We start from the raw sequence: 489,640 nt of genomic DNA, 5'->3' as shown, positions 1-489,640 counted from the left end.
GTTTCATTTTTCAGAGGGTTGGAAGGCTGCGCTGCGCCCGCCGCCGTGGCTCCCGCTCCGGGAGTAGGAGGGTGGGGGAGTGATTATGTATGCACCAGCTAATTCTTCCATCAAAACTTCTTGTCAGCGATGTCAGGATTATTTTTTTCCTTTTTATAAAAACACTTGATGTTTCAGGAAGTGTTAATCCTCGAAGATTGGGGGATGAGGGAGGGGGTAGGAAAGCGGTGGGTGGGGGTGACATGTTTCTTGAGCCTGGGGAAGGCACTTTTTACAGCCGTTTGTCTGTCTACGCTGGAGCTAGGGGTTTGTTGTGGAGCTGGGGACCGGAGGAGGATTTCTTTGAGGCATGGGAGGGAAGGACCCTCGCCCTCTGTACTGCATTTGATGGAGGTTCCTATGGCCATGTGGGATGAAGAGCAGAAAAGTTTGCTTTAGCCTATAATTTCAAGGGTGTTTAATCCAGGCGGTGGGATGACAAAAACCAGGTAATTCTGAAATCAGTTTATAAAAGATACAGAAAGGAAGAGATGGATACCAGGATAAAGATTTAAAGCCAGGGAGCCTGGGTTGCTTCTTTGCTCCCAATTTTTCTTGATCTAGTATCTCGGTTTCCACATCCAGCGCACAGACCTACCTTTCCTGGGGTGACAGAAATTGACAATTTCTTCAAGGTGAAAGATTCAGTTAGTTTCTACATCAGATGACTCTCTATGAATAAATTCACACTTCTGTGCATATAGGTGGGGGGAATCTTAAAACTTCTTGTGGCTCTAAAAACTCGTACAGAATCAAGAAGGCTGAAGAGCTATTATATCTAACCCAGCCCAGGTGCAGATTTCCAGAAGAAAGAAATAAAAATAAAACATAATGATCAGAGAGGAAAAGCTGTGAACTATAAACGTTTCCAGTTTTATATTTTTAAATAGTGCCTCGATTTAAGATCTGAGTTCTCCCACAATTAGATTACCACTCACAAGGCTACCCAGCCCCTCCAGGCTCCTGAAAGCCAAGACAGTGAGGAGGGGGCTGGGGACTTTGCTTCTGTCCCTACCCCTACCCCTTTTTAGAGCTAGTGTGGATGAGAGAAGATATTAAAGGGATATCTGTTGTTTGGCAATTTTGCTAAGTCTGTCTTCATTACTTTGCTGCTGTGCATTTGCTAATTTGGAGGCCTGGCCATTGACAAGCTTGCTCCATACACCTGCAAGCAATTTGCCGGCTCCGGTACCAGAGAATTGCAGAGATGGCAGCTCGCACCTATTTGATTTTTTTTTTTTCCTTTTCTCAATGCACAGCAAATTTGGCTTTCAGTGCGTTATCTCTTTTGTTAATGCAAAAAGATTCCCTGGGCGAAAAAATTGCTCATAATTACCAGAGAGATGGGGAAACTGCATTAGAATAAATAAACCTGAAATTACTGTAATTATGTTGTGTTTGATGGGCCCGGCTTGTAATCAAGAAGAGAATACAGTGAAATGATGCTGACCCTCTTGGGTTTGCAGCTGTACGCGCACTTTGGGGTCTTTTTTTGCAGAAAAGAGTCATTTTGATAATCATTAAGCTGTGTGTAACCTATTTCAGAAGTGTTTTAAAATGAGGTTCACATTTTTTGAACAAGGGGAAAAAATCCCAAAATTGCATTTTGCCATTACAGACTCATACATAAGGAAAGGTTGTGTTTTCTAAGTGACAATTGTTAAGACATAATATTCGAAATCAGTATTTAATCATTATAATGAGGTATTGTTTAAATATAACCACCTTTAGATTATTCATAGTTTAATTAATATACTCATTATGAAAATCTTTGAATCAGATATTTGATGAACTACTTGTCAGTAACAAGGCAGCATTAATTAGGCCTATATTGAGATTAACATTTTTTAAAAGTACAACCGCTTATAATTATAATAAAGCCTAACTAAAGACCGTTTTCGTTGAGCTAAAACTAATAATTTCTCTATTTGAACTGTTAGCAAGAGATTATTAAATTAGTATAAGCTAATATCTCAAAGTATTACAATCCGCTTGACCAAACAGATTTTGCCTGTAGCTTGAGGCATTGGGCCCTAGCTGCCGTCTGGGGGACCTGAGTCAGATGCCGGACAGAAATCTTCACACTAGCAAAGTCACATCTCCTAGGGGAAATTGAACCTAGGAAGACCCCCTACCCCGTGCAGGAGCTGGGAAATTCATTCTTTCCTCAGCTTTGAGGCCCATCTGACTGCCTACATCCTGGTTTCTGAGGTCTGATCTCTCCCATCAGCGCTGGTTCTTCTAGGTGCTGCGGAGAAGTCCCAATCTCAGGCCTGGAAGGGGCTTGGAGGTCCCCGGCATCATTCCCCCACCCCCGACTACTTTCCCTGCTTCCATCACACCGCCTCCCCCCACCCCCAGCAGCCCCACCACTTCCTCCTCCCCTTCCCAAAGGGCGTCGGAAGAGCCTGGCGCATCTGATCTTTCACCAGCACCAATTGAAAAATGGGTGCTTGTCACAACACAGATCACTGCCTTCCGGGCTCTGCTCCCCACCGCGCGCCTGAAAAGACCCCCCAAAGGTGGAGGGCCAGCTCCCGCAGGCAGCAGCGCTGGAAGGCGAGTGCGGGAGAAGTAGGAATAGCGCTTGGCAGCCTGTCTGGGCCCGCAGCTCTCCGGGACTGCCTCGGCTCGGCTGCGGGATCTGGGGTTGGGGTTGGGGCTGGGCTGGGACGCAGGGCCACGAGAAGGGAACCAATCTGGTTCTAGTCCCTTGAAGCCCGTGTTCCTCTGGAGGGAACTAATCTGAGCAAGCGCTTCACTAGAGGTGCTCCCATAAGGGCCTGGCCTTGGGACTTTGGGACTAGGATGAGGTGGGAGTGGAGTGCTTGACTTTGGTCAGATTTTGGGGTTCCAAAGAGTCAGCCACCCTTTCCTTAGCACCTCTATTTCTGTGAGGTGCAGAGAAAGGCCCCGGATCATTAGGCAGGAACCTGCCTTTCTCACTGTGGAGCTCCCAGGGTGGCTGCCTGGGACTGTGCCCTGTCCCCTGGAGCGCACTGATTGATAGAGGGGCAGTCTGACAGACGTGTCTTTCCGGGCCCCTGCTTGGCGTCTGGCTGCGTCTTTTCCGCGACGGAATCCAGCGCCTCCGGGCATGCAAAAGCAGGGAAGCCTTATCCGGAGGAAGGCTAGAGGCAAAGCAGTGTCTCTGCTTTCAGGCCTCTCAGCCTCCCAACCTCCCGGCCTCCCAAGAGCTGGCTGGGTGTGGGAAAAACTGAAATCGTCCTGGCCGGCTGACTTTGAACTCTGACTTCATCTCCTCTCAGCCGGTCTTCAACATCCTTTTGGTTCCTGAGCGTCAGCCCTGCCCTGATGCACCTGTTCCTGAGCCCCCTTCCTGGGGAACCCTCGCCAGGCATTCTCTCCTTACCCTTCCAATTCAGGTAGGAATCAGACACCTTGGGGGTCAATGGAGCAAGGCAGGAAGAAAAAGCCCAGTGGGGCACCTCACAGGCCTCTGACGATACCCTGGTGTTTCTGGGGTACAGGGTCTCCATTCTATCACCGATAAGTTGATACGTCGCTGACCCTGTATGAACTGTCTCCAGAGGCGGGAACCTGGCCTGGCCCCCTGGCACAGCCTCACACAGCACAAGAGAGCAGTTCTTTCAAGAAATCATAATTTTACTGTCTCAAAGAAACTTTATAACTTATTTACAAAGTTTTTTTCCCAAGATACAAAGCAATAAGTTAACATTCTCAATATAAAACTAAACTTTGACATAGAGAACACAAAACACAGTTGATTTCAATTGATCACATTTTCCAAATTTCACAAGAAAAATGTCAAGATTCTCATTTCACAAAGCATGGGGTTTTACAGCCACACACAACAGAACGCAAAAAGGCTAAGCTTGTGCAACATGTTTACAGAACAACAATAATAACAATAATAATAATAACAATAATATGTACAGTCATTAGATCCTGCACTGGAGATTGTGCGTTCAGGGTGGTGACTGGCATTATTCTGTGGTCGAGCCTCTAGGGATTGTTGTAAAGCTGATTTTGTCTTATTTTAAAGCCCACTGGAATTAGAGTGCTTGTTCTCGCCTGTTTTCTCTCTACTCCCCATTTGCCCTCGCTCCCTCTTTCTACCCAAGGAGGAAATCAGCATTTTCCTTCTTGTCCAGGCGAAGCAACAGAGTTCCTCCCGAAATGAGAAAATCATGTTGGCTTCATTTATCGTTCTTTTCTTTTAAAAATTATTTATTAAATAATGTCGGACATGTAAAAAATGCAAATCATTCGGCTCCAAACTCTCCATACCAGAGAAGTACAAAAGTTACTGTATAAATTAAAAATCACCACGTCCTCCTTATTCGTTTCTCCCCGTGCGCTTAAAGTAAACAGTGCGTTTGAACAGTGCGTTCCTTGCGCCCAGCAGAACCTTGAATTGGCAAACAGCCTCAGGCGAAGTCCATTTCTCAATAAATAAAACCCCCTCCCTCCAATGCCCCCAGATTCCCACACCAGCTACACAGATGGTCAGGCAGAGTGTCCCAGGATCCGGAGATGGTCAGCCGGGCAGGACCCGGGCCGCTCAGACCTTGTGGCTTTTTGCTGAGGCCGCAGAATGAGGACAGCGGACGGATGAGGACCTGGACTTTACCAGCGCACAGACAGAGCAAAAGGAGACAGGAGACTGACAGGACAGAAAAGAGCTTTTGCTTTTTCTACATTTTGTTTTTTCCTGATAGTCCCACAAAGCTGAAGGTCGGCGGGTCGGGTGGAGCGGGTTTATCTCGCTGCTTGGGCTGTCTCAGGTGGCAGTGGCTTCCCTCCGAGGCCACTCTCTGTTGCCACTGCTCGGCCCAGGCCAGGGTTCAGGCTAGAGCGCGGATGCCGGGAAGTTGCTGGGCCGGACCTCGCGGGGCTCCGAGGAGATGGAGGGCGTCCCGCCTCCACTGTTCCTTCTTCCCTCTGGGTCCTTCTTTTCCGGACGGGATGGATGGACCTGGAGGCGAGAGGGACCTGGGCCGGGGAGACAAGAAGGAGACGGGCGGGCAACCTCACATAAGTTGGGGTTGCTGCATAGCTTCTTGGTGCGCTGAAGGGTACCACGATGTGTAGCTGGGGATATAGGAGCCCGCGTTTCCGCCTGAGCCCTTCCCGGATGAAGAGTTAGGGTTCCAGCCGGGCGGCACGGGTGGGGAGCCAGCAGACAGGGCCCGACCGTTGGCCAACGCACTACCCTCCAGAGCCGCCCCACCCTGCTTCATCAGCTTCTTGAACTTGGATCGCTTGTTTTGGAACCAGATCTTGACCTGCAAGAGCGGACAACAACGTGACTCAGGCTGGGACCACTGAGCCTACCTAGGTCACAGGGAGGAAAAAAGGGACCGCAGAACAGCAGAGATAGGACCTCCCAACCCTGCGCCAGCTGGCAGCTCCCTGCCAGAGAAGCAGAGACATGCCTCCTTCCTCCCTTCCCCCATAAGAGCCAAAGGCTCGAAGGCCGAACCGCCCGCCGCCGTCAGCCCACGGGGGCAGCTCTCAGAGAGCCAGGGAAGAGTTGTGATGAGGGGAGAACCGGGATCCAGGCCTTAGCCTGCCAGGGGCTCAGTCCGACCGTGGCTACCGCCTGCGGAAGATACAGCGCCTGCATAACACCGAGCCAGCAATTCCAATATCAACATCAATAAAAAGAATCGAAAACCTAGGAAGGAGTGGAGGAAATTTATTTGCAACGCGACCCAACTTCTATGCGCCATCTTTTCTGCCCTTGAGTTGGGACGGACTAAGGAGGCCTCAAGGTTTTGCTGAACTTTTCTTTGGATTCAAAACCATTCTTGCCCTAGGGTCTGTTTGCTTTCTCCAGCTCTGCTCCAAATCCCGGACCGGACGTCGGAAACCCGCGCCCGCCGCCGCAGGAACGCTCACGGGCTCCCCGAAGTCTTACAGAAAGCCGGGAAGGAAAGTCCCTTTTCTTCTCTAAGGTCTAGGACTTGAGAGGTGAGAGGGCGGAGGAAAGGCTCTCCCCCCACCCCCAACCGGTGAGAAGGAGGAGGAGGAGGGAGGCTGAGGCGCGGACCCAGGCCCCGAGTGATTAGTCACACAATTTAAAGGCAAAGGAGGGATTAAGCCCGGAGTCTATTGTTCCAGTTGTTTAGGCACGTGTGACCTCAGAGTTCCCAAACAAAACATCTGGGGAAATCCTTCCTGCGCCCTAATCAGATTGTCCAGGGACAGAGGGCCGGGCGGCAGGCAGCTCGGGATACCGAGAGCAGTGACAGAGCTAGGGCAGAGGGAATGAGGGAGGAAGGAGACACGCTGAGAGCCAGGGGTGGACACAAACACATACACACAGTGACACCCCGACCCTGAGTCCCAGCGAGCAACAAATGAAGACCCGGGCGCAGGCCGGCCGCGGAAAGCCTGCGTGGCGGAACGGAGCGGCAGCGGCGAGGTACCTGAGTCTGTGTGAGTCCCAAAGAGGCCGCGAGCTCCGCCCTCTCCGGCAGAGCTAGGTACTGAGTTTGCTGGAACCTCCGGTTCAAAGCCTGCAACTGCAAACTGGAATAAATCGTCCTGGGTTTACGGATCTTTTTTCCCTTGCCATTGAAGCGCACTTCACCGCCTTCCACCACCGTGCTCTTCTCCGAGTCCGCCCCTGGAGGGACAGCAGAAGTAGGGCCCGTTGTTAATACGAGGGGCCGCCTTTAGTGCGAGCAGCCGAGAGCGAGTGGCTACCGAAGGGTGGCGGAGGCAGCACCAGGGAGAGAACGTTCAAGAAACTCTGAAAGCCAGGGAAGGGTCCCCCAAAATCCGAGGGCCTGTCCCGGGCCGCTGCAGGAGGGATAGAGCCGTTCCCAGGAGCGCAGCTCCTGCCTTTGCAGGGAAAGTTTGCTATTTTTGCAGGCGGTAGTTGAGGTTTAATTACCCTTAATTGCATACATTGTTTATAGCGCTACGCAATAAATAATTACCGAGACTAATACGTGCACATGTGGGTTTCTGTTTTCCAGCGGGGCATTGTGTGCTCTGCACACCGAGCCGCCCAGAGGCCCAGCCAGTGCCAGGAGACGCTCTGGGATTTATCCTTTGCTGGATAGTTGCAAATTGAGGGAATTTTTTAAAAAATTTATTTGCTGTGACAAGGATCTATAGATTGGTATTCGAAACCTCCACTGCTCCCGCGCCCTCCCCACCCCCACCCCACCTCGCTCTCCTCTCTTCTCTTTCTCTCTCTCTCCCTCTCCTCTTCTCCCCCGCTCCTTCTTTCCCTCTCTCCCTTGTACCTCCTCCTCTCCCTCTCCCTGGCAAGCGCACGTACCTGGGTCCTCCAGGCGGCTCTGGGCGAGGCTGGCGCTGCCCGGGTAGGACTGCACCGAACTGATGTAGGGGCTGGATGCGTGGCTGCTGACCGAGTTGACGTAGGGGTAGCCCAGCGGTCGGGAGAAGGACGAGGCTGAGCTGTAGGCGCCGTCGGGCTGCGAATGGCCCGCCGAGTGTAAACAGTGCATGGAGTAGTGCCCGTGGGACATGGGAGAAGGAGACATTTGCTGGTTGGGCGGCCCAAACTCCATAAACACCGCCTTGCCCGACACGGGGCTGTTGAGACTTTCTGGCATGGTGGTCATGGTCATCTCTTCTCGCGGGGTCTGGGTATGGGACTTTCTCTCCTCTGCTTCCCTTTTGGGGGTCTCTATGTTTCTCAGGACAGGAAGGAACCCAATTTAAGCGGAACAGGGGTTTTCACTTTCCATTCATAAGAAAATGGAGTTTGTCTCTTTGAAAAGTCTAAGCATGATGCTGCTGAGCTCCCCAAACTCGGTTCAAAGCTTTGACTCAGCCAAGGTCATAAATATTCATGAGCTGGCGGAGCTGATTGGTCCGCTGTCTTGCATAATCACTGGGGATTGGTCCGAGGCGCTCGGGCTCCGCTGGACTAGAGCGGGCGAGGCGGCCCGGCCTCGGGAGAGACGCATCCACACTTCCCGGCCGGGGCTCCTCTGCAACAGAGCGCGCCGGGCAGGAAGCACAATGGGCTGCGGCGTCTGCGCCGGGGCCCCTGCGGCCCGCGGTTCATCGGCCTCCCGCCTCCCTCGCGCGCTTTCCTCCCCAGGAACCAACCAGCGGCTCCGCGCCGCCGCCCCCTTACCACTGTCCCCACCCTTCAGCGGTCCCTAACACCAGACACCCGGGACCGCTTCTCGTCGCTGCCACTCAGTTCGGCGCAGAGCTAGGGCGGCTCAGGAGGAGCCTGACCTCTGCCTCTGGAGCGCGGAGTCGTGCACTGGGGGCGCCCGAGGCGGCCAACAGACAGAGGTTCTCCTAAGAGCCTTGTGCCTAGCGCAGCGCCCATCCGGCCGCGCCTCCCCGGTACGCTCTGCCACATCCCTGGAGTCGGGGCTTAGGGGCCCTCCCCGCGAACTCACTCACTCGGCCGCTGCGCCAACGCCGCTGTCGCTCCCTGGGGCCCGCTCGCATTGCTCCAGGCCCAGCTGGCCACTCCAGCTCGAGGCTGCACGGGTCTGATTAAAGCAGTGCGCGTGGAGAGCCAGGAACCCGCGCTTCTCCTCCCAGGAAAGGCGGCTGCACCGCCCCCTCCCCCAACACACACATCCTCTTTCCCTCCCAGCCTTCCTCCTCCTCCCCCTCCCTTCTCCACTCCCCATGCGCGGAGAGCCCCGGGCTCACTCGCCCCGAGAGCGCGGCTCAGCGTGGAGCCCAGGAGGCCTAGGGGCTCAGATCTGCTGGAGCCACCGACGCCAGGTGGTCATTTTCCGGCCTCCTGAGGTCTAGCGAGACTTCCAGAGTTTAGGAGTCCCTGGGGGACACCGAAACCCGCAGCAACCCCAGGCCTGTGGTAGGCTCCCTTATCTATGTGTAGACGTCTCTCGTTGCCACCCAGGATCTTCCTCACCTCCAGTGGCCAAAGCGCGCGCCACCAGGCCTAGGGGGCAGGGCTAGTGGAGGCAAGATCTGCCGCTGCTCCTTCTGTCTTCTGGGGTGCTAGGTACAAAAAAGTGCACAAGAGCCCCCACCCCATCGCCACTACTACCAATACAGCCAGCCCCTCGCGGTGTGGCGTACACCACCCTGGCTGTAAGTGGATGTTGGTTCCCCATCCCGCCAGCCCCACGGTGAATCCCAAATTACTTTGTTAGGTAATTAGAAAGTGTTGATAATTATTTCTTTCATAATTTAGCGGTGTGACGGGAACGGGGAAATGATCTTGTGAAAGTTCACACGTGCAGATGTATTAGTTACTGATTCATTTGATTAAATGGTAGTCTCAAGTGCTCAGATCCGCAGCTGAAGGCGCCCCATTAGCATAACACTGATGTTTAATTTTCATACGCATAATTAGCCATATATTTAACACTAATAGCAACATGCAGCCTTTCAGCGTTAAACAGCCCGGGATTTGATCTGGCCTGAGCTGAACCTTCATCGCTGCACCTTCCCCTGTCTGGAGTGTGCAATGATCACAGGACAAACCTCTGTAATCAAGCACATTTTGGCAGAGGGAACACCAATAAAAATGAACATTCAAAACAAATTACATCGGTGCTGTCGTTACAGATATTAGTAGAGGGGGTTTCTCTTTTTTTTTAACTTCTGTACCAGCTGCTGCTGCCCGCAGAATTCCTCTCCTTTGGTTTAAGGGCACAATGCTGGGGGCAGAAATATTTCAGGCAGCGTGGCTGGAGCAAAAAGAAAAGCAAAAGAAAAAAAAACCCAATACGCCAAACCAATAACGGGTTTGCCAACGTTTAAAAGATTTTTTTTTTCTTAATCACCGAACCACACGGTGAGGCTTTGTAGCAACAGCCAGCTAATGATTCCGCCACCAGGCAACTCCGGGAGCCGCTCGGCTCGTCCTGATTTCTGTGTCGCACTTGTGGTTTTAATTGCTCCTTCCTAGTGCCTGTTTTAGGGTATGGAGTGCCATGCCGTGTGCCCAGCACAGTCGCTCGGATACTGCCGGGCCCCAGGTCTCTCGCGCGTGCCCTGAGGGCCTTGCCCAAGTAAGTGATCGCCGCGGCGGGCGCGGGGTCGGGGTTGGGACCGGGGAAAGCGGAATTGGTAATTCCCGGAGCTCAGGGCAAGGCGTGAGGAAACCCGACGGCCGGGCCGCCTAGGGACAGTGTATTCCAGAGACTTGCAAGGTGGGGGAAGGGGAGAGACGGCCGCACATCGCGACAGTCTCTTGGGTGCTCTGTGTCCACAGCTGGAAAAGGATCAAAGACTTTTGCGGCAGCACAGGGAACCTGGTTGCCTTCTTGGAACAAAAGTCCGGCATGAGCCCCTCGGGATACTGTTTCAGAGCCTTGTTTAATTTAGAAGCGGGTTGTGTGTGAGCAAGAGATGGCTACACTCCGGAATTATTTCTTAGCTCAGAAAGGTCTAGGGAGGAGCACTGAGCGCGGGCCCTCTGATGCCGAGCCGCTGGCGGTAGCTGGTTTCTCAATGTGGGATCTTAGCTGCACTCAGTGAACCTGGAGTGGATCCCTCCCACCCCCTACTGCTAAGGTGACGCCTGTTCTGAATGCCGGTTTGCTTAAATTGTTGCCTGCCCTCACTCTGAGAGAAAACAAAACTCTCCCATTTGTCCTGAGGGCCCGGGATTCCTCATGGAACCTACTGGAGTCACCTCAGGACCAGGAGGTCCTGGTGGTGTTAGCCGCAGCCACTCTTGGCTGCAATCCCAGTGGCTCTGGGTGAGGTTTTCGGCCAGTTCAGCTGGAAGAGGGACAGGAAGGCGTGGACGAGGTATTTTTAAATCTACTTCCTAATCTCAACTTCAAAGCATGTTAAAGGGAGTTCTTTAGGGAGCTGCTGAGTGTTGGTACACACATACACACACATATATATACACCCACACACTTTAGGTTAGTCCCTTTAATAAATGGAATTATAAACTTGTCCCATAAATACCTCCACCTCAAAATAATTGCTGCACAAGCAGCGTGTTACCTCAGTGGTTAGTAAAGTCCTGTGGTCCTAATAAAACTATCCTTGGGGAACCTCGGAGTGAACTGATTTGCGGATAAGATACAATGCTAATGGTTGCAATCTGATTGCCTTAGGAGAAAACTGAAGTCATTCTCCAGCAAACATCTCCCAAGGCCAGCTGAACCCTCTTGATCTTTAGGGAATTCAGATCTTTGGGGGGGTGGGGGGCAGTAGCATCAGGCTGTGGGCCTCTGCTTGGCCAACTTCCGACCACACAAAAAGTTTTTCTATGGACCTTGTAAATCATCAACCCCTCCTTGGTCTTTTCCAGTTCTCAGACTCACTAGAATCAGAAACACCTCTATCCAAAAATTTACAACCCTGGACACAAAGAAGCCGAGCTGGAGGGGTTGGGGGACGACGAGAGAACCCTGTGTTAGGTAAAAGCTGGAACTCATCACTTTTCTGAGCCGCCTGGTCCTCAGTTTCCCGTATTATGAATGTTACAAAGATGAGCTGGCTCTTAGTCCTGGCCGAGGACACCACCTGTCCTGGCAACTACAGGTGCCATTTCCTTGCCGCTTCCGAAAGCCCAAGTTATCTTTAAGGGATGTCAGCTTTGCAAAACCCGCTTCAGTAGAAACAAGAGTTAGCACAACCATTAACTGCTTGAACACCCTCGTTGGACTTGTTCCTAAAATCATAACCGAAGGCAGACGGCTTCCTTCGTGGACTGCCAGAGGCCCGGCCTCTCCCTGCCCTTGAGCTCAGGTGCGGAACAGGTACCGGAGAGCAAGCGCAAGGGAAAGGAGGGTGCTCCGGGCAGGAATGGCCCTTGGCAGACAGAGCGTGGGCCCTTGGATTCCTGCTCCTGAAGCGGGATGGAACTGCCCGCCGAACTGGAGCTCAACTCGCAAGCTTCAGTCCCGGCCAAGTAGGCCCTTGCCCTCAAATGCGCCCGTATCTCCTCTCTCTGGGACCCTCTCTGTTTCCAGAACAGCTGACCTTTGCGGCTCCTGCAGCGTGCAAGCGCGGGTCCGGATGCGAGGAGGGCCAGTCTGGGGAGGGGTCATTTTAGAGACTAGACCGCCCACTAATCAGCCACTGTTCACACCTGGGCGAGTGGGGCCCAAGCTCGAATTCCTAGTGCAGCAAACGGTCTAGCGTGCGTGCGTGCGTGTGGGGTGGGTGGGGGGAGGGCCTCAAACTTCACCTCTGGACTGGCCTTGGAGGGCTGGATGTGGGCGGGGGAGGAAGAGCCGCAGGTGTCCAGGAAAGTCGCGTTTCTGGATTGACAGAAACCTGAAGAATGGCCAGGCCCAGAGTCCACTGCCAAGGACATGTTTGTAATCAATGCCTCTGTTCGCGGGCTAATCTTTCATCGCAAAGCCGCGATGGAGGGGAAAGATACGGAAGGGCTGGGGTTGGGGGCTGGCTTCTGCGAGCATCCTTGGGGCCGGCCAATATGGAATACACAAAAGGGAGAAACGGATTTAAAAAAATCCCAGTCAACAGGTTCGGGTTTTTCGGCAGACGTGCAAAGTTCAGATACAAAGATCACTGTAACTGTCAGAGAGGTAAGGACCTCTGACACAATGGATTTAAGAGGTTTTTTACTCCAACAGTCAGGGCAAGGGAAAGAGAAAACCGTGCTTCTCTTGGAATCTCTTCCAACCAGGGGGTTTCCTCCAGTCCCCTCCAGATGCGTTGACCGCGCTGGGAAACCGAGTCCAGGGCCAGGATTTGTTTTTCCAAAGCCGCGCGACCCCAGCAGGGCTTCAGATCCGAGTTCCCAGTTGCTCTTCAGTCTCCCCCGCGTTCTTCCAAACGCTATCAGGAGCCACGCAGGTTACCGCACGACTGGTCATTTCCCTGTTTCTTCTAAAAGTTCTCCAGCCAAATTTCAGCAATTTATTTAAAAAGGCACCTGGTCACCGCGACCTTCGGGCGGCTCCTCAGGCCTCATGGGGTAGTTTGGTCAGGATCTGCGCGCCCCTCGACGTGATGAGAACCGTGTGCTCGAACTGGGCCGACCTGTAACACAGCACCCAGCCGTCAGAACGCGCACGCAAGCTCCGGCCGGGCCACAAGCGCGCCGTCGGACCAATCTTCCTTTCCCATACAATTTAAAAGCAACAGAGCAGAAAGCAAACACCTTTGATTGTCTAGGGAGACCACAGTCCATGCATCCTCCAGGACTTTAAATTCAGGGGATCCCTCCGTGATGATTGGCTCTGTAAGAGGAAAAATATTTACTGCAGTGACCTCATCAGATTCTTGTTAAACATTGTTTCCGGCTGATTATTAAAAAAGAGAAGTTTCTCCTCCCTCCCCTCAAGTGCTTCCCCCACAGGCTCATGTTGTCATCTTGCAAGGGTTGATAATTGATGTTGCTTACATAGTATACTACAAACTAAACAGTAGGAAGAGGAAACACTACGCCATTCAAAATGTATGAAGTTGCCTAGTTCGTAATTTTTTAGAGAAAGAAGGGTATTTTAATCAAGCTTTAATTAGGACCCCGTGGATAATAACCACCCAAACACCAGTCCCTCTTATAAATACCAATTTTTAAAAAAATATTTAAATTTTAAAAACATGCTCGAGATGTTCATTCATCAGCAAATAACAATTTTCTTATTTCACTCTAATTGCTTCTCCATTAAGTCCCACAGTCAGAAACAGGATGCCTTTACGGCCCTAGGTGACTGGAATTTGGTGGTGATACCAATCACAGGATCAGCCAGGAACGGGCCACCAGAGAGCACATGCCACTTGCTGACAGGGAGCAAGGGACATAATCGTGTCTAGTTACTGGGTGTTAATGAAAAAACAAAACAAAACAAAAAACCCAACACCACATTATGCTGGTAACAGAATTAGAGGTTGGATGGCTGCCTTCTCCTAAATGTGTCGGTAAGTATCTGATTTAGGAAGATGGGGCTTGAGGATATTATTTAATCAGATTTCCAGTGCATCCGAATTATTTCATTACACTGATTGGCTTTATTGGTCCTTCACCGGACTGCCGGGCCTAGGCCAGTGGCAAAAGCTTCCACCAGGAGCTACGCAATCACTTGGAAGAGGAGCTCAATTTACCTATAGTGAATGCCATGCCCTCCTCCATGGGTAGATCATTGTCATTTGCTGCAAAACAAAAAACATGGGGGGTGAGAATAGGAAATGGGGAGGACAGAAAAAAAAATAGATTACAGGGGTCAGGCCCCTTTAAAAAACTTGGTTGTTTTATTTCTCTTCTTTTAGAGAAGGAAGGTGGAGATTTCTGGAGTCCTGGATAGTGACCAGGAGTTAAACACGGGGCTACTGGGCCTGAGTCTTTGCATTATCTGTGCTCTGGGTCAAGACTCCCCCGGAAGAGTTTTCCAAGGCCTGGCAGGGGCAGCCTGGTTGTTTCAGACACGTCAGGCTTCCTCTCCCCCTCTCCCTGTCCCCCAGGCTACTAGGGCTCCCAGCCTACTACTGGGTCCTGGGCCTTGCCCACACCCCTCACTCAAAGAAGTCCTGGGGAAGGATGCAAAGGAGGGCAGCCTCCTTTGGTGCAGGTTGTGGGGAGCAGGGGCCTGACTTCAAATAGCTTCATTTCAGACACTGGCACCAGGTAGGGCACAAGGCTGACAAGCCGTTTCTGCACTCTCACCTGAACCTCTTGAGCTGCCTAGGTGGGGGCTCTTTGGTCCAAAGAGGGTTTGGACCTGCTGGGTGTCCAGCGATCCTCGAGGGCATGGGTCCGAAAGAGTAGTCCTTCTATGGACCAATCAAGTCCATAGGGGCACAGGTCAAGGCCCCAGGACCAACTTTCCTTTGGTCCCTGTCCAGGTGTGGACCTGCCTTGAGGGTGCTCCACTGAGCTGCCTCCTACCTCAACCCAAATCCTCCCACCCCTCTGGGCCCACCCCTGTCTTCTCACTATAGGGTGCACACCCAGGCAGTGAAAAACAAGAGATTCTGGGGAAGGAAGACAAGGGTGGGCATAATCTAGAAATCACTAAAGAGTACATGCTGCTAAATACATCAGCTGTCAACGCTGGGTAAGATGTAATGAAGTTTAACCACAACAGTCAGCAGCTAGAAAAGGGGGTAGAAAAAGCAAAACAGAAAACAGTCATATGTGCATGCTGCTGGGACATTGATGCAGTGGCGTTTTGTTTTCAGTAACTTTTTCTACACAAATATCCCTTGTGCCTTCCAGCCATGCACCCTTCAGGAGAAGACAGAGAGCAAAATAAACCTTATTTTGGGATTGAAACAGCTGGGCTCTAATCCAGTAACACAGTAATGTCCCGGTTAAAATTAAGCAGACCCCCCTCCCCTGCCCCCTGCACATAAACACACACACAAACACAAGGTTGATAATGCAGATTCAAAGTCAGAGGAAGAGCTTCAGGGTCAAAGCTGCCACATCTTGATCTCTGATCAAGAAACAGCCTCCAAATGAACTTTCTTACCATGATGCCAAATTTCTGGATGTCCATGAAAGTAAGATCCTATTCCATGTCCCACAAAATGTGGACAGACTTGAAAACCATTCTGATGAGTTATGTGGCTTTAAAAGTGACCAAAAAATATTTAATTAAATTAGATAAGTTTTTCGGGCATACTAAGATAAAACAAAGTCACTTTAAAATATTCTCTGAAAAAGAAAAAGTCAGTAATATTTAGAGTCAGATAATAACATTCATGTGTTTTCATTACGCTGTAATAATTTTCATTTTTGCTGTTGCCTGCAACCACTGTCTTTGGATATATGAAGAAAGAAGGTACATATCTATCTAACACAGTCGTTTGAGTCATTTACCTTTGTACAGCATTCAGACAAAGCCACTTTAAGACAACAAATAAGTGTGTATACACACATAGTGATTGCCATACATAACCGGGATATATGTGCATATAATGCAGGTCATAAAAACCTGCCTGGCTTTTTTGAGGTTTCACAAAAAGACTATAAATTACTCCTGATTGGGGAACCAAATATAAAACAAATTACAATATAGAAGTATGACTTTCTACTTCTATGGTTCCCTTTTTCTGCTCTATTTCAAAGTGTTATACATTTTAACAACAGGCACACTCACACGAAAAGCTCAATCTACTTTGTCAATATTCTTGAAATACTCCAAAACCGTGAGATCATTTGAGAGTTCCATTCAAGACCTGCACCATTGACAAAATTCATAAAGAATGCTTTTTAATCACTAGGATGCTTAAATAAGCTAGTATTGTGATTCCCAATTCTTAGTGCTTCATTAGTTACTTCATTACACGTATGTGGAGAAGTACATTGCATGCGCAAATGTTTTACATTCCATCTGAAACCAAGCACACAGACTCCAATTCTAAAATCTTCATCTACAAGATTGAAAAGTAGTCCTTGAAATCAGCTAACATGTTTATTTTGGGGAGCATCAGACAAACAAGAACACATATACTATTAAGAATTTATATTTTCATGTGGACAAAGGGCAAAATGCCCCTAACCCTAACACTAGATTGGGATTTACAGGACTACTATTTCAATTATTAACAGAACTAAGTTTCTAGATCTCAAACTAGAGTCTCTAACAGACTCTAAGTTTAGTTTAACATGAACCCACAGGCTTTCAGCCAGCATCTTTATGGCCATTCATGTTTATATGTTTTTCTAAATAATTTTAACCATCCCCAGACTTGTAAGACAGCTTCACTTAGACCTGGATGTCACTATAACCAGCAGATGGGCAGCCTCTTATTCAGATTTAATTTTGATGTAACTGTTAGTGCAGAAATAGGTAAGCTATACATATGTTGAGGACAGGAACGGTAAGTCAAGGTTTTTATCTCTTACGTTGTACTTTATGGTTATTTCTGTGGATCTTTGGTGGGCAAGTATTTCTATTTGGTGTTTCCCAAGGTGTTTTTGTTTGTGCCACACAGTTTCTGAATAAACACTGAGGATGAAGAGTGAAAACAGGGTGGAAGAAAGATAATTAAATAGGACATAATAATCTAGATTTTTTTTTTTTTTACAGGAACAGTTTCTCCCTAAACCTATAAATTATGTTAGTTCAATCCCAACAAACCTCAATGATTCTAAGAACACTCAATATAAACTATTCTATTTTCTCTTCTAAAAAAAAATCTAGGTTTTTTTTTTTTTTTTAAAGGATCCGGCTGATTGGCAGGCATCACGGCTACATCTTAAATGTGTGTTACAATGGCAATCTTCATTTTAATTTCCGATGAGAGGAGAGGAAGAAAGCCCACTCTGAAAAAACACTTAGGGTCCCTCCCCCCATCATACCTCTCGTTCCTCTGCATAAAAGAAGCTGTGCAATTACTAGGTGGCTAAAGATATCTAAGAGCATTCTCCTACAACAATTTACTCCGTGGGTCCTGCTGCAACTTCTGGCTCCAGGAGTATCATAGAATCTGTGTGTCATGGATGCAAAGGTTAGAGGATTTCACAGCCAGGTGGAAAGAGGAAAAGAACAGGCCAAATTTCCCCCAGTTCCCTGCTTGAGCACATCTTAATGCCTGACTCTCAGGAGCTGAGTATACACTCCTGTTTGCTTTGCAGAGTATTTTCCTTCTGGATTGGTAGGTGGTTTTTAGCACTTACTGGAACTAAGTCAGATAGAATCTCATTAATATTCCTAATTACTGTTTAAAAGCATTCCCTTTCTATTATTTTGGAATAAATGGGGAGCACAAGATTATTTACCTGATTGTAGGGTTTAAATCCAAATTCACAGAGACAATCCAAGTGACCAGTAGTAGCAAATTTCACTCCTCTAATATGAAAGAAAGTACTGGTAACCCTAACTGTGGCATGGGGAGTTGGAGTGTGTCTGCACCTCTTGACTGGCATGCTGGGGAAAATGGAAACAGCAGGGCAGGCAGAAGTACCCAAGTACTCCCAAACACCAGTCACCACAGGCCATAACCCTTTTCTGTGCACAAGAGTTTTCTTGCCCTGGACATTTCACGGATATAATCTGTCTTTGCTCTGCTGAAACCTACTGAAAAGAATTCTCCTGGTAGTAGATCTTCTGATTTTCTCTAACTAAAAATCCTTTAAGACAGTGTGACATCTGCCCATGAACCCAAGCACACTTGTGATTTGAGGCCTTTTATATGGAATATTTGGAGAGGGAGAGGAGGATACATAAAGGTTGTTTATGAACTTACTTTCCTATTATACCGTCTTATTACAATTCATGTTGTAGTTACAGTTTATACATGAAAAAGATACCTCTTTTAAGGAATTTCATCTTGTGACCATTTTCTTCAGTTTAATTCCTTTTCATGAGGCAGTTATACTCAATTTAAATGTCATCTAGGTAAATTAAATTTCTTAATACTTTTCAACTAGTTTTTTGACTAAAAATACATTCCCCAAGAGGGCAGAGGAGTACTGTGTTTACGTACATGCTGTTATAAAGAAATAAAAATGCACATAAAAATAGATTTATTGCCAATTTTACATTAATCCTATAAACAGCACTAATCTCCAAATAGTCACATCTCTAATAAATGATCTCAAATGGCACGTTATTTCATAAGTTATGAAATTTTTCTTTACTCTTTCTAGATATTTATTTTAGGCAGTAGTTATGAATGAAGGAATGCACAAATCCAGGGATTCCTTCTAATGAAAAGGAATGTTTAAGTACAATTAGTAATATTTTTGAAAGCCAACAACTGTTTTCCAGAAAAGTAGTAGATTTTTTTTGTTTCAAACCAGATCACAAATTACTGTATTTTTCTTACAATAGTGCTGAACTTTTATTTGAGGTTTTCTGTTTCTGGAAAGCAGACATGATGGATTGAAATAAAAGATAATTTATTGCAATGCTTACTTTCATGTGCAGAGAGAAGCAGTATAATTGTAATTTACAGTAGCTGTCAAGAAAAATCCATTACAGATGACATTAAAATGACTTATTTTGCCTGAGCCACTTATTGTTTAAATGTGCGTAATCTAATAGAAAGAGATTATTTTTTAAAAATCTGCTTTATATTGTTCCAAATTAATATCAAAACATATAGTTATGAATTAAACATTAAAAACCATTTATTGATACTTTCATCATGACATTTACAAGTTTAAATTATTTTTGATTGAACTGTCACATATTCATGATGCATGAATCTACACATTCACAATATACTCATATGTACAGATTGTATAATCTAGAGATAATTATAAAAACACAGATTTAGAAATATTTTAAAGCAAATGGAGGTACAGTGAGTCTAGTAACACTATGACCTAAAGATTACTAGACATTCCTCACAAAAGCAAAAGGGCCCAGAGAGAACTCTTTCCATTAAAACATTTCAGCTGATACTTCCTCAAAGACATTATCTTCTTTAGGTTTCAGAGGAGAATTCCAAAATTTCCTGTAGAGATCTCAAGGTTTTTGATAACATAATACTAATACAAGTTGCTTGTTCTTTTCCTAGTGTATCAGTAGAGAGAGGCTATGCAAAAGATGGTGAATATCTTAAAATAAACAAGACCGAGTTGAAAGATGTTTGTAAACCTTTGGTCTGTAATGATTTCAAGTACTTTTGGCTTAAAGGTAAATATGGTTTGTTTACTTATTCCCCTAAGATTTTGCCAGAATAAGAAAAGGCAAGATAATAGGTGTCCAGAAACACTGCTTTAACACATCAGAACAAATATTTGTTAGAATCGGGGCCAGTTTCCTTTCTAGTGGCAGACATAAACCATCTACATAATGAAATATATTAGGGTACAAGCAAAAAGTTCATTGTCTGTTATTTTCCACATAGTTTTTTTAAGTGCAGTTGTTGGGACTGACTGATCTGGTTTTCAAAAAAGCTTGTACATGCAAATTCATACTCTGTGAAAACTGACCTTTGTATCCAGATAGCTAAAATCCAATGTCACTTTCAATTCTACTCTTCTTCTTCTTCTTTTTTTTTTAATGTAGCTAGAATTAATGTAGTGAATATGTAATGAAATGCATTATCCTGCATGGAGATTTATCAGATTTTCCAACTGAATGCTATGCTTTGCTAGTACTAGCTGGAGTTCACCTGCATGTTGGTGTGGCGTGTGGCTCTTTTTTGTAAAGAGTTAAGTCGTACACAAAAAAAGGGAACAAAGGTCAGCACCCAGCCGCCACTTGAATGTGAGATTTTTCTTTTTATTCCCCTTGATGTATACTAGGCTCTGTGTTATTAGTCTTAATGATGGAAAATTGTAGTGTTGATACAAATCTTTTTTTCAAAGTAGTAGGCGGGAGCTCCATTTGTTAGTAAGTTTTTTTTGTGACTAAAAGCCATGGACAGTACATTTATGTAGCAGTAAAAGGCCTAGATGCTCTTTCCATAGCAGAGCTAATTATTCCTACTGTGACCTTACTGATCTAGCCTGTTCCTAGTACATCTCATCTGCACGCCTGTTCCTCTGTGTAGATGGTGTCAGAGAATATGAAAAACCCTATAATGAAACCATTTTCATGATGGAGAAAGGCTACTGGAGTTGCACTTGCTACAAAGAGGCTCAATTATATGAGTAATTGTGATAATTTTCTACATTCATAGCCTTCAATGGGGGAAAAAGAATGAGAGCCACAAAGGAAAATTACTTTAACAAGAAAGTACAGAGAGTAAAAATGGAAGAAGAGACAAAAAGGGGAAAAAATAACCAGAAAAAAAGTTTAAAAAATAGATCTGGAGGGAGGAATAGCGAGACAGGGAGAACAACAGAAATGCTCAAAAGCCCATGTGCAGCTGTGTTGCACAATTAAATTGAATTTTTTTTTCTGCAGTTGATGAATGTGACTACTGCAAATGTGCCTCTGTAGTTAGCTATCATTTGTTGTTCCGTGACAGGAAAAGGATAATTACCTCTCAGAGAGAATCAAAGGCTGACATGCCCTTTAGACACAGCCATGAATGCAGAGCTCGATAGAATGCTTGAATAAGAATCTAGTGTTCTCTGCCCCCTTCTACTGAAGAATAAATTTTGTTAAAATGCAAGAGCACCACCAGTAAATTTGTTGAACCCTAGGTGTTCAAAAATATGAGGTGCATCTATCGACTCATCCCATTTGCAAAAATAAAACTGCATTTTGAATTCATTTCTATTATATTCATGGACAGTAAGATAGTGAGATATGCATTAAATTTCTTTTCCCAGTAGGGGTCTGATTCAACATTTCCTATGAAAGAACAGAGAGACACTATCCTTTTTTCCCAGGCTAGTTAGCCTATAATTTAAAACTGTCAAAAACACAATTTTGTTCAAAGTCTTCAATAAAAGCTTCTCAGATATAACCCAAAGAGATTTTACTAAAGTTTGATTCAGACACTGTTACAATATTTTTAAAGCCATAAATACATTTAACTGATATTTTACTGGCTTTTTTCTTAAAGTATTTGAAGGCTTACGAAGAAAAAAAGGCAGCATCTTTTCAAGGTGACTAAGCCTTCCATCCTTTAGACAAATGGGAAGTATTCAATGGTTCATATTAATGAGAACAGTACTTTAAAGGGTACTGATGTGATCATCTTTAACAGAATGCATTACTTTAAAATGAAAACATATATTCGGCATGTCTACTTCAAAACAGTTATGGGGGAAAAAAGACCTAAAAGTAGGTAACAGATTATAAAGAAAAGTCTTAAATTCAGAAAACACACATACACATACATTCAAAAAGTAAGGAGAGATACTCTGTGAAAAATAAACAACGGTTTACAGAAAAAATGAACCAGACAAAAAAAGAACAGAAGATCACCGTTTCAGGCTATTTGTTAATCTACCAATTTGAAAGGTAAGGCTTGCTTGAACTAACACTTTATTATCTTCATATCACAGAAATACATTTCACTTCATTCCTTTATAAAATTTAGTTTTTCTCCTGTCTTATTAAAAACCCCAGGGTTGAGATGCTCATCCCCTTCTTAGGTACTCCCTTCCATATTTGGTGTGATTTTGAATAAAGGGAAACTATAGACCAGTATGTCAAGCTAAAACAAAAGCAGCCATGTAAATATTGCTTGCTCCTTCTATAAGTTTCTTTGCTGACCCTGGTATAATTCATTTTTATAAAATCTTTTTTTTTTTCAACTCAGGAAACAATATTGCAGCCTGGCAGTTCACATACTGATATCAGACTGAAATGATGGTTCTGAATCATAAAACATGTCATCAACTTTATACCAAGCCACCAATAACCTTTGTACCATTTGCCAACCCTCCCTTTACTTGTCAATGTAAGGCTTACCTGATTGTGTTTCCAATTACAGAGAAGGGAGCCCCTGCTCTGCAAGCTGCAATTGCTTCATCTCTACACCTCCTGGCAACCTCCACTAACTTTTTACCACATTCGTCCACATTGCCCACCAAAAATGTTTCAGAGGTGTCTCCATGGTAGCCATTGTAATAGACCTAAACATAAGCAGAAATTTAAAAATATGTCCTTGTTTAAAAATCTACTTTCCTAAAGTATACATTGTATTCATTTATGTATTTAGTAGACTCATGTGTTTTACCCTTCCAGAATTATTCATTTGCCTATCAAAAAAAGAAGAAATAGATATATTGAAACCTTGCAGAAATTTAAAAGATGAAGCCATGCAATGATATTGCAAAATTTAAAAACAACTATGTTAACTAGTATGGTTATTTCAGCATTATGATGAACAATACTACTGTAATATTTTGATTCCTCACTTTATTTCTGAGAAGACAAAATTATATAAGCAAAAATTAGTAGCCAAAGACCTTGATCTACAATTACCACAATAGGTTTAGAGAACCAAGAAGTATTTAACATAGTGAAAAGTTTCTTCAATGTCATGAAGACTTACTTGATTTTGTATTTACCAGTTCTACATTTGAAGTGATATATAATGACAAGAAGAAGTAAGATAGACATGTCTGTATTCTAACAAACAAATAGGAGAATTCAGTTCTAAGAATTGAAGTGGTTCCATATAGGAATGAAATGTGTTATAGAAAAATCCTATGTCTAGAAGTGAAATCTTAATCAAATGTTCCAGACAGCCGAACGTTAATAGAAAGCACTATATATGGATATCTAAAGAATTAGAATATAATAAAACAAGCTTAAAAGCACAATTACAGAAAGTATAATTTTATCAGTCTTCAGTGATTCAGAAGCCAAGTAGGATCTTGAAAGATACCAGATTCATTATAAATCAATGATAACCAAGCACTATAGTAAATATAAAAGGCAGAGGCAACTGTTTGGATACTGATCCTTTGATGTAGCATGGAATTTGCTACTTTGCATAAATTTGTCCTATCTAATTATTTTTCACATTTCTCTTGCTCATAAGGTAGAATGTAGAAACTGTTATAAAAAAGATGTTTATATGAGCTTTCAGTCTGTTGTGATACTGAATTAATGTCTTAAATCTGTATAGTACTCTGCATTTCTTAAAAAATGCTCTCATATTCTGTGAAGAAAGCAAGAAAGGTCTTTATTAGATCTTCAGTTCATAATTCAGGAAACTGAGGCACAGATAAGTAACTTGTTTAAGGTTGGTGGCAGAATATAGAGGTAGATTCAGGTTAATATGATGGATTATTGGCTTCTAATCGAGTGTTTTCTCTACTATATCAAATTATCTTAATTACCTTGCAACAGAATAGTGTTTTATACATTTACTCCCACTTACAGTCCTTTGCAATCCAGGAAAGTATGAGTTTTTATTTTATACACTTGGCAGTATTTCATTTTGCTTCATAGGTTTTACAATTTTGAAATAGTTTGAATGTTAATAATGAAACTATTAAAAGTCTTCAGGAAACTTAGAAAAGGAATAGAGTATTCTCTTTGGACACATTGGAAACAGTAGGGAAGACTATGCTGATTTCGTTCAAAAATTCAAATTTTTATATTCTTATATTTCATTCAAAATACAAGAATACTATTTCAAAATACAAAATACAATTTCATTCAAAATACAAGAATATAAAATTTGCTAATATAGGTGTAGTCAAGAAAATGTATAAATGAATGTTTATATAACTGCTTTTTAAGTAAAAATGTACTATTTTAAAAAATCTTTATTCATCTTTTCATATTACTTTTTCCTAGCTTTGAAAATGATTACTTGAGGCTGGGTGCAGTAGCTCACGCCTGCAATCCTTTGGGAGGCTGGGATGAGAGGATTGCGTGAGACCAGGAGTTTAAAACCAGCTTGGGAAACATAGTGAAACCCCATCTCTACAAAATTAAAAAATTAACCAGGTGTGGTGGCACACGCCTGTAGTTCTAGCTACTTGGGAGGCTAAGGTAGAAGGATCGCTTGAGCCCAGGAGTTCAAGGTTACAGTAAGCCATGATGGCACCACTGCACTGCATCCTGAGTGACAGAGCAAGACCCTATCTCTGAAAAAGAAAAAAAAGAAAAGGAAACAAACAAAAAGAAAAAGAAAGGAAGGGAGGAAGGGAGGGAGGGAGGGAGGAATGAAGGAAGGAAAGGAAGGAAGGAAGGAAGGAAGGAAGGAAGGAAGGAAGGAAGGAAGGAGGGAGGGAAGGAATATCAAAATGACTATTTGAGACTGGTGCAGTGGCTCACACCCATAATTCCAGCACTTTGGGAGGTGGAGGTGGGCGGATCACTTGAGGTCAGGAGTTCAAGACCAGCCTGGCCAACATGGTAAACCCAGCCTCTACTTAAAATACAAAAATTAGCTGGGCGTGGTGGCGTGTGCCTGTAGTCTCAGTTACTGGGGAGGCTGAGGCAGGAGAATCACTTGAACCCTTAAGGCGGAGTTTGCAGTGAGCTGAGATCCTGCCATTGTGCTCCAGCCTGGGCAACAGAGGGAAACTCCGTCTAAAAAAAAAAAAGACTACTTAAAAGATTCACTATATACAGAAATACAATACTTTTGAAAGTCTGTGGCAGTCATCTACAATTTCTATTTATACCCATAAACTAGTCTTGTCTTGTACTTCATTTATTTATTTATTTATTTATTTATTTTTTGAGACAGAGTCTCGCTCTGTCACCCAGGCTGGAGTGCAGGGGCGCGATCTCAGCTCACTGCAACCTCTGCCTCCCAGGTTCAAGCAATTCTCCCTGCCTCAGCCTCCTAAGTAGCTGGGATTAGAGGCTCCTGCCCCCACACAGGGCTAATTTTTATATTTTTAGTATTTTTAGTAGAGATGGGGTTTCACCATGTTGGCCAGGCTGGTCTTGAACTCCTGACCTCAGGTGATCCGCCCGCCTTGGCCTCCCATAGTGCTGGGATTTCAGGCATGAGCCACTGCGCCTGGCCCTTGTACTTCATTTAACAAATATTTATTGAGCAACTACTATGGACATCGCATTGTCTTTAAGAAAAACATTTTTCAGTTTTAAAGGGGGGAAGGAAATCTAATTTCTTGTGATGTATACTAGATGTCAATAATTCTAAGATGCAATGAGTATTTTCTGATAGAAACATAGGATCTGATAATGGAGTCCTTCACTTAATAAAATATTTTATAAGAAATATAATTTGTTAAGATATGGACCTATATGTTTCCTAGATTCCTTCACATTTCTAGACACTTGGAAATATTTCACTTTGCTTTATAAGTTTTACAATTGTGAAGTAATTCGAATGTTAAATACAAAACTGTTTATTAAGTATTCAGGAAACTTAGAAAAGGAATAGAGTATTTTATTTGGACACACTGGAAACAGTAGGGAAGAGTAGTTGATTTCATTCGAAACATTAAAATGGTAACATTTCATGATAGGGTGACTAGATGAGATAATAGATGTAAAACCGTAAAATCAGGTACAATCCAAAATAAAAGTGTCTCATGAAAAGAACTCTATTTTAGGTATACTTCATAAAATACCTCCTTCCACATGATTCTGAGTTGGAAAGATACCAACAGGATGTATGTGGTGCAAGTGTTCAAGCATTTTAAGTAGGACAAAATGATACAGGAAATAGCATCAGCAATAAAAGAATCGTTGGCTATCTCCTCATATGATTGATATGAAGAAGAAAGGTTTAGTTAACTTAAACAACTAAAAATCAGACTGAATTCCACCATTGGATTCCTATTTTTATCTCATTCCCACTCCTACTTAAGTTTCATGGTCTAGATACTATTCTTAAAAACACTTCCTTATTAATAGAAATTGTATTCCCTGAATATTGTCATTTCAACTAGTTCTCCTAAGATGTTTAAATTTTGTTTATTTATTTAAAATGTATTTGTTAATCATTAGATGTACAGAATTTATTTATAATCTATGTAATCCAAAGGTATCATTACAAAATTCTTTAATCAACAGAAATGTAAAAGCACATATAATCCAAGTCTGAGAATGGTAAAAGGCTAAGAAAATGAGAAAAAGCTACATCTTGTACAATTTGAAGTCCCTATGATAAATTACTTAGGCTTGTTACTTAAAAGAAAGGCTATTAACCATTTGGTGAAAACTTAAGTTCAGACATAAAAACCACTCTGCTTACTTTGAGCACAAGTCTCTCTATACCAGAAATGGAACTCAACGTTACCTTCAGGGATTTTAATAAATCTAGGGAACACTGCTAGCAAAAGAGTTGCTGTCCAAATAGACTGACATACACAGGCCAATGTAGCCCCTAATGACAGAGTAAGATAATGACAGGCCCCACTCAAAATCAGCAGGAAGAGGAAGATCAATCTTGGCAGAGTGAAGGAAAAATGCTGGCTTTCTTCATGTTAGCTCATCTCATACATATCTAGCTTCAGCAGCTGCCCAGTGCTGTGGTGCTCTGCGTTAACTACACAGTGGATCAATAACAATTACACCTTCTCAAAAACATGACACATAGCAGGATTGGGTTGACATTTCACTTAGGCCAACATTGATCTCAGTGCATCTGATTGCAGCCCTAAATTCAAGTCAGGCCTGGGTTTACTTGGAATAAACACAGAGTTAAAGACAAAAAAGGAAACCAGCTGCTTGCGTCTGGGTCTAGAAGTAAACAGCACTTCCACTGGTGCAGTTCACATTTTCAATCCACTCTTCCTGTTGCTACCAGCAATTCTGAAGTTGATCAAAGACAATTTTTTATATGATTTACTCACTGTGACATCAATGTTGATAATATCTCCATCCTGAAGAGGTCGACTAAAACGTAAACAGAAAAAAAAAATGGTGATGGACAGATCTCAATAAAAGGAAAATAAAAATAAATACTTAATGACGACTGTCACAAACCCAATGGGATGCAGTGATAATTTGGAGTGAAGGAGGACTACACAGGATAACTAAATCTAATCTTTATTTCAAAAGATGCACTTAATTTGTTACCTTAATTTTGCCAAGAACCAAAACAAGAGTTGATAAGAAAAATTTGCCACATTTGAATTTTACCACTTATATGATTAAAATCTAAGAAGTAAAAGACATACGTAATGCACAACCCCCATTTAGATTATGCACTGCTTTAACAAACATTAAATGGTGGTGTTGTATCCATTTAGAAGTAAAATACTTCAAAATTTCTGTTTTATCATAATCAATTTCAGAAGTTTACTGGTGGGTTTCAATTGAATGATAGTGTCTTTCAACATATGTTACAGATCTTAGCTTCATGTTTTAGTTTCCAAAGGAACAATATGTTATTAAGAACTGAATACCTGTCAGGAATACCATGACAGAGCACGTTGTTTACAGAGGTACAAACAGATTTTGGAAAACCTCCATAGCCTAGAGGTGAGGGATAGGCATTATGACTGATGATTTCCCGATGAACAAGAGCATCTATCTCTTCAGTTGTCATGTCAACCTAAAATGTTAAATAAAGAAATTGTGCAGCAACAATTGAAGACATTTCTTGTATTTATCAACTATGCTATAGCAACAGTACTTCCATGTGAGACTGTATAAATTTACTATGATAAACTTATGGTACAACATTTGAATTAATTATGATTAGTGTTAGAATCCTCAACTGTGCCTTGTGGACAATCATTTGGGCATATGATGGTGTTATGGACCATTAGGAAATAGAAATGTTAAACCCTACGATCCTCTAAATCATTTGTGAGTCATTAAATGACATAACTCCCTTTTGGCCTGAGGATTTCAAAATTATGTTCTTCGGCAATTCCTTACTCTTTCTCAATGATTGGTGCCCTGGGCTACCCAGCGCATGTGAATAAATGCTCAAAAGGTTCATCAGTTGAACCTTGAAAAGCTTGAAAAGTAGGTCAACTCGCATCTTTTTATCTCAGTAAAACATTACAGGGGTTTTGCAGCAATGGCATAGAGATTATGGTTGATATTTAAAAGACTGAGTCTAATATAGTTTGTAGAGATTTGATTTTAAGTAATCTTCATTTCTTTCATGTCTAAATAAATGTATTTTTAAAAATATTTTTTCCTTACTAAAGGTATTCCAAACTAAATTGCTCCCAAACTAAAAGAAAACTGAAATTGAGTTTTATAAGTATATGAAGACTATTTCCATAAACTCCATAAACATAAATAAAATTCTAAAACAAAAATAAAATCTTTTATTAAAAATTAACCATTTCTTCAATAATTTTCTTCATTTTGTATATATACATTATGTTTAGCCGTGTTGTAAGTTTATTACACAGAAGATACTGTGAGTGATTTTATCTTTGAGTCTCACTTCCTAAATTCTGCCCACCTTTTGGCAGAAAATAGGCTCATATTTTTCTTTTATAATCCTTATACAGAAGGGTGCTTCAGATTATTATGAAAGAACTAAATGAAAGAACTAAATCTTTTTTTTTTTTTTGAGATGGAGTCTCACTCTGTTGCCCAGACTGGAGTACAGTAGCATGATCTTGGCTCACTGCAACCTCCACCTCCTGGGTTCAAGTGATTCTCCTGCCTCAGCCTCCCAAGTAGCTGGGACTACAGGTGCCCGCCACCACGCCCGGCTAATTTTTATATTTTTAGTAGAGGTGGGGTTTCACCATGTTGGCCAGGCTGGTCTCGAACTCCTGACCTCAAATGATCCACAGCCGTGAGTCACTGCGCCTGGCCTAAAAGAACTAAATCTTGTAGTAGGAAGTTGTATGTAATTACACTGCTATATTACCTACAGCTTTGTGTATGTGATCTGATCTTTCTTTGCAGGGCAAATGCAAGAAAATAGGAGACAAAGGACAAGGTAGAGCAAATCTTCAAGCACACAGAAATAATGTGGGGAGTAAAAGCTGAAACTACAGGCAGGAGTAGGGGGGCAAAAATCAAAGCTGTCTGCCATTGATCAACTTGGATAGGTTGACTGAGACCAAAGTATCTCTAGAATTCTGCTAGTTAAAATTGAATTTGGATTTTAAATTACTTCTTGAATAAACACATAAAATAATAAAATTCCTTTTCCCCATCCCAAGGCTTTACTTAATTTTTAAAAACAATTTTAAAAAAATAAATTTTTAAAACAAATTAGATGTCAACCTAAAAGAAGAGTTAAGGAGAAGGAAAAAAAGAGGAGTGTTTGTTGCCCCTTATGTAAGTCGTTCTGAGGCTTGGTGAGACGCCACCTTTAAACTCTTCCCAGCCAAGAGGAGGACGTGGCGGGCCAGCTGACAAGCCTGATGAAGCCCTTGAATCTGATCTTCATTCTTAACTTCTATGCTGTCTCCCCAGTCTGGTACAATGCCTGTCGTCACATAGTCTGGCTTCTTTATGTGCTTGAGGAAAAAGGATTGAAAACGAAGATCAGAACCCAGCGCACGACAATGGGATCATTTTTTCAGACACAGCCTCCTGCTTCATGGAGCTCTGCCCTTCCTGCCGGAGCACCGACCTCCGAAGCCAGCACAACAGACCCTCCAGGCTGCCCCCAGTTCCTTCCCCTGCCCTTTTGAACTTAACATTGCCTGTTAGTGCTGCCTCTGGATGGTCTGTTAACCTTACCATGCTTTGAGTCAAACTGGACTGAAGTAGACTTCTGGTCAAAACAAACAGTAGTTTTCTCTTTTTCCTCCTCCCAACCCAGTTAGAAGCATATTCACCATTGATGAAAAATAGCACCAAGCTTCCAATTCACCAAATGGTTAATTAAGAGCACTTTCATCTTCTTAACACAAAAATATAATTTATGCAAAAGATAGCTCCCAACACCCTCTCAAAATGAATATATGTAAAAAGGCTGACTGTCAAGTTCCCTAAAGCCTATTACATATACACTTTTCTTACATTTTGCAACCATACTTACACTGAGACACTAGAATAAAATGAAACAAGTTTTATTCTTCAAGCACATAAAAATTACCTAGAACATTTCCATTATTTGTCAAGAGTAAACAAAAAGCCACCCCAAAACTCAAGACGTGCAACCCTGATCACTTTTGCAGACCATTCTCCACCATGGGCAGTATTCAGGAAATAAATACCATCTTACACACAAAGCTTCTTTCAGTCCCAAGGTTTTGCACAGCTCTTTACAAACTATTTACAGTTTATAATGCATTACAAACTATAAGCATTATTGGACAGTCCACAGTTAGGCTCCACAGCAGTTTGGGACAGGAAGCTGAGGGAGATAACACTCTTCAATTGAAACATTGCAGCAGCTCTGGAAGGGCTGAGGTTAGGGCTCTCTTCTTTGTGAAGCCTGTCCTGCAGGAGTTACGGGTCTTCACTTGCTCCCCTGTTCAGATGGGTTTTCTGATACAGGTAACACTACTGCCTGGTTTGCCACAGCTGAGCTCCAGAGGAACATCTACTCTCCCACAGCTACACCACAAATGCCCACAAATGCTCACCAGGTCTCCCCCAAAGAGCCTGTGTTCTTGTCTCCACTCTGCTCTGTGATCTGGCAAGGTTATAACTTGCAGGCAGAAGGGCTGTTGGGCTGTCATGCTGAAATTGACTGAAATGGCTAAAACAATACAATTCACCTCACCAGAGATTTCTTTTTCTTTTCTTCTAAGGAAAAAAGTGTCAATTTTGTGACTAATACCAAATTCTCACTCTCACTGTGATGGCCAGGCCAGGGGATACATCCTGGTGGCCCTTCTGTGTCACTGGCCTTTGCCATAAAAGTGGGCCACTCACCTTCAGAAGTATAACATACTAAATATGGGCTCGCTGTAAATAAAGTTCATAAAAGGGAGAAAGCAGATGATTTTTGTGACCAATCTATATTTCTTTAGCTACTCTCCTTCTTCCTAAAGGGCTCACTCGCACACTCCCTTTATATTGCATTTTGAAAAATGGATAGATTGCCTTTCCACAGAATTGCAATCTCTGAAAAAAAAAGCCAAGACTGCTCTGAGACATATTTTATTTAATTTAGTCTAAAAGACAATTCAAAGACACCAGCATCAATAACAAGGAAAATGTAAGAACAGGCTTAAAAAAATCTAGTATGTTAGTTTTAAGTAATCTCTTTTGAATCATCACAATTTTATAGTCAATTTTTTTCTCTAAAACAGTTAGAAAACTACATACGTATAGTTTTATCTTCATGTTAGAAATTTAATATAGAAAATTTCATGTTAAAAATTTTAATTCTAAATACTCTAAGCAATTGAAAGCTTAGAGCTTTGTTTTAAAAAATTAATGCTATAGAACTGCAGGATATTAAAACTTCTCAAATCACAGTTTTAGATCACAAACCTAGTTTGAAAATTAAAACCCAAATGGCTCAGAAATCAAAGGTGCAAAAATATTTGATCACTTCTGCAGTCAACTTTTATCTTGGCTGGAAAAAGCAGGAGATAATAGGCAATACAGTACCTTAGGAACCGGATGAGCTGAAGAAACTGCAGCCGGCAAAACTATACTGTGTGAAATATCTCTTTGTCTCCGAAAAAAGAAATTTCTTCTTTGTTGACTGCTTGACTGCTTGTGTAAGTAGATATGATTGAGTGGTGAAGAGAAAATTCTATGAGAACCTGTGAGCAGAAACAGACATATTTTAAGTAAAAAACCAACCTAACACAGTCCTCCACTTTAAGATGTTGTGGTGTTGTCTATTAAATCATTATTCTAATACCTTATTGACTGAAAAAGGAAAAGCCCCAAATAGAAATGAAAACAGTGGTATTCTGAGTTCTAGTACAATAGTAACACAGCGTATTTATTAGCTAATACTATGTTTACATAAATGCGTGACAATGGAAAACTCTACTCTAACGGGAAACAAACATATAGAAACATCTGCTAAGCACCAGGTCTGTAAAAAGAACAATTTCTGCTGTAATACCTTATGTGGCAATGTCCAAGACGACCCTAGATTCAGGGCACTGTTTTGATGGCTTTATACTCTGTAAAGCCGTTTTCCTTTCAAGAATCACGGACAAATTGCCAGCTGCACTTTTTGCCCTCCATAGGATTACTACTCTGTGTTAAGTTCACGTGCAGTGAGGCATTATACTGAAATTCATTGTGATGAATGTTCAAGTCAGATAAAGACTAAATAGCAAAAATGTAAGTATAACACTGAAAGAAAATGAATATAGGGTTCGAAGTACTCACAACAGGAATTTAGAAATGTCTATCAAAATTTTAAATGCACATATCCTTTGACTCAGCAGTTCATCTCCTAGGACTTTATCCTGCAGACACTATGCACTGATGGATGAATGAAGATGTACCCTCATGGCAGCATTATTTGTGATAGAAAAAAAGTGGGAAACAACTCAAATGTTTCCAAATAGGAAATACCAGTAGGGGACTGATTAAATATATTATGGTATACTTACAGAAAATTCTGGAGCTATTAAAAAGGATAGGCTAAATCATCATCTCTATGTGTTGATATGGAAAGAGGTCACAATACACTGTTAGGAAAAAAGTGAATGCTTAACAAATACATATAAAAAGCCCATTAATGTAAAAGGAGCTTATACATTTATATAAGCTTGCACGTGCTCATAAAATTTCTGGAAATTGATATTTGTAAACAGTGGCTCTTTCTGTGGCATGTGGTTGGGGCTAGAGGTAGAGAGGAAGACTTTTTCTTTTTTTTTTTTTTGAGACATGGTCTTGCTCTGTCGCCCAGGCTAAGGCACAGTGGTGCGATCATGGTTCACTGCAGCCTTGGATTCCCAGGCTCAAGGAATCCTCCCACTTCAGCCTCTTGAGTAGCTGGAACCACAGGCACGTGCTACCATGCCTGGCTAATTTTTGTATTTTTTGTAGAGATGGGGTCCTGCTGTGTGGCCCAGGCTGGTTTTAAGCTCCTGGGCTCAAGCGATCCTCCCACCTCGGCCTCCCAAAGTGTTGAGGTTACAGGCATGAGCTACTGCATCCAGCCAGGAAGACATTTTGATTCATTTTATTTTATTACTTTCATATTTAGAACAATCTTTTTTTTGTTTTTTGTTTTTTTGTTTTTTTGTTTTTTGAGACGGAGTCTCACTCTGTCGCCCAGGCTGGAGTACAGTGGCGCGATCTTGGCTCACTGCAACCTCCGCCTCCCAGGTCCAAGCAATTCTCCTGCCTCAGCCTCCAGAGTAGCTGGGACTGCAGGCGCGCACCACCAGGCCCGGCTAATTTTTTTGTATTTTTAGTAGAGACGGGGTTTCACCATGTTGGCCATGCTGGTCTTAATCTCCTGACCTCGTGATCTGCCCGCCTCGGCCTCCCAAAGTGCTGGGATTACGGGCGTAGCCACCGCACCTGGCCAGAACAATAGTTTTAGAAGTCCCCAACAGGTCACAACTACATGGCAGGGGTCAGAAAACTACAGCTCAAGGGCCAAATCTGGACTGCTGACTGTTTTTATACAGCACAAAACCTAAAAATGGTTTTTACATTTATAAATGGTTGAAAAAAACTTTTTAACCCAATATTTTGTAATACATGAAATTCAAATCTTGGTGCCCATACATAAAAGGTTCACTGGACCATAGCTACCCTCATTTGCTTACAAATGTCTATGGAGGATTTTGAGCTACAGTGGTAGCTGAGTAGTTGTGAACACATGTTCCACAGAGCCTAAAAAACGTACTCTTTGGCCCTCTACAGGAGACATTTGCTGAATCCTGGTCTAGAGCAGTAGTCCTTAAAATGAGGTTCACAGACCAGCAGTATAATGTCACATAGAAAAAAGATGCAAGGCTGAGTGCGGTGGCTCACGTCTGTAATCCCACACCTTGTCTCTACTAAAAATACAAAAATTAGCCGGGCATGGTGGCGCGCGCCTGTAATCCCAGCTACTCGGGAGGCTAAGGCAGGAGAACTACTCGAACCCGGGAGGCAGAGGGTGCAGTGAGCCAAGATCGCGCCACTGCACTCCAGCCTGGGTGACAGAGCAAGACTCCCTCTCAGAAAAAAAAAGAAAGAAAGAAAGAAAGAAAGAAAAAGAAAAAAGATGCAAATTCTTGGGCCCCGTATCGATCTACAAACATAGAAACTGGTGATGGAGGCGGGCAATCTGTGCCTTAACCAGCCCTCAGGTAATCCTGACGCACACGAAGCTTGAGAACTGGCCTAGAGTAACATTTCAGCTGTGAAACATAATGAAAACGTGAATTGCAGGTAAGTACTGGCTTCAAAACTCTGGATCTCTAATTGACTTGGGGAAAGGCACTGATGCAAACAAACCGCAATGATCAGTGATTCAGGGTGATAGGTTTCACTCAATTATGTCCCTCCTTAAAGTGGACTGCAATATTGTTGAATCTAACTTATAGAGGTGTTTTTGGTACTATTTTAAACAATTTCAAGCACTAGACAAAATGTCAGTAATATCATTTCTTTAAAAAGAAGTTACAAAACTCGGGTACAGTGGCACATACATGTAGTCCCAGCTACTTTGGAGGGCAGCTGATGTGGGATTGCTTAAACCCAGGAGTCTGAGACCAGCTTGGGCAACAAAGCAAGACTCCTGTCTCTCTAAAAAAAAAAAGTTGCTTGATAGAGGCAGGTATGTATTCTGTAAAGCTTTTAAAGTATAATATTTCCCTAATGACAATATCACCAACCCTAGTATTGTCAACTGATATATGAGGGACAGGGTAGTGTCCTAGGAAAAGCAGACAGTTGGAAGGCAGAAGCCTGGACTTTTGTTTCAGCTCTACCACTTATTAGCTGTGTGGCCCTGCACAAGTTTCTTCATTTCAGTCTCAGGTGAGAATTGAAATAAGAAATGTGAAAGCATCTTGCATTTAGAAGAGACCCAATAAATAATAGTTCTTTCAAGAATACATAAAAACCTGTAATCCCAGCGCTTTGGGAGGTCGAGGTGGGAGGATCGTGAGATCCCACCTCTACAAAAAATAAAAGAATTAGCCAGAAGTGGTGGCTTGGGCCATCAGCTACTGTAGTCCAGCTACTCAGGAGTTCAGCTACTCAGGAGTCAGTCCAGCTACTCAGGAGTCCAGCTACTCAGGAGGCTGAGGCAGGAGAATCACTTGAGCCCTGGAGCTATGATCACTGAGTTATGCACTGAGCTATGATCACACCACTGCACTCCAGCCTGGGCAACAGAGTAAGATCCTGTCTCAAAAAAAAAAAAAGACTGCACAAAAAATAAAATGGGAAAGAAAACATGACTTCCAGTATAGTTTCTAATACTGAACACTTATTATGTCTCAATTACTGTACTAGGCACTTTACATATGTTAGCTCATTAATCTTCACAGAAACTGTATGAATTGTGAATTGTTATTACTCCATGTCACAGTTGAAGATACTGAGGCACACAAAGGAACATGCAGTAAGTGCCAAAGCTGAGAGGGAAAGCAGGCTAAGTTGCCTCTACAAAATGTATTACTTTTCTCAGAGGCATGAGAAAAAACAGGAGCTAAAACAGAGGGAAATACCCAGAAAATTGAAAAGGCATCACAAAACTATTGTTACTACTACTATTATTTTTCCAAAAGTGGTGATGGGTTGGCCTAATCCACCCACTACCTTAAGCCAAGCTGCCTTCGCTGACCAAACACACGCTTTGGGGAGGTGGCTGCCAGAACTATTAATTGGACAGTCTGTGGCTATGAAATGGAAAATTTGGAAAGACACAGGTGGACTCAATCTATGATTCCACCTCCCTAATTGCATTGCTAGGCAGGACCACATACAAGACACAAACTCACAAGTGTTTCTCTTCTGAGGAAAGTATTATAATTACTATTAATAATGCTAATGCTAATATAAATAGTAATAATAACAGTGGTTAAAATTTAATGGACACTTAGATTAAGCTCAGTGCTAGGTGCTCTACATACATTACCTCTTACCAGCTCTGTCATTAGGCAGGTAGCTGTTAACATCACTGCTTTATAGATGAGGAACTAAGGCTCACAAGTCTGGTAATCAATGACCAGGCCCCAAGCTTAATCCTGTAAGTCCAAATCCAGGGCTGTGTCTGCCATTCCAGTTGCCTCTCAGCAGTGTGCAGGGGCTCTATGAGTTCTATTCGCTAGTGTGTTTTGTTACATAATGTATTCTTTCAGGGACTAGATTTCAAGGTCAGTTTTTTTTATCATGAAAAATGTAAATATCACGTAACTAGTTAGCATTTAGAATGAAGACACTTTTCATGAAAATTCTTAGAAATGATCCAGTTGGGAGGCACTATGGTAGTGACAACAGCATGAGCTTGGAGGTCAAACAGGTGTGAGTTACCAAAACTTCTGAGACTCATTTTCTTCACTATTAAATGGGAGTAGTAGTGCTCTCCCTACCACGAGCTGATGTGAGCATTTGCCGAGATAACATAAATAGGTAAACCATCTTTTAAAAAATAGGTGCTCCATAAATGCTCCCTTCTTTTCCTTTTCCTTCTCCATTCTTCAACATGTTTACCTGTGGGGTCTCTAAATGCCTTCATTCATTCAACAACTACTTAATGAACTCATTGCATGTGCCATGCTCTGGATTAGAGAATTCAGTGGTGAATGAGGTGACAAGGTCCCTACTCCCAGGGAGCTTACATCCTTGTAGTGGGAGGCAGACATAGGCAAATCAACAAATGCATTTGATTACATCAGACAGTGCTATGCATGATGAAAAAAGAACCAAAGTGGCACAGCATTGGACAGAAAGTTCTACCCCTGGTCCTGCTAAGAGCTATGTGATCTTGAGCAATAACAATAACAGTGGATGCTGACTGACCAAGAGCTTACTGGTGCCAAGCTCGGTGCTGAGTACTTCAAAGACATTACCCTGTGAGATGCAGAAGCTCAGTAAAATGAGAGTTGGGCTTCACAATCTCTGAGGTCCCTTCAGCTCTGAAATGTGTGCCTTCATTCAGCACCATCTGATTGTCATGCTACATCCCAGGAAATGGGAAGATGTAGCCTCTGATCAATTTTAGGACTCATGAAGATTTTTTTCAATGTGGTTGATTACACAAAAGATCATCTTTATCAGTGTTATCAAGTTCAAGTACACAGTCATTATAGGGGGAATCTTTTCTATGTACTTAAACTTGAAGCATGAAGTCATCAGGCCTCCACTAGATATCTGGATGAGGCTTTTGAGACATTCACTTTTAGGATGAACAGTGTTGCCAAGGTACCTGTCCTGCCAAATGACAGCCTCACTGCCGAAAAGATGCAGACACACCCACACATGACTGGATGGTAAAATTCGAAACGTCAGGAACACAGCCTGAACATATCCAATCTGTTGACAATTATGGTTCTACACTGTATTCAGCAATTTCACTTTCATAAGACACTTTTGTATTTGAAACGAATTCTTTTCTTTCAATCTGATAAAAGACACCCTTACAAATGTTGTCACAAGGCAACAGGATAATAAGGTGCCATACTGTGTTTATTCCACTAACTACTCATTACAAATGATTCCATCTTTTTATTAGAAATAAAATCTGGTGTTTTCACAGGTGAAATGAAGAAATGGGCATAAGTCATGGTACCTTTAGAAGATAATGGTCCTCCAACTAGCCTGGCAAAGAAAGAGGGGCGGGCCCTCAATTTTGTTTATCACAATATAAATAAGTAGTAAATTTTCTAAATGCAGAGTGAGCAAAATTAAAATCCCCAGTCTCCATTATATTCAGGGTCACAGAAAGGATACCCGAACTACAGTAACTAATGTAGATCAATGTAGAAATGGTCTCTTGAATTTCCTATATAATTCATTTCTTGACAAAAGCACTGCTGATACCTTATAACTACATCTAATTTCCAAATTGCTACCACCAATGTTACAACAAATTTGATGCATGATGACCATCTTCAGAGACAGAAATGGTCCCTCCGTCTCCCACACACTATCATTCATTCAGGATTCACTGCACACCGTGTTTTGGTAAAGCTATTTGGGGAAACAAGACTCAGGTGTGTACTAATTACTACAAGGGGCAAGTGGACTAATCTGATGTTTTTAGAGACACCAGTGGGAAATCACCAGAAACCTCAGGGGAGTAGGAGAGCCCAGAACAGTGAGGAGTTGCTTTGTACTAATTTGATCTTGCAAGAGATGATCGTAGTATTGTTACTGTTGATGACCTAACAGCAACTCTATATAGGGTTTTCTTAGGGAGTAAATCTACATGTTATTTGTTATGAATACTAGAATAGTTACTGTTATCAAAGGTAATGATAAGAATTATTTTTAGTGTTACAAAAATTCTATCAGCACCTAGTCTGAGTTGAACGCTGAAAATTATAGGCAACTGCTTCCTGCACTCCATGGAAGAGCACACTGTGCAGTCTGAACATCTCTTGAAATTGCTCTATGTCCTCTGGATCCTGCAGCACATTTTTTCATATTTAAAATTTGTATTTGGAATGTAAATCTAGGTTATGGTTTTAAATATTTTCATATTCAGTAATAACATCCATTTCTAAAAGCTGTATTTTTTTTTCCTTTATAGGTTAAATCTGAAGGTAGGATTATAGAATTCAAGTATGATGGAGGGAGGAATGCATTTTTTTAATTAATTAATTTATTTATTTTGAGACAGAGTCTTCTTGCTCTGTCACCAGGCTAGAGTGCAGTGGCACGATCTCGGCTCACTGCAACCTCTGCCTCCCGGGTTCAAGTCATTTTCCTGCCTCAGCCTCCCGAGTAGCTGGGATTACAGGCGCCCACCACCACGTCCAGCTAATTTTTGTATTTTTAATAGAGACGGGTTTCACCATGTTGGCCAGGATGGTCTCGATCTCCTGACCTCGTGATCCGCCCACCTCGGCCTCCCAAAGTGCTGGGATTACAGGCATGAGCCACCATGCCTGGCCAGGAGGAATGCATTTTAAATAACGAATGTTGCTGCACGCAACATGCCCTATATTTATTGGCCTCTTACTCGGGGTCCATTTTAATTGTTATCTGCTCATGCATTCTATACCACATAATGAAATGCTTCCATTTCACCCACGGAGCCCTGGGTTTTCATGTGCACCTTTACTAATGACCCTTAATTAAGCTGATTTTATCCCTGAAAATGTGAGTTTTCTTTTGGTCAATAAGTATTTTTAAGGGAGAGGTCTGAATGAACTTTCAAAGAGACATTTAAAATGCTTATTATTTTAAGCAGTTGTAAAACTGAACAAAGTACATTTGTACTCAAGTTTGGACTACCAACACATGTATTTTTCATTGTATGTTTCCAGGGAAGCACTTTCACCCTGCAGTGTGCCATCAATCCTCAGTTACGTTACACTGCAGAGGTATCAAATATCTGGGTAGAAAACAACACAATAATGTAGCTTGGCACTACTTTACATTAGCTAACAATGTCAACCAGAGATAATATGTGATTTAAAAGACACCCTGTAAAATGTCTTACTGAATATATTTTTTCATAATGATCAGTAAATGCCAAAGTCTAGTAACAAAACTATTATTTATAGCATGTTAACATCTAATTGATTTTACAAATGGAGGCAATTATTTTGGATGAAGAGAGGAATGCCTGCCAGATTTAAATGATTTATGATTACCAAGAGAGAAAAACAACAATGTTTTGCTAATTCATTTTCAAATATGGTTCTTACATTCATTGATGATTTTAATTTTAAACCAAATGATTTGCTTAATAATATATTAACTTTAACAAGAAAAAAAACCCAACTTACTTTGTGACAGCAATCTGATACATTTTTAACTGTTTAAAAATGTTGCCTCCTACAGTAAGCTCAGAAGGGACTATAGCATAGGAATATATTTTCGGGGTGCTGATTTAGACCCACAGAAAGATCACACTTCATGAACTCTAACCAATTACTCAGAGTAGGAGCACAGGCTCTTACAGCGCTGTGTGCTTCAAGTCCATGAGAACACTGCAAATGCATCCATGCCTTATATTTCTTGACCTAAAACACTGATTGCTTGACATGTTTCATAACTTGTACAAATGTTGCTAAAAAAAATTAAATAGTCTGCATCACTTGATATAACTCTTTTATTGATTTTTATAATCTAGTACTAAGGTGTACGTTTCAAAATAAATGAGAAAGATTGAAGGTTTCTTCCCATCTCAAGGCAACTATAAAGCAGAAGAGAAGCTCACATTTCACAAGAAATAACCTATGCATTTGCTGAGGGAAAAAAAACCACATGCACTACTAGGGAATGCCCCAGGCTGAAGCAGATACTGATTGGGCAAAGCTAAAGGACAAGAGCCCTTGAAACTAAACAAAAGCAAATTCATCTGTTGACAGATGTTGATTACATCAAAGCAACAAGGAACTCCCCCAATTCCCAATTTTTTAAAACAATTAATACAGCTCTATAATCTACACAATAAGGACAAAGTTAAGTTTTTTAACCGATCATAATAAACATTAGTAAACTTGTTTTAAAAGAGTTTCAGTTCAGTTACAGACTATTCTAGTGTGTTTTTAGCTATGGGCTTCTCCAAACAGTGGTTTATTCATTCCCATGGACATGCCTGGGAAGCCAAGCTGGCCATACCATCAGCCCCTTCCTTCCAGGGGTTAACTGCTCTGGCTGCCAAATAAAATACAGAGCGAGCCATGTAATTATGGAGACAGTCAAAGGGCAGGCTCTATTTTGAAATCTATTTGCACAGACAAGGTCTTCCAATTGAACTTACAGGAAACAAGCTGGTAAAGAGCCTCCTTTTCCCCAGATGCTTTCCACACTTTTTCTCCAATGCAGGAAATCATGGATATGGACACCATACACCACTGCTTCCTGGATTTCAAGCTAAGATGCCATTACAGAGAGAAAAGTGGATCTGTTTCACCAACCTTTAAAAAACATTTTTTTGGCCTAATTAACAGCATTTGGCAACAGCCTCTGGATGATAAAGCCACAGTGTTTATTAAACAACATTTCTAAAGAGGATGCAGGCCCAGTTGGTATGCAGGTGTTGGAAAACAGCTCATTTTCTTTAATGCTGAAAATAAAGCACATAGTTGAATCTAAAATATGTGGGCATAATACTTGTCTGAAATAAATATTCTACTTCACATCCAACCGTGTTGTCCTTGAAGTTACTTTTACTTAAGACCACTAAAACAGTAACAAAGATCCCACAGAAATAAAAAGGAAATGTGTGCAATATTTTAAATGACAAAAAAGTCATAACTCACTTTTATGCTGAAACATAAAAGTTTATCCTAGTTGTTTACTGCTCTAAGTTTGCAATTTTTATGAGGATGCATCATTCTCATATTAAGGTAGGACTGGGTCACTACTACTAATAAAATTCACCTCAAATGAAGTTGAGATGGATACTGGTCTGTAGATGTCAGAATTCATCTACAGCCTGGGAGTCTTGGTTCTAGAAAAGATGAACTGGAAAGTCAGTCACAGAGCGCTTCTGGGGAGAGGAAGGGCAGCAGCCTGAGGGTACCCTCTTCCAATAATAACAACATTTAAGAGTGGTGCCCAGGTCACTGCAAAACATGACCTTCCCCAAGGCCTAATCAGGAAGTTGGCGCTATACTATATACCTCCTCCTTTAAATAAAATTATCAATAGCAACTGATAGAGTATAACATCAATGACAAGTTCAGAAATGGTTTACGAAAACACTTCATTTTGCTTCTTTACAAAAGCTAAATCTGTTAATATGTGATTATTCACTAATGTACACCACCAGCACACAGGCATCTGTATTTAAAACAAGAAGCATTCCCCTCTTTTTGGGAAACTAAAACACCTCAACCTACTCTAGAAACACAGATCTATAAACATTCCTACTTAATAATATAGGCTCCTGCTTGTGAGTCTAGGAAAAAAAATTCCTTTAGGCTAGCCGAATTATAGCTGGGGGAAGGGTGCCAAAGATTATAGTCAGAACTCAAGTATAAAACTAAAAGCTGATCATTTGGTGGATAAGTAGAAGTTACATAGAAATGTTTAATTTGTACAATAGGGCTATTGCATGGAATTTCTCCATTTGAGACAAAAAAAGTTTACTTCAAAATTTAAATTAAATTCATCTTTATAAAGTATTGAGTCACAATGAAATGGTATATACTTGGCAAATCCCATTGTCTCTCAGCTAAAGTTTAGAGAAAAGCAGCTTTTTAGCACTTCAACAATACATATACTCAGGCAACTTCTTGGACAAAGAAATATTGTATCCTTACAGAGGAAATAAAGAAGCTGTTTATTAGGGCCGTGGTTAAAATGTAATAATTCATTCTAGTTGAGCCCTGTGAAAAATGTCATCAAAATATCATTTTCTTTGTCAGATTTTCTGGATGCCGTAATATCATTTAAACACAGAATAAAAGACAAGCTCTGATCAGAGTAGAAGCACAACACTAAAATGAACCAAAACCAAATGCTCTGTCAAAGTTATAGGAAGATTTTCACACAGTCCTGCTACCCAGGGAATGCACACTTCTAGGTTAGCACAGAACATCTGGCAAATTTCAACCTTCCAAAGTCTCTCAAAAGAAACATTCCTGTTACCTCACACACTTTGGTTAAAGAAGAGGAAAATAGAATGATTTTATATTAAAGCACACAAATCAGAACCAGAAAGAGCAATTTCATAGGAATCACACATGGAACTGAATTTTAGAGAAAGTCTATATAAAAACATCATGAGTTTTTTTAAAAAAAACTGATATAGTAACAAAATCCTTCTTTAATTCTTAAAAAAACCTCCAGACTATTCATAAATACTACTGTCATATACTACTTAAAATATTAGTTATTTTGTATTAAAATACCCAATAACAGAAGATATGAGGGCTTATAATCTATGATCAAAAGCACAGCTTTAATATATTTTTAAATTATATTAAAGCATTTGAAAAGAGCATGATTTTAGTCTTCATATTACAATAGTGTCAACTGAATTCTAGATACAGCATGCCCTAGGTATATTGTTGGATGTCTTTCTTTCCTTTTTTCTTTTCAATGGGCCATTGAAAGTTATTGCCACACAAGCAAACCATTGGGATGAAATAGCTCAGAGCTTTGACCAAAATTGTAGTATCAATATCAAAAACAAATAAGACAAAAAACAAAAAGCCCTACATCTTAAACTTCCTGAGAAGATTTTCACTGTACATCTCTAAGTGAAAGGCATGGGATAGAAAGAAAACATTTGAATATCAATCTTATCGTGGTATTTTGACAACTGTAGGAGTTTTGTCTCTGCCCTGTAACCAGTCAATAGGAGTGGTAAATCGGTAGGTAGATAGGTCAATAATTACTACCTAAAATGAGAAAGCTAATGCTTCAGGAAAACAATATATTTCCAAGCTTCTGCAGTTGAGAGTACACAGATTCAAGACAACAGAAGCCAAGATCACTCATCAAGGAGTTATTTTCAACCAGAAAAATAAAGAGAAAATATACAGTAACCTCTTTAGTAAAAGCAAAAGCTCCAAATTTTCTGAAGGCAGCTTTTTGGACTGGTATAGTTATGTTGCCCAAATAATTTTACACTCAATTCTCCTAGGTATACCTGGTTGGCCATATGAATACTCACTTGACAGTTTTTGGTATTAATTCAAAAAGTACAAAGTGTTAAAATGGCACAGGCTTAAAAGGGGAGCTCCATAGATGCCTGCTTACAATTTGGCCCATATATATGTGTGTGTGTATGTATATGTATATAAGTAAACATAAATATAAATATGTATATAAGTAAATATATGTATATAAGTAAACATAAATATAAATAAACATTTATTTGAATATATATACTTATATATTTAAGGATATGAATGTTCAACTATCTGTTACTTTTTGTACTAAAGATTAAAAATTAAGCCAGGCTAACGCCTATAAACCCAGCACTTTGGGAGACTGAGGCCTGTGAATCGCTTGAGTCCAGGAATTTGAGACCAGCCTGGGAAACATGGTGAAACCTTGTTTCTACAAAAAATACAAACATTAGCCGGGCATGGTGGCACACACCTGTAGTCCCAGCTACTTGGGAGGTTGGGGTGGGAAGACTGTTTGAGCCCAGGAGGCAGAGGTTGCAGTGAGCCGAGATTGTGCTGCTGCACTTCAGCCTAGGCAACAGAGCGAAACCCTGCCTTAAAAAAGTTAAAATAAAATAAAAATTTTAAAACGTTAAAAATTAAAACCACCCCAACCACCAAAAAAACATGTACTCTTTATCTGTATATAGCAGGCTGCTTGCTTCTCATATCTGAAAACACATTACTTGAAAACCTTAGCCAACACCAAGATTATTCACACAGTAAAATGACAAATTCATCATCTCATATTTAAAGTTTTTAATATTGCCACAATACCAAAATATTTGATGTGTAAAACATTTGAAACATATTTATTGTCTGAGGGGATGGGACACTTTTTGAAGTATGCTTCTACTGGAGTGTTACAAAGAAACCTCAACTCTTCAATGCCTAATAAGGTATAGTCAATTTGGGGGTAAAAAAGAAGGAAACAGTGTGAAATTTAAAATTTTATATTTTGCTTGTGAATGCACCATGAGAATTTCCTCCAAAAGATATGCCTTCCTATTTATATTCACTTGAGCTCTTGTTTAAATTGGTTTTCCTTCTCTGAGTACTATTGGTTTACTTAAACAAGTTAGTTAAATTCTTTAAGCCTTAGTTTCTTCATTTGTTAATGTGGATAATAATACCTTCCTCACAGGGTTGCTATGATAATTGTATGACATGATATATCGAAAGTGGCATAAGGTAAGCACTCAATAAATGGTAATTACTATCATTGGTTACCTGACTGTGGGAGGAGGTCACTCTAAAATGGACTAATCAGTAGGTAGAAACCAGCCTGAATTTTAAAATGTGCCTTGGATAATCCACAAAGCAAGTAATTCACAAAGTAATCATGAGATCCTAGGTTGGGTCCCAGAGCTGCTACTTAAAAGTGACACTATCCAAAGCACTGGGCCTCTCCTCACTCCATCACAGGGCCAACCTGAACCCCAAATGAGACTGCAGATGTAGAAACACTTTACAAACTGGACAGCATTTCATGATTGTAGTGTATGAGAGAAGGCTCACACTCAGTAAGATGAATTACGGACAGCCTAATTTTGATGTTTTCCTGAGAGTTCCTGCTGGGCCCTTGCTAGTATGCTGATGGTTAATGGTGAGGTCTAAGGAAAATTCCTTCCTACATCCATAAAAGGCCCTGGCTTTTTTCAAGAATCATATCTTTCTAAACATATAAGAATACTTCTTAAATTTGTGCAAAGGGTGGGATGGGAGAAATTATGTTATAGGAAGATTCTACTTTGCATTGAAGACATTCCCTGTAAAGTGTACTATCACAAACAATTTTAAGAGTTAGATCAGAATGCTGCTATTTTGGCTGAGCGCAGTGGCTCACGCCTATAATCTGAGCACTTTGGGAGGCCAAAGTGTGTGGATCCCTTGAGCTCAGGAGTTCAAGGCCAGCCGGGGGCAACATGGTGATACCGCATCTCTATGAAAAACACAAAAATTAGCCAGGCCTGGTGGCATGCTCCTGTAGTCCCAGCTACTCAGAAGACTGAGGTGGGAGGATGACTTGAGCCCAGGAGGCTGAGGCTGTAGTGAGCGGAGACCGCACCACTGCATTCCAGCCTGGGCAACAAAGTGAGACCCTGTCTCAAAAAAAAAAAAGAATTCAGCCTTTTTTATTCTGTTACTAAATACCATTCAGTCAATGCTGTGCTTAGCCATAAACTTTAATGTTGCCCTTGGTAACCTCAGTTTGTAAGAATTTAAACCTATTTGTCTTGGTGCACAATCTGTTTAGCAGAAATATTTCAGAGCTCAACAAACCTTATTGTTTAAATGTATCAAGAAGTCTTCTTTGCATAAAAATTCCTGTTTATTAAACAGTGATACAGGAAGAACTTATTTACATTTCAAGCACTACCAACATACATCACTTATGACAAAAAAGGCAAGCACTCCATAAGAAACGCTCAATCACTGTCAATCACAAACACTAAAATATACATAAACCAAAGCATGCCGTGTGAACTGTATTAAATTCAGTTAAACACAGAATTACCAACAGAACAAACAAAAAAACAAATAATTACCAGTGACTCACAGACCTATTTACACAATACACAAAATAACTTGGAAAGGTGTAACCATGGAAACCTGATAGCCTAAATTCAGTACCTTTAAATTTTGCATTTATTTAATCACTGTGCAAATGATGTCCTTACAAAATTTAAATATTTTTAAAGCTGTCAAAGCTTATCTTTGTTATTAGATCATTGATTGAAATAGTTTCAGCTATAAATTAGTTATCTTTAAAATTATTCGGAGACTGTTTAATGAAACTATGATAAAAATGTCAAACAATTTTTTCTAATTTTGTCAGAAAACTATTATTTCACAACCACTGATTAACTGAAAAACTCAACTATTTACAGTAAGTCCCATAATAGTCAAGTAATATTAACAGACACTTTCACATAAAGACTTTTCTTAAATTAATACTGTTGCATGCAACCACCTCCACTTCCTCTAATTAACTACTAAAGCAGAAATGCTACTAGTTGTTTTGGTTTAAAAGTTGTTTTTACTGACAATTACCATTTGAAGAGTTTAATATTTAATGCTATAGTTAGTCCTAATATCTTATATTTTATTTCATAATCTAAATGACTAAAACATTATTTTGTAGTTCACTGCCTCCCACAGTTAAGCTGTAATGTTCAGTGTGTATTTCATTATGTAGATGAGCAATGGATGTTGTCTGACATGATTTAAATGGGTCAACAGTATTTTCCTAGTCACATTAATCATCCAGACAGCTAAAATGAAAAAAAAAGTCCTTGAAAACTAAAACTAGAGAATCTATTCACACAAATGACACTTTCCATCAGTGGATTATCTAGGATGTGGTTAAGGAGAAGGAAGAGTTACAGACTTTGAACATATGTTTCATCATTTATTCAGAAACCACTTCAAGACCCTAGCTCTATTTTCAGAATCGAAGTAAACACCCACAGAAAGAGATTTCTGAGATACCAAAGTGTAATTAAAAAAAAAAAAAAGCATTACATGGCAATCTTTGAAACTTTTTTGATTCCAGAAAAAAAAAATAAAATTTGGGAAGCCCAGCTCTAAATGAGGCTGAGCCCCAAGAGTAGGGTCAGGCTTATCGTATGTATAAAAATACACAGCAGCATAGGTGCACCAAAATCACACAAATCACCACTAAAGAATTCCGTCATATATATATATATATATACACACACACACATATATAATATACATACACATATATACATATATACACACATATACATATATACACATATATACATATACACATATATATACACATATATACACATATGTATATGTATATATACATATACATATATACGTATATACATATGTATATGTATATATATACATATGTATATGTATATGTACATATATATGTATATGTATATGTACATATATATGTATATGTATATATACATATACATATATATATATATATATGAATGATCCTTTTTTTTTTTTTTTTCCTGAGACGGAGTTTCACTCTTGTTGCCCAGGCTGGAGTGCAATGGCACAATCTCGGCTCACCGCAACCTCCACCTCCCAGGCTCAAGTGATTCTCCTGCCTCAGCCTACCGAGTAGCTGGGATTAGAGGCATGCGCCACCATGCCCGGCTAATTTTATATTTTTTAGTAGAGACGGGGTTTCTCCATGTTGGTCAGGCTGGTCTCGAACTCCCAACCTCAAGTGATCTGCCCGCCTCGGCCTCTCAAAGTGCTGGGATTACAGGGGTAAGCCACCGCGCCCGGCTTATATAGGATCCTTTTTAGTGGTTTTGGAGCATTCCCTTATACGAAGGGATCACATAGTACCTTATTTAAACAATGATGAGCATTTTGGTAGGTCCTTTTTGTTTTGGTTTGATTTTTTTGCTTTATATAATGTGCTTTTTACAAGTACAGTTGCACAAGTGATGACTTCTTTTTAGTTTAAATGTGTAAAAGTAGTATTTGTGGGTTAAGAAATATGCAAACTTTAACATATTTGCAAAACTGTTCACAAACACTGCAACTTGTCTTCCTAATGATGCCTATTTCCTATACCTTTACCAACAGTTTAATGTTAAAATCTGTTAGTCTGATAAATGAAAAACGGTATCTCACTTTTACTTATTTTTCTTCAGATACTCCTGAGGTTAAAGATATTTTTCTTTGTTTATTTCTGTATCCTCTTTTGTGAAGTCTCCTATTAGGTCTCTTGGGTTGTTTTTCACCTGATTTTTTTTTTTTTTTTTTGAGATAAAGTCTCGTTCTGTCACCCAGGCTGGAGTGCAGTGGCACGACCTCCACCATCCAGGTTCAAGAATTCTCCTGCCTCAGCTTCCCAAGTAACTGGGATTACAGGCATATGCCACCACGACCAGCTAATTTTGTATTTTAAGTAGAAATGGGGTTTCGCCATGTTGGCCAGGCTGGTCTCGAACTCCTGACTTCAAGTGATCCACCCTCCTTGGCTTCCCAAATTGCTGGGATTATAGGCGTGAGCCACCACGCCCAGCCTCTTCACCTGACTTATTTTATTTTTATTTTTTAGACAGAGTCTCGCTCTATCACCAAGCTGGAGTGCAGTGGCACGATCTCGGCTCACTGCCACCTCTGCCTCCCAGGTTCAAGCGATTTTCCTGCCTCAGCCTCCTAAGTAGCTGGGATTACAGGTGCATGCCACCACGCCCAGCTAGGTTTTTTGTTTGTTTTGGGTTTTTTTTTTTTTTTTGTATTTTTAAGAGAGACAGGGTTTCACCATGTTTGCCAGGATGGTCTTGATCTGATGACCTCGTGATCCACCTGCCTCGGCCTCCCAAAGTGCTGAGATTACAGGCATGAGCCACCGTGCCCAGCCCACCTGACTTATTTTTAAGAGTATTCTGTGAATTACAAATATTAAATGTGTGTACTACATTGTTTCAACTATCTTTTCAGCTTGCTTTTTGTATTTCCACCATATTTAAAGTGTTTTTGGCCACAAAATTGGGTTTACATTGAATTTATGGATTAATCTAAGGACAATATGACTATAATTTTTTGGGGGGACAGGGTCTTGCTCTGTCACCCAGACGAAGTGCAGTGGTGCAATCATAGCCCACTGCAGTTTTAACTTCCTGGGCTCAAGCAATCCTCCTGCCTCAGCCTCCCAAGTAGCTGGGACTACAGGCACATGCCACCATGCCCAATATTTTTTTTTATTTTGTAGAGACAGGGTCTCACTATGTTGCCCAGGCTAGTCTCAAACTCCTGGATTCAAGTGATCCTCCTGCCTTGGTCTCCCACAGTGCTGGAATTATAGGCGTGAGCCACCATGTCCAGTTGACTCTAAAATATTTAACGTCTTCTTTAAGATAAGAAATGCCTTCACATTTCCTACAGTGTTCTTAAATGTCCATCACTGGAGATCTAATGTTTTCTCCATACAGGCCTTGTACATTTCTTGTTATTTGTCTATCCTTGGGTTTTTTTAACTCCTTGGTTGCTACAATAAATGAAATTTTTATAATGGAATATAATGCTATTAAATATAAATACAATAATTTTTGTAAAACATTAAACGTACTTTTCTTTAAAAAACTTAAGTTTTAAAAATTGAAGTATAATAGTCGAATGTCATATTTTTATGTTCTTTCATGTATCAAAAATCAAACATACATGCAGACTCACACACTTTCTCCATTGGAGGTTAGTGAGTCGTGACCAAGTGGGGTTGACTTTGCTTTCCATCACTGCCAACTCACCCCTCTCTTACCTTTCCTCTCCCCAAATATTATCCTCCTTCCTTCCAAATATGGAGTGCCTGACTGGATAAACTAACAGGTGTTGGAAGTGCAAACCAAGTGAAGTTCCAATAAAAGAATACTATTTTTTTGGTAAGGATCTGATATTTAAAATATTTCTCATAGCTGGGTGCCTATAATCCCAGCTACTTGGGAGGCTGAGATGGGAAGATTGCTTGAGCTCAGGAGTTTGAGACCAGCCTGGGGAACAAAGTGAGATCCTGTCTCTTAAAAAATATATACATATATGTAAATATATGTACATACACACACATATATGTACACATATACACATATATGTATACACATGTACACATATACACATATATGTATACACATGTACACACATACACATATATGCATACACATGTACACACACATATATGTATACGCATGTACACACATACACGTACACATATGTATACACATATATGTATACACATGTACGCATATATGTATACACATGTACGCATATATGTATACACATGTACGCATATATGTATACATATGCACGCATATATGTATACATATGTACACACATACACATATATGTATATATGTACACACACGTATATATGTACATACACACATACACACATAGATGTATATATGTACATATACACATACACACATATGTATATATGTACATATATACACATACACACATATGTATATATGTACATATATACACATACACACATATATGTATATATGTACATATAAACACATACACACATATGTATATATGTACATATATACACATACACACATATATGTATATATGTACATATATACACATACACACATATGTATATATGTACATATATACACATACACACATATATGTATATATGTACATATAGACACATACACACATATATGTATATGTCTATATGTACATATAGACACATACACATATATGTATATATGTCTATATGTACATATATACACATATATGTATATATACATATATTTTTTAAAATGAAAAAATATATATTTCTGGCCAGGCACAGTGGCTTATGCCTGTAATCCCAGCACTTTGGAAGGCCGAGGCAGGTAGATCACTTGTGGGCAGGAGTTCAAGAGAAGCCTGGCTAACATGGTGAAACCCTATCTCTACTAAAAATACAAAAATTAGCTCAGCATAGTGGTGGGCACCTGTAATCCCAGCTACTGGGGAGGCTGAGGCAGGAGAATTGCTTGAATGTGGGAGGCGGAGGTTGCAGTGAATTGACATGGCATCACTGCACTCCAGCCTGGGAAACAGAGTAAGACTCCATCTTAAAAAAAAAAAAAACTATATATATATATTAGGTCATTTCTTTTGGGGGATGAAATATATATACATATATAAAATAATTAGAGTTATGAAATTAAAACGTTTTTATATTCTTATTCTGTATTTACTTATTTAAAGCTTAGTTTTGTTTGGTTTTGAATTATGTATCTGGCTTGAGTTGGGGGCAACCAGTCTTCAGTGTTAGGGGTCCTGTCTCTAACAAAACAATATAGATCTACATGATCTTTTTTAGTTGTTTCATGAATTCCTTTATGGACAGGTCACACAACACCTTATTTAACCAATGATGAGCATTTAAGTGGATTCTTTCTTTTTTTTTTTTTTGATACAGAGTCTTGCTCTGTCACCCAGGCTGGAGTGCAGTGGCACGATATCGGCTCACTGAAACCTCCGCCTCCTGGATTCAAGCGATTCTTATGCCTCAGCCTCCCACGTAGCTGGGACTACAGGTGCACACCACCACGCCCAGCTAATTTTTGTATTTTTAGTAGAGACAGGGATTCACCACATTGGCCAGGCTGGTCTTGAACTCCTGACCTCATGGTCCACCCACCTCGGCCTCCCCAAGTGCTGCGATTACAGGAATGAGCCACCACATCCAGCCTTAAGTGGGTTTTTTGTTTGTTTGTTTTTGCTTTATATAATATGCTTTTGGGGGGCCTCAGACTCCTTCAGTTCTTGTATACTGTGGCTATCAGGTACAAGAGGGCCTGAATGGGCCAGGTGTGGTGGCTCACGCCTGTAATCTCAGCACTTTGGGAGGCCGAGGCGGGCGGATCACAAGGTCAAGAGATTGAGATCATCCTGGCCATCATGGTGAAACTAAAAATACACAAGTTAGCCGGGCGTCTCTACTAAAAATACACAAGTTAGCCGGGCGTGGTGGTGTGCGCCTGTAATCCCAGCTACTCAGGAGGCTGAGGCAGGAAAATTGCTTGAACCCGGGAGGCAGAGGCTGCAGTGAGCCGAGGTTGTGCCACTGCACTCTAACCTGGGAGAGAGAGCGAGACTCCATCTCAAAAAAAAAAAAAAAAAGAGGGCCTGAATGTATCAAAGCAAATAGCACAATCAATTACGATATTTCCCCTAGTCTTGTAACTGTAAAAGAGATCAAAAACTTTGAACAAAAATAAACTTAAAACAAATCTGCCACTCTGCTGAACAAGGACTCTGTATATCTCTAGTTCCTAAAACGCTGTGTATTTAGTTTGATCTCCCCCTGGGAGTAGCAGTATGTCTTAAAATTTTCGAAGAGAGTGTGGGGATCCTCTCATTATTGCTCCCTTGGGGCAAATGCTCTCCTGATGTAGTTTCCTCCACGTTTCAGAATACTACTTCCGACTCCACCTACTAGTCTGGAAGAAAATCACTATGCCATATAGTTGACAGAAAAAAACGGACTTTTTAATATTTTTAAATATAGGTAAAAGTAGAGAAAGGGGTAAAATGAAATCCTTAAAGTTAAGCTATAATCCTGGTTTAACTGAAATCCTTAAAACTTTTCTCACTAATAAAAAGTTTTCGGCCGGGCGCAGTGGCTCACACCTGTAATCCCAGCACTTTGGGAGGCTGAGGTGGGTGGATCACGAGGTCAGGAGTTCGAGACCAGCCTGGCCAACATGGTGAAACCCCGTCTCTACTGAAAATACAAAAATTAGCCGGGCGTGATGGCGGGCGCCTGTAATCCCAGCTACTCAGGAGGCTGAGGCAGAAGAATCGCTTGAACCCGGCAGGCAGTTGCACTCCAGCCTGGGCGACAGGGCGAGACTCCGTCTCAAAACAAAATAAAACAAAAAAAAGTTTTGGCGGGGTGCAGTGGCTCACGCCTGTAATCCCAGCACTCTGAGAGGCCAAGGTGGGCAGATCACGAGGTCAGGAGTTCGAGACCAGCCTGGCCAACATGGCGAAATCCCGCCTCTACTAAAAATACAAAAATTAGCTGGGACTAATTACTGGTGGTGGGTGCCTGTAATCCCAGCTACTCAGGAGGCTGAGGCAGGAGAATTGCTTTAGAACCCGGGAGGCGGAGGTTGCAGTGAGCTGAGATGGAGCCCCTGCACTCCAGCCTGGGCGATAGAGCGAGAGTTCATCTCAAAAAAAAAAAAAAAAAGTTTTAAAGGTATTTGCTCCATCACCCCCACCCCACAAAAAACTCACCATCAACAATAATACCAAAACGCATCTTTCCTGACGACTTCTAAGAAGTGAAGTGTAGGAAATGAAAGGGTTATTTTAATTCTGGGACTGTTCTTTTGTGAAAATACAAAGAAAGCCGTTATGAACAGCCCCAGGGACTAGTGCTTCTTGATGTTGGAAACTGTACAATTGTACACACATTTTTAATTTGGAGTTCACAGCCACAGTGTTTCCTGGGAGTAACCCTGAGGCCTGGAGTTGTAGCTGCTCATTACCCTATACAAGTCAAACTCCTGAAGTGCACTAGAGCACAAGAGTATGGGTCTGGACACTTAATTATTTCTGAGCACAGTATGACATAAGGTGCTAGCTGGGATCTAAAAGTTTTTGAGACTTGGCCATTGTGATGATGTACAGAGAGGCAGGAGGTCTTCTCAGGAGTTAAACATGAAGAGGGTTGGAGAAACAATGCAGAGCAAAGAAAGTCCCATTCCCACTTTTGTGTTATGAAACCTTAGGTGGCAAGTAGATTTTTGCAGAATGGTATGGGAACCCTCCTTAGGTAGGCATCTCAGGGATAATATATAAAATAGGAAGGCTATAAATCCTGTAAAGGAGGTAGTAGTGGACTAAAATGGACAGAATTTATACTTATAACTAATGTTTCATCACTGCCAAATCCACCCTGCTCCCAACTCCATTGGCGTGACTAGATGATGCTGACTTTAATGAGTAATCTGAAACACTGGCAATATTTGGCTTTGGTGATGGCTAACTTCAGACCTCATAAATATTATGTAACCCTAGTCTTTTTGCCTCTGGCCAACCAGACTGACTGCATAAATGGCAAACTGACATTGAGAATTTATGAGCTCTGCTGCATTAGTAATGCACATTTCCTTTTGAATTATTCTAGCCTGTAGCCTGAAGCAGATTATAATTATCATTCCTTTTGCCGCACAAGTCTGAAGATCTACAAGTGGTTCAGGTAGCTACATGAATATATTTCAATGTTTTAGGGGGGTGGGTAAATAAAAACCCATATGTAACAAATGAAAAACAGATGCATTTATATAATGCTACAATTTTAAAAATATCCTAGCTAATTAAAATTTGGTCTCGGTCACAGTAAATCCATAGAAAATGTTTCTCTATCTTACTGAGATGTTTTTCTCTTTACCGTCAAAAAATTGGTGATGGTATTGTTCAGTTTACTTGGAGCAGAGTGTTCAGGTAGTCAATGATCTAAGCTATGGATAGTTAGCTCTACACTAAGATAAATACGTGGTCTTAGCTGTTTGGAATGCATTTTCCGACATAAACAATGTGGCTAAGTTCTCAGCTAGCCCAGTAGCTCATAAGACAAATAAAATGCTACACAATTGCAATGAAAACAAAAAACTAGGAAACAATACAGCTGTAAGCATATATTTTGGCCACATTATAGGTTTTTTGCGCTGGCCTGGGAATGTTGCTGCAATTTACAACATGGTTTCTAAAGGATAACATATTCCACATTTTTGGACAATTAAGGAAATTGAAATGTCCACTTTACTGCTTCCTACCACATATTCTCGGCCATTTCCACTCAAACCCTAAGTGGCAGAAGATGAAGGCTGAGTACCCCCAGGAAAATCTAGAGAGGAGAAGAGAGGGCCAAGTCCTGTCCCTTCCTGTAATAGCTGTACCAGCCCCAGAGCCAGGATTCTCATGCTGCTTCAGCTTCTTTCAACTTCTACAGCAAGTGAAAGGAAGTAAGTCTCTGTCTTGAAGTTCAAGCAACCCTGCTTTCCTAACTGTTAGCACCAGAAACAACATGTCAAGCTCAAATACAGCCACCCGGAGACAAAACATGGTGGCTCTGGAGGACTAATGTCACTAACCAGAACTCACCAACGGGGTAGGAGGTCTAGATATTAAGTGTTCAGAACCCAGATGGAACCAGTGAAGCTCAACTGTTGAGCTTCAGCTCTGGCTCTATGATTTACTAGCTTACAATCTTCAGCAAGTTACTTAACCATTTAATGCCTCAGTTTCTTCATCTGTTAAAAAATGGGGAAATAAAAAACTGTTGTAAAGATTAAATGAGTTTACATGTCTTAAGAGTTCATTAGCACAGCGCCTGGCATGTAGCAATTGATAAATTGAGCTATCACTCATAGGTTTAATATCACAACAAGTGAAAAAGGTACAAAAATGCTCTCTCCTTTTTTAAAGCTCTACTATTTTTCCTTCTGGTCTCTAGCGTAGCAGTTGTTAGGTAGGAAGACGTAATTTAGCAAGTAGATATCGATGACCAGAAAGAGTCTCTGTACCTCTGCAATATTCATACACACACACACCCCCCCCCCAAGTAAAACCTAGACTTTTTTTTTTTTCTTGAGATGGAGTTTCCCTCTTGTTGCCCAGGCTGGAGTGCAACGGCGCGATTTGGGCTTACAGCAACCTCCGCCTCCCGGGTTCAAGCGATTCTCCTGTCTCAGCCTCCCAAGCAGCTGGGATTACAGGTATGCACCACCATGACCAGCTAATGTTTTTGTATTTTTAGTAGAGACAGGGTTTCTCCATGTTGGTCAGGCTGGTCTTGAACTCCCGACCTCAAGTGATCCGCCCACCTTGGCCTCCCAAAGTGCTGAAATTACAGGCGTGAGCCACCGCCCCCAGCCATAAAACCTAGACTTTAACATTACAAGTACATGTAAGTAAGAGACAACAGTAAACTTATCTATGTTGTTTTACTAATAATATTTTAAAATAAAGCATTTAAAAGTCTGACAATGCCAAGTACAGGTTGAAGATGTGGGAAAACAAGATCTCTCGAATACTGCTGGAGAGTCAACTGGTACAACCACCTTGGAAAACTGCCTGTCAATTATGAAGTCACTAATTCAATCCTAGGTATACACATAAAAGAAATGCATACAGAAGTGCATCCAAAAGACATACTCAGACTGTTTGTAATAGAAAAAGGTGGAAACAAGCCGGGTGCGGTGGCTCACGCCTGTAATCTCGGCACTTTGGGAGGCCGAGACAGGCGGATCACGAGGTCAGCAGATCGAGACCATCCTGGCTAACACTGTGAAACCCCGTCTCTACTAAAAATACAAAAAATTAGCCGGGCGTGGTGGCAGGCGCCTGTAGTCCCTGCTACTTGGGAGGTTGAGGCAGGAGAATGGCGTGAACCCGGAAGGCGGAGCTTGCATTGAGCCAAGATCACGCCACTGCACTTCAGCCTGGGCGACAAAAAAGAAAAGAAAAAGGTGGAAACAACCCAGATGTCCATCAACTACAGAATAAATTACAGTAAATTCTTTTTTTTTTTTTTTTCTTGAGACAGAGTCTCGCTCTGTCGCCCAGGCTGGAGTGCAATGGCGCGATCTCGGCTCTCTGCAAGCTCTGCCTCCCGGGTTCACGCCATTCTCCTACCTCAGCCTCCCAAGTAGCTGGGACTACAGGCGCCCGCCACCACGCCCAGCTAAATTTTTGTATTTTTAGTAGAGATGGGGTTTCACCGTGTTCGCCAGGATGGTCTTGATCTCCTGACCTAGTGATCCGCCCACCTCGGCCTCCCAAAGTGCTCGCATTACAGGCATGAACCATCGTGCCCAGCCATAAATTCTTAAAACAGAAGACTATACAGCAACAAAAATGAATTCACTACAGATACAATATAAATGGATCCTTAAAATATAAAAATCAGTCCCAGTGTGGTCTCTCACACCTGTAATCTTAGCACTTTGGGAGACAGAGGTGGGAGGATTGCTTGAGCCCAAGCATTCGAGATCAGCCTGGGCAACATAGGAAGACTCTGTCTCTAAAAAAAATTAAAAATTAGCCAGGCATGATGGCATGCATCTGTGGTCCCAGCTACTTGGGAGGTGGAGGTGGGAGGATCACTTGAGCCTGGGAGGTTGAGGCTGCAGTGAGCTGTGATCATGCCACTGCATTCCAGCCTGGGTGACAAAGAAGACCCTGTCTCAAAACAAACAAACAAACAAACAAAATCACACTGTTTAGGAATCTATACACAAGTGGTAAAACTATAAAGGTAAGCAAGAAAGTGAATACTACTAAAGTCAGGATAGTGGCTACCCAGGGGATGAAAGAGATTTGGACTGGGAAGAAGCATGCAGAGGTTTTCTGAGGTGCTGGTGATATTCTGATTTTTCTTAAAACACAGTACAGTAGGCCGGGGGCGGTGGCTCACACCTGTAATCCCAGCACTTTGGGAGGCGGAGGCGGTAGGATCACGAGGTCAGGAGATGGAGACCATCCTGGCTAATACGGTGAAACCCCATCTCTACTAAAAATACAAAAAGTTAGCCGGGCGTGGTGGCCGGCGCCTGCAGTCCCAGCTACTCGGGAGGCTGAGGCAGGAGAATGGCGTGAACCCGGGAGGCGGAGCTTGCAGTGAGCTGAGATAGGGCCACTGCATTCCAGCCTGGGTGACAGGGCGAGACTCCGTCTCAAAACAAACAAACTAACAAACAAACAAAAAAAACACAGTACAGTAGTTACATAGGTATTTGCTTTATAATCATTCATTAAATTGTATATTTCTTTTACACGTTTCTCTGTACATATTTCACAATAAAATGCTGGGAGGTAGGAAGGAAGAAATGAAGCCAGAATTAGAAAATAAAACAAAAAAAAAAAAAAAGAAAAAAATTCTAACAATCAGGGTTTCTCTATATTTTGAAGGAATAAATTTAAAATCTTTATTGATGTGTTAAATTCAAGCAATTTCTTCCAATCAAGAAAAATAAGAAATCAGAAATAATTCACAATTCTTACTATACAGGGAAAACATTAATAGCACAGTTGTCTACACGACATTTAATTTACTAGGCCATGAGAAATTTATATTTGCAAATTTTTTAAAATGAAGTCTTATAATTACTCTATTACTACAAACTAATTGATAAAACCCTTGTTGGATACATAATTATATTCTTATTCCAGAGCTTTTTAATTGATATAATCTATGTAGACAGCCATACTGCTTGTTGAAGCAGAAAAAGCTACTAAATTTTCTAAGCAGAAAACCTGGATCCTTTCAGGAACTTCATAATAATAAAACAGTTGATATATTTGTGGCAATTTACAAAGTAACATCATACATATTATTAAGTTTGGCACAACAACCTGGACCAGGTGGTAAACTGGGAAAATACCCTTGTACCTATTTTATAGGCAACCCCCTAACCAGAAATAACACACACACACACAAAAACTGAGACTTATGGAGGTTAATGAATTTGTCCACGATCACAAATTTACAAGTGGTAAATCTGGGATTTACCTAAGCCTATTTTAAAAACTTTTTATTATAGAAAATTTCAAAAACACACAAAAGTAGATTAGTGTAACAAATCCCCATGTATCTATCATTCAGCTTCAACAATGGCCAATAGATGGCCAATCTTGTTTCATCTATAACCATCATCCCTTCCCACTGGATAATTTTGAAGCCTATTCAGATATCATATAATTTCATCTGTAAATATTTCCATGTGTATATCCAAAAGATGAGGACTTTTTTTTTTTTTTTTTTTTTGAGATGAAGTCTTGCTCTGTTGCCCAGACTGGAGTACAATGGCACGATCTCCGCTCGCCGCAACCTCCGCCTCCTGGGTTCAAGTGATTTTCCCACCTCAGCCTCCCGAGTAGCCGGGATTACAGGCACGCACCACCACTGCCAGCTAATGTTTTGTATTTTTAGTAGAGACAGGGTTTCACCATGTTGGCCAGGCTGGTCCCAAATCCCTGACCTCGTGATCCCCCCACCTCGGCCTCCCAAAGTGCTGAAGGCCGTGAGCCACCATACCCGGCCTGTGATGAGAACTCTTTTTAATGGTTTAATAATATAATATTATACCTTTAGAAATTAACAATAGTTCCTTAGTACCATCAAATATTTCATCAGCCTTTAGATATTCTCCTTTTGTCATATATTCTTTTTTAAATTAAACAAATGGGCTGGGCTCGGTGGCTCACACCTGTAATCCCTGCACTTTGGGAGGCCGAGGCAGGCACATCACTTGAGGTCAGGAATTCGAAACCAGCCTGGCCAACATAGTGAAACCTTGCCTCTCTAAAAATACAAAAAAATTAGCCCGGGCGTGGTGGCAGGCACCTGTAATCCCAGTTACTTGGGAAGCTGAGGCAGGAGAATTGCTTGAACTCGGGAGGCGGAGGTTGCAGTGAGCCAAGATCGCACCACTGCACTCTGGCCTGGGTGACAGAGTGAGATTCCGTCTCAAAAAAAAAAAAAAAAAAAAAATTAAACAAATGTATTATTAAAATAGGAGCCAAATAAGGTCTATTGTACTTGATTGCTATGTCTATTATGCCAGTTTTAATGAATTCCTCTCTTTTTTCTTTCTCGTAAATTATTTGTTAAGGAGATGAATTTGTCCCTAGCACTTCTCACATTCTGTAATTTACCAGTTGTATCTTGGTGGTGTCAATTAATATGTTTCTCTGTCCTTTGTATTTCCCGTAGACATATTAAATCTAGGGATTTGTTCTGATTCAAGTTTGATTTTTTAATTTTTATTTATTTATTTATTTATTTAGAGATGGAGTCTTGCTCTGTCGCCCAGGCTGGAGTGCAGTGGTGTGATCTCAGCTCGCTGCAAGCTCCACCTCCCGGGTTCACGCCATTCTCCTGCCTCAGCCTCCCGAGTAGCTGGGACTACAGACGCCCGCCATCAGGCTCGGCTAATTTTTATTTTTAGTAGAGATGGGGTTTCACCGTGTTATCCAGGATGGTCTCGATCGCCTGACCTCGTGATCCACCTGCCTCGGCCTCCCAACGTGTTGGGATTACAGGCGTGAGCCACCACGCCCGGCCTCAAGTTCGATTTTTTTGGCAAGAATATTTAATGGACAGTGGTGTGCTCTGATAGCTGTGGCTCTTTTTGTGATGTTAGCAACCATTGATGACCAGTAGATAGATTCATTATTTCACGAGGGGTTTGCCAAATGGTGATATTCTCTCAGTCCTTCTTAATTTGTTGGCAGAAATACTCCTAAAAAGAGAAACTTTCTTTCATCAAATATTTGGTCATCCTGAGGTTCAGTTCCATACAGGATATCAAGTTAAGGGCTTGATTCTTTCCTTCTACTTAACCAGTTTTCAAGAGTGAGTTAAAAAATCTAGGGCTTTCAACAACAAATTCAGTGTTCCTAATCAGAGATTACATAAAGTATCTATCTAGAAGATGATCTATTTCTATCTAAATGATTTCTACAGGGAAGGTTGAGTCAAGTGAAACATAATTTCACTTTGAAATAAGAATACTAATCAGAATCCAGTAAAACAGAAACATTTTACTGATTTTATCATAAAGTAAAACTATTAATCTCTCAGACTTAATAAATCACGTATCTTTTCTATTCTTTCTTCTCACACTTTTATTTCGGGAGTGGGATGAGGCTGGGAGATTAGAGGTAACAAGATAAGACTGCAATTTAAAGGGGGAAAAACTCAACTCCAAATGGGTTTTTCTTTAAGAAGGAAACCCAAAACCGAAAGAAAACAGGTAAAATTAGCTATTGAAATTATGGCTATGTGAATCAACCCTTGCTCCCTACATCTGGCAGCATTTAGCTCCCCGAGGGCATGCTTGGTGCCCTAGGGCACCGTTACACATGTTTGACCAGCCGGGCAACAACAAAGGACGCAGAAACTATGAATAGAGGCAGCAGGTAACCATCAGGCCGACCAAATGGCTGAGGCACTTTGACAAAACACACAATGAAGCAACTGGTTATTCCCATGGCTGAAAAGTCAACGACCTAGGGCTTTATTTTGGGATTCGAATTCCACAACACTCCTCTTTAAGTCACTGGGTTACTTCCTTGTTTAAATCAGGTCCTCAAATCCTCCCTTTTCTTTCAGACACTCAGTGAAAAGCATCAGAGATGAGCTGTATAAAGCTACTTTGTATTCTTGCCAAAAACCCATCTGAGAATTCAACTAGACTGTTTTCTGGACTCTACTCCAAGTCTGTGCAGGAAGTGAAGGTGCCAAATTATTCTGGAAACACTTTGGTATTATGCTCAAAAAGAGAGAGAAAGCATATGTGAATGACTTCCTCCATCTTATTATATAATATCCATTTTACAACTGAGATAAGTCTAGTGCTATAGTTTTAAATATGGCTCCCCTCTAACTAAACATTTTATTATTATAAAGGACAGGCTTTGCCCACCTTTCCTACAACCTAAAGCCCTCTTTTGGAGCCCCTGGTAGGGGAGTGTCTCCCTTCTCTCCCACCAAGATCCCTACCCTCTGCTCTTCCTCTGGGGTCTTCACCAAGACTACTGAAAACATACCCAACTCATTCCTTCTAAAGCAATCTTGGCAAAACACAGAGTGATAACTCCTATTAAACTAAGCCTTTATGAGGATACTCCATTAACCCAAAGAAAATTCTAATACGTAGTTGGACATTTTATGTTCCAAGAAGGCTGTAGGGGACATATTTTAGGGCCAGTGGACCTTTCCAATTATTTCAACTTATATCATTTGTTAATAATAACCTGTTTTATAAAAATATGACACTCTGGGGGAAAATACTATAAATGTCTTTAGTCTCCCAATAAAATATTTCTGAATTATGAATTTTTAAAAATGATGAGTACTTGAGAAAATTTTCCTAAATTATCATTTCCTAAATTATCATTATCATACCTAAAGTCTTTACTTCTGAAAAGTAATTTCTTAAAACTACACAGCAGGATGACATTTTTAATGTATGAGACATACATACATGTGAGTGAGCTTAACTGTAGAATTAAGACATTCTTTAACAACTGGTTCACATACAACTAAATATTTAGAGAAGCTAAATATATTTCCAATTTTAAGTACAGAAGAAAGTTAAATGAAAGACTTTCTTAAGAAACAGTATATTTCCTGCTAATTGATGTCGCTCCATGGTCTCCAATTTAAGACAAAAGCAGAAAGGTAATTGCTGGCTGCATTCCTATTGCTCATGACTTTATTACAAAACCAGAAGCAAATCAAGGATTTGAACTTAGAAAGATGCTTTCCAGTCATAAAGGCTGAAGATAGGGTTCATGGGGTAAGAATGCAGAGATTTTGTTTAGAATATCCCTCTATAACATGGTAGCAATGTTGTGTTACACACCCTTGGACCTCGACCCTTACTTCATGCCTACTTTAGTTCATTTCCACCTCTGCAATACATTTTTAAAAAAATGTAGGCTTAGGCCAGGTGCGGTGGCTCACGCCTGTAATCCCAGTATTTTGGGAGGCCGAGGTGGGCAGATCACCTGAGATCGGGAGTTCGAGACCAGCCTGACCAACATAAAGAAACCCCATCTCTAATAAAAATACAAAAAAATTAGCCAGGCATGGTGGCACATGCCTGTAATCCCAGCTACTCAGGAGTCTGAGGCAGGAGAATTGCTTGAAGCCGGGAGGTGGAGGTTGTGGTGAGCCGAGATCACACCATTGCACTCCAGCCTGGGCAACAAGAGTGAAACTCTGCCTCAAAAAAATAAATAAATAAATAAATAAATAAATAAAATAAAATAAAATGTAGGCTTAAAGGCCGGGTGCAGCGGCTCATGTCTGTAATCCCAGCACCTTGGGAGGCCCAGGCGGGTGGATCACTTGAAGTCAGGAGTTTGAGACCAGCCTGGCCAACATAGTGAAACCCCATCTCTACTAAAAATACAAAAATTAGCTGGATATGGTGGCGCATGCCTGTAAATCCCAGCTACTAGGGAAGCTGAGGCATTAGAATCGCTTGAACCTGGGAGATGGAGGTTGCAGTGAGCTGAGATGGTGCCACTGCACTCTAGCCTGGGCAACAGAGTGAGACTTTGTCTCAAAAAATAAAGAAGTAAGTAAGTAGAAATAAAAATAAAATGTAGACTTAAAAATGAGCCTACATTAGGGATCATGAGTTTGAGGCGGTTATTTTTGTGGGCTATAGTTTTTTCATTCACCTGCTTTTCTGGAAAATATTGGCTCACCACAGATGCTCATGTTATGGTAACTCTAAGACCAGAAAACAATCCCTATCTCTGTTTCGTTGTAATATTGACAGTTTGTCTTAGTCAGGCTTTTGTCTATATACTATTTTGTAAATGGGCAAGAACTAAAATGTGCTGGGGATTTTAGTTATATCTTTTCACAAAAGTATATTTTAAAAGCAAATAAATAAGTACTTCTTCTTTGAGACAAGGTTTGGCTCTATCCCTTATGCTGGAGTGCAGTGGTGTGATCTCAGCTTACTGCAAACTCAGCCTCCTGGGTTCAAGCAATTCTCCCACCTCAGCCTTCAAAGTAGCTGGGACCACAGGCATGCACTACCACAGGCACATGCCACTAGGTCTGGCTAATTTTTCTATTTTTAGTAGAGACAGGTTTTCACCTAGTTGCTCAGGCTGGTCTCAAACTCCAGAGATAAGCAATCCTCCTGCCTCAGCCTCCCAAAGCGCTGGGATTACAGGCGTAAACCACCATGCCCAGCTAATAAGTACATTTATAACTACTGGCAATAGTAAGCCGTACTTTGAAAGGTGACACATTCTCTCTAGAGTCTCAGTATCTTTGGGTTTGTTATGGTTTGACCATGCATGTCTACTGAATTCTTATTCTTCTATTTTCCTACTTTGTTCAGTCTGTGCTATATTTTAGAAGACTAAAAATGGTGTGTAAAGATGCTTTAACAATAAATACATAATTAAAGTAACATACTAATCATGGCAAGTTTATGAGAAAATCAAGAATCAAGTTAGAATACATTTTTAATGTCCTTATATTACAGGGAATTCATAGGTATAACAGACATTAAAAACAAGCACTCTCCTTCCTTTTTTATTCCTAAGAAACTAATTTTCCATCACAGCTTCACATTTTTGCATGTCTAAATTTGTTATATAGTTCGTGGCAAACCTTATTTTTCTTTATAAGTCTTCCTTTCAGAGATGACCAAGATATTATTGGTAAATGAAAAACAAGTTGCAGATTATATACACAGCATGTTACCACTAAGAAAACACACACACACACACACACACACACACACACACAGAAGTCTGCTCATGTGTAGGAAAAAAAGTCTAGGTGAGAATAATTACTAAGTTTTCCTGCTTCAAACTCTTCAATGTTTATCCACTGCTTTTTGAACATAGTTTCAACTTCCCATTATGGCCTTGAGGGCCTGCATGGTCTGACCCCACCTCCCTCTGGCCTCCTGGCACTCCACCCTCCTGTCACTCACTGCCGCCAGCCACAGGGGCCCCCTTTCTGCTCCTCAGAGACACTAAGCCCTTTCTGGGCTCTGCATTTGCTCTTTCACCAAGTTCTCACATCACTGGCCCATTCATGGCCTTTGAGCCTCAGCTCAAATGTCACTTCATCAGCAGGCCTTCTGGGACCTCTCTCTCTAAAGTGGTCCCCCCTAGTTACTGGCACCCTCTTAGCTTTGTTTATTTCCCTAAACGCACGTTTCTCATTTTGAAGTTATCATGTTTGTTTGTCTAATTGCGTCTATTGTTTCCCCATCAGAATGACAACTCCGTGAGGTCTGAAACCCCAGCCCCCACTAGTCCCAGGGGACCTGGCACATTTAATCCCTCACCAAATCAAGAGACTTGCAGCTGAGGGATCTGGCCCTCCCTTTCTTTAGGTCTCTTCAGTCTGGTGAAATCCTTGTCACTTTGCACCTGAATTTTCTTCTTTCAGAGTTTAACTTTTATAGTTTAGACTTTACTTTCTTACCAAAAGAACTTGTCACATGAGCAGACACAACAGAAGGTAGAGAGTAAATTCCACTGCTACCTGGAAAGTGGCGGATAAGAAAACTTCATGCAAACTTTAGCACAAACGACAACTGAAGACGAATTAAAAATGAAGAAAAAGATTTTCAGAAATTATAATGTTAAGTCAGAAGGGAATATGACATACACACGTGTACACGTACAAAATCATAAATACATATACACACTCATATCCTTACACACACAAATACAGTCATGCATCACTTAACAACAGGGATACATTCTGAGAAATGCATCATTAGGTGATCTGTGATTGTGAGAACATCCTAGAGGGTACTTACACAAACCTAGATGGTATAACCTACTACATCCCTATGCTATATGGGATAGCCTATTGCTCCTAGCCTACAAACCTGTATAGCATGTCAGTGTACTGAATATGGTCAGCAACTGGAACACAATGGTAAGTATTTGTGTATCTAAACATGGAAAAGGTACTGTAAAAACAGCATTATATTCTTATGGGACCTGCCATCATATATGCAGTCCATTGTTGACCAAAATGTCATTGTAGGGCATGTAACTGTGGGTATGTGATTTACCTATAAGCACAAGATGACACCTGATGCCTAACTCTAGACACAGAGGCATATGGTTTTGTGTGTTAGGTTGGGAGTTTTCTAGTATTTATCATCTACCCTAGTGTCTGGCATACAGCCGACAATCAGTGGGTTTGCTGAATAAAGGAATGATTCCATTCATTCTCAGTTCCTGGAGTAATCTTGGCATATCCAACCTCATTCTTCCAGGCCCTCTTCTTCTAGACCCCTTTATGTTGCCCTGAAGGAGGGTACTGGGGTATGGGGAATTGACTTAGTTAATGCTCTAAGTCATAATTGTCTGCTCCTGACCCAGAAACCTTATGTTTGTTGTCAGGACAAAATAAGTAAATATAGATAATAAAAATTTATCCCCTTCCCTCTGGATAGGATGTTGGTACAGAATTGGTGACTGTGTCTTATTTGTACTTGCACCTGGTCAACTTACCTGCAACTGTGATTTCACTCTAGAGCCCTCAACTTTCTGTTCTGTCATCCATTCATCTTAACATGTCTCAGAAATAGAAATAAATTTGGGGGACACTAGGACAAATTTTAAAGATTACTATATTGTGTAAATTAAACTAAGATATGAGAGCAAGAAAGCCTTTCTGGTTTCTACAGCAAACAGAATGTCTAGGTAGGCGCTATGGGCTCACTGTGAAATCTGTGAAAGCTCTAGAAGTCTAACTTAGAAAAGAAAAAAACTCCATGATGAAGGGGAGAGATTCATGAGCTACTCACTAAGTTAAAATATGGGGCTCTCCCTAAGGAAATAAAGGATCTCAGCCATGACCATCAATGGTGCTAACATGACAAAAAGTGAGACAACCAAACTTGTGCCTCCTGAAAGATGTACAAGACGCTATCTGTGATGTATTCCTGCCGGAAAACTGAACTTGAATCTGATCATACTTCAGGAGGGAAGTGATGGAACCACCAATTTGCAGGAAACAGGAGGGGAAAAAAAGGTAAATGACATCATGGGGACCCAAAAAGCGAAATCTAGACTGAGAAAATCTATAGAACAAATGACCTGGTTTCATCAACAAATAAATCACAAGGGGAAAAACAGAGAGAGAAGGAACCTATAGAATAAACGATTAGAGACATATCAGCCAAATGCAACATGGGAGTATGTTTGGTTCCTAATTCTAACAAAACAACTGAAACAAACAAACAAAAAGATAATCAAGGAAATCTAGACACTGACATATTTGATACTAAGAAATCACTCTCAAATTTGGTAAGGTTTAACCATCATATATCTTTAAAAGAGTATTTATATTTTAATATTTTAGAGATGCCTACTAAAATATTTACTAGATGTAATGATATATCTAACAATTGCTTCTACATATCACCTTGGAGGAGGGATGCAGGAAAGGGTGAATGTCAAAGTGAATCAAGATTATTGAAGTTGTGAAGACAGGCACGCTGAGTCCAGGAGTTTGAGGATGCACTGAGCTGACTGTGTCACTGCACTCCAGCCTGGGCAACAAAGCGACCCAGACTCTTAAAAAAAAATCTGATGGATGTTGGGTGATGCTTCTATCTCTTACATGGAGACTCATACCATTATTCTCTCTAATGCATATTTAAAATTTTCCATAACATGGTGCATACCTGTAATCCCAGCACTTTGGAAGCCCTGGGAGGCTGAGGTGGGCAGAACGCTTGAACCTAGGAGTTCAAAACCAGCCTGGGCAACATGGCGATACCCCATCTCTACAAAAAAATACAAAAATTATCCAGGTATGGTGGCACTTGCCTGTAGTCCCCACTACTCGGGAGGCTGAGGTGGGTGGATTGATTGAGCCCTGGAGGTTAAGGCTGCAGTGAGCCTTGATCGTGCCACTGCACTAAAGCCTGGGCCACAGAGTGAGATCTTGTCTCAAAATAATAATAATAATAATAATTTTTTTCCATAACAAAAAGCTAAAAAAATTCTCAGTTAATATAATACCCATCAAAACACATCTACACCATATCTCCTGTGGTCCAATAATTGCATCAGTATCACACTAGGTGCTTATTAAAATGTAGATTTCTGGGCTCTGCCCTAGAACAATTGATTGAGAAAACCCAGTTTGAAACCCAGGAATCTCTGTTTTAATAAACTAAATTATGTTTACACACACCAAGGTTTCTTAACCAATGATTCCTACATACACAAAAGTTTGAGAACCACGGGCTAGCCATTTTGTGTCAGGCTTTATTCTCACTTTCCAAATGAGAAAATCAAAGTTTGGAGATAAATTAACCGGCCAGAGTTCACTATGAGACCCTGAAGGAATTGAGATCACTGAGCCTCTCAAATCTTGATTTTCTAGTTTACTGCTCAAGCATCAACTGAGCAATATGGCCTAATTAAAAAATATATTATCATTAGCTTTTAAAAGTTTGGCTCAAATTCTACCAGAACCAACTTATCCTTTTGACCCTTCAAGATTAAAACACAAACACACACACACACACACACACACACACAATCTATATGTCTTTAAAAAGGAGGCTTTATCAGGATGTAAGAAATAGCTTGGCATTCTGATAAAGTGGAGGTGTTCATGGCCAAATCCTGGGGATTTGGCTGAAAACCAAAAGCCCATTTTCATTCCATAGGGTCTTAGTATAAGGTATATAGCAGGGGGTTACCTGCTTGCCATTGGCGAAGATTACATGTAGGAAGTCATGTCTTTTTTCATGATTAGGGTTCTGGAGGCCAATTTTTATCTGCCTGGAGAGGTCATTGGTTGGGCTTTGTGGTTTGGGTTTCTCAGAATTATTCTTGTTTGTAAAGACCCCCTGGGCCTCCATGCTTGGTAATGGTCTTTCAGCAGGTAACTAGAGAAAGTATGAGGTGGGTACATTTTTCTGTTTATCTAAATGGCTGCTTTCACACCCTTCCCCTTTTTGGTATTAATCCAAGTGGTCTGATTTTGAATTAAGGAGGGGATTTAAAATGGAGGTACACAGATCCTTAAATGAGCAAAAACCAGTACCTTCATTTTTTCCCAACATTTTATGGAACACAACATTTTATGTCAAACACACAAAAAAGCTGAAAGAATTTTACAATGAGGCCAGGCACAGTGGCTCATGCCTGTAATCCCAGCACTTTGGGAGGCCAAGGTGAGCGGATCACGCGGTCAGGAGATCGAGACTATCCTGGCTAACACAGTGAAACCCCATCTCTACTAAAAATACAAAATCAAAAATTAGCCGGGCATGGTGGCGGGCGCCTGTAGTCCCAGCTACTTGGGAGGCTTAGGTGGGGGAATGGCGTGAACCCAGGAGGCAGAGCTTGCAGTGAGCCGAGATCACACCACTGTACTCCAGCCTGGGTGACAGAGCAAGACTCTGTCTCAAAAAAAAAAAAAAAAAAGAATTTTACAGTGAACACTCACACTACCTAGATTCGACAATTAACATTTTACTATACTTACTCTTTACCACATTTCTAAGCGTTTCACTATCCATTCACCCATCTTTTTTGGGGGGTGCATTTCAAAGTAAGTTTTAAAGATCAAGATCAGTATTCACTCTCCTATCATACTTCAACATGCTAGATTTTAATATATGTTTATAAGTTCCTTTGTTGGTGTCTTGAGGTAAAATTTACATACCATGATATGCACGAATCTTAAGGTACCATTCGATGAGTCCTGACGAATGCATGTACTGGTGTAACCAACATCTATCAAGATACAAACTATTATCAACCTTCCAGGAGGTTCTCTCCTCCCTTCCAAGCAAATCTTTGCCCTCACCCAGTACTTATAAAAATATGTGGCCTGATGCTTCCACATCATCTGGTGAGGTCAGGGATTGAAATCACTGTAACAATCCTCAAGTGGGGTAACTTAGGCCAGGAAGAAATTATTTTTTTTAGATCACATTAACATGATATGAAAACGAAAGTTCAGTCACTGAACAGTTTAAATGCTTTTCCCACTTGACTGTGTCCCAATTTTTCATTTTAAAATTTCCAAATTAAACTGAAATCAAATTTGTGACTTTAGACTGTTTCCAAGCAAACAAACAATTTTTTTTTGAGATGGAGTTTTGCTTTTGTTGCCCAGGCAGGAGTACAGTGGCATGATCTCGGCTCACTGCAACCTCCGCCTCCTGGGTTCAAGCGATTCTCCTGCCTCAGCCTCCTGAGTAGCTGGAATTACAGGCATGTGCCACCACGCCCAGCTAATTTTTTGTATTTTTAGTAGAGACGAGGTTTCTCCATGTTGGTCAGGCTGATCTCGAACTCCCGACCTCAGGTGATCAGCCCGCCTCGGCCTCCCAAAGTGCTGGGATTACAGACGTTAAGCCACCGCACCCGGCCGCAAACAAACAATTGTTTGTAACTTTTTGTCAAGACAAACCTATAGGAATAGCTAGTATGGAGAAAAAGAACCATAAATACATTTAAAAAGAGACAAAAACAATTCATATAGAAAATGCAATTAAGTTTAATTGCATTGACTGCTAATACTCACCTTACCATCTTAAAAACAAGTATTTGAAATAAATTCTAATAAAAGGAAAAGCCACGAGTATGTTACATAGCTAAACAGCACATATTTGCTTAATATTTACATTTTTATTATGATTCCAAATCTAATACAACCCAGATTGCAAAAATTAACAATTCCACTTTTTTTACTTATGCAAGCAAAGGCAGTAAGATTACTAAAAATATTCTTAGGATATCTGAAAACTATCAATAAACAGCATCTTTTTTCTTATTTGTTTAATAACTGCTGTCATTCTTTTTGTACGCAGCAATCACAAGATGTCAAACAAATTCTGCCTTGTCTGTGAGTACTGATAGATGTCTCTGCTTGTTTTTATTAAAAACAAAAAAATTTCCCTCCATTAGTTACCAACACTGGAGAAGTCAGGGCACTGCTGGGATGTTCACCAGCCTCTGGGCAAGCAGAGATGCAGCTCAAGAAAACCACAGAGCAAATGTGAATGCCGGAAGACATTTTTCTTTAACTCCCTTGGGGATCCAGCGACTCAACGTCTTAGATTCCCTTAAAGGGAAAAGCAGGAGTCTGCATGGGGGCAGGGTGGGATCATGTTTATCAGTCACAACAGTTCATCTGGGCCTGGATCCAGGTAGTCTGCATGTCTAAATTTGATGAAATATAGGCGCCACCAGGTAACAGTAGTGGTCAGGGAGCTTGCCAGAAACCTGTAACTCAAAACTAAAAAATGAAATTAAAAGACTACTTTAGCTAGGCAATTTCTTTCTTCAGGATGCAAACTGCAAACTACAAAGTTGAAAGAACAGACAATTCTTTGTTTTAAAGTTTCTTCTTCCTAATGTTAACACAACATCTGGGCCAGAAAAATATACACAAACATTTTCATACTTGCAGTTCAATACTGAACCAGCAGAACTTGCTCTCCTCTTCCTCCTTTCCCCTCTCCTCATTCTGCATGGGAGTTTGGCCTATGGCAGGGAGCCAAGGCCAGGGAGGTCTTGGGTGTATCCGGAGGGCGGGTACTCGGGGCAGTGGTGGCTAAGCAGACGCCTGACCCTGTCCTGTCAATAAACCTTAACCCCGACCTGCCAAGCCCCTGAGCCGCTCTTCTCTGTCTAGCCTTTTCTCTAATTGCTCTAAAAATGACTCTTCATTTAAAAGTACCTTTGTGTAAACACCCCACAGGAACTGACAGTCTTCAGAATCACCACACAGTTCTAGTTTTTCAGAAATGCAAGAAAAGTCTTTTACTGTTTGGTAGGACTTTGAAAATCAGTTTCAACTGCTGTGCAAAACAAAGCTCATCACTCGTTTCGCTTACTCTGCAGGTGACATTAATTTTGACTTTTAAGACTCTTTACAATGAAACATTAGACCTTTTGATTAAGTAAGTTATTTGAGAGTAAAGATGGAGAAGTGATTTTCCCTGCAGAAACAGACTGCTTCTCTTACTTAGTTCTAAGCACCCCAGAGAGGTTAAGCTCAAATCTCCAGCTTCCTCATTCCATACCAGGAGTCCTGTGCTTCCTCATATAATTCTATCCCCATATATCCTAAAAGGACCAATATCTTTTTACCTAAACATGAAAATGCAAACAAAAAATTAAAACGAAGAAGTGAGGAGATAATAGAAGAGGTTTTAGAGTATAGGATTTTTTTAAACAATAAAATTAACTCTGCCTTGTAGACAAGTACAAAACAATTTTTTTCTGGTTTGTGGCTTTTTTAAATAGTAGTAAAAAAAATTATATAAACACAATTTACTTTTGACTCCTTGGAAGCAATTCCCTGAGCCACTAAATTATTTCATTCCTATTGACATAATGGGAAAGCCATTTACTGTCAACTTTATAACAGGAAACCAGACCTGAATTTTGCAAATCCCAAGTTCTCTTCTGATTCGATGTAGGTTAAATCCTGCCTTTTAAAGTATGGCTTATTTAAATAGCTCAAATTTTTAAAAATTACTCTCTCTAGTAATTTATTACTAAACACTGACAAATAAAAGAAAGCTCCCCTAAATGTTCTATTTTCTCCATAATACTTATCACCTTCTAAAATACTTTGCTTTACTTATTTTATTTGCTTATTGCCTACCAATGCAAACTCCTGTAGGGTAGGGGGTTTTGTCTGTGTTGATGTACTCCCAATGACTAGAACAGTGTCTGGCATATAGTAAGCCCTCAATAGTTTTAGAACTAGTGAATAAAAATTGGACACATTGTGCAAACACTCTTAAATGAAATAAAGGTATTTATCTTATTTCTACTTATCTACCTTACTCTACATTTCATTATAAGCTCTTATTGTGGGCACGAAAGAAGACGGCCCCTGCTTTTTTTGTTGTTGTTTTTAATCAACTACCCGAAAGCTTTACCTGCCCTCCCCAATACCAGTTAAATTGCAGGGAGGAAAAGCCTTGATATTTCAGAGTTGAAGTAGATTTTAAAAACCACTTAAAACTGAGGTTAGGCCGGGCGCGGTGGCTCACGCCTGTAATCCCAGCACTTTGGGAGGCTGAGGCAGGTGGATCACGAGGTCAGTAAATCAAGACCATCCTGGCCAACATGGTGACACCCCATCTCTACTAAAAATATAAAAATTAGCCGGGCATGGTGGCGTGCGCCTGTAGTCCCAGCTACCTGGGAGGCTGAGGCAGGCAAATTGCTTGAACCCGGGAGGTTGCGACGAGCCAAGATTGCGCCACTGCACTCCAGCCTGGAGACAGAGCAAGACTCTTGTCTAAAAAAAAGAAACAAACATACCTGAGATTGGAGCCCTAGAATGCCGGGAGGAATTTGTTGAACATGCAGATTCCCATGTCTCACCTATACCTACTGACTCAAATCCATATGTTCAAGTAACTTATAGTCTAGAAGAGAAAAAATGATGAACTAATTAAGTGATGGTTACAATATAGCACTAGAGGTATGATCAGGAAGCCACTGGAACCAAGAGGTGGCTCGTCTAAATCAAATGGTACTTGAGATGAATTTTAAAGAATGAGCAGAAATGTATTGCTAGATGAAGATTAGTGGCATGCACAATTCACAGAGAGTAGGTTTTATAAAGTTTATAGGTGCTAAGGTTTGACGGAAGAGGCCACTGCACCTGGCTTCTTGGAGATTATATACATATATATATAGTCTCTAGGCCCCTTCCTCCTTGGAAATATATAATATGTATATATTTTATATATATACAATAGACAGAGGGGTCTCTCTATGTTGCCCAGGCTGGTTTTGAACTCCTGAGTTCAAACAATCCTCCCGCCTTCACCTCCCAAAGTACTGGAATTACAGGCATGAGCCACCATGCCCAGCCCCATGAAAGTTTTTAAAAATAGTATTCTATTCTTGTTTTGCGGTTGGAAAATTTTTCTTGAGTATATTATTAATAGTTTTCTAGAAAATTTCTTCTCTGTGTAGTCTCTGAATTCTTTTTCTTTCTTTCTAACCTAGGCTGGAGTACAATGCAGTGGCACCTCAAGTGATCCTCCTATCTCACACTCTTTCATAGATAGGACTACAGACATCCATCACCACACCCAGCTAATTTTTAAATATTCTGTAGAGATGGGTTCTCACTGTGTTGCCCAAGCCGGTCTTGAACTCCTCGTCTCAAGTGATCCTCCCACCTCAGCCTCCCAGAGTGCTGGGATTACAGGTATGAGCCACTGCGCCTGGCTTCTTTCTTTTGTTTGTTTGGTATTTGTCTTTTATATTAGAGGCGTTCTCAGATATCTGGAAATCCATGGTTGGTCTGCTTCTATGTAAGAGTGGGGTATTTAAAACCCTCAGTGGACTCATGAAAGACAAGGAAAGACTGAGGAACTGTCAGAAGATTATAGAAGACTAAGAAGACTTTACAACTAAATTACATTGTGGAATACCGAATTGGATCCTGGAAAACAAAAAGAATTTTAGTGGAGAAATTGGTGAAATTTACCTACATTCTGGAAGATAAATAGGAGGGCAGAAAGGTAATAGCCCGCAGCAGGTGGCGGTGGGGTGAGCGGGGGATGGGGGGTGTCCTAGCATCCAAGTATGCAGTTGTTCACTTAATCTCCCTCATCACTCATCATAGTACCCCACCCTTAACCGGGATACTATGTTGCTAGCCTTCTCCAGTCAGAGACCTCTCTGTTTTATTCTCTCTTGAGAGTGTTTTACTCTCTCCTAAGAATAATTCTGCCAAAATGGTAGAGGGGTAGTCATTACATTTTGTAAAGTATGAGATCTGGAGGTTAGCAGTTCTTCGTTTTAGTTCCACTTCACTCTTGTATCAAGAGATACCTGGTGCCACCAGTTGACTCCTGGGAATTCTTGCTTTCTCTACCACCTGAACAGGATTATGTTTTCTTGGTTCTGCTGCCATTTACTTCCTATTATCTGCTTTTCAGCTTGAAGTCTTTTTTTGCTTGTTTCCTGTTGTCTCCTCTCCTGTTCTCTAATCTTATAGGGTCATGCCCTAATCTACAAGAGAGGCAGCAAGGGTAGATGTGTATTTGAACTTTGGACTTCTGAAATGAATTTTGTTGCATCTTGGCCAGAAATATTGCCCTTATATGTGTCATATTTTGTTTCATTTTACTTCAGTTTTGCAATTTCCTTTTTTTTTTTTTTTTGAGACGGAGTCTCACTCTGTCGCCCAGGCTGGAGTGCAGTGGTGCGATCTCAGCTCACTACAACCTCCTCCTCCCAGGTTCAAGCGATTCTGCTGCCTCAGCCTCCCGAGTAGCTGGGATTACAGGTGCCTGCCACCACACTCGGCTAATTTTTGTATTTTTAGTAGAGACGGGGTTTCACCATGTTGGTCAGGTTGGTCTCAAACTCCTGATATTGTGATTCACCCACCTCAGCCTCCCAAAGTGTTGGGATTACAGGTGTGAGCCACCGCGCCCAGCCCAGTTTTAAAATTTCTTTTGTGGGACTAACCCTTATCTAATTTTCAATCCTTTTCCTTTACCTAGTGACAATTACCCAATTTCTCAAACAGTTCACTGGGTCTTATCACCTCTGATATGATGACAGCTTGAAGGGCCTCAAGTTTTTCTGCAAGTCCATTTTTTTTTCTCTATTAAATTCTGGGCAAGACAACACTGTTAATCTTTGAAGACTATCCATGAATCACATTTTTGTCCATATTCCTAATTTTTCCTTTAACTTTTTTTTGCCCTCATACTTCATGTCTGGTAATTTTGTGAGTCAGAAATCCACCACTTACCACTCATGGGATGAAAAAAGCACAGTCCTTACCCTGAGGGAACTTACAGTTTAATACAGGTGAACGTGAGCCACCTTTTATATATATGTATGTATGAAAGGTTTTATATATATACACATATATACATATATACACATATACACATATATATACATATATACACACATATATACATATATACACATATATATACACAAATATATGTCTGTCTTGTTCCATGAAAGGTTTTATATATGTGTATATATATAAAATATGTGTGTGTGTGTGTGTATATAAAACCTTTCATGGAACAAGACAGACTCTTGGAGATTTAAAATATGGCAACAGAAATGAAAACCTCAATTGAAGGGATAGAGAAGAAACTTGAGGAACTCCTCTAGAAAAGAAAGGAAACAGACCAAGTCCAGAGGGGATCTGGGAATTAAAGAACCACACAAATGAACGTGATTTTAAAATGTGATATACGTTACAAAGAAGAAGCATAGACCACAGTGACAGAATATATCTGAGGCCCCTCCTTTGGGTAGAGAGGTCAGGAAATCCCTCTCTTAAAGTGACAATGAGATGAAGACCTCAAGAACAAGCAGGAATTAGCCAGATGAAGAGCTGGGGGAAGATGGTTCAAGCATGAGGAATAGCATATGCAAAGATCCCAAGGAGGAAAGGGCCTAGAGAATTACAGCACCTGAGGGGCAGGCCAGTGGACAGGAGTGGAAGGACTGGAGACCAGAGTGAAGGGATGAGGCCAGAGAGCCTTGGAGGTCAGGAACTTACAGTGACTACAATGAGAAGCCAAGAAAAGATTTTAAGGGGGAGTGAAATGATCCAATGTACTTTTAAAATTTATTTTATTTTCATATTTTTCTTTCTTTCTTTCTTTTTTGGGGGGGTGGGGGCAAGGTCTGGCTCTATCGCCCAGGCTGCAGTACAGTGGCGCCATCCTGGCTCACTGCAACCTCCACCTCCCCAGCTCAAGCAATCCTCCCACCTCAGCCTCCCAAGTAGCTGGGATTACAGGTACACACCACCACGTCCAGCTAATTTTTGTATTTTTTTTTTGTAGAGACAGGGTTTTGCCATGTTGCCCAGGCTGGTCTCGAACTTCTAGGCTGAAGCCATCCACCTGCCTTGGCCTTCCAAAGTAGTGGGATTACAAGCATTAGTCACCATGCCTGGACTATTTATATATATATACACATATATATATATATATATATTTTTTTTTGAGACAGGGTCTCACTCTGTCACCCAGGCTGGAGTGCAGTGGCATGATCTCAGCTCACTGCAACCTTGGACTCCTGGGTTCAAGCAATTCTCCTGCCTCAGCCTCTTAAGTAGCTGGGATTACAGGCACATGTGACCGTGCCCAGCTAATTTTTTTTTTCTTTCTTTTTTTTTTTTTTTTTGATAGAGACGGAGTTTCACTATATTAGCCAGGCCGATCTCGAACTCCTGACCTCAAGTGATCTGCCCGCCTCAGCCTCCCAAAGTGTTAAGATTACAGGCATAAGCCACCATGCCCGGCTCTCTATTTTTATAGTTTTAAGACACAGAGTCCCACTCTGTTGCCCAGGCTGGAGTGCAGTGGCACAATCATAGCTCACTGCAGCCTTAAACTCCTGGGCTAAAGCAATCCTCTACCTCAGCCTCCTGAGTAGCTACATGCACATGCCACCATACCCAGCTAATTTTTAAATGTTTTATAAAGATGGGGGTCTCACTATGTTGCCCAGGCTGGTCTTGAACTCCTGGCCTTAAGCAATCCTCCCATCTTGGCTTTCCAAAGTGCTGGGATTACAAGTGTGAGCCACCATGTCTGGCCACAATGTACTTTTTCAAAGGTCACTTGACTGCAGTGTGGAGAATAAACTGGAGGAAGTATAATAGTTTAATAGGCAGTATTTTAATGACCATACAACAGCCCATCTCAACTTATGAATAAATCATAATTTACTTAATCATTTCTCTATTTTATTGGACATTTAGACTATTTCCAGTTCTTTGCTAATATTAATATAAGCGACACTGTAATAAACATTCTTGAACCTAAATCTTTGGCAGCATCTCTAATTATTTTCTTTCTTTTTTTTGAGACAGAGTCTCACTGTTGCCCAGGCTAGAGTGCAGTGGTGCAATCCCAGCTCACTGCAACCTCCACCTCCTGGGTTCAAGTGATTCTCCTGCTTCAGCCTCCCAAGTAGCTGGGATTACAGGTGGGCGCCACCATGCCTGGCTAATTTTTGTACTTTTAGCAGAGACGAGGTTTTGCCATTTTTGGCCAGGCTGGTCTCAAATTCCTGACCTCTGTCTGGGATTACAGGCGTGAGCCACCACGCCCGACTTAATTATTTTCTAAATATAGATTTCTAGAAGTGGAATTAAGTAAATAAGTTAAAGGGTATGAAATTTTGTGGCTATTTTATAAAAATTGTTTTTAAAAGATAAAGATTTTGATCATTAAATATAAAAAATCGACTTTGCAAAATGGATATCTTTTCACCTATCCAGTCAAATTATATCAGCGGAAATGTGCTTTAAAAAGATGAAAAACTAAGCCAGCGCAGTGGCTCACGCCTGTAATCCCAGCACTTAGGGAGGCTGAGGTGGGCGGATTACAAGGTCAGGAGTTCGAGACCATCCTGGCTAACATGGTGAAACCCCATCTCTACTAAAACTAAAAAAAAATAGCCGGGTGTGGTGGCGGGCGCCTGTAGTCCCAGCTACTCGGGAGGCTGAGGCAGGAGAATTTCTTGAACCCGGGAGATGGAGGTTGCAGTGAGCCGAGATTGCACCACTGCACTCCAGCCTGGGCAACAGGGCCAGACTCTGTTTCAAAAAAAGAAAAAAAGATGAAAAACTATCTGGATGTAAAAATTACCACATTGTAAAAAATAAGTGGCAAGATAGTCATCAAAACCAATACTGTCCAACTTCTTGGTCAGAACAGGCCACATTTTAAACAACCAACATGTCAGAAGCAGGCTATGCCTCTGAATCAAATGACTACACCTTTGGGACAACCTAAAATAATCCCAATGTAATGTAATATGCTAAGTATATATCTCTTTGTGTTTTTATAATAATAAATTTCTGACCAGGCACGGTGGCTCATGCCTGTAATCCCAGCACTTTGGGAGGCTGAAGCAGGCAAATCACCTGAGGTCAAGAGTTCAAGACCAGCCTGGCCAACATAGTGAAACCCTGTCTCTATTAAAAATACAAAAATTAGCCAGGCATGGTGGCAGGTGCCTGTAATCCCAGCTACTTGGGAAGGCTGAGGCAGGAGAATCGCTTGCACCCAGGAGGTGGAGGTTGCAGTGATCCTGCTACTGCACTCCAGCCTGGGTGACAGAGTGAGATTCCCTCTCAAAAAAAAAAGTAGTCCAGATGCAGTGGCTTACGCCTGTAATCCCAGCACTTTCAGAGGCCGAGGCAGGCAGATCACTTGAGGTCAGGAGTTCCAGATCAGCCTGGCCAATATGGTGAAACCCCGTCTCTCCTAAAAAATACAAAAAATTAGCTGGGCATGGTGGTGCGCACCTGCAGTCCCAGCTACTCGGGAAGCTGAGCCAGGAGAATCGCTTGAACCCAGGAGGCGGAGGTTGCCCTGAGCCGAGATCACGCCACTGCACTCCAGCCTGGGTGACAGACCAAGACTCTGTCTCAAAAAAAAAAAGAAAAAAAAAGTAATAATGTTTCTTTGTTATAAATATATTTACAAATTGGAAAAAATGCTTCATCAGACTGTGTCTCCCAATGCTGTGCATGGTCACGTTCTGCCAGGCAAAGCTGTCATTTTGCTCTCTCTATTCTCTCACATGTGGCCTCTTTCACACGCAAATTTCCCTCCTTTGTTCCTCATTTCAGTGACCAGCATCTGCATACCCAAGCCCCTTTATGTCCTTGCCTACTTCTTCTCCCTGCCATCCTGTCTTTGTATACAGGCCTCACCACCCTAATATTCTGACATATTTATTTTCTCTCCCACGGATGTGATCCCCCTCTCTCCCACACTACTTCACTCTCACTTTCATCTTCCCTCAGACTCCTGAGACCTGTCACCTTTCCTCTCCCTTCTCTAATAACTCCTGCCCCTGGTCCTAGTTCAGGGAAGAACTGTTAAGTCAAGAAATCTGCCAAAGTGGCTGAGGGGACAACTGGGGCAGATGCGTAGATGCTGGGCATGAGGACACCAGGTGGCCAGGCTGGGTTTCCCAGGCCTCTGAGGCAGGAGGGGGTGGACCTGAACTAAAAGATGGGGCCAACGAAGCCGGGGACAGAGGCCAAGTCCTGCTGCTCGACAGCCGGAGCGCGCACACAAGCCACCCGGAAATGCTCTGTGGCCTGGATGGGCTCTGAGAGTTGCCAGTTGGACATACTGACCTAGACAAGCAATTAGCTGTGTTCAAGGTCTGCTGCACAGATCATATACTCTTGTAAACTAGGCTAAATTCCCTGTTAAGAGTTACTGATTTTTCTTCCCCTAAATTCTCCAGATTTACAGTCACAATAAGAATTGGAAAACAAATCAGACAAGGGTACTGAACATTTGACACATACCGAACATGAGACTTAATGTTCTTTTATGTACTTTTGGAAACAAACCAGGTATTCAGTGAACACTGGGAGATCTAGTAGGTATGTTTAATGAGAATTTGTACCGGGAAGGAATTTGAGATCAAGGTCAGGAATGATTAATATGCATGCAGGAAGTCATCAACATTTAAGCATAAGCAGTATGAATCTCATTAAATCTTCAATAGCTTCCTATTGCCTGAAGGAACTGGTGGCATTCTAATGATTAAAGCAGTAACATTAAGGTAGAAAACAACATTAGAAAATTAATCTGACCCTCATGAAACAAGCTACCCCAAAATACTAAGCCACAAAAACTGGCTTTGCAAGACTCTCTTCTGCAGCTGTGATTTTTCTTTAAAGTGCAGCATCTCCTTCCGTTAAGTTAGAAGCCTTTGGTAAAAGTGACCAGTGACAGAGGTGTTCAAGGGCTCTCTTTTTAAAATCTAGGTAATTGATAATCTCCCCCACGCTTCACCCCATGGTGAAGCCATCACGCTGCTATCTAGCTGTTTGTCCCGTCTCCCACTCACTGGCCCCAGAACAGCCTTCTCCTGCTGTGTCCCTCACTCGCTTTTCTGATTGCAATGCCCCTGCGCTCGGGCGATGTCCTGAACAGCTGCTATGCACAGAGCATAAAGTAGGGGAGAGAGGACAGAAGACGACAGAGAGGAGTTGTCCTTTGAAATATCAATTCTTAAAGAGGTTGGTATTCAGGAGCATCAGCTAGTTTGAGGAGAATAAGGCCAGGGAGCTCTTTTCTCTCCTGACCTATTTCTATTTGATCTTAATCATAATCTTACTGACAGAGACAGGGTGTGTGGGACCCCACGTCCAGAATGATCACAATGCTGACTCAAAGGAAAAACAAGGTTGTGATAATATAGACTCTAAATGTGAAAGATAAAAGGGATGGCAAAAGTTAACTTTCATAAAGGAATATTTCAGTACTTAATAAACGTTGTCTTGTGGATGTGGTAATTTTACCACATCCTTACCAGTTTCTTTGCTTCCCTCTGCATCTAAACATAGCCTATTTCAAAACCAAAACAAAATATATGTCCGCAGAAAAACACATACACAAATATTCATAGTAGCATTATTCATAAGAACTAAAAAGTAGAAATGACCCAAATGTCCACAAACTGGTGAATGGATAAACAAAATGTGATATATCCATACATTGGCATATTATACAGCAATAAACTGACACATGCCACAATAGGGATGAACCATGAAAACATCATGCTAAATGAAAGAAGCCAGTGACAAAAGACTGCATGTTGTATGATTCCATTATATGAAATGTCCAGGAGAGGCAAATCTATAGAAACAGAAAGATTAGGCTGGGCGCGATGGCTCACGCCTGTAATCCCAGCACTTTGGGAGGCCAAGGCTGGAGGATCACGAGGTCAGGAGATCGAGACCAGCCTGGCTAACACAGTGAAACCCCGTCTCTACTAAAAATACAAAAAATTAGCTGGGCGTGGTGGCGGGCGCCTGTAGTCCCAGCTACTCTGGAGGCTGAGGCAGGAGAATGGCATGAACCTGGGATGCGGAGCTTGCAGTGAGCCGAGATCGCGCCACTGCACTCCAGCCTGGGCGACAGAGTGAGACTCCATCGCCAAAAAAAAAAAAAGAAACAGAAAGATAAGTGGTTGCTTAAGGATGAGGGGATGGGCAGATTGGGGAGTGACTGCTAATGGGTAAGAGGTTTCTCTTTGGGGTGATAAAAATGTAAAACTGATTGTGGTGATGCTTGCACAACTCTTTGAATATACTAAAAAATCACTGAATTATACACCTTAAATAGGTGAACTGTATGGACTGTGAATTATATCTCAAAAAAGCTGTTAAGATTGAACAGACAGGCTGGGCGCGGTGGCTCACGCCTGTAATCCCAGCACTATGGGAGACTGAGGCAGGCAGATCACTTGAGGTCAGGAGTTTAAGAGACCAGCCTGGCCAACATGGTGAAACCCCACCTCTACTAAAAATACAAGTTAGCCAGGTGTGGTGGCATGTACCTGTAATCCCAGCCACTCGTGAGGCTGAGGCAGGACAATCGCTTGAACCTGGGAGGCGGAGGTTGCAGTGAGCGGAGATCGAGATCATGTCACTGCACTCCAGCCTGGGTGAAAGATCAGAAACTTCATCTCAAAAAAAAAAAAAAAACATTGGGCAGGTGAATCACTTGAGGCCAGGAGTTCAAGACCAGCCTGGCCAACATGGCGAAACCCTGTCTCTTACTAAAAATACAAAAACTAGCCAGGCGAGGTGACACACGCCTCCAATCTCAGCCACTCAGGGGGCTGAGGCAGGAGAATCACTTGAACCCGGAGGCACAGGTTGTAATGAGCTGAGATTGCACCACTGTCCTCTAGCTTGCGTGACAGAGTGAGATTCTGTTAAAAAAAAAAAAGAGGAAAGAAGGAAAGAATGAAAAAAATTGTTAAAAAAAAAAAAGGGCTGGGTGCAGTGGCTCACATCTATAGTCCTAGTACTCTGGGAGGCCAAGGTGGGCTGATCGATCACTTGAGCTCAAGAGTTCAAAGCCAGCCTGGGCAACATGGTGAAACCCCATCTCTACAAAAAAATGCAAAAAATTAGCCAGGTGTGGTGGTGTGCACCTGTAGTCCCAGCTACTTGGGGGGCTGAGGTGGAAGGATCGCTTGGGCCTGGGAGGTCAAGGCTGCAGTGAGTTGAGATTGCGCCACTGCACTCTAGCCTGGGTGACAAAGTGAGACCCTGTCTCAAAAAAAAAAAAAAAAAAAAAGAAGGGACAAAAAACCCCTCCACAATTCTCTACAACCACCACCAACTGTCACTTTTCACAAGCTCCTTCTACTGCTAAATTTTGCTCCAAGCCGCCATCATCCCTAGTGGCCAAATTCACTGATACTTAGTCATCCTGCAATTTCATCTTAGAGACTCTTTTCCCTACTAAGTTCTCTGTTCCTGCCAACTCCTCCTTTTCTGCTTTGATGCCCCTTCCCTTCCTCGGGTCTCCTTTCCAGCAAACCACCAGGTCATGATGATTTCTCCTCTGTACCATTTCCTTGGCATCCATCTCTCCCTTTCCATCCCGCAGTCATTACCCTAGTTCAGGTCCTTCTGTTTCTGCCATTATCTTCTAACTGACTGCAATGGCTTTCCCTCTCCAATACATTCAGAACACACAAGCAGCAGATTAAAATGGAGACACCATCTCACTTTCTTGTTAATCCTCTCTTACCCTACAGTCTTCCACTCTAACATTAAGGTATAGTAAGAGTTTCTTAAATTCCATATATTAGAAATGCTACTTCTGTCAATAGCTCTTCTATCTTGAATCTTGCAATCCTGCCTCACAATTTCAATGCTCCATGACGTTTCATATACTTTCAGAAAATTAAAGAAGTAGATACACAATTAAAAATAAACCCATATAAAAAAATTAACCCATATAATGACCCGAAACAAAAATTCATTGGTCACTTTTGGAGGATAAACCTGTTACGGTAGTCTCCTCTTAGATAAGAGTTTCAGTTATCCAAGGTCAATCAAGGTCTAAAAATATTAAATAGAAAATTCCAGGCCAGGCGCGGTGGCTCACGCCTGTAATCCCAGCACTTTGGGAGGCCGAGGTGGGCGGACCGCGAGGTCAGGAAATCGAAGACCATCCTGGCTAACACGGTGAAACCCCGTCGCTACTAAAAAATACAAAAAACATTAGCCTGGTGCGGTGGTGGGCGCCTGTAGTCCCAGCTACTCGGGAGGCTGAGGCAGGAGAATGGCGGGAACCCGGGAGGTGGAGTTTGCAGTGAGCCGAGATCGCGCCACTGCACTCCAGCCTGAGAGACACGGCGAGACTCTGTCTCAAAAAAAAAAAGAAAGAAAATTCCAGAAATAAACAATTCACAAACACACTGTTCTGCACAGCGTGATGAAATCTCACACTGGCCCACTCCATTCTGCTCAGGACATGAATCCTCCCTTTTGTCAGCAGGTCCACACCCTGCACACTAGCAACCCATTAGTCATCCACATCCTCTGCTTCTGACATCATGTCATGGCTTAGTGATCCAGGATCACCTGAAGCAGATGATTCTCCTTCAGACATGTAGTCTAAAACTACATCACAATGCTTTCTCATTCACCTCACTTCATCACGTAAGCATTTTATCATCTCACATCATCATAAAAAAAAGGGGGTGAGCCCAGTGCAAAAAGATATTTTGAGAGAAAGGCCACATTCACCTAACTTTTATTACAGTATATTGTTAAAATTGTTCTATTTTTAGTGATTGTTGTTAATTTCATACTCTGCCTAATTTATAAATTAAACCTTACCACAGAAATGTGTGTATAGGAAAAAGCATAGTACAGCACCGTGCAGGGTTCAGTACCATCTGTGGCTTCAGACATCCACTGGGGGTCTGGGAACATACCCCCATTGGATAAGCAGGGGACTATGGTATTTTAAAAACTGATAAATAAAGAGAACAAACCATTTAACTTTCCTTGCTGGGACAGGGCCTGTCAGGGTAATGAAATACTTGATGAGAAAGTTTCTCTTTGTAGATGTTTTCTAGCTGATAAATAAAGAAGGAGTAATTAAAATATTGTCATTTGTAAACTCCTAATGAGCCAGGTCATGATTGCCAATGGCCACTAATGTCTCCAATGTCTCCAGGCCACAATGTCTCCAGCAACACCACTATGAAGTACTTGTACCAAAAAATGTCTAACTTAAGTCAGGCCTTGGATCTAACTACCATTTTATAGAGGAACATCTTCAACAAGCCCTGTGGAATATAATACAATCAGCAAAATCCACAAAATGCAAAGCTCCACAGAACCAATAGGCTAACCAGTTGCTTCAACAAATAATTTTCAAAAAAAAAAAAAAGGGAAAGTAAACTTGTAGATTAAAAAAAATAATAATATCCGGCTAGGCGCGGTGGCTCATGCCTGTAATCCCAGCACTTTGGGAGGCCGAGGTGGATCACTTGAGATCAGGAGTTGGAGACCAGCCTGGCCAACATGGTGAAACCCCGTCTCTACTAAAAATACAAAAATTAGCCGGGTGTCGTGGCATGCGCCTGTAATCTCAGCTACACAGGAGGCTGAGGCAGGAGAACTGCTTGAACCCAGGAGAAGAAGGTTGCAGTGAGCTGAGAATGCGCCACTGCACTCCATCCTGGGCAACAGAGACTCTGTCTCAAAAAAAAACAAAATTAATATCCTTTTCCATCCATTCCAGCATAACTGGTACTAGAATTCCCACCTGTCTTAACCAATTAGACAAAATATGTGAAGCAACTATATCTTGGCACTGGATATTAGGCAATGCAGGACCATGAACCTTAAAAGAAAACAATACAACACATGAGCCCACACTGGCCTCAGCCACCCCCTAGAACTAACAGCAAAACACAAATAGATCCATCCTAACAGAGAATAAAAACCAAGCCTGAAAGAATCAAACAGATTTAACATATTGCCTGGCAGTTGTTTAAAACATATGTTAAAGAAAAACAACATAATCTCCACCAAGATATTATCTGTCATGCCACTTATAAAATTAAATATTACATGATTAGCCAGACATGGTGGTGTGCGCCTATAGTCCCAGCTACTTGGAAGGCTGAGGCAGGAGGATTGCTTGAGCCCAGGAGTTTGAGGTTGCAGTGAGCTATGATTGTACCACTGCACTCCAGCCTGGGTGACAGAACAAGGCCCTTCTCTTAAAAAAAAAAAAAAAAAAATTACATAACATGGGAAGCAGCAGGAAAATGTAATGTACAATAAAAAAAAAAAAGCAGTCAACGAAACAGAAACAGACTCTGAGGAGACCCAATAATAAAATTAACAGACTTTTAAAAAGCTGTTATAAATATGTATGTTCAAGTACTTAAAGGAAAAGATGAACATAATGAGTGAACAGGTGGGAAATCTCAACAAGAAATGGAAATTATAATGCAAATTCTAGAACTGATATGTACAACGTAAGAAGAAAAAAATGGCTCCCTATCTTTTAGAGATACACGGTACAAAATCTACAGATGAAATAATATATCTGGAATGTGCTTCAAAATAATCCACCTGTGGGGAGGCAAAGTAACTGGGAGTATAGATGTAACAATAGTGGCCATAGGTTGATGACTATTGTAACTAGATGATGGCTACGTGAGAGTTCATTGTACTATTCTCTCTACTTTTGCATTATGTTTAACTGTCTCCATGTTCAAAAGCTAAAAAAGAAAATTCAGTCTCCTTAAGAACAAGCTATTTCAGCTTAAAACTAGATGTTGTTCAAATGAAGTTCTGCATACACATAATACTTCTCCCATCTTTGCCAAGTTCCCTAAGACATATAGCATCCACACTGATTTTTATGGATTTCTAATGCTTGAGGAAAGCGGGTATTTCATAGAAACTATAAATATTGGCCAGGCGCAGTGGCTCACACCTGTAATCCCAGCACTTTGGGAGGCCAAGGCAGGCAGATCACGAGGTCAGGAGATCGAGACCAGCCTGGCTAACACGGTGAAACCCCATCTCTACTAAAAATACAAAAAATTAGCTGGGCGTGGTGGCAGGTGCCTGTAGTCCCAGCTACTTGGGAGGCTGAGGCAGGAGAATGGCATGAACCTGGGAGGCAGAGCTTACAGTGAGCCGAGATCCCGCCACTGCACTCCAGCCTGGGTGACAGAGCGAGACTTCGTCTCAAAAAAAAAAAAACAAACACTATGAATATCTGCTTTTATGTCATACTCTCTCTGTGTGTATACATGTTATACACACTTAGACACATGTATACACATATACAGAAATATTGATATTTTATTTACAAAATGTGAGTAGCTTATATTGTTTTATAACTTGCTTTTCCATAATAATGTATTTTGTGGACATCATTCCATACCAACAAATGCAGGTCAATATATTTTTTTTTAATGACTGCAAAGCATTCAGCACTGAGGGTCTATATGCCCTGTAGTATACATTGAAATTTCATAATTTCAATGGGAGACAGAACTATTTGTAGTACAGAAAGCTGTTTCACATCAACCAATGAGTAGATAAATAAAATGTGTTATACATGGTAGCTTATGCCTGTAATCCCAGCACTTTGGGAGGCCGAGGTGGGTGGATCATTTGAGGTCAGGAGTTTGAGATCAGCCTGGCCAACATGGTGAAATCCCGCCTCTAAAAAAAAATACAAAAATTAGCCGGGCATGGTGGCGGGTGCCTGTAGTCCCAGCTATTCAGGAGGCTAAGGCAGGAGAATTGCTTGAACCCGGGAGGCGGAGGTTGCAGTGAGCCGAGACTGCACCACTGCACTCCAGCCTGGGTGACAGAGAGACTCTCAAAAAAAAAAAAAAAGATATATATATATATATATATATATATATATATATATATATATATGTAAAATACAGACACCATGGAATACTACTCAGACATAAAAAGGAACAAAATAATGTCTTTTGTAGCAACTTGGATGGAACTGGAGGCCATTATTCTAAGTGAAGTAACTCAGGAAAAGAAAACCAAATACTGTATGTTCTCACTTATAAGTGGGAGCTAAGCTATGAGGACGCAAAAACATACAGAGCAATATAATGAACTCTAGGGATGCGGGGGTGAAGGATAAAAGAAAACATACTGGGTACAATGTACACTGCTTGGGTGATGGGTGCACTAAAATCTCAGAATTCACTTCTAAAGTATTCATCCATGTAACGAAAAACTATCTGTACCCCAAAAACTACTGAAATAAAACATAAAATAAATAAATAAGAAAGAAAACTGTTTCACAGCCTGGGCAGCATGATGATAACCTGTCTTTATGAAAAAAACAAAAAATTAGCTGGGTGTGGTGGTGTGCGCCTAGCCACTCAGGAGGTTGAGGTGGGAGGACTAATCGAGCCCAGGAAGTTGAGGCTGTAGTGAGCTGTGATTGTGCCACTGCACTCCAGCCTTCGTGACAGAGACCCTGAAAAAAGAAAAAAAAAAGGAAGGAAGAAAGGAAGCAAGCTAGCTGTTTCAAATAGAGGAAAACACATACAAGTATGTATGGATTTAGGAGCACTTAGGACTTTAGAGCCATGGTTTCATAAGTATTTCTTAATCTGTGTAGTAACATGCCATATTATAATAGAATTGGAATGTATTTGTTAAAAGATGTCATACGGCAAAACTCCATTTCCATTCTCTGGATGTCAACAGGAATGTAGTCTAAGTAATAGGAAGCTAAACTTAGGAATGTTAGCATTTTCCAAATCACCCATGAATTGCATCCCAAAAGTTTAATTATAAGTTGGTTTGGCGGCTGGGTGTGGTGGCTCATGCTTATAATCCCAGCACTTTGGGAGGCCGAGGCAGGTGCGTCACCAGAGGTCAGGAGTTCGAGACCAGCCTGGCCAACATGGCGAAACCCCCGTCTCTACTAAAAATACAAAAATTAGCCGGGCATGGCGGCGGATGCTTGTAATTCCCACTACTCAAGAGGCTGAGGCAGGAGAATCACTTGAATTTGGGTGGCAGAGGTTGCAGTGGGCCAAGATCACACCACTGCATTCCAGCCTGGGCAACAGAGCAAGACTCCGTCTCGATTTAAAAAAAAAGAAAAGTTGGTTTGGCAAAACTGAGCAGACATTTTCCTGCAGAAGCTATACAAGATAGCAAGGATCTCAGGGCAGTTGGCAAAAGTTTAAAGTACTTAACTCATGATGTATAACAGCCCCTCCCCTGCCTGGCTATTACATTTTTGAAAAACCACTAAGGTAACAAAATTCTCAGTGGAGGAGTCTAGGGCCTTACAGTCACAAGTGAACAAAAGTACTTCTAAGTTTTTTTTATATTTGTTAAAAATAAGTAAATGGCCAGGTGCAGTGGTTCACGCCTGTAATCCCAGCACTGTGGGAGGCTGAGGCAGGCGGATCACTTGAAGTCAGAAGTTCAAGAGAGACCAGCCTGGCCAACATGGCAAAACCCCGTGTCTACTTAAAAATACAAAAATTAGCCAGGCGTGGTGGTGGGCACCTGTGGTCCCAGCTACTCGGGAGGCTGAGGCAGGAGAATCACTTCAACCCGGGAGGCAGAGGTTGCAGTGAGCCAAGATCGCACCACTGCACTTCACCCTGTGCTACAGGGCGAGACTCTGTCTCAAAAAAAAAAGAAAGAAAATATGCCCTCTTACTTGCTGTATTAGTCTGTTCTCACACTGCTATGAAGAAATTCCTGAGACTGGGTAATTTATAAAGAAAAGGGGTTTAATTGACTCACAGTTCCGCATGGCTCGGGAGGCCTCAGGAAATGTATAATCATGGCAGAAGGCACCTCTTCACAGGGTGGCAGGAGAGAGAATGAGTGCAAGCAGGAGAAAATGCCAGACGCTTATAAAACTATCAGATCTCCTGAGACTCACTCATTATCACAAGAACAGAATGGGGGAAACTATCCCCATGATCCAATTACCTCTACCTGGTCCTGCCCTTGACACATGTGGATTATTACAATTCAAGCTGAGATTTCCTTGTTCCTCTTCATATTCACTGGGATCTTGCTTCGTGGCCCGAGCTAGACCTGGGATTCCAGTGAAGCGAGGGCTGGGAGTGAGACTGAGATAGGAGAGAGTTCCTCGGGCCCCAGGGTAGGGATTCTGTACTCTGAGGAAGGGATTTCCTGCCAGCACTAATACTTGGGAGTATTTTAGTCCCTTAAAGGCCCTTGTTACCTTCTCTCTTGGTTCCAAGAGGCTGATCTGTCTTTTCCTCTTTCCAATGTCACTACTCATAGTTTCTACCCAACCCTCCTTAGACCATGATGGAAGAGAACAAATCTTAACAGCCTCTCAATTCAGTATACTTTTAATGAGCTTAACTTTGAGCCAGATACTGTGCTTATAAAGACAGAAAGATACATAAGACAAAGCTTCTGTTCAACAAGAATTAATAATCTAGTAAGGAGCAGAAATGGTGAGAGGAGCTAGGTAACTACTGTATACAGGGTATACTGTGACCAAAGCCACAATGAGTTGAGGCGTCACAAGAGAAACCTCATGCCTTTTTTAAAAGGTTAAAAAAAAGTCTTCCTATATTTCAAGAAGAAATGATGCTCATAAATGCTGATAATAAATCCTGGTACACGAAGACTTGTAATGGATTGCTTTACATAAATCTAGATGGGTGAAAGGGAGGAAGAGGGTGGAGAGAGGAGTCTTCGTGAATTTACCCTTCATTTTCAATTCTTGGGGGTGGGGAGCAGGAAAACCTCTCTGCAATTTAAAACTAGCTATGGATAGTCCAAAAAGGGGCCCTTTCTCCATCATTAAAATAGCTTCCTGATGACACATTTTTCTTCTCTCCTCTAATCAGAGGATCCACTTCTTGGTTGTTGCCACACTTTGGGATACAGTGGGATGGATTATAGGAACCAATAACTTGGCCTGACTTCCATATAATATATTTTCTCCAGACTGTCTAAACCACCATTTGTCAAAATAATAAGTGATCAAAAAGAAAGAAAAGATTAATGCTATTTCTGTTATCTGCAAAGAGATGTTATATATACAGTTGGTGCAAAGTAATCACAGTTTTTGTCATTGATTCTAAAACTGCAATTACTTTTGTACCAACCTAATACATATATACACACATATAAAAATACGTTTATACATGCATAGGTGTATATATATATACATACATACACCTATGTATGTTTTCAGGTTGGTTTTTTTTGGCTCCTCCTCTACATTGACTATCTCCTCAGCTCCTTCTCACCATTACCTGAACCACACAAAAATGAAGTCTAAAAGCCATGATTTCTTGTGAAAAGAGGAAACAGAAAAGTAATTAGTAAAGAAAGTTTGGACTGGAACCCAGATCTTTTTTTTTTTTTTTCAGCTCACTACAACCTCCGCCTCCTGGGTTCAAGCGATCCTCCCACCTCCACCTCCCAAGTAGCTGGGATTACCAGCATGTGCCACCACACCTGGCTAATTTTTGTATTTTTAGTAGAGACAGGTTTCACCATGTTGGCCAGGCTGGTCTTGAACTCCTGGCCTCAAGTGATCTGCCCGCCTTGGCCTCCCAAAGTGCTGGGTAATATTACAGGCATTAGCCACCTTGCCAGGCCTGGCACCCAGATCTTGAGAGATGTAAATTGGCTGTCTTTTCACAAGGCTACACTCTCATGCTGATGTCCATTCCTTCATGCAACCAGTCCAAAATGCTCGCTACATCACCTTCCCCATACACATCTCTCCCCTCAAATCTTCCTGTGGCTCCTTTCTCATCTCCACTAACACTGAAATACTGAAGTCTATTCGATTGCCAACCTTCTTCCTCTCTAAAAATATCTTCCTCTTCACTTCTTATTTTTTATTATTTTTATTTATTTTTTTTTTCTGAGACGGAGTCTCGCTCTGTCGCCCAGGCTAGAGTGTAGTGGTATGATCTCAGCTCACTGCAACCTCCACCTCCTGGGTTAAAGCGATTTTCCTACCTCAGTCTCCCGAGTAGCTGGGATTACAGGCATGCGCCACCACGCCCAGCTAATTGTGTATATTAGTAGAGACGGGGTTTCACCATGTTGGCCAGGCTGGTCTTGAACTTCTGACCTCAAGTGAGCCACCCGCCTCGGCCTCCCAAAGTGCTGGGTTTACAGGTGTGAGCCACCATGCCCAGGCTCTCTTCACTTTTTGCACACACTCATCCTGCACTGTCTCTGCTGAACTTTACACACTGACTTCTATGGAGTGACCACGTCATGCAGTACAGAGAAATGAGTCTTAAAAAAAAAAAATTAGAGTCATGTTCAAATGAGCAATCTGCCTCTTACCATTTATGCGACCTTAGTCATGTTACTTAACCTCTCTAGCCTTACTTTTCCCTTCTGCAAAGAGAAAATAATTCCTAACTCACTGGGTTTTTGTTTTTGTTTTTGAGGCAGGGTCTGGCTCTATTGCCAAGTCTGGAGTTCAGTGGTACGATCACGGCTCACTGCAGCCTCTTGACCTCCCAGGCTCAAGCGATCCTACCACCTCAACCCCCAGAATAGCTGAGACTACAGGCATGTGCCACCACGCCCGACTAATTTTTAAAATTTTTTGTAGAGACGGGGTCTCATTCATTGAGTTTTAAAAGGAAGCAAGCATATGTAAGGCGCTTAACACAGTATCGTGTACTTAAAAGGCACTTAATAAACAGTAGCTGTTACTATGAAAATAATATTTACCTCACAAAACTGTTCCTACATGCCTGACGCTTAAGTAGCTCCTCAAAATATGATAGTTTTCCTCTTCCCCCGTCCTTGGAAAAACTTTCTAGTTCTTTCCAACAAAGATTCAGCACCTAGTTCAAATCCAACAAAGATTTCCCCAATTCTGCTGCAAAGGCATTTGTATATTTACTAAAATCTCAACACTCACGCAGGATAAAACCTACTTAGAACTACCCAGACATCCTTTCTTATCTTCTTAACTTTAAGTCACTGGAAGAAAACCATCACATTTTGCAAGTCCCCAAAAAGCACGCCTGCATAAAAGCTCTAGGGAAGGGAACCGGGTGTCCAGATGCATTTCAGAATTACCATAGGTTTCCTCGCTCGGCATACAGAATAAATGTTGGTTACACTAATGATACAACCGAAGTTGGGGAAAAAAACTTCAGACAATGGCCCGCAAATCTCAAGGAGTAATTGCGAAAAGATGCCACGTGGTGACGTGTTCTAGGCGGGTGATCAGTGAACAAATTTGTATGTGTGATCCTGTGGTGTGTGAATGTGTCATCGTGTGTGCCTGCGTGTGTTCGTAAACACTGAAAGTACAGTCGTGTGCGCCGAGAAGTCTGAGCGCGGGTGTGCATCCCTTGGGACCCGGGTGCGTACCTAGTGAGCAACCGTGTGAACCCTCACGGGGCTCTCCTCCACGCGCTTACCTCTGCGGACGAGCAGGTGGACGCCACTGGGCGCCGCCATGTTGGCGTCGGTCACGTGGCCGCGAGCACTCGCTCGCCGCCCCGCCCGCTGGAGCCGGCCAGTCGCAGCCCTGCCGAAGCCCTGAGGCGTCGAGGCCGCCCGAGGGGAGCGCGCGTGCGCGCGCGGGGCTGACTGCGGGAGCCCTGGCTGGGAAGCGGCTAGGGCACCCGGGCAAGCAGCAGAACCCGCGGCCGGCTGAGTCCTCTCCAGCCGCGAGAGGCGGGCTCCAGCCGCGGCTCGCGCGCTCGCTCTGAGCCCCCGCGCCCAGGTGGGATGGAAGAAGCCTGTCAGGTAAGCGTGGCATCCAATATTTATAGCATCAACATTTTGGTGCATGGAAACGTGAAGTTGGGCGGAAAAAATAAAGCACAATCTAGTGTTCAACATAGCACTTTGTATCGTCTGCCACTCTGTTGCAAATTATTCCCCTGGATTCAGTTGAAAGGTAAAATTTGGTTCAAAGTCACCAGCTTCCCTTTTGCTGTCCCAGAATCTACATTACTCAGCAGAGACTCCAGACAACACAGGATCTCTGTGTCGCTGCAAAATCTATTCTAGGTACCCCAGTGGGTATGTTCAGGAGACTTCTCTTTCTCCAAGGACGCCTTCTGCTTGGCAGTATTAACTGGAGTCTTAATCCTAAATTTGGAGTTTAAGTATAAAAGGATGACGCCTGCCAATTGCATTGCCAAGAGAAGAAGCCTACAGAAGGCCAATTGTGAATCAGATGAGGGAGCTGATGTATGCCTACTGATGACGGTGCCCATTTTTACCAAATTCACTGTCTCTCTTACCTGTGTTCTGGGGTAGATGCCATCCTGTCATGGACCAGGTGTTATTCATCTTAGTAGCCTCCGTGCCCGGCACAGAACCCGATACCCGAGGAATGTCAGGTGAAGCAATTGAACACTGCATGAAACCAGTCAAACTGAGAATGTAACCGTTTCCAGACTTTAAATGCAGTGAAGATTGATTAGGATTCTCAGTGAATGTGTGTGATGTCTTCTAATTAATTTTTAAGCACTACACACTCAGTGAATAATCTAGACAATTCAGAACAATTCAGAAATAAGGAACAAGTGCAAGCCCCTTCCTCGCCCTCTGTACATACCATAGTCCCACTCCCCAGTTAACCACCGTGTGCTCAATTGAGATCTTTGCCTTTTACACACAGGCAAATGTAAGTATTTTAAATAGAATCATATGACTTGCTTTTTCCATTCCAGTCATCATAGGCATCAAATCTTAGAACACTTAGTTCAGACTTATTCTTTTTAATGACTATATAATCTTGATATTTTTACTTTTAAAGAGAGTGAATGTTGGCATTTCATTAGAGGACACATGCTATAATTCTGGAAAACCTGGTTTTGGATGCTTTTGGGTCACCTTGAAAGATAGAGAGAAGTAATGCTTTCCATCAGGGTAAATAAGATGCACAAGAGTGAGAATAAAATGTACTCCTACCTTTTGCAAACTCATTTCAATTCCAGGGAGAGCATTTTTGAATGTGGCAAATCTGTCCTCTGTGTAACTGAGGCCAGCAAGCTGAGTGCAGCAAAGGAGCCTGAGAGTTAGCTGGCCACAGAGTCTTAAGAAGTGTACAGAAAAAAGAAATCTAGACGTCCCTATTCCTTAAGGCATCAAGCCTAGTTTCAAACCCATCTGAAATAGAACACATGTTCATGTGACTTAACTCAGCCAACCCTTGGAAAATAAATGAATGCTTTATTCCCCTACAACTAAAAGGAAAAGGAAACACTATGAGGACCCAGGTGGCACCAGCAGTAGTGGAATCCAGTGAGGAAATCCTCAATAAGTTCGGCATGGAATGTAGATATCTGGGATGAGCTAGAAATGAAGCAAATATGAACTTGCACAGGTGATAGCTCATCCACTGACCCTGGATCTGGCTTCTCTCATACACATCCTTCTCACCGCAGAAGGGTTAAAAGCTGCCAGCACATGTCCGCCAAAACCATCAATTTATGGGATATAGGCTGGGTGTGGTGGCTCATGCCTGTAATCCCAGCACTTTGGGAGGCGAACGCAGGCAGATCACTTGAGGTCAGGAATTCGAGACCAGCTTGGGCAACATGGTGAAACCTGTCTCTACTAAAAATACAAAAATTAGCCAGGCATGGTGGCGCACGCCTGCAATCCCAGCTACTCAGAGGCTAAGGCAGGAGAATCACTTGAACCTGGGAGGCAAGAGTTTACAGTGAGCCGAGATCCTGCCACTGCACTCCAGCCTGTGCCACAGAGGAAGATTCTCTCAAAAAAAAAAAAAAAAAAAGGGATATATACATAGTGACCAACAAGATAAAGGGCTAGATCACTGATATCTAGGATCCCTTGCAATTTTAACATTCTGTGATCTTGAGCATTAGAGTGCTTTTATTTAGATGAGTAACCGCTACTGAGTCACTTCTCTACTCCATTTCTGTCCGTGCTCCTATCTGTGAAATGAAGGTTAATTATATTATGGCACTTCACTGATTTGAATTCTTACCATTAGTCAGATTTTGTACTTAGGATTCTTGAATAAAAAATTGAATAATTCGGCCGGGTGCAGTGGCTCACACCTGTAATTCCAACACTTTGGGAAGCCAAGGCAGGAGGATTGCTTGAGCCCAGGAGTTGGAGACCCGGCTGGGCAACACAGTGAGACCCCGTGTCTACAAAAAATTTACAAACTAGCTAGATGTGGTGGCACATGCATATAGTCCCAGCTACTTGGGAGGCTGAGGCAGGAGGAGCGCTTGAGCCCAGGAGTTTGAGGCTGCAGTGAGCTGTGATTGTGCCACTGCACTGTAGCCTGGGCAACAGAGCAAGACTCTGTCTCAAAAAAAAAAAGTTGAATAACTTTTCAAAACCAGGGTTCAAGAAATAAAGGATAACTTAATACCTTCAGTTTATGTCCAAAAATTCATTCTTGAATGTTAAAATATTTTGATTGTGATTATTATTTTATAGGTCTTTACCTTGATTTTCAAAAGATCATGTCTTATTCACATCTTTTAAAATCTTTTTATTTATAAAAGATATAAATCAAATAAATTCCGATATGCATATTTTTGAAAAACCCAGTTTTCCTTCCTCCTTCTTGAACTTAATATTATAGACTTATACCATGAGTGTGTCTAAATTTGTATATAGTTTGTAATAAAAGTTAAATTATGCAGGTTCTGTAATGTATGTATTGAATTTTTAATTGAATATTTGCATTTTTAAATGCTCTAAGGGATTATGTGACATGAAGTAAATAATTTTTTAAAAATGTTTCTCTTATAGTAAATAACATCATCTTGTAATTTGTCTCACAAGTTTAGATTTTTATATGTATATATTAGGATTACTATAAGATATTTGAAAACACAGGCTGGGTGTGGTGGCTTATGCCTGTAATCCCAGCATTTTGAGAGGCCGAGGTGGGCAGATCACCTGAGGTCAGGAGTTCAAGATCAGCCTGGCCAACATGGCAAAACCCCATCTCTACTAAAAGATGCAAAAATTAGCCGGGTATGGGGCGGGCATTTGTAATCCTAGCTATTCGGGAGACTGAGGCAAGGAGAATAGCTTAAACCCTGGAGGCGGAGGTTGCAGTGGGCCGGGATGGTGTCACTGCAGTCCATCCTGGGCGACAGAGTGAGACTCTGTCAAAAGAAAGAAAGAAAGAGAGAGAGAGAGAGGGAAGGAGGGAGGAAGGAAGGAAGGAAGGAAGGAAGCAAGGAAGGAAGGGAAGGAAAGAAGGAAGGAAAGAAAGAAGGAAGGAAGGAAGGAAAGAAAAGAAAGAGCACAAACCATGAAATAGGGGCCAAGGTGCTTACATATCTCTAATAAAAAGCTGTTTTATATGAATACGTTGTAAGATTAACTGATATAATGTGGCTGCTGGGGGAAACTGCTACCCTGGGACCACACAGCTTCAGCGCAGTTGTCATCTAGACCCAGGGGCCTCATTCTCCCTTCCTGACCCTGCCTCTTTGTTTTGCCATCTGAATCCGTAAAGTTAGCCTTTTGATTTGATTTCACGATCATTTCTTAGCAACTCTGTGGTTGGAGAAGAATCTCCGATCTTGGCCTCTAGTTTCTCTAATTTTAATATGTTGGTATGCTACTTGTTTACATATTTTAAGTCAAATGAACATTCTTTTCAGGAACTAGGAGTCCTGCATAAACATAAGCTGCATGTACAACAAAGATCTGTCTTAGTAGCTGATTGGGCCCCTCTAAAGTTAGGGTCTATGTTTGAATGATTATAGGTTCAGGCAGACAGTTTCTAGGGCACTCTCAACTAACTTGCTGGCAGAATGTCATGTTTCCTATACCAATCATTTGAGACAATCATGAATATGTTACTGAGTAATCTAAGGGTACTGTTAGAGAAAATGTGTAAATATTCCATGTTTTGCGAGGAAAAGTAATGCCATATGTGAGACAGTTGTGGAAAATCAAGTGGATTTCTCTTTGCTGTTTGTGCCCTGTTCCTTGATCTTTAGCAGTGCCAAGAGGGAGCCAGGACAAGAGGAGGAGGATGTTAGTTGCATGTGATCCTCCTGCCACTCTCATTTTTTATTAGTCTAATGACATTTTCCCAGTCATATAATTCCTATGCAAATGATACTTTAAGCCCCACCCCTTCCTAATGGGATTGCCCTACCTGAGCCTCTCCCATACTGAAATTCTGAGGATTTCAGGGATCTAGAGCCATTTATAGGCATAATCCAAATGGGCTCAGCAAATAGCATGCTGCAACCTCCTGAGCAGTCTGTCAAGGGAAGGGGAGTAGAATGGGACCAGACAGGGCTAACTTAACTGTAGGGTAAGACCAAAACATTGCCCCAAGGAAGTTGTTGATATCAGGCCCAGTCTGGCTAGCATTCGTTTCAAGTTCGTCCAACGCTTTGGCTTAAAAGATGTTATAGGAGATGTAAAAACAGCAGTAACATTCCAACATAGTAACATATCCATTGTTGGAGCAGTAGCCCATCTAGAATCGTGGCAGGAGCTGAGGGAGCGAGGGAAGGGAAGGGACGGCTATAGGGAAGAGCATGGAGATGGTCCCAGACCCTTCTCACTGGTGCATTAAAGCTTTCTGATAATACTGCCTGCTTCGGTCAGAGTTGGCTTGGGAACTGTGCAGGCTTGAGGGACAAGGCTTCCCTGACCTTGGGACTGACTTGAGTCAGTCTTGGGACTGACTCTGAGTGTTGGGTTAAAGCAGAAGTGTGCAATTGCCTCATGGAATCTAAATCAAAGTGTGAACCATTAGAGGCTGCCATCCATTCCCAAACTGCCAATGCCTGGAAAGGTAGTTCCTGCTTATACACTTCTAGAGAATGAAGATTCCATTCAGAATAGGGGGAAAAGGCAACAAATTCCCAAGCGAATCTAGCAATCAACCAATCAATAAATATGTAAGTGCTACTCTAAGCTCCAAGGTGATATGATACTGTCTTTATTCTCAAGAAACAAATTGGAAACGAACTGTGCAGGCTTGAGGGACAAGGCTTCCCTGACCTTGAATTAGTCTCAGCTTTCCAATTTGTTCTTAAGAAACAAATTGGAAGAGACTAACATGCTCACAAGATTGTCCATAAAACAAGACCAAATTGTACCCTCTTGACTATAAGCCCCATGGAGCAATGCCAGGGGTCACAGATTGTAGCCATCCCTGGCTGCCAGGAACTGAGGAAAATGGTGAACTCTAATTATCTAAGTTCCCAGGAAATTATACCTATTTAATCTCCTTCCTTCAAATATGTGCTCTTTGAAAAACATTCCAAAAAAAAAAAAAAAAAGAGAGAAACGTGTAATATAGAAAATAGAAGTCCCTCAGATTCAGGTAATTACTGTTAACAAATTGATGTATATTCATTCATCTGGACTTTTTTTCTATGCCTATACTCATTTGCTGGCCTTTTTTTTTATTTTTTGAGACAGGGTCTCATCTGTCACCCACACTGGAGTGTGGTGGCACGATCATGGCTTACTGCAGTCTCAACCTCCTGGGGTCAAGTGATCCTCCTGCCTCAGCCTTCTGAGTAGCTGGAACTACAGGCACACACCACCACACATGGCTAATTTTTCTATATTTTGTAGAGACTGGGTCTCACTATGTTGCCTAGGCTAGTCTCAAACTCCTGGGCTCAAGTGATGCTGCCACCTTAGCCTTCCAAAGTGCTGGGATTACAGGCGTGAGCCACTGTGCCCGGCACTATTTGCTGGACTTTCAAAGGGAAGATACCCATTTTTATCACGACCAGTCACACAGGTATATAGAATAAAAGACAGCAGACTAGGCAAGTCACACGCAAAAGCATAGGAACGCACAATATTATTCATGTCTTTATTGCAGTCTACTGTGCATTCTCTCTCTTCCTTTTGCCTTCACTCTGCATCTGTTTCTCTTCTTTCTTTTATTTTTCTCTCTCTTGTAAAATTACTTATTTTCTTGTGGCTTTTTTCCCTTTCCCTCATGAAGTGATGATATTGGTTATCTTCCCATATTTTTCCATCTTTGTTTACTCTTTTGCTATATTTATGGTTCTATGTTTGCTGTTACGTTCTTAGTGGTTTTGGTTTAAAATATTTGGTCCTGTAGGACTGTGTGAGGCCAGTGCCTATGGAAAGCAGTTTGATCATTAATATCAGGGGTTGAAAATGTTTGTAATTTTGCCACTTCCTGCATATAAGTATGAAATAGTGTTCCTTAGTCAGTTAGCAGTTACACAAAAGAGACTGCAATAAGAATCTCTGAAGTGGAGATCATGAAATAAGAAGGGATTTAATAATAGAAAGAGAAAACTAGCTGTATGTCCCTTTCTCCCCTCCCACTCTCCACCTCCACTCCCCAAACTGGCTGAGAAACTAAGCAGTAGTGCATTTTTTAACTTCTTCTGCTTGCCTCTCACTGAACACATTCTATATTCAAGACTGAAACTGTTGAAACAAACAAGAGGGCAGATGCTGCCACGACCTCTCTTCCCATTGAACTGAGCTCCTCTGTGCTCACCCCATCCACTTTAACCCAGAGAATAACCTGTGTGGAGTGCATTCTCCTCATCTGAAGCACACACAAACATCACTGCATTTTCTTTTGCTTGATAAAGGATAAAGGAAGAAAGCAGCAGCTGCTCTAGGAGCAGAGAGCAAACAGGCCTCTCTGTGGTAGCACCACGGCCTTCACAAAAGGGGATTCAGAGAGCCGGGCAAACACACACATCCCGCCCAAGACTTCCGCACAGATTCACCTGCCAAAATTATTAATTAAACATGTAACGAGCTGTCCAGGTGAACTGAGAGTCTAAAGCACATTTTCCAACTAGTCTTTTATTAAGATGGAGGAGCGAGAATATGGTTGAAGAACTAGAAATGGCTTCAAGATCACCTAATACAACTCTAACCCTACCCCTTCTAATTTTAAGATAAAGACAGTGAGACCCAGGGAGGTTATAGAAGATTTATTCCATTTCAAGCCTGTATATATTTTAACACTGGAGGTTTTTAAAAACTTTTTTTTTACATTAGTACAGCACTCCTTGCAGCGTCTTACACACAAGAGCTCAGCAGATATTCATAAATGATGATATTATACTTTTATTGCATTATATTTCTCCACTGGGTTAATGGGAAGCCCAAAAAATTATGAAGTATGTTTTTCAGAGCTTTGGTTGTACATCCAGTGTCTACTGACTCGTAAAACCAGTGTATCAAAGATGGAGACAATTTGCTTTGATAACAAATTTTTTCCAGATTGGTCTTTTACCAGGTAAGTACATGGTAAATTATGATTCCTTTGATAATCAGTTTCCTAAGAAAAGAATTGAGTATTGCTTTTTTTTTTTTTCCCAAAGAAAGCTCTTCAGTATCTTTTGGTGAATTCTGCCTGGTCGAAGTCAGGCAGAGCACGATTTCATTGTTTAAGGGTGCCACTTGGTTGCTTTAGGTAAACATTTATTTAAAAAATTTCCTGGATTTACAGTTTTATTTGACAGTAATATGGAGCTTCAGTGGCAGAACAATATACCTGTAGTAATATTAAACAGATTTTTATATCAAAGACATATATAGTGAAAAAATAACCATACAATTATAAAAAGGTTTACAATGAAAAGCAATAGGTCGGGTGCAGTGGCTTATGCCTGTAATCCCAGCACTTTGGGAGGCTGAGGCGGGCAGATCACCTGAGGTCAGGAGTTCAAGACCAGCCTGGCCAACATGGCAAAATCCTATCTCTACTGAAAATACAAAAATTAGCCAGGCATGGTGGCATGCGCTTGTAGTCCCAGCTACTCAGGAGGCTGAGGCAGGAGAACCGCTTGTACCCAAGAAGGCGGAGGTTGTAGTGAGCTGAGATTGTGCCACTGTACTCCAGCCTGGGTGACAGAGCAAGACTCCGTGTCAAAAACAAACAAACAAACAAAACAATTCAGCATCAGAGCTTTGAAGATATTGTTCCATTATCTTTCAACATGCAGTATGGCTGATAAACTCTAATGCGGAATCCCCCTTCCTCTCCCAGGTTGTCTGTGTTTTCCCCTGTGAAAGCATTCAGGATCTTAATTTTATGCTGTGGATTCTGAACTTAATAATTTGGCCTGTGAGTCGATCTTTTTAGGTAAGTGGTAGCGGTACAGTGGTTGAGAATCTAAGTGAGTCATATTGCATGGGCCAAATTTCCAGCTCTGCCACTTACTAGCTGTGTGACCTTGGTGAAGATAACCTTCCTAGGCCTCACTTGAGGATACCAAGTACCTCAGAGGGTTGTTAATGAGAATTGAGATAACTCATGCAAGTGCTTAGCCAACAATAGAAAGTGCTCAGTAAATGTTAGTAACGCTGCTCAAACTTCAGGGAGCTCTTATAGTCTGAAGATTCATTTCTTCAACTTTGAGGCATTATCCTCTTCCTTTGGTTATGTTCTGTTTGCTCTTCCTCTCCGAAATAAAAATTATTGGTTATTGAATTTCCCACACTGATCCTCTGTTTTATCTTCTTTTCTCATATTTTCTGTCTCTCTTTTTGATGTTCTGGGAAATTCCCTCAACTTTATAGCTCAGTCTTTCTGCCGCTTGAGTTAGAGCAATCATTTTTAATTTCTCAGAGCTCTTTCCTACTCGCTGATTTTTTCCTTTTTCATACTGTTCTTTCATATATGATATGTCTTTTCTTACCCAGTTTTTATTTTAAACACTTAAAAAGATAGAGCAGGTCGGGCAGAATGGCTGACACCTGTAATTCCAGTACTTTGGGAGGCCGAGGCAGGCTGATCGCTTGAGCCCAGGAGTTCGAGACTAGCCTAGGCAACATGGCGAAACTCCATTTATACCTCTGCCACCCCCAAAAATATATGTATATATAAAATTAGCTGGGCATTGTAGTGTGCACCTATGGTCCCAGGTATTTGGGAGGCTGAGGTGGGAGGATTGTTTGAGCCCAGGAGGTGGAGGTTGCAGTGAGCCAAGATTGCACCTCTGCAATCCAGCCTGGGTGACAGACCAGGACCTTGCCAGTCAATCAATCAATCAGTCATACAGGCTGAAAGAACCATACTGAGAACACCTGTATTTAATTCCACTTATATTCAACACTTTTACAAACTTTGTCACATTTGCTTTATCTTTATACACACACACACACACACACACACACACACACACACACGCCCCAATACACATATTTTTCTGGACCATTTGAATGTAAGCTACAAATGTCATGACTCTTTGCTCCTAAATGCTAAGGCATGTGACTCTCAGGAATAAAGACATTGTCCTACATAATGACAGTACCATTATCACGACTATGAAAATTAACAAAATTCCTTACCAATTGTGTCCATATTCAAATTTTCCTTCGTTGGCCAGGCACTGTGGCTCACGCCTGTAATCCCAGCACTTTGGGAGGCCAAGGCAGGTGGATCACGAAGTCAGGAGATCGAGACCATCCTGGCTAACATGGTGAAACCCCGTCTCTACTAAAAATACAAAAAATTAGCCGGGCATGGTGGCGGGCACCTGTAGTCCCAGCTACTCGGGAGGCTGAGGCAGGAGAATGGCGTGAACCTAGGAGGCGGAGCTTGCAGTGAGCCGAGATCGTGCAACTGTACTCCAGCCTGGGCGACAGAGCAAGACTCCGTCTCAAAAAAAAAAAAAAAAAATTTCCTTCTGTCTCAAATATGTGCAAAATCTGCCAAAATGTACAATGTCCATACCTTTTCACTCAGCGATGCAATCACTACTTATCCTACATACACACTCCCAAATATACAAAATGGTGTATACAAAAGGCTATTTGCTGCAGCATTGCTTGTAGTAGAAGATAGGAAACAACCTAAATGTCCTTTAATACAGTATTGGGTCAAACATTGACATCGAGCTATGGAATATTATACAGTTGTTTAGAATTAAGGTGTTGAGAACTGAAATAACATGTACTGGTAGAGATATGCATTAACTGGAAAAGATACTCAGAGTACTGCATGTAGTATATCAATATTTGTGTTTGTAATAGAAATGGACATTTGTAGACTGATAAATCTGGGGGATAAAAGAGAAACTGGTAAAAGTAATTGTAAAGAAGTGAATTGGGTGGCGGTGTGGGAGGGCAGTTTATTCCTCATCAAATACTTTCATAGATTTTAAATTTTTAATTTTTACTTAGAAAGCCCATGACTGCATTGATTTTTTTTTTACTAAGTATATGTTACATAATTTTTAAAAAATAGTGCTTAAAGTAGATGGATATTCAATCCCATAGAACAATGATTCTCAATGAAGGATGATTTTGCTCCCCACAGGACATATCTAGAGACATATTTGGTTGTCACAACTAGTGGTGGGGGTGGCACTACTGGCATCTTAGTGGGTAGAAGCCAGGGATGCTGTTAAACATCCCACAATACATAGGTCGGCCCCACACAAGAAAAAATTATCTGGCCCAAAATGTCAGTAGGACTGAAGCTGAGACACCCGGAAATACAGTGATTCTTAAGGATGCAAAGGTTTGAGAAGAGCTAAGCAAGACTAAAGGAATAAACAGAAAGGTGCATATGCCTAACCATTCAAATCATTGTGCATTTAAGATAAGGCCAGGCACAGTGGCTCACGCCTGTAATCCCATTTTGGGAGGCCGAGGTGGGTGGATCGCTTGAGCTCAGGAGTTTGAGACCAGCCTGGGCAACATGGTGAAACCCTGTCTCTACCAACAACAACAAAAATATATAAAAATTAGCCAGGTCTGGTGGCACTTGCCTGTGGTCCCAGCTACTTGGAGGGGCTGAGGATGCAATGAGCCGAGATCATGCCACTGCACTCCAGCCTGGATGACAGCGTGAGACCCTGTCTCTAACAACAAAAAAAAAGGTAATTCAAATTTCTAGCCATGAAAGAGATGGTTGGATAAGTCCAATATGCTCCTGTTTGCATAGAGTTTATTCAAATTGGGACATTATAAAGTTCCCACAACCTTAGTTTATGGTGATAATTTTAACTGTTGTAAAGGTAGTAGAGTCACTGTAAGAGTGAGGTTAGACTAATGTCCATGACTTCTAGGACTTTCATCTATTGGTATACTTGTATATGTATGCATAGCACATATACAATAGGCATTGCAGCATTGTTTGTAAAGGAAAATATTGGAAACAACATAAATATGTTACTGGTAGAGTAATGTATGATGTATCCACACAATGGAATACCATGCTGCCATTAAACAAGATAGCTCAAATAATCCCCAAAAGTAAAAAAGCAGTTAGAAAACGTGGTAGGTCATCACATATACATATGGTATATAAAAAATATATATACATACATGCTCCCTTTTGCATGTTATCTCTGAAAGATACATAAGATATTGATAACTGGTTGTTTCTGGAGGAATGCAGTGAGGAAATTTTCACTGCATGCCCTGTTGCTTTTTATTTCCATGTGCATACTTCCTATTGAAATATCACATATACGTAAACACAGCTCTGCCCAACTCAGTGAGTAAACTAAATGCACTGTATAATTCCACACCTCACAAAACAAGAATGAAATATTTATAATAGAAATGTAAAGGCATATGGGAACACAGAAAAGTTGAAGATTAAATGTTGAGAGGAAGAGTAACTTCAGGCTATATTTCAAGAGGCATTGATAATTTCAGTCATTGCTATCAAACAGACTCAAGGTTTTTTGTGTTTTTTTACTTTTTTCTTATTTTTAGAGATGGGGGTCTCTCTACGTTGCTTAGGCTAGTCTTGAACTCCTGGGCTCAAGCTATCCTCCTGCCTCAGCCTCCTAAGTAGCTGGGACTACAGGCATGTGACACCAAGTCCAGCTTTTTTTTTTCTTTTTTTTTTTTTAGAGGACAGGGTCTGGCTTTGTCACCCAGGCTGGAGTACGGTGGTGTGAACATAGCTAACTGCAACCTTGAACTCCTAAACTCAAGCGATCCTCCCGCCTCAGCCTCCCAAGTAGCCTGGCTTGCACCACCACAGGTGTGCACTACCAAGCCTAATTTTTCTTTTCGTTTTGTTTTGAGATGGAGTCTCACACTGTTCCCTGGGCTGGAGTGCACTGGTGCAATCTCGGCTCACTGCAACCTCTGCCTCCCAGGTTCAAGCGATTCTCCTCCCTCAGCTTCCCAAGTAGTTGGGATTATAGGCGCCTGCCACCATGCCCAGCTAATTGTTTTTATTTTTAGTAGAGACGGGGTTTCGCTATGTTGGCCACCAAGCCTAATTTTTAAATTTTTTGTAGACGGGGGCTTGCCATGTTGCCCAGGCTGGTCTTGAACTACTGGCCTCAAGCAGTCCCCCACCTTGGCCTCCTAAAGTGTTGGGATTACAGGCATTAGCCACCGTGCACGGCCAAACATACTTTTCTTAATACTTGCTCCTCTAAAAGTCCCTCTTAGAACAGCCTAGTGGGCTGGCATGCTTACTTGGCTGGCCTACTTGATGGAAGATGAGATGGAGTAGAAGTCAGGAGCCTAGTGTATATTCCTGGCTTTGCCAGTTACTTGTAGTGTGGCCTCTGGATTTACTGTCCATTTATAAATTGACAGTGTAGACTGCAAAACATACATTTTTTAAAAAAACAGGTAATTCATATCAAGGAAAAGATTTTACACACGCACACACAATTCAACCTTCCCAGTAAAATAAATGTAAATAAGATATTTTATCTACGGAAACAACATCCCACGTCATTGAAATTCTGTTAAAATTGGTATATACATTCACATCGGGTAGTATTTTAACGATTCTGCAAAATATGGCATGTTTATGTAATAGAGCCATAGACATATTCTTATCCTTTAACTCAGTTAACTACATTTCCCAGGAAATGATTTCACAGATACAAATATATACATGCACAAAGATATACTACTATGTTCCAAGTATATACACAGAGATATACAAATGCAAAAATAATTTTATTTGGAAGTATTATGAGTACTTTATTAAATCAGTATTTAATAGTTAAACTGGCTTTTAAATTCTAAGAAAAAGAACTTAGGAATTTAAGGAATTAAATCAGTTGACCTCTCAGGTGTATGATTCTAATCTTGTTATCAAATATAGCCTTAGTAGCTTTGCTGCCAGCTCTTCTCTAGTAGGTAAAGATGGCAGTCAATCGGAAGGTCTGATAGATTTTCAGCCTAGACAAGGCTCTGGTACAACAAACTGGGCCCCAGTAATTTGGAGACAATCAGGGACACAGTCCTTTTTCCCTCCCTTCTCACACAAACTTTGTCACGTATAAACTATGAATATCCTTGTGTGACTTAGAAAAGTGTTTTATTTTAGACATATACCACATCTACACCCACAACTGAGTATAAAAGTATAAGGGTAAGGAGAAAGGATATGAAAATGACAAACACAGAACCTAGAACAGGGAGGGAGTGAGCCTAGAGATCATTCTAGTACAACCTCAGTTTTACAGATGAAAAACCTGATGCTCAGAAGGAAATGTATGTAGAGAAAACGCAATTTATAGAGGACAGGGAAAAAGTAAGAGGCCGGGCACAGTGGCTCAACGCCTGTAATCCCAGCACTTTGGGAGGCCGAGGGCAGATCATTTGAGGTCAGAAGTTCAAGACCAGCCTGGCCAACATGGTGAAACTCTGTCTCTACTAAAAATACAAAAATTAGCTGGGCATGGTGGCTCAGGGCTGTAATCCCAGCTACTTGGGAGGCTGAGGCAGGAGAATTACTTGAACTCGGGAGGCAGAGGTTGCAGTGAGCTGCATTCCAACCTAGGCAGCAGAGACTTCGTCTCAAAACAAACAAACAATAGGAAAATCAGCATCACATTTTCTTTCTGGTTTTTATTAAAAAAAAAAATCTTGAAAGATAATTGGTTTAGATGGTATTGATGCTTTCTTCAGAGCTCATCTTTAAGTATCAGCTGTGAACTGTCAATAAAAAAATTAAAAATTAGCCGATTTAGATGAAAGACAAATTGCTTTCATATCATTTCAGAAAGGATTTTAACTGAACTAGTTCATTTTATCTGTAGCAAATTATGTACACAGATACAATCTCTCAGAAGTCAACAAGTTTTATCTATATACAGGCTTCTAAGATGAGATGGTCTGAAACTTTTATAGCTCCCTCATTTTAAGGGAACAGTAGTGCTGTTGGTATGCTGCTGGCCACAGCTATTTTGTGTCCAGAGGCTACCAGTTACTTTACTTCTCTGACAGATTTTACGGATGGAAATTGATCAAAGGACAAGATAATGCCTGTCCAACTTGGGATTCTGCCCCAAGCATCCATCAAATCAGATTTTTAAAAGTAAATTTCAACTTACATCCTGTTTTTGTTATATAATACCTTGTTTACTAGCATACATTATAAACATCTCAAACTTTGAATGATTCTGTTTCCAGCAATCTATTTATACTCTACTTCATTAAAAACAAGACTATATTAAGCAGTTTGTCATTATTTTTTCTTGCTGTATTTCAATACCTTGGTAACCTTACAGCAAATCCGAACAGATGGGCGTCTCACTTTACACAAGATATATTTTAATAATGGTGTGTAAATTGTATTTTATACACTGATTTCTATCTTCTATTTTTATTTATAGAATGTTTATGCTAACTTCTAAGTTATCTTCAAATAATATTTGATGCCAAAATTTTGGCTTTTAGGCTGTATCTAGTTTGATTTCCCTCTTACCTGCCTTCCCAAACAGTTAATAGAGTTAATAGGATTTTATTTAAAACAAAATAAAACCTATACTAAGAACATTTCCTATTATGAAAAATCAGTAAGAACTTAAACTACAAGGAAAAAAACAAACAACCCCATTAAAAAGAGACGTGAACAGACACTTTTCAAAGAAGACATACGTGTAGCCAATAAGCATATGAGTAAAAGCCCAATACCACTGATCATTAGAGAAATGTAAATCAAAACCACAATGAGGTACCATCTTACACCAGTCAGAATGGCTGTTATTAAAGTCAAAAAATAACAGATGCCAGCAAGGTAGTGGAGAAAAGGGAACACTTATAAACCGTTGGTGGAAGTATAAATTAGTCCAACCACTGTGGAAAGCAGTGTGGCAATTCCTCAAAGAGCTAAAAACAGAACTACCATTTGACCCAGCAATTCCATTACTAGGTATATACTCAGAGGAATATCATCATTCTACCATAAAGACACACGCATGCGAACATTCACTGCAGCACTATTCACAACAGCAAAGACATGGAATCAACGTAAATGTCCATCAGTGACAGATTGGATAAAGAAAATGTGGTATATACACACCACAGAATACTATGCAGTCATAAAAAAGAACAAGATCATGTATTTTGCCAGGACATGGATGGAGCTGGAAGCCATTGTCCTTAGCAAACTAACACAGGCACAGAAAACCAAATACTGTATGTTCTTACTTAACAAGTGGGAGTAAATGATGAGAACACATGGACACAAAGAAGGGAACAACAGGTACTGGGGCCTACTTGAAGGTGGAGGTTGGGAGAATAGCAGAAAAATTAACTATTGGATACTAGGCCTAGTACCTGGGTGTTGAAATAATCTGTACAAGAAACCCCCAAGACACTAGTTTACCTATGTAACAAACCTCCACATGTACCCCTGAATCTAAAAGTTAAAAAAGAAAGAAAAATCATATTGAAAAAATAAAATTACCAGGATAACCTTAAAGAAATGTTTTAAAGGTGTCAGATGTAAGATCTTAGAAGCAAAGTGTGGAAGGAATGATAAGTATTTAAGAATGAGGTTTATCGTAAGTATTTAAGAATCATATCATCACACATTAACATATCACAACTAAGCATTTATTATACTGTTTAAGAAGGGAAGCAATTGCAGTAGTATTTCAGAAGCTATATCTTTCTTTAAATGCAATATATGCTCATAAACTCTAAACAGTATTTTAAAATATACAATCTCTCCAAAAGAAAATATTCAACTAAAGATAGATAACTTTTAGTATAAGCAAAATGTCACAAGATTTTAAAATTAAAGTCATCAGATTTTTCACAGCACATTGTACAGAAAATTTGCAAGCTTCCTGTACAGAGCAGTATAATCTTTACTCTTGAGCAAGTCGTTCAATAACACGCCGGTAATCTTCCACTAGTTCTTGAAAACTCTCTTCCAGCTGTTCATGTTGCATGCTTATTTCTATTTGGTTCATCTGGTTTGTCAGTTCTTCTGGTCTGAGACATTTTCTCATCTTAGCAAGATCTCTCTGCTTTTTCTAAGTGACAAACAATTATTTGTTAGACGAAGAAAGCAAATATATTTCCTTATAGTCTTACAATTTTAAGTCTCCAATGTTAAAAATAAGAATAGTATGAATACGCCCAAACTTGTCCCACAATGTTTTTGTTTTGTTTTGTTTTGTTTTTTAAGGAAGCTTAAACATAATGTTAACCATGAATTGCAAACCCTCTAAAAAGAGTTAACAAGAAGACCTGGTATTTGTGTCCAATGATGGTAAATATAGACATGTGACTAGCAGCCCCCTCCAAAACTTTAAAGAACTCTGGGCAGTATAGACACTCAAATATTTGCTTAATAGATAGAAGACATTAGCTGAAGAAAGACAACTGAGATTAAGTGCTATTATTCTTCATTTTACTATTCAGTCATTAATTAATTACATTTTAAATTCCACCCAGTGAAGTACTTACGGGCCACACGCTAATTTTAACATAAACTGTTAGAAATGTTTCAGAAAGACAAATGGAAAACTGCTATACTTTAAAAATATATTAACTAGCATTTGAGTCTTTATTAAGTTCCAGACATACATTATCATACTAAACCCTCCTGGTTTGACTTAGGATACCGCTATGCTGAGGAGTTTGCAACAGGTAGCTGATAACAACTTTTATGCAGGACACTGTGTCAGAGATGTTTAGGATGGGACTGGAGGACTGGGCAGCTACTGCAGTAGTTCAAGCCAGAGTTGATGAAAGCCTAGATCAAGTCAGCAGCAGCAAAGATGGAGAGGACAGGGCAGATTTAGGGGAGAAAATACTGGGTGATATGAGGAAGGAAGAATGAAGAATAACTCCAAGATTCCTGGTTGGGTGGCATTATTGCAAATATGAAGCTTTCATGTTTCGGATATACTGTTCTAGAACTCCTGGGCCCAAGTGATCCACCCACCTTGGCCTCCCAAACTGCTGGGATTACAGCCATGAGCCACCACACCCGGCCCAGTTCTGGCCTTTTAGACTGGTGAACTGGCTGGACAGGTAAAGGTACTTAATAATAATATAAAAAAGAATTATCATTCTTTAAGAGTAGAAAATACTTGCATTTATGAACTACAGAGGTTCCCATTATTTGGCATTAGCTGTGTGACTACTATTTGTACTCAGAATTTCTATCTTTCATTTGTTATATTTTATATAAAAGTCACATTAATATCTAAAATATATAATTCAATAAATTATTTTACTTTAGTAAAATCTTAATACTCTTAAATGTTGCCATCTATACTGCTCTGTGCCCAAATTTCATCATTAAGACATTTTCTAGCTAACAAATATTACTTAAAGATCAAAACCTTTGGAAAGTACCATTTTTACCCATTTTCTGATGTTTCTGAATTGATAACATCAAATAATAAAACACAACTTTGGATAACTTTTGAGGAGACCATTATAATTTATTAAAAACCTGCTATATGCAGATGATGGTCTGTAAAATAGAAAAACTATTAAACTGCAATGAAATGACACTATGAGGAACTATTCATACATCTGTGTATGAATTCAAGATAAAATGATTTAGTCATAGGCAAATAATCATTTTATATTCAGAATGTGAACAGAATTACAATGACAAATTAGGAAATACAGTTGCACTGCAAAGTAAAAAGATGCTATGAAGGAAAAGTTGGGATTCAGCAAGTAGTGTCAGCCAATGAACCATCAGCATTCAAGACTGGCTCTATAAAGCAGAATCCATGGCAAATAAAACTTAAATTTTCTTTAAATTTACAAAGGAAAACCAAAACTACGTGTACCTGATACAGTTAGTTAATTTACTTTCTCAAATTGTAATGCAGAATCAACTTGGTCATTTATGTTCCCAGCTATTGTGATGTATAACCCTATAGGTATAGTATATATAAATGTAGCAACAACATTTCATCATTGAGCAACTGTACTCAATAATTATATGTTGGATAAATTAAATATTCTGCCAATCATCCCACTACTCAGCTGCAACTAGATGACAAATTTTCTTCTTTTTTGAGATGGAATTTTGCTCTTGTCACCCAGGCTGGAGTACAATGGCGCAATCTTGGCTCACTGCAACCTCTGCCTCCCAGGTTCAAGCAATTCTCCTGCCTCAGCCTCCGGAGAAGCTGGGATTACAGGCACCTCCCACCATGCCTGGCTAATTTGTGTATTTTTAGTAGACACAGGGTTTCACCATGTTGGCCAGGCTGGTCTCGAACTCCTGACCTCAGATGATCTGCCCGCCTCAGCCTCCCAAATTGCTGGGATTATAGACGTGAACCACCGCACCTGGCCTTTTTTTTTTTATTTTTATTTTTTTTTTGAGATGGAGTCTTGCTCCATTGCCCAGCCTGGATTGCAGTGGTATGATCTCAGCTCACTGCAACCTCTGCCTCCCGAGTTCAAGTGATGCCCTTGCCTCAGCCTCCCAAGTAGCTGGGATTACAGGTACCCACCACCACACCCAACTAATTTTTTATTTTTAGTAGAGGCGAGGTTTTGCCATGTTGGCCAGGCTGGTCTTGAACTCCTGAGCTCTGGTGACCTGCCCACCTCGGCCTCCCAAAGTGCTGGGATTACAGGCATGAGCCACCACGCCTTGCCTAGATAGCAAATTTTCATTCACATAAGGTGACATAAACAATATCCATCCTGACAATGTCCAAATGATAAGGCCAATTTGATCTAGGAGGGAAAATACGGAAGATGACGACGAAGTGGGAAAAAAGGGCAAGAAGAATGTTTAAAAATATAATAGTACTAACATGGTTTCGGCTATGGTAAAGTACAAAGATTATATTAATAAATAGCAATAAAGGCTATTTTTAGGAAGAAGAAAGCAAAAGCAAAGAGAATATATATGTCTAACTTTGCTTTTATCTGGGAAGAGAGAAAAAAGAGAATATATATATAACAACTGAGAAGACAAGAAACTTGGGAAAAACAACATAATTTGTTAGGGAAGAGACTAGGCATTCAGACTTTTTAAAGATGCATACAAATGAAAGAAAAGCTAACCATGGTAGACTATCCTTGGGATAAGTTTGTTTGTTTGTTTGTTCTGAGACACAGTTTCATTCTGTCACCCAGGCTGAAGTGCAGTGGCACAATCTCAGCTCACTGCAACCTCCACCTCTTGGGTTCAAGTGATTCTCGTGCCTCAGCCTCTCAAACAGCTGGGATTACAGGCACGTGTTATCATGCCCAGCTAATTTTTGTATTTTTAGTAGAGATGGGGTTTCGCCATGTTGGCCAGGGTGGTCTTGAACTCCTGACCTCAAGTGATCCACCTACCTCGGCCTCCCACAGTGCTGGGATTACAGGCGTGAGCCACTGCACCCGGGTTTTTGTTCTTTTCTTTTCTCTTCTTTTCTTTTCAGATGGAGTTTTGCTCTTGTCACCCAGGCTGGAGTGCAATGGTGCAATCTTGGCTCACAGCAACCTCCACCTCCTGGATTCAAGCGATTCTCCTGCTTCAGCCTCCCAAGTCACTGGGATTACAGGCGCCCACCACCAAGCCTAGCTAATGTTTGTATTTTTAGTAGAGACAGGGTTTCACCACGTTGGCCAGGCTGGTCTTGAACTTCTGACCTGAGGTGATCCACCCGCCTTGGCCTCCCTGAGTGCTGGGATTACAGGTGTGGGCCACCATGCCCGGCCATGAGTCAGAATTTTTATAAATTACTGGAAGAATATTTCTACTTTTGTAAAAGTTAATTTTACAAAATGACTTGGACTCTCTCATATACTGATATTTGGTAGCTTTTCTTCTGTTTTAAACAGTGAAAAGAATACAGTGTTTAAGATTCTTGAAAGTCCTACCTTATATGGGCTAATTAGTCTTCTTTTAATATCCAGTCTATAGCTTCTGTATTGTTCGGCATCACTCATGTCAGTTACCAGTAGTCGAAGAATTTCATAAACCCTTCTAGCGTGTTGCTAGAATGAAACAAAAGAAAATGCGAACATTTTCAAAGTAAAAATAATGACACTTTCCCAAAAGAACACAGGATATATTTAATATCTGCCATGAGCAAGGAATTGTGCTAGAAACCAAAGGAAAGGCAATAAAAGTAGTTGCCCTCAAGCAGTCTAGTGGGTAATACAAATGATTATGGTATGGATAATTTAATGTGGCACGATCACAGTTCACTGCAGCCTCAACCTCCTAGACTCAAGCCATCCTCCCACCTCAGCCTCCTGAGCAGCTGGGACCATAGGCATATGCACCACACCTGGCTATTTTTTTTTTTTTTTTTGTAGAAATGGGGTCTCACTTTGTTGCCCAGGCTGGTCTTCAACTCCCAGCTTCAAGCAATCCTCCTGCCTCAACCTCCCAAAGTATTAGAATTACTGGCGTAAGCCACTGCCCCAGCCTTCATGACAGATTTTAAATAGGAATGTAAGCAATATGCACAAATTTTGAGTTTTAAATAAGTCACTCTTTCAGCTACAAAGAAATGGTAGCAAAAAGAAGTGCAGAGAGACCAATCAAGAAGCTGAGTTATTACATCAGATAAAAAACAATGAGGGCATGAACTGAAACAGCACAAGTAAGAAGACCAAGGGGACAAGGACTCTAGAAACATATGAGAGGAAAAACTGACTTAAAGAAGGATGTGAAAATGTGAGTTTTCACAGCCTAGGAGAGATTTAGGAGGCAGCAGAAAATAGAAAATCTGAAGAAAATTCTAGTCTAAGGGCAAGGATTTAAGCAATGTCAGTATATAGGTAAGAGTTAAAACCATAAGGCTGGTTAAGGTCACCTGAGGAAAGCATATACAGTGATAAAAGGAGAAAGGTCAGAAACCTGCTAGTACAGTGACAGTTAAAAAGCAGACAGGGCTGGACATGGTGGCTCATGCCTGTAGTTCCAGCACTTTGGGAGGCCAAGGTGGGCAGATCGCTTGAGCCTAGCAGTTTGAGAACAGCCTGTAGGAACCCTGTCTCTACAAAAATTAGCCAGGTGTGGTGGCGTACCCCTGCAGTCCCAGCTACTTGGGAGGCTGAGGTGGGAGAGTCATTTGAGCCCAGGAGGTTGAGGCTGCAGTGAGCCGTGATTACACCACTGTACTCCACCTCAGGTGACAGAGCAAGAGACCCTGTCTCAAAAAAAAAAAAGGAAAAGGAAAAAAAAAAGACAAATGGTATCAAGGAAATATCAGAAGAATCAGGAAGTTTTTGGTAGCACTGAAGCCAAAGGAGAACCACAGTTTTTCTGTTGATGTTGTTTCACTTATGTATTTATTTGGGCAGGGAGTTGGGGTATGGATAGGTTGGGAAGGTAATATTTTCTGACTTCCTGGAAGGGAACCTGAGTTGAACCTGAAAAAATGAGTACTATCTGGCCAGGCAATTAGGAAAAGGGAGTATTTCAGGTAAAGAGAACAGAATATGTAAAGGAATACAGAAGGAAGAAGGATGTGGCAGAGTTGGGAAATGGCTAGAAGATGAGTAAAGCCAGAGCATGTGGCAAAGTAGCCAGAGCATGTGGCAAAGTACTAACAGGCTGAAGCTAGCAAGGTAGGCAGGGTCCAGATTATCATGGGCTCTTTGTGCTCTAGGTAGGGAGTTTGAATTCCTTTTTTAAGAAAGCACCATTAAAAAAAAAAAAAAATATATATATATATATATATTCATATGCCTGTTCTTTTAAAAGCTGAGCTATTAAACAAATTTCTTTTCCTTTTTTTTTTTTTTTTAAGATGCAGTCTCTCTCTGTTGCCCAGGCTGGAGTGTAGTGGCATGATCTCGGCTCACTGCAACCTCCGCCTCCCAGGTTTAAGCGATTCTTCTGCCTCAGCCTCCTGAGTAGCTGGGATTACAGGCACGCGCCACCACGCCCAGCTAATTTTTGTATTTGTAGTAGAGACATGGTTTCACCATATTGGACAGGCTGGTCTCGAACTCCTGACCTCGTGATCCACCCACCTCGGCCTCCCAAAGTGCTGGGATTACAGGCGTGAGCCACCTCGCCCGGCCTACACAAATTTCTTTTTTTTTTGAGATGGAGTCTCGCTCGGTCGCCCAGGCTGGAGTGCAGTGGCACCATCTCAGCTCACTGCAACCTCCGCCTCCCCAGGTTCAAGCAATTCTCCTGCCTCAGCCTACCGAGTAGCTAGAACTACAGGCGCATGCCACCATGACCAGCTTTTTTGTATTTTTAGTAGAGGTGGGGTTTCACCATGTTAGCCAGGATGGTGTCAATGTCCTGACCTCATGATCTGTCCGCCTCGGCCTCCCAAAGTGCTGGGATTACAGGCGTGAGCCACCACTCCCAGCCCATCTCACATACTTTCATAATCCAAATCCTACTCATTCTTCAAGGTTTACATCAAATGCCATCCTTTCTATGAAATAACCACTGATTTCCTTGCTTACATAAATGTAATAAACTTTCTTCTCTGAACTTCCATATTTATTTTTTCTGTACCTATCTTAAGACATTTACCACTTTAAAATTTAAATAGATATATAAAAGTATATAAAATGAAATACGTGTTTTACTTCAACCGTTCTTCCCACCAATAATGTCTCCAGGGGTACAACTACTTTAAAGAGTAAAAATAAGATCCTATTATCCATCTTTCCTCTGCTTGTTATGCTTAATATAGCAATAACACCTATTATCTTCCCATTTTATTAATGAGGAAACTGAGGCACGAGGTAAATTAAATTGCCATAAATCACAGAGCAAGTGTTGGAGCTAGATTTGAACTCAGGCAATTTGGCTTCAAAGCTGTACTGTTAACCATTGCTGGTTCCCACACATGTATTCTTAATGTCTTTATAATATTTTAGTTAAGGTATACACTTCAAAAATTTGTTTGTAATTTAAATCTGTTTTCCTCCTACAGAATAAAAATACCTTATTTATTTTGAACTTCTGTTGTGCCTCTATCGCCATATCTTCGTTGAATCCTTGCATTAATTTTTCCCGGGAAAAACAGGGCAAATCTTGACAAAGCTTCACAAGCACAAAGTCTCGTAATTTCACATAGCTTTTGGATGGATCTTCCGCTAAATAAATAAAGCAGAATAATATTAACATTTCCCTGATACTCAATATAATTTCTTCATCATTTGCAATCTCAACATATATGCTAGGCTAGGAAGGCAAATTAAAAAAAATTACACATACAAAATTAATTACACATAAAAAAATACAAAATTAATTTTTAATGTGTAATTTAAAAAATTACACATACAAAAGTTACAACATGAAAGGATTATTCCTTATAAATAAAACTATTATCTTTGTCAAAATAATAAATCCAATCCTTTTGCAAAGACATTTGTATTAATATTTGTGAATCAAAAGCTACCCATTTCAAATTTAAACTTTTTTTTTTGTTTGAGACAGAGTCTCACTCTGTCACTCAAGCTGGAGTGTAGTGGCATGATCATGGCTCACCACAGCCTCAACCTCCCAGGATCAGGTGATCCTCCTATTTCAGCCTCCCTAGTAGCTAGGACTACAGGCTCCCGCCACCACACTCGGCTAATTTTTGTATTTTTTGTAGAGACAGGGTTTCACCATGTTGCCCAGGCTGGTCTCGAATTCCTGGGCTCAAGTGATCAACTCGCCTCAGCCTCCCTAAGTGCTAGGATTACAAGCATAAGTGACTGCGCCCAGCCTCAGATTTAAACTTTTTAACTGGCAGGGTATCACATGCATCTTAGTTTTGATTCCAATTACAGTAGCTGTGTAAATGAGAGATTCAAATTTGGATGAACAGGTCAGGCACAGTGGCACACGCCTGTAATCTCAGCACTTTGGGAGACCTGAGGCAGGCAGATCACTTGAGGCCAGGAGTTAGAGACCAGCCTGGCCAACATGACAAAGTCATATCTCTACTAAAAATACAAAAATTAGGTTGGGCGCAGTGGCTAATGTCTGTAATCTCAGCACTTTGGGAGGCCAAGGCAGGCAGGTCACCTGAGGTCAGGAGTTCGAGAACAGCCTGATCAACATGGTGAAACCCTGTGTCTACTAAAAATACAAAAATTAGCCGAGCATGGTGGTGCATGCCTGTAATCTCAGCTACTTAGGAAATTGAGGCAGGAGAATTGCTTGAACCTGGGAGGCGGAGGCTGCAGTGAGCTGAGATCGCACCACTGTACTCCAGCCTGGGCGACAGAGCGAGACTCCTTCTCTAAACAAACAAACAAACAAACAACAAATTAGCCAGGTGTGGTCATGCACATTCCTCCCAGCTACTCAGGAGGCTGAAGCATGAGAATCACTTGACACTTGGAGGCTGAGGTTGTAGTGAGTGAGCCAAGATTGCGCTATTGCACTCCAGCCTGGGTGACAGAGACTGTCTCAAAAACAAAAAAAGAAAAAAATTCATAAAGAAAGACAAAGGACCCAGAATAGCCAAAACAATATTGAAAAAGAGCAGGCCAGGCACGGTGGCTCACATCTGTAATCCCAGCACTTTGGGAGGCCAAGGCAGGTGGATCACGAGGTCAGGAGTTCGAGACAAGCCTGGCCAACATGGTGAAACCCCGTCTCTACTAAAAATACAAAAATCAGCTGGGCATGGTGGTGGGTGCCTGTAATCCCAGCTACTTGGGAGGCTGAGGCAGAAGAATCACTTGAACCCAGGTGGCAGAGGCTGCAGTGAGCCAAGACTGTGTCACTGCACTCCAGCCTAGGCAACAGAGCAACTCCATCTGGGAAAAAATAAAAAAAGAACAAAACTTGAAGGACTCAACACGTTCTGATTTCAAAACTTACTTCAAACCTATGATAATCAACACCATGTGACACTAGCATAAGGACAGACATACACATGAATGGAACTGAACTGACAGTCCAGAAATAAAACCATAGATTTAGGTCAGTTAATCTTGGAGAAGGTTGCAAAGACAATTCAATGGGGGAAAGGAGAGTCTTTTCAACAAATGGTGATGGGACAACTGGATCTCTATCATCAAAAGAATAAAGTGGGATCCCCTTTCCTCACACCATACATAAAAATTAACCAAAATTGATCACAGTCCCAAATTTAAGAGGTAAAACTATAAAACTCTTAGAAGAAAACACAGGAGTAAATCTTCATGACCTTTGGTTAGACAATGGTTTCTTAGATGATGAGACCAAAGCATAAGCAACAAAAGAAAAAACAAATAAACTAGGTGACAAAAATTTTAAAACTCTTGTGTTTCAAATGATACCAGTAAAAAAATGAAAAAAATAACATACAGAATGGGAGACTATTTGCAAATCATGTATCTAATAAAGCACCTGTATCCAGATTCATATACATTGGTGTACAAACTCTTATAATTTGGTAAAAAAAAAAAAAAGACCCAACTAAAAAATGGGCAAAGGATCTAAATTGACATTTATCAATAAGATATATACAAGTGGATAATAAACACATGAAAAGATGCACAGTCTCCCTAGCCACAGGAAATGTGAACCAAAACCACAATGATATACCACTTCATACCTACAAGGATGGCTAGAATTAAAAACACAGTAACAAGTATTGATGAAGACGTGGAGAAACTGAAACCCTGATACACTGGTAATGGAAATGTAAAATGGTGTAGCCATTTTGGAAAATAGTCTGGTGATTCCTCAAAAAGTTAAACATAGTTACCAGATTTCCCATAATTTCCAGTCTTAGGTATATGCCCAAGAGATATGAAAACACAGGTCCACATAAAAATTTGTACATGACTGTTCCTAGTAGCATTATTTATTCATAAGAGCCAAAATGTGGGAATAATCTAAAATGTTCAACTGACCAATGAATAAAATGATATAACCACACAATGGAATATTATTTGGCAATAGGAAGAAATGAAGTACTGTTACATGCTATAAGAATGCACCTTGAAAACATGCTATGTGAAAGAAACTAGTCATATATTGCATGATTCCAATGTCCAGAATAGGCAAATTTATACAGACAGAAAGTAGATTAGTGGTTGCCTAGGGATAGGAGTTGAGGGGAGGAAAGGAGTGCTAACAGGGACTTCTTTTGGGGGTTTCTTTTATGGGGGAACAGAATATTCCAAAATTAGATTATTCACTAGGGCCGCTAGCACTTTGGGAGGCAGAGGTGGACAGATCTCTTGAGACTAGAAGTTCGAGGCCAGCCTGGCCAACATGGCAAAACACCGTCTCTACTAAAAATACAAAAATTAGCCAGGTGTGGTGGCACATTCCTGTGATCCCAGCTACTCAGGAGTCTGAGGCATGAGAGTTACTTGAACTCAGGAGGCAGAGGTTGCAGTGAGCTGCAATCACACACTGCACTCCAGCCTGGGTGACAGAGTGAGACTGTCTCAGACCAACAAAAAGATTATGGTGATGGTTGTGCTGTAAATATCATCTTAAAACTGTCTACTTTAAGTGAATGAATTATATGATGTGTTAATTATATACCAATAAAGCTATTTTTTTAAAAAGCCTGAGACAGGGTAATGTCTCATGATTCCAAGAAACACATTCATTCATTCAACTGATTTGTACTAAATACCTTTTTTATGCTTCTATGCCACAGTTAATTATACACATCATATGCATGTAGTTATTAAGTGCTATTTGACTATGACTTTAAAATAGGAAGAATTGAAATCAAGTCACTGCATCAATTTGGGATGAAATTATGATCTATTAAGAATGGTGAAATCAACAGTAAAACAAAATAAGTAAAATACAGACCTACACAGAAAATAAACCTAAGACTGTTATGTAATTTGTCACCCTATCCCATTCTTCAGTCTTTTCTCACTTTAATTTACCTGCATCATCCAGTTATATAAGCCATCCAGAAACCTGGAGGACATTTATTTCTTCTATCTGCTTCCGCCAGTATTTTTGTCAACTAATAACCTTTTTTTAACTCATTCTCCTTACCTATTCTCCCCTGTGTTATAAAATATAAACTGAACTCTGACACCACCCTATATTAAAATTGTTCAAGCATATAAGAGAGGAAAGGAAGGAACAGAAAAAATACTTGAAGAAATAATGGTCAAAAACGTCCCAAATTTGATGAAAAACACTGGTCAACACATCTAGGAAGCTCAAACTTCAACTAGGAAAAACATAAAGAGACCTACACCCAAACATGTCATAATCAAACTGTCAAAAGTGAAAGAAACAGAAAATCTTTAAAGCAGCAAGAGAAAAATGACTCATTAGAAACCAAGGAGGTCAGAAGTCAGTGGGATGACATATTCAAAGTACCAACAGGAGAACAAAACACCTATCAACCAAGAATTCTGTATCCAGCAAAACTATCCTTCAAAATAAAGGTGAAATAAAGATATTCGCAGAAAACCGAAGACTGAGGAAATCTGGTGCTAGCTGACCTGCCCAAAAGAAGTATTAAAGAACTCCTTCAGGCTAAAAGAACATAGTACCACTTAAATCTACATGAAGAAATTAAGAATACTCATAAAAATATATATAATAGTATATATAAAAGTTAGATTATTTTTTCTCTTTTCTTCTTTCAACTAATTTAAAAGACAATTACAGGCCGGGCGCGGTGGCTCACGCCTGTAATCCCAGCACTTTGGGAGGCAGAGGCGGGCGGATCATGAGGTCAGGAGATCGAGACCACCCTGGCTAACACAGTGAAACCTCGCCTCTACTAAAAATACAAAAAATTAGCCGGGCGTGGTGGCGGGCGCCTGTAGTCCCAGCTACTCAGGAGGCTGAGGCAGGAGAATGGCGTGAACCCGGAAGGCAGAGCTTGCAGTGAGCCAAGATCGCGCCACTGCACTCCAGCCTGGGCAACAGAGTGAAACTCCGTCTCAAAAAAAAAAAGGACAATTACATAAAGCAATAATTATAAACCAGTGTTTGGCTTATAGTAATACATAAGGATGTGGCCAGGAACAGTGGGTCATGCCTGTAATCCCAGCATTTTCAGAGGCCAAAGCAGGCAGACTGCTTGAGCTCAGGAGTATGGGACCAAAATGTACAAAAATTTAGCCAGGTGTGGTGGCATGCACCTTTAGTCCCAGCTACTTGGGAGGCTAAGGCAGGAGAATCGCTTGAACTTGGGAGGCGGAGGTTGCAGTAAGCCCAGGTCACACCTTTGCACTCCAGCCTGGGCAACAGGAGTAAAACCCTGCCTCCAAAAAAAAAAAAGAAAGAAAAAAAATGTAATCCTATTGAGTAGCTAGGACTACAGGTGTGTGCCACCACACTCTGCTAATTCTTTTTTTTTTTTTGGTAAAGAGATAGGGTCTTGCTATGTTGCGTAGACTGGTCTGAAACTCCTGGCCTCAAGTGATCCTCCCTCCTTGGCCTCCCAAAGTACTGGGATTATAGGCATTAGTCACTGAGCCCAGCCTAAGAAAATAACTTAAAAAAAATTTTAAAAACCACAAAGGAATTGAAATGGTTCAATAGAAAATATTATTTAACACAAAAGAAGGCAGTAAAAAAGAAACAAAATAACAAAAAGGGTTAGGTGTGGTGGCTCACACCTGTAATCCCAGCACCTTGAGAGGCCAAGGCGGGAGGATCACTTGAGCTCAAGAGTTCAAGACCAGCCTAGGCAACATAGCAGGACCTCGTCTCCACTAAAAATAAAACAAATCAGCCAAAGTGTGGTGGCATACGACTGTAGTCCTAGCTACTTGGCAGGCTGAGAGGGGAGGACAGCTTGGGCCCAGGAGTTTGAGGCTGCAGTGAGCCATGATCATGCCACTGGACTTCAGACTCTGACAGAGCGAGACCCTGTCCCCACTCCCCACCAAAAGAAATGAGACATACAGAAAACAAACAGCAAAATGGCGGGCGTAATTCCAAGCATAGTAATAATTACATTAAATGCATGTATATTAAAATATTCTAATCAAAAGACAAAGAGTGTCAGACCGAATTTTAAAAGATCCAACTATATGCTGTCCACAAGAGAAACATTTTAGATTCAAGATGGATAGGTTCAAAGTCAAATGATGAAAAAAGAAGGCTGGGTACTGTGGCTCATGCCTTTAATCACAGCACTTTGGGAGGCCAAGGCAGGCACATCACCTGAGGTCAGGAGTTTGAGACCAGCCTGACCAACATGGTGAAAACCCATCTCTACTAAAAATACAAAAATTAACCAGGTGTGGTGGTAGGCACCTGTAATTCCAGCTACCTGGGAGGCCAAGGGAGGAGAACTGGTTGAACCCGGGAGGCAGAAGTTGCAGTGAGCCAAGATTGTGCCACTGCACTCCAGTCTGAGTGACAGAGTGAGACTTCGTCTCAAAAAAAAAAAAAAAGAAAAAAGATATACCAAGCAAACAGTATGCAAGCTAGAGTGGCTATATTAATATCAGGCAAAATAGAGTGTAAGGCCAGGTGCAGTGGCTCATGCCTGTAATTCCAACACTTTGGGAGGCCAAGGCAGGTAGATCGCTTGAGCTCCGGAGTTTGAGACCAGCCTGGGCAATATGGCAAAACCCTGTCTCTATTTTTTTTTTTTTTTTAAAGAGTTTAAGACAAAAAAGTTTATTCATCAGGAAGATATTACAATTATAAACAAATGCACAACTAACAACTGAGTCCCAAAATACATGAAGAAAATACTGACAGAATTAAAGGGAGAAATAGACAATACAATAAAAAGTCTGAAATTTCAATACTACACTCTCAATAATCGATAGAACAATTAGACAGAAAATTGGCAAAGATATAGAAGGCCTGAACGGCACTATCAATCAACTTGGCCCAACTGATATTTACAGAACATTGTACTCAATAACAGCAAAATACATGTTCTTTACAAGTGTACAAGGAACAGTCATCCAGGAAAGACTTAATGTTAAGCCAGGGATCAATAAACTATGATGGCCCATGGGCCAATCTTGCCTGTGGCCTGTTTTTGTATGGTATGTGAACTAAGAATGGTTTCTAAAGGGTTGTTTAAAACAACCAAAACAACAACAAAAACCAAGTATGCAACAGAGACTGTGTGTAGCTTGCAAAGCATAAAATACAACCTATTCTTAAAAAAAAAAAAAAAAAAAAAAGTTTGCTGACCTCTAAGCTTGAACAGAAAACAAAACTCAATAAATGAAAAAGGGCTGGGCATGATGGCTCACACCTGTGATCTTAGCACTTTGGGAGGCCAAGATGGGGGCATTGCTTGAGCCCAGGAGTTCCAGACCAGCCTGGGCAACATGGCAAAACCTCGTTTCTACAAAAAAAGTAAAAATTAGCTGGGTGTGGTGGCATGCACCTGTAGGCCCAACGACTTGGGAGGCTGACGCAGGAGGATCACTTGAGGCCAGGAGGTTGAGGCTGCAGTGAGCCATGATTGTGGTACTGCACTCCAGTGTGGGCGACAGAGCAAGACTCTGTCTCAAAAGATAGCTACGTAGGTAGATAAATAGACAAACAGAATAAATGAAAAAGGTTCACTGGAAGGTCATGCAAAAATTAAATATAAAATCACATAAATAAATGAAAAAGGACCAAAGTCATACAAAATATGTTTGTTTGTTTGTTTGTTTTTTGAGACGGAGTCTTGCTCTGTCGCCTAGGCTGGAGTGCAGTGGCGCAATCTTGGTTCACCGCAAACTCTGCCTCCCAGGTTCATGCCATCCTCCTGCCTCAGCCTCCCAAGTAGCTAGGACTACAGGCACTCACCACCACGCCTGGCTAATTTTTTGTACTTTTAGTAGAGATGGGGTTTCACCATGTTAGCCAGGATGGTCTCGATCTCCTGACCTCATGATCCGCCTGCCTCAGCCTCCCAAAGTGCTGGAATTACAGGCGTGAGCCACCGCTCCCGGCTTTTTTTTTTTTTTTTTTTTGAGATGGAGTTCCGCAGTTGTTGCCCAGGCTGGAGCGCAATAGTGCCATCTCGGCTCACCGCAACCTCTGCCTCCCAGGTTCAAGCGATTCTCCTGCCTCAGCCTCTCAAGTAGCTGGGATTACAGGCACGTGCCACCACACCCGGCTAATTTTGTATTTTTTGTAGAGATGGGGTTTCTCCAAGTTGATCAGGCTGGTCTCGAACTCCTGACCTCAGATGATCTGCCAGCCTCCGCCTCTCAAAGTGTTGGGATTACAGGTGTGAGCCACCACGCCTGGCCCTAAAATATGTTCTTTAACAACAGTGGAATTAAATTCAAACTTTACAAAAGGAAACATGGGAATCCACATTATTTAGAAATTGAACAACAAGCTTTTAAATAATCCATGGATCAAAAAAGAAATCACAAGGAAAATTAAAACATATTTTGAACTGAATGAAAATGAAAGCACAATTTCTAAAAGCTTATGTGATGCAGCTATATCAATGCTTATATTTATATATAAATGTATATTATGTGTAAATATTTAGGTATTTAAATGTCTATATTAGAAAAGAAAGGCCAGGCATGGTGGCTCACACCTGTCATCTCACCACTTTGGGAGGTCAAAGTGGTCCAATCATTTGAGGCCAGGAGTTCAAGACGAGCCTGGCCAACAAAGCGAAGCCCTGTCTCTACCAAAAATACAAAAATGAGCTGGGTGCAGTGGCCCCTGCCTACAGTCCCAGCTGCTCAGGAGGCTGAGGCCTGAGAATTGCTTGAGCCTGGGAGGTGGAGGTTCTACCACTGCACTCCAGCCTGGGTGACAGAGCGAGACTCTGTCTAAAAGAAGAAAAGAAAAAAGACATCAAATCAATATAACCTAAGATTCAATCTTAACTAGATAAGGAAGGGCAAATTAAACCCAAAGTAATATGAAGCAATAATAATAATAGAGTAGAAATCAATGAAAAAGAAAACAAAAATAGACAAGTTCACATAAACACAAAGTTGGTTCTTTGAAATGATCGATGAATTGACAAACTTTTAGTTAGAATGACTGAAAAAAAAGAGAGAAAACAACATTTACCAAAATCAGGCATGAAAGAAGGGATATTCCTACCAACTTTACAAAAATTAGAAGAATTAAAAGGGAATATGCCATGAACTTTATGCCAACAAATGAGACAACTTAGATGAAACAGACAGCTTCTAGAAAAAAATTACCAAAATGACTCAAAAAGTAAATGACTATGTGAACTGACTATAACAGAGACATTTAATTACCAACTAAAAATCTTCCCACAAAGACAAGTCTACAACCAGATGGCTTTACTGGTAAATTCCATGAAACAACCTGAAGAAGACATAATGACGATCCTTCACAAACTATTCTAGAAAATAGAGGAAACAGGCCAGGCACAGTGGCTCACACCTGTAATCCCAGCACTTTGGAAGGCTGAGGCGGGCGGATCACCTGAGGTCAGGAGTTCGAGACCAGCCTGGCCAACATGGTGAAACCCCATCTCTACTAAAAATATAAAAATTAGCCATGAGTGGTGGCGCAGGCCTGTAGTCCCAGCTACTTGGGTGGCTGAGGCAGGAGAATCGCTTGAACCTGGGAGGCAGAGGTTGCAGTGAGCCAAGGTGGTACCACTGCACTCCTGCCTGGGCAACAGAGTGAGACTCCATCTCCATTAAAAAAAAAAAAAAAGAAAAGAAAATAGAGGAAACACTTTCCAACTCATTCTATGAGGCCAGAGTTACACTGACACTAAGGATCTAAGACAAAAACTACAAATCAATATCCCTCATGAATGTAGATACAAATGTCCTCAACAAATATTAGCAAACCAAATCTGGCAATATATAAAATGAATTACATACCAGAACTAAATGGGATTTATATCAGAAATGCAAAGTTGGTTTAACATCCCAAAAAAATCAATTAATGTAATATACCATGTTAACAAAATAAATGAGAAAAATTCAATACATGCAGAACAAAGCGTTTGACAAAATCCAACATCAATTCATGATAAAAACGCTCAATAATCAACTATCTAGAAATAGAAGGGAACTGCCTCAATTTCATAATTAACACATATGAAAGCTATAGCTAACATCATCCACAATGGTGAAAGACCAAATGCTTTCCCTCTAAAACTGGGAGCAAGGCACAGATGTCTGCTTTCACCATTTCCAGTCACCATTATATTGGAGTTCTCAGCTAAGCAATTGGGTAAGAAAAAGAAAGAAAATGCATCTGACTGCAAAGGAAGAAGTAAAAATGTCTTTATTTACAGACAATGTGATCCTGTATGTGGAAAATTCTAACCAAAAAACTACTGCAACTAATAAACAAGTTCAGCAAGGGTGCAGGATAGAAGATCAATATATAAAACCCAACTGTATTTCTACATACTAAAACAATCAATGATCCAAAAACAAAATTAAGAAATTAAGAAAATAATCCCATTTCCAACAGCATCAAAAATATTTACAAATGAAGTTAACAAAAGTAGTGCAAAACTTGTACACTGAAAATAACATTGTTGAGAAAAGTTTTAAAAGATCTAACTAAATGGAGATATTTCTTTTTTTTTTTCTTTTTCTTTTTTTTTGAGACAGGGTCTCACTCACCCAGGCTGCAGTGCAGTGTACGATCTTGGCTCACTGCAGCCTCAACCTCCTGGGCTCCAGTGATCCTCCCACCTCAGCCTCCTGAGTAGCTGGGCCCACAGGTGCTTGCCACCATACCTGGCTAAATTTTGTATTTTTGTAGAGATGGGGTTTCATCACATTGCCTAGGCTGCTCTCGAACTCCTGGGCTCAAGCGATCCACCTGCTGCGGCCTCCCAAAGTGCTGGGATTACAGGTGCAAGCCACCAAGCCTGGCCCAAGACATTTCATATTAATGGATTAGAGCAGTGATCCCCAACCTTTTTGGTACCAGAAGTGCCAAAAATCTCTAGCACCAGGGATTTTGTGGGAGGCAATTTTTCCCTGGGGATGAGGGGAACAGACAAGGGATGGTTTCCAGATGAAACTGTTCTACCTCAGATCAGTCATCAGGCGTTAGTTAGATTCGACCTATATCCTTCACATGTGCAGTTCACAATAGGGTTTGTGCTCCTATGAGAATCTAATGCCACCACTGATCCAACAGGAGGTAGAGCTCAGGCAGTAATGCTTGTTCACCCATCATTTACCTCCTGCTGTGTGACCCAGTCCTAATAGGCTCTGGACCAGTACCAGTCCGTAGCCCGGGATTTTGAGACCCCTGGATTAGAGGATTCTGAATTGTTAAGATGGGAATTTTCTTCAAATTAATGACAGATTCAATGTAATCCCTCAATCCCTATCAAGACCCAAGAGACTTTTTTTTTTTTTTTTGCAGAAATTGGTGAGCTTATGCTAAAATTTTTATGGAAATACAAGGGACATTATAAACAAAATAATTTTGAAAAAGAACAAAATTGGAGGACTTTCACTTCTGATTTCAAGACTCATATGTGGTTGAGGTGCTGCTTTGCCAGAGCCTCTGTGCCTAAAGGAAGGAGAAAGGGAGGCCACAAAGGCTAAGCAAGGCAGTACAATATTCCCCAAGCAGATCAATGCACAGCTCCAAGTTGAAAAGCAGAAGGCCAGAGAAGACACAAGAAGAGAGTGGAGAATGGAGGCTGCAAGTGACCCCAAAAAAGAAGAAATCTCTAGCATCAGGCAAGAGATTGCCTGAGAATGAAGATGACTGACTGCCAACAAAAGTACAAAGGCACAGAACAGCTCACTGACATGAAGAACCCCAATTGGATGCCATAGATAACCAGAAAGGTCACACAACTGAATCTGGGCAGGCCAAAGGAGATTTCAAGAAAAGAAGACATTGAGAAGAGAAAGCAAAAGAGCATTACATGAAATTGCATTTAGCTGGGGAGACAGAGCAGGTGATTATCTGGAAATAGCAGGAGAAAGCCAAGAGGAAGAAAGAGAGGAAAGCAAAAGATGATTCATGTTTGTCAGGAAAGTGAATGCAGTCACTCTCCCTGAAGAAGCAAGCATGGACTATATAGGAGCAGATACCAGGAACTGGGCCATGCTGCCAAAACCTCTGCTGTGCCTTGCCCACTCTGTGCTGTCACCACTGCAGCAGCCCTTTACAGCTAGGAGACCCCACAGCTTGCTGCCTGTGGGGGTTGGGGAAGGGCACCTGCTATAACTTTGTGTGTGCCAGGCCAGGTGCAGCTGCTCACACCTGTGATCCCTTGCTTTGGGAGGCCAAGGCAGGAGGACAGCTGGAGCCCTGGAGTTCAAGACCAGCCTGGGCAACATAGTGAGACCCCATCTCTACAGAAAATACTTTAAAAATTAGCCAAGTATGGTGGCATGTGCCTGTAGTTCCAGCTACTTGGGAGGCTGAGGCAGGAGTTTTGCTTAACCCCAGGAGTTCAAGGCACAATAAGCTATCACTCCACTGCACTCCAGCGTGGGTGACAGAGCAACACCCTGTCTCAAACACTACCCCTATCTCACCAAAAAAACAAAAAAAAAACAAAAGAAAAACCCTGGAAAGATGCAGATAGCATTTCATATGTAACCGTTTAAATGTTTTCTTAAAAACTATCTTTAAGAGTTCAGGATCCTGGTCGGGGGCCTGGGAGGAGTGCCTTAGAAAGTAGGGTTTTGTCAGGTACATTACACAGTAGGGGGTGGTTGTGCCAGGGGTTGAGCACTGATGAGTTTGCAACATGCAGCCCCTATGTGTGTTGCTTGGGTGCTCACTCAGAAAGGGGCTGCCCTTTGGGACCCTGTACTCCTGTGTCCTTGAGGGTCATGGCCCAAGCCCAGCCAGTCCACTCTGAAGCCTCCATCTCTACCCTTCTTTGTCCCATTCCCACCTGCCTGGCCAGGGCTAGGACCCATTTTTAACCCTACACCATCGAGCGTTTCAAGAAACTTCTGTTTACCTTGCAGCACACAGGCAAAATATGTTCCACAAATTCAACTCGTATATTTGACAGGCTAAACTTGACATTATCGTTTTAAAAATAAATAAATAAATAAAAAATATAAAGCTATATCAACCTAATCATGACGGCTTGGTAGTGGCATAAGGGTAGAAGTATAGATCATTAGAGAGCCCAGTAATAAACCTTCACATTTATGGTCAACTGATTTTCAAGAAAAGTACCAAGGCAATTCAATGAGTAAAGACACTCCGTTCAACAAATGGTGCCAGGACAGCTGGATATCCACATCTAAGAAGATGAACGAGATACTTACCTCACATCATACACAACAATTTATTCAAAATGGACCAAGGACCTCAATGGACGTCGGGTGTAGGGATGGAAACTGACTACAAATGGACATGAAGGATCTTTTCAGTGATGGAAATGTTCTAAAACAGGCAGGTTTACTAAAAACCACTGAAATGTCCACTTAAAATGGGTGAATTTTATGGTCTGGAAATTATACCTCAATAAAGTTGTTTTAATTAAAAACTCTACTAGAGACAAACGCTTAAGCAAGTATCTCTTGTAAAACATTTTTTTGTTTGTTTGTTTTTGAGACGGAGTCTCGCTCTGTCGCCCGGGCTGGAGTACAGTGGCGCGATCTTGGCTCACTCAAGCTCCACCTCTGGGTTTATGCCATTCTCCTGCCTCAGCGTCCCAAGTAGCTGGGACTACAGGGCGCCCACCATCACGCCTGGCTAATTTTTTTATTTTTAGTAGAGACAGGGTTTCACCATGTTAGCCAAGACGGTCTCGATCTTCTGACCTTGTGATCTGCCCGCCTCGGCCTCCCAAAGTGCTGGGATTACAGGCGTGAGCCATGGCACCCGGCCACATTTTTTAAAGTACTAATAGATGAGGTACAAGCTTATCCAATGTCAGTTTTTCCAAGTCTATTTCTTTCTAAATTGGTTGAGAAAAACAACTGCATTGCAGCCAGGGGTGGTGGCTCACGCCTGTAATCCCAGCACTTGGGGAGGCCGAAGCCGGAGGGTCACAAGGTTAGGAGTTCGAGACCAGCCTGGCCAATATGGTGAAACCCCGTCTCTACTAAAAATACAAAAATTAGCCGGGCATGGTGGCAGGCACCTGTAGTCCCAGCTACTTGGGAGGCTGAGGCAGGAGAATTGCTTGAACCCGGGAGGCGGAGGTTGCAGTGAACCAAGATCGCGCCACTGCACTCCAGCCTGGGGTACAGAGGGAGACTCCGTCTCAAAAAAAAAAGAAACTGCATTGCTAATACTGATTTAAACTAACATTTAGTGTATGTGTGTATGGCTGTGTGTGTGTATGTGTGTGTGAATCTGTGTGTTTTTTTGAGACAGAGTCTCACTCTGTCACCAGGGTGGGGTGCAGTGGCAGGATCTCGGCTCACAGGTTCAAGTGATTCTCCTGCCTCAGCCTCCCGAGTAGCTGGGACTACAAGTGCATGCCACCACGCCTGGCTAATTTTTTGTATTTTTAGTAGAGACAGGGTTTCACCATGCTAGCCAGGATGGTCTCAATCTCTTGACCTCGTGATCCGCCTGCCTCGACCTCCCAAAGTGTGTGTGTATTTTTTAAGACAGGGTCTCGCTCTGTCCTCCTAGCTGGAGTGCAATAGCGCAATCACAGCTCACTGCAGCCTTGACCTCCTGGGCTCTAACGATCCTCTCATCTCAGTCCCCCAAGTAGCTGGCTGGGACCATAGGTGTGTGCCACCATATCCAGCTAATTAAAAAAAAATTTTTTATAGAGACGGGAATCTCCCTATGTTGCCCAGGCTGGTCTTGAACCCCTGAGCTCAAGCAACCCTCCAGCTCAGCCTCCCAAACTTCTGGGATTACAGGCATGAGCCACTGTAACCAGCTGAGTGAAATTTTAAGTAACTTCTATACCCTCAGAAAAGTTTAGGAAATAGGTATCATAGGAAAATGAGTTACAGTTGAGAAAAACTACTCAGGCCACATTTTTACCTGAAATTTTCACATAAGTCAAAAAACATGCAAAAAATTTCCAGTTTTAAATAAGCCATTACGACTGATAATACTTTGTTTGCAGCTTAATATAAGGAACCAAGTCACCACTCAATCTTTAAGCCCTTTGAAAGTGTCAGTCTGAAATGAACTTAAAATGACACCCAATAATGTATGACATCCTTCAATTCCTTTGTTTCTATGCTACAAAGATAAGCAACATATTTAAGCAACATATTTTCTTGAATTTAAATCTACAATGATATGCAGGATCAAAAACTGAGTTTTTTCTAAATGTAATACATCATCTAGCAATTGTTTTTTTAAAGCTTCTCATATTAACATACATATTAGTGATAAAAAAATCATATTCTAAAGAAGGGAAATGAGATAACAGCACAATCACCTAAGTATAAACAATTCACATAATATTCTAAAAAGCTATATGGCACATCCCAGAACAATAAAGTACATTTAAAGGACAAATATAATTAGCTCTTAATGTACTACTGATAGATAATAATACTGATATGTATTCCAGCCCAGAATCGATTTCTATTGCCAAATGCAACTCCTTTCAGAAGTCCAGAGGAAACAGATCATTGATTCTATTTATAAAGTTATACAACTGAGATGTATTCAAATGCTGTACATCTTAAGAGAATAGTATCTTCAAAAGGCAGATGGTATACAAGGAATTGTCTGCCAGTATTTTACCTTAAAATTGAGTGCAAAAAAATGAAAATGGGTGGCAATTATACCACAAACACCCATCCATTGGAAGTAAGATATAACTTAGGCCATCTACAGGAAGTTTCAATTATTATTAGATCTGGCTATCTGTCAAGTAAGCAAAAGGCCATCTCAATATAAAGAATATTCTGGATTGCAAATGGAGATCCAGAGCCTGCAAAAGAACCACAAAGCTAAAAAAGCACACACAATAATGGAGAAACAGGCAACAAATGACAGAAGAGTAGAAAAATCTGCAGTTTTGTTTTTTAAGGACTGGGTATGGAAATCTAGGAGAAATAAATACCTTAATGAGAACAGCTGATAAGGCATTTTTAGTATTTTTAAATGCTGAGAAATGTTAATGCTGAAAATAAAGGCCAATACCCAGTTGTCAAATTCAGAAGTCCTTTAGCATGTTTAGTCTTTTCTTTTTAGAGACTTCAGTTTCTAATGAATAACACCAATGAATAAAGGCTACCATTATTGATGACTCTTCACTGAGATTTAAGAAATAAAATTCTTTATCTGCTAATTGGTGCTAAGTATCAAGGACTTTATTGGTTGGAGTAGACAGAAGAAAGTGGTTAAGAGGCTTCAGAGAAACAACCCCTGCTGGCACATTACCCACTAGAGTAGACAAAGACTACTTATGTGAACTCCACATTAAAATCACCAAAAATGTCCCTTCATGTAGCAGCAAGTCTAAGCTCTATAAGTTAATAGAAGCTAAACAATTTTCTGCTTAACTAAAAGAAGTGACATAGTCTGTATTATGTTTCTACAATTTTATAAGTCACTAAGCTAGTGAAGTTGTCGCTTAAACAATTTATAACTTTTGTTATAAATGAAGTTTAGTAACTACTACTTTATCTCCTGAGTTTCCAACCCATTTAACAGTAGCAGGAAAGTCAGATGAAAAGATAATTCACCTCTATAAATGTGGAACTCCCTTTTAAAGACAACATGCTTTCCCTCCAGTTTATTATTCTACAGATCAATTCACTGTTCTGAAGCAACTTCAATTTTATTTACCTTGGATTACTAGTCTATATAAAGAAGGATGAAACAATCTGCTTACTAGCCTATTTATGTGGTTGCCAGTCTTACAACCATTTTTTTTTTTGGTGGGGGTGGGTGGGTGGGAGGTGGTGTCTTTAAACAAAATTCCCAAATAGCATTTTTTAACATGTTAATATTTTAGTGCATGTTAAATAGTATAGTTTGTAACAAAGATGTATCCAAATTCAAACTTGTAAGATTAATAAATTTTAATACCAATTTGCATGTAACTATCTGGTAAAGTATTTTTCAATAAAAGAAAAAGGTAACTTTCAGTTTCATCAGCAATTTTATTAACAACAAATTTGAAAGTTAGAAAATAACATAAATATTCCTTGGGCCACTTTGTTTTTTGGTGGATCACACTTTAACATATTATCATCTGAAACTCCATCTAATAATGCCTTCTCCTTTTGAAGAGTCAAGTCAAGTAAGTCGTCTTTCCTTCTCCTAAGCATTCTATTCATACTACTACTTCTATGGCTAATCCATACTGAAAGACATTTCCAAAACAAATAGGCCTACATTTCACCTTATCTACTACTGTTGTGAAGGCATGCATTTTAGGAATACAAAACACACACTTTAGGAAATGTGTATTCTATTCAAGAAGTATTTACCTTGACTTTTTTTTCTCAGTAAAGTTTATAATATTCTGCCCCTACATGTAAATTAAAGCGCAGGCTGCCTCTAAATAATGCAACTGTTTGCCAAATAAAGTGAACAAATAAGTTATACCATACTTTCAACGTATTTACGCCTGACCAAGACTTCCCCATATATATTCAGCTCATTATCTTCAATTTGTTCCATTATGCACTTCACAGTTAGGGATGTAATCCAATCCCCACAAAGGCTTATGCTCTAAAACATAAACTTAAGCCATCTTTAGATGGCTTAAACACCCTAGGAAAATGTTGCTGTTTAAAATAGTTATTTCTGACAAAAATAAAATCAATCAGTAAGAAGACATTTTTAGAAAGGCTCTTTCAGTAACAAATCAAATTTTACATACCTGTAATATCAAGAACTGTAGGAAATTCAGTGTAGTATCTATGAACTGTTTCAAGAAGTTGAGCACCATGGCCTTGACCTTGAAATGGAGTCAAAATCAGCATCTGACTACAGTAAAGAAATTATTTTAAAATTAAAATATCATAACATGACCAGTTTAAAACCTGCAGATCACTATAGTATTACAAACACTTTAAAGTTTGTGTGATCTTTTTTTCAATCCACCTTTGAGATACCCAAAAATTATCAAGATACTCAAAATTAGTTTAATCTTCTACACTGTTTCAAAGGAACAATGAAATAAATCAGTACATAGCCCATGAATAATAGTGATTTTTTTTTAAACAAATCAACACTATTATAACAAGTATTGGAAACTTCAGCAGTTCCTTCTTCTGAAATAAAAGACAAGGCACGTGTTATACTGCCAATTACCTTACACGTGGCCGGGTTTTGTCTGGGTACACATAGTAATTATAGACTGTCATGTAGCCTACGGTCGCAAAGAGCGTAGCTCCATCCTTATTATACTTCTCAAATCTGCAGATAAAACAGAAAGCCAAGCAGGTCAATTACAGTCGCGCTCCCATGCAGTGTCCATTTTCTTTTCCATTCTCTGACTGAATTTTCAGTGTCAGCAAGCTACTCTGTGAGGGCCCAATGGGTACACCTGCTATGTTCTGAATGTACAATTCACTTAATTGGTGTGCAGCAACTTGGATAAATCAGACCTCTTTACATCACTTCAGTGCACTTGCCTATTATAAAGATGAATAGGTGGCAAGTAAAAGAAAACACAGGCAAAGCTCATTTTACTGTTTAAGCCTACATTCAGGGCCCTAACGGACAACAGCATTTAATTCAGCTCTATTCTCAAGGTCTCCCAAAGCATAATGAAGGAAAACTCAAGCCTCATAAACAATAGTTTTTCTTTCCTGGGAAAAATATCATTATACTGTCCCAATAATTGGGCTGCCACAATTAAAATGCTGGCTTTGTGGAGGTAATAAGGTCTACTGTTGCTTTAGAACTGTACTTACACTAGAAAGTAGTGCCATCTTTCATCATCCACGTCAATAAAGCTAGCAGTTTCAATAAACCACATCAAAAAGGTCTGAAGCCTTTCATGATATTCTCGAAAGCCTCTACATGTCATGTCAGCCTAGGGAAAAAGCCAGGAAAAGTCAGGTGAAACTCATCACAAAGGTAAGTGAAAGTCCGCAGAACACAAAATTATCCTGTGGGAAAATGTTTAGAAGTCTCAGATTAAGATGTGAACACAGATACAGACATACACACAAAATAGATCTTTGTTTATAATGCTGATTAAAACTTGTTTACTGCAGTTAGAATAAATCACTGACAACAAAACTACATACAGGTTTCAGGCAAATAGAACTTTACTCAATAAATATTTAGATTTATCTTTACCTTATATATCTGAAAGGTAAAGTTTTCTCCTCCTGTTGGACTGAGAACTGAGTAGGTATGAAGTAAGGTTCCGAATGGCTTGAAATCAACTTCCTTTTCCAGTAAAGAAAGGAAATCATTCGTGTTTGTGCAAAATCCAGGTGGAATGATTTGTCTAATTTTGCCCTCAACATCATCTGCCTAAAGAATAAAGGATATAAAAATTAATAACAAATTCAACTTTAAGTTGAATATGGTTTATTTCTTTAAAACTGACAAAACCAACACAAATTACAAAACTTTGGTTGAAAACTAAAGAAGTAAACACACAGTGAATTGGAAAAGGATGAGCTTCCTGTGCACAAACTGCATCACACAAAACTGAGATGAGCATAATATAAAAGTAAATAAGAGAAGGCAGGTAACCTGATACCAAGTACAATAATAAGAGCAATGCTATGGACATTTCCATTATGCAGAAACAGCTGACTATACCCCTTCATGACAGTCTGAACTGGCCAAGGCAAAAGGTTGCTTATTATTTTATATGTGTCAAAGAAATCATATTATCCAAGACATGAAAAGATCACCAGCAGTGGTGAGATGAGACTAGAGTCTGACCAAATGAATAGCAATCTCACAACTAGATGGGTCACAATTCCCTCATATGCCAAACTCAAACTAAGATGATAACTTAAAAATATACCTATTTAGGAAATAACATAAATTATATGAATGGATATATCATTCTTTTATCCTTAGAATGTGACACAATTCTTACAGACCTGGATTTGTGACAGTAAAAAAGAGACAAGACTGGACAACAAAACTAAACTCGGAGATTAAAATTACCCTTGTTAAACAACCTCTATCAATGTTATCAGCTGAGCAGACTTCATAATCCTTTTCAAAATCCCAAAAGACCACTTGATTGAATACATTTACTACTTCTCTTTAACCATGAATATTTGATGAAGTCTTACAATAAAGTATTGCTGCTTCTCACCAGGCAATAAAACTTAATGAATTGGTCTCAACTTAACAAAACCTTATCCCTCAATACAGTCCCTAAAAGCCTGACATTACATTCAACAAAATGAGCTTGTATTCTATTCAAACTTTTTCCTGAACAATGAGGCCAGGTTTTTACTTAATGGAGTTTGCCGTGAGTTCAGCTGTAATGTTTGTATTGTATCTATTTCCACAAGGACTGACACAAGAACACTTTGTGTTAACTTACTAAGCAGCTCTTTCATACCGTTTACATGCATGATGGGTATTAGTTCTAAACCAAGACCCTTGCTACTTAGCATTCAAAACAGGGAAATTAAGATGCTTAGGACAAAATACACTACAAAAGGCTAATACAACATGCTACTAATTCCTATCCTTTCAACCATCTTTTAACTAAGTAGAAGCAATGCACCTGCAGATGAATAGCACTTTATTATGATTCAGTTACATTTCAGGATAGAGAACCAGTGATGACGTTTATCACAAACAAGTTTTATTTTCAATGCTCTGGTACCACCAACATTTATATATAATTTGTTTATAGGTATAAAAAAGACCTATTATTGAAAATATAGCTCTTCAGCATTTTGCCCAACAGTTTATTTCTAATATGTACATCAGTCCTTGCAACTCATTCACACTCTAGATCAAATAAACTGCATTTCATAGGACAGTTTTTGCTTATTTTTAAAGTACTATTTGATAAATATTTTTCCTTGAAATTGCTAACGTGAAGAGGCCATCGTAAGCATATTTTATAGAATCAGTACAATTTCAACAGCTATCAAGGAAACTGTCATAATGAGGGATAGCTGTAATAGATGTGTTGTGTAGCAATTAAAATCCAAAGTAGTGATGAGTAAAACAGTATAGTATGTTAGTTAAGGTTTTTAAAAAGTCAAGAAAAACTACTTTTAAAAAGGGATTTATAATCTATCAGTTTAAAAATCACTTTAAGACTTTCATAGCATGTATAATTTTAACTTTTAAAAACTTTCCTTATGTCCTGTCTTCTCAAGAAGGCATTGCAAATCACTTTACATATCTTGTATCAAATCTACTTCAAAGACTTCTCAGAAACTCTAAGTTTCAAGTAGCACTTTTGGTGGCGGGCAGAGCAACCGGAAGGTTTGAGCCCAACAAAGTTGAAAAAAGGCTTTCAGCCTTCAAATGATGTCTATTTCCTGTAATAAATATCTTCAAATAAAATATTTTGCTTTGTGTAAGTTTACACATTAAGAATTTTTACAGGGGCAAAGGGCAATTTTAAAGCAAGGAATCTTTATATAATTATATAAATATATTTATAAATAGTTATGTATATAAATATGTATCTGATATACTTACATAAAATATACAACTTAAAACCAAATAGTTCTTCAACCTAGAATTTACAACTTGGCTTCACTAAAGGGAAAATGTCTGCATTTCTCTATTAAATGGATTCTGCTTTAAGAAAAAAAAAAATTCTGACTACCATGTCTTAGAGATCTGTACTCTTTTCTCAAATATATAATTTAGTTCAATTTAAAATATTCGTCTTTCAGATTGGATTACTGATCAGATAATAAAAATCAGCACAAGAGCAAACCTCATTTAATCATTGTTAATTGAATAGAGTTAAAAATGAACAGAAACTTCTTAATTCCAATGTTTGTGGCTAAAAGTTTAGAATCTATTTCTGAAGATCACTGAAAAATTCCCTGTATTCCAGAGCATTATTCTAAACTTCAACTAAAATTATACAGAAATACAGAAAGGGTAAGAAATTCAGCTGACTAGACACACCAGGGAACTAGAATTTCAAAAAATTTTTTAAAAAGACACCAGGCTGGGCATGGTGGCTCACGCCTATAATCCCAGCACTTTGGGAGGCCAAAATACGCACATCACCTGAAGTCAGGAGTTTGAGACCAGCCTGGCCAACATGGTGAAACCCTGTCTCTAATAAAAATACAAAAGTAGCTGGGCGTGGTGGCGTGCACCTGTAATCCCAGCTACTTGGGAGGCTGAGGCAGGAGAATCACTTGAACTTGGGAGGCGGAGGTTGCAGTGAGCCAAGACTGCACCACTGCACTCCAGCCTGGGTGACAGGGTGAGACTCTGTCTCAAAAAAAGAAACCAGAATACAACCTGATATATTTAATTAACAAAGACATCTCTTACAAATGGTTTCCTAACGCTTGGTAATTTATTTTTAAAAAGGAAAGTGCAAAAGTATTCTAGTTAGATATTCTGGTAGGTGGGTCATTATGAAATATTTTTAGATTGTATACTATTTAACTATGGTCATTTCAAGTTCCAGTGTTCTGTACTTTATTACACATGAACATGTTCATATGGAGCAATTTTTGCATTTCCTCATTATTGAATAAAGCGATATGCCTGATAATTAATCTTTTAATGTTTATATTTGTATTTATACACATTTGAAAACCCAATAACCTCTCTAACGTCTTATCTTAAGCAGCACCATTTGTCTAAATTTGTCTAGTTATTTTTGAGATTGCAATTAAAGGCACGTTAAGTAGGTGGTAACATGTTGTTCTTTACTTGGCTAAAGTGGTACATAGACTTAACTATAATTCTAAGACTACCTAAAATATGCTAAAAAAGAAAACAAGCAAAAGAAATTCTGTATCTACTTAATGTTCTCAATCTCATGTTCTCTGATAATATTTAAGCTTTAACTACAGAATGTATTGTTGAGAAATTAAAAGTGTGAACTTTTTCACTAATGGAAAAACAAAGGTCATATTATGTTTATTTACACTGCATTAGTATTTTGCTACTTGAACTAAACAAGATAAACTTGTCAATATATACTTTTAAAGCTCTTTATGATATTTCATAAAAAGTATTACTTATCAAGAACACCATCACAATTTGAAATTTTACTAGTCTACCAAAGATTTTTTCGAAATTTCTGGATGTAGGATTTTCCTAGAAAGAGGCTAAACACTCCATAAAATTTTTAAAATCTGCTCTCATATCCTCTCAAATTCAATCCAATTAGTGGGACACTAGGATAAAATAACTGAAATTCACAGTTAATACAAACTTTATCCATCTATTTCAACTTCCTGTACCAAACTTTTCCCAGAAATGCTAGCAATTAGCAAGACAACAATCTTAGTTACGCACTACTTCACTAAAAGGCAATGAAATTACCCCCAAGAAAAGGCAGGAGGTTTTTGTTTTTAAGACAAGAGTCTTGCTCTGTCACCTAGGCTGGAATGCAGTAGTGTAACCATAGCTTACTGCAGCCTTGACCTCCTGGGCTCAAGAGATCCTTCTGTCTCGGCCTTCCAAGTAGCTGGGACTACAGGAGAATGCCATCATGCCTAGCTTTTGTTTTCGTTTTTTGAGACGGAGTCTTGCTCTGTCACCCAAGCTGGAGTACAGTGGCGCGAACTCGGCTCCCTGCAACCTCCAATTCCCGAGTTCAAGTGATTCTCCTGCCTCGCCCTCCTGAGTAGCTAGGACCACAAGCATGCACCACAACACCTGGCTAATTTTTGCACTTTTGGTAGAGATGAGGTTTCACCATGTTGGCCAGGCTAGTCTCAAACTCCTGACCTCAAGTGACCTGTCCACCTCGGCCTCCCAAAGCGCTGGGATTACAGGTTTGAGCCACCATGTTCAGCATTTTTTTTTTTTTTTAATAGGCAGGGTCTTATTATGTTACCAAGGCTGGTCTCAAATTCCTGGCCTCAAATGATCCTCCTGAGTCAGCCTACAGAGTAGCTGGCATTACAAGCACAGAGCAGGAGGTGTTAATAAAAGCAAAGGTCAAGGACAACCAGATGAAAAAATCATCAGTGTCTGAATAATCAAGTTTATTGTATTGTAAAATTCAGAATTATGTTTCCTTTAAAGATGATGGCTAGTAGAGATTTTATAGGCATCTTAATTGTGACTGAAGAATTTTAGGTGCAACTAGAGCATTCAGCTTGGAAAAGTAAAAGAATGGATGATTAAAAATTAATGTAATGACATAATCCTAATAAGAAATAACTTCTAAGCAGATGTTATGGCTGCTGACCATCTATGCAGTATGATCTGCAAAGCCCTAATATATAGACTCAAACCTAACATCCAAAATAAAATTTTTTTATTTTTTCCACTTAAACCTATTTCTTCTATAGTTTTCCCAGTTAACAGTACCATAATTGAACTTGGGCAATGGGGTTCTCCTTGTTTTTTTTCTTCATCTGTCACATCTAATTCAACAGCAGACCTCCAAAATGTTCCTTACTCTGACAACTAAGTCCAGTGTCACCTCTAACGCTGCAATGTTCCGGTCTCTTCTTTCACTTTTGCCCTATACAGTGTGTTCTCTGCACAGCAGCCAGAATCATATTTTAAAAATATAAATCACATTGTTTATGACCTCCACCTACTTAAGAATGCCTCTAAAGAATGCCAACTACTCTTATTTCTTGCAAACACCTATCACAGAACAGAAGATCCTATATGATGATCTAGCTTTGCATCCCCTTCAACCATCTCCTACCCCTCTCTCCATCACCACAATGATTTAACCCTGGTAATCTTTCTGGACTACAAAAATGCCAAAAATGCTGTATTTTTAGAGCCTTTGTATCTTAGTAAGCTTTACCCTCAGATTATAACATGGCTGGTTCCTCCTTTATTATTCAGAAATGAGCAAAATGTATCTTCATAATACTGCCTGAATTTAATTTGTGTATTTACTATTTTGTTTACTGACTGTTCCTCTTGGCTAGAATGTAAGCTCCATGACTTTGTCTGCCACTGTATCGCTGGCATCAAGAACACAGAAGGCACTATGGAATGAACACTCACTGCAAACTGAGATAGAAGAAGCAAGCCCATGACCCATGTATCCCCTACCCAATCGTTTTTATAAGGGGAAAAAAGTCTTTGTATGAATACGCAATATAAATGATCTTTGACCACAAAGCAAATAAGTAACTCTACAAAAAGACATTATAAAAGATTGATTCCTTATTCCTAACACAGTATTTCTAAATGGAAAAACCTAATTTTCAAGAATGGAACAATTAGATGTCAATGCAAATACACAGCTATTTTCACTGCATGAAGTATTTAAAAGATTTATCTATAACTAAATCAATAGTTCCTTTGGAAGAAATCAATTCAGTGCTATCAGCTGCAACTGTAAAAAACAAAAACCCTCCAACAGTGGGTTTACACACAAGGAAAAACATCACCTGCATTTTTAACAAGAATATCTAGCTGGGCTTGGGTCTGGAGAATTTAGCAATCTACATATTTGATTATGAAAAAACTCTATTTTAATAAATGTGTTAAATGCTAGTTCATCTAAGATTACATCTTTTCAAACATCAAACCACTACAGTATTACTCAGAATCACTTTTGTATCTGCACAATTTCAAAAGTTATCCTGGGACACAAACTATATAAAATAAAACAAATATTAAATGTAGTTACATATTATTTATCTGGCAAGCTCAGTCATCTCAAACATGGCTGGGAAGTGGGGAAAAACACACACAAAAAAACAAATAGTACTCAAAATATTTCTAATACTAAAGTTGAATAATGAATATGAAACTCCTTCAGATCTTTTTCATGCTATGCACAATTCATATTATATGAAACTATTTCAGATCTTTTTCATGCTACGCACAATTAGTTTTATAGATGGGGCACAGGGTTGGCAAAAGAGGTAAAGTCAGAAGTTAATGTCAGTTTAAAGTCCTGAAAAAGTTGGTTGCATTGTTAATGTTTTAGGAACTGCTACTTCTGCAAAAGAAAGTTATGACATACAGTATGAAGTAATCAGATTCCATCAAGCTTACCAATATGGTATTTTTAACCATAAGGGGTTTGCTAGTGTGAAGCTCCTTACAATGATAGCAGTAAACTGGGAGCACATGGCATAAAACACAGGAGAAGGCTGGGTACGGTGGCTTGTGCCTGTAATCCCAGCATTTTGGAGGGCCAAGGTGGGAAGATTGCTTGAGGCCAGGAGTTTGAGGCCAGTCCGGGCACTATAGCAAGACCCCGTCTCTACAAAAAAATTAAAAATTAAAAAAAAATTTTTTTTTTAATGAGGGGGAAGAACACATGGTCAAAAGGAGAAAGATACCTATGTAACAAACGTGCAAGTTCTGCACATGTATCCCAGAACTTAAAATTTAAAAAAAAAATAACGGGAGAGAGAGAGAAAAAGCAGTAAGCCCAAGAGCCTGGATCCTCTTAGAACAGGTCATAAATATTCCTAACATCTTTTAATCAGGATATTATTATATATTATGCATAATAACACTAAATAATCATCTCCTAGTACAATACTGATTATTTACTAGTTGTATGACTTTAGGCAAAACCTTTAAATATAACAAATCCCTCAAAATTTAAATAATAAAAAAGGGCCAAGTAAGTCAGTTCCAGTAATGAGAGGAGGTTTTAACCAAAAATATAGATGGGGCATAGGGGTGGCAAAAGAGGTAAAGTCAACAGTTAAAATCAGTTTAAAGCCCTGAAAAAATTGGTTTCATTGTTAATTCTTTAGGAACTGCTACTTCTGCAGAGGAAAGTTATGACATACAGTATGAAGTAATATATTTCATTTTCCATACTTGTGTCTAGCACAGTATTACCAATAGTATATCAGATATAATTTACTAAAACTTGCTGGATTAATAAGTGCAAAGAAAAGAGATTTTGCTATAAGAATTAACTTTTAATTTTATAAATATGATTTAGTGACACAATGGGATTTAATCTTTAAAAAAATCAGTAATGCTTGGTGAAGTTTCAATGCCCTTAAATGAGGAATGCTCGGAAACAGAACAAGCCTAAAATATAATTTTCTTAAGGCCCTCAAAGATTCATGTCCATCCCACATGCAAAATACATTCATTCTATCCAAACATTTCTAAAAGTCTCAACCATTACCATATCAACTCAAGCCCAAAATCTCATCTAGATATAGTCAGTTCAAAAGTCACACATCTCATCATCTAAATCAGCTATAGGTAAGACTGTGGGTATGATACATCCTAGGGCAAAATTCCTCTCCATCTATGAACCTGTGAAATTAGAAAACACAGTATCACTTCCAAAAGACAATGGTAGGACAGGCATAGGACAACAGTTATAGAATCTCTCATTCCAGAAAAGAAAATGGAAGGAAGAAAGGAGCCACTGCCACCAAGCAATTTCAAAATTCAGCATGGCAAACTCCATTAGGTTTCAAGGCCTAAGAATAACTGTGGCCTGCAGCTCCACCCTCTGGACCCAAAGCTTTGCCCTCAGAGTCATTCTTCCATTTTCTTTAAAGGTAGCACATGTTGGCAGCTGAGCAGTTTTATTAGCCTGTTTCCTGCCTGTGAAATTTGGAGAGTTCATACGGCCTTCCTTCATTCTGTCCTGTCAATCCAAGCTGCACTATAAAGTTTTAATTCTCAAAACCCTTGAGTCACCTGTGTACGTCATGAGGGTTCATACCATTAGACAAGAGGGTCCTCCACAAATGTTCCCCAGATCTACATTCCTAGCTTTTTGCTGAGACAACTGAGGAGATCCATGAGTCACGTGCCTAATCCCTTCAGCACTAGCAAAAGGTTATCCTGTCACACTCACGGCTTTCTCTCCAGAACACACTTCCCACCTTCCTGACAATGAATATCCTAACTAGTGTCTTCTACAATCTGGATAGGTTAAGAATTTCCCAAATCATCAAGTCCTGTATCGTTTTGTTTTTGTTTAACAGTTCTTCCCTCAATTTATCTCTTTCATCACTTTACTATAAGCAGCCAGAAATCAGGCCACACCTCCAATACTTTGCATAAAAACCTCCTCAGCTAAACATCCAAGTTCATTGCTTACAGTAAGTTCTCCTTTCCACAGAACTGCAGGACATAACTCAGCTAGGCTTTCTGCCACTATAGAACAAGGATATCCTTTTCTCCAGTTGCCAAATACATGTTCCTCATTTTGTTCTAAGCTCTCACCAACCAGAGGCACTTCTTTTGTTTGTTTGTTTGTTTTTTGGAGACAAGGTCTGGCTCTGTCACTCAGGCTGGAGTGCAGTGGCACAATCTTGGCTCACTGCAACCTTCACTTCCCGTGCTTAAGCCAGTCTCCCACCTCAGGCTCCAGAGTAGCTGGAACTACAGGCACACACCACCACACCCAGCATGTGTGTGTCAGCGTGTGTGTGTGTGTGCATGCGTGCGTGTAGAGATGGGTTTTCGCCATACTGCCCAGGCTGGCTTGAACTCCTGAGCCCAAGTGATCTACCTACCTTGGCCTCCCAAAGTGCTAGGATTACAAATGTGAGCCACTAAGCCTGGCCTTTTTTTTTTTTTAAAGACAGGGTCTCGCTGTCACCCAGGCTGGAGTGCAGTGGCATGATCATACTTACCTTACTGTAGCCTCAACCTCCTGGCCTCAAATGATCCTCCTGCCTCATTCTCCTCAGTAGCAGAGGCACTTTTTTTTTTTTTTTTTTTTTTGAGACAGAGTCTCGCTCTGTTGCCCAGGCTGGAGTGCAGTGGCATGATCATACTTACCTTACTGTAGCCTCAACCTCCTGGCCTCAAATGATCCTCCTGCCTCATTCTCCTCAGTAGCAGAGGCACTTTTTTTTTTTTTTTTTTTTTTGAGACAGAGTCTCGCTCTGTTGCCCAGGCTGGAGTGCAGTGGCGTGATAACGGCTCACCGCAACCTCCGCCTACCGGGTTCAGGTGATTCTCCTGCCTCAGCCTCCCGAGTAGCTGGGATTACAGGCATGTGCCACCATGCCCGGCTAATTTTTGTATTTTTAGTAGAGACGGGGTTTCACTATGTTGGCCAGGCTGGTCTCAAACTCCTGACCTCGTGATCCACCCACCTTGGCCTCCCAAAGTGCTGGGATTATAGGCATGAGCCAACGCATCCAGCTCATGTTTGTGTTTCTACCAAAACTAAGTGTGTGTGTGTGTGTGTGTGTGTGTGTGTATATATATATTCTCTAAGATGATACAGGTGTTCTCTCCTACACTCCTAGCTTCATTCTGAGCCCTAACCAACAGTCCATTATTTCCTTTATTTATTTATTTATTTTTGAGATGGAGTTTTGCTCTTGTTGCCCCGGCTGGAGTGCAATGAATGGCGCGATCTTGGCTCACTGCAACCTCTGCCTCCCAGGTTCAAGTGATTCTCCTGCCTCATCCCCCCAAGTTGCTGGGATTACATGTGCCTGCCACCACGCCCGGCTAATTTTTGTATTTTTAGTAGAGATGGGTTTCACCATGTTGGCCAGGCTAGTCTCAAACTCCTGACCTCAGGTGATCCTCCCGCCTTGGCCTTCTAAATTGCTGGGATTACAGGCATGAGCCACTGCGCCCAGCCCATATTTCCTTTAACATCCATATTTCTACCAACAGTCCATTCAAGGTAATCTATGCTTTTTCTATCATGCACCTTCAAAACTCTTCCAGCCTCTACCTATTTCCAAAGACACTTCTACATTTTTAGTTATTGGTTATAGCAGCATCCCACTTCCTGGTATGAAAACCTGTATTCGTTTCCTGTGGCTGCTATAATAAATTACCACAAACTTGGTGGCTTAAAACAATATTTATTCTCTTACGGTCTGGAGGTGTTCTGAAATCAGTATCACTGGGCTGTAACCAAGGTAATACACTCCCTCTGGAAGCTCTAGGAGGGAATCTGTTCCTTTCTTCTTCCAGCTTCTAGTGAGTAAGCATTCTTTGGCTTGTGGCCATATCACATCTGCCTCTGTGGTCACACTGCCTTCTCCTTTTCTGTCATCAAGTTTCCTTCTGTCTCCCTCTCATTAGGATACATGTCATTACATTTAGGTCCACCCAAATATTCCAGGATAATATCAAGATATTTAATTATATCAGCAAAGTGCTTTTTGCAATATGAGGCACCATTCACAGGTTCCAGATATTAGGACATGGATATCTTTTGGGGGGAACCATTATTCAGTCTACCACAGATGCATACTCATCTCTCTCTCTTTTTTTGAGATGGAGTCTTGCTTTGTCACCCAGGCTGGAGTGCAATGGCGCAATCTTGGCTCACTGCAACCTCCACCTCCTGGGTTCAAGCAATTCTCCTGCCTTAGCCTCCCGAGTAGCTGGGATTACAGGCATGCACCACTGCGCCCAGCTAATTTTTGTATTTTTAGTAGAGACGGGGTTTCGCCATGTTGGCCAGGCTGGTCTCGAACTCCTGACCTCAGGTGATCCGCCCACCTCAGCCTCCCAAAGTGATAGGATTACAGGCATGAGCCACCGTGCCCGGCCTCATCTCTCTCTTTACCTTTATCCCCTTTTGATACACTCACTTTAAATAGTTTTATAATGTGATCGGCTTGATCATCCATGTATTCCATCCATAAAGGAATATATTAGCAAAATTTGTGGGATTAGAAATGCAGCAAGAGAAACTTCAATAGATTCTACACTAGGTAAAAGTGGAAAATTTAGCTATTTCCCTCCATCTTCTTTGACTTATAGGAAATAACCACAATAAAAAACAAAAGTTGGCAAAAAAATAAAACTGATCACAAAGGCAAAAGATTTTTATGAAGAAGGTCCATGCAGGAAACAGAACAGGATCATGATCACAGGATTAACTGTAATGACAGGGAGGCAAATGCCTCCATAACTAAAGACTGAGTATATGATTTTATTTAATTAATTAATTTTTTTTTGAGACACAGTTTCACTCTGTCACCCAGGCTGCAGTGCAGTGGCACGATCTCAACTCACTGCAACCTCTGCCTCCCGGGTTCAAGCAATTCTCATGCCTCAGCCTCCCAAGTAGCTGGGATTACAGGTGCGTACCACCACGCCCAGCTAATTTTTGTATTTTTAGTAGAGACGGGGTTTCACCATGTTGGCCAGACTGGTCTTGAACTCCTGACCTCAGGTGATCTGCCCACCTTGGCCTCCCAAAGTGCTGGGATTATAGGCGTTAGCCACCACACCCAGCCTGAGAATGTGATTTTAAAACTACCATATAACAGATTCTCTCTTCCCTCAAACCTTAATTTTTTTTTTTTTTTTTTTTTTTTTAGAGACAGGGTCTTGTTCTGTTGCCTGGGCTGGAGTGCAGTGGTGCCATCATGGCTCACTGGCAGCCTCAAGCTCCTGGGCTCAGGTAATCCTCCCACCTCAGCCTCCCAAGTAGCTGAGGGTCTCACTATGTTGTCCAGGCTGGTTTCCAACTCCTGGGCTTGAGATCCTCCCACTTCAGCCTCCAAAAGCACTGTGATTATAGGCACAAGCCACTGCACCCAGCCCAAACCTTTAATTTTTAGAACCTATTTGTTTATTGTTTGTTTGTTTTGTTTTTGAGACAGGGTCTAGCTCTGTCATCCAGGCTGTAGTACAGTGGCATGATCTCAGCTGACTGTAGCCTCTGCCTCCTGGGCTCAAGCCATCCTCCGACCTCAGCCTCCTGAGTAGCTGGACATGCCACCACGCCCCACTAATTTTTGTGGTTTTTTTGAGAAATGGGCTCTCACTATGTTGGCCAGGCTGGTCTCGAACTCCTGAGATCAAAAGATCTGCCCCCCTTGGTCCCCCAAACTGCTGGGGTTACAGGTGTGAGCCACCGCACCTGGCCTAAAACCTATTTTAAAATAAATTAAATTGGAAAACAGTTTAAAAAGTATTTCTGTTCTTACCTCTACACAGTCAAAGTTCTCATCAACTTTAGATGCATATTCAACACGGAACATTGTTGACAGGCTACCAGCAATATAGTATAACAGGATCTTTAGACCCTTGTAACCAAAAGCAGTTTCACTGAAATGGAAAAAATAGCAATAATGGAATGAATTTTTGCAGTCATTAAAAAGTATTAACCCTACATATAAACAAGTTTAACTTCATGGGTAGTTTCAAGATTTTAAACTATACTTAAAAAAAAAATCTACAATAAAATGTGCTTCAGTTTTCATCTATAAAATAGAATAACTCAGGAATGTTGCCTAAGTCAGGAATGTTGTTTGGGTTAAATAAGTTAATACTTGTAAACTACTTATAAAACTGGCACATTGTATAAGTACTCACTAAATGTCAGACATTTAATACTATTGCTACTGTTGCTGCTGCTGCTACCATTACCAGTATTAGAAGGCATTTCAAATGAGAGAAATAGTGTTAAATTAGGACCTGGCTAGGCAAGCAGCTACCAAGCCTTGGACCAGTCCCTCCAACTTACTGCTTACTGAATCACCAAAATCCAGAGCTGCAGCGATAGCACCTGCCTTACTACATGTAAACTGCTCTATGAACTCAAAAGGCAGATATGGAACTGCTGCTAATTCTTCCACCCCTGCTCCCTGCTATCACATTTATGCCTTAATATTCCTTTTTCCAGCTTAAAAGAGTCTTCTAAAAAGTGAACTCTAAATTATCCAAAATAGGTAAATCTATAGAGACAGAAAGTAAATTAGTGACTGCCTAAGACTAGGGGTCAGGGTAAAGGAAAGTGACAATGCATTTTAGGGTTTTTGATGGAAGTAATGACAATGTTCCAAAATTGACTGTGTTTGCACAACTCTGAATACATTAAAAACCACTGAATTGTACACTTTAAATAAATGAATTGCACAGTATATATCTCAATAAAGCTGTATTCTGATTTTTTTAGAAAGTGAATTGTGAAAGAAAAGTGTTTGAAAGAAGCAGTGTCATTTCCAAATTTCTGTCTAGGCTACGAAAATATGGAGCACTGTCCATTCCAGCAACTCTGAAAGTTTTGTGAAGAAGAAAGGAGTGGCAATGATACTAGGATCAAGACCAATTATCATGCTTGGGTCATACAGTTCAGGGATATCACTATTATGTTACTGTCCCCTACCCACCTTAGAAGAGTGGTATACAAGCATCCCACTTTCAGTGATATTATGCAAAACAGTGTGCAAAATGCCATTAAGAAGCACTAACTGGTCTGGGCACGGTGGCTCCAACCAGTAATCCCAGCACTTTGGGAGGCTGAGGCGGGGGGGATCACTGGAGGTCAGGAGTTCAAGACCTGCCTGCCAACATAGTGAAACCACGTTTCTACTAAAACTACAAAAAAAAAAAAAAAAATAGGCGGGTGTGGTGGTGGGTGCCTGTAATCCCAGCTACTCAAGAGGCTGAGGCAGGAGAATAGATTGAACCCAGGAGGTGGAGACTGCAGTGAGCTGAGATTGCGCCACTGCACTTCAGCCTGGGCAACAGAGCAAGACTCCGTCTCAAAAAATTAAAAAGAAGCACTATCTGTAAAACTAGATCTTATCTACTAAGATATTACACAGATTTTTTATAGTAGTAAAAAGTAGAGAATAAAACAATGTCTCTTTAGAGATAGAACTCCAAAGAGAAAATATTCTTATTTTTATAATAAAGTAAAACCTATCTAAAATATGAAAGGCTGAAATTTTGGCATTAATCTATGTATAATAAGATACAATTATTAATATGTGGAAGCACATAAAATGCCTAATCTGATACATCAATAATGAAAAATTCACAGGAAATTCGTTGCAGGAAGAGACATTTGTTGACTTAAAAACACAATAAGGGCCTGGTGCAGTGGCTCACGCCTGTAATCCCAGCACTTCGGGATGCCGAGGTGGGTGGATCATCTGAGGTTAGGAGTTCGACACCAGCCTGGCCAACACGGCAAAACCCCCATCTCTACTAAAAATAACAAAAATTAGCTGGGCATGGTGGCAGGCGCCTGTAACCCCAGCGACTCGGGAGGCTGAGGCAGGAGCATCACTTGAACCCAGGAGGCGCAGCTTGCAGTGAGCCGAGATCGCACCATTCATTGCACTCCAGCCTGGGCAACGAGAGCGAAACTACGTCTCAAAACAAAACAAAACAAAACACACATTAAGGCCGGGCACAGTGGCTAACGCCTGTAATGCCAGCACTTTGGGAGGCTGAGGCAGGTGGATCACCCGAGGTCAGGAGTTCAAGACCAGCCTGGCCAACAGGGTGAAACCCCGTCTCTACTAAAAATACAAAAATTAGCTGGGTGGGATAGCAAGTGTCTATAGTCCCACCTACTCGAGAAGCTGAGGCAGGAGAATCGCTTGAACCTGAGAGGCGGAGGCTGCAGTGAGCCAAGATTGTACCACTGCATTCCAGCCTGGGGAACAGAGTGAGACTCCATCTCAAAAAACAAGCAAACAACAAAAAAAGCCACACATTAAATATTGCTGGGTGCAGTGGCTCACGCCTGTAATTCTAGGACTTTGGGAGGCTGAGGCAGGCAGACTGTCTAAGCTCCAGAGTTCGGGACCAGCCTGGCCAACATGCCAAAACCCCACCTCTACTAAAATTACAAAAAAAAAAAAAAAAAAAAAAATTAGCTGGGTGTGGTGGCACACACCTGTAGTCCCAGCTACTCGGGAGGCTGAGGCATGAGAATCGCTTGTACTGGGAGGCGGCAGAGGATGCAATGAGCCAAGAAGATCACGCCACTGCATTCCAGCCTGGGCAACAGAGCAAGACTCCGTCTCAAAAAACAAACAAACAAAAAAACCCAAAACCCCCACACATTAAAGAAATATGTCAATGATGTTAAAATAATGCATGGGGGGAAAAGACATGAAGGGAAATATTTAAATGTCCACTATGTCTAAATATCCTTTCCTACTACGACAAACCAGGGGTTTCATGGGAGACTGACTGACTCCAGAACTAACAGGGAAAGTACCAGATGAATCTGGAAACATCTTATTGTGTGAGAAAGTAAAGTATCACCAAAATTATAAGGACATATCAGAAAGACTCAAAAGTGTCTGAAAGGGTGGCCACTTGCCAAATCTGGGATAATTTGAGCATCAAAATTAGTAGCAGTAACAGATTGTACATAACCCACTGAATTGTAAAAGACTCCTTAGCCAGGTGCGGTGGTTCACGCCTGTAATCCCAGCACTTGGAGGATCACTTGAGCCCAGGAGTTCAAGACCAGCCTGGTCAACATAGGAAGACCCCCATCTCTTAAAAAAAATTTTTTTTTTTTTTTTGAGACAGAGTCTCACTCTGTTGCCCAGGCTGGAGTGCAGTGGCACAATCTCAGCTCACTGCAACCTCTGCCTCCCAGGTTCAGGCAATTCTCCTGCCTCAGCTTCCCAAGTAGCTGGGACTACAGGCGCACGCCACCAAGCCTGGCTAATTTTGTATTTTAGTAGAGACGTGGTTTCACCATGTTGCCCAGGCTGGTCGCAAACTCCTGGCTCAGGCAAACCTCTCGCCTCGGCCTCCCAAAGTTTTGGGATTACAGGTCTAAACCACTGCACCCGGCCAAAAAATTTTTTAAAATTAGCTGGGTACGGTGGTACACGCCTATAGTCCCAGCTCCTCAGGAGGCTGAGGTGGGAAGATCTGCTTGAGCCTGGGAATTCAAGGCTGCAGTGAGCTGTGATCGCACCACTGCACTTCAGCCTGGGTGACAGAGCAAGACCCTGTCTCAAAAAACAAAAACAAAAAAAAGCATCCCTGAGTTTGATATAAATAAAGAAATAAATAAGAAGAAGAAGAAGAGCTCTTTCTTATAGTAGCATGCCCAACTAATAAATGAAAAAGGTACGAAAGAGTTACAAAATCACCATTTTACAATCATCATAGTAAAATACTGATTCAAGCAAGAATCATTAATGGATGCTTCTGGGTGAAAGCTTGAGGAAAACAGGATATTTTCGGTCTCACAGTATCTCCCTACAAACTACTTATAAATTACAAAGGAAAAAACACTAACTTTATAGTGGAAAAACCTAGCAGCCACCTCTAAACCAAGTGACCCAAGTTAACTTAACCAACAAGGGACAAACTGACATCACGGACTTCCTGATGTGATACACTGAGGACACAATACCATTTCTGTAATGGCACAGCAAAAATATGCATTATCTGAGTTTAATCACAAATAAACCAATCAAATTAATCCAATATAACAGTTCTACAAAATTAGCCTATACCCTACAAAAATGTCTGTTAGGAAAAAACAAATGCTGAGGATCTGTTTCAGATTAAAGAAGAATGAAGAGATATGACAACGAAATACAATATGATTCTGTATTGGATCCAGGATTGGAGAAAATTGCTATAAAGGAATTACTAGAAATCAACTGACAAAATCTGAAACATGAGCTGTATATGAGAAGATAGTACTGTATCAGGCCAGGCATGGTAGCTCACGCCTGCAATCCCAGCACTTCGGGAGGCCAAGGTGGGTGATCACTTGAGGTCAGGAGATTGAGACCAACCTGACCAAGATGGTGAAACCCCGTCTCTACTAAAAATACAAAAATTAGCTGGGTGTGGTGGCGGGCACCTGTAATCTCAGCTAGTTGGGAGGCTGAGGCAGAAGAATCATCTGAACCCAGGAAGTGGAGGTTGCAGTGAGTTGAGACAGCACCACTGCATTCCAGCCTGGGCAACAACGCGAGACTCTGTATCAATGTTAAATTTCCTGAATTTTTACAACTCTTCCATGGTTATTAATCTTATTTTTAGGAAATACATAGTGAAGAGAAATGAGGTGTAAAGGATCAGGATAGATCTGCAACCTACTCTCAAATGGTTCAACAACAACAAGGAGAGAGAATGATTAAAGCAAATGTAGCTAAATGGCAACTGGTGAATCCAAGTAAAAAAATATACAGAGATCACTGTACTATTCTTGCAACTTTCTGCAAATGTGCAATGTTTTCAAAATCAAAAGTTTTTTTAAAAAAAGTAACTATTTCAATGATGTAATCAAAGTATAGGAAATTAAAGAACAGTGCTAAATATACTGGGACATATCTTTATTTTGTTTTTGTTTTTTTGAGACAGTCTCGCTCTGTCGCACAGGCTGGAGTGCAGTGGCATGATCTCGGCTCACTGCAACCTCTGCCTCCCAGGTTGAAGTGATTCTCCTGCCTCAGCCTCCCGAGTAGCCAGGACTACAGGTGTGTGCCACTACACCTGGCTAATTTTAGTATTTTTAATAGAGACGGGGTTTCACCATATTAGCCAGGCCGGTCTGGAACTCCTGACCTCAGGCAATCTGCCTGCCTCAGCCTCCCAAAGTGTTGGGATTACAGGCATGAGCCACTGCGCCTGGCCTGGGACATATATTTAAAGTTCCTTCTAAAAAATAAACTTCAGGGCAGGTACAGTGGTTCATGCCTGTAGTCCCAGCTCTTTGGGAGGCGCAGGTGGGAGGATCACTTGAGGCCAGGAGTTCAAGACCAGCCTGGGCAACATAGGGAGACCCAATCTCTACAAAAAATTTAAAAAAAAAGCCAGGCATGATGGTGTGTGCCTGTAGTCCCAGCTACTCAGAGGCTCAGGTGGGAGGACTGCTTATGCCCAGGAGGTTCAGGCTGCAGTGAGCTTTGATCACACTACTGCACTCCAGCCTGGGTGACACAGCAAGACCCTATCTCAAAAATAAATAAATAAATAATAAATAAACAAACTTCTCTCAACTGCTTATTTAATCATAGAATAACAACTTAAGCTTTCTATTACAGCTTTAGGGGAATACATGCTACTAGAAGTAATTTAGCAAAATGGTAGCAGAAAAAAGTAGTAGTTATGATTATGGGCTCTGGAGTCAGATTGCCTAAAATCTACACTCCAGCCATTTGTATGTTCATGAACAATTATCCAATTCTATCAATGCACAAAGCAGCAAATAATAATACCATCATTAATACTGTTGTGACAATTAAATAATGCATTTACAGCACTAAATGGTAGGTATTAAAATGACTGGTGTCTCAATGTAAAAAAACACCATTATAACATATATTTTAAGATAAACCACATTAAAAATAAGAACAAAGAAAATAAAATTTGATTTCTAAATCTAAAAGAAAAAGAATGAAAATTTTTTTTCCATACTAATTTGACAAACATTTTACTAAGTTACTTACTCATCCCCAAAGAGTTGATGGGTATACTCAGGAAAGAAAGTTCTAATGTCATTTTCAAGATCTTCAGGAAAACGAACTGTTTCAAGGGACAAAAAAATAGAGATATTAAAGATAACTAAAGATATTGAAGGTGACAGGTAGTCCTATTTCATGAGTTTCAGTATAACTAGGACACAGCCAACATTTTTCTTACTGAAAGTGTCATTTCACCATTATATGATTTATTTACACTGTAATCTCAAGAGACTAGTGAACAAAGAAAATTAAAATATTACTTTGAGTGCTTCAGCGTCAAAACCCTACTTATTCTAAGAATCAGAAGGCTAAGTATGACAGACACACCTCATTTAGTTTTTATTTTTCCATGTTTATGCACAATGCAATGAGTAAAGGAAAAACAAAAAGACACTTTGAGGTAAGAAGTTACAGCAAATGAAAACAGAATGCTGTAAGAAACATTCTGATAATAACAATAACCTGAGTTTGATGAAGTCATTCTTTTTGACTGCTAGATGACATTTATGTTGTTCTCATGTTTGTTTTTTGCTATTAAAAATAACACTGCAATGACATCCTTATATACATCCTGCTGTACTTTTATAAGTATACACAGGGGAAATTCCTGGCAGCAGAAAACTAGGGGGAGAGTACTGAAATATTTGTATAAATATTTCTAAAGTGGCCAGGTGCAGTGGCTCATGCCTGTAATCCCAGCACTTCGGGAGGCCAAGGCAGGGGGATCATCTGAGGTCAGGAGTTCGCGCCCAGCCTGGCTGACATGGTGAAACCATCTCTACTAAAAATTCAAAAATTAGTCTGGGCACAGTGGCTCATGCCTGTAATCCCAACACTTTGGGAGGCTGAGGTGGGCAGATTACCTGAGGTCAGGAGTTCAAGACCAGCCTGGCCAACATGGTGAAACCCCATCTCTACTAAAAATACAAAAATTAGCTGGGCATGGTGGCACACAACCTGTAATCCCAGCTACTTGAGAGGCTGAGGCAGGAGAACTGCTTGAGCCCAGGAGGCGGAGGTTGCAGTGAGCCGAGATCGTGCCACTGCACTGCAGCCTGGCAAAGAGAGCGAGACTCTCTCTCAAATAAATAAATAAATAAATAAATAATTGGCTAGCCATGGTGGCGCATGCCTGTAGTCCCAGCTACTTAGAGGGCTGAGGCAGGAGAATCGCTTAAATCCAGGAGGTAGAGGTTGCAGTGAGCCAAGATCATGCCACTGCACTCCAGCCTGGGCAACAAAGACTGTCTCAAAAAAAAAAAAAAAAAATTATAGATAGCTAGCTAGCTAGCTAAAGTGCCCTATAAAAATACTGTAACAGTTTATACACCCACAAGCAGTTTATATACCCATAGCTTGTAAACTCCTTTGCTCCCTACATCCTTGAGAACACTCTGCTGTACTCAAGGATACTCTGTACCCTCGACTTCAATTTCTATCAATCTAAGATGGAATGGGTATCCTTTTATTATTTTTATTTGTATTTGTTGTGAGTACTGAAATACTAGATAGTTCCCAGATAAAATTTATCTTGGGAAGAAAATTTTATTCATTAAAAAATTCTTAAGCAATTGAAGAATGAAAAGAAAAATTGGAGGGCTGGGCGCGGTGGCTCACACCTGTAATCCCAGCACTTTGGGAGGCTGAGGCAGGCAGATCACTTGAAGTCAGGAGTTCAAGACCAGCCTAACCAATATGGTGAAATGCCGTCTCTACTAAAATACAAAAATTAGCCAGGCATGGTGGTAGGTCCCTATAATCCCAACTACTCTGGAGGCTGAGGCATGAGAATCGCTTGAACCTGGGAGGAGGAGGTTGCATTGAGCTGAGTTTGTGCCACTGCACTCCAGCCTGAGTGACCGAGCGAGACTCCGTCTCAGGGGGAAAAAAGAAGATAAACTGTAGATGAAAAATTTCTAACACTGTCCTCACAGACCAGGTCATTCCCTGCATGCCAAAGTATCACCAGCAGATTACTAATTTACAGAAGAAAAGGTATATTTTCACTGTAGAGATCTGGTAGTCACCTCCTTTCCAAATGATCTAACTTAGCATCATTCATTGTAGGACAGAACAACATTATGTGCCTCCTGATTCAATGCAATATGAAGTACAGTCATCCCTCAGTATACTCAAGAGACTGGCTCTAGGACCCCTGACTGTACCAAAATCCATGATACTCAAGTCCTGTAGTTCTGTCTGGTGTCCCAAACACTGTACTTTCTATCTGCATTTGGTAGCGAAAAAAGTCCATGTGTAAGTGGACCCACACAGTGTAAGTCGTGTTGTTCAAGGACCAACTGTATGCTGCATCACCCATGAAGTTTTCTCACCAAAAATTTTTATCTTAAATCTAATCAAGCTTTTTACCTTCCAATTCACAGGAAATATAGAGGATAGAGGAGGAAGTTAAACTAATATCAAAAGGAAATACACAAATCCAGAATGTACATTTATCTGTGCAATGACTTTACTCTCCCAAATAAATCAATGTCATGTAGGGGAAAAGTTGCATGTGGACGGAAAGGGACTGCTCTGTATTAAAAGAGATTATTTAAGAAACATTACAACCAAATGCAGTACACAATCCCTTACTGGATCCTTGTTTAAGTATTTTTTTTTTTTTTTTTGAGACAGGGTTTCATTGTCACCCAGGCTGGAATACAGTGGCACAATCACAGCTCACAGCAACCTTGAAATCCTGGGCTCAAAAGATCTTCCCGCCTCAGCCTTTAAAGTAGCTGAGACTACAAGCGCAAATCACCATGAACAACTAATTTTTTAAATTTTTTGTACAGATGGGGGTCTTACTTTGTTGCCCAGGCTCGTATCCAATTTCTGGGCTCAAGCCATCCTCCACTTCAGCCTCCCAAAGTGCTGGAATTACAGGCATGAGCCACCATGCCTGGACTAATTTTTTTTAAAGCTATTAAAGTGTTTTGATGGCAACTAGGGAAACCAGAAATTACACAGTACTGAAAAAATTACCATTAATTTTCTTAAGTGTGCTAACACTATTATGGATATATACATATATATATATATATATATATGAATGTCCATATATTAGGAGATATACTATAGGGAAGTGTCATGATGTTTAGATACCTACTGTCAAATAATTCAGCAAAAATACACACATACTAAAGCAAATATGGCAAAATGTTAACTGTTGAATCTAGGTGTTAAATATACATGAGTATTGTTTTATTCTCTCAATTGTTCTGTGTTTAAAATTTTTCATAACAAAAATTTAAAGAAAAAAAAGAGGCTTAGGCAAATGCAGCCAAATGTTAAGATTTGACAAAGCAGAGTGATGGGATCAGAGATATTGCTTAGTTTCCTTTTTTTTTTTTTTTTTTTTTTGAGACAGAGTCTCTCTCTGTCGCCCAGGCTGGAGTGCAATTGCATGATCTCGGCTCACTGCAACCTCTGCCTCCCGGGTTCAAGTGATTCTCCTGCCTCAGCCTCCCAAGTAGCTGGGATTACAGGCACCCGCCACCCAAAAATTAGCGCCCAGCTAATTTTTGTATTTTTAGTAGAGATGGGCTTTCACCATGTTGGCCAGGCTGGTTTCAAACTCCTGACCTCAGGTGATCCGCCCGCCTCAGCCTCCCAAAGTGTTGGGATTATAGGCAAAGCCACCGTGCCCAGCCAGCACTGTATTTTTTGTATGCCTGCAATAGTTAAAAGAAAAAAAAAAAAAGTCAAATATGTCCAGACTCACTAACCTAAAAATTCACAACTACTACATCTCTAATGTTTGAAAATGTTTGGAAAATCAAGAAATTGTGAAAAATTAATTTTCGAACTAATATGTACATTATATGACATTTTGGTAGTGATGGGTAAAAAGACATAGAGAAAAGAACAAGTAATGAGTAAGAAAAGTTGTCTTAAGCCTAGTTATGATAATAATTTCTAAAATTCAGATTGGCCTTCTGATGCCCCTGTCATCCAAATTAGTGAGGTTTTAATATTTTCCCATAAAATTTGGTCCACAGAAAATAGGAACTAAAAGTTGGTATTTAGCGGATCTAAGGTTCAACTAGTGTGACATATATATGTCACATATATATGTTACTTGAGAACATGTACAAAATGTGAACTTTCTCCAGGATATCAGAAACATTAAATATTTTCAAGTCTTTATAAGGCAGGTATGGCAGTACAGCAAACAAGCAACCCAAATGTCACAGGTGAATGATTAAATAAATTACAGTAAATACATGAAATGGCTTACATAATTATTAAACATGTTATCATGACAAACATAGGAAAATGTTCACAATGCAGAGTTAAGTGAACAGAACATGATACGGTAACCTCGATTTTATAAAAGGGAAACAATAGAAATGAATACATAATAAAAAAATACTAGAAGAAAACACTCCAAATTATAATACAGAGGTAGGTATTTTGAGTGATGAATTATGGATAATTTTTATTTCATATACTTTTATCTACTTTCCAAATTTTCTGCAAAATATGTATTACCGCAATACTCAGAAAAAATATACAGTATAAAAAACTGAAACAATTCAAAATAAGCACTAAAAACCTATGTTGCAGCTGGGCACAGTGGCTCATGCCTGTAATCCCAGCACTTTGGGAGGCCAAGGCAGGTGGATCACCTGAGGTCAGGAGTTCGAGACCAGCCTGGCCAACATGGTGAAGCCCCGTCTCTATTAAAATTACAAAACTTAGCTGGGTGTGGTGGTGTGCACCTGTAATCCCAGCTACTCCAAAGGCTGAACTAGGAGAATTGCTTGAACCCAGGAGGCAGAGGTTGCAGTGAGCCGAGATCGAGCCACTGCACTCCAGCCTGGGTGACAGAGCAAGACTCCATCTCAAAAAACAAAAACAAAAAAAATCTATGTCACTCACACTTTTGTAGAAAAATGGAAGCTCAGGGCCTGGAATACTAAATGGCACCTTATTGCTCTATAGGAGGGGCCCCCAAACACCATGTATCGGTTTGTGGCCTGTTAGGAACCAGGCTGCACAGCAGGAGATGAGTAGTGGGTAAGCTAGAAAAGCTTCATCTGTATTTACAGTTGTCCCCCACTGCTTGCACTACTGCCTGAGTGCCGCCTCCTGTCAGATCAGTGGTGGCATTAGACTCTCATAGGAGCAAAAACCCTACTGAGAACTGCTCGTGCAAGGGATCTAGGTTGACCACTCCTTATGAGAATCTAATGCCTGATGATCTGAGGTGGAGCTGAGGCAGTGATACTAGCACTGGGGAGCGGATGCAAATACAGATTAACATTAGCAGAGAGGTTTGACTGCAAAGAGACCATAATAAATCAATTGCTTGCAGACTCATATCAAAACCCTATCAGCCCAGCCTGGCCAACAAAGAGAAACCCCGTCACTACTAAAAATACAAAACTTAGCCAGCTGTGGTGGCGCACACCTGTAATCACAGCTACTTCAGAGGCTGAGGCAGGAGAATCACTTGAACCCAGGAGGTGGAGGTTGCAGTGAGCCGAGATCCCGCCACTGCACTCCAGCCTGGACAACAGAGCAAGACTCTGTCTCAAAAAAAACAAAACAACAACAAAAAAAACACCAACCCTATCAGTGACTAGTGAGTGGCAAGTGACAACTAAGCTGCATCTGGTGGCAGGCTTTATAATGGCAAGTGAGTTCATGTAGTTCCACTGTACAGCTACATCTAGTGGCAGGCTTTAAGTCAGAATCCAACATTTATTTTAGTCCCCATGTTGCCAACCCATTATTTTATTTGCGACTTCCATCTGTGCCTCTTTCTCACACTGTACACTTGTCTCAGTCACAGTTTTGGTAAGTCTTTTTGCTAACCCTAGTCAAAATGAGTGAAAAACAAATATCACTGAAGAGCTTCTTTGAAAAAGGGGAAAGACCCAATGATGAGACAGCAGAAGACTCTAAGACTGCCCACAAAAAGAAAGCTGCATTTAAAATACCAAGAGTCCTACTTAAATTATGGGTTCGCTGCAACAGGTGATTCATATTCTCCAAGCCCTCTTTGTATAGTACATGGTGACCAGCTATCCAACAAAGCCACAAAACCTTCAAAACTGCTTAGTTACATCGAGACCAAGCACCCTGCATTAAAAGACAAGCCTTTGGAGTTTTCAAAAGAAAAAAACATGAACATGAAGAACAGAAGCAATTTATTGAAGGCCACCACTTCATCAAATGTGTCTGCACTGAGAGCTCCATTCTTAATGGCTAACCACATTGCTAAAACTAAGAAGCCCTTTACTACTGGTGAAGAGTTAATCCTGCCTGCTGCTAAGGACATTTGTCGTGAACTTTTAGGAGAGGCTCGAATTCAAAAGGTGGTGCATATTCCTCCTTAGGCTCATACCATAACTAGAAGAACTAATGAAAAAGCAGGAGATATTGAGGCACAATTGTTAGAGAGGGTTGAGTCACCATGGTGCACAATCCAGGTTGACGAGTCTACCAAGGTTGACAACAAGGCAACAACGCTTGTTTTTGTGCAATATATTTTTCAGGAGGATGTGCATGAGGATACGTTATGTGTACTTTTCTTGCCAACCAATACCACACTGCAGAACTATTCAAGTCTTTGAATGATTACATATCAGGGAAACTGAATTGGTCATTTTGTGTTGGTATATGCATGGACGAAGTGGCTGCCATGACTGGACAGCTTTCTGGTTTCATTATTCAGGTCAAAGAGGTCACCTTAGCCAGACGCAGTGGTTCATGCCTGTGATCCCAGCACTTTTGGAGGCTGAGGTGGGAGGATCGCTGAGTCCAGGAGTTTGAGACTAGCCTGAGCAATACAGTGATACCCTTTCTCTACAAATAATAAAAAATTAGCTGGGTGTGGTGGCATGTGCCTGTAGTCCCAGGCAGAACTGCTTGAGCTCAGGAAGTTGAGGCTACAATGAGCCATGACTGCGCCACAGCAGTCAGCTTGTGCAATAAAGTGAGACCCTGTCTTAAAAAAAAAAAAAAAAGAAAAGAAAAAGAAGTTGCTTCCAAATGTGAGTCTACGCACTATTTCATCCATTGAGTAATGCTGGCTAGCTAAAAAATGTCACCTGAACTTGACATTTTGCAGGACGTAATTAAAATTATCAACCACATTAAAGTATATGCCCTTACCTCACACCTGTTCACATTGCTCCGTGAGGAGATGGACACAGAGCACACATATCTTCTCTTATACACAGAAGTGAGATAGCTTTCTAAAAGTAGATCACTGGCTAAAGTTTTTGAGTTACAACAGCCGCTCCAGAGATTTCTTTTAGAAAAACAGTCACCACGGGCAGCACATTTCAGTGACACAGAATGGGTCACAAAACTTGCTTATTTTTGTGACATATTCAACCTGTTTAACAAACTTGATCTATCACTTCAAGGGAGAACAACAATTGTGTTCAAGTTGGCAGATAAAGTGGCTGCATTCAAAGCCAAAGCAGAAGTATTAGGGTGACGAGCGAACACTGGGTTTGTTGACATGTTTCAAACATTAGCAGAGATTTTGAAAGGCCCTGGCTCACAGGGTCCTCTTACTTCCAGCTGGTGCACGATCACCTATCTCAGCTTTCAAAAGAGTTTGAGCATTAATTCCCAACCACAAAAGAACCCTGAACTGGGAAGGAATGGATCCGTGACCCATTTTTGAATAAGTCAGGTGAATCGACTTTGTCCGTGCTGGAATAGGGTCAACTGCTTAAGACAGCAAATGAAGGTGGCCTTAAAAGTGTGTTTGAAGCCGGGCCTGGTGGCTCACATCTATAATCCCAGCACTTTGGGAGGCCAAGGCAGGAGAATTGCTTGAGTCCAGGGGTTCAAGACCAGCCTGAGCAACATGGTGAAACCCTGTCTCTACTAAAATTACAAAAATTAGTGGGGTTTGGTGGTATGCACCCATAGTCCCAGCTACTTGGGAGGCTGAGGCACGAGAATCACTTGAATCCAGGAAGTGGAGGTTGCAGTGAGCTGAGACTGCACCACTGCACTGTAGTGTGGACAATAGAGCAAGACCCTGTCTCAAAAAAAAAAAATATGCTTCAGACAACTTCAAATCTCCTTATGTTCTGGATTAAAATCAAGGCAGAACATCCTGAGATTGCCAGAAAAGTACTGAAAAGCCTGCTTCCATTCTCAACATCTTATCCTTGTGAGGCAGGGTTTTCTGCAATGACAGCAACCAAAACGAGATTACAGAGTAGACTGGACATAAGCAATACACTTCAGGTGTCACTGTATCCATCACCCCCAGATGGAACTGTCTAGTTGCAGGAAAACAAGCTCAGGGTTTCCACTGATTCCACAGTGAGGTGTATAATAATTTCATTATAATTACAATGTAAATAGAAAAAGTGTACAATGAATGTAATGCGCTTGAATCATCCCAAAACCATTCCCCGCAAACCTCCCTCCCTGGTCTGAAGAAAAATTGTCTTCCACTAAACTGGTCCCTGGTGCCAAAAAAGTTGGGGACTGCTGCTATATAGAACATAGGGCCTGCAATGATTCTTCCTTTTGAATATATTTACTGTTGCTTCTTTCTTTCTTTTGTAGAGACAGAGTCTTGCTATGTTGCCCAGACTGGTTTTGAACTCCTCTAGCCTTAAGCAATCCTCATACCTTGGCCTCCCAAAGTGCTGGGATTATAAGTGTGAGCCACCATGTCTGCCCTGCCCTATTGTTTCTACTCTTACAGTTCCTTTAAAGAGAGAGAGAGAGAGAGAGAGAGAGAGAGAGAGAGAATCAGTAGACAGACAGATAGATAGATGGGGTCTTGCTCTGTTGCCCAGGCTGCAGTGCAGTGTACAATCCCAGCTAACTGCAGCCTTGATCTCCTGTGCTCAAGCCTCCCAAGTAGCTAAGACTATAAGTGTGTGCCACACACTTGGCTAATTGTTTAATTTTTTTTAAGAGACAAGGTCTCGCTATGTTGCTTAGGCTGGCCTCAAACTCCTGGCTTCAAGTGATCCTCCTCCCTCAGCCACCCTTTTTCCTACAGCTCAGTTACTATAATTAACCATCATGCTACTTCTATTTCAGAGTTACTAATGACTTTATTGTACAATTAGTGCTGTTCTGCTTTTCTTCACTCTCCTTGAACTCCATGACAGTAGATGTTATTAAACTCTTTTTCTACCCAAAATATTATTCTTCCTTTCTCACTTATATATTATACCTCCTTGTTTTTCTGACTTAACCTGGTTCCTTTTGCTGCCACTCCCTTAGATATAGGCATTTTCCAAGACTTGGTCCTTGGTCTGCCCTTCTTTCACAGTGTGTTCCTTTAAGAGCTCATCTTTTTTCCTGGCTTCAACTATCACCAGCAACAGTACCACCAGAGCCAGCTCTCCCCTCCAATCTTTGTGTCCCTGTCAGTGGCACCACCTTTTATAGGCACGAACCACCATGTATGGCAATAAGTTCATATACTTCCTAGTTCTTAGAATCACTTCAGTAGTTTTGGAGAGGCAAGATGCATGAAAGAAGATATAGTCTACATGTCTTATTAACCAAAAGTAAAATTAAGAAATCACCAAGGCACATTATTTTAATCAATTTTTAAAGCTTGTTTAATAAATACATAAGAGTTCAAGACCAGCTTGGGCAACACGGCAAAACCCCATCTCTACAAAAAATACAAAAATTCACTGGACGTGGTGGCACACATCTGTAGTCCTAGCTACTCGGGAGGCTGAGGTGGAAGGATCACTTGAGCCTGGGAGGCAGAGGTTGCAATGAGCCGAGATCACACCACTGCACTCCAGCCTGGGCAACAGAGCCAGACCCTATCTCAAATAAATAAATAAATACTTAAGTATTTAACACATTTAATATATATAATCTATCAACAGGTGCTCATAATGCAGACATAAATGGATTCTGGCCCCCACGGGGTATAGTATCTAATTGTATTCTGGACTACATCTAAGTTTATTCATAATCCTGTGTTCTTTAAATAACTGAAATCTTAGCATACTGCCTGATACATCTTTTCCTACCCATGCTAAATTGAAAAACAAGCTTAATTATATAATTTTAAAACACAAGAGTGGCCCCAGTGTGCTGGCAACATTCCCATCAGCACAAACAATCTGCAAAATGAGGTATCTCAACATTAAATATTCCCTAGAGATGCCATAATTAATCCCATCACACTCTTTATTCCCATTAACAGCAGTCCAATTCTTAAAAAATCCCTTATCACTGGGATTCTCATCCCTATACAGTAGTATAAAAATACTCATCTAATTTCCCACTCCTTCCCAACTCATTGTGACCACTGTGAAACTTAGAGGTCAGTTACCACCAAAATTCTCCATATCCCCAACCTCTTTATCAAATGCTCTCCTATCTTGCGCTAACAGTTCTTTGGCACACATGGCTCTCCCCTAAGGATGCTCCTGTCTTACAGACCTCTCAGGTAGTGGTTGTTTTCTCTATCTTCATACTGCTAGAACAAGGTATCCTCCTTGCTCCTCATTGCTGGTTTCAGACTAATGTCTCTCTCCCCACACACTAAGAATAAACCACTTTAAAGCTCATGCTCCACCTCTCTCCCTCATTCTTTGAATAATTTAGCTCCAGGCTCACTGTTGCACTTTCCAACACTACATCTGACTTAAATCTTGGTAACTTCAAAATTAATGAAAATGAATCTTCCAATCCAGCCTTGGAGTTCCTTGATTCCTCCCCAAGAATTTTGTCTTTACTGTACCTTAGCCACTTATTCCCATGATGTGCCCTAGCCTTTATTTATCATTATTGACAATTATACCTCCTTAATCTCTATTTCAAACATTGTACCATCTTACCATCACCACTTATCTTCCTACCTCACTCCCTATACCCCCAATTCTGTTTTGTTTTGTTTTGTTTTTTGTTTTTTGAGACAGGGTCTGGCTCTGTCACCCAGGCTGGAGTGTTGTGGCACAACCAATCACAGCTCACTGCAACCTCAACCTCCCAGGCTCAGGTGATCCTCCTGCCTCAGCCTCCTGAGTAGCTGGGACCACAAGCACGCACCTCCACACCCAGCTAATATTTTATTTTTTGTAGAAATGGGGTCTCCCTATGTTGCCCAAGCTGGTCTCAAACTCCTGGGTTAAAGTGATCATCCTGCCTGGGCCTCCCAAAGTGCTGGGATTACAAGCATGAACCACCACACCCAACCATACCCCAATTCTAACAATTCTTCAGCCCCCACCAAGACTTAAAATGAATTTTGTCTTTCTTTTTTTTTTTTTTTTTTGAGATGGAGTTTTGCTCTTGTTGCCCAGGCTGGAGTGCAATGGCACAATCTCAGCTCACAGCAACCTTGGCCTCCAAGGTTCAAACGATTCTCTTGCCTCAGTCTCCCAAGTAGCTGAGATTATAGGCATGTGCCACCATGCCCAGCTAATTTTTGTATTTTTAGTAGAGACGGGGTTTCACCATGTTGGCCAGGCTGGTCTCGAACTCCTGACCTCGGATGATCCACCCGCCTCTGCCTCCCAAAGTGCTGGGATTACAGGTATGAGCCACCGTGCTTGGCCACAATGAATTGATTTGAACATAATTTCACTGTCCCTCTTCTACTTCATATCCTCGTTTTCCTCCCTTTCCAGTGCAGAATTCCATGGTCCATCAATGTTATTACTCCATCCTAAACATCCTCAACCCCTTGGCCTTAATTTTTTTCATAGCAGCCTCGTAAAAAGAAAACCACTCTAGGCCAGGCGCGGTGGCTCACGCCTGTAATCCCAGCACTTTGGGAGGCCGAGGCGGATGGATCACTTGAGGTCAGGAGTTTGAGACCAGCCTGGCCAACATGGCGAAACCCCGCCTCTACTAAAAATACAAAAATTAACCAGGCGTGGTGGTGGGCGCCTGTAATCCCAACTACTTGGGAGGCTGAGGCAGGAGAATCACTTGAACTCCAGAGGCGGAGGTTGCAGTGAGCTGAGATCGTGCCATTGCACTCCAGCCCGGATGACAAGACCAAAATTCTGCCTCAAAAAAAAAAAAAAAAACAAAAAACCCCACTCTAGTTAAATTTAACTATATGTCTATTCTTTGTGGCACACTTTCATCTGGACGTGGCTGACCTCACTTTACATTCATGAGAACTAACTTGAAGTGGGGCCCTTAGTGCTACCTGACAATCGTAACAGTTCTCAAGTCTACTCACTCCTCCCACTCACCTAGATGACTATTTCCTCAAATCTCCAATGCCTTCTTCTATAAGCACATTCTCCACAGATGACCTTGCTTCCTATCTCACTTAGGAAACAGAAGCATTCAGAAAAGAAACTGCACAAAATGCTTCCTCTACACCTTCTAACTTACTGCAGCAATTCCTGTATACCCTCCTTCATCTTGTTATGGTAGAAATTCTCCATGCTCCTATCTAAGGCTAATCCTTCCACTGATTAATAAAATACTTACCCCTCTTACATTGTCAAGGATATTACTCAACAAATACTCCCCTTCTCTGATACTTCCAGAAATACTCCTGTATTATTTCCCCCTTCTCTGATAGATGATTAGCATCAGCATATAAACATGCTGTTATTTCTTACAGGTTTAAAACATTCTCATTTCTATATTAATATCTAACAAAGTAGACTTAAATATGAGGCAAGATGGGTTAAAGAGGGGACAGAGATAAAGATGGAACATTTTATAATGAGTAAGGTCAATTCACCAAGAAGACATAGGAAGTCTAAATCTGTATGTACCCAATATCAGAGCTGCAAATACATCAAGCAAAAATTAATGACTGAAGACATAGACAATCCACAATTCCAGCTGGAGATTTTGACAGTTCTCTCAATTGTCCTAATTGCTAGAAAGTCAGTAAAAATATAAAAGACTTTAATACTATTAAGTCAATTTACACTTACAGAACACTACATAAAACTGCAGACTATAAATTATTTTTCAGTGCACCTAGGACACTGACCAAACAGATCCTACATGATAAGCTATAAAACAAGGCTCAATGAATTTAAAAGGACTGAAATAAGACTATATTGTCTGACCTTGACAGAACTAATTCAGAGATCAGTGACAATAAGACAGCTAGAAAAGTCCCAAATATTTGGAAATTAAGTAACACTCTTCTATATAACTCATGGGTCAAAAAAGAAGTCGCAAGGGAAATTTAAAAATATTTTGAATTGAGCAATAAAAATAGAACATAACAGAATTGGTAGGATGCAACTATGTCAATATTTAGAGGTAAATTTTTTTTTCTTTTTATTTTTTGAGACGGAGTCTTACTCCATCACCCAGGCTGGAGTGCAGTGATGCGATCTTGGCTCACTGCAACTAGAGGTAAATTTATAACATTAATGCTAGTATTAGAAAAGGAAAGTTTAAAGTTAATTCTATACACATCTACTTTAAAAAGAAAGATCTTAAAAAAAGCAAATTAGACCAGGTAAGGTGGCTCATGCCTGCAATCCTAACACTTTGGGAGGCCAAGGCAGGAGGATCACTTGAGCCCAGGAGTTCGAGACCACCCTGAGCAACATAGTGAGACTCCATCTCTACAAAAAAAATACAAAAGTTAGCTAAGTGTGGTGGTGTACACCTGTAGTCCCAGCTACTCAGGAGGCTGAGGTGAGAGGGTCACTTGAGCCAAGAGGTTGAGGCTACAGTGAGCCATGATCACACCACTGCACTCCAGCCTGGGCAACAGAGCAAGACCCTGTCTCAAAAGAAGGAAAAAAAAATTAACCCAAAGTAAGAAGAATGAAAGAATTTATAAATATTAAGAAAACAGATAAATAACAGACAAAGGCAATGCTGAAAAGATCAGTAAGATTGGTAAACTTGTAGGGAGACATTAAAAGACAAAGAGAAAAAGAATTACCAATACCCCCAAGAACGGATTATAGATTCTAGAGTCACTTATTTTATTTTTTGAGACAGCGTCTGGCTCTGTCACCCAGACTGGAGTGCAGTGAGATGATCCCAGCTCACTGTAACCTCCACCTCTCCGGCTCAAGTGATCCTCCCACCTCAGCCTCCCAAGTAGCTAGGACTATGGGTGCATGCCACCATGCTTGGCTAATTTTTAAATTTTATTTTATTGTCGAGATCTCATTATATTGCCCAGGCTGGCCTTGAACTCTTGGGCTCAAGCGATTCTTCTGCCTTAGCCTCCCAAAGATCTGGGATTACATGTCTGAGCCACTGCACCTGGCTCTACAGTCATTTAAATGGTAACAGGGGAATACTTAAGCAACTTTCTGCCAAGAAAGTTAGATAAAATAGAGAAATACTTTAAAAGACAAAAATCACCAAAACTGACACAAGAAGAAACAGAAGATCAGAACAGTATTAAATCTATTTATTAGATGTATAGTTAAAAACCTTCCAACAAAGACAACTCAAGGCACATAAAACTTCACTGGTGAATGCTACTGAACATTTAAAGGAATAATGCAGTCTTATACAAATTCTTCCAGAAGATAGAGAAGAAACAGTTCCCAACTCATTTTATGAGGCCAGGAAACCTTGATACCAAAATCAAGCAAAGACGTATGAAAAAAGAAACCATTACCTGTCATGAACAAAGAGTCTTAACAAAACATTGCCAAGTCAAATCTAGCAAAGCAGAAAAAGGATAATATACTGGCATGCAAGGCTAATTTAACACTTAAAACCTCATCAATGTAATTCACCACATTATCAGAATTAAAGGAGAAAAATCTTATGATTATCTTGATAAAGAAAAAGCGTTAGAATGTAACACTTTCATAATAAAAACTCTCACCAAACTAGGAATAGAAGGAAACTTCCTCAACCTGATAAAGGGCACATATGAAAAACCTACAGCTAACATCATAGTGAATGGTGAAAGGCTCAAAATTTTCCTTCTTCAATTGGGAATAAGGCAAGGATGTCTACTCTATCACTTCCATTTGACATTGTAATAGAGGTTCTGGCCAGTGCAGTAAGGCAAGAAAATGAAACACAAGTGGCTCTCCATATATGCAGGTTCCACATCCACTGATTCAACCAATTACGGATCAACATGAGATTGGCTGAATCCTCAAATACAGAATCTGCAGATACAAAGAGCTGACTGTACTATATGGCTATTTTTCCCCCCCGAGACACAGTCTTGCTTTGTCGCCCAGGCTGGAGTACAGTGGCACAATCTCGGCTCACTGCAACCTCCACCTCCTGGGCTCAAGCAATTCTCCTGCCTCAGCCTCCCAAGTAGCTGGGATTACAGGTGTGTGCCATCACACCCAGCTAATTTTTGTATTTTTAGTAGAGACGGAATTTCACCATGTTAACCAGGCTTGTCTTCTCGAACTCTTGCCTCAGCCTCCCAAAGTGCTGGTATTACAGGCATGAGCCACCGTGCCGGGCTATATGGCTATCTATCTATCAAGACAGGGTCTCACTCTGTCACTCACACTGGAGTGCAGTGGCATAATCACAGCTCACTGCAGCCTAGAACTCTCGGGCTCAGGCAGATCCTCCCACCTCAGCCTCCTGAGTAGCTGGAACTACAGATGCACACCATCATGCCTGGCTAATTCTTGTATTTTTTGTAGAGATGGGGTTCTGCCATGTTGCTCAGGCTGTTCTCAAACTCCTGGGCTCAAGCAATCTGCCTGCCTCAACCTCCCAAAGTGCTAGATTACAGATGTGAGCCACCATGCCCAGCCACACTATGGCATTTTGTATAATGGACCGGATCATCGGCAGATTTTGGTATTCACGGGGGATCGTGGAACCAAATCCCTGAAGATACCAATGGACAACTGTATAAGGCAAAGAAAAACTGTGACTTTCTTCATTAACAGGTAATGTTTGTGTGCAGGAAATCTGAAATAATCTACATCTAAAAAAAAAATCCTATAGCTGGGTGTGGTGGCTTATGCCTGCAACCCTAGCACTTTGGGAAGCTGAGGCCAAGAGGATTGCTTGAGCCCAGGAGTTCAAGACCAGCATGGGCAATATAGTGAGACCCTGTCCCTAGAAAAAAAAAAAATTTTTGCCAAGCATGGTGGCACGCACCTATAGTCCCAGCTACTCAGGAGGCTGAGGTGGGAGGTTCGCTTGAGCCTGGGAAGTCAAGGCTATAGTGAGCCACAATCACGCCACTGTACTCCAGCCTTGGCAATGGAGTGAGACACTCTCTCGGAAAAAGCCCAGAATACAAAAAACTACAATAATAAGTGAATTTAGCAAGGTTGCAGAATACAAAACAATTACACAAACTGTGCCATTGTGTGTCCATGCATATGCACATGCACACACATAAAACAAGCAATTGGAAGAGAAAATGTTTAAAGTATATCATTTTTAGGTCAGGCACAGTGGCTCACATCTGTAATAGCACTTTGGGAGGCCTAGGTGGGCAGATCACTCGAACCCAGAAGTTCAAGACCAGTCTGGGTAACATGGCGAAACCCTGTCTCTACAAAAAATACAAAAATTAGCCAGGCATGGTGGTGTATGCGGAGTCCCAGCTACTCGGGAAGCTGTGGTAAGAGGATCACTTGAGCTCGGAGGCAGAGGTTGCAGTGAGTGGAGATCACGCTACTGCACTCCATCCTCGGTGACAAAGTGAAAACATGTCACACATACAAAAATAAATAAATAAAAAAGTATACCATTTTTAAGAGCATCAAAAATCAAAAGATGTAGATTTACTCAGATAAATTTAACAAAATACATGCAAGACTGAAAACCTGAAACATTTCTAGAATACAGAAATACATCATGTTCATATACTGGAAGGCTCAATGTTATTAAGATAGCAATTCTCCCCACATTCAATTTTAGATTCAATGTAATCTTAAGATTAGTCAGAACTTTTTAAATAGAAATTAACCACCTGATTCCAAAATGTATACAGAAATAAGGTCAAGAATAATCGAAACAATCTTTAAAAAATAAAGATGTGGGACTCACACTACCAGGAATCACTAGAAAGTTACACTAATCCAGACAGTACGATATTGACAGAAAAACAGACAATGAATGAGAAAAGTCCAGATGTAGATCCACACGTGTAAGTTCAATATATTTTTGTTAAAAACGCACCAAGGCATTCACACAAATTATACTGAAACAAGTGGATATCCACATGGAACAACAAACCTTAATCCCTTTCCTCATATTGGACATGAAAAATAACATGAGATGGATCATGGACATAATTTTAATAAGCTAAAACTAAAAACCTTCCAGAAGAAAACATTAGGAGAGCTTCATGATCTCCTTGGGGTAGACAAAGATATTAGGCATGAACCAGAAAACACTAATAGAAATTTTTAAAATTAATAAACTGGACATGATTAAAACTAAAAACTTCTAGTTATACAAAAAAAGTTTAGAATATGAACAGGCAAGCCACAAACTGAGAGAAAAATGTGCACAAAACATGTAATCTGCATAAAGGACTCATCCAGAATATGTAGGTAAATAACACCTACAACTAATAACAAAAAGACAAATAACCTAATTTTAAAATGGGCAAAAGATGTGAATACATGAGTCCAAAAGGAGATAGTCAATAACGACATTAAAAAAACAATCCTTAATAGCATTAGTTATCAGGGAAAGGAAAATTAAAACCTATTTAATCTTTACAACCACTATAAAATACTATTAACAAAGAAATACTACTATAAACCCAGTAGAATGCCTAAAACTTTAAAAACTGACAACATAAAATGTTGGTGAGGATATGGAATAACGAAAATTCTAATACACTGTTGATGTGAGTATAAAAGTACTTTGGAAGTCTGGCAAGTATCCCATAAAGTTAAACATACAAATACCCTATTGACCCAGCAAATCCACAGCTAGGAATTTATCCAAAATAAAATCATATGTCCACAAAAAAACTCATACAATAACAGCCAAAAACTAGAAACAACTCAAATATCTATTAACTGGCGAATAATGATGTATCCAACAACAGAACAGTATTCAGCAATAAAAAGGAATGAACTGCCGGGCACGGTGGCTCACGCCTGTAATCCCAGCACTTTGGGAGGCCAAGGCAGGCGATCATGAAGCCAGGAGTTCGAGACCAGCCTGGCCAACATAGTGAAACCCCATCTCTCCTAAAAATAAAAAAAGAATTAGCCAGGCGTGGTGGCAGGCGCCTGTAATCCCAGCTACTCCAGAGGCTGAGGCAGGAGAATCACTTGAACCCAGAAGGTGGAGATCGCATTGAGCCGCAATCATGCCACTGCACTCCAGCCCAAGCAACAGCGTGAGACTCTGTCTCAAACAACAACAACAAAAAAAATGGGGAATGAACTACTGGTACAGACAACATATGATGTACCTCATAAAAATTATGCTTAATGAAACAAGCCAGTCACAAAGCCAGTATATATGGTATAATTCCATTTATATAAAGTGCTAGAACACAGAAAGCTAATTTTGGTCAAAGAAATGAGACTGTAGTCACCTTGCAGGTGGCAGGGACTGAACAGTAAGGAACAATGTTCTATCTACTAAGCCTGCTCTCATTAATGCTAGAGCAATACTAACAGCAATGTGTTCACCTAGCACCTAGATCCTGGCTTTAGCACCCGAATCTTGGCTTTAAAATATCATTTCCTGTGGCTGGGGGTGGTGGCTCATGCCTGTAATCCTAGCACTTTGGGAGGCCAAGGTGGGCAGATCACCTGAGGTCAGGAGTTCGAGACTACTCTGGCCAACATGATGAAACCGTCTCTACTAAAAATACAAAAATCAGCTGGGTGTAGTGACAGGTGCCTGTAATCCCAGCTACTTGGGAGGCTGAGGCACCAGAATCACTTAAACCCAGGAGGCAGAGGTTTCAGTGAGCCAAGACCGCGTCATTGCACCCCAGCCTGGGTGACAAGAGTGAGACTCCATCTCAAAATAAAAAACCATTTCCTGGCTGGGTGCAGTGGCTCATGCCTGTAATTCCAGCACTTTGGGAGACCGAGGCAGGTGGATCACTTGGTCAGTTTGAGACAGACTGACCAACATGGCGAAACCCCATCTCTACTAAAAACACAAAAAAATTACCCAGGGCTGGTGGCACATGCCTGTAATCCCAGCTACTACGGAGGCTGAGGCACAAGAATTACTTGAATCTGGGAGGCAGAGGTTGCAGTGAACCAAGATCGCACCACTGCACTCTAACCTGGGCGACTGAGTGAGACTCTGTCTCTAAAATAAAATAAAATAACATTTCCTACTAAAAGAAACCAGGGATCCTTGGAGAAATGGCTGATTCCAAGGCTGGGGCAGAGACAACAGATGACAGGATGTTCCAAGGTAATCAAACTATCAAAGAATGAAGTAATTGAAAAATGAGGGGACATGTAAAAAAAATACACAGATCTCAGCAACCACATCCAGTCACTCCACTCAGCCCTTACCAAGTATTTTCTGCATGTCAAGGATTTAAACACTTTACTGATATTTAACTCCATATTTAATCTTTGTAACCACTGTGAAGTACTATTAACAATGAGGAAACTCAGGCATGGAAAGTAATGCAACCAGGAATCATGAGCATGTATTATTTTTCACTTGTTCTAAGTGTAAAATTTTAGCAAATTCAGAGCTGTGCCACAATCTAACTTTCAAACATTTCCATAATTCCCAAAAGAAATGTCAGGCCCATTTGTAGTTACTCTGTGCTCCACTGTGCAACCACTACTTTCTGTCTCTATGGATGTGTCTTTTCTGAACATTTCATACAAATGGAATTACACAATATATGGTGTTTTTGTTTAGTTTCTTTCACTTAGCACAATCTTTTTAAGGTTTACTGCAATAGGTATCAGAATTTCATTCCTTCTTATTGTCAAATAGTATTCCGCAGTATAGCTATACTATACTTTATTCATTTACCAGCTGATATATATCTGGGTTTCTTACTTTTTTTGGCTATTGTGAATAACGCAGCTATGAACATTCATGTACAAGTTTTTGCGTGAACATACATTTTCATTTCTCTTGAGTAGACAGATACCTGGCAGTATAACTCCTGGGTCATATAATTCATTTATGTTTAACTTCTTAAGAAACTGTCAAACCAGGAGGGGCGCTGTGGCTCACAGTTATAATCCCAACACTTTGGGAGGCCAAGCCAGGGGACTGCTTGAAGACAAGAGTTCAAGATGAGCCTGGACACATAGACACGTAGGGTCCATCTCTATGAAAAAATTTTTATAAGCCAGGCGTGGTGGCTCATGCCTGTAATCCCAGCACTTTGGGAGGCCAAGGTGGGCAGATCACCAGAGGTTGGGAGTTCAAGACCAGCCTGACCAACATGGAAAAATCGTCTCTACTAAAAATACAAAAAATTAGCCGGGCGTGGTGGCGCATGCCTGTAATCCCAGCTACACGGGAGGCTGAGGCAGGAGAATCACTAGAACCCAGGAGGCGGAGGTTGCAGTGAGCCAGGATCACGCCATTGCACTCCAGCCTGGGCAACAAGAGTGAAACTCCGTCTCAAAAAAAAAATTTTTTTTATAAAAATTAGCCAGGCTTGGGTGGTGCACACCTGTGGTCTCCTAGCTACCTGGCAGGCTGAGGCAGAAGGACTGCCTGAGCCCAGGGGTTGGAGGCAGCAGTGAGCTATGACCATGCCGTGGCACTACAGCCTGGGTGATAGAGTGAGACCTTCCTTGTCTCTTTAAAAAAGAGAGAAAGAAAAAAAAGGGGTGAGGGGAGGAAATGAAAGAAGAGAAGGAAGGAAAGAAAATAAAAAAGACAGAAAAGAAAAGAAAATTGCCAAACTGTTTTCCAAAATAGTTATATCACTTTACATTCCCACCAGCAATATACAAGTGTTTTTTTCCACATCCTCACCAATATTTGCTATTGTTTATTATTCTTACAGGCAAAAAAGTAAAAAATATTTTTAAGAGGCTGAAACTATATATACTTATTACTTTTTGCCCCACCATCTTTCCTTTTTATATAAAATACTGTCACCTTTCAAACATCTACACCTTGCATGACATAAATCAAAACTGAATAAAATCTGAATATGTTCAATAAATGCAGAAAACCATACATTTGCATAAATAACTGCTCTTACATAAAATTTTACTTCAAATTTAAAATGAAAGATTATATATACACACACAGTATGTACATAACATCACTTAGAAATGGCATACATACCTAATTTTAGTTCAATTGCTGTGTTGGTGTTACATTTGTACTCTGCCAGTTTCTTCTCCACTGCACTCTTATATTCTACCAAAAATTTCTCCATAGCACCAAATCCTAAGAGAAAAGGTTTTTAAAAGGTTTAGTTTGGAAGTGACTTAAATTGTCAAACCTGCAATAGGGTTATTATAAGTGGAATAGGGGTATGATTTAAAACATGCTGATAGATCATAAAAGCACAAGTCATTCTCCGCATACTCTTAAATAAATGTATTAAGAATGCCAGCTGGGCACGGTGGCTCACGCCTGTAATCCCAGCACTCTGGGAGGCTGAGGTGGGTGGATCACGAGGTCAGGAGTTCGAGGTCAGCCTCGCCAAGATGGTGAAACCCGTCTCTACTAAAAATACAAAAATTAGCTGGGCACGGTGGCGGGCGCCTGTAATCCCAGCTACTTGGGAGGCTGAGGCAGGAGAATCTCTTGAACCCAGGAGGCAGAGGGTGCAGTGAGCCGAGATCACGCCACTGCCCTCTAGCCTGGGCGACAGAGCAAGACTCCATCTCAAAAAAAAAAACAAAAAAAAACGAATGCCTCATTACAAAACAGAAAAAGAAATCACTTTTGAGATACAGGCTTATAAACTAGGCATACTTAATATAAATGAATAAACCTGAAAATTAACATGATAGATTACTAACATTTCTGAACATGTACTAATACAAATTACCTGCTAGGATTTATACCTAAGTCGTCTTTTTCATTATAAGATGTAAAAAGCAAAATGAGAATGTCCTCTGATAATTATGACAGAATTTCATTTTAAGTATTGGAAAAAGTCTACCAGAGTGCTTCAGATAAGGAAATGATAATGCATGGAACGTCTCAAGAAGAATACACAAATATCTGGTAACCATAGTTACCATGGGTAAGAAAGAAGGAAGAGGAACAGGGGCACAAAGAGAACATCTTTCCACTGTATTAAATATTTAAAAATCATGTATGCCTAAAGTCATAAACTGTGAGCTACTGGCACAATAGTTTTACTACATAGTGGCTACTCAATAATATATATAATAAATAACATTGGAAGATATCACTATCAAGAGAAACTTTCAAGATAACAAATCTCCTGACAAAATGGACATATGATTAGTAAAAATGGGCTGGGCGCGGTGGCTCACGCCTGTAATTTCAGCACTTTGGGAGGCCGAGGCAGGGGGATCGCGAGGTCGAGACGGATATCATCCTGGCCAAACTGGTGAAACCCCATCTCCACTAAAAATACAAAAATTAGCTGGACGTGGTGGCGCGTGACTGTAGTCCTAGCTACTCCGGAGGCCGAGGCAGAATTGCTTGAATCCAGAAGGCAAAGGTTGCCGAGATCGCGCCACTGCACTCCAGCCTGGTGACAGAGCGAGACTCAGTCTCCAAAAAATAAAAAAAATCAGTAAAAATTCAGACAGAAAAAAGCCGTAAGCAAAAAATAAAAAGGGGTACAATGATGTGCTATGAACTTCAAAAAGGGGTTAAAACACACACACAGAAAATGGGAAAGACTTGAAGCAGTACAGATTAATAGTCTGGAGTGAGAATTCCTGGATTCTGACAATTTCACACACTTACTGAGCTAGTAGCTAGTAAGCTCAGGGAACTAGAGCACATTACTTAACCCCTCTGACCCTAATCTACAGAACTGAGATTACAGAATTTACTTCGAGGAATGTAAGCAACAAAATTTAACCTGTGAAATCATATATTAGCTCAATCTGCACAATTCTATAAGTAGGTATTACATCACCCCCATTTTATATTCAAAAGTTCAGGCTTAGAAAGAGGTTTAGTTGAAGGGCATCCAACTACTAAATGATGGGCCCAAAATTCGAATTTAGATGTAATTCTTAGAGTGCGTCCTCCCTCTTCTGTGGTACTTCAAGATCCTACAATCTCCGTCTGGTAGAAAAGTCCTTCTTTAAACATCTGTAGAGCTCACACAACAGCTTGTCTATCCCACATATTCATAAAAATTGAATGGTTAATGTAGAGAGACTATGAGGAATGCCCTGTAAAGAGATGATAAAAGCAACAGAGGCCAGCGAAGTGGCTCAATCCTGTCATTCCAACACTTTGGGAAGCTGAGGAGAGAGGATGGCTTGAGGCCAAGAGTTCCAGACCAGCCTGAGGCAATACAGCCAGACTCTGTCTCTCAAAGGTTTAAAAAAATTGTTTTTTTTTAGCCGAATGTTGTGGCGCATGCCTGTAGTCCTAGCTACTCGGGAGGCTGAGGCAAGAGGATCGCTTGAGCCTAGGAGGAGTTGGAGGCTGCCCGGAACTATGATCGCTGCACTCCAGCCTGGGCGACAGAGAGACCCCTGTCTCAGGAAAAAGAAACTGTCCATAACTTCAAAAGACAAGTAATCGAAAAAAATAATCACACCAAAACAGCCTTAATACACGTACAAAGTAATAGCAATTATACATTATTAAATGTTGTAACTTGAAGGGTCTCTAGAATGTACACAAGAGAATTGTATTATAGTAGTCCAACCCTAAAAGAGAAGGGAGGAGTTCAGGAACAAAGTCTTTCTCAAAGGGCATCTAAATACGATCCTCGGAATACTAAAGTGTGACAGATTAACGAGACGACTACGAAGTCAGTCGAGATCCAAGTGGGAGCGCCAGAGCAGGGCAAGGCAGCAATGCGCTAGCTCAGAAGTTGACTGTAGTGGAAGGTAGACGGAGACCTGGAAGAGGAGGAGGATCTGAGCATTAAAATCAGCTGGCGGGAACAGGACCAGATGTACAAGAGCTGAAGCAAGCAGCAGTGGACAAAAGGAATGGGAAGAGAAACAGGCCCCAAGGCATGTGGCATTTTACAAGCCCAAATCATGACGCTTTTCCCTGGCGTCTTCGGCCCTCGGTAGGGGCCGGGTTGCTGGCAGAAGGCGCAGAACCCCAAGCAGTTGGGGGCGGGGGCGCGGACCGCCGCCAACAAGGAGCTGCTGAGCTGAGAGTTCCGCACTTCCGGTCCCAAGCAGGCCTTCTGGAACCCAGGCTACAGCCCGAAAGTTCTAGGCGGGCATTGTCACCACCGTCTCGGTGTTCTATCCCCGATCTGGCCGCCTCCTCCCCTTGGTAAACTTTTCCCGGTAACTTACCCGCCATTTCCGAGCTACGAGCACCCGCGGCTGAGGAAGGACGAATCAACCCGCGCGCTCCCGGGCCGGAAGTGACCGCACAGTCTGACATATTTTCCCCGCCCACTCCCAGCGTGACGTTAGCCAATTAAAGGAGGCGTGTCCAGGAGCCCGGCGGCGGAAGCGCCTCAAGAGGCGGGGCTAACGCCGAGAAGTCTGCGCGGGCCGTTGCCTAGCCACTGCGAATGCCGTCAGCCGCTTTGCAGGCCTGAAGTGGAGGGGGCCGCAAACGGACCTTCGCGGTTGAGATGCTCTCTGGCCCTAGGAAAGTTTCTCTGGGGTTGATTTGATCAATACAGACACTTTACGCCTGTTTTCCATACCCGTCCCTGAGATGTTTTGGAGACTGGCTGAAAATCTTTCCTCTTGGCCTGGACAGTGCATCCAAACACCTGAGCCCTGTGGGCAATTTTACCATTTTACCTAGGTAAAATGTAGAGGTTGAGTTTCAGTTGCGGGAGAAGTTTTCACTTGTTTTCCTCATTTGTTTCTCATTTTGCTGTAAAGTTTAACATCTTTTTTCCTTTCTCCCCTGTTTTTAACGTATACAGTATGATATTTAGGTACTCTGCTTTCACTCTTCAGGTTACTAAGAACCATTTAGCGCGCAAAAATCGTTACCTAGGCCGGGCGCGGTGGCTCACGCCTATAATCCCAGCACTTTGGGAGACCGAGGCGGGTAGATTGCCTGAGCTCAGGAGTTCGAGACCAGCGTAGCCAACATAGTGAAACCCCGTCTCTACTAAAAATACAAAAATTAGCCAGGCATGGTGGCAGGCGCCTGTAATCCCAGCTACTCGGGAGGCTGAGGCAGGAGAATCGCTTGAACCCTGGAGGCGAAAGTTGCAGTGAGCCGAGATTGCGCCACTACACTCCAGCCTGGGCAACAGAGTGAGACTCCGTCTCAAAAAAAAAAAAAAAATTGTTACCTAATAAATACCTCAAGTAGCCTGGTGTAGTCTTGCATGCCACATGTCCTAGTGGTTTGAATTACATCACAAGGTGCTACCTGATTTTAGCCATAGGCCTTGTTAGTATTTAGTAGCTGTAGGAACTGCTTTCCCCAGAGGATAAACCACTATTTAGGTATCCACAAATATTCCCACAATGTTGGCTATACACCAGAATTCCTTATCTCAACAAATATTTGTTAACAAGTTTTACAGTGATGCACGCTAAAGCTTAAATGGACCCTTGGGATGATGGTCTAGAACTAACACACCCTCTCATTTTAGAGATGAGGAAACCAAAGCCCAGAAAAGATAAACTGCCCAAGTTCATTCTCAGTATGCAACCTATGCAGAGTGCAGTTCATCAGATACTCAGCCCAGTATTTATTTGCTCAACTATATAGAGATGGCTTTCCTGAAAATAAAGATCAGAAAATGTACTGAGAATGCCCAGATCCTTTTTCTTTCTTTCTTTCTTTTTTTTTTTAGACGGAGTTTCACTCTTGTTGCCCAGGCTGGAGTGCAATGGCACAATCTCAGCTCACCACAACCTCCGCCTCCCGGGTTCAAGCGATTCTCCTGCCTCAGCCTCCTGAGTCGCTGGGATTACAGGCATGCGCCACCACACCCAGCAATTTTGTATTTTTGTAGAGACGGGGTTTCTCCATGTTGGTTAGGCTGATCTCGAACTCCCGACCTCAGATGATCTGCCCATCTCGGCCTCCAAAAGTGCTGGGATTACAGGCGTGATCCCAAGAAAAAGGTTTCAAGATCCTTTTTCTTGAAACCTAATGATACACAAGAAATTACAGTCATAGGCCGGGCGTGGTGGCTCACGCCTGTAATCCCAGCACTTTGGGATGCCGAGGCGGGCGGATCACGAGATCAGGAGATCCAGACCATCCTGGCTAACATGGTGAAACCCCGTCTCTACTAAAAATACAAAAAAAGTAGCCGGGCGTGGTAGCGGGTGCCTGCAGTCCCAGCTACTCAGGAGGCTGAGGCAGGAGAATGGCGTGAACCTGGGAGGTGGAGCTTGCAGTGAGCCGAGATCCCGCCACTGCACTCCAGCCTGGGCAAGAGCGAGACCCCGTCTCAAAAAAAAAAAAAAAAAAGAAATTACAGTCATAATGTTAAGACAGAAAACTGAAATCAATGGGACTAATGACATTATGGATCAAAAAAGGAAAACAATCTTTTTCTTTAATAATCATTTTTGGCCAGGCACGGTGGCTCACACCTGTAATCCCAGCACTTTGGGAGGCCAAGGCAGGCAGATCACCTGAGGTCAGGAGTTTGAGACCAGCCTGGCCAACATGGTAAAACCCTGTCTCTACTAAAAAGTACAATAAATTAACCAGGCGTGGTGACATGAGCCTGTAATCTCAACTACTTGGGAGGCTGAGGCAGTAGAATCGCTTGAACCCAGGAGGCGGAGGTTGCAGTGAGCTGAGATAGTGCCACTGCACTCCTGCCTGCTCAAGAGAGCTAGACTCCATCTCAAAAAAAAAAAAACTTTTCTTTTCAAAATGGCAAGACTTATCATTTCTTTCCAAAATCACCTTATCTATGGATCAATTGCTGACCAGCAATTATGATCTTCATAAGTAAGAAATCAAAAAGAATTACGTTTTAACTGTGGTATATCACAGATTATTAGTCCTGTGATATTATGGTTAGTTGTAGGAAAAAAATATGATGAAACTTACTGATATATTATATGACTAGCATTTAATGTGATCTGCTTGCAGAATTGAGGTTTTATATTGTCCTCGTCTTAGATGTTCACTTTTTTTTTTTTTTTTTTTTTTTGAGACAGGGTCTCACTCTCACCCAGGCTGGATTGCAATGATGCAATCATAGCTCACTACAGCCTCCAGCCTCCAACTGCTGGGCTCAAAAGATCCTCCTGCCTCTCAGCCTCCCAAATAGCCAGGACTACAAATGTGTGCCATTGTGCACAGCTAATTTTTTTGTTTTTTGTAGAAATGGAGTCTCAGTATGTTGCCCAGGCTGGTCCCAAACTCCTGGCCTCAAGCAATCCTCTCAGCTTGGCCTCCCAGAATGCTGGGATAATAGGCGTGAGCCACCATGTCCATCCTCACATTTTTTTTTTTTTAATGTTACAGAATAGATGTTTTGGTACAGTTTACCTAAAAGATAAAAGAATGACTTATTTTGGAAAGGTAATGTTAAAATTACCCAAAAGGAAAAAAATTCTCTTTTTTTTGGTAGGGATTTCTTTCCTTTTTTAACTTATATTTTACTTTGTTCCAAAGAGAATTTAAGAAAGCAACTATTACAATCATGGAATAAAATTTCTATGAAAGGAATATGCTATCCTCATATATATATGGAAGAGACAACATATCTTGTGGGAAGTTTACTGCCCTACTAGTCCCAGTTCTACTACTTCATGCTTGTTCAACCTTGTTGCATCTATTAAGTGGAGATAATAGTACTGCCCAGTCACCACACTGGGTTGTTGTAAAAACTAAACGGAATAATATTTGTGAACGAGCTTTGTAAACTCTAAAACTCTATGCAGGTATGAAGTGGTATTACTATGATAACATTTATTCTAGTAAGGGAGATTTGGAAAAGGCATTTTCTTCAGAGAAAAAGGCCATATTACACTATTAGGTATGAACTGGCAACCATGTGTTGGTACAGGCTCAAGTTCATATGGACTGATAAACTTCACTATCTTGCTTTGAAACCTCCAGAATGGATTAAAATTTGGCACAAAAAAATATGGTCATCGGGCCGGGCGCAGTGGCTCACGCCTGTAATCCCAGCATTTTGGGAGGCTGAGGCAGGCAGATCACGAGGTTAGGAGATCGAGAGCATCCTGGCTAACACGGTGAAACCCCGTCTCTACTAAAAAGACAAAAAATTAGCCGGGCGTGGTGGCAGGCGCCTGTAGTCCCAGCTACTCGGGAGGCTGAGGCAGGAGAATGGCATGCACCCAGGAGGCGGAGCTTGCAGTGAGCCGAGATCATGCCACTGTACTCCAGCCTGGGAGACAGACTCCGTCTCAAAAAAAATATATATATATATATGGTCATCACAAAATTGATGCAGGAAATCTAAGACCTAAAAGAAAAATGCATGTATGTAATGTGTCTTCATTTCAAAATGCATACCTTTACACAGACAAATAACAGTAGTTAGTTAGCTCATTTTTTTAGCTCATAGTGCTAATGAGCATAAAGTTATGAGTCTCAGTTCCCAGAGCAATTATCCAGAAACCATTATCCAGCTAGATGACTTCCAAATGGGATACAAGAAAGAAAATAGGCTGGGCGCGGTGGCTCACATCTGTGATCCCAGCACTTTGGGAGGCCGAGGCAGGCGAATCACATGAAGTCAGGAGTTCGAGACCAGCCTGGCCAACATGGTGAAACTCCATCTCTACTGAAAATACAAAAATTAACCAGGTGTGGTAGCATACACCTGTAATTCCAGCTACTCAGGAGGCTGAGGCAGGAGAATTGCTTGAACCCGGGAGACGGAGGTTGCAGTGAGCTGAGATCCCGCCATTGCACTCCAGCCTGGGCGACAGAGCGAGTCTGTCTCAAGAAAAAAAAAAAGGAAAGAAAGAAAATAAAAATGGACCAGCTCATGTTGAAAACTACTGTAAGAGGACCCCTATCCTAAATACACAAAAATTACCAACAGTCTTTATTTTCTAACTCTAATGTACTACCCATACGTGTATAAATTAGTAACTTTTGAGGGGCAATTTAGAAATTTTAACACATTTTTACAAATGTAACAAAATTTTCAATTTGTGTATCCTTTGAGGCAACAACAGTTCCACTTTTAAGCATTTGTACTGCAAAACTATTTCACAGAAATGCAAAGATACACTAAAACAAAGATGTTCAATGCTGTATTATTTTCACTGGCAAGTTGAAAATAGCCTAAACTTCTAGCACAAGGGGCTGGCTAATATGTTCTATCTCCTATACAATAGGCTAAAAAATAAATTACAAAAAATATAATGTTATTTCATTTATATAAAAATATATTTTGATATAAACAGAAAACATCTGAAAGCATACCTCACAAACTTAACTATAGTTGCCTTTAGGGGGAATTTAGAGATGGGGATTAATGAGGTTTTTTGTTTTTGTTTTTGTTTTGGAGACAGAGTCTGCCCAGGCTGGAGTGTAGTGGCATGATCTCGGCTCACTGCAATCTCCACCTCCTAGGTTCAAGCAATTCTCCTGCCTTAGCCTCCCGAGTAGCTGGGGCTACAGTGAGCATCCGCCACCACACCCAGCTAATTTTTGTAATTTTAGTAGAGAATGAGGTTTCACCATGTTGGCCAGGCTGTTCTCGAACTCCTGACCTCAAGTGATCTGCCTCCTTGGCCTCCCAAAGTGCTGGGATTATAGGCGTGAGCCACCGCGCCCAGCCTAATGAGTTTTTTTTTATTCTTTAATACCATTTGTCTCTTTCAATGATGATGTATTGGTTTCTTTCACAGTTAGAAACTTATCCATCTGGCTGCTCGTGGTGGCTCACACCTGTAATCCCAGCACTTTGGGAGGCCAAGGTGGGCAGATCGCCTGAGGTCCGGAGTTGGAGACCAGCTTGACCAACATGGAGAAATCCCATCTCAAAGAAAAATACAGAATTAGCCGGGGGTGGTGGTGCATGCCTGTAATCCCAGCTACTCGGGAGGCTGAGGCAGGAGAATCACTTGAACCCGGGAGGCAGAGGTTGCGGTGAGCCAAGATCGCGCCATTGCACTCCAGCCTGGGTAACTAGAGCAAAATTCCGTCTCAAAAAAAAAAAAAAAAAAGAGAAACTTATCCATCTTTTTGGAGGTTTTTAGACATGGTTGCTAACTCCCTATCCTCTTCTCTACATTCAACGTATTATGGTACACAGACTCTAAGGGAAGCAATTTAATCAAAACTAGGAACAATTAGTTGAAAACTAATATTTTCCATTTTGCATTTTGTCATTATTTACAAGCAAAGATTGGCCAAAATAACAAGCACTATAATTATTTATACCTGTTTTCAAAATGACTGTCCAGTGATGCCTGCTTTACTTTTGGAAACTAATTTATTAGAATGGCATTAATTATGTATTTGTCTACTTTGGGTAGGTAATACAATAATAACTGTGATATTATACATTCTATCATTAAAATGCTATTTTAAGTATTATTTCTTTTTTTTTTTTTTTTTTTTTTGAGACGCAGTCTCACTCTGTCGCCTCTGTCCCAAAGTGCTGGGATTACAGGTGTGAGCCACCGCACCAGGCCATTGTCTTTCTTTTAATGTAAAAAAACACATAACATATAACTTACCATGTTAACTATTTTTAAGTTTATAGTTCAGTAATATTAAGAATATATTCACCTTGTTGTGAAATCTGTCATTTTAATAGGTTGGTTTTCAGTCAACTCCTTTGTAACCTATTTACCTATATCACTATGTACAGCAGGAGTTTTAACTTCCCATGATGTGGACACACAAAGTAACAAGGTTTATACCAACTATATAATGATGCTAGTTCAGTGTTAGTTCATAAACCTTAAAAGAATAAAAATAAAGTTTAGTTTTATGGTAGTGTTTTCTCTAATTCTTTTTACAAATTGGAGTTTTGAGGGACTATATGAAGTCAACAAGCTAAATCAACCACTGTGCAAGTTAGTGAAAATTAAAGAGATTTTTTTCAAAAATTTTCTAGGGGGATCCAGACTTTAAGGTTAACTTCATTAATCGCATAAACACAGGGCCAGTCCCTTTGCCAGTCAGTTGAATGAATTAAGAGGAAGAAAGAGTCATACTGACTGGCATCACATGACACAAAGAGAACCTGCTTTATCAGGTAAGAAGGGTGAGTCAGTAGGGGTAGGATGCATTTAAAGAATAAAAGATTTGCTTTTTAAAATCTTTTCAAAATTAAATTTTGTTTTATATGAGGAAGTCAGTGTTAGTATAGATGGGATTTTATTTTTTAATATAGTTTAAGAGAAACTAAGGCAGTTGAATAATACAGAATCAGGAATTTTAGAGCCAAGTGGCTTTAGAAATCAGATAATCTCGTCATTATGATACATTTTTATTTGGCACACATATGTGTAACAACTTTTGGTCATATCTCCTTAAAAATGTATGCTTTTTACTACTGTTAATTCACATATTAAATATTACTACTAATGTTTTATTTTTTAGACAAAAAAGATCATAAATACTCACTTTTAATACTATTTTTTTTTTTTTGAGATGGAGTCTCACTTTGTTGCCCAGGCTGGAGTGTAGAGGCATGATCTTAGCACACTGCAACCTCTGCCTCCCAGGTCCAAGGGATGGGCCCACCTCAGCCTCCCGCCTCCTGAGTAGCAGGGATTATAGGCGCATACTACCACGCCCGGCTTTTTTTCGGGTGTGTGAGACAGAGTCTTGATCTGTTGCCCAGGCTGGAGTGCACTGGCACAATCTTGGCTCACTGCAACCTCCACTCCTGGGCTCAAGCAATTCTCCTGCCTCCCAAGTAGCTGGGACTATAGGCACGTACCTATAGGCCCGGCACCATGCCCAGATAATTTTTTGTACTTTTAGTAGAGATGGGGTTTCACTATGTTGGCCAGGCTGGACTTGAACTCCTGATCTCAAGTGATCAGCCCAGCTCAGCCTCCCAAAATGCTAGGATTACAAGCATGAACCACCGTGCCCGGCCCCAGCTAATTTTTTTATTTTTAGTAGAGATGGGATTTCACCATGTTGGCCAGGCTGGTCTCAGACTTCTGACCGCAAGTGATCCGCCTGCCTCGGCCTCCCAAAGTGCTGGGATTACAGGCATAAGCCACTGTGCTCAGCTGCATTTTTAATACTTTCTGTCCCAGTAGATCACTTGTGCACCCGTGAAGGTCCCTGACTTAATTTCACACTCTTGCTTATCAGTAAGAAACAGATAAGCTGATATTATGGCCCAAGTCTCTCAAATGGTTCTGTTTTTCTACTTTTTTTCTTCCCCTTTCATGTTGTAGAAAGGGCCAATTTGCTGCCTTTACTTTGCAGAGAAAGTCACTGTGTCTGACATATGGTTGATACCTATTAAATGTTTGTTAAATGACTGCGTAGTAATACCAAGAACATAATTTTCCTCCCAAATAACTAAGCTTTCACTGTTGTTTAAGTATTTCACGGCTCTTGGGATTGAAAACTGCTAAGTTTCTTTGCTTTAAAAAACATCCTTAAGCATGTGATTAGAATCAGGGACTAAAAAGTGTCTCATCCACGTTTAACCCATTACTACCAACACATGTGTAACACAGGCCTTGCCCTCTGAATGTCACCAGGGAATAGCTGTGGCGGAGGGTGAGTAAGGAACACAATTTCCAAGAGGTGATCTTTTGCCACAGTAAATTGTATCCCTGGTACAATAACTCTAAAGAGACAATTTTCTGGGACATGGGAGTATTCTTGGAGACAAGCCCACCAGTAGCTCTGGATTTCCCTAGACAATTTTAACTCAGATTAGGTTCCAGCTTTCTTACTAAGCTCTAAGAAAGCCTGGCTATTCCCCATCAGGAGCTTACCCTCCTTCTCTCTACCCTTCAATCAATTAAGCACCCGAACATTCAAACACTAAATGTAAACTGTCATCTTCCCAGATCCAGAGACCTGTTCGGAATACATTTATGGAATCAAGGAGAGGTATTGGGCAATTGATACAGTGAATATAATATCCTTCCTCCTCTTCTCCTTGGGTTTCCCACAACAAACAGGAACATGCTGCTGTACCATGCAGCAGTCCCACATTTCACCCTGAGTAAGACTTTTTTTTTTTTTTTTTTTTTTTTGAGACGGAGTCTTGCCCTCTCACTTCTCTCCAGCAGGCTTCATTGAGGCTTGCTGTTTTGAGGGCCTGCTATGTTCATTCACCAAGGTAGGCCTGCTTATCACAGAAGGACTGCCTCAACTTTCTGATCTGTCCTTCTGGGGATAATGGTGAATCATTACCTTCTCTACTTTTAAGCTTATTTGCTCCTTATTGATAACTTCTCTGTTAGGCTCAGGGTCAGGTTCCAGCCCATGCTGAGGTCCGGAGGGAGCAGGTGGATTGAAACCACCTTTGCAAAATTATGACTGGGACAGTGAAAGAGGTTTAACTTAACTGACTCCATTTTGCTTTTAACCTCCAAGCTGTCCTTGTTCATTCCTGGGCGTAGGCTGAACTAACTTTGGGAGAAACTTTATAGTTTAATCAAAGACAGTAACAGCCCTTTCCCAAAGCAGACCTCCTCCTTGCCTGGGGACTAGATTGCCTTAGTAGGACTAACATTAGCCACAAGATTAGAAATTATGGTTTAGGAGTCATGCAGCTGGAGGCTACAAGATTCTGACCCTCCGTAAACTGCTTTTAAGATCAGTGCTTGAGATATTTTGCAAACCCTGCACTTGATGGATCAGCTGGCCCCACCCAGATCAATAAACTGGCCCATCTGATTTTGTGGCCCCCACCCAGGAACTGACTGAGCGCAACAAGACAGCTCTGACTCCCTATGATTTCATCTCTGATCAATTAGCACTCCTGGCTCACTGGCTTCCCCCCACCCACCAAGGTATCCTTAAAAACTCTGCTCCCGGAATGCTCAGGGAGACTGATTTGAGTAATAATAAAACTCCTGGCCGGGCGCGGTGGCTCACGCCTGTAATCCCAGTACTTTGGGAGGACGAGGCGGGCGGATCACGAGGTGAGGAGATTGAGACCATCCTGGTTAACACGGTGAAACCCCATCTCTACTAAAAACACAAAAAATTAGCTGGGCATGGTGGCGGGTGCCTGTAGTCCCAGCTACTCAGGAGGCTGAGGCAGGAGAATGGTGTGAACCCGAGAGGTGGAGCTTGCAGTGAGCTGAGATTGAGCCACTGCACTCCAGCCTAGGCGACAGAGCGAGACTCCATCTCAAAATAATAACAATAATAATAGTAATAATAATAAAACTCCAGTCTTCCACACAACCGGCCCTGCGTGAATTACTCTTTCTCAATTGCAATTCCCCTGTCTTGATGAATTGGCTCTGTCTAGGCAGCGGGCAAGGTGAACCCCTTGGTCGGTTACAGGATGAGTGGCAAATAGGTGGAAGAACACTCGGGGGGCTGTAGGCAGGTGAAATACGGCTTTATTCAGCAGCTCTCTTACACTGTCTGCTCTGTCTGGGCTGCTTGAGCCTGTGGCTCCCATGCACAGTGGCGCCAGCCGCCTCTCCCTTGCTTTCAGGGTCAGCAGCTTAACTTTTTCTCTCTCTGAGCACAAGCAAGTCTAGCTGTGTCCTGGATCCCTCCTGTCCATCTGTAAGATGGACAGCTTTGGCTCGCTCTCTTTCTCTGGGTGCGAGCATGCCTGAACGGTGTCAGTAGGGCATTTATACCTTTTACAGACAATGTGGTGTAGAACCAAGTGATGGCCTTCCTATGTTATGGCTACATGGCTGTGATAACAGGTGGAGTTATACGCCTGCGCTCTAAACTCTCTGAGTCACTCTGGATGGTTACCTTGGCCCCTCCTTGACCAAAGCACAGCCATTTCCTTATACTCTACAAGGCTGGATCTATGTTATCTTCATCCCTGAGTTCTCACTTGAAGTGAGAGCAATTCTTTTAACTAACATTTACTAAAGACTTTTATTCAGATTAATTGTTGTATTGAATACATTATTTAAGTTTGCCCATATCTTCTCTTCTTAGGCCCCCTCTCAGGTTTCTTTATCCCCTTCCTTCCCTGCCTGATCCTTAAGGACAATCCCTATATAAATGGAATGATCTATTTACCCCGAGATACTGGGTTATATTCTCATTAACTGAATCTTATCTAAAAATCTGAATGTAACTTTTTAAAAAACATGTAATATTCTGAATACTTGGAGAAATGAAAATTTTCATTTAAAAAAGTAATAAAATTTCAAAAGGTTTCTAAAATCTTTTAAAATATTAACAGATAATTATAACTTTTTTTTTTTTTTTGAGACTGAGTCTCGCTCTATTGCCCAGGCTGGAGTGTGATGGCGTGATCTTGGCTCACTGCAACCTCTGCCTCCCAGGTTCAAGTGATTCTTGTGCCTCAGCCTCCTGAGTAGCTGGGATTACAGGTGCCCGCCAACATACCCAGCTAATTTTTGTGTTTTTAGTAGAGACGGGGTTTCACCGTGTTGGCCAGGCTGGTCTCGAACTCCTGACCTCAAGTGATCTGCCCGCCTCAGCCTCCCAAAGTGCTGGGATTACAAGGGTGAGCCACTGCGCCCAGCCTATAACATTTTGTTTTATGCCAGCTTTGTTAAGAAAGGATCGCAAGAAAGACCAGAAATAATTTTTTTTTCTTTTTTTTTTTGAGACAGAGTCTTGCTCTGTCGCCCAGGCTGGAGTGCAGTGGTGCCATCTCAGCTCACTGCAACCTCCACCTCCCGGGTTCAAGCAATTCTCCTTCCTCAGCCTTCCGAGTAGCGAGGATTACAGGCGCCTGCCACCACGCCCAGCTAATTTTTGTATTTTTAGTAGAGATGGGGTTTCACCATCTTGGCCAGGCTGGTCTCGAACTCCTGACCTCGTGATCCACCTGCCTCAACCTCCCAAAGTGCTGGGATTACAGGTGCAAGCCACTGTGCCCGGCCAAGAAATTTTCTTTTTCAAAAATGTGTGGCTGCAAACCTACATTGTCCTTGGATGTGTAGAAGTCCTGCTGAGCTAAATTGTATGTTTCTTTCATTTGGTAAAGATTTTTGCTATTTTTTCCTTTGCATGTGGACTTTGAAGTTATTTTATTCTCATATTTTGAAGTTCATATTGTACTTTTGAGTAAATATAGGACTGCAGCAGGGAGATGACAAATGTCCAATTCATTCAAATAGTATCAGTATGACTTAATTTCCTTAGGTTTAGCTTTGCTTTTTGTTAAATGAAATAGATTATATGTTTAAATACCAAATGACAATTTTATTTACTACTATAAGGTTTAATTATATATGAGTACATATCTAACCACAAATGAAAATTGTGTTGTATATTTAGTATATTACAACACATCCATTTACTCAAGATAGAAAGATAATTATCTAAATCATGTGACAGATAAGAACAATAGCTGTGATTTGAAAGGTTCATTCTTTGATAAACCTCATTATTTTTATGCTGTTTAGTTCATATGTATTTTTCATTGGGGTCATACAAGGTTGAGATTTTTTTTAAAAAATGATAACCATGAACATTTAATCTTTTGTGCCAGTCTTGAGGTTAAGGCACTCCTACATATGAGATCAGTGTACCACAAGTAGTTCCAGGAGATTCTTACCTTGCTCCAGTGCCCTAAAATGTTTCAGTGTGGGAGGAAGACTTCATAAATTAGAGTCCTCATACAAATATTACCAATGATGTTATAGAAATTGGAGTGAGATAGAATGGGTTAGGATAGATGATTTCACATCAGGTGGGCCAAAGGAATCTTCACTGGAAGGCTCAAAGACATGTTCTCTGAAATATCTGCAATATTAACAATTATATGTATGGACTCCCTGCAAACTGGAATGATTGCAGATAATGGGAAAAGTCGAGCAAAATACTCAATTTTTAATGGAAAAGGGAGGAACTGAGGGATCATGCTCTGTTTAGTCTGCTTCTTTGCAAGACTATAGTGTTAATCTTTGAAAAACAATAACCAGCCCCCACAAGAAAACCCTTGCAATTTATAGATCCACAGAAGGTAGCCAAGTATCCATCATCTAACATAGGTTTGTGAACAGCAATCATGCTAAATAAACCTATTTTACATCTTAAACAAATAAATAACACAAAGAAGTATTATAGTACGTTTGATTAGATATGTGATCTTTGCTGACCCTATGCAAAATTGTGATTTAGGGAAAATTCAAGTATCTGCTCCAGACTTTAATATATTCAGATTATTTATACAATTGTGCTTATCACATACATACAATTTCAAGTTCTGATTCATTCACTTAACTTATGTAATAAACTATTTTCTACTCATACTTTTATGCGACCAGATTACTAAGGAATCTGAACTTGCTGGAGATTCAAAAATAAAATGTTTTCTTTTTCTCAAGTCACTGCTTCCTCAGTACTGTGTTGAATATCCTTTCCCCCCAGGCAGATTCCATAGTTTTCTGGTCTTCTTCTTTTTTTTTTTTTTTTTTTGAGATGGAGTCTCACTCTGTCACCCAGGCTGAAATGCAGTGGCACGATCTCAGCTCACTGTAACCTCCACCTCCCACATTCAAGTGATTCTCCTGCCTCGGCCTTCGGAATAGCTGGGACTACAGGCACGCACCACTACACCTGGCTGACTTTTGTATTTTTAGTAGAGGTAGGGGTTTCACCATGTTGGCCAGGCTGGTCTCGAACTCCTGACCTCGGATTATCCACCGGCCTCGGCCTCCCAAAGTGCTGGGATTACAGGTATGAGCCACCGTGCCCGACCAGCCTTCTGGTCTTTTAAGTTATTCAAAGTCTAGCATGGACTACTTTAAAACTTCAGAATTTTAAACTTGGACTAGTTTTAAAACTTCCCCATTGCTGGCCAGATTTGTAGCCATAGGGACCTGAAATGTGTAATAGATCCTGGTCAATTTTTTATGCATTCTCCCTCTCTAAGCTCCTTAAGATTGGGTTGGGGGCAGGTCGGGGGTGGTGTCTGGTTCTAGGATATTTCTTCGTTTTTGTTTTGTTTTTTTTTTTCATGGCTAACTCCTCCAGGTTAGGGGTTAGAAGTAGGAATAGAGAAGAAATGAATCTTGCTACTTAACTATATTCACTTTTGGTCATCTCTACTTCTCCAGCTGACATTGATCATCGATGTTCTTACTGCCTCTTAGATAGCATGCATTCTTAATTACTTCAATGAGCCTACAGGGGCCTCCACATTATACCAATTTCCTGACAAGGAAACTCTGGCTCCTTGCTGCTGTGGTCTCCTGTCAGTAGGCCTTGTTTTTGGGTGGAATACTGTAAAGGCAATTAAAGCCCCAGTGTCTTACAGGTGTCACTTGCCTGTAAGAAATTCACATACCATCTCTTGTGTGGAAATCAGTGTTGCTAACACAGTGACCACACATAGTCCCACACCTATCATATCATCAGAGGATGAAGAAATTTGAAATGTTAGCCAATGCCAATGCGCTTCGTATGAGGCACAGGTGGAATAAGGATCAAGAATAATGTAAAATGAAGCTGCTATTGAACTCTACTTCTGTGGGTGATTATGAGGCCTAAGTTGATAATCATAACTTCCTTTTTCCACCCCTCATTCTGTGTCCCCTCATTTCTGTAAGCACCTTGACTATGTTTTATTCTTTAGTACAGTGTCCCAAACCCTAATTTCCAAATGGTCTGAGTGCACTATGGTCTTACTTCTGTTGGATTGGCTGTCTCTACTGAGTTGCCTCAGTTGGGATTCAGACGTAGTCATCCTTGCCTCATTGTATAGTAACAACCCAGTTTCTCCTTGATATTGGGGATTAATCACCACTTGGCTGTGGTGACCCTTTTCTGCCTCTAGTTTTGCAGCTGAAGAAGCCCAAAATCTCCAGGAGGCAGTTTCAGTTTCCAATTCATCTGACCCATGATGGTGTTTCTTGGTGGAAGCATTTCTTCCTTGGACACTAGGGCCTCAAAATCTGTGAGCCCAAGGTTGTGGGGAAAAGAGGCAAAAATTTCTCCAGTGGAGGCCAGGCGTGGTGGCTCATGCCTGTAATCCCAGCACTTTCAGAGGCTGAGGCTGGTGGATCATGAGGTCAGGAGTTGAAGACCAGCCTGACCAATATGGTGAAATGCCGTTTCTACTAAAAATACAAAAATTAGCTGGGCATGGTGGCATGCACTTGTACTCCCAGCTACTCGGGAGGCTGAGGAAGGAAAATCTCTTGAACCCGGGAGGCGGAGGTTGCAGTGAGCCAAGATCACACCACTACATTCCAGCCTGGGAGACAGAGCAAGACTCCATCTCAAAAAAAAATTTCTCCAGTGGATTATTTCCTGAGATAATGAGAGGGGCTGTTTTCACCTCCTCCTGTTTTTTTTTGTTGTTGTTGTTATTGTGTTTTTTTGTTTTTTTGGGTTTTTTTTTCTCTTTTTATCTCCAATGTTCTGATATTTCAAAATGTGCCTTGGTATGGAGCCTTTCTTATTCATTGTTTTGGGTACACAGAGAACACTTTGAATACTCATCTTTTGGATATGAAAAGTTCTCTTGCGTTGTTTATTTGATAATTTCTTTTCTATCATGCTAAATTTCTATTTCCCCCAGACTTCTTAGAATTCAATTATTGGGCCCCCTGGGTTAGTTCTTTGTATTTAAATCCTTTCCCTCTCTTTCTTGGTGTATTGCTCTACTTTCTGAGTGATTTTTCACAATGTTTTCATTATTATTCTTTTTATAACTTTATTACCATTTATTAGTTTTATAACCTTGGGAAAGCTGCTTAATCTCCCAGTCTCAGTTTCCTGACCTTTGAAATGGAGATAATGACATCAAATTACCCTACTTCAGAGTTGTTTGAGGATAGATTCATAGAAAGTGATTATAATAGTGCCTGAAACAAAGTAAGTACTCAGTAAATATTAGCTTATATTGGTTATTCATCAGTATCTTGTTAATTTGGTTAGCTTAAGTGATATTTGGGCCATTTACAAGATGATTTATGACATACAGAACTGATGACCATATCCTGGACATTGGTGACTTTACCACTTCAAGCCTTTTTTGGAAGAAGACCTAACAGCTGGCTTTCAGAATCGTGCCTCTCTATCTCACCATCCCCTTCAAATACAACAATTTTTATTCCTTCTCCAGTTTTGCCTGTCTCTGTATATGTTTTTACATGTCCATGTTTTCATCTTAATATCTTGTAATAAACCTTTATTTATTTATTTATTTATTTTGAGGTGGAGTTTTGCTCTTGTTGCCCAGGTTGGAGTGCAATGGCATGATCTCAGCTCACTGCAACCTCCGCCTCCTGGGTTCAAGCGATTCTCCTGCCTCAGCCTCCCAAGTAGCTGGGATTACAGGCATGCACCACCACACCGAGCTAATTATTTTTGTTATTTTTAGTAGAGACAGGTTTTCGCCATGTTGGCCAGGCTGGTCTCGAACTCCTGACCTCAGGTGATTCACCCACCTTGGCATCCAAAAGTGCTGGGATTACAGGAGTGAGCCACCGCGCTCGGCCAAGAAATCTTTATTCTTTTTTTTTTTTTTTTTTTGAGACAGAGTCTCACTCTGTTGCCCAGGCTGGAGTCCAGTGGCGTGATAGATCTCGGCTCACTGCAAGCTCCGCCTCCTGGGTTCACGCCATTCTCCTGCCTCAGCCTCCCGCGTAGCTGGGACTACGGGCGCCCGCCACCACGCCCAGCTAATTTTTTGTATTTTTTAGTAGAGATGGGGTTTCACTGTGTTAGCCAGGATGGTCTCGATCTCCTGACCTCGTGATCCACCCGCCTCGGCCTCCCAAAGTGCTGGGATTACAGGCGTGAGCCACCGCGCCCGGCGAAATCTTTATTCTTAAAAAGGGAAGTGATGGGGGGAATATGATTCATGAAGATGATCTATCCCAGAATTTTGTGTTTATTTTGTTCTCAAACATTTTTATTAACCACTGCTTTGTACCTTACCCTGCACTAATTGCTAGGGATACACAGATTTTTGTTTTATCTTTTTCTTCAATTCCTACATTGAGCATCTACCATGCTCTAGAATCTACGTGAGTTCACATTGTATTGCAATATTTTTAAACTGTAAGTTTGGCCCACTAAAGGGTCATGCATGATATCAATTTAGTGTGTTGAAACCAAAATTAGAATAAAGAAATAGAATATAGTGTGGAATAGTAAATACCAGAGTGTGTTGCATGTAGTAAGGTTCAGTACTGCTCTGTGAAATTTTTATTTTGGTATGTACTGGAGTTGTAAAAAAAAAATGTGTTTTTTTAATATATAGGTGTGGGTTAGTAAAGTAGTTTGAAAGCCACCAGTGGAAATGATAATAAGCAAAGAGGTAATTATAACAGTGTAATTAGGCCGGGTGCGGTGGCTCACGCCTGTAATCCCAGCACTTTGGGAGGCTGAGGCGGGTGGATCACCTGAGGTCAGGAGTGTGAGACCAGCCTGACCCACATGGAGAAACCCTCTCTCTGCTAAAAATACAAAATTACCTGGGTGTGGTGGTGCATGCCTGTAATCTCAGCTACTTGGGAGGCTGAGGCAGGAGAATCACTTGAACCTGGGAGGCAGAGGTTGCGGTGAGCCAAGATGGTGCCATTGCACTCCAGCCTAGGCGACAAAAGTGAAACTCTGTCTCAAACAACAACAACAACAAAAGTGTGATAAATACTATGCATAGGATAGAGTTAGTGCCCAAAGGGAGGCTACCCTAAATGGGAAAACGGGGCTAGGGATTATTTTCTGGAGGAGGAGCTTCTTTTTTTTTTTTTTTTTTTTTTTTTTTTGAGACGGAGTCTTGCTCTTTCGCCCAGGCTAATTTTTGTATATTTTTTTAGAGACGGGGTTTCACCGTGTTAGCCAGGATGGTCTCAATCTCCTGACCTCATGATCCTCCTGCCTCGGCCTCCCAAAGTGCTGGGATTACAGGAGTGAGCCACTGTGCCCGGCCAAGTTTGGATTTTATATTGAAGTCAGTAGAGAGCCAGTGAAGGATGGGCAAGTAACAAAATTCAATTTCTGTTTTAGATCAAACACTTGGTAGCACTGTGGAGAATGGATTTGAGGGTAGTGACAGGAGGCAGAAAGTAGAGAAGTGGAAACTGAGAGAGGAATTAGAAGGCATAATAAAGGCTATTATAATCAAAAGAAGAGCTTTTTTGGTTTGTTTATTTTTTTGAGACAGAGTCTTGCTCTGTCACCCAGGTTGGAGTACAGTGGCATGATCTCGGCTCACTGAAACCTCCGCCTCCCGGGTTCAAGTGATTCTCCTGCCTCAGCCTCCCAAGTAGCTGGGATTACAGGCGCCTGCCACCATACCCAGCTAATTTTTTGTATTTTTAGTAGAGACGGGCTTTCACCATGTTGCCCAGGCTGGTTTCGAATCCTGAGCTCAGGCAATCCACCTGCCTTGGCCTCCCAAAGTGCTAGGATTACATGTGTGAGCCACCATGCCTGGCCAAGAGAAGAGATTTAAAAAGCACTGAAGGGAATGGAAAATGCAGGACTGGGTGGCTATTTGAATGTGAGGAACAAGGGAGAGTCTGGTACCTAGCTTTCTGACTCAAGCAACAAGGGCAACAGTAATGGCCTTCACTTAGGAAAGATAAGGGGACTAATTGGCTATCGGTAGAGAAACTGGCTAGGAATGATCAATAAACCATTTAATTAATACCCACATGACTAACAGCAGGCATTGAGATAAGTGTTAGGACTGAGGGTATGGATGAAGAAAGAAGGATACAATAATAAGACCTATTCTGGAAGGAATGCAGAAAAATGCTGAATTAAAGCAGAGGTGAGTTATTGTTTCCATGAAACCTTTTGTTTACCATCCAGCTTAAATTGATTTTTTCTTTGTCTAAACCTCTCTTGCATAAATTTACCACACAATTAAGAATACTCATATGTGCATTGTTACTTAATCGTTTTAGATGATTATGTTCCCTTCATATTTCCTGCTTACAGATATCAATAATAAGAAGGCACATATAGTATCTTGGAGATAGAGTAGAACTTCATAGCCATATAGAATTCCATATGATGAAGCATCCCACTCTCCCTGCAATGTTCTCTAGCATGTTTAAGTAAAGAAGGATTTGTCTCATCTACTGGGCAGTTGCTTCTCTGTGATCCATGCTCCTCATTACCATTCTGTTAAGTCTTGGCTTATACTCACTTAGCTGCTGTTATCCATGTAGAACCCTGAGCCTACTGTCTTTGATGAGATGATGTTGCTGCTATTGCCACATGGATCTCAGTGAGGGGGTTAGCACTTCACCGAGGAAGGTTATACTTCCTATTACTGTGATTTTTCTTCCATGCCATCAACACAACACTTGTTCGCAGATAGTGTTTTATTGAAGGGTTGGGGATGTTTAGAGGAATTATAACTGTTGACTCCCTATTTTATTTCCTATCCTCACCCCAAACCATCCAGGCAAGTCCATCCACTCAGGGTGACAGAAGAGCAGAGTCAGGAGAGTGAGCAACAGCAACTGTTTCTTCTTCTTTTCAAGCAGTGATAGCGAGGCATAGTACAGGCAAGACTTTGTAGATCAGTTACTCCATGATTTATTGTCTATACTGGCTTGACTAGAGTCAAGAATTCCACAATTCTACCCACTTTCTCTCCTCAACTTGTCTCTTTTCACAAGATCTGTCTCTCCTTAAGGTCCAGCTATTTCATACTGTTTCTCCAAAACTTTCTAACTTAAACTTCCCAGTTATCCTTCTGACTCGTACAATTTGATACTGATCAATATTACATTACTTCTCTAATGTAATTATTCAGGAGAAGTTTCTTCCTGGGCATATCCCAATTCCTAGCTTACTTGTCTGGTCGTCTGTAGACTTCTCTTCCTAAGTGAGTACAAACCTGTCCTCCCCTTTTTGGAAATCTCCTACTCAAAAGAGTTGGTGTCATCCTATGATTAATTCTCCTTCCCCCAACAGGGCAATCCAAGGACACAATGACCAATTGCAGGATCTTCCTCACCTAAGTCTGAGTTTCTCAGTCTAGAATTACATCCTGGGTGCACTTCAGCAGAGGAGTTCCAAGTTAGGCTTTAGATTCCAAGTCTGGTTCTTTCCAAGGTAACTGTCAGTATGTTATGCAAATATACTTTCACATTCTTTTTCTAGTTTTCCTGTGGGTAACTATTAGACCGAACACACACATATACCCAAACATGCATGACCCCAAGGACATATAATTAGTGTCTGAACTGATGTTGAGGAAAACATTTTTCTTTCTTGATGTAATATATATATAAACTATATGTATATATATAAACTGTATATATAAACTATATATAAATTATATATATATAAACTATATATATATAAACTATATATATATATTTTTTTGAGACAGAGTCTCATTCTGTCACACAGGCTGGAGTGCAGTAGTGCAATCTCGGCTCACTGCAACGTTTGCCTTCTGGGTTCAAGCAGTTCTCCTTTCTCAGCCTCCCGAGTAGCTGGGATTATAGGTGGGCACCACCATGCCTGGCTAATTTTTGTATTTTTAGTAGAGATGGGGTTTCACCATGTTGGCCGGGCTGGTCTCGAACTCCTGGATTCAAGTGATCTGCCCGCCTTGGCCTCCCAAAGTGCTGGGATTACAGGCATGAGCCACCACACCCAGCCTTCTCAATACAATATAATTTTCACAGATTCCCCTCCCCATAAAAGAGGTATATTATTTGTCAAGCAGTTTCAGTTCTTTCTCCTCCTCTCCAACAATGCAGAGGCCTATTAGTGGTTAGGAAATAAGTCCCAGTACAATTTCTGACCAAACAACAGAAATACATACATGGATAGCCATTTTTAGAAACACAAAGACCAACACAAATTTTCCCTGACCTTTTATTATGAAAATTTTAGAATATTTAGAAAAGTTGCAACAATAATTTTTTTCAGTGAACTCCTGTATACACTCCCACAGTTAGAAATTACATACCTATTCATCCATTTCTCTATCCATCTGTAAATCTTTCTTATTTCTTTAATGCATTTCAAAGTAAATTTAAAATACTAGTATCCTCTCCCCTAAATATATCATTGGCTAGAGTTCAATATTTGCTCAGGTTGTTCTTCCTTTTGAAGGAAATTTACACACATTTATAATTAAGTGTACAAAACTTATGTTTACATTCACTAAGTTCTGAAAAATGCATACACCTGTTATCTAAGCCCCTAGACAAGGCATATACTACTATTATCACTTCACATAGTTCCCTTACTCCTCTTTCTGGTCAAGTCCTCTCTGGCAATCATGGCTCAAATTTTTTTTCACCAGTGATTTATTTTGCTGGTTCTAGAACTTTGTATAAACGGAATCATATGATATATGCTCTTTTGTACTATATGACTTATGCAAGGCTTCTTTCACTTAGCATCATGCTTTTGACACTTGTCCATGTTGTGTGTATCATTAGTTTATTTTATTTCTCAATAGTATTCCATTCTCCAAATATACCATAGTTTATCTATTCTTCTATTGATGGACACCTGGGTTATTTCCAGTTTTGGGCTTATTTCCAGTTTTGGGCTATTATGAATAAAGTGGCTGTGAACATTCTTGTACAGCTCTTTTAATAGACATATATTTTCATTTCTCTTGGTTAAATATTGGGAGATAGAATTGCTTGGTCATAGGTAGGTGTATCTTTAGTTTTACAAGAACCTGCTAGACTTTTTCTCAAAGTAATTATACCAGTTTACACGCCTACTGTAGTGAATAAGAACTCTGGTTGCTCCATATCCTTGCCAGCATCTGGTGTTTTCAGTCCTTAATTTTAGCTATTCTAGTAGATGTGTAATGGTACCTTCTCACTGTGATTTAATTTGCATTTCCCTGATGACTAATGATGTCGTACACTTTTTCATGTGTTATTGACCATTTGTATACCTTATTTTGTGAAGTTCTGTTCCAGTCTTTTGCCAATTTTTAGGACTAGGTTGTTTATCATTGATGTCATTGAGATTTAGGATATATCCTGGATATTAGTCCTTTGTTGTGTATATGTTTTGCTAATATTCTCTCCCAGTTAATACCTTGCCTATTCATTTTCTTAATGCTATATTTTGAGGAAAAGACATTTTTATCTTTAGTGAAATCTAATTTATCAATTTCTTTTTTTTTTTTTAATTGATCCTTCTTGGGTGTTTCTCGCAGAGGGGGATTTGGCAGGGTCATAGGACAATAGTGGAGGGAAGGTCAGCAGATAAACAAGTGAACAAAGGTCTCTGGTTTTCCTAGGCAGAGGACCCTGCGGCCTTCCGCAGTGTTTGTGTCCCTGGGTACTTGAGATTAGGGAGTGGTGATGACTCTTATGCTGCCTTCAAGCATCTGTTTAACAAAGCACATCTTGCACGGCCCTTAATCCATTTAACCCTGAGTGGACACAGCACATGTTTCAGAGAGCACAGGGTTGGGGGTAAGGTCATAGAGCAACAGGATCCCAAGGCAGAAGAATTTTTCTTAGTACAGAACAAAATGAAAAGTCTCCCATGTCTACTTCTTTCTACACATACACGGCAACCATCCGATTTCTCAATCTTTTCCCCACCTTTCCCCCCTTTCTATTCCACAAAACCGCCATTGTCATCATGGCCCGTTCTCAATGAGCTGTTGGGTACACCTCCCAGACGGGGTGGTGGCCGGGCAGAGGGGCTCCTCACTTCCCAGTAGGGGCGGCCGGGCAGAGGCGCCCCTCACCTCCCGGATGGGGCGGCTGGCCGGGCAAGGGGCTGACCCCCCCACCTCCCTCCCGGACGGGGCGGCTGGCCGGGCGGGGGGCTGACCCCCCCACCTCCCTCCCAGACGGGGCGGCTGGCCAGGCGGAGACGCTCCTCACTTCCCAGACGGGGCGGCTGCCGGGCGGAGGGGCTCCTCACTTCTCAGACGGGGCGGTTGCCAGGCAGAGGGTCTCCTCACTTCTCAGACGGGGCGGCCGGGCAGAGACGCTCCTCACCTCCCAGACGGGGTCGCAGCCGGGCAGAGGCGCTCCTCACATCCCAGACGGGGTGGTGGGGCAGAGGCACTCCCCACATCTCAGACGACGGGCGGCCGGGCAGAGATGCTCCCCACCTCCCAGATGGGACGGCGGCCGGGAAGAGGCGTTCCCCACCTCCCAGACGGGATGGCGGCCGGGCAGAGACGCCCCTCACCCTCCAGACTGGGCAGCCAGGCAGAGGGGCTCCCCACATCCCAGACAATGGGTGGCCAGGCAGAGATGCTCCCCACCTCCCAGACAGGGCGGCGGCCAAGCAGAGGCTGCAATCTCGGCACTCTGGGAGGCCAAGGCAGGCGGCTGGGAGGTGGAGGTTGTAGCCAGCCAAGATCACGCCACTGCACTCCAGCCTGGGCACCATTGAGCACTGAGTGAACGAGACTCTGTCTGCAATCCCGGCACCTCGGGAGGCCGAGGCCGGCGGATCACTCGCGGCTAGGAGCTGGAGACCAGCCTGGCCAACACAGCAAAACCCCGTCTCCACCAAAAAAATACGAAAACCAGTTAGGCGTGGCGGCGCGCACCTGCAATTGCAGGCACTCGGCAGGCTGAGGCGGGAGAATCAGGCAGGGAGGTTGCAGTGAGCCGAGATGGCAGCAGTACAGTCCAGCTTCCGCTTGGCATCAGAGGGAGACTGTGGAAAGAAAGGGAGAGGGAGACTGTGGGGAGAGGGAGAGGGAGAGGGAGAGCAATTTATCAATTTCTTAATGTATTGTTATTGCTTTTTAGGTTTTGATTAAGAAAACTTTACCTACCTCCAAGTTACAAAGATAGATCTATCTATTCTATATATATACATATATGTGTGTATATATATATGTGTGTGTGTGTGTATGTATATATATATATATATATATTAGAGACACAGGGTCTTACTGTGTTGCCCAGGCTAGGGTGCAGTGGCTGTTCACAGCCATGATCATCACTACAGCCTTGAACTCCTGGCCTCAAGTGATCCTCCTGCCTCAGCCTCTTGAGTAGCTAGGACTCCAAGCACATGTCAGGGCACCTAGCCACAAAGATACTCTTTTATGTTTTCTACTAAAACCTTTGTTTATAAAGCTGTTGGGGGCAGCTTTATAACTTCAGCTTTTGCATTTAGGTCTATGATTCATCTCAAATCAAATTTAGTATATGGTGTGAGGTAGGGATTTAGGTTCATTAATTTTCCCACACTGATATCTAGTTATTCTAGCATCAATTGTTGAAAAGTTTCCTTGCCCCCACTGAATTGCTTTGGCAACTTTGTTAGAAATCAAATGACTTTGGCCAGGCAAGATAACTCACACCTGTAATCCCAGCACTTTGGGAGGCCAAGGCAGGAGGACTGCTTGAACCCAGGAGTTCAAGAACAGCCTGGTAACATAGAGAGACCCTTTCTCTACAAAAATTAAAAGTTTAGCTGGGTATGGTGGTGCATGCCTATGATCCTAGCTACTCAGGAGGCTTAAGTCTGAGGACTGCTTGAACCCAGGAGGTCGGGGCTGCAGTGAGCCATGATCATGCCACTGCACTCCAGCCTGGGTGACAGAGTGAGATCCTGTCTTGAAGAAAAAAAAAAGGGAAAAGAAAGAAAAGAAAAAAACAAAGAAAGAGAGAGAGAAAGAAAGAAGAAAGAAAAAAAGAGAAAGAAAGAAAAAAGGAAGAAAGAAAGAAAAAAGAAAGAAAGAAAGAAAGAGGGAAAGAGCCAATGACTTTATAATTTTGGATCTATTTCTGGGCTCTCTATTCTGTTCCATTGTTCTGTTTATCAATTCGTATGCCGGCCAGCAGCACTATGCTGTAGCAATTTCTTAAGCTTTATAGTAAGTCTTGGAGCCAGGTAGTCTAAGTCCTCCAACTTTGTTCCTTCTCAAATTTGCTTTGGCTATTTTGGGACCTTTGCTTTTCTCCCACACAATTTTTAAAGTGACACTTTCTTCTTTACTTTGGATCAGGTCCAAAGTATTCTTCCTCATTGACCTCTAAGTAGAAGAGAAACAAAAAGCATCCAAATAAATCGACAGGGGTAGGGTAGGAGTGGGTAGCTGAGGGACCTGGCAGGATGTTTATTCTCCCAGTTATATATTTCTGACTGGAGTGAGAATATGTGGCAAGCCACACAGTCTTTACCCCATCATTACCTAAAGCTGCCTTGGGCACTGGCACAGGACAACAGGTTTCAATATCATTCTTTTCACATTATTCATTAAAAAACGAATAGTAAGCTGGGCGCTGTGGCTCACGCCTGTAATCCCAGCACTTTGGGAGGCCAAGGCAGGCAGATCACCTGAGGTCGAGAGTTTGAGACCAGCCTGACCAACATGGAGAAACCCCATCTCTACTAAAAATACAAAATTAGCCGGGCATTGTGGCAGCATATGCCTGTAATCCCAGCTACTTGGGAGGCTGAGGCAGGAGAATTGCTTGAACCCAGGAGGTGGAGGTTGCGGTGAACCAAGATCATGCCATTGCACTCCAGCCTAGGCAACAAGAGTTAAACTACGTCTCAAAAAAAAAAAAAAAAAGAAAAAACAAAGAATGGTAGCACTTGCCTCGGTAAAATATTCTCTATACTTTGGGAACAATGCTATTTCTCTTATGTTTCCTGTAGCTGCAACACAAGTTTTTTTTTTTTTTTTTTTTTTTTGAGACAGAGTCTTGCTCTGTCGCTCAGGCTGGAGTGCAGTGGTGTGATCTTGGCTCACTGCAACCTCTGCCTTTTGGGTTCAAGGGATTCTTCTTCTTCTTCTTTTTTTGAGACGGAGTTTTGCGCTTATTGCTCAGGATGGAGTGCAATGGCATGATCTCAGCTCACCACAACCACCACCTCCCAGGTTCAAGCAATTCTCCTGCCTCAGCCTCCCGAGTAGCTGGGATTACAGGCATGAGCCACACGCCTGGCTAATTTTTTTTTTTTTTTTTTTTAGTAGAGATGGAGTTTCTTCCTTGTTAGTCAGGCTGGTCTCGAACTCCCGACCTCAGGTGATCCACCCACCTCTGCCTCCCAAAGTGCTGGGATTACAGGCATAAGCCACTGCGCCCGGGCTTTTTTTTTTTTTTTTTTTTTTCCAGAGACAGAGTCTTGCTCTGTTGCCCAGGCTGGAGTGCAGTGGCACAATCTCAGCTCACTTCAACCTCCACCTTCCGGGTTCTAGCAATTCTCCTGTCTCAGCCTCCCGAGTGGCTGGGACTACAGATGCACACCACCACACCTGGCTAATTTTTTTGTATTTTAGTAGAGACAGGGTTCACTGTGTTGCCCAGGCTGGTCTTGAACTCCTGAGCTCAGGCAATCCACCCGCCTTGGCCTCCCAAAGCACTAGGATTACAAGTGTGAGCCACCGTGCCTGGCCTCAAGAGATTCTTCTGTCTCAGCCTCCTGAGTAGCTGGGACTACAGGTTCACGCCACCACACTCGGCTAATTTTTGTATTTTTGTAGAGAGGGGGTTTCACCACATTGGACAGGCTGGTCTTGAACTCCTGACCTTGTGATCCGCCCGCCTTGGCCTCCCAAAGTGCTGGGATTACAGGCGTGAGCCACTGCACCCGGCCGCAACACATGTTTTACACAAACGCAAGGCACTCAATAAATGTTTATTAACTAAAATTTGGCTCCTTTTAAATCATGAAATTAGAGTGTTTGAAGAAGCATTAAAGCTCATCTAGTTCAATCCTCCATCTGATTATATAGTGTCCTACTAAATACCAGGTTATACATAATTAGTATAGTGATAGAGTACTCACAGCCGTATATGTCTAGAGCAGCTCATTCCATGAATTCCTTCCAAAATTCACTGAAAAGAAAACTGTTTGTTATTGCTTCACCAAGGGAATAAAGAAGGCTGTGGTCCAAAAATAAGATCACCATCATCTCCACTGCATAATTTATAGGATTTAGAGTCAGGCTGTGAGGAAGACAGTTCAGGAAAAGACATAACTGCAGGAGTACAACTATTTCTTCTGATTTTTGATACCCCTCTCTTCCATTTCCACCAAAACGAGAACTTATTTCAATGACAGCAAATGTTCATATAGGGAGAATAGTTGTACAGTATAGAGAAGCCCTAAAGTGTGTCATTTATCTAGTGTCTAATTATAAGTGGCTTGGGCGAAACCCCATAGCTACTAAAAATACAAAATTAGCCGGGCATGGTGGCGTGCACCTGTAATCCCAGCTACTTGGGAGGCTGAGGCAGGAGAATTGCTTGAACCCAGGAGGCAGCGGTTGCAGTGAGCCAAGATGGCGCCACTGCACTCCAGCCTGGGCGATAGAGCGAGACTCCGTCTCAAAAAATTAAAAATGAAAACACACACAGGGTCGGGCGCGGTGGCTCACGCCTGTAATCCCAGCACTTTGGGAAGCCGAGGTGGGCGGATCACCAGAGGTCAGAAGTTTGAGACAAACCTGGCCAACACAGTGAAACCCTGTCTCTACTAAAAATACAAAAAATTAACTGGGCATCGTGGCGGGTGCCTGTAATCCCAGCTACTCGGGAGGCCAAGGCAAGAGAATCTCTTGAACCTGGGAAGTGGACGTTGCAGTGAGTCAAGATGGTGCCACTGCACTCCAGCCTGGGCGACAGAGCGAGACTCAGTCTCAACACACACACACAGACACACATACACACAATACACATGTGATTGGGGTTGTGGAGAAGCATTGACCATCTGTAAGCCCCTAGAGGGTGGGGGCTATAGGTTATTTGCGTTTTTTACAAGCAGGACCATGTCAGGCATATAATGGATGCCCATACATGTTTGAATCAATATGTAGCCTAATACAGTGATATTGGCAAGACGGGTTTAGAAACATTGTTTTGGTTCAAGATAGAGTTACTGCTTCTTCTACTTCTTAGGTAGGGCTAGAAATCGAACGGAGAATTACTTTCTGTTCATGTATGGGCAAGCGATTCATTGCCAGCCCTGTCAAAGACAAATAGAGTTTTTTTCTCATTGCACACAGGATTTGGGTGATTAGGAAAGTGGAGCGAGTCTACTAATAAACCGTTGTAATAGCACGCAAAGCAAAAATAAATTCAGCGTATTCGTCCCATGCCAATTTAGGAGCATATTTCTCAAATTATGTTTACTTAGGTTTTCCCTAGAGTGAGTGGTTCCCAATCTTTTTTTGTCAGTATTTGCCATCAGCTGTCATTAATTCATTGTTATTAATGGGAAGTGCTCTTTGATCCGTCGGAACCTTGCTCAGTATAGGCCCCAAATGTTCCTTTAAGCCTCGGGGAAAACGACTTTGGCTGGTCGGTGCCCAAAGCCACACCCACTAAGAGGCCTTAGGAAACCTGGGGCTTTCCTGGCGGCGACCTAGCTGTGGCAACCACGCGGCGCGTCAGGATCCCATGGGTCGCGCTTGTTTTCCCCGTGGGAGGCGCGTCCCCCTCCTCCGCCCGGCCGGCCGGCCCTGGACCAGCTGCCTTTCTGGCCGGGACGCCGGGCCGCTTTCCGCACGCGGCGCGCCCCGAGTTCATTTGCATAGGGACGCGCGCGGCGCCGGCGAGAGGGAGGGCGGGCGCGGCCGGGGAGACGGCGCGCGCGCGCCCTGACAGCTCGGCCCTGCTTGCTCACTCGCTCGTCCCCGGCTTCCGAGCACAGCATGGCGGTCAAGGTGACTCCAACTCTCTGCTGCTGCTTTTATTGCATAAGAGACATTCCGAGCGCCCTGCCTGCAGCCCCCTACTGCTTCCCATTTCATTCATTGTCTAGGTCTTAGATAGCTTGTCCTGGGGCTCCGGCTCGCTGCGGGGAGAGCTGTGCGGGGCTTGGACCGGAGGAGGGGATGCCCGGCTGGGGGAGGGGAAGGAGGAGGGATTGTGAGTTGAAGTGGCTTGTACGGTAACACGGGTCAGTGAAGGAAGAGTAATGTCCTGTCCTAGGTGCATGGGATTGTGAGTCCGGAGTTGGAGGGCATCAGGAAGGGTGTGGGAGGAAGTGGCAAGTAAAGCTGGGGATACCTAGGGTATCAGTGAATTGCGGTGGGGGAGGGAGTAAGTATTGAGTAATTTGGGGCCTCAATAAGGCCGAGGGCAGTGGTTGGCTTTTGCGTTGCAGATTGCAGGGTATCGAAAGTATTTGTGTTTGTGGCAGCTCTCATATTTTAGGTTGGATGGGGAGAGGGACGCGGAGATAATTACATGTTGGGTTTGCTTTTTATGGAGAAAGGCTGCTAGGCCAAGTGATTAATTTGGGTGATTTAACTTTCCTGTTGATCTACTCTTGTTAGCTTCTTGATTTGAAGGTGGGTGGTTACTACTGTGTTGCTAGTAGATGTGGAATAAAGTAAAAGATCCTCATTGCCTTCCCTTTCCAGTCCAGAGGAAGCACTGTCCGGTAGCTTTGCTGTATCTTAGGCTATTCGCACCTGTTTTTCTGCCCTCTAGTCACAGTTATCCAGTTTGACAGTTCTTATCAGCAATTAGGGCTTTTAGTTTGTTTAAAACTAAATGATAAAAGATAGGAGCATTGATTGTTAGCCATGTGAACTCTAATCTGAAGAGATTGTGTGGTCTCTAGTGAAGCATTAACTGGCTTTTTTTTCTTTTTTGCTTACAGGTGCAGACAACTAAGCGAGGGGATCCTCATGAGTTAAGAAACATATTTCTACAGGTAAATTGGCTTGCATAGTGTGCCTTTCATTGCAAAAACAAAAAACGTACATGTCCTTAGTCCTATTCATGCCTTAACTTTGAGGGATGTTCAGTTTTCATGTATTCTTTCAAACATGACCGGACAATATAGCTTATACTTCTCTTAATAAGGTTTGATTTAAGGCCTTCTTTTAATTAAGGGTCGATAAAAGGTTTTCCTCAAGTTACTGCTTTTTTTTTTTTTTACATGACTTAAGATATATATTTTGAAAAAAAATTTCCGGCTTAAGCACAGAACCAAGATAAAATTTCAAAATGTATTCGCATTCTTGTATAGTTAATAGGTATGATGACTAAAATTCTCTTCCTTGAAAGTTGCATGTTTACAAAGTTTTCCTACTTATGAGCTATCCTCCATGTAATTTGTTACAGAGATAAGAATATTATAGCTATTCTTAATTTGTGTGTCTTACTTACATTGTATCCTTAAGCCTTTGGGGATTTTACCCCAAAATGTTACCTCTTAAGATTCTTGCAATGGTCTACCTTAACTTCTAAGCTTTTAGAATCAGTGACTTGGCTGTAGACTTAAAAAGAAAAGAAAAGAAAAAAAAAAAGGTTGGCTTAGTTTTTTGTTTTGCTTTCTTTTCTTAAATTTCAAAAGTTTCCTATGCAGGAAATTGTACTTAAGAAGTAGATGTAGGCCGGGCGCGGTGGCTCACGCCTGTAATCCCAGTATTTTGGGAGGCCGAGGCGGGTGGACCATGAGGTCAGGAGATCGAGACCATCCTGGCTAACACGGTGAAACCCCGTCTCTACTAAAAGTACAAAAAATTAGCCAGGCGTGGTGGTGGGCGCCTGTAGTCCCAGCTACTTGGGAGGCTGAGGCAGGAGAATGGCGTTAACCCGGGAAGCGGAGCTTGCAGTGAGTCGAGATCGTGCCACTGCACTCCAGCCTGGGGACAGAGAGAGACTGTCTCAAAAAAAAAAAAAAAAAAGTAGATGTAAAGGGAGGCAAGCTAAGGTGTTTCACCAAATATTGCATTTCTCTCTGAAATCTTTTGACAACTTTCTATTCTGGACCTGGGTTCTTATGAAGACACTTTGACCTTGGGCAGGTCCCTGCTGTGTATTATTTTCCTCTGTGAAATGAGAGGTGATCTCCAAGGTTCCTTCCCATTCCAAAAGTCTATGAGTCTATTTTAGGAACAGATTCTAACATATGCTGATGAGCCTGGAATAGATGACATTTTTATCTGAGATATGTGGTTTGCTTAAGCTATTGTTGGGTAAGACGCTGCATAGTTGAGCATACATATGTGTAGTTTATGAAAAATAATTTGTGAAAATGGGAATCTTAAAGGTCATAATATCTGATAAGGGAAGTATTTTTTTCCAGAACAGAAGTAATTATAATAACAGAAATGGTCCATTTATGACTTGAAACCTTTATTCCTTGCAGGCATTCTTGAAAATAGCCAAAAATATATCGGTATTCACCATACCATGTGATTATAGTCAATTGTTTTGTGAAGAGTTCATGTGATATAGTTAATTTTATGTTCTAGACTAAGTAGATGCGGAAGAAATGAGTTGAAATGCTGCATGATGTAGTGAAAAGAATACTGCCTAGGTATCTGAGTACTGCCTAGGAATACGGAGTTAATTCCCAGCCCTGCATTTATCTGGTTCTTGTACCCTTAGGCTAATCATCTGGCCTTCCTGAGTTTCAACTTCTCATGTGGGACTCAGTGGGCATAAAGGAATGGGAATTGAGGTCTTTCTAGCTTTAAAAATTCTATGGGAAAAAATATACTGTGATTCTGTATGGATTTGTTTTTTGTTTTTGAGTGGGGGTAGAGGTGGGTTGGAGGTATGAGGAGAATGGCCAGGACTGTCCCTAGCTCTTTGACAACTTTTTTTTTTTTTTGAGATGGATTCTCGCTCTGTCGCCCAGGCTGGAATGCACTGGCGTGATCTTGGCTCACTGCAACTTCTGCCTCCGGGGTTCAAGCAATTCTCTTGCCTCCGAGTAGCTGGGATTACAGGCATGTGCCACCACACCCGGCTAATTTTTTGTATTTTTAGTAGAGACAGGGTTTCACCGTGTTAGCCAGGATGGTCTTGATCTCCTGACCTCGTGATCTGTGCGCCTCAGCCTCCCAAAGTGCTGGGATTACAGGCGTGAGCCACCATGCCTGGCCGCTTCTTTGACAACTTTTAAATCTTAGCTTTTCATTTACTGTTTTGCATATCGTCATTATCTTTTTACACATTATTTTGATGATGCCTTTATTTTTATATTGAAAATTTGTGGAATTCATAACTGCTTATTTAGCACTAAGTATGAAACATTGACACAAGCATTATTGATAGATAAGAGAGTGATAGAATGTAAATACTCACCTTCAGAAAGGCCTAACGCAGCAAGAAAGATAACAATATAGGCTGAGTGCAGTAGCTCACACCTGTAATCTCAGCACTTTGGGAGGCTGAGGCTAGAGGATCACTTGAGCCCAGGAATTCAAGACCAACCTGAGCAATATAGTGAGACCTCGTCTCTGCAAAAAATTTTAAAAATTAGCCACACCTGGTGGCATCCATCTGTGGTCCCAGCTACTCAGGTAGCTGAGGTAGGAGGATTGCTTGATCCTAGGAGGCAGAGGTTGCAGTAAGCCAAGATCATACCACTGCACTCCAGCCTGGCAACAGAGCAAGACCTTGTTTCACACACACACACACACACACACACACACACACACACACACACACGCACACACACACACACAATACAGTATTGCTAGTTGGATCAATTTGAGGATAGTTACCAAGTAAAAGATTTTTATTCCTGGCTTGAATACTTCAAACTATAGTTATTTGAAGCTTTGCAGTACTGTTTAGAAACAGTTTTATGAAACAGTTTTATAGATGCATATAGTTGATTAATATTTTAGCTATAATAGAAGACAAAAATACATGCTAACCGTGTATTTCTTTAGCACTTAACATATTTACCCAACAAATATTTACAAAGGATTATTTGCTGTGTACCATGCACTTTTATTCAATACAATACTGTTCAGTAGCAGACACCAAGTCGAATATCAAGAGAGACAACAGAGCCAAGACCTAAATGCTGATGGACATGTGATTGGACTAGCTGCTCTCTCAGGCCCATTCCATCTCTCATGGTTTGTGGTTGAGGGAATCAAGAATAGTGAAGGCAAATGCATAGCCTGTGGTAGAGCAATCAGATTGGCTTCTTACATCATAGTGGCTGTGTAATAATATTGACAATGGCTAACATTTATTGATCATTTAGAGTGTGCTTTAAGGATATTAATGTTAGTTTTCATAACAACTTTATGAAGCAGGTTTAATATCCTTGTTACATAGATGAGGTTAAATTAATGTCAATTAATTCAGACTATGTGGTAGAGCCAGATTCAAATCAAATTCCAGAGCCCATACCCTTAACCCTTACATTATACTACTGGTAGGATATTGAAATGGGGTGACTTTTGAAAGACAGAGGTATGTCAGGGGATAATGGCAGAGTGTTAAGAAGTTAAAAAAAAAATCTGGTTACTTAGGTGATGAAATTTAAAAAGTTTCTTTACACTGTAACTGTCTAGAATAGTTAGCCAAGGAATTTGGATTTGAAACAGTAGGGAGCCACTGTGGGTTTCTGAGTAGGCAAATTGAAGTGGTGAATTCTGGCAGCTTTTTGTGTATGTTGGATAAAGTATGAAGAGATTGGAAGTAGCTTAGGTGATAAGCTGAGAGGCTACTGAAGTAATACTTTTGAGAATTAATGACCTAGAGTGGTTGATGGCTGGGGAAATGAAAAGCAAGGACAATACCAGCGATGTAAGGGAAGAATCTATCGAATTTGGTATTTAATATGGAAGTAAGGGAAGAAGTAGTGAACCTGTCAGTTTTAGGATAGGTGTTAATTGATAAGGCATCTATTTGGATAATATTTTTTGGGGGGATGGGGTTAGTTTGGTTGCTAAACAAATGTATCTCACTAAGTTAAAGTTGGATTTGGACAGATACAAATTTGTGCAGGTGGTAGATGAATTCCTTGTAGTTAAAAGTATTAAATATAAAGCAAGGCAGAGGATCAGGGGCTGATTTATAAGTGATATCTCCAATTGAAGTAGGAAGGAGGAGGAGGGGAAATAGGGAGAATGGTCCCATGAAAGTTTAAAGTAGGAGTTTCACAAGAAGGATATAATTAAAGGTTAAAATGTAGATTATTCTGTTATTAGTATGATTTAGTTTGGGGAGGATTTTGGGGTCACTTGAGTTTAGAATTATCTGAGCTACTTAAAGACTATAAAGAGATGTAATTTTAAATTTTAGAGTACAGTTGAAAACTCTTTGTAAAATGTAGATCTGTGGCATTAACTGTTTAAGTTCACAAATAGTCAATAAAAATTCCTACTTTCAAGTAAGAATATTTTGTTAAACTTTTGAGCCATGGGTCAAAAGTCATATGTAAAACAATAAAATGGCTGGGTGTGGTGGCTCACACCTGTAATCCCAGCAATTTGGGAGGCTGAGGTGGGTGGATCACTTGAGGTCAGGAGTTTGAGACCAGCCTGGGCAACATGGTGAAACCCTGTCTCTATAAAAAATATAAGAAATTAGCCAGGTGTGGTGGCGCACGCCTGTAATCTCAGCTACTAGGGAAGCTGAGGCAGGAGAATCGCTTGAACCCGGGAAGCGGGGGTTGCAGTGAGCCGAGATTGTGCCACTGCACTTCAGCCTGGGCGACAGAGCGAGACTCACTGTCTCAAAAAAAAAAATAATTAAAAAAAATATATATATTCTTATTTGAAAGTACTGGTATATCAGCTGGGTGCGGCAGCTCATACCTGTAATCCCAGTGCTTTGCGAGGCTGAGGTGGGAGGATCACTTGAGGCCAGGAGTTCAAGACCAGCCTGGGCAACAAAGCGAGATTCCATGGCTACAAATATATGTATATAGATTTAGCTGGGTGTGGTGGTACATGCCTGTGGTCCTAGCTGCTCTGGAAGCTGAGATGGGAGGATCACTTGAGCCCAGAAGTTCGAGGTTACAATGAGTTATCATTATACCACTGCACTCCAGCATGGGTGACAGAACAAGACTTTGTCTCCAAAAAAAAAAAAAAAAGGAAAAAAGAAAAGAAAGTGGCAACTGACATTTATATATCTATGTTTAGTGAAATTGTATGAGAATTGGTATGGGAGTTCATAAGAAGGGCTTTATAAGAGTAAAGCATTATTATTTTGAATATAGGGAAATAGGTTCATTTTTCCTGTGGTGTTCATTGCTTCTCAAGTTTTGATGAGCTATGTTTCTATTAGTTAAAAAACATCAACAACAACAGTATGCACTAAGATTCTGCCTTTTTCTGCCCACCTCCACTCTGCCAAGTTCATGAAATTGGAGTACAACAAATGAATTCTTATGTGTTAGGCTGTGCTGTAATTTTACAACTGGTTTAAGCTAAGATTTTACCATTACCACCCTTACAACTGTCATTTCTTGATTTATCCCTTTTTTCTTTTAACCTCTCTCACCCACACACTATCATTGATTCAATTTAGCTACATCAGCAGTGTACAGTAGCAAAAGGAGACAATAGAAGCAGTGAAGAAGAAGGTGAGGTGGGACAGCAGGAACATCACAGGCCATTTGTTATAAGTCTGACAAATTTCTAAATGAAGAGTTAATTTTGTCTGTCCCTTGTGGCAAAGTAGATTTATCAAAAACATTTAAATGAATTATTTTTTAATCTCTCTCTCTTTTTAGTTAATAGGCTTCTTTTGTTTGCTGGTGTGTTGTATAATAAAGGCAATATATGTTAAGACTGCAACTATATTTGCCAGATCAAAAATTTACTGAAATGTAGACCTCAAATATTATTTTAATTTTGTTCTTTTTTCATTATCACCAATGTAACAATGAAGATCGTATCCCATACAAAATTATGAAAATGTGCTTTTTTCCTGTCTTATTTTAGGTTAGAGAATAAAGAGGAGAAGATACTGTTAATGTAAAGCAAAGGGCGATTCCTCCTTAGGGTTTTTACAATAATATTTATTTTTAATAGAAAGATATGTTCTTTTATTCAAATAGTTTATGTATTTTATTTACTTATTTTTGACAGTAGCCTGGAGCTGAGAAGGGAATAAAGCAGGGCTTTTAGCAGGAGACCCTTACTCTTTGTTGAAATATACATTAGGGCTGTGTTTCCAAAAGTGTGGAAGGTGTACCACAATATTAGAGTAACAATAAGATTATCAAGTATTAAAGGGTGATACAGTATTTGTGGAAACAAAGACTCTGAAAAGCAAGCTGGCAATGGTTTAAAATAAAAAGAAAATATCATTTGAACAAACAATGGTATTTTCTTTTGGATTATTTATCCCAGAGAAATAAAAATATTTGTAAAAATATAAGAATATAGGGCAAGATGTGGTGGCTCATGCCTGTAATCCCAGCACTTTGGGAGGCCGAGGTGGGCGGATCACAAGGTCAGGAGATTGAGACCATCCTGGCTAACATGGTGAAACCCTGTCTCTACAAAAAATATAAAAAAATTAGCCGGGCATGGTGGCGGGTGCCTGTAGTCCCAGCTACTCGGGAGGCTGAGGCAGGAGAATGGCATGAACCTGGGAGGCTGAGGTTGCAGTGAGCCGAGATCGCGCCACTGCACTCCAGCCTGGGCGACAGAGTGAAACTCTGTCTCAAAACAAAAAAAAAGAATATATATGTACAAGGTTAACTGCAGCACTGAATTTTTCCTCAAAAAAGAAAAAAAAAAAACAGCCTGGGCAACGTGGCAAAACCCCATCTCTACAAAAAATACAAAAACCTAGCTGGGTGTGGTGGTGGCATGAGCCTATAGTCCCAGTTACTTGGGAGGCTGAGGTGGGAGGATCACCTAAGCCTAGGAGGTTGAGGCTGCAGTGAGCCATGTGCACCACTGCACTCCAGCCTGGGTGACAGAGTGAGACTCTGTCTCAAAAAAAAAAAAAAAAAGCTATTATATTAAAGAGGAGTGGTAGAAGACTTATGGAATAACTATACTATGAAAGTTATGCAGATACTAAAAAGAATGAGTTAGGCCTAGACCACCAATTTACAGAAATTTTGCAATGTACTATTAAGTGAGAAAGATGCAAATAAGTATATATAGCATGATTCTGATTTGTAAAACAAAGTCATTTCATGTATGTTTACATATAATATGTTTGTGTATGATTTAATGAGCACTGAGAAAGTTATGAAAGGATAAATACTAGGTTGTTAACTTGAGGGAAGAATAAAGAGGAAAATAAAAATAGTCTCAATGTGTATGTATTAAGCTTTGAGCAAGTGAGTAATTTAAAAAGTAAGAATTTAGCAATTCAGAGCCTGAAGCTACAAGAGGATTTCCCAGCATAATTTGGATTGAATAAACCCAGTATGAGACACACAGAAAAGGATCTATAGTTTTATTAACCATGCTATTATAATTGAGGGTTTTCACCAGTTCCTCAGAAATATGGAAATTGAAGATGATAACCTATGTATGTATGTATGTATGTATGTATGTATGTATTTATTTATTTATTGAGACAGAGTTTTACTGTGTTACCCAGACTGGAGTGCAGTGGCATGATCTTGGCTCACTGCAGCCTCCGCCTCCCGGGTTCAAGCAATTCTCATGCCTCAGCTTCCAGAGTAGCTGGGATTACAGGCACATGCCTAGCTAATTTTTGTGTTTTTAGTAGAGACAGGGTTTCACCATCTTGGTCAGGCTGGTCTCGAACTCCTGACCTCAGGTGATCCACCTGCCTCACCCTCCCAAAGTGTTGGGATTACAGGCATGAGCCACCATGCCTTTTCTAAATACTTTAGAAAGTATTTAACATAAACTATATAGAGTTCTCATTAAAAAAAAAGAACAGTATTAGGCATTAAAGGCAGACTAGCAGGATAGTGAGACTTTGTCCTTGAATCAAGCAGAAGGATTGAAAAATAATAAAAAGATAAGAAAATTAGTGTTATTAAATGCCATGTGATGTTCTACTACCAATCAATACACTTTTTTTTTTTTTTTTTGAGACGGAGTCTCTGGGCTCACTGCAAGCTCCGCCTCCCAGGTTCACGCCATTCTCCTGCCTCAGCCTCCCGAGTAGCTGGGACTACAGGCGCCCGCCACCACGCCCAGCTAATTTTTTGTATTTTTAGTAGAGACAGGGTTTCACTGTGTTAGCCAGAATGGTCTCAGTCTCCTGACTTTGTGATCCACCCTCCTCGGCCTCCCAAAGTGCTGGGATTATAGGCGTGAGCCACCGCACCTGGCCGATCAATACACTTTTAATTGCCTACTATGTACCAGGCTAAGCACTGTACTAGGTTCTACCTTTATAGAGATAAGATAGAGCTGTTTAGTGAGGGTAGGGACAATACAAAGGACCTCAGTGAAGGTAGAACCTCACATTCTTTTTTTTTTTTTTGGTGGGGGACAGAGTTTTGCTCTTGTTGCCCAGGCTGGAGTGCAATGGCGTAGTCTCAGCTCACTGCAACCACTGCATCCCAGGTTCAAGCAATTCTCCTGCCTCAGCCTCCTGAGTAGCTGGGATTACAGATGTGCACCACCACACCTGGCTAAATTTTTTTTGTATTTTTAGTAGAGATGGGGGTATCATCATGTTGGCCAGGCTGGTCTCGAACTCCTGACCTCAGGTGATGTACCTGCCTCGGCCTCCCAAAGTGCTGGGATTACAGATGAGAGCCACCATCCATGCCCAGCCTAGAATCTAACATTCTAGGGGCGAGGTAGACAATTAAAAAAGCCCGCAGAGCAGACCACGAGGTCAGGAGTTCGAGACCAGCCTGGACAACAAGGTGAAACCCCATCTCTACTAAAAATACAAAAATTAGCCAGGCGTGGTGGCGGGCGCCTGTAATCCCAGCTACTTGGGAGGCTGAGGTGGGAGAATTGCTTGAACCCAGGAGGCAGAGGTTGCAGTGAGCCGAGATCGTGTCATTGCACTCCAGCCTGGGCGACAGAGGAAGACTCAGTCTCGGGGAAAAAAAAAAAAAAGCCCACAGATTGGCTGGGCACACTGGCTCATTCCTGTAATCCCACCTCTTTGGGAGGCTGAAGCAGGAGGATCACTTGAGGCCACTAGTTTGAGACCAGCCTGACCAAAAAAGTGAGATTCTGTCTCTACAAAAAAAAAAAAAAAAAAAGATAATAAAGAAAAGAAATTAGCCAGGCATGGTGGCCTGTGCTTGTAGTCCTAGCTACTAGGAAGGCTGAGGAAGGAAGATCATGTGAGCCCAGGAGTCTGAGGTTACAGTGAGCTAGGGTCATGCTACTGCACTCCAGCCTGGGTGATAGAGTAAGACCCTGTCTCTTAAAACAAAAAACAAAACAAACAAAAAAAAGCTTACTACAGATTGTGACACGTCCAAGGAAGTAAACAGAATAATGAGAAGGGCCATCATTTTTTAAATCATTTTTCAAGAGAGTGGTCAGTGAAGGGCCCTTAGGAGGCAATATTAAGAGCTGAGAACTAAAAAGGAATGAGGGTGAAGTGGTGGAGGGAATTCCAAAGGGCTCACGCTTACAAAGCTTAGATATAGAAAAGGGTTTGATGTGTTCAACAAACAGAAAGGCCAGTGTGCCTGAAGCATTGGTAATTAAATATGGGGGTAAATGGCCTCCCAAAGTACTTGGATTACAGGCGTGAGACACTACGCCCGGCCGATTCTTTCAATTTAATGTCCTCCTGTCTATAGAGTTCCTAGAACATCTTGAGCTGGATGAAACTCCTTTTCATTCAGAAGGCAGCAGAGTGTACCTGGAGCCTACATGGGATTTGTAGTCTAACCTGGGTTTGAATCCTCATTTGAAACCTTTTGATCTCAGGTGTTTACTTTTGGAGCCTGTTTTCTCATCTGTCTAAGAAGGGATAATGACACCTAGCACATAGGGATGTTCTAAAGATTAAATAAAATAACATGTAAACTATGCAGAACCAAATAAAGCTTAGTTCCTTGTCTCTTTCCTTCTCTTCTAAGTTGAGATTAGGATGTTTTGTTTGTTTCTTGAATAAGATCTGAGTCCCTTGTCTTCTCCAGATGACTATGCTGGACCTAGTCAAGAGACTAAGATGTTAATATGTATTTATGATTATGTACATATAATCAGTTAATTACTTACATTCTTGAGACATCCATCTGAAGTTATTGACAAATACCGATTTCTCTCAAGTCTATGAGGTTCTAAGATGTTGTATAGTCACAGTCTAAGGCTGGGAGACCCGAGAGACCATGGAAGATGTTTGCAGAGTTTTCTTCTGAAACTTCATTCGCTCAGTCTGGACGTGAAAAAGAATAACGGTCCAACCATAGGCTCTGAAATCCCAAGACACAGACTTGAAAAAATACGTATTTTTTTTTGTGTGCGTAACTTTCTTTTTTAAAATCACCACCTCCCTGTTCTGTGCAGATTTCTCTTACTTAGTACTGTGGAAATTTCTGAAAGCATCTTCCACTGAAACCATTGCTATGGCCAGCGTTGGGTTTCTAGAACTGGAAGAAACACACATTTTGAAAATATCTTAGTCAGTACTATTTCAGTCTTCAGTGACAGGAATTTTGGTTAAACATGCGTAGGCTTAGAATGTACTGGCTCTAGCCATGAGTGGATCAGGAGCTTAACTGCTGTCACCAGGGATCATGCACCTTTCATCTCTTAGTTTTGGTTTCTGTTGTGCTAGCTTCATTCTCAAACAGGCTTTGCCATGTGGAGCATCCCCAGATTAAAATCCTACCCATTCAGCAGAGAAAAGGTACTGTTTCTCCAATTTCTAGGTTAAGTCTAGGAATTATTGTCCTCCCTAATACCCCAAGAAAACCCATGTACTAGAAGGAGGCAGTGTTCTCATTGGCCAGATCTGGTTCACATGCTCACCTCTGGAACTGTTCAGTTGAGTCAGCCCCATTTGAATGACCTGTGTAAATTGAGGGTGAGGGAGGTGCGTATGTTCAAGAAAAATTAGCATGCAGTTACCAGAAGGGGGGAAGCAAAGCTAGGCACATTAAAACCAAGAACTGTTTATGTATAGCATATAAGGGATTGGAAAACCTGGAAGCCTAGGGGTGACTCAGGGAGGCTGGGAGACAGAGATGGCAAGAGATTCTGTGCCTCCAAGTCAACACTGCTGTATTTGGTAGCTTTCTAGAACATTCCAGTGCAGCTGTCATACTATCTGCAAAAATACCTTAAGTGAAATGACAAAAAATAACCAAAATTAGGACCCCTGAAGAAGAAATGTATACTCACCTCATTTTTTCTTCAGAAAAATTTTTTCTCTCAGTCTTCTTTCTAGTCTTTTTCTTATGGTGGTCTTCCTCTCCCCATCTTCTTTTCTGTCCTTACCCTACCCCTCCCATCCCATGGCTCATTATTTTCAGCAGATCTGTTCAACACAGATTGCTATTGATTGTCCTACAAAGAGCCAGGTACTGTGCAAGGTGCTAGAGGTATGAGGATGAATAAGGTATCCCTGTTTTTAAAGGACTCATAGCCTAGAGCTGCTTAAATTACACATCCCTACATTAATACTTTTTTAAAAAATAGAACATTCTGTATAAAGCTGAAGGCTTGAAGTCCTTCCTGAGCTCTACCCCAAAAGCCAATAATTCCCTGCCACCTAAGAGGTAACCACTGTTCTTGGTCGTGTTTCTTTCTGATCTTTCCCCATACATTTACACAGAAAATATGGGGTTTTGGCCGGGCGCGATGGCCTGTAATCCTAGCACTTTGGGAGGCCGAGGCGGCTGGATCACCTGAGGTTAGGAGTTCAAGACCAGCCTGGCCCACATGGTGAAACCCCATCTCTACTAAAATACAAAAATTAGCCAGGCATGATGGCGGATGCCTGTAATCTCAACTGCTCGGGAGGCTGAGATGGGAGAATCGCTTGAACCTGGGAGATGGTGGTTGCAGTGAGCTGAGATCACACCACTCCACTCCAGCCTGGGTGGCTGAGTGAGACTCCGTCTCAACAACAACAACAACAACAACAACAAAGAAAATATGGGGTTTTGTGGTTTTAAAAAACATAAATAATAATAGCTAATGCTTACTGTGTCGCTGTTATGTATCAGGCACTATTTTAAGTGTTTTATATAAATCATCATATTTAATCCTCAGAACAACTCTATAAGGTAGGAACGATTAGTATTCCCATTTTACAGATGAGGAAACTAAGCCCCAGAAAGGTTAAGTAGCTTGTTCAAGGATATACAGTAAACAGAGGAGCCTTGCTTTATATATTTTAATACAATTCGCCTTTTTTACTTAATATTATTTGGAGATACAGGTATGTTAGTGTGTAAAGAATTGTTTCATTATTTTTCTGTAGCCCTTTAAATAACTTTGTTATGAAAAATTTCAAACATATACAAATCTAGAGAAAATAGAATAATGATGGATACCATGGATGACTAGAGGGAGAAAGGAAGGAGGGGAACAGGGTGGAAAAACTATTGGGAACTATGCAAACTCTCTGGCTGATGGGATCATTTGTACCCCAAACCTCAGCATCACACAGTATTCCCTTGTAACAAACCCACACATGTACCCTCTTAATCTAAAATATGAATTGAGGCTCATGCCTGTAATCCCAGCACTTTCGAAGGCTGAGGTGGGTGGCTCACTTGAGGTCAGGAGTTCGAGGCCAGCCTGGCCAACATGGTAAAACCCCGCCTCTACTAAAAATACAAAAATTAGCGTGGTGGCACATGCCTGTAATCCCAGCTACTAGGGAGACTGAGGCAGGAGAATCACTTGAACCTGGGAGGTGGAGGTTGCAGTGAGCCAAGGTCACGCCACTGCACTCCAGCCTGGGTGACAGAGGGAGACTCCATCTCAAAAAAATAAAATATGATTTGAAATTATTTTTTAAAAAGGTTTGTTGTAATTCTAACTGAATTAATAAACTTTAAAATTCATACAAAAAAAGAGAAAATGGTATAATGAATCACCATATATCTGTCATTCCAGTGTCACCAATTATCATGGCTAACCTTGCTTCATCTGTATTACAGCCACAGTGGCTTATTTTGAAGCAGTTCTCAGACATCATCTTGCAGTATCCATAAATAGTTCAGTATGTAGCTCCTAAAGATAAAGACTCTGAAAAACCAACCAAATCATAACACCATTATCACACCTAAAAAAAGTCTTATCATCAATTTCTTTTGAGTGTCGAAGTTCTCTGATTGTTTCATATATTTTTAAGTAGCTTTGTTAAAAAGCAGGATCCAAGCTAGATTCATACATTGCATTTGGTTGATCTGTTTCTTAGATCTTTTAATACTTTCTGCACCCTGCTATGTTAAAGGTCCTTATTTCTCTTTGGTAAAAATCTTGGTATTTAATCAAGGCTTATCAACATTAAGGCATTCCATCCCCCTAGGAGCAGCACCTTGATTGTCAAAGCGACATGATTTGCCCAAGCTTATACATATATATGCTTCTTGTATGTTCCCATGGTTACTTAGACTAAGAGACTAAAGTATTTATTTAAGGAATGATGCAAATTAATTATTCAACTTAATCTGCCTTGGGAAGCATTCTAGTTCCAGTTATTGGGTTCTTTGGGTCATTATTTTATTTCCAAGGTTTTTGGTTATTTTGAGTGGAAAATTGTTTTGGTAGATCTTCTTTATTATGGTAGCTTCAGTTGATTTCATTGATTAATAAGGGTCTTTACCTCCCTGCTGTGTTAGAAATTGCATCATTCAGTAGCTGACAGTAGGGCTTACTATAGTGGACAGTGAAAATATATTAAAACAACAACAAAAATAAGCACATAGTATTCATGGAAGCAATCTGAGTTAGGAAGGCAGAGCACTGAATAATTTTTTTTCAGCAAAATCAGTAAAAGGTTTTGTTTCTAGTATATCCAAAATATGCAACTGAAAGTGGTAATCAAAATTAGATTTATACAACTGCTTTTCCCTAATGCTCATGTAGTTGATTTGAGTAACATTGGAAAAATTTTACATTACTAATTAAAATCCCTGTTTTTAAAAATTAATATGGCTTAATAAAGTTGTTAAAAAATCAAACTGGCCATATGTATTTAAAATAATTTTTTTCTTATAAAGTATTATTTATGATAGAATGCTCTTTTATTCTAATTGAACTAACATAATAAGGCAAATTACACATTGTACTGTTTAACAGGGTTTGTGTGTCAGATCTGCTGTGGTCTTTGCTCCTTATGCAGAGTGCTTGTGTAGTGAAAGGGCATGCATTCCTGACTAAATTTGGCTTCTGTTGGAAGTAAGAGCCATAATAGTGAAGGACAGTAAGAGAACTAGCTTCATATACTCAGTACTTGCCTTGGTACATATTGTCCTCTTTTATTGTTCAAATAATTCATTTTTCTATGTGGGAAATGCTCTATGAGATATCTGTAGTTACTAAACTTCATGACATTGTCATTTGAATTACTGAAATTGAAAGGAAGTTAAGATCTGAAAATGTCAGTTCATCTCAGTTGGAACAAAGTCATGGAGGAACAGTTTGTTTTGACTCATATTACAGCCACATGTTGGTTAGACAGAGATAAAGCTGCCTAGACCAGTCAGGACCGATCTCGTGGTAAGCCCAGGAATACTGGAAGCCAACCCAGGGAAACTCTGGCTTGGAGAGAGATGAAAGGTTAGAACAATAATTTCTTCATGTTTGGGCAAAAGCAGAAGAATTCACTAAGCAAGGAGGGAAATAGGGATCCTATGCTTTTCTGTTTCTAAGCATTTTACAGTAACTATTTCAAGTTATATTTTACAATTTTGAAGTACTTTGGTGTTCAAGGTGTCATTTTTGCCTCACAATAGGACAGCAATTTTTCTGCAAACCCTTGTTAAAGAAGAGACTCCAAGAATCTGCATGTTTTGCCCAAAAATTCTTGAGTTAATGGCACAGGAGTTTAGAACCCAAGTTTTCTGACCCAGTTTTAGTGTCCGTCGTGCCATCATCTCTGAGCTACTTGACAGCAGGCACTGTGTCTTGTTGATCTCTGCATCCCCAGTACCAGGCACCAGGCATAGTGCCTGGCACACAGTTTCAAAATGAATGCAAAATAACCTGAAAGATTTGAGCTCAGCAGATTTTTGGCTTAAAAAGCAGTGTTTCTAGATATATTGCCTTAGTTTTGATGTGCATACTTCAAAAATCCTTAATCTTGATACACCATATAATTTTTTAAAAGTAACCAGTTTTCTAGTCACAACACATCAGAATTTTTCTTTATAGTCTCTGGAATATCTTTTAGAGATATAAAACATCAAAGGATCTGTTTATGAACTTAAACTATTTAAACAAGTAATTTGTATCATTTAGAGTGGGCTTTATGCTCATTCAAATCATTGAATTTTAAGTTAACCTTTTTTTCTTAGTGGAAATTTAGGGTTGTGTGTCAGTCTTTGTAATGTGTAGTTAATATAATAATATAGGTTGCATACATCCTTTTTTTTTTTTTTTTTTTCCTGGGATGGAGTCTTCTTCTGGTCGCCCAGGCTGGAGTGCAGTGAGTGGCACGATCTCGGCTTACTGCAACCTCCGCCTCCTGGGTTCAAGTGATTCTCCTGCCTCCGCCTCTCGAGTAGCTGGGATTGAAGGCACCCACCATCAGGCCTGGCTAATTTTTGTATTTTTAGTAGAGATGGGGTTTCGCTATGTTGGCCAGGCTGGTCTCAAACTCCTGAACTCGTGATCCACCCGCCTCGGCCTCCCAAAGTGCTGGGATTACAGGTGTGAGCCACCGTGCCCAGCCGGTTGCATACATCCTAAAGGTCACTTAAGGTTAAATTTGGTAAATTGCAAAGGAGTTATTCCTATCCAGTTTATTCCAGTCAGTTGAAGCCTTGGTATGTTGATCTGTTGGCTTGGTAGGCAAAACATTTTTAAATGGCATGATCTTCTCATTTGGAGCTAGAGATAGTTCAGTGTAATTATGATACACATCTGTATGTGAAACCCTGCCATCTTTTATAGACAATAATTTTGATTAAATGTATGAGGATTCTAATCTCATGAGATCTATTTTATTTCTTAAGCTTTAGAATGTTAAGGCTTTCCTGAGCACATGCTAACTATACTCAATGTAAATTTAAATATTTCTGGAAATGTCAAAGCTGTATGTTCTTTTACATTTCACATACTTGAGTTGGGCTTGGAAAAAGTTTAATCAAGAAAATGGACCAGCTATTTCAGATACATTTCAGATACTGTCAGCTACTTTATGTCAATGTCTTCCATGTGTCCTTGACTTCTTGCCCCAGAGGGATATACAACTGCTTAAGAGATATCTTTGAAATGGCAAATGATAAACTCTAAAGTTACTTGGAGTATAGACATACTTGGGTAATTTCATCTAAAGTCATTTTAGTTCATCCTTTGAAAACACAGGAACAAAATGAAAATTATATTATGAAACTATTAAATTGCTTGCTATACTAAGTGTGTATGTGTGTGTGGGGGGGCAACCTAGTGGGACCCCCATCTTTACAAAAAAATAAAAACTGAAAAACTTAGCTGAGCATGGTGGCACGTACCTGTGGTCCCAGCTACTCAGGAGGCTGAGGTGGGAGGATCACTTGAGTTCCCCCCTCTCCCAAAAAAAAAAAAAAACCCAAACCCCTGATTTAAATATATCACCAATTTTTGAGGTACCAGCTTTTCTTTGTTAGCATAATACCTGAAATATTTTAGCATTTTTGACTGACTGTGGGAGATAGATTCTAGTTTCAGATCTAAACTCCCTCTTTGGTTGTGTTGTTCAGGCAATAGGCTTACAGACATTGCCAAGTAATTGTCTCTAATTTAATGAGTTAATTAGTTAACTGTCTCCTGTAGAAGTCAAGTACTGACTTCTTATGGATGGGAGAAGACTTATGCTTTTTTCCTCTAAGCTATACACTCTATCTTTCAGTTAAAATTAAGTTAAAATAGAGTAGGAGAGCTGGAGAAAACACTGGCAAAATACCTCAGGGTAAGTGGTTCTTTGGCATCATTTATAACCCCAGATACTGGCAAAGCCTGTTTCAGTACATGTCAACTAAAGCATTTGTTTTCTTTGTTAGCCACTGTTCCTTTGTGGTTTGTGCTAAGGCTGCTCTATTTCCTGATAGTTTTAAAGTCAAGAATGTTGACATCTTGGCGATTCCATATATACAGTATACTTTAAAAATTTTTAAATGTTAGATTCAAAAGGCCCATGTGCAGGTTTCTTTTTTTTTTTTTTTTTTTTTGAGACAGAGTCTTGCGCTCGCCCAGGCTGTGGTGCAGTGGCGCAATCTTGGCTCACTGCAAGCTCTGCCGCCCGGGTTAACACCATTCTCTTGCCTCAGCCTCCCGAGTAGCGGGGACTACAGGCGCCCGCCACCACACCCAGCTAATTTTTTGTATTTTTAGTAGAGACGGGGTTTCACCATGTTAGCCAGGATGGTCTCGATCTCCTGACCTCGTGATCCACCCGTCTCCGCCTCCCAAAGTGCTGAGATTACAGGCGTGAGCCACCGCACCCGGCCCCCATGTGCAGGTTTCTTACAAAGGTATGTTGTGTGATGCTGAGGTTTGGACTTCTGTTGATCCTGTCATCCAGATAGTGAACATGGTACCAAACAGGAATTTTTTCACCCCTTGCCCTTTCTCTCTCTCCCCGCTCTAATAGTCCCCAGTATCTATTGTTCCTGTCTTTATGCCCATGTGTACCTGTAACAGGTAGAGGGTCTTGACTGCAAGTTGTCCAGGTTCTTGGCATTTTGAACAGAGTTGGACAAAACGCCCAGCAAAGCAAGGAAAGAATGAAGCAATGAAAGAACGAAAGCAGGAATTTATTGAAAATGAAAGTACACTCCACAGTGTGGGAGCCAATGAGCAGCGGATTAAGGGCCTGGATACAGAAACTTCTCGGGTCCAAATACTTCCTAGAGCTTCCCCATTGGCCACTTGGTGCTTACCTCATGTAAATGAAGTGGTGGCCTGCAATTGGTCTGATTGGTTGCGGAAAGCAACCTATCAGAGGCTGAAGTGAAGTTATAAAGGTCACACTCCCGTACAAACATCTGATTGGTTGCAGAAAGCAACCAATCAGAGGCTAAGGGAAAGTTACAACGTTGTACTTCTATGCAAACGAAGAGTCTGCCTGCAGTCAATCTGATTGCGAACAGCCAATTTCCCATCTGCCGTGGAGAAAAGGGGGTTTGTGAAGGGAGTAGCCTCAGGTCCTTTTGTTACTTAGGTGTGGAAAGTTAGGGTTTTCCTTTCAATTTAGTTCTAGGAAGTTGGTGTGAAACGGCCTCCAGACCCTGTTCTCCTGCCTCATACCCAATATTTAATTCCCACTTTTAAAAGAGAACATGTGATATTTGATTTTCTGTTTCTGCATTAATTCTGCTTAGGATAATGGCCTCTAGCTGCATCCACATTGTTGCAAAGGACATGATTTCAGTCTTTTTTATGGCTGCATAGTATTCTATGAAGTAGATGCCATACAGAGCGCTTGTATTGTGTGTTTGTGTTTTTTATTTAGTGGTTGTAGTCCTGGAGGTCAAATTCAGATATTAGAGAATAGACACCTCTGTGGCAAAAAGAACAATTGTTGCCAAATTTTCTTAATACAAAATCTCTGAAATGTTTTCATGTGCTCCCCCCTCTTTTATCATCTGTTAATGAAACAAAGAAGCAACACAAGCAGTTGTGAAGAGCGAGAACAAAGATCACCATAATCCCATTTCTAGTATTTTCTTTTTTCTTTTTTTAAATTTGAGATGGAGTTCTGCTCTTGTCACCCAGGCTGGAGTGCATTGGTGCAATCTCGGCTCACTGCAACCTCTGCCTCCCGGGTTCAAGAGGTTCTCTTGTCTCAGCCTCCCGAGTAGCTGGGATTACAGGCACCTGCCACCACGCCCAACTAATTATTATTATTTTTTTGAGACAGAATTTTACTCTTGTTTCCCAGGCTGGAGTGTAATGGTGCGATCTCGGCTCACCGCAACCTCCGCCTCCCGGGTTCAAGCGACTCTCCTGCCTCAGCCTTCCGAGTAGCTGGGATTATAGGCATGCGCCACCACACCCTCCTAATTTTGTATTTTTAGTAGAGACGGGGTTTCTCCATGTTGGTCAGGCTGGTCTCGAACTCCCGGACCTCAGGTGATTCCCCCTACCTCAGCCTCCCAAAGTGCTGGGATTACAGGCTTGAGCCACCGCACCTGGCCAGGATTCGAGCATTTTTATGATTATATATAATGTATACTTGTGTGTATGTACCTATATATTGCTAAATTTCTTTTCAAAAGGACTGAATTCGACAAAAGCAAGATGTATAGGACGGTATAAATAGTATGCTATCATTTATATAAAAAAGAGAAATGGTAAGAATTTCATATATACACACATATATTTGGGTGTATATATATTAACATTATATATATAATTTACTTGTTTATGGATAAAACATCTCTAGAAGGATACATAAGAAATCGATTGCCTCTGGGGTGGGTAATTGAGTGGGAACAGAAGTAGGAGGAAGACTTTTCACTGTATATTCTTTGGTACCTTCTGAATTTTGAATGGTATGAATGTAATACTATTAAAATAATAAAAAACCATTAGCAATAGGTAAAAGTACCCACTGTCTTCTTTTTCATGCCCACTGTGTTGGTTCAGGCCTCAAGCTGTTTCACCTGTATCTTTTATTTATTTATTTTTTTGAGATGGAGTCTTGCTCTGTCGCACAGGCTGGAGTGCAGTGGTGCTATCTTGGGTCACTCCAACCTCCGCCTCCCAGGTTCAAGCAATTCTCTTGCCTCAGCCTCACCAGTACTTGGGTCTACAGGTGCGTGCCACCACACCTAGCTAATTTTTTGTATTTTTAGTAGAGATGGGGTTTCACCGTGTTAGCCAGGATGGCCTCGATCTCCTGACCTTGTGATCTGCCTGCCTCAGCCTCCCAAAGTGCTGGGATTACAGGTGTGAGCCACTGCATCCGGCCCTCCCCTGTATCTTTGTAATAGCCACTTACCAGTCTCCCTCTTCGAAGTTAGTTCCTCTCTCCTCCACTCACCTTTTATGTTGCCATCAAGGATAGCACAGATCAGGTATGTCTCTCCTTTCTTCTTAAACTTTTAGTAGTATCCCACAGCTCGCAGAATAAAGTTCAGACTCTTCTGTTTAGCATTCAAAGTCTTCTACCATTTGGTTTCAAACTGCCTTTTCTACTACATGTATTAGTATACGCTCTCTTTATTACCATTTATCTCTCCAACTAAGCCTTCTCCCAGAAAAGAAAAAAAAAGGGGGGGTATTTTTTGTTTCAACTTTGTTCACATTAGATTTTTGTGTTTTTGTTTTGTTTTGTTTTTGTTTTTAGCTTGAAATACCCATTCTCTCCACTTGCAATTGAAATTGGATTTAACTTTTAAGGTCCATTCCAAGTGTTGCCTTTCTCCCTCCGTTCCCTGGCCCCATCCCACCAGTCCTGAGAATGAATCACTCCTTTTTGGTTCCCATAGTATATTTCTCATACCATTGTTTGCAACCCATATTCTAGTTACTGGTGGACGGAACTGGTAACAGGAACTAGTAATTGACTAGTAACTAACTTGTCAGTCTCCTTACATTCTGTTTTTAGACTTCCTTGTATCCATCCTTCTTTCCAGTTGCAGCGGTCTTCCTCATATTGTGCCTTTCCTCCCTCCTGCCTATTCTTAACTCTAGTGGTTTTGTGATCTTGGTGGAACATGTCCAATTATCTCGTACATATTAAGAATGAGGAAGAAAAGCAATTGACAGGAATTGATGGAATCTACTTACTATTAGTGTAAATACCTTACAGTTTGCTTTTTCTTTATCCTATGTTTATATACTTATTGTTTTGAAACTTATTGTTTTCTTTATCCTGTGTTTATATATTTATTGTTTTGAAATTTCAAAGATTATTTTGTCTTCATTGTGTAAGTGTGTGAAATATCTAGAGGCCTGGGAGGACAATAAACTTGTCTAGGGACTCACAAAGGGTTAGTGGTAGAGCCAAGGTTTAAACCCAAAACCCCTTCAAGAATGGCTTTTATAGTCATGTATAGAGAACATGACTTTATTTTGGGGTGATATTTCTTGAATGCTTTTGGTAGCACCAATTAGTTAAAAAAAAGTCCACATTGGGCTATGTCTTTTTATTTTTGTTCTATAGCACAAGTCATCAAGCAACCCCTGGGCTACTTTTTTTTTTTTTTTTTTTTTTTTTTTTTTGAGACAGGGTCTTGCTTTGTCTCCCAAGCTGGAGTGCAGTGGTGCAATCTTGGCTCACTGCCACCTCCGCCTCCCAGGTTCAAGTGATTCTCCCACCTCTCAAATGCTTTGAATGCTAAACAGAAGAGTCTGAACTTTATTCTGCAAGCCATGGAACAATATTAAAAGTTTTAGAAGAAAGGAGAGACATAATCTGATCTGTGCTATTCCTAATGGCAACATGGAAGGTGAGTGGAGGAGAGAGGAACTAACTTGGGACAGGGAAACTAGGAAGTGGCTATTACAAAGATACAGGTGAGGGCCCGGCACGGTGGCTCACACCTGTAATCCCGGCACTTTGGGAGGCCGAGGCAGGTGGATCACGAGGTCAGGAGATCGAGACTATCCTGGCCTAACACGGTGAAACCCGTCTCTACTAAAAATACAAATTCAAGTGATTCTCCCATTCCTCTCAGTCTCCCAAGTAGATGCGACTAAAGGCGCATGCCACCATGCTTGGATAATTTTTGTATTTTTAGTAGAGATGGCATTTCACCATGTTGTTCAGGCTGGTCTCGAACTCTTGACTTCAAGTGATCTGGCCGCCTTGGCATCCCAAAGTGTTGGGATTACAGGCGTGAGCCACTGCGCCTGGCCACTGGGTTACTTCTTACGCAGGCTGATATAGCACTTGTGGTGGTAGTCTCTGTGGCTTTTTTTGTTTGTTTTTTGTTCTTTTGGACAGGGTCTTGCTCTGTCACTCAGACTGGAGTGTGGTGGCACAATCATGGCTCACTGTAGTCTCGACCTCCCAAGTTCCAGTGATCCTCCCTCCTCAGCATCCTGCATAGCTGGGAGTACAGGTGTGCACCACCATGCCCAGCTACTTTTCTAATTTTTTGTAGAGACCTGGTCTCTCCATGTTGCCCAGGCTGGAACTCCTGAGCTCAAGGGATCCTCCTGCCTTGGCCTCCCAAAGTACTGGGATTACAGGTGTGAGCCACTGTGCCTGGCCTAACTCTTTTCTTATTGAAAGAACAGGTGGCTTTGTTTAGTCAGATCCACAAATGGAGATGTTTGCAATACTTGACCAGAAAGCAAACCAACAATCATTTGCCCTGATTCTTCTTCCCTGTCTTGTTTCCCAGAAGCAACCACTTGTAACTCTTTTAGCTATTTCATTTGGTATTTCCCTTCACATTTCTATATTGATATTTCTAGACATTTTTGACTTTCCGTTATAGTAGCTGAGGTCTTAGCTTCCTTGTACTACTTCCTCTCACATTCCTGTCAGTATATTTATAATTTTATTTTTTTTTTGAAACAGGGTCTTGCTCTGTTGCCCAGGCTGGAGTACAGTGGCATGATCACTGCTCACTGCAACCTCCACCTCCCAGGCTCAAGCAATCCTCCCAGCTCAGCCTCCTGAGTAGTTAGGACTATAGGCACGTGACATCATGCCCAGCTAATTTGTGTATTTTTGTAGAGACGGGGTTTTGCCATGTTGCCCAGGCTGGTCTTGAACTCCTGGGCTCAAGCAATTGCCCGCCTTGGCCTCCCCAAGTGCTGGAATTACAGGTGTGAGCCACTGCACCTGTCCTATTTATAATTTTTATTAAATTAACATTTGATGTCTATATTATTATGACTATAAATACTGTTTATTTTGAGCCAAGTCATGGATTATGATATTTTCTATTTTTGTACAATAAAAGTAATTTCTCATAGTTAAAAATTACCAAACTTTTGATTTGCCTAGTTATTTGTGTACCTATTACCAATTCATTCATTTGCCAAATATTTACTGAGTGCCTACTATAAGCCAGGCATCATTCTTGGTGTTTGGGATATATTAGTAAACAAATTAGACAAAGATTCTTTCCCTTGTGACACATTCTAATTGGGAGATAGACAATAAACATAAGAAGTAGAATATAAAGTATGTTAGAAAGAGGTGCTGAGGGAAAAAAAAGCAGGACTGTTGAGGAGCATGATGCCCTTAATTCATGATTCTTTATATGTGACCTGGTTTTTCTCTCTGAAAACTTGTAGAATTTTCACTTCATTTGGATGTTCTGCAATTTAACGATGATGGGCCAGGCCCTAGTGTAGATGTTCGCTTTAATTTTTCATGCTTGACATTTTGTGAGCCCTTGTATTCTTCAGTTCTGATCTTACTGCTTTGTTGGTTGACTGAAGTAACAATCAATCTGATGCAACTCAAGGAGAAGGGCTTTGGTTGTTCATGTTTGGTCATCCCATAGTATATAAAGCCCTTAAATTAATGAGTTTCTTTGATACAGGTATTATTATTATTTTATTTAAAAAAATTATTGATGTAAAAAATTACTGATGTCAAAGAATATTTTAATTTATTTCCTATTTCCGGCTACTGGAACTTGGAATGATGAAAGGTCTTGTTTGTTATTCTTTTCTCATTCATTTCACTTCTAAGGTTTGGCAGATTACGTGTCTCCCTGGTGCTCTTGTAGACAGGAAGCCTCTGGGAGTCACTTTAAGGTCCTGGCTGCCCTTTCACTTTTCTTAGTCTTTTCATATCTTTTATCTTACCAATATATGTATTTTTAATTGAGATAAAATTCACATAACGTAAAATTCACCATTTTAACGTATACAGTTCAGTGTTTTTTTAAAAAGTATATTTACCATGTTGTATGATGTTACCACTATCTAATTCCAGAACATTTTCATCATCCCCAAAGAGAAATCTGATACCCAGTAAGCAGTTAACTCCCATTCCCCCTCTCCTTTCAGCTCCTGGCAACCAATATTCTGCTTTCTGATTCTATGGTCTTGCCTATTGTGGACATGCCACTTAATAGTATCACATAATATATGGCCTTTAGTGTCTGTCTTCTTTCATTTATCATAATGTTTTCAAGGTTCCTACATGTTGTGCATGTATTAGTACTATAAAATGTTTTTAAATCAGGCTCTGAATATTTGATTTTTCGGTATCCAGAGAAAAATTCTGCATTTATTATCTTTATTTTGATTTTAATACTGGCCTTTAATTTACCTTTTCACAAAACATTTATTGGATATAAAATGATATTGGATAATTTTTCAGTATGCATTATTTATTTATTTTTTTAGTATGCCAGTACTGAGGTTGATGGAGAGCATTACATGACCCCAGAAGACTTTGTTCAGCGCTATCTTGGACTGTATAATGATCCAAATAGTAACCCAAAGATCGTGCAGCTCTTGGCAGGAGTAGCTGATCAAACCAAGGATGGGTAAGTATCTTCATGCATTTTCTGAAAACTAATATTCTGGAATATATTGTTAAAAATTTTAAAAACCAGCTGGGCACGGTGGCTCATGCCTGTAATCCCAGCGCTTTGGGAGGCTGAGGCGGGCGGATCACCTGAGGTCGGGAGTTTGAGACCAGCCTGACCAACATGGAGAAACCCTGTCTCTACTAAAAATACAAAATTAGCTGGGCATGGTGGCCCATGCCTGTAATCCCCAGCTACTCGGGAGGCTGAGGGAGGAGAATCGCTTGAATCTGGGAGGTGGAGGTTGCGGTGCGCCGAGATCGAGCTGCTGCACTTCAGCCTGGGCAACAAGAGCGAAACTCTGTCTCAAAAAAAAAAAAAAAATTAAAAAACCCACAAACTTACCTATGGGTATCTAGAATTTTAATATTAGTAAACGTGTAATTAGTAATTACCAAGTTGCTCATTAGTAATTAGAAAATATGTTTTTAAAATAAATATATTATTATTATATTTTTGGGATACATAAATCATTATGAAAAATGTATTCAGGCTGGGCGCGGTGGCTCACGCCTGTAATCCCAGCACTTTGGGAGGCCAAGTGGGTGGATCACGAGGTCAGGAGATCGAGACCATCCCGGCTAACATGGTGAAACCCCATCTCTACTAAAAAAATACAAAAATTAGCCAGACATGGTGACGGGCGCCTGTAGTCCAGGCTACATGGGAGCCTGAGATAGGAGAATGACATGAACCCAGGAGGCAGAGCTTGCAGTGAGCTGAGATCGCGCCACTGCACTCTAGCCTGGGCAACAGAGTGAGACTCCATCTCAGAAAAATGTATTAAAAAAAAATTTTGTTTGGAAAAATAATTGAAGCTTTATGTTGAAAAATATGAGGATGCCAGGCAAGTATTCCACTTTATAGGTCAAATTCTGAGCCAATAATTTTTAAACCACACTAACTGGAGATCCATGTTTTGTTTTGTTTTGGTCTACATTAAAAAAATATTTTATATATATGTATATAATATATATATTTTTTGAGATGGAGCCTTGCTCTGTTGGCCAGGCTGGAGTACAGTGGCATGATCTCAGCTCACTGCAACCTCCACCTCCTGGGTTCAAGTGATTCTCCTGCCTCAGTCTCCCAAGTAGCTGGGATTACAGATATGTGCCACCACACCTGGCTGATTTTTGTATTTTTAGGAGAGAGAGGGTTTCACCATGTTGGCCAGGCTGATCTCGAACTCCTGACCTCAAGTGATCTGCCTGCCTCGGCCTCCCAAACTGCTGGGATTAGAGGTGTGAGCTACCATGCCCAGCCTTTAAAAATTGGTATATACTAGTTGTATAATTAAACTATATATTTTATTCAAAGTTTATAAAAATGGTGTTATTTACTGCGATTATCAAGGATACAGGCATTTCTTTTTTTCGAAAAAATATTTCACGGGAAAAGCCACATTTTATGTTGAATAATCTGAGCAGAACGAGTTCCAAATAACCAAGTATATTTCTTCCATTCATTCAATAGGTATTGAGTGCCTGCTATGCCTCAGGTACTGTTCTTGGTGCTGGAATTATTAATATATCAGTGAAAAAGCCACAAAAAGATAATAAAAAAGTGAATTATGGTATGTTAGAAAGCTGTAAGTACTATGATGAAAAATAAATTAGGGGAGAGTTTAGGGAGTGATATTTATTAATTTATTTCTCTATTTATTTGGCAAACATTAATTGAACAGCCATTGTTTGTCAGGCACTGTTGGGCCTTACAAATACAAACATAAATTAAATGAGGCTTTTGGCCTTCAAAAGAAGGTAATAGCTTAGTGAGAAAGAAAATGACTAAACAAAGGAAAAAAGTAACACTTCTGAAATGAGGTGCTGTCATAGCTGTATGAGAGGAATAGAGGGAACCCAAGAAAGCATGGTTAACTGTTTTGGGTGGTCAGGACAGCATCACAGAAGAGGTAATGCTTGAGTGAAATCTGGCAGGATGAGTACAAGCTTGTTAGTAGTTGGATAAGTAGGGACGAGAATTCCAGGAAAGGGAACAGGAACGGCATGAAACATTAAGGGGCGTGTGTATGTGTGCGCATGTGCTCACATTAGTGAATGGCAATGGAGGAGGGTTGTGTTGCAAGTACTTTGATGTGGCTGTGGCATTGCTTTGTTGCTGGGGGAGATGTAGTTGGAGTGGCTGAAGGCTTTTGACTCTGTCTTGCAGGTATTTTTAGCCTGGTAGTGTATGGGTGTGTGAAAAGACAGAAATAACAAGGGGCATCTTGCTAGAGTGTCAGTTTACTCAACTCAGGGGAGAAAAGCAATCATTATTTGTATTAAAATCATATATGGCTGCATTATGGAGTGAATGTAATAGTTGCATGAATTAGATAAAGACAATTTTGGCTTGTTATGGCAGTTTCAGTCTACATCTCCAAGCCTCCAGGGCCTAGGCTCTTTCTCCTACCTGTTGAGGTGCTTGTGTGACAAACTTTGAGAAACTAGGCAGTAAGTAGTCTAAAAATTATTTCTGTTACCACAGATGTAAACAGATTTTAGAAATGGTGGGTTGGAATGGGACAAGACTCGCATGCAATAGAATCAATTTAGGTAGCTATTGTAATAAAGTAGAAAGATTGGTGTCTAAGTTCTTTGAGTCCAGGATTAGTACTGTATTCAGTTTTATTGTCCCATAGAACCTTGCACAGTGTGTGAAATTTACTATGTGTTCAACAAATATTTGTTTTGGAAAGATTTTATATCATTTATAAATGGCAGGTATTGGGAAACTTGTATACATTTTAGGTCTACTCTCTCAAAATGTATCAACTGATAAATCACTGTGGATCATTCAATCGTAGGATCTTTCAATAATGATTAGACAATAAAGCAAATGAAAATTAATTATACCTATCATAAGTCCTTCATCAGAATTATTAAAGGTAACATATATATTTAGCTCTTTTAGAAATTATCAGAGTATTTATTGTTAGTAATTTGGTCTAAGACCTGATTTCAGAATATCCATATATTTTCAAATGTTTCCTTTTATGACCATCTGTTCTATTCTATCTCAGTAGTGTATCTTCTTTGAAGCTTCATGTGGTTCTCCTAGGCTGAGTTGCATTGTTAAAGTAGGACATTTTCTTTTCTTTTTTTTTTTTTTTTGTTGGAGACGGAGTCTCACTCTGACACCCAGGCTGGAGTGCAGTGGTGTGATCTCAGCTCACTGCAACCACTGCCTTCCGGGTTCAAGTGATTCTCCTGCCTCAGCCTCCCAAGTAGCTGGGATTATAGGTGCATGCCGCCATGCTTGGCTAATTTTTGTGTTTTTAGTAGAGATGAGGTTTCACCATTTGGCCAGGCTTGTTGTCTCGAACTCCTGACCTTGTGATCTGCCCGCCTCGGCCTCCCAAAGAGCTGGGATTGCAGGCATAAGCCACGGCACCCGGCCCATTTTTCTTCTTATAATCATCTTTTTAAAAAGATATTCTCTACTGGGCACAGTGGCTCACACCTGTAATCTCAGCACTTTGGGAGGCTGAGGCGGGAGGATTGCGTGAGGCCAGGAGTTTGAGACCAGCTTGGACAACATGGTGAAACCCCATCCCTACACAATTAAAGAAAAAAATTAGCCAGTTGTGATGGTGTGTGCCTATAGCCTTAGCTACTTGGGAGAATGAGGCAGGAGGATTGTTTGAGCCCAAGTGTTTGTGGCTGCAGTGAGCTATAACTGAGCCACTGCACTCCAGCCTGAGGGGCAAAATGTGAGATTCTGTCTTAACGAAAAAGAAAAAAGATATTCTCTTTTCTCCCTCTTTCTGTTTTCTACCCCTTAACCCAGGGCAGTGATGAAATATTAGAATAGCTTACTTGGTACATTGTTTCCTGCCCCAAAATGTGTTCCTTGGTTCTATCATAGTTTTCTGATGATGAGTCCTATAGATATGTTATGTGAAATAGCAACATATAATATTGCTTATAACCACTCAAGACCAAGTCTGAATGAGTGGAGCTAGTATAGACAAGTTCAAGTGATTTGGTTAAGTGTGTGAGAAAAATTGGTCTAGGAGTGGTTGAAACACGCTCTTTTGTGCTCTGCAATCCTTCCCCCATGTTTTCCAGGATGTTAACTGTTCCTCTCTCTTGTTCCCCATCTCCTTTCCCCCAATAGATAGTAAAATAAGTAGGAGTGTTTGGATATGGGTGCTTGCTGTAGAAAGCCATGTAACATACAAAATAGCATTATATATTATAAATAGCACAATCAGTTGTCTAAAAGTAAAAGCCATTAGCCAAGTATTATTTGTGGGATTGTGGCTTAAACTTTGAAGTTCTGGTGTATAATGAAAAGCAAAATGATTTTATGCATTTAATGCAGATCTCAGAGACTATAATTGTGTGATCTAATCTAAAATATTTAGACTGTTGCTTACTTGAAATTGTAACTTCTAGAACCATAGTTTCTATATTTAGTCCTAGTCAGAATTTTATCTGGAGGTTCTGTTCTCCTGTGATGTAGAAAACTGGTGTTCTTTTCTTCTACTTTTTTCCCCAAGTGTTTTCCTTTATGTTACACAGGCATATAGAGGAAGCTTTTATGCAGAAATCTTGATTGTTTTAAAAATTATAAAATTAACATATTAATATTTTGTCATTTTATTAGTTCCTATTTACTAAATTAAAAAGGGGCTTCGTAGAAAATTTTTAAAAAACACACCAAATTCAGAAAATATATTTTTCAAAGTTATAAAATGAATACATGTTCTTTCTAAAAAGTCAGACAATGGGGTAATACGGTAAAGAGTGAAAGTACCTCCTTATCCCCATTACAAGGAAAACTAATAGAGTGTGAACTAATCAGTAGTTTCTTCACTCAACAGTTAGTAGCTTGTGGTTTGCATATATTCTATTAAAGTCTTGATTGGGCCCTTCTAGCAATAAAGGAATCCATGGCAGGATAAAGGGAAAAGGAGCCTTAAAAATATTCTGGAGCCAGGCATGGTGGTTCACACCTATGATCCCAGCACTTTGGGAGGCCAAGGCAGGAGGATCTCCTGAGGCTAGGAGTTCAAAACCAACCGGGGTAACATAGCAAAACCCCGTCTATACAAAAACATTTAAAAATTAACCGAGCATCCTGGTGCTTGTCTGTAGTCCCAGCTACTCAGGAGGCTGAGACAGGAGGATCACTTGAACCTAGGAGTTCTAGGTTACAGTGAGCTCTGATTGCACCATTGCTCTCCAGCTGGGAGACAGATTGAGACCTTGTTTCTTAAAATAAATAAATAAATAAATAAATAAATAAAATTCTGGAACATGCTTGCTTTATGTTAGCATTGCAGACTATTTCTTGCTTTCAGAAAAATATTGTTGCATTATAATGCAGTAAGTATATAATGACTGTGGGCTTAAAATAGAGGAGAGTATCAGAGAGACTGTCAAGTGGCCTATTTTTCTCTCATTCCTCCCAACATTTTATTATGAAAATTTTCAAACGTTCAAGAAAGTTGAAAGAATTTTATAGTGAACACCCGTATATCTACCACCTAGACTACCACAGAGATTATATTTATTATTATTTTATTTTTTATTTTTATTATTATTATTTTTGAGACAGGGTCCCACTCTGTTGCCCAGGCTGGAATGCAGTGGTGTGATCATGGCTTACTGCAGCCTCGACTTCCTGAGCTCAAACGATCCTCCTACATCAGCCTCCCAAATAGTTGGGACCACAGGCGCCTGCCTCATGCACAGCTAATTTTTATTTATTTTGGTATTTTTTGTAGAGATAGGGTCTTTCTATGTTGCTTAGGCTGGTCTTGAACTTTTGGGCTTAAGCAATCCTCCCCCTTTGGCCTTCCCAAGTGCTGGGATTACAGGCGTGAGCCACTGTACCTGGCCAGATTCTACTATTAACATCTGACTATTCTTGCTTTTTCATATATCCATCCATCCCTCTATCCTTCCATCAATCCATCTTTTTTTTTATACATTTCAGAGTAAAGTGCAGACATTGATATAGTTCTTAAATATTTTAGCATGCACATTATTTACTAGTGTTTTTTGTTTTGAGGGTTTTTTGTTGTTGTTGTTTGTTGTGAGACAGAATGTGTCTCTGTTACTCAGGCTGGAGTGCAGTGGCCCGATCTCGGCTCACTGCAACCTCCACCTCGCAGGTTCAAGCAATTCTCATACTTCAGCCACCCAAATAGCTGGGATTACAGGCATGTGCCACTATGCCAGGCTAATTTTTTTTGTATTTTTAGTAGAGATGGGGTTTCACCATGTTGGCCAGGCTGGTCTCAAACTCCTGACCTCAAGTGATCCACTGACCTCAAGTGATCCACCCGCCTCAGCCTCCCGAAGTGCTGGGATTACAGGTGTGAGTCACCATGCCCAGCCTTTGAGTGTTTTTCTTTAAATGTAAGACTCGCACATAGTAAGAAAATGTAAATCTCAAAAGTGTATTTGCTGAGCTTTGACAAATGTATGCACCTAGGTAACCTCAAGTGACTTTTTTTATCGTGTTAAAATATACATAACATAACATTTACCATTTTAATCATTTTTAAGTGGACAGTTCAGTGGCTTTAAGTGCATTCACATTGTTAGGCAACTATTATCATATCCAAGGCCAGGCGCAGTGGCTCATGGCTGTAATCCCAGCACTTTGGGAGGCCTAGGTGGGCGGATCACCTGAGGTTAGGAGTTCAAAATCAGCCATGGCTAACATGGTGAAACCCCGTTTTTACTAAAAATACAAAAATTAGCCTGGTGTGGTGGCACGCACCTGTAATCCCAGCTACTCAGGAGGCTGAAGCAGGAGAATTGCTTGAATCCAGGAGGTGGAGGCGGAGGTTGCAGTGGGCCGAGATCGTGCCATTGCACTCCAGCTGGGGCAACAAGAGCAAAACTCCGTCTCAAAAAAAAAAAAATTGTTGTATCCATTTGCAGAACGTTTTTATCATTCCATACTGAAACCCCATACCGATTACATAATGACTCCCCATTCTCTTTCCTTCCACTCCAACCAGCCCCTGATAACCAGTACTCCACTTATTGCTACTATTTTAGCTATCTCACATAGGTGGAACAATATAATATTTGTCCTTTTGTGTCTGCCTTATTTCATTTAGCATAATGTTTTCAAGGCACATCTATATTACAGCATATGTCAGAATTTCATTCCTTTTTAAGGCTGAATAATGTACTCAGTTGATTTATTTTTTATTTATTTATTTTTTAGAGATAGAGTCTCACTCTTTCACCCAGGCTGAAATGCAGTGGCACAATCACAGCTCATTGCAGCCTCGAACTTGTGGGCTCAAGCGATCCTCTTGCCCTGGCCTCCTGAGTAGCTAGGACTACAGGCATGTGTCACCATAACAGGCTGATTTTTGACTAATTTTTAAGTTGTTGGTGCTTTTGTGTATTTTCATGATACATCTGAATATATATCTCGTGATATATCTGAATATATCTGAAGGTAACTGAGTATTGAGGGATGGCTGAGTATTACCCCAATAGCTTCTTATAATAGTGGTCTACTTACTAATGCCAGATACTCTTTCTGGTTTTCAACTATAGCTTTAAAATTGGGAAAGGGTTAGGAGATATACAGTAATGGGAGAACACCAAATTGAAGGCAGGAGTTAGGAGTCTTTAAGTAGACTCACTGATTTGCTGAATGTCTTTGAGGAAGATCACTTAACGTTTGCCTTTCTAAGGGTCCTTCTGGCTCCAAAGTTGCATGAATATATGATTTGCCTTTTTGAATATGCTGACAGACAAAATGTAGATATTTAGTAAATTCCATAGACTTTCTATTTTAAACAAAGGGCTACTTAATTGGAAACCTATGTGACAAGAGTCTCAAATCCACAAGGACAGTGTGGTCTGTAGATAGATAACTGATGAGCCCTGTTTGGTTGCTTTTCTGAAGGAGAAAGACTGCTTGTCTTCAAGGGGCTGGTGCTACTTGGGACCAGAAACCTAGTGTTGTTCACACTTGCAGTTTATCAAAATAAACCAGAAAAACTGAGTATTTATGGGAAATCTTGTGATTTCTTAATGTCAACTAATGCAACTAAAAAACAGTACTTTGCATGCTAAAGAAAACACATCTTTGGACCAAATTCAGTCTGCCAGCTGATAGTGTGTGACCTTTGCTAGTTAAGGAAGGAGTTTTTGGCCTCTTCTCATAAATATAGAAGGTTTTACTACTGAGCATGAAATTTGTTTTAAAGCTACGTATTCTGTATTTCAGGGTAGGTGTATTTTTTATGTCTTGATGCTATTTTGTAGAAACCAATATGTTATGCCTTTTTAAAGAAAACCCATAATCAGCCTATTTTTTATTTTTAAAATTATTGGTCAGTCTGTTTTTTTCTTCCTCAAACAGAAATTGCATGAAAGATACACTATAGAAAATCCTTGTATCAATTAACACATTTTGAAATATATAGAGTAATTAACATTGGACAATCAAGGAAAGATTAGTTTCCTAGGAAAATACTTCATTGAAGACCAGTCTGCAGATCTGTATGCATATGAGACACATTTTTTTAATGCTGTTACTTGGATACTCACTACTAATGAGCAGCAAGATGGTATGGAATCTTTGTAGCAAGCTTGCTATGAAAGATCTAGTATATGCTGGCTTTGTAAGGTCACTGAAGGCAATTTCTGTGTAGTTTTGACCACTGGTTAATTTTATAACCTTGAGTATAATAGGACTCATTAAGTTCTAGAAACCCAACATATGAGTTTCCCCCACTTTTTTTTTTTTTTTTTTCTTTTTTTTTTTTAAGACAGAGTCTGTCTCAGTCGCCCAGGCTGGAGTGCAGTGGCGCGATCTCGGCTCACTGCAAGCTCTGCCCCCTGGGTTCACGCCATTCTCCTGCCTCAGCCTCCCGAGTAGCTGGGACTACAGGCGCCCGCCACCGCGCCCGGCTAATTTTTTTGTATTTTTGTAGTAGAGACGGGGTTTCACCGTGTTGGCCAGGATGGTCGCAATCTCCTGACCTCGTGATCCACCCACCTCGGCCTCCCAAAGTGCTGGGATTACAGGCGTGAGCCACCGCGCCCGGCCGAGTTTCCCCCACTTTTTGTTAAGTTTTGTTTTGTTTTGTTTTGTTTTGAAATGGGTCTCACTCTGTTACCCAGGCTGGAGTGCAGTGGCTATTCACAGGCACCAGCATTGCATACTACAGCCTTGAACTCCTGGGCTCAAGTGATCCTCATGCCTCATCCTTTTGAGTAGCTGGGACTACAGGTTCATGACATTGCACCTGGCTCCCACCTTTTTTGTTTTGATTTTTCCTTTTAACATTTTTATTAAAAAAAAATTTTTTTTTAAACAGGGTCTGGCTCTGTTACCCAGGCTGGAGTACAGTGGCACAATCTTGGCTCACTGCAACCTCTGCCTCCTGGGCTTAAACTGTCCTCCCACTTCAGCCTCCCAAGTAGTTGGTACTACAGGTGCACACCACCACACCTGGCTAATTTTTGTATTTTTTGTAGAGATGGGGTTTCACCATATTGCCTAAGCTGCTCTTGAACTCCTGAGCTCAAGTGATCTGCCTGCCTCAGCCTCCCAAAGTGCTGGCATTACAGGCGTGAGCTACTGTGCCCTGCCTCTAAAAGTTTTATTTTAATTTAATTATTTATTGAGACAGAGTCTGGTCTGTCGCCCAGGCTGGAGTGTGGTAGCATGATCATGGCTTATTATAGCCTCTACTTCCTGGGCTCAAGCAATCCTCCCACCTCAGCCTCCTGAGTTGTTGGGATTACAGGTGTGTGCCACCATGCCCAGCTAATTTTTTATTTTTACTTTTTGTAGAGGTGGAGTCTCCCTATGTTGCCCAGGTCGGTCTTAAACTCCTGGACTCAAGCAATCCTCCTGCCTCAGCCTCCCAAAGTGCTGGGATTACAGATGTGAGCCACTGTGCCTGGCCAAAATTTTTATTAGTGATATTTCAAACATGTATAACACAGAGAATAATGTAAATTCTATGAACTCATCACCTACTTTTAATCATTACCAAAATAATTATTTCGTTTATACCTCCATCTCTTCTCCATCCTCTGGATTATTTTGAAGCAAATTCTAGATGATGTATTTCATTTGTAAGTGTCTCACTGTGTATCTCTAAAAGATAATGCTTAACAACAACCAAAAAAACCTCCTAAAAACATTGATTTCTTAATATCATCAAGCATTTGTATTATATTGGTATTTCCATTTCCCGGATTATCTTGTAAATTAAAAAACTTTTTTTTTTACTTTGTTTAAATTGGAATCCAAATAAGGATGTATATTGTGATTCATTGTTATATCTCTTAGGTCTTTTAAGATTGAGATTCCCTGTGCTTGCCTCAGCAGCACATATAATAAAATTGGAATGATACAGAAATTAGCATGGCCCCTTAAAAAAAAGAAGAATCCTCTTCATAGCTTCATTAAAAATTATTTTTCTGCAGCTATGGAATGTTTCTTCTGTCATTTCCTACAGTCTGCATTTATGTGGTGGTAGTGAACATGTTCCTTTGTTCGTTGTATTTTCTGTAAATTAGTGAATAGTTCTAGAGCAGTGGTTCTCAATAGGGGTGATTTTGCTCTCCAGCGTATATTTGGCAATGTCTGGAGACATTTTTGCTGGTCACAACTTGGGGATGCTATTGGCATCTAGTGGGTAGAGGCCAGGGATGCTGCTAAACATGCTGCAAAGCACAGGAAACCCCCACAACAAAGAATTATCCAACTTAAAATGTCACCAGTACTGAGGTTGAGAAACTGATCCAGAGACTTGATCAGATTCAGGTTTAATTATATTTTGCCTGGTTCTCTCTCTTCATGATGTTAGGAGCTATTGATTATTGCCCAGTTTCATTGATTTTCTAGGGGCTTACAAAAGGGTGATATTCTAATTCTCCTTTCCTTCCTTATCTGAAGTACCTCTATAAAAACAAACTACCCTTTATCAATTATTTGGTTACCCTGAGCTACAGTTTATATAGTAAAGGCAGATTAAATGCCTGATGCTTTCCCTTTCTTCACCAGCCAATGACGTTTTATATTTTATTCCAGGTTGATCTCCTATCAAGAGTTTTTGGCATTTGAATCTGTTTTATGTGCTCCAGATTCCATGTTCATAGTGGCTTTCCAGTTGTTTGACAAGAGTGGAAATGGAGAGGTGACATTTGGTAAGGGAAAAAGAAGATTATAAGTGATAAGTTAATGATGCTGGTCCAGTCTTCAATTGCTGAATCTAGTAACTAATATAGATTACTGCTTATTTCCTAAAAGGATTTATGCAGATAATGATGGCTTTATTTTTTCAAAGCATTAAACTGTTGCCAAAGATGAAGAAGTGTAGTAATGCTGTTGCTTTAGCTCACTGAGTCACTGACACTTTCACATTCCTAAAATAAATGGTGTAAGATTTTCTTGTTCTGGGCCAGCCTGGGCAAAATTCCTTACAAGGTAGATTTTGAACAACATGAAACAATTTTCTCATTCTTTAAGTGATTTTTAGATAGGGAGTTCAGAGCTTCTCTTGTAGCATCCTTGGAAAATTGCTACTATGTCATTGTAACACCAAGAATGGAACTGAAGGAGGATATCAAGGCAAAATTAGTTAGTGTTCTCTGAACCTGAATTTTAGATTTCAGTTTTAGGAAAGAGGCTAGAATATTAAAATTGCCATCTGACATGAATGTAGAAATTTATTTAAATCCTCTAGTAGACACAAAATCTAACACACTGTTGATGTTTCACAGGTGTATACACTAGGATTTTTATTTGTAACCATATATTAAAGACACCTTTTTACAGAAATTAGTATATGTTTAGTAAAAGTATTGGCTAATTTTTCTTGCAACAATTTTTTCAATAAAAGCTATGTAGTAGTTCAAGGACCTTGAGCACTGCCCCCACCTTTTTAAAGATTGCCACTGTTTTTGTTGTGGCAAAAAACACAAGATAAAATGTACTACTATTTTAATGATTTTAAATGTACAGTTTAGTAGTATTAAGTATATCCACAACGTTGTGAAAGAGATCTCCAGAAATTTCTCATCTTGCAAAATTAAACTTAAGCCCCCTTTTATAGTGTGAATTGGCATGGATATTTGTAGAAACACCCTTGAAAATCAGGCTTTCCCTGAGCTATGGCATTAAACACTTATTCACTATTGTGTTTGAGTTATAAAATAGATGTCCTTTAGTTAAACTTGAAGGAAAAATTATCACTGCAATGGTCAAAGTGGTGAGAAAGTACAAGTCAGTCAATCAGAAGGATCAGTAGTGCCTTGGCTATAATTTTGGTGGACACATTTTCTAGCTTGGCATTGATTGTTTTCTTCTTCCTTCTGCCCATTGACTCAACTATCTTCTGTATGAGAAGACTTTCCAAAAAAATGCTATGCAGAGTTTTTTGTTTTGTTTTTTTTTGAGACGGAGTCTTGCTCTGTCGCCCAGGCTGGATTGTAATGGCGTGATCTTGGCTCACTGCAACCTCTGCCTCCCGGGTTCAAGTGATTCTCCTGCTTCAGCCTCCAGAGTAGCTGGGATTACAGGCATGCGCCACCATGCCCAGCTAATTTTTGTATTCTTAGTGGAGATGGGGTTTTACCATGTTGGCCAGGCTGGTCTCGAACAGTTGACCTCATGATCCGCCTGTCTCAGCCTCCCAAAGTGCTGGGATTACAGGCCTGAGCCACCACGCCTGGCCTGCTATGCAGAGTTATTTAGATTTTTGCATATAAATCTTGGCATCCTCCTCCTTTGGAGCAAGCTTCGGCCATCTTGCCTCCTGAAGAATGTTGACTTTCCTCAGAAACACCTAGATTCTGTAGTTTAAGGCACAAAACCTCCATCATCTCATTCAGCATTAACCATGCACTACTAGTAATGCTGCATTTTCTGTTTTCAGTAGGTATCACACATGCTCACATACCTCACAAATGTGATGCAGAAATGCTTGGAAAATAGCTTGATTCAGATGTCTGAGTTAGTGACAGTGCCCTGTGCTTATATCCTGTGTGCATTAAGAATTAGATCTCACAATCAAATTCTAATTTTTGTCCCTCTGCCTTGATATCATGGTTCTTTGTGTCTCCTCCATTTAATTACTTTTCCCAGTTTCTATTATTATAAAATTAGTAACTCAAGCCACTTCATCCAACAGACTGTCAAGACCAACTTAATAATAAGACACATGCCATTGTTGATAAATAGATTAAAATGAGTGTAGGAAGTAGCTAAGTTTATATATGCCTTATTTAATGTAAATGAAAGCTTGTAGTCATTAGATCTCAACTTTAGTTTTTTTTTTTTTGGAGGTGGAGCCTCACTCTGTCACCCAGGCTGGAGTGCAGTGGCGTGATCTTGGCTCACTGCAACCTCTGCCTCCTGGGTTCAAGCGATTCTCCTGCTTCAGCTTCCCGAGTACCTGGGATTACAGGCACCTGTCACCACGCCTTGCTAATTTTTGTATTTTTAGTAGAGACGGGGCTTCGCCCATGTTGGTCAGGCTGGCCAGTCTCAAACTCCTGACCTCAGGTGATCTGCCCACCTCGGCCTCCCAAAGTGCTGAGATTACAGGCGTGAGCCACTGCACCCAGCCAACTTTAGCTTTTTATAGGTCTTCTGTTTTTCTTTCAAACTATGATTTATGAATTAGAATTTTTAGAAATATAGTTAGGATTAAACACAAACCAGTTTTAGTTTTTACGGTACCAGGTATAAACTGAAGAACATATGAGCCCTCAAGAATCTTGCTTTCATTCTCTTCCTCCATAATCTAGAGACAGGAATATTATTATGGAATAAGAAAAAGATGAAGCCAGGTGCAATGGCACATACCTGTAGTCTCAACTCCCAAAGGAGTGATTTCAGCTCCTTGGGAGGCTGAAATGGGAGGATCTCTTGAGCCCAGAGTTTGAGGCCAGCTTGCACAACATAGTGATGCCCAGTCTCTAAAAAATTTAAAACATTTTTTAAAAGCTGTACCCTGTTTCTGTTCTGGATTCCCTGGCTAGCTGGTTGGCTCTTTTGATGGTGCTCACCTATTTCCTAAGGACTTTGACCATTTCACCTTCTGTCCCTGCCTTCCTAGTTTTAAGGATCCACTTTGAGACAAATTTTCTTAAGTAGAATGACAGAAATAATAAAAGAAAGTTTCCTTTCATATTTTTAAGAGGGAAAATATTGAAACTGTTGTAGCAAATGCCATTTAACAAGATTTCTAGGCACTGCTTATTTCAAGCCATATTCAAGACTACAGAATTTATGCATAAGGAAGTAATTAACTTGGAGTTTATTTTTATAGGATTTTGGATCTGGGGTAAAGGTCAGTTTTCATGTTTGTACCCACTTAATAAAATGAATTGTGCTTATGTATTTATAGGCACATGTTTAGGTAAAAGGAAATTTTAGATCCATTCTAAATAGAGTTAAATTCTTTTCAAGAAATGGCCTTCTGTTTTCTAGTTTGGAGCTATTTATAGTTTTCTCTTGTGCACATGAGAGAAAGTTGGAAGACAATATTAGCTGCAATGTGTAAGGAAGTGGAGAAAACCTGTTATGCTATCAGCATCTCTTGTAGACTATGATGATAATGTTATCTGTGTACTTGTATATATTGTTCTCATTTATGCTTTTTTTAGATATGATTTTAAACACATCAAATTATATACTTAAACTGTGCATCTTTGCAAGTATTTATATAAGTAGTAATATTGAACATTTACTTGAGTGTTTATATGAAGTTTTTTGTTGTTAAAGATACCTCTGCTCTGGGGAGAGGACTTAGATTGAGGCCTTGGAAATCCATTTCAGGACGTGAAAGCTCAGGAAAGGGTTCTGGAGTTTTTTTGAGTGAATAAAATATTAGTTAATTGTTTCCTCTTTGATGTTTCTTTAATAAAACTTCTAATGCATGCCGTGGATAATTACTTAATGGTTTGTATATCTGTTACTGTCAGGTGGCATGAGCCTTGTAGAGGCCATTGCATGACTGGTGTGTGCTAGCTACAGTGTAAGTTTGCCTTGGTCTCACCATTGTCCACAAGTGTACTTGAGATCCTGTTCAGTACTATTAGATTCAGGTAACCTAGATAAGCAGTTATACTACATTGTGTTGTCAGTAGCTGCCATGCATTTAAAATCCAAATAAAAAAAAAAGCCGGGCGCAGTGACTCATGTCTGTAATCCCAGCAGTTTGGGAGGCTGAGGTGGGCAGACTGCTTGAGCCCAGGAGTTCAAGACCAGCACGGGTGACATGGTGAAACCCCATCTCTACTAAAAACACAAAAATTAGCCGGGTGTGGTGGCACATGCCTGTAGTCCCAGCTACTCGGGAGGCTGAGGTAGGAGGATTACTTGAGCCTGGGAGGTGGAGGTTGCAATGAGTTGAGATTGTGCCATTACACTCTAGCCTGGGTGACCGGAATGAAACCCTGTCTCAAATGAAAAAAAGGCCTATTGCCTTACTAAAGATTTAATCTTTTTTTTTTTTTTTTTTTTTTTTTTAAGGGGCCAGGCGCAGTGGCTCATGCCTGTAATCCCAGCACTTTGGGAGGCCAAGGCAGGAGGATCACAAGGTCAGGAGTTTGAGACCAGCCTGGCCAACAGGGTGAAACCCTGTCTCTACTAAAAATACAAAAATTAGCCAGGCATGGTGGTGGGCACCTGTAATCCCAGTTACTTGGGAGGCTGAGGCAGGAGAATAGCTTGAAACCAGAAGGTGGAGGTCGCAGTGAGCTGAGATTGCGCCACTGCACTCCAGCCTGGGTGAAAGAGTGCAGCTCCGTCTCCAAAAAAATAAAAAAAATATATAAAAAAAAAACACAACAAACTGTTGTCTGTTAACTAACAAAATGAGTATGAAACATGTTATATGTTCTGAGTTCTCTATTAACATCAACATTGTGTTCCAAATTTGGTGTTTGCCTAGGAATGGACACTCTTCAAAGTAAACTTTTCCAAGGACACATCCTCACCCTCTGACTGAAGAAACCTCAAAAAGCAGAGATTCCTTTAAATGTAGTACTATGTTTGACCATTAATACATATAGCAAATAAAAATGTGTTCCATTTGTGCCTCTGAAATAGGCTGTTTTTCCCTGAAGGAGAGAATAAATTGGGATGGGTTAGGCACAACCACTGTTATTATTTTAAAGAGCCGGGAGATGGAAGTGTAGTTATGAAAAATGTATCCTTTCTCACTGGAAACAAAGCTATAGACATGCAATAATATGAAATTCTATGGTGGCCAGGTGCAGTGGCTCACGCCTGTAATCCCAGCACTTTGGGAGGCCGAGGCGGGAGGATCACCTGAGGTCAGGAGTTCAAGACCAGCCTGGCTGGGCCGGGTGCAGTGGCTCATGCCTGTAATCCCAGCACTTTGGGAGGCCGAGGCGGGTGGATCACAAGATCAGGAGTTTGAGACCAGCCTGGCCAATATGGTGAAACCCCATCTCTACTAAAAATACAAACAAATTAGCCAGGTGTGGTGGCGCATGCCTGTAATCCCAGCTACTTGGGAGGCTGAGGCAGAAGAATTGCTTGAACCCAGGAGGTGGAGGTTGCAGTGAGCCAAGATCAGGCCACTGCACTGCAGCCTGGGCAACAGAGCAAGACTCCATCTCAAAAAAAAAAAAAACAAAAACAAAGACCAGCCTGGCCAACATGGTGAAACCCTGTCTCTAGCAAAAATACAAAAATTAGCTGGGCGTGGTGGCATGCGCCTGTAATCTCAGCTACTTGGGAGGCTGAGGCAGGAGAATTGCTTGAATCTGGGAGGCAGAGGCTGTAGTGAGCCAAGATCATGCCACCGCATTCCAGCCTGGGTGACACAGTAAGACTCCATCCCCCCATCCCCAAAAAAAGGGAATTCTGTGGCGGCCAGGCATGGTGGCTCTTGCCTATAATCCCAGTACTTTGGGAGGCCGAGGCAGGAGGATCACTTGAGGCCAAGAGTTCAAGACCAGCCTGGGCAACATGGTGAAACCCTGTCTTTACTAAAAATACAAAAAAATTAGCCAGTTATGGTGGTATGCACCTGTAATCCCAGCTACTTGGGAGGCTGAGGTGGGATAATCTCTTGAACCTGGGAGGCAGAGGTTGCAGTGAGCCAAGATCACACCACTGGGCTGGGCACGGTGGCTCACGCCTGTAATCTCAGCACTCTGGGAGGCCGAGGTGGGCGGATCACGAGGTCAGGAGATCGAGATCATCCTGGCTAATATGGTGAAACCCTGTCTCTACTAAAAATACAAAAAAATTAGCTGGGCATGGTGGCGGATGCCTGTAGTCCCAGCTACTTGGGAGGCTCACAAATGGCGTGAACCCGGGAGGCTGAGGTCAGTGAGCTGAGATTGTGCCACTGCACCACTCCAGCCTTGGCAACAGAGCAAAACTCCGTCTCAAAAAAAAAAAAAAAAAAAGATCACACCACTGACTTCAGCCTGCATGACAGACAAAGACTTTCATAAAAAGAAATGAAAATTCTATGATAATAAATATATAGCTTAATTTGGTGAGAAGTAGAGCTTCACCTGAGTATTCAAATTAAATCAGGAAGATTTTTTGATTTTTTTTTTCTTGGTGTTGCTTTCGGATATTGCAGAGAAGTTTTTTGTTTTTTGCTTTTTTTTTTAGTACTCAAGGCTATTAGAGTAGCTTAAGAGTTCAAGGTGAAAGAAAAGGTGGAGTGTTATTAGTTTTTATGCTATTTGATGATAGACTGTTGAAGCATCTAGCTTCAATAATAATAGTATGTATGTATGTATGTATGTATTTATTTATTTATTAATTTTGAGACACGGTCTTGCTGTGTCGCCCAGGGTGGAGTGCAGTGGTGTGATCTCGGCTCACTGCAACCTCCACCTCCTGGGTTCTAGTGATCCTTCTGCCTCAGCTTCCCTAGTAGCTGGACTACAGGCATGTGCCACCACGCCCAACTAATTTTTTCTATTTTTAGTAGAGACAGGGTTTTACCATGTTGGCCAGGCTGGTCTCAAACTTCTAACCTCAGGTGATCCACCTGCCTTGGCCTCCCAAAGTGCTGGGATTATAGGCGTGAGCCACCACGCCCACCCGATAGATAGTCTTTAAATATGAACTCATCTTTCCTGAGAAATGGACCTTTACATATATTTGACAGCAGGACTACTCTATTGACTGTGCAGTAGTCCCTTCTAGAGGTAGGTAAAGGGCTAATAGAAATACTTTCTCTCAGAGAAACAGGAGGTCATTCAGGAAACTAATGACCATCTGAGAGTAGAACCCAGAAGTCTGGGACTGAGTCTACATGCCATGTTGGTTGGGACTTCCTCTACAAGTTCCTGTTGTTGGTCTTTTTGTTGTTGTTGTTGTTTGTTTTCCTTTGTTTTCTTTTTTGGCTTCCCAGTTGTTCCTCCTCTTTCCTCCCAATTTTTCCTTCACTGAAAAACTCTTCACTTCTACAAGTCTCACCATTGTTTTTGTTCAGCTATGTAGAAGGATATTCACCATTCATGGTGGGAGTCCTAAAAACCTCTCTGACTTCACTTTAAGAACTGTGCAGGTGAAATTCAGCTACTGAGGAACTTTTCCCCCTGACAATAAGAATGTTTGGTCTCAAGCCTATAAGTTGGTTGTAGTGGCTCCTGCTGGGCTGGAATCCTTGGAATAAGGATGTCGTTGGGCTGATGGTAGGTGGGCTGTGTCACAGGGCTGATGGCTTGTATACCTACAGGAGGAGTTCTCTGGCCACACCGTTGGTACAGCAGCTCCTTCCAGGCTCATTCATGGAACAGGCATGGTGGCAGTCTTGGAGAAGAGTGCCAGCCCCGGTCAGAGGTAATTTTGTACTGCAGAAAGGTGAACAAGACCAGTAGGAAGTGCCCATAAGAACCAGGGGAGGGATGAGGGTGGATGAGATGGGGAGACACAGTATGGGTTTCTGGGGAAATTAAAACCTCTGTTAAGACATATTTACATAATATATATGATTTAATGTGTATTTCATCTAGTCCAATCATCATAAGTGACTGATACAGCTAAACTGACTAATGTTACACATCTGTGAACATTTTTACTTAATCACAGTTGTCACCATTACCTGCTCTCCTGACAAATCATTGTGCTCCTCTCCTTTGAGCAAAGAGAACATAATGACAGGCTACTTTTGTATTTAGCCCCAGTTCCCTTTTCAATGGACGTATAAACCATCCCTTTCATAAGCCCATGCTCTGCAGGAAGTGAAAAAGTTGTCTTTTGTTTTCTATATGTCAGAAAACTAATGGATTCCTGGTTCTCTTAGCTATGCCAACCTAGTATAAAATACAATATCGTGATTTTGCTGCCAATAAGATGTGACTGTCATTTCCCTTTCTTCCAGGCCAGAACTATGCTACAGAAATAGCATTCTTAAACATGGCAAAAAAAAGATCCTTGTTTGCCACTGGAAAGATGGGATTCTCTCTGGGGGTGGGTGGAACTTGCTATGCAGTTTCAGTTAGATGTATTTGATATATTTGAGACTATTGGTGTTCCCTTTCATGTCACGCAGGACCTGATAAAGCTGGGTAACATAAAAACACCAGCTGTTTGAGTTATTACCTCATACAAGCATAAGCTCTCCAGTTCTGGAGCTTTTATATAATTTTATTTATCATATTCTGATAAAAGTAAAGTGGCAATTTATGAATTGGATTTGAAAACAATAGTTCTACTAATTATTTCTGTGTATCTGAATCAGTCTCAGGCACTTGGTAGTAGAAACAATGATAACAGAAGAGAAGTAGAATACATCTCCAGAAGTGCCAAAGTAGGTTTGTAATCTTATTAGTTCTAGTAATTATAGTAGTCCATGATGTGTCTTAAAAAAACCCTAAAAGTATCAGAGTAAATAAACCACAGCATATAATAATGATCATAACAAAACCATATATAAAGCTGTTAAGTGACCACTTTGGGAGAAGTAGAAAATGTCCAAATACTCATGGAAAATGACACTTCTGTATTTGGGGAGATCACTATGACTAATTTAGACCATCATTTTAATTGTTTCAGAGACATTCTAAGATCTTATTTAGAGATGGCTAAGAAGTTTATGAAATGGGATATCTAAAGTTTTTATTACAGAGATATTTTCCAGATGTAAATTATACATTATAAATTTAGTTCATAAATATCCTTTTTGTGATAATAGAAACTTTTTTTTCGAGACAGAGCCTTGCTCTGTCACCCAGGCTGGAGTGCAGTGGCACAATCTTGGCTCACTGCAACCTCCGCCTCCCGGGTTCAAGCAATTCTCCTGCCTCAGCCTCCTGAGTAGATGGGATTACAGGCATGTGCCACCATGCCTGGCTAATTTTTGTATTTTTAGTAGAGACGGAGTTTCACTATGGGGACCAGGTTGGTCTCTGACTCCTGACCTCGTGATCTGTCTGCCTTGGCCTCCCAAAGTGCTGGGATTACAGGTGTGAGCCACTGTGCCCAGCCAAAAAAATTTTTATAGATAATTGAATTTTCTTAGCTTGAACGCTTTTGCATTTTGGACTTTATTTTATATAGTTTCATATTTGAGATTCTGATATTTTCTTATTATATAAAAGGGATTCAATTTCATTCTACCATTATATAAGAATTATCTAGGTAGTAATATATACATTTATTATCAAATAATTATATTTTAACTCTTGAAATAACCTTTAAAAGGTTACCATGAAATAACTATTCCCTTTAATAATTGTAATGTTACTTAATTAAATATAGTAATTTGTTCTAATTTGCTTTCCATTTTTAATTTTTTTTAACTTGAAGATGAAACACTTCTTTTTGTTAGACCTTAAAAGTAAGAAATTAATTAATTTGGGACTAGAAACAGCTAATTAATTAAGTTAGAAAGATCCTAAAAATCTTTAATAATCTGCTACAATATTTGTAGCCCTAAATATTTTCTGCTATCTTTATTATTTTAATTGTTTTGTAAACTTTAACGTATTTTACAACTTCGAAGTTTCACATAGATTTAAGGATCATCTTTTGTGTTGGTTAGAAACCAGGATCCCACAAATTGCTATTGGGTTAATTCTTCGCTTTTTAAATTTGTATTTATGTAAGGTGAAAACGCTTGACCTATTGAAAACTTTGAAGTATTTGTCCCTACTTAGGGAAGAAATGAATCCTGCATTCCATTTGAAAGAAAAGATGAGAATCCCATCTCCCCAGTGACATCCAATGCCTTCTTCCAACTTTGCTGATTGCTGCAATCTATTCAGAGCTATTATATTGACTCTAGACTGGTAGAACGTCCAGTTCAGAATTCTTACATTCCCCTATCCCAGTAGTAATGCTTTTATTAAGAAAAAGTGTATGTATATAAAACTAAAGGGAATCCATTAAACCATTTACAATATGAGATCAGTATCTTATTTAAAGAATTTGCAGAAATTAGAGAAAACAGCATAGTTGGAGATTATAAAACTTTAAATGTGTATTTACTAATTCTCTAGTATAACTGATAGCTATCGATGGCAAAACCCTTTCACTAATAAAATTGGCTGAAATTTGAAAATAATTTTGTTCTTAAGACATCAGTTAAACAGGCTTCCTGCTTTCTTAACTTTGTTCATGATTTTTTTTTTTTTTTGGCATGAGCTTCTAAATTAGTTTATCCAGTCTATGCTTGTTAAAGTACCAGTCATTTGTGAATTGACTTTTATAGTAAGTATAGAACACTGTAAGAATGTAAATAACGTTGTTAGTGCATGAAGACAAGCTGCCAGAGGGTTTTGGTTGTATGTTACACAGTGTGACTAGTTCCTATCTAAAAATTAGTGTACCGTATTTAGCTCTTTATTTAAAAGTGAATCACTAATTTAACTTATCTTAAAATATTTTAATAGTTCAGACTAATAATCATGGATTTTATGGGGATTTTGAAGCTTTGTGTCAAGACCATATTTTTAACAATATCAGAAGCTTTTAATAAGGTGCTTGCTGCTGAGCTAATGATATGCTTTTGATAGTTTTTCTTATACCTATCTTCAATAGACATATTCAGGCTAGTGTGAATGTAATAATCAAGCCTCAATCAAACCATACTTAGTATGACAAATATTGCATTATACTGTAATTTAGGTATTCATGCTTCTGATAAAGGGTTTAATTCGACTCCTTGAGAAACTGGGAAAACACTATTGATTTTATACGGGATGTAAAATAGCAGCCATTTATAATGTAAGATAGAAATCACTTTCTAATTAAAATTAAATAAAGAGAAATTAAGAATCTCATGGCCTTATATGCAATGGTACATATTCTTAAGTGTAAAATTATATTTTTTGTATCAGTTGTGTTCCTGCGCATGGTTTCTGGGCACACAAAAAAATTGCAGTTATTTTAATAGAAGCAGATGATGTTGACTTTTAAAACTTCTCTTAATTTTTTTCTGTAGGAACATTGCAGTGGTTTAAACTACTTATTCCAGATATAATTGATTTATTTTTGTTTTCCCTTTTAAGAAAATGTCAAAGAAATTTTTGGACAGACTATTATTCATCATCATATCCCTTTTAACTGGGATTGTGAATTTATCCGACTGCATTTTGGGCATAACCGGAAGAAGCATCTTAACTACACAGAATTCACGCAGTTTCTCCAGGTGAGCTTAGTTTTCATAACAGGTATCAATATATACTATTCTTCTTCTGTGTCCTTCGCTTTGTATTTATTAAGTTTATTACAAAAATAGAAATTCTCCATGGTATTTCACTCCTATTTTTTAAATTTCCCCCTCGCCAGAGACAACTTCTTTAAACTCTTAATAGCTGTTTCTTTCAGTGTTTGCTTCCATTTATTTAAATAGTAAAGCACTTCTACTTTTTAATTTTCTACTTTTAAGTACTTTTTAATTGTATCCTAACTATAGAAGATTAGAAGCTAGTTCTTTCACGACCGGGCGCAGTGGCTCACGCCTGTAATCCCAAGACTTTGGGAGGCCGAGGTGGGCAGATCACGAGGTCAGGAGATCCAGACCATCCTGGCTAACATGGTGAAACCCCGTCTCTACTAAAAATACAAAAAATTAGCCGGGCGTGGTGGCGGGCGCCTGTAGTCCCAGCTACTTGGGAGGCTGAGGCAGGAGAATGGTGTGAACCTGGGAGGCGGAGCTTGCAGTGAGCTGGGATCACACCACTGCACTCCAGCCTTGGCAACAGAGCGAGACTCCATCTCAAAAAAAAAAAAAAAAGCTAGTTCTTTCACCTCTCTCCTCTCCCTCTTTATCACAGACTTGGACTTCTGTCCCCTTTCCCCCAATATAATTATGTCATGATTCTGCTTAGATCAGTAATCCTATCAGTTATTATAATTTTGTAAATACTATTGGTGGCTGAAGTTATTATATATTTTTTTGAGACAGAGTCTGGCTCTGTTGCTCAGGCTGGAGTGCAGTGGTGTGATCCTGGCTCACTGTAACCTCCACCTCTTGGTTCAAGCAATTCTCATGTCTCAGCCACTCAACTAGCTGGGATTACAGGAGTGTGCCACCACACCTGGCTAATTTTTGTATTCTTAGTAGAGGTGGGGTTTTGCCATGTTGGCCAGGCTGGTCTTGAACTCCTGGCCTCAAGTGATCTGCCTGCCTTGACCACCCAAAGTACTGGGATTACAGGAGTGAACCACTGCACCTGGCCTAAAGTTATTGTTCTTAGAGTTTCTAGTTTTCATTTGTTTAGTTTTCTGTGTACTAATACTAAGTCATTCTCAAACCTTGGTCCAATTATTAAGATCTCTTTTTAATGCGTTTAAAACACATTAGGTATTCTATTAATTTCATCTTCTTGGAGCTCTCCAGGAGCTTTCTTTCTTTTTTAAAAAAAAAATTGAGGTAAAATTTACATAAAATTAATCATTTAAAAGTGCACAATTTAGGCCAGGTGTGGTAGCTCACGCCTGTAATCCCAGCACTTTGGGAGGCTGAGGTGGGCAGATCACTTGAGATCAGGACTTTAAGACCAGCCTGGCCAACATGGCGAAACCTTGTCTCCATTAAAAATACAAAAATTAGCCAGGCGAGGTGGTGAGTGCCATAATCCCAGCTACTGGAGAGGCTGAGGCAGGAGAATCACTTGAACCCAGGAGGTGGAGGTTGCAGTGAGCTGAGATTGCATCACTGCACTCCAGCCTGGGTGACAGAGCGAGACTCCATCTAAAAAAAATTAAAAATAAATAAAAGTGCACAATTTAGTGGCATTTAGTACGTTCACAGTGTCTTATATCTAGTTCCAAAACATTTTTATCATCCCAAAAAGAAACCTTGTTCCATTAAGCAGTCACTTTCTATTTCTGCTTTCCCCTGAGCTCTGGCAACTTCCAGCCTACTTTCTGTCTCTATGGATTTACCTATTATGGATATTTAATATAAATGGAATTGTACAATATGAACTTTTCTTTTTTTGAGACAGAATTTCGCTCTTGTTATCCAGGCTGGTGTGCAATGGCGTGATCTCAGCTCACTGCAACCTCCGCCCCCTGGATTCAAGCGATTCTCCTGCCTCAGCCTCCTGAGTAGCTGGGATTACAGGTGTGCGCCACTATGCCTGGCTAATTTTTTGTATTTTTAGTAGAGACAGGGTTTCACTATGTTGGCCAGGCTAGTCTCGAACTCCTGACCTCAGGTGATCCACCCACCTCAGCATCCCAAAGTGCCGGCATTATAGGTGTGAGCCACCACGCCTGGCCAAACAATATGAACTTTTGCATCTGTTTTTTTTTTTTTCCACTTAGCATAATGTTTTTAAGAATTATCCATGTCATAGCATGTATCAGTGCTTTATTCCTTTTTTGTGGCTGAATACTATTCCATTGTATAATATAGTATAAATATGTTATATTTTGTCTATCCATTCATCAGCTGATGGACCTTTGGGTTGTTCCCACCTTATGGTTATTGTGAATAGTGCTGCTATGAACATATGTATACAAATATTTGTTTGAATACCTGTTTTCAGTTCTTTTGGCTATATACATAGGAGTGTAATTTCTGGGTCATATGGTAATTCTGTTTAACTTTTTGAGAAACCACCTGACTGTTTTCCACAGCAGCTGCACCATTTTCCTGTTGTTTCCTCACCTGCTTCAGGGCCAGAAGCCAGACTGTGTAAGCTCGCTGCATAGGAGTCATTCTGTGATCACCCTTCACTTTTACCTTGGAGAATCCATTTGCTGTTCTGTTACGTTGAACCTCCTGTTTGCTGCATTTTCTCTCTTCTTTTATTGCGGTTTACTTATTTTTGGTAGAATACTTCCTGCAATGGCTTCTTGAGGAAAGTGGAATAAAAATTTTTTGAGACTTTTCATATGTGAAAACCTCTTGTTCCGGCTGAGGGCAGTGGCTCACACCTGTAATCCTAGCACTTTGGGAGGCCAAGGTGGGGAGATCACTTGAGCCCAGGAGTTCGAGACCAGCCTGGGCAACATGGCAAAATGCCATCTTTACAAAAAATACAAAAACTAGCCAGGTGTGGTGGCACATGACTATAGTCCCAGCTACTCAGGAGGTGAGGTGGGAGAATCACTTGAGCCCAGGGAGGTAGAAGCTGCAGTAAACCATGATCCCACCACTGCACTCCAGCGTGGGTGACGGAGTGAGCCCTGTCTCAAAAAACAAACAGTCTGGGTGTTTTGGCTCACGCCTGTAATCCCAGCACTTTGGGGGGCCAAGGCGGGCTGATCACTTGAGGTCAGGAGTTCAAGATCAGCCTGGCCAACATGGTGAAACCCTGTCTCTACTAAAAGTGCAAAAATTAGCCAGGTGTGGTGGCAGGCGCCTGTAATCCCAGCTACTTGGGAGGCTGAGGCAGGAGAATCTCTTGAGCCTGGGAGGCAGAAGTTGCAGTAAGCCAAGGACAGGCCACTGCACTCCAGCCTGGGCGACAGAGCGAGACTCCATCTCAAAACAAACAAACAAACAAACAAACAAACCCCTCTTGTTCCACCATTATGCTAAGATAGTTTGGCTGGGTATTGAATTCTAGTAGGAGTTTATTTTCCTTATAATTTTGAAAGCATTGCTCTTCTGTTTTCTAGTTTCCAGTGTTGCCACAGTGCCATTCTCATTCTTAATTTAATCTTGAAACTTTTTCCACTCTGACTCGGGAGTGTTTTAATATTTTTTCTTTTCTTTGGTGTTTATGAAATTTCACGATGGTATTCCTTGGTGTGAGTTTATTTTTATTCATTGGTCTGGGCTCTTCATTCATTGGGCTTTTCTAATCTGGAAACTTACGTCCTTCAATTCTTGAAAATTTTATTACTTTTCTTATTCTATTTTCTTAGTTTCTAGGACTATTAAATGTTACATTTATGACCTTTTAGTCTTCTTTTCTCTCCTATTTTCCTTCTGAGCCTTCTATTTTCTATTTCTGCTGTATTTCTAATTTTCAGGACCTCTTTTTGGTTTTCTGAATATTCCTTTTAAAAAATAGCATACTGTTCTTGTTTCATGGATGCACTCTTTTCTTTCACTTCTTCAAAGATATTAAAGACATGTGTCTTTGTTGTTTTTTTAAAGTTTTCTTCTTGCATAGTGTCTGCTTTCTCCACATTTATGTATTTATTTTTACTCTTTGTTTGGGTCTCTGTTTTTCTTTTTCTCTTTTTTTTTTGAGTCAGGGTCTTACCTTGTCCCCCAGGCTGCAGTGCAGTGACAGGATCATGGCTCACTGTAGCCTTGACTTCCCCAGGTTCCAGCGATCCTTTCACCTCGGCCTCCTGAATAGCTGGGACTACAGGCGTGTGCCACCATGCCTGCCTAATTTTTTGTATTTTTTGTAGAGATGGGGTTTTGCCATGTTGCCTAGGCTGGGTCTTTTATTTCGGATTAGGGAATCAGGGAAAAATTGTCTAGTCTCCAATCTGGAATATTAGATCTGGCTTTTGATGTTTTGGTTGCTGAGTAATAAGTAGTTGGAGGTCTCAGTGTTCAATTTTGCAGAAGGACTTTCAGTTTACTACCTTTTTTCACTGTAGTATTCTCCCTCTCAACTGTGTGTGGTCTATGCTGGTTCAGAGATCCTCTGTTAAACTCCTCAGACAGTAGACCTCTAGTCTTCTGCCAAGGTTGGGAAAGGGTGGAGGCCTTATTTGGAGTAAGGCAGGTAACTAACTGCTTCTTAAACAGACATCCAGCTAAGCCCCTTGTTTTCAGCTCCACCTTCACCATCACTTCCAGAGGTACCAATGCAGCTAATAATTGAATCTTTTGGGGGTCCTGTCATGTACATTGGCTTCCTTTTTGGCTTTTTCTGCTTAGTTTTTTTGAGTCCATTAAGTCAGTTGTCATTTGCTTTTCTGCTTTCTGATCTTAAAAATATAGTTGCCATCTTCTCCTTTTCTGTTGTCTTTGTCCTTGCGTTTCTGTTTTGTTTTGTTTTGTTCTTTTATTGTTATTTTAGTGGAGAGTGGCGTTTTGGAAGACGGTGGAGTTAAATGTACAAGTTCACTCTCATCCAGTCACACTGTTTCTGAAGCTCTGCTAATTTTCATCTCATAATTAGATGAAATGCATTTTCAAGGGCATAGGATCTTTCCCTTCAGTATAACTGCCTTTCTTTATCTTTCCTTTAGTTCTCCTATCCACCTACCTACCTACCTACCTTTTTAACCCAAGATTTATTTATTTTACCTTTTATAAGCCCACAGTATTGTTTTTCTTCATTAGGATGAGCACAGATTTGAAACTATGGGCTTTAGGTGTGGGTATTTGGAGGTGCCAGTGCTTGTTCTAACTCTTTTCCCTGTTAGTGCTTATCTAACTCACCTTATAAAATTCTCAAACTTGAAAAGTTGAAAATATATGCATTTGAGAGCTGACTTTTTTAAAAAAGGAAATGTCTGCCTGATTAGTGTTTAAGATTCTTCCAAAGATTACTTTCTCTCTCTTTCTCTCACTGTTTTCCTTGCATTTACAGAGTCTATTTTACAATATCTATTGTACCCTGATGTTTTAATTATACTGTATAAACTGAGAGCCGCATATATGTAACTTCTTTTTTTCTGTGTTTAACTTCTCATTTTTAAGTCATTAATTTTATTTTTTAAAATCTTTTTTATTTTGGAAGACTTCAAATATACTCAAAAGTAGAGAGAATAGTGTAATGAACCTCCTGGACCTATAACCAGCTTCAATAATTACCACTTCTTCGCCAATATTTTTTATCTATACCCTCCACCCTGCCTCCTGCAGGATCATTTGGAAGCCAGATGCACATACTCTATGATTTTTTCATCTGTGATCCTTCAAATACATATCTTTAAAAGACAAATAAGAGTCCTTTAACTGTTGACCTTATAGAAAACAGACAATCTATTCTACTAACACTACTCCTTCAGTGAGCATTCTGCTTCATCTTGAAGGTAAAGGTCCACATTTTCTTTAGTACTGAGTGTTATTAATAAGGCTAAATTGTACCCATGGCTACCATTTGATATTTCTGGGTGATTAAGACATATAGGGAAGACAAAGACATAAGAAAGAGATAGAAAAGAGGTAGAAGGAAAGAAAAAGGTATATAAGACAGGGAGTGAACCTGTGTCTACTTTTGATGCTATTTAGGAATATCTTTGCCATGGGGACCAATTTCAATCCATGTAATGATGTAGATGGATTGAAAATTCCCACTTCATTTGAAGGGTGAAGTGGTTGGAGCTGAGGTCATGGGAAAATGGAGTGAGTTATCACAAGTCCATAGGAAAATATAATTAAATAAAAATGATGAGACTTATATAAAAACTACTTTTAATGTCATGAAAAGTTAAAGCAACATTAATTTGTAGTCTTTGACAAGTAAATGTGAATGAAAATTATGTAATCTTTAAATAATATGTATATACTTAGATATGACTATTATTTACAGAGTTGCAAAGAGTGTGACGGTGGCATCCAATAGCAGCACCATTGTTATGTTTGCTAACAAGTTTTTTGCATTTAGTCATGGATCCCCACAACAGAAATGCTCTGATTTTGACTTTTGTATAGTACACAGGGGATTGCTGGAACATTTTGTTGTTTTTGTGGATATCACTTATTACGAAGTTTGGTTGCCCAATAGTTCAAAAGTTCAGAGATATTCTGGACTGTCTTACAGTTTATGAGTAACGGTGCCCAGAGCCAGTGATAGCTGAACACTACTTTTGCAGTTTGTTATTCCTGACTTTCATTTTAGAATGACTGAATATTGCACTTACCAGTTGGTAGAGTTTCTCACTGAGTTTATTTGAAAAATTTGTTTGAAAAAATGGTCTCTAATTCATTTATAGAATGACAAAGAGAGAGACTTTGATTGCAACATTTAAAATTGAAAAACTGAAAATGAATCTAAACTCTTAATTCATGAAGTACTCTTTGATGACAGGTAAGCCTTCAAGCAGGAGAGATAAATTACTGTATATTTTAAAGGCTGAAATGAAGCACCAAAAACATTATTCCCTGTTTTCAGTAATGAAAACTTGTCAAGTAAAATCTAAGGGTTATTTTTTTCCTACCTTTCCTTTATTGATGTGCTCTCATTCATTCTTTTTCCTGAGGAGTAATATGTAGTACATTTTTAAGAAAGCTCATGCTTTTTGAAAGAAATTAAAAGTTTTGTTGCAAATTCAGATCTGTGCATTGTTTGTTTTGTAGTAAGTACGTGTGTGGGAAGGATATCTGTCCTTCCTTCCTTTCCAAACCATGTACTTGGAATGTGTTTAACCAGCTTAATGCCCTATTTCTAATTTCCTCACAGGAGCTGCAATTGGAACATGCAAGACAAGCCTTTGCACTCAAAGACAAAAGCAAAAGTGGCATGATTTCTGGTCTGGATTTCAGTGACATCATGGTTACCATTAGATCTCACATGCTTACTCCTTTTGTGGAGGAGAACTTAGTTTCAGTAAGTAAAAAGCAAGTTCTTTAACTTTCTATTTCCTCAAACCTTTTGATCCATTGAGTCCTGGATTGCCTCCAGGGACTCATATGACTCTCAACTATTCAAATTTCATGCTTGGTTGGTAGAAAGTAAACAGGTTTGTGTGTGTGTGTGTGTGTGTGCATGTGTGTGTGTGTACATGAATGTATGTATGTGTGTGTGTAATGGAGGTAGAGGTGATGGTGAGTTATCTTTTCCCAGATCATAGTTTTATTCAGAGCCACCATCTTGCTGTCATCTATTTCCAAATTGTTTATTTCCATTTACAGAGTCCAGTTCAAGGGAAACAAGAGTTTATAGACAAGGGTGAGCAATTACTTTTTCCAGTGGGCAGTAACTCTCCCAGACACTACTGCCTTCATCTTGGCCTCTTTCCACACCACCGGGCTCCCAAGGTCTTGCTATAAAGATGGCTCCTTCCTTTGTTGCCTTCAGGGTGCTGTCTGCCGGAGGGATCATCACTGGCTTCTGCAGTGTTTTAATAACCATGCCCATGGCAGAAGGTATGGAGGAAATATGTGGCCATCAGCCTCTGTGGCTCACTCCTCTCTCTGCCCCTTCACCTGTACATTCAGTCTGTATGCACCAGACATAGTTTTTTGTTCTGTCAAACTGCTAATCTCTATAAAGTAATCATCTGGACCAATAGCAAACTCATGTCATCCACTTCCTCACATAGAGTGGTGAAACTTTCCTCACTTACCCGTTTCCTTGTCTATGCGTTGTACTTATGTATAAGTTTTTGATTACTGCTTGTTTTGAATGGAGGGAAGCCAATGAGTGCATTTGTTGTTTCAGCTGAAGATCATTATCCCTGATTTAGACTGGGGTAGAAAGATCAACTTCTGTTCTTTTTCTTCAGTGAATCTGAACATGGACCATGTCACTTTCTCCTACACGTTTCACCTCCTTGACACCATCCCCCACTCCCCTGCCCTCACCTCATACCCCAACCAAAAAAATGAAAGAAGGAAGGAAAGAAAGGGATAAAAGGAGAGAGAAAGAGAGAAAGGGAGGGAAGGAGGGAGAAGGGAAGAGAACCCTAGAGGGAGGGGCTCAGTACCTTAGTGGGAAGGGACTCATTTAATCTTTTCCAACTAGGTTAGATAGACCTACTATAATAGCCTCAATTTTTTGAGGCTCAATTTTTTATAGTTTACCAAAAGTCAATTCTAATCCTCAGAGGAGTATATGAAAATTTGAGTCCAGCTTTTTGGGTTGCTGGTATCCAAATTCAGGCTAACACAAATATAAACTGTATTTAGGTTAAGGCATGTGTGTGAGGGGTGGTGGGGTGGGATATATTTGCTCATTGTTACCTATACTATTTGTAATAGACCTTTATGATTAAAATTGTTACATTGATATTTACATAAGCATTTCTTTGCATTTTTAAAGGAGAATGTTTTCAATCATATGGGTTCCTCTGACTTCTGGCTTGGAAATGAGGCTTTTGCAAACTATGCAAAATATTCTCTTTTGAGTTTATGTCCAAGTGGTGAGCAGAGAACAAATTACGTCTTCATCCTGCAGAGGTAATGAAGGCCACGTTGCCCGCCATCTCAGGCATGAGAGAGCCTCTTTTGCACTATTCCAATGAAGACATAACTCAATAGTGAATAAATTCTCTCCAGATTTTCTACATTTTTTGGAGTTTTTGATAATTGTACCCTTCATGATCCAAATTTAGAGTTTAGCACAGACTGTTAAGTATTTTAATTATAACAGTGGCCTTAAAAATTAGGAAAAGTTGATGTAATAAAATTGTCTTAAAATTTAAAGTCATCAGTTGGTTTTTGTGTATGTGTGTGAAGGAAAAAAACAAGGTTAAAAAGTGTTCCATAGATTGTACAGTGATTTTGTTTATCCAGGACTAGCAAGAGTTTCACAGTTGAGGGTCTTGAAGATCCTGTTTAAATAACTATTGTTTTGATCTGTGATAATTATATTTGTTGTTTTTGACCTTATAGGTAGATGAACCATGAAGTCCAACTTCCAGATGTTACTTTCTTCCTTAAAACCTAAATTACATAGACTTCCCTGAGGGCATGCAGTGCACTGTTTCAGTGTGATACTTTCCTTGTATTTATGTACTGGTTGTTAACATCATTTTAATAGTGAAGACTCCTTTGGATCCTCTTTGAGAAAAGTACAGTGTCCATAAACGTGTTTTTGTTTTTTAAACTTTTTGTGTTGTCATTTTCTAGGCAGCTGGAGGAAGTATCTCACACCAGGTTAGCTTCTCCTACTTCAATGCATTTAACTCCTTACTGAATAACATGGAGCTTGTTCGTAAGATATATAGCACTCTAGCTGGCACAAGGAAAGATGTTGAAGTCACAAAGGGTAAGATTTTAAAATATACATAAATAAGAATCTCAGCATTTTCACTTTTCTTCACTGAGGCATGATGTTGATCTAAGCTTACCACTGTAAAGCCAGATCTAGAAAGTATGTTACCATGTGTATGTATGCTTTACTTGGGCTCCAAAAATCCAGGTGGATTTAATGTGATACTGAGGTCAGGAATGGAAAAGTGGCTTTGACAGTTTTGAAAAGAACCTTGGCCCAATCTGTCAAACAGGTCAGTGGCACTGTGGCAGCAGCTTGTTTGTACTAGGAAGGAGTTGCCACAGAAAGATGGGCAAGCCTACTCCTTTTGGTGAGTGGTATTAGGATGTTTTGAATGACTGGAGAACACCCACTTTTTTTGTATTATAACTCTGGAGAACAAAGTGAATAAGCAAGATAAGAGGAGATTCTGAAGAGATTGTTTTATTCTTGAAGTTAATTCATCTGTTTTGCTGTTTTATCATCTTAACATTTTATCTTTTACCAGCCTTCAGAAATGCGTATTCTTGTATAGTTGAACTTAAATATTTAAATTCAATTTTAGATTTTAAAAATGATACTAAAATGCCTATAGCTTTCAGGTTATGTTATAGTTGGTGAAGGTAGAACTTTGTTATATATTAAGAATCATTCAAGATTTTAACTTTTTTTTTCTCTATTCCAGAGGAATTTGCCCAGAGTGCCATACGCTATGGACAAGTCACACCACTAGAAATTGATATTCTATATCAGCTTGCAGACTTATATAATGCTTCAGGGTAAGTATTTCAATAATTCTTCATGATATTTATTATAGAGTAGTTCTAAAATGTGAAGCAGTGGTGTCCTTTTAGTTCATTCTAACATGAGTTTTTTCCATGTATTTGAATAGTTTATATTCAGAATATAAATTCCAAGAAAGACAAGCAGATGTAACAAAGGAGAGGAAAGAAACACAGGAAGACAGATAGAGGGAGAAGAAGATGGAGGGAGGGGAAAGGAGAGAACAAGGGAGAGAAGAAAGGAAGGGAAGGAAAGGGGAGGGAAGAGAAGGCAGGAGTGAGGTGAGATAGGAATAAGGGGTTGAGGTGCATAAGAGAGTGAAATGGGAGAAGAAAGCAATCTGACAGAGAAGAGAAGGGAAGTGAGAAGAAGAAAGGGAGGGAAAAAGATTGATTTGATCTGGGCTCTCTGGAGGTGTTATGAATTTCAAGAGATTTGTGGAAATTTGCCCAAATTTTTAACTTTATAAAATAGACTAAGATACATGGAAGAATCTTGTAATCTTTTTGGTTCACTGTAAATGGTCCTTCACTAAACAGTATATGCCATTTTGTGTTGGAGAGTATCATTTTCTTTCTTTCTTCTTTTTTTTGAGATGGAGTCTCTCTCTGTCACCCAGGCTGGAGTGCAGTGGCACGATCTCGGCTCACTGCAGCCTCCGCTTCCCAGGTTCAAGTGATTCTCCTGCCTCAGCCTCCTGAGTAGCTGGGATTACAGGCGCATGCCACCACAGCCAGCTAATTTTTGTATTTTTAGTAGAGACAGGGTTTCACCATGTTGGTCAGGCTGGTCTCGAACTCCTGACCTCCTGATTCGCCCACCTTGGCCTCCCAAAGTGCTGAGATTACAGGCGTGAGCCACTGCGCCCAGCCGAGAGTATCATTTTCTTGAGATATGCCTGTGACATTGTCATCAGAGTTACCATCATAGACAAGCTCAGATGTTTTATGCCTTTACTTTATAAATGTAAAAGAACAAAGCACACGCAAATCCAAAAGAAAAACCCTTGTCTTTGGGCATCCAGAAGGATCTGTGGGAAATGGGACTTATGGCTGTTTTTGTTTTGTTTTGTTTTGTTTTTGAGACAGAGTCTTGCTCTGTTGCCCAGGCCGGAGTGCAGTGTGTGATCTTGGCTTACCACAACCTCTGCCTCCCAGGATCAAGCAATTCTCCTGCCTTAGCCTCCCGAGTAGCTGGAAGTACAGGCGCATGCCACCATGCCCGGCTAATTTTTGTATTTTTAGTAGAGACGGGGTTTCACCATGTTGGCCAGGCTGGTCTCGAACTCCTGACCTCAGATGATCCACCTGCCTTGGTCTCCCAAAATGTTGGGATTAGAGGTGTGAGCCACTGCGCCCGGCTTGTAATTCACATTTTTAAACAAAGGTTTTGATCTTCCTTCATGATGATACATTTCAAAAAGTAGTTCTCAAAACTGGGTGTAAAGTGACCTTATAGCTAGTTCATGGAATTTAAGGTTCTAGGAAACAGTAGTGCATTCACATTGTTACCAGTAGAGGGTCTTGACTATGAGTTGTTCACATTCTTGGCATGTTGAACAAAGAAATAGACAAAACACACAAAGCAACAGAAGACAAAAGCATAGATTTATTGAAATGAAAGTACACTCCACAGAGTGGGAGCGAGCTCGAGCAAGCAGCTCAAGAGCCCTGGTTGCAAATCTTCTGGGGTTTAAGTACCCTTTAGAGGTTTCCTGTTGGTTACACCCTATGTAAATGAAGACTTGGCCCGTGACCAGAGGCTGAAGTAAAGTTACCTATGCAAATGAAGACTTGGCCCATGACCAGTTGGAGGCTGAACTGAAGTCTCGGTCTGCAACCAATCAGAGGCTGAAGTGAAGTTACACCCTATGCAAATGAAGACTTGGCCTGTGACCAGTCAGAGACTGAAGTGAAGGCTCCCTGTGTCCAGACCCTGTGTTTCTTTCTTCTCCTCTGTTACATCTGCTTGTCTTTTTCTCTTGGAATTTATATTCTAAACTATTCAAATAAACTGTTCTTCTGCCTCATTTCCCCCTGAGAGACGTGATCTTCATAAATCTTTATGGGAGGCAGAGGGACCAATAGTCTTTCTTCTGTAACTACTTCATGCTGATTGGGGCACAGTCCCTACCTATTGGGGACCATGGAACTCTAGCACTGCTCTGTCTAGTGGAGATAGGGTGACTTCTTGATGGCCAGGGCGGGCATCATCATCTGGAACTGGAAGCCCTGCTGCATGATCATTTGAAGCTTAATCGTCTCTAGGTGAGAAGAAATAATCTGGTAAAAAGATGAACAAACATGGTCCAAAAAGTCAATGCAAGTATAATTATTAACAATGGGCTGGCCAAGGGAAGGAGCCATGAAGCCCAGCTTAGTGCCCTTGACCAGGAGCCCTGTGATGTGGACAGCTGTTGTTATATTTTAGAAGTTCTGTCAGCTAATTTTCGAGTGGCATCCCTTACTAATCCTGATTGGTTGATATAAAAACAACATTCTTATAGGAAAAGACATAAGCCATCTTTTTGAGCAGTTAGGAGATCCAGTCTCCTTCTATTTTGTACAGTGACTGCTGCCAAGGAGTCTATTTGATTTTGTAAGGTGACAATACTTTGGGCAGTGTCTTCCAAGCTGTCTGGAAGATCCTTGGATGAGCATTGGTAATAGGATAGGGAAGTTGGAAGCCTGCTAACTCCTATTGCTATTCCTGCAGTTATTCCTAGCCCTACCAAAAGGGGTATGGGTTGGATGGCTCATTTGTGCTTGGTAGTTGCAGTTAAAGGTATAATGAGAGACTGGTTATTGGGAGCTATGTTGATTTTAAGGGGGTAAATATACAAGTGTACAGGTTCCAATCCAGTTGGCTGACAAACATAAGTACAACTAGTTCCACACAGGAGAAAGGATCTTTGTTTTTTAAGACAAAAATTGTTGTCTATGGTGAACATATGGGTTAGTTTGTTGTTTTCATTTTCCCAAGTGATTAAGGTCCCTGCTAAGGTGGCCCTGGTTAAAGGCTGGAAAGGACCTTGGGAAGTATCCTGAGTTGCCCCAGCAGCATTTTTCCAATGGAGGTAGTTGCACTTAGTGTCCACCAGCAACCACCTAGAGGTATTTTCGTACTGGGGAACCAAAAGACAACTAGATGTCTCAGGATTAGTATGGTTTTTCCCAAGGGAAAATATGAACACAGCTACTGGGCCTATCTTGGCAGTACTTAGACTGTGTATCCTTTAAAGTGCCCTCAACTAGGAATGGTTTCCATGAAACCATACAGGTTTACCAAATGATGCAGTCTGGGTAACTGCATAGCTTACATGATCATGTGAAGGGTTAATCTCTAGGGTGTAGATCTTAAGCCAATTAATTAGAGCTCCTTTATATAAACATCACACACACAACACTTGTAGACGGGGGAAGATCTAGCTGTTGTTACGTTTTTCTTTCCCTTTAATTTTTTTTTTTTTTTTGAGACAGAGTCTTGCTCTGTTGCCCAGGCTGGAGTACAGTGGCATGATCTCAGCCCACTGCAACCTCCGCCTCCTGGGTTCAAGCGATTCTTGTGCCTCAGCCTCCCGAGTAGCTGGGACGACAGGTGCGTAGCACTATGCCTGCCTCATTTTTGTATTTTTAGTAGCGACGGCCATGTTGGACAGGCTGGTCTCAAACTTTTGACCTCAGATGATCTACCCACCTTGGCCTCCCAAAGTGCTGGGATTACAGGCGTGAGCCACTGGGCCCAGCTTCTTTCCCACTTTATGGACCCTATCACAACTTCCACAGACCATCTATGATGTGCTTAGATTTTCTGACTTGTCCTGTATTTCCCTGTTTCCTAAGTAATTAAGCATTCTACTTTAGGACAAGAATTTGCCATACAAGATTCTTTCTCATATAAAATTTCTTTTCTTCATAACCTTCCTTATCATAAATACATCTTCATAGCTATAACTTTCTTTATATCTCTCTTTCCTACTAAAGTAATTTCTGATGCCCCCAAAAGTCAAAAAGGTCAGATAATGTGATGCAAAACTGAGCAGAGCCTTAGATTTTGAGAGGGACCTGTCTGCCTACAGTTCTTGGGGTTCCATGAGGAAAACAGGGGTTTCTCCTAAAATGGGGTCTGTGGCACCTTCTGTTTTTCCCAAGGAGTCCCAGGCTCCCTTAGGTCCTTTCATGGGCATCAAGAGTGGCAAGAAGATAGACCAGGGAAATAGTCCAGTCAACTGAGAAGAAAAACAAAACTTTGTTGTAAAGATGGATAAACTGAGGCACAATGCAGTTTAAAAATTCACGTTCACATAGAGCTAGGCTCTGCAGCTCGCTGCTCAGTCACTGATGCACTTGTGTGGTAGCTCATGGTGTACTTCACCAACGGGTTTCCTGCCCCCTCAGAGCTTACAACCTGGGTTTCATTTCCTGCTCTACAGCTATATAATTTAACAGTTTTCCTCTCAATGTATTGGATTCTAACCCTATATATCTCACATTTTATTAATATTACTGAATCTTAAAGGGAGCCATGATGTCTTTAATCCTCAGAAATATTAAACAACCTGGCTGGGTGTGGTGGCTCACACCTGTAATCCCAGCACTTTAGGAGGCCAAGGTGGGTGGATCATGAGGTCAGGAGTTCGAGGCCAGTGTGGCCAACATAGTGAAACCCCATCTCTACTAAAAATACAAAAAATTAGCCAGGTGTGGTGGTGTGCACCTGTAATCCCAGTTACTCTGGAGGCTGAGGCAGGAGAACCACTTGAACCCGGGAGGTGGAGGTTGCAGTGAGCTGAGATTGTGCCATTGCACTCCAGCCTGGGCAACAGTATGAGATTCCATTTCAAGAAAAAAAAAGAAAGAAAAAAAAATATATAAAGCAACCTGTAAACAAAGGAGTACATGAGGTTAAACAGTATTCAAATTTCTTTATGCTTTAAAACATTGAGAGAGTATATTGAGAAACACACCTAAGAAACTCCAGTCAATCTACTGTGAACAAAAATTTAGAGAATATCTCTTCAAAATAAGCTATCGAGTGGTATTTATACATATTCTTACATATATCAGCAGTGTTTTACATGCTTGTAACGTTAAACATAATTGAAAAGTGTCAAGATTATAGGGCTTATACATTTCTGTGGGCTTGAAAATGATGCAATATAGATTATTTGTTTCTATAAAGTAGTCAGTAAAATGTACAAACTTCTAAACAGAGTAATAACTAACAAGAGAGTTCATACTGAAGGTAGTAATACTAGGAACAAAAGAGGGCTCAACACTGCCTTCAGGAGAGGAAGGGTCCAGATTGGTATATTTTCTAAAGGCTTCCTCCAGCCTGCCATAAAACACGGCTAGATTTTCCTCCTTGCCTTGTGCAGCCTCCCTTACTTTATCATAATTTACTGCCTTAGTTATTCCCTTTTTCATTCCTCCAAGGAGAGCCTTAAGAAATTTGGCCCAGTTGTTCATTCCCATGGGGGTGTTATAGTCCCAGTTAGGATCAGTAGCGGAGACTGTGTCTGGGCCTGGGCAATTACCCTGAGGGTTTTGGGCAAATAAATTGTCTGCTTCTCGGCAAGTGGCCTCAAAGATTCATTCCTTTTCCAAGGGGGTGCAACAAGTTGCTGGAATGAATTGAACGTCTCTCTATGAGAGATGAAAGGCTAAGGTCAAAGCTTGGAACCTATCTGCAAATTTTCTGGGGTTCTCTGAATAGCTTCCTAGCTTTTTATTTACATTGTTATATGTTATTTATGGAGAAGGGGACCTACACTCAGACCAGCCCCTCGGCTCCTGCTGCTTCCCTAAGGAATAGCAGGGCTAGAGAGGTAGTTGAATAGGGTGTTCCCCTCTGAATGTGAGGGGGACTTAGCAGGGCCCTTGGTTTTAGCTCTTGGGTTTGCGCCTCAGAAACACTTGGCAAGAAGTTATATGGGGGTTGTTGCCATTGCCCCTGAGAGACAGGTGGCCCTTGCAAAAAGGAGGTCATCCACAATATCCAGTTCTGCCTTAGAACCTGCCTTTTTGGGGGCAGGTTCTGGGAGTTTTGCAGATGGTTGGGTTTTGATATAGGGCCATGAAGGCCCGCACATATGGGATTTCTGACCATTTACACTGCCTTTTGCAAAATAGGTCTAATTGCAGGATGGTGTTGTAATTAAGACTTCCATTGACTCCCCATTATTCCTGGCCGTCTAGCTAATTTTGGGGCCATACAGTATTACGGTTAAAAAAAATCAGATGTTTTCTCCTGAGATTGTCAGGGTCAAATTGATTCCAATGGTTGAGAATGCAGCCAAGTGGGGAATCAGGTGGAATGGATGGAGAGTTGCCCATAGAGGTCTGGAAGAAAGAAGAGAACCTAGCTTATTTGGTGACTCAAATTTTACCTGGGGCATCCCCCTGGAAAAACTCTGGGCCTTGATTGGGGTCCTCAGGGGTGTCCCCCTTTAGGGCCCCGTCTTAGTCTGTCAGATGTCTCTGACCTTAGATGGGTGCTGGTACCACTTTGGGAAGGTTCTCTCCACCACTGATGACCCACTGTGAGCTTTCCTTTTGTCCTTGGATGAAGGCCTTGACTTCTAGCATCCATATAATTTGATAAGGCCATGGTTTCCTGTTCCACTGGAGTGATAGCCATGAACTTTAATAATAGGAACTAGAGGTTGGATGGATTTCTTTTGTCATGTGGATTACAGGTAGTCTCAAGGGGGGAAAGGTAGATTTTGGGCATGAAAAATGAAATAATAGTGTTGGCTATTCCACTCAGGCCCTCAACAAGAGAGGGAATGTTTAAAAATCCACCACCATGACAGTGGACCCCGTGTAAGGGCAGGCCATTCTATAAAAATAATCTGGTGATGACAAAAGAAACAAGATGTAGAATGTATTCTAAAGATTGTGGGCCCCAAAAGTCCTCAGCAAGTTGAATAGATTGAGTAGGATAAGGGAAGTCAAAACATCTAAGAGATATCCTTTGCCATTACAAGCTAACTCTTTAGGAGAATTTGACATAAGAAAAGAGGGCTTAAGTTGACTGAAACATGTGTGAGTTTGTTCTGGAAGAGCTGCCACTGCCAATTTCGTCACATGTAGGGATTAGGGACTTTAACCAGGAAAGATAGAAAAGAGTACTTCCCCATTCTGGGCAGGGCAGCTATCCCCATTCACTTCTTGGCCTTCAGGTAGCACCAGAGAGTGGCTCTGGCTAGTTGCCCTCAATTACCAAGGATCTGCCAGGAAACAGCCTCTGAAAGACTGAAAAAAAGAAAAGGACTCAGGTCCCTCACCCAAACCAGGCAGTGGTGGTCAGGTGCTTCCACATGGATACCTTTTAGTCTCCCGGGAGAGTGGACCTGGCCAGAGACCTGCAGTTGCCTTCATGCTTAGATGCTGTCTGTGGAGGGTCCCGTGTTGGAAAAGGGAAAGAGAGCGGAAAGGGTTCCCCTCTGTGGAGTGTAGGGAGCTCTGCATGGAGATAGCTCCAGCCTGTGCCCGCAAATGAAGGCTCAATAGAGAGGAAAAGAAAAAGAGCAAAAGCAAAGCAAAGAAAAATAAATCCCCAAATTTGGGCTTACCTCCTGGCTAACTTGCCAAGATATGTTACCAGTGGAGGGTCTTGACTACAAGTTGTCCAGTTTCTTGGCATGTTGAACAAAGAATTGGACAAAACGCACAAACAAAGCAATAGAAGACAAAAGCATAGATGTATTGAAGCAAAAGTATACTCCACAAATCAGGAGCAGGCTTAAGCAAGCAGCTCAAGAGCCCTAGTTGCAAATCTTCTGGGGTTTAAGTACCCATTAGAGGTTTCCTATTGGTTACACCCTATATAAATGAAGACTTGGCCCACAACCAATCGGAGGCTGAAGTGAAGGCTCAGCCCGTGATCAATTGGAGGCTGAAGTGAAGGCTCAGCCTACAACCAATCAGAGGCTGAAGTTACATCCTACGCAAATGAAGACTTGGCCCATGACCAGTCAGAGGCTGAAGTGAAGGCTGCCTGTCTCCAGACCCTATTCTCCTGCCTAAAAATGGGTCAAAACTCAAAGGGTTGGAAAGAACATATCGTTGGGGAAAAAAAAAAGTCTCCCTCATACCCTTGTTCCTTTCCTTGGAGGCAACCAGTATTTATCAGATTTATATGTATCCTTCCCAGATACTTTGTGCCTGTCCTTTAAATAGGTATCCTTGGGGACACATTTAGTGGGTAGGGACAGTCAATCTCTATACTTTTGCTTCTGGCAATAATTATTTGATTTTAATATCTATCACTGGAGTCTTACCAAATTCATGCACTCCACGTTATTTCTCTGGAGTCTTTTGCTTTTTGTTGATGAAAACAGAGTTAAAAGGTTTTTATGTCACTAAAATGATCTGTGTAAATAGGGAAGTAATGATTTTAAACTATAGTTCACTTTTTTTTTTTTTTTGAGAAAAGATGATTTTGGCGTGAGGAGTTTGTCAGTGTCTAACAATTCTTTCCTATATTTTTCCTGAAGGCGCTTGACTTTGGCAGATATTGAGAGAATAGCCCCATTGGCTGAGGGGGCCTTACCTTACAACCTGGCAGAACTTCAGAGACAGGTATGAGTAATCTCATAAATATGATCACCTTAAAAAAATGCTGAACTAGTAGACTAAATAGGAGCTGACAGCTTCTGAATGCTGTAAAAATTAAAAATTACTTTCCAGAGAAAGACTTTACTTAGCTTAAAGATTACCTTTATAGAACTACTGTTACCCCCACTTTTATAGAATATATATATATTTTTTGAGATGGAGTCTGGCTGTGTTGCCCAGGCTGGAGTGCAGTGGCGTGATCTCGGCTTACTGCAACCTCTGCCTTCTGGGTTCAAGAGATTCTCCTGCCTCAGCCTCCCCGAGTAATTGGGATTACAGGCGTGCACCACCACAACTGGCTAATTTTTGTATTTTTAGTAGAGACAAGGTTTTGCCATGTTGGGCAGGCTGGTCTTGAACTCGTGACCTCAGGTGATCCGCCTGCCTCGGCCTCCCAAAGTGCTGGGATTACAGGCATGAGCCACCACACCCAGCCTATAGAATATTTTTATGAGATAACTAGATTTATATTTGTGTTTTGTTTTTTGTTTTGTTCAGATAAGGAAAATAAGAGTTCAAACATACATGGGTTTGACCCCGTTCGCCTTAGAATTAGCATTCCTTTCATTTGCCTCGTCACATTTAAAGATTAGTGTTAGGTTTACTTTGTATCATTAAACTGATATTTATAGGGTTTCTAAAATTAAAAAACTTACCTCAAATGAAATAAATCATTCACTGGGATTGTGCCTTACAGATTACAGCCAGGAAAAAAAAAAAGTAATTAGTGAAACCAGAAAGAAAACCTTGACTGTTAATTACATTTTTGATAAATATTACTTTTGGTTTTTATAAATGTTAAGAATGATTAAAACAGTGGCTTCTGAGTCCTATAAAATTAATACAATCCCATTTCTGATTTTACAAATACTATCTTGGTAAGAAAAAGAAAATCCATGAAATTACCTTGAAGAGTGGAATGGAACAGTTTTTAATAAATCTCGTTTTAAGTTGAAACTTCTACTTCTATAGCACTTAGGAAGTTTCAGTGGTAGCAGATGATCACATTGCTTTTGTGTGTGGGTAAGGGTTAGGAGGGCCAGTCATTGTCCTCCTGGTACTTTCCTGCTCTAATAGACATGGAACCTGTGTTCCTCATAATTCTCTAGGAGAGTGTGATGCCATACTAGGCAAGGCGACATGGGGAGGGCATGGATAAAGAAGACAGGATACAGAGAGAGAGAGAGAGAGAGTGAGCTACTAAATGTGCATGCTATAGAAAGAGGCTATGTCTGCTCTTTCTTCATTGCTGCCACATTGGTGAGTAGCCAGGGTTGGCTTGCTGTTATTGTTCACCTTCACCAAATGTGTTAATGAAACATCAAGATATGTTTAAGTGTAGTTCACTTTGGGAAGACTTGGTTAGGAAACCTTTCTTCTACTTGAGCTCCATGGAATGATGATTCTGCCTGTGAAACTAATTAGAATTTACAGTTCTACTTTACATAAGGAACAAGAACATTTTGTAGTCAGGTTGAAGTAAATTGAAAATGGAAAAGAAACCATTATATCTGCGTTTTGTGTTAATACTTTAACTGTTTGCTTGATGTGTAATAAAGCTTCCTACAGATTAAAATGTGTTGTAACTCATTGCAATTTAGCTTCTTTTATATCAGAAAAACTCTTTTATCTGCTGCCGTCAAAGTTTATTTCCAGGCTGGGTACAGTGGCTTATGCCTGTAATGCCAGCAATTTGGGAGCCTGAGGCAGGCAGATTGCTTGAGCCCAGAAGTTCCAGACCAGCCTGGGCAACATGGCAAAGCCCCATCTCTACAAAAAAAAAATGCAAAAAATTAGCCAGGCGTGATGGCGTGTGCCTCTAGTCCTAGCTACTTGGGAGGCTAAGGAGGGAGAATCACCTGAGCCCAGGAAGTTGAGGTTGCAGTGAGCATGACTGTGCTACTACACTCCAGCTTGGGCAACAGAGTGAGACTCTGTCTTAAAAAAAAAAAAAGAAAAAAGTTTATTTCCATTAGGAGATCTCAGATCCTTTAAAAATAGATGGATTTATTTCAATTCAGTGATTTTGAAAAAATAAAATTTTATAAAATTATGTTTAATAAAAGGAAAGCATGTGAAAAATTTTTAATAAAATTAAGAGACATTGAAATATTTAAAGAACTCTTACTGAATTTAATTTTATTTTTTGTAGCATATACATCTGTGAAAATTTGCTCTTGAATTTTGAAAAATTGCATTTCAAAAGAAGATATTTTGCAGTGTTGCATGTGTCTATTGATATAGCTCTCCCTGGAGGTTTCCTTAATATTTGTAATTGGGGAATATTTCATTTAGCTTATTAAAAACATTGTAAACTGAATTTAAAAGTCTCAACTCATTTTCTCCTCCTCAGTTTTTCTGCTGCTTACTTTTCTATTCACCCACCTCTCTTGCCCCTAGCAATTTTCCTAAAGGCCATATCTGAAGCTTGTTTTGCAATCTTTGGCACCCTGAGTCTGCATCCTTCACATTTCTTCATCCTTAGGAAAGTGATGTAATTTTGCTACTGCTGTGAATTCTTTTTAAGACAGATTCAAGATGATTTGCCTGTCTTCAGTGGCAGCGCTGATGCTTTTATGCTGGGATGGGTGGCCTCAAGGGTCTTGTCAGATATTTAGGAAATGGGCAGTGATAAAAACCACCATTTTCTTCTTCCCTGGGTCTCTGATTGGTATCCAGAGTGATGGGGAGTGCTTTCTCTGCCTTTCCTTAACCAGTGAGATAGTACAGGGATCTAGAATTTCTGGAGAGCTGGTAGAAGTCTTAGGTATTCTTACATTGTCCCCAAAGGAAGAACCTCAGAGTCTCAGGACAATTTTTTTTTTTTTTTTTTTTTTTTGTGGAGACAGGGTCTCACTCTGTCACCCAGGCACAATCACTGTTCACTGCAGTCCTGACCTCCCCGGCTCAGGTGATCCTCCCACCTCAGCCTCCTGAATAGCTGGGACTATAGGCATATACCACCATGCTCAGCTAATTTTTTTTCAGTAGAGACAGGGTTAAGCCATGTTTCCCAGGCTGGTCTCAAACTCCTAAGCTTACATTAATCCACTGGTCTTGGCCTCCCAAAGTGCTGGGATTACAGTGTGTGTGAGCCACTGCACTCAGCTAAAATGTTTGATGTTTCCTCTCACATAGAAGATAGTCTTTCTACTGAGGATTAGGTACAGAGAAATAAAAATTAAGGTCTTAAGTGTATATTTTCCTGTACATTATTATAGGAACAAAATCTGAGAAAATAGAACTCAACAGAAATAATAAATAATTATTAGAATTTTATAGAAACAGATTTATGAAGGTTAAGGATGCAGATTAATGTCCACTAATGGCCATTGTGAAATCTGATCTTTACTGTCCTTGAGATTTGATACAAGTTTATTTGGGCCTCAGTTTTCCCTTTAATAAAGTGAGTATCTTCATGTATTTCTGAGAAGCCTTCAAGCTCCTGCATTCTGTAGAATGGTATGTATCAATGGATTTTATTTTCAGAATTCTAAATTTATCCTCCTTTTTCCTTTGTAACATTTAAAATTTTGTAAGGAATACAGGCTGGACTCAAGTAGAATAATATGAAAATATGCTTAAGTTCTTATAGCAACCAAAGTAATGGAATAAACTTTCTTCAATTTTCAGCCTTGAAAAAACATTCCTCAGTTAACATATTTCAGGTTTATGAGGCATTGTAAGGCAGCCATATAGACTACAATCCTAGTGACTCAGTTTTTAACATTCTTTAGTTCACAGAATTACAGTAATACTAACCTTAACTATTCCCATGTTACTTCCAGAAGATATCTTGATTTGATTCTCTTGTAATTTTTCCTATATTGCCAAATTAGGAGTACATAATTACTTACATTTATTATGCAGAGTATTCCCTTATATGAATCTATTAGAAACCTAAATATAAAATAGGAAGAAGGATATATGTCTTGTTATCTCACCTTATGAAAGTTGTTATGAAAACACTTGTTTATGATGGAGAATCTGTGAGTCCAGAACTAGAAGTTACGAGGGAGAGAATAGTTAAGAGCTTGGCCACTGATTATGTAACATCCTCTCATTCTGTTTCCTCATTTATTAAATAGGGACAGTATGCCAGGCACAGTGGCTTGTGCCTGTAATTCCAGCACTTTGAGAGGCCAAGGCGGGCAGATTGTTTTGAGCCCAGGAGTTTGAGACCAGCCTGGGCAATATGATGAAACCCTGTCTCTACAAAAACATACAAAAAATTAGCCAGGCATGGTAGTATGCACCTGTAGTCTCAGCTATTTGGGAGACAGAGGTGGGAGGATTGCTTGAGCCCAGGAGTTTGAGGCTGCAGTCAGCTGTGATCACACTACTGCGCTTCAGCCTGAGTGACAGAGCGAGACCCTGTCTCAAATAAATAAATAAATAGGGATAGCAGTATGCATCTTTATAGGATTATTATGAGAATTACATGAGTAATAATACACTTACATTAAGCCTGACACCTGCTAAGCATGCAATAAATGTTAACTGCTATTATTGTGCTTATTACTGTTATCAAATATGAGAAGCCCATATAAGCAAACTCCAAGATGGGTTGAAACGTATATGTGACACAACTGCTTAATCTACCCTCATCTACTTCCATTAGGTAGAAGGGGATGGGAAGTGAGGGAAAAGTATTAATATATCTTTGTATTTTTTTAAGTGCCTGAAATGTTTTATATTTTAATTTTTTGATGCTGGCTGAAATTTTACCAGGCCTGTTTTTAAAAATTTTTAATTAATGATGGATATTCAACAAGGAAAAAAAAATCACTACCCCATACCATACACAAAAGTCTTTTCCTGTTCCTAAATGTGAAAGATTAAAGAGGATAACACAAGATATTCTATTTATGATCTGGAGATAGGCAGAGATTTTGTGAATAGTACAGAACACCAGTCATAAAGAAAAAGATTAATAAGTTAAACTTCATTAGATTTAAGAACTTTTATCAAAATATACCACTAAGAGTGTGAAAAGACAAGTTACACAATAGGCAGAGATATTTGCAATAATTTAAATAATAGAGGATCTGTATCCAGAATATATAGTATAATAAACTTCTGCAAATTTATAAGCAAAAGGCAGGCAATGCAATAGAAAAATTGGCTAAATACCTGAACAGAAACCTCACAAAAGAGGATATCCAAATGGTAAGGAAAAATAATAGAAAAGTTTAATATCATTAGTACAAGAAAACACACATTAAAACTGCAATGGGATGCTATTTTATACTATCCAGATTGATCAAAATTATACTCTGACAATGGCAAGTGTTGTTCAAGAGGTGAAGGAATGGAAATTGCTAGCATCACAACTTTGGCAACTATTTGTCAGTACCACTGCAGTTGAAGAAACACATACCCCGTGACCTGTTGGTTCCTCTCCTGGGTGTAGTCCCTAACAAAAATGTTTACACATGTGTGTTAAGAGATATGTACAAGAAAATTTAGGCCGGGCGTGGTGGCTCACACCTGTAATCCCAGCACTTTGGGAAGCTGAGGTGGGTGGATCACTTGAGGTCAGGAGTCTAACATGATGAATCCCCATCTCTACAAAAAATACAAAAAATTTAGCCAGGCATAGCGGTGCACACCTATAGTCCCAGCTGCTTGGGAGGCTGAGGCACGAGAATTGCTTGAACCCAGGAGGTAGAGGTTGCAGTGAGCCAGGAATGCGCCACTGCACTTTAGCCTGGGCAACAGAGGGAGACGCTGTCTCAAAAAAAAAAAAAAAAAAAAGGAATGTTTATAGCTGCGTTATTTGCAGTTTCAAAAATATTGGAATCTAAATACTCACCAACAGTAGAACGGATAAATATGTTGTGCTATTAAGATGACCTACAGTGAGAGAAATGGAAATTTTGATTTGAGGGAAGTGAGATAAAAGAGGAGGTGGGTTGCAGAAAGAAGAGGATGTATATTTTTGAAGCATGTAACAGTTTGGATATTAAAACCAGGTTGTAGACCAATTTTGGTCCTATGTGAAAATGGGAAAACAAACCTTCTCTTTTTCTTTACTGTATATTATATAATTACTTTTTCAACTGTATGGGATAAATGATCTGTGATAGACCTGCTTGGGTATATATGTACTTTCTTTAAAAAAGTTTTGTTTCTATGGGAAATTATATTAAAGCTATAGGCCACTCACTAAAAAAACTATGGAATATAAGCTGGATTGTGTTCTGTCAAAACATTATTAGAATTATTAAGAATTATTATTTTAACTTTTAAGTTTGGGGGTACATGTGAAGGTTTGTTACATAGGTAAACGTGTCATGGGGTTTTTTTGTACATATTATTTCATCACCCAGGTATTAAGCCCAGTACCCAATAGTTATCTTTTCTGCTCCTCTCCTTTCTCCTCCAGTCCTCCCTCAAGTAGACCCCAGTGTCCGTTGTTTCCTTCTTTGTGTTCATAATAAGCTCTTATCACTTAGCTCCCACTTATAAGTGAGAACATACGGTATTTGGTTTTCTGTTCCTGTGTTAGTTTGCTAAGGATGGTGGCCTCCAGCTCCATCCATGTCCCTGCAAAAGACAGGATCTCATTCTTTTTTATGGCTGCATATTAGAATTACTTTTATCTTTATTTTGTGTATAGCGTTCCTTAGACATAGGACTTTGTTTTCTTTGTGTAATTTGCATTTCTGTGGACCTTCTTTGAATTTTGGATTCATGAGCACATACAGGAAGACATTACTGTCCATTTAGGAATTCCTTTTTTTGGAACATTTTACCTTTTTCACCTGTGATATTTTACCACAAATGGAAGTCTGTTCTCAAAAAGAAAGTTAGGTTTATTTATTAGTCTATTATTAGCTATTATTTATTAGTCATTTAACTCATTTAAATTTAACTCATTTAAATTATTAGATTTGAAGACTTAACTATAGTCTTTAACACAACTTAACTCCCTTTTTGCTGAGAGAAAAGTATGTGTTGTTTAGCATTCAGGGGAAAATTATATATATATTAATATATATAATATATATAATACGTATTATATATTATTATGTATATAACATAATTATATACTTATATATATAATATATAATATAAATATATATAATATAAATACATATATATTATAATTATATATAATTATTATATATTATGTATTATATATAATTATATATTATGTATTATATATAATTATAATTATATATTATGTATTATATATTATGTAAATATATAATGTATACATTATATATATTAGTATATATTATGTACATATATAATATGTCATATATTATATATTAATATATATAATATGTATTATACATATATAATACACATTATTATATATTTTATATTTATATATAATATGTATTATATATTATATATTTTTATATTTATATATAATATGTATTATATATTATATATTATATATTATATATATATTTTATGTATATATATTTTTTTCCTTCATCTCCTTCTCCTATACTGTCATGGCTTTAGGTTTTAATCTTACTTTTTAAGACCAAGAATATTGAATTCAAATCCCAGACTATTGAAGTCATAGATGTAGTTTGCAGACAGAAAAATTTTGTTTTGTTTTCTCTAGCGTTATTTTGCCATTCCAGTCATACATTTTTGTTTTTATAGAATCTAGCCTTTTTTCCCCCTTCCAATGCTTGATATAAAAACTTTAGCTATTTCTCCCTTTTATTCTACCCATTAATAGTGTGTCATTTGAAAGAGGTAGTTCTCCCTATTGAGTTGGTCGTGTGGTTTGGGCAGGTTTGACTTGTTAACTGACATAATCTTGCCTTATCTAATGCATCATCACTGCTCACTGCAGCCTCAACCTCCCAGGCTCAAGTGATCCTTCCACTTCAGCCTCTCAAGTAGCTGGGACCACAGGCATGTACTACCATGCCTGGCTAACTTTTGTATTTGTTGTAGAGATGGAGTTTTACCATGTTGCCCAGGCTGGTCTTGAACTCTTGGGCTCAAGTGATCTTGCCTGCCTCAGCCTCCCAAAGTGCTGGGATTACTGCTATGAGCCACCTCACTAGACCTAATTCTCACTTACAAAATGAGATACGTATAACAAAAAAATGAAGAGAACATCTCTTTAAATGAGGTCTCAACTTATTTCCTATCATACACATATGCTTAGGGAGTAGGTTAAAAATCATTTAAGATTCTCAACTCTTGTTTTGAAAAACACTTAATTAACCTTGTTAAATATCAAATTTTACGACCATAATCATAACCTTAAGGGAAAGAGCATCTTTTCCTTTGGCCCATTTGCTCACGGCAGGCAATCTTCTTAGTGCTGAGTGTTTTCCTTCAGCCTAAATGCTAAAAATTCAGGACACAGTCATTAATAGGGATGACAGCGGTAGCATTTCATTTATGAATATTCATGAAGTGAAATCCATAGCATTAATTACATTAATTTACATACCTGAATACAAGCGAGCCATAAGTGATAACTAAGCCTTAAAAAAATGTTGCTAACCATATATTGTATGTTTTCTTTTAAATGTTATTTAATAAGGGTGAAGGTGACATTTCTATCAAAAGGCATTTGGGTATTTATAGTTAGAAATGTTTTTAGCAAAGAATTAAAGCACAGTATAATCCTTCAGTTTTCATAGGATTTTGTAGGGCTTATAAACATTCTTTAAAGGAAGAAAGTATACAGAAAAATATATGCAGTTGAATACAAGAGAAACCTTTTATATGAATAAGGGTATTAGTGGTTACTTGATGCTTATTTAGGATCATAGGCTTTTTATTCTGTGAGTTTTAATTCAACATATTCTTTTGAAAGGATACATGATTGAAAATAATTCATAATCTGTGAGAATGAAATTTATCTTCATCCAGTTTTGTGATTGAGAAACTCTAAGTGGGGGAAATAACATTCTACATACATTTTTTTTTTTTTTTTTTTTTGAGGCAGAGTCTTGCTCTGTCACTCAGGCTGGAGTGCAGTGATGTGATCTCAGCTCACAGCAACCTCCACCTCCAGGTCCAAGTGATGCTCCCACTTCAGCCTCCCAAGTAGCTGGGATTATAGGCACCTGCCACTATACCTGACTAATTCTTGTATTTTTAGTAGAGAGAGGGTTTCACCATGTTGGCCAAGCTGGTCTTGAACTCCTGAACTCAAGTGATCTGCCCACCTTGGCCTCCCAAAATGCTCAGATTACAGGTATGAGCCACTGTGCTGGCCCAGTGCATTTTTAAAGAAGTTAAAAACATATGCCAATGTGTTTAGTAGGTAGCATAATAGCTATATTGATTTTAAAATGTGAGCTAAAATGCCTGTCTTTGTTTGGACTCCTATTACAAATTACCATAGGTGGTTTAGATAGCAAACATTTATTTCTCATAGTTCTAGAGGCTAGAAAGTACAAGATCAAGGTGCTGGCCGATTCAGTTACTGGTGAGGGCCCTATTCCTAGTCTGTAGACAGCAGGCTGCTTGTTATATCCTTGTTATAAGAGGGAGAGATAGAGGGAGGTCGTCTTTCTTGTGTCTTTTCTTATAATGGCACTAATCCTATCATGAGGGCTCCATTTTCATGACCTAATTACCACCCAAAGTTGCCACCTTCACATACAATCACATTGGGCAGTAGGGTCTCAACACATGAATTTTGGGGAGTCACAAGCATTGAATCTGTAGTAATGCCATAACTTGAATTCCTTCAAAGTATATGAGATTAAATATCATCATTGCCTTGAAAGGACAGATTGTGTATATGTTTTCAACTGTTGTCTTTGAAACAAAGTATCAGAATTAACTGGTTAATCAACATTTTAGAAACTCATTGAAGCATATTCAGTTAATTATACTGAAGCATATTCAATATAGTGGGCCCTCCATCTGCTTGAGTTTCATGTCCTTGGATTCAACCAACTGTGGATGGAAAATATTTGGGAAAAAACAAACAATAAAAAATAACACTACAACAATAAAAAAATACAAAATTTAAAAATACAGTATAACAACTATTTACATCTTATTTACCTTATATTAGGTATTAGAAGTAATGTAGAGATGATTTAAAGAATACAAGAGGATGTGCATAGGTTATATGAAAATACTACACTATTTTAGATCAGGGACATGAGCATCCATGGATTTTGGTATTTGAAAGTAGTATCAGGAATATTTTTGTGCCAGGTGAGGTGGCTTATGCCTGTAATCCCAGCACTTTGGGAGGTTGAGGTGGGAGAATCGCTTGAGCTCAAGAGTTTGAGACCAGCCTGGGCAACATAAACAGACCCCATCTCTACAAAAATTTAAAAATTAGCTGGGCATGGTGGCATGCACCTGTAATCCTAGCTACTTCGGAGGCTGAGTCATTGGGATGGCCTGAACCTGGGAATTTGAGGCTGCGGTGAGCCATGTTTGTGCCACTGCATTCCAGCCTAGGCATCAGAGTGAAACCCTGTCTCCAAAAAAAAAAAAAAAAAAAAAAAGGAATATTTTTGCATTAATTAATAAGTGAAATATAAAATTACTTAGAAATATTTATCTCATTCTATAATTTCTATTTTTGTATATACTTTAAAATACATCTTATGTGTAATTTTATAATGTATATTAAGTTTATGTATATATAATTAAGACGTTGGCAAATATGTGAACTTTTTATTTAGTTTATTCTGTCATTTCATACTGTTTACATAGTATAGAAGGTCTTTTCATAGTGAAAATATTAAAGAACAAGACTGACACACTAATATAGACAAGTTATCTTAGATCCTTTCTTTATGCTGTGGGATACCCGTGAAATAACATCTGGTGGAATTTTTCTCTTTTTTATGATTATAGATTTTTATGTTAGAACTATGGCAGTAGTCATTAGAGATGGTAGATTATGATCAATATTCTCTGATTTAAGAATCAAGTTAATTTTTATACACTTTAGAAAGCTTTTTAAATTTTAAGTTAGTTAAAGAAGGAAAAAAATTTTATAACTGAAATGCTTGTTTACCTGAAAGATTCACTTCTGTAAACTGATAGTGTATTCCCCCAACAGTAGCAGATAAATGAGGCATTAATAGGCTTGTAAAAATTGGGGTAAGGGGGAAGCTACTGTGTATTTGACCTAACATGGTTTTTAAATGCTGACAATAGAGTTATCTATTTTTAAATACATTGCTTTCATTTTTGGCTGCATGAATATCCTATTTTCTTCTTTTAGAAAAGATATTACTGCATTAACAATATCACTTTTAGGTTTTGTTTTTTCTTGTCTTAAAATAGTCAAATTGTAGCTTTTTCACTTGCTGTGTGCTCTTTCAAGATTTTTTTTTACTCGTTTTCTTCTCTGCAGCAGTCTCCTGGGTTAGGCAGGCCTATCTGGCTCCAGATTGCCGAGTCTGCTTACAGATTCACTCTGGGCTCAGTTGCTGGAGGTGAGTGACATGTCTGTGTGCTGTTTGAGGCTTGTGTTAATGTAATATTATCTCACCAGACTGAGGCAGATCAGCAAAGGTGCAGTTCATTGTTCCTATGGGTCACGACTTCAGGGCTTTCTGAAGTGTTCTTTATTTTTACCTATGATCAGGAGACTTGTCGTAGCAATGGCTATGACCATCTGGCTCCAGTCTGTCTTCAGGACAGAACCTCTGTAATGATGTGAAAGTCTGGGATGCAGTGCTGCACTCACCTTAATTATACTGGCTAAGGCCAGTATGAAAAAATGGAAAATGAGACTGTGTTTATGGGACAGGTTAAGAAATTGAGATTCGCTATTATCCTTAGCAAACTAACGCAGGAACAGAAAACCAAATACCACATGTTCTCATTTATAAGTGGGAACTAAATAGGAGCTTATGAACACAAAGAAGGAAACAACAGACACTGGGGTCTACTTGTGGGGGAGGGTGGCAGGAAGGAGGGGAGCAGAAAAAATGACTATTGGATGCTGGGATTAATACCTGGGCGATGAAATATGTACAACAAACGCCCGTGACACGTGTTTACCTATGTAACAAACCTTCATATATACCCCACACCTAAAATAAAACTAAAAAAAAAAAAGAAAGAAATTGAGATTTGGGATATGAATCCCAGAACCTCGTGAAATAAAAGAGCCTCTCAAAGTGACTCAGTTTTGCTTTTCTGCTTGTATGTTTTCCTTTCCCTTATCGCTTGCTTAACAATATCTGGACTTGATGTTTATTTGCAAAAATGAACCTCCCTTCCCTCCCTGTTCACAGCCAAAATTTGAGAGACTGTTTTTGCTTAAATACTCTACTTAGAAAATGTGTACAATCTGAAGTTGCTTTGTTGAGAAGAAGCTAGCAGGTGTGATTAAAATGCTTACGATTTTTTAAGATAAGCCTGAACTCAAAAGACTTTTTTTTTTCTTTTCACTCTCAGTTTTAGAAGTTGCAAACCAGGTTTTGGCTTTCAGCAGTCAAAATGTGTAATACTCTCGTTCATGTAAATAAATTTTTCATTCCCTGAGAAATTCTAAAGCATAGCCGTATTTTCTTTTAAACCAAATTCTATACATAGGGATAGGATAATGTTGAAGTGTGTTTCTAATATTATGGTTGTAACTATGATTAATTTACCAAGATGCTTTATTAAACTAAATTTTAAAATCATAGCCACCTAGTGTACGGATATAGTCATTTTAAGAAGTAACTGGCATAATATTTAAGCATTTAATGGAAAATATAAATAAATGTTATACATAATAGTTTAATGTTGTTATTATAGAAAACTGAGTGTTGATTATCTAATTTGAGAAGTGACTCAATAATCCACTCTGTAGTTTATGAACCTACGATATCAAAGAGCATTCTTGACAGTTGTTTTCTGAAGCAGCTGTATTTATGGATTTCAGTGCTTGCTATAGCCTGCTATCCCTAAGGTGTGTGTGAGGGAAAGAAAAATAATAAACTCTCTTTTGTGAGAATACATGTTGTGTTTTATTTTCTCATCCTTTAAGATAAGATTTGTCATCCTTATGGACTCTCCATTTAATTGTGTTCTTTTTTAAGCCTAAAAATTGTTCTGTTTGTAGCTGTGGGAGCCACTGCAGTGTATCCTATAGATCTGGTGAAGACCCGAATGCAAAACCAGCGTGGCTCTGGCTCTGTTGTTGGGGAGCTAATGTACAAAAACAGCTTTGACTGTTTTAAGAAAGTCTTGCGTTATGAGGGCTTCTTTGGACTCTACAGGGGTGAGTAAGCAAATCCCAGCTGCTGAAGTTAGTGATTTGATCTCACCAGCAGCAGATTTTAACTCACTAATTATGGAAGCCAATATGTAGTATGCCTAGCCAGACTAGGTCTGTTTCTCTCTTTTTATTTTCTCTTTGCTCATTTCCCTTTTTGCATTCTTTCTGGTGATTAGCAATATTAATCTGCAAATAAGGTCTTCATTTCTTCTTCTTGTGATTTATATTTCTTGGTGTCCAAATTATGTGTTTGTCCCAACATGGGTCTATGTCACCATGCTCCTACAAACCAAGGCACATATCTGCAGGTGGAATACAAGGATGATAGTTAAGAAATATAGAGCTGCTTTTCTCAAAGAATTAAAGAGGAGAAATACATCTCTTTCCTGTGAAAAAGAATCCAGGTTACCACTCAAAGATGAGTTTACCCTCCATATATTTATTTCAACTGAAATAAATATCAAATGTTTTTGTCTTTTTTCAGGGACCATTTATAAATTTTTTCCAGTGAGCCATCTGAAGGTTTAAAAAAGAAAAAAAAAGGAAAACCCTTTGGTTCCAAGTCTAATTCTTGCTTCTTTCCCCCACTTAGCTCAGAGGTGTACAGTCAAAACAGAGAGATTTTCTTTCGCAGGGAATGTTAGCAGCCACTCTGGACTGAGCACAGTGCAGTTGGCATCAGAGGCAGCACTGCGCCCCATGCAGAATTCTCCCCACCCCCCGTTGTCTTTGTAGGAACTTGTCTCTTTGGAGAGAGAATGACTTTCATGTATGTGTTTTCACATTAGAATATAGGGTTTCCTTTGGGAGGGAGATTAATTTTTTAATCTCTTTGGGCGCCACTTGGGATTCTTTGAAAATACTCTCTACATGCTCAATTCCATGCCATTTATGTAATTTACTGTACTTGTTTGTTTGCACATACAAGCTCATTAATCCCTAGCCTATTCTGAGCTCTGTTGAACTATTTGGCTTAGAAATCTTCCTAAGAAAGACTGGGCCCGAACAAAGCTTTATGCTCATGGACAGGAGGAAAAAAGCACCGCTGGTTAGCATTATATACAGGTATTCAAGCAAAAAATACAACTCCGATAAACTCATAATTGAAGTAGAGGGTCACAAGGATGTTCATTTTTAGCATTATATATAGAATAAGAGGAGAGAGTTATTCCGAAATCAAACTAGGCTTAAGTACCCTGCTCTTGAGAATGAATGTGATGAGTTTTCCTCAAATATTCAGAACTGTAGTCTCTTTGAATTCCACCTGTACAGCATGTACCCTGTGGAAAGGCGTACAATATCCAGAATGCAGACCTTTCCATGTGAATGCTTGTTTTAACTGATTAAACCATGCATATCCAGATTTTATTTAATGGGGAATCAAGGTTGAGTGGCATTAAGGTTGTTTTTTTCCTTGATATCTCCAATATTTCTTTGTTGAATAATGACCTTTCTCCTCTTTGGTATACTTTTAAATTGCAAAGAAAATGTCCCCTATTAAAAGGAACCTAGATATTTACTGCATAGTTTAGCCTTCTCAATGGATAGATGCTTACAGAAGATTTCATTTGAGAGAGATGTCATGTTAATTAAATGGATGCAATATAGCAAGTAGGGGAGGGGATTGTTGGTTTTATTCAGGATGTAAGCTCATAAAAGCAGTTCTTTAAATGAGAGACTTTTGTATTAGGGAGAAGATTGTAGGAGTCCTGTATGTGAGCACTATGATTATTGAGATTGTCATATATTGCTTGCAACTGGTCCATTATTCTGTCAGATGATTGACAAAATTGTTGACAGATTAGCTAAATTTCTTTGCAGGCAACAATGATAAAATGACACAAATCAGTACTTTATTAAATTCCATGAGCCTTATTGAGGCGAGTTGTAAAACAAATATGCATGCTGACATGGTTGTATGGGAGTTAGATTAAAAGTAATAGAGCCTGATAATCACGAGGGTTAGAAAGTTAAGACTGCCATCTGCTGATTTGTTCTTTTAAATCAGTCTGCTACGCATGAAAGGTGTGTGTGGCTTTGTGTGTATCATTGATAATTCAGCCTGACTGACAGTAGCCTATATGTATGATTACTTGTGGCTCTCAACTTATGGAACTCAGCAGTATCCTCAAAGCAGGCTTAAGATCAGCAGTCAGCAAGCAGGCAAACACATATATAACTCCCCTTTGGCTGGATGATTTAAAGGATATAAAATGTTTATTGTTAGCATCTTTAAAAAATGTATGCAAAAAAGTATGCTAACAATTTGGATAAGCTGTGTGCTTTAGAAAGCTGAGCCCAACAGATGTTGAATTGTTTATTTTTTTCTTTTCCAGTTTACAACCAGCCTGGGGAATTTAACTTTCTAAGGATTATGATTTCCTTTGTTTTGAGGGGATTCTTTTAAAATGTCTTAAGCTTGACATATATTAGTCAATAAGAATACAACAGGCATATGTTTTTGCTTATAGGAGATACTCGTTAAACAATACTTAAAACTGCATTTTTCTTTGCAGTTTTGGCTTCCTTTTAAATAAATGAATATTGAATGCTGTGTTTCTCTGAAGAGAAGATTATGGGAGTTAGTATTCTATAATAACCAAGCCACTGTATGCCATTATGTAGGTAGCATAGTTTGTGGCAAAATCTGGGTATGCTTAACAGCATGCTTTTCAGAGCTTTTCCAAGTGTACAGTGTCTGTGTCTGTTTATATGTTGTTGGTTGTAATAAGGGAGGGAATTTGGTTACATTGTTATTGGCAGTGTTCCCAGAATAGAGAAGACGCATGGCTCCGTTTCTTCTTCATGGACTTTTTGGGAGGTGTTGGATAACTAGGCTTTAAAGTAAGCATGCTTAAGAAGAGGATTTATAGCCTCAAGAAAACGTGACATTATACTGCATTTGTAAATAATTATTACATATGTATACAGAGTTTTAAGGATAATCTTTTTCCCATTTTAATGAAAACTCGGCAATGTTTGATGGGTAAATAATATGGGGGAAACTCTTTGTTGCTGGGCTTGTGTATTCATGTCTGGTACAGCTATATTGCTGATGATTCTTCCCTTTACCTAGGTCTGATACCACAACTTATAGGGGTTGCTCCAGAAAAGGCCATTAAACTGACTGTAAGTTTCTCTCTAACTGAATTTATGTCATTTGTTTAGATTACCATTAAGCCAAAAAGCTAAAATCAAGGCTAGGCATGGTAGCTCATGCCTATAATCTCAGCATTTTGGGTGGTGGGAGGATCACTTGAGACCAGGAGTTCTAAACCAGCATAAGCATAGTAAGAACTCAGCTCTACCAAAACAACAACAACAACAACAACAAAATTAAAAATTAGCCAAGTGTGGTGATTTATGCCAGGAGGCTGATGTGGGAGGATTGCTTGAGTCCAGGAATTTGAGGCTGTAGTGAGCTATGATCATGCCACTGCACTCCAGCCTGAGCAACAGAGTGAGACCCTGTCTCAAAAACAAAACTAAAATTGGTACTGCTGACACTGGCACACTATTGCAGAATTTGTACAACTTTAATTTTACATGTAAGCATTTGATAATTTTAAATTTTATCATAAGACAGATATTTTGCTGACTTGGAAAAGCAACAGTATGCCAGAAGAGAAATGGTTGGGAATTTTGGTTAACTGATGTTGTCTTTCTAATTAGGTTAATGATTTTGTTCGGGACAAATTTACCAGAAGAGATGGCTCTGTTCCACTTCCAGCAGAAGTTCTTGCTGGAGGCTGTGTAAGTATTACTGTTAGGCGCTTCTTGTGACAAATACATTCCGTTGACCTTTTTGCACAGATATAATAGATATCTTAGTGGCATTTCCCTTGAACTCAAGGGATTCTAAGCAGGTTTTCTCAATAATCATATGGAATAAGTTTTAAATTTTATTGTAAAAGCTAACGGGTTTTGAGTGTAGAAAAGAGGTAGCATTTTCCGCCAGTTAGAATGGTGATCATTAAAAAGTCAGGAAACAACAGATGCTGGAGAGGATGTGGAGAAATAGGAACCGTTTTACACTGTTGGTGGGAGTGTGAATTAGTTCAACCATTGTGGAAGACAGTGTGGCAATTCCTCAAGGATCTAGAACTAGAAATACCATTTGACCCAGCAATCCCATTACTGAGTATATACCCAAAGGATTATAAATCATTCTACTATAAAGACACATGCACACATATGTTTATTGTGGCACTATTCACAATAGCAAAGACTTGGAACCAACCCAAATGCCCATCAGTGACAGACTGGATTAAGAAAATGTGGCACATATACACCATGGAATAATATGCAGCCATAAAAAAGGATGAGTTCCTGTCCTTTGCAGGGACATGGATGAAGCTGCAAACCATCATTCTCAGCAAACTATCACAAGGACAGAAAACCAAACACCACATGTTCTCACTCATAGGTGGGAATTGAACAATGAGAACACCTGGACACAGGGCAGGGAGCATCACACACTGGGGCCTGTCATGGGGTTGGGGGTTGGGGGAGAGATAGCAGTAGGAGAAATACCTAATGTAAATGATGAGTTGATGGGTGCAGCAAACCAACATGGCACATGTATACCTATGTATCAAATCTGCACATTGTGCACATGTACCCTAAAACTTAAAGTATAATAACAAAAAAAGAGGTGGCATTTTCATCAGCTTTATCTCTTTGATGCTCCTAAAGCATTACCTTCCAGACTTTTTTAAAAGTTCTAATTCCTATGCCTTTTAAGAAATAGAGTACAGAAAATATAGTAGTGGGTAGAGTTACCATTCATATATGTTAACTGGAAGTTTAAAACAAGTGTGAGATGGCTGATTAATTGGGCCCTTATATCTTAGGTATAGGACTGAGTAAGCCATTGTTTAATAATAATTTTTCTTCTTTAGAGGCCAGAGGGTATGGCAAACAATAATAACGGTAACTACATTTCAGCTATTGACAGAAATTCTGAACCAAGAGACTCAGATATTTACTTAGCGCACAAAGGTTTCTGTCTTTAAAGTGTAAGCATGACATTGGCTTTGGACCAATTCTTAAATCTATTTGCAGCTCAACTAATTTCATTTGTGGTATTTGTTTCATATTTGATAACACATGGTTCGTTTAAGACTTGTTTAGTCCATTTTGTTCTTGGAAACATTAATAACTTCCAGTTGAATTGGCTGACAGTCTTGGCTAAAACTTCCTCAGTTGCTTGTGAAACCTGAAGTGATGAGGTCAGTGACCTTGGCAACATTTAATTCAGAGACACTGCCTCGGGGGTCAGAGAGAGAGAGAGGTTGCTCCAGGTTTTCTTTGATATGTGTCAGTGTGGCACATACCTGAGTCCTCTGCAGACTTGCTTTGGAAGAGGTGGACTGCTGTGTGGGTGTGTGTGTGCCTGTATGCATGCCCCAGCACATTCTCAGGAAGGAAATCTCTTTGGCTACATTTCTTTTTTAATGAAGAGTTAACAGTGGACATAGAATAAAACTTTTGCTTAGGTGGATCACCAAAAATGAAGTTTCTCTTCTTCCTTTATTCCAATTAGATTCTGTAATTGGTTCTTATCTAGAGAGAGAACCTTTGCCAATCATAAATATTCTTTTTCTTGGTCGTTTTAAGTTTCTGTTTGGTTAAGAAGCTTTCTAACTCATTTTTATCACAGCACATGCATACCTTTGCCAGAAATATAAGTCATGCTCTTTCTGTTCCATGTAGCTAATTATTTGTTTCTATTTGCAATATCCAGGTTTTTGGTCATGAAGCTGACCTGTTTCCATGTCTGACATGTGACCTAAGTGGTTAAACCAAAATAAGATGTTTAGTTCCTTTGTTCTTCCTAGCTACCGACCCTGTTTATAGGTTTGAACTTTAGGAATCTCTATTGAAGTCTGGGTTGCCTTGAGGGTTGTGCTGACACTCTAAATCTCTTCCTTAATCATGACTCATTTCTGGAGGCTTTGATGGATTGTCTAGTGGGAAATTGACAGCATGAAAAATAGTCAGGTTGGACTCTAGGCAGAATGATAAGGTTGTCTGCAGTTATTCACCACAAACGTTTTCTGCTTCCCCCTTGCTCTAAATCTCTTCTTTCAGGGAAGAAGAAAAAAGTGCAATTATTGAGTTTCTACTGACAAATTCAGTTATGCTATGCTATAAATGATTGTTAAAACATAATTCACTGTTTCTCCCCAAAGTCTATAAATTTCAACAGAGAATAAAGTCTTAAAAAGAATGAGTCTCTCTTTATAGAATATCAGGCTGTATGGGACATAGGATACTCCATTTCCTAAATGATACCTGGCAAACAGCCACCAGATTAACACTGTGAAGAGTGGCTGTCTGTGAGCCTGACCCTGAGTCTTCACCATCCTGAGTAGTGGTGGTGATACGATGTACGGTGTCCTTATGGCTTTTGGCTGAGTGCTGTCAGTGCCACTAGTGAGAAGAATGCTGCTGTTCTTCCAAAAATTACCCAATTTTAAAGATGCACCTAATGCATTAACCTATTGCAGGTTAATTAGGAAGAAATGGCTCAAATTGAGTTCTAGGCTTTTTTTTCCCAGAGGAAGGATTAGCTAGGACCTAGGCCTTGAGTTCCCTGTAGATGAGAGGGAAATTTTATTACCATGGAAATGACAATATTCCCTTTTAGGAAAAATGGTGTGTGTTGACTAGATCATGAAGTGACCTAGAAGTGAAAATCTCTAGTCCTTGGGCATTATATATTTTGTTGTTGTTGTATGTTTTGTTTTATTATCTGGTTTGTTTTTGTTTTCGTTTTTGTTTTGAGATGGAGTTTTGCTCTTGTTATCCAGGCTGGAATGCAATGGCACGATCTCGGCCCACCGCAGCCTCCACCTCCCAGGTTAATGCGATTCTCCTGCCTCAGCCTCCCTAGTAGCTGAGATTACAGGCATGTGCCACTGCACCCGGCTAATTTTGTATTTTTAGTAGAGCTGGGGTTTCTCCATGTTAGTCAGGCTGGTCTCGAACTCCCGACCTCAGGTGATCCACCGGCCTCGGCCTCCCAAAGTGCTGGGATTATGGGCGTGAGCCACCACACCCGGTCTTTATGATCTGTTTTTAAAGGCATGTGATTTTTGTTTTTTTGTTTGTTTGTTTTTCTTCTTTTTTGAGACAGGATCTCAGTCTGTTGCCCAGGCTGGAGTGGCGTGGTGCGATCTCAGCTCACTGCAGCCTTGACCTCCTGGGCTCAAGGGCTCCTCCCATCTCTCAGCCTCCCCAGTAGCTGGGACTACAGGTGCATGCCACCATCCTCTGCTAATTTTTGTATTTTTTGTAGAGTTGGGGTTTCATCATGTTGCCCAGGCTGGTCTCGAATTCCTGGGCTCAAGCAACCCACCTGCCTTGGCCTCCTAGTTTTGGGATTACAGGTGTGAGTCACCAGGCTGGCCAAGGCCTGTGATTTTTGATACATGCAAAAGAATACAAACAATATAATTACAGAATAATAATAAAATGAGCATCCATGCTTCTAGCACCCAACTTAACTAAAACGTTACTACTATTGTTGATGTTGATTATTGCTTTTGATGTAGCTTGAATCAGCTAATGAGGAATAAATACCTTTCTTACTGGGCTGAACATTTTATAGGGATTATCTCATTATTGTTCCCAACTAGAGTTGAAAAAACTAAAACCTTAGTGAAATCCAAATTTTGACTTAGTAAATATCAAAATTGTGGTTCAAACCACTTCTATCTCCAAATCCATATTCTTTCACACTTGATATAGGTTTTCATTTGTTCTTTCATATATTCACTTACTCATTGAATACCTGATATGTTTCATGCAAATTTTAAAAATACCACCTTTAGGCCGGGGGTGGTGGCTCACGCCTGTAATCCCAGTACTTTGGGAGGCCGAAGCAAGTGGATCACCTGAGGTCAGGAGTTCGAGACCAGCCTGGCCAACATAGTGAAACCCCGTCTCTACTGAAAATACAAAAAAATTAGCCAGGTGAAGTGGCGCGTTCCTACAGTCCCAGCTACTTGGGAGGCTGAGGTAGGAGAATCCCTTGAACCCAGGAGGCGGAGGTTGCAGTGAGCTGTGATCGTGCCACTGCACTCCAGCTTGGGCAACAGAGTGAGACTCTGTCTCAAAAACAAAAAACAAAAAACAAAACAAAACAAAAAAACAGAAAAAATAACAGCTTTATTGAGATATACTTAACATACCATACAACTCCCCCATTTAATGTGTATAATTCAGTGTTTTGTTGTGAAACCATCACCACAATCAATTTTAGAACATTTTTATCAACACAGAAAGAAATGCAGTACCTTTTAGCTATCACTTCTCAATCTTCCCATCCCATCCGTAAGATCTAGGCAACTGTATTGCCCAGGCAGGAGTGCAGTGGTGCGATCAAGGCTCACAGCAACCTTGAACTGCCGGCTCAGGCAATCCTCCCACCTCAGCTTCATGAGTAGCTAGGACTGCAGGTGTGTGCCACCACCCTCAGCTAATTTTTAAGTTTTTCATAGAGACAGGGTCTTACTTGGCCAGGCTGGCCTTGAGCTCCTGGCCTCAAGCAATCCTTCTGCCTCCTCCTCCCAAAGTACTAGAGTTACAGATACGAGCCACTGCACTTGGCTTCTAGGCAACTGTTAATATACTTTCTGTTTTTATAAATTCACCAATTCTGAATATTTTATATAAATGGAGGCTGGGCGTGGTGGCTCATGCTTATAATTCCAGCACTTTGGGAGGCTGAGGTGTGTGGATCACTTGAGGTCAGGAGTTTGAGACCAGCCTGGCCAACACGGTGAAACCCCATCTTTATAAAAAATGCAAAAATTAGCCAGGCGTGGTGGCAGGTGCTTTTAATCCTGGCTACTTGGGAGGCTGAGGCAGGAGAATCACTTGAGCCTGGGAGGCGGAGGTTGCAATGAGCAGAGATTGTGCCCACTGCACTCCAGCCTGGGCAACAGAGAGAGACTCTGTCTCAAAATAAATAAATAAATAAGGAATCATGATATGTGGCCTTTTGTAAGCATGACATTGTGCCTAACTTTTTTCACTTAGCATGTTTTCAAGGTTCATCTGTGTTGTAGCATGTATCAGTACTTAATTCATTTTTATTGCTGAATATATGGATATACTACAGTTTGTTCATTCATTAGTTGATAAACATTTGAGTTGTTTCTACCTTTTGACTTATGAATAATGCTGCTATGAATATTGCTATATAAGGTTTTGCATGGACATGTTTTCATTTCTCTTGGGTATATACATATGAATGGAATTGGTGTGTCATATGACAACTGTAATTAGCATTTTCAGGACTGCCAGACTGTTTTTCAAAGTGGCTACATCCTTTTGCATCCCTACTAGTAGTGTGAAGCTTCTGATTTCTCTACATCTTTGCTAGTATGTGTGTGCGTGTGTGTGTGTGTGTGTGTGTATTTTTTTAAATAATGGTAGCATCTCACTATGTTGCCCAAGCTGAGAGTGCAGTGACTGTTCACAGGTGTGAACATCACATGCTACAGCCTCGAACTCCTGGCCTCAAGTGATCTTCCTGCCCCATCCTCCTGAGTAGCTGGGACTACAGGCATGTGCCATCATGCACAGCTACTTTCCACATCTTTGATAACACTTCTTATTGTCTGTCTTTTTACTATAGCCATCTTACTGAGTGAAAAGTGATACCTTATTGTGGCCTAATGACTGATAATGTTGAGCATCTTTTTGTGTGCATATTGACCACTTGTATATCTTCTTTGAAAAAATGTCTATTCAGAATTTTTGCCTATTTTTAAATTGGATTGTTTTTTGGTTACAGAGTTCTTTGTATATTCTAGATATGAGTCCCTTTTCAGATATTTTTTATTTTCTTGATGATGTCTTTTGAAGAACTGGGCTTTAATGAAGTTCGTTTAATCTATTTTTTCTTTTGTTGTTTGTGCTTTTGGTGTTATATCTAAGAAGTCATTAATCCAAGATCATGAAGATGTATGCCTTTTTTTTCTGGTATATAGAAATTGACTTTATATGTATGCCTCCTTTTTTCTTTTCAGAGTTTTATAGTTTTAGCTTTTACATCTAAGTCTTTTCCGATTTTTAAGCCTAAGTTTTTTAGGTTTTTTTTTTTTTTGCCTTGAACAGAGAGAGATATTACTAAATGTCAGTTTTGTTTTATTTTTGATTGCTAATGTTTTGGTGTATTTCCTTCTAATGTTTTCATATACATGTGTACATGCTCTTATGCATAGACATATGTGTGCACATGTGTACACAAACACACACACACACTTTTTAAAACCAGATGGAAGTTTTGTTGACTCTGACTTCCTGATTGGAAATGCAAGCAACTCTCACTTACTACAGGAAAGAGGGAGTCACAGTGGAATGTCTTATTTTAGAAGTAGTATATAACCTTTGGGAATAGTAGTATAAACAGATTGTGCATTTTCAGATTTTTATTTTTATTTTTTCGAGACAGAGTCTCGCACTGTCGCCCAGGCTGGAGTGCAGTAGCGTGATCTTGGCTCACTGCAAGCTCCGCTTCCTGGGTTCACGCCATTCTCCTGCCTCAGCCTCCCGAGTAGTTGGGACTACAGGCACCCGCCACCAGGCCTGGCTAATTTTTTGTATTTTTAGTAGAGACGGGGTTTCACCGTGTTAGCCAGGATGGTCTCGATCTCCTGACCTCGTGATCCACCCGCCTCGGCCTCCCAAAGTGCTGGGATTACAGGTGTGAGCCACAGCGCCCGGCCCATTTTCAGATTTTTAAATCTCATTGTGAACATTAACCAAACTTGTGTTTTATATCTATATCAAAATCTTCTCAAAAAAACTTATTCAGAATTTATGATAACTTGGATGTGCTATCCCAACATGTTTTTTGTTTATTTGTTTGTAGTATCTATAAATTGAACTCTAGGTTAAATTGCCTGACCTTGGCTAGGTGTGGTGGCTCATGACTGTAACCTCCACACTTTGGAAGGCTGAGGTGGGAAGATGGCTTGAGCCCAGGAGTTCAAGGCCAGCTTGTGCAACATAGTGGGACCCCCCATCTCTACAAATAATAATAATTTTTTAAAATTGCTTGACCTTTTTTTAGGTGGAGATGGGGTAAGATTGTATGTGTGTGTATACAGTTGCTCAGTAAATATCTCTTATGAATGTTGAGTGTTGTATGAGTATTAAATATGTAACAGTAGGTTTTAAATAATTTTTCCTGTTATTCTCATAGGTAAACCATTCTTATCAGACCATATGTTTATTTTTCTATTAGAAAATTTCTGTCTTTCTGTACACACACACACACACACACACACACACACAGATCCAGATATTCCTCGACTTACAATGAGGTTACATTGTAATAAACCTATCATGAGTTGGAAATTTTTAGGTCAACAGTGCACTTAATACACCTAACCTTCTGAATGTCATAGCTTAGCCTATCCTACCTAAAACATGCTCAGAACACTTATGTTAGCCTATAATTGGGCAAAATCATAAAACACAAAGCCTGTTTTATAATACAGTATTGGATATCTCATGTAATTTATTGAATACTGTACTGAAAGTGAAAAACAGAAAGGCTGTATGAGTACTTGAAATATTGTTTCTACTGAATGCATATTGCTTTTGCACCATTGTAAAGTCAAAAAACCATAAGTTGTATCATTGTTAAGTTGGGGACCACCTGTATATATGTGTTTATATATAATATTTATATGTACAAATGTATGTTTATTCGAAGACACAAATATAATTGAATGTTTGATTATGATATCTATTGTGGGCAAAAATAGTACCTTAATGTCAACCTAGAATTTTCAAAGTACATTATTATGCATTATTGTCACCCTCTATAAAATAGGTAGATGAGAAACAGAAGTCCAAAAAGGCTAACTCTCTTACCCCAATTTACACAGCTAATATATGCTGGAGGTTTCATGTGAACCCAAGTATTCTGATTTTTTTAGATCAAGTCCTTTTATTCTGTGATGTCCTTTTGGGGGAATCAAATCATTGATTGTGTCAAAATAAATCTAGATGACCCTATTCAACTTTATAGTGACTTTCTTGCCTCTTTCCTTCCTTCCTTTAATAAGTGTATGAATATGACATATTTACATATTTGGTTTTTTAGGTATAATTAACATTTTTAAAAGGAACAGATTTTAGATATTCAGCTCAATGAGTTTTGACAGTTGTATACACCCATGTAATCACCACCTAAGATAATGAACATTTCACCCCAGAAAGGTCGTTCATGCATCTTTCCATTCAGTCCCTTCTCCCTTACCCCATGCAACCACACTTCTGATTTCTGTCTCAAGTTTTGTTGTTCTTGGATTTCATGTAAATGGAGTGCATGAGATGCATTCTTTCATGGCTGGCTTCTTTTGTTTAACATGTTTTCAGAGAGTCATCCTTGTGTGGGTATCAGGTTTGTGTTTGTTTTAAATTTTGCTGAGTAGTATTTCATTGTACGAATTTACCACCGTTTGTTTATCCATTTTTCTCTTGATGGATGTTTGGGTTTTTGTCTGTTACAAATAAGGTTGCTGTAAACATTCTTGTACAAATCTTTTTGTCAACCAATATTTTCATTTTTCTTGGGTATCTAAGAATAGAATAGAGTCGATGTATATTCAATTTAAAATAAACTGCCAGTTAGTTCTTAGAAGTGGATGGATCATTTTATAGTCTTCTAAGCAGTGTACAAGTATTCCAGTTGTTCCACATCTTCACTAATGTTTGATATCTGTAGTGTTTTTGATAGTAATCATTGTAGGTATGTGAAATAGTATCTTATTGTGGTTTAAATTTGCATTCTTCTGATTCCTAAAGATGTTGATTATCTTTTCATGTGTTTATTGGCTATTCGTATATGTGTGTGTGTGTGTGTGTGTGAAGTATCTGTTCAAGTCTTTTGCGTACATTTTATTAGGTTTCATATTTTTTACTAATTGTAGAAGTTGTTTATACATCATGGATACAGCCCTTTGTCAAATAGATGTGTTGTGGATTTTTTTTGCCAGTTTGTGACTTGTTTATTACTTTTATTAATGATGTTTATAGTAGTTTTTAAAGAAAAAGTAATTATGTAGTTTTTTGGATAGATCCAGAAACTTAAGGGAGAATAAATTTAAATATCTTTCCAAATTAACAAAGCAGAATATTAAAAAATGTAAATGGACTAACCTTTAGGTACTTTCTAATGGTCTCTTTGGTAAGTACCTGTTCTTTTTTAATTGTTAAACTCGAATCAGAGATTAGTGATAAACTTACCTAGCTGACTGCATTACCTCTTTCAGAGAGTATATACTCCTGAGTGGATGGAAGTCATGAAACTCAAAACTTATTACTCAGCAAAGTGCTAATGTTGCAGGTGAATTTTCACAACCCTATGCGAACACACTTTCTGGAGAACACGTTCTTTCCCTTTGTGTCTTGCTTTCAGTCTGCATAGTGCTCTCACATGAGTTAGTAGTGCACAAGACCTCGGTGAGGCAGAGAGCATGGTTGTGGGAATGGAATGGTTATGCCGAATGCAAAATCTATGACGATCTAGGTCAGTAGTCTTCCAAACCTAGAATCTTTCAACTCTCCCATGCTTTTTCTCAGCTTAAGCATGTGTCTACACACACCACATACACACACCCTCCCTTCATATCGGTAAAGCAAAAAGCCCACATGTTAGGCGGAGCATTTACTAATCCTGGGGGCCAAGATCTGTAACTAGCCAGCTCCTTATGATGAAGAATTCTATGTCTTCCTCAGCAAGCCAAGCTTGTATATCTCTAAAGAGTAGTTTGGAAACAGCTCTTCCACCTCTCATCCCCAGGAATTAGTGTGGTCCAACTTTATGCCTACATACTTATGTGAACACATATAGATATGCATACAAGTTGAAAATCCTTATATATTTATGTCAAAAGTGGCTTATGATAGGTACACAGGGATTTTCATTCTTGCTGTCTTAGTTCGTTTTGGCTGCTATTAAAAAATACCTTCGATGGAGTAATTTATAAACAACAGAAATTTATTGCTCACAATTCTGGAGGCTGGAAGTTCAAGATCAAGGTACCAGCAGATTCAGTGTCTGGTGAGGGAGGGCTTGCTCTCTGCTTCCAAGATGGCACCTTGCTGCTGTGTGCTTGCATGTACCTTGCTGCTGTGTGCTTGCATGTACCTTGCTGCTGTGTGCTTGCATGGTAGGAGAGACAAGGCAGCTCCCTTCAACCTCATTTATAAGGGCACTAATCCCATTCACTAGGGCAGAACCATCATGACTTAATCACCTCCCAAAATGCCCTACTTCTTAATACTATAATGTTGGATATTAGTTCCAACATATGCATTGTGGGGAAACACCAACATTCAGATCATAGCACTTCCCTTACCCTAGTTAGGAGTATATGTAGTGTTAATTTGTAACACCCTCGCATATATCATCACTCAGCAATGAGCACATTGCATTTATTTCTTTTAAACTATCACTATCCTATTTTAGAAAGAACCATAGCATTTCCTATTGCTTTACAAAAATATGAACGGTTGGTGGTGTGCAAGGCTGAGTCACTGTCTGTTCCTGTTCCTCTTGAGTCAGTCCTAGTGACAGCTAGTTCTGTGACTTTTACTGTTTATCTGGTTATTTTATACGCACATACTGTGTTCATCTGGAGTTGATGTGACCTTAAATAAATTGAAGTTAGATTTTCATCAGTCTCGATAAGGGAAGACTTTATAATGAGTTGCTTAGATTGGATATTTTGTGGTTGGAGGGAAATCATTTCAATCTATAGGAGACAACAGATCAAAGAAGGAAATAAACAAAGGACTTGGCACAAGCAGGGCCCAGTCTCCAACCTCTTTGTGAACCTTGCCCCAGGGGTAGGATTGAGAGGGCAGAAGGTTGAATAGGCCTAATCCTGTATACAGCCCCTCGGCCTTTGGCACTGTGGAGGCATGGTGACATCTCAAAATTACGTCCTTTTCCCCACTAACTTTTGCTGTCAGCTTTAGTTGATTTTCTCATTTAAAAATTCATATGATATAAGATTAAATGGAAGTTTTTTATTCTTTCCATTTCTGTTATATATGGGTAACCCTCATTCAAAATGAGATTTGTTCCCTTTTATGTATCTTTTAAACTCAGTTCTAGAACAAAGAAATGACAACAGAATACTGAAAAATAGAAAGCATCTAAGTCTGTTTTAGTATTAATGTTTGTATCTCTTTTAAAAAATAGGCGGGAAATTTAAGCAATTAGAGAATTAGAAGCTAATTTTGGTGATTTCATGAGTGAAAAAAATTCAGCAAAGGTATGATATAGAGTGGTATGTTATCTAATGTAAGCATTAGTAACAGAAGCAGCAAGATGTCAAATTTAGCAATGTCCATTTACATTTATATAGCTGTGTATCACTGTGATTTAATTTAAAATTTTATATATCTTAGTGTCGATTATTTCAGGTCACTAGCTATATTTGATTAGGTTTTTTGATGTTCATATATAATAAGCTTTTTAAAAAACCTTGGGTCCACAGTAACTAACGCCAACCAGTTTAAAAAATATATTTGCCAAATTACCAAATTTACCATGAAGAAGAATATGCGAGAGAAGACTTAGTCTATAAAGAAGCCATTGTTTCTAAGACCAGGTCTGTTTCTTGTTGTTGTTGCGTAGTTAATACATTCATATGTTTTGAAATTTAAAAGGTACAATAGAGTATGCTATGAAAATTATTTCTCCCAGCTATTCAGTTTCTCTTTCCAGGAGGCAATCAATGTTTTAATCTTTAAGCCACTTGGATTTTGAGAAACTTAGGTAAATTTTGACATATTTATGATCAAATGTGTGCCTAATATTTTATGTTCTGTTTTTGTCATTTGGCGTGATTTTATTATCAAATCATATTGCCCAATTAATAGCATAGAATTGTATCTACTTAGCTGTTTTATTGGGAATTTGAATTTCTTCCTGTTCAATTTTGCTGCTATTAAAAATAGCAAACGTTAGCATATTTGTAGAAATACAGGTACTATTTTTTATTGAAAAGTTACTGTATTTATGAAATTCTCTATATTAAAGATTATATTTACTGCAAGCAGTGCTTTTCCCCTTTGGAAAGCTGTTATTAAATTAATGATATCATTTATAATCAATAGAGTCTTAGAAGAAATATGGTATTTCTCTGTATTTGTTTCTCAGAGAGGAAACACCCAGTTCAAGAGTTTGATAACATCATAGTCCCTCATTCTGAGTTGCTTGATTTATTACCAGTATAATTGAACTAATCTCAGATTTTACTCCCCCTTCCCTATCCCCAGTTTAATATGTAGGATAGAGAGAGTGGTCAACCTCAGAATCCGAAAAAGAACAGTGCATATTTGCCATGTGTGTTTCCCTTTAAGCATTATAAACATCCAGAGTTTTAGACAAATTATTACGTTGGTACAAAAGTAACTGCGGTTTTTGCAGTCTTTATCTTTGCTAAAATTATTCAGCGTTTCTGGAAAGTATTTGCCTTATGTTCCTAGGCCTATCATGAGGTTTTAAAAATGTATACTAATTACTAAAAAAAAAAAAAAAATTTAAGAGATAGGGATCTTGCTCCATTGCCCAGGCTGGCCTTGAACTCCTGGGCTCAAGTAATCCTCCTGCCTCAGTCTTGTGAGCAGCTGGGACTACAGGCATGTGTCATTGCACTTGGCTTGTATGTTAATTTTTAAAACATATACAAATCATGTAATTGTCAGAAGTTTTCCTCCTTCAAACATAGGCATGAAACAAACTTACAGATGTGTGCCTTGCTATAGTGTCATTGTTTGCACTCTTACTTGCTAGATTATATGTGTTTATAAATGCACATCAATTGAGTTTTGTGGTTATGTCCTGTGCGTTGTTGGGATTTGGTATGTGTGCTAGGTAACTAATCTTCAAAGCATACAACAGTTAAGGTGTATGTATTTTTAAAATGTAGTCCCAGCTGGGTGCAGTGGCTCACGCCTGTAATCTTAGCATTTTGGAAGGCCAAGGCGAGTGGATCGCTTGAGCCTAGGAGTTCGAGGTCAGCCTGGGCAACATGGTAAGACCCCCATCTCTACAAAAAATACAAAAATTAGCTGGGCGTGGTGGTGCACGCTTGTAGTCCCAGCTACTCGGGAAGCTGAGGTGGGAGGATCACCTGAACCTGGGGAGGTTGAGGTTGCAGTGAGCTGATCCTGCCACTGCACTCCAGCCTGGGTGACAGAGTGAGGCCCTGTCTCAAACAAACAAACACAAACAAAATGTACTCAGTTATTTCTTTTTATTGTACCATTTTTGTAGAGTTTCAGTAGAAAGCCTATTACTTGTATACTTCAAAAAATTTGAAGCATTGTTAAAGGAGTATAAATCTCAATCAATTATTTCTAAAAGAGAGAAGGAAGAGGAGGAGGCAGCTGTGGGGTGGGGGTGGGGGACACGGATTGGAGTACTCCTGCCCAGCAGGATGTTATAATTTACTAATGATTACAAACATGAAAGACCTTTGTATTTATTTAAACATAATGTCCACATTTAACACTTGGCACCCAGGGACTGACACTGTCTGGTAGTGGCAAATTTGGGGGAATTAGAATAAAAATTTGTGGTTCTATTCATTTTTAAATCTGCTTTAGTTAAAACATAAAGCAGATATGCAACCATTATTTAAGATAGTCTTTGCAACCATTATTTAAACAAGAGATTTCAGGGAAGTAGTAAACTTTTTCAATTGATTTGGTCTTTAATACTAGCTACAGGAGCAATTACTTGGATTATCATTTTAACATAATTTTTCATGCAGCAATCCTTTTGAAAGTATTGTTTGCTTAGATTGAAACATTAAAGTGCTTCCTTCTGCCTGCAGTGCACCAGATTCAAAGAGAGAGAAACGCAGGCAAATCAACATGTAAAATTGGGTCAGTACATCGTTGGGGGACCTGTGTGCCAGTGGTCTGGATTGTGTCGAGTTGAGGAGTTAGAGGAAACCATGAGAGAGAGACAGCAAATTGCTGCACCTCCCTGCTCGAAGGACAAAGAGGGGATTAAGGCCCTGGGGAATCCAGGACAATAAGCTGTCCACGAAGAGGGAAGGAATTTAGTATCAGTGCTGGCAATTTTGAATATTGAAAGGAGTTAAGGAGTCAGGATTGGAATAGGGGTAGTTGGGGTATTTATAGTCCCAAGGCAATTAGGAAAATGGGCTGAGCCATGTTCCTGCCCCTTGGAAGCGGGTCTGGGAGGGCTTTGGGTTTTAGATAAGTGAGCAGGAATGTGGGCAAAGGTTGAGCACTGAAGTGCCATTGAAAGCTGCATGTGAATTTTTAGGTGTTCTTTGTAATCTTTCTATACCTGTGGAATTACAGTGCCCCAGATTTCATATTTCACATGTGATTATATACAATGATTATAATGATATGAATATCATTATGAATATTATATGATTATGGTTATGATTACATAATATAAACAGCTACAGTTGAAGATGTACAAATGGGATTTTTCATTTCATGAAAGGAGATATATATTTTATTTATTTTTATATATCCATAGTCACACACATTTTTTTCTTTCTTACAGAAACCAAAAAAAAGAAGTTGGTAGAAGTTTTGTTAAACGTTTTTTTTTTTTCTCTACTAGTTAACAGATTTCAGATGCAAATATACTCTCATTATCCAAATTCAAATCTCTGTCACTCACCACAGGAATATAGAATGTGGCTTTGATCTTGAGGGTGTTGTACTCATGGTAACTAGATGTTCCATTTCTCAGCTTTGCCTTGAAGAGTTTTTCTGGTTTTGTCTTGAAATGATACTGAAATTTATCTTTCTAAATTCTTCCCTTCTGTGTGGGTGTAGCCATGTACCTGTATCAGAGTTTTGCTTAGGATAATACATTTTAGAATTTGAACTGGAGGAGACTTTTCCCCTTCTGATTTAAGGCACCAAAGTAGTTTTAATTGCTCTACAATCCAAGGAAGCAGAAGCAAGTGGGTCTGCTGCCAAGAATGCTTACCACAAAGAGGAAAAAAATAATTGTAGCTCTGAATTTTAGCTCTGGCTTGTAAAATATGACAGTCTTTTACTATCTCTTTTTCTTTCATCGAGTACCTTGCTGCCACATCTGGCTCCACTTTTTTTTCCAAATGGGTTTATTGTTATTTTGAATACGGCTGGGGTGATCCTGGAAAGACTGGTCTGAGAAACAATCTTGACATTTCAGCTAGAAACAAACCCAGAGGTAGATTGATCTGAGACAGAGTTTGGGACCATCCCTCTGAACCTCTCCAGGGTCGGCCTAAGTGTCAAACTGTCATTCCCCCCTGAGGAAGGAAGTTTCACCTCCTTCTTTTCAAGATGGCAAGATGTGGAGGCTTTGCTGGATTTTCCTTTTTTACGCTGCCAGTCGGGCTCTGATGTCTGCCTGTCTCTTCTCCCTTGCCTACAGGCTGGAGGCTCTCAGGTCATTTTTACCAACCCATTGGAGATAGTGAAGATTCGTCTGCAAGTAGCTGGAGAGATCACCACGGGACCCAGAGTCAGCGCCCTGAATGTGCTCCGGGACTTGGGAATTTTTGGTCTGTATAAGGTGGGTAGGTTTAGGTTATAATGTACTCAATAAAATATGAAAGAATGTGGAAACCAGACTTCTTCCCTCCAAGTTGAAAAGCAATCTTGTCCAGCAGGGTAGTCTGTGGAGCAGAAAATCAAACAAAAAGAAAAGAATCAGGACACTTGTATGAGAGGCAGTGGGATACACATGCAGCCTCTCCTGTTGTCATCAGGCTTTTATGAAACTGCCGGCAAGGAGGCCAGCACCGCAGACCTGCTGGCCTCAGGCTCACAGCCTTTCATTTGCTGGGGGGCTTGGGAAAACTTTCCCTGGTGCTCTCTTTGGGCTGGTTTAGGGCTTCAAAATAGTCTCATGTTTATTTTCGGTCTGATTATCTCTATTGTTATCTTCCCAGTGGGAGCTTTTCTTTGTCTTAATAATTTGACCACAGTAAAACAGTAGTAGAGTTTGGTAGGATTCAGGTCTTTAAGAAGTTAAGTGGTAGGATTTGTCAATAATGAATTCCATTTAAAAAAAAAAAAAAAACCAACAACAGAGTGTACTGTACTTTAACAAAATGCCAGTCAACAGATTCCTTCCCTGCGGGTATACTTACTCCCATCATTACAGATCAGATGTAATGGAGCAGAAGCTATTATTTTTCTTAAACAAGGAAGAATATTTCTTTCCATTCCTTTGCCTGGTATAAGGGGAATACGTAAATTTAGCCACCGTAGCCAACTGTGTTTCCACAGCATCTGATATAGATCCATCACTGCAGAAATGTGTAAATTTGTTTCGGTAACTGCAAATTAGAAATTAGAAATTCTCTAGATTGGAATCACACAGCTACAGGGTTCTCTGGAGACCAGCAAACAATGATGCCTGTCTCAAGAGAGTTTCATACACATTTTTGCTTCCTCCTCCCCACTCCCAATTTCCATCCTTTTTGAATTCCCTTTGAGAGATGAATTTATTAATATTGCTTCTCTCTGTATTATCCTTTAGCGAATCCTTGGATTTTTTTTTTTTCAATGTTTGAGTTTGTCTTTTTTAAAAAAAGCCAGGGCTGGGAGCACTGGCTCACACTTGCACTCTCAGCACTTTGGGAGGCCAAGGCAGGGGGATTGCTTGAGCCCAGGAGTTCAAGACCAGCCAGGGCAAAATAGCAAGACCTTGTGTCTACCTTAAAAAAAAAAAAAAGAAAATATTAGCCGGCACAGTGGTGCACACCTATCATCCCAGCTACTCAGGAGGCTGAGGTGGGAGGATCACTTGAGCTCAGAAAGTCAAGGCTACAGCAAGCTGTGATCGTGCCACTGTGCTCCAGCCTGGGCAACATAGTGAGACCCTGTCTCAGAAAAAAAAAAATTAAAAAGAATAAAACAAAGTCATTAAAAAAACAAGCGCCAAGGTGGAGTGTTTGCCTAGCTAGGTAGTGGAATGGTGTGGGCTTCTGACAAAGCTGAGGGAGGTGTTCTTTGAGACCTCAGTCATTGGGACAAGCTGCCCCTGGGTAATGATTTTCTACTCCTGTGGAAACCTGCTGCTAAAATATTTTGTCTGCTATTTAGGACATGGGGAATGAGGAGAGAAGATTTGGGTTTCTTTTCCCCCTGCTCTAGAGTAGTTACTTTTCCTTCACCACTGCCTATAGCTTTTTACCTGGCACTGCGGGGACTCTCAGCTGATGTAAAAACTTAAGAGGGTAGATCTTGTGTGTTTTTACCATAGTAAGAGATTAATTAATTTTAAAAACTCTGAATCTATATAAGAAATGCCAGAAAGTTCTTAGTTTTCAGAATACTATCATTACCCAGTTATTAACTCTAGGACTGTAGGATTCACCATGCTTTCACAAGCTTTGAGATATGCAGATTTCCCTATTCCCCACTTATCTCCCGCCTCCCCCATTTCCCTTGCACATCAGTTCTAATGCTGTTTAAGGGACACCTCAGGCTTGTCACTGAGGGACACCTCAGGCTTGTCACTGACAAATGTCACATGGATCCCATTTGGGCATTCACACTCAGTTTCACACTGTTTTGCACTATTTCCTCACTGTGTGACAGGGTGCCAAAGCGTGTTTCCTCCGAGACATTCCCTTCTCTGCAATCTATTTTCCTGTTTATGCTCACTGCAAACTACTTCTGGCTGATGAAAATGGACACGTGGGAGGTTTAAATCTTCTTGCAGCGGGAGCCATGGCAGGTAACTACAAATTTTTTTTTAACTGAAAGAATTCTCCCATTATTTAAAAAGTACAGAATCTCTATGTACTTTCCCCCTTTATTTCTGGAAGTATTATTGTTTGTACCTGACTTAGTTTAAATATCACTTTTTCTCCTTTGTGGGATGTGCTGTAATTCTGATGAGAGTTAATTACATTTGCATAATGTGGATAAACAGCTTAATGCAGCTTAGCAACTCAGAGCCAAATTAGATCTGCCCATCTAAATTGGGCTTTCATCATTAACATGTTTCTTAGTTTCCTGTGCCCCTGAAACCTTGAGTACAGCCAAGCTAAGCATTAAGGTGGGAAAGTTTTTCCTCAAATCAGTTGCTTAGCTGTATCTCATGCTCATGCACAGATCTAGCATGCTCTTACTTTCTCTCTTCTGTATATTGGAATCTACATGATTTGGCCGAAAATTGAGCTTTTGTCGTGAAGCTGTCCCTCTTCTTCCTACCATTGCCCTCATTAGACCAAAGTAAGCAGTACCCCTCAGCAAACCACCTTGAACTCAATTTTTGTATTTTTTCTAATCGTTAACACTTTGTCATTAGCCAGGTGTAGTGGTGCGTGCCTGTAGTCCCAGCCAGCTACCCGGGAGGCTGAGGTGGGAGGATCACCTGAGCCTGGGAGGTCAAGGCTGCGGTGAGCCGAGATGACACCACTGTACTCCAGCCTGGGTGACAGAGTGAGAGCTTGTCTCAAAAAAAAAAAAAAAATTTGTCTTTTATTAATAGTTATTTGCATAATTGTTATCCTCTGTACTAGGCTAATAGCTTCTTGAGGGCAAGAGTTTCATTCTCTTCATCCTTGCCTTTCCTACGTGGCCAGTGTAATAGTAATAGGTGCTCAATAAATGTCAATAACATGAATGAAAACCTTCATGTCGTCTAAGATACCAAATTAGGCACAGAAGAGATTTCATTTGAAAGAGGAGCCTTGTAAGAGCAGGGAGGTACTAAGATGCTTCCTTCTGACCTCATAGGTACAGCCTGACTCTTGAGTTAGGAAGGAGCTGACTTGGAATAGAAGGAGAGAACCAGGTGTCCTTGGCTGCACCAACACTCTGAAAAGACAAAGGAAGGAAGGGGTGCATGTTTGCTCTCTATACAACCAGTAATGAACCATTACAGAGCTCAGTGTGGCTCTGACCAGCCAGGCTTATGTTCACTGTGTGGCTCTTCCTTGCTGGGCTCATTCTCCTCTGGAGGCTCTGGCTAAACATCAGGGCAACCTGAGCAGCTCCCGGAGTGTGCTGTGCTTGTTGTGTGGTAGGAGCCCTTGGGCCTGAGAGTGTTGCGATGGACCACGTTGTTCTTGCTCGTGAAGACAGGGATGACTTGTGATCATTAAGAAACGGCCCCAGGGACCTTACCGCCCTTATTTGGGGCCCAGCAAGTCCTTTCTCCTCTAGCAATGGTAATTTTAGTCAGTTTTGTGTTTAAAAGCCAGTAAAGTTACCTGCTCAGTCTTGGCAGTGAGCTGTTTGTAGCAGCCCCTTTCTGGTACTTACCAGTCTCCCACTTTTTTTTTTTTTTTTTTTTTTGGTGAGACAGAATCTTGCTCTGTCACCCAGGCTGGAGTGCAGTGGTACAATCTCTGCTCACTGCAACCTCTGCCTCCCGGGTTCAAGCGATTCTCCTGTGTCAGCCTCCCAAGTAGTTGGGACTACAGGCGTGTACCACCATGCCTGGCCAATTTTTGTATTTTTAGTAAAGACAGGGTTTCACCATGTTGGCCAGCACAGCTGGTCAGAGCCACACTGAGCTCTGTAATGGTTCATTACTGGTTGTATAGAGAGCAAACATGCACCCCTTCCTTCCTTTGTCTTTTCGGAGTGTTGGTGCAGCCAAGGACACCTGGTTCTCTCCTCCTTTTCCAAATCAGCTCCTTCCTAACTCAAGAGTCAGGCTGAGGCCGAGCTTGGTGGCTCATGCCTGTAATCCCAGCACTTTGGGAGGCCAAGGCGGGCAGATCACGAGGTCAGGAGATCGAGACCATCCTGGCTAACACAGTGAAACCCCGTCTCTACTAAAAATACAAAAAATTAGCCAGGCGTGGTGGCGGGCTCCTGTAGTCCCAGCTACTGGGGAGGCTGAGGCAGGAGAATGGCATGAACCTGGGAGGCGGAGCTTGCAGTGAGCCGAGATTGTGCCACTGCACTCCAGCCTGGGCGACAGAGTGAGACTGTCTCAGAAAAAAAAGAGAGTCAGGCTGTAAATGTGAGGTCTCAAACTCCTGACCTCAGATGATCCACCCATCTTGGCCTTCCAAAGTGCTGGAATTACAAGCGTGAACCACCACACTTGGCCCAGTCTCCTACTTTTAAATGGGGGCAGCATTTGCCTTCCAGGCTTTTCCTTGTGCTTTCCAATCAACAACGAAAAACAGCCAGAGAAGAAGAGTCTAATTGTGGACAGACGTTTGCAAGTGGTTGAACCAAGTAAATATTTCCATGGAACTGTCAGCACCGACTTCTTCCCCATAGACATTTGATGTCAGTTTTCAGAATGAGATTATTTTTTCTAATTTTTACCAGTCAAGCTTTGCTAGCAGGAACTGAGAACATTCAGAAGTCTGCCTCCAAAGGCAGGAAGTTTACCTAGTTTCATCTGAATAGGGTGCAAGGCCATGCCAAGGGGAAGTATTTGCATTATTCCCTAGCAGAACCTCGTACAAGGCTGCCAACTCCATCCGCCTAGTGAGGATACAGTGATATTCAGGCCAAATTGAATTTCTTCCCCCGGGGAAGATTATTTTGCTCCTTTGCTCTCTGTTTTGTTTTATAAGTAAAAGGTGTGGTTGTGAAATCCATCTTTTGTGTCCTGCTGCTGATCAATCTCAACATGACCCCAGGGAGCTCGGGCACAGGGGCCTTTCCCTGACCAGCTCCCCTGTTGTTTCTTAACTGGCTGCCTGGCCACCTCTTGCTCCAGTTGTAATGACTTTTGTCATGTAAGCATGTCTGAAAGGAGTCACAGTCAACTCTCAAGGTAGCCCTTCAAACAAGCGAGTGATTATAAGTATTGATATTCACTTCCCACACTACGACAAGAATCAGCAAAAACAGTAGTTTGGTGTCAGATACATTTAGTGACTCACTAAGATGACATTATCATTTTTTTATACATAAAAATACTTGTATCTTATTTAAGAAAAAAAGGAGGTAAAATAATTGAAACTGAAAGGGAACGCTTGGGAATTGTCTTATTAATATTGCTACTTTTTTTTCTCTCTCTCACAGTTATTTGGGATCATGCAATGTAGAGTGATTTTTTTTTTAATTCAGGAAAAAAAAATAATAATTTTCCCCTGATCACACTGCAACAGCTAATAGGCTTCTATGCCCTTTTCCCATTAATGGCCAGACATCTATGTAAAGAGTTTTGAGGTCCGCTCAAGTGATTGAAGTTGCAGGCTCTATAGTAGATGTTAGCAGTATTCCTATCTTTTATAAGGTACTCTAGATAAATTAAATGTGGTTTTCTCCTGAAAGGTGTCCCAGCTGCATCTCTGGTGACCCCTGCTGATGTCATCAAGACAAGACTGCAGGTGGCTGCCCGCGCTGGCCAGACGACATACAGTGGTGTCATCGACTGTTTCAGGAAGATTCTCCGGGAAGAAGGGCCCTCAGCATTTTGGAAAGGGACTGCAGGTAGGCAGGGGCTGGAGCCATACAGAATGGCTGGCTGGCTCTAGCGTCCTCCCCTGTGACTCAGTGGCTGTCTTTACCACATTTGTCCTGGTTTCAAGTCTCCCCTGCTTCTCTTTTTCAGCTCGAGTGTTTCGATCCTCTCCCCAGTTTGGTGTTACCTTGGTCACTTATGAACTTCTCCAGCGGTGGTTTTACATTGATTTTGGAGGCCTGTAAGTCAGCTGCTCAACTCCTTTACAAAGAAATCACTAAGTCCAAAACAAATGTTTGTTCTGTCTACAAAAGCATTGTTGCAACTCTTAGAAAACTGATAAGACAGAACCTTTAAGACCAATGCATTTAAAACAGTGAGCTTAAGAAGCATTTGTGTTAAGCAAGTAAAACTGTGACAGAGTGACATCGTACATAATATTAAGCAGCTATTTGGGGGATTTTAGGGAAGCAGCAAATTTTTTAAAAAAAGACAGGATATCCTCTGTTGCCCAGGCTGGAGTACAGTGGCATGTTCTTGGCTCACTGTAGCCTCAACCTCCCGGGCTCAAGCGATCCTCCCACCTCAGCCTCCCGAGTAGCTGGGACCACAGAGGCATGCCACCACACCCAGCTAATTTTTGTACTTTTTTATAGAGATGGGATCTCGCTGTGTTGCCCAGGCTGGTCTCGAACTCCACCAGCCTTGGCCTCCCAAAGTGCTGGGATTACAGACATGAGCTACCGTGCCTAGCCAGGAGGCAGCAGATTAAAATGCTGTGTAAATAATTGTCTTTTTTCACATAAGCAAATACTGAACTTCATGGCGTTCTCATTATGTGGATTTTATTATATGGCCCTTTCACAGAAGTAATGTAAATGTATACCAGTAACACTTTTGTGCATTTTCTTTCAAAGTCCCAAGCCCTTTTGCATCTGATATTTCATTATTCACCACAATTTATTATTAGTTAGGTGCAGATGTTCTTGAAGCTAATTTACTGGAAAAACCAATAGGTTTGAAGAGAGATTTTGCCCATGGATATAATCACTAGTGAGCTGTAGGCCAGAAATTGGGCTTCTAAAAGCTTACCACTTGAAGCTTGCACTGAGAAGAAGAATTACAAGTTGAATTTTCTGGGTGGGGAAGTTGTACCCAAAGCAAGCAATTATTAGCTTTTCAGCAGAAGACCAAGTACCATTCCTGAGTCCTCACATCAGAAACCTGTGAACTCCTCTGTGCCCAAAGGCCATATAGGGAATCAGCTGCTGAACCAAGTGGAGGGACCTATGCAAAAAGAGTGAGAATAGCAGTCTTACAGTGGCATTGTGGAAATGTGAGGCTTCAGGCTTTTCCATGCTTCTTTCATCTTCTGTAAAAGAACTAAAGCTATTTCTCTCTCTTTTTTTTTTTTTTTTTTTTTTTTTTAAGACGGAGTCTCGCTCTGTCGCCCAGGCTGGAGTGCAGTGGTACGATCTCGGCTCACTGCAACCTCCACCTCCCAGGTTCAAGTGATTCTCCTGCCTCAGCCTCCTGAGAAGCTGGGACTAAGGGCGCCCACCACCGCGCCTGGCTAATTTTTTTTTTTTTTTTTAATATTTTTAGTAGAGACGGGGTTTCACCATGTTAGCCAGGATAGCCTTGATCTCCTGACCTCATGATCCGCCTGCCTCGGCCTCCCAAAGTTCTGGGATTACAGGCGTGAGCCACCACGCCCGGCCTATCTCTCTTTAAATAATTTAATTGATAATCTTTATGAGTCTACTACATAAAAAGTTAACTTCTAAAGTTATGTCAAAAGAAAAATATATACTTTAAAAATTACTTTCATATGTGCTAAGTGCAGAAAATTTGGAAAACCATAAAGCATAAAAGAAAAAAACCAGCCTGGGTGTGGTGGCTCACACCTCCCAGTGCTCTGGGAGGCCAAGGCAGAAGGATTCCTTAGACCAGAAGTTCGAAACCAGCTTTGGCAACATAGCAAGACCCCATCTTTACAAGAAGAAAAAAGAAAAAAATCATCCATAATCTTACTACCCACAGAGTCTTCATATTTGAGTGTCTTTTCTTCTGACTTTTTTCCTATGGATTTGTTTATATATGTATACAAGCATTGGAAATAAGGCCATTTCTCTTGTAAATCAAATATGTAGATAAGTTGCTGTGAAAGCAGCTATAAATCATGACTGTGGTTTCTAGTCATGCAGCACAGATGCCATGGAAATGGTTGAGAGAAACATTCTTCTTTGTGGCACATGGGTCAGACCGAAAATGTACAGCTGTAAGCTGCGCTCATCCACCTTGAGCATGCTAACCATTGGCTTTTTTTCTGTCAACAGCAAACCCGCTGGTTCAGAACCAACACCTAAGTCACGCATTGCAGACCTTCCTCCTGCCAACCCTGATCACATCGGTGGATACAGACTCGCCACAGCCACGTTTGCAGGCATCGAAAACAAATTTGGCCTTTATCTCCCGAAATTTAAGTCTCCTAGTGTTGCTGTGGTTCAGCCAAAGGCAGCAGTGGCAGCCACTCAGTGATGAGACAACTGTTGAGTGTGGCAAAATGGCGCCTTGAAGAAAGAGGCCTAGGAGAGCAGCCCTGTAATGTATCCAGTCAGCTGCATGGTGCTGACTGAGCTGAGGAGTCAAACTCTTCTTTCTATATGACATATACATATACTTGTTTATAAAATAATCATTTGCCCAGGGAAAAAAACCACAACGCTGTTTCAAGCTTTAGTCTTATGTGTTGAAATGTTTTTGTAAGCCTTGGCATGAATTAGTGTTCTAGACTCTGCTTTGCACAGCTTGCACTTACAGTGATTGTACATATTGTACATCTTTGTACAGAGACATCTTGGCACCTCATCCCAACAAATCACATTTGTAGAAATGTAATGCGGTTCTGAGTGGCTTGAAATGTACAGAATGTTTTGAAAGTGTTTTATTAAGAATCACACAAAAATAAATGTATTAAAATTAAATTCATTCTCTTATTGGTGACTTATGGAAATAAAGCATCAATATTGGATGTATTTAATTCCTAGTTTGTTTTCCATTCTGGAATAAAAAGGTATTTGCTGATAAAAGGCATAACGAGACATAGTGCTGCTACCACTGAATAAGTGATACTTTGGAAAGATGCATGCCAGTGGATGCCAGAGGACCAGGCTAATGACTTGTGTGTGCTGATGTGTTTCCATTTGTATTTAATGTGTGTGTAGACCCTCCTCTGTTCATCAATCAAAAAGCATTTCCTAGGCAGCTCCTCGCCTGTCAGTGTGCATATGGAAACAGGGACATCTCCATCATTATTGGCTTAGTTTTGCTTTCCTTTGACACAGTAAGGCAAAGGCCAGGCTTTCAAAAGAGTAAAGGATACTTTCACAATTTCCCTTCATATGGATATGATTCCAGTCAAAAATAAAATGCACACCAAAATGTATACATGTAGTTGGATTTTTCTTTGTAAATATACTGATAATACTTTTTGTTCTGATTGACTACTGATTCCAAATAACTCATGATCAGGTTCGCCCTTTCTTCCACCTTTATAGAAAATAGAAAAATTAGTTTTAGAAAGGGCTAGTGCAGAGTGAAGGGAGGGAAGAAGAAAGAGAAGGAAAGCTCTATATGGTGATTTAGTGGGGTCTAGGTTCTTACTTTGGAATCCAAATGCAAACTGTTCTAAAAGTCACTCACCAAGGGCGTGATTACTAATTTGGATCTAAACATACATCTTGACAGCCACATCTACACTTTGATATGGATGTGATTTGATGTGTAGTATCAGAATTTATTTACCTTACCAAAGTGCTCTGGGAAGACATTATTGCTACTGCCAGTAAGCTGGGATATGAGAATGTATGCAAATATTTTCAAGAGGCGAGCCTGGAGACAGACCAAGTTACTTAGTATCCTGCACAGTGCTCCTCGATTGATGGCTGACAGCCCTGTGACCGCAACTGTAGGCTCTCTGGAGGCCCTCCAGGAACAAAAGAATTAGCTTTGAAAGCAAGTTATTTTCAAATGTATTAGATTGGTCTCATGGGAGTGGAACAAATAATAATACAGTTGTTTTGCTACTACCACTTGTTAGAAATATATAAGTAGTCCATGGATATGTGATTACAAAAGAATCCTATGTATGTATCTAGAGTGAGATGGGAAAGTGTCCCGCTTACCCTCCTTCTACCTCTACCACTTCCTGGCCCAGAGGTAATCACTGCTAACAGGTTACAGCATGAATGTGTAGTCTGTTTTTCATAACTCTATAGAAATATATGTACATATTTATATTTTAAAAACAGGATTATGTTATGTGTGTGTTATTCTGTGTCTTGCTTTTGTTCACTTAATGTGTTTTGGATATCTTTCCATGTCAGTTTATAAAGTTTTATTTTTAATGGCTGCATAGTATTTCATTGTATGGGTTATAATACTTTTCATAAATCTTCCCTTATTGATATTTATTCATTTTTTTCACTACTGCAAACAATGCTGTAGTGAATGGCAGACATCTTTGTACACATATCTTTAGTGCATGTGAATTTCATTAGGATAGATATTTGGAATTGGAATTGAAAACTTTTAAGACAAGCTTTATGTTTTTATACATATTGCCACATTGTTCTTCAAAAAGGAATTATTAATTTACTTTCCTTTGACAGCATATGAGAATGCCTATTTCTTTGCAACCTCAGCAAAGAGGGATATTATCAGTCTTTTACATTTTCAGCAAATCATGATAGCCGATCATGGTTATTTTATTTTTCTAATTACTAGTGGATTGAATGTCTTTTCATATTTACTGGTCATTTGTATATTTTCTTATTGTGGAATATGGACAAAGTACATGAAACATATGTATGCATGTACACAACAGATATGTACACACATACATATATATTTTTTAACATATCATAATGTGCATACCATATGACCACCGGGTCAAGAAATAGAACATCTCCAGTACCTCAAAAGCTCCATATATGTCCCTCCCTAACACAACCCTCTGTCCACTTTAACATCATCCCTACTCTTTGCTTTGCTTTTCTTCATAGTTTTACCACCCATGTATATGTCTCTAAAGACCATATTTAGTTTCTGTTTTTGGAATTTATATGAATCAAATTATACTGTACACTTTTGAGACTGGTTTCTTTTGCTAAGCATTATGAGATTCATCCTTATCATTGTATGTAGCCATAGTGTTTATTCCATTGTATGAATGTATTACATTACATATACTTTTTTCATTTTACTCTTGATGGACAATTTGGACTTTTTCCACTTTGGGGATATTTCAAACAGTGCTTCTATGGATATTTTGAACATGTCTTCTGGAGTTTGCATCTTTAAAAGGACATATACATAAGAGTGGAACCTAGATCATGCCAACTGTTTCCCGAAGATTCTCATACTGATTTACATTCTTCCCAGGGTGTATTGGCTTTTCCCCAGCCCCCTAGTCTGGTAGATGTATAATGGTGTCATATTGTAGTTTAAATGACCATTTTCCTTATATGGAAAAAAATATGAAAGGTGTTCATGAGGCTGATCACATTTCATATATTTTTTGACCATTTGGATTTCATCTTTGGTGAATGAAGTGTGTTAAAGTTCTCCCATTTTTCTCATGAATTTGCAGGTGGTTCTTTATATATTCTGGCTACTACTCCTTTATGAGTTGTGTTGCAGAATCTTTTCCCACTTTGTGGTTTGTCTTTTCACAATGTTTATAAATATAGTAACATTTTAATTTTAATATCTTCAAATAATAGTTTTCCTTTATGGTTAGCTCGTTTTTTTTTTATGGTTATGTTAAAAATATAGTTAATATTCTCTTGTCACATGCTTTGTAGTTTTGCCTCTCACATTTTGGTTTCATCCCACTTGGAACAATCTTCAACATATAGTATGAGGTAATTTTTTTGCTGCTATAGGGCTAGTCTGTTGTGCCAGCACTGTTTATTGAAAAAAAACAAAAACAAAAAACCTTCCTTTTCCTATTGCTTTGAAGTGCCTTTTCTGTTGTATATTGTCAATATATGCAAAGATCTTTTATGGGCTCTTTATTATATTGGTTTTTTTCCTGTGCTAATGTACACTCTCTTCATTACTTCATGATCTTCAAAAAAATTTTTGATATATAATATCAAAGTCCTTTCACATCCTTGTTATTCTTCAACAGCTTGTGGCTCTTCTTGGTTCTCTGCTCTTCTTTATATATTTTAGAAATAGCTTATCACGTTTCACTAAAAAAAGCCGAACACATTGAAAATTTGATTGGAGTTGCGATGAATCTATAAGCTATTTTGGGAGAATTTATATCATAGTGGGCCTTTCAATCCATGAACATGATATATTGCTAAGTCCTTTTAATGTCTTAATAAAATTTTATTAATCACCAAGAAGGTCTTGTAAATCTTTTGTTACATATATTCCTAGGTATATCATATATTTGGATGCCATTATAAATATCTTTTTTGGAAATGTCATTTCTGGTATGTGGGAATATAATTCAGTTTTTTCATAACATTGGAAGCCAGTTGTCTTACAGAATGTCTCACATTATTTATCTGATTGCTTCCTCCTGGTATCGTCTGACGTGTTCCAGTACAATAAAGTGGAAGTTAGTCTAGCAGTACAGTTTTCTTTCTGACAGCTTTACTGATTTACAGAGCTACATAACCATCACCACAATAAAATTTTAGTGCATTGATATCATGCTCCAAAATGTAAAATGTATCACTTTATACTCCCGCCAGTAATGGATGAGTGTTACAGTTTCTTCACATCCTTACCAATACTTAATTATTGACTATCTTATTATAGCTATTCAGTGGGTGTGAAGTGATACCACATTGTGGTTTTAATTGCATTTCCCTAATAACTAATGTCGAGCATTTTTTCATGTGCTTATAGACATCTATGTTTCTTCAAATCTTTTATCTATTTTTTAATTGGAGTTTGTCTTTTTATTATTGAGTTGAAGTAGTTATTTATATGTTCTGGATGTGAGTCCTATATCAGATTTGCAAATATTTTCTCCCAGTCTGTTTTCTTATTGGTGTCTTTTGAAGCACAAAAGCTTAACATTTTTATTAAGTTCTATTTCCTGTTTTTGGTGTCATCTAAAAACTGGTTAAACTAAGGTCATGAAGATTTTCTGTTTTCCTTGAAAAGTTTAATATTTTAGTTCTTACATTTAGGTCTATGATCTATTTTGAGTTAATTTTTGTATATGGTATGAAGTAAGGATTTAAATTCATATTCTGTATGTGAATATCCGATTGTCTAATTACTATTTTTATTTTATTTTTACTTTTTGTGGAGATGAGGTCTTACTATGTTGCCCAGGCTGGTCTCAAATTCCTGGCCTCAAGCAATCCTCCTGCCTTGGCCTCCCAAGGTGCTGGGATTACAGGTGTGAGCCACTATGTCCAACCTCAGCACCATTCTTGAAAGGCAATCCTTTCCTCAGTGAATTGCCTTGGTGTTCTTTAATCAACAATAAATTGACAATACCTGTAAGAGTTTATTTCTAGACCCTCATTTCTGTTCCATTAATCTATATCACTATACTTATGCCAGTATCACAATCTTGATTATTGTAGCTTCACATTAAGTTTTGAAATAGGGAAGTGTAAATCCTCTAACTTTGTTCTTTTTCAAAACTGTTGTGCTTATGTTGGATCTTTTGTATTTCCATATAAACTTTAGGATTAGCTTGTCAATTTCTTCAAAAAAAACCAGCTGTTCTTTTTTTGATAGGGATTTTGCTGAATTTATAGATCAATTTGGGAAGAACTGCCATCTTAACAATCCTTAGTTTTCCAATCCACACACTTGGGATCTCTAATTAGATCTTTAAAATTTCAGCCATGTTTATATTTTTCAGTGTACAGGTCTAATACCTCTGTTAAATTTATTCCTAAATATTTTATTTATTTTTTTGAGACAGTCTCGCTGTGTCACCCAGGCTGGAGTGCAGTGGTGTGATCTCGGCTCACTGCAACCTCCGCCTCCCAGGTTCAAGCAATTCTCCTGCCTCAGCCTCCTGAGTAGCTGGGATTACAGACACACACCACCACGCCCGGCTAATTTTTGTATCTTTAGTAGAGACAGGGTTTCACCATGTTGGCCAGACTGGTCTCGAACTCCTGACCTTGTGATCTGCCTGCCTCGGCCTCCCAAAGTGCTGGGATTACAGACGTGAGCCACCGTGCCCGGCCCTTAAATATTTTATTTATGATGTTTTTATTAATGTAATTTTCTTCATTTTCAGATTATTCATTGTTATATAGAGAAACAGCTGATTTTTGTATGTTGATTTTGTATCTTACAACCTTGCTGAACTCACTGGTTTTGATAATTGGGTTTTATTTTCTATGTCTCTTCTTTTTTTTCTTGTTCCTTTCTTTCTCCTTTACTGCTTTCTTTTGTGCTAAAAATACATATTTTATAGTGTTCTATTGTAAGTTTTTTGTTTTAACTATTTTTTGGAGTTATTTTCTTAGTGATTTATCTAGGGGTTAAAATATATGTCTTAATTTATCACAATGTACTGATTCATATTAATTCTGGAAAATATATTCCAGTAAGTTCCAGTAAAATATAAAAACGTAGCTCTAATATAGTTCCATTTCTTTCCCTCCTTTTGCTATTGTCATATATATTACATTTGTATATATTGTAACCACACAGTAAAGTTTTATAGTTACTGTTCCTTGCAGTTGTATTTTAAATCAAGATAAAAAATATATGTGTAGTCTTATATTTACCTATATATTGCCTTTATAGGTGTTTTTCATTCATGTGAATTCGAGTTACCATCTGCTATGGTTTGAATGTATCCAACAAGGTTCATGTGTTGAAAATTTAATCCCAAATGCAACCATGTTAAAAAGTGGGACCTCTAAGAGGTGATTAGGTCATGAGGGCTCTGCCCTCATGAATGGATTAACATATTTGTCTCAGTAGTTGGTTGGTTATCACAAAAGTGGGTTTGTTATAAAAGTGGGTTTGGCCCTTCTTGCTCTCACCCGTCTTGCCCTCCACCAAGGGATGATGGAGCACAAAGGTCCTTGCCAGATGCCAGCACCATGCTCTTGGACTTCCCTGCCTCCAGAACTGTGAGCCAACTATCTGTTAATTATAAATTACCCAATCTGTGGTATTCTGTTATGGCAGCATAAAATGGTCTAAAACACTACTGCTATTTCTTTTTAGATAATAGGACTTCCTTTAATAATTTCTTGCAAGGTAGGTTGTCTAGGAACAAATACCGTCAGTCATTTGTTTAATAATGTCATTATTTTAGCTTCATTTTTGAAGAATAATTTTGCTGGACATAGAATTCTTGACTGACAGGTTGTTTTTTTTTTTTCCTTTCAGCTTTGAATATGTCATCTTCCTGCCTTACGGCATCCATGGTTTCTGATGAGAAATCAACTGTTGATCATATTGTTGTTCCCTTATATATGGTAAGTCATCTTTCTTTTGCTGCTTTCAAAAATTCCTCTTTTTGAATATTATGTGCCTAAATGTTGATCTCTTTTTATTCCGTTTGCTCACTGTCTTTTTTTGTTTGTTTGTTTCCTGAGACAGAGTCTTGCTCTGTCACCCAGGCTGGAGTGCAGTGGCATGATCTTGGCTCACTGCAACCTCCACTTCTTGGGTTCAAGTGATTCTCCCACCTCAATCTCCCAAGTAGCTGGGACTATGGGCGTGTGCCACCATGCCTGGCTAATTTTTGTATTTTTAGTAGAGACAGGGTTTTGCCATGTTAGCCAGGCTGGTCTCGAACTCCTGACCTCAGGTGATCCACCTACCTTGGCCTCTCAAAGTGCTGGGATTACAGATGTGAGCCACCGTGCTTGGCCACTCCCTGTTGTCTTCTGCAGTATAGAGTTCTGAAATTCCAATTATACATACATTGGTATGCTTGATGGTGCTACACAGGTCTCTGAGGCTTTCTTCATTTTGCTTCTTTTTTTCTTTTAGTTCTTCAGATTTTCAGGTTTTAAGAATTCCTTCTGGTCGGGCATGGTGGCTCACGCCTGTAATCCCAGCACTTTGGGAAGCCGAGATCACACCATTGCACTCCAACCTGGGCAACAAGAGCAAAACTCCATCTCAAAAAAAAAAAAAAATCTTCTTGGTTCAGTTTTGTTAAATTTTAAGTTTTCTAGGAATTTTTCAGTTTCATTAAATTTTTTTTTTTTTTTTTTTTTGAGACGGAGTCTCGCTCTGTCGCCCAGGCTCAATCTCTGCTCACTACAAGCTCCGCCTCCTGGGTTCATGCCATTCTCCTGCCTCAGCCTCCCGAGTAGCTGGGACTACAGGCACCCGCCACCACGCCCGGCTAATTTTTTATATTTTTAGTAGAGACAAGGTTTCACCATGTTAGCCAGCATGGTCTCGATTTCCTGACCTCGTGATCCTCCCGCCTCGGCCTCCCAAAGTGCTGGGATTACAGGTGTGAGCCACTGTGCCCAGCCAGTTTTATTTAAATTTTAAAAGTATTTTATTTTTAATGTCTGTAGCATTTTAAATTATATGTAATAAATGAAATAAATGAAATACATTTAATTAAATAATAAATAAATAAATAGAGACAAAGAGAAAGGGTCACTCTGCCAGCCATGCTGAAGTGCAGAGGCACCATTATAGCTCACTGCAGCCTTGACCACCTGGGCTCAAGTGATCCTCCCACCTTGGGCTCCCAAGTGTCTGGAGCTACAGGTGCCTGCCACCAAGCCTGGCTAATATTTTACTTTTTATTTTTTGTAGAGACAGGGTCTCACCATGTTGCCCAAGTTGGTCTTGAACTCAGGCTCAAGTGATCCTTGCCCCTCAGCTTCCTAATGTGCTAGGTTTATGGGCATGAGTCACCACACCTGGCCCTATAGCATTTAATATTTCTTCTTATTCATTTCTGATATTGTTTGTGACTTCTTTCTGTATTTTAATGATTCAGTGCAGAGATTGGTCAATTTTATTAGTTTTTACAGAGAACTGACTTCTGGCTGTGTTGATCCTTTTTTTTTTTTTTTTTTTTTTTTTTTTTGACAGAGTCTTGCTCTGTCACCCAGGTTGGAGTGCAGTGGCATGACTTTGGCTCATTGCAACCTCTGCCTCTTGGGTTCAAGTGATTCTCCTGCCTTGGCCTCCCAAGTGGCTGAGATTACAGGTGCATGCCACCATGCTTGGCTAATTTTTATATTTTTAGTAGAGACAGGGTTTCACCATGTTGGCCAGGCTGGTCTCAAACTCCTGGCCTCAAGTGATCCGCCTGCCTCAGCCTCCCAAATTGCTGGGATTACAGGTGTGAGCCATCAGGCCCAGCTATTTCGTTAATTTTTGCTCTTATCTGTTTTTCTTCTATTTTCTTAGGCTATTTTGCCATTCTTTCTTTTTTTTTCTTTTTTTTTTTTGAAACAGAGTCTCATCTGTCATCCAGGCTGGAGTGCAGTGATGCAATCTCGGCTCACTGCAACCTCCGCCTCCTGGGATCAAGTGATTCTCCTGTCTCAGCCTTCTGAGCAGCTGGGATTACAGGCACCCCCACCATGCCTTGCTAATTTTTGTTTTTTGGTAGAGACGGGATTTCACCATGTTGGCCAGGCTGGTCTTGAACTCCTGACCCCAAGTGACCCACCCACCTCAGCCTCCCAAAGTGCTAGGATTACAGGTGTGAGCCACCATGCCCTGCCTACCATTCTCTAACTTCTTGAGATGTCTCTCTCTCTCTCTCCCTCACCCTCACTCACTCTCTCACTCTCTATCAGATAGGGTTTTCACTCTCTTGCCCAGGCTGGAGTGCAGTGGCATAATCACAGCTCACTGCAGCCTTGACTTCCCGGGCTTAAGTAATCCCCCACCTCAGCCTCCCAAGTAGCTGGGACCACAGGTGTATGACACCAAAGCCAGCTAATTTGTAATTTTTTTTTTTTTTTTTTTTTTTTTTTTTTTTGGTAGAGATAGGATTTCCCTATGTTACCCAGGCTGGTTTCAAACTCCTGGGCTGAAGGAATCCTTCCATCTCAGCCTCTTAAAGTGTTGGGATTACAGGTGTGAGCCATTATGCCCAGCCCCTCATTATTATTATTTAAAGAAAGCTAGGACATTTTCACTATTTTTTTTAAGAACTCTTTTCTAATCATCATATGCTAGAAACTGAGAAGGAACTCTTCATTGATTATTATTTCTTCTTGGACTCATGAGTTATTTAGAAGAATGTTTCTTAATTTCAAAATTTGGGAAAATATATATTAGTTTTTTTTGTTTTTGTTTTTGTTTTATTGATCATTCTTGGGTGTTTCTCGCAGAGGGGGATTTGGCAGGGTCATAGGACAATAGTGGAGGGAAGGTCAGCAGATAAACAAGTGAACAAAGGTCTCTGGTTTTCCTAGGCAGAGGACCCTGCGGCCTTCCGCAGTGTTTGTGTCATTGGGTACTTGAGATTAGGGAGTGGTGATGACTCTTAACGAGTATGCTGCCTTCAAGCATCTGTTTAACAAAGCACATCTTGCACCGCCCTTAATCCATTTAACCCTGAGTGGACACAGCACATGTTTCAGAGAGCACCGGGTTGGGGGTAAGGTCACAGATCAACAGCATCCCAAGGCAGAAGAATTTTTCTTAGTACAGAACAAAATGGGGTCTTCTATGTCTACTTCTTTCTACACAGACACAGCAACAATCTGATTTCTCTATCTTTTCCCCACATTTCCCCCTTTTGTATTCGACAAAACTGCCATCGTCATCATGGCCCGTTCTCAATGAGCTGTTGGGTACACCTCCCAGATGGGGTGGCAGCTGGGCAGAGGGGCTCCTCACTTCCTAGAAAGGGCGGCCAGGCAGGGGCTGCCCCCCACCTCCCTCCCGGACGGGGCGGCTGGCCGGGCGGGGGCTGCCCCCCACCTCCCGGACGGGGCGGCTGCCAGGCGGAGACGCTCCTCACTTCCCAGACGGGGCGGCTGCCGGGCGGAGGGGGTCCTCACTTCTCCGACGGGGCGGCTGCTGGGCGGAGGGGCTCCTCACTTCTCAGACGGGGCGGCTGCCGGGCGGAGGGGCTCCTCACTTCTCAGACGGGGCGGCGGGGCAGAGACGCTCCTCACCTCCCAGATGGGGTCGCGGCCGGGCAGAGGCGCTCCTCACATCCCAGACAGGGTGGCGGGGCAGAGGCGCTCCCCACATCTCATGATGGGCAGCCGGGCAGAGACGCTCCTCACTTCCTAGACGGGATGGCGGCCGGGAAGAGGCGCTCTTCACTTCCCAGACTGGGCAGCTGGGCAGAGGGGCTTCTCACATCCCAGATGATGGGCGGCCAGGCAGAGACGCTCCTCACTTCCCAGACGGGGTGGCAGCCGGGCAGAGGCTGCAATCTCGGCACTTTGGGAGGCCAAGGCAGGCGGCTGGGAGGTGGAGGTTGTAGCTAGCCGAGATCACGTCATTGCACTCCAGCCTGGGCAACATTGAGCACTGAGTGAACGAGACTCCGTCTGCAATCTCGGCACCTCGGGAGGCCGAGGCTGGCAGATCACTCGCGGTTAGGAGCCAGAGACCAGCCCGGCCAACAGCGAAACCCCGAAACCCCGTCTCCACCAAAAAAAATATGAAAAGCAGGCATGGCGGCGCGCGCCTGCAATCGCAGGCACTCAGCAGGCTGAGGCAGGAGAATCAGGCAGGGAGGTTGCAGTGAGCCAAGATGGCAGCAGTACAGTCCAGCTTCGGCTCGGCATCAGAGGGAGACCGTGGAAAGAGAGGGAGAGGGAGACCATGGGGAGACGGAGAGGGAGAGGAAGAGGGAGAGGGAGATATTAGTTTTTATTATTGATTCCTAACATAATTGCATTGTGGTCTAAGGACACGCTATCTATGATTACAATCCTTTTGAAATCCTCTTGGCTCCATAGATGGTCATTTTAAAATAAATATTGCATGAACACTTACAAGAATATGTATTCTGCTATTGATAGGTACTCTGTGTGAGGGCATGTGTGTACTCACTACTTTCACACATGGCATTATTTGGTCAAGTACAGCAATTTATTTAAAATGTCTATATCCTACTTTTTGTTTGCTTGTTCTGTCAATTGGTAAAAAAACAAAAAGCATGTTAAACTTTCCTATTATAATTTTGTATTTTCTATTTCTCCTTGTAGTTCTGTCAATGTTTGCTTTTTACATTTTAAGTTTATGTCATTAGGTACATCAAGACAAAATTATTAAGAGCTTCCAGATGAATTGATTCTTTTGTCATTGTCTCTTTTTTTAATCTCTAGTAATGCTTTTTGTCTGAAAATTTATTTTTTGATATTACTGTAACTATATTTTTCTTTTTTAATATTTACAAGGAAAATTTTCTCTGTCCTTTTATTTTCACATTTTCTCTAATTTGAGGTATGTCACTTATAAGCAGCATATATTTGCATTTTTAAAAAAGTGTAGTCTGACTTCACTCTTTCAGTGGAAGCATTTTAGTTCATTTAATGTAATTACAGATATACCTTATTTGTATTTAAGTATAACATTTCATTTTGTGATTCCTTTGACCCATCTCTACTTATTTTTAATATATTCTTGGGTGTTTTAGAGCAATTATTTTTATTTTTCTATTCTTTTCCCACTGTTTGGAGTTTATGTACTTTGTTTATTGTTTTAGTAAATCTATAATATGCATACTTAATTTTCTAAAATTGAAGTTGGATTGATTCACTCTGCTCTTTTTTATATAAGGATGTTAGTACACTTGAAGACTTGGTATTATCCTACAGCTTTTGCACTTAAATGCTCTTAAATGCTCACCTTACTTCTCTAGGTTCTGGCTTTTCCTTAGATTGCTGACTTATATTCTCAGCTTTTCAGTGCTTTGAAAATTTTAAACAATCTAGCATTTTTAGTTTTTAGTGCTGATACAAATAACGTAGCCTGCCATCTTCCTAGGAATGAAGTTCCCTATTTGTGTGCTTTCTGTGAACTGCCTACTTTTAAATTTTAAATAGGGTTTACAATTTTTTTCTTTATTGACTTGTAGACATTCTTTGTTATCTGGATATCAACTCTGCAATATTTCTACCCATCCTTTTCTGCACATATAATTTTTTTTTAAAAAAAATTGAACACAGGATGAGGCGGCAAATCTTTTTTAAAAAAATTAATAAACTTTATCTTTTAGAGCAGTTTTAGGTTCATAGCAAAATTGAGTGGAAAACAGAGTTCTTATATACCACTTTCCTTTCCCCACACTTGGACACCCTTCCCCAAATCAATATCCCACACCACAGTGGTGTATGTTTGATGAACCTACATTGACTCATCATTGTCACCCAAAGTCCATAGTTTACATTAGGGTTCACTTTTGGCGGTGTACATTCTATAGGGTTTTTTCTTTTTCTTTTTTTCTTTTTTTTTTCCTGCTGTGATCACTTGGTTCTAATTGATAGGTTTTGACGAAGATATAAAGACATGTGTTTATCATTGTAAAAAATAATTTAATTGCCCTAAAAATACTCTGCTCTGCCTATTCATCGCTCCCTTCCCCCAATTCCTGACATCCCTCCCTTCCCCCAATTCCTGACAACCACTAATCTTTTTACTATCCCCATAGTTTTGCCTTTTCCAGAGTATCATATACTTTGAGTTACGCAGTATGTATCCTTTTCAGATTGGCTTCTTTCACTTGTTTTTTTGTTTTGTTTTGTTTTGGTAGAGATGAGATCTCACTATATTGCTTCGGCTGATCTTGAACTCCTAGGCTGAAGTGATCCTCCTGCCTCAGCAGGAATATCAATTTAAGTTTTTTGTATGCCTTTTTATGGCTTCATAGCTCATTTCTTTTTCATGGTGAATAATATTCCAAAGCCTGGATGTACCACAATTTATTTAGACACTCATCTACTAAAGGACATCTTGGTTGCTTCCAAGTTTTGGCAATTATGAATAAAGGTGCTATGGACTTCTCTATGAAGGTATTTGTGTAGACATGTTTTCAGCTCATTTGGTATTTACATACCAAGAAGTGCAATTGCTGGACTGTATGGATAGAGTATGTTTAGTTTTGTAAGAAACTGCCAAACTGTCTTCCAAAGTGACTGTACCATTTTGCATTTCCATCAGCAATGAATTAAGAGTTCTTGTTGCTCCATATACTTGTCAGCATTTGTTGTTGTCAGTATTTTGGATTTTGGCCATTCTAATTGGTGTGTAGTAGTATCTCATTGTTGTTTTAATCTGCAGCTTCCTAATGACATACAATGTGGAGGAGTATCTTTTCATATGCTTACTTGCCATCTGTATGTGTTCTTTGGTGAAGTGTCCCATTCAGGTCTTTTGCTCATTTTTAAATTAGGTTGTCTGTTTTTTTTTTTTATTGTTGAGTTTTTAAAGTTCCTTGTATTTTTTTGGATAACAGCCTTTTATCAGATGTCTTTTGCAAATATTTTCTCCCAGTCTATGGCTTATCTTTTCATTAACTTCACATTGTTTTCCCAGAGGCAGAAGTTTTAAATTTTAATGAAATTGGCTTATCAATTATTTCTTTCATGGATCATATATTTAGTGTTGTATCTAAAATATTATTGTCATACTCCAGGTTATCTCCTTATCAAAGGTTTTTCTCCTTTGTTATCTTCTAGGAGTTTTATAGTTTGTTTGTTTGTTTGTTTGAGACGGAATCTCGTTCTGTCGCCCAGGCTGGAATGCAGTGGCGTGATCTTGGCTCACTGCAACCTCCACCTCCTGAGTTCAAGCCATTCTCCTGCCTCAGCCTCCTGAGTAGCTGGGACTACAGGTACACGCCACCATGCCCAGCTAATTTTTGTATTTTTAGTAGAGGTGGGGTTTCACCATGTTGGCCAGGATGATCTCGATCTCCTGACCTCGTGATCCACCCACCTCTGTCTCCCAAAGTGCTGGGATCATAGACCTGAGCCACCGTGCCAGGCCAGTTTTGTGTTTCACATTTTGTGGGCATAGAGCTGTTCATAGTATTTCTTTGTTACCATTTTCATGCCCATGGGATCTATAGTGATGGCCCTTTTTCATTTCTGGTATCAGTAATTTGTATCTTCTTTTTTTCTTGGCCCTGGCTAGAGGCTTATCAATTTTATTGATCTTTTCAAAGAACTAGCTTTTGGCTTTGTTGGTTTTCTCTACTGATTTTCTGTTTTCAATGTCACTGATTTGTGTTCCATTTCTTTTTTTCTTTTTTTCCATTTCTTTTTTCTGCTGCTTATGTTGGATTTATTTATAAGGTGAGAGCTTAGATTACTGATTTTAGATTTTTCTTCTTTTCTTATATATACATTCAATGTAATAAATTTCTCTGCAAGCACTGCTTTCACTGCATCCCATAAATTTTTAATGAGTTGTATTTTCATTTTCATATATATATGTTTTGTTTTTTTGAGACAGAGTCTTGCTCTATCACCCAGGCTGGAGTGCAGTGGCGTAATCTCAGCTCACTGCAACCTCTGCCCCCTGGGCTCAAGCGATTCTCTTGCCTCAGCCCCCTGCGTAGCTGGGCTTATAGGCCTGCACCACCAAGCCCATCTCATTTTTTAATTTTTAGTGGAGATGGGGTTTCACCATGTTGGCCAGGCTGGTCTCAAACTCCTGATCTCAAGTGATCTGCCTGCCTCAGCCTCCCAAAGTGTTGGGATTACAGGCGTGAGCCACTGCGCCTGCCCTCATTTTCATATATTTCAAAATATTTTAAATTTTCTGTTGAGATTTCTTCTTTGACTCATGTGTTATTTAGAAGTGTGCTGTTCAATCTCCAAGTATTTTAAGGTTTCCAGCTATCTTTGTTATTGATTTCTAGTTTAATTCCTTTGAGGCCTGAGAATAGATATTATATGTTTATTCTTTTAAATGTTTTAAAGTGTGTTTTTATGGCCCAGAATGTGGTCTTTGTGAATGTTTCATGTAAGCTTGATAAGAATGTGCATTCTGCTGTTGTTTTAAGTAGTAGTAAATAGACATCCATTACATCCAGTTGATTGATGGTGTTGCTGAGTTCAACTATGTCCTTACTGATTGATCTTCTGCCTGCTGGATCTGTCCTTTTCTGATAGAGGGGTGTTGAAGCCTCTAACCATACTAGTGAACTCCTTGTAGTTCAATCAGTTTTTGCCTCACATATTTTGATGCTGTCTTGTTGGGAGCATACGTAAGAATTGTTCTGTCTTCCTGGAGTATTGACCCCTTTATCATTATATAATGCCCCTTTTTATCCCTGATAACTTTCCTTGCTCTGGAGTATTCTCTATTTGAAATCAGTATATCTACTCCTGATTTCCAGGATCCCTCACAGATACCAAAATTCAAGGATGCTCAATTCCCCAAATAAAATGTTTTAGTATTTCCATATAACCTACGCTCATACTCCCATGTACTTTAAATCATCTCTAGATTACTTGTACCTAATACAATGTAAATGCACGTAAATAGCTATATTGGGTTTTTATTTGCATTATTTTTATCGGGTATTGTTGTTTTTAATAGTTTTTTCCCAATATTTTCAAGTTGGTTAGTTGAATCCATGGATATAGAACCTGCAAATATGGAGGGAAGGCCAGTTGCAATATGAAGTAGCATTTGGGAGAGCAAGTTCGCCTTCTGTGTTCATTTTCAAAATTATGTTGCTTATTTTTCTATCATTTCTCTTCCATGAGTTATACAATCAACATTTTTTCAAGTTCTAGTTAAAAATTCTTTTGGAATTTTCCTTGGAAATTTATAATTTGCTTTAGGATATATACTGATATTTGATAATATGGGATCTTTCCATCTCAGGTCTGTCCATTTTTCAGATTTTTTAATATCCTTCAGCAAAATTTCATATTCTTAAGTATTAGGTTTTACAAACTCCTTTTATTGGTAGTATGCTTAGGTTTAAATATTTTCATTCCTATTATGAACAGAGTTATTGCCCATTACATTTTCTAACTAATGTAACAGGCAATTTGGATATGCTAATCTTATACTCAGTCATCTTAATGAACTCTTGCAATATTTTTCATTTGGCTGATTATCTTGTCCTCTCATGGTTAAAAATTTTATCTGCAAAGGTGGTTTTGTGTCTTTTCAATATTTACATTTTATTTTCTTATCTTAATGCAGATGCTTGGACGTCTACCACCATGTTAAACAGGAGGAGTGTGATAGCAAGCATCCTCGCATTTCTCTAGCATTAGTGAGAATGATTCTAACATCTCACCCTTAAGTGTGATGCTCGCTGTAGGTTTCTGATAGATACGATTTTTTTTTTTTTTTTTTTTTTTTGAGACAGAGTTTCGCTCTTGTTGCCCAGGCTGGAGTGCAATGACACGATCTTGGCTCACCGCAACCTCTGCCTCCCAGGTTCAAGCGATTCTCCTGCCTCAGCCTCCTGAGTAGCTGGGATTACAGGCATGCACCACCACGCCCGGGTAATTTTGTACTTTTAGTAGAGATGGAGTTTCTCCATGTTGGTCAGGCTGGTCTTGAACTCCCGAGCTCAGGCGATCTGCCTATTTCAGCCTCCAAAGGTGCTGGGATTACAGGCATAAGCCACTGCGCCGGGCTGATAGATACACTTTATTGACTTAAGAGTTTTCACTATTCCTAATTTATTCTGGTGTTTCTTTTTTCTTTTAAAATCAAGAATAGGTATTAAATTTTATCATATACTTTTTTGCCTCCACTGAGATTTTTCTCTTTAATTTTTACATATGATTAGCAATATTAATACATTTTCTCATAGTGAAACATTTAAAAATTTCTAGGATTAAGCCTACTTGGCTGTGATATCTTAATCCACACATGTTCAATTTTTGCATTTTTGTTCATTCCTGAGATTGGCTTATTCTTTTGTTTTGACTTTGTACTGTCCATGTCTGGTTTGGTGTCCACTGCATTTTCCATCGTTTTCTAGTTTCTAGAATAGCTGTTACTAAAGCTCTAGAAATTGTGCCTTTAAAGCTTATGTCTTTCAGCCAGGCGTGGTCGCTCGTGCCTGTATTCTCAGCACTTTGGGAGGCCAAGGCAGGCAGATCACTTGAGCCCACCAGTTCGAGACCAGCCTGGGCAACATGGCGAAATCCTGTCTCTACAGAAAAGCACAAGCATTAGCCAGGAGAGGTGGCATGTACCTGTGGTCCCAGCTACTGAGGCTGAGATGGGAGAATCAGTTGAGCCCTAGAGATAGAGGTTGCAGTGAGTTGAAATCGTGACACTGTATTCCAGCCTGGGTGACAGAATGAGACCCTGTCTCAAAAAAAAAGCTTACGTATTTCAAGGGAGTAATCTTTGGTAACCTTTTCAACTTCTTTTTGGTTTACTGGTCTATTTAAGTTTTTACTTCTTAGATCAACTTCACCAATTTATATTTTCCTTAGTTTTTCTTCTATATTGTCAAGGTTTTCAAATTTATTAACAAACGTATATGCTGTATTGACTTAACTTTTGGAAAAATTCAAACGTATACAAAGTAAACAGAATACTGTAATATTTACAATTTTTACTCTTTACGCAGCTTCAAAAATGATCAACTCATAGCTAATCCTGTTTCAATTATACTTCATCCATGTCTCTTCCACCCTTACTGAATTATTCTGAAACAAACCCCAGATACCAGATCACCCAGAAATATTTCCTTATATACCTCTAAGTGTTAAAGACTTTTGAAAAAAATACATAACACCACCATTTCCCCAACTCTGTCAGTCTCTTTCCTTCTCTCTCTCTCGCGCATGCATGCACACACACACACACACACAGACATACACATATACATGCACAGTTTGAATCAGTATCCAAGTAAAGCCCATATATGGAATATAGTTGATCTCTCTCTTAAATCTAACACTACCATTTCCCCAACTGTGTCTGTCAGTCTCTCTTTCCTTCTCTCTCTCTCTCTCTCTCTCACACACACACACACACACACACAGTTTGAATCAGTATCCAAGTGAAGTCCATACATGGAATATGATTGATTTCACTCCTAAATCTCTTTTTAGTCTTTGGTTTCCCTCTCCTCCTCTTTTTTACTTGCACATAAGACTTCAGCCTGTTTGTCCTGTAGTTTCCTACATTCTCAATTTTGGTGATTGCATCCTTGTGGTGGTGTTTAGCTGTTTCTATTTCCCTGAATTTTCTATAAATTGGTAGTTATGTTCTAGAGGCTTGACAGCATTTATGATCAATTTTTTTTTTTTTTTTTTTTTTAGTAAGAATACTTTGTGGAGGCCAGGTGCGGTGGCTCATGCCTGTAATCCCAGCAGTTTGGGAGGCCGAGGCGGGTGGGTCACGAGATCAGGAGATTGAGACCATCCTGGCTAACACGGTGAAACCCTGTCTCTACTAAAAAATACAAAAAATTAGCTGGGTGTGGTGGCGGGCGCCTGTAGTCCTAATACAAAATTAGCCTACCACCTATTAGCCTACCACCATGCCAGGCTAATACAAAAATTAGCCTGGCATGGTGGTAGGTGCCTGTAATCCCAGCTACTGGGGAGGCTGAGGCAGGAGAATGGTGTGAACCTGGGAGGCGGAGCTTGCAGTGAGCCGAGATTGTGCCACTGCACTCCAGCCTGGGCGACAGAGTGAGACTCTGTCTCAAAAAAAAAAAAAAGAATACTTTGTGGGTGTGTTACGTGTACATCCAAAAGAAGGCACAGAATAATGTCTCTTTTGGTAACTAGCAGCCTTTGATAATTACCTTCAACCATTATTTCATCAGGAGTTGCAAAATGGTGGTATTCTATTATATCTTACATATTAGCTGAGATACTTTCATAAAGAGAAACGTAACAATTATTTGGTTACACAGAGGGGAAAAACAGGATAAATGCTTGATTTTTTTTGTTTTCAAAATATTTCCCCAGCATCTTCCAGAGATGACCAATGAGAATTTCTTTGAGAAGTGTCAAAGAATTAAACATATTTGATATGTTTTAAACCTTTGGATATATATATATATTTTTTGAGATAGAGTCTTGCTCTCTCACCCAGGCTGGAGTGCAGTGGCATGAGCTCAGCTCGCTGCAGCCTCGACCTCCCAGGTTCAAGCGATTCTCGTGCCTCAGCCTCCCAAGTAGCTGGGATTACAGGCACCTACCACCATGCCAGGCTAATTTTTGTATTTTTAGTAGAGACAGGGTTTCACCATGTTGGCCAGGCTGGTCTCCAATTCCCGACCTCAGGTGATCTGCCCGCCTCAGCCTCCCAAAGTGCTGAGATTACAGGTATGAGCCACCATGGCCGCCTGGTCTTTTTTTTTGTAATACTCAAGTTGTCTCATCTTCGGCCAGTGGGAGCCTCTTGCAATTAACTTCTAAGTCCTACCGATATTACCTCAGGATTTTTTTTTTTTTTTTTTTTTTAAGAGATGGGGTCTTGGTATGTTGCTTAGGCTGGTTTCAAACTCCTTGGCTCAAGTGATCCTCCTACCTCGGCCTCATGAGTAGCTAGGACTACAGATGCATGCTACTGCACCTGCTGGTTGTGTTTTTTGTTTTTGTTTTTTTGATTTTTTGTATAGACAGGGGTCTTGCTTTTAGGTTGCAGTTTCCACAATTACTTTTGCACCAACCTAATATATTGCTCAGGTTGGTTTCAAACTCCTGAGCTCAAGCAGTCCTCCTGCCTTGGCCTCCCAAAGCTCAGGGATTAGACATGAGCCACTGTGTTTGGCCCTCAGGAATCTTTGATAGCTTCCTAGCTTTCCAGTATGACAAGATGCTCCAAACTCTTGCTTTTGTTTCTTGCCAAGACCAGATATTAGTCATTTCTACACGGAGCCCTAATTCTGTATTAATTACTAAATTATTTAATTTTTAAATTTCCTTTTGCCCTGAGTTATTTAGAAGGGGATTTGAAAACTTTCTTTTCGGCAAGCCTTGCATTTAAAAATGTACATTTTAGTGCACTATGGTAAAAATACACCTACAATCACTCCTGTTGAGATATTCTGACACTTTTGGTCAATGATTCTTATTTAAAAGGGATAGATCGTTTTATAGTCCTAAACTTGTGCCTTTTCAAACCAAAGAAAGCTATTCTAGTCTATATTTTTCTCCCTATGTCCCATCTTTTATCTCCTATTTAGATACTGGAATTTTGGGACATATCCCTGTATCATTGAGCTTTCCTTGATACTTTCTCTGTTACTACTTTTTGGTTCAATGAGAGACACCTTGTGATTATTCTGACAGCTTTACTCTTCAGCTGTATCCCTCTATTTAGCTTTTAAAACAACTTTAACAACCATAATTGCAATATCTAAGATTGGTTTGGTTCTTTTATAATAACCTATACTTATTTTATGGCTATGATACCATACTCTATACTCTTGGGATGTTAAATACACTTATTTGATGTCTTCTTTAATATGCTGTTATTTGGACTTTTTAAACGGTTTGTTCAGGGCCTTTCGTGTTACTGACTTTCTTCAAATATTTTAGTGATTCACAGTTATAATTTTAAGTTATTTAGTTGCTAATTTTTGTATTTGAGAGCCTCTTTTTATGGATGCCGTATCTGTTTATCATAGCCTGTGATGAGAGTAGTGGGCTGTGCTATGTTGAGGATATGCCAGTATTTTGGCTCTGGGTACAGCAGTCCTCCTTATCTGCAGGGAGTATATTCCAAGACCCCCAGTGGATACCTGAAACCATGAATAGTACCAAACCCAGTGGCTGTCAGTTGGAACACGTTTCCATTCACGTCTGCCATCCACAAGTTTAATGCTCTTTACACCTTAACTAAGTGCCTACCTGCACTCTGGGGTAACTTCCAAAGTTTAAGGTGCACAGCAAAACTAACACGAATTTATCTTTCCTTCTTCACAATTTCACGGATGGAAGATTTGTTCATACCTTAGATACTGTGACAGTTGATCTGATTAACGAGGACAGCTACTGATTGATTGACTAACAGGTAGGCAGCGTAGACAGTGTGGATACACTGGACAAAGGGATGATTCACATCCTGGGAAGGACAGAGCAGATGGTACAAGATTTCATCCCAGTACTCAGAATCTACCTGCAATGTAAAACTCATCAATTATTTCTGGAACTTTCCATGTAATATATTAAGACTGTGTTGACCATGGGTAACAAACTGTGGAAAGCAAAACCATGGATAAGGGGGAACTAGGGTATGGGCTTCTGTTCTCCTCTTGCGGGTCAGCAAGTGTCTGGGGGCATTGCCCTGCTTTCCCAGCTTCGGTGGCATCACTCAGTTGTTATAGGCTGGCCAGAGACACTGCTTTTGTCCACCACTCGGCCTGTGGTTGGGGAAGGGAACTTGCGTAGCTATTCTGAATCAATCAGCTCCCTAATGAGTCACCCTGTCCAGTACCCCAGGGAACCCTCCTGCTTTTTGCATCTGTTGACTCTGGGTTCCAACCCATGCCTCCTTTTATAGTAGTCTTGCCTGTTTTGAATTATGATTCCCTATCATTTTGTTTGCCTATAACTGATCCTACCTGCTTTTGATGTTTCTGGCATTCTTCCAAATTTCTATTCCATTGCTAGCCCTCTCATCTTTCAGTGCTATAGCAGATTTCTTATTTTTCTTCTGTTTTATTAATTACAGCACTTTATGGAATTTAGAGTTGAGAGGGAGAGCAGATACTTCTGTTTGCCATCTTGATCCAATCTCACTAACAAACAGCACTTAAAGCAAACAGAACAAAAACTCTTTTCTTTCTCTTGTTGAGACTCCTGGGATGATCCTATAGTTACAAAATGTGCTGTGCAACTAGTAACTCACAGAACATATTTACAAGGTTTTATTAAAATATCAGCTCTTTTCCCTTCTTCCTAACACACAACATTTTGTGATGAATCTGTTAATACTAAACACCAGTTCCTAGCAGTGAATACTCTAGGAGTCATGAAATAGTATTAATAGTGATAATTTTATTTGCATTGAAAAAATAACATATTAGGGACAACAGAATTAGCTTTTAAAAAGTGACCCAGTTGACTTTAGGAGAAAAGACAGGCCCAGCACTGCCCTCGGGTGCCTCATTTTAGAGGCCCTCCTGTAGTTGTATTCTTTCCCAGGGGGCAAAAAGTCTGCTGGGCCAGTGGGTTATGCCTACCTGGAACTCACTTCATTCTCTTCTCGACCACGTTCAAGGTACCTGAAACCCTGATTTTCCTGCCTAAACTGCTCAGCTTCCAGGGCTTTCACAAGGCCTATCTTTTGCCCAAACTTACCCTGGTCGAAAAGGTGTCCAAGGGGCAGCTATTTGCAAGGCTGTGGAAAAACTTACTTAGGCATGTAGGCTGAAGAATACACAAGTGTTCCTGTGAAGCCCTTCAGAATACTGAAGGAGCGGGTGGAAGAGAAGGAAGGCAATGTGCTGCAGGCTGGTTCTCCCCTGGCTGCCATCTTTGGGCATGGAATTCTGAGAAGTGTGAAAATTCAAGGTGGACTTGCATGTTGTGCATAAAATTTAGTAGCTTTTAAGCTTGATTTATAACACCGAAATATCTTGACCTATCTATTGCTTCAGGGCCTGCAAATTTTACGGGAGGGCCTAGGAAGGAGAAAGAGTGATTCCTAAGTGGGTCCAGGCAGCATACCTGCAAACGGTGATGTCATAAAGTAGTTCTGCTGAGTTGTAGGTAAGCCACTTATAGCTACTACCATTTTTTTCAGCCAGTGGAAACATATTGCATATCTAACTAGTTTCTTCCAGTAGTTTGAGCTAACGAGAAGAGGAGTAAAAAGTTCTAGAATCAATTGCTGGCAAGATGGCCGAATAGGAACAGCTCCGGTCTACAGCTCCCAGAGAGATGGATGCAGAAGGTGGGTGATTTCTGCATTTCCAACTGAGGTACCTGGTTCATCTCACTGGGACTGGTTGGACAGTGGGTGCAGCCCACGAGGGCGAGCCGAAGCAGGGTGGGGCGTTGCCTTACCCAGGAAGCACAAGGGGTCGGGGAACTCCCTCTCCTAGCCAAGGAAAGCCATTAGGGACTGTACTGTGAGGAACAGTGCACTCTGGCCCAGGTACTGCACTTTTCCCACGGTCTTCACAACCTGCAGACCAGGAGATTCCTTCCAGTGCCTACACCACCAGGGCCCTGGGTTTCAAGCACAAAACTGGGCGGCTGTTTGGGCAGACACCAAGCTAGCTGCAAGAGGTTTTTTTCATACCCCAGTGGTTCCTGGAATGCCAGTGAGACAGAACCATTCACTCCCCTGGAAAGGGGGCTGAAGCCAGGGAGCCAAGTGGTCTGGCTCGGTGGGTCCCACCCCCACAGTGCCCAGCAACCTAAGATTCACCAGCTTGAAATTCTTGCTGCCAGCACAGCAGTCTGAACTCAGCCTGGGATGCTCGAGCTTGGTGGGGGAAGAGGTGTCTGCCATTCCTGAGGCTTGAGTAGGCAGTTTTACCCTCAAAGTGTAAACAAAGCCACCTGGAAGATCGAACTGGGCAGAGCATACTGCAGCTCAGCAAGGCCGCTGTGGTCAGACTGCCTCTCTATATTCCTCCTCTCTGGGCAGGGCATCTCTGAAGAAAAAAAAAAAAAAAAAAGGCAGCATCCCCAGTCAGGGGCTTAGAGATAAAACCACCATCTCCCTGGGACAGATGTCACCTTCCCCCAGGTGAAGGGGCAGCTGTGAGCGCAGCTTCAGCAGACTTAAACATCCCTGCCTGATGGCTCTGAAAAGAGCAGTGGATCTCACAGCACAGCATTCAAGCTCTGCTAAGGGTCAAACTGCCTCCTCAAGTGAGTTCCTGACCCCAGTGTCTCCTGATTGGGAGACACCTCCCAGTAGGAGCTGACAGACACCTCATATGGGAGAGCTCTGGCTGGCATCTGGTGAGTGCCCCTCTGGGATGAAGCTTCCAGAAGAAGGAACAGGCAGGAATCTTTGCTGTCCTGCAGCCTGGGTAATACCCAGGCAAACAGGGTCTGGAGTGGACCTCTAGGAAACTCTAGCAGACCTGCAGCAGAGAGGTCTGTTAGAAGGAAAACTAGCAAACAGAAAGAACTAGCATCAACATCAACAAAAAGGACGTCCACTCAGAGATCCCATCCGGAGGTCACCGACATCAAAGACCAAAGGTAGATAAATCCACAAAGATGGGGAGAAACCAGCGCAAAACAAGTGAAAATTCCAAAAAACAGAATGTCTCTTCTCCTCCAAAGGATCACAACTCCTCGCCAGCAAGGGAACAAAACTGGATGCAGAATGAGTTTGACAAATTGACAGAAGTAGGCTTCAGAAGGTGGGTAATAACAAACTCCTCCAAGCTAAAGAAGCATGTTCTAACCTAATGCAAGGAAGCTAAGAACCTTGAAAAAAGGTTAGACGAATTGCTAACTGGAATAACCAGTATAAAGAAGAACATAAATGACCTGATGGAGCTGAAAAACACAGCACGAGAACTTTGTGAAGCATACACAAGTATCAACAGCTGAATCGATCAAGTGGAAGAAAGGATGTCAGCGACTGAAGATCAACTTAATGAAATAAAGCAAGCAGACAAGATTAGTGAAAAAGGAATGAAAAGGAACGAACAAAGCCTCCAAGAAATATGGGACTATGTGAAAAGACCAAATCTACGTTTGATTGATGTACCTGAAAGTGATGAGGAGAACAGAACCAAGTTGGAAAACACTCTTCAGGATATTTATCCAGGAGAACTTCCCAACCTGGCAAGACAGGCCAACATTCTAATTCAGGAAATAACAGAAAACACCACAAAGATACTCCTCGAGAAGAGCAACCCCAAGACACATAATTGTCAGATTCACCAAGGTTGAAATGAAGGAAAAAATGTTAAGGGCAGCCAGAGAGAAAGTTCGGGTTACCCACGAAGGGAAGCCCATCAGACTAACAGTGGATCTCTCTGCAGAAACCCTACAAGCCAGAAGAGAGAGGGGGCCAATATTCAACATTCTTAAAGAAAAGAATTTCCAACCCAGAATTTCATATCCAGCCAAACTAAGCTTCATAAGAGAAGGAGAAATAAAATCCTTTTGCAGACAAGCAAATGCTGAGAGATTTTGTCACCACCAGGCCTGCCTTACAAGAGCTCCTGAAGGAAGCACTAAACATGGAAAGGAACAACCAGTACCAGCCACTGCAAAAACATGCCAAATTGCAAAGACCATCAACACTATGAAGAAACTGCATCAACTAATGGGAAAAATAACCAGCTAGCATCATAATGACAGGATCAAATTCACACATAACAATATTAACCTTAAGTGTAAATGGGCTAAATGCCCCAATTAAAAGACACAGACTGGCCAGGCATGGTGGCTCACGCCCGTAATCCCAGCACTTTGAGAGGCTGAGGAGGGTGGATCACGAGGTCAGGAGTTTGAGACCAGCCTGACCAACATGGTGAAACCCCGTCTCTACTAAAAATACAGTAATTAGCCAGGCATGGTAGTGCAGGCCTGTAATCCCAGCTACTCAGGAGGCTGAGGCAGGAGAATCGCTTGAACCCAGGAGGCGGAGGTTGTGGTGAGCCAAGATCGTGCCACTAGACTCACTCCATCCTGGGCAACAGAGCAAGACTCTGTCTCAAAAAAAAAAAAAAGACACAGACTGGCAAATTGGATAAAGAGTCAAGACCCATCAGTGTGCTGTATTCAGGAGACCCATCTCAAGTGCAAAGACACAGGCTCAAAATAAAGGGATGGAGAAATATTTACCAAGCAAATGGAAAGCAAAAAAAAGCAGGGGTTGCAATCCTAGTCTCTGATAAAACAGACTTTAAACCAACAAAGATCAAAAGAGACAAAGATGGGTATTACATAATGGTAAAGGGATCAATGCAACAAGAAGAGCTAACTATCCTAAATATATATGCACCCAATACAGGAGCACCCAGATTCATAAAGGAAGTTCTTAGAGACTTACAAAGTGACTTAGACTCCCACACAATAATAGTGGGAGACTTTAACACCCCACTGTCAATATTAGATCAACGAGACAAAAAATTAACAAGGATATTCAGGACTTGAACTCAGCTCTGGACCAAACGGACCTAATAACATCTACTGAACTCTCCACCCCAAATTAACAGAATACACATTCTTCTCAGCACATCACACTTATTCTAAAACTGACCACATAATTGGAAGTAAAACACTCCTCAGCAAATGCACAAGAATGGAAATCATAACAAACAGTCTCTCAGACCACCATGCAATCAAATTAGAAATCAGGATTAAGAAACTCACTCAAAACTGCATAACTACATGGAAACTGAACAACCTGCTCCTGAATGACTACTGGGTAACGAAATGAAGGCAGAAATAAGGTCTTTGAAACCAATGAGAACAAAGACACAACGTACCAAAATCTCTGGGACACATTGAAAGCAGTGTGTAGGGGAAAATTTATAGCACTAAATGCCCACAAGAGAAAGCAGGAAAGATCTAAAATCGACACTCTAACATCACAATTAAAAGAACCAGAGAAACAAGAGCAAACAAATTCAAAAGCTAGCAGAAGACAAGAAATAACTAAGATCAGAGCAGAACTGAAGGAGCTAGAGACACAAAAAGCCCTTCAAAAAAATCAAGGAATCCAGGAGCTATTTTTTTGGAAAAGATCAACAAAATACATAGACTGCTAGCTAGACTAATAAAGAAAAGAGAGAAGAATCAAATAGACGCAATGAGAAATGACAAAGGGGATATTGCCACTGATCCCACAGAAATACAAACTACCATCAGAGAATACTATAAATACCTCTATGCAAATAAACTAGAAAATCTAGAAGAAATGGCTGAATTCCTGGACACATACACCCTCCCAAGTCTAAACCAGGAAGAAGGTGAATCCCTGAATAGACCAATAACAAGTTCTGAAATGAAGGCAGTAATAGTCTACCGACCAAAAAACGTCCAGGATCAGACGGATTCACAGCCGAATTCTACCAGAGGTACAAAGAGGAGCTGATACCATTCCTTCTGAAACTATTCCAAACAATAGAAAAAGAGGGAATCCTCCTTAACTCATTTTATGAGGCCAGCATCATCCTGATACCAAAACCTGGCAGACACACAACAACAAAAAAAGAAAATTTCAGGCCAATATCCCTGATGAACATCGATGTGAAAATCCTCAATAAAATACTGGCAAACTGAATCCAGCAGCACATCAAAAAGCTTATCCACCACAATCAAGTTGGCTTCATCCCTGGGATGCAAGGCTGGTTCAGCATAAGCAAATCAATAAACATAATCCATCACATAAACAGAACCAAAACAAAAACCACATGATTATCTCAATAGATGCAGAAAAGGCCTTTGACAAAATTCAATACCCTTCATGCTAAAAACTCTCAATAAACTAGGTATTGATGGAATGTATCTAAAAATAAGAGCTATTTATGACAAACCCACAGCCAATATCATACTGAATGGGCAAAAACTGGAAGCATTCCCTTTGAAAACCGGCACAAGACAAGGATGCCCTCTCTCGCCACTCCTATTCAACACAGTGTTGGAAGTTGTGGCCAGGGCAATCAGGCAAGAGAAAGAAATAAAGGGTATTCAGACAGGAAAAGAGGAAGAACTGTCTCTGTTTGCAGATGACATGATTATATATTTAGAAAACCCCATCTCAGCCCAAAATCTCCTTAAGCTGATAAGCAACTCCAGCAAAGTCTCAGGATACAAAATCAATGTGCAAAAATCACAACCATTTGTATACACCAATAACAGAGAGCCAAATCATGAGTGAACTCCCATTCACAACTGCTACAAAGATAATTAAATACCTAGGAATACAACTTACAAGAGATGTGAATGACCTCTTCAAGGAGAACTACAAACCACTGCTCAAGGAAATAAGAAAAGACACAAACAAATGGAAAAACATTCCATGCTCATGGATAGGAAGAATCAGTACCATGAAAATGGCCATACTGCCCAAAGTAATTTATAGATTCAATGCTATCTCCATCAAGCTACCATTGACTTTCTTCACAGAATTAGAAAAAACGACTTTAAATTTTATATGGAACCAAAAAAGAGCCTGCATAGCCAAGACAATCCTAAGCAAAAAGAACAAAGTTGGCGGCATCACACTATCTGACTTCAAACTATACTACAAGGCTGCAGTAACCACACGGCATGGTACTGGTACCAAAAAAGATATATATATATATATATCAATGAACAGATCAGAGCCTTCAGAAATAACACCACACATCTACAATCATCTGATCTTTGACAAACCTGACAAAAACAAGCAACAGGGAAAGGATTCCCTGTTTCATAAATGGTGCTGGGAGAACTGGCTAACCATATGCAGAAAACTGAAACTGGACCCCTTCCTTACACCTTATACAAAAATTAACTCAAGATGGATGAAAGACTTAAACGTAAGACCTAAAACCATAAAAACCGTAGAAGAAAACCTAGGCAATACTATTCTAGACAGAGGCATGAGCAAAGACTTCATGACTGAAACACCAAAAGCAATGGCAACAAAAGCCAAAATTGACAAATGGGATCTAATTAAACTACAGAGCTTCTGCAAAGCAAAAGAAACTGTCATGCAAGTGAACAGGCAACCTACAGAATGGGAGAAAATTTTTGCAATCTATCCATCTGACAAGGGGCTAATATCCAGAATCTACGAAGAACTTACTTAAACAAAATTTACAAGAAAAAAACAAACCTCATCAAAAAGTGGGCAAATGTTATGAACAGACACTTCTCAAAAGAAGACACTGATGCAGCCAGCAAACATATGAAAAAAAGCTCATCACTGGTCATTAGAGAAATACAAATCAAAACCACAATGAGATACCATCTCACGCCAGTTAGAATGGCGATCATTAAAAAGTCAGTAAACAACAGATGCTGGAGAGGATGTGAAGAAATAGGAATGCTTTTACACTGTTTGTTGGTGGGAGTGTAAATTAGTTCAACCATTGTGGAAGACAGTATGGCGATTCCTCAAGAATCTAGAACTAAAAATACCATTTGACCCAGCAATCCCATTACTGAGTATATACCCAAAGGATTATAAATCATTCTACTATAAAGACACACGCATGTGTATGTTTATTGTGGCACTATTCACAATAGCAAAGACTTGGAACCAACCCAAATGCCCATCAGTGATAGACTGCATAAAGAAAATGTGGTACATATACACCATGGAATACTATGCAGCCATAAAAAAGGATGAGTTCAGCCAGGTGTGGTTGCTCACGCCTGTAATCCCAGCACTTTGGGAAGCTGAGGCAGGCAGATCACAAGGTCAGGAGATCGAGACCATCCTGGCTACCATGGTGAAACCCCGTCTCTACTAAAAAATACAAAAAAATTAGCTGGGCATGGTGGCAGGTGCCTGTAGTCCCAGCTACTCAGGAGGCTGAGGCAGGAGAATGGTGTGAACCCGGAAGGCGGAGCTTGCAGTGAGCCAAGATTGTGCCACTGCACTCCAGCCTGGGCAACAGAGCAAGACTCCATCTCTAAATAAATAAATAAGTAAAAAGATGAGTTCATGTCCTTTGCAGGGACATGGGTGAAGTTGGAAACCATCATTCTCAGCAAACTAACACAAGAACAGAAAACCAAACACTGCATGTTCTCACTCCTAAGTGGGAACTGAACAGTGAGAACACATGGACACATCACACACTGGGGCCTGTCGGGGGTGGGGGGTTAGGGGAGGGATAGCATTAGGAGAAATACCTAGATGATGGGTTGATGGATACCACAAACCACCATGGCACGTGTATACCTATGTAACAAACCTGCATGTTCTGCACATGTACCCCAGAACTTAAAAGTATTTTTTTTTAAGTTGTAGAATCACTTTCTAGAAGCCAGAAGAGTAATCCTAGTTCCTCTCTCTCACAAAGAGTTGCTCTGTGGTCTTTTAAATATGTAGTATTATATGTAGGCTTATTTGAGCTGAAAACTATCATAAAAGTAGTGCAGCAACTTGGTTAAGTACACAAGTCTAAAATCAAGACTTTCTGTGTTTAGTTCCTAAACTATGACTCACTTAATGTCCCTAGTCCCAGGGATATGCTGGACCTGGCTTGTACCAGCCCAATGACAGCCCACTATGTGTGTATCTTCCCAATTCCATTTTCATTGATACTACATTTGTTGTTTGCAATTGGCCATGGTGGGAACATTTACATCATGCAAATTGGCTACAAACCAGTTTCCTCTTTTGTAAATTAGCAATATTTCCCACATCTGTGTGTGTATATATATATCATTTAGTAAATGCTCAGTAAATAGTAGCAATTACTACTACTACATGGTCAGAATGTACACAGGCCAGTTCTTTGTAAGGCAGAGGAAATGGTAACTTTAGAAACAGCTGTACATTTCCACTAAGTATAAAGTAATGGTGAAAGACCTTTGAGTAGGTTCTCATATCACTCCCATGTCTATTTTTTTTTTTTTGAAACTTATACTGATTTAGCGCTGTCTTTCAGAAGCAGAATAAAAAAGCTAAGATAAAGATTATAAGTGAATCCTAACTGGTCAGGAAGGCTTTGTGTGGTAAAGCAGCTGTGTCAGCAGAGATATCTGAATTTCTAGGAGCCTGTTTTTAACCTCTAACAGCCAGGAGATAGAGCCTGAAAAGCTTACAGGAGCTACTGAAGATCAGATACTGAACCTGTTGAAGGTTATTTACTTATCACCTTCCATAATACCAATGCTTCATACCTGTATGGTGCTTCATAGATTAGCATGCATTTTCACATATATTCTGGGTTTAATTCTCAAACTTCTCTGAGAAGTGGTAGATGAAGGAATAGGCTTAGAGAGGTGAAAACATTTGCCCAAAGACATGGTTAACTGAGTATCAACACAAGTTGACTCTTAACATTCAAGGCTCTTAGAACTGGAAATATAAATTTCAGGACTACCATGTTTGAAAGGGCTAATCTACCAACTAAATATTAACATTTGGAGTCGATTATTTCCTCTCAGTTGATATAATTCCAATTAAAGCACATCTTCTTGACATTCATTTAGCATTTTGGGGCATGTGATCTACATGAATGTATTATTCCAGTTATTCCCTGGTAACACTGATACTGCAGCACTCATTTTACAGCAAAGAGGGGGAAGGTCTAGAGAGGTGAAGAATTTGTCTAAGATGAGGAGCAGGCAACTCAGGGGCAGTCTTTTTTGTATTACACTGTATTATTCCTTATTGGACTTTTAGCACAAAATAAAAATTTTTTCTTGATACAAATACTACTTAAGTTACTCCTGAGTTTGAGGAAGAGTAAGGCTCATCATTTCTTTTACCTCTAGAAAATGAAGTTTCCTTCAAATCCATCTTAAGAACCCTTAGTGTACTGACAAATCATGACTATATCAAACATTATTAGAAATGAGGCCCATTAATAAGGGCCTAGTCATTTTAGCAAGTTTCTTCCTCAGTGGGTATTTATTATATCAGGTTTTGACTTATTTCTGGAAATCATATTTTGGATATAGTAAGAGAGCAGGGCTCTGCCAATCCAGATATGAAGCAGATAAGAGCTATTTCTGCAGGACTGATCTCAAGGTGTCCTGTAAGCCTGACAGCCAATACACAGTTCCTTAAGGAACAAAGGTCTTCCTTTTAGTGATCATCTTCTCACATGAGCACACATTATTTCCAAGAGGACTAACCCTAGGGAAGGGAGAAGTACTATGTAAAGAGCGTAACAGCTGAATAGCTGTTGTTCCTAGATTTGTATAGAAGTGACTGATTCCGGTTCTGCCACTATGTAACTGTATAGTCTTGAACCAAGTTTGTTCTCTCATTGATTCAAAAAAGGAGTTCCACTTGCACTTTTCAAAGGCTCCAGATACCACAGTCGATGTTCTGTATATAACAGAAGAGGAACAGCTGAGTCTAGGATGGAAATTCAGAGTGGGTCATTTTTTTTTCTACTAAACATAATCTGTAACTTTATCATAGAATGTAATAAAACGTTCCTAGAAAAAGTATCACTGATTAAAAGCAATTGGTATTTTTCTCAGTTCACTGCTACTCCTGAACACTTGAGGATTCTGCTGAGGGTTTAAGTTATGTGATTTCCTAGAATTAAAAAATAATAATTTCTTGAACACCAACCCCCTTTATCCTGAGCTCATTACATTGCACAGAGGCGTACACAGATGGTCTCTCTCCCTTCTTGTATTCTTAAAAAGAAAATGAAAAATAAAATCCCTTATTTGTATAGTACTTTGTAATATAATTTACAAAGGTCTTCACATATACATTTTCTCACATAATTGTCACAGAAAGCAAATATTTTCCTCATTTAAAAGATGATAATACTTACCCTTGTCCTAGGTTACACTACTAGAAATGGGGGAAATCGGGAATAGAACTTGGGTCTTTTGTACCCAGTGTTCTTTCCCTCATATACCAAGCCACTCTTAAATATAAGAAATTTTGTTTCAATGCATTTCCATTACCTTGTTCAGGAAAAAAAAAAAATCTAGTAAAAAAATTCACAAAAGATAAAATTACTTGCTATCAAAGTCTTACCACTGGTATACCTGATTTCAGGAGTCACAGTGTCAGATCTCTGCATGTTCGGCCCAACGCAGGTGTGTTCTACATCCATACAATCACCGCCCCACAGCTTTCTGACCAAATCAAGTACATTATAAGAGAGGCAAGATAATACATTACCAGAGACCTGAATGAGCGACCTCACAAAGTGAAACAGACCTTTCAGAAAGCTTACCTGAGTGCAAGCTGTTCCATCCTCTGACTGGGAACTGGTAATGGAATATTAAGAAGCCAAAACTGGGATTCCTGCTATGAAACTAACAACACAAAATACCATAATTTTATAAAAGTTTGTAAAAGACTGCTGATTGGCTATGTGGAAACTATCAGTGGCTAAAAGCTACATACTGAAAACTTAAATTCCTGCCATCCATTTGAACTTTTAGAAGTTTGGGAATTGTGAACATGGCAGGCAGAAAGACAATCTAAATACCTAAAGTCCAACAAAAGGAATGAGAGAACTGGCCTATTGTGAAAAGCATTCCAGTGTGATGGATTCCAAGTTTTATAGTTGGTATTCTGGTTATCAGTGTAGGATTCTTCTCTAAGATGGACTCCATAACATGTTTCCTATTTATGAAAAAGGATTTACAAAATATAATACAATACAAGCAAATTACTACCATTTGGGGGCTGTAAAACTTTTGAAAAAACTGGTTAAAAGAATGTTCCTAATTGTAATCTTCCCCTTCAAAAGAAATACTGAAAATGGCTGTTCTCTTAATACTGCCTTTGGGGCAATTTCTAATTCTCTGACAGCATTAGGAACCCCTAGATTTGTAAGCCAGATCTCTAAGTAAATAATTTCACAGCATCAATAATTTTTAATTAGTAAATGATAAGTTCCTAGTTGGGAGTGACTTTTCCTCAAACCTGTAAGGTCTCTAAGTTGCCTAGCACAGGGGGCCCCAACCCCTGGGCCACAAACCAGAACCAGTAGTGGTCCATGGCAGGCTGTATAACAGAAGGTGAGCGGCAGGCAGGCGGGCGAATGAGCAATACCACCTAAGCTCCCCGTCCTGTCAGATCAGCAGTGACGGTATTAGATTCTCAGAGGAGCGCAAACCCTAATAATGTGAACTGCACATGTGAGGGATCTAGGTTGTGTGTGCTCCTTCCTTATGAGAATCTAATAATGCCTGATGATGATCTGAGGTGGAACAGTTTGATCCTGAAACCATCTCCCCAACCTCCCTGGTCCGTGGAAAAATTGTCTGCCATGAAACAGATGGCTGGTGCCAAAAAGGTTGGGGACTGCTGGGCTAGCAATCAGCAAGATGGTAGCCTAAGGAAAGCAAGATCTCCTTTCTTGTTGCTGTGTAGCTTGGATTAAAAACAAAACTCAATGGGAACCCCATTACTAAGTCTTCAAGAAGTAAAGCTGTTGGCTTTTTAACCTTGGCTTATCCTGAAGACTGAGACATGACACCAGCATCCTAGATGATAAGCAGCATCTGGAGCTGCACTTGGAGCTCCATTCTCTTTAGCATACATTTAATTATACAGCTTTCTCATTTAGAAAACTATTAGAATGTCAATGTTGAAATACTGGGGTTGTGGAAAAGACATTTAAAAATACACCACCCAGTGAGTGGCAGGTGACCACTGAAATTTATGGCAGCGCTTTAGGGAAAAACAAACAAAAAAACCTACTGGCTTTCTGACTTAAAAGTAATGCACTACTCAATATAAAGCAAAGATAGTATGATATGCTTCACAGCAGATTTTCACTCATCCATTCAAGTCTTTCTGTATGGTTCAAGGGGTGGATATTAGTCTATCCACACTAGTACAGAACAGACTAAAACATTTTAACAACACTGAAAGACTAGGACCAATCATTCCTAAAACAACTTTCCTATAGTTCCTCCCACTAAATTTTAAGTCATCCATTCCTTTGAGATGCAGTATTTCAGCATTATTGTAACAACATTTTATACAAAGAGATTTTCTAAACTTTATAGGGAGCTGGATCTGTAAACAGGAAGAAAGCTTCTACCAATGCATATTTGGTTTAAATAATACCAAAAAATGATTATTTCAGAGATTTATTGCAAGTTAATTGTCTGTGAAGCTGGATATTCCTTAACATGAAGGTAATAAACTTTAACGTTCCATTCAAAAAGACAAAAACCAAACAACGAAAAATAAGAAATTAACCAGAAAGCTATAGCTTGTTTTCTTACTCAGAAAAAAAGTATAACTGATAAGGTACAATTTCTGTAACTGGATATTTTTCAAAATTATAAGGCTTTTAGTTCTAAAAGTATAAAGAACTGTGATGCACTTCTAGTCAACCTAATCTTGCTAGAAGCTTTATCAACACTGACAGTCTCAATACTTTCTCTTTTGCTATTATATAGTCAACTTTAAAGGTAATTCCTTAAAGTAAATTTGTGTGTTCCTAAAAATATAGACTAAAGTTGAATGGGCAAAGGTATACATCGCATTTTCTGGGAGGAGTAGGGGAGAAGTCATTCCCAAAAAGTGAAACATTTAAACAATTTTATTCTTTCTTTCACAACTAAACACACCTTGAGGCTAAGGAACATGTGATTTGCCATATGATTTCCAACCTTTTCTTATCCATTATGTTTTAACACTTGTTTTCCCTACTTTTAGTCATTTTTACAAACTGAAGGTAAAGATACAGTAACTACATGAGTAGTGAGTACATGAATTTTTCTATATAAAGAAAGTGTGACTCTACTAAAATTGAAGTTTTGACTCACAGACACTGCTACAATGAGATAACTTGAGATATTGTCTTTGGTATATAATGGGCAATTATGGGGTATTAATTTATGAAACTGAATATAGAAAAGTAAAGAATTGCCTACTTTTCTATATTCCATTTCACATACTGATACCCCTTAATTGAGTAGAGCTGAAAGAAAATTCAGAAATCATTAAATCAAAACTTAATTCCTACATATAAAGAATGAGGCACAGACTTGGCTAAAATCACACTTCTCATAGATGCTTCAGCAAGAATGAGAGTTTGGGGCCAATAATTCCAGGTCAATTATTCCTTACACTATACACTACTCATTATTTGGAAATTTCTCTCCCAACAAATCTTTGTTACAATTATTAAAAGAAAAATGTTCACATTCTGTTTTCTAATCTCTCTTCCTAGTTCATGTTCTGTTGAATAAAAGACAGTTACACTTCAGAAGTACAAAAGGTTGGGATCAAATAAATAGACAATTTAAAGTAGATAAAATCAAGATCTGATCTTAGTCCTTTCCTCTATTCCTGAAATTCACTGATTTCAATACTGATTCTTAGATATTTGTCACCTACCTTTCGGACTTGTAGACAATGCTGTGGCAACAGATCTCAAGATGTAGATTTTAATGCCAAAGTATGGGTCCATTTGAGCACTTTGCCTTTATGGCTACTGAAATCATGAAATCAATTTCTCTCAAAGATTTTACTCTCAGTGAGGTCACATACATAGTTCTTAATCAGTGAAAATTATAGGCAGCTTTCTATTTATCCTTTAAAGGAAATATGTCTTAGATGGAAAGAATATAAAGTAGTAAAGCAAAAGTTAACCTAGGGGAAATTTTTTCACCAACAGATTATCTAGACATCAATTCATAATGCACTGGGAGATCTATAGTATATACCACATGGTATATTTAGGGTACACAGCTCTATAGGATTTGAGATGGCTGCTCACAGCAGGAGCTTAAAGAAAGATATGGAAAAAATATATTTTATAAAAGATGGAAAAATTCAAGTTGTAAGGAGTAAAAATGAAAATTTGAAAAGTTAACGCATATTTGTTTTTATTTATAGGTAACTACCACATGAATTATAAAGACAACAAAGGATGTCAGAATGAACATGGATAGGTGTATGCATACTACGGCTAAGGAGAAACAATGTTCCTACATATTATGGGTAGTGAGAACATTATCTGTATAACAGGGAACTGTGATTATTTAAAAATATGCAGAACTTATTTCATCTGTGCTTTAGAAATAACTGTATACAGTGTTATAAGTTGAAAAGAACTCAAAATAACTAATACCAAATATACACCTATGTATTAGAATTCAAAAAAGCTGCTTTCTGTGAAGTCAATCAGCTATATTAAAAAATGACACAAATCCAAAACAAGATGCATGTTATATATAAAGGGACATTGTAAGTTTCCTTGCTGCATTAAACCCATGGTTTAATCCATGAAATTTCCTTTTAATTATCATTTAGACAGAAGCATGCAAATAGTCTCAGGATCTACTTAAGAACCTTTCCCAAATCCACTAGTTACACTCCCCTTTTCAGGAACTAAGCAGGTATTCGGGTAGCTGCTTCCTCCTCTGCATCAGCTCGGTTTGCATTAATCTCTGCAAGTGTTCGGCCAAACCGTGCCCATTCATCATTGCGGGGAACAGCAATCTGCTGTTAAAAGAAAGACAATGTTTTATATACAATGAAATAAAAGATCATTTTACCCACTATTATTCAGTTTGTTTTCAAATAATTTTTCTGTTAAAAAGTAATAATTGACCTGAATGGCCTTTCCATAATTACGGGGACTATAACAATGATTTACAACATTTCAAAACAAAAGACGGTGTTTGTGAAGTGTGTTGTGACAGCCTCAGAAATGACTTGGCTATTATCACCACCAATGCAAGAGAGAATAACAATGATGCTTTTTGTAAATATAACTCCTATGCACCATCTCATGGATTTTGCTGGAGAGGAATTCCTTAAAATTTTTTTTTTTACTGTATTCTTGCACAATTCCTAGTAAGAAACAGTGTTTGAAGCATGGTTCATAAGGGGGCTCGTTTCTTGTAAGTATTTTTCTTTGGAACATAAGGTAATCTTTCTTGATACCTTAACTCCTTCATCAAAAGCTGTGCTACTATTTACCACTTTAGTGCTGCACTGGTGGCAAAAGAGCCTTGTGATGCTATACTTCAGAGGCAGCCCAATAACATATATATATATATATATAATTTTTTTTTTTTTTTTGAGACAGTCCCACTCTGTTGCTCAGGCTGGAGTGCAGTGGCACTATCTTGGCTCACTGTAACCTCTGCCTCCCAGGTTCAAGTGATTGATTCTCCTGCCTCAGCCTCCCCAGTAGCTGGGAATACAGGTATGTGCCACCATGCCTGGCTAATTTTTGTATTTTCAGTAGAGATGGGGTTTTGCCATGTTGGCCAGGCTGGTCTCGAACTCCTGACCTCAGGTGATCCACCCGCCTCATCCTCCCAAAGTGCTGGGATTACAGGTGTGAGCCACTGCGCCCGGCCCCAATAACAAATATTTTTGATAACTGCCATTATAATATCATAGGAGTCTGACACTGTCATGTTAGGGCACAAACCACTCACTGTGGCAAATGGCTGTGCCTGTTTATAAATCTACACTATCCAGTAGGGTAGCTACTGGCCACATGTGACTGTGTATATTAAAATTAATTAAAATTAAAAATTCAGTTACGCAGTTGTAGTAGCAACACTTACTTAGAGTGTTCAATAGCCGTATGTGGCTAGAAGCTACCATATTAGTGCAGGTACAGAACATTTCCATTTGTGCAGACAGTTTAATTGGCTGCTGTAAATGATTAAATCTACCTCCCACCAGATCCAATTGCTAGAGGCCATGGGATATCCAGAGAGGAGAGAAATCATGAGGCATAGCAAAGGAAAGTGACTAAGGTCACTTTTTTAACCCCTAGCCAGGGTTAAAAAAGAGGAAATCCATCCTGGGCTTTGTGTTCAGCCAATCAGAGCAGCAAAGATGAGAGAGCTGCAGCTCATCCTATTGGATTCCATTACTGTGGCTTTGCATCAAGGCTTAAGAGTCAAGATGCACATTTCATAAAGTCACAGATGGTTCTCAAAAGATACTACTTTTGGTTTCTACTACCTGGCCCAAATTAATGAATACAGAAAAATAAATCTTATTTCAATATCAATAAAACCCCAAAGTCCACCTATAACTCCAAACTTCTCCCCAAAGAATTTCTAATTTCCAGCAATGTATGCTTCAAGAAACAAGGTATTTTCAATGTATTTATTGTATTACCCTCAAAATCTGTTGCATGGGACACAGAACATTCGGTTTAGAAAGAAAATGTTTCAAAAGTTGCTTCTGTGGTAGAAAGTAAGTTTTATCTTTACAACCATATAGTTTATACAACTCATAAACCTCAAAGCCTAGGGTTAGCCACAAAGATGCCTTTACTACAATGCAACTAAATCGATGTGTCAAAATTATAGGCAGGGAGTCCCATACCTCTCCCACATCGTATATAACAATCTGTCCTTCAGAATCACCCACAGCAATCTCTCTGCCAGAATGGGTCCATCTCACACGATTAAGAGCAGGATTACCCTCCACAGAAATGCTGGCAGTTGGTACCTAAAGTCATTTAAAATAAAGGACAGTGTTAAAAGTTTCATCAAGATTTCTATAAACATGTAAAACAGTAATTCTTCTCTCAAGCTGGCTACATTTTTAAAAACAAAGATGAAAACAGGTAAGAATTTCCCCAACTTTCTTCTTCTTCAGTGATATATTATGAATGACATTATAGTCGATCCTTGAAAATGGTTTGGGAAAATAAGTCTTTGTATAAAAAATTCTCAGAAGACTAGACACATTATTTTGAAAGGTCTTCTCTTGAATAAAGAATCCTTTTTTGTTGTTTTAATGTCTTTAAGAAGTCAAGCTGTTTGAAAACACATGGCCAAAACCCATTTAAAAAGAAAACACTTCAAAAGCCCTCATAAGCAGATTATGGTTCAGTTGTAAAGGACAAGAATCACTTGTGCAGCATGTATCTCTATCAGCTGAAACCTGTATTTGACTCAGTGTTCCTAGAAACGGTTCATACTGAAGGTGCAGTATGAGTCTGTCTAAAGCCTCTTGTTCCATGAGCTAGCTGGAGACAGCCAGGATGATGGCACCAACACAATGGCACCAGCTCCCTGGAATCTGACTGTGCCTCTTCTTTGCTAAGGAAGAAGAGTTTTATTTGCTACACATGGAGCAAACATTCAGTGTTTGGATTCAGACTAAAAGTATGATAAAATTTTAAAAAAATTTTGAAATTTGACAAAAAAATCCTTCTAATTTGTATTAGTCATCCCCAAATAATTTAACCCCATACACAGAATACCAAAATTGTTATAAAGAAATATTAAATTTCAATCCACATTTAATTGTAACTTCAAATCTCTAAGACTAAAATCCAAATTAAGAAAACAGAATTGGTACCATTCTAGCTAACTAGGAAGAGATGTGGGAGATCTGAGTTGACTCTCTCTCAACAATTGTTATTGATAGAAATGCTAATATTAATTATATTACTAATAGCAATATAGAATAGAATTCTAAGAACATTTTTAAGCTTCTCTAAGCTGGTAAAAATACATGTGACTAAAAATAAATAAGAGTTGCAATTAAATTTAATTGCTAATAAGTGATTTTAGTACAGCAATTAGGAAATCTGATAGTTTCTATATTCATTTTATAGTAACACTCTGTTTTCAATCCTTCATAGAAAAAAACTCATCAAAAATCAAAATATATTTTTCCTTCCTTCAAACAAATCAGGCTAAGATTAATGTTTATGGATGATATACAATGCTATCAAGGCTAAGAGATAATTTAGAAATTCAGAATTAAGGTTAACATACTTCAACAGTCTGAAACTATCTGCTTTCTAGCTTATGAATGAAAAACATCCCAGTTATCTTATGAATGAGACTTTGCCAGGACATTAGAGACATGATAGTGCTTTTCAGAAGTAAAAGGAAATGCCCCAGTGCTCCTGGCAACATTATTTCTCCCTTTAGTTCTTCGCAGCATGCTGTTTACTATTTAGGGTACAAAGCTTATTTGAGTTCTTTGTGATGAATCTACAATCACAGAACCCTTTTACATTCTTTGGAATAAAAGGAATTTCACAAATTATTCAATAAATATCCAATTTTCTATTTTTCAATGCAATTTTTGTTATTTTCCCGCTCACCTCTGTGTCATTATTGAGATTCCACAAATCCAATCTCCCCATGCCATCCACACAGGCAAACAGGGCTGGGTGGGTAGGTGACCACATAACATCATAAACATAGTCTGCATTATCTTCAAATGAATACAAAGGCTTGTTATTCTGAAAGAGAAAAGTTGATTCTTAGCACAGTCCATATATGACATACAAATCATTAAACTACTTATCACTGGAAAAAAAATGACATACATTCAACAGGTATGATAGCATTTTATGATATTTAACTGAGCCTAGAAAAAGTTCATACAATTTGTTTCACTACAGAATTACCTAGTATTGTAAACTAAGAATCAACTATTGATTGCATTTTCTTTTTAACTTGTAGATGCCATACTGTTTAAAAAAAGAAATAGAACATGCTTCAAGAACATCTGTCAATGAGAAGATTCTGGGAAGATAACAGCAATAGCAGTGTACTTTTTAAATCTCCTCTAGTTCTCCCCATAAACTCAGATAAAGCAATGAGGGCAGGAAGAGCAAAGATTCACACACAGCATCTACAGCAGAATCAGGAGACAAACTTCCAAATAAAATCAGGTGGAAACAAACCTCTCACAACTACAAGACTTGCATGGTATCAGTATCTGTGTGGGAAGAAGATGAAGGAAGGCACGAGAACTTCTGACAGGTGGAGAACAGAACCTCACAGTCATAGCAGATGCTCACTGGACAGTGTGGTGGGCTAATCTGAGAACAGCAGCAAAAACTAGGGGGCAGTTTGGCACAATTCCATTTATAAATACATTTGACCCTTGAACAATATAGGTTTGAACTGCAGAGATCCACTTATACTCATATTTTCTTCTGCCTCTGCCACCCCTGGGACAGCACAACCAACCCTTCCTCTTTCTTTTCCTCCTCAGCCTACTCAACTGTGAAGATGATAAGGATGAAGACCTTTATGATGATCCACATCCACTTAATGCATAGTAAATATATTTTCTCTTCTTTATGATTTTCTTAACATCTTCATTTCTTTAGCTTGCCCTTAAGATGACAGTATATAATACATATAACATAAAAAATATGTGTTAATCAACAATTTATGTTGTCAGAAAGGTTTCTGGTCAGTAGTAGGCTATTAGTAGTTAAGTTTTTTGGAAGTCAGAAGTTATACGTGGATTTTGAACTGCTGGGATAGGCGTTGGCACCCCTAACCCCTGCATTATTCAAGGGTCAACTGTAAATGCAAGCAGACTACAGTGCAGTATAAGTAAGTTCTCATGGTACAGTCTGGGTGCTATAAACTCTCAAAATTAACAAATCAAAGTTCCTTTCCAAGACAAAGTCTCACAGAAGAGAAACTGCTGGGAGTAGAATCCAAGTTGTAGAATGCCAGACAAAAGAGACAAAGCAGTAAGTTCAGATAGAAGTGGTGGAGAGAAGCAGAAAAGGCACATCTCAGAAAGCACAAGGTACATGTATTCTCACTTTGCAAAAGCCAGAGAAGAGACAGCTTTAACCTAGAAAGAACTAGGAAAGTTATCCTTGCCCATTCCCTCCCTCCTAAAAGTACACAAAAATTTATTTCACTAGTAGACAATAGCAAAGAAAAGGATCTCAGTCAGATTCCATAAAAGTTATTGTGGTGTCAAGAAAATTAGATAGGAAAGGAATAGTCTTTTCAAGAAATGGTGCTGGGAAAACTAGATATACATATGCAAAAGAATAAAGCTGGCCCAGGTGCCATGGCTCATGCCTGTAATCCCAGCACTTTGAGAAGCCAAGGTGGGTGGATCACATGAGCTCAGGAGATTGAGACCAGCTTGGCAACATGGCAAAACCCCGTCTCCACAAAAAATACAAAAATTAGCTGAGCATGGTGGCATGCACCTATAGTCTAAGCCACCCTGGGGGCTGAGATGGGTGGATGGTTTGAGCCCAGGATGTCGAGGCTGCAGTGAGCGGAGATCACACCACTGCACTCCAGCCTAGGCGATGGGAGTGAGACCTTGTCTCAAAAAAAATAAAAATAAAAAAAATAAAGTTGGATCCCTCCTTCCTTACGTCATATAGAAAAATTAAATGTATCACGATCTAAATGGAAAGTAAAACTATGAAACTTTTTTTTTTTCTGAGACCGCGTCTCGCTCTGTCGCCCAGGCTGGAGTGCAGTGGCATGATCTCAGCTCACTGGGTTCATGCGATTCTCCTGCCTCAGCCTCCCAAGTAGCTGGGATTACAGGCGTGCACCACCATGCTCAGCTAATTTTTGTATTTTTAGTAGAGAAGGGGTTTCACCATGTTGGCCAGGCTGATCTTGAACTCCTGACCTCAGGTGATCCACCCACCTCGGCCTCCCAAAGTGCTAGGATTACAAGCGTGAGCCACCGTGCCTGGCCAAAACTATGAAACTCTTAAAGGAAGCATACAAGTAAATCTTTGTGACCTTGAACTCAGCAATGATTTCTCAGTTGAGAAGCCAAAAGCACAATGATAAAAGAAAAAGTAGGTAAACTGAGCTACATCAAAATTAAATACTTTTGGGCTTCAAATGATATCAAGAAAGTGAAAAGAGAACCTACACAATGGGAGAAAATATTTGCAAACCATGTATCTGATACATCACTGTGTCCACAGTGCTTACAATAGCCTATAAGTACATGAAAAGATGTTCAACATCATTAGTCGTGAGAGGAATGCAAATCAAAACCACAATGAGGTATCACTTCATACCACTAGGATAGCTAGTATAAAAAAGTAACAAATGTTGGTGAAGATACAGGAAATCAGAACCTTCATACCTTGCTGGGGAATGTAAAATGGTGCTGCCACTTGAAAAACAGTTTGGCAGCTCCTCAAAATGCTAATTAGTTACCATGTGACCCAACAATCCCACTCCTAGGTATATACCCGAGAGAAATAAAAACTTGCACATTCACAGCAGCATTATTCATAATAGCCAAAAAGCAGAAGCAACTGAAGTGTTCATCTGATGAATGTATAAACAAAAAGTGGTATATCTATACAATGGGGTATCATTCAGCTATAAAAGGAACAATATATTGATACAAGAAGTATCAATATGAAGGATGACCCTTGAAAACATTATGCAAAGTGAGAGAAGCCAGTACACAATTGCATGATTCCATGAAATGTCCATGAACTGTCCATAACAGGCAGACCCAAAGAGATAGAAAGTAGATTGATTAGTGGTTTCCAGGAGCTGTGGGGGTAGGGGAGAATGTGGAGTGACTGCTAATGGGCATAATTTTTCTTTCTAAAATTTGAAAATGTTCTAAAATTAGATACTGGCAATTAGGCGTGAGTCTGTGAATATACTAAGAACCATTGAATTGTATACTTTAAAAGGGTGAATTTCATGGTATAAGGATTTTGCTCAATAAAACTGTTACTTAAAAAGAAACTTATTTTAAAAGAAGAGATAAGGTGATTTAAAAAAAAAAGTGATAAAGAAGATCAGCAAAAGTACATCTACAATGGCAGGTCCTGAAGAAGAAAACCAAAGCAGTAATACAGAACAAATACCAAAAACAACTCAAAAGAACTCTCCTAAAATAAAAGACAGCTTGAAACTACATATTGAAAGGATATCCTGTGTATCTAGGAACATTGACCCTCTAAAGAAAAGGGAAAAAATCATTTGATCACCCACATTTTTAAAAAAGACCAAATCGCAAGTAGGAAAAAGAAAATCAGATTGTGATCAGATTTTGTGACAGCAATGCTTTTTTCCAGAAGTCCACAGAGTAACTAAGGTATGCAAAGAAAGAAAATGTAAGTCATGGATTTTATAAACAATCAAACTAATCTTCATAATCATGTACTTTTGTGGAATATGGGAATAATGCACCTGTGGGCACCTTCTGCATCATGTACTATAGAATGAGCTTCAGATGACCAAAAAGACTGAAGAGACGTTAACGTAAGGTCTGGTGGATAACCAAGTCATTTATGAGGGTAAACGTCTCATTACAGAAACATAAACTATCTGCAACCACACACATTAATACGAATGACACCACAGGAATGCAAAATCGAGACTGAGAAACCCTACAGGACCAACTTGACAGACACCAACCTGGTTTCTTCCTCAAGAATAAAACAGCAAGAAAAAAAAGAGGGATGCAAGCCCTACCTTAAAGAGGAACTTAAAAGGTATGTCAATTGTGGCTGGGCTCGTTGGCTCAAAATCCCAGGACTTTGGAAAGCCGAGGAGGGCTGAGGCAGGCGGATCACTTGAGGCCAGGAGTTTGAGACCAGCCTGGCCAACATGGTGAAACCCTGTCTCTACAAAAAATATAAAAATTAGCCAGGCATGGTGGCAGGCGCCTGTGATCCCAGCTACTTGGGAGGCTGAGGCATAAGAATCACTTGAACCCGGGAGACAGAGGTTGCAGTGAGCCAAGATCGTGCCACTGCACTCCAGCCTGGGCAACAGAGTGAGATTCTGTCTCAAAAAAAAAAAAAAAAAAAAAAAAAAGAGAGATATGTCAATCGCAAATGGATGGCCCTCCTTTGGATCCTGCTTCAAATAAATAGTAAAAAGAAAAAAAAATTGAACACTGATAGGCCATTTGACGAAAATAAGGAGCCAATGTTCGTTTTGGGGGATTTAATAATGATATGGTAGTATTTTTTAAAGAGGTTTTATTTTTTAGAAATACATAATGAATATTTATAGTTGAAATGGTATGTATAGGCTTGATTTTAAATATTGCAGAGGTTACGTATAGACAAGATTGGTCATGTGTTAACTATGGAAGCTGGGAACAATAATGGCTTCATTATATTATTCCCTCTGCTTTTGTATCTGAGATTTTCCATAATAAAATGTTTTAAAATTGTGAATTAAAAATTTTCAGATATGATAGTAAATGTCAACAGCATGATCATTTTAATAGCCAAAATGTTTGTTTTTAATTTAAAAACCAAAATTTTAATAAAACTTAAAACTAAGGTAAACACAAAAATTAAAGCCTTTTTCTTTTACAATCACTATCTGTCACTCTCCCTGATAACACTACCAAACGAAGTCTCACTCTGAGAAGGTGGTTTTCTTTTTTTTTTTTTTTTTCACTCTTGTTGCCCAGGCTAGAGTGCAATGGTGTGATCTTGGCTCACTGCAACCTCTGCCTCCCGAGGAGCTGGGATTACAGGCATGCACCACCACACATGGCTAATTTTGTATTTTTAGTAGAGATGGGGTTTCACCATGTTGGCCAGGCTGGCCTCGAACTCCTGACCTCCGGTGATCCACCTGCCTTGGCCTCCCAAAGTGCTGGGATTACAGGCGTGAGCCACCGTGCCTGGCCGAGAAGGTGGTTTTCAACCTAGGATGTGCACAATCATCTGCAGAGCTTTTGAAAAATACAAATGCAGGGCTCAACTCCAGATGCACTTCATCGGTATCTCTGCTGTTGCTCCACTAGTGATTCTGATGCACACCAATGATTAAGAACCACTGTGCTAAGGCCTCTGACTCCTGAGGTGATAGTGTACTTCTTCAAAAACAGCTTATTTTTAGGCAATGTTATGTCTTCCATCAAAGACCAAGTAATTCCACTCTAGGTATATACCCAAAAGAAATGAGTGCTTATGGCCATCAAAAGACATCTACAATTATGCTCACAACACTATTTGTAACGGCCCTCAACTGGAATTAATGCAAATACCATCAGCAGTAGAATGGATAAATTATGGTATATTTACATAATGGAATAGTATACAGCAGAGAGAATGAATAATCTACAACTACACTAACAAATATGAATGAATCTCACAAACATAATGTTGAGCAAAAGAAGCCAGACACAAATGAGTATCTTTTTTTCTTTTTTTTTCTTTTGAGCTGGAGTTTCATTCTTGTCTCCCAGGCTGGAGTGCAATGATGCGATCTCAGCTCACTGCAACCTCCACCTCTCGGGTTCTGGCGATTCTCCTGCCTCAGCCTCCCGAGTAGCTGGGATTACAGGTGTGTGCCACCATGCCCAGCTAATTTTTGTATTTTTAGTAGAGATGGGGTTTCACCACGTTGGCCAGGCTGGTCTCGAACTCCTGACCTCAGATGATCTGCCTGCCTCGGCCTCCCAAAGTGCTGGAATTACAGTCGTTAGCTACTGCGCCTGGCTGAGTATTTTCTACTGTATGATTCCATTTTTATATGATACAAAATATGAAAAAAGCTACATGCAAACTAGATTAAAACTTACTTGTATTTATAATATAAAAGATTGCTAAATGTATCAGGAAATGGTTACTAGGCTGAGTACCTGGGTGATGGAATAATCTGTACAACAAACCCCCGTGACATGATTTTACCTATATAACAAACCTGCAAACGTACCCCTGAACCTAAAAGTTAAAAAAAAAAATCATCTACTCAGTGGACGAATATGCAGCCAGAGACAAAAACAGGATGCATTGTAACTGGGTAAAAGATTACAATAAAAAGAAAAACAAGGCCAGGTGTGGTGGCTCACACTATAACCCAACCACTTTGGGAGCCCGAGGCAGGCAGATCACTTGAGGCAAGGAGTTTGAGACCAGCCTGGCCAAGCATGGTGAAACCCTGTCTCTACTAAAAATGCAAAAATTATTTGGGCATGGTGGCACATGCCTATAATCCCAGCTGTTTGGGAGGCTGGGTCATGATAATCGCTTGAACCTGGGAGGTGGAGGTTGCAATGAACCGAGATCACCCCACTGCGCTCCAGCCTGGGCAAAAGAGTATGGTCACGAGTCAAGCCATATTTTTCCTAAGCTCATTAAGGTTGTAAGCTGAGTTGAATAGTGTCTTCCCAAAATTCGTGTCTACCTGGTATCTGTAAATGTGACCTTATTTGGAAATAGGGCCTTTGCAGATGTAATCAAGTTAAGATGAGGTCATATTGAATTAGGGTAGGTCCTAAATCTAGCATGATTGGTATCCTTAAAAAAAGAGAAAAATTCGGACACAAACAGGTAGAATGCCATCTGATGACAGAGGCAGAGGCTGGAATGATGGTAGCTGCAAGCCAATGAAACAGCAAGGATTGCTGGCAACCATCAGAAGCCAGGAGAGAGACAAGAAACAGATTCTCCTTCAGAACCTCCAAAAGTAACTAGCCTGTCAACACCTTGATTTTGGACTTCTGGCCTCCAGAAATGTGAAAGAATAAATTTCTGTCGTTTTAAGCCACCCAGTTTGTGGTAATTTGTTATGGCAGCTTTGGGAAAAGAATATAGATTATTTTTCAAAGCTGGGGTAAGCGGGGAGTTCTAGATTAATAACAAAGACAGTCCCTACATTAAACACGTGAAGATAATAGTGAGATGCTTCCTAGAGAACTGGGAAATAAATATGTCATCAATTTGGATCAGAAGAGAAATAAATGAATTCTCTTCCAAAGAAATGGATTCCAAGGTCAGAAATATCTTTCTACATAACTTGACTGAATATATTAACTTTTTGAGACCAAATGTGTCTATTAAAATAGAAATACAAAGAAACAGTCTTACAAGGAAAATGAAGACAGTACCCATTCAAGCATCGTCCAGGAGAAAGGGAGTCTCAACCAATGGATTTTGAGAATTACTACCCCATGGCAAGGCTAGAATGAATCAGGCTATCTTAGCTTGGTGCCATTAAACATGCAAATTATAAAACTTCTTTTGTTCCAACTCCTTACTCACCAAGCAATCTTCTGATTATAATTTGGCTTCCCATGTGGATTGTCTACAGGGAAACAATGAGCTGGTCAGGCTCACAGGAGTATCTGGGCCTTCTGGCAGTTATGTTTTTCATTGTAAATTAATAAATTGACATTCTCCAATGTACCAGTGTCTTAGGAGCCTGTTAGTTCCGGTTAGCACTCCCTGTCTAATCAACTCTAGTATACTGATTAAACTGAGTTTCTGAATATGCAAAGGAGAGGCTGGACATTGGCCAGTAGCAAGTTACTGAGGCAAATGCTGCTGCGCAGGCCTCGGTCCAGATGAATAGGCAGCCTTCCCTAAGAACACCCAACTTCAAAGCATTTTTTCATCTTAAATTGTCTAAATATGCATAGTTGTTATTCTAAGGACTAGTATGAACTTTTAACCCTGTTTTAATGCTGGTGCCCTCTGAGAGTTAACTAAGTAAGCTATTAATATAAGGAGGGGTTCTAAGACTTATCAGAAAGTGTGAATAATTTCAAGATGTGTATGGACTACAAAAGTGTGAAAACTCCCCCTTCCAAGAAATTACCACATTAACAATCTTAACTTCGTCATTTTATGGTAAATATGGTTCTGATAAGAATTTGTGCACACATCTCAAAATCCATCTTGTCCCAAGTAAATAATTCTTATGTTTTAACAGTAATCTGTAACAAGTATGGTTAAACGTGGTAGAACATTTAGTGAATCTACGAGGTCTACGCATAATCAAACTCTTCTAGAATCCTTGTTACCCTGCAGAAGCTTTCACTCATTCTCCCAGCCATTTTTCAGACCTGCCAAAGTGCTTCGGTTGTGAATTTAAAATTTGGTATTTTGAGATGGCAACAGAGTCTTTTAAATATATTAGAAGCCCTGTCTTTACTGGTTTAAACTTCCATACACGGAAAATAATCTGTTTGTCTTCTATACAGGTTGAATATCCCTTATCAGAAATGCTTGGAACCAGAAGTGTTTCAGATTTCAAATATTTTTGGATTTTTGAATACCTGCATTATACTTATGGTTGAGCGTTCCTAATCTGAAATGTGAAATGCTTCAATGAACATTTCCTTTGAGTGTCACATTAGTGGTCAAAAAGTTTTGAATTCTGGAGCATTTCAGACTTTGAATTTTCAGATTAGGGTGCTCAGCCTGTATTAAAAATAGTTGAATTCAATAAAGTAATGAAAACAAGTCAATGAACCAGAACTCTGTGACTGAATTACAAATCTCTGGCTAGGCAAAGATTAGTGGCTAGCTGTAGAAGTAGATTACTTTAAACTAAATTTGAGGCTGTGCCAAATTGAGATTCCCAGGGATTTTTATCATAGAAAGAGAGAAAAGGAAGAAATCTTGTTTTGCTATCAGGGCAGAGCCAGATCTTAAGGACACAAAAGTACAGCAATATCTCACGATTCAGTCTTCCAATTTATGAGGACTCAATTCCTAGAGTCAAAGAGCACTTAAAAAGTAGAGGAAGAGAAGCAAAACATTTAAAGTCTGTTAAATTCATGAGTGTGAAGACTCTGGTTTAAAAGTTTAAAATGAAATTGGAACAAGGTGTTTAAAGAGAGATTATTTAAAAACACTGCCTATTATTCTTTACCATTCATTATTAATTAACATTGCCCATCAGTCATTATTACAGCATAGAGGCTCTATCAGTTTTTCAGCAGGGCAGAAATAAATACCAGCAACACAATTAACCAGGAAGTGTAAATTGACATTGGAGCCACAGTATGGCCAAATATAAAAGTATTCACTTAACAGACTGTTTCTTCTCTACCCTTCACAGAGTAGAACTACTTGTGTGCAGAAAAGTTAGAATAAAGGGTAATTCTTCTGATAAAGTTTCAGAGGGTCCTTAGGCATTTATAAAAACACCATGTTCTATGGTGGCCCATCCTTTGTACAGTAACACTGGAGGGATGTTGGGGGCAGGGTGAGAGGCATGTATCCCAATTGAATGAATAAATGAGTCTTCTATATAAGGCTCAAGGAAGGAAGCAATGCCTAGCCTAATTAGCAAAGAAAGAGATATGCCCACTTGTCATTCTTATTCAGAAGGCACTTCTATGTTGAAACACATTAAAATACAAGAATAAAAATATCAACCGCCCCTCAACTAGCTGTGTAGTACCACAAAAGCAAGTATCAATCAGTCTGCTATCACAAGATAAGTTCTGTCCTTGATCAGTCAAGATGAACTCTTTATTTTCAAATCCTATTATTAACGTATATAAGGATGGAAGCCTCAAATTTAAAGCCAAAGGATGCTGGCAAACTGACACCCTGAGAGAGTAAAAAACAAACTAGAAATAGATAAAAGATTCTTTCACACACAGACTGGGAACAGAATAGGGAACCCAGAAATAAGACCGCACACCTACAATCATCATCTTTGACAAACCTGACAAAAAAACAAGCAATGGGGAATAGATTCCCTGTTTAACAATGGTGCTGGGAGAACTGGCTAGCCATATGTAGAAAACTGAAACTAGAACCCCTTCCTTACATCTTATACAAAAATTAACTCAAGATGGATTAAAGACTTAAATGTAAAACCCCAAACTACAAAAAACCTAGAAGAAAACCTAGACAATACCATTCAGTACATAGCCATGGGCAAAAATTTCATGATGAAGAGGCCCAAAGCAATTGCAACAAAAGCAAAATTTGACGAATGGGATCCAATTAAAGAGCTTCTACACAGCAAAAAACAAAAACAAAAAAACCCCTAAAAAACAAAAAAAACTATTGAGTAAACAGACAACTTACAGAAAGGGAGAAAAATTCTACAATCTATGAATCTGACGAAGATCTAATATCCGGCATCTATAAGGAACTTAAATTTACAAGAAAACAACCCCATTAGAAAGAGGGCAAAGGACATGAACAAACATTTCTCAAAAGAAGACATATATCACTGATCATTAGAGAAATGCAAATCAAAACCACAATGAGATACCATCTCACACCAGTCAGAATGACTATTATTAAAAAGCAAAAAAAAAAAAAAAAAAAAGATGCTAGCAAGGTTGTGGAGAAAAAGGAACGTTTTTACACTGTTGGTGGGAGTATCAACCATTATGGAAGACAGTGTGGTGATTCCTCCAAGACCCAGAGACAGACATACCTTTTGACCAGGCAATCCCATTACTGGGTATATACCCAAAGGAGTATCAATCACTCTATTATAAAGACACTAGCAAAGACATGGAATCAGCCTAAATGCCAATTAATGGTAGATGGGATAAAGAAAATGTGGTACATATACACCACAGAATACTACGCAGCCATAAGAAGGAATGAGATCATGTCCTATGTGGGGACACTGATGAAGCTGGAGGCCATTATCCTTAGCAAACCAATGCAGGAACAGAAAACCAAATACCACATGTTCTCACTTATAAATGGGAGCTAAACAATGAACATACATGTAGACACATAGAGGAGAACAACTCATACTGGGGCCTATCGAAGGGTGAGAGTGGGAGGAGGGAGAGGCTCAGGAAAAATAACTAATGGATAGTAGGCTTAATACCTGGGTGATACAATAATCTTCATAACAAACCCACACATCCTTTACCTGTACCTTCGAATGTAAAATAAAAGTTTTAAAAAAAAGATTACTTTCAATTACCGAAAAGGAAGTTGGCCAACAATCTAACAAAAATGTGTCTCCTGTGACTATACATGGGATTACTAAGATGAAAGCACATCTAAAAATCTAGCAACTTACATGGCTGTATGAAGCCTTTGGAGAAATAGTTGGCTTCATCTCACCAATTCTGCATCTTGCTTTGGTTTTATAGGTTTATCTGAAATACGTGGAACCAGAAGCATTTGAGATTTTGGACTTTTTCAGATTTTAGAATACAGTAAGTCCTCACTTAACATCATTTATAGGTTCTTGGAAACTGTGACGTTAAGCAAAACAACATAAAACAAAACCAGTTTTACCACAGGCTAATTGATACAAACAAGAGTTAAATCCCTATGGCATTTATCTGGTCATAAAAACATCATCAAATTTCTAAATAATGACCCTAAACACTTCAAATATTAAGCACTGAAATAAAATGTGAGCTATACATACAATTTAGAAAGATTATCATTACTTTTTCAGGTGGAGTTTTGCTCGTCACCCAGGCTGTAGTGCAATGGCACAATCTTGGCTTGCTGCAACCTCCTCCTGCTGGGTTCAAGTGATTCTCCTGCCTCAGCCTCCCGAGTAGCTAGGAATACAGGTGCCCGCTACCATGCCCAGCTCATTTTTGTATTTTCAGTGAGACGGGGTTTCACCATGTTGGCTGGGCTGGTCTCAAACTCCTGACCTCAGGTGATCCACCCGCCTTGGACTCCCAAAGCGCTGAGATTACAGGCGTAAGCCACCCTGCCCGGTCACATTTGAGAAAGAATCATAAAAACAAGATAATTATTAACCCAATTTTTGGTGAAGAGGTGGTGGGTTAAATCAAGGAATAAATGTTTTGCAAAGTGAAAATTGTAAGGAGCACACCCTATCACCAGGCAGTTCTAAAACAATGACAAAGACGGAAGGCTCACTGAGCGGTTTCATACTGCATCCTTTTAACTGTCGTGCCTTTGTATGATTACTATGTATCTTACAAATTTTTATTTTACGACAATTTGTATTCATTCATTCATTTTCCAACTTGCTTTTCCCAGTTCAAGGTCACAGCTGGTCAGAGCACAAGACAAGAACCCACCATGGACAGGATGCTATTCTATCGCAGGGCACACTCAGACACACCCACACTCATTCAGACTGGGACAATTTAGACATGCCAATTGAGCAATCCTCCCACCTCAGCCTCCCAAGTAGCTAGGACCACAGGTGCGCACCACCATGCATGGCTAATTTTTAAATTTTTTGTAAACATGGGGTCTCCTTGTGTTACCCAAACTGGTCTTGAACTCCTGGGCTCAAGTAATCCTTCTGCCTCGGCCTCCTAAAGCGCTGGGATTACAGGAGTGAGCCACTGAGCCCGGCCAATGTTTTTTCTTGTCAATTTTATGACAAAACACACTATTTGATGACCTGCTGTATTTGTGTTATACTTATGGTTATACATCTCTAATCCAAAAATCCAAAATCCAAAATGCTCCAATGAATGTTTCCTTTGAGTGTCATGCCTGCGCTCAAAGAGTTTTGAATTCTGGAGCATTACATATTAGGGATGCTCAGCCTGTGCTAGCTAGATTACGCATTTCTTTGCTTGTGAGCTTTGAGAATCTTCTTCTACCTTTTCCCACTGTATAAATTTCACTAGAAGAATAAAAATTCAAGAACAATCCAAGAAAGGAAAGAGATGACTTATTAAATGTATTCAGGCTCTGTCTGATCCCCATTAAGAGGTAAAAGAGAAACTAAACATTGGTAAGTGCCTATTATTTGCTGGACACTGTGTTAAGCATCTGTTTCCTTTATTAGAGTTCAGGTAAACACTATTTTTATATCTGCTAATGACAAACCTGAAAATGCTCAATTTTAAAAGGCAAGCTTTTAGAGGCAAAGTTTTCTAACCTGTTTCATTATCAGACAGAAAGGAGGCATCAAGAAAGGACAAGAATGAATAATGAGTTCATCCCAGACTTCTAAGGCCAACACTTGATAAATAACTGGGAGTTCACTAAAATAGTGAAGAACATCTCTTACATTAGGTTTTCTTACAGAAACTGAAGAACCAAAGATCTCTAAACTTTGTCTCATGATGAATTATTTAAAAAGTCAATATTTAGGATAAGGCAGATAGAAACAGAAAAAAAAACACCTTAGAATTTAATTTAAATAGAATCAGATGCTGGGTATGCATTTTCTCAGCAATAAGGTAATACCGCAGAAAAACTAGACAGCAAAGTTAAGGCACTTTAATTATAAAATGAGATTAAATGAAATTACAAGTCTATCACAGGAGGTAATGTTGCCTATTTGGATTTGTCTTGAGACTTTCAACAGGTCAAGACAATGTCACATTTATCTGGAATTGCTGGAGGATCAAGAATCATTTTATCACATGAATGGGTTTTTAAAATACTGAAGTTTATTAAAACCAAAATAAATGATTTAAACTGCTTATCATAGAATAACAAAAAATATATGCATCCATGCTTTTACACAATGCTTTCCTAAGGATTCCAGTTTACTACATATAGCCATATTATACAGGACTTATTGTAAATCAGTTTCTCTCTCTCTTTTCCCTATTTCCCATCAACTCTGTGAGCCACTGTAGTTATGAATAACCTGTTAAAAACTCTCCAAAGAGCAAATGCATAGCTTTTGTGCTGAGCTGAATGACAACTGTATGAGGTGCTATGCGAGATACTCAAGGCTTTTTCCCCAGTGCAGTTCAGGGTAAACAGTTACATGCTCGAAAAGACTGAAGTGGTGGGAAGACTGGTCTTTGATTCTGTGTAGGGTTACCATACTTGTTAGCATATTTTTATAAAAACTACAACATCTAGTAGTTCACTCATGCTCTGTGTAACTTCCTAGCAGGCTTCATCTATTAGCAAACAATTATGATTTAAAAGGTTTTCATCATTCCTATGTAGTATTAGATCACCACCTTGTGTCAGAAACCTGAGCAAATAGCAGACATCTATATTTTAGATACCTTAGTTGTCCAAAGCTTTACTGTCCAGTCAAACGATGAAGTGACAAAAAGATGTGAGAAGTCTACTGCTCCAACAGCTGCATGACAATGGATGCCAGTGATTGGTCCTTGATGCCCCTCAAACATCTCACTGATTCCAGCTTTGCTAATTTCATAAAAGTGAAAATGTTAGAGAAGTCTCCTATAAGTAGACCAATTACATACACATTTTATTATAGGTTTATATATCAGGCCTTGACTTCATTTTGACAGACTTAACTCTGTGCTCATAACCTATCAGAATTAACTTTGTTGAGTGTTATTCCATCCACATTTGGTAACTCTACTAAAGCAATAAGTACCTTTGGAACTGTAAACATCATGCTGTTGACAACAGACCTCAAAAGTCCAATATCTGAAATGGTATAATAGAAACAAAGATACCCTACATTTAAGAGAGACAATCTGGGCTACTTTTAAAACAAAAGCTTTGAAGTGAAGGTGATCTATATTTGAGATGAAATCTGGACACTCAATTTTTTTAAGGAAGCAATAAGGTACAGCTAGACAATTTCAAAACAGACAGAATGGAAGGAGAAATATTACTCAGTTTAAAATATGTATGTGACATTACTGTACAATTATCAGGAGACTGAACTAATGCTGAAAGTCCAAATAAATCAAAAGGGGAAACAGCTGAAAATCTCATTTATAAGTCTATAGGTCAATATTGGCATGTGCATATTGTATTTGTAACTACTGAATGTTCCTGCCTATCACTAATTTACGTGAGTACATGCACACACACAAAACCACAACCCACAAAATCTAAACACATCATGAATCCAAAATTATCTTTTATACAAAAAGGTATTAAGTTTTAATTTTATGTGCCTGAACACAAAAAATCTGTCACAAATAACAGGTAGATCTACGACAGATTTCTACTTAAATAAGACAATTTGTTTCAATGGGATTAAAGGAGGAATTTTAAATTATTGCAAATTCCAGTTTAGGTTTACCTGCCATGGCGGCATGCTGTGTACACAGAACCTTCTTCACTCCCAACAACAAAGTTGTTGACATCTCCAACAGGGAAGGACATAGATGTCACAGCTACTGCTTTTGACTGTTTATGAACCAACTCCATGCTATCCTACATAGAAAAACCTGAGAAAATTAGTTTGTAAACTTGCAATTTTAAATTTCTGTAGAAAAACTTCTAGTCTTTGATTGTAAACAATTCTTTTATTATTTACATAAATCTAAATTAAATGAAGCAGGTTTCAAAGTAAAATATATATATATGAAACAAACTTATATTAAACACGTTTCAGCTTATAAGCTGTTGTAACACTACTATAAAACAGTTTATGAGAAACATAAGTTGAGGTACACATACACTTAAAACATAACATTTGCCTCAAAATTTCAGTTTCCCAAGTTTAACCCACCTGTGGATGGGAAAGCATGTCCAGACTCCATGAACAAATTTTTCCATCAGTAGAGATGCTAATCAGATTGTGAGCATTTTGTGTTCCAACAACATTTACACAATATACAGGGTGCTAGAGATATTAAAAAAAGTTTTCAGGGATTATTGTACCAAAAAGCAAAACAAAATTTTTAGTCTAATTATAAGCATTCTGTTTATTATCGAGTCTCATAACTTGTGGGTATTCTTAATGTGAAGTTTGCTATTAACAAAATGTTGTCGCAGAAGAGAGATGAGTTTCTAATAAATCTCCAAAAAAAAAAAATAGCCTTCATTCTTGGTTGCTAAATGGTGAGGAATTCATACACCAAAGGAAGCACATTCTGAGATGACTCTGATGGCCACTACTAAGTATTATAGCTAAGGATGAGGGAGCACAGAAGCCTAATGGAAATAACCTTATTTACTTACTGTGTGTGCAGCTGCTGACAGTGGAGTTCTTTGCACTGGAGTTCTTTTATTGCTACGGTTATCCCAAAGCACAATTTGGCCTGAATATGTACCACCAACAACAAGATTTGGATGAAATTTTGCAAATGTGGCAGACATCACAGCTGACTGCAAATAAGTAAGATTTTTATACTTGAGATTCAAATGGAAAATGCCTGACAAGTTCTAAAAATCAATCTATTATCCGAAACATTTCTTTCTTCATTGTATGGTATTAGAGGTTATAAAAACAACTAAGTAAATTAATTAAAAGTTTTCACTGTTTCAGAAATATAAAAATACATCTTTAAGATATTTTTTGCTTAAAAGTCCAATGCAATGGCTGTTTACTATTATGTAGGTTTAACTAATTTATCAAAGAAAGCAAAAAGTTATTTCAGTTAACTACAGTATTAAAAAGATAACTTGCCCTGCATTAGACTCTGACAGTAATGTAACAGTAGAGTACACGCTAGTTTAATTCAAGTTAAGTGTTTACTCAAGATTAAGACACTATTAAAAGATTTTAAATTATGCAATCAGAAAAGGCTTGCAAATTCTAACCTTCTACTAAATCTGCTTTAAAAATCTGCATCTGTTTTCTACTTCAACCATATGTTTCTACTTAAAACCATCTAGTTCCAATTCCTCAGGCCATGTATAAGTAATTCAGTGGGCCAACCATCTAATTGTATATTCACAAATAAGTTCCTGGGAAACTCCCTGTAGGAAAGACATTTTATAAAAGATTCCTTTTATACAGTCAATCACCATAACAGAAAATCACAACTGCAAAGGACTTTAGGTGTGATTAAACATTATAAGAGATGTCAGAAAAGCTACAAAAGGCAGATCATGTTGAACTGAGAAGTCTTCAGTTTTCTGTTAACATCTGTTTGCAAATATGGAGTGGTTTAGTAAAATGCCAATCCAATGAAATCATTATGTTGACAAGAAAAGAAAAAAGGCACTTGTCTTAATTCATCAATGAATTCTTAAACTTGAGGCGAAGACTGTTAAAAGACCACCATACCTGGCAGTGAAACACATACTCTGGGGTAGTTTTTTTGTATTTCATATTCCATACAAGGGCCACACCATCAGGCTCATGAGGGGCATCTTCATTGTTGTTATAGGAAGCCACGAGTAACTCCGGATACTGCTCAGAAGAATCAAGAAGAAAAGAAATGTTATGCATAATAAGAACTGTTTTATAATCCTAGTTATTTGTCTTTATCAGATTATTATTCTGCAAATACAAATACCTAACATTTCATCAAGAGAGACATCTCTAGCATTATGCCTACTGGGACATTAGTACAATTTTAAATTAGAACAGTTAATTATTTTAAATGTTTTAATGTTAAAACATTTAATTAAAATATGTGTCCAAATTTTACACAAAGGATTTGGTGAGCAACTGAAATTAGTAAAACTGGCCTGTATCATAAAGTCCTGAATTTTAAATATAAATAATGCTTCTAATCTTTCTTCCAAAGTACATAAGATGAGTATGTTAACATTAGAACCATCATCCATTAATTTTAAATAACACATATTGATTTATTATACAAAATTCCCATAATTAAAATAAAATGACCTGCTAATTATAATTTTAAAAATGAGTTAAGAGCAGCCTATTTTGTTATATTTTACCTGAGATGACCAATCCAAACAACTAACCACCCGATGCTTTGACCAACGTTCGTCAAAAAATTGTCGATTTAATGACAGTTTAGCACCTGCTTGAATCTCTCTACAAAAAAAGACCAAACCCCCCAAAAAGATGGTGTTATAACTTTTATCACTCTTAATCTTAAAGTAATTTAACATTATTGAAGCTAAAAATCTTAGCAACTAAACATTACCCTTCTTTGTCTTCCAAATCTCTCCCACTATAGTCAAAGAAGATGTTAATCTGCTCAGAAAGAGCTCTTTCTACAATTCTTGTAGAATGGTCAAAGAAACTTAAAAATTCCTCAGAGTGCAAGATTTGTTGCTTTTCTTCTTCAGTCAGCTCATGAGGGGGAGCTGGAAAATAAATAATTTTTTGAAGTATGATTTATGTCAGGCAAATCACGTCAACTCACTATCACAGTATGGATCAATGTATGTTATTATTTTTCAATCAGATTCACTTATTTGATTTACAGCATTTCATCCTACTTTAATACATAAGTAATAAAAGGAATCTTAACAGAAATCAACAAAATGTTTTAAAGTTTAATTCCTTAAGATACCTTTACTATCATTTTCCTCATCTTTCTTTAAAGTTTTCTCTTCTTCAGGTTCAATAGGTGGTTTAGGAGCCACTACATCATCATCTTCCTCTTCATCTGAAAAACAAACAAACAAACAAACAAAAAAAACAGAATGATATAATAAATTATTTTAATGAAAATAGCTGGTAACTTTTGAGACAGTATTTCAGAAGGTATCACAACTCCCAAGATATAAGCAAAAGTAAACCACTGACCGGACAGAACAAGTACAAATAATAGGGATTTTTATCAACATAATCAAATAGTTAAGTGGAACCTCTTGGTTTTTATACATACCTATGTGGTACCTCAGCAACAGCCACCCTAAATTCTGTAGCTACATAAACTGAAATAAGATATATAAGCAACTAGGATGAATTCCTCATGAAGTCTCTAAAAGCTTGCAAGCATTTATCATTCTAGACAGAACAACATGCAACTTCTGCATAGTTTTATATAGCATGCTGACACATTAATGCTGTAGAATGAGGAAAATCAAATGTCTAAAATAGCCTACAGAGCTGGCTGCTTACTTGTGATCTGAAACCATCAGTGTCTAATGGGCCTTCATAAGGCATAAAGATGGCTTACATTAACTCTCAGGTTGCTATTTGAGAGGCAGATTTTGAAGATAATAGCTATAAGACCACATTTTCTATTCTGTCATTTTAAATGCAAGTCTCATTATCTATTGTTACATGATGTGGCAATAAGCACTTAAAATAATGTTTTCTTAATTTGAATAAAAGTATACATTGGGATAATATACAACGTTTATAAGACTTCTAAAAAATTACTAAATCTCTTACATCCCAAACCAGGAAGTAATTTAAAATCATTTATTTAAAAATGTTATAGAACACATAACCCTGCCCACCTTTTCTTTTGCTACACACTGAGATGGGTTTTTATGAAGAAAATGTTTATTTTTATTGCCTAAACACATGCGTTATTTGTCTATAAGGGAAAGGCAGCAGGCATCTGCACCAGAGTGCAGTTCAAGTAATGACAACCTATTCAATAAGGGGACTTTACTTGCTGTAGTCATTTCCCTGACTCATGTTCAAAATTATCTAAAACACACATACATACGACGTACACAAAAGAATGGTCAAGAATGGGAACCAGCTGCCAAGTCATGGTCCCAGCAGCCAGGCCAGCTGACTAGACAGCAACAACCAGATGGCACTGCTGGGATTGTGTCTTTCTGCTACAAGGTGGCAATGGGATGGCATAACATTCTTCCGCTTCACTGCTTCCAATCCTGTGTCTCTCCCCAATGGCAGGCCTGTGCAATTACCAGCACTCCAGGAGGCCTAAAGACAAGCCTTTAAAACCCAGCAAACAAAATGCAGCTTGTAGGCCACACCAGCTGCCAAACCACACACATACTGTTAGGTTTAGAGAGCTATGAAAATCTTTCTAACTCTATAGTATAGGCAATAAAATATAACTGTACCTGTGGAAAGAAAGCTTTAAATGACACTGTATAATGCACACAATGATACAACCTCCAACTTAATCAAAATGATAATGACGTATGCCAATCCTACATTACTTGAAATTGAGCGATTTTTGCGTTCTGACAAGTTTACAGAACTAGGATAAATGGCACGAGTGATTTCAATATATGCTCATACTTTTGAACCAAATGGTGAAGGTTAAAATTTTTCCTTTCAACGGCCTCAATCAGCCACAAAGGAAAACAGTAATCACTGTCTTTTCAGCCAGCCCAACCACATTTGTCAGCCCTTTCTCCGTCAATGCAGCCAGAGCAATCAACCTGCCAAACATTCAGAATGGAAAAACAATCTGAAAATACAGGGTATAATGCACCTGCCAGTGAAAATGGCCATTTCAAGAAAAGCTAGTGATCTCAGTGACCCTGCTGAGGAGGCGGTGGTGCAAAGGGGAAAGAACACGTAAAAGAATTCTTAGTGATCGCCACTCTCTTGCACATTGACACTTCCTTACAACGCATGCCAATTATAGCTTTTGTGCTACTTAAAAAAATGAAAGCTTTTTGGGGCAAAATAATCACATAGAGAAACAGAAAGACACTACTCCTTTTTAGATGAATTCTCATATACAACGAATTATTAATCTGAAAATAGTATAATTGGCAGCAATTCTATACTATATTACTCAAGCATTAGAATGAAATTCTTCCATAAAGTCACCTGCAGGTGTAATGTAACAAAATAGTTTAATTACATTTAACTTACAAGTTGTCTTTTAGAATAATAGGACATCTACTTCAACTAAAAATTCACTGTAAGAATATACATATATTTTCCACTTTCTGCTAATGCTACCAGTTATCCTAATCAAGTGTTTACTAGTAGGTTTCACTGTATGTAAATCCTAAAATCAAAGATAGGAATTTTGAATCACCCAGGACAGGTCATTCTTGAGCACTATGAATTATAAATTACAGCCTCCTACCCACATCTTATTCTCCTCCTTCAACTTTGTTGTATTATACGGCCTCTAAGTACCATTTCCAATGACAGGTGTCAAATTCCTGTCATAATGCATATGGTCAGTACTTTAGCGCTAAGTGACCTCATAATTTACATATTTAACAGAAAAGATCTTGTTTATAGACACTCTTTTCCTTTTAAAATTTAAAATGTAGATGAAATATGTCAGACAGTGATCTATATCTGTGTACTATACAGCATTTGCCATGCCTATTCGTCCATATAAATTATTTCAGTTGTAGCTGAATCATGAGTATCAACTATTTAAATACATGCTCTCAGGGTTTTATTTTAGAATTAAAGTACATACCCTCCCTTTCTACATGGATTAAAACCAGACTTTAAAACTATCATTGGTACTTAAGCTTCATTAAAATGATTAAATAAATTTCAAGGAACATAAAAACAAATGATAATGCTGTTCTTAAAAACTGTAAAATGCAATCTTTTTGCTATAAGGTTGATCTTAAATAATTATCAAATTTACCAAATATTTGGCAAAAATGCCTAACATCAATAACATCAGATTAAAAAATGTTCTTCTGAAACAAATATGCTTTTCTTGTTATAAGCTAATATGATAGCTACCAAAGGACTATTAACGTGGCCAAAAATATAAAATTACAGTTCTGAAGATTTTCTAAGCTAGTCCTTATTACATGATAAGCTATATTTAAAACTGGAAAAGACTGTAACAGAGCAGGAAGACTGAAAAATGGGGCTGCCATGTCACATCAATTTATTGATGAATATTCATTACAATATGCTAAAGTGGTTAACTCCACGCCTTCTCTGACAAGGAATCTAAGGTTATAAACTGAGCAGTAAAGAGTGCATAAAAGTAGCAGTTACTTTTAAAATGACAAATCTCTTGTCAATGAATGCTAAAACTAGGTTTAATGAACCACTGAATTTTTACTTTGAGTTAACATCAAAATTGTGATGTATTTTGGTGAGACAGAAAGAAAAGCTGTTTTGTAAATTAAGCTGCACCTACAAATAACACGAAAGAATGAAATTCCAGTTGTTGGAATAATCTCTTACAATGGAGTAAGTTAATCAAAGTTAAATCATCTGTGAAATGGGTGGCTTTTGTTAAACTGAAGGAAGGAGCCTTCAGAGCAAGTTTTCTCATCTGTACCTCACAGTACATTTAAGATACATTTTACATTTAAGATACATTTAAGATAAGCTAAGAGTATGCCACAAAGCATACTCTGAATTATTTTAAAATATTACAAGACATTTAAAAGGTAATATACAGTATCTTAGAAAATCCTTACTGAACAAACATTGCTACTTATGAATCTATCACTTTTAATGATTAAATCTCAATATGAAGTGAAAAACAAATCCCATCATTAGTGGACTGTTGTTTAGGAAATATGTTTGTTGTCTATCAATTTACTATGTAGTTTTATTGTACGGGTGCATCCCATTTTAAGATAACTTAATATCCTATGAAAAATCCCTAACTTACAAGGTAGTCTGGTTATTCCTGGTATAAAGGAAGCTGACACTGAGTTCTAAAAGTCAGGACATTTGCTGCATATAAAAATATGATTTGACTTATAAAAATTCAACTTATGAATAACTTCACAAACAGCTATGAAAATATTAGAGGAAAATGCTTTAATCATTAGTTTAAAAATACAGATTACATAGGAATGATTTTCCTTTAATATTTTCAAAAAATCCCCTCTTTTCTGGGTCAGCTTCATTTTGAATCACTCTATTTCAATCCATTTGTCCATCATTTCATCTTCTTATACCTTACTCTTTAAAATCAAATGCATATTAAAGAGAATCTTCATTGGGACAAAGTTTCATGAATCTATCAATGGAATCCATTCCTTTTCTTTTTTTACACCATCTAGAATAAGATGCAAGGTCACTTGGGTTTCTTTGGCTCTTCAACAAGGGAAAAATACACAGCTGACTTTTTAATTAATGATTTCAATACAGATGTAATGCTAACTTGGGGGGAAAATAAGAAAAGACTAATAGTTTAATTATACCACTTCCTTTAACACAAAATTTGTCTCTCTGTAGTTCTTTTTTTTTTTTTTTTTTAAGAGATGGGGTCTTGCTATGTGCCTAGGCTGGCCTCAAACTCCTGAGCTCTAGTGATCCTCCTGTCTCAGCCTCCTGAGTACCTGGGACTACAGGTGCACACCACCTTGACCAGTCACAGTCCTTTTTATATAAAATTTGGGTTTTATTTTGGCAGTATTAGCACCCTTACATAGGTCTTGTTATCTGTGATTTCATCAAATATTATATTTTTCTGAGGCCAGGGTTTCAGATATGCTGATTAGTCTTTCAATCAAGATTAAGAACAAATGCTTCAATTTTCAATTTTGTTTATATTCTTATAGGTCCTCTGAGGGTTAAAACTAATTTATTAAATGTGTTATTCATTCCAAAATCTTTTAAAAATCCATTTTATTTAATTAATTTATTTGAGACATAGTCTCACTCTGTCGCCCTGGCTTGAGTGCAATGGCACAATCGTGGCTCAATGCAACCTCTGCCTCCTGGGTTCAAGCAATTCTGCCTCAGCCTCCCAAGTAGTTGGGATTACAAGTGTGTGACAACACACCTGGCTAATTTTTGTATTTTCAGTACAGATGGGGTTTCACCATGTTGGCCAAGCTGGTCTCAAACTTCTGACCTCTGGTGATCTGCCCCACCTCGGCCTCCCAAAGTGCTAGGATTACAGAAAAATCCATTTTAGATAAGGTAGATGTATTAACCAGAAGGCATACAAATTTGGTCTTCTGGGAGTGAATTCCAAATGTTAAGATCATGCAATAAGTGATTACAAGATAATAACATATATTAATATTCTACACACAATAAAGCTAATCAACAGGTATTGAAGAAAACATATCTGGCTACTAAGCCAATACCAACAGTAATTATAAACTCCTTCACAGATAAGAAAGTGGAATGGAATAAGAAAAATGGTACTTCACTAGAAATCAAGTGCCAGTTTCTGGATGTATGCCCGATATTCTCTCAGACGGTGGACTTAGACTCACCAAGTAATCTCCTTGAACCTCAGTTTCCTCAGAGTAAACAAGCTGATTAGATTAGGTAACCTTCAGGATTTCTTTTTCCTTTAATAATCTTTCAAAAAATAGCCAAAAAAAAAAAAAAAAATCCATACAGAAGAAGTGAATAAGAAAAAATAATGCCATTTTTTCAAAAGAGTTAAAACTTTTAAAAGGTAAAGAAAGTAACTTTTCCAGGAGTGTATCTGTGGGCACCACATTCCTGCCAAGAGAAGCTTTTCACCTGCTGAGAAGAAAATCGACTGAAGTCACGTGGTGCTAGTCAATTTCATTCACAGTAGGCGCTTTAAGACAGCAAAGCACCGCAGTTCAGAAACAGTACTACCAACTTACAGAGTAAACTGGAAAGCAAGAAGGTGGCCAGAAGAGTGAAAAAGAAAAAACAAGGCAGAATAAAAACTGCTTTTTTAAAGGAATAGGCTTGGCCATTTTTATTTAAAAAAAGAATACAAAAGAAAGGTAAGAGTTAAGTCTACAACCAATTTTTACCTTCAATTTGGTAAGTCACATTACTTCTGCATGGATTTTACTGCCTACAGAAGTTTAATTTGCTGTCTGTTACACTCCAACTGTGATTTCACCAATTTTGTTTCATGGTGAGTTCTGGAATTCATTACATAATTCTTAAATGGGAACCAACCAGGCAAAGTTTGAGAACCACTGTATTAACATGATGGGTAAGCACAAGAACAGTTAAGCACAGTGTTTCCATTATAAAACCTTAATTTCAAGGTTTTTCTCTTTCCTTCTTTCTAAAACTTATACACTTTGGGAAAAGAAACTTAATGTAAGAGCTCCAGACATGAAAATAACTGTAATGATATAGAAAACAAATTATCTCATTTTTCCCCCAAAGGATACTGCCCAAATATCTCATTTTTATAAATATTTCCAAAGGGTAAGGATAGCTCCATGGTATCAGGATGCTTTTTTTTTCCTTCTCCTTCACTTATATACCTCAACCTGTAACTAAAAGGACAACAAATCCAAAGAAAGGATAATCTAGTGCCTTTACATAGAGCAAAACTCAATAAGCTTGTAGAATCAGTGCTAGACAATATTAACTAAACTACTTACTATACGTTACTATCATAAAAACATGAGTTGCTACTTCAGTGGCAAGAGAAAGCACACCGTAGAATCAGTCATATTTGGTTTACAATCATAGCTACTAGCTCTGTGATGCTCGATAAACTACCTCTTTCAGTTTCAGCTTCTTTGTGTGTAAACAAAACCAATACCTAACTTTCAGGGTTTTGGTGACAGCATTACAGATGATGTAAAGTGTCTCACACTATGCCTGATAAGTGGTAGGCACTTCTTGGTGTTATAATTTTTAGTCATCAATTTAAATAAGAAGTTTGGAGACGGCCGGGGCAGTGGCTCAAGCCTGTAATCCCAGCACTTCGGGAGGCCTAGGCGGGCGGATAACGAGGTCAGGAGATCGAGACCATCCTGGCTAACATGGTGAAATCCCATCTCTACTAAAAATACAAAAAATTAGCCGGGCGTGGTGGCGGGTGCCTGTAGTCCCAGCTACTCGGGAGGCTGAGGCAGGAGAATGGTGTGAACCCGGGAGATGGAGTTTGCAGTGAGCCGAGATCGTGCCACTGCACTCCAGCCTGGGCCACAGAGCGAGACTCTGTCTCAAAGAAAAAAAAAAGAAGTTTGGAGACATATTCATTGGAACCAAAATATTAACAATGGGTTGTACACAGCAGTATCAAAAACATTTCCTCTCTATATCCTTTCTGTACTTCTAAATTCTCTATGATATACCACTATAGTAATTAGAAAAAACTATTTTTAAAAAATGAAAATAGTTGAAAAAAATGAAAATCTTGGCTGGATGTGGTGGCTCATGCCTGTAATCCCAGCACTATGGGAGGCCAAGGCGGGCAGATCACTTAAGGCTAGGAGTTTGAGACCAGCGTGGCCAACATGGTGAGACCCCCAAGTCTACCAAAAATACAAAGATTAGCTGGCAGTGGTGGCACATGCCTGTAGTCACTGCTACTCAGGAGGCTGAGGCAGGAGAATCACTTGAACCTGGGAGGTGGAGGTTGCAGTGAGCTACGATGGCACCACTGCACTCCAGCCTGGGTGACAAAGAGAGACTCTGTCAAAAAAAAAAAAAAGAAAGTCTTCACTTAAACTGGATATAACTATAGATATAATAGGCATTACTCAAAATAGTTTCAGAATACTTTATATTTGAAAAAATCCAAGACGCATTGTACCATTAAGTATGGTAGTGTAACTAAAAATACAATCTCCAAATTATCAGATGAAGAAAAAGGCCTAATTTATTTTTTTAAATGAGTCACTGTGCCTTCGTTTTGGCTATTCTGCTCACTTTCTGAGTTAACATATCTACTAATGTAGCTCCTAAAAGGCAGACATAATAATACTCACCAAATTAATATACTAGTTAATAAAATAATATTTTCTAGAAATTACAGAATCCTGCAGTATTAGTATTCTCATACTGAAAGCTCCATACTTTCTTTCTTTTTAAAAAAAGTTGCTTGTGTCTCAAGCAAGTTTACCATCAGTGTGTTTCTTCTGTTAGGATGAGGATCTTGCATCTACAAAAGATATCTTACCAACCAATGGAACAGCAGGAATGAAAAAAATGAACACACAGAACATCTACATGGTCAAGTAAAAAGTACTTGGACATGGCCGGGCACAGTAGGTCACACCTGTAATCCCAGCACTTTGGGAGGCCGAGGTGGGTGGATCACCTGAGGTCAAGAGTTCGAGACCAGCCTGGCCAACATGGTAAAACCCCATCTCTACTAAAAATACAAAAAATTAGCCGGGCGTGGTGGCAGGCGCCTGTAATCCCAGCTACTCAGGAAGCTGAGGTGGGAGAACTGAGCCAAGATGGCACCACTGCACTCCAGCCTGGGTGTCAGAGCAAGACTCCATCCCCCCCCAAAAAAAAAAGAAAATACTTGAACAAAAATGTTATACCAATTTCCTCAAAATTTTGAAAGTGTAATTATATGTGTATCATAATGTTGCCTCTTTTTGAGAAGACTGAAAGGAAAAGTTTAATGTATTTATTTCATTTCCATCCTCAGAGGGCAGCAAAAGGAGAGTAGTTAAAAGTGTCTGTGATGACCTACTATTAAGTCAAAAGGTTGTAAATAGTTACAATCCTAATTTTCTTTTTTTTTTTTTAAACGGAGTCTTGCTCTGTCGCTCAGGCTGGAGTGCAGTGGCGCAATTTTGGCTCACTGTAACCTCTGCCTCCCGGGTTCAAGCAATTCTTCTGCCTCAGCCTCCAGAGTAGTTGGGATTACAGGCACCCACCACCACGCCCAGCTAATTTTTGTAGTTTTAGTAGAGACAAGGTTTCACCATGTTGGTCAGGCTGGTCTTGAACTCCTAATCTTAAGCAATCCACCTGCCTTGGTCTCCCAAAGTGCTAGTACGGGTGTGAGCCACCACGTCCGGTCACAATCCTAACTTTTTTTTAGGTTTAGGCAAATATGAAAATTTAAAGATTTTCTTTGGTAGTAGACAGGGATTTCAAGGATTTCTCCTCACTTTTGCTTACCTGTATTTCCTGGCTTTCTGCAATGAATATAACTTTTGTTTTTCCTTAATGGAGAAACATGGTAATTTAATTAAAAATTTAAAAATACATTAATTTAAACATCTGATAAAATTTCTATTCCAAAATTGTTAACAGCTCTAAAATGCATAACTCATTTGGTGGTAAACTCTGACATGGTAAAGTCAGAGGTAAAGCTATTTATAATCATTACTTATCTCACTTAGTATGTTCATATGTTTTGCTGCCAAAATATTAATGCCCAAAATACTACTAGAGTGTTAACATATGATACATATATTTTATTACTTTTACATAATCTGAAAAACTTGGAATTCTAATATATACGTGGCCCCAAAAGCTTCAGATAAGACACTGTGAAGTGTATTAGGGATCTCACATAAATCTTTTTTTTTTTGTATGATATAAATTCATTAGCCTCACTGGGAAAATGAGATCATAGTACTTTATGCTTGAATCGTTAGCTATTTGTAATGCTTTCTGGTTTAAGAACCAAAGGGTCTCCACATTCAATAGGTCTGTGCATACGTCCCCATACTATACACAAATTACAGGCTACTAACTAATCAACAAAATAGAGCCCCTATATCATAAAAGAGAAAATTTAAGAATTAAGTCTAGATTTGTTCATTAGTATGAGTAACATCAGGGTGCAGTATGCTTTTCAGAAATAATTTACATGACTTTGTTTACTATGGGACCCACTCTCTTTTGGGGAAGAATTATGCTCAATGACAGAAACAGAAAATTCTTAAGCTTTTCGGCTTCTAAAAGCAGTATACATTAATGACAAAATAAGGTCTGAAAGACTTAAATTTATGTCAACAAAATTAAGAAACCACACATACAGCTTACAACGTTAACTTCTAATAAGTTTTAAAACTCGAAAAAATGAAGACATAAATACAGAAACTGTAAAGCATTAGTTTTCTCATGTTTTCCTAAGAAAACATGCCAAAACACAAAAGCAAAAAAGAAACAAAACAAAAATCAAAGGAAGAAAAAAAGAATCTATGTATTTAACATAGGTGCTCAATGACAATTATACTAAGGATAGATATTCACCTTCTTTGGGTTGAGCCATAACTGGAGTCTGAGTTTCCTTTGTATACGTGACAATTTCTCGAGGAGGAAAGTCGACTTGCGTGATTTTAGCCATTCCAAGTTTAATAGGTCCTCGTCTAAATTAAGTAAATACAAACAATACAATTTTAACTACATCAAACCATGTTATTTTCAAAAATTAAGAATTAAACAGTCATTTGCACCCAACATTGTAATTTCAATCCATTTTATTCAAGAAATTTTAGATTAACAATAAATTGGCTTTATTTTAGCAAAAGAATGAGAAGGTAGCAAAAGCAAAAGATATTTCTGAATCATTCAGTGTTTTTATTTTCATTTTTTTAGAACAAATGTGCGGGCAATAATGAAGTAAGAGAATAGGAACTTCAGAGTGGACCACTGAATAAGGTTGTCGTAAGAACTGGTTTCAGCTGGGATATGGTTCTTTCTGGACTTTTTTTAAGAATCAGACTGGATATCACTCAGACCACATTTAGCTGATTGTGCCACTAGGAGAATTCAGCTTTACGACTGAAAAACAGGTTTCTGTTGAAAGCTTTTTTTCTACTTATATTTCGCAGAAATTGAGAATTACACTATCAATTTGGACTTTAAAATGAAATATTTAAAACTTTTAAATCTCTAATCTCTGCATGATCAATACTGTCCTTGATTCACATTATAGACAAACTAAGGTCCAGATATTCTACACTTAGACTAAAGTGACAGATCTTTTGAATACCATAAATCTACTAAAGTCACTTCTGTTTAAAAATACAGGGTATACATTCTTTTTTGACAATGGAAGAGAGCTGTGGCTGAGGAAAATGAACCAAAAGAAAAATATATTTTATTAGCTATCTGGGAGATCTTTTATTGGTTTTATTAGATGTTTAAATTCTAAACCAAATAAAGTACGCTTCCAGACTCCCAAAAAAGTTCTCAGTGATGAAGCTGCCTTAAAAGGATATACAATAAAGACACTGCTGCAACTTTCAGAATATAAAGCAGGCTATCGCTGGTAATATAACTTTTTTCTTATATAAATATTCTTTTCAGTTCTATTTAGTAACTAAATCCAAGTCCTATACAATCTAATAAAGCATAACAAAGTACTATAAAGTATAATAAAATTAGTACATTTTAAAAATTAATGTTCCAAAATGTGGGCCATAACAATTTTTTAATGTCTTTTCTAGTTTAGAAATAAAAAAGAAAGGGAAAAAAAAGTATAGTCAAAGAATTAAGTGGACAATTTAAGTAATCTGAAGTAATCTAGAAGTCTAAGAATAAAATTTGAAATAAGAAACTTTATATTCTGATTTTTAAGATGCAAATTATATAAAAAGTAAATCACTCACATAGCTGGAAAAAAATCGTCAAGCCAACAATATTAGGAATCAACTACCAACTTGAATGCATACAGAGTCTAACAGAAAAAACCATAATACTAAACAAACGAAATATTCCAAGATTTTATAGGAGGAGGTGGGTAGGGAAGTAATACCTCACTTATCCAAAAGCCACTTTTACTGAAAATAAGGAAGCAATGGGAGGCAGGAGGGGGAAGCCTCAGTGTGGCCAATACAGAGGGCTTCCAGTTCAAGTACAAGAAACTCATATATTTTTCTTACATGCCTCAAATCAAGGCTTATTTACCTTACTTTAGACACAATTCCAAAAGGTATATTCATATGTTTTTGAAGCTGTAAATTATCAGGGGAAAAGGGCTGAGTCAGGCAAAATGGCAGCAGCAAACATTTATAATTTGCATTAGAATCTAGAATAAATAACTGAATGAATGAATGGATGAATAATCTTGTCTCTATGTCAACAAAATTAAAAAACCATACATACAGCTTACAACACTAACTTCTAAAAGAACAAGTTTTAAAACTCTAAAAAAGAGACATACAGAAACTATAAAGCATTAGTTTTCTAACGTTTCACTAAGAAAATATGCCCAAAAAAAAAGCAAAAAACAAAACAAAAATAAAAGGAAGAAAGAAAAGAATCTATTTATTTAACCTAGGGGCTCAATGACAATTATATTAAGAATATTCATCCATACATTCTATGAATAATCTATTAATCCATTCATTCACTCATTTATTTATTCTAGATTCATGAATAGTTTTATTCTACATTCATGAATAAATAGTAATGAATGAACGAACAGTGTAAGGACCAGCATCTCCATTATTCTCAAAATCTTAGAAATCATCAGTGAATTTTAATACAGAAAAATAAATTAATATTCATATCAAGTAACCCTGAAAAGGTTCAATTACATGTAGAATATTAGAAAAAGTCTGAGAAGTTTTTTAATACATCCTAGAAAACTTGTATTAAAAACATAGAAATAATTTTAAACATTTGGACACTTAAATGGACTCAGGGTACATAGAACATCACAGAATATTCTTTCACTAAAGATACTGGATAAATGAGGTGTCACAGTAAAATATAACTCTTGTCCTTACTACGTGATACAATATTATAAACTTAAGCAAAATAAAATTAGGACAGTTTCACAAAGAATCAAATTCATTATAAAACAGGGAAGGTAAAAAATCTATTCAATACCCCAAATCGGAATCTGAGTGAAGCTGAAGAACTGATGGATCTGTATCCCAATGCAGCGTCCTAAATGGTTGTAGGACAACCATGAAGCATTAGCAAAAAAGGCCATAAGTTAGTCAAGCAAATACATTCTATGAATAGCTAAAGCTAAAGTACTATTCACAATTAAAAAACACATGTTCTGGTTAGTATTAAAAAAAAAAAATCGAAAACAAAACAAGAAATCCACCAGGTCACTCAATCATCTAGTGCATGCAATAGGCTTCCTATGGTTAAAGATGCAAGCATACAACCCAGAATAGTTAAAAGACATTATTTGCAGATTATGGGAAACTAATATTGTATAATAATAGATGTGCTTTAGAACAACTAAAGTCAGACAACCCAAGTTAATTATTTATGGATAACAAGCTAGGCTATAAAATGGTTGAAATTTTAAGATTCCTAATGAAAACAAACACATTAAAACATCTTGGTTAACATATTCTAATCTTCCCCAAAGCATTACATGTGTGCAGGAAATTGTCATACTGGTAAAGGAAATGAGTCAACACGTAAGCCTTTTGGTAATAAAACCAAAGACTATCCCACTGGGATACAAAATAGCTAAAGTTTCCAAAATGTGACCCTTCTGTAAATTATGGGTTAAGCACTGCCTTGGGCTTACATATCATCTGCTTAAAGAAAACAACTAAAGATTTCTGTCTCTAGGAAAAAAATAGATTTTTCCCTGGAAAAATATTTTATGTTCAAATGTCAATCCTAAATATTGAGTGATAAGTTTTAGCATCGCCTGCTGGCTAAGTAACTTACAGAGGATCTTTTCCACTTAAGCCAAACTTAGTTACTAATAGAACAAAAGGTGCTTTATCATACTGGCATTTATATAGGTTAGCAATATATAAGATAATTATGTATGGTACTGTATAATGCTCATAGTCCCCACTAAATAAAGTTAAGCACAATACATTTAGTATTACCATTTTTGTCAAATATATTTTTCACTTATGTAAGACATTATAATTTATAACTAGTTTTAGTTGCTACAATGTTTTAATACAACAAATGGTTTCTCTACCTGCCTATATAATTTATCAAGAAAAATAGTAATGAATTAATCTAGAGAAATCCTTCATTTAAAAAATATAAAGAAAGATCTTGGAATTTAAACAAGGTTATGTGTATGCAATGTAAGAAGCAGCCACAGTGAAGATCTACTTTGTACTAAGCAATGAATAGCAACAAGCTTAGGCTTTGTTAAATCAAAAGTTCTATGAGATGGTCTCCAAGGAATGTTCTGTCATTTACATTATGTAAGAGCTCTGTTATCAATGACATAAAATTCCTTGTTGAGGATGTCATTTTAGTCTAAAATCAAGTAAGACTGTACCTCAAAATACAGCCAGTACTGAAAATGCACTGGACATACCTGTACATGATTACATTTATTAGGGGCATCTTCAGGCACATAGAGTACAATTCCAAGTACAAAGCTTGAGAAGTAAACTGATCAAAAATGGAAAAATGGGCCAGGCGCGGTGGCTCACACCGGTCATCCTGGCACTTTGGGAGGCCGAGGTGGGCAGATCACTTGAGGTCAGGAGTTCGAGACCAGCCTGGCCAACGCGATGAAACCCCGTCTCTACTAAAAATCAAAAAGTAGCTGGAAACCATCATTCTCAGCAAACTATCACAAGGACAAAAAACCAAACACCGCATGTTCTCACTCACAGGTGGGAATTGAACAATGAGAACACTTCGACATAGGAAGGAGAACATCACATACCGGGGCCTGTCGTGGGGTTGGGGGAGGGGGGAGGGATAGCATTAGGAGACATACCTAATATAAATGACGAGTTAATGAGTGCAGCACACCAACATGGCACAAGTATACATATGTAACAAACCTGCACATTGTGCACATGTACCCTAGAACTTAAAAGTATTAAAAAAAAAAAAAGTAGCTGGGTATGGTGACACACACCTGCAATCCCAGCTACTGGGGAGACTGAGGCAGGAGAGTTGCTTGAACCCAGGAGGCAGAGATTGAAGTGAGCTGAGATCACGCCATTGCACCCCAGCCCGGACAACAGAGCAAGACTCTGACTCAAAAAAGAAAAAAAAAAAAAAAGGAAAAAAGGAACAAGAGGCCTGGATTACCCCACTGAATAACTGTTCCTAAATTTTTGAGATAACAAATGTAATGCAGCTTCCTAATCTGCAAAGTTAGAGAGAGATTATTTCTCACGACCTTTTATATTTATTCATAAATTACCACCAGTCCCAACAGAAATTCTTGGCACTTAGAGTGATTCAAACATGTTTAGACCATCTTGGTCATGTACTAATCTTAGACCATCTTGGCCAACTGAAGTTGCACGTACAGGTGCATCCACACATCTCACATGTCTTCATGTATTTTCCTATTATATTTCTTCTAATTGTCTTTATTCTTACATTAACATCGTGTTTGCTCAATATGAGTTCATTAGGTTTCATTCTCAGACCTGGGCACTCTTTTTAAATGTCACATATTTAGAAATGCATTATTTCACTGCCAATATCACCATCACAATATTAATTACCTCTATGAAAGCTGGATATGATTTAGTAGAATTCATCATTTTCTATTACTCTGTGTGTGTGTGTGTGTGTGTGTGTGTGTATACATAAAAATGAATATACTCAGCCCTCTTGAAAATTAATTAATGTTTCCAAGTGAGTCTGTGCTCTCAAAGGGACAATGCACATATTAAGGTTAAAAAGATGTGGCTGGGTGCGGTGGCTCAAGCCTGCTACCCCAGCACTTTGGGAGGCTGAGGTGGGTGGATCACCTGAGGTCAGGAATTCGAGACCAGCCTGGCCAACATGGTGAAACCCTGTCTTTACTAAAAATACAAAATTAGCTGGGCGCGGTTGTGCATGCTTGTAATCCCAGTTACTTGGGAGGCTGAGGCAGGAGAATCGCTTGAACGTAGGAGGTGGAGGTTGCAGTGAGCCAAGATCGTGCCACTGCACTCCAGCCTGGGCAACAAGAAGGAAATGCCATCTCAAAGAAAAAAAGAAAGATGTAAGGTCACCTCACTCAAAAATAGGATTTTTCTCTCCGTTAAACTCACAAGAAACCAATTTTGTATTCATTATCTAACAAGAACAAATACTTTAAAAAATATTAACTATTTGTTTTTGTGTTTTACAATTTATCATTAAAAAAAACTATGCTTCACACTAAACATAGGTTAGCACACTACCCTTAGGGCTTTCCAATAAAGTCAACAGTATCTTTAAATTAATGATGTAATCACTACAATGTAAATTCTATGAAAGCAAGGACCATGAATGTTTTATCTTCTGTGGTAAACCATAGTATTTTAATAAAGTTGGTAACTTAATGAATATTTGTTCTATACATGAATAAATATTTTTCTTACCATTATTACTCCCTGTATTAATTTACAATATTCTAAAAGGTCTCTAATAATCTCTGGGTTGTCCATAAAACTCATGGGGACATGTTTTAATTCACATTAATTTAAAAAACTTAAGTGTCAAAGTACTTTTGAAAGCAAACTTGCTGACACTGAATTATCTACTATTCAAAATCAGGAACGATGAGTCATAATGTACACAGTATAGTATCTACATAAAAATAATGTATAATATCAAATAAAGACATTTAATAAATATAGTAATTTTTAATCTTGGGAAATATTTTTACTATGGTAATGTTGTAGAAGGGAAAAAAAAACGCTTTCACTTAAAAATGCCAGTTGATTATTAATTGTCTAAAGGAATAGTGGCTGGGTGCAGCGGCTCATGCCTATAATCCCAGCACGTTCGGAGGCCAAGGTGGGTGGATCACTTGAGTCTGGGAATTCGAGTCCAGCCTGGGCAATATGGCAAAACCCTGTCTCTACAAAAAATACAAAAATTAGCCAGGCATGGTGGTGCGTGCCTGCAGTCCCAGCTACTCGGGAGGCTGATGTGGGAGGATCGTTTGAGCCCAGGAGGCAGAGGTTGCAGTGAGCCAAGATTGTGCCACTGCCCTCCAGTCTGGGTGACAGAGACCCTGTCTGCAAAAAAAATAAAAAATAAAGGAATAATGACATATTTGTATAAAAATATAGAAGCACAAAATATGAAAAAAAATTTTAACCCTATAAAAATGAATTTACACTAGACAAATTGTCTTTATTCTGTAATGCATACTATTTTATAAGGTAAGAACATTATTTCTAAAAAGAAAATTTTGATTTTTCTTAAATGAAAGAGTTATGTCATTTTCCTCCAAAGATAGTATAGCTTAGATTTGTGATTTTGGTTCTATTTGGAAAGCACTTCTCAAATTCAAGCTGGCAAGCTTTATGTGCCTTTTAATTGTTAATGATAACCTGATTATTCAAGAGCTGATTGAAGTATTGAGTTTACAGATTATCCAGCCACCTTGCTTTTTTTTTTTGCCCTGTCTTTTAGATATTTATTACTGGTTTGTAACTTCAACTAGAGGGACTCAGGCATAAAAAGCTTAAAACTTCTAACAGCTTATGTCTTATTAAAAGGTGTGTTAAGAGATTTTCTTGGTGAGGACATGCAACTTCCTGGCCCAAAATAAGCATTCTTAATCAGCTGTGGATTTTGACTACCTATGTTTAATTTCATTTCAGAAGTCAAAAAGTACATTTAATACTATTTTGTGTGTGTGTGTGTGTGTGTGTGTGTGTGTGTGACAAAGAGGAATAAGTAGTAATACTTTTCCCAATATGATCTTTGAAAGAAAGCTGAAATCTTACTGAACTTTTGAAAAGCAAGTCCCAACATGTATGCAGGATCCTAAAACAAACACGAAATGTAATTTTACAAGGAAGATGCAAGTTCAGGAATGCTTGACAGTAAACATTCTCAATGTTGTCCTTAGCAGTTATTCCTTACTCTTGACATTTTATGCATTATTATTCTCTATCTTAATTAGCAGAACTAATGACTTAATAGAACAGAATTGAACTGTTTAACAGAATTGTTTACATTTTCAATTACTGAATGGGGAATCAAGCACAAGAGAGAGGTTTTACACTATTTACACCCAAAACATTCACGTAATAACCAACAAAAAGTTTAAACAGAAAAATCTAAAAGCATTAATATCTCTATTTTTAATATAAAATAATTAGCATAAAACCGGTTGACTATTTAGTACTAAGTTAATTAAATGTGACAGTTAAAATATTATCAAAAAAAAACAAAAAAACCTTTTTTTTCTCCCAGTGTCCAACAGAGAATTTCTATGCCATTTTAGATTTTAAAATGTTAGGACTAACTCGACACAACTATTTAGAGTCCCTTTAAAGTATCAACAGTATTTGGGCACTGAATGCATTCTATCATTAAAACATTAAAAGGAAAATTACTGTACCTAGATCCCACGGCGCCATCTCCAGAGTCTTGGCTTCCAGCTTCACTTGGAGTGCTCACAGATTTGGAGGATGGAGACATAGGAGGAGGGACTAAATAGTGAAATAGACAGGTATCCGCTGTTACTACACGGAGAGGTTGCTCAGCTTATGACGTTTCAAAAATAATTTAATGAAGTAATTAACAAAAAAGAAAAAAACAATGGCAAACCAAAAATCAAAAATATATGAATGAAAATGAACAGCAGAAAGAAAGGGGAAAAGACAAAAAGTTAACAATGCATGCTGAAGATTCATGCAATTTTTCTGGCAAAATGCATTTGAGCTTTATAATTTTTTTAAAAAGGCAAGATTATGGAAGGATGCATCTTCATCTCATCCATCACCAAATGTGGCCACTAATTTTCAAAGGAGAACATTCCTTCTCCCCCTTGTAACTTTTCACTTTTAATATCACCAGATTATAAATATTATTTACAATTGCTGCCAAAATTCAACTCTGAAATATGTTTCATTAAGTTATTTAATCTCTAGTTTCTCAAGATTTATTTTAAAATATTAACTTTTGTCTAATAATTTTTTCTTTCAAAAAGTAATGTTTAAAATGATTTCACTGCCTCCCCCCCCAAAAAAGATATCAATTTAGAGAAATGACTGCAGCTAAAGGAATGGCTCCTTTAAAATGTTCATTAGTTTCCAGCAATTTGGGTGAAAAATGCAAACAGGCAATAAAACAGCATGCCTTCTAGACATTATGCATAACATAAAGTGATGCATGCAAATAAACAAGGCAAGACTTATGGGAACTTCCTTACCCCAGTATTCAGAAAAAACTGAAGTGTACAGACAAAGATACAGACACCCAAAATATTCTTAATCCCTTCTTATAGAAAAATACACATTTTTCATAGTATATAAAATAAACAGCAAGTGCTTTCCCCTAGATCCTCAACTTTTAACATTATATAACAACAGCTGAACGTGCACATTTCATGCTATGACATTTGTAAAACTTTTTGATTACCGTTGCAGGGAGTATAGGAGGATCATCACTGCCATCTTCTGGTTAAATTTTATCATAAATGTCCCCAATCCCAAGTATCTTTTCAAAATAATTTTTCAGTGTATGATATTAAGTGACTAATACAGTTTATGTTGAGCTGAAAGCCCTTCTTTTAACAGTCTACTGAAAAGAAGGCAAGTTCCTAGTTATACAGGAACTAAAGAAATAAGTATTTAATTAAAAGTCTGTGTTTTTTAGGATAGTCACATTCATTGAACCTTAAAATTATGTCTAAATGTTTATACACGCTGCAGTAAAAACAGTGGGCTTGGTAATCTATCAAAATGTATAATATATTATGATGGCTCACATCTTAAACATAAGTATAAAACTGATCATCCTTATTTTTTCAATGGTAAATTCTAATTGACACCAATAAGATTATAAGAAAAAAAAAATCACAACTAGAATATTTCTTTCCTAAGATACAGTGGCTAACTGCTTAAATTTCAAAGGACTATAAAAACTTCATCAATGTTTCTAATATTGTGATTAAATGTGTCAGAAACAACTATAAGACCAGATAGCTTCCTATAGTTTACATGTAGGTGGCACTGTGCTAGGTGCTGTATGTATAATTCAAAGTACCTAAAAATGATTTTCATCTAAAGTAGAAGAATATTAATGTCCCTTAATTTATCTTAGGTTACATTTCTTCATTTTTTGTCCATCTTTCACTGTGAGGCTTCCCCTAGTCTAAGTCCCAACTGATATAGGAATAGAGTAATACTTAACAGTTGTTTGCCTACTGTGCTGTAAACACAAATAAATGTTTATTAAATTATAGTGAGGCACCACAATGTTTTCAAGATTTTTAAAGAAGAAATTTTGTATGCTTTAAATTACATACCTAATTTCATACTCAGAAAAACAATTTTTCCAAGTGTACATATCAGAGGTTGGAGGAAAATTAGTAAAATTCCCATCAATCTATTTGTGATGAACTACAGAATTCTTTTTCAGTTTAACATGCTTTTCCCCCTTTCTGATGATTTCAAGTATCAATGACTCCACTGAACAAGTTCAACAGTATTTTACTTGGTTAAAGACTACATTTTTTAAAAATGTTAATCAAAATTCTTTACAGAAACAGGCTAAATACTAATTATACAGATAAACAGATACATTAACAGCCAGTTCTGAAATAAAAGTTTCAGAAATAAAAAATAAATCAAAAGGGTGATGCTACCATATTATCACAGTTTCTTAGCCAAAGCCAAAATAAATCACAGTGACTTCACATTTGTAATTATATAAATATCTCCATCCCAGAACTATCTTCTTTCTCCCAAATATAGTTTCAAGCCAAATGATGGAAAAGACTCTATAAAGGACTCTTAGCTATTATCTGAGCCACAGCTACATTTTGCAATAATAAATAATGTATACCACAGAAGGGACAATCCTAGAAAAAAATTACTATCATTACAAAAGGAGGAATATTAATTTTTAAAAAGGGGAATGATAGTGTTATTTGGTGACTGCTACATTTTAATCCAATTAATCTAGAAAAATCAAAGAATACTAGAATTATGCAAGAAGGCAAATACCACTATATTCCCAGACTTCAATAAACCCCTGAGAACAAATGAATGCATGATTCAGGAGGCCAAAACAAAACAGAAACACTAATCAACTCACAGGTTCTCAAATGTAAGAAAAGACTCACTTCTGGAATTCATTTTTAAAGATAGTTTGTAAGTCTAATCAGCCTTGAAAATAACATAAACCATTACTAATTAATTTTTGCCAAGTATCTGAGATATGATCTGCTTAGTAAGAACAGTGATTCAATCAGATTACCTTTACTCCACAGTTCTGCACATAAACAGCCTAAAACAGGTTTTAAATGGTATAAAATAAAGGAATTAATATAAACATAGGTGAATATGTTAATGAATTTCAGCTTCTTAGAAGTTTAGAGCACAGATACCTATTCTCTTCTTTGACAACTGTCACAGAAGAAAAAAAAAAGAAAAAAAAAAAAAAAGCTAAACCATGGCAGTCACTGATCATGTAGGTAATGTGAGAAAGACTGTACCTCTTTAACTATCCAGGACAAAAAGGCAATCAAGAAAGTCTTTCCTACCAGCTTAGACCTTGGCCTTCCAAGGATATAAAATTAACACTGCTGGCTTCTGGCCTGTGAAGAAACAACTAGAATATTTTTAGACCACAAAGGACCTGGGAATGCACCTAGATTTAGAATTAGCATTAAGTCTGGGTCAACCACTCAGAACTACACAGAAGTCTCAAGGGCAAAGGATGGCACATAGCTGAATTATTTTTCAAGTAGAAGAAAGCCTCTGGCAAGAGGGGGTTTTTATCAGGAAGAAAGACCTGGAAAAGGTAGAAAGCTAAGGAAGGTGAATGTAGGGAATGGGAGTGTTGGTAGAAGACTGTGAAATGGAAGGAGTGAGCTTTTGGGATGCGTGGAACCCAAAGTTGTGAAGTCTCTTCTAAGGTCATCAATGATACTCAGTACTCAAACACAGTCCACGTTACAATAATGCCCCCTTCTGGACACAAGTGTTCTTAGCCCGGAATATTAAAATTTAAATAACTACCTATTTTTCATACCTTACTTTTTTTTGACCTTCTGAAAGATGTTACTTTAAACCTTAACTCTCTGAAATATTAATTTCTCCCTTCCCCTTGCTCCTTCTCTTCATAATAAGGTTTAAATATCCTCTACTAATCTCTCGTAAGAGTTTCATTTCCTTTATTCTCCTTGTCAATGTGATTTAGAGCATTATATTAAAAAAAAGAAATTAATAAGTGAAAATAACATTTTAGCTCCGGTGTGATGTGTCATGCCTATAATCTCAGCACTTTGGGGAACTGAGGCAAAAGGATTCCTTGATCCTAGAAATTTGAGACAAGCCTGGCCAGCATAACAAGACTCTGTCTCTATAAAAAATCAGCTGGGCATGGTGGCACATGGCTGTAGTCCCAGCTACTCAGGAGGCTGAGGCGGGAGGATTGTTTGAGCCCAAGAGGTCAAGGCTGCAGTGAGCCATGGTTGCACCACTGTATTCCAGCCTGGGTAACAAGAGTGAGGCCCTGTCTCAAAAAATAATTAAATTAAACAATATGATTTAGTTGTTGTCCTAAAGCAGAATGGCTTTAATTCGCCCTTACCAGGCGGTAAGACACATGACCTAGTAATAATGGAACAAAAATTTAGGTGTCTAGCCTGTGATGGCACCAGAGGTAAAAATGTAAGTAATATATTCTCCTTGCTCTCAAGAATCTCTAACAAAAAGTCATCAAGTTACCAAATAATTAAGAATCCACCAGTAGGCAGGGACAGTGACTCATGCCTGTAATCCCAGCATCTTGGAAGGTCAAGGCAGGAGGATCGCTTAAAGCCAGGAGTTTGATACCAGCCTGCACAGTCAGCCTGTAGAGATGGGTGAGTCCCCATCTCTACAAAAACAAAAAAATTAGATGGCTATGGTAGTGTGAACCTGTAGTCCAAGCTACTTGGGAGGCTGAGGTGAAAGTACTGCTTGAGCCTGGAGGTAGAAGCTGCAGTTTGTGCCACTGTACTCCAACCTGAACAACAGAGTGAGACTGTTAAAAAAAAAAAAAAAAACTACCAGCAAAGAAAAGTTATGAGAGGTTTGATTAGCTGTATCTCTTTTTTCTTTAAACAAATTGTTTTTAGTAGGAAAAAAAAATCCACTTTAGGAAAACAATAGATTTTTTAAAATAAACCCAGTGTTTTTATACTTCTATGCTTTAAAAATATTTAATAAATGAGTACATTCTATATTGAAAAGAAAAACAAGTATCCATCCTAAGTTATGATACAAAATAGATTTTTTACTGTGGTTTACTGTCAAAAAAGGTTTGAAAGCCATGGCCTTCATCCGTATCCTGTATTTTTCAGGCCAAATTACAAATAAATACTGGACTTGTAGGCATATGTTTTAAGGATTATGAAATGCACTTAGCCTAATTTTCTAACGGTAATGAGATCTTCAGACAGCCTTTAACCCTTCACAGGTTCCATTATAATGGTAAATCTGCCAACAAGAAAGGGAAACATCATTTAGAAATAAGAACCTCAAAGAAAGGAAAAGATGTAGATCTAACTTGGAAACTTAAATTCTTAAATCTAAATACAGTGTTAACCTTTTCTGGGAAGGAACAGCCAACCCTTTGTTCATAGCTATTTGGAGAAACTGGTAATTCAACTGTTAATCAGCTCATGCTGCTTTGATAAACACAATCTCACATGCCTACACATCACTGAAAATTTCAAATAGATATCATAAGCTAAATAAATTAAAGCAATCACATTTGGCTTGTTTTTCAAAGCATATTTATTTACTGCTCTCTACAATGTTCTATCTTGACCAGAATTGAGTCTCCACTCTTAATTACTGACAGCTAAAAACTCTGAAGTCAAATAGTTCACAATAGATAAGCTAATATTTAATCAAGAGGAAGATACTATTCCGCCCCACTGAGAAAAACCTTTGTTGAAAATTATGCCAGATAGTATACTCTGTAAAAAATTTTTTATTAATAATCTATTTATAAAATGACTGGAGGTAAAATATGCTACCTTCCCCACTGTCTTATAACTAATCCAAATATTCAACAAAGTTTAAATCATATATAAAATGTTCTTCAAAACCTTTCTATAGCCAATCATGTTCACTAGGGACATTTTTATTTTAAAAAGTAGCTACTTAACTAAATTGTCTCTCCATGGCTTAATTTAGTAATAACATTAAACTAACAGTATGAAGTTTAATGGTATCTTTCTTCCTTCTCCCTTTCTCTCTCATATCTACACTCATAAACAAACAAAAAAAAAAGTTGGCATAAAGAAAAACAGCAAGGGGCTGGGCACAGTGGCTCACGCCTATAATCCCAGCACTTTGGGAGGACCAGGTGGGTGGATCACTTGAGGTCAGGAGTTCGAGACTAGCCCGGCCAACATGGTGAAACCCCGTCTCTACCAAAAATACAAAAATTAGCTGGGCTTGGTGGCAGATGTCTGTAATCCCAGCTACTCAGGTGGCTGAGGCAGGGGAATTGCTTGAACCTGGGAGGTGGAGATCGTGCCACTGCACTCCAGCCCGGGAGAGACAGCAAGACTCCGTCTCCAAAAAAAAGAAAAATAGCAGGGGAATGATCTCTTTTAAAGTTTATAGTCTAAACATGCCCATTCAAGATGAATATAAAAATACAATTCTAATACTACAATATTTACCCCAGCAAAAAGCTTGTTTTTGAGTTCAAATCCATTAAGATAAAAATCAGTTTGTTATTGGCTACAAATGGTTTATCAAGACATATTTTTTATTTTAACCAACTTTTCTCAGAGTCAACTCTCAAAAATCAGAGTCACCTAAGACAGGCTATAAAACTAGGATAATTGGCCAGGCACAGTGGCTCACACCTGTAATCCCAGCACTTTGGGAGGCTGAGTAGGGTGGATCACGAGGTCAGGAGATTGAGACCATCCTGGCTAATACGGTGAAACCCCATCTCCACTAAAAATACAAAAAATTAGCCGGGCGTGGTGGCGGGCGCCTGTAGTCCCAGCTACTTTGGATGCTGAGGCAGGAGAATGGCGGGAACCCAGGGGGTGAAGCTTGCAGTGAGCCAAGATCACGCCACTGTACTCCAGCCTGGGCGACACAGCAAGACTCTGTCTCAAAAAAACAAAAAACAAAAAACAAAAAAACTAGGGTAATTGAAAGCTGGTTATAGTTACGATTAAACAAGCCAGTCTTTAGTCTCTACAGTAGTTTGGTTTAGTGACCCATCTAAGACACTATCCTGCTTAAAACTCTATTAAAATGCCTTTCATCACTTATAAGGCTATGATTTTTTTAAATGTTGAAATCTCTCAGAAAATCCCTCAAAAATTTGTGACTTTGATTTATGGGTAAATTCTCTGTGAATGTGGGCTGGACTTAGTGTTTCTCTTCCAATGGACAGAATGTGGCAGAGGTGATGCTTTGTGACTTCCAAATCTAAGTCATAAAAAGGACAGTTTTCTTCTGACTCTCTTTTTCTCTTCGATTGCTCACTCTGGGAGAACCCAGCTAACATGCTACAAGGATACTCAAGTAGATCCGTGGAGTGGCCCACGAGGATGGGAACTCAGCTGTCCCACTAGCAACCAACACCAACTTGCCAGCCATGTGAACGAACCACCATGAAAGCAAGTCCTCGAGCCTCAGTCAAGACTTCAGATCACTAAAGCTCTAACTGAAATCTTGACTTTGACCCAATGAGAGAAGCTGAGCCAGAACCACCTAGCTAAGCTGCTACCAAATTCTTGACCAGCAGAAACTATAAGAGATAATAAATGTTTATTGTTTTGGGGAGAAAAAAACAGACATAAGAAGAAATAGAAAATCTGAAGAGACTATAACCATTAAAAAAACTTGAGCAGTTAGGGAGGCCAAGGCAGGAGGATGACTTGAGGCCAGGAGCTTGAAACCAGCCTGGGTAACATAGCGAGACCCCATCTATACAAAAAAAATTTTTTTTAACTAGCCAGGCATAGTGATACCTGCCTGTAGTCCCAGCTACTTAGGAGGCTGAGGCAGGAGGACTTGAGCCCAGGAGATTGAAGCTACAGTGAGCTGAAATCACACCACTGCACTCCAGTCTCGGCCACAGACTGAGACCCTGTCTCTAAACTGCACCCCCGCCCGCCGCCACACACACACACACACACACACACACACACACACACACACACAGACACACACACACTCCAAATGATGAATAACCCCTGCTCTCTACTCTCTGTAGAAAAAAGTCATAATCAAGGCAGTTTTAAAATGGAAATCTAATGAGCTTTTAAGAAACAGGCATCTTTTATAAATTATTCTACAAAATAGCAAAAGCAAAAACTGACCAATTTATTTTAAAACCATAACCATGATGACCAATGAACATGGACAGTATAAGAAAATCAAAGGCAAATTTCATTCATTAGTACATATACAAAAAACCCTCAATAAAATATTAGCTAATCTTTTCTTTTTCTTTTTTTTTGAGACGGAGTCTCACCCTGTTGCCCAGGCTGGAGTGCAATGGCGCGATCTCGGCTCACTGCAACCTCTGCCTCCCGAGTTCAAGCGATTCTCCTGCCTCACCCTCCAGAGTAGCTGGGATTACAGGCGCCTGCCACCATGCCCAGCTAATTTTTGTATTTTTAGTAGAGACGGGGTTTCACCATTTTGGCCAGGCTGGTCTCGAACTCCTGACCTCATGATCCGCCTGCCTCGGCCTCCCAAAGTGCTGGGATTACAGGCGTGAGCCATCATGCCCAGCCTAGCTAATCTATTTTTAAAATACATGCAGGCCAGGAGTGGTGGCTCACACCAGTAATCCTAACACTATGGGAGGCTGAGGTGGGTGGACTGCTTGAGCTCAGGAGTTCAAGACCAGCCTAGGCAACACGGCGAGACCCTGTTTCTTTTCTTTTCTTTTGAGACAGAGTCTCGCTGTGTCACTCAGGCTGGAGTGCAGTGGCGCCATCTCGGCTCACTGCAAGCTCCGCCTCCCCGGTTGACGCCATTCTCCTGTCTCAGCCTCCCAAGTAGCTAGGACCACAGGCGCCCACCACCACGCTCGGCTAATTTTTTGTATTTTTAGTAGAGATGGGGTTTCACCATGTTAGCCAGGATGGTCTCGATCTCCTGACCTCGTGATCCGCCCACCTCAGCCTCCCAAAGTGCTGGGATTACAGGTGTGAGCCACCGTGCCTGGCCTGTGAGACCCTGTTTCTACTAAAAATTTAAAAATTAGCTGGGTGTGGTGGCAGCACATGCCTGTAGTCCCAGCTACCCGGGTGGTTGAAGTGGGAGAATTGCTTAAGCCTGGGAGGCGGAGGTTGCAGGGAGCCAAAATCGCACCACTGCATTCCAAAATGGGTGACAAAGTGAAACCCTGTCTCAAAAAATAAAAAAAAGAGATAAAATACATGCAAAAACTCATCTGCCATGCCTAGAGGTGACTACGAGTAATTAAAGCAAAAAAGTAAACATGTCTCCTGCTTTTCTAACATTTAGGGTAACCAAAACCCCTAGTTATTGAGAGAAAGCTCCCCTTTACAGAAGAGCTTTAGCCAATAAATGCAGAAAGAATGGCAGAATTACAAAAACAATGCTGCAACTCCTAATTAAATAACTTAGATGAGGATCATCGATGAGTATTAACACCATCAGATAAAAGGCTGATAAAGAAATTAATAGTCACATAGTGCCCAAGTATCACCCTCAGATATTACCTATTAGTCACAAGGGGCTAATTATGATGGAGAGATCAGGTTATCACAATTGTAACCCAATAATCAAGCTTAGCATTGCTCAATAGCCAGAGATGTGCTACTAATATGATACAATATGAAGGACACAACATCACTTATGAGATTTTCTTGCCAAAAAAGTTCAGCCTAAAGTGAATCAAGCTTCTTTTCTTTTCTTTTCTTTTCTTGAGATAGGATCTTGCTGTGTCGCTCAGGCTAGAGTTCAGTAGTGCGATCATGGCCAGCACCTCGACCTTGCAAACTCAATTGATCCTCCCACCTCAACCTCCACAGTAGCTAGGACTATAGGTGCCTGCTATCATGCCTGGCTAATTTTGTTTTCCTTTTTTTTTTGTAGAGACAGGGTCTTGCCATGTTGCCCACGCTGGTCTTGAACTCCTGGGCTCAAGTGATCCACCTACCTCAGCCTCCCAAATATCTTTCTTCCTTCTTCCTTTCTCTCTCATATCCCAACGTAATGGGATGACAGGTGTGAACCACCACGCACAGTTCGAATTAGATCAAAATTGAGCTTTTAAATCTAACTTCCAGTTTAAAGGAAATATAAGGGATAAAAGCTAAATGTGAGAATGCCATCAGACAAACCCAGGAGGGGAGACAGTCTACAAACCAACTGGCCCACCCTCTTCAACAAGTAGATATCATGAGGCAAAAAGTAGTATGTGTGTGGAGAATATTCAAGATTTTTAAAAATTAGGAAGGGTGTAGTGGCTCATGCCTGTAATCCCAGCACCTTGGGAGGCCAAGGCAGGAGGATCGCTTTGAGCCCAGGAGTTCAAAGCCAGCCCTGGCAACATAGTGAGACCCCATCTCTACAAAAAAAAACAAAAAACAAAAACAAAACAAAAAAATTAGTTGGGCATGGTGGTGTGCACCTATGTTCCCAGCTACTTGGGAGGCTGAGGTGAGAGGATCGCTTGAGCCTGGGAGGTTGAGGCTATAACAAGCCATGGTTGCACCACTGCATTCCAGCCTAGGTGACAGAGCAAGACCTTGTCTCAAAAATAATAATAATAATTAAAAAAAATAAAAACATATAGCAATGCAATGTATGTATGGTACAGCAACACTTTGGAGGGAAACAAACTAAATTTCTTGAGGAAAGAAAAATGTTTGTAAACCTAGGACTATTTTGTAAAAGGAACAAAGGGGGTGATTTTCTGTATCAGAAATTAGAATATAATACAAAGGTGCAGTAATTAAAACTGGGTTGTGTAGAACCAAACAAATAGATTCATAGTGAAAATAGAGAGCCCAGAAATGCCCATAAATATATGGGAATTTACTGTATGACAAAGTTGGCATCGGACTTCAGTGGGGGAAAAGACAGACTAACAAACGGCACTGAGAAAATTATATAGAGAAAAATTAGGTTGGATCCCTACCTCATACTATTTTTAAAAATATAACCCAAATATCTACATGTGAAGGGTAAAACTATAAAATTAATAGGAAAAACATAGAAGAATATATTTGCATCCACAATGTAGGAAACAATTTCTTTTTTAAAAAGACCAAAAGCACACAAAAAAGGGTTATACAGGTTGAGTATCCCTTACCCAAAATGTTTGGGACCAAAGGTGACAGATTATTTTGGATTTCTGACTATTTGCATTATACCTAGCAGTTCAGTATCCTAACTTAAAAATCTGAAATCTGAAATTCTCTAATCAGTATTTCTTTTGAGTGTCATGTTGGTGCTTAAAGTGTTTCAGATTTTGGGGCATTTTGAATGCTGAATTTTTGGATTAGGAATACTTAGCCTGTAATTGCTAGATTTGATCATATCAAAATGAAGGATTTGATCATATCAAAATAGAGGATTCTGTTCAATGAAGAATATTATAAGCAGTTAACAGATTAGAAGGGTTTTTAAAAAGACTAAAACAGACAAAAGTCCTCCCTAAAATATACAAAGTACACAAAGAATGCCTATACATCAGAAGATAACCTCAATCGTAGTAAATGGGGAGAAGGATATGAATATGCAATTCGCAGAAGGGAAAACTTGAATGGTTAAAAGATATATAAAGAGGTGGTCAACCTCACTGTAATCAGATAAATGTATATTAAAACATTTTGGTGTACCACTTTATACTCATCAAGTTAGCAAAAACTAGAAAGCTGGATAATATCCAGTCATCATGTGAATATGGTAAAGCAGTTACTTTTTCATGCACTGGTAGTGGGCGGGTAAACTTTGTAGCCATTCTGGAGAGTGACACGCAGAACCTAATTAAGCTAAGTCTTATATACAATAACATAGCAAGTAAATTCTTGGGCATACACCCCAGAGAAAGTATTCCACAGTCCTCAAGGGAAAAAACACATATTTTTTGCAGTGTTGCTTATGATAGTAAAGCAAAGAGACAAAAGGAAACTGAGTGCATAGCACTGGGGGAATGGATAAGTAAAATGTGGTACATAATAGGATATTATATATTAGAAATAAATGACTAAATACATATATAGCAACATGGAATAAACAAAAGACATACAGCACTATGCCATTTATATATATAAAGTATATATACACAGAGATATGTGAAACCTTGAAAAACAGAGGATAATCTGAAGGATGTATGTTAAAAATTCAAAAGTGGGCCGGGCATGGTGGCTAACACCTGTAATCCAAGCACTTTGGGAGGCCGAAGAAGGCGGATCATGAGGTCAGGAGTTCGAGACCAGCCTGGCCAACATGGTGAAAGCCCGTCTCTACTAAAGATACAAAAAATTAGTCAGGTGTGGTGGCACGTGCCTGTAATCCCAGCTACTTGGGAGGCTGAGGCAGGAGAATCACTTAAACTCGGGAGGTGGAGGTTGCAGTGAGCTGAGATCACATGATTGCACTACAGCCTGGGCGACAGGGCAAGACTCCATCTCAAAAAAAAACCCAAAAACCAAACAAATAAACAAACAAAAACTGCAAAAGTGGTCACTTAATGCATTAGTGGGAATGAGAATGGAATTAGAGATGAGAAATGAGGGACACATACACAAACCCTAAAGAATGGTCTTTCAAGAATTAATGATGGAGATGGGCCATTGATACAGTTTGGACATCCCCTCCAAAGCTCTTGTTGAGATGTAATCCCCAGTGTTGGAAGTGGGGCCTAGTGGGAGATGTTTGGGTCATGGAGGCGGATCCCTCACGGTTTTGTTTAAAACTGTGTGGCACCTCCCCCACCTCTTGCTCACTGCATGAGACATGCTGACGCCCCTTTGCCTTCTGCCATGATTAGAAGCTTCCTGAGGCCTTGCCAAAAGAAGCCAGTGACATACTTCCTGTAAAGCTTGCAGAGCCATGAGCCAATTAAACCTCTTTTCTTTTTTTTTTGAAACGGAGTTTCACTCCTGTTGCCCAGGCTGGAGTGCAATAGCCAGATCTCAGCTCACCACAACCTCTGCCTCCCAGGTTCAAGCAATTCTCCTGCCTCAGCCTCCTGAGTAGCTGGGATTACAGGCATGCGCCACCACACCCACCTAATTTTGTATTTTTAGTAGAGACGGGGTTTCTCCGTGTTGGTCAGGCTAGTCTTGAACTTCCGACCTCAGGTGATCCGCCCACCTCGGCCTCCCAAAGTGCTGGGATTACAGGCGTGAGCCACCCCACCCAGCCACCTCTTTTCAAGTTACCCAGCCTCAGTATTTCTTTATAGCAACACAAAGAACTAACCCAGCCATAAATTAAGAAATATGAACACTTCAGGGGTGGGTGGATCATGAGGTCAGGAGTTTGAGACCAGCCTGGCCAATATGGTGAAACCCTGTCTCTACTAAAAGTACAAAAATTAGCTGGCATGGTGGCACAAGCCTGTAGTCCCAGCTACTCAGGAAGCTGAGGCAGAAGAATCGCTTGAACCCGGGAGGTGGAGGTTGCAGTGAGCCGAGATTGTGCCACTGCACTCCAGCCTGGGAGAGTGAGTGAGACTCAGCCTCAAAAAAAAAAAAAGAAGAAAGAAATATGAACAAGTGAGTTCAGTGAAACTAAAGTCTTAAGAAGAACATAAAAGAAAAAAAATCCTATAGGAGAAAAACAAAAGCCAAAGCACAGAAAAAAAAGGTAACTCAAACAAAGGCTAACAAGCAACTTGGTTTAGTTACAAGAAATTAAATGTTCTGATTCATTTACTTTTAAAATTGCATGTTCAACATAAGCTTATTGAATAAATACATAAAATTAATATACTTCAGTCTTTAAATTCTACAAGAAAAGGAAAATGAGCTGAAAGAAATAACAATGAAGCTGACCATGAGAGTAGCCAGCCTTTTCATCTTGAAACCTTTTAGAAATATCAGCTCTAAGGACAGTTATGTTGCAGTTTCACAACAAGCATAGAGCATTTACAATCTCCAGTATTTGTCCCCTGGACTAGATAAAATTAGCCCACCAACTAGCCCTAAAATGTTAGGTCTCTAAAGGATAAAGGCCATGTTAAACTAAAATACTATGTAATAGCACCCAGCACAGAACTATTTTAAGTAAGCATTTGTTCCTGATATGTAACTAGATTGTCCCGTGTACCTCTACTATTTCAGCTTTTTTGGTCTAGTACAGTTATCAAAATGAATAACCCAGAAAAATAATAAGATTAAGTCAAATCACTGCGAAAATAAGCCACAAAATTATCTCCCTTATTAGCATTAACAGCAGAAGGCTATAAGCTTATCCTTCCACTCCTGTGCCTTTGAATACTAATATATTTTGCATTCTAACAATATAAGTCTGATTGTATCTCTCTCTAATCTCCAGAAAGGAATATAGAGTTCAGATCAGGAATCCTAGTTAACTTTGAGCTTAACACAGTATGGCACATAAAACTTGCTTAACCAATGTTTGTTGAAATAAATTACTGATTTAATAAGAGAAGTCAATTGGTAGTTCAGTATATGTTAATAATTACTCTTGCAGCTCTTTTGAACAAATAAAATAACCATGTACTAGCATATCTGAAAAAAAGACAATTCCAAGTAAAAGATTAATAATTTTAGAGACACAAGGAAAATATGTAAAATATATCAAGTCAATCCACTCAGCTATGTCTGAGCTGAACAGAATCTATGCCTATCTCTTATAAATGGATATATTCTTAACCTTACCAATGGGGGATTCTGGAGTTAGCCCCATGCTTTGAAGCAATGCTTCAGCTTCTCTCCTTTTTTTTTCAAGATCTGATTCTTCTTGCACAGGAGCAACAGCTTCCTTCTTCTGATCTGTCTAAAATGTTTAGGTTAAAAACTTATGTTTACATATAGTATGAAAAATTTGTTTGCAAAAATGTTTTAAATAATATGCTAACACTGTATACTTTTAAGGCATGAACTTAGTTTTGAGTACAGGTTAAGTTCTTTTTATAGTCATTAAATGAAAATCATTCTCAATAGAGTTCTAGTAAATAACCTTCAAATGATACGTACTAAACTGCTCTATCTTCATATGTAATCAAGGAGTTTCCACAAAAATTTTCCTAACAGACAAATTCAAGAAGTACAGTCAACTTCAAATTATCTACAGTATGAAATTGCTGTCTATGGTCAGGAATAACAGACAACTTCCCCCAAGTGGCACAAAAGATTAGATACAATATCACATACAATGAAAATATTAAAGTGTAATTATTTAAGAGGTAACAAATTTTAAGTGACAATATGATTTGTTGAAAAAGAGTATCACAAACTTCTGTATAAAGTCTTCATTTTATTTGGGATTGTGTTTTGTAAAATTAAACTCACTTTTGCATAGCACAAAACATTTTGTTATGAAAATTTTTGTCAGCTTTTATCTCGGCTATTTATCGTTTTAGCACAATCTGCTGGTTAAACTAGATAAACCTCAATACTCTCAGATCATCCAAGACTTCTCAAGTAAAATGTAAGCTTTCCAAGGAAAAGTTTTTTTTATGTAAATCTCAAATCCCTATGCCACCTAGACAACTATTACTCAGACATTGTCTGGAGTGAATTTTGTTAGCCATAATATTCTATGCCATTTTGACTTAAAAGTCATCAGAAAAATTAATCAAAATAACAAAACAGGTTGTAATATCAAGCTGATGCTTCACTGTTGATAAAAAATATATTAATAGACTCACAGTTTAATACCATTGTATTATCTCTTGTAACATTTTTATAAACTTTGTTTTTTCCCATTGGTCTGTGTGACTCAATAGTTTTACAAGCTTTAAATTAGGTATAAATCATGCAATAGATATCCCTTAGAACCCATTTTTGCCAGTTATGGCCATCATTAGAAAACAAAAATGAAATTTGCTCTCAGCACGGAAATGTTTAGGGATATAAATATTATTTTGGAATAGCTCTGCCAACCTGAATCATGCTTCTACCAGTCAGCTTTTAATCTAATAGCTAATGTAAAGCTCCAATCCTCTTATAATGTCTCACAGGAAGGTTCAGAATAAACTAGCAAATTCTTCAATTACAGGCCTTTACAGCATCATAGTAATGCTGCACATAAATTGTACCTTCAACTTTTCTACTACTTATTTTTCTCTTAGTCCCCAAGAGATTTCTGGCAGTCTTGGCCATTATTTAGGCTACCACATATAAAAACTTGGTTCTAAAGACACACAAGAAAAACTACCTTACACTAGGTATTTAAAACATATCTGTAGTAAAAGTACACAGATATGTCTAAAGAGTTTCCATAGGGATAAAAGTATATTTCAATGCATGAACAAGTAAAATGTCTCCAGCTCAGGGCCAATGTACATTTGCTGTATATAATGTGATGCATATTTTTGATACAAAAAATCAAAAGAAGTACCTGGTCCACCTTTATGGTACCATCAAACCTACTACTCAGTAAAAATATTTCAATGACTAACTCATAAGAGATAAGAACAAATCCCTTAGTCAATTAAATCATCTATTACATATATTTGATTTGCTATTAATATTATCCATTCTGACAAATTAGCAGTTCAGACTAGCAAAATATTCAGATAAATTCAAAGTCCAAACTAAGTTATGATATATATACACCATATTTATGAGTTATTATAATATAGACGTCTTGACTGAGTGTGGTGGCTCGTGCCTGTAATCCCAACACTTTGGGAAGCCTAGGCAGGAGGACTGTTTGAGTTCAGGAGTTCGAGACCAGCCTGGGTAACATGGCAAAACCTCGTCTCTACAAAAAAATACAAAAATTAGCCTAGCATAGTGACATGTGCCTGTAGTCCCAGCTACTCCAGAGGCTGAAGTGGAAGGATCACCTGAGTCAGGGGAGGTTGAGGCTGCATTGAGTTGTGCTCAAACCACTGCACTCCAGTCCGAGTGACACAGTGAGACCCAGTCTCAAAAAAAAAAAAAAAAAAAAAACCCAAAACAAAAAAAAATACAGATGAGCCTTACTTTATAATAAATATATTCCTAGGAGACTAAATTGTAAATTGAACTTTAATAAATCAAATTTTAGAAATGCATCAATCTACACGAAATTGTTTTTAAAAATCATATTTTATCAGTTTTGTCATTTTCACATATCTTGCTTCTTTAAAGTAAGATTCACTTACAGTGCTATGTCTGCAGTCAGAACTGCTAGATTTTTAACTATCCTGAAATTATTAGGTTTGTGCAAAAGCAATCACAGTTTTTGCCATTACTTTTAACCACGATTACTTTTGCACCAACCTATATGTAAATATATAAATATGTGAAATAAAACCCAATTACTTTATGTTTATTTAAGAAAAAAATCAAACATACTTCTTTTTTTTTCCTTTCTTCTTCTTTTCTCTTCTTTTCCTCTCTGATTTGGGCCAGTCGCTGCTTCTTACGTTCCAACTCAGCCTTTAATTCACTTTTGTCTGACATGTTTGTGACCTTAGAAACATATAATCATTATGTTAGTAAAAGCAGCACAGTTGAAAAAACTAGTGTTCCAAGAAGAGAACTGTCCCGAAAGGCCATATAGTTCAATGCTATCTCAAAAAAGCACAAAAACCTTACTTTTAAAATAATGGGGCTGGGCAGTAGCTTACTTTGGGAGGCTAAAGTGGGAGAACTGCTTCAGGCCATGAGTTTGAGACCAGCCTGGGCAACAAAGCAAGACCCCATCTCTACCAAAAAAAAAAAAAAAAAAAAAAAAAAAGGCAAGAAAAATAAAAAATTAGGCGGCATGGTGGCATGTGCCTGTAGTCCCAACTACTTGGAAGGATTGCTGGAGCCCAGGAAGTCAAGGCTGCAGTGAGCCGTGATCATGCCACTGCACTCCAGCTTGGGCAACAGAGCGTCTCTAAAAAATAAACTTTTAAAAGATAAAATAAAGGAAGCATACATATTATTACTAAGATTTAAAAAATGTATAAACAAATATATATAATAAATATTACCTAGAGCTGAGCATAGTAGCTAGCCCATAGTAAGCACTTTAATGTTCGCATACACAAACTGAACACAATGTCTCAAAGTTTTTGATGACAATATATTAGGTACCCAAGATAAAGGTCAAAACTGGCTCTTAAAACAGAGGACATGGTTTGGCATTTAGAGCTCTTAAGCTATATGACACAGATCAAAACTATTACCAATTCTATTGCATTCATAGAAACTTGATAAAAAACAATAGGTCAAACTGAACTTTCCTGTAAGTTCTAAAAGTGCTGTAGTAATACTAAAGCAAAACGCAGGAGTTACCATCATTAGCTATCAAATCATATGACTGTATTTCTCCACAATAACACCTTACGTATACCTCTGATGGCACTTTTAGTACAATTATTTGTGGACATACCTGAAATGTTCCCTATTAGATTGTAATGTACTTGAAATCAGGGACTGTTTTTTAGTTATTTTTGTTGCCTTCACAACATCCAGCAGAATGACCTTAACATTACAATTGACACTGGCTAATGAATAATGGATACGGTGGACACAATTACAATCTGAGCTTCAAAAACCAATTGCATAAACACTACTTCAGCTTGAGTTTTAGGAAGAAATAATGAATTAGGATTTTTTTTCTTTTAAGTAGCCTAGCAGCTGAGCATAAGGCAGGAGCCAGGAACTCCTTACCTTCTCCACATGATTGACTTATTGCCTAATGATCAATCTCTTTCAATGTCTCTGTACAAGTGAAGTATTAAATGCTTTAGATCAAGAAAACTAGGAGAATAACCTCTGGAAAACTGTATTTCCAGAGGTTAGGGGAAATCTCTTAAAAAGCACAATTGTTAAATCTGAACAAAGGTAAGTCAGTCAAGAGGAGAAATTCACCTACTAAGAAGTGGATAAAGGAAATTTCAGCTACTAAACTCCATTAAGACCGGCAAGCGAATTGATAATTTTCAAGCATACGAAAAGGATGAAAAGTTGACATGGCAGGCCTGAAATATATACACAATATCTTCCAAGATTTGTTTGAACAAACTAAAAGCAAGAGACCGTGTTTCTTATTCCACCCTTTCTACACCTCTAAACAGCTCCATACAAACGGCTGGTGAAGAGAACTTCCATACGTAACTGTATGCTACGCTAGGCACATTATATTTTGTTCAACGTCAACTGTAAAACAGATATACCAACACTAATTGATATTAAAATAAGCGCATTTTTAAAGCCCAACAACAAAGTCTTGACCAGCTGAACTACAGCTGACCAATCCTCTCATCCTCACAGAAGCCAGAGCCTTCCTCCATGACCGACATGTTCACGTTCTTAAAACTCAAGAGAAGAGAGTCTCTAGAGTTTTGTGCTAGAACCTCCGTGTTCGGGGGCTTTCCATCACACATAAGGTGAGGGGAGACACTATCAAGGCAAGTAGAGATGGCCTTAATTTGTAAAATGGGGCAAGGAGAAAACGAATCACTTTCTCTCCTGGGGTCACGGCCAAGAGGGCGCGGTCCACGGCAGGGCGTCCGGAAGAAGCCAGTGGGCGCCGGACAAGCCTCAAGGCTCCCCAGGCCGCCTCTGGAGGGTCGAGAAGGGAAAGGAGTGGACTCCTCTCGCCGGGCCGCAATGAGTCACCGCACCCAGGTCTCCCCGCCTTTCCTCCCCAAAGCCGGGCCGGGCGGGGATGTCAGCAGGAACTGCCAAGCCGCCCTTCGAGTTGCGACGTGAAACACAGGCAGGGAGGCCTTGAGGGAAGAACAGTCAACCCACCTGTCAGGTGACTGGATGGGGAAGAGTCCTCCCGCCTGCAACTTCCCGGTAACGTCCCTCGCCTAAGCCCCCAACACCAACTGTAGCCACCACCAGCTCCGCGGCTTTCCAAAGCACACAAAGAGGGATGGGCGGCGGCTGCTACGGCGAGAGCTTAGGGACAAATAGCCTCACCAGAACGAGGTCGCTCCCAGAAATAAAAGGTGGGGCCCTGCTGCGAGGAATTGTAGCCCCTCCGTGACTTACCTGTCGTAAAGCAGAAGCCGGTAGATAAAACAAAGAACCCAGTCAACCCAGGGGCCTTAAGTATTTCCGCTTTGCCAAAAACTGGAAAACTACGCCTAATATTCTCAGGCCAGGAATCCAACTTCCGCCCTCGCCTTACAAACTGACACGATCGAGAAGAACTACAAACCCCGGCAACAAGGAAAACCTGCGTGCGACGAGCAGTGCGTTCTGGGAATTGTGGTCGCTGGGCGTCGCAAGGTGTGCTGGGACATGTAGTGTGTCCCCTCCTTTAGGTTTCCCACTCCAAGGCCTTCTTCCGTCGAGAAGCTTCTGTATAAAGTATTCTCGTCTGTTGATCCGTGCCCACAGTGTAGTATGTGTTATAGTGTAAGATCTTTGACCCAATATTGGCGGAATTTTAAGGTCTATTTTCCAGTGGTGAACCTGTGAATCACGCTGCTGCACATTTGGTGAAGACGTGAAGTAGACTGTTTAGGATGTAAAACATTATATATATATATGTACATACATATGTAAGTTTTAGGGAAAAAATGTCTTATATAGGCTTCATGTGGCATCTTAGGCAAAATCTAAATAAAAATATGTCAACTGACATAGCAAATAATTCTTTGGTATTTTGTTGCAGTGTGGTAGCATTTTGGTTTTCTCTCAAACAATTTTAGGAAATAAAGCATTTTGTATTATTGGACTCTCAAACCAAGCTAGAATGTTTTCCACAGTTAGATTTTTAACACACAAAGAAAACAAAAGTTACTGGAACATGAATTTACCTGCAATGTATACATTGACACACCTTTTTAAAGTTTAAATAATTTAAAGCATTATTTGGCAGGAGTTAAAGCTAACACCAAGGTAATATCTTTCCTATGTTCTAGAAAACTGATTGTTCTAGAAGTTCTAGATATTGCCCAAGTCTAGAATGAACCTTTATGATTCAAATTCCAAGTCCTTGGGCTTGTGGTCTTTTTCTTATCTTTCTCTGCCTTATCTGTGGTCTTTTGTGTAGAAAAAAATATTCTAAAAATAAATTTGAGAAAGAAAAAATCCTTGGCTTTCCACAGCTTTTCCCAATAACCTAACATTCAAAGAGCTTTATAGCTATGTTATTTTTTTACTTCTTTCCTAATAGTTTTCATTTATTAATTTGAACAAAAATTATTATTGATTGCCTACCATGTGCCAGCAATGGTGATGGGTGTTGTGTTAACAGCTAAAATGGACCAGGCACAGTGGCTCACACCTGTAATCCCAGCACTTTGGGAGGCCGAGGCGGGCAGATCACCTGAGCTCAGGACTTAGAGACCAGCCTGGGCAACATGGTGAAACCCCGTCTCTACAAAAAATAGAAAAATTAGCAGGGTGTGTGGCATGCGCCTGTAGTCCCAGCTACTCACGAGGCTGAGGCAGGAGGATGGCTTGCGCCCAGGAGGCGGAGGTTATAGTGAGCTGAGATTGCACAATTGCATTCCAGCCTGGGAGACAGAGCAAGACCCTGTCTCAAAAAAAAAAAAAAAAAAAAAAAAAAAAAGAAAAAGAAACAAAAAAACCAAAAAACATAAAAATGCACAAAAATGCACATCCTTCTTCTCAAGGGAGAAAGGACACTCGCTCAACTAAGTATGGATGGTTCCTGACTGATGGTTTAACTTATGATTTTTTTCTCATTACAATGGGCTTATTAGAGTAAAATGCATTTTCAACATATATTTTTGACTTAAAATGGGTTTATCAGGACATAACTCAAGGAGCATCTGTATAATGATGGAATTATATAAGGAAGTCATAGAAACACCTGGAAAAACTTTTCAGGAAACTTTTGGAAGGAGGTGATTCTAGAGCTAAGTCTTTGATTCTCAAAGGTTGAGTAGAAGAAGTTAGCCAAGCAGAGAAGATGCAGAAAGGTGCCTTGGGAAGAGAAAAGAATATGGACAAAGGACAGAGGTGTGAGAGCATAGAATGCTGGTGAATTTGGAAATAATTCACAATGGCTGTAGGCTAAGACAGGAACTGGGGAATGAAGCCATAAGCAGGGGCAAAGTCGCACATCCCAGGTTAGATTTAGTCCTACAGATGATGTGAATCCACTGGTAGATTTTAAGAGGGTGCAAGATATGAGAAGGTTTGCATTTTAGATGACTGGCCTTTCAAAGTAGTCCGGAGAAAGACTAATGTGCTGGTTATTTTCTTTGCCCCCCAGATTCATTTCCTGCCCTTCTTTGCTAAGCTCTATGCCTCTGAGGGTTGACCTCAGTTTCTTTAAGGACTGCTTTGTGGTTGGACATAAAGAAGGCCAAGGCAAGGATATCAGAAGGTGGGTAGAAAGGGAAATTGGGGCATCTCTTCCTTGCTCCTTCCTTCTTTGAGTGTCAGATGTCCAGCAATAGCTTCATTCCTTCATGACTACAGTACCTGCCAGATGGCTCTTTCACCATGGCTCTAGTTTTCCCCGGGCTGTCTGGTGATTTTATGTTCTCCTTTTATCTCTTGAACACCTCCTCTGTAGCTAGTCTCTGAGTGCCTCATCATCTCGTTTGTTCCCTTACTACCCGCTCACCCCTCTGTAACTCGTCCTTTCATTAAAGTATTTTCATGTGAACTATCTTGTGAATTCTGTTTCTTGTTGAGACCCTTGCTGATACAGCTTGCCTAGAGGGATGAGAGGTGGAGAAAGAGGTAAGGTAGAGACTGGAAGCAGGGAATGCAACTGGAAGAATTTGGGTAGAGCCAGCAATTATAAATGCATGAACTGATGCATCATCAGTGAGAATTAAGAAAAGTAGATGGATTGGAGAAATGTTAACATTATGTGAGACTTCTACAGCAATAAAGCAGACTAGATACCTCTTCCCACTGAAAACCACTCAATATACTGGCTGGATAATGTAGCTTTTGAGTGGGTACAGTGGCTCATGCCTGTAATCCCAGCACTTTGGGAGGCCAAGGTGGGAGGATCACTTGAGCCCAGGAGTTCGAGACCAGCCTGGGCAAGATGGCAAAACCCCATTTCTGTAAAAAATTTTAAAATTAGCTAAATATGATGGTACTCACCTGTAGGCCCAGCGACTTGGGAGGCTAAGGGCGGGAGGTTTGCTTGAATCCAGGAATTTGAGGCTGCAGTGAACTATAATCACACCATTGCACTCCAGCCTGGGTTACAGAGTGACATCCTATTGCTTAAATAAATAAATAAAATTTAAAAAAATGTTTTAAGATATGAAATACGTAACTAAAAAACCCCCCACTTTTTTGTTGTTTTATTTTTAACACTTTTTTGAAGAAATCCATTAGCAGCACTGATTAGAAAGACTGTACCCTGGACATTACATAGTTCAAACCACTATGTCTTCCTACTTTTTAAGTTGGAAGGGCTGGGGAGGAGTCCTAATAAGCATTAGTGCTGCAGGGTGTTTTCGAAGGGGAGAATTTGCATTTTAAAACTTCTTATAATGGTTTGTAGGAGAGGGTAGAAATATAATATATACAGATGAACTTGTTGAACAAACTCATATCTGGATTTACACTTGAATTCAATATGCCAATGTTTGCAAAATTTTAATACAATTAATATATTGACATAATGCAGGATTTCATTTATATAGAATGCAAAAGAAGGTAAAACTAATCTAATGAAATGTCAGAATAGTGGCTATTGAGGTATAGGGATATTGATGGCAAGGGATATGGGGAGGTTTCTGCGGTGCTGGGAATGTTTCATTTCTTCATCTGGTGGGGGTTACACACATTTACATATCTGTAAAACATTCATTGACCTCTACTCTTAACATGGGTCCTTTTTATTGTATGTATGTTATATTCAAAAAATAGTTAAGAAAAAAGTAGCTATTAAACCATGGGACTTAAACAAATGTATAAAACATCAAAAAGATGTAGCAGACACCAAATTGGAAGAGGAAGGAATTCGAAGGGGTTAAAAATGTATTCTGCTACCCAGCAGTTCAGGCATCTCAAAATATTCCAGGAACTCTAGTAAGTCCCAAGTAATCAGCTAGAACATTTATAGCCATTTGTTGACAACCTTGTTATATACATCCTCATCATACAAGTTTTTAATGAAATTATGTTGTGAAAAGAAAGTTGTGGCCCCATAGCAATGCATGAAGCTTTCTAGTAATTATATTTTTAGTGCTCTTGCGTAAATGTCACTTGATTGGTTTATAACTTTGCTAAAATGACATGTATAAAATCTAATACATACATTTGTGTGACCTTCTTACCATGCAAAGAACATTTTCCAGGACCTTTTCATAAATATTGGATTGTTATTATTTTTTCCACATTTTCATCAGAGGTCCTCTAAGATTTCACTTTGGTTAAGTTCATGAGGTTTCTACCAGATTGCCTGTGGAATCTTGAGATTGTTCATTCTTCACATGTTAACAGCTCTTCCTGAGTCACTTGTGTTTTTAATTTTTTTCTAAATATTTCCACTTCACCTTCAGTAAATGTATTTGACTCTTAGAAACATTGGCATGAGAAAATATTTTCTTCCAACTTTGGAAACTCTCTTAACTTTCCCATTTGCTCTCATGTCTAAGAGAAGCTCTTTAAGAAACTATCTTCACTCAGGGGAGTGTTCATGAGCTGACCAGCAGGTCTCTGATAATTTAACAGCATTACTTTTCTATTATCCTTATTATTGTTCTAGTCTGTATTTTTCCCTTTGGAGTGTTTGCTGCATTGTTAACTTAATATAGGTTTTTTTTTTTCATTATTTCCTCTACTTGTCTTGATGCACATATTTTCTCTCTTAGTGTCAAAATAAGGTGATGGTGAATTATGAGTCCCTTCTGAGCCTAGAATACTTTTGTAATCTGGTAACCTTTGGCATGAAGCACATATCCTAGTGAATGATGGAGCACTTAAGAGTGATTCGCCACTGAGCATTACAGAAAATAGGCTGAGGGGCTCAAAAATTCAAGGCAAGTTCCTTCTACTCAGCATGGTGTATATACTGCACTCTCACTTTCCTACCCCCTATTATGTGGTTAAGAGACAGGAGATAATGATGGCTTCTTAAAGTTACTGATAATGCACTCAAAAAAACTCCGTTAGGTGTAATGGTTTTAAAAGGTAGAATGAAAACACAGCTAGGAGATCAACACAAAAGGAATCATTTTCTGTTAGAGACAGTGAGCCTGTGCTCTTGATAACACACACACGCAGCTCCCATTAACTATAACAGGAATTATGAGTGCCCCGTTAAAGGAGCGTATACCCCCAAAATGTGGTAGGGGCATACACTTTCTTCACCAGAGTTTCTTGTATTGATTTAGTTTCTTATGGTAGAATAAAATATTGTATTATATTTTTAATTCCTCTTGACTATTAAATATATCATCTTTTGAATGTGGGAGTGTAAAATAAAAATTGCTAATTGGCAGGTAGAATATATTTAAACAACCACAAACCCTATGTAAAGCCCAAACCAGACCCAGATTGATTAATTTTCAGGCTAGAAGCATTGACCTGTAATACTCCTCATTGAATATTTATTCAACATTTGACCTTACTGACTTTAGACAAATTTAAGGGTGGTTAAGACTTTCCACATTAATGTTGAAATGAGCTTCTAATTCTGAAGAACTGTTGATTAACAACATGCACAGATTTACGTAATGAGAAAAGAACTGTGGTTTGCTCAGTGGTCTTTCCAGCTGTATGTAAGTATAGAAATATAGAAATCTTGATCACTGGCAGAATTTTAGGTTTTCATTTTGTTTTGTTTTGTTTTTGAGATGGAGTCTCGCTCTGTCACCCAGGCTGGAGTGCAGTGGCGCCATCTCAGCTCAATGCAAGCTCCGCCTCCTGGGTTTACGCCATTCTCCTGCCTCAGCCTCCCGAGTAGCTGGGACTACAGGCACCTGCCATCACGCCTGGCTAATTTTTTTTTGTATTTTTAGTAGAGATGGGGTTTCACCATGTTAGCCAGGATGGTCTCGATCTCCTGACCTCATGATCTGCCCACCTCGGACTCCCAAAGCGCTGGGATTACAGGCGTGAGCCACCGCACCTGGCCAGAATTTTAGTTTTTAAAATGTTGTTTGTGGATATGCCTGAATATGTGTGTGTGTGTGTGTGCGCGCACAGAAATATTTGTGCAAATGTAACACCATTTCCTGAGTTCCCAAGCCGTGCATCCAACTCTCCACTGGATATCTCCTGGAGATCCTGCAGGCACCTCACATTCTACATGTCTAAAACTGAACGGTCACCTTTCCTAGCAAGCCTGCTCCTCCTCCCCTGTTTCCAACCTCACTGATGAAACCATCATTCCTTCACTCAACCAAGCCACAATCTTCAAAATCATCCTATTTCAGATTTCATATCCCCCACATTTGTTGATTCCATCTCCTACATATTTTCTGGAGGCAACAGGAAGACATTTGTGGTGTGAGTGGGCAGGCTGTAGCAAGCATGAATCTAGCATCAGATCTAGGCAGATGGTCTTCCTGAGAGAAGTGTGAGCGCAGGAAGGGAGAATCCAGCCACAGGACTGGCAGTGCGGAAATTCAGGCAAGATAGTCCCAAGCTCAGATAACTAACAGATTAGTGGGAAAACGAAGCAGTAACGAGTGAATGCCAGGGGTGGAGACGTAAGATGGGGGATATATTCCTGGAACTGGGATGGCAAGCAGGACTTGGTGACATATGGCCTAAATGGTCACTTGCTACAAGATAAAAGGTCACAACTGGGCCAACAGTAAACACTTTTATTAACGCAGAGCCACAAAGCTCTGGATCCCATAGTCCTTACATTTCCCTGGCCTGGGAGCCAAATTAAGCCCAGAGGCTGGAGTAGGAATGCAGGAGCAGATGGGAGTTGGGTGGTCCCAGCTTCCAGCTTCTGGGACTTTGCAGCCAGAGAGGTCGTCACATAGCTATCTCTGGATGCTATCTGTAAGTGTGTCATTAACAGCTCCCTTATCATTTTAATTTATTGCTTAAGATGTTTTTCTCTGAATAATTTCACAGTTTCAAAAGAACAATGTTTGTGCCATGTATGAATATTTGGCTATTCTCGGGTATATACTAGATTACCAAGGTACCTGGATTAGGACAGTAAATTGCAAGAGGGCAAATGCGTCATCTTGCTTGGCCTACACTGTTTCCTCAGCCTTGAGAATAGTATCTAGCCCATGGGGGGTATACGAGAAACAGTCATTAATTTTGGTTGAATAACTAAGTAATTATAATCGTATTTGTTACTTTGGACCTTGCAGATTTAGATTCTAGTAGTTAAGACATCACAAACTGTAATCTTGCTTTTCTCATTGTAACAAAGTAAACAAGGAAAACTAGGAGTGATGTTCAATATATTGTTTTCAAGCAGCTCTATAGCAAAACATTTGAATTAATAAAGATGCTACTTATAAATTATTTTTGAGGGGCTGGGTGTGGTGGCTTATGCCTGTAATCCTAGCACTTTGGGAGGCCGAGGCGAGAGGATCACTTGAGCTCATGAGTTCAATACCAGCCTGGGCAACATAGTGAGACCTCATCTCAAATAAATAAATAAATAAATAAATAAATAAATGTTGACATTCCCAAAACTCATTGAAATCATAGAAAAATACTAGTACTCTCAGGTATGAGAGGGTGTGAGAGAACCACAAGTGGTACTGCGGGAACGAGCTCAGAGCCCATAGCTGCAGGGGCATCAACACCCACAAGGCCTGAAGAAAGGGAGAGAGAGTAACAGAAACCTGACTCAAGAACATTTTACAGGGTGAGGTGTCTTGAGCCCAGGCAGCTCAAGGTGACCTCATAGGGAGGAAACCAAGGAAATAAGTGACCCTGATGTCACTCTGATCTCCTCCTGGGGCTTCCCATTGGCCAAACCCTACTGGAAGCCAGTAGGCACAGGAGACCATTCACCCAGGTCAGCCTCCTGAGGCCGAAATCAGGGTGGAGAAGGGTGAAAGTGCATCTGGAGGGGCAAAGGGAAGGTATCAGATGACATGTTACAGGTGGTTTAATTCTGAGAAGTAAGCACTTGTTCCTGGTAGGCAACCATACATTGTTAAGTTTTCAGTTTCAGCTGACTGGAGCTACTGGCTTCAGGTAAATAATAGCTCATCTCAAGGTAGCTACATGTCACAAAACACTCAATGGGGATTGGAACAATGCCTGTAAGGAGTGTGTGTGTGTGTTTTGTTTGTTACTATTCAAGGACAATATTTTCCAGGAATGAGACCAATGTACATTTTGCCACTCATAAGAAGTTGCATGGGAAACCCTGAGTTAATTGGCACCATGTTTCTAATTAATTCTAATAATAGTTAGAATCCTTTAATTGGGCCCCCTGAGCAATGACCCAGCACTGCCCTTTACTGTGAACTGATTAGACATAAGGAAGTAGAGGGAGATGAAGGACTTTAGAATTCTTTAAAGGCATTGTATTTGATGGGGTACATATGTCACACTGCATTTTCTCTAGCCAAATTTAGAACTATTTGAGAGAGAGAACGAGACAGAGACAGAGAGACAGAGGCAGGGACAAGTAACTCAGGCAGTTCTCCTTGGAGGGCCTGCTTGTATGAAACCCATAGCAGAGAACAGACAGCAATGCATGGGCACTTTCTTTAGGTGCACAGATGCCAAAGGAAATAATAAAGTAGAGAGAAAGTAGGAAGCTGCATGTACCAAGGTTTTTTCTCCCAAATTCACTAATGAGATAATTCTCTCCTCCTCCTGCAGGGAGGAGTAAGGGAGGGGATGGAGAGAGGCCAAGGGTGGTACTCTGGAGAGATCCCACTACAAAAAAACCTAAGATGAGGAAAGAGGAAGTGCTTCTCCAATAAAAGACAATATCTTGGCTTACTGGATGCCATTAGAGAATATACAAGGAAAGGAAAAATAGTGACTTGGTTTGAGAAATGTTTGACTTTAGTTGCTAGTGGACATTAAGTTGCGGATATACAGTAGGAAGGTGCATATATGGATCTGGAGTTCAAGAGAGATGCTGGGCTGGAAATGTAGATTTGAGAGTCATATACATATGGATAAATAATACTTGGAGATGGATATGAATAACAATGATTTGGGATTATGTACATAAAAAGAGGAGAAGATAACTCTTTGGAATCCTGGAGAACACCAGCATTCAAGGAATAGGTGAGAAGAAGTGAATATTAAAAAAGTAATGGAGAAAAGTAGGTAGAAGAAAAGCCAAGAGTGGCTGGGTGCAGTGGTTCATGCCTGTAATCCCAGCACTTTGGGAGGCTGAGTTGGGCGGATCACTTGAGGTCAGGAGTTTGAGGCCAACCTGGCCAACATGGCAAAACCCTGTCTCTACTAAAAAGTACAATAAATTAGCTGGATGTGGTGGCGTGTGCCTGTAGTCTCAGCTACTCGGGAGACTGAGGCAGGAGAATCATTTGAACCCGGGAGGTGGAGGTTGCAGTGGGCCGAGATTGTACCACTGCACTCTAGCCTGGGCCACAGAGCGAAACCCTGTCTCCCAAACAAAACAAAACAAAAAAGCCAAGAGAAAGTGGTATTTTTAAAAATTTGATTCCTTTGGATTTATTTCTTTGTCCTGTTGACAGGTTATAGGGCATCCCAAGTATAATACTTATTATACTATAACAACAAATATTAACAGTCGAACTATTGTATTCAACTACAGTGTTGAGCACTAATGATCAATGACACAATTTGGGCATAAAGATCAAAATTTAATTATTTTATTTTAAATTTCTAGTGTATATGTGCAGGATGTGCAGGTTTGTTTCTTGTAGATTGTGGATATTAGAATCTCATGGATTGTTTTTCCATCTGTTTGTGTTCTCTCTGATTTCCTTGAGCAGTGGTTTGTAGTTCTCCTTGAAGAGGTCCTTCATTTCCCTTGTTAGCTGTATTCCTAGGTATTTTATTCTCTTTGTGGCAATTGTGAATGGGATTTCATTCATGATTTGGCTCTCTGCTTGTCTGTTGTTCGTGTATAGGAATGTTTGTGATATCTGTTCTCTCACGTTTACTGTAGCGCTATTCACAAAAGCTAAGATTTGGAATCAACCAACAGATGAATGGATAAAAATGTGGTACTTATACTCGATGAAGTACAATTCAGCCATAAAAAAGAATGAGATCCTGTCATTTGCAACAACATGGATGGAACTGGAGGTCATTATGTTAAGTGAAATAACCCAGGCATAGAAAGACAAACATCGCATGTTCTCGCTTATTTGTGGGATCTAAAAATCAAAACAATTGAACTCATGGAGATAGAGAATAGGATTATTACCGGAGGCTAGGAAGGGTGGTAGGAGGGTAGGGGAGAGCTGGGAATGGTTAATGGGTATTAAAAAAATGGTTAAAAAGAATGAAAAGAACTAGCATTTGATAGCACAACGGGGTGACTGTAGTAAAAAATAATTTAATTGTACATTTAAAAATGACTAAAAGAGTATAAATTGGATTGTTTTATAACACAAAGGATAAATGGTTGAGGTTACCATTTACCCTGATGTAATAATTATACATTGCATGACTGTATCAAAATATCTTGTGTACCCCAGAAATAAATATACCTACTATGTACCTACAAAATTAAAAAGTAAAAGTAAAAAATTGAAAAAATATATTTTTGGTAGTTGTATAGAAGATGGATGAGTGGGGAATCTAGACCAGAGGTAGGGAGACCAATTAATAATTTAAGTGAGAAACAATGAGATAAAAGAAGACAATGAGAGAATTGGGAATAGATTTGAGGAATATTTACAAGGAGAAGCAGTAGGATTCCATGCCTAATTTAGGGTATGGGACACATAAGAGTTCTGAGTAGCATAATAATTTGTTTCACCATTTATTTATTTATTTATTTATTTAGAGACAGAGTCTCGCTCTTGCCCAGGCTGGAGTGCAGTGACGCGATCTTGGCTCACTGCAAGCTCCGCCTCCCAGGTTCACGCCATTCTCCTGCCTCAGCCTCCCGAGTAGCTGGGACTACAGGCGCCCGCTACCATGCCCGGCTAATTTTTTTGTATTTTTAGTAGAGACGGGGTTTCACCATGTTAGCCAGGATGGTCTCGATCTCCTGACCTCGTGATCCGCCTGCCTCGGTTCACCATTTATTAAATGGATTTAGAAACAAAGAAATTTTCTATGAATACAATTTGAAGATAGAAACAATTGAACATAGAAATTCATATACTAGTTTACTTTCACTGACTAAAGCAGAGCCAGTAGGCTGAAATAGATAATACACGCAAATTAGGATAATCCAAGGAGGGTTAATTTGCCCTGGGGACTGTAATTATCGACTATGATAAGTGCTGTGAAGGAACAAACCAGGTGCAGATAATAACAGACTGAAGATCTTTTAAGATAAGGTGGTCAAGGGAAGGCCTCTTTGAGGTGTTAGTTCAACAAAGACCCAGATTGTAAAGAGGTCAGTCTTGAAAAGGCAAGCAAGGAAAGAATAGAGGAGTGAAATTTTTTGGCTGCCTAGCATCTGAATTCTTTTCTTGTGTGTGAGGACTTTCCACTATGTGAGTCTTGGTAGGAGGCGGGCTTCTCCAAAGCCCATTTACTCACTTTCCTAGCCTTCCTAGCAGTTAGGGTATGAGCACGTGAGCCAGGCTTGGATCAGATTCACCTGCCCAAGTCAGTGAATCAAGAACTAGTGCTACGCAGAAGCAGAGCAGAGAAATTGTTTTGGTGGTAGTGACTGTGGTAGCAACATCCAGTTTCTGGAGCAGCGACTCCAGGTTCCTTTGTGTATGACAGCTTTACCTACAGAGGCAAAGGCAACGGGGCCCTCTTAGACTGGGTCCAGGTGTGATCTTGCCCGAAGCTCTGTTTGTCCAGGCTTGCTTTGTTTCTTCCTGTTCTCCAAACCTGGTATTCGGGCCCTCCTGGAAATTCTGTGAGCCACTCAATGCACTCCAATACATTTCTTTTAGGCTTAAATTAGCCCGAGTCAGTTTCTGGTGATTCCATCTAAGAATCCTGATGAATATGGGGGCTGGGAGAGGAATTGGAGTACATTGCAGTATTGGAGGACACTGGGATTACAGGAACGTGCAGAAGCCCTGAAGTGGGAGTGGAGGTGGAGAGAGAGCTTGGATTATTTCAGGAACTGAGAAAGAAACCAAAGTGGTTGGGGTTAGTGAAAAGGTGGCAAGTGGATAAGATGGGTGCAAGTGGACGAGCTAGGCAAGAGTCCAAGCTAGCAGGTACCCATAATAGAAGCAGGAAATGTGCTGGGCCTATTCTTTTCTCAGCCAGACTCAACTGTCTCATGTGTCCTGATCAGATGGGTCTCCATTGGTCAGCAGGACTCCAGGGCCATTCTGGTGTGGTGGTATCCACTCTGCTGTGCCAAGAAATTCCAAACCATGTCCCACACAGAAGGCTAAGCCTTGGGCTTTCCATTTCCAACCCAATGAGATCTCTCTCCTTTGAAGACCAAGATACTGTTTATGTATCCCTAAAGACATTTATAACATTCAGCTTTTGTTATATGTTTTTGAGAATTTGTCATATCCCTTACTAGACAGTTAACTCCCTGAGAACAGAGTGGGGAGGTGGAATGATTACATGCTTTGGCAAAAATACATCTGGAATTAAAAATTTTTTTGGTCCTTTCAATTACACGTTATATGATCGCAGACAAATTGTTTCACCTCTCTAACTTCAGTTTTCTTATCTGAAAAATAAGCATACTAGTATCTACTTGTCAGGAATATATCGAGGGTTATTTTTACTGCAAATCACCACACAATGCCCACAACATAGGAGGCACTCTAAATCACACAAAAGGCACTCTGTAAATGTTAGTTCCTTTGTGTCTTTTGTAGTATTTCATTGAACAGAATAAAATCTGCTGGATTTAGGAAAACAAAATAAAATCCTTGCTTTTTGTGCTTACCTCATTGTGAAGTGCTAATTTAAAATAATGTAGATTACACTGCTTTCTCAGTTCAGAATTTGGTCAGGAAAATTTTCTTTTTCTTAAAAACTATTTTAAGGCATTATTGGCTGGGTGTGGTGGCTCAAGCCTGTAATCCCAGTGCTTTGGGAGGCCGAGGCAGGCAGATCACCAGAGTTCAGGAGTTCGAGACCAGCCTGGCCAACATGGTGAAACCCGTCTCTACTAAAAATACAAAAATTACCTGGGCGTGGTGGTGGGCGCCTGTAGTCCCAGCTACTCAAGAGGCCGAGGCAGGAAAATCTCTTGAACCCAGGAGGAAGAGGTTGCGGTGAGCTGGGATCACATCCCTGCATTCCAGCCTGGGCAATAGAGTGAGACCCTGTCTCAAAAAAAAAAAAAAAAAGTTATTGCCATTCACTCAGTTCACTTCAGAAAGTGTAGTGATTTTTAAAAATCAACAATTTATTTTCTTCAAACATCTCTGGAGATATGATCTAGGGTATAAACAAAACATTGGGTCTAAAACCAGAAGGCAGATTTTATTATCTTGAGAATGCATGAGGGTATTGCTCAAGTCCTGATTATCTTAACCAAAACATTCCCTTATGCAATATTCCCTCTTTTCCATTTTAAGAACTTGAAATCATATATGCTGTATATGATTGTCATTAACTGATCAAATATGTAACTCAGCTGTTAACTTAAAAATTTTAAAACATTATAAGACAAAAATATTAGAGTCTCTCAAGCCCCTTGCTTCCTGACTTGTTTAAGCAACTTATCTAATGGAATGAATAGAGGTCTTTCAGAACCCTTTTCTTTCCTCCTTGCCCTGATCCTTAAACATACATTTCCTGATCTCCATCTTTTAATTTCTTTCTTCTGTTTCCTAAGATTTTGGTGCAGTTTCTTTTTTCACATCTGGGGATAGGTAAAGAATAAAAGTTTTGCATTATAAATGCATGATGTTTCACTTCAAATTGTAAATGAGACAAGGCAGATTGGACAGAAGATTCATCTATCTTTTTATCTCTAGTTACTTTCTACAAACCACAAGAACTTATAACCATTGAGGGACCAGTCAAAGAAAAGCTTGATTACATAAGGTTGTTGTTTAATGACATTTTAAAAAACATATAGCCCTCTCTTTAAAAATTCCCATATTCTCAGGCTGGGCACAGTGGCTCATACTTATAATCCTAGCACTTTGGGAGGCAGAGGTGGGTGGATTGCTTGAGCTCAGGAGTTCCAGACCAGCCTGGGATGGTGAAATTCCATCTCTACCAAAATATATTAAAAAATTATCTGGGCATGGTGGTGCATGCCTGTAGTCCCACCTACTCAGGAGGCTGAGGTGGAGGATGGCTTGAGCCCAGGAAGTTGAGGTTACCATGAGCTGTGATCATGCCACTGCACTCCATCCTGGATGACAGAGACGCTGTCTCAAAAATAAATAAACAAGTAAATAAATAAATAAATATTCTAATACTAGTGTCGTTCCCAGCACTGAGAATACCCACATAGCCCTGGCGATTGGAGCCTCAGGTGAAAACATTATTACAACTTCCCACAGAGGGAAGGGAAGAAACTTTTGTTGTTTCTAAACACAAATGTGACAAATAATTAACCACTGAAAAATAAATAATCAGGCCCTTGTCATCAATTCTTGGCATGTTTGCCTTGGAATTCTAAATCACTAAAAATAACAGTTCAGATTCTCAGAGAAAAAACTTGCAAAGACTGCAGGCCAGACAAATGGAAACACTTATTGCCAAGAAAAGCACACATATAGCAAGATATACTTGTTGCATGTGAAAAGGATATGCAGGTGAGCATTGGTGTTCTTTTTGTATTGGCCCTGAGGTTTATGTTTTAGGAGGATTTAACCAAGTTGACTTTGAAAGCATCTGTTTCTCGTAGGAAGGATTCATTTTGTCAAGTCGGGAGGAATCAAAGAACAATCCTGCTCTTTTGTTGTAGCTTTTGTGCCCAAATAGATCACTGACTTCCAGATTTCCAAGACCAAACTCCAGTTGATGAGAGGAAATAAAACTGTTTGTTAACTCAACAAACAGATTAATTTAGGATGCTTGAACAATTATTCTGTTCTTGTTTAACTATAGGTTTTAGGTAGCATGTATCAGTGGCTTTAAAGGACAAGCCAGTATCAAGAGATTTGAACATATATTTTTTCACACACTTAAAACTCAACCAGGTTAATATGGCTTGTGCCAGATTCTCTCAAAACATAAACTTCTCCCTAGCGCTTCAGTAGTTTGGCTAATTCAGTGCAGGTGTGTGTGTCTATGCATCTCTGTGTGTTTGATGGTTAATAGAAATGGGTAGAGTTAAATCATTTGTGTTCAACTCAAAATTTGGAAGTCCATTGCTTAAGAAAAAATACATAGGCTGGTTGGGCATGGTGGCTCACTCCCAGCACTTTGGGAGGCCAAGGCAGGCGGATTGCTTCAGCCCAGAAGTTCAAGATCAGCCTGGGCAACATGGCTCTACAAAAAAATACAAAAATTAGCTGGGTAAGGAGGCGCACGCATGTAGTCCCAGCCACTCTGGAGGTCGAGGTGGGAGGATCAGCCTGGGAGATTAAGGCTGCAGTCTGTCTAAGAAAGGAAGGAAGGAAGGAAGGAAGGAAATACTTCAGTTGTACTCTTTAAAATGATTGAGATTTTAAATGGAATATTTGACAAACCAATAGAAACATAGAGCATCACAACCCAAATTCCATTTAAAATCATACCTGATGAGTATGTAAGCCTCTTATACAAAGGCAAATATCTTTCTCTATTTTCCATTTTTCCTATTCAATTACTGGAGCACTGAAATTGACCCAATGAAATGTCAAATCTAAGGCATCTTGTAGTGCCTGGTATGTTGTACATGTTCAATGAATGTTAGCTACTACCTTTTCCTTTCTCTGGATTTCTTCCTATTGCCTTTTCAATTTTTGATCCAAACAACACAGTTTAAGCATATAATAATTACATAATCTGATTCGATGAAACTGCTAATATTGTGTATGTATTAATCTTATCTCCTTGTATTCGTTTCTTATTGTTGCTGTAACACATTGCCACACACTTGGTTGCTTTAAACAATACAAACATTATCTTACAATTTTGTAGTTCAGATGTCTAAAATGAGTCTCAGTAGGCCAAAATCAAGGTGTTGACAGGGCTGTGTTTCTTCCTGAGGCTGCCAGAGAAAGTCTGTTTTCTTACCTTTCCCAGATTTTACAGACTGTCCGTGTTCCTTCTATCTTCAAAGTCAGCAATGGCCAGCGTCTTTTTCACATTGCATCGCTCTGACGCTCTGACTTCCGCCTCCCACTCCCATATTTAGGGACCCTTGTGATTTCATTGACTGCACTAGTCATCATCATCATCAGCAGCAGCAGCATCTTACATGCTCTAAGCTTCATATATGTCTCATATTTTTCTCTGTATTTCTCATAGCAACAAGAACAGTTCTAACTATGTGTTTTTGGTTGTTTCTTAAGCTAATGGAATAAGAGTTCTTAAAGGGCAGTCTGAAAAGCTCTGGTGATCTTTGACTTTCAGGTAGTAGGCAAGTTGCATTAAAATTCCAAACAGAAAAATATGTAGCTTAAAAAACCCAAAAGAACATTTTTTAATATTACTACAAATTTGTAATATGTAAAAAAAGGAAATTTTAATGACATTGCTCAACAAAATAAGGGAGTACGCCAAGGAAGAAGACATGGGACCTGGAAAGAATTGTCTAGGCCAGGGCAGAAGGGAGTTCTTAGCATATAGCAGGCCTGGACACAAGCCAGATATGAGCCTGAGAATGCAGTGGAGACATGGCTAAAATGATTATAACGAAACTGCTAGACTACTTGGTATGTTCAAATGTACTGGAGGGATATTTATACGTCTTTCAGAGAGTTTAATGATGACTCATAGCAAATTAATCAAATAAAAATACGAGGAAATTATTATACCATAAAGAAAATGTATTTATAGTATACTATGTAGCTTAGCTCTGAATAATATTAACAAAATGATAATAATGTAAACATTGAATATTGGTTGAATGAAAATTATGCCAAAACTACATAAGAGGATGAAAAGAGAAAGAAGATGTACCAGGGGGTGAGGGATGTGGGGGCTGTATCTGGGTAAGAATCAAATTCTCATCTACCATAGTAGGAAGTCAGAAAAAAAAAATCAAAATACTAGAAGAAACAGCTAAAAGTACAGATATTATTAGTGGGGAGGTTCAGGACAGGACCCTTCTATTGCTATTTGACTGTGTAAATGATATATGTGTGTTATTTTGGAAAAAATTACAATTAAGACAAAAATTTACCCGTATTTATTTTGAAAATAAAAAAGCAGGGATTATTTACAAAGGCAAAATCCCTGCAAGTGTTGTTTCTTTTCTTTCTTTCTTTCTTTTTTCTGCCTCTGGCAAGTAGTAGTTTCCAGAAACTTTTATTCTAACCCAAAGTGATTTTATTGTTGTTGTTCTTTGATTCCAGAAGTTGAAAGACTTCAGTATGACTTAGCCAATTAATAAACACAACTAGCTGCAATGAGACAGGCCAGGTAAGGTCCTCGGACAGTGCCTGTACAAAATGATCAGGAAAAACTGTACTAGAAGTGGCCAGGTGTTTAGGAAGAATATTACCAGAGATAAAGATAGTATTGAAAAGGAAACATTCTTGCTTATATTTCTGTCAAACTGAACTATTCCAAGTTTCCAAAATGTGTTGCATTTTCTTAGCTACCGATTCTTCATACATACTTTATGAGGCAACTGTAATTAGTCCTGCTGCTCCTGGTATTACCTTTTTACCATACCTGTAGGAGGCTTTCCATACTTGATGGAGTTTTAAATAATTAACAGAATGACATATCTAGAGGAGATAATTTAGTTCAAATTAAGCTTGGGTAGAGCCTCTTACCTCCTTCCTGCTATCTTAGTTTTTCCCTCTCCCTACCTTCCAGTCTAACTGTGATGAGCACATGGTCAGCCAATGACTTAAGGGACAGGGAGACAAGACACTTAAAATCAAAACTGTTTCAGGAATTCCAGCAAATATGGCTCTCAATTGTGTAGATTTCTTTTAACGTACCAAGGTTTGGGGCAAGATGATAAATTCACAGGTTATTTTTCTTCTATTTGTTTTCCCGGTTAAGAGGCCCCATTACTCATTATACATTTTCCCATGAAGTTGCACAGTTGGATTAGCTGATTCCAGAAAAAGGTGTCTGGATGCAGAAGGAGCCGCAGCAACCAGCCCCAAAAAGCCAGTCAAAGAATGGCTGGCTATTGATACAACCTGAGGCAAAGCAACTGTTTCTTTCCATGACTAAACAATGAGGATGACTCTGTTCTATTGCAGTTTATTCATTCAGACAATATTTATTGAGTATCCTAGTGCCTGGCACTGTTCTAGATACTGGGGACACAGCTGTGAATACAGTGACACAATTCTGCCTAATTGTATCCTTTTCAGATTCAACCATGAAAATGAAGAAGAGTACAGTTGAATTTTTCACCCCCTAATCAAAGTCCAATCCAGATTTTGCCAATTCTTACTTGGCAGTATTTAACCAAAAGTTTCATAGGAATGAGGCTTTCTTATGAATTTGCAGTGTTCCCAGATTCTGATCCTTCAGGAAAAACAAACTTTATTTCTGCAGTACTTTGTCCTCTTCTGTGTGTTCCACTACCATGCCACCTCTCAGATAAAGAGCTAAATTCCATGAAAAGCCACAACTACCTTGTAGTAGAAATCAGTCCCTAATGATATTACACTTGCACAAATTGAAATGGGGTTAAAAGCTCACATTGTGGAATCTTAGATTTCTTGCTAAGCTGGAAGCTTTTATGGGGCTCACTTTAAATTGAGAGGCAGAGTTTAGACCCTTTTGTTACTTAAGAGATTGAGCAAATTAGCAAGTCCAAGGCAAATCTTTTTAGATTACTGAACTATTACAAATGTCTCCTGGCCAAAGAATAACCTCTCTCCACAGAGAAATGTTCAGCAGGACCTTTTGCTTAAATTCATAAAATCTGTTAAAGCAAATCTCTCACATTTCCATTAAGTCAGTAAATTACTTCTAGGGGAAAAAGATAAAATGCTGATGATAAAATGGCTGGACTATATTAATGATGGGAGGTGGGGCTGCAGAGGCGGAAGAATTGATGCTACATTTATGGTGCAGAGAATTTCAGCCTTTTTCACGTGTTGGGCTAAATGTAAATGATGTCACCTTCTCCTCCCTGAGTGAGAGGCAAAGTTATCAGGCCGCAGAGGCTTCACAGAACGCATTCTGTGGCTGACATTAAAATGACTACAAGGTTATTTCTTTCCATATCTATTCTCTTGGAATTTTTTCAAGATTTTATTGTAGATGGGAAAAATGCATAATGCTTACAGAAACAAAGCCCTAGCTACATTCTTGATACTGGATTATTGTCATTCTATCTCGATGCTGATTGAAATCCAAGACTTTGTATCGAAGCCTTAATGAGATGCTGGCAAATATCTTTCTGCCCCACTGGAAATGTAATCTTTCTATTGAACATTTTGTACCAGTGAATTTCATCTGCAATAGCATTTTGCATTTGAATCAGAGGTCACTGCTTGAGAGCAGACCATGTGGTACTAGCTTAGTTCACTTTTGGGTGAAATTGATCCCTAAAGGTGTTGAAAGTATAGTAGTGAGTCATTATAGATAATTAGCTCATTGTTTCATTTAGATGATTAGAGATATAATACCAGTGTGCAATCTGTTATATTTCTAAATATCAGATTTTCCTATAAAAATGACCGGCCAAATCTTATGTTCACAATGCATCAAGTAGATTGAATTAGTATATTATCTTTTAATGCATCTTATTTATTTATGTTAGATTTACTTAGGGAGACTCATGCATGTCATAACAGTTGTCCCTAAAATGGTAAGATTTTTCTAGCTTTTTCTCAGTTTTGTGTGAATGAAGTAGTTTATGCTGTGAACATAAGCTAAAATATAAAGTAGAAATACTCTCTCCCTTGCCTAACCATCAACATTTTCTTGGCCTTTGGACAGTTAATCATCAAGGAAAAGTGCTAAATTATACTCTTGTTTGCTAAGGTTGAGATAGCGAAAAGGAAGCAACTACGGTCTTTTATACAGATAAGAAGCAATAACAAAACACATTTTAAAATATTTGGCTTGGTAGTTAAACTATTTATTTCATGCCTATGAGCAATAAAGCATACATGGTAGGAAATGCATATATATATGTATGCATGTTTTTAAAGTAAATGTATGCCACCAAAATATTAAAACTGTTGCTTTTCATGCTGTGCTAATATCAAAAGACTGAGCATTTAACTGCTATAGGGACATGGCTTTTCAAGTAAATTTGCAAATCAAAAAGGCCTACCATTGCCTTCATTGAATTCACTTAAATAGTGGCAGCTTACTGTTCTATGTAATATGATCAAGTTAATCAAAAGATGAATAGAACCACAAAAGAGATTTACCTATATTAAGAGACCAAAAGATTGGGCTGTAAAACCCAATTATTGGTATTCCAAATGTGGAAGAAATTCAAGAAAGTGTGAAGCTAGTAAATACTGGAAGAATTTTAACTTTGAGAAAAAATAAAACCTATTACAATTTCAGAATAGTAAGTTCATTACCATCACAATGTAATAACCTTGTTTTGATACTGTTAGGTATAGAGAAATAAACTGAACATTTTGGTAGAATTATTTAAAAGGCTAATATAATTTTCTGTAAGTAGAAACATTATTTATAAAAATATTTAAATGTACCTATTGAAATTTGCAATATATATTTAAAACAACATTGTACAAATACTTTCTTTTTTAAGTATTTACTTATTTTTTAAATTATATATATATATTTTATTTCAGTAGCTTTGGGGGTACAAGTAATTTTTGGTTACATGAATGAATTGTATAATGGTGAAGGCTGAGATTTTAGTGTACCATCACCTGAGTAGTGTACATTGTATCTAATATGTAGTTTTTTTATCCCTCACCCACCTCCCATGCACCTCCCTTCTGAGTCTCCAGTGTCCATTATACCACTCTGTATGCTTTTTGTACAAATGCTTTTAACCAGCAAGTCCACGTTTCAGAAATTACACTAAGGAATTTGAGAGTTTAATAAGAAGGTTTAAAAGGAATTTAGCTACAATTATCATAGTACTTTTAATTATAACAACAAAAACTTAGAAAAGCCTCAGGATCTCACACTAATGATTTGGTTGTGCATATTACTTATAATATAGAACATACAGATTCTATATAATAGAGTACTATGTAGAGATTATAAATGATGTTGCAAAAATATAATTGCAGAAATGTATTTGTTGATATGGAAATGTACTTGCAATGTTATGCTATGTAAGAAAAAAAACCCCAGTTTACATAAGTGTTCATAGAAAATGATCCTACATATATGAATATACGTGTGTGTGTGTGTGTATGTGTGTGTATGTGTGTGTGTGTGTGTTCAGGAAAAGTAGTCACCAAAATACTGAGTGTTTATCTCTGAGGGGTGGATTATATGTGATTTTTATTTTCATTTTGCTTCTGTATTTTTGATTTGCATATTTTTAAAAAAATTACAAATACAACAGGAATAAATTGTTCCGTAGTGCCAGAAATGTTATACAGTATATTATTCTAAGTAGAATTAAATACAGTATATTATTCTTTTTTTTTTTTTTTTTTTGAGATGGTGTCTCGCTTTGTCACCCAGGCTGGAGTGCAGTAGCCTGATCTTGGCTCACTGCAACCTCTGCCTCCCGCCAAGCAATTCTCCTGCCTCAGCCTCCTGAGTAGCTGGGACTACAGGCACTCACCACCACGCCCGGCTAATTTTTGTATTTTTAGTAAAGACAGGGTTTCACCGTATTGGCCAGGCTGGTCTTGAACTCCTGACCTCAGGTGATCCGCCTTCCTCGGCCTCCCAAAGTGCTGGAATTACAGGCATGAGCCACCGCGCCCAGTGTAATGGCTTATTTTACAGCAAGAAGTGATCAGTTGTCTTCCATGATCACTAAAGACAGGTTAAGAGCCGGAATTACAGCCTCAGAAAGCTCCATTGCCATTTCAAAGAGCCAGACAATTGTGTATTGATTATCTGTCTTTCTCCTCGGTGTTAAAATCGTCTCTTTATCAAGCACTTGCTATGCATCAGGTTCTCTAAACACTTTACATGCTTTTTTCTCCATTACATGTTTATATCCACCCTGTATAGTAGCCATTATCTACCCTGATTTATGGACGAAAGGACTCATGTTTAAAGATTTCAATTCTTTCTCAAGTTTACATAGTACAAGTTAGATGGCAGAACCAGGTCTATTTCAAACCCTTGTTCTTAAATGCTACTTTTATATCATTTTGGATGCATTTGGCTGCAAGTAACAGAAAATCTCAACTCAAATTGTCTTAAAGAAAATGTCATAACTCGCAAAACCAGAGATGCAGAGGTCATGTGGCTCCAGGGCACCTTGTCAGGGCATCAATTTCTCTTGGCAGGGATTCTATTGGCTCTTCCTTCCTCTATGTCTTGGCTTCATTCTCAGGCTGATAGCAAGACACTCGTCAGTTCCAAGCATGATATCCAAACACAACACCATCCAGAGAAAGAAAGGAACCAAACCTTTCTTGTCTTTCATTTAAGAATCAGGAGACCAAAAAAAAAAAAAAAAAAAAAAAAATGAGGAGACTTCCTGGAAATCTCTCCTCCCCCACAGACTTTCTCCTGTGTCTGCTTTATCAGAATTCAGTCATGTACAGATTCTTAAAACACTTACTAACAAGAGGTAAGATTATTGTGATTGACTTAGATTTATTATCTCGGATGAAGTAGACTCTGATGACTAGGAACTTGGACCACTCTATTGCCTTCTAGAAAAGCAGTTATTATTAATTAATTGGAATGCTCAGAGCCAAGTTTCAGGCCTCCCACTAGCAATTTATGAACTTTGGATATTAACATTACCCTGTACTTTATCTTATTTTCTACTTCAGTTTTCTCACATCATGTTTATTTTTTAAAATATTGAAATGTGTGTCTAATTGTAAGTGACCTTGGATCCTTTATGGAATGAGGTGGAGTAAAAATAATGGTTAAGTAGCTATTTAAACATTTCAAATTTTAAAAAGTACTGATTTTATTTCCAACATGCTTTATTATCTGCGAACTACTTACAAAGAAAAGGGCTAGTACAAATTATGTGCATATTTATGACATTTTGGGGCTATTCTGTAAAGCTGGGTTATTTTTTAGGAGGAACTCCTTGACAGTGATTATTGTTAAGCCTAGGATTCAAGTGATGAGGGACATTATTAGATTTCCTCTGGAGGTCTGCATATAAAAAATTAAGACCCTTAACTACCTACATGATTGAAGCAGTTTTGCTAGATGAAGAGGGCCCAATCAATCAATTATTTATTCAAAATCTTACTTCTTATTTTTCTACACACTGAGCAGGGCAGAAAAATATGAGATTCAGATCTTGCCCAAAAGGAGTTTACAAATGAAATGGAGAAACACCCCCAGCCCCATATATACAACAATCAGATAAAAGTCCCATACTCTACCTGATGAAGGCAGCTATGGGATGAACTCCCAGTTTTCCCGTTTGTAGTACAGCGAATTTGGGCTGGCTGGATAATTCCTTGGTTCTGGCAGTGCTTTAACCTTCTGAAATCCTGTGGTGCGTACTTCTAACACTGAAAGTCTGTCATTATTTCTTCTCCACTTATCCATTTTAATAAGGTTAAAATACAGACCTTAAATAACACAGGAAATCCAGAACCTAGGCAAGTCCTGATAGATCAGACTACTCAAGTGATGTATTTTGTAGGTACCTTTATTGGGGGAAAACTGCACATCACTGCAGAAAAAAGCTTATGTTAGGTTGGGATTTATCAAAACAAAAGATAACTTCTAGGATAAATTGTGAGTTCCTCTCTTAAACCTTTAAGATCTACAACTAACAAATGAGGCTCAGGATGGTTAGTTTGAGGCACGAGAAGATCCTGATTTACAAAAGATTCAAATATGATCACTGTGCCATACTTGTGAAAGAAAGCACATGGCACACAGTAGGTGCTCAATAAATGTTTATTGAATGAAAATGAATGAGTGAATGAATAAAGGAGTGAATGAATGAATGAATTATTTTCATCTAAGTGTTTCGGGCTGGGTTCCCTGCAAAGCTGAGTCAGAAGACACTGACGAGGAGGACCAGGGAGAGGAGGAAGAGGAGGATGAAGGCCAAGGAGAAGTTGAGCCTGGTGCAGTCCTAATGAAGGCCTCAGCTCACCATAGTGAGAGTTCTGGAACTGGAGTAGTTCTGAAGTATAGCTCCAAGCTGGTATAGCTCCAAGTTGGTATAGCTCCAAGCTGGCCTTTGTACCCATTTTGATCAGTGTTAGCTATGAGCTCCCCATAGAAGGAACCCTGCCATGGACAAGGCAGCTTCTTTCAGCTGAGGCAATCCCCAAAGAAGGCTAACAGCTAAGACTTCCTTCTGGCAGCTCTCCCAGGAGTCCAGGGAATAAGTCTGCAATGGATTGAATGGTGGCCCCCCAAAAGATATGTCCCCATTGTAACCCCCAAAACCTGTGAATGTGACCTCATTTGGAAAAAGGATCTTTGTAGATGTAAATAAGGACCCCGAGAAGAGATCATCCTGGATTACCTGGGGGTTCCCTAAATCCAATGACAAGTGTCCCTATAAGAGATAGAAGAGGAGACTACCCAGAGACACAGAGGAAAAGGCCATGTGAAGACAGAGGCAGAGACTGGAGTTATGCAGCCACAAGCCAAGAAATGCCTGGAGCCATGAGAAGCTAGAAGAAACATAGAGGATTCTCCTCTAAAGCCTTCAGAGAAAGCACGGCCCTGCCTACACATTGATTTCACACTTTTGGCCTTCATGGCTATGAAAAAATAAGCCCATGTTGTTTCAGGCCATTCAGTTTGTGGTAATTTTTGTGGCAGCCCTAGGAAACTAACACAAAGTCCTTCTTCCTGACGGGCATCTGGGTAACTTATCACAGTGTCCACGAAAGATTCAGTTTAATGGGATTGCTGGTTAAAGCTATGAAAACTCAGAAATCTTTCTTTTGGAATATTTCAATTCGATTAAGTTTTTGTGTGTGTGTGTGAGGGGGTACTGCTCAAAAGAAGTGATAAAAAAATGGACACTAGTAATCTTAACAATCATTATTCGTACCCATAGAATTAATCCAGACTCCGAGGTCGGTATCTGTTCTCACTGTAAAATGACCTAATTAACTGACAGGACCCCCGCAGAATTCCTGAAGAGGAAGGCTTAATTGGTATTCTTTGAGAAAGACCTACCCTACTTACTTTACATCTTACCTAAAAATGGTATTTTTGCTGTAGTATATCATATTTCCAAAAAGAACTATTTCTTGGTTTGAAGGTAGCAGCCATACATTTATAGATTTTTACCCAAAGTAATCCAAATTACACACATTATGTGACTGTAATTGCTTATAAACTATGTATGCTATAATTTAATTGTATTTTGAATAAGTGATTTGCATTTTGTAAAGAGCATTTGGTATTTAGCCACTAAGTCACTGGGAGAAAAGAAATCATAATGATATGGAAGGTTTTAAAATATTTACATTTCAACTAAGTAAAGATGGGAAGATCCCAGGTTTTTCTTACAGAGAATTAAAGTAATCTTTACCATCCAGAAATAATGCCCCATCAAGAAAATTGCATTTGTGCTATTTGAAAGGAGAGGGAGGATATCTATGAAACATAAAGGACAGAATTGAAGGTTTATAGAAAAACCTGGAAAATCAGCATAGCTTATTTGTGAAAAGGCTCTCGTTCCTGTGAAATTTTGATGTATTCTTTACATCCTCAAATTGTTTCCCTTCATTGTTGAGTGTCACAAGGCAGAGAAATCTGGAAGTACCACGTCGTGAATGGGACTGAATTCGTTTCAAAAATATTTCAAAATAGGTAATTACGAACAGATAATGGAAATTCTTATTTAGCAATCAGTATTATTTCAAATGACTGCAAGATTCCTTTTTTCACATCTAGGCAGTACTAACTGGTTACATCAAACACACACAAAAATGTTATATCTGGGAATGTTAAAAACATTGATTAAAATAAAAATCCTGATACCTGGGCTTCAGGCCAATTTTGTAATGCTTTTAAATCAAAGGTGGTCTTACTGATGGTATAGGAAAGGAAAAAGAAAGTGAATATAGCAGGAAGGAACAAAGAGAGAATGACAGGGAGAGGAAGAGATGGGAGAAAGGAAAACTGGGGAGAGGGGAGGAGTGGAATCGAATGAAAACCACAGACAGACAAACATTCAAGTAGCAGAGATTTTCAGTCTTAAATTCTTCTAGAGAATAAACAGATTAAGAGCATGACTTAACTCATTTTTGAAGCTAGTATAGCCTTAATACCAAAAGCAAGCAAGGGCAGTATAAGAAGGAAAATTTACAGGGCAGTTTTTCTCATGAATATAGGTGTACAAATCACAGAAAAAGTATAGGCAACCCAACCCGGGTGTAGTGGTGCAGCCTGTAGTGGGAGACCGAGGCGGAAGGATCTCTTGAGCCCAGGAGTTCGAGGCTGCAGTGAGCTATAATGATGCCACTGCACTACAGCCTGGGCAACAGAGTGAGACTCCATCCAAACAAACAAACAAACAAAAATTTGGCAGCCTGAATCCAGCAATGTATAAAAAAGATAATAAGCCATGATGAGGTTAGTTTTATTTCAGGAAGTCAGTTAGTTTAACATCAGAAAATCTTTTTATGGTTATTACATTAACAAAATAAAGGAGAAAATGCATGTGGCTATTTTGATCAATGTAGAAAAAGGGTTTGGTATCCATCAAGGTTTCATGATTTTAAACAATCCTTAGCAAACCAGGAACAGATAGGAACTTTTTAACCTTATAAAAGATACCTACCAGTTATATAAACATTAAATGTAAAATGCTAAAATAATTCTCTTTAAGACAAGCGTCACATGTTCTGACTTTTATGTAGAAGCTAAAATATTTGAACACATGGAGGCAGAGAGTGGATAAATAGAAAACAGACTAGGAAGAGTGAGTGGGGTAGGTGAGGAGGATGAATAGAAGTAGGTTAAAGGGTACAAACATACAGTAAAATAGAAGGCATAAATGCATGCAATGTTTGATAGCAGAGTAGGTTGACTATACTTACAAAAAAGTATTGTACTCAGGTGATGGACATCCTAATATTCCAAGTTGATCACTACGCATTATATACATAAAAAATTTCTTATGTACCCCATAAATTGGCGCAAATTTTAAAAATGACTTAAATAGATGGAGAAATACATTATGTTCATAGGTCGGAATATTCAAATTTATAAAATGTTTACAAAAATTGGATTAACAAAGTAAAGGAAAAATCATATCATATTGAAAGATGGGAAAAATATTCTCTAAAATTCAGCATATTTGTTTATAATTTAAACAAATAAGCCTCTTAGCAAACTAAGAATAGGAGGAAACTTCCTTAATACATAGCAAACAATATATTCAATATTGGAATAATAGCATTTTCTGCAAACTAAGGACAAATATTCTTTTTTATTTATTTATTTTTCCTTTCTCCCTCCCTCCCTTCCTTCCTTCCTCCTTTCCTTCCTTCCTTTCCTTCCTTCCTTCCCTCCCTCCTTCTTTCTCTCTCTCTCTCTCTCTCCCCTTCTCTCTCTTTCTCTCTCTCTTTCCTGTCTTGCTCTGTCACCCAGGTTGGAGTGCAGGGACACAATCTCAGCTCGCTGCAATCTCTACTTCCCAGGTTCAAGCAATTCTCCTGCCTCAGCCACCCGAGTAGCTGGGATTACAGGCATCCACCACCATGCCTGGCTAATTTTTATATTTTTAGTAGAGATGCGATTCCACCACGCTGGCCAGGCTGTTCTCAAACTCCTGACCTCAAGTGATCTGTTTGCCTCAGCCTCCCAAAGTGCTGGGATTACAGGCATGAGCCACTGTGCCCAGCCTTATTAATTCTTTCTAATTATTTTTGTAGCCATTCTTCTACTATCTATGTCCATGAGTTCAATTGTTTTGATTTTTAGATCCCACAAATAAGTAAGAACATGTGAAGTTTGTCTTTCTGTGCCTGGCTTATTCCACTCAACATAATGATCTCCAATTCCATCCATATTGTTGCAAATGACAGGATCTCATTGTTTTTTATGACTGACTACTACTCCCTTGTGTATATGTACCACATTTTCTTTATCCATTCATCTGTTGATGGACACTTAGGTTGATTCCAAATCTTAGCTATTGTAAACAGTGCTGCAACAAACATTGGAGTGCAGATGTCTGTGTGATATACTGATTTCCTTTCTTTTGGGTATATACCCAGCAATGGGACTGCTGGATCATATGGTAGTTCAATTTTTAGTTTTTTGAGGAACCCTCAAAGTGTTCTCCATAATAGTTGTACTAATTTACATTCCGAGCAACAGTGTACAAGAGTTTTCTTTTCTCCACATCCTTGACAGCATTGATTATTGCCTGTCTTTTTGATATAAGCCATTTTGACTGGGGTTTGAAATAGAGGCTTGCTCTGTTGCCCAGGCTGCAGTGCAGTGGTGCAATCATGGCTTACTGCAGCTTTGACCTCCCAGGCTCAAGCAATCCTCCCACCTCAGCCTCCAGAGTAGCTAGAACTACAGGCATGAACCGCTATGCCTGGCTAATATTTAAAAATTATTTTTTTGTAGAGATAGGGTCTCATTATATTGCCCAGGATGGTCTCGAACTTTTGGCCTCAAGTGATCCTCATGCCTAGGCCTCCAAAAATGCTAGGATTATGTGCCTGGCCAAGAGCTGAATCTTATAAACATAATATTGAGAGGAAAAGCCAGTTGCCAAAGTATTCACAAAGTATATTATATAAAGTCTAAAACCAAAGTATATAATATAAAGTCCAAAAACATGCACAAATCAACCATTTATTGTTTAGGGTTATAATGATATATGGTAAAAACAACATAAAAACAAGAGAATCATAAGCAATTTCCGGATAATGGTTATCCGAGAGTAAGGTTGGGACTAGGGAGAGGCAAACAAGGGGCAAACATGGGTACATGGAGTCCATTTTATTTTTTAAATTTAATTCACTAATACATACATGTTATAGTATATGTAGTTTATAAAATATTTCAGATGGAGGAAACTAACACTATCTTAGCTATACTCTTAGAACTAAAATAATTCTGATTTTATAAATGGGGCAACTGAGGCTTTTGATTGTATTTATCAGATTAATCTAAATCTGGGAAGTATTGATGTTAAATCTTAATAACCTGAGAAAAAAGGAACAAAATGCCAGGAGAAAGAGGAAGTTAGAAAAGAGGAAGTAGAATGATGGTCAGAGAGACAGAGAAGAGAAAGAAGAGATGTCTGGACAGAGCTAATTTAGGAATACATTTTGGTGTTTTTAAAATCCGGTTACCACCTGCTTAACCTCTCTGCTAAAAAATAATGCACTTAGTAACATCACCAGTCTATATTCTCTAATGCAGAGAGTAAACACTTGCCTGGTATCTTGCCTCTAAATGTCTCTAGATTCAGAACACTGGTTACCTGGGAGAACCCATAGTCTTCCACCATCACACTGTAACACTGATTAGTTAACCATATTAGTTAGTTGAAGCCTTAGATCTGGAGACGATGAAAGTTAGAGCCAGCTAAACTGGAGGAGTGGTGTGGCAGGGAAAGAAGGAAGCCCAGGAGGTTGGACACAGTAATCCTAGGCTGGAGAAGACACAGGGAGGATGAGAAAACAGAAATTCGGGTGCCTAGAAATCTGGCACTAGAAAAGGGAAGGAATAGTTTTGTCCAAGATCAGTCCTAGCCTGAAAAAAGAAGAAAAGGGAGAAGTAAAGAAAAGGGAGAACAGACCATCATCAAGTCAACTCCATTAACTTTGTGTGTGTTTCCATTCATGAAGTTTTGTTATAAACTAGTGATAGGAAACTTTAAAAATCTAATATTACCTAAGGTGGGATTACATGATTCCCTTATAGGAGGCTGATATGTGGTAGGATTTGGGGATTTTGGAGATGGTCCCAAATCTTAGCTAAAAGTGTGTCCACAGTCCCCATTAGGTGTCTGAAATTCTGTTAGGGAACATCTTCATGACTTGTCTTGCCTCTGCCAAGGAAAATGGCAAATGTTTCTTTCTAGAAGTGCTTTTTCTTTGAAGGCAGAAAGTTCTATGGGCTGACCTGCTGAATGTAGCCTAGAAGCTGAGCCTGACATAAAATTTTAGGAGATAACTTAAAGTGCCATCAAGCTTAAGTGAAAAGGATGCAGGGCAACTTTTCAATCTGCAGACCCTGTTGTCCAAGGAAAAGCCAGCACAAATGGAAACCCTCAGGTGGATACCAGCTGACTCCTTGCCACTGCACCCTACTGCTCTCTCTGATCTGTTCTGCCTCAGGTCTCTTGGCAGACAAAACCCATTAGATATTTAGTTTGTCAGTTTATGATGCTTTGCCTCATCTGGCAAACCTTTTTTTTTTTTTTTTTTTTTTGAAATGGAGTTTCACTCTTGTTGCCCAGGCTGGAGTGCAACGGCGCGATCTCGGCTCACCACAACCTCTGCCTCCCAGTTTCAAGCGATTGTCCTGCCTCAGCCTCCTGAGTAGCTGGGATTACAGGCATGCGCCACCACGCCCAGCTAATTTTGTATTTTTAGTAGAGATGGGGTCTCTCTGTGTTGGTCAGGCTGGTCTCAAACTCCCAACCTCAGATGATCCGCCCTCTTCAGCCTCCCAAAGTGCTGGGATTACAGGCATGAGCCACCGCACCCGGCCCAGCAAACCTCTTTCTAAGTGACATCTGTTGAAGGATTAACATGTTAAGAGAAAATATACTATTGACATTTTGGTGAGAATGAGTTGGTTATATTCTTTCCTTCTTGAAACCCAGAGATGAGCAGGGCAGAGAGGGAATAGAAATGTAGCTGGGGTCATGGAAAAGAAAGGAATCAATTTTGAAGTGCAGAGTAAGGTCCAGGAGGAGTGGTCTATGTGATGCCAGAATGCAAGCAAGGTCTTAGCATCAGGGAGGTAGGTAATGGCAAAGAAAGCCTGGGAGGAGACCACCCAAAGGACTTGTTGAGAGTACCCAAAGACAAAGCCATGTGCCATAGTGTGTTACTACATGAGTTCCACAGACATATGTGTCTGGCTCAGTGATCCGGAAGGTTTCTTCAATCTTGCTAAATAACTTTACCTATGTCAATATTGTATATAGTAAAGAATTATGGTGGGATGTGCACAAAGTATTAACAGTGCTACACATTGGTTGTGTCTGAGGAATTTTAAGGCTGTCTCCCTCTTCCTTTATTATTTATTTTTCAGGTTCTCATGGTTGAATTTCTACAATGAATTTCTACACTTCCTAAGTAGTCACTTCTTAGGAAATTGCTTGACTCCTCCAAATTCCTTCTTTTCTAAGAATATTCCCAATGTGTAAAAGTAGGCCCCAAGGGACTTTGTCTGCAACATATGACCCTGTCTCCCTTCCACCGATCATGAACCCAAGATTGGGTTAAATTAATTAATTAATGAACCCAAGATTGGGTTAAATTAATTAATTAATTAATGAACCCAAGATTGGGTTCATTAATTAATTAATTAATGAACCCAAGATTGGGTTAAATTAATTAATTAATTAACCCAAGCTGAGGCAATCAAATTCTCTCTCCTTGAGTATCAATTAGGATTCTCTGGGCCACAAGTAACAGAAAACCACAAGTCCACTGTTTTAAACACTAAGGGCAATTACTATCTCATGTAACAAGATACTCAGGGGCAGAGTAGTTACATAATGACACCAAGGAAGCAGGTATATTCTACGATGAGATTAAAAAACACAGCTTCCTTCCCACTTTCAGTGTGGACTTGATCATGTTAGCTTTGATCTTGGCTAGCAATCCTTGTTGCTGCAAAATGGCACTCTCTAGGCTCACTGCAACCTCCGCCTCCTGAGTTCAAGCGATTTTCCTGCCTCAGCCTCCTGAGTAGCTGTGATACAGGTGTGCACCACCACGCCTGGCTAATTTTGTATTTTTAGTACAGTCTGGGTTTTACCATGTTGGCCAAGCTAGTCTCGAACTCCTGACAGGTAATCTGCACACCTTGGCATCCCAACGTGCTGGGATTACAGCAAGCCTCACCACTGTGGGCCAAAGAGCTCTGGGGTTCTAAATAAACTTGAAAGGCAGTCTAGGCATGAGGACTGCAATTCCTGGGCAAGTCCTGGGTTCAGAGCCAGTGGACTTGGGATGCATGTGACCTGGTGAGACACCAGCTGGGGCAGCCAAGGGAATGCTTGTGCCACCCCTCCACCAACCCCAGATAGGAAAGCTCTCAGCTGCGGGAGACACTCTTTTGTTCTGCTTGAGGGGAGGAGGTGGAGAGTAAAGAGGACTTTGTCTTGCAACATGGATACCAGCTCAGCCACAGTAGGACAGGGCATCAGAAAGAGTCCTGAGGTCCCTATTCCAGGCTCTAGTTTCCAGACAACATTTCTACATACCATGGGCCAGTAGGGAACCTCCTGCCTTTAAGGGAAGGAGCCCATCCTGGCAAGATTCATTACATGCTGACTAAAGAGCCTGAATAATCAGCCGTGGTAGTCAGGCAGTAGTCTCTGAGGGCCTTGGGTGAGACTCAGGGCTGTGCTGGCTTCAGGTCTGACTCAGCACAGTCCCAGTGGTGGTGGCCCCAGGGGTGCTTATGTCATCCCTGCCCTGGCTCCAGACAGCTCAGCACACAGAGAGAGACTCTGTTTGGGGGAAAGTAAGAGAAGAGAACAAGAGTCTCTACATGGGATTTTAAAGAATTCTTCTGGATCTTATCCATGACCACCAAGGTAGTACCTCTATGGGTCTGCAAGAGCCACAATATTACTAGGCTTGGGGTGCTCCCTAATGGAGATATGGCTACAGTGACCAAAGAGTTAGATCACAATACACAGGACCCTTTGAATACTTGGAAAGTCTTCCCAAGAAGGACAGGTACAAACAAGCCCAGACTGCAAAGACTACAACAAATACCTAACTTTTTAATGCTCAGACACTGACAAACATATACAAGCATCAAGACCATACAGGAAAACATGACCTCACCAAGCAAACTAAATAAGGCACCAGTGACCAATCCCAGAGAAACAGAAATTTGTAACCTTTCAGACAGAGAATTCAAAATAGCTATTTTGAGGAAGCTTAACAAAATTCAAGATAACACAGAGAAGAAATTCAGAATCCTATCAGATAAATTTTACAAAGAGATCTAAATAATTTAAAAGAATTGGGCAGAAATTCTGGAGCTGAAAAATATGACTGACATTTTAAAGAATGCATCAGAATCTCTTAACAGCAGAACTGATCATGCAGAAGAAAGAATTAGTGAACTTGAAGACAGGCTGTTGGAAAATACAGAGTCAGAGGAGAAAAAAGAAAAAGGAATAAAAAAAAGAATGAAGCACACCTACAAGATAGAGAAAATAGCCTCAAAAGGGCAAACCTAAGAGTTATTTGGCCTTAAAGAGGAGGCAGTGAGAGAAAGAGAGAGAGAGAGAGAGAGAACAGGGTAGAAAGCTTATTCAAAGGGACCATAACAGAGATCTTCCCAAACTTAGAGAAAGATATCAATATTCAAGTACAAGAAAGTTATAGAACATCAAGCAGATTTAACCCAAATAAGGCTACCTCAAGACATTTAATAATGAAACTCGCAAAGGTCAAGGATAAAGAAAGGATCCTGAAATTAGCAATAGAAAAGAAACAAACAAATAACATACAAAGGTGGCTGGGCATGGTGTCTCAGGCCTGTAATCCCAGCACTTTGGGAGGCTGTAGCAGGCAGATCATTCAAGGTCAGGAGTTTGAGATCAGCCTGGCCAACATGATGAAACCCTGTCTCTACTAAAAATAACAAAAATTAGCTAGTCATGGTGGCACATGCCTGTAATTCCAGCTACTTGAGAGGTGGAGGCAGGAAAATCATTTGAACCCAGGAGGTGGAGGTTGCAATGAGTCGAGATTGCACTACTGCACTCCAGCCTGGGTGATAGAGCGAGACCCTGTCTCAAAAACAACAACAAAACAAAACAAAACCCATACAAAGAAGCTGTAATACATTTGGCAGCAGACTTCACAGTGGAAACTTTACAGGCCAGGAGAGGGTGGCATGACATATTTAAAGTGCTGAATGAAAAAGTTTTGTCCTAGAATAGTATATCCAGCAAAAATATCCTTCAAAATCATGTTTGAAAGATATACTATTCTCTATATAATCAACAATAAAGACATTCTCAGACAAACAAAAGCTGAGGGATTTCATCAACACCAGACCTATCCTACAAAAAATGCTAAAGGGAGTTCTTTAATCTGAAAGAAAAGGATGTTAATGAGCAATAAGAAATCATCTGAAGACACAAAACTCACTGATAATAGTAAGCACACAGAAAAACACAGACTATTATAACACTGTAATTGTCGGTGTAAACTACTCATATTTTGAATAGAAAGACTAAAAAATGGAACTATCAGATATAATAATTACAATAACTTTTCTAGACATAGAATAATAATATGTAAATAGAAACAACCAAAACTTAAAAAGCAGAAGGATGAAGTTAAAGTGTAGAGTTTTAATTAGTTTTCTCTTTACTTGTTTGTTAATTTGTTTATGCAATCAGTGTCATCAGTTTAAATAATAGGTTATAAGACATTATTTGCAAGCTTCATGGTACCCTCAAATAAAAAAAAAATACAACAGACACACAAAAAATAAAAACCAAGAAGTTAAAACATATAACCAGAGAAAATTACCTTCACTTAAAGGAAGATAGGGAAGAAGGAAGAGAAATCCACAAAACAACCAGAAAACAAATAACAAAATGGCAGGAGTAAGTTCTTACCTACCAATAACGTTGGATGTAAGTTTGTGACCAGCCTGGGCAACATAGTGAAACCCCATCTCCACTAAAAATACAAAAATTAGCTGGGCATGTGGTGCGTGCCTATAGTTCCAGTTATTCAGGAGGCTGAGGTGGGAGGATTGCTTGAACCCAGGAGGTGGAGGCTGCAGTGAGCTGAGATCATGACACTGTACTCTAGCTTGGGCAGAGTGAGACCCTGTCTCAAAAATAAATAAATAAACAAACAAACAAACAAACAAAAGCCAGGCATAGACTGAAAGTAAAGGAATGGAAAAGATTTTCCATGCCAATGGAAACCAAAAAAGAGCAGGGGTAGCTGTATTTATATCAGACAAAATAGACTTCAAGACAGAAACTATAAAAAGAGGCAAAGAAAGCCTTTATATAATGATAAAGGGATTGATTCTGCAAGAGGATATAACAACTGTGAGTATATATGCACCCAACACTGGAACACCCAGATATAGAAAACAAATATTATTAGAGCAAAAGAGAAAGAGATAGACCCCAAACAGTAAGAGCTGGAGACCACAACATCCTACTTTCAGCATTAGACAAATCTGCCAGACAGAAAATCAACAAAGAAACATTGGACTTGATCTGCACTATAGAGCAAATGGACCTAACAGATATTACAGAACATTTCATCCAATGGCTGCAGAATATACACTCCTTTCCTCAGCACGTGGATCATTCTCAAGAATAGATCATATCTTAGACTACAAAACAAGTCTTAAAACATTCAAAGAATTGAAATAATATCAAGCATCTTCTCTGACCACAATGGAATAAAACTGGAAATCAATAACAAGAGAAATTTTGGAAAGTATTCAAACACATGAAAAATAAACACTATACTCCTGAACGACCAGTGAGTTAATGAAGAAAATTAAGAAAATTTAAAATTTTCTTGAAGCAAATGATAATGGAAACACAACATACCAAAACCTATGAGATACAGCAAAAGCAGCACTAAGAGCCAAGCTTATAGCAGCAAGTGGCTACATCAAAACAGTACAAAAACTTCAAATAAACAACCTATCGATGCATCTTAAAGAACTCAAAATGCAAGAGCAAACAAAACCCGAAATAAGTAGAAGGAAAGAAATAATAAAGATCAGAGCAGAAATAAATGAAATTGAAACAATAAATAATACAGAAGATCAGTGAAATGAAAAGTTTTTTTTGAAAAGATAAACAAAATTGACAAACCTTTAGCCAGATTAATTAAGAAAAAAAGAGAGAAGACACAATAAATAAAATCAGAAATGAAAAAGAAGACATTACAACTGATACTGCAGAAATTCAAAGGATCAATGGAGGCTACTTTGAGTAACTGTATGCCAATAAATTAGAAAACCTAGAAGAACTGGATAAACTCATAGATACCTACAACCTACAAAGATTGAACCATGAAGAAATTCAACACCTGAACAGACCAGTAATGAGTAATGATATTGAAGCCATAATAAAAGATCTCTAAGCAAAGTCCAGGATCCCATGTTTTCACTGCTGATTATTGTGAGAAATTTAGAGAAGAACCAATACCAGTCCTACTCAAACTATTCCAAAAAATAGAGGAGGAGGAGAAAACATTTCCAGACTCATTCTATGAGGCCAGCATTACTCTGACACCAAAACCAGACAAAGACAGGTTAAAAAAAAAAACAACTACAGGCCAATATCCCTTATGAATATTGATTCAAAAATCCTCAACAAAATACTAGGAAACCAAATTCAACAGCATATTAAAAACATCATTCATCATGACCAAGTGGGATTTATCCCAGCAATGCAAGGATGGTTAACATATATAATCAATCAACCTGATAAATCATATCTCCAGAATGAAGGACAAAAACCATATAATCATTTCAATTGATGCTGAAAAAGCATTTGATCAAATTCAATATCCCTTCATGATAAAAACCCTCAAAAACTTGAGTATAGAAGGAACACACCACAACACAAAAAGGCCATATATGGTAGATCCACAGCTAGTATCATACTGAATGGGCAAAAGCTGAAAGTCTTTCCTGTAAGATCTGGGACACAACAAAGATGCCCACTGTCACCACTGTTATTCAGCATAGTAATGGAAGTCCTCGCTACAGCAATCAGACAAGAGAAAGAAATAAAGAACATCCAAACTGAAAAGGAAGAAGTCAAATTATCCTTGTTTGCAGATGATATAAGCTTATATTTGGAAAAACCTAAAGATTCTACCAAAAAAACTATTAGAACTGATAAACAAATTCAGTAAAGTTGCAGTACACAAAATCAACATACAAAAATCAGTAGCATTTTCCATATGCCATTAGCAAACAATATGAAAAAGAAATCAAGAAAATAATCTCATTTACAATATATACAAATAAAATAAAATACCTGTAAATGAACTTCACCAAAGAAGTGAAAGATTTGTACCATGAAAACCATAACACATTAATGCAATAAATTGAAGAGAACACAAAAAAATGAAAACGGTTTGGAAGGATCAATATTGCTAAAATGTTCCTACTCCTCGAAGCAATCTACAGATTCAATGCAATCCCTATCAAAATAACATGACATTCTTCACAGAAATAGAAAAATAGGCCGGGCCCGGTGGCTCATGCCTGTAATCCCAGCACTTTGGGAGGCTGAGGCGGGCGGATCACAAGGTCAGGAGATCGAGACCATCCTGGCTATCATGGTGAAACCCTGTCTTTACAAAAAAATACAAAATATAAGCCAGGTGTGGTGGTGGGCACCTGTAGTACCAGCTACTTGGGAGGCTGAGGCAGGAGAATGGCATGAATCCAGGAGGCGGGGCTTGCAGTGAGCCGAGATGGTGCCACTGCATTCCAGCCTGGGTGACAGAGTGAGACTCTGTCTCAAAAAAAAAAAAAAAAAAAAGAAACAGAAAAATAAAAAAATCTAGGGGTGGAGCCAAAATGGCCGAATAGGAACAACTCCAGTCTACACCTCCCAGTGTGAGCGATGCAGAAGACGAAGGATTTCTGCATTTCCAACTGAGGTACCAGGTTCATCTCACTGGGGACTGTCAGACAGTGGGTGCAGGACAGTGGGTGCAGTGCACCAAGTGTGAGCTGAAGCAGGGCGAGGCCTTGCCTCACCCGGGAAGTGCAAGTGGTCAGGGAGCTCCCTTTCCTTGCCAAGGAAAGGGGTGACAGACGGCACCTGGAAAATTGGGCCACTCCCACCCTAATACTGCGCTTTTCCAATAGTCTTAGCAAATGGCACACCATGAGATTGTATCCTGCGCCTGGCTCGGAGGGTCCTATACCCATGGAGCCTCACTCATTGCTAGCACAGCAGTCTGAGATCAAACTGCAAGGTGGCAGTGAGGCTGGGGGAGGGGCACCCACCATTGCTGAGGCTTGAGTAGGTAAACAAAGCAGCCAGGAAGCTTGAACTGGGTGGAGCCCACTGCAGCTCAAGGAAGCCTGCCTGCCTCTATAGACTCCACCTCTGGGGTCAGGTCATAGCCAAACAAAAGGTAGCAGAAACCTCTGCAGACTTAAATGTCCTTGTCTGACAGCTTTGAAGAGAGTAGTGGTTCTCCCACCATGCAGCTTGAGATCTGAGAATGGACAGACTGCCTCCTCAAATGGGTCCCTGACCCCTGAGTAGCCTAACTGGGAGGCACACCCAGTAGGGGCAGAATGACAGCTCACATGGCCAGGTACCCCTCTGAGATGAAGCTTTCAGAGGAACGATCAGGCAGCAACATTTGCTGTTCACCAATATCCACTGTTCTGCAGCCTCTGCTGCTGATACCCAGACAAACAGGGTCTGGAGTGGACCTCCAGCAAACTCCAACAGACCTGTAACTGAGGGTCCTGACTGTTAGAAGGAAAACTAACAGAAAGGACATCCACACAAAAACCCCATCTGTACGTCACCATCATCAAGGACCAAAGGTAGATAAAACCACAAAGATGGGGGAAAAACAGAGCAGAAAAACTGAAAATTCTAAAAAGCAGAGCGCCTCTCTTCCTCCAAAGGAATGCAGCTCCTCACCAGCAACAGAACAAAGCTGGACAGAGAATGACTTTGACGAGTTGAGAGAAGAAGGCTTCAGACGATCAAACTACTCCAAGCTAAAGGAGGAAGTTCGAACCCATGGCAAAGAAGTTAAAAACCTTGAAAAAAGATTAGACGAATGGCTAACTAGAATAACCAATGCAGAGAAGTCCTTAAAGGACCTGATGGAGCTGAAAACCATGGCACGAGAACTACATGATGAATGCACAAGCCTCAGTAGCCAATTCCATCAACTGGAAGAAAGGGTATCAGTGATGGAAGATCAAATGAATGAAATGAAGCGAGAAGAGAAGTTTAGAGAAAAAAGAATAAAAAGAAATGAACAAAGCCCCCAAGAAATATGGGACTATGTGAAACGACCAAATCTTTGTCTAATTGGTGTACCTGAAAGTGACGGGGAGAATGGAACCAAGTTGGAAAACACTCTGCAGGATATTATCCAGGAGAACTTCCCCAATCTAGCAAGGCAGGCCAACATTCAGATTCAGGAAATACAGAGAACTCCACAAAGATACTCCTGGAGAAGAGCAACTCCAAGACACATAATTGTCAGATTCACCAAAGTTGAAATGAAGGAAAAAATGTTAAGGGCAGCCAGAGAGAAAGGTCGGGTTACCCACAAAGGGAAGCCCATCAGATTAACAGCTGATCTCTTGGCAGAAACTCTATAAGCCAGAAGAGAGTGGGGGCCAATATTCAACATTCTTTTTTTTTTTTTTTTTTTTTATACTTTAAGTTTTAGGGTACATGTGCACATTGTGCAGGTTAGTTACATATGTATACATGTGCCATGCTGGTGCGCTGCACCCACTAACTCGTCATCTAGCATTAGGTATATCTCCCAATGCTATCCCTCCCCCCTCGCCACCACAGTCCCCAGAGTGTGATATTCCCCTTCCTGTGTCCATGTGATCTCATTGTTCAATTCCCACCTATGAGTGAGAATATGCGGTGTTTGGTTTTTTGTTCTTGCGATAGTTTACTGAGAATGATGGTTTCCAGTTTCATCCATGTCCCTACAAAGGACATGAACTCATCATTTTTTATGGCTGCATAGTATTCCATGGTGTATATGTGCCACATTTTCTTAATCCAGTCTATCATTCTTGGACATTTGGGTTGGTTTCAAGTCTTTGCTATTGTGAATAATGCCGCAATAAAGATACGTGTGCATGTGTCTTTATAGCAGCATGATTTATAGTCATTTGGGTATATACCCAGTAATGGGATGGCTGGGTCAAATGGTATTTCTAGCTCTAGATCCCTGAGGAATCGCCACACTGACTTCCACAATGGTTGAACTAGTTTACAGTCCCACCAACAGTGTAAAAGTGTTCCTATTTCTCCACATCCTCTCCAGCACCTGTTGTTTCCTGACTTTTTAATGATTGCCATTCTAACTGGTGTGAGATGATACCTCATAGTGGTTTTGATTTGCATTTCTCTGATGGCCAGTGATGATGAGCATTTTTTCATGTGTTTTTTGGCTGCATAAATGTCTTCTTTTGAGAAGTGTCTGTTCATGTCCTTCGCCCACTTTTTGATGGGGTTGTTTGTTTTTTTCTTGTAAATTTGTTTGAGTTCATTATAGATTCTGGATATTAGCCCTTTGTCAGATGAGTAGATTGCAAAAATTTTCTCCCATTTTGTAGGTTGCCTGTTCACTCTGATGGTAGTTTCTTTTGCTGTGCAGAAGCTCTTTAGTTTAATTAGATCCCATTTGTCAATTTTGGCTTCTGTTGCCATTGCTTTTGGTGTTTTGGACATGAAGTCCTTGCCCACGCCTATGTCCTGAATGGTAATGCCTAGGTTTTCTTCTAGGGTTTTTATGGTTTTAGGTCTAACGTTTAAATCTTTAGTCCATCTTGAATTGATTTTTGTATAAGGTGTAAGGAAGGGATCCAGTTTCAGCTTTCTACATATGGCTAGCCAGTTTTCCCAGCACCATTTATTAAATAGGGAATCCTTTCCCCATTGCTTGTTTTTCTCAGGTTTGTCAAAGATCAGATAGTTGTAGGTAAGTGGCGTTATTTCTGAGGGCTCTGTTCTGTTCCATTGATCTATATCTCTGTTTTGGTACCAGTACCATGCTGTTTTGGTTACTGTAGCCTTGTAGTATAGTTTGAAGTCAGGTAGTGTGATGCCTCCAGCTTTGTTCTTTTGGCTTAGGATTGACTTGGCGATGCGGGCTCTTTTTTGGTTCCATATGAACTTTAAAGTAGTTTTTTCCAATTCTGTGAAGAAAGTCATTGGTAGCTTGATGGGGATGGCATTGAATCTGTAAATTACCTTGGGCAGTATGGCCATTTTCACGATATTGATTCTTCCTACCCATGAGCATGGAATGTTCTTCCATTTGTTTGTATCCTCTTTTATTTCCTTGAGCAGTGGTTTGTAGTTCTCCTTGAAGATCAACATTCTTAAAGAAAAGAATTTTCAACCCAGAATTTCATATCCAGCCAAACTAAGCTTCATAAGTGAAGGAGAAATAAAATGCTTTACAGACAAGCAAATGCTGAGAGATTTTGTCACCACCAGGCCTGCCCTACAAGAGCTCCTGAAGGAAGCACTAAACATGGGAAGGAACAACCAGTACCAGCCACTGCAAAAACATGCCAAATTGTAAAGACCATCGAGGCTAGGAAGAAACTGCATCAACTAATGAGCAAAATAACCAGCTAACATCATAATGACAGGATCAAATTCACACATAACAATATTAACCTTAAATGTAAATGGGCTAAATGCTCCAATTAAAAGACACAGACTGGCAAATTGGATACAGAGTCAAGACCCATCAATGTGCTGTATCAGGAAACTGATCTCAGGTGCAGAGACACACCTAGGCTCAAAATAAAGGGATGGAGGAAGATCTACCTAGCAAATGGAAAACAAAAAAAGGCAGGGGTTGCAATCCTAGTCTCTGATAAAACAGACTTTAAACCAACAAAGATCAAAAGAGACAAAGAAGGCCATTACATAATGGTAAAGGGATCAATTCAACAAGAAGAGCTAACTATCCTAAATATATATGCACCCAATACAGGAGCACCCAGATTTATAAAGAAGTCCTTAGAGACCTACAAAGAGACTTAGACTCCCACACAATAATAATGGGAGACTTTAACACCCAACTGTCAACATTAGACAGATCAACGAGACAGAAAGTTAACAACGATATCCAGGAATTGAACTCAGCTCTGCACCAAGTGGACCTAATAGACATCTACAGAACTCTCCACCCCAAATCAAAAAAATATACATTCTTTTCAGCACCACACTACACCTATTCACAAAATTGACCACATAGTTGGAAGTAAAGCACTCCTCAGCAAATGTAAAAGAACAGAAATTATAACAAACTGTCTCTCAGACCACAGTGCAATCAAACTAGAACTCAGGATTAAGAAACTCACTCAAAACCACTCAACTGCATGGAAACTGAACAACCTGCTCCTGAATGACTACTGGGTACGTAACGAAATGAAGGCAGAAATAAAGATGCTCTTTGAAACCAACGAGAACAAAAACACAACATACCAGAATCTCTGGGACACATTCAAAGCAGTGTGTAGAGGGAAATTTAAAGCACTAAATGCCCACAAGATAAAGCAGGAAAGATCTAAAATTGACACCCTAACATCACAATTAAAAGAACTAGAGAAGCAAGAGCAAACACATTCAAAAGCTAGCAGAAGGCAAGAAATAACTAAGATCAGAGCAGAACTGAAGGAGATAGAGACACAAAAAACCCTTCAAAAAAATCAATGAATCCAAGAGCTGGCTTTTTGAAAAGATCAACAAAATTGATAGACTGCTAGCAAGACTAATAAAGAAGAAAAGAGAGAAGAATCAAATAGATGCAATAAAAAATGGTAAAGGGGATATCACCACCGATCCCACAGAAATACAAACTACCATCAGAGAATACTATAAACACCTCTATGCAAATAAACTAGAAAATCTAGAAGAAATGGATAAATTCCTTGATGCATACACCCTCCCAAGACTAAACCAGGAAGAAGTTGAATCTCTGAATAGAACAATAACAGGCTCGGAAATTGAGGCAATAATTAATAGCTTACCAACCAAAAAAAGTCCTTGACCAGGTGGATTCACAACCGAATTCTACCAGAGGTACAAGGAGGAGCCGGTACCATTCCTTCTGAAACTATCCCAATCAACAGAAAAAGAAGGAATCCTCCCTGATTCATTTTATGAGGCCAGCATCATCCTGATAACAAAGCCTGGCAGAGACACAACCAAAAAAGAGAATTTAGACCAATATCTCTGATGAACATTGACGCAAAAATACTCAATAAAATACTGGCAAACCGAATCCAGCAGCACATCAAAAAGCTTATCCACCACAGCCAAGTTGGCTTCATCCCTGGGATGCAAGGCTGGTTCAACATATGCAAATAAATAAATGTAATCCAGCATATAAACAGAACCAAAGACAAAAACCACATATTATCTCAATAGATGCAGAAAAGGCCTTTGACAAAATTCAACAACGCTTCATGCTAAAAACTCTCAATAAATTAGGTATTGATGGGACGTATCTCAAAATAATAAGAGCTGTCTATGACAAACCCACAGCCAATATCATACTGAATGGGCAAAAACTGGAAGCATTCCCTTTGAAAACTGGCACAAGACAGGGATGCCCTCTCTCACCACTCTATTCAACATAGTATTGGAAGTTCTGGCCAGGGCAATTAGGCAGGAGAAGGAAATAAAGGGTATTCAATTAGGAAAAGAGGAAGTCAAATTGTCCCTGTTTGCAGACGACATGATTGTATATCTGGAAAACCCATTGTCTCAGCCCAAAATCTCCTTAAGCTGATAAGCAACTTCAGCAAAGTCTCAAGACACAAAATCAATGTACAAAAATCACAAGCATTCTTATACACCAATGACAGACAAACAGACAGCCAAATCATGAGTGAACTCCCATTCACAATTGCTTCAAAGAGAATAAAATACTTAGGAATCTAACTTACACGGGATGTGAAGGACCTCTTCAAGGAGAACTACAAACCACTGCTCAATGAGATAAAAGCGGATACAAACAAATGGAAGAACATTCCATGCTCATGGGTAGGAAGAATCAATGTCATGAAAATGGCCATACTGCCCAAGGTAATTTATAGATTCAATGCCATCCCCATCCAGCTACCAATGACTTTCTTCACAGAATTGGAAAAAACTACTTGAAAGTTCATGTGGAACCAAAAAAGAGCCTGCATTGCCAAGTCAATCCTAAGCAAAAAGAACAAAGCTGGAGGCATCACGCTACCTGACTTCAAACTATACTATAAGGCTACAGTAACCAAAACAGCATGGTACTGGTACCAAAACAGAGATATAGACCAATGGAACAGAACAGAGCCCTCAGAAATAATGCCACATATCTACAACTATCTGATCTTTGACAAACCTGAGAAGAACAAGCAGTGGGGAAAGGATTCCCTATTTAATAAATGGTGCTGGGAAAACTGGCTAGCCATGTGTAGAAAGCTGAAACTGGATCCCTTCCTTACACCTTATATAAAAATTAATTCAAGATGGATTAAAGACTTACATGTTAGATCTAAAACCATAAAAACCCTAGAAGAAAACCTAGGCAATACCATTCAGGACATAGGCATGGGCAAGGACTTCATGTCCAAAACACCAAAAGCAATGGCAACAGAAGCCAAAATTGACAAATGGGATCTAATTAAACTAAAGAGCTTCTGCACAGCAAAAGAAAATACCATCAGAGTGAACAGGCAACCTACAGAATTGGAGAAAATTTTTGCAATCTACTCATCTGACAAAGGGCTAATATCCAGAATCTACAATGAACTCAAACAAATTTACAAGAAAAAAACAACCCCATCAACAAGTGGGCGAAGGATATGAACAGACACTTTTCAAAAGAAGACATTTATGCAGCCAAAAGACACATGAAAAAATGCTCATCATCACTGGCCATCAGAGAAATGCAAATCAAAACCACAATGAGACACCATCTCACACCAGTTAGAATGGCGATCATTAAAATGTCAGGAAATAACAGGTGCTGGGAGGATGTGAAGAAATAGGAACACTTTTACACTGTTGGTGGGACTGTAAACTAGTTCAACCATTGTGGAAGTCAGTGTGGTGATTTCTCAGGGATCTAGAACTAGAAATACCATTTGACCCAGCCATCCCATTACTGGGTATATACCCAAAGGATTATAAATCATGCTGCTATAAAGACACATGCACACGTATGTTTATAGCAGCACTATTCACAATAGCAAAGACTTGGAACCAACCCAAATCTCTAACAATGATAGACTGGATTAAGAAAATGTAGCACATATATACCATGGAATACTATGCAGCCATAAAAAATGATGAGTTCATGTCCTTTGTAGGGACATGGATGAAGCTGGAAACCATCATTCTCAGCAAACTATCACAAGGACAAAAAACCAAACACCGCATGTTCTCACTCACAGGTGGGAATTGAACAATGAGAACACATGGACACAGGAAGGGGAACATCACACACCGGGCCTGTTGTGGGGTGGGGGGAGTAGGGGATGGCATTAGGAGATACACCTAATGTTAAATGACAAGTTAATGGGTGCAGCACACCAACATGGAGCGTGTATACATATGTAACAAACCTGCACATTGTGCACATGTACCCTAAAACTTAAAGTATAATTAAAAAAAGAAAAATAAAAAAAAATCCTAAAATTTATAAGGAACCACAAAAAAACCAAATAGCCAAAGCTATTCTGAGCAAAGGGAATAAAACTGGAGGAATCACATTACCTGACTTTGAATTATACTACAGAGCTATAGTAACCAATACAGCAGCACTATCTACAATAGCCAAGATTTGGAAGCAACCTAAGTGTCCATCAACAGAGGAATGGATAAAGAAAATGTGCTACATATACACTAACATGAAAACAGACACATAGACCAAGAGAACAGAATAGAGAACCAAGAAAGGAATTCATGCATCTACAGTAATTCATTTTCAACAAAGGTGCCAAGAACATACACTGGGGAAAGGACAGTCTCATCAATAAATGGTGCTGGGGAAACTGGATATCTATGTGCAGAAGAATGAAACTAGATCCCTGTCTCAACATATACAACAATCACATCAGAATGGATTGGCCAGGTGCGGTGGCTCATGTCTGTAATCCCAGCACTTTGGGAGGCCGAGGCAGGCGGATCACTTGAAGTCAGGAGTTCAAGACCAGCCTGGCCAACATGGCGAAGCCCCATCTCTACTAAAAATACAAAAAAATTAGCCTGACATGGTGGCAGGTGCCTGTAATCCCAGCTATGTGGGAGGCTGAGGCAGGAGAATCGCTTGAACCTGGGAGGCGGAGGTTGCAATGAGCCGAGATGATGCCACTGCATTCCAGCCTGGATGACAGAGCCAGACTTCATCTAAAAAAAAAAATCAGAATGGATTAAAGACTTAAGTCTAAGACCTCAAACTATGAAACTACTAAAAGAAAACTTCAGGGAAACTCTCCAGGACATTGGTCTGGGCAAAGATTTCTTAAGTAATGCCCCACAAGCATAGGCAACCAAAGTGAAAATGGAGAAATGGAATCACATAAAGTTAAAAAGCTTCTGCACAGCAAAGGAAACAATCAACAATGTGAGAAGATAACCCATACAATGGGAAAGAATATTTGCAAATTATCCATCTGACAAGGGGTTAATAACCAGAATATATAACGAGCTCAAACAACTCTATAGGAAAGAAATCTGAGAATCTGATTTTAAAATATGTGAATAACATTTCTCAAAAGAAGACATACAAATGGCAAAGAGGCATATGAAAAGGTGCTCAACATCATTGGTCATCAGAGAAATGCAAACCAAAACTATAATGATATATAATCTCACCTCAGTTTAAAAAGTGGCTTTTTCAACAGGCAATAATGAATACTGGTGAGGATGCGGAGTAAAGGGAACCCTCCTACACTATTGGTGGGGATGTTGATTAGTACAAGCACTACGGAGAACAGTTTGGAGGTTCCTCAAAAAACTAAAGATAGAACTACCATATGATCCAGCAATCTCACTTCTAGGTATATACCCAAAAGAAAGGAAATCAATATATCAAAGAGATATCTGTATGCCCATTTTTATTGCAGCACTATTCTCAATAGCTAAGATTTGGAAGCATGCTAAGTGTCCATCAACAGAGGAATGGATAAAGAAAATGTGCTACATATACACAATGGAGTACTATTCCGCCATAAAATGAATGAGATTCTATCATTTGCAACAACATAGCTTGAATTGGAGGTCATTATGTTAAAGAAAATAAGCCAGGCACGAAAAGACAAACTTCACATATTCCCACTTATTTGTGGGAGCTTAAAATTAAAACAATTGAACTCAAGGAGATAGAGAGTAGAAGGATGGTTACCAGAGGCTGGGGAGAGTAGTGTAAGTGGGGTGGGTTAGGTGGAATGGGGATGGTTAATGGGGACAAAAATATAGTTAAGCAGAATGAATAAGATCTAGTATTTGAGCCGGGCAGGGTGGCTTGTGCCTGTAATCCCAGCCACTCGGGAGGCTGAGGCAAGAGAATGGCTTGAACCTGGGAGGCGGAGGTTGCAGTGAGCTGAGATCGCACCACTGCACTCCAGCCTGGGCAACAGAGTGAGACTCCATCTCAAAAAAAAAAAAAAAAGTCTAGTATTTGATATCACAACAGGGTGACTATAGCCAACAATAATTTATTGTGCATTTTAAAATAACTGAAAGTTATTTGATTGTAACACAAAGGATGAACGCTTGAGGTGATAGATATCCCATTTACCCTGATGTAATTACTACACATTGTATGTCTGTTTCAAAATGTCTCATGTGCCCCATAAATATATACACATACTATGTACCCACAAAAATTAAAAATAAATTTAAAAAAAGAAAAAAAGAAAAGCCTGGACTGCTTTTGAATAGTTGGTGTATAATCTCTGGAGTTATGCAGTAAGGATCGATGACATGGCAGCCAACATTCACTTCTCATGGCACACTGTGGCATGCTGCAGTGTGGTCTGATCTGACTGGATAATAGCTGGGTTGAACGAACACAAGGGGACCCCTACATCAGCCTTGAGAAAGGGCACAATTCAAACTTGGTAGCTGGGCAGCTTGGAGGCTCTCAAACACTAAAATCTACAATCTAGACTCTAGATTGTAGAATCTAGATTCTATTCTAGAGAATAACATGAAGGCCCTACAGATCCTGGTTCAAAAGGCCACTACCAACAGACACAATCCCACAAACAGAACCATAAAGAGTTAGGGACCACTGGGCCAGGGCACTGCTTTATGCGTCCAGTCTCAGCAGCTTTTCCATCACCAATTCAGACACCTCACTGAGCTGCCATTTTGGGTGAGATGGGAGGCTTCTCATTGAGTTCCCCAGTTCCTTCTTGGTATGCCTAAGTAGTACTCCCTTTTGGTCACATATCAACGTTTTAAAACTTGACCTATATATCCAATCTGTGATTTCTTCTGAGTCAGTAACCATTCACTGTTATTTGCTTTATATTATAATCACATTTTCCTTTTACTTTACTAAAGGATGTGGCTATGCTTAAGGAAGCAACTACCATTAAAGTATTAATTTAAAAAAAACACCACCACATTAAGTTGGCATTAAAGAAATTAATGCAAGTCATGGTTCAGGTTGAATATATATTCAAAATATATATTTTTAAAAAAATGGACCATAGATGGTTACTAGAGGTGGGGTGGGAGGGGAATGGAGAGATGCAGTTCAAGTGTACAAAGTTGCAGTTATATAGGATGAATAAAGAGACTTAAAGTACAGCATGAGACTAGTTATTTGCATTTGTAATAGTCATTCTCACACCGCTATAAAGAACTGCCAGAGACTGTGTCATTTATAAAGGAAAGAGGTTTAATTGACTTACAGTTCTGCATGGCTGGAGAGGCCTCAGGAAACTTACAATCATGGCAGAAGGGGAAGCAGGCATGTCTTACTTGGCGATGGAGGAGAGGAAGAGAACGAAGGGAGAAGAGCCCCTTATAAAACCATCAGATCACGTGAGAACTCATTATCACAAGAACAGCATGGGGGAAACCGCCCCCATGACCCAATCACCTCCCACGAGGTCCCTCTCTTGACCTGTAGGGATTATGGCAATTACAATTGGAGATGAGATTTTGGTGGGAATACAGAGCCAAACCATATTGATATAGTATAGTAACATTTTTCGAAGACAGTAGATTTAGGTAATCCTCCCCCAACCACAAAAGTAACTAAATGAGATGATGGATATGTTAAATTGCTTACTTGTAGTAATTATTTTACTATGTATGTGTATATCAAAATATCATATTATACACTTAAATTTATATAATAAAAAACAAACAACACTGAGAGGCTGAGGTGGGCAGATCACGAGGTCAGGAGATTGAGACTATCCTGGCCAACACGGTGAAACCCTGTCTCTACTAAAAATACAAAAATTAGCTGGGTGTGGTGGTGTGTGCCTGTAATCCCAGCTACTCGGGAGGCTGAGGCAGGAGAATCGCCTGAACCAGGGAGGCAGAGTTTGCAGTGAACGGAGATTGTGCCACTGCACTGTAGCTTGGCGACAAAGTGAGACTCTGTCTCAAAAAAAAAAAAAAAAAAAAAAGGACCACAGAATAATAATGATCTAAAATCCAGAGATTTTTAAAAACTAAATAACAGAACACATTATTGTGGTTTTTAAAATCCTTATAAAGGTCACACATAATCATGTAGATAATTCAAGCAACTAAGAAAAACGTGAATAAAAAAGTAAAAGTTATTTATTCACATTTCTTTTGGCCCAGAAGCAATAAGTGTGTTTTAGTAACAATGCTTTGAAGTCTTTCTCTACAAACACAAACACATTATTTTATTTAAATGGTATTTTATATGCATATTGCTTATAGCAAGCTCTTTTTAGTTAATAGTGTAGCTTAGAGATCACTCCATGATAACAATTATATATATATGGAATTTTTTTTTGAGACAGAGTTTTGCTCTTGTTGACCAGGCTGGAGTGCAATAGCGTGATCTCGGCTCACTGCAAGCTCCGCCCCCTAGGTTCAAGTGATTGTCCTGCTTCAAGTGATTGTCCTGCCTCAGCCTCACAAGTAGCTGGGATTACAGGCATGCACCACCACGCCTAGCTAATTTTGTATTTTTAGTAGAGATGAGGTTTTACCATGGTGGTCAGGTTAGTCTCAAACTCCTGACCTCAGGTGATCCACCTGCCTCAGCTTCCCAAACTGCGGGAATTACAGGTATAGGCCACCATGCCTGGCCTATATAGAATATTTTTAAAATGCGAGTTTAATATTCCATTAGATGGGGCTAGACATGGTGGCTCATGCATGCAATCCTAGAACTTTGGGAGGCTGAGGCAGGCGGATCACTTGAAGCCAGGAGTTTGAGACCAGCCTGGCCAACATAGCGAAATGCCATCTCTACTAAAAATACAAAAAATTAGCTGGGCGGGGTGGTGTGTACCTGTAATTCCAGCTACTCCGGAGGCTGAGTCATGAGAATTGCTTAAACTTGGGAGGTGGAGGTTGCAGTGAGCTGAGATTGCACCACTGCACGCCAGCCTGAGTGACAGAGGAAGACTCTGTCTCCAAAAAAAAAAAAAATTCCATTAGATGGATGCAGCATAACTTACTTAGGGAATTTTTCTTAGATTTAACATATTTAATATTTTTCTATTATAGATAACACATGGCAAAAAAAACTTGTAGCTAAACCTTTGAACATTTTCTTATGTAAATCATAGGATAAATTGCTATACACTGTTTATGGAAATTTACAGTGCCTTTGAAAGTTTGTTGTTTCTGTTCAGGTATATCCATAGCATTGACATCTCCAAGAGAGAAATAATAAGTATAAAGTTTTTGGAACAAACTATTTTTTTTCTCCACCTCTGCTGCATTCTTTTTCTGCTAACTACTTATCCTCTGCTTTTTCATCTTGCTCTTGGTTCCAACTGCACCATGGTCTCAGTGCAATATCATAATTAATATCTGTGGATTGACTAGTTGACTGGCCTCTGTCAGATCAGGTTTCTGGCCCAATAAGCAGTGGTAAGAAAGAAGAGCACAATCCTATGCGTGACCTACTCACTGCCCATTCATTAGAAGTGAGGGGATTCTTTTTTTTTATTTTAGAGAAGATTTTGCTATCTTGCCTAGGCTGGAATACAGAAATGCAATGGCTATTCAAAGATATGATCATAGGAACTGTAGCCTCAAACTTTTGGCCTCAAGGGGTCCTCCTGCCTTAGCCTTCCAAGTAGCTGGGAGGGACTACAGGTGCACACCACTGTACTCAGCTGAGTGGTGGCTTCTTTTATGGGTAACTTAAAAAATTCAAAAGTATTTAGGAACCCAGGTTGTAAATCAGGAGGTGCTAAAATGATTTGAGGGATATTACAAACTGAACCAAGCCTTGGAAAAATGGTGATTAGCAAGAAACATGTGAGAGTGTTCCTGTATTAGTTAAGAAATGCAGGATTATAAGCGACAAGAACCAAATCAAAACCAGATCAAGTCAATGGTATTTATTGATTTTGACTGGAGTCAGGTTCCTAATTTGGGGAGACTAGGTTGTTGGAAATCCAGAAATTAGTACATGTTGGCAAGATTTCAGATTAAGGAAGCCAATGCCTGAAGTTCTCATGGAGACCTAGAATGCTAAAATCATTCCAAAAGGAGACAGGAGGGAAAGGACAAAGGGGACAGAGAGGGAGAGGGAAGGAGGAAGGGGGAAAGAAAGAGAAAGAGAGAGAGAGGAAGGAAGAGGAGGGAGAAGGGTGGAAGAGAGGAAAAGGCAAAGAAAAGGAAGGAAGGAAGGAAGGAAGGAATCACTTATAAACTTTACTTGCTCGTGGAGATTTCCTTGGGTCACACCATATGCAATTCCTTATTCTGAAATCTGAGGGGTCCTTAAAGGGGGTTGGGCCTGCAGGTGCAGACTATGGTGAACAGCTGGGGTGAGGCTGGGTAGTCAGGGAATAAGAATTGAATGGATGTGAAGTTTGTGTATCAGATAATATTCATGCAAATAATTTCAATTTGGAAAAATCTGAGGTCATGATGCAATTTGCCCTTTTCAGTCCCAGATTTCTTCTGGGTTCTATGTTTGTGGCCTAGGACTACTTTTCAAGTTTGAATGAGCCCTAAAGAAATTTGGAGACCATTCAGATTCCAAAAACAAACAAATGAATTTCTTGTCATTTAATGTAACTGTGACAGGATCTCACAGATGAAATGAATCTCAAGAATTTTATTTTTGAGGGCCCAAAGAGAGCTTGGTAAATGTACAATGAGATGTAAGGAAAAGGGAAAATCACTGAAGTTCTTCAGACATTATGGTTACCAATTACATTAAATTGGTCAGGGTGTTGGGTGTTTGCTGGAGTGAAAAGCATATTTGTTATTTTGTTATCATGATGTTAAGAAAATTCACTTTTTTTTGAGACAATCTCACTCTGTCACCTGGGCTGTATGTAGTGCAGTGGTGCAATCACAGCTCATTGCAGCCTCAGTCTCCTAGGCTCAAGAGATCCTCCCACATCAGCCTCCTGAGTAGCTAGGACTACAGGTGTGCACCATCACATCCAGATAATATTTTTTATTTTTATTGGAGATGTGGTCTTGCTGTGTTGCCCAGGTTGGTCTTAAACCCCTGGCTTTAAGCAATCTTCCCACCTTGGCCTCCCAAAGTGCTGGGATTATAGGCATGAGCTACCGTGCCCAGCCAGAAAATTCACTTTTAATAATATTGAGATTCAAGGTTTGGATACAAAACAAGATAGAATCATCTAAAGAATTATAACATTTTATTCTAACACTTCTTCCAGCGTTAATTTTACTGGAAAACTTGCCTCAACACCCAAAACTAGATGTTAATGGGGAAAATATTTATAACTATTTATTGGTGGTATAAACCAAAAAGTATCTGAGACAGGTCTCAATCAGCTTAGAGGTTTATTTTGCTGAAGTTGAGGACACACCCAGGAAAACGAGACACAAGCCACAGTAGGATCTGCAGCCCATACTTTTTCTGAAGACCAACTTCCTTCCTTCCTTCCTTCCTTCTGATTCTCATTCTGTCACCCAGGCTGGAGTGTAATGGCGCAACCTCAGCTCACTTCAACCTCCGCCTCTTGGGTTCAACATCTGCCTTGCCAGTTCAAGCAATTCTCCTGCCTCAGCCTCCCAAGTAGCTGGGATTACAGGTGTGCACCACCATGTTCAGCTAATTTTTGTATTTTTTAGTGGAGACGGTATTTTGCCATGTTGGCCACAGTGGTCTCCAACTTCTGACATCAGGTGAGCTGCCTGCCTTGGCCTCCCAAAATGCTGGGATTACAGATGTGAGGCACTGCGGCCGGCCCCAAAGAGGATTTTGAAGGCTTCAACATTTAAAGGGGAAAACTGGACATGAAGGGAAAGGGGAAAGAAAAAAAGAGGGAGGGTATGGTGACATTCTTGTGAATCCACATATTGCACATGAAAAGGAGAGGGTAGAGGAATCAGTCAATTATGTATTCATTTCACAATCAGTAAATCTGTACTTTACATAAGAAAAAATAGGCTGGGCATGGTGGCTCATGCCTGTAATCCCAGCACTTTGGGAGGCCGAGGCAGGTGGATCACCTGAGGTCATGAGTTTGAGACCAGCCTGGCCAACATGGCAAAACCTTGTTTCTACTAAAAATACAAAAATTAGCCAGGTGTGGTGGCATGTACCTGTAATTCCAGCTACTCAGGAGACTGTTGCAGGAGAATCACTTGAACCCGGGAGGTGGAGGTTGCAGTGAGCTGAGATTGAGCTGAGATTGTGCCACTGCACTCTGGCTTTGGCAACAGAGTGAGACTTTGTCTCAAAAAAAAAAGTAAACATAGAGTAGATGAAGCAGTCAAATATGCCTTTGTCTAAAGTAGGGGAGATGATTTCTAATCTCCTCTTGTTGCGGGAATGAAGGAACTGGAGAGACCAATAGGTGTGAGAGGAGGATTTTATTTAGGTGCACCAGCTCAGCGGATTTGCATCCAGAAGGCTGAGACCCAAACAAAGACAGGGCTTGACTTTTATACATGCATCTGTGGCTCGAAATGCAGTGGTGCAAAAGTGGGTTTATGGAAGCAGAACAAAGGCAGTTTATCAAACAGGGACAGGCTCATAACTCAGGCTTTCATGTGACTCTTGCTATGTGGGCCAGGTGGCTGTTATCTAGGCTTGCTCAAGATGCCTGCACAATCTTATCTCATGTCCTACACTATGGCGCCCAGATGGCTGCAATCTAAGATTGCTCAAGCATGTCTCATGACCTCCATGGTGCTACTCAGATGAAAAACAGACTTACAGACACTAGTTACAGAAAACAGGAACCTATAAACTCATAAAAACTTGCAGAGCAGGGTACAATCACACAAGGCGGGAGGGATTCAAGGGGGAAGCTGCTCATACCAAAGGAAAGGAAGAAAATTTGTTTTTTCTTCTGTATCGCCTGCTTCACTCTTGTCCTGCACCCATAGAGATAAGCTGTTAATTTTCATTTTCAGGGTCAGGGTGGGAGGTCCCCTGTGGAGGCATGTGGTCTTTTATCTGTACCTTTCAGTTTAGGAGCAAAAGGCAAGGCAGTTTTTTTGTGACTCAGTTTTCAAGCTTAACTTTTCTCTTTTGGCATAATGAATTGGGAGTTCCTACTTTTTATTTTTCTTTCACAATGAAATGATCTGAAATTCAATCTAAAGCAATGAGTTTACTGGATGTGGGGGTTGGTAGGTGACAATGTCACCTTTGAATGCCGGGTGGTTTAGAAGACTGTGTTTAAGTGTATATGTGGGTCCATTTCCAATGCAGAAATAGATACTGTAGAGGAGGAAAAAAACTCCTCTTTCACTCATCTTAAGTTCTCCAGCTGGTGCCATATAAATTAGGTTGGCTAAAGACAGATTAACAAGAAAAAAAATAAACAGACGTTTATTAGCATATGCCTGGTGCTTACATATGGGCATATTCAGAATTGATTGACTCCATTAGGTGGTTAGAAGTTGGCTTTCTATCATCTTAGGCTTAAACAAGGAAAGAAGAGTTTTAGGCTTCTGCATGGGGGAGGAAAGTTAGGGGTAGGTGACCAGGAAAAGTATGGTAAACAAGGGTCATTGGTTTGTTATGCAGATGGAAGTGCCTTCTCCATTGATAGGAGTTGTTAAGGATCCTCTTCCTCCTGGTACAGAGGGAAGCACCATTTCTATCTGTAAATTGACTTTCTAAATGTAATTTCCTGGTCTTCTGGTTCTCAGCGGGCTTTAGCGCAAAATAAGCCAAATGCCAAATAGGCATATTTTAGGTTGGCATATTCTGGTACTCCTCAATATTCATATGAAACTGAATATAAACTGTCTTGGAGATTGACTTTCAAATGTCCAAGAAGCTCAGCTCCAGAAGGGCTGCTACCAGAATGAGGCCTGCAGAATCTGCATTCAGAAATGTGACTGTCTTGGAGAATTAAGAGAAAGAGAAAGAGGAAAACACCAATCCAGCTATTCAAATGGCTTTTGATGTATAGGGGCTAAATTCTCACATCTGGGTGTAAATAAGTAAATATGCTAAAATAACACATCTGTAAAGTTGAGGGTTTTGTCCCAAGAATGAAACAATAAATTATAAAAAAGGGGATTTTAGTTTTAGAAATATATTATTTAGAAATATATTCATGCTAAAATACCTTTTTAATTTCTAAAGTTACTATGGATGTCTACATCCCTGTATTCCCCCCACAACTGCCTTTTTTTTTTTTTTAAAGACATGGTCTTGCTCTGTCACTAAGGCTGCCGTGCAGTGATGCAAACATAGCTCACTGCAGCCTGGAACTCCTGCGCTGAAGCCATTCTCCCACTTCAGCCTCATGCGCCACTACAACCAGCTAATTTTTAAATTTTTCTGTAGAGATGGGGTCTCACTGTGTTGCCCGGACTGCCCTTGAACTCATGGCCTCAAGTGATCCTCCTGCCTTGGTCCCCCAAAGTGCTGGGATTATAGGCATGAGCCACCACACCAGTCATTCTTCATTTCTTATTCTGACAGACTGAGACTAAATGGAGGAGAAGAAGAATGGATGTAGTCTGGAAGTATAGAATTATTCAATTTGGCTACTTCTATGTTTAAACTGAGAAAAGAAAAATAGGTCAGAACACTTTGAGCTATCTGTGGTATGCAACATTTAACAGGACCAGAGAGACACGAGGATAGAACTTCAGTAATAATCCTGCTGCCCAACATGCCCAGGGGCAATTCTTTGAATTTTATTCTTTTTTTCCTCTCTGTAGTTTCCTCGCTAGCTGACTCACTCATTATCTTTATGTTTCTAGAATTTGGGATACAAGGAACAATGTAATGCAAGGAACAAACCAATCAACAGCTTATATTATCTTAATGTAAATTCTTGGTAAACAGCTTAGAAACTGCCTCTTCTTTTTTTCCTTTAAAAACTGACTTGTGGCCAGGTGCAGTGGCTCATGTCTGTAATCCAAGGAATTTGGGAGGCCGAGGTGGGTGGGTCACTGGAGGTCAGGATTTCCAGACCAGCCTGGACAACATGGTGAAACTCCGTTTCTACTAAAAATACAAAAATTAGCCAGGCATGGTGGCATGCACCTCTAATCCCAGCTACTCGGGAGGCTGAGGCAGGAGAATAGTTTGAACTTGGGAAGCGGAGATTGCAGTAAGTTGAGATCATGCCACTGCACTCCAGCCTGGGTGACAGAGTTAGACTCTGTCTCAAACAAAAATAAATAAAGGCTGGGTGCAGTAACTCACACCTGTAATCCCAGCACTTTGGGAGGCCAAGGTAGGCAGATGACCTGAGGTCAGGAGTTTGAGACCAGCCTGGCCCACATGGTGAAACCCTGTCTCTGCAAAAATACAAAAATTAGCTGGGCATGATGGCAGCCAGCTGCTTGGGAGGCTGAGGCAGGAGAATCACTTGAACCCGGGAGGCAGAGGTTGCAGTAGGCTGAGATCACGCCATTGCACTCCAGCCCCAGTGACTGAGTGAGACTCTGTCTCAAAAAAACAAAAAATTAAATTAAATTTAAATAAATAAATAAATAAGATGTAACTTGTAACTGCTGCTAATCAGAGAATATATTCAGGGCAACTTGAATCAATGCTTCTGGGTTATAGTCCTTAAACTTGGCCCAAATACACTTCCTACTTACATTAATTTTGTATCAGTTTTTTCCTTCAGGTTGACATATCTGGTGTATGTCACCAGATTTAAAATGTCACCAGCAGGATTTAAAATGACAGCCTGCCGACTATCTGGCATTCCTTCTCTGATTCAGTGCTTGGTACCAGCACAAACCCACTGTGTTCTTCCAACTCCAGAGGTTTCAGTGGCCACAAAAGTTTCAGTCCTGAATCTGGATCTCCATTTCCTTTTCAGCTGAGGTCTAGATTTTATTTGGGCTGTGTTTTTCAAACCCTCTCTTTCATGGCTGGGCATGGTGCCTCACTTCTGTAATCCCAACACTTTGGGAGGCTGAGGCAGGAGGAGGGCTTGAGGCCAGGAGTTCAAGGCCAGCCTGGGCAACAGAGTAAGACCCCGTTCCTACAAAAAAATTAAAAATTAGCCTCACTACTCAGGAGGCCGAGGCCAGAGGATTGCTTGAGCCCAGGAATTTGAGGTTACAGTGAGCTATGATCACATCATTGCACTCTAACCTGGGCAAGTGAGTGAGATTCCTGTTGTCATGGAATCCTTGGGGTGTTGCTTCACCAGCCAGAAACCTCTGTGGCTGGCAGTACATTCTGCCTGAGTGTTGCTTGCACCTGCTGGGCTCATTCTGCCCACTCTGCCTGGCAGGCTGTGCTTGGCTTGCACTACTGGCCTGGATCTGACACCTGCCAAAGGCAAGCCAGGCAGGGAGTGGCAAGGGGTGTGTGGGTGAGCGAGTGCAAGGTGAGGCCACTGTGCACAGCCAGGGATGCTGGCTGCTGTGGCAGGGCAGGCAGCTCCAGGCTCCGGCACAGGTGCCGGCTCCATGTGAAGCTGTGGCTGGAAGAGATGCACCACACACAGCTTCTGCTGCAGGCACCCACGTCTGGATGAGGGGAATGTGGTGGTACCCAGAAGCTTGGAGATGCCAGGAACCACACAGCCCCAAAGAGGGTGTCACAGCTCTGGCTTGGGGATCCCCTAGGTCTGGGATCCCTGAAGGGCCACAGCTTTTTTCCCCTTCTCATTGCCCAGAGTGTGGCAAGCAGGGAGGTGGAGCACATGTTTCAGCCCTGTTTGTGTTACAGCTCTTTCAGCCCTGCCGTTCGGCAGTTCCTGAGTTCTTGTCCCACGTACAAGAAGAATGAGGTACACAGACCACTGCAGGGTGAGCAAAGTAGAGAGGAGCTTCACTGAGTGACAGAACAGCTCTCAGGAGACCCAAAATGGGTAGCTCCTTTCTGCAGGCAGGTTGTCCCAACGAGTGTCCAGCTGTCAGGAGAGAGGAGACCCAGAGTGGGTAGCTCCTATTCACAGGCAGGTCGTCCTTACATCTGTCTGAGTCCAGGGTTTTTATGAGCTCAGAAGGGAGGAAATGCATGCTAATTGGCCCATGGGTGGTCATGGATGGGCTCGGAAAAAGCACCATAAGTTCTCATTCCAGGTGTGGACTCCACCTGGAAGTGGCAGCCTGGCCCCCAGGCTTCAGGCCATCCCTGGCTTGAAGGTAGGTAGGGACCTGCTCTTTTCTGCCCAGGAACCTGTCTACCTCCTGCTAACAACATTCCATCCATGGCACCCAGGCTGTTCATGCTAAGGGGTACCTGCAGGCCCACACCGAGCTGCCCTCAGCACCCCCTGCCACCTCCCTCCTGCACTTGTCAGTACCCAAAGTCCAAAGGGGGCCAGGGCGGCATGTCAGCACTGCCCCAAGTGCACACACACCTGGCTGGGTCACGACAGCATCTGGCTTTGGCCACAACTTTGCTTCTGCAACAGAGTGGGCACTGAGTGCAGGGAGAGGCCAGGGAGTGAGAGCAGGCACTTCTGAGCCTGTGGGGTCAGGGGGCACTTCCTGGGCCCCCAAGAGCACAGGGATGCCTGTGTCTGGAGCTGTAGCTGGGCAGCTGCAGCTACACTCAGGGAGCACAGGTTTCCTGCCCTGCCAACTTGGAAGCGGGCAGGGCTCCTGCCTGTTCCCAGCTCCTGCTGGATCCATGGAGCATGCAGCCCTGGCAGTACTTCCCCTACTGCAGCCAGCATCTTCACAGCAGCTGCTCCAGACAGGCTGCCACTGCCATCACTGTATCTAAAAAATAAGAAAAAAGTCAAACCCTCTCTTTCCTCTAAGAGTGAGGGCTTTGGTCTCAGTGTCTGGATGGGAAATTTGGATAAAGAGGTCTGCAGAGAACTGCCTTTTCTGCCTCTACCTCAGGGCAAGAAGTTCAGGTTATGGTATGGGCAGTCTGGTACCAGTAGTTACACTTGTTTTGACCTAAAATTACATAGCATGCTTTAAAAATTGCAGCTATTGGCTGGGTGCAGTGGCATCTCTACAAAAAATTTAAAAATTAGCCAGATGCAGTGGCATGTACCTGCAGTCCCAGCTACTTGGGATGCTGAGGCAAGAGGACTGCCTAAGCCCAGGAGTTCGAGGCTACAGTGAGCTATGATGGTACTACTACACTCCAGCCTAGGGTCCAGAGTGGAAGCCCATCTCAATTAATAAATAAAGTAAAATAAAATAAAATTGCAGCTGCTATCTACTCCTTGTAATTTAGACTTGCATTTTCACTTGTGACCAATTCCTGTTAGTTTCAAACTGAAAAGTGCATAGTGTGAGTTTTCTCACCTCCAAGAGAAGAGGCAACTGCTCCCTCTGACCCATTCAGGCGTTCTATGTGACTAGAGACTTTATAGAGGTGTCAGGAATATTGTCTGGGATGGGAAGCAGCCTCATAGGGCATTTTTCACCAGAAGAACATTTTAGGGAATCTAACTCATCAGGAAAGGTAAAAATTAAGGAAAGGGTTACCCCAATACCTTGAGTACCCTACTGCCACCTGGCAGTTAGAGGCAGTCTGGGACACATAACAGAGAGAGTCTTGACTTTTGGATGACACCCTGAGGAGTGACACTCAGAAGAAGCACACTTCTCAAAGCAAAATGCATTTCTGGCCTTGGTCACTTTTGAAAAGTTCCTAAATTATGGGAATTCAAGTTTCAAAATCAGAGTGCTCTTTTAAGGGACAGCCTCCTTTAGAAACACCAGCTGGTTTTTATGTACAACACTTACAAGGCGTCCTCTTGTAATATCTAGGAAAATGAACCCACATGACCCAGGATGGTCATAAGCAGCAATGGCTGAAATGAGGGTCCTTTGAAATGCCTAAGATAACTCATGTGTGTACAATTGGAAAAAGCTGGTTTTAGAATCAGACAAATTGAAGGAGAACTGTTCTCTGTTTGTGCTGACTGAAATCTGATAAGAGGTTTGAATTTTTTTTTTTTTCAGTTCTATGGTCAGAAGTCAACCTAATTAAAAGCTGATATTTAGGCTATAATTTTTTTGGAAAAAAGGTCTCTCTGCTTTTTCTATTTTGGATCCTGTTTCTGAGAATTTTTTTCAGTCAACTGAAACCCTTTGTAAAATATGTTTGGTCCCTCTGTTTGCTTGCTTTCCTGTTGACACAATTCTACTGAGAAAAATGTAAAACTTCATTGGCCTTTCAGAAAGCTTAAAACCTCCCAAATTGGCTACTCTAGGCTTGCTTTTCTATTTCCTTCTACTTCTGATCCTCTTCACTTTTGCTAAAACCACATGAAAAAATCTAGGGGACCAGCCTGACCAAAATGGTGAAACCCTGTCTCCACTGAAAAAAAAAAATTAGCTGGGCATGGTGTCATGTGCCTGTAATCCCAGCTACTCAGGAGACTGAGGCAGAAGAATTGCTTGAACTTGGGAAGCGGAGGTTGCAGTGAGCCAAGATCATGCCACTGCACTCCAGCCTGGGCAACAGAGTGAGATTCTGTCTCAAAAAAAAAATCTAGGGGAGACTTCTAGCAGCCTGGATACCCCTTGAGGAACACAGAAAAATGTGCGCCCACCCCCACACACCTCCCCTTGGGGTCCTCTCTCTCCTTCGTGGAGTCTCAAGAGGGCATGGGCAGTTTCCTCTCAGATGTAAAGCTCTGCTGTTGTTTGTATTGAGTTTCCTAATCTCTTTGGCTTTTGGGGTATGAGGGATTACTTTTTACTGTGAGAGAGAACTTAACTTTGATGGGTGTGATGGCTGGCAAGTCACTGGTAGGGAACTCCTTGTTTCTTTGCACGATCAGATAACAAAGGTATAGTTTGAATATGTGGAGGCTGTGGAAACACTTGCCACCAAGGGATGAGAATCCCATGGAGAATGGGTGATCACAGAGTTGGCTGACTGGGGTTGGGTGACCACTGGCCTTGGGGGAATGTCTTTGTAATGAGAAGCACTGCGGAATGTTGTGCAGCCCTGTTGCAGGGTGATTCCCTCTATTGGGCGACCCAGAATTTGGTATAAAAATAGGATCCTTGATTCTGAAAGATCTAGATGCTCTTCCTTCTGGTTGTGCCTGCTTTTCACATACTTACATATTAGGCCCTGAAAACCGCAAATACTTTCTTTACCCTTTACACTAACGGGCTCCACCCTGAAGTCAGTAATCGAATGAAGAAAGATGCTAAATGAATAAGGCCACCATTCTAACTAAATCAGTCTCCAAAATATACGTTTCTGATATTTAGCTATTTTGAAACTCTTTGTAAAAGAAATTTATATCTATTAAGGAAATCTCCATTTGTAAGGGTATCTCTCTCTTTGCACCTAAACCACTGGACACTTTTATCACAGGGAATACATTGGTTTAAAGTTTATGTAACATACCTTACCTATTTAAGATACTTTTCCTAGCAATCTTAACTGGGTCTCTATCTATTCTCTTCTTTGTCTCAGCAAATAATGGTGTTTATATCTAAATTCTGTGTCTTTGAGATATAAATTTTCTACCTCGTTTCAGCCAAGTTGTGTCTTTGCCAATGCAAACTTAGGGTTGCCTAGCTGACAATTGTTTAGGGCAATGGAATGGGTAATCAAAAGACTGACAGTCCAAAGCAGGGAGAAAAACTTTTGAAAACTAGTGTGAACTATTAGAGTAGGCAGTTAGGCAGACATGAGCAGGGCAGAAGAGCTTCTCCCCAACCCCAGAAACATCAAGCAACCATCAGGTGATGGTCAGGGGGTTGTTAAACTGTTTCTCTAGCAATAATAATTGTTTGCAGCTGGCACCATGGAAGGACTGCCTCCCAATAGATAGAAAACACCTGAAGCTGGTGATTAGCGGCTTCCCAATAAGATCTCAGGAGTTGAGTGGGCTCAAGCATGGGCATTAAGCGGCAAATGGTGGAGTTTAACTGATATATGACCTTCCTCTAGAACACTTGACGGTTAAGGGAAAAATGTCTCAAATGAGCATGCACACAACATCAGCAAACACACTGCATAAGCAGCCCCTCCCAAGTGCTGGCCGGCCACCCTGCATGTGGACAGCCTGCTCCAAGGGAAGAATCGAGAGAGAAGAAATGCAAACCTTCCAACCATGCCAATGTATAAAACCCCAAGTCAAGGGCCAGACAGGGCACTTGGATCTCTAGTCTCCCACCTGGCCTTCTTCCAAGTGTACTTTACTTCCTTTCGTTCCTGCTATTAAATTTTTTTTTTTTTTTTGAGATGTAGTCACACTTTGTTGCCCAGGCTGAATGCAGTGGTGCAATCTCAGCTCAATGCAACCTCTAACTCCCAGGTTCAAGCGATTCTTGTGCCTCAGCCTCCTGAGTAGCTGGGATTACAGGCATGCGCCACCATGCCTGGCTAATTTTTGTATTTTTAGTAGAGACGGCGTTTCACCATGTGGGCCAGGCTGGTCTGGAACTCCTGACCTCAAATGATCTGCCCGTCTCAGCCTACCAAAGTGCTGCTGCTGCTGATGATTATCTTGTATGGTCAAAGTTGATTGAGATTGGATCAATCATTATTTCCATTGTGCAAACCACCCTCGGTCTTCCAGAATGGTGGAATGCACAAATGGAGTAATAAAAAATCAGTTGGAAAGGTTTAAAGAAACGTTTACCCTTCCCTGGCCTAAGGCTCTTGCATTTTCTTTTCTTTTCTTCTTTTTTTTATTTTTTTGTTTTTGAGACAGGATCTCACTTTGTCACCCATCATCCAGGCTAGATTGCAGTGGTGCAATCTCAGCTCACTGCAGCCTCAACTTCCTGGGATCAAGTGATCCTCCCACCTCAGCCCTCCAAGTAGCCAGGACTACAGGCATGCATCATCACACCCAGCTAATTTTTTATAGAGACAGGATTTCACCACATTGCCCGGGCTGGTCTTGAACAGCGGAGCTCAAGTGATCCACCTGCCTAGGCCTCCCAAAGTGCTAGAATTGTAGGCATGAGCCATCATGCCCGGCCTCTTCCATTTTCTTAACTTACGTTCTACCCTATTTGGAAAACAGCACCTTTCTCCATTTGAAATAATAACTGCAAGGCCCGTGCACCTGGATGAAGGAGCCTACAAACCAGCTCTCCTCAAATGTGATGTTCCTCATTTTTGCCAAGGCCTTATAAGCTTCTGGTTAACATTTCTAAATTAGTTAAGGATTCTTTCAACATTGAGCTCCTGGGAGAGGAAGGCATCAAAGATCATGGCCTACAACCCGGAGATTTTGTTTACTGGAAATGACATCAAATAAAAGCTTCTCTCCAACCCCATTGGAAGGGACTATATCAGATATTGTTAACCAATCCTTGTACAGCCAAACTCAAGGCCATCTACTCATGAATTCACATTTCTCATTTTAAAAAGTTAGCCCTGCCTAAGCAGACATCTTCCATCACTGGAGAAGATCTCCAACTTGAGCTGACCTGCAGCTAGTCACCTTGTTCTACAGACCAGGATGAAAAGTAGAAATTCAGTTAGAAAGAATCACCCAAAAGACTAAATGGCTACAAGACATTAGAAAGACCAAACCCCTTACATGATTTACTTGATTGGTTACCTTAAGAAATAAAAACACCTTTCAGATCTAGATTTCAAATTGTTTGTTAATAATTGTCCTTATTTGCATCATATTGATATAGAACAGCTGGGCTCCCAGCTAAACACTACCCTCAAGCCTGAACCCTCAGCCCTAAGTAAAATCAGCTGGCCCTATTTTTCTGCCCAAGTGATTGCCTTTTTGGCCTGCCATTCCCCTATCCTGTGCCCATAAAAAGACTTCAGCTGGCAGAGCAACACAAGCAGCTGATACAAGTGGTTGGGGATGCAAGCTGCTGAACATTGGAGATATGTGCAGCTGAGCATCAGGGATCCATGCAGCTGAGTGTCAGAAACTACGAATAGACACTGCTAACTTCAGACAGTGCAGCTTCAGGGAAAGATCGCCTTCTTTCCACGCCATCCCCTTTCAAATTCCCCATCCCACTGAGAGCCACTTTTATCGCCCAATAAATATTCCAAATACACTATCCTTCAAATAGTTTGTGTAACCTGATTTTTCCTGGACACTGAACAAGAACTCAGGTGTCAAAAAGGGCAGGTGTAGGAGGCTGTCACCCTGAGACTTCACTGAGCTGTTACACTTAGCCATCCATGGACTGCAGGCTGAGTGAAATGAGCCACTCTAGTTCCTGTCCACAAAGAGGGTCAAAGTCAGGGGAAAAATCCCATCTCAATATTTTTGGTTCTTAAGTTGATTATGCTTTGTATTTCTAGATGTCTAACATCAAGAAAGAAATGATCCAACATGCTGTGGCTCCTCTGTAAGTGGATGGCCTAGATCTTGTTGCTCTGTCCCTTCATGTTGCCAGTCAATTCAGCCTTGAGACCTCTCTAAATTCTTAAGTTTAAAATTTCAAATTTTTTTATTTTATATTTTTGTGTAGAGATGGGGGTCTTGCTATGTTGCCCAAGCTAGTCTTGAACTCCTGAGCTCAAGTGATCCTCCCACCTCAGCCTCCCAAAGTGCTGGGATTACAGGTGTGAGCCACAGTGCCTGGCCATCACTAAATTCTTAAGCCATAAGTACCTGTCCTCTTTCCCTCAGACATGGGATGAGATTACCTGGGAATGAGCCTTCCCAATGACATGAGACAAACATCTAAAATTTTGATCATCAATGCTTTCAGAAGAGAAAGATTTTGATCAAAAGGGGGAAATGAGAAAAGAAAGAACAGTGTTTAGCCAATCAATACCTTATGTTACTTTAGTGTCAATTCTTGATAAACAACTTACAAACTGCCTCTTCTCTTTTCCTTTAAAAACCCACTTGTAACTACTGCTAATTGGAGCATATATTCAGGCAACTTGAATCTGTGCTCCTTGGTTGCAGTCCTCAAACTTGGCCCAAATAAACCCTCTACTTACGTTAATTTGGCCTCAGTTTTTTTCCTTTAGGTCAACAAAGCTATTCTCCAGAAAGCAATACAGATATACAATTTGACCTCTGGTTTCATTATTCTACATGTTTATATTTCTTTTAATAATATATTTGTTTTTTGTGTGCCCAGGCAAAGAAATTCAGACTTTCTTTTTAAAAAGCAGCAACAAGCATGGGTGCAGGGGCTCATGCCTGTAATCCTAACACTAGTAGCCCACACCTGTAATCCTAGCACTTTGGGAGGCCAAGGCAGGAGGATTGCTTGAGGCCAGGAGTTTGAGACCAGATGAACAAAATGACGAGATGCCATCTCTACAAAAAATTTAAAAATTAACCAGGCATAGTGGCAAGCACCTGTAGTCCCAGCTTCTTTGGAGGCTCAAGTGGGAGCACTGCTTGAGCCCAGGTCATCGAGGCTACAGTGAACCATGATCACACCACTACACTCCAGCCTGAGCAACAGAGTGAGACCCTATCACTAAGTGAAAAAAAAAAAAAAAAAGAAAATGTGAAATGTGGAAGTCCTTGCAATATTAGGGTGGACTCTCAAGGTTAGTTTAAAAGGATAGAAATACCATTCAAACCAGCTCAAGTAATTAAGGACATTTACTGGCTCATGTTACTGAAAAGTTTGAGAATTGATTCGGGCACTGACGGATCCAGAGGCTCAATGTCCTACCTGTCTTTCTATCTCTAGACTGCCTTCCTCTGAAGGACTTAGATGAACTAGAAAAGAAACCCACAATTTAGAGACTCTAAGGCATTTCCAATCACCATTAAGGAAAATTTCCCTTGAGATTTATGTCTCTTGGTCCTATTTTGTCTTTAGAATTAAGTAATTGAACTGTGACTTGCAAGGTTCCTTCTGGCTTCAACATTTAGATTTAGCAAACAAAAATACAGGACACACAGTTAAGTCTGAATTTCAGGTAAACAATGAGTAATTTTTTAGTGTAAGTATGTACCAAATATTGTATGGTACATTTTTACACTAAAAAATTGTTTGAAACATGAATTTTATTGTTCCAATATTATTACTCATACAGCAATAGTTACCACTAGTGATTTTGGTGTGAAATAGCTGTCATTCAGTAAAATATTGTTCCTTGAAGTTATCCTGAAACTTGAATATGTATAAATGTGACATTAATAAGTGCTTTTACAGGTTTTTCATCTGTCGAACAAGAATAATCATATAGAATTTGCGACTCTCCCACCAATGTGGGGTTGACAGAGTTAATGTCCTTAGGGCTTCTTGAAAGTAGCTGAAAACAAATATAGATTTTGATTATTATTGCTACTTTTATAGCTGATATTTCTTTTTTAACACATTAACTTCCCTCCACTGAGCAAACTGCTCAGTTGTTGGAAGGACTCATGTCATCATCCCTCTTTTCTCAATGTGTCTTGCTGCTGTTGAGCTAAACAATTCTTTAGCTCCCAGGGTGCTTATTTAATAAATGATTCTGTGAAGTTCCCAAAGAAAGACTTTCAATTTCCCTCTTGTGTGATGGCTGTGATCAAGCTGCAGCACCCTGTGGTCTGCGTCAATGGAATATATACTTGGAACTCATTCACTAACTTGCTTTCTGTATTTAATCTGTTAAGTTCCGTAAACTGTAGAAATACCTGATGCTTTTCTTCTTCTCTTGATAATTTCCTCCTCTACTTTTCCTCAAATTGGGAAATAAAGGTTAATTGCCGTATATTTTTGAGCTAATTTTCTCTTTCACAGGATGCTTGAAAGTAATCAGTATTTTAAAATGCATACACACACCATCCTGTAGCTGATTCTACAATTTCAGCTCATCAACTATTTTTTTTTAAATTTTTTATTTATTATTATTATACTTTAAGTTTTAGGGTACATGTGCACAATGTGCAGGTTAGTTACATATGTATACATGTGCCATGCTGGTGCGCTGCACCCACCAACTCGTCATCTAGCATTAGGTATATCTCCCAATGCTATCCCTTCCCCCTCCCCCCAACCCACAACAGTCCCCAGAGTGTGATGTTCCCCTTCCTGTGTCCATGTGTTCTCATTGTTCAATTCCCACCTATGAGTGAGAATATGTGGTGTTTGGTTTTTTGTTCTTGCGATAGTTTACTGAGAATGATGATTTCCAATTTCATCCATGTCCCTACAAAGGACATGAACTCATCATTTTTTATGGCGCATAGTATTCCATGGTGTATATGTGCCACATTTTCTTAATCCAGTCTATCATTGTTGGACATTTGGGTTGGCTCCAAGTCTTTGCTATTGTGAATAATGCCGCAATAAACATACGTGTGCATGTGTCTTTATAGCAGCATGATTTATAGTCCTTTGGGTATATACCCAGTAATGGGATGGCTGGGTCAAATATCAACTATTATTTACACTCAAGCTAGAGTGTAAATAGCTTACACTCAAGCTAGAAGTTGAGTATAAATAATAGTTGATGAGCTGAAATTGTAGAATCATGGAATTATTAGAGAATTTTGAGATTAAGTCAGATTTCTTCCTTTCACAGGTAAGGAAACTGAGGCTCAGAGAGATTACATGCTATAGCCAAGATCACACAACCCAGGTGACACTAAACTGGGGCCCTCCGTGAACCAAATCCAGCCCACCACTGCCTGTTTGTGGAAATAAAGTTTTATTGCAACACAGCTGCTCCCATTTGTTGCATTGCCTATGACTGCATTTGTACTATAATTACAGAGTTGAGTAGTTGCGAGAGAGACTATCTGGCCCACAAAGCCTAAAATATTTACTATCCAGCTCTTTAAACAGGTTGCCCAACCCCTCTCTAGGCCTCCGGAGTCCTCTGCCTCCAGCTAGAAGAAGGGGAACAGGCATGAAGAAGTATACATGAAGCAGGGACTGGGGAGGTGGTAGGGACAGCCAGGCCTGGAGTGGAACACATCATTTCTGCCCATGTTCCACTGATGAACATAAGTCATATGGTTTCCCCTAGTTGCAAGGGCTGAGAGATATAGTCCTTTGAGATGCTGTCCAGAGTAGCTGATTCCCAGTGCAATTCTACCCCCTGGAAGTGGGAGCATGGCTTCTGATAGGTAGCTAGTTTTCTGGAGCACAGGTAGTCAGCACCCTGTTAGCCTCCTGTAGCATAATAGACACATTTAGTAGGTATCTGCTCAGCACATGGCCCCCATCTCCAAGAACTGCAGAGTCTCAGAGGATGGGGCCCTGTGGCTGTGTCTTTATTATCTGACCCCACCAGTTGTCACAGATCATTACTGAATTAAAGAGTGACACCTAGTTCAAAGGATCCTTCCAGAGATTCTGGTCAGATACTAAGAGATGCTTGTCAGTCTCTGGGTTTGAAAAAAAAAATGTTCTTCATTTACTAAGCACTTTAACTAAAATGATACACATATACTCTCACCAGAGACAATGTTTTGTTTTTAATCTATTCCAAAATTTTATATATTACTGGGCCTTTTTTCCCAGAAATAGTTTTTTAAGCCTTAAAGACTTAAAACAGACTGATGTTTTACATTCTGACCTCTATGTTATGCCCTTCCTCCAACCCCTCTTCATTTAAAGAAAGCTACTACACCGATCCCTTGGGTTGTTTTGTGTGCGTGCATGTGTGTGTTTATCTTTAAATATTTAGGGAGTACAAGTGCAGATGTCTCACATGCATCTGTCGTGTCATGGTGAAGTCTTGGCTTTTAGGGTACCCATTACTCAAATAGACAAGATTGCACCCAACAGGTGATTTTTCAACTCTTACCCACTCCCAATCTCCCACCTTTTGGACTCTCCAAAGTCAGTTATTCCAGTCTGTATGTCCATGTGTACTCATTGTTCAGCTCCCATTTATAAGTGACAACATGCAGCATTTGACTTTCTGTTTCTGAGTTATTTCACTTAGGATAATAGCCTCCAGTTCCTTCCATGCTGCTGCAAAAGACATGATTTCATTTCTTAAAAATTATTTTATATTTTGCCATCATTTTCTTTGTGATGGCCAACTTCATTCTTTTTTATGACTGGGTAGTATTCCATGGTGGGTGTAGGGGTGTGGGGGTGTGTGTGTGTCTGCATACAATACATTTTCTTGATCCAGTTCCCCACTGATGGACACTTAGGTCGATTCCATATTGTATTTCCATTCTTGCATTGTTATAAAGAAAAACCTGAGACTGGGTAATTTATAAGAAAAGAAACTTAATTGGCTCACAGTTCTGCAGGCTGTACAGGAAGCATAGTTTTGGCATCTGCTTCTAGGGAGGCCTCGGGAAGCTTTTACTCATGGCAGAAGGTGAAGCAGGAGCAGGCACATCACGTGGCAAGAGTGGGAGCAGGAGCTAGTGCAGGGGGAGGTTCCACACACTTTTAAATGACCAGATCTCATGAGAACTCACTCATTATTGCAAAGACAGTGGCAAGCCATCAGAAATCCACCCCCATGACCCAAACACCTCCTACCAGGCCCCACCTCCAGTACTGGGGATTACAATTCAACGTGAGATTTGGGTGGGAACAAATATTCCAAATATATCACATATCTTTGCTATTGTGAATAGTGCTGTGATAAACATACAAGTGCAGGTATCTTTTTGATATTAATATAAAGATTTATTTCCCTTTGGGTAAATACCCAGTAGTGGGATTGCTGGATTGAATGGTAGTTCTATTTTTAATTCTTGGAGAAATCTCCACACTATTTTCCATAAAGGTTCTACTAATTTACATTCCCACCAACAGTGTAAAAGTGTTCCTTTTTTTCCACATTCTTGCCAACATCTGTTGTTTTTTTGACTTTTTAGTAACAGCTGTTGTGACTAGTATAAGATGGTATCTCATTGTGGTTTCAGTTTGCATTTTTCTGATGATTAGTGATGTTGAGCATTTTTTCATAAGATTTTTGGCTGCTTGTATGTCTTCTTTTGAAAAATGTCTGTTCACGTTCTTTGCCCACTTTTTTTTTTTTTTTTTTTTTGAGACAGGGTCTCGCTCTGTCACCCAGGCTGGAGTACAATAGCATGAACATGGCTCACTGTAGCCTCAACCTCTCTCACCTCAGCCTCCCAAGTAGCTGGGACCACAGGTGCATGCTCCCACACCTGGCTAATTTTTTACCATTTGTAGAGATGAGGTCTCACCATGTTGCTCAGGCTGTTTGCCCATGTTTCTTTTTTTTTTTTAATTTAATTTATTTATTTTTGAGATGGAGTCTTGCTCTGTCATCCAGGCTATAGTACGGTGGTGCAATCTCGACTCACTGCAACCTCCGCCCCTGGGTTCCAGCTATTCTCCTGCCTCAGCCTCCCGGGTAGCTGGGATTACAGGCACACACCACCACACGTAGCTAATTTTCGTATTTTTAGTAGAGGTGGGGTTTCACCATGTTGGCCAGGCTGGTCTCGAACTCCTGACCTCAGATGATCCATCGGCCTCAGCCTCCCAAAGTGCTAGGATTACAGGCATGAGTCACCATGTCCAGTCTGCCCATGTTTCAGTGGGGTTTTTTCTTGTTGAGCTGTTTGACTTCCTTGTAGATTCTGAATATTAACCCTTTGTCAGATGCACAGTTTGCAAATATTTTTTTCCCATTTTGTAGGTTGTCTGTTTACTCTGTGGATTGTTTCTTTTGCTGTGCAGAAGCTGTTGAGTTTAATTAAGTCCCATTTGCCTATTTTTGTTTTTGTTGCATTTGCTTTTGAAAACTTGGTCATAAATTCTTGCCTATGTCCAGTTTTTCCCAGGTTTTCTTCTAGGATTTTTATAGCTTCCAGTCTTATGTTTAGGACTTTAATCCATCTTGATTCAAATTTTTGTCTATGATGAGATGCATAGGTCCAGTTTCATTCTTCTACATACAGCTATCCAAATTTCCCAGCACCATTTATTGAATAGAGTTTCCCTTCCCTATTGTCTATTTTGTCATCTTTGTCAAAGATCAATTGGTTGTAGGCATGTGGCTTTATTTATGGGTTCTCTATTCTGTTCTATTGATCTATATGTCTGTTTTTATAACAGTGTCATGCTCTTTTGGTTACTATAGCCTCATAGTATAATTTTTTTTTTTTTTTTTTGAGATGAAGTCTCGCTCTTTTGCCAGGCTGGAGTGCAGTTCCACAATCTCAGCTCACTGCAACCTCTGCCTCCTGGGTTCAAGCTATTCTCCTTCCTCAGCCTCTGGAGTAGCTGGGACTACAGATGCATGCCACCACGCCCAGCTAATTTTTGTATTTTTAGTAGAGACAGGGGTTTCACCATGTTGGCCAGGATTGCCTCGATCTCTTGACCTTGTGATCCGCCCGCCTCGGCCTCCCAAAGTGCTGGGATTATAGGCGTCAGCCACTGTGCCCGGCTGCCTTGTAGTATAATTTGTAGTCAGGTAATGTGAGGCCTCCGGCTTTATTCTTTTTGCTTAGGATTGCTTTGGCTATCTGGGCTCCTTTTTAGTTCCATATGAATTTTGGAATTGTTTTTTCTCATTCTGTGAAAAATGATATTGGTAATTTGATAGGGATTACATTAAATCTGTAGATTGCTTTGGGCAATATAGTCATTTTAACAGTATTGGTTCTTCCAGTCCATGAGCATGAGATGTCTTTCCACTTCTTGGGTCTCATCTACTATTTCTTTCATCAGTGTTTTATAGTTCTCTCTATAGAGCTCTACCATCATTGATATCTGTCTATCTTTTGTAGCAGTTGCTTGTTTCAATTTCTTGACATTGCTTTTGTAGGGAAATTTTTTCCTGAGTAGTATGTATGTTGTCGGCTGAGTAGGATACTTTGGTTTTTATTTTGGGTGCCTGAAATAGTGTAATCTTTGTACAACTTCTTCAGCAGTGCACAGGGCCACTGGTATATATGATTTCCTCAGTGGCTTAGGGAACACTTATTAGTTGAAGTTGTGATAGTTTTGCTGGGGACTTGGACACCAACTGAACCAGTCTCCAGGCCCTGGTGTTGGCAGCAATGGGGTGAATGTGGCTGTTTTTAGACTCTAGAGCAGCTTACACCGGCTCTGATGTTAGTTAGTCCTGGAGGGCTGAGTTTTGGGCCAACCTCCAGTTGGCTTGCTTAGAAGCTAGTAGTGGGAGTGGTGGGCTAGGTAGTGGGTGGATTCTCAGGCAGCTGGTGTGGTGTGGGTGATGGGGGTACTGTAACCCACAAGGTCCCAACTGGTCTGTGTTGGTGTTCCTGGTAGCTCAATGTGTTGAGCAGGCTAGTCTCCAGCCCTACAGCCACCCATACCAGTGTGGTGGGTATTGTCCTAAGTGTGCTTGGGAGAGAATGTTCTCATCTGCCCCTCCCCTGGCTTAGTGGTGGCTACAGCTGTGTCACCTCAAACTTGGCCCGAGGATGGGACACAACCCAGTGGGGAAACTCTGAAAATGGTGCTAGCTGTGGGCTTGTGATCAGAGAGGGCAAGGCCCTTCTCAGGTGAGCAGCATGAGCAAGAAGCTGTGGGGAGTGTGGTCTGCTTGAATGTTAGTCTCACAGCAGCAGGGCAGTGGGTATCGTCCTAGGTGTATGTAGGAGAGCTTGGTTTCCTTGTCCTTCCTTGGCCAGGCAGCAACGGCAGCCATGTAAACTTGAATTTGGCCTGAGGGTGGGATGCAGCCCAGCATTAAACCCTCAAAATGGCACATTGGGCCTGTAACCAGAGGCAAAGTATCTCCGAGGCAGGCAGCGTGGGCAGGACACTGTAGTGAGTGCTGTCCACTAGCACTTCAGTTCCACAGCAGCCCGTTGCGGGGTAGTAGGTGTTATCTTAGATGTACATAGGAGGGCTTGGATTCTCTGGCTTTCCTTGGCTGGGTGGTGGCTTGTATTAATCAATTTTGTGTTGCCATAAAGAAGTACCTGAGGCTGGGTAATGTATAAAGAAAAGAGGTTTGGCCAGGCACGGTGGTTCACGCCTGTAATCCCGGCACTTTGGGAGGCTGAGGCAGGTGGATCACTTGAGGCCAGGAGCTCGAGACCAGCCTGGCCAACATGGTGAAACCCTGTCTGTACTAAAAATACAAAAATTAGCCATGTGTGGTGGTGCGTGCGTGTAATCCCAGCTACTTGGGAGGCTGAGACGTGAGAATTGCCTGAACCTGGGAGGCAGAGGTTGCACTGAGCTGAGATCACACCACTGCACTCCAGTTTGAGCAACAGAAGGAGACTCTGTTTCAAAAAAAAGAGAAGAGAAGAGAAGAGAGAAGTGAAGTGGTTCATTTGGCCCATGGTTCTGCAGGCTATACACAAAGCATAGTGCCAGCATCTACATCTGGTGAGAGCCTCAGGAAGCTTACAATCGTACGGAAGGTGAAGGGGAGCCAGTGTGTCACACGGCGAGACAGGGAGCAAGGGAAGGAGGGGAAAGGTGCCAGGCTCTTTAAACAACCAGCTCTTGATTGAACTCACAGATCAAGAACTCACTCATCACCAAGGGGATGACACCAAGCCGTTTATGAGGGATCCACCCCCATGACTCTAAAACCTCCCACCAGGATCCACCTTCAACACTGGAAATCACATTTCAACGTAATAGTTAGAGGGGACAAATATCCAAAGCGTATCATGGCGGCAGCTGAGTCAGCTCAAACTGGGCCTGAGGGCAGGGTGCAACCCAGCATTAGACTCAAAATGGCACCTTGAGCCTGGGACCAGAGAGGGTGGGGTCCCTCCCAGGCAAGCGGCTTGGGCAGGCACTGTGGGAAGTGTGGTCCACTCATGTCTCAGTCTCAACAGCAGCCCATTGCAGGGTGGTAGGGACCCTCCCAGGGGTGTGTGTGAGTGCCCAGGCTCCTGTCTCTCTCCTTGGTGCAGTGCAGTGGCAACAGCCATGTCTGTAGATCTCCAGCATGTAGGCTCTCAATATGGTGCCTGGCTGAGGCTGCTCTAGGCTAGGGTGCCTGTGAGATTCTGTGTGGGTTCCCATTCTGGAGCAACATCTCTGTGCAATCTTCAGGCAGCTCCGTATGTCAGACCCAAGGTGCTAGCTAATGAGTTGAGGGTTTCTCTTATAGCCAAGGTTGTAAAAGCTGAGCCCTGGGGTTTCACTCTTAGTCTGTTTACCAACATATAGAAGATTCCTGGCTCACAGGCAGTCCCTGGCCAGGCAAGCTGCCTTGAACCCTCTCCTTACTTCTGGTGCTTCCTATCTCTTCTCTGGTGAATCCCAGCACTCTTTGCTGGGTGGTCTGTATGAAATCTATCTACTTACTATTCTGGTTCCTCTCTGAGGAGGAGGCACACACTACCTGCATCTAGGCAGCCATTTTGATCCCTCGTCTCTGGGCCTTTTAAAATAATACACATAGTTTATTAGGCTAGGAAAGGAGTATAGCATCATAAAGATAAAAATTCACAAAATTTTAATAGTAAGTCAAAAGATTACTATCTTAATATTCTCCAGTGCAATATAAAATGTGAGCATAATGATATTGTAAGCATTTTAGTAGGGAAAACATAAGCACAGAAGCTGTGGAGCAACCACCCCACAAAATTCAGCCCCCACAGAAAGGCATAGGAAGCTATACTGCAGCATGAGCAAAGAATGAAGCCGGTACAGAGAAGGGTAGAGTCAAAAGAGATGAAATGGCTCCATGAGGAAAGGAGCTCCTGCTAGTTTTTGAGCTCCTGGTTCTAGTTCTGCATGAAGGCCATCTGTGCTTCCTAACTTTGAGATTTTTAAGACACCCACTACTCTAGTGGACAGATATGGTTTTGTCTACACTGCAGCCCTTTTTTTTCTTTTTTCTTTTTTTTTTTTTTTTTGAGATGGAGTCCTTCTCTGTCACCCAGGCTGGAGTGCAGTGGCGCGATCTTGGCTCATTGCAACCTCTGCCTCCCGGGTTCAAGCAATTCTCCTGCCTCAGCCTCCCGAGTAGCTGGGATGACAGGTGCACGCCACTGTGACTAGCTAATTTTTGTATTTTTTTAGTAGAGATGGGGTTTCACCATGTTGGCCAGGCTGGTCTTGAACTCCTGACCTTGTGATCCACCTGCCTTGGCCCCCCAAAGTGCTGGGATTACAGGTGTGAGCCACCGTGTCCGGCCTCCTTTCTTTATTTGGGAGAACAACTCCTTCACCACCCTTGATGAGTTCTAATATGTAATGAAATGGCCTTGCTTTTTTGTCTACAGTGACAGATACAAAGGAGAGGCACATGACCCAAGCCAGGACAATCAGAGTCTTCGGGGATGTTTTGAAATAGAAATGAGAGAACAAAGTTCTTTTCTCCAAAGAATGGGTCATCAAACTATGCCTTGGCCAAATTCAGCCCACTGCCTATTTTGCTTTTGTTTTTTGAAATATTAAAGTAGGGAGTTCCCCATCCCCACCACCTAGCTTCACCTAGTGATAGCATCTTATGTAACTGTATAGTAGTACATGATCAGCACCATGAAATTGACACTGGCACAACACAATTAACTTGACCACAGGCCTTACGCAGATTTCACCAGTTTTTCACTCTATGTCTTTGTATATAATTCTATGATATTTTATCATAGCTATAGAATTATGTAGCCCACATCACAATTAAGACAAAGAACTGTTCCGTCACTTCCTCTACCCTATTATACTCACACGCTCCCCTCCTCCTTCCCTAGTGTTTGACAACCACTGATCTGCTCTTCATCTCTATAATTTGGCCATTTCAAGAATGTTATATAAATGGGATCATAGAGCACGCAGCATTTTGAAACAGGCTTTTTTCTTTCTAAAAAAATTTTTTTTTGTGGTGGGTGTAGTGGCTCACGCCTGTAATCCTAGCACTTTGGGAGGCCGAGGCGGGCGGATCATGCAGTCAAGAGATCGAGACCATCCTGGCTAACACAGTGAAACCCTGTCTCTACTAAAAATACAAAAAATTAGCCGGGCATGGTGGCGGGCG

The 489,640-nt window shown here is 39.9% G+C and overlaps 5 protein-coding genes and 1 non-coding gene across 32 annotated transcripts; 2 read left to right on the top strand and 4 right to left on the bottom strand.

Moving 5' to 3' along the window:
- Window positions 1-3,648: 3,648 nt before the first annotated feature.
- On the bottom strand, window positions 3,649-8,588 carry DLX1 (distal-less homeobox 1). 3 transcript variants are annotated; one of them, XM_063595446.1, is made up of 4 exons: window positions 8,424-8,588; window positions 7,319-7,997; window positions 6,456-6,655; window positions 3,649-5,309 (listed from the first exon to the last, which is right to left on the bottom strand). In XM_063595446.1, the coding sequence occupies exons 2-4, from the start codon at window positions 7,629-7,631 to the stop codon at window positions 5,055-5,057; spliced, it is 768 nt and encodes a 255-aa protein (XP_063451516.1). In that variant the 5' UTR covers window positions 7,632-7,997; window positions 8,424-8,588; the 3' UTR covers window positions 3,649-5,054. The 3 variants fall into 3 exon arrangements, with proteins under 3 accessions (XP_063451516.1, XP_034810399.1, XP_008976257.1); XM_034954508.3 differs by having other exon boundaries at window positions 8,428-8,586; XM_008978009.5 differs by lacking the exons at window positions 6,456-6,655; window positions 8,424-8,588 and having other exon boundaries at window positions 5,233-5,309; window positions 7,319-8,417.
- Window positions 8,589-10,878: 2,290 nt separating this feature from the next.
- Window positions 10,879-93,545, bottom strand: METAP1D (methionyl aminopeptidase type 1D, mitochondrial). Of its 3 annotated transcripts, XM_055108754.2 has the most exons (11): window positions 93,104-93,154; window positions 40,924-41,036; window positions 31,680-31,837; window positions 29,477-29,626; window positions 27,593-27,741; window positions 27,038-27,080; window positions 22,212-22,375; window positions 15,414-15,511; window positions 14,047-14,094; window positions 13,103-13,181; window positions 10,879-12,981 (listed from the first exon to the last, which is right to left on the bottom strand). In XM_055108754.2, the coding sequence occupies exons 2-11, from the start codon at window positions 41,009-41,011 to the stop codon at window positions 12,903-12,905; spliced, it is 1,056 nt and encodes a 351-aa protein (XP_054964729.1). In that variant the 5' UTR covers window positions 41,012-41,036; window positions 93,104-93,154; the 3' UTR covers window positions 10,879-12,902. The 3 variants fall into 3 exon arrangements, with proteins under 3 accessions (XP_054964729.1, XP_034810395.2, XP_054964731.1); XM_034954504.2 differs by lacking the exon at window positions 40,924-41,036 and having other exon boundaries at window positions 93,104-93,545; XM_055108756.3 differs by lacking the exons at window positions 29,477-29,626; window positions 40,924-41,036 and having other exon boundaries at window positions 93,104-93,211.
- Window positions 93,297-316,680, top strand: SLC25A12 (solute carrier family 25 member 12). Of its 3 annotated transcripts, none has more exons than XM_008978011.3 (18): window positions 93,297-93,434; window positions 208,329-208,382; window positions 232,786-232,928; window positions 244,011-244,126; window positions 255,440-255,579; window positions 262,706-262,852; window positions 265,096-265,234; window positions 265,905-265,998; window positions 274,503-274,587; window positions 285,947-286,028; window positions 287,651-287,809; window positions 290,883-290,935; window positions 291,479-291,559; window positions 307,269-307,409; window positions 309,446-309,584; window positions 313,103-313,261; window positions 313,383-313,473; window positions 315,572-316,680. In XM_008978011.3, exons 1-18 carry the CDS (start codon window positions 93,417-93,419, stop codon window positions 315,771-315,773), a joined length of 2,043 nt encoding a protein of 680 aa, XP_008976259.1. In that variant the 5' UTR covers window positions 93,297-93,416; the 3' UTR covers window positions 315,774-316,680. The 3 variants fall into 3 exon arrangements, with proteins under 3 accessions (XP_008976259.1, XP_003824312.1, XP_034810394.1); XM_003824264.5 differs by lacking the exon at window positions 93,297-93,434 and adding an exon at window positions 207,078-207,384; XM_034954503.3 differs by lacking the exons at window positions 93,297-93,434; window positions 208,329-208,382; window positions 232,786-232,928 and adding an exon at window positions 251,665-251,768 and having other exon boundaries at window positions 244,030-244,126.
- HAT1 (histone acetyltransferase 1) lies at window positions 109,436-179,266 on the bottom strand. Of its 3 annotated transcripts, none has more exons than XM_003824266.5 (11): window positions 179,075-179,266; window positions 175,932-176,036; window positions 154,779-154,854; window positions 148,536-148,656; window positions 135,859-136,038; window positions 135,468-135,589; window positions 134,863-134,967; window positions 134,429-134,535; window positions 116,752-116,903; window positions 113,706-113,822; window positions 109,436-109,882 (listed from the first exon to the last, which is right to left on the bottom strand). In XM_003824266.5, the coding sequence occupies exons 1-11, from the start codon at window positions 179,163-179,165 to the stop codon at window positions 109,715-109,717; spliced, it is 1,344 nt and encodes a 447-aa protein (XP_003824314.2). In that variant the 5' UTR covers window positions 179,166-179,266; the 3' UTR covers window positions 109,436-109,714. The 3 variants fall into 3 exon arrangements, with proteins under 3 accessions (XP_003824314.2, XP_034810397.1, XP_014199489.1); XM_034954506.3 differs by lacking the exon at window positions 179,075-179,266 and adding an exon at window positions 178,465-178,655; XM_014344003.6 differs by lacking the exon at window positions 179,075-179,266 and adding an exon at window positions 177,661-178,279.
- LOC112439143 (U6 spliceosomal RNA) lies at window positions 243,290-243,394 on the top strand. The gene has a single exon (XR_003027445.1). It is a non-coding gene; the product is annotated as a U6 spliceosomal RNA (small nuclear RNA).
- Window positions 316,681-352,562: 35,882 nt separating the features above from the next.
- DYNC1I2 (dynein cytoplasmic 1 intermediate chain 2) lies at window positions 352,563-413,472 on the bottom strand. Of its 19 annotated transcripts, none has more exons than XM_034954495.4 (18): window positions 413,229-413,447; window positions 410,589-410,705; window positions 407,961-408,078; window positions 394,302-394,319; window positions 393,489-393,579; window positions 388,082-388,141; window positions 385,496-385,611; window positions 375,264-375,359; window positions 374,892-375,054; window positions 374,680-374,779; window positions 374,057-374,182; window positions 373,006-373,152; window positions 372,554-372,667; window positions 372,122-372,255; window positions 371,121-371,265; window positions 356,794-356,934; window positions 355,053-355,178; window positions 352,563-353,198 (listed from the first exon to the last, which is right to left on the bottom strand). In XM_034954495.4, the coding sequence occupies exons 2-18, from the start codon at window positions 410,694-410,696 to the stop codon at window positions 353,085-353,087; spliced, it is 1,917 nt and encodes a 638-aa protein (XP_034810386.1). In that variant the 5' UTR covers window positions 410,697-410,705; window positions 413,229-413,447; the 3' UTR covers window positions 352,563-353,084. The 19 variants fall into 19 exon arrangements, 18 of the variants coding, with proteins under 18 accessions (XP_034810386.1, XP_057157418.1, XP_034810387.1 ...); XM_057301435.2 differs by lacking the exon at window positions 413,229-413,447 and adding an exon at window positions 412,983-413,138; XM_034954496.3 differs by lacking the exon at window positions 413,229-413,447 and adding an exon at window positions 412,983-413,138 and having other exon boundaries at window positions 352,563-353,195.
- Between the last annotated feature and the right edge of the window lie 76,168 nt (window positions 413,473-489,640).

The sequence above is a fragment of the Pan paniscus genome, chromosome 13, assembly GCF_029289425.2.
Source record: "Pan paniscus chromosome 13, NHGRI_mPanPan1-v2.0_pri, whole genome shotgun sequence".
Lineage (NCBI taxonomy): Eukaryota > Metazoa > Chordata > Mammalia > Primates > Hominidae > Pan > Pan paniscus.
Note: the sequence above shows the minus strand (reverse complement) of the source record. Positions and strands in the feature narration are given on the sequence as shown.

What these genes read in the sequence shown, in the direction of transcription:
- DYNC1I2 (XM_034954492.3), bottom strand. Translation starts at nt 410,696, where the DNA reads ATGTCAGACAAAAGTGAATTAAAGGCTGAGTTGGAACGTAAGAAGCAG. An exon ending in GTTTGGATTGGTCATCTCAG is followed by an intron (nt 374,183 to 374,679) that starts GTAAAATATAAC and finishes TCTTCTGAGCAG; the next exon opens with TATCCGGAGTTACTCGTGGC. An exon ending in ACAGCATGCCGCCATGGCAG is followed by an intron (nt 371,266 to 372,121) that starts GTAAACCTAAAC and finishes TTATGAAATTAG; the next exon opens with CAAAGCTGGAATCAGTGAGA.
- DLX1 (XM_063595446.1), bottom strand. Translation starts at nt 7,631, where the DNA reads ATGACCATGACCACCATGCCAGAAAGTCTCAACAGCCCCGTGTCGGGC. An exon ending in GAGCCGCCTGGAGGACCCAG is followed by an intron (nt 6,656 to 7,318) that starts GTACGTGCGCTT and finishes CTGTCCCTCCAG; the next exon opens with GGGCGGACTCGGAGAAGAGC. An exon ending in TGGGACTCACACAGACTCAG is followed by an intron (nt 5,310 to 6,455) that starts GTACCTCGCCGC and finishes CCGCTCTTGCAG; the next exon opens with GTCAAGATCTGGTTCCAAAA.
- METAP1D (XM_034954504.2), bottom strand. Translation starts at nt 93,530, where the DNA reads ATGTTGAACACTAGATTGTGCTTTATTTTTTCCGCCCAACTTCACGTT. An exon ending in TTATCAACATTGATGTCACA is followed by an intron (nt 22,376 to 27,037) that starts GTGAGTAAATCA and finishes GCTTATGTTTAG; the next exon opens with GTCTATTACAATGGCTACCA. An exon ending in GTAATTGGAAACACAATCAG is followed by an intron (nt 15,512 to 22,211) that starts GTAAGCCTTACA and finishes TCACTTTTAAAG; the next exon opens with CCACATAACTCATCAGAATG.
- SLC25A12 (XM_008978011.3), top strand. An exon ending in CTTCTTTGGACTCTACAGGG is followed by an intron (nt 287,810 to 290,882) that starts GTGAGTAAGCAA and finishes CCCTTTACCTAG; the next exon opens with GTCTGATACCACAACTTATA. An exon ending in AAAAGGCCATTAAACTGACT is followed by an intron (nt 290,936 to 291,478) that starts GTAAGTTTCTCT and finishes CTTTCTAATTAG; the next exon opens with GTTAATGATTTTGTTCGGGA.
- HAT1 (XM_003824266.5), bottom strand. Translation starts at nt 179,165, where the DNA reads ATGTCAGACTGTGCGGTCACTTCCGGCCCGGGAGCGCGCGGGTTGATT. An exon ending in TCGTAGCTCGGAAATGGCGG is followed by an intron (nt 176,037 to 179,074) that starts GTAAGTTACCGG and finishes CTTTTCTCTTAG; the next exon opens with GATTTGGTGCTATGGAGAAA. An exon ending in TTACCTTTCAGATATATAAG is followed by an intron (nt 135,590 to 135,858) that starts GTAAAGATAAAT and finishes CTTTTTCCCTAG; the next exon opens with GCTGACATGACATGTAGAGG.